General features: G+C 39.1%; 4 protein-coding genes, 1 long non-coding RNA gene, 1 other non-coding gene and 3 pseudogenes across 34 annotated transcripts; 4 read left to right on the plus strand and 5 right to left on the minus strand.

Annotated features, from left to right (window-relative positions):
• Positions 1-6,954: 6,954 nt before the first annotated feature.
• On the minus strand, positions 6,955-160,659 carry ALKBH8 (alkB homolog 8, tRNA methyltransferase). 19 transcript variants are annotated; one of them, XM_081545863.1, is made up of 14 exons: positions 160,632-160,659; positions 153,047-153,182; positions 146,904-147,141; positions 130,052-130,183; positions 128,488-128,583; positions 127,011-127,115; positions 119,904-119,974; positions 103,031-103,137; positions 84,193-84,344; positions 78,827-79,083; positions 65,814-65,963; positions 61,601-61,710; positions 26,833-26,973; positions 6,955-7,212 (listed from the first exon to the last, which is right to left on the minus strand). In XM_081545863.1, the coding sequence occupies exons 1-14, from the start codon at positions 160,643-160,645 to the stop codon at positions 7,191-7,193; spliced, it is 1,731 nt and encodes a 576-aa protein (XP_081401989.1). In that variant the 5' UTR covers positions 160,646-160,659; the 3' UTR covers positions 6,955-7,190. The 19 variants fall into 19 exon arrangements, 15 of the variants coding, with proteins under 15 accessions (XP_081401989.1, XP_081401992.1, XP_081401991.1 ...); XM_081545866.1 differs by having other exon boundaries at positions 159,893-160,659; XM_081545865.1 differs by lacking the exon at positions 6,955-7,212 and adding an exon at positions 24,612-25,093.
• ELMOD1 (ELMO domain containing 1) lies at positions 149,253-285,326 on the plus strand. Of its 11 annotated transcripts, XM_081545869.1 has the most exons (15): positions 149,253-150,359; positions 151,807-151,983; positions 152,070-152,156; positions 226,541-226,742; positions 227,126-227,247; positions 231,436-231,537; positions 241,373-241,518; positions 241,656-241,684; positions 242,886-242,983; positions 247,152-247,281; positions 260,755-260,888; positions 263,844-263,912; positions 267,321-267,371; positions 268,485-268,618; positions 283,959-285,326. In XM_081545869.1, exons 6-15 carry the CDS (start codon positions 231,521-231,523, stop codon positions 284,129-284,131), a joined length of 981 nt encoding a protein of 326 aa, XP_081401995.1. In that variant the 5' UTR covers positions 149,253-150,359; positions 151,807-151,983; positions 152,070-152,156; positions 226,541-226,742; positions 227,126-227,247; positions 231,436-231,520; the 3' UTR covers positions 284,132-285,326. The 11 variants fall into 11 exon arrangements, with proteins under 11 accessions (XP_081401995.1, XP_081402000.1, XP_081402005.1 ...); XM_081545871.1 differs by lacking the exons at positions 149,253-150,359; positions 151,807-151,983; positions 152,070-152,156; positions 226,541-226,742 and adding exons at positions 206,587-207,048; positions 264,404-264,427; XM_081545870.1 differs by lacking the exons at positions 149,253-150,359; positions 151,807-151,983; positions 152,070-152,156 and adding an exon at positions 206,731-207,048.
• Positions 182,802-182,927, plus strand: LOC145528087 (U6atac minor spliceosomal RNA). Its single transcript, XR_014070158.1, has one exon. It is a non-coding gene; the product is annotated as a U6atac minor spliceosomal RNA (small nuclear RNA).
• LOC145525231 (succinate--CoA ligase [GDP-forming] subunit beta, mitochondrial pseudogene) lies at positions 196,405-201,433 on the minus strand (annotated as a pseudogene).
• On the minus strand, positions 216,922-217,442 carry LOC145525232 (rRNA N(6)-adenosine-methyltransferase METTL5 pseudogene; annotated as a pseudogene).
• A 17,388-nt stretch (positions 285,327-302,714) lies between the features above and the next one.
• LOC145526203 (uncharacterized) lies at positions 302,715-328,561 on the plus strand. The gene is made up of 3 exons (XR_014068737.1): positions 302,715-302,935; positions 309,044-309,144; positions 326,995-328,561. It is a non-coding gene; the product is annotated as an uncharacterized LOC145526203 (long non-coding RNA).
• Positions 328,562-349,243: 20,682 nt separating this feature from the next.
• Positions 349,244-353,807, minus strand: SLN (sarcolipin). Its single transcript, XM_081538107.1, has 2 exons — positions 353,715-353,807; positions 349,244-349,831 (listed from the first exon to the last, which is right to left on the minus strand). The coding sequence occupies exon 2, from the start codon at positions 349,756-349,758 to the stop codon at positions 349,663-349,665; it is 96 nt and encodes a 31-aa protein (XP_081394233.1). The 5' UTR covers positions 349,759-349,831; positions 353,715-353,807; the 3' UTR covers positions 349,244-349,662.
• Positions 353,808-431,972: 78,165 nt separating this feature from the next.
• Positions 431,973-495,204, minus strand: SLC35F2 (solute carrier family 35 member F2). The gene is made up of 8 exons (XM_081545342.1): positions 495,089-495,204; positions 446,863-447,038; positions 443,612-443,739; positions 438,519-438,678; positions 437,533-437,689; positions 436,919-436,971; positions 435,711-435,865; positions 431,973-432,960 (listed from the first exon to the last, which is right to left on the minus strand). Exons 1-8 carry the CDS (start codon positions 495,184-495,186, stop codon positions 432,775-432,777), a joined length of 1,113 nt encoding a protein of 370 aa, XP_081401468.1. The 5' UTR covers positions 495,187-495,204; the 3' UTR covers positions 431,973-432,774.
• Positions 468,641-469,483, plus strand: LOC145526367 (uncharacterized protein C14orf119-like; annotated as a pseudogene).
• Positions 495,205-535,410: the final 40,206 nt, after the last annotated feature.

The following is a 535,410-nucleotide window of genomic DNA, read 5'->3' on the forward strand; positions in this document are numbered from 1 at the left end:
AATGTGCATTTGTGTGCACTGAATGTAGATATGACATGATTAAAAGGAATGACGTTTTGGAAGGACTTGGGATATAGAGAAGGAAAGTTTGTGTCTGTATTTCTATTGTGCTGTGACACACAGACCACAGCTTCAGCCATGTGCCTCCTTGCCAGTTCCATCCTTACTAAGAAATGATCCTGTTCAATGTTTCAACTCGTCAGCTTGGCAGTATCTGACTGCCTTAGAAGGCTTTTAGTAGTAGTAGTAGTTTAGTCATTAAGTCGTGTCTGACTCTTGTGACCCCATAGACTGTAGTCTGCCAGGCTCCTCTGTCCATAGGGATTCTCCAGGCAAGAATACTGGAGTGGGTTGCTGTTTCCTTCTCCAGGGGATCTTCCCCACCCAGGAATCAAACCCAGGTCTCCTGCATTGCAAGCAGATTCTGTACCAACTGAGCTATGAAAGAAGACCTGAGGAAATTTTATGGACAAAAACGCTTTACCTTTAAGATTTGGATTCAGTAGGTTTCAGGTGAAGGCCTAGGAATCTCTATGTAGAAAATCACTCTCGGTTATGTTAATATACAGCCAGATTTAAATCAGTGAAGAATATTCAAATAATCCCAATTACTAGGAATAAATACAAGCTGACTGAGATAGAAATATATTATTTTATTCGTAGTTATTTTGAAAAGCAAATGCTCCAGGCTTCATAGTATTATTTCTTTCACAAGTTTAAAGTTTTCAGCTTTGGTTTCGAATTTATAGTCCACTTTTTGAGGATAAGTCTTCAAATTTATTATAGACTTAAGTCAATACTGATAAGCATGAGGGATGAATATTGCTCACTATTAGGCATTCTAGACACAGTAAGATTTTCTTAGAAACTGCCAGAGCTGTGCAGAAAACATCACAATATTTGCTGACCCTTACCACCAAGATATGAACTATGAATGTTTAGACAGAGAAGTAAATGTCAAAGTAACCGCCTTACTTCTGAATGCTTTGATTTTTATGTTCTAAAACATCACCAACTCGATGCTGAGTCTCACTCTGTACTTTTCACATTGAATTGTACATTCATCTAAAAATCATTTCCTAGCAATATTTTATAACAACAACCTTTAAGCAATAATCTAAGCCGTGATGATGATGATAAATGAAACTTGCAGTCCTATGCAAGTTTAGGGAAATAGAGACATGTCTTACATAAGCAATAATATAAGTGGTGTGGACTTTTAAATGATATTCACCATTCTACTACAGCAAAATGAGCAGCATTATCTGAGCAGGCAACATGCTTAATCTCTCTCATAAAGCCTTCATTTGCACACATGCTATGAAGTAATTGATATATTGTGATCAGATTGTTTCTGATGTATAATTATTGATATCTATCACAATATGATTTCTATTCCTCTGAAAGCATTGTGAACATTTTGTTGCCAGGATTTTCACATCTTTGTAATATATAGTAAATAGAAGCATTTAAGTATAGATAAATGAGAAAAAGTATAGAATGGGTTGGATGAACTGATTAAGAGTGTAGGCTTGGCAAAAATATAGATACACCTTGGGATAAGGTAATTAATTCAACTGTTTGTTTTATAAGGTCTGATGAGATGAAAGATTAAAGAGTCGTTTTCACTGTTTTCTGTGATACTGAGTGCTTAGTAGGTACAATAATATTTTGGCTTTTAGAATGTGATTGGTTGAAATTCATCTGTAGTATAATTTTAAAATGTCTGAAAATTATTGTGTAATTATGTTTAAAATATCCTGTACTTTTCATTTGACAATTACACTAAAGCTCACAGGCTTCAAAATGATTAATTCATATTTCTATTTTCTTAAAATATAATTTTAATCAGATATAGCATGGTTAATAATAATCAGTCCTTTAGTAGTTAAATTGCTCCTCCCTCATTTAGAATCATGTATCAGGATTACAATTAAAAGTAACAGGTAAATTTATGATACACTGAGGTACTTCTAATCATCTTATTATTATTTAGCAAAATCACATAAGGTCAGAATCCATTCCTAAGCCTCTAAATTGTTGTTTAGTCGCTAAGTCATGTCCGACTCTGTGACCCCATGGACTGTAGCCTGCCAGGCTCCTCTGTCCATGAGATTACAGCTTCTGTTATTGTCTAGATGGATAAACTGCCTTATAATCTTGAATCTGAACACAGTTGGAATTGTGAGTGAACTTGCTAGTATTTTACCTTTCAACTACCAACATCAAAGCTTAAATTAACATCCTCCTACACACAATTTATAAAATTCCCCTATAAAAATTAAACAGCATGTGTTGAGTTACTGAGAAAGTTGTTTATTTTTCCCCACTGAGAAAGCATTTGATGATCATCTTTTTGTATATCCTTGGAAGCTTACACCTTAATAAGCAAGCTTTTGATAATAAATAATAAAAATAATTGAGTCCACTAAAAATTACAGTGAATTTATTTCCTCAGTTAATTCATGTAGTTGCTGATCAGACCACTGTTAATGTTAGACTTAAGTACTATTGCTTATTATTTGAAAGCAGAAGAGACAAGAAAAACTAAATGATGAGCTTAAGTAGCAGCTTAGTTTCTAATTCTTTTGATATATATTTTTTTAAATAAAGGAATTGGTTTATATTTAATCTTCCTCTATGGCCTTTTGGCTAGTTGGAGATAAAGAAGGGATTCTACTAAATGAATTTTTACTGTGGGCTATTAAGTGTAATTAATAAGTAGAACAGTAATGTATTAATTGGGATAAAATCAGAATTCTGCAAAATTGTTTCCTCACACCTCCTTACTTTTTAAAGACAGTTCTTCCCATTTTGCTGCTGCCTGGCATCAGACTCAGGACCCAGGGACAGATGGAGGGGTGGGATGAGCAGAAGCTTTAGATGAGACTGGTTAGAGATTGAACTTTTTTCTATGTGAAGGTATACATACTCCTAAAGGGAGGCAGTTTTCATAATAGACACATGTGGTTTAGTGAAAGCCAAATGATTTGCTCATTTTTATTTTAAAAAGAAAATTGGAAAAAATCCTTCATGAGCTATTTTCAGTTTTCTTAGGAGGTAGTGACAACCTCTTAGCAGGGGCACACATCCCTGAAACTGAAATTAGAAACTCACAAAGCTATATATAGAGACTCTGAAGGTGGTAGATAGAGCTAGTTTTGGTTACAATGATTAAGATCAATGGAAGTGTCAGAATGTCTGGACTTACAGAGCAAAGAAGAACAAATAGCAGATCAGATCAGATCATATCAGATGTATACCACAGAAAGCCTGTAAAAATAAGCACAAAAGACTATCTGTGTTCAAGTAATACTAAAACAAAACATTTTTTTACTTTTTATAACAAGCCTGGCTGAGCTAACATTTAGAGAGAAGAATACAATTTGATTTTGTACTTCATTTTTTTGTTGTTGTTCTGACATTATAGAAGTTATATCATTCCCTAGTTGGAAAATCTAATCACAAAGATTAGGAAATATTTATCCTGTGTAGTAACATCTGTAAAATGGCTTTGGGGATCTATACTATATTCTATATTCTTCTTTACATTGCTTTCAAATTGGGCTTTAGGGGCAAGCAAAACAGTTGTTCAACTTTAGAGGAGATAAAAGATTTTATGACACCAGGCCTTTCCATCTTAATTTGGGATGCTCCAGAGACTTGGAGCTGGGGAGACAATTACCTCACAGCATTTGATGATGTTCTGAAGAAGAGATGAAGATGTACTCCCAGTCTTTTAAAATTAAATGGGTTAGTTAGTCTCTAAACATCATTTAAAGATGTTTCACTTTACATGCAGCTAGTTAATTCAGGCAGAGTTTGTTTAGAACTGAAATTTTAAAAGGAAAAAACAAACCTGAGCAATTTTTAATCAGAACTATTAGACTGTTTTTTAAATTTATTTTTAAGTGGAGAAGAATTGCTTTACAATATTGTGTTGGTTTCTGCTGAACAACAACACAAATCAGCCGTAAGTTTACATATATTTTCTCTTTCTTGAACCTCCCTCCCTCCCACCAAGCCCCCATCCCACCCCTCTAGGTTGTCACAGAGCACCAGGTTGAGCTCCCTGTGTTAGAAAAATAATTTAGGACAAAAAGTTGCTGTCTTGAAAGCCAAGTTACTTATAGCAAAATTTCAGAACGCTAAAGATTTTTGAAAGTTTTCTAAAGGTATCAAGCGCTTCAGCACTGAGAAAGAGAAAGAAAACCAAGAATTATAAATTACATTTCAATTTTTTTCTCTATGTTTTCCATTTGTTGAAAGAAAGAAAGATGTAGAAGATGTCATAAATGAGACAAAGTTATTAATTTTGGCAATTAGCTATGGTTTGTAAATTTGGCAACATTCTTTTACTTAAAATAATAAGCTGTTTTTAATAATATGAGGGTTAAGGGTAACAGTCAAGTATACTGTAGTCCCATTCATCTATATATGGATCTAGAGCAAAGTATCTCAACTCAGAATAAAATCTAAATGAAAACTAATTTATGTTCAAAATTTTTCAACAATAAATATGTTATTCTATATGTTTTCTGACTAACAAGAAGGTATGCATTTCTATACTTAATGAAATCTCAATTCCTAGAAAAATTCTATTTTTATTGACTCCCAAGAAGCTTTCCTTTATGGTCAATATCACTATCGATGAAGGCTGGCAAGAGAGTATGGGATGATATATAATACCTGAGACTAGGATGATCTGCACCAATTATTTCTGTAAAATAATTTAAAATCTGACCCCCCCACCCAACTTTTTAAGCTTTTTTTTAGTTCAAATCTCCATAGTTAAAGAAAACTCCATGTTGGAGTGGCCAGATGAACCACTGTTTATCAACATGAACCCCCCCTCCAAAGTTTATTGATATAAATTACCAGGTTAAAATCAGAGCCTAACCTTGGCTTGAAGTCTCAGATAAATTGTTTTTGTATTATTTGACTAGAAAGTATTATCAAGAACAAGAAATTTATTCTTATGTTAGATCTCATTCTAGCAAAGCAAGTATACATAAACTGGATGACTATAATTATCTACAATAATTCAAAGAATTTTTAAAAAATTATTTTTGCTCTTGTTGTACAAAGATAATTACTAGTGAATGGTAGCCAAAATTATTATTCTTATGCTCTTAGTTTGTTTCAAGTATGTTACCAGACAATTATAAACTCCATCCCTTTCAGTTATGCAGTTCAGTGACCTGAAATAGTTGGTACTCATTGCTTTTTCTTTTAATCCTTAAAATACTTTTTTTCCTGTCTAAAGAAAAATTCTCCTACTAAAATGCAAATGAATATCCGACTATAGGAAGTATCACATTTTACTTCAGCTGGACGGCAATCAAAAAAAAAAAAAAGAGAGACACCTACCCAGAAGATTACAAGAGCCAAACATCACTTTGCCTACGTTAAATTGTCTAAATAGCTCAACCCTCTTAACTTAGAAGAAAGTTGAGAACAGATGGTAAGACTCACTGATTGTAGTTTATTTTTAGCACACTATTAATACATAACCAAATATCATGAAATTCAGCATGTCAAAATTTTGATCAACAAACAGGAAATATACTAATCAGAATAGAAAGATTTAAAGGAACAAAAATATTGTTTTATATGTGCCCATCAGTGCAGAATTTGGGAATATTTGGTACTATGTCTTTAATCAATACTTGCATTATGATCTAATTTAATATTAGCATAGTCTTTATGCTAATAAGAAACCATGCAAGAGTCCAAATATCAAGTGTGGCTCTAACTGGAATAAACAATAGAGTTTGATGTTACTTCTGAATAAGATTATTGATGGATGTAAAATGAATGGGCTATATCTATAGGTATTATGTGCAGTAAAATATTTAGGTTCTTAAGTTTGTCAGCATCCTCAGCTTCTCTTTTCCATCTCTCCCTCCTTCCTTTCCTCCCTTTAACCCCTCCCTCTCCCTCTCACCCCTTCCTTCTTTCTTTTTTTTCTTTTTCTTATAAAGTATGTGAAAAATAGTGTTTTATTATTATGGTTGAGATTGCTTTTTCACTTTCACATGATTGGACACTTTGTGAACTCATGAGGTAAGGAAAAGAAGGTGACTATTCAGATATAGATCACTTGGGTATAGAAATGATTGAGACAATTGAGACTTTGGCTTCTATAGACATTTCATCAGTTAAGAGAAACACGAGTTTTTGTTTTCTTTTTAAAATGCTCTTCTTTTACTGAATTTAAACATGATTTCAAGAAATATCAGGGTCACTCTTTTTGGACAATCTCCTCCTACAAACATCTTAATTTGAAAAAATCCTCTTGTTTTCGAATGGGAAATCTTCCCTTGGGTACCACACTGCTAAAGATAAAAATAGAAAAGAAGCTTCTTCTATCTATAGGGAAATTTTTTTCAAAAACTACTTCCCAGGTACTACTCGATTTTATTGGCTCTTTGTCTGTCTAGAGAAGACTGATATGCTGTGTTGCTTCCTGTATACCCTTCTGTAACTCAGTTTGACATAATATGGTGTTTGGGTTCTTTTTTGAGGGTTTGAAAATGTTTGCTATCAATTTCATGTCTGCTGTATTGAAAAAGTAATATAATATGTATTCCAAATTTATTAGCTCTATGCCTTTAAATTTTGGCATATATTCAGATAGTTGTTTATAACCATAGTTTTGAGTTATTCACTAGAATTAACAAATTACCATAATCTTAAGTACAAAAACACAGGTTGGATCATTTTATGGTAGCTATATTGAGGGATCAATCATTTACAAATCCCAATCCAAAACCATTTTTTTCCAGGAGAAATTCAATAATTTCTAGCAGATAATATGATTCATGAAAAGAAATGAAACATCTCATTTAAAGGAATAATGAGAAAGACAGAAGACTATGTTCTTCTATTTTAGATATCCCTAATACCACAATAATTTGAACAAATCTTAAACAAGATTTAAATCTTTAAATCTTTAATCTTTAAAACTGAAAATTTTATTAATTGTTTGTTGTGTATTAATATTACATTCAAGCTCTTTAATAAGTTTTCTATGTGACATACATTTGTTTGTGTTCATTAACAGCAAATTATGTAGAAATAATATAGCTATGTTTTCTCTCTGGAAAGATTTGCTTCAATAAGTCAAATACCTTTGAATTTTGGTACTTATTTCTCATTTGAACTTCATTGAACACCTCAGGGATCTTCTACTGTAACAAATCAGGTAGTCTGTCAAAGGAAAGGATATGAAAAATTCAGAAAATTTAAAACTTCAAAGGGAAGAATTTCTATGTCAATCAATTTTTATTTATTCCACATTGATATTTATTTTGAAATTGTGAAAAAATAGGCAGCTTCCATACAAATTGACATCTATGAAAATGCGAATTTCTTTCTTCCTATGTTTTTCAGTGTTAAGAAAACCTTTGTCTTGAAATGATAGACCTTAATACCTTTTTTTTTGAAGAAATATGACCTTCAGTATCTTTGTCATTTTTATTTGTTGAGGGAAATGTTTTCAGTAATGAATGTAAAAATAGAAGAAATATGGTTGAGGAGAACAGATGAAATACAAGATGACATTTGAACAGCTGTGAGCTACAGTCCCATTTTCTCCCTCTATTTTGTTGCCTCTTACTAAGTTTATATTGAAGTCCCAGACTGGCAAAAATGACAACTACTAGTCATTGTCTCCTTTTATTATTTAGAGATAAGCAAAAATTATTCCAACTATGTGGAAATTGATTCACATAATAATGGCAGCTTATTACTACCAGGAAAGTCAGGTTAAGTTTAAATAGAAAAACAGTTCATGGGCAAAACAACTTTCTGGTTTTCTTAGAGTTGAATGAGAAGCTTTTTTTCTTTAAAAAAAAAAAAAATTCCTGAAAAGTTTTCCTTGGACAAACTGTAAATTTATAACTGCCTTTAATCACATTATAATTTTGGTATCAAGTGACAAAGCTGTCTCATTATGCTTTTACAATTTATCAATTAAGTGCATTTCAGAAGAGATCAGGCATGTTCAGGGTGGTATGGCCATAGACAATTAAGTGTATTTCAGAAATAATACATATCATTCTTCATTTCAAAATCAATCTACCTGAATTCTGACACTTCAACTGTGAATAGCCATTTTACCAAGCCAAAGGTTTTCATTTCCCTTCCAGTATTTAGATAAAAACAAAAACAAACAAAAATCTGCCTGCTCATTTTAATGTGTAAGTAGCCAATGCATTTCTATCAAACATTCAAATGCTATATAAATATAAACAGGTTTCCCCAACCCACTTAATAAAATCACATGAGTATACTGTGCTAGGCCTTCATTCAGCTCCTCTGCATTGGGGTACGTTTTGCTTAACCAGATAACAGAATTATTTTAATGTTTTGTCCAATTTATTTGCTATAATTTCATGTGTCTAAATTTTTGGTTTGATCTGTAATGTAAATAGTATTTTCCATTTGCTATTTTATTATCAAATTATAATTTGTAAATCATTACTTTTAAAAATCTAGTTATCACAAACTTGAATTACAATGTCATAAAATAATACTAAGATACATACTAATATATTCATAGGGCATGGTTAAATTACATATGTTTTGAAATGTCAAGCTATTTTTGATTTTTAAAGGTGATTGCATCCCTTAAACATGTAGCATTAATTTTAAAAGTTTGTTTGGTGTTTCATATTATATTTTAAGGTATTTTTCTTACTCAATAGTACAAGTTTAGAGAAGCTTTCTGATTGAAAAGATAAAATATGTCTCATTTCACTAGAAGTTTAAGAATACTAGTGTGTGTAAAAGTATGTAAGCACTTATAGGATTATAAACATCTTTGCTTTTGATGTAACACCACTTTTTATTCATTTGATTGTGCTTATTTATAGTTATTCTAAATTGTGCATGATGTAAATAGTATGTTTCATTATGTAAAATGTCTTTGTATTTACAGACTGAAAAATAAGATAAATTTGTATATGAAAAATCAGTGATTAAAAACTTGGGATTCTTATAAAACAAAGTAGAAATAACAGTTGTGTGTTATATTTACATAATCCATTACAAAACTCTCTGTTTAAACCAAACATTTATTTACCTTATAAGTCAAAACTGTTGCTTATAAAATATTTAAATCAATAAACAATACCAAAACAGACAAGTCTATAGATCCTTCTTAGTGTATTTTTTCATACCATGACTGACAGTGACTTAGAATATGAATGAATAGTAAATGAAAGAATGCTGCTGCTAAGTCGCTTCAGTCGTGTCCAACTCTCTGCGGCCCCATAGATGGCAGCCCACCAGGCTCCCCCATCCCTGGGATTCTCCAGGCAAGAACAATGGAGTGGGTTGCCATTTCCTTCTCCGGTGCATGAAAGGGAATAGTGAAAGTGAAGTTGCTCAGACGTGTCTGACTCTTAGCGACCCCATGGACTGCAGCCTACCAGGCTCCTCCATCCATGAGATTTCCCAGGCAAGAGTACTGGAGTGGGGAATGAAAGAATGGAGAACCAATAAATGAATGAATGGAGTGTTCACAATGTGTTATCATTATGACTAAAGATGATGCTACTGACACAACATCAGGCAAGGCCAATTTTTAATTATTTTTATAATATGAAAACTCTCCTTAATTATTAAATACCTTCCAGTTCTTCAATGTCCACAGTACTGGAGAGAAGGCTTGGGAGGGAAGGCTTGAGCAGGAAGGCAGTTCTCTTAATTTGATCTTTGCCACAGGACTCTGTAAACTGAGGAGTTTTATGGGTCCCCAATGCTTGTTTCAGTCTTGTCTTTTTCTTACTCTTTTCCAATCTATCTCCTTTTTCCTTTTTTCTATTTTTCTTTTCTCTTTTCTTTGTTTTTGTTTTTGTTTTTGAGTGCAGAATTCATTAGCCTCCCCAAATTTTTTGTACAAACCACACAGTTCTGTCCTAAACTTAACTCCTTCTCTTGGTACTTTATGAAATGCAAGAAGAAGCCAATACACAGTATTCTGGCTCTCCATGTTACCAAATTCTTGTGTGGCTGCTTGCCACTCAAAATCCAATAATTCAAGGAGCAAGTGTCAGTAGAAAGGAAAGATGCTTTAATCAGAAAAGTCTGCACCCTGGGGAGAGGGTGAACTCATCTCCAGAAATCAACTCCAAGGATTCTGCTCAACCATGACAGTCTTTAAAGGAAAAAATGATGGAAGGGAAGAAGCTCAGTGAATCACTGAGGCAGGATTTGGGGTTCTTTAGTATATAGAAAAGCAGAGACATCACTTTGCTGACAAAGGTTCCTATAGTCAAACCTATGGTTTTTCCAGTAATCATGTACGGATGTGAGAGTTGGTCCATAAAGAAGGCTGAATGCCAAAGAATTGGCACTTTTGAATTGTGGTGCTGCAGAAGACTCTTGAGAGTCCCTAGGACTGCAAAGAGATAGAACTAGTTAATCCTAAAGGAAATTAACCCTGAATATTCATTGGAAGGACAGATGCTGAAGCTGAAGCTCCAATACTTTGGCCACTTAATGTGAAGAGCTGACTCACTGGAAAAAACCCTGATGCTGGGAAATATTGAAGGCAAAATGAGAAGGGGGTAGTGGGGGATGAGATGGTTATATAGCGTCAGTGACACAATGGACACTAATCTGAGCAAAGCCCTCTTGCTAGTTTTTAGAGAGGTGTTTTATGTCTGTTAGAAAGCTATTAATCAGATAAGAGAGGCACCTCAAGGCTGAGGAAGTTTAACCAGGCCCCTCCCCCACAATATGCATTTTTGAGATAAGATGGCACAAGGTGTGTCCTCCCAGGCCATAAAACAATTGACATGAATACTGGTTTGTTGAGCCATTAAGAGCCCAAAGTTTGAGAAAAGGAAAAAAAAACTGTTAATCTTAGGCAGAACTGGTTTCCTCAACAGAGAAGGAAAAAAAAGTCTTCCACTTGCAGTTTACTTCCTCCTACTTCTTGGGGACCTCTGGCCTTCCTACCTGTTACCCTCTCATTCCACCCTTTTCTTTTAGAATTATGTTGCCTAGGGAAAGGAGCAGCTTTCTCATTCTGTAACTGCCTCTGAGCTGATAAGGGGTGTCATTCCTAAATTGGTGAGGCAACATATTCTCCTAACCCTCATACTGAGGATCTCTGATCCAGAAGTCTTAAGTAGTAGTTGGAAGAAGCTGTGGCACTTGTTGGAGTTTGGACAACAATTTGTAACTTAAAAGCCTTCATGCAGCTAAAAACAAATCCAGCTACACAGTTACAGATGCAGGGAGCAAACAGCAAAAACAGAAAAATCAGAATTATTGCAATTGATAGTTTTCCACCATGTGGAACTAGTTAACGTCTCCCAAAGTGAAGCAACTGAGGCTTCAGGATTATTCATAGCCTGAATCATTGTGTTAATGTGTTTAGTAAAGTGAGTAACATTAGTGCTGCTATCTGGTATATATGTACAACACTGGGTATGACTAATGGCACAAGTTTCTCCTTGAGTGGCTGTTAGAATATCTAAGGCCAATCTGTTTTGTAAAACCACCTTTCTAATTTGTATTTGTTCAGCATTAAGGGCTAAAATAGCTTTTTGAGAATCTTGTAAGGCTTGTTGAGTAGTTAGTCAGGGCATCAACTTGTAGCATAATGTCTGTAGTTCCCAGGAAGGGAACAAATATTGCAGCCAAATAACCATACCAGTGAAATACAGACCTTATCCAACGAGTTCTAAGCTGTGGCAAATTAGCAGGCTTCGCTGGAGGCTCTGAAAATGTGAAGCCATGAGTAAAAGCTAGACCTAGGGTGCATCTCCCTATCCAGCCAGGGGAAGCCACACCCTTAGGGAAGAGCCCCACATATCCAGTAGGTCCCTTTTGGAGCAAACCAATGTGACAGGGATCCAGTCCCAGTCAGTGCCTGGCCAGGCAAAAAGAGGACCGGAGCTGGGGTTAGAAAACACAGAAATGATTACATTGCATATTTCTTGAGGCAAAAACCCCAATTGTTTCTGGTCATTATAATTAAGTTGTCAGCTAGCTTCTGAGGATGGCTCTATTTGTTCCCAGCATGTGGGGTAGACATTAGGCGTCCCTTTTCAGGAGTTAGCCATATGACCTCATCCCATATTTGATAAACATCAGGTAAAAAAACCATCAGCTCTAGATCCATCTGTCTTCTTATGTGTGGCAAAATAGTTATTAAAACAAGACAAAGTATAATCAAAGTTAAAAGTCACATTATGTCCATAATTAAGGCACAAACTGCAACACCAGTCCATTTTAGGATTGTTAGATGTCATTAGATTAAGAAGCATCACATAGAATTGTTGGTGAAGGTAGTTGCAGACATGGAGAAAGCCCTAGTCCTGAAGTGGAAATGGCCACAATAGGAAGCCTTCAACTGATGAGGAAGAGTGTGCTCCACAGACCCAGCAATTAGACTGATTATGGAATGCAGTGGAGGAATGAGCCCAGGACAGGAAGGCCTTAGGCTCAAACTCAAATGGCAGACTCAGGAATTTTGGAGTCAACAGAAGCAGGCCCTTATAGACTATCAGGTCCATTAATAAACTCAAGAGCTTACAGTACTAGTAAAGCAATAGCAAAAAATACTCTTAGTGTGGCCAGCCATATGCCACTACGTCTAATTCTCTACTCAGGTATCCTCTAGGTTGTTGGTAATTCCCTCGGGGTTGTGCCATAACTCCCCAGACCATAATTTTCTTTTGTGACAAACAAACTCTTGACCCTGTGGGCAAGCTCAAAGCAGGAGCTTACAGAACAGTTTGAAGAACCTTAAAAGCCTTTTGAGTATCTGGAGACCAAACCAGTTTGTCGGTTTGGGCTTGTTGAGTTCCAGTTATAAGTTTATATAAAAGCTGGGCAAATTCCCCATAACCTGGAATCCAAATGCAGCAGTAGCTTGTGATGTCCCAAAATCCACTCAATTGTCTTAAAGTCGTAGGTAGGGGATGTTTTAGTTTAGGCTTAATTTTCTTCAGGCCTATGGCCCTCACCCCTTCGGATATAATTCAGTTCAGTTCATTTCAGTCACTCAGTAGTGTCTGACTCTCTGTGATCCCATGGACTGCAGCACGCCAGGCCTCCCTGTCCATCACCAGCTCCCGGAGCTTACTCAAACTCATGTCCATCGAGTCAGTGATACCATTCAACCATCTCATCCTTTGTTGTCCTTCTCCTCCTGTCTTCAATCTTTCCCAGCATCCGAGGCCTTTCCAATGAGTCAGTTCTTTGCATCAGGTGGCCAAAGTACTGGAGTTTCAGTTTCAGCATCAGTCCTTCCAATCAATTTTCAGGACTGATTTCCTTTAGGATTGACTGGTTGGATCTTCTTGCAGTCCAAGGGACATTCAAGAGTCCTCTCCAACATCACAGTTCAAAAGAATCAATTTTTCAGTGCTCAGCTTTTTAAGCCCAGATAGGACAGAAATGGTATGGACCTAACAGAAGCAGAAGATATTAAGAAGAGGTGGCAAGAATACACAGAAAAGAACTGCACAAAAAAGATCTTCATGACCCAGATAACCACGATGGTGTGATCCCTCACCTAGAGCCAGACATTCTGGATTGTGAAGTCAAGTGGGCCTTAGAAAGCATCACTACGAACAAAGCTAGTGGAGGTGATGGAATTCCAGTTGAGCTATTTCAAATTCTGAAAGATGATGCTGTGAAAGTGCTGAACTTGATATGCCAGCAAATTTGGAAAACTCAGCAGTGGCCTCAGGACTGGAAAAGGCCAGTTTTCGTTCCAATCCCAAAGAAAGGCAATGCCAAAGAATACTCAAACTACCGCACAATTGCACTCATCTCACATGCTAGTAAAGTAATGCTCAAAATTCTCCAAGCCAGGCTTCAGAAGTACATGAACCGTGAACTTCCAGATGTTCAAGCTGGTTTTAGAAAAGGCGGAGGAATCAGAGATCAAATTGCCAATATCCGCTGGATCATCGAAAAAGCAAGAGAGTTCCAGAAAAACATCTATTTCTGCTTTATTGACTATGCCAAAGCCTTTGACTGTGTGGATCACAATAAACTGTGGAAAATTCTGAAAGAGATGGGAATACCAGACCATCTGACCTGTCTCTTGAGAAACCTGTATTCAGGTCAGGAAGCAACAGTTCGAACTGGACATGGAACAACAGACTGGTTCCAAATAGGAAAAGGAGTCCGTCAAGGCTGTATATTGTCACCCTGCTTATTTAACTTATATGCAGAGTACATCATGAGAAACGCTGGGCTGGAAGAAACACAAGCTGGAATCAAGATTGCTGGGAGAAATATCAATAACCTCAGATATGCAGATGACACCACCCTTATGGCAGAAAGTGAAGAAGAACTAAAGAGCCTCTTGATGAAAGTGAAAGAGGAGGGTGAAAAAGTTGGCTTAAAGCTCAACATTCAGAAAACTAAGATCATGGCATCTGATCCCATCACTCCATGGGAAATAGATGGGGAGACAGTGGAAACAGTGTCAGACTTTATTTTTGGGGGCTCCAAAAGCACTGCTGATGGTGATTGCAGCCATGAAATTAAAAGATGCTTGCTCCTTGGAAGGAAGGTAATGGCCAACCTAGATAGCATATTTAAAAGCAGAGACATTACTTTGCCAACAAAAGTCTGTCTAGTCAAGGCTATGGTTTTTCCAGTAGTCATGTATGGATGTGAGAGTTGGATGATGAAGAAAGAGCGCCACAGAATTGATGCTTTTGAACTGTGGTGTTGGAGAAGACTCTTGAGAGTCCCTTGGACTGCAAGGAGATCCAATCAACCCATCCTAAAGGAGATCAGTCCTGGGTGTTCATTGGAAGGACTGATGTTGAAGCTGAAACTCCAATACTTTGGCCACCTGATGCGAAGAGTTGACTCATTGGAAAAGACCCTAATGCTGGGTAGGATTGGAGGCAAGAGGAGAAGGGGATGACAGAGGATGAGATGGTTGTATGGCATTGCCGACTCAATGGACATGGGTTTGGGTAAACTCCGGGAGTTGGTGATGGACAGGGAGGCCTTGTGTGCTGCAATTCATGGGGTTGCAAAGAGTCGGGCACCACTGAGTGACTGAACTGAACTGATTGAACAGATTGTTGACAAAGCTGAGCCTTTTCCCTTGATGCCTTATAATTGCAGTCAGCCAAAAAGTTTAGGAAGTCTTCTGAGGCTTCTGAGCAAGCTTCTTCTGTCTCAGCACAGAGCAGGATATCATCTATGTATTGTAACACCACTGTCTCAGGGCTACTGAAGTTTTGTAGATCTCATGACAAACTCTGTCCAAATAAGTGAGTGCTCTCACAAATGCGTAGACAAAACTATCCAGGTTAACTGAGAAGCTGTCTGGGTAGGGTCTTCAAAGGCAGAAAAAAATTGGCTTTCCTTCATCAATGGTATAGCATAGAAGGCATCTTTTAAGTCAATTATTGAAAAATATTTGGCTTATTCAGGAATTTCAGACTGTAGAGTATAAGGATTAGGCATGAGGGGGTGTAAAGGAACCACAGCCTCATTTATTATTTGTAAATCTTTAACTGGTCTCCATTTATCATTTGATTTTCACTCCAAAAATAGGAGTGTTGCGTGTGCTGTTGAGTTCAGTTCAGTTCAGTCACCCAGTCATGTCCAACTCTTTGTGATCCCATGGACCACAGCACGCCAGGCCTCCCTGTCCATCACCAACTCCCAGAGTTTACCCAAACTCATGTCCATTGAGTTGGTGATGCCATCCAACCGTCTCATCCTCTGTCGTCCCCTTCTCCTTCTGCCTTCAATCTTTCCCAGCAACAGGGTCTTTTCAAATGAGTCAGCTCTTCGCATAAGGTGGCCAAAGTATTGGAGTTTCAGCTTCAGCATCAGTCCTTCCAATGAAAATTCAGGACTGATTTCCTTTAGGATGGACTGGTTGGATCTCCTTGCAGTCCAAGGGACTCTCAAGAGCCTTCTCCAACACCACAGTTCAAAAGCATCAATTCTTCAGCATTTAGCTTTCTTTATAGTCCAACTCTCACATCCATACAGGACTACTGGAACAACCGTAGCCTTGACTAGACAGACCTTTGTTGGCAAAGTAATGTCTCTGCTTTTTAATATGCTCTCTAGGTTGGTCATAACTTTCCTTCCAAGGAGTAAGTGTCTTTTAATTTCATGGCTGCAGTCACCACCTGCAGTGATTTTGGAGCCAAAAAAAAATAAAGAGCCATGGTTTCCACTGTATCCCCCATCTATTTGCCATGAAGTGATGGGACTGGATGCCATGATCTTAGTTTTCTGAATGTAGAGCTTCAAGCCAACTTTTTCACTCTCCTCTTCCACTTTCATCAAGAGGCTCATTAGTTCTTCTTCACTTTCTGCCATAAGGGTGGTGTCATCTGTATATCTGAGGTTATTGATATTTCTCCCAGCAATCTTGATTCTAGCTTGTGTTTCATCCAGCCCAGCGTTTCTCATGATGTACTCTGCATATAAGTTAAATAAGCAGGGTGACAATATACAGCCTTGATGGACTCCTTTTCCTATTTGGAATCAGTCTGTTGTTCCATGTCCAATTCTAACTGTTGCTTCCTGACCTGCATACAGATTTCTCAAGAGACAGATCAGGTGGTTAGTATTCCCATCTCTTTCGGAATTTTCCACAGTTTGTGGTGATCCACACAGTCAAAGGCTTTGGCATAGTCAATAAGGCAGAAATAGATGTTTTTCTGGAACTCTCTTGCTTTTTTGATGATCCAGCAGATGTTGGCAATTTGGTCTCTGGTTCCTCTGCTTTTCAAAGACCAGCTTGAACATCTGGAAGTTCACGGTTCACGTATTGCTGGAGCCTGGCTTGGAGAATTTTGAGCATTACTTTACTAGCATGTGAGATGAGTGCAATTGTGCAGTAGTTTGAGCATTCTTTGGCATTGCCTTTCTTTGGGATTGGAACGAAAACTGACCTTTTCCAGTCCTGTGGCCACTGCTGAGTTTTGCAAATTTGCTGCCATATTGAGTGAAAAAGTTGGCATTCATGGGGTCACAAACAGTCGGACACGACTGAGGGACTGAACTGAACTGAACTGAGTGCAGCACTTTCACAGCATCATCTTTCAGGATTTGAAATAACTCAACTGGAATTCCATCACCTCCACTAGCTTTGTTCTTAGTGATGCTTCCTGAGGCCCACTTGACTTCGCATTTCAGGTTGTCTGGCTCTAGGTGAGTGATCACATCATCGTGATTATCTGGGTCGTGAAGATCTTTTTTATATAGCTCTTCTGTGTATTCTTGCCACCTCTTCTTAATATCTTCTGCTTCTGTTAGGTCCATACCATTTCTGTCCTTTATTGACTCCATCTTTGCATGAAATTTTCCCTTGGTATCTCTAATTTCTTGACGAAATCTCTATTCTTTCCCATTGGATTTTTTTCCTCTATTTCTTTGCACCGATCACTGAGGAAGGCTTTCTTATCTCTCCTTGCCTTTCTTTGGAACTCTGCATTCAAATGGGAATATCTTTCCTTTTCTCCTTTGCTTTTCACTTCTCTTCTTTTCACAGCTATTTGTAAGGCCTCCTCACGGAGAATTAATAGCCCCTGTTCCTTTGAAGTATCAATGATAGATTTTAATCCTTCCTTAACCTGGGTTTTAGAAGATACTGCTTTTGATGTGAAAATATATGTGGTTCTTTGAGATTGACAACAACAGGAATAGCATTTGTGCTCAACCCACAGTTTTTCCACCAACCCACACTCTAGGATTTGCATTTTGTTCAGTTCATGGGAGAGAAAGAGGAACCTCCATATTCATGAAAACAGAGGCATGGACTTGCTCAGTATATCCCTCCCTAAAAGGGGTGAGAGAGACTCTGTCATGATCAAAAACTCGTCTGAAAACAACACAGAGTCCAGTTGCAGCTTAGAGGACAACTGAAATGCTAACATTTGGCTCATCCCATTACAGTAGTGGACTGGGGAGAAAGTGGACCAGGGGCTTCCGTAATCACAGAATAAGTAGTCCCTGTGTCCAAAAGGAAATCGACTGAATGTCCTCCCACGGTTATTAATACCTGGAGTTCCTCAGGTATAATTAGGAGCAGAAGCTTGTGTGGGGACCCCCAGGGGCCTTCAGTCCTGATTGTCCTGAGAGTCCAGTCCCTGGGGCCTACACCTCTGGGGGCAGTCTCTCCCTCAGTGCGGTCCTTTGCAGACTGGACATGGACCCGGAGGTGGCTTAGAAGCCTGCGGGTAATTCCATTTGAGGTGCCTCTCCTTTCGATAGTAATAGCAAATCCATCCCTTTCCACCTGGGTCCCTCTGGGCACTTTTCTCAGGCTGTCTCAGAACAGTTCTGATCACCATTATTAGGGCTTCAGTCTGTCCCTTGGTCTTCCTCTGCCTTTCCTTCCTCTCCTCATATTCCCTGCCATAATAAACTGTCTGAGCTAGTCGCAACAGATTATCTGAAGACTGATTTGGTCCATACGCCTGTTTTAGTAGCTTACAGTGGATATCTGGAGCTGACTGAGTGAGAAATCTTATCCTTTAAGGTCATTTTTCCTTCTTCAATTTGGGGATCAAGCTCAGTGAATCTGTGAAGGGCTTCTCAAAGTCTATCTAGGAATTTACCAGGTTCTTCCTTCTCTTCCTGTTCTATGTTTGCCAATTTGGCATAGTTTAAAGTCTTAGCACATGCTTGCCTGTGTCCTTCAAGAGTACATCTGACAAAATGACTCATCCCACCTTCCTTTAGCTGTGTTGTGGTCTCAATCTGGGCCGTTGCACTTCCAATCTGACCAGATCCTGGGACTCCCAACCTGTGTCCTCAAACACCTCACGGTCTCCAGCAGTGCTCCTATCCACATAGATCGGAGGCACAGCCATGGTAAAGACTCACACTCAGGTTGCTAGCCCCTGAGGCAGGCAGCCAGGAGAGCAACTTCTAGCCTGAGAGATGTTCTTGGAGCCAGAGCTCTGCCTAGCTACCGAATATGCTCTTGTCTGTAATGTGTGATGAAACAACAACAGCATGGGTCGCAAGTCCCTTGAAAGTCTGTGATCTGACAGGTTTGGTTAGTAGTTCTAATTCCTCAGGCAGTAAGGAAGTGGTCAAAGAGACCAGGAAAAGGTGACTGAGAAAGGAAAGTTCGGTCCACACACTTTGCCCATTTCTGGCCACTCCTCTTGCAGAGACGATGGGTGCCTCTTGGCATTGGCAGGTCGGTATAAACCCCCGACAAGGCTCCCCTTGGGGCTGCTTTCAGTCATCATGAGGCACCACAAAACCGCAAAGCAGGGCTCAGTGCTCACTTCCTGGCCAATTCCAAGTCTCATTCATGCTGCTTTTACACAGACGGGCACACTGTAGAGTTAGTAAAGTCCAACAGGAAACGTGTTTACTAGGAGAGCAAAGAACTAGAACATCAAGCGTCCTGACCTTGTCTTGAGGATCCCAGACGAGCCCCCAAGATGAAAGGTTGCTGCTGCAAGCTGTGTGTTATGCCAGGATTCGTGACCTCCGGAGGAGAGGATTTCCATCCAGGGTCACAGACGACGCTTGACTACTTGGAGCCTTTTGTGTAGCAAGGTTTTATTAAAGTATAATAGAGGTAGGGAAAGCTTCTGACATACACATCAGAAGGGAACAGAAAGAGTGCCCCCTTGCTAGTTTTTAGCAGGGTGTTTTATGTCTGTTAGAAAATTATTAATCAGATAAGAGAGACACCTCAAGGCTGAGGGAGTTTCACCAGGCCCCCCTCCCACAATATGCATTTTTGACATAGAATGGCACAAAGTGTGTCGTCCCAGCCATAAAACAATTGACAGGAATACTGGTGTGTTGAGCCATTATCAGCCCAAGTTTGATCAGCATACATGTGTATTGCATATATCAGTATGAAGAGGTTCTAGGTCATAGTAAATCTGCTTCTCGCTGTTATTCAGGGACCCAGTTTGATGGTCGCTTTGCCCAGTAGGATTTTATAGGCTAGCCATTGTAACTGCATACATGACTTTCATTTACATTCATGCCTATGAATTCAATTACACAGTTACACCTAACAGCAAGATAGGATGGAAAATGCACTCCAATTTGTATCTACAAATTTTGATGAACAATTATCTATTTCTGCCACAATAATTTTTTTAGATTGACATTACTTACTACCTTATTTTGGAGGAAACTTAACCATCTCATGGCAACCCACTCCAGTATTCTTGCCTAGAGAATCCTGTGGACAGAGGAGCCTAGTGGGCTGCCGTCCATAGGGTCACGCAGAGTCCGACACGACTGAAGCAACTTGGCAGCAGCAGCAGCAGCAACCATCTCAAGCTTAAGACTGTGTTTCTCTATTTAAAACAGCTAAAATATTTTAGAAATCATGCTTTTGATATTAACTATGGGGTTGTATTATTTCTCTAATTCTCATGGAGATACTCTAAACAAATTAATGATTAATATCTTCAAGCAAATCCCCCAATGACATCAACTGACCAGATCACAGATTCCCACTAGGTTCCCAGATTTCTGTTGAGTGAACTCTGATAATCAAGAAAGGATTCACTGCAAAATATCATCATCTCCATGATCAAATAAAGAGATGAAAATGACATAAATACCTCAGGAGGAATGCGTATGTGCCAGTCATGTATAAAGGGACTAATGATCTAGTTGAAAGGAAAACCTGGTATATACAAAGTGCCTAAAAGGGGGTTCCTACATTATTTTAAATAGAATTACAAAGACTGGAAGAACAAGGGAGGTAAGAAAGCCCTAATCATCTCGGTACTGTTCAAGTCATACACATTTTTGTATTTTTAGTTTTGGACTTCAAGCTAAGCCCAGGATATTTTCCATTATGAAAATACAATCCCCATAAGATTTCAGTTTTCAAAATAGAGAAGTTGTATAGAAGCACTTTACTAAATTTAGATCTAAATTTATGCCTTTTATTTGAAGTTTACTACAGAAACATAACAGCTTTATTGTAGTAGTATTATTATTACAGAAACGCCTGGCTTCCCAGGTGGTCCTGAAGAGGGAATCTGAGTTCTTGTTTGTGAAGCTGAAGAATGAACCTCATGAACACGCAAATACTCACAGTAGAAAGTGAATAGGATTTATTTTAGAGAAAAGAAAAGTACAAAGCCTCTCAGCATAGACACTGAGAGGGGGTAAAGTGTTCCCCCAAAAGGTGGGACTTACAGCAGTCTGGGAGAATCCCTATAGACAGATGAGCCGGGTGGGCTACAGTCCATGGGGTAACAAAGAGTCGGACATGACTGAGCAACTACGCACAGCACAGCACGTATACTTACTAGTATTGATCTGTACATTTTTGGTTGGCTCCCATCCTTAAAATATGTTATTTCTAACCAATCAGTTTAAAGGTCACAGTGTTTAACTTAATATCTTTATGGCTTCTCTTGATCCTCCGATTAAGTTGCCACCCTTTTTCATGTCCCTTGGCCATTTTACAATGTACCAGACGTATGGGCTAAAGATTAATGCTCACCAGTTGCTTTTCCATCAGGCATATAGAACAGAAGTTAATTATTGCCCTTTCTGGGATCTGAGTGCTGATAATTTATCAGACCAAGGACACATTCCAGGAATTTGGGACAAAGGATATAGTTTTAGGTTAATGGAAAATGTTTATTGAAAACAATATAGAAGTCTAAGAGTCCTACACTGACTGCCTACCAATTTTTACCTCAGCACTTGTGGTAAAGAACCCACCTGCCAATGCAGGAGGCATAAGACATGGGTTGGAAGATACCCTGGAAGAGGGCATGGCAACCAACTCCAGTATTCTTGCCTGGAGAATCTGACGGTCAGAGGAGCCTGGTGGGCTACAGTCCATGGGATCACAAGAGTTGGACACTACTGAAGTGACAGCGCATGCGTGCGCGCGCACACACACACACACACACAGAAACATATGTGCGAAGAAGTAAGCACAAGTTATTTTTAGTATGTGATACTTGGAATTATGCCTGTTGCAGAGAGGAAACCAATTCTGACTCCATGTTGGAAACTGTTTTTTTGACTTGCTTTTCATTGCTTTTGTTATTATAATCATACTTAATAGATTGCCTCTTCCCCTCTGTCTGACTGTAAACTAAAGTGCCTTTTTCAGCTCATAGGGAGATAATCTGACCTGGCCCATCTGTGAATAGAAGAGATTAGCACACCCCTTCCAAGGCTGGTCATTCCCTGGGAGATATTTTGTAAGACTGAAGACCCTTTCACTTTACTTCCCCACTGTCTCTCTCTCTCTCTCTCTATTGTGCCTTTTGACTTTAGTTCCTCATTGCTTCTTTCTCTCTAACTCTACAAAAGAACCTGGCATCCAGACCCTGACTGGATGGTGATTTTGAGGTGCCAACCTGCTGTCTTCTCAATCAGCTAGCTCCCCAAATAAAGTCCCTGCCTTGTCTTAAACCCTCGTCTCTCAGATGTATTTACCTATTGTGTGGCGAGCAGAATGAGTTTGGACTTGGTAACATACAGACCTGGGACCAATCCCAGCTGTGTGATTAGTGGAAACACTATGAAAACATTCCTATTCAGTTTGACAAGTTTGCTTCTCTCAGCCTAGATTTTCACTGAAGGAAAGAAAACTTTTTTCCCATCCTTCTTGCTAAATCCCAACATGAGAAGAACAGTATGTCTCTTTGTTATGACAAGACAAAGCTCTTTTAGAAGTTATAAATTTCCTTATCTTACGATGTAATTCATCTGATGTTTTCACCTTAAAGGAGGTAACGGCTTACATTTCAAATGTTCTTTTGAAATGCGAATCTGGCTTCTTGTTCATGCAGCTGAAGAATGAACTTCATGAACACACAAATATTCACAGTAGCAAGCAAATAGGATTTATAAAGAAAAGTACAAAGCTCTCATCATAGACATTAAGAGGGGGCGAAGTGCCCCTAAAAGTCGGAACTTACAGCAGTTTACATCCTTACTAGTATTGATCTGTACATTTTTGCTTGGCTCCTGTCCTTAACATATGTCATTTCTAACCAATCAGTTTAAACTGCTTAACTTGCCATTTTTATGGCAAGTTTCTAAGTCTCCTCAGGCATTGAATCAACACACCATGACCCTGTCTTATTCAGATAGAAAATCATTAGGTAATCCGTGTAGGAGTTAAGGCCTGGGTTTCTCTTCCTAAAAATTCAATTCCAATATCCACCTATTTTTTCATACAAGTGTCTCACTCCAGTGCTCCAGTAAACTATAGTGGTACTTCCTGTTCCTGTTCCTTGACATCCAGAGGGTGCCATAAAACACTCGAACCCATGACAGGACAATCAGTAGCTGGCATCCAACTCACCAAGGTGAAAAACACCAGGTGGTCCATTAACTTTAAAAATATACATCTGGTTCTTAAACAATGGCCTGAGATCATGAGAAAAGGTCAGGTACTGGAGACTCAAAGTCTTAGGGAAATCCAAGGACTGGAAAATCAAAGAAAGCCACAAAATTTAAAAGCTGGACATGCTGATTTTTAAGCTCTTTGGTCAGGGACTCCTGAGCCAACCCACAGTGAACAGGTCAGTATTGTTGTGATTCCTGTGGTTTCAGGACACTTTTCCGCCTTCTCAGCGTCTATGCTGGGAGCACTGTACTTCTATTCTCTGAAGTCAAACTCTGCCTGTGTGAGTGTCTCTGAGTTTGTGGAGTTCATTCTTCAGCTTCGTGGATGGAACTCAGATTCCCATTATGACCCCTTTCACAAATGACCAGATATGAGCCAAAAGTTGATAGTCTACCTGTTGTTTTTCTTACAGATAAGAGGGCCAGGAGTTAATGGTTGTCCAGTCCTGGATCTGGGCATTTTGTGATCTACCAGACCAGGGATACATTCCTCTGAAAGTCAGGAGACTAGAAAAAGAGTATAGCTTTAGGTTAATGGAGCGAGATGTTTATTGAGATAAAGACTGAGGTCTCAAGAGTCCTACACTGACTGCCTAGCAATTTTTACCTCACTTTGATGATATATTTATGATTAATAAGCCTTTGAGTCTCAAAGTAGCATTCTTGAGGGGCAATTTAAAATCACATGTTCGGTTTTTAAATTACAAATGAATGTGAAGGAATCTGATGGTTTTAAGTGAATTATGTGCAAATATCTTTTGATAACATTAGAAATTCAGGTGATCACCATCTCAGGATTCCTCATGAAATTTACTATAGTTGATGTGAAAAGAGTGAACTTCGCAAGACTAGACTAATTACATCTCCTTTCAAAGGCTTAGTTTACAATACTGGCTGTCCGTATAATCTCTAATAAGATTTATTTATATGATATACAACTAAATAAGTGCTAATTAGTAGTAAATAACTGGCAGTATATTCGTCAGAATATAGGTGCAGCTCAGTCATCATCTCACTATAGTCTTGGTTCTAATATATTAATGCATTTCTGCTGGATAAATGCCAAATGTCTAATACCCCAATTAGAGTAAATAGGCCACAGATTATTCCATATAAACTTAAGAAGTCATTGTATAAATGAACCCATCTATTTGCAAGAGTTGATTTATATGAAGGAATTTATTTATACACTAAAGATGGGTAAAGAGATACTACATATACTAAAGATATACTGTACATGCCTTCTGGCAATTAAAAAAATACACACAACCTGAAAGTAGAGAGTTATTTTATTTGGTGGGAATGTTTAGGACTCTGAGCCCAGGAGACAGCACCTCGGTAGCTCTGAGAAAACTGCTCCAAGGAGGCCAGAGGGGAAGTCAGGCCATATACAGGTATTCAACAAAGGGAACAGACAATCTGAATATCAAAGGTCAGGTATCATATTAAGGAATTAACATTCTATGTATGGAAAGATGCAAGCCTCTGGGCTCACCGAATTCATTCCTTTTGTAAGGACCTCAGCTATCTGGGGCCAATCCCGTTTCTTTGGACACCTTAAAGAGTGGCCGATGGCTGCTGTTTGCATTCCCCCAGCTTGTCATCAGTCACCATGGGCGGCAGCAGCACCTGCTGGATCAGTTTTGGGAATCCTCATTCACATTTGAAGACCAGAAATCACTGATGGCTCTTACATTTTTTGTTTATTGACATGGCAAGAGATACTTTCATTTCACAGTTCTAAGAGAAAAGACTGATGAAAATTAGAAAAGGAGAAAATTATATGGTGTGTACTCCCCAGCCTGGCTCCAGAGTGTAAGTATGAGCTCTTATAGGAAGAAATGCAAAAAGCCATAGCTGAAAGAGCTGTTCTACTAAAGACCCATGTGATAACTTGTCCTCCAAATCTTAGTTGATGAATTTTACACCCAATTGCAGGAAGGGGTGCTCTCCTCCATTTTACCTATAAAGCCCTGTTAAAACTCTAGAAAGAAGACTTGCATTTTTAAAATGTTGCTCAGTTTATAGAGGTGAGGTCACATAAGATAAAATCAGTGACATAATTCAATATAACATATAACATGTGTTTGCTATTACCAAATCCTAAAGTAACTGGTTTAGATATTTCTCCAACCTCACCAAAAGCATCTTAGTTCTTGCCCTTATTGATATTGCCCACGTAATTATCTCTTACATAGACAGATGCTTCATAAGCATGGTCCTGGTATAACTCTTGCCTGTAAAAACTGTTCATAAAACATTTTAGAAAAGGAAAAATTTTTCATGTATCTAAGTCCATTGTTTGAAAAACTTTTTTATTTGGAGATTAACAGATAATTTAGTTTAGCTGTATTCAGGGGTAAGTTGGCAAGAGTTTTTTCCTTCTTATATATTTTGTTTTGAAGAATAGATTTTTTATTTATTTTAAGGGAGAATAATTAATTTACAATATTGTGATGGTTTTTGCTATATATCAGCACAAATCAACCATAGGTATACATGTATCTCCCTCATCCTGAAGCCCTCTCCCACCTCCCTCCCCACCCTATCCTTTTGGGTTGTCCCAGAGAACCAGTTTGGGTGCCCTGCTTCATGCACTGAACTTGCATTGGTCATCTATTTTACGTAAGTTAATGTATATGTTTAATGCTATTCTATCAAATCATCCCACCTTTTCCTTCTCCCACTGAGTCCAAAAGTCTGTTCTTTATGTCTATGTCTTCTTTGCTGCCCTGCATGTAGAATCATTGGTACCATGAAGGATAGTTGTCCCTTGCCCCAAGGACATTATTTATTCCTTAGAGTGACTTCTTGAATTGGTTCCTTTATGAAAATATCCCCATCTACTCCCCAGCACCCTTTTCTGCCACTGTGGAGTACGATTAAAACAGAAATAACAGAGCAGAGCCACCATTCATTGATAACCAATAATTAAAAAGCAAGCCCTGTCTCTTTAGATGGGCACACTGGCAAATAGAAAATTCAACTTCAGTGGTCTTTAAAGGTAAAGAAATGAGACTTCCCTGGTGGTCCAGTGGTTGAGAATATATCTGCCAATGGGTTTGGGTAAACTCTGGGAGTTGGTGATGGACAGGGAGGACTGGTGTGCTGCGGTTCATGGGGTCGCAAAGAGTCAGACACGACTGAGTGACTGACCTGACCTGAACTGAATGCAGAGGACGTGGGTTCGATCTTTGGTCTGGGAAGACTCCACATGCTACAAGGCAACTAAGCCCATGAACCACAACTACTGAAGCCTGTATCTCTAGGACTGTGCTCTGCAACAAGAGAAAGCCCACACAGCACAGCTAGAGAGTAGCTCCACCTGCCACAACTAGAGAAAGCAGGTGTGTAGCAATGAAGACCCAGCACAATCAAAAATAAAATTAATTAATTAATGCTAAAAAGTGGTAAAGAAACCACATTGATTCATAAAACTAAAAATTCAGGCATCAGCTGTGGTAAGCACAGACTGTATTTATCTGACTTTACCCTTCTTTGTGCGTTGACTTGGTCCTTTGACTGGCTTCCCTTGTGGAAACAAAATGGCTTTGGTAGTACTTTTGTTCAGTCATTGAAGTTAAAGAAGACTCTCTGTCTTCCTCTAGATCATTTTCCATGTAGATGTATTGACTGAAAGAAAAAAATGCACAGCATAAAAGTTGAGAATTGAGTTTTATTCAGGGATCCTACTAAGGAAGGCTAGGAGACACACTCTCAGATAGCTCTTGGGTACCGTACTGAAGAGGTAAAGGAGGAACTGGGAAATGTACAATATTTTTTGCTGGAAAAACATTTAAAACATAAAAAGACTACTGTTAATCACAAAATCAAGTTAATGATTTTAAGGCTTTTCTATGTTTGGGAAGATGCAAGAATCTAGGGTTATTGGAATTTTTCCTTAGATTTGTATATTAACTATCAAGGGACCAATATATCCAAAGCAGAGAATGCATCTTGTTTTTTTACATCCTGAATTCCTTTCAGGGCACACTGTCAGTGGATTATTGCACAGGCTAATGGTTTGACTTTTGTAGAACTGGAATGCTAGGGAATTTTTTTTCCTTTACAGACATAAGGCCTAAAAAAACTAAGATAATTGCTTTGACATGGGGGATTCTGTGCTCTTATTGTGCTTTTAAACCAACCATAGTTTAAAGAGGCAGCAAATTTTACTGTTAATTTATGGCAATAAGAGACATCCATGTAGTTTTTGATTCCTAGTATCCAGTGGGAAATGTTTAGAGTGGATTCAGGAAGGTAGCCATAATGATGCAAAGTATTTCAGACTTATTAATCTCCTTGTGGATCACCTCGCACAGCAGTCCCCAACCTCTTTGGCACCAGGGACTGATTTCACGGAAGACAATTTTTCCACAGATGGGTGGGGTGGGATCCCTTCCATGTGCAGTTCACAGGAGGGTTTGCTGTTCTATGAGAATCTAATGCTGCCTCTGATCTGACAGAAGGTGGAGTTCAGGCAGTAATGCCAGTGGCTGCAAATACACATGAAGCTTTGCTTGCTCTCCAGTGGCTCACCTTCTGCTGTGCAAGTTCTAGGGGACCCCTGACCTAGAATATGCTATCTATTTTACACACATATTGTACCGCAGTGTAGCCAGTACAATGTATTAGAGGTATCTGCATTTGCAAAGTAGGAATCAACCACAGTGGTAAAATATTGCATAGAGGTTAACATTTCAGGATGAAGGGATAGTTTTTCATGTCCTCTATATCATATCGTATACATAGCTTTCTGCTCCGTGTATGCTTAAAATCAGTTTTGTGAGCAGACAAAATGTAATGAAAGGTTTCATACCACTTCCAAATCATACCTCTTTTAAAATATTAACTGCTTTGAGGGCAAGGCCTTTAGGGTAGAAACTACCATCTAAAGAGATAATATAATCTTAAACAGATATTTGAAGATTCTCTCTCTTCCTTCCACTCCTCATCTTTCACAAGGAATGATGCACGCTCCTTCTGGAAGTAGGTTTATATTCAATGGGAATTCTGAACTTGTGGGAACAGCTGTCCCCCTCTAGGGCCAGAAGGCTTTTTCCTTTTCAGTGTTACAAGTGAAGCACTTCATTATCAATATGCTTCATTATGATAATTAACTCTGAGCTTATTAATGCTAATGTGAAAGAGTAAGAAGTGTTTTAAATACCTGATACTGACTGGGTAACACTTTTAAATATAGAATAATCTTTTCAGCCAGTTAAGGGAGAAAGAAATCTTCAAAGAACCTTTGTTGTTCTCACTGGTTGTGTGCAATTGATTGAGTTTCATAGGTAGGAAAGATTTAAGTGGTCACCTAATCCACCCCCTCTACCATAAGACAGGATGACTCAAGCCCACTGCACATAATCTCAGTGACCCCATACGGAAGTGTCCAGCAGAAACATACAAATCACCTTTGATCTTGCTATCTAATTCTTGCACATGTTTATACTCAGGGGGGATTTCTAAAGGATGAGCTTATTAATTTTTTACATCTGAGAAAATTCTGTTTTTCCAGTGGTCATGTATGGATGTGAGAGTTGGATGGTGAAGAAAGGTGAGTGCCACAGAATTGATGCTTTTGAACTGTGGTGTTGGAGAAGACTCTTGAGAGTCCCTTGGACTGCAAGGAGATCCAATCAACCCATCCTAAAGGAGATCAGTCCTGGGTGTTCATTGGAAGGACTGATGTTGAAGCTGAAACTCCAATACTTTGGCCACCTGATGCGAAGAGTTGACTCATTGGAAAAGACCCTAATGCTGGGTAGGATTGGAGGCAAGAGGAGAAGGGGACGACAGAGGATGAGCTGGTTGGATGGCATTGCCGACTCGATGGACATGGGTTTGGGTAAACTCCGGGAGTTGGTGATGGACAGGGAGGCCTTGCGTGCTGCAATTCATGGGGTTGCAAAGAGTCGGGCACCACTGAGCGACTGAACTGAACTGATTTAACAGATTGTTGACAAAGCTGAGCCTTTTCCCTTGATGCCTTATAATTGCAGTCAGCCAAAAAGTTTAGGAAGTCTTCTGAGGCTTCTGAGCAAGCTTCTTCTGTCTCAGCACAGAGCAGGATATCATCTATGTATTGTAACACCACTGTCTCAGGGCTACTGAAGTTTTGTAGATAACTATCACTCATATCACTCATAGTCTAAACGATGTGGACTTATGTGGAAGCATTTTTTGTGTGAATTGCTTGTGCCTAGCAGCATAGGCCCAGGCAGTTCTGGGGGTGCTGTGCTGAGATGCCTTGGCAAAGCGGCTGGAGCTGGAGGAGGCACAGTCTAGATGCAGCTCCTGAGGAGCACTGTGCCGGCGTCACCTTCGTGGAGTGACCGGGGCTGGATTGGGTCCAGGCTGGGGGTGGTCCTTGGGGAATGCTGTACCTGAGACCAACTTGGCAGGTTTTCTTGGGCTGGATCAGACCTTAATCAGGGGCAGACTAGGAGTGGGGGAACTCTCAAACAAACATGCTTACTGGTGCTTCCAATTCTGGAGTGGACTCCATCCGTTCACTACTCATTTGACCAAATTTGTATGTCTAGCAAAAAATTTCCTTCCCCTATATTCTAGATACCCTTAAAATTAATTTTGTTTTTATTGGGTCCCAAGAGTGTGAATCTGTACTCTGGCCCTTCAGCAATATTCCTTTCAGCAATATTCCTTTCCTTTCTACTGTAGGTTGCTGCATTGGAATGGGATTCCCATGGATACTCCGTCTCTGTCTTTCCCACTCATTTCTATATCATCCTTATATGTTTAGTGGCTATTAAATCAGCCCTCAAATCTTCTTCAAGAGGAATTTCTCTATATGTATGTATAGATTTGGTGTGTCCCTGAAATATGAGCTCAACCTCTTCCTATGCTGCTTTCTTGAATCCTTCCATCAAAATAAAAACTTTTTAATAAGGCAACAAAAACATGGGCCAAATTTGTGTCTGGTAGAACTTTATGAAAGAAAAAATTCTAAAAGATGTATTTCAGGTGAGAGGAAATTAAGCCCAGGAAACATATTTGAGACTCTACAATAAGTGAAAAAAAAAAAAGTAGAAAGCAAAAAATGTGGATAAAAAAATTGACCAATTAAAGCAATCATAACAATACTAGAGGATTATAAAACATGGCAAAACCAGAATATTCAACAACAATAGCATATAAGTTGGGCTATGTTAATCAGAGATAATATAGACATTTACACATCCTTATGTGATTTAAGATTATATCCTTGTGTTATTGCTAGAGGCTTTTATTTAGGTATTGATTAACCTGAGGTTTTGTAAGTAATGCAAGTATTTTTAAGTGAACATCATAACATTAAAATAATGCAAAGGACCAGGTATAAAATTATATGCATATTTTCTACTCTACAGAGGGTTGGCATTCGTAATCCCCAATTTTAGTGGTATATCATGCAGACAGATGTGCCAACAAAATTGGCAAAACAGGGATGTAAAACAGGAAAATCAACAACTATAGCAAAAGATTTTTTTAGATATTTCATTTAGTAATTGATGGATCAAACAGATAAAATATCCATAAGTGTATGGAATATTTTAATAACACACTTAACCCTGTGTAACACTTTACCAAATTGTTACAGAGTACACTTTCTTTTCAAGTTCATAAAATAGGTTTGAAATTGTACCACGTGGTGCTATAAACATATCTTAACAAATTTCAAAGGATTATCATCTTCTAGCTTTAAACATTGGTTAAGTTCCATTATGACTTGTTCTTTGACCCATATATCATTGACTTTCATGATTTCAAAACTCTTAAATCTTTTTCTAGTGATACTTATAACATTCATGTGCAAAGTAAGTAAGACCTCTATTTCATATCACATAAGCATATATCCCAAGTAGTTTAAAGATTTAAATGTACAAGATAAGACTATAAAACATCTAGAGAAGAACAGAATGACAATCTTCATGCTATTTGGCCAGGGAAGAAATTTTTAATGAGACACGAAAAGTATAACTCATAGAGAAAAATACTGGTATTCAACTACGTGAAATTCTGTTCATTTTAAAAGCCATAGAGAAAATGGAAAAGCAAGCTCAAACAAAAGAACATATTTTATTATATAACCAATGAAGCATTTATTTCCAGAATATATTAAAGAACTCCTACAAATAAGTGATAAAATAGTTTACTATTTAATAGGCAATGAACAAAAAGAAGAGAATTTCACAGAAGAGTGTATAATTGACTTAACATATGGAGAATGTCGAACCTCATGAGTAATCAGAGATATGCAACTCAAAACCACCATGTATCATCATTGCCACCCTTCAGATGAACAAAGTTTAAAAATCAAACAATATCAAGTGATGGCTAGAATGTGTGAAGGAATGAAAATGTTTTCCTACTTCTGATAAGAATGTAAAATAGTAAAATTATTTTGAAAATCAATTTGGCATCAGTTAGTAAAGCTGAATATATGCAACATACTTATAATTTATGACCTATTAATTCCACTATTGCATATATACCTGAGGCAATTTTTTTTCCATATGTTCCATATGACCTATTAATTCCACTATTGCATATATATACCTGAGGCAATTTTTTTTCTATATGTACCAGAAGTTAGGTTTCAAGATTATTTACTGAGGCCTTGTTCTAAAGCAAAAAAATTAAAACTATCCAAATGTTCATCAGCAGTGGAAAGATTGGCATTTATCATATATTCCTAACATGATCTAAAACAAAGTATGTAAAATTATTGAAATAAATATGGTACAATATTGATAAATCTCTAAAACATAATGTTGACCTAAGAAATAAGTTAAAAAAATTATATGGTGTTATTTTAGTTACATAAAGTTCAAAAGCAAATAAATCTAAAAGTGTAATGTTTATGGACAGACAAATATGAAGTTAGGTGCTAAAGCTACAAAGGAGAAGTAGGAAATAATTCAAAAGAGGAAATACAAATAGCTAATAAACATTTAAAGGGGGAATTAAAACACTACTAATCATGGAAATGCATAATAACAATGATATTCCATTTCAAATCGAGATGCTGGCAAAACTTTAAAGTTATTTTAAAAAACAAGATTTGACAGAAATATAAAGGTAAATTAAAGCTTTATAATTCACATCTCCTAAATCCAGACATTTCAAACGTAGGTTTGCATGCAGGAGAAATTCATATAAAAAGGCCCCAGAATATGTGCAGAAATAAAGTGTCATATAGTTATACAATATCATCCTAATTAGCTAAAACTGGAATTACATATATCAATATGGTTAAGGGTTAAGTCTAAAATTCACAGGATTTCCCTGGTGGTCCAGTGGTTAAGAATCCACCTTGCAATGTAAGGGATGCAGTTTCAATCCCTGGTGAGAAGCTAAGATCCCCCACGTCATGGTGCACCTAAGCCCATGCACCGCAATTACCAAGCCTGTGTGCTCCAGAGCCCATGCCCCACGACTAGAGAGCCCTTGTGCTGTAACTACTGAGCATGCACACAGCAACAAAACTTCCTGTGTGCTGCAACAAGACACAGTGCAGCCAAAATAAATAAATCATAAAATATTTTAAAAAGAAATTGAGGTAGTAAGTTGAGAAGTAAAGCAAATAGAATTAAAAAAAAATTCAGGATAGTGGCTATCTGGTGAGGGAAGGGTCAGGCATAGGTAACCAGAAGGTGTCACTTAACCTATATGGTTTAATATTTTATCTCTTAAAAGAGAATGATCTTAAAGTGAATAGAGCAAAAATGGTAAGATTTTATAAAGCTGAATGTTGGAATAACACATGGTATTCCTTGTATTATTCTCTGCATAATTTTATTGGTTAAAATACATAGTAATAATAATGTATTAAGGGTAAAAATAAAAATTGAAAGAGTAGGATGCAATTCCTAGGCATAAGGAGCAGCAAATACTATTCTGGTATCTTGTTTTCCTTACTTCTCTGATTTGTGAAATCTGACTCATCCTCAAAATTTACCCTAAGTACCCCCCGCCGCTGTGACATATTTCGCAGACCCATATAAAGCAATACTAAGCACCTTAACCGTATCTAAGTAGTATCTATCACACCGAGTTATGATTGTATAGTTTGTTTGCAAAATACACAGTAGTGTCAAGAGGAGACTGCGTTCTTATTTTTATTTTTCTATTGTCTAACACCCAGTGTTTGCTACAAAGCAGATACCCAACAAACAATTGCTGCCAAAGTTGAAATAAATGAGGCTTTATTTCTGGATAATATAATGAAAAAAATAATAGAACTTAAAGACTGAGTTCACCTTAAGATCCTAGACCCACTTTCAAGTATGTTAGAAAAATTAATTTCTCTGGATTTATTTTTCAATTAGGAAATTTAATTAGAGGTCATTTGATAAATTATACACACATTTCGTTTATTGGATCACATAGCTGTACATAGAACAAAGTACATTCTGTGATCTTTAAAATGTCTTCAACTATTCTAAAGTGTTTTCACCAAAAACGTTTAAACATAGTGCCACTTAGTAATATATGTAGGGCCCAATATGAGTAACATCGTAGTAAAGGAGATGGCTTACTGTTAAAGCTGAAGAATGTTAAAGGTCAAAGTTCCAGGAAGAAGTATAATAGACACAGTGGTGTGGTACTACCTGGTTTTTTATGACTGATAAGAGCTGTTACCTGTGCTCTACTGGTTGTTAAATATTTTAGCTACCACTGTTGTTTTCACATCACATGATTTAATCAAACATTTTAGTTAACAGTAAATTCCTATACACACCACTCAAAAATAGCCAGATTATAAACAGGTCAAATACAACATGCGTGCGTGCTCGGTTGCTTGTCGTGTCAGACACTGGGCGGCCCTATGGACTGTAGCCTGCCTGGCCCTTCTGTCCATGGGATTCTCCAAAGCAAGAACGCTGGAGTGGGTTCCATACCCTCCTGACAACCTGACATTCCTCCCGGGAATCTTCCTGACCCAGGGACTGAACCGACAATGTCTGCTGCATCTTCTGCATCACAGGCGGATTCTTTACTGCTGAGCCACCCAGGAAGCCCTCAATGCAACATGTTCAGTCCTAAAACTTTATGGAAATAAATGCAGATTCTATTTTTTTAATTTTTTCATGATTCCAATTATTTTTTCATTTCTTGAAGTGCTTCAGGGCTGTTTAACAAAGTTCAAATAGCACAATATAGTGATAGAACAGAAATGTATGCTGACAGAATCTCAGTTAATCATAAGATTGTTGGATACATTTACATTTTTATTATCTAAAGCTTATCCTTTATGTATATGTAAACAAATGGAAATATTAATAAAATTTAACATACTAGTTTTGCTTGAACTCATAATTTTTTAATTAAAATTTTCACAGCTTCTTGGTAAATACAGGTATTGATATGTGAAGGAAAGACAAAAGATCAGCTCCTTAATTATAGCAATTTGAGAAAGTGAAGTGTAAGCTTTCCTCTGAAATCTAGAAAAACAATGAGATGTTAGTTTGAAACAAGAATCTGATATTCTAAAACCAGATTAAACTGTAGAGCTTCAAAGAGAACCAGAAGGATCAAGTGTTTCTAGAGACATACTAAAAGAAGAGGCTGGAAATGTCAAAAGTTTTATATACAGAAGACTAGGAACATGTCTGCTAAGAGATGTTTGGAAAATACTTTGTGACAAAAGGATCTCTGAGTTTTTTTTTCTGTTCAAAGTAAATGTTCTGCATACTGGTATAAATGACTCCCTTATGAATTCACATTTTAACACCCTGTCACCAGAACAGTGTGTACAAAGAGAAATATGTTTCTAGAAAGTCTGGGTGCAGTCTGTAATCATCATTTAAGCACAGAATTGTCTAGACTTTACTGACGTCAGTAAAATGCTGATATCAAAAGCAACAACTGGAATATATTGAATAACTTCTCTTGGCCAGAAAGGATGATTTCCTTTCACCACTTCCCTAATCCAGTGCTGGAATTGTTTGCATTTGAGTGGTGCTGTTTTATCTTCCATAGCATCGCTGGAACCTATATAGGAGAGGTTAGCATTCACAATCTGTAGGAAGGAACGGCTAAGGAATTTGTTTTGAAGCAACATGTGTATGCAAGCACATTGTTTTTATGCATTCCTTTCTTATAGGTAAACACCTACATCTTTATCTTTTAACATTATTATTATCTTCATTATTACTATCAATATCATTATTTGAGGGAAGCATGGTGCTGGTAAGTACAAAACATCTACTAACATTACTATGATCAGAAAATTGAATCTAAGAGCTTAGCATGCTCAGAAAAGATGTGAACAAAAATAAAATTTTGGACGTTCAGTAATTTAAATACAGGATTCCCAGCTTCTCAGTGAAGATGAGGAATAACATGACATTTCATTTTGAAATTTTTATCCATAAGTGTTTCATAAATATATGAGGTAGTAAGAGGTAGCATCTATGGGAAATAGACGGGGAAACAGTGGAAACAGTGTCAGACTTAATTTTCTTGGGCTCCAAAATCACTGCTGATGGTGATTGCAGCCATGAAATTAAAAGATGTTTACTCCTTGGAAGGAAGGTTATGGCCAACCTAGATAGCACATTTAAAAGCAGAGACATTACTTTGCCAACGAAAGTCCGTCTAGTCAAGGCTATGGTTTTTCCAGTGGTCACGTATGGATGTGAGAGTTGGATGGCGAAGAAAGCTGAGCGCCGCAGAATTGATGCTTTTGAACTGTGGTGTTGGAGAAGACTCTTGAGAGTCCCTTGGACTGCAAGGAGATCCAATCAATCCATCCTAAAGGAGATCAATCCTGGGTGTTCATTGGAAGGACTGATGTTGAAGCTGAAACTCCAGTACTTTGGCCACCTCATGCGAAGAGTTGACTCATTGGAAAAGACCCTAATGCTGGGTACGATTGGGGCAGGAGGAGAAGGGGACGACAGAGGATGAGATGGTTGGATGGCATCACTGACTCACTCGATGGACACGGGTTTGGGTAGACTCCGGGAGTTGGTGATGGACAGAGAGGCCTGGCGTGCTGCAATTCATGGGGTTGCAAAGAGTCGGACACGACTGAGCGACTGAACTGAAGAGGTAGCATGAGATAGGGTATTTATTTACTTATAGTGGCCAAAATTTTTAAAAATATCGTTGACTTACAACATTGTGCCAATCTCTGCTGTACAGCAAAGTGACTAAGTTTTTACACATATATACATTCTTATTATAAATATTTTTTTCCACTTTGGTTTATCTCAGAAGATTGGATAGTATTGCCTTTTTAATAATTTTAAGCCTTCCAATTCAAGAGCAAGGAATATCTTTCCATTTATTTGAATCCTCTTTAATTTTATTATTAATGTTTCACAGTTCTCAGTGTATATAAGTCTTTCACTTCCTTGGACAGGTTTATTCATAGGTATTATTTATTTTTGGTGCAATTTTAAAAGTTTTTTTGCATCCTATTTCTGATATCTAATTGGTAGTATAAATAAATTCAACTGATTTCTGAATGTTAATCTTATATCTACTACACTGATGAATTTATTTATTAAATCTTGTAGTTTTGTGTGGAGTTCTTAAGGTTTTCTATATGTAGTATTGTGTCATCAGCATACAGTGACAATGTTACCTCTTTCCTTCCAATCTGAATACATTTTATTCCTTTTTCTCCTCTAATTGCTGTGACTAGGACTTCTAATACTACATTGAATAGAATAGGTAAGAGTGGCATCCTTGTCTTGTTTCAGCGTTTAGAGAGAATGTTTTCAGTTGAATTTAGTATTATATTGGCTGTGGGTTTGTCATCGACAGCCTTTATTATGTTGAGGTATGTTCCCTGTATACTCAGTTTGTTAAGAATTTATCATGAATGGATGTTGAGTTTTGTCAAATGCTTTTTCTGAATCTATTGAAATGATCATGTGGGTTTTGTCTTTTGTTTATGTGGTGTATCACATTGATTGATTAGCATATGTTGAAACATCCTTATAACCTTGGGATGAATCTCACTTCATCATGGTGTATAATCTTTTTATGTGCTGTTGGATTCATTTTTCTAATATGTTGTTGAGAATTTTTGCATCTATATTAACAAAGATATTGGCCTCCTTTTTTTTTTTTTTTCTGGTGGTGGTCTTTGTCTGATTTTGGTGTCAGGGTAATGGTGGCTATATAGAATGTCTTTGAAAGTGTTCTCTCCTCTTAACACTTTTTGAAGAATTTGATAAGGGTTGGCATAAGTTCTTTCTATGTTTGGTAGAATTTGCCTGTGAAGCCAGCTGGTACTAAACACTTGTTTTTAGAGAGTGTTTTGTTTTTACAGATTCTATTTCACTTCTAGTGATCAATATGTTCAAATTGTCTAATTCTTCTTGATTCAGTTTTGGTGGGACGTATGTCTCTGGAACCTTTCCATCTTTTCTAGGTTCTCAAACTTGTTGTTGCGTAATGATAGTATTACCTTATCAGTTTTTGCATTTCTGTAGTATCTGCTTTTTTTTTTTTTTTTTTTGTAGTATCTGCTTTATGTCTCCTTTTTTATTTCTTATTTTGTTTATTTGGGTTCTCTCACTTTTATTCTTGGTTATCCTGGGCAGAAGTTTGTCAGTTTTGTTTGCCCTTTCAAAACACCAGCTCTTGGCTTTTTTTTTTTTTTTTATGCTATACACCTTAAATTTATTCAGTGCTGTAAGTCAATTATATCTCAATAACACTGGAAGAACAAAATCACAAATGTATTTAAAAATAAAAACTGTCAAACATTAATTCTTTGTGCTTATTATCAATTGAAAATATTACTCAAAAATAAAGTTAGTGATTGTTTTCCTACTGTATTTTAATCTCTATTTTATTTATTTCCTCTCTGATGTTTATTGCTTCCTTCCTTGTGCTGAATTTAGACTTTTTTTTTTTCTAATTTTTCTAAGTGGTAGGTTATTCTCGCCTGGAGAATCCCAAGGAGCCTGGAAGGCTATGGTCCATAGGGTTGCAAAGAGTCAGATATGACTGAAGCAAACTTAGCACAGCACAGATTATGTTGTTTATTTGAGACTTTACTTGTTTTTTGAGGAAGATTTGTATTGCCATGAACTTCCCTCTAAGAACTGCTTTTGCTGCATCCCATAGATTATGTATGGCTGTGCTTTCATTGTCATTTGTTTCAAGGGATATTTTTTTTACTGGCATCAATTTAAACATATTTTATTTGTATTGAGATATAACATTTAGTAAGCCCACAAATCTTAATATTTAAAGCTTTATCAATGTTTATATATGTTCATACTTGTAAAACAAGAAAATCAAGATATAGAACATTGCCAGCACCCCAGAGGGCTCCTTGTTCCCCTTCCCAGGCAATACTCACCCTAAGATAAATACTTCTCTGAGCACTATCACTGCATGTTAATTTAACCTATTCTTGACCTTCATATAAATGGAATCAAATGGTAGGAACTCTGTCTGTGGCAACCTGTCTATCTCTCATCTAGTCCTTCAGATAGAAGATCACCTCTTCAGTTTTTAGTAGAAATACCCTTAATATTTAAGTCAATTTTTTAAATATTCAAACCGAGAGACTGATGCCCAGAAAAACATAGGAGTTTCTTTCCTGAGGTTCCCCATCTTCTCTCTGGATGACTGAGAGAGAACATTTACCTCCTTGCAGTAGATTCTCACTTTTCCCCCAACTCCACAAGACAACCATACCAGAATGCAGCAAAGTAAATTCAACCTTAGCATACTTGCAGGATTGTTTCGTTACAAGGATTTTAGAAAGCGTTGATTTCTGCCTATTCGGTTTAGGGATGAGAAAACACTCATTCAACACTACTCATAAATGGAGTAGGTCACAGCATATAGAATTATCCATAAGGCTTTTGTTCTGAACATCACGGCAAGGTGGGACGCCTAAGAAGAAAGGATTCTCATGATAACAGGATAGCAACTTAGATAAGTTTATTTTGGATACATAATTCTATGCAGCTTAATTTTACCCCAAGACAGGTGAAGTAGGATTGTACTTAGAATCCCAGTAGGTATCCAGTAAAAATCAATTATTTTGACATAACACCTCTACAAAATGTTATATGTTGATGCTCTCACTCAGAAGAGCTACAGCTGAGAAGGTCCTTTCAGTTCTAACTACCATTTAACTTCCTACAACTGAGGTGGCAAGAATTAAAGCTCAGAAACTGAAGGCTTTCACTCTAATAATATAATTTTTTTAAAGTGAAGGTAGAGATTAAAAAAAAACTTCTCTAGGTGTATGGTCTTCCTTGGTGTTTTTTTAGAAAGTGGCTTTCATTCCTTCAAAGTAGCAGGAATGTATGTTTATTCATGAAGTATGTGCCTCTATCCCTGACCTGTCCACTGAGTAGATGTTGAAAAGACTTACCTTGAAGCAAATTAAGATAAAGTAAAAAGTTCCCCTGTGATACAAATTTTTTAAAATTACTCTAATAGTACACTATAAATGAAATCACCTGGATCTTTGCTGCCCATTTTCTGCTGTTCCTCCCTCTCTTACCTGGTTTTACCTTTCTTCTACCAAGGGACTTAACACTTCTGTTTTGATTTTGTGTTTTATTCTTCATGGTTACTTTTTATAAATTCCAAGTTCTTTCAATTTCCTATTTTTGCTAATATTTAAAATATGTAAAATTGAAGTATTTGAATCTTTTAAAAAATATAATTATTTTAATTGGAGGCTAACTGCTTTACAATATTGTGATGGGTTTTGCCATACATTGACATGGATCAGCCATAGGTGTACATGTGTCCCCCCATCCTGGACCCCCTCACACCTCCCTCCTGACCCTATACCTCTGGGTTTTCAGCTTTGAACGCCCTGCTTCATGTATGGAGCTTGCACTGGTCATTTTACATATGGTAATATAAATCTTTCAATGCTACGCTCTCAAATCATCCCACCTTCACCACCCACATAATGCAAATGTCTGTTCTTTACACTGTGTCTCTTTTTCTGCCTTGCATATAAGATCATCATTACCGTCTTTCTAAATTCCATTTATATGCGTTAGTATACAATATTGGTGTTTTTCTGACTTACTTCACTTTGAATAATACACTCCAGTTTCATCCACCTCATTAGAACTGACTCAAGTGCATTGCTTTTTATAGCTGAGTAATATTCCGTTGTGGATATGTACTTCCTTATCCATTCATCTGCCGATGGACATCTAGGTTGCTTCCATGTCTGTTGTAAAGAGTGCTGCAATGAACATTGGGGTACATGTGTCTCTTTCATTTCTGGTTTCCTCAGTGTATATGCCCAGCAGTGGGATCGCTGGGTCATATGGCAGTTCTATTCCCAATTTTTTAAGGAACTTTAAAGGAACAGACACTGTTCTCCACAGTGGCTGTACCAGTTTGCATTCCCACTAACAGTGTAAGAGGGTTCCTTTTTCCCAACACCTTCTCCAGCATTTATTGTTTGTAGACTTTTTGATGGCAGTCATTCTGACTGGTGTAAGATGATTCCTCGTTGTGGTTTTGATTTGCATTTCTCTAATAACAAGCGATGTTGAGCATCTTTTCATGTGTTTATTAGCCATCTGTATGTCTTCTTTGGAGAAATGTCTTTTTAGTTCTTTACTCACTTTGATTGGGTTGTTTATTTTTCTGGCATTGAGCTGCAGGAGCTACTTGTATGTTTTGGAGATTAATTCTTTGTCAGTTGTTTTATTTGCTATTATTTTCTCCCATACTGAAGGTTGCCTTTTTACCTTGCTGATAGTTTCCTTCATTGTGCAAAAGCTTCTAAGTTTAATTAGGCCTCACTTGTTTATTTTGATTTTTATTTCCATTACTCTGGAAAGTAGGTCATAGAGGATCTTGCTGTGATTGATGTCAGAGAGTGTTCTGCTTGTGTTTTCCTCTCAGAGTTTCATAGTTTCTGGTCTTACACTTAGATCTTTAATCCACTCTGAGTTTATTTTTGTGTATGGTGTTAGAAAATGTTCTAGTTTCTTTTACACGTGGTTGACCAGTTTTCCCAGCACCACTTGTTAAAGAGAATATCTTTTCTCCATTGCATATTTTTGCTTCCTTTGTCAAAAAGAAGGTGTCCATAGCTGCATGGATTTATCTCTGGACTTTCTATTTTGTTTCATTAATCTGTATTTCTGTCTTTGTGCCAGTACTATAGTGTTGATGGCTGTAGCTTTGTAGTATATTCTGAATTCAGGAAAGTTGATTCCTCCAGTTCCATTCTTCTTTTTCAAGATTGCTTTGGCTATTCGAGGTTTTTGTGTTTCCATACAAATCGTGAAATTATTTGTTCTAGTTCTTTGAAAAAATACCGTTGGTAGTTTGATAAGGATTGCTTTGAATCTATAGATTGCTTTGGGTAGTATACTCATTTTCACTATATTGATTGTTCCAATCCACAAACATGGTACATTTCTCCATCTGTTTCTGTCATCTTTGATTTCTCCCATCAGTGTTTTATAGTTTTCAATATATAGGCCTTTTGTTCCTTTAGGCAAATTTATTACTAAGTATTTTATTCTTTTCATTCCAATGGAGAATGGGATTATTTCCTTGATTTCTCATTCTGTTTTTTCATTGCTAGTACATAGGAATTCAAGTGATTTATGTGTATTAATTTTATGTCCTGAAACTTTACTATATTCATTGATTAGCTCTAGCAATTTTCTGATGGTATCTTTGAGGTTTCTATAAAGAGGATCATGTCATCTTTAAACAGTGAGAGTCTTACTTTTTTCCAGTATGGATTCCTTTTATTTCTCTTTCTTCTCTGATTGCTGTGGCTAGGACTTCTAAAACTATGTTGAATAGTAGCGGTGAGAATGGGCATCCTTGCCTTGTTCCTGATTTTGGAGGAAATGCTTTCAATTTTTTGCCATTGAGGATAATGCTTGCTCTGGGTTTGTTGTATATGGCTTTAATTATGTTGAGGTGTGTTCCTTCTATGTCTGCTTTCTTGCAAGGTTTTATTATAAATGGGTGTTGAATTTTGTCAAAGACTTTCTTTGCATCTATTGAGATAATATGGTTATCTTTCAATTTGTTAATATGGTGTATCACACTGATTGATTTGTGAATATTGAAGAATTCTTGCATCCCAAGAATAAAGTCCACTTGGTCATGATGTATGATCTTTTTAATATGTTGCTGGATTATGTTTACTAGAATTTTGTTAAGGATTTTTGCATCTATGTTTGTCAGTGATACTGGCCTGTAGTTTTCTTTTTCTGTGGCATCTTTCTCTGGTTTTGGTATCAGGGTGATGGTGGCCTCCTAGAATGAGTTTGGGAGTTTGCCTTCCTTTGCAATATTCTGGAAGAGTTTGAGTAGGATAGGTGTTAGCTCTTCTCTAAATTTTTAGTAGAAATCACCTGTGAAGCCAAAACTTCCTTCATGGAAAAGTTCAGTTTGTCCTGAGTGTTCATTTTTCAGACACTGCTGAAAAATATGCTGGGTGTGAACCTGCCAATTGTGGTCTGCTGGCAAAAGCAGTGTTCTCACCCTGTGAAAGCTAGACTGTTTCACTTTCAAACCCACCTAAGAAAACTCTTTGGGTACTGATTCTCTCTTCACTACAATCAGTTCTTGGTGCAAGTAACTTTTCTGAAACAAATACAGTGCTTGGATCTCCTTACTAGCAGCTCATGTACTAGAACACCTAGGTTTATAATGTGTTGTATGGGTATGCCTGTAACAACTCTGAGAAACACCAGTTCACACAACTTCTTTTTTGGAAGGTTTAGTTTTCCCAAGTGTGCGTTTTTAGTGCTGGACACTGCAGGCAAATATGCTGGGTATGAACAAGCCGATTGGTGTCTGTTGGCAAAAACAGTGATCTCACCCTCTGAAAGTAGAATGTTTCACTCTCAAACCCACTTAGGAAAACACTTTGGGTGCTGATTCTTCTTCACAACAATCAATTCTTGGTGCAAGCAAGTGAGTTTTCTGAAGGAAACACAGTTCTTGTATCTCCTTACTAGCTCATGTAATAGAACACCTAAGTTTATAATGTGTTGTATGGACATGCCTCTAATGACCCAGAGAATCATCAGTTCATACAACCACCTTTATGGGAAGGTTCAGTTATCCCAAGTGTGCATTTTCAGTGCCCGGATGCTGCAGGGAAATATGCTGGCTGTGAATCTGCCAATTTCAGTCCACTGGCACAAACAGTATTCTCACCCTACAAATGCCAAAATGTTTCACTCTCAAAATCACCCAAGAAAACACTATGTGTGCTGATCTGTTTTTCACTAAAGTTAGTTCTTTTCAAAGCAAGTGACTTTTCTGAAAGAAAATATATGTTTTGGTCTCCTTGCTAGGAGCTCATCTAATACAACACCTAGGTTCATAATGCATTGTATGGATGTGCCACTTATCACCCAGAAAACAACTAATTCATACAACTTCCTTCATGGAAAGGTTTAGTTTGTCTCAACTGTGCATTTTCAGTTCTGGGACATTCTTGGAGAATATGCTGGGTGTGAACCTGCCAGTTAGGGTCTATTGGCACAAACAGTGCTCTCATGCTGGGAAAGCTAGAATGTTTCACCCTCAGACCCACCAAGAAAAACACTGTGGGTGCTGATCCTCTCTTCACAACAGTCAATTCTTGGTGCAATCAAGTGACATTTCTGAGATAAACACTGTGCTTGAATCTCCTTGAATCACTGTGCTTGAAGCTCATCTAATCCAACACCTAGGTTTATAATGTGCTGTATGGATATGCCGCTAATGACACAGAGAACTGGAGGAGGAAATGGCACCCACTCCAGTCCTCTTGCCTGGAAAATCTCATGGACAGAGGAGCCTGGTAGGCTACGGTCCGTGGAGTTGCAAAGAGTTGGACACGACTGAGCAACTTCACTTTCACACAGAGAACAAAGAGCTCACACAACTTCCTTCATGGAAAGGTTCAGTTTGTCCCAAGTGTGTATGTTCAGTGCTGGGTACTGCAGAGAAATATGCCTGATGTGAATTGGGGTTGGCTGGCAAAAACAGTGTTCTCATCCTTTAGGTTTCCCTGGTGGGTCAGACGATGAAGAGTCTGCCTGCAATGCAGGAGACCTGGGTTCGATCCCTGGGCTGGGAAGATACCCTGGAGAAGGAAATGGCAACCCACTCCAGTATCTATGCCTGGAAAATTCCATGGGCCACGGAGCCTGGCAGGCTACAGTCCAGGGGGGTCGCAAAAAGTTGGACACAATTGAGTGACTTAACTCTCTTTCTTTCTTTCATCCTTTAAAGCTAGAGTGTTTCACCCTCAAACTCATCTAGGAAAATTCTTTGGGTGTTGTTTCCCTCTTCACTGCAGTTAATTCTTGGCTCAACCAGATGACTTTTCAGACAGAAACACTGTGCTTGGATCTCCTTACTTGTAGCTCATCTAAAGAACACCTAGGTCCATAATGTATTGTATGAGTATGCCTCTCAAGACACAGAAAACAACCAGTTCACACAATTTCCTGCTTGGAAAGGTTCAGTTTATCTCGAGTGTGCATTTTCAGTGCTCAGACACTGCAGGGAAACATGCTGCATATGAACCTGCCAATTGGGGTCTTCTGGCAAGAACAGTGTTCTCACCTTCGAAAGCTAGACTGCTTGACTCTCAAACCCACATAGGAATACACTTTGTGTGCTGATTCTCTCTTCACTACAGTCAATCCTTGGCACAATCAGGTGACTTTTCTGAAGAAAACACTGCTTAGATCTCCTTTCTAGGATCTAATCTAATAAAACACCTAGGTTCATAATGCATTATGGGTATGTCACTCACCACGCAGAGAACCACCAGTTCACACTATCTCCTTGATGGACAGTTTCAGTTTGTCCTGCGTGTGCATTTTCAGTGCTGAGATATTTCAGGGTAATATGTTGGGTGTGAATCTGCCAATTGGGGTCTTTGCAAAAACACTGTTTTCACCCTGTGAAAGCTAGAATGTTTCACTCTCAAACCCACCTGGGAAAACACTTCGGGGTGCTGATCCCCTCTTCGCTACACTCAGTTCTATCTGGAAGCAAGTGACTTTTCTGATGGAAACACTGTGTCTGGGTCTCCTTACTAGGAGCTCATCTAACAGAACACCTAGGTCCAAAATGCGTTGTATGGGTATGCCACTCACAACCCAGAGAACAACCAGTTCACACAACTTCCTTCATGGAAAGTTTCCGTTTGTCCCAAATGTGTATTTTCAGTGTTAGGACACTGCAAGGAAATATGCTGAATGTGAACCTGGTAATTTGGGTCTGCTGGCAAACGTCAGAATATTTCACTGTCATACCAATCTAGGAAAACACTTGGGGTGCTGATTCCCTCTTCACTATAGTCAATTCTTGGCACAAACAAGTGAGTTTTCTGAAAGAAACGCTGTGCTGGGTTCTCCTTATTAGGAGCTCTTTTAATAGAACACTTAGGTTTGAAATGCATAGTATGGGTATCCACTCAACAGAAGCAGAACGACCTGTGAACACCACTTATTTCAGGAAACAATTCAGTGTGTATACACCATTTGTATTTCGACCTTGCACAGAAACTCCAGGGAAACATCTTGTATGTGAACCCAGGTATAGTGTTCCACAGTTAACTATTGTCCCTTGTGAAGCTTGATAGTTGACCCTTAAGCTACTTGAAAAACACTATGCTTGCTTGTCTTCTCTTCACTGAAATGAATTCTTTGCTCCAAGTATGTTTTCTGAAATGAACAGTGTGCTTGCCACTTCTTGCTAGGATCTCATTTCACAGAATCCCCAGACCAAAGCAGCCTAGGATGGGTATCCCATCACCACCCACAGAACAACTTGAACGCACAAGTTACTTCATGGACGTGTTCATTGTGTCCCATCTGTGTCTTTTCAGTGCTAGGAAACTGCAGGGAAACATTCCTCTGTGAACCAGGAAATTGGGGTCTAAAGGCAAAAGCAATATGTTCACCCTTGAAAGCTAATACGTTGCCCTCTCAAAACCGCAAGAAAAACACTTTGGTTACTTGCATTCTCTTCATTGCAGTTAACTCTTTGGTCAAATAAGTGAGCTTTCTGAAGGAAACACTGTTAGGATCTCCTTTCTTGGTGCTTATTTAAAGGTAATACAGAGTATGTTTTCTTGTTGTTTTTTGAGCTGTGAAATGACACAATAGTGACACATTCAACCCTTCAATGGATAAACTTGTTCATGCTACGTCTTTCTCTCAGAAAACTGACTTTTTTAAACAAAAGACATTCATGCAATGACTAGGAAACAAGCAACCAGAGTGTTTTTCAGGCAGCTTCAACACTGCGATTACCCAGCTGTCACAAGTAGAAAATACTGCAATTGACCACAGTCCCAATTTCCAAGTTGACACACAGCATGTTTCCTTGTTCTTCCCCTGTTGTATGAGGAAACAGTATACTCTGAACCTATCCATGAAGAAACATGTGTGCCCAGGGTGATCTGTGTGTGGTGATTGGAATACTCAATTTACTACTCTGATTAAGACTAGAAGTTCTGTTAGTTGTGCTCTTAGAAAGGAGTTGCAAGCAGTCTGGTCTTTTATTTGTTTTTCCAGAACATTCATTTGACTGAGACATTTCTGCAATGAATAGCAGACAAGCCACCAATGTAGCTTGAAGCCAAAACTACGTAGCTTTCACAGATGGAAAATACTGCTTTTGACTGAAGATCTCAAGCTTTAAGGTAACACACACCATGTTTTCCTTATGCATTTGACTTATAATAGACACAACTGAGACTCAATGAACCCTTCCATGAAGAAACTGGTGTGCATGAAATTCTCTGTGTTTGGTGAGAGGAATATCCAAATAACTGCACTAATTAGGCAGAGTTCTTTGAGGTGTCTCCCAGTGAAGAGCTGCAAACATCTTGTGTTTTTTTCCAGAAGCTCATCTGTTACACCAGAGACATTGTTGCAGCGAATAGATGAGGAACCAGAGTTTTTCAGGCAGCTCTGAAGCTGCCACTACCTAACTTTCACAGGTGGAAAATACTGCTTTTTGCCTAGAAATTGCAATTTCCAACATGACACACAGCAAGTCCCTGTAGTCCAAATTGTGATAAGAAACATTTAGGACACAGTGGACCCTTCAATGAGGAAACTTGTGCACAGGGTTTTCTATGTGTGGTGAGTGGAATATTTGAGTTACTACTAGGAGTTAAGCCTAGGAGTTCTGTGAGGCGTGCTTTAGCAAGGAGTTGCAAACAATTTGTTCCTCTCAGAAAACTCATTTGTTTAACTGAGTCATTGCTGCAAGGAACAACAGACAACTAGCATGTTTTTCAGGCAGCTTTGAATCCACAACTAGCTGGCTGTAGCAGGCAAAAAAGAGAAAATGTGACAGCGAGTCCCAAATTTCAAGTTTACAGAGTATGTTACCCTGTATCTCTGAGTTGTGAAAGACACAACTGGGACACGCTAAATGTTTCCATGAAGAAACTTATGTGCCTGGAGTGTTCTGTGTGTGGTGAGTGTAATACTTGAGTCACTACACTGATTATGCCCAGGAGTACTGTGAAGGGTGCCACACAGGTAAGGAGTTTGCCAAGTAACCTTCTTTCTCTCAGAAAAGTTGCACGTGTAACCAGAAACATCGCTGCAGTGAATATCAGACAAGCAACCAGAGTGTTTTTCAGGGAGGTTTGAGCCACAGTCACCTAGATTTCATAATGAAAAATATTGCTCTGGCCTTCAAGCTGCAATTTACAAACTGACACATAGAGTGTTTCTCTGTCATTGTTGAGTTGTGACAAGAGACATTTAGGACCTGCTGGAACCTTCCATGAAGAAACTTTTCTGTGTGAGGCTTTCCATGTGTGGTGATTGGAAAACCCAAGTTACTACACTGGTTAGGCTCAGAAGTTCTATGAGCTATTCCGTTTGCGAGCAATCGCAAGCAACCCATTTCTCTCAGAAAATTCAACTCGTTTGATCACGATATTGCTGCAACAAACAGAAGACAAGTAACCAGACTGTTTCTCACAGGAAGCTTTGAGGCCACAACCACAAAGTTTTCACAGGTGGAAAATCCTGTTTCCCCTGCATGCTGCAATATTCAAGATAATACATAGCATGTTTACTCTGTATTTCTGAGTAGTGAAAACACCATTGGGGGACATTAAATCCTTCAATAGAATAACTTGTGTGCATGAGGTTTTCTGTGTTTGGAGTGGCACACCCTGTGTTACTACCCTGGTTAGGCCTGGGAGTCCTGAGAAATATACTCCTAGCAACAAGTGGCAAGCATCTTGTTCCTTTCAGAAAGCTCACGTGTTTAATGAGTGACATTGCTTCAGTGAATGTAAGACAAGCAACAAGTCTTCTTCAGGCATCTTTGAGCCACGGTCACCTTTCACGGTGAGCTTTCACAGTGAGCCACGGTCAGCTTTCATGGTCAACAGTACTGCTTTTGCTTCCAGCTTCCAATTTCCAAGTTGACATATAGTGAGTTTTCCTGTAGTTTACATGTTGTAATAGGACACATTTGGGACACACTGGAGCCTTCCATCAAGAAACTTGTGTGCAGAAGCATGTTCTGTGTAGGATGAGTGGAATAATCAAGTTCCTGCTCTGGTTAGGCCTGGAATTTTCTTGAGGTGGATTTTCTTGAGGTGTACTACTAACCTCTAGTTGCACACACCCTCTCTCAGAAAACTCACTCATTTCACCAGACATACTGCTGCAATGAATAGAAGACAAGCAAACGGAGTAATTTCCAGGAGCTTCTTGCCACATATAACTAGCTTTCAAAGGGGGAAAATACTTGTTCCACAAGCAGTCTTCAATTTTCATTTGACACAGCACGTTTACCCATAGTTTCCTATCAGTGAAAAGACATACCTGGGACACATTAAACCATTACATGAAGAAAGTCATTTGTGTAGATATTCTGTGCGTAGTTACGGGCATAGTTGAGGTTCTACTATTTGTAATGCTAATAGTTCTATGATGTATGTTCCTACCAAGAATTGCAAGCACCTTGTTTCTTTAAGAAAACACATGTTTAACCGGAGACATTGTTGCAATGAATAGAAGACAAGGAACAGAGTGTTTTTCAGGCAACTTTGAGGGTGCAACTACTAGCTTTCACAGATGAAAAATACTGCTTTTGTGTGTAGCCACCAATTTCCAAGATTACAAACAACATATTTGGTTTCAACATTGTGAAAAGATGCAATTGAGGCACACTTATCCTTCCACGATGAAACATGCGCAGATTGTATTCTGTGTGTGGTGAGTGGCATCCCAGAATCACTACTCTAGTTAGCCCTAGAATTTGTTAGGTGTGCTTCTAGTGAATTGCAGGCACCCTGTATATTTCAGAAAGTTCACTTGTTTAACCGGAGACATTGTTGAAATCAATAGAAGACAAGAAGCCAGAGTGTTTTTCTGGGAGCTTTGAAGCCATGGCTGGCTACCTAGCTTTCACAGGTGGAAAACACAGCTTTTTCCAGCAGACCCCAATTTCCAAACATATAGAAGGTTTCCCTGTCCTGCAGTTTCCAAGCTGTGAAAAGACACACCTCTGCCACATTAAACCTTCAATGAAGAAACATGTGTGTGAAAATGAATAAAAACATTTTCAGTTTTTGGTGAGTTAAATACCCAAGTTACTACTCTAGTAAGAACTAGGAGTTCTATGAGGTGTGATGGGAACAAGGAGTTGCCAAGACCCTGTTTCCTTAAGAAAATTCACGTTTAACCAGCGACATCGCTACACTGGATACAAGACAAGCAACCAGAGTGTTTTTCAGGCAGGTTTGAGGACACAATTACCTAGCTTTCGCAGGTGGAAAAAACTGCTTTTTAATGCATACCCCGATTTCCTAGTTGACATACAGCATGTTGTTGTTGTTCAGTTGCTAAGTCATGCCTAACTCTTTGCAACCTCATGGGCTGCAGCATGCCAGGCTTCCCTGACCTTCACTGTCTCCCAGAGTTTGCTCAAACTCATTTCCATTGAGTCCTTCTAACTCATGGCCATCCAGCCATCTCATCCTCTGCTGCCCACTTCTCTTGCCCTCAATCTTTCCCAGTATCAGAGTCTTTTCCAGTGAGTCAGCTCTTCGCCTCAGGTGGCCAAAGTACTGGAGCTTCAGCTCCAGCATCATCCTTCCAGTGGATATTCGGGGTTGATTTCCTTTAGGATGGACTGGTTTGAGCTACTTGCTGTCCAAGGGACTCTACAGCATGCTTCCCTTTAGTTTCTGCATTGTGTAAAAACATTTGGGACAAACAGGATCCTTCCATGAAAAAACACTTGAGCGAGATATTCTGTGTGGTAAGTAGTATACCCCAGTTAATACTCTGGTTAGGCTTAGAAGTTATGTGAGTTGTGCTCTTAGCAAAAAGTTGCTAGTGCCCTATTTGAGAAAAATCACATATTTAACCAGAGGCATTGCTGCAATGAATAGATGACAAGCTACCAGAGTGTTTTGGGGGGAGCTTTAAAGTTGCAGCTACCTAGTTTTCACAAGTAGAAAATACTGTTTTGTGTCCAGGTCCAAATTTCCAAGTTGACACGGAACATGTTACACTATACTTTCTGAGTAGTAAAAAGACACAGTTGTGATACACTGAACCCTTCATTGAAATATCTTCTTGAGCAGGGTATTATGAGTGTGGTGAGTGGATAGCCCAAATTACTACTCTGGCTAAATGTAGGAGTACAAGCGGTACCCCTTGCAAGGAACTGCAAGATTCCTTGCTTCTTTCAGGAAACTCGTTTGTTTAACCACAGACATTGCTGAATAGGAATCAGGCTACCAGAGTGTCTTTCAATCAGCTATGAATCCGCGACTACCTAGCTTTCACAGGTGGAAAAATATGCTTTTTCCAGAAGTCCTAATTTTAAATTTGTCCCACAGCATGTTCTCTGCAGTTTCTCATCTGTAAAAAGACACTTCTGGGACACATTAAACTGTTCCATGAAATAACTTTTGTCCAGGAGCCGTTCTCTATGTGGTGAGTAGCATACCGAATTACTATTCTGGTTAGGTGTAGGAGTTATGTGAGGTTTGCTGCTAGCTAGGAGTGGCAAGCACACTGTTTCTTTTAGCCAACTCACTTGTATAACCAGACACATTGCAGCAATAAATAGAAGACAAGCAACCAGAGTGTTTTTCATGCAGCTGTGAAGTCACAACTCCCTAGCTTTCACAATTGGAAAATACTGATTTGCAGTCAGACCCCAATTTCAGGTTGACAACCCGTGTTTCCTTATGGTTTCTCAGCTGTAAAAGACACTTGGAACACAATGAATCGGTCCATGAAGAATCTTGTGTGCATGGTTTGTTCTGTTTGTGGTGAGTGATATACCCAAGTTACTACTCTGGTTATGCCTTGGAGTTCAGTGAAGTGTGCTCATTGCAAGAAGTTACAAGCATCCAGTTTCATTGAAAACTTACCTGTTTAACAAGAACATTGCTGCAATGAATAGAAGACAGCAATCAGAGTGTTTTCCGGGCAGCTTTGAGGTCACAACAATCTAGCTTTCACGGTGGGTATATACTACTTTTGCTAACAGGCACCAGTTTTCAGGCTGACCCACAAAATGTTTCCAAGCAGCCGGCAGAGACCCTGACACACTGGACCTTCCCACGATTAAACTTTGGTGTGAAGTGTGTTCTGCACGTACTGAACATTATACTTGAGTTACTACCATGGTTAGGCCTAGGTGTTTTGTGAGATGAACTTCTAGCAATCAGTTGCAAGCACCTTGTTTCATTCCTGAAACTCACTGGCAAGTCAGAAACATTGCTGTAGTGAGCAGAATACCAGCAGCCATAGTGTTTTTCAGCCAACTTTGAGGGCACAACTCCACAGCTGTCACAAAGGGAAAATACTGCTTTTGCCAGTAGGCACCAGTTTTCAAGTTGACCCATGGAAAGTTTCTCTCCAGTTTCGGAGCACCCAGAAGAGACACCTAGGGCATACTGATCCCTTCCATGAAGAAACAGGTTACACACTATTCTACATGTGCTGCGTGGTATACTAGAGTTACTGCTCCGGTTAGACCTAAATGTTCTGTGAGATGAGTTCTTAGCTAAAGGTTGTAAGCATCATGTTTTGTTTTGTTTTGTTTTTTTCTTTTTTTTAATAAATTTATTTATTTTAGTTGGGGGCTAATTACTTTACAATATTGTAATAGTTTTTGCAATACATTGACATGAATCAGCCATGGGTTTACATGAGTTCCCCTTCCTGGACCCCCCACCCACTTCCCTCCCCATCCCATCCCTCTGGGTCATCCCATTGCCCTGGCCCTGAGCCCTTGTCTCATGCATCGAACATGGAATGGTGTTCTGTTTCACATATGATAATATACATGTTTCAATGCTATTCTCGATCTCATGTTTTGTTTCTAAAACTCATTTGCATAACTAGAAACATTGCTGCAGTGAGTAGAAGCCCAGCAACCAGAGTGTTTTTCAGGCAGCTTTGGACCCACAACAACCTAGCTTTCACAAGGGGAAAATACTGATTGGCTAGCAGGTACCAACTTTCAACTTGACACAGAACTGTTTCTCTGCAGTTTCTGAGCAGCCAAAAAAAACAACAACAAAAAAACCCACCTGGAACACCCTGGAACCATCCATGAAGAAATTTTTGTGTGCTCAGGGTGACCTGTGTGTGATGAATTACTACCACAGTTAGGCCTGAATATTCATTGGAAGGATGGATGCTGAAGCTGAAGCTCCAATACTATGGGCACCTGATGCAAACAGCCAACTCATTGGAAAAGACCCTAATGCTGGGAAGGATTGAGGGCAGGAGGAGAAGAGGGTGACAGGGGATAAGATTGTTGGATGGCATCATCGACCCAATGGATATGAGTAAAAGCCACTTCCACAACATAACCTTGTGAAAGCAAACTCCCAGAGACAGTGAAGGACAGGGAACCTGGCATGCTGCAGTCATGGGGTCCCAGAGAGTCGGACACGACTGAATGAACAAGAGGCCTAGGTGCTCTGTTAGATGAGTTCCTAGCAATGAGTTGCAAGTACCCTGTTTCTTTCCTGAAAACTCACTAGTCCAACCAGAAACACTGCTTCAGTGAGCAGAAGACAAGGAGCCAAAGTGTTATTTAGGAAGCTTTGAGGCCATAACCCTCTTACTTTCATAAGGGAAGAATACTGCTTTTTCCAGTAGGCATCAGTTTTCAAGTTGAGCCATGGAATGTTTCCCCTTCGGTTACTGAGAAGCCAGAAGAGAAAACGGGGTCACACAGGACGTTTCATGAAGAAATGTATGTTGTAGCTTTTCTGAGTGCGGTGAATGGCATACCCATTACTACCCTTGGTTAGGCCTAGGTGTTCTGTGAGATGAACTCCCAGAAAGGAGTTACATGCACCCTGTTTCTTTCCTGAAAATTCATCGTGAAACAAGAAACACTGCTGCAGTGAGTAGAAGACAAGCAACCAGAACATTTTCCAGGCAGCTTTGAGACATCAGCAACATAGCTTTCACAAGGGTACGTTGTGAAAATGGCTTTTAGCAGTTAGGTCCTAGTTTTCAAGTTGACCTACAGAATGTCTCCCTGCAGTTGCTAGGCACCCAGAAGAGACACCTGGGCCACACTAATGCCTTCCAGGAGTAAACGTGGGTTAGCAGGGTGTTCTGCATGTGGGTGAGTGCATATTAGAGTGACTACCTTGGTTAGCAGAGAAGGAAATGGCAACTCACTCCAGTATTCTTGCCTAGAGAATCCTGTGGACAGAGGAGCCTGGTGGGCTGCCGTCTATGGGGTTGGCCTAATTGTTCTGTGAGATGAGTTTCTAGTAAAAGTTGCCAGAACCCTGTTCCTTTCCTGAAAATTTACTGGTCAACAGAAACATTGCTGCACTGTGTATGTTGCTGAAACTCCGTCTCTGTTCACTGGGTTGAGTAGGAATGTAGAGACTGAATTTGCATGAAGTAGAAAAGAGTAGCTTTATTGCTTTGCCAGGCAAAGGCACCACAGTGAGTTAACGCCCTCAGGACTGTGTGACCAACCCTGGAGAGGGTAGTGAGGAGTTTTATAGTGTTCAAGGTGCAGGGCATGATCAGCTCATGGACAATTCTTGGATTGGTTGGTATCAAGATGACATTTCAAGCATCATCAATTTTCTGGCTTCAGCCAGTCTAGGGTCTATGTGCTTGTGGTCAGCAGTTTTCATCTGGAGTGGATTCTGCTTCCCATAAATATCTTGATGGGAAAAACTGGACCATCATTTGAGACTAGTGGTCATGTTTATTTTTGTTTTTCAGACAGTTCTGTGAAATGAGCTCCTAGCAAGAAATTGCATACACCTTCTTTCTTTCTAGAAAACTTTGTGTTTCCAGAGGCATTCCTGCAGTGAATAGAAGATAGGCAACAATAGTCTTTGTCAGGCACCTACCAGGTCCCAGGTATCCGGCTTTCTTCAAACACTACTTTCACCATCAGGCCTTAATTTCAAAGCTGACAAATAGCATAGTTATCAGAGTCTAGGACACCTGGGACACACAGAGCTCTTCCAAGGATAAACTTGTGTAAGCAGGGAGTTCTGTATATGGTGCACTGCATATTGCCTGCTGCTACTGCTAAGTTGCTTCAGTCGTGTCCGACTCTGTGCGACCCCATAGATGGCAGCCCACCACGCTCCCTCGTCCCTGGGATTCTCCAGGCAAGAATACTGGAGTGGGGTGCCACTTCCTTCTCCAATGCATGAAAGTGAAAAGTGAAAGTGAAGTTGCTCAGTTGTGTCCGACTCCTAGCGAGGATTTTCCAGGCAAGAGTACTGGAGTGGGTTGCCATTGCCTTCTCTGTAGTTAGGCCTAGGTGCCTTTAGATCTTCCAAATGCCTGGCAACATTCAGGAAAAACTGCACCGATTTTAAATTGCATATAATGTTTAGCTTCTGTTTGAGGCATCAGGTATGTTTCCAGAATGAATTGTAAGCACAATGTCTTTTTTCTTTTTTGATTTATTCACTTATTTATTTTAATTGGAGACTAATTACTTTACAATATTGTGGTGGTCTTTGCCATACATCGACATGAATCAGCCATGGGTGTATGTGTCCCCCCATCCCGAACCCCTCCCACCTCCCTCCCATCCCTCTGGGTTGTCCCAGAGACTGGCTTGGAGTGCCCTGCTTCATGCATCAAACTTGCACTGGTCATCTATTTTACATATGGTAACATACATGTTTCACTGCTTTCTCTCAAATCATCCCACCATTGCTTTCTCCCACAGAGTCCAAAAGTCTGCTCTTCACATCTGTGTCTATTTTGCTGTCTTGCATAACACTGCATCTCAGGTTTATTCACTGAAGCAGATTAGCCTTGCACATAAGACTGACTACAACTATGCTCCTGAGGCTGTCTGCAAGGTGTGGAAACCTAGCTATTCAAGGAAGAGAGCACTGTGTTGTTCTTCACTCTGCATACACAGACTTGATCCCAATAGCTAACACAGATTCATGCTACTCAGGACCACTCCCCCACCGCCCCCATTAGAGACTTTCAGAACAGTTTTCTTCCAGGGGAAATGGTGCAGACGCAAGAGTCCTACAAGTCCTGAAAGGCACACTATAGTTACTGCATTAGATTACGTCTCGGAAACTGCTGCACGTCTAACTTTGATGATGGAAAACCTGGACCATACTTTGAGACCAGTGGTCATGTTTAGTTCACCCTTTAGAGTGCTGTGAAATGAGCTCCTAGCTAGGCGTTGGACATTCCCTGTTTCTTTGGAGAAAACTCACTTGCCTTTTTAGAGGTATTCTTGCAGTGAATAGAAGACAGGCTACAACAGTGTGTTTTAGGCAGCTTTGAGGCTGTAACTATCTGGCTTTCAAAAGGGGAGAATATGACTTTTGCCATTAGGCCTTAACTTCAAAGTTGACACAAAGCATATTTACCTACAATTTCTGACCAGCGAGAAGACACTTCTAGGACACAATGAGATCCTTCAATTAATAAACTTATGCAGGCAGGGTGAATGATACCCTCTACTGACCTGGTGATGCCTAGGCAACTTTGGATCTTCCAAACACCTAGCAATATTCAGGGGGAAACTGCACTGTTTTTAGGCTGGATCTAAAGTGTAGTTTCTGTTCCAGGTACAGAGATGTCAGGTGTGAGTTCCCAGAATGAACTTTAAGCACATTTTTCTGGTTTTTTTTTTTTTTCATGAAGCTCAGGTTTACTCACTGAGGCAGACTGGCATTGCACGTCAGACCAGCTAGAACTGTGTTTCTTGGGCTCTGTGAAAGCTGTGGAAATCTAACTATCCAATGAAGAAAGCAGAACCTCCCAGGGTTCCATAGCTAGCTACCTCCTGGATTTGGAGGAGCTACTGGAATATCAAGAGACCTGCCAAACTACTTTTCCAATGTGTCCTGCACAGCTGAGTGAAGGTCTTTATGCCATGGGAAAATAAGGGTGAGAGTTTTCAAAGGGATGAAAAGAGTTGGTTTCCATTCAATAAATTTTGTTGTTTCTCACAAGCTGGATTAAAGGAAGAACTTTTATGCGTGGTGTCCTTTCCATAGATGGAAGTTAACACAGGTGGCTGAAGCAGGTAGGGTTTCATGTCAAAGACACGTAACACCGTTTCTCTAGGCTACACTGAGTCATTCCTCAAAACAGGAGCTGCACTGAGAATACAAACAAAGTGCTCTTCACCCCACATACATCGTTAGAATCTCCCTTAGTCTCCAGAACTTTTTTATAAAAAAGCAAATAACACAAATTTGTGTGTGTGTGTGTGACTGAGTTCTTCCTCAAGCAAAGTCGTATTTTGTGTGTTGCGTATGCGTTTGTTCCATAACTGTGTAAATCTAACATTTGTGTCTCTTATGTCATGTGGCACTTAGAGCTATGTGGTCACAATGGGACTGGAAGGAAAAGATTTTAAGATGGCAGTTTTCACTTGAACCTCCTATAAGCAACATCAGTCCGTTGTTTCTTACCATAAGAAGGAGTACTGTGCACTGTGTTCTTTCACTTAGTGTAAGATATACTTGAAGTGTGGATGCATGAATTATCCTGGTTAAGTCATCCATTGTACTGCTTTTTCCATGGGTACTGTATGAAGTTGCACAAAGCTCTGCACTCTCAAAACAAGTGGGAGTGAAGGCCTTTCACACTGCAGGAAAAGATTTGTTTCCCATAGAGAACGAGGATGCATTTCTTACATGTTTGATGAACCAAGATTTATACAGCTTGCTCTGCAGGGTATGGAACTTGTACTCAGGATTTGGAGTAACTGGTAAAATATTTTTGATATCTGCCAAACTGCTTTCCCCACATTTCCTTGAAGGCTGTGGTGGAGCTCTCTGTTCAATGGACAAATAAGAGAGAGAGGGGCAGGGGGTAGGGGCTGTGGGGGAGCCTTTCAGAGTCTCCAAAGGGGCTTGCTTCCATTAGAGTCACTGTGTTTCTCACAAGCTAGGTAAAAAGAACTTTTATGGACAGGGGATGGAACTCAATCAAGTGGCTAAAGCCAGCAGTTTTATTTCCTAGGCTTGTAATCCTCATGTTTCTTTCCATTTTGAGTCATCCTCTAAGCGATAATCCGCACAAGAATATATGAGCAAGGCTTCTTCAATGCATGGACAGTGAAGTGTTCCCCATAGTAACCAGAAAAACTTGTTACCAAGCATAAAGTTTCTTTAGCAGTTTTTCTGCTTCTACGAAGGGAAGTTATACCTCCCTTGTGCATTATGTATGTGTGTGGTGATGGCTTCCATAAAGTTGTGTATCTAGCATTGATCACTGCTAAGTGACGCTGAGCTCCTCCCAGTGTGCTGAATGTGATTGAAAGGAAAAGTCTTTCATGGAATATAAACAAACATGATTTTCATACAAGGAGAAGATAGCCAATTTTTTCCTAATGTAAGGAAGAATGCCCTGTGTTCCTTCATTGAATGTAAGATATATTTCAAGTATGGTGTATATAATATACATTTTCCTTCCAAGGAGCAAGTGTCCTTTAATTGCATGGCTGTAGTCACCATCTGCAGTAATTTTGGTGCCCATGAAAATAAAGTCTGTTACCATTTCCATTTTTTCCCCTTCTATTTGCCACAGTGATGAGACCAGATGTCATGATCTTACTTTTCTGAATGCTGAGTTTCAAGCCAGCTTTTTCACTCTTTTTCACTCTCATCAAGAGGCTCTTTAGTTCCTCTTTGTTTTTTGCCGTTACAGTGGTTATCATCAGCATACCTGAGGCTGTTGGTATTTTTCCAAGAAATTTCAGTTTGTGATCATCCAGCTCAGCATTTTGCATGAGGTACTCTGCACATAAGTTAAATAAGCAGGGTGACAATATATAGCCTTGTCGTATAGCAACAGTTCTAACTGTTGCTTCTTGACCCGCATAAGGTTTCTCAGGAGACAGGTAAGGTGGTCTGGTATTCCCATCTCTTTAAGAATTTTCAGTTTGCTGTGATCCACATAGTCAAAGGCTTTAGTATAGTCAATGAAGCAGAAGTAGATGATTTTCTGGAACTCCCTTGCTTTCTGCATGATCCAATCAATGTTGATAATTTGATCTCTGATTTCTCTGCCTTTTCTAAACTCAGCTTGTACATCTGGAAGTTCTCAGTTCAAATACTGCTGAAGCCTAGCTTGAAGGATATTGGGCATAACCTTGCTAGCACATGAAATGAGCACAATTGTATGGTAGTTGAAATATTCTTTGGCATTGCCCTTCTTTGGAACTGGAATAAAAGTTGATCTTTTCCAGCCCTGTGGCCACTAATGAGTTCTCCAAATTTGCTGAAATACTGAGTGCAGAATCATTTCTTAAGATTTTAAATAGCTCAGCTGTTAGCATATGTTGAACTTCAAATAAAAGTGAAAGTGTTAAAAAAAAGTGAAAGTGTTAGTCAGTCATGTCCGCCTCTTTTGCAACCTCATGGACTGTAGCCCACCAGGCTCTTTTGTCCATGGAATTTCCCAGGCAAGAATAGTGGAGTGCATTGCCATTTCCTTCTTCAGGGGATCTCCTGCAGAGATCAATCCCAGGTCTCCTGCATCACAGGCAGATTCTTGACTGTCTGAGCCACCAGGGAAGCTTCGAAGTGTGATGTAAAGTGCTATAATGTATGTCAGAAATAAAAGTATTTTTAGCCCTATAATTCTTTCTTCTCATACCATGAACCTTACAAATTCATCTAAAGGGAAAATTTATAATCTTGTACTGAAATTCCATGACAAAAGTAATCAGTATCTCATCTAAGATTTATTGATCACTACTGTTTCTGAAGGGCTTCCCTGCTGGCTCAGTGGTAAAGAATCCATGTGGCAGAGAGGAAGACACTGAAACCCACCAAAAAAAGACACCCCACATCCACGGACAAAGGAGAAGCCACAGTGAAATGGTAGGAGGGAAACACTTAGGATAAAATCAAATCCTATACCTGCTGGGTAGGTGACTCACAAACCGGAGAACAACAATACCAAGGAAGTTCTCGCACTGTTGTGAAGGTTTTAGGCCCCATCGACAGAGGAATGGGGAAAGAAGATGTAGTATATATATATATATATATACATATACACACAATGGAATATTATTCAGCCATTAAAAAGAATGAAATAAGGCCATTCGCAGCATCATGGATGGACCTAGACACTGTCATACTGAGTGAAGTAAGTCAGACAGAGAAGGAGAAATATCATATGAAAACCCTTATATGTGGTGTCTAAAAAGAAATAATACAAATGAAATTATAAAACAGAAAGAGACTCACAGAGTTAGACAACAAACTCATGGTTACCAGGGGGAAGGGATAGTTAGGACTTTGGCAAGGTCATGTATACACTGCTACACTTAAAATGGAAACCAACAAAAACCTATTGTATAGCACACGGAACTCTGCTCAATGTTATGTGCTAGCCTGGATGGGCCTCAGAGGGGCTTGGGGGAGAACAGATATAGGCATATGTATGGCTGAGCCCCTTCACTGTTCACCTGAAACTATTACAACAATGTTAATCGACTATGAAGTCACTCAGTCGTGTCCAACTCTTTGCGACTCCATGGACGCACCCACCAGGTGTGTCCACCAGGCTCCTCTGTCCATGGTATTTTCTAGGCAAGAATACTGGAGTGGGTTGCCATCCCCTTCTCCAGGGGAATTCCTGATCCAGGGATCAAACCCCAGTGTCCTGCATTGTTTACTGTCTGTCTTTCCTTCTAGAATGTAAGCTCAACAAGGGCATCAACTTTGTATTTTTCTTGCTCACTGTTCCCCCCCGAGAACTTAAAACAGTGACTGGTACATTGTACAGTTTCAGTAAGTTTTTATTGGATGAAAACTCCTACATTAATGTATGTGTACTATCCAACTGACTAAAATTTTACTGAGTACCTGTGATATGTCAAGCCTGTGCTAGTAAGATGTAGTGACAGAGTGGTTATCATCTGTGATTTTACAGAGCTAACAATCACAGATAAAATTTCAGACAATTTTCTACTGAACAGGAATATTTTATTATTGATAAAATGTTATGTGATTACTTCATTAAGATTCTACATAATTTAGTTCATTTAGCAATACTTTATAACAAAAGTTTATCTTCAAAATGCTGTACTCTTACCCTAAGATCCCAAATATTTCACAAACTACTTCAATTACTTTTAAAAACCATCCCTGTTCCTCCATCACGGATTAAGTGATGTCAGCAATAGTAGGAGACTGAATATATCCTAAATAGTCTCTACTTTCAAATTTCTCTCAGGCACTCTCCTCTGATACTTTTCCACACATTTTCTCTTTAACTAAAAAATATAGGTAATTTGATCTCATTTTTCAAAAAAAATTTGAGCATTTCTTCCCTGTGTATAATATGTTCATAGAGATAATCAGACCTTTTGAAGAATTACACACCAGTTCCCCTGATCATAGTAACTTTGCAGTATGCTTATATTACTCAAAGTCTGGCAGGCAGCTTCCAATTCTCCCTCACAAAACACATGGTAGTAACGATGAAACACAGGACCTGGGTCACGGGATCCTAATGGACCAAATGGCTCAACATGCTTGTCCTTACCAGGATTTTCCTTAAAGTGCCAGGGAACCAGTAAGTCTTGAGAATGAAAAGAAGTCCTGTTAGTGTGAATAGGCAACTTGGAATTAGTAACATTCCTTGAACTACATCCTCCATCTTGAAAGTCATTTATGGAGGGGACAGAATGTGCTGAATCTTGCTTGCCTACATTAGGCAACTGCTTCACAAGCAACTCTTTCACTGATGTATCATTGCTGACTCCCTCTTTCATTCCTTGGCTAATCTTGTTTTCTCTAAGATACTTGGACTTCTTATTGTTATATTCTTGCTCCATAGCCCAAACATAGATGAGCGCCTTCCCACCAGGCCTTAGGAGTCGAACAAGTTCTTGGAGAGCTGCCACTCTACGCTCCTAGTGGGGAAAAAAAAACATATTGTCATTTATCAGCCAGAAAGAGATACAGAGAGGAAATGGGAAATATAACTGGCTACAGGACTGTTTTCAATTAAGATGCACAGCACAGAAAATCAAACATAAGACAAATCTTATATAAAACCAAAAAAAAAAGGAAAAAAGAAGAATTGTGTTCTGCAATCAAGGGGGGGGGGAAGGATAAATAGAAAAAAAATTTTTTCTTTCCAATAATAATAGAGAAGCACAGAAGGTGTTCTGTTTTGTTTTGAATTCAGTTAAGGTCACAAAGTGCCAGTAACTCTAGCACAGAGGAATCTATGTTACTGCTTAGATCAGGAGAAAACGAGTAACAGTCAGGAGTAATAAGACTTTTTTTCCTATACCATAAAATATTAAATCTACTTATTTTAAAATTAGAAGCATAGTGACTAATTAAAAACATCAGCATACCACTACCAGCTAAATACTTGAGTTTTGAAAGAAAAGAACATGAAAAGAAGAAAAATAGAATGGGAAGAACATGAAACTCAGGTCTTGGGAATGAGAGAAAGAGCTGAGGAAGCAAGACGGGAAACAAATAGAGAAGAAGCTCAGGGGCTGAGAAGAGAGAAGGGATCCTCAAGAGGCCTACAGCTGATCTCTTATTAAAGTCTCTTATAGCTAAAGTTCTGCAACTCTGTGGATTTGAGGAAGACATTTAAAGATGAGTAAGACTCAGGGAGGAAAAAGGCAGAAATACGCGGCAATAAAGCACAGTCACACCAGACCTGTGTTTAAGTAAGCACAGCTCCCATCTGGCTCATCTCCATCCCACAGGCTTTCTTTAAAAACTGGGGTGCACTTTATGACATGGAAAGAAAGGAAAAGCTGAAATGTAGTCCAAATCAGTAAAACCTACGAACATTTCCTGCCACTTGGTATTATCCCAGAGGTCCCTAAGACTATCCTCAGTTCTTTTCATTCTTTTACTTTATTCTTCTCTCCAGCAGTTATTTCCACCATTTTATCTTCTGATCTGTTCTTCTGCTTCAGATATTCTGCTATTCATTCCTTTTAGAGTATTTTTAATTTCATTAATTGTGTTGTTTGCCTCTGTATGTTTATTCTTTAATCCTTCTACGTCTTTGTTAATTGATTCTTGCATTTTCTCCATTCTGTTTTCAAGGTTTCTGATCATCTTTATTATCATTACTCTGAATTCTTTTTCAGGTAGTTTGCCAATTTCTTCTTCATTTATTTGGACTTCTGTGTTTCTAGTTTATTCCTTCATTTGTGTGTTATTTCTCTGCCTTTTCATTATTTTTTTAAAACTTACTGTGTTTGAGGTCTCCTTTTCTCTAGCTTCAAGGTTGAATTCTTTCTTCCTTTTTGGTTTCTGCCTTCCTAAGGCTGGTCCAGTGGTCTGTGTAAGCTTCCTACAGGGTGAGATTCATGCTGAGGTTTTGTTTTGTTTTTTTTTCCCTCTGATGAGGCAGGGCTGAGTGAGGTGGTAATCCTGTCTGCTGAAGATTGGGTTTGTATTTTTGTCAGTTTGTTGTTTGGAGGAGGCGTCCTGCACAGGGTGCTACTGGTGGTTGGGTGATGCCGGGTCTCCTATTCAAGTGGTTTCCTTTGTGTGAGTTCTCACTATCTGATACTCTCTAGGATTAGGAGTTCTCTGATAGTCTAGGGTCTTGGAGTCAGTGCTCCCACTCCAAAGGCTCCAGGCTTGATCTCTTGCCAGAAATGGGGATTCCACAGGTGGTTTGTTACGGCATTAAATGAGATTAAAATAGATACTCAAACACAAGAAACCAGAGATGAACCACAGACAAGTGCAGTTACAAAATCAGGCAAATAATAATTAAAATAATGGAATATACACATATATGCCCATAAGCAAACTCAAAACAGTCCAACAAAAATGAAGTACAATAGACTGACCCTGCAAACAAAGGAAACCAAAAGTGATATCTACCAGTTAAGAACAAAATTAACTAAAGCACAAACTGGAAAACAAAACTAAAGCAAGGAATAAAGCAATGAAAACAAAACAACAAGTATGGTGGGAAAAAGAAAGAAAAGAATAGAAATTCAAAGTTAAATAGAGGTAGACAAAGAAGATTTATATATATTAAAGATTAACTGCAAGGGGAAAAGGACAGTAGGGAAAGTAAACAAAGGAATAAACGTAGAAAAAATAATAGCTTTAAAAAATTTAAAAGTTAAAATTATAAAAAAAGAGAAAAAAGAAATAAAAAAAGAGGAAAACTCCACAGAACTGCAAAAGGCTAATGTAGAGGGAGAGGTTTATAACAGCAATACAATGTGTGATTTAAAAAAACTCAAAAGCTTAATTAGATCTCACAGTGCTAATAAAACTGACATCTCCAACACAGGGGAAAAAAAGGAAAAGAGGAAAAAAATCCAAAAGAAACTACAGAACAAGTCAAAACAGAATAATAATAAATGTTTTCCTTGAGTCATTGCTGTTGGAGTCCTTTCCCTCGCTGGGAGTCACAGTCCACCTCACCTCCCCAGGATGCCCTCCAACACTGTGCTGGTCTCTGGACCTGCTGTGGGGGCAGCTCAGACTCTAATCTGGCCCTACTCCTGTGTGTTCTTGCCTCCAATGTCCACAGCTATCAGAACAAGTGCATTTTCTTTTGTGGGAGCTCTCAATGACCTTTTATATATTCCATAGACACAGTGTCTGCCTAGTTGATCATGTGGATTTAATCTGCAGCTGGTACAGCTGGTGGGAAGGTTTTGGGTCTTCTTCCTTAGCCACACTGCCCCTGAGTTTCAATTGTGGTTTTATTTCCACCTTTGCATGTGGGTCGTCCACTGGGGTCTGCTCCTGACGCTGCCCTGGAGGACTTCGGTTTGTCCCAGTGAGGGCCAGGTGAGGAGGTGGTGCAGCTGCTTGGGTCACAGGGGTTCTGGCAGCACCAGGTTCTCAGGGGAGTTGGCGGCTATGGCAGGAGGAAATATAGTGCTCTAGAAGGGTAGGCCAACCAGTATTGGCCAATACGCTCCAGTATTCTTGCCTGGAGAACCCCCTCCCTGACAGAGAAGCCTGGCAGGCCACAGTCCACAGGGTCACAAAGAGTCGGACACAACTGAAGAGAAACCATGTGCATAGACACAAGACTTTTTTTGTCTGTGGCAACTCTGCCCCAGTGAGGGTTAAGTGTGAAGGTGGCGTGGCTGCTTGGGTCAAGGGGACCCTGATGGCACCAAGTGTGCAGGGACACAGACTGCCTCAGCCGCAGGAGTTATGGCCCTATCAGAGACTATTTTCAAGCCTCTAGTAGTTGGCAATCAGAAGGCCTCTTTAGCTAGTCTTTCTCCATAGCTCCACCCTTTCAGGCACTTAGGGGGCACCCTGGGTGGGGTCCTACTCTGTTGTTCTGCGCATCAGGTGCTTGATGGGCCAGCCTCGCTATTGTTCAGCTACCAATGCTGGGGTATGAGAGGCTACAGTGATTGATCCACCATGCATGACTCAGCAGCATCGTCTTGCTTCCATGGCTGCCTGGCTTTCCTCCATAGGCATGTCCCCCCACAATCTCCTCCCTCACGTCCCCTTGGTCCGTCTCTGCAGTCAACAGCAGTCCTTGCCCTAGGATTGCTCCAGATCCCCTACACTCCAGCTCCCAGCTGCTGCGGCTTCTAGGGGACTTGCATCCCTGTCTGGGGTACATATGACTTCAGCAAGGACTGTCTGATTCTCATTCCATTTAGGCTGTCACAGATGAGCTGCTTCACTCTCAGCCTTAAATGTTTCTCCTCTGACCTAGCAATTGTCCTGATGTGGGGATTGGACCCCTGCTTCAGTTCCCCCACCTGCTGAGGGCAGGTCCAGTCCTACTAACACTCCTGTTTCTCCCCCTAGTTCCTTCCTCCTACAGAGTTTTGTGTGGTTCTACGTGTTCTTTCTGGTGGACAGGTCTGTCCGCTCTCAGCTGGTGCTCTGCGAGCACTTCTGTGTCTGAAGGTGCACTCATGATGTGTCCATGGAGAGAGATGTACTCCACGTCCAATTACTCCTCCACCGTCTTGTTTCTCCTTCCTGCCACTTAGTTATAAGTTTTTGGAGCAAGAAAGACAATACTTACTGCTGTGGCAAAATGGTGAATAACAGCAATGGAAATGCAAGCATCACAAGATCCACTGCGGATTGGTACTGCCAAAGCATCACAGACAAAGGCCTGATATTGCCTCTCTCTACAAATGTCCACAAGGTTCTGGCTATGATCACAGCCAATCTGTAAGAGATAAAGAATTTCAAAACATCTTGTCTAAAACCCATAAAGTTATTAGACAGATTTCATATTCATTGTGAAAGGGTCTAAGACTATGATATTGTCAGTTCTTATAGCCAGTACAAAATCGCTTATATAATTTACAGGGCAGCATTTATTATCTTAACAGATATCATTCAGAATTCAAGTTAGTGAATGGAAACAAATGACTAGAATAAAAATAACATTGGTGCAAACGAGAAGTTCTAATTGGCGTCTAATTGATCACCATTCAGAATCTTGAATTTTTTTGTAACATTTTATTTTTTACCTTATTTTATTTGCCACACCACATGGCATGTGGGATTTTAGTTCCCTGACCAGGGATCAAACCTGCGCCCCCTGCAGTGGAAGCATGGAGTCTTAACCACTGATGCCAGAGAAGTCCAAAGTCACACATTTTAAAATGGAAATTATGACATAAATATAGACTTTTAGTTTTTTGGGGAGCACTACAAATAACAAGCTCAAAGTATCTCTTACTAGTATATAAACTATTTAGTAATTGCCCAGATGTCATGAGGATGGCTTATTTTTTTCCTGCTTCTTTATACTTTTTAAGATGTATTACTTGCATCATCATAAAATAAAATCACCCTCAGTTCAGTTCAGTCGCTCAGTCATGTCTGACTCTTTGCGACCCCATGAACCGCAGCACACCAGGCCTCCCTGTCCATCACCAACTCCCGGAGTCCACCCAAACCCATGTTCATCAAGTCGGTGATGCCATCCAACCATCTCATCCTCTGTCCTTCCCTTCTCCTCCTGCCTGCAATCTTTCCTAGCATCAGGGTCTTTTCAAATGAGTCAGTTCTTCGCATCAGGTGGCCAAAGTATTGGAGTTTCAGCTTCAACATCAGTCCTTCCAATGAACACCCAGGACTGATCTCCTTTAGGATGGACTGGTTGGATCTCCTTGAGTCCAAGGGACTCTCAAGAGTCTTCTCCAACACCACAGTTCAAAACCATCAATTCTGCGGCACTCAGCTTTCTTTATAGTTCAACTCTCACATCCATACATGACCACCAGAAAAACCATAGCCTTGACTAGACAGACCTTTGTTGGCAAAGTAATGTCTCTGCTTTTTAATATGCTGTCTAGGTTGGTCATAACTTTCCTTCCAAGGAGTAAGTATCTTTTAATTTCATGGCTGCAATCACCATCTGCAGTGATTTTGGAGCCCAGAAATTAAAGTCAGCCACTGTTTCCACTGTTTCCCCATCTATTTGCCATGAAGTGATGGGACCGGATGCCATGATCTTAGTTTTCTGAATGTTGAGCTTTAAGCCAACTTTTTCACTCTCCTCTTTCACTTTCATCAAGAGGCTCTTTTAGTTCTTCTTCACTTTCTGTCATAAGGGTGGTGTCATCTGCATATCTGAGGTTGTTGATATTTCTCCTGGCAATCTTGATTCCAGCTTGTGCTTCCTCCAGCCCAGCATTTCTCATGATGTACTCTGCATAGAAGTTAAATAAGCAGGGTGACAATATACAGCCTTGACGTACTCCTTTTCCTATTTGGAATCAGTCTGTTGTTCCATGTCCGTTTCTAACTGTTGCTTTCGGACCTGCATACAAGTTTCTCAAGAGGCAGGTCAGGTGGTCTGGTATTCCCATCTCTTTCAGAATTTTCCACAGTTTATGGTGATCCACACAGTCAAAGGTTTTGGCATAGTCAATAAGGCAGGAATAGATGTTTTCCTGGGACTCTCTTGCTTTTTCAATGATCCAGCAGATGTTGGCAATTTGATCTCTGGTTTTCTAAAACCAGCTTTAACATCTGGAAGTTCACGGTTCACGTATTGCTGAAGCCTGGCTTGGAGAATTTTGAGCATTACTTTGCTAGCGTGTGAGATGAGTGTTATTGTGTGGTAGTTTGGAGCATTCGTTGGCATTGCCTTTCTTTGGGATTGGAATGAAAACTGACCTTTTCCAGTCTGGTGGCCACTGCTGAGTTTTCCATATTTGCTGACATATTGAGTGAAGCACTTTCACAGCATCATCTTTTAGAATTTGAAATACCTCAACTGGAATTCCATCACCACCAGTAGCTTTGTTCATAGTGATGCTTCCTAAGGCCCACTTGACTTCACATTCCAGGATGTCTGGCTCTAGGTGAGTGATCACACCATCATGACTATCTGGGTCGTGAAGATCTTTTTTGTACAGTTTTTCCATGTATTCTTGCCACCTCTTCCTAATGTCATATGCTTCTGTTAGGTCCCTACCATTTCTGTCCTTTATTGAGCCCATCTTTGCATGAAACATTCCCTTGGTATCTCTAATTTTCTTGAAGAGATCTCTAATCTTTCCCATTCTATTGTTTTCCTCTATTTCTTTTCATTGATCGCTGAGGAAGGCTTTCTTATCTCTCCTTGCATTCTTTGGAACTCTGCACCAAAAAAAGATGTCCTTTTCATTATAGGGGACTAGAATGCAAAAGTAGGAAGTCAAGAAGTACCTGGAGTAACAGGCAAATTTGGCCTTGGAGTACAGAATGAAGCAGGGCAAAGGCTAATAGAGTTTTGCCAAGAGAACGCACTGGTCATAGCAAACACCCTCTTCCAACAACACAAGAGAAGACTCTACACATGGGCATCAGCAGATGGTTGACACCGAAATCAGATTGATTATATTCTTTGCAGCGAAAGATGGAGAATCTCTATATAGTCAGCAAAGACAAGACTGGGAGCTGACTGTGGCTCAGATCATGAACTCCTTATTGCCAAATCAGACTGAAATTGAAGAAAGTGGGGAAAACCACTAGACCATTCAAGTATGACCTAAATCAAACCCCTTATGGCTATACAGTGGAAGTGAGTAATAGATTTAAGGGACTAGATCTGATAGACAGAGTGCCTGATGAACTATGGACAGAGGTTCGTGACATTGTACAGGAGACAGGAATCAAGACCATCCCCAAGAAAAAGAAATGCAAAAAACAAAATGGTTGTCTGAGGAAGCCTTACAAATACCTGTGAAAAGAAGATAAGCGAAAAGCAAAGGAGAAAAGGAAAATCACCCTAAATAAAGTTAAATAACTTATTTCATTTTTTAAAGCTATTGATTCTTGTTCTGCTAAACATGTATATCTCAAGAAAGCTGAGCATCGAAGAATTGATGCTTTTGAACTGTGGTGTTGGAGGAGATTCTTGAGAGTCCCTTGGACATCAAGGAGACCAAACTAGTCAATCCTAAAAGAAATCAATCCTGAATATTCATTGGAAGGAGTAATACTGACGCTAAGTCCAATAGTTTGGCCACCTGATGTGAAGCACTGACTCTTCTGAAAAGACCTTGATGCTGGGAAAGATTGAATGCAGGAGGAGAAGGGGACAACAGAGGATGAGTTGGTTGCATGGCATCACGGATGGAAATGAGTTTGAGCAAGCTCTGGGAATTGGTGATGGACAGGGAAGCCTGGCATGCTGCAGTCCATGGGGTTGCAAAGAGTAGGACACAACTGAGTGACTGAACTAAACTGAATTGACAAGAATAGAGTGCTACATTTAAAATTGTTAAATGCAACTGAATTAAAATTTTCAGCATAACCAAACCATTCTACGGCAATGACAACACCGAAGGCAGCTAACAGCATCCTTTAATCTCCCCAAGCAGGTGAGGCCTAACATGTCTTATGCATATGTCTGGTTCTGTGGCAAGTGTTTGTGGGTTAGGACTGCCTGTCTTTTCTTTAGTTTTGCTATTGTTTTGTACACAGCTTTGCTGTTCTAAAGATACCATATACAGAGGGAGTGACAGAGACAGAGACATGAAAGAGAAAAGCGCACACATGCCCCTGCAATGTGCACATAAAAACTAAGGAAGGAATTGGAGGTTAAAGTTAAATCACTAATGATTATCTCCAGATATTTCTTCTTAACCCAGTCTCTACAATAGAGAGGAGATATATTTAAGAAGATCTCATCTTACAGAAGTAGCCACATCAAGTTTATATTTACTCATTGGAATTTCTGATGTGGTACATTTTGATTAATGCTGAAGGATCAGTATTCCCTCGGTTCATCTGAGAATAAAGATATGAATCTTCTCATCAAAACAATTCTTTCTGAGCAAAGTCACACTGCCAAGTCAGTCATATTTAATATGAATTTGCTCAATTTCTAACTAATATTCAACAGCTTCAGTATTCCAGCCCACAGCTGCATTAATACCTGAAGTATAATAAAAGATACCAAGCTAGAAGTATAGTAAGGTCATTTTGATTACATTTTAAGAAGGAAAAGTACTAAGAGTCCTTTAGTAGCAACAGTGGCACAATTCCCAATTAACTGTTCTTGTTACCTGTGTAAGATATGTAATTCGCCTTGTTGTTGTTCACTGGCCAAGTCATATCTGACTGTGACCCCATGGACTGTAGCACACCAGGCTTTTATGTCCCTCATCTTGATATGTAGTTAGCAAGATAGTTTTTCTAACTTATTTGTTAAGCTACTGGAAACCTAGAAGTTTTCAGTCTCTGGAGGGATGAGGTAGACAGAAAAGGTAAAAGTTTCAATTTTGCTTTGTTGTTGTTGTTCAGCCACTCAGTTGTGTCTGATTCTCTGTGACCCCATGGACTGCAGCAAACCAGGCCTCCCTGTCCCACACCATCTCCCCGAGTTTGCTCAAATTCATGTCCATTGAGTCAGTGATGCCATCCAACCATCTCATCCTCTGTCGTCTGCTTCTTCTCCTGCCCTCAATCGTTTCCAGCATCAGAGTCTTTTCCAATGAGTCAGTGCTTTGCATCAGGTGGCGAAAATATTGAAGCTTCAGCATCGGTCCTTCCAGTGGAACAGAACCCCAATGCTGGGAAAGATTAAGGGCAAGAGGAAACACCCAGGGTATTTTTAGAAGACTGGGAGACCTTCAACTATGCTTCCATGAAAAACAATTGGTATCTCTCTCCAGTGCCCAAGCCTTTAGGGGGAAAAAAAAATAGGGGGTAGGGAAAAAGTCTTTTGAACTCAAGCAAACAAACAAACAAAAAAACAAACTTAGACTTCTGGTTCAGTCTTTATGTATAAGTTAACTGGTAAAGGAATTATTTGAACTGACTTGAAAGCAAGCACTTACAAATTAAATCTAAATATATAGAAAAATGACCAAGATAAATTTTAGGACCTATGATCTGGGAGATAGTCAGCACTGAATTGATATCTGCTATTGAAGGTGGCTTAAGCTTGTTGGTTTGATTAATATAGACATGTCTAAAGTTTATCAATGTTATGTATAATATTCCTCTTGTACCTAGGTTTACTAGTGGTCAAATAAGACCTTATTCTGTTACAAATCTGTTGACAAAACAAGTAACTCAGTGTGGAAAAAACTAAGGAAACTAAGATATGTGTTTTCAGTAAAAGAAAGTGTGAGAAATAAAAGAATACTGAAAGGTGTTATGCATGATCAGTATTTCCTAAGACTGAACTGAATTTAGATGGGTAAATGAACCTTGTTGAGACTAGGCTTAGACTTGGATTTGGCTTTTTCTTTCTGTTCAGAGAAAAGTTTTCTTGGAATGACATTTTTGATAACAGATTATATGAGTTTTTTTACCTTTAAATGATTTGTATTTGCTTTTGAGATCTCTGGTAACTTTTGTTAAGGAATAAGTATGGTCTTACAGTGACTGATCTTATCTAATCAAGTATTTTAAAACTTTTTGACAAGTTTCCCAAATACCAAATTTTAATTAAAGTTCTTTTGATTTCTAGCTAGCTTTGGGGTGCTTAAGAGGACCCCTGAAACATTCCAAAGAGAGATATTTAATTAGGTTCATTTGGTATGTTGAATTGCATGGGAAGTATTGTTGAGTGAGTAATAAATCGCCTCAGATTATATACTATGGTAAATGTTACTAATACAGCTATCCTAGAAATTATATGGAGTGCCTAAAATTCTGATATGTCTTGGTAATATGTTATCAGTCATAATTCTAGTTATAATAGTAAAGTGTTGTCACAGCCATAACCAAGTTTCTTTGTCAACTGCATTGTAATCAGATTTTAAATGTGCCTTCAAAGCCTTTTGCCATTATAGACAGTTATGGTTTTATTTTGATGTTTTTGCAAAAATGCTTCCTCCTCAAGAAGATTTATAGATAGGACTTTTGGATAAATATAAGTTTCTGACTCTCAGACCATAATGCTGAACCAGGTAAGAAATTAAAGGATTCTAATGGGAAACCTGGCGGCTTCCCAAAGGTTAACAAAAGGACTGAATGAACGGGTATGAATATGCTTATAACTTTATGGTTTTTATCTGAAAAACTACTGGTTTGCATCTGTGTTTTCCAGGTATAAGGAAAGCCTTCCCCTCAAACTAATTACGCCTTACAGTAATTTGGTAAATTGTACTTCTGCAACTTGAGGCAACATAGTTCATGTTGAGATATTTACATTCCACAAAGATGGGCAAGTAGAAGGATATATGCTCATCTTCTCCTGCGAGAACATCAAAATTGCAACTAGCTGCTGAACAATCATTGACAAGAGAATGTTGGAACCCACTAAAAAAAGATACCGTATGTCCAAGGGCAAAGGAGAAGCTGCAACAAGATGGCAGGAGGGGCACAATAGCATTTAAAATCAAACCTCATACCCGCCAGAGAAGCTTGGAGAGCACAAACAAAACCTTGTGTGCACAGGAACCAAGGAAAGGAGCAGTGACCCCTACAAGAGACTGAGCCAGACCTGCCTGTGAGTGTTTGAGGGTCTCCTGTGGAGGCCTGGGTTAGCAGTTGCCTGCCACAGGGACAGGGGCTCTGACAGCAGCAGTCTTGGGAGGTGTGGTGTGTGGCATCAGTCCTTCTGGAGGAGGTTGCCATTAGCTCCACCACAGAGCCACAGGGTGGGCAATCCCAGATTGGAGAACAATTATAACAAAGAAGTTCTGGCACTACTGTGAAAGTTCTAGGCCCCACAACAGACTTCCCAACCTGGAGATCCAACAAAGGGACTGAAAATCCCCAGTGAATCTGACTTTGAAGGTCAGTGGGATTTGATTACAAAACTTCCACAGGACTGGGGAAACAGAGACTCTTGGAGGGTACAAACAAAATAGTGTGTAAACTGAGACCCAGGAGAAAGGAGCAGTGACCACATAAGAGACTGAGCCAGGCTTGCCTGTCAGTGTTTGGGAGTCCCCAGCAGAGGCATGGGTCAACAGCGGCCTGCTGCCAAGTCAGGGCATTGACAGCTGCAATCCTAAGCACATGGCATGCTGGCATAAATCATTTTGGAGGAGGTCACCATTATCCCTACTGTAGTTTGGCCTGAGGCCAAACTATAGGGAGGGAACACAGCCCCACCCATCAGTAGAAAACTGGATTAAAGATTTACTGAGCATGGCCTTGCCCACCAGAGCAAGATCTAATTTTCCTCACAGCCAGTCCCTCGGATCAGGAAGCTTGCACAAACCTCTTACCCTCATCCATCATCAAGCAGACAGAATGAAAACCACAATCACAGAAAACTAACCAAAATGATCACATGGATCACAACTTTATGTAACTTAAAGAAACTATGAGCCAAGCCTTGAAGGGCCACCCAAGAAAGATGGGTCATGGTGGAAAGTTCTGACAAAACATGGTCTACTGGAGAAGGATGGCAAACCACTTTGGCATTCCTGCCTTGAGAACCCCATGAAAAGTGTGCAAAGACGAAAAGATATGACACTGAAAGATGAACCACCCAGGTCAGTAGATGTCCAATATGCTACTGGAGAAGAGTGGACAAATAGTTCCAGAAGGAATGAGGAGGCTGAGTCAAACAGAAATAAGGCCCTGACGTACTCCTTTCCCAATATTGAACCAGTTCATTGTTCCATGTCCAGTTCTACCTGTTGTTTCTTGACCTGCACACCAATTTATCAGAAGGCAGGTAAGGTGGTCAAAAAAAGCTTTTGCACAGCTAAGGAAACTATAAGCAAGGTGAAAAGATAGCCATCAGAATGGGAGAAAATAATAGCAAATGAAACAACTGACAAAGGATTAATTTCCAAAACATGCAAGCAGTTCATATAACTCAATGCCAGAAAAACAAACAACCCAATCAAAAAGTGGGAAAAAGACCTAAACAGACATTACTCCAAAGAAAACCTACAGATGGCTAACAAACACATGAAAAGATGTTCAACATTGCTCATTATTAGAGAAATGCAAATCAAAACTACAATGAGATATCACCTCACACTGGTCAGAATGGCCATCATCAAAAAGTCTACAAACAATAAATGCTGGAGAGGGTGTGGAGAAAAGGGAATGCTTTTGCACTATTGGTGGGAATAAAAATTGATACAGCCACTATAGAAGATGGTATGGAGATTCCTTAAAGAACTAGGAATAAAACCAGCAATCCCACTCCTAGGCATATACCCTGAGGAAACCAAAATTGAAAAAGACACATGTATTCCATTGTTCATTGCAGCACTATTTACAATAGCTAGAACATGGAAACAACCTAGATGTCCATCAACAGATGAATGGATAAAGATGTTGTGGTATACATACACAATGGAATATTACTCAGCCATAAAAAGGAACACATTTGAGTCAGTTCTGATGAGGTGGATGAACCTAGAACCTATTATACAGAGTGAAGTGAGTCAGAAAGAGAAAGATAAATATCGTATTCTAACACATATATGGAGAAGCCAATGGCAGCCCACTCCAGTACTCTTGCCTGGAAAATCCCATGGACAGCAGAGCCTGGTAGGCTGCAGTCCATGGGGTCGCGACGAGTCAGACACGACTGAGCGACTTCACTTTTGCTTTTCCTTTCATGCATTGCAGAAGGAAGTGGCAACCCACTCCAGTGTTCTTGCCTGGAGAATCCCAGGGACGAGGGAGCCTGGTGGGCTGCTGTCTATGGGGTTGCACAGAGTAGGACACGACTGAAGCGACTTAGCAGCAGCAGCAGCAGCAACAACACATATATATGGAATCTAGAAAATGGTACTGAAGAATTTATTTATAGGACAGAAGTGGAGAAACATACATAGAGAACAGACTTATGGACATGGGGAAGGGGAGGAGAGGGTGAGACGGATGGAAAGAGTAACATAGAAACTTACATTACCATACATAAAATAGAGAGCCAATGGGAATTTGCTGTATGGCTCAGGAAACTCAAACAGGGGCTCTGTATCAACCTAGAGGGGTGGGTTGGGGTGGGAGATGGGAGGGAGGTTCAAAAAGGAGGGGATATATGTATACCTATGGCTGATTCATGTTGAGGTTTGACAGAAAACAATAAAATTCTGTAAAGCAATTATCCCTTCAATGGAAAACAAATTTTAAAAAAGAGAGCATATTAAGAACTACTGAGACAACATGAAATTATAGGAAAATTAGATTGTCAACATATAGTTTAAAGGGCAAGAAATAAGCAAAGGCATAAAGTACAATAAAAAGATCATATTAAACTCTTGATCTAAATTCTGTCTTGAGTAATAATTAGCTAAACAGATTAGGAAAGCTACTTAATCTCTCAGAGCCTCTGTTTTCTCATTATAAAAATACCTGCCTTTCAGGGTTAGCATGAGAATCAAATGAAATGATTCATATTAAATATTTTAATAACCATAAAAGCGCTATGTTAGTTATGTTATTTAGTTATTTAGTTATGTTAGTTAGTTATTATTGCTATAATAAACAAAGGATGCACAAGATTCTTGCCCTGAATTCTAGATATGAAGAGATGTCCATGTATCGTACTCTGAGTTAAGGTACCACACTGAGTTAAAGACCATGCGTTTTGAGGTTGTCACATTTCCTTCAAGATTATAGATCACATCATATATATAGTCCGGTGTTCTTCAATTTCATGTAAGAAATTGAAGGTGAATTCACAGATTTGCTTCTCACTATTCAAATCATTAATAAGTTTCAATTATGTATAAGTAAGTGGACATCAGACAGCTCTGCTGTGTCTGAACTAACAGCCTGATGCTGTCACCATAGCTAGTCTCTCAGGTATCTCTCTTATTAGAATGCCACACAGTATGAACTCTCCAGTTGGATATGAGGTTAAAACTTGTCCTGACACCTTGTAATCTTGAGCATGTCATAACCTGATCACATGTCAGTTTTCCCACTTTCCCATTATAGCACTTAGCACACAGCAGGTACTTGACATTGTTAGTTCCTTTCTGTTCCTTCCTTTACTGGGCAGTCAACAGTTAAAAAGCAAAGCAAAACAAAAACAGAAGTGTATAAAAGAAACCTATATAATCGTATCTTCAATTCTTACCATTATAAATAGACACCTGACATTATTATTATTTTATTAAATTTGTAATCCCAACTATTTATAACAACCAAGAAAGTTCATACCAAATATTATTTATCTAAGAAATACATCTGGACTAAAACTACTTTAAGACCAATGCAGAAAACATCACTTGGTAAATAAGCTAGGCCAAGCTCTGGGTATGCACATCTCATCTATTATTGGTACAATTATAAAAGCAATATGTTTCTTGAAGGTATAAAATCTTTTTTATAAATTTTAACTCTGAAAATAAAGCCAACAGCTAATGCTGATGCTAGGAACGAAGAAGCCTGAAAAAGAAGTGTATCTTAGCCAGAATATAGAAATTTTGAGCTAAACAGCAGAAGAAAAATTGCATGCATACCTCAGATTGGAAAAGAACAGGTTTACCATATATACTTCTAAAAGAAATGAACAGTTGTTCATAAAACTATTTCTAAGAGAACCCAAGCTAGGATTTTAAAAATATACTTTGTTAGAAATTATGTAAAACAGTGATACTAATAATTTTTTAGATTCTGAGACTATCCTACATTTGAATACTTAGAATAATGTCTCAGGTAACATCCTCTCATGAATGTCAAAAAATGCACGTTTTCATGCTCAAAATGCTGTTCAAAATACACTCACATATCATTGCTCCATCCAGGCTGGAGCCTCAGCAGCTTAAAAAAGTAGGTTTCCCTTTTATCATACATAATTCCATTTCTTGTATAATGAAAACCACAACTCCAACCCAGACAAGTAGTTTTCATTCATTCATGAACAACATCTACCGAGCCTTCTCTGAGGTCAGAAAATGGCAGCACAAGAGCAGAGAGCAAAGAATCCATGCAGCCTGCCACAGATGAGATGAATGTAGACAACGGAGAGTGAGGGCACTTATGATTTTATAATTCTTCTGAATATATTCCTTCTTGAATCAGCTTTAGATTCTTCGTTCAGATTATCAAGAAATCATTTGTCTCGACTGTGAAAGGAAAATGTTATCATATGACTGAATCAGTGTGGCTGACTTCAATTTAGTTTCACTGTCACAAATGATACCTGGCTAGATAAAGCCATAGGTTATCATCAAGAAAGTGTAAAAGCAGAACTCACTGAAAAACACTTTTGGACAGTACCTTAAGATTAAAACATCAGAAGATATACTGTTTTAAACTATGGTTAGAGCTGTGACAAATCTAAAACCTATTTCCTCTTCAATATGAACAAAGTTAATCCATGAGACCTTCTTCTTTATAAACTAAAATTTAATTGTAAACATGATGACAATATATGAATACTTATGTCTTATTTTGATGAAAAGCAATTCTTTTGTCTGCCTCTTAATGAAAAAAGTCTACCTTTCCTCAGCTGCAGTATTTCCTTTCTTTCTTTACGTAGGTGTACAATACCTAGGATGAGGTACAGATCACAAGCGATCTGACATACTACAACAGCCCATGAATGAACTGCTCTCACTCTCCTTACATAATCCCCTTACTCTAGTCCTTCCTCCCCTAACTTTGAGAAAGGGAAGCTCCAGTCCTCAGAGAGTAGTGTTGACAGGAGTATTTACAAACAATACACTAATGCAGGGAGAACTTCCTAACATAGCAGGGGAAAAAAGTGATCCCTAAGAAAAGGAAATTGTAACAACTGAAAACTTTGGCATCAGAGAGAAGTGGGTTCAATCCTAGGTCGAGCACTATAACCTTGGTCAAATTTTCAATCTACTTGAGGCTTAATTTTCTCAACAGAAAGACAGTAAATACCAACCTTATTTTCTACTATGAGTAAAAGAATACTTGATTTGGAGTCATAAGGCATGGGCTCACGTTCTAGTTACCTCCTCTAAAAAAGGGAAAGGCTACCCACTCCAGTATTCAGGCCTGGAGAATTCCATGACCTATACAGTCGATGGGGTCGCAAAGAGTCAGACAAGACTGAGTGACTTTCACTTCTGCTTAGTCGCTCAGTCGTGTGTGACTCTTTGTGACCCATAGACTGTAGCCTGCCAGGCTTCTGCGTGGGGATTCTCCAGGCAAGAATATTGGAGTGGGTTGCCATGCCCTCCTCCAGGGGATCTTCCCAACCCAGGGATTGAACCCAGGTCTCCCGCACTGCAGGCAAATTCTTCACTGTCTGAGCCATCAGGGAAGCCCAATAATAGAATACCAAGGAAGTAATACAAAAACTCTGTGAGCCTCAATTTCTTTATTTATTAAAGATGGATCAAAGTATCTGCTTTATACTTCTTATGCAAAGAAAAAGTTTCCTATAAATAAAAATCTTTTTTATAATCTGTAAAGAGTTATATAAGATAGTTTTACTGATAAGGTAATCTTAGAAAGCATAATCTAAAGGGAGCAAAAAGCCAAAAACTACAAATAATGGCATGCCTATAAATTTCTAGGGGAATAAAAAAGAATAAGAGTGTTCATTAATTTTCAACCTATTGGTTATAAATTTTCTGCAATGACCTAAAAACACAGCATTATATCATGAGGAAGGTGATGATAACCTTTACAAATAAAGCAAAAATAAAGCCAGAAAAGATAATTACTTGCCATATATAACTCCTTATTGATGCCAAGATACTTCCCATTTCCACATCCAATATCAGCAACTAATGAACCACTTGGCAAAGCTCTCAAAAACTCTACTATATGTGGCCAAGGGGTGTGTCTTGTGCTGCTGAAGTGCCTAGCAATTTCTTCATAAACCCGATGGACATAATCTTGCTCCAGTTGTAAGGCTTCTTTATCACTCTCTGGAAATGATGCAGGAGTCTCCTTCATCTGGCTATCACAGACCAAAGGGTAACCTAATGAAAAAAATAAAGCAATATAAACCATTTATTTATTTATTTATTTTTAGGCCACGCCATGTGGCATGTGGGATCTTAGTCCCCCGAACAGATATCGAGTCCATGCCTCCTGCATTGGAAGTGCAGAGCTGTAACCACTGGATTGCTAGGGAAGTCCCTAAAGCATTATTTTTATCCAAATGATCATAAAGTTATGACTGTTTTCACAAAAGAAGAAGCAAATCAGTCCACATTTGATGACTAGGGATAAGTAGGCTCTTATTTATCATTTTAAAAGAGTAGTTTTCACCAGTTATATATGTGAAGGGTCTAATATAAAAAGGGATAAATCCATCTGCAATAAAACATGACTGTAATTTTGCATGCCTTATATTGAAGATGCTTATTTCATCATAGGATTAAGGGTCCTCCTATTCAAGAAAGGATCTTGATGGGCCTGACCTAACCTGAAGAAACTTAGCAATTAACAGGATTTAGGGTTTTTGTCTTGGTAGGAGCTCTGGGGACCCTAGTACTTGCAGAAGAAGAACCAGACCTAGAAACAATGTGTGATTTGGTAATAATCACAAGATTTAATGAATACTGTTTGAAGTGGTTTATATATATTGTCCAACAGTAACACTGTGAGAAAGGAACCAGCACGTTCATTTTAAAGATGAGGAAACTGACCCAGAATATTAAATAATGATACTAAAGTGACAAAGATGGTAAGTCACAGAGTCGAGATTTGAACCCAGGCAGCAGAGACTCCAAAACCCACATTCTCAGTGACTACACTGTACTGCCTCCTTCAATAAAAAGAGCAAATCCTAAGGAGAACACCAAGTGAAGGAGGTGACTGAGGAAATTCAGGATACAGTATGTCAAATTTAATTTTGAAGTTGTTCCCTGTTCTTTATAATAACATCTAATATTCATTTCAAATTCTTCCTATTCTCTGCTGTGCTATAAATTCCCTTTGTCGTCAGCCATCCTGTGACACATAACATCTTCTTATGGGTGGTATACTAGGGAATAAAGGAAAAAGTAGTGTTCCCAGAGAAACTAGACAAGATTTAAGTAATATTTATAAATCATATGGCAGCAAAGAAATGGGCTGTAGCACTGATGACTTCGGGAATTTTCCCTAAATACAACTAGAAGATGCCAAATCTTGAATGAGGGTGGAACTATCTAGTCCCTACTAATGTGTAAAGTGAGGTTCTAAACACTTGGTGTGGACATTTAAGAAAAGGGTCGCCCTAGAAACTTTGTGGGCTCTAACATACATGTGGCAACAGATGGGTTAGTATGTCAGTTACAACAGAATTACAATTACACTACAATATACATTACAATTACTTTCAGCTAGTCTTGGTAAAAATTGTATTCTCTTGGAAACTATGAACATCTAAATTACATAAAGGGAGGATCACTTAAATCCACAAATTTTGACTGAAAGTATCTAAAAGTTGGCCTTGAACTTTTAAAAAAATCTGTAAACTGAATAATCAGAGCTTCTTACAGCATCCCTTACACTAAATTAACATATTCAGTGCTCTCATTTAGTTTATGCTTTCCAATTTCTTGGTCTCATTTTTTGTTGTTCTTTCTCAGGACTTTATCAAGTGTAGCAGAAAAGCTTTTGTATACACACACATACACACATATATATAAATAGTAAGTATAATAGTAAGTATAATATTTTAGAAACTTAACAAATTTTTGCTTAGCTAAAAAATTTATGACATTTTGGTCCCACTTGTTTGACTAAGTATGAATAGAATGCTGGATTTCTAATTTATATTCACTCAAAACTTTATATAGGTCCAATTATTATGGCATCTAGTATTACTGTTGGAAGTCTTAAAAGCTTATTATTTTATTAATGTTTGAAAAAAAATTGAATGAGGCTTGAAACTTCTAATCGAATTCTGAAAATAAAGAAATATTATGTTGCAAAAAAAAAAAAGAGGAAATTAACATATGATACAGTATTAGTAACTAAAGTTCAGGTTTTGTTCAAATTTCACTTATGCTAGTATCCATTATTTGTTTTCATACCTTATCTAAGATTCCACATTGTATTTAGTTGCACTGAGCAGCTTCAGCTGCATGCAATAAATTTTCCTTTCATTTTTTATCCTGTTACAAATATTTTCCAATTTTCCTTGTTATGGCTTCTTAGATACACCCATCATTTAAAAGTAGACATTTAATTACCAAATACATGGAGATTTTTAAGTATCCTAAATATTAATTTATCCTATTGATATTAATTGCTCACTTGAATGCTTTCTTCTCTGCAATCACCCTTTGTGTTTTTTCAGTCTTTTAACCTTCCTGAGGCTTTCAATGGCTAGCCAAAGATCTCTCTTGGTAAATGTCACATTGCACTTGAAAATATGTGTGCTATTTTCAAATACCTTTTTATATTGATTTCTAACATAATTCCACAGATAAGATAACAGACTCTATATGATTTCAATACCTTTCAGTTCAGTTCAGTTGCTCAGTCGTGTCTGACTCTTTGTGACCCCATGGACTGCAACACGTCACACTTCCCTGTCAATCACCAACTCCAAGAGCTTGCTCAAACTCATGTTCATCGAGTCGGTGATGCCATACAACCATCTCATCCTCTGTAACCCTCTTCTCCTCCTGCCTTCAATCTTTCCCATTATCAGGGTCTCTTCTAATGAGGCAGTTCTTCGCATCAGCTGGCCAAAGTACTAGAGCTCCAGCTTCAGTATCAGTCCTTCCAAAGATATTCAGGACTGATTTCCTTTAGGATTGACTGGTCTAATCTCCTCGCAGTCCAAGGGACTCTCAAGGGTCTTCTCCAACACCACAGTTCAAAAGGATCAATTTTTCGGCACTCATCTTGCTTTATGGTCCAACTCTCACATCCACACATGACTACTGGAAAAACCATAGCTTTGACTAGATGGGCATTTGTCAGCACAGTAATGTCTCTGCTTTTTAATATGCTATCTAGGTTGGTCACAGCTTTTCTTCCAAGGAGTAAGTATCTTTTAACTTAATGGCTGCAGTTACCATCTGCAGTGATTTTGGAGCCCAGGAAAATAAAGTCTGTCACTGTTTCCATTGTTTCCCCATCTATTTGCCATGAAATGATGGTATCAGATGCCACGATCTTTGTTTTTTGAATGTTGAGTTTTAAGCCAGCTTTTTCACTCTCTTCTTTCACCTTCATGAAGAGGCTCTTTAGTTCTTCTTCACTTTCTGCCATAAGGGTGGTGTCATCTGCATATCCAAGGTTATTGATATTTCTCCCAGAAATCTTGATTCCAGCTTGTGCTTCATCCAGCCCAGCATTTCACATGATGTACTCTGCACAGAAGTTAAATAAGCAGGGTGACAATATACAGTCTTGACATACTCCTTTTCCTATTTGGAACCAGTCTGTTGTTCTATGTACTGTTCTAACTGTTGCTTCCTGACCCACATACAGGTTTCACAGGAGGCAGGTAGGATGGTCTGGTCTTCCCATCTCTTTAAAAATTTTCCACAGATTGTTGTGATCCACACAGTCAAAGGCTTTGCCGTAGTCAATAAAGCAGAAGTAGATGTTTTTCTGGAACTCTCTTGCTTTTTCTATGATCCAAAGAATGTTGGCAATTTCATCTCTGGTTCCTCTGCCTTTTTTAAATCCAGCTTGAACATCTGGAAGTTCTCAGTTCACATACTGTTGAAGTCTCACTTGGAGAATTCTGAGCATTACTTTGCTAGCATGTGATCATGAAAATTTTGCACCTTGTTTTACATCCCTGGATATTCTGATGTCTCCTGGTTCATAGTCTATGGGAACTTAAATAGAATTTGTACCCTGCTGCTGTGTGAAAACTGTATAAATCTTAATTTTGTTGAGCTGGTTCATAGTGTTTTTCAGGTCCACTATATCCTTCTATTTTTCTGTACATTCATTCTATTATTTTTTGAGAGTTTGATAATGAAAAGTCCAAATAAAAATCTTAATTTATCTACTTAAAAATAACTGTAATATATTGTAAAACTATATATAACTTTGTTCTGTATTTTCCAAGTCTCCTGTAGATGTTATCATACTTTAATAATTTAAAAAATAAAAATTACTTAGTTAATGCCCCTAACAACAACAAAAATATTGGCATAAGAAAATGAACTTGTCTCTCTTACTAGACTTCAAGTTCCTGGGGTACAAGAGCCTTGCTTTATTTTTTTATAGCTTGTAAATCTATGGCTGTGTTAAGACATTCATCAAATACTAAATAAACATTTTTAAGCAATTAAAAAATCGTGATATTTTAACTCTTCATTGCCACTTTTAGCAGAAGAAACAAAAATCTGTTAAAAACTATCTTAAGCTTCACAAACATGACAATATCAAATATGAAGCTTTCAAGTTTCCTAACAGAATAATATCATCCACATATAAAAAGGATTTCTAATTTAAAACATAATTTTAAGATGACTAAGTCCAAAAGCTCCTGTTGAGATACCTCCCATAATTGAAACCACCAAGATGTAAAAAGAATCTTAACATCACTGTCATTACTTATAAAACAAAAAGGGTTTTTAATTTATTGAGTCCAAGAAAAACAGGTAATGACGCACTTGCAGAGATAATACAAAACAGCATCCTCCTGACAAGTTTTTGAACACTCCTTTCCAAATAAGACAAACCACTCTTTATCCCCCTAAAGTTATCTACTTATTATAGAACAATTTGTCATCCTCAATTTCCCTGTTGGGTTAATGAGAGGTAATTTAGAAATGTGATAAGCTGTTTCACAAAAAAATCTATTTTTGTACAGTGATACTTTAATGCCCCCAACTGTAGTCCTCTTAACCATGAGTATGATAAATAAAACATTTAGAATCCAACAATGCTCAAATACTATGTTTAAGGAAAATAAAGATGAGTAAGATACAGTTCCTGCCCTCAGGAAATATAAACTCTAATTAGGGTGGTTAAGAAAAGTATATGTAAGTACAATACAAGGCAGAATATGGTAAATGCCATTACAGGAGTTAAGACAAAGCTCTTCTCAGTTCTGATGGGCTTTAAAAGATTTTCAAACTAGATTTACTCCATTTACAGTAGAAACAAAATTATATACTTACTACAATTACAAGGTGTTTGCCTCACTTTCCTAAATGTAAATGATGTCCGTATCCCCCTCTTGTTTAAAGTTAAGTCTTCAACATCACTGGTGATAATTCCACTTTTGTGACCCTTGGATGCTTGAACAGTATCAAATTTTCTGGGTGTGATTCTAAAAAAAACAGTTAAATTAATTTATTTAACATTGCATTCATAAAAAATATTTCAGGTCCTTTAAAAACATTAAGAGAATACAGTAAATCTACAAGAATTTGTTGCAAATGTCTATTGGATCCCCTGAATTACTGTATTGTAGAAAAAAACAAAGAAATAGAAGTCTCTGTCTCTTAGGAAATCATCTCCAGGGTAATCATTAAAAGAATTTATGGTTAAAATATTCAAGGGGGAAAATAGAATAATAACAAATGTTTAATTAATACCAATGCCAAGAGGAAAAAAAATAAGAAACAGATGGCAAAAGGGAAATAGCAAATTTCAATCCAATTATCAGTAATTATGTTAAATGTAAAAGGACTTCAAATCCAATTAAAGAACAATTTCAGATTGGATTTTTAAAAAAAATCCAAGTACATGCTGATTACAAGAGATACACCTTATAATAAGGAAAGAGAATGGTTGAAAAACAGAAAAAAAAATACAACATACAAACAACAAATATTTTGCATATACTTAGCAATGCCAGAGGAAAAGTGGTATAGTTATACTAATCACATAAAGTAGGCTTTAAGGTAATTGGTATTAATAGAGATAAAAAGAAACATTTCCTAACGATAAAAGGGTCAATCCAACAAAAAAAACATAAAAACTCTACATATTTGTATGCACCTAATAGGACATCCTCAGAATATATAATCCAAAAAAGTGAAAAAAAATCTAAATGGAGAAATCAGTTCAGTTCAGTCGCTCAGTCGTGTCCAACTCTGCAACCCCATGAATTGCAACACAACAGGCCTCCCTGTCCATCACCAACTCCCGCAGTCTACCCAAACCCATGTCCATCAAGTCAGTGATGCCATCCAACCATCTCATCCTCTGTCGTCCCCTTCTCCTCCTGGCCCTAATCCTACTCAGCATCAGGGTCTTTTCCAATGAGTCAACTCTTTGCATGAGGTGGCCAAAGTATTGGAGTTTCAGCTTCAACATCAGTCCTTCCAATGAACACCCAGGACTGATCTCCTTTAGGATGGATTGACTGGATCTCCTTGCAGTCCAAGGGACTCTCAAGAGTCTTCCCCAACACCACAGTTCAAAAGCATCAATTCTGCAGCGCTCAGCTTTCTTCACCGTCCAACTCTCACATCCATACATGACCACTGGAAAAACCACAGCCTTTACTAGACGGACTTTTGTTGGCAAAGTAATGTCTCTGCTTTTAAATATGCTATCTAGGTTGGCCATAACCTTCCTTCCAAGGAGTAAGCGTCTTTTAATTTCATGGCTGCAATCACCATCAGCAGTAATTTTGGAGCCCCCCAAAATAAAGTCTGACACTGTTTCCACCGTTTCTCCATCTATTTCCCATGAAGTAATGGGACCAGATGCCATGATCTTAGTTTTCTGAACGTATTCTTGCCTTGAGAACCCCATGAACAGTATGAAAAGGCAAAAAGATAGGACACTGAAAGATGAACTCCCCAGGTCAGTAGGTGCCCAATATGCTACTGGAGATCAGTGGAGAAATAACTCCAGAAAAATGGAGAATTAGATAAACACATAAATATCATTGGAATTTCTAATATATCTTTCTCAGTAAGTGAAATCTAGCTGTGAAACAAAGACATCAACATCAGAAAACAACAGATAATGGAACAAAAAAGCATATGATTAACACAGATACAATAAGTAAAACAAAGATGCAAAATAAAAAGAAAAGTACAAGCCATTGTAAATTTTAAGAAAGTTTAAAGGGAGTCTTACAAGTAAGATTAAGGTTTTGAACAGAAAAAGGAAATCAATTGTTATGATTCTTGCTAAAAGTCAAAAAAAGATGGCCTTTTCAAAGTTAAATTTATAGACTGAAATGCATAGATCTTAAGTGTATAGTTCATGCGTTTTGGCAAATGTATACAACCATGTAGCCACCACCCCAATTAAGATACAGAATATTTCCAACTACCCATGAAACTGCCTCATGCCCTTTTCCAGTCAATCTTCCTCCCTCCTAAAAGCAACCACTAATCTGATTTCCATCAGCATAGTTTTGCCTGTTCTTGAATTTCATATATAGTTGGCACTATTTTCTCTCTGGCTTTGCCCATTCCACATAATTTGGAGATTCAGCCATGTTTTTGTGTGTTTCAGTAGCTCAGTTTTTCTTTAATCACTGAGCAAAATGTCACTATATGAACATGTTGCAATTTATCCAAAATCTCCTGTTTACTAATATTTAGTATTCCAAGTCTGGGACTATTCCAAGCCTGGGACTATTACAAATAAAGCTTATATACATTTTTTTCAGATACATACTTTTATTACTCCTGGGAAAATACTTAAGAGTGAGATTGTTGGGTCAGAGGGTAAGAAACTACCAGCTTTCCAAAATGGTTGCACAGAATTTTACACTCATACAAGCAGCATATGAGAGTTTCAGGCTCCTTGACATTCTCACCAAAACAATACAAGTTTTAAATTTGAATAATTTCAGCAAGTGGCAAGTGATATGAAATTGTAGTTACAATTCGTATTTCTCTGATGACTAATGATACTGTATTTCTTTTCATGTGCTTTTTAGCCATTCATAGATCCTTCTGGTAAAGGATCTGTTGAACAGATCTTATGCCCAATCCTTTGTTAGATATATATATTGTGGATATTCTTCCCCAAGTATAGATTGATTTTTCATTTTCTTAATGCTGTCTTTTGATAAACAGAAGTTTTAAATTTGGATGCAGTTATTTTTTCTTCTTTTTCTTCTGGGGTTCTGAAACCTTTCTTAAGGAAAAAAAAAACTTTGCCTACCTCAGATTTGCAAAAGTATCCTCTTGTATTTTCTTCTAGACAGCTCATAATTTGTGTTTACATTTAAATCTATGATCTATCCCATATTAATTTTTGTGAATGGCATGATGTATATCAAGGTTAATGCTATTTCCACACAGATCTCTGATTTTCCCAGCACCATCTGTTGAAAATTTTCCTTTCCATAATAAATTGTATTGGCATCTTTGTCAAAAATCAACTGACACTACATCTATGAATATATTCTGTCTCAGTGATTTATCTGTACAACAATACTATACTCTTTTGCTTAGGTAGCTTTATACACAGTAAATCTTAAATATCAAGTAGAATAAATCCTCCAGCATTGTTCTTATGTTCAAGATTGTTTTGGTTATTCTCTATCGCTCACATTTCCTGATAAATCTTAGGATCTGCTTACCAATTTCTACAAAAAAAAGTCCTTTTAAGATTCTGATTAGAATTACACTAAATCATTAGACCAATTTGGGAATAACTGCTATCTTAACAATATTAAGTTTCCTATCCATGATTATAATATCTCTTATCTTTTCATTTATTTTGGTCTTCTTTCTCTTAGCAATGTTTCATGATTTTTAGCATACGTGTGTTGTGTATCTCTTGTTCAATCTACTCCTAAGACTTAAATCATCTGAAGCCAAGTTTTCTGCTTGATTTACTTTAGCAAGGCTATCTGCCTACAAAAGTGGATTTCATGCTCACAGGGAATGTGTCAAGCCTGAAAGATTTCAGCAAATGTTTAAAAAGCATAATTTTATACTTAAGTTGTTGATACATCAAGAATCAAATATGTTGACTACACACCTAGAAAAGAGAAAAATCAACCATATAATTAAAGTGGGCTTGATCCTAGAATGAAATAATAAATGTATTTCAATTTTCAATTTTCATTTGGTCATTGTTATACTGTTTCACTCAGTTTGATGCTAGAATTGGATTCCCAAAATGTAACAAAATAAAAAATAAGTGGGACTACATCAAACAAAAAAGCTTCTGCACAACAAAAGGAAATCATTAACAGAATGAAAAAGAAACCTATGGTATTCCTATGGAATAGGAATTCTTATGGAATGGGAGAAAATATTTGCAGATTAAATATCTGATAAGGGTTAATATCCAAAATATATTAAGAACTGGTGGGGGCCAAGATGGTAGAGTAGGAAGACCCTGGGCTCATCTTCTCCCACGGGCACACCAAAACTGCAACTATCAATGAGAACAGCCTGAAGACTAGCAGAAAGGATCTTCTACAACTAAAGACATAAAGAAGGAACCACAATGATATGGATAGAGGGCAGAGATGTGGTAGAGTCAGGATCCATACCCTAGAGATCTGAGCCCCACATCAGGCTCCCCACTTGAAGGAACAACACGGGGAAGATGAGGTCCCAGAACCCTTGCCTTTGGAGGCCAGCAGGGCTTAATTTCTGGAAAGCCAGAGTGCTAAGGGAGATAAGAGACTCCACTCTTAGAGGGAGGCTCACATGCTTCTGGACCCAGGACAGAAGCAGCAACCTGAAAGGAGCCTGGTCAGACCCACTGACTGATCCTGAAGAGCCGACCAGACAGGCAGAGGCAATTAGTACTTACCTTGGGGACACTGGTGCTGGCATGTACCATTTTGGAATCTTCTGTCTTGCTTATTAGAACTGGGACCTGCCCCTACCCTCCAGCCAGTAAGAACCAGTCCTAGTAGATAGCTGAGTGAGAACACAGCCCCATCCTCCAGCAGGACAACTGTCATAGGACCTCTGAGCCCTGATCCTGCCTCACCCACCAAAGGGCCCAGGACCTGGCCCTACTCACCAGCTGGTGGCACTAGCCCCAGGAGCCCAAGGACCCTGGCCTGCCCACCAGAGGGCCAACACCAGCTCTAGGGCCCTCAGACCCCACAGCCAAAGAACCCAGAACTCAGCTCCACCTACCAATGGGCAGGTACCTGTCCAGGACCCTGAGGGCCCTGCCCTACTCACCAATGAGCAGATACCAACTTCAGAATACCTTGGGCCCTTCAGCCAGCTGTGTCAGGAACCAGTCCTGCCTACCAGCAGGCCAATACTAGCACCAGACACCCCCCCACCCCCCAGGGCTCCATAGCCAGCTACCTCCTGATCCTGTCTCACCCACCAGCAGGCTGGCACCAGCACCAGACTACTCTCACCATGCAGCCAGCCATGCCAGGACCAAGCCCCACCCACCAACAGAGCACAGCTACCCACAGGGTACGGCCTCATAGGCAACCAGGCTGGGGGCAAGCTATGCCTACCAGACTGCCCACAGAAGGAGCCAAGCAGTCCACACAGAGGGCACGCCTAGCGCATGGCTCTGGTGTCCAGAAGAGAGTGTGCTTCTGGGCCCCACAGGATACTTCTTACATAAGACCACTTCTCCAAGACTGGGAAATATAACCCAACAAATACATAGACACAAAAACAGCAATTTAAGCAAAATGAGGCGACAGAGGAACAGATTCCAAATGAACGAACAAGATAAAAACCCAAAAGAAGAACTAAATGAAGTGGAGACAAGCAATCAACCCAATAGAGAGTTTGAGGTAGTGATCGTAAAGATCAAAGAACTTAGGAGAAGACTGAATGAACAGAATAGAAAGTTAGAAATTTTAAACAAAGAATTAGAAAAATATAAAGAACCAAGCAGAGCTGAAGAATACAACTACTGAAATAAAAATTACAGTAAAAAGAGTCAACAGTAGATTAGATGATACAGAGAAATGGATCACTGAGCTGGAGACAGAATAGTGGAAATCACTCAAGCTGAACAGCAAAAAGAATGTAAAAAATGAGGAAAATTTAACAGACCTCTGAGACACATCAAGTGCAGTAATATTCACACTATATGGGTCCCAGAAGGAGAAGAGAGAGAAAAAGAGGCAGAGAACATATTGGAAGACATAAGAGCTGAAAACTTCCCTAACCTGGTAGAAGGAAACACACACACAGGTGCAGAAAGCAGAGTTCCAAACAGAAGCAACCTAAAGAGGACCACACCAAGATACACTGCAATTAAAATGGCAAAACTTATGATAAAGAGAGAGTATTAAAAGCAACATGGGGAAAGCAACAAGACATACAAGGTATCCCCATAAAGCTATAAGTGGACTTTTCAGGAGAAATTCTGCTGGTCAGAAGGGAGTTGCATGATATATTCAAAATGAAGAAAGAAAAATCTACAATGAAGAATAATCTACCCAGCAAAGCTTTCATTAGGATTTGAAGGCGAGATCAAGAGTTTTACAGATATGCTTGTCTGTAACTAAGAGTTTAACACCACCAAATCAGCTTTGCAAGAAAGGCTAAAAGTACTTTTCTAAGCAGAAAAGACTACAAGAAATATGAAAACTGTGAGAGGAAAAGTCTCATTGGTAAAGGCAAATATACAGTAAAGGTCAATCACTTATAAAACTAGCAGGAAGGGTAAAAGATACCTAGTTTAGAAAAAAGCAAACATGATAAAAATATGATCAAGATGAAATTTATTATCCATAAAATTCTAGTTTAAAGAGAAAATAGAAAATCACTGACCACAGTTCAAATTATATGCCTCTGCAAAAAAAAAAAAAATTAAGAACTCATACAGTTCAATAACAAAAACCAAACAATCATTAAAAACCAGGCAGAAGATCTGAATAGATATTTTTTTTTCAAAGATGATATACAGAATGACTAACTCATACATGAAAAGGAGCTCACTGATTACTAATAATCAGTGAAATGCAAATCAAAGCCACAATGAGATTATCAGTTCATGCTTATTAGAACAGCTATTACAAAAATGACAAAAAATAACAAGTGTTGGCAAGTATATGTGGAAAAGACCATCCTTATACACTGTCAGTGATTATGTAAACAGGTGTATCTCTATGGAAAACAGAAAGGAGGTTTCTCAAAAAATGTTAAATGGAACTACCATAGGATCCAGCAATTCCACTTCTGGGTATCTACCTGAAGGAAACAAAAACACTAATTTCAAAAGATATCTGTACCCCCATGTTCACTGCAGCATTATTTACAATAGCCAAGACATGGAAAAAACTGGGAATTACACTAGGTGAAATTAGTTGACAAACACTATATGATCTCACTTATATGCAATACATAGAACAAAAGTAAACTTACAGATACAGAAAACAGGTGGTTATGGGGCAGGTGGGGTGGGGTGAAGTGGACTGGGGGAAGGTGTGTTTGTGGGGGCGGGGGGGGAAGGTGAATGTGGTCAAAATACATAAACTTCCAGTAATATAGTAAAAAAGTTCTGGTGCTGTAATGGTATCTATAGTTAATAATACTATATTGAATACTTGAAAATAGCTAAGACAGTGTATCACAAAAGTTTTCAGTATTAAAAAAAATTGTTTAACAGTGTGGTTATGGATATTAACTAGACTTACTGTGTTGCCTATTTTGCAATATATACAAGGAATCAGTATGCTGTACATCCGAAACTAATACAATATGTAGATGAAAATATGGAGCGAGTAACATGGAAACTTACAATACCATATGTAAAATAGATAGCCAATGGGAATTTGCTGTATGACTTGGAACTCAAACAGGGGCTCTGTGACAATCAAGAAGGGTAGGAGGGGGAGGGAGATGGGAGGGAGGTTCGGGATGGAGGGGACCGGGTGTACCTATGGCTGATTCTTGTTGATGTTTGACAGAAAACAACAAAATTCTGTAAAGCAATTATTCTTCAATTAAAAATAAAGTAGCAAAAAATAAATCAGAACTTCTGGGCTGACAGCTTTTGAAATTGTTTACTTTTGAAACTAATTAATTCAGAGTATTAGAAAAGAAGTATTTTACAATTTGTAACCAAACAGGACCCTACATGGCCTTCTCCAACAGATCCCTCCCCAAAACCCTCTGCTTTTGGTGGTTTAGTCGCTAAGTCGTGTCCAACTCTTGCGACCCCATGGACTATAGCCTGCCAGGCTCCTCTGTCCATGGGATTCTCCAGGCAAGAATACTGGAGTGGGTTGCCATTTCCTTCTCCAGGGGATCTTTCTGACCCAGGAATCGAACCTAGGTCTCCTGCATTGCAGGCAGATTCTTTACCAATTGAGCTATGAGGGAAGCCCATCCTCCGCTTCCCTCATAGCTCAATTGGTAAAGAATCCTCTGCTTTTAGCTGCTCTCTATACCTAGACACGGAGAAGGCAATGGCACCCCACTCCAGTACTCTTGCCTGGAAAATCCCATGGACGGAGGAGCCTGGTGGGCTGCAGTCCATGGGGTTGCTAGGACTCGGAGACGACTGAGCGACTTCACTTTCACTTTTCACTTTCATGCATTGGAGAAGGAAATGGCAACCCACTCCAGTGTTCTTGCCTGGAGAATCCCAGGGACGGGGGAGCCTGGTGGGCTGCCGTCTATGGGGTCGCATAGAGTCGGACACGACTGAAGCGACTTAGCAGCAGCAGCAGCATACCTAGACAATCATTTCTGATTCAAATTTCCTTAATTGTTTTAAAGATGCTAAAACCCCTTCCAAATGAAAGAAATTAACTACTTGATGACCATAAGCACCCATGACCTACTGGTGACTAAGGCTGAAAATTAATCCCTGTGACACCACCCTTTATTTCACCATCAACCAGTCAGAGAAGTGTACACAAATCCATCACAAAACCTGGGACACCCTTCCCTCACTCTGCCTTTAAAAATGCTTTGCTGAAACCTATTGAGGAGTTCGGCTTTTTGAAAACTAGCTGTCCCAGACTCCATGTACAGTACCCAACAATAAATGCTACAATTTCCTTCACCACAACCTGATGTCAGTAGACTGGTTTTTACCTAGTGTGGGCAAACGAACCCAAGTATGCTTTGGTAACAAAGTGCTGATGCTGTTTCAAAAAGGATTTCACTTCTGTCTCCAAAAATTAATTTTTGATTATCAACCTTATATGCTACAGCCTTGTATGCTATATTCAGTTATTAATTCTAGTACTTATGTTGCAGATATACTAGGATTTTCAAATCCACAAAGGGTTTTATTTTTTTTTTCTTTCAAATACATATGATACTTTTTTCTTAATATATATACATTTTATTGAAGTATAGTTGACTTACAATGTTTCAAGTGCACAGCAAGGTGATTCAGTTATACATATACACATATATTATTTTCAGATTCTTTTCCATTATAGGTTATTACAAGATATTGACTATAGTTCCCTGTGCTATACAATAAACCTGTGTTGCCTGTTGCCTATTTTTTTTAAAAAATTAGAAACCTAGCATTCTATTCATACTAAGTTAAACAAGTGAAATCAAACTGTCATAAATTTTTTAGCTAGGCAAAAATTCATAAGTTTTCTAAAATATATCTATTATATTATATATACTAAATATATATGTATATAAAGGTTTTTCTACTATGCTTGATAAAGGCTTGAGAAAGAACATCAAAAAGAAAAGAAGAGATGGAGAAGTTGGAAATAAACTAAATGAAATGGGAGTATTGAATATGAAATAGAAAAAGTGAAACTAGATAAAAGATCATCATATAGCCTAGTTATTTTTAAACATGGCTACTTAGTAGAAACACATCTGGAGCTTTGGGAAAAAAATGCAATACCTGGGCATGTGTATTTATGAACAAATTCTAAGATAATTCTGATATGCATCTGGATTTTAAAAAGTGATTATAGATTTTTCTATTAAATGGTAGCTTTGGTGATATAGAATTCTACTATTTTCTGTTGACCAATCATGATACAATGGTATTAAGTGAATAATAGTGCATAATCACAATAGTAAAGACGTTTCTCAGTTTTCACAATCAATGGCCAGACAAAAAATAAAAGTTCATTACAATCGTAAGCCATAATGGAAATATGATTAATCTAACAATATAAAATAATTACATATAATTTGGGGGGTTAAGAAGAGTGATGTGGTAAGTGGAAGTACATACATGTATATGTTCTCATCTGCCTAGCCAGTCTATGTCTTTTGGCGGTACATTTAATCCATTTATATTTAAGGTAATTACCCATATGTATGATCCTATTACCATTTTCTTAACTGTTTTGGGTTTATTTTGCATAGGTCTTTTCCTTTTCTGGTATTTTCTGCTTAAAGAAGTTCCTTTAGCATTTGCTGTAAAACTGGTCTAGTTACGCTGAATTCTCTTAACTTTTGCTTGTCTAGAAAGCTTTTGATTTTTCCATCATATCTGAAGGAGCATCTTGCTGGGTAGACTATTCTTGGTTATAGGTTCTTCTCTTTCACCACTTTATTTTAGGCATTCCCTTCTGGCTTGTAGAGTTTCTATTGAGAAATCAGCAGATAACCTTATGGAAGTTCCCTTGTATGTTATTTGTCATTTTTTTCCCTTGCTGCTTTAATATTTTCTTTGTCTTTAACTTTTGTCAGTTTGATCACTGTGTGTCTTGGTGTGTTCCTCTTTGGGTTTATCCTGCCTGGGACTGTCTGTGCTTCCTGGACTTGGCTGACTGTTTCCTTTCTCATACTGGGGAAGTTTTCAGCTATTATCTCTTCAAATATTATCTCTGGTCCTTTCTCACTCTTCTCCTTCTGGGACCCTCCCTATAATGCAAACGTTCACACATTTAACATTGTCCCAGAAGTCTCTCTTAGACTGTCTTCATTTTTTTTTTTTCCCCTATACTGTTCTGTGGCAGTGATTTACAACATTTTGTTCTCCAGGTCGCTCATGCATTCTTCTGCCTCAGTTATTCTGCTATTGATTCCTTCTAGTGTATTGTTCATCTCTGTCTGCTTGTTCTTTAGTGCTTCTAGGTCTTTGGTAAACATTTCTTACATCTTCTCTATTTTGCTAACAATATCCTGGATCATCTTCACTATCATTATTCTGATTTCTTTTTCTGGAAGGTTTCCTATCTCCACTTCATTTAGTTTTTTGAAGTGTTTTATCTCGTCCCTTCATGTGGGACATAACTTTCTGCTTTTTCATCCTGATTAACTTTCTGTGATGCTTTTGAGACTGTGGTTCTTCTTGCTTCTTCTATCTGCCCTCTAGTAGATGATGCTAAGTGTGGCTTGTATATTCTTCCTGATGGAGGGGTTGGGTGGGGAAAACTGGGTCTTGCTCTGGTGGGCAGGGCCTTGCCCAGCAAAGCTAGAATCCAATTATCTGCTGATGGGTGGGGTTGTGCTCCCTCCCGGTTGGTTGTTTGGCCTAAGGTCACCCAGCTCTGGGGTCTATGAAGTCTATGGTAGGGTTAATGTTGACCTCCAAGAGGACTTACACCAAGGGGCATCTTCCAGGACTGCTGCTGCCAGTGCCCCCCGTCCTTGTGGTGAGCCCTTGCTGACCCATGCCTCCATAAGAGACCACCTAACATTAGCAGGTAGGTCTGGCTCAGTCTCCTGTGAGGTCACTCCTCCTTTCCCCAGGGTCTTGGTGCAAGCAAAATTTTGTGCCCTCAAAGAGTAGAGTCTCTGTTTCCCCCAGTCCTGTGGAAGTCCTATAATCAAAGTCTGCTGGCTTTCAAGGTCAGATTCCCTGGGGATTCCCATTCTTTGTTGGATCCCCAGGCTGGAAAGCCTGTCATGGGGCCCAGAACCTTCACAACAGTAGGAGAACTTCTTCAGTATTATTGTTTTCCAGTTTGTGGGTTGCCCACTCAGCGGGTATAGGTTTGGATTTTACAGCAATTGTGCTACTACTATCTCGCTGTGGCTTCTTCTTTGTCTTTGCATGTGGGATATCTTTTTTTGGTGGGTTCCAACATCCTCCTGTCGATGGCTGTTCAAGAGTTCAAAACAGTTGTGATTTTGGTGCTCTTACAGGAGGAGATCAGTACACACCCTTCCATTCCACCATCTTAAACCGGAAGCCCTCAATTACATAAGATCTTTATTGCTTTCTCCTGTATTATTATACTAAGATGTCCAATATAATATTAAATAGAAGTGATGAGAGCAAAAATCCCTGCACTTTCAATATTTTAGGAAAAAGCATTCAATGTTTTATTATTAACTGTGATACTGCCCGTGGATTTTTCACAGATGCTCTTTAATCACACTGAAGAACTTTTCTTCTTATCCGGTTTGCCAAGTTTTTATCATGAGTGGATGTTAAATCTGTCAAAATATATTTTCTGCATCAATCAAGATGATTATTTTTTCTCTTTTGTTCTTTGACTTCCAACTGTTAAACCAATCTTGCAACTCTGGGATAAATTCCACGTAGTCTTGACGTATTTTCATTTTTATATATTGCAGGTTTGAATTTTCTAATAATTTGTCACAGACTTTTAAGATCTCTGAGAGATATTGGTCTGCAATTTCCTTTTTTGTAATGTTCTTGACAAATTTTGGTGTCAGGGTAGCACCAGCTTCATAAAACAAGTTGTAAGAACAGCTCATTTAAAAGAGTTCATGCTAAAGGCAATTTTTTAGAAGTAAAAACAAGCAAACGGTGCCTGAAATTATATGACTGTTAATCTGATAGCTGAAAATGATTAAAACTAAAGTGCTGAACAAAGAACAAAATTAAGTTACTTTATAACAATGAATACCTTGAAATTCTTATTAGCAATTCTCTCTTGGGTACTAAATAGTTCTCTATTATGGCTCTCTGAAGTCAACTACTTCAGTTGCCTAGAGTTAAATCTTAGTCAAAAGTCAAGCAGTACTTAGTGCTTTTGGAACCAATCTCAGATTTTTGGGAATAGGCAATCTATATGTTAAAAATAATTAATTATTTAAATATCTCTGAACATCTTTTTTTCCTGTACTCAAATTATAATCTAGTTGGGAAAACATTAAATAAAAAGATAAAAACATTATTATAAATTTAAATAATAGTTCAATACGATAGAAAAGATAGCACAAGCCAGTTGCAGACAACACAGTCTTTAGGAGTTAAGGGAGAAATTATTTCAGGCTATTGTCATCAGAAAAAGCTTTATACATTATAAAGGAAACAAAAGTTGAGCTATATGTTAAAAAGAAGTGAATGCAAAGGAAAAGGAAATTTATTCCATTAAGAGTTGACAAAAGTGTGAAGGCTACAAGGTACCTGCATAAATTCAGATGAAAGGGAGCAAACGAATTTAGCTGTAACAGTATGGTTAAGAGCACAGATCCTGAAGGCAGACTCCTCAGCTTCTGATCTTGTCTCTGCCCCTCACTGGTTTTGTAACTTTGTACAACTTATGGAACCTCTTTATGTTCCAATTTCCTTTAAAAATGTGGACAAAACCATGAAAAAAACTTTCCACTGTGATTATATCAGTTACATGAGTTAATGCATGTAAAGCTTTCAGACAATATCTGGCAAAAAGGGCTCCAAAAATCATTGAAAAGGAGAGCTCACATAGATTCATGAACTAACTGAACCCAAGGCTAGTCTAGTAACACAAATGAGTGAAGCAGGTAGACTTCAGAAATATACTTCCATTAAACACACAAGAACTGTCTTCATTTCAAAAAAATAAAGCTTTCTCTTCCATTTTTCTTAAAACACACATTCCTATTCCTTCTAGCTTTTTCCCCCATTTCTAAAACAGATGTAAGTTTAAGAAATAAGTAATTTTCATTTAACTCTGTTATAAGATAAAAACATTAGTATGAGCACAGTGATAAATGACAACTGGTACTCAGTCGTAGTTCAGGCAATCATAGAAAGCGGTAGGAACCCTAGAGAACCTGAAAATATAGTTTCACCTAAAGAAGGCCACTGATAGTCTCAGCTACTGCTGTCAAAAAATACTATGGTCAATGTTTTCAGATGTTCTCAATTTTCAAAAGAAGCTGAAAACTCAGATCCCCGTGTAAAAGCTGCTGATATTCACACACAACCAATTTTTAAAAATTCTACAATGTTGACTACCGATGCTCAAGCCAAACAGTCTGATTGCTATATTTGACTCATGTTCTGCCAGTCTGCCATCTCTGCTTTACTGCATGGTGACTAGAACAGTAAACTTTAACTATATCCATTTGAGTGTTTGGGGACTTCCCTGGTGGCATAATGGATGAGATTCCACCTGCCAGTGCAGGAAACACAGGTTCAATACCTGGCACAGGAGGATTCCACGTGCCTCAGATAACTAGGCCCTTGTGCCACAACTACTGAAGCCCACGTTTCAAATGCTGAATCCTGCACACCTGGAGCCAGTGCTCTGCAACAAGAGAAACGACCGCAATGAATAGTCGAAATGCTGCAACAAAGAGGAGCCCCCACTCACCACAACTGGAGAAAGTCTGCACAAAAAGCAACAAGGACTCAGGGCAGCCAAAAAAAAAAAGTGTCTGAACTGGCTGTGTGAATCAATCTTTTTCAGTGGTGCTTTCTAGTGCTTTTTTTATCACAGATCAAAATATTTTTAATCAAAGTTTATTTCTACGGTTTATATATATTTTTAGTACACTAAGTGTGCCTCTTTGACTAATTCTCCCTCCCACTCAGATTCCAAGGATCCTTCCAATAGTTGATTCACCATTTGTTTGGTCAGTCTCTCTCTGTTCCCATCACTGTCTCTTCCCTTCACTTTTCTCCATTCTTCTCTCTCTTTTCTTAACACACACATACATACACACACACGGCAGGATAAACCCAAGGAGGAAAACACCGAGACACACAGTAATCAAACTGAAAAAATTTAAAGACAGATAAAATATTAAAAGCAACAAGGGAAAAATGACAAATAACATACAACAGAACTCCCATCAGGCTATCAGCTGATTTCTCAACAGAAACTCTACAAGCCAGAATGTAATGGCATGAAATATTTAAAGTGATGAAAGGGAAGAACCTACAACCAAGAATACTCTACCCAGCAAAACTCTCCTTCAGATTTGATGGAGAAATCAAAACTGTCCAGACAAGTAACAGTTAAGAGAATGCAGCACCACCAAACTAGCTTTACAACAAACACTAAAGGAATTTCTCTAGGAAGAAAATACAAGAGGAGGAAAAGACCTGCAGAAAGTAAACCCAAAACAATTAAGAAAACGGTAATAGGATCATCAGTTCAGTTCAGTTCAGTCACTCAGTTGTGTCTGACTCTTTGCAACCCCATGGACTGCAGCATGCCAGGCCTCCTTGGATCAGGATCATACATATTGATAAATGCCTTAAGTGTAAATGGATTAAATGCACCAACCAAAAGACATAGACTGGCTGGGTGGATGAAAATATGTACATGTATGCACTTCTATGAATCACACCACTCTGCTTGACCCTCCCATATTGTATGCAGCTTGAACATCTGGAAGTTCTTGGTTCGCATACTATTGAAGCCTAGCTTGAAGGATTTTGAGCATGACCTTGCTAGCACATGAAGTGAGTGCAACTGTGCAGTAGTTTGAACATTCTTGGCCTAGTTCTTCCTTGGGATTGGAATGAAAACTGACCTTTCCCAGTCCTATAGTTACTGTGGAGTTTTCCAAATTTGTTCGCATATGGAGTACAGCACTTTAATAGTATCATCTTTTAGGATTTGAAATAGCTCAGCTGGAATTGCATCACCTAGCTTTGTTTGTAGTGATGCTTCCTAAGGCCCGCTTGACTTCACATTCCAGGATGTCTGGCTCTAGGTGAGTGATCACACCAACCTAGTTATCTGGGTCATTAAGATCTTTTTTGTATGCTTCTGTGTATTCTTACCACCTTTTCTTAATATCTTCTGCTCCTGTCTGGTCCATACTACTTCTGTCCTTTATTGTGCCCATCTTTGCATGAAATGTTTTCTTGGTACCACTAATTTTCTTGAAGAGATCTCTAGTCTTTCCCATTATATTGTTTTCTTCTATTTCTTCACATTGATTGCTGAGGAAGGCTCTCTTACCTCTCCTTGCTATTCTTTGGAACTCTGCATTCAGATGGGTATCTATTTCCTTTTCTCCTAGGCCTTCAGTATTTTCAAAATTACAGGAATACTTTAAACTACTGGATCACATCACCATTTTCAATTGCTGAAAGTGAAATTTTAAATGGCTGTGAAAAAAAAAATCAGGCAAATTTAATCCTTAGTGCACAAAATCAGGCTATCTGTTTTTATGGCTCATTTAGGACAGGTTACAAACTCATTTAAATGCTCACTTCTCTAAATTTTTAAAAAATGAGTCAAAAAAAAAAAATCTCCAACCAGGGAAGCATTAATAAGTTCAGAATTCAGTAGTATTTTAAGTGACAATATATGTAAATTTTAGCAGTATGATGCTTCCACCTCAAAAGTCTGAGGATTTATTCCTGCCAAAAGTTAATAACTCATTTCGTTTACATTAGATTCAATTAAAAAAAACAACTCAAGGGACATTATCTAAAACAACTGGCATTCTTAAAAGTGTAAATGTCAAAAAGACAAAGAAAAGTTGAAAAATTGCTTCAAATTAAAGAAGGCTAAAGAAAACTGACAACTAAATGTAATGCAGGATCACGGACCAAATCCTAGATCAGACAGAAAACTTACCACAAGGTACTGACAGACTCTCCTCAACCAGACTTTAGTCAGTTTCCTCTGAGCCCAGACCGCCAAACCACCTTACCTGCCACCTGAGAAATCTGTATGTAGGTCAAGAAGCAACAGTTAGAACCAGACATGGAACAACAGACTGGTTCCAAATCGTGAAAGGAGTACATCAACGCTGTATATTGTCACCCTGCTTATTTAACTTATATGCAGAGTACATCATGCAAAATGCTGGGCTGGATGAATGAAGCACAAGCTGGAATCAAGTTTTCCAGGAAAATATCAATAATCTCTGATATGCAGATGACACCACCCTTATGGCAGAAAGCAAAGAACTAAAGAGACCCTCGATGAAGTTGAAAGATGAGAATGAAAAACCTGGCTTAAAACTCAACATTCAAAAAAACTAAGATCATGGCATCTGATCCCACCACCTCATGGGAAATAGACAGGGAAACAATGGAAACAGTGACGGACTTTATTTTCTTGGGCTCCAAAATCACTGCAGATACTGACTGCAGCCATGAAATTAAAAGACACTTGCTCCTTGGAAGAAAAGCTATGACAAATCTAGACAGCATATTAAAAAGCAGAGGCATTACTTCACCAACAAGGTCCATATATTCAAAGCTATAGTTTTTCCAGTAGTCATTTATGGGTGTGAGAGTTGGACCATAAAGAAGGCTGCCTGCCAAAGAATTGATGCTTTTGAACTGTGGTGTTAGAGAAGACTCTTGAGAGTCCCTTGGACAGCAAGGAGATCAAACCAGTCAATCTTAAAGGAAATCAGTCCTGAATATTCATTGGAAGGACTGATGCTGAAGCTGAAACTCCAATACTTTGGCCACCTGATGCAAAGAACTGACTCATTGGAAAAGACCCTGATGCTGGGAAAGATTGCAGGCAGGAGAAGGGGACGACAGAGGATGAGATGGTTGGATCACATCACCAATTCGATGGACATGAGCTTGAGCAAGTTCCAGGAGTTGGTGATGGACGGGGAAGCCTGGCATGCTGCAGTCCATGGGGTCGCAAAGAGTCGGACATGACTAAGCGAATGAACTAAACTGACTCTGAGCCCAAATAGGCACTGTCCTTAGGCATGTCTAGTGACCTATTTTAGCAAGAATCCTGTTAAGTCAGTTTAGCCACAATCCACCATCCTCCATATCTGATCATCCTTGGTAACTGACCAAATTCCTTACACCTATCTTTCCCCAGGTGATGTCTGATCACTGTGGCTTGCCTGCAGGAAGAATCCTATGGTTGGTTTAGCCAGAATTCTCCCTTCCTACTGATGTTTCTTGTTAGTAGTTTTCTATTCATGCACACTGCCCCACCCTCAACCCCAGGTTCCCTGCCCATAAATCTCCACTTTTCCTTATTACATTTGAAATTGAGTCCACTCCTATACTCTCTTCCTCTATTACAATAGTTCCTGAGTAAAATCTGTGTTTGTTGCTTTAACTACTGTCAAGGTCTGGTTTTCTTTGACAGTAGTATAAAGTACAACTAGTAAATTTTCAACATGGATTGTATGAGCATGATAAGAGCATTTTATCAATGTTGAATTTCCTGAATTTGAGGCATACACTGCAGTTTTGTAGAACAAGGGGCTGGCAAATGTTTTCTGTAACAAAACCAGAAAGTATGTATTTCAGGCATAGAAGGCCATCTATAGTCTCTACCACATATTCTTTTTTGTTTTTGTTCTTTACAACACTTTAAAAATGTAAAACCACTTTTAGATCAAGAGCTGTGTAAAAACAAGGGCTGAAGTTGGCTCATGAGCCATAGTTTGCCAACCCCTAATACAGACAAAGTTCTTGCTCTTTAAAAATATGCAATGAACCATGTAAAGATAAAGGGTCACCATGGCTGCAACTTCCTCTCAAAGACTGAGCAAAAATTATAATGACAATAACACATTAGAGAAAAAATGACGCCAAACTTAGTGCAGACCTGATCATCATAGTGTACTGCAGCCTAGAACTCTTGGGCTCAAGCAATCCTCTTGCCTCAGCTTCCCAAAGCTGGGACTATAGGTGTGTGACACTACACCAAGCAGAGGATTAAAGCCAGATCTGTATTTTTTCCAAACTCTTTCTTCATGTTTCTGTGCAGCATCAGTGGACATGGAGACAAGATTTTGGCAGCAATGAAATCAGACAGCAAAATATTCACAATTGGTAAACCTATGTAAAAGGTGAAGGGAATTCACCATACTATACTTAAAATTTTTCTTTAAATTTGAAATTTTTTCAAAATAAAGAGTTTTTTTAAAAAGCCATAGATGTCCTTGGGGAAGCCAGGACATGTGCAAGCCTCAATGTGCAAGCCTGAGGTGTGGTTCTGGCAGCTCAGAAAAGAATGAGACTCCCACAAAGCAAAAGGTATCCTGTCATCTAGGTCATTTCAGTACATACCCATGGGTCCAAAGGTATCTAGACTCTCCTGTCATCACCAGCAAACTCCGACGAGGCAGCATAACCTGCACCGTCATACCATCTGGGTGCTTAAAATCCATGACAATCTTGAAATAAAGGCAAAAGCATAAAGATCAATCAATCCAGAAAGTTATACACTCCAAAGATAAGAGCAATTCACTGATTCTATCTTTCTAAGCTAATAGAGACTAAAACATGGTAATGCTTATAGGAGAGCATAGCACAGTGGTTCTCAAACCTCACTGCACATAAGAATCAACTGAATGACTAAAAGTAGGTCTACAGTAAGGCTCAGGAATCTGCATCTCTAACAATTACCTAAGGAAATTACGATGCAGGTGGTCAGAGAAGCATTCAAACTATGAAAAACATTAGTAGTCAAATTCAAGGACTTAGAACCTGAAACATTCATTTCTTGGCTTTTTCACTTACTGGCCACATGATTCAGGACAACTCATTTAACCCCTCTGTGTCCAGTTTCCTCAACTCTTATAGGATTGTCATAGTATCTGGCATATTGTAAATACAAAAACAGTAGATATTATTATTCATATGCAGGCATGCAAAGTCACTTGAGTTATGTCTAACTTTTTACAACTCTCTGGACTGTAGTCTGCCAGGTTCCTCTGTCCATGGGATTCTCCAGGCAAGAATACTGCAGTGGGTTGCCATGCCCTCCTCTAGGGGATCTTTCTGACTTAGGAACTGAAGCTGCATCTCTCACTGGCAGGTGGGTTCTTTATCACTAGAGCCATGGGTGAAGCCCATTTTAGAATATTAACAATTAACAATCTAAGGAGAAGTAACTATTAGATGCAGATTTTCATATAATCCATTTTTCCTTTAAAGTGACACAACACTTTAGACTTTAGAGACTGATTTATGAGATAATCAAAAAACACAGGAAGATATTCAGTGATTCTTCCTAAATTATGATCAAATATTATAAACAGCAATGTATAAAGCCCCAACACCCAAGAAAATGTTTTTGTGTCCAGATTGGAGACTTCAGTCTAAACACAGCAGCAGCTGACAAATGACATTTTTAAAAAAATATTTTCTTATTTATTCATTTATTTATTTGGCTGCACTGGGTCTTAGTTGCAGCACATGGGATCTAGTTTCCTGACCAGGGATTGAACCTGGGCCTCTTGAATTTGGAGCACCATCTTAGCCATGGGACCACAAAGGAAATCTCCAAATGTGAATTTTAAAAAGGCACATCAAAGGGCTAAAAAAAATTAAAGCAAACAAATCAATCCATGTGAAAAATAAATACGCCAACTAAGTATCAGTGGGATGAACATTAATTTAGCATAGTACCTTCATCAAAGGTAAATTTAGGACAGTACCTGGCACAAAAGCAAGCATTCAGTAACCATTACCTATTGTTAATAATAATAATATTGGGTAAAACAGATGATTAACATGAAACTCCTTCATAAATTATATAGAATTATATTGATCCTTATTGCAAAATTCAGACTTAAATTGAAGAAAACAGGGAAAACCACCAGGCCATTCAGGTATGATCTAAGTCAAATCCCTTATGACCATACAGTAGAAATGACAAATATATTCAAGGGATTAGATCTGATAAACAGAGTGCCTAAAAAAAACTATAGATGGAAGTTCGTAACACTGTACAGCAGGTGGTGATCAAAACCATCCCCAAGAGAAAGAAATGCAAAAAGGAAAAATGGTTGCCTGAGGAGGTCTTACAAATAGCTGAGAAAAGCAGAGAAATGAAAGGCAAAAGAGAAAAGGAAAAATACACCCATCTAAATGCAGAGTCCCAAAAAAGTGCACACAGAGATTAGAAAGCCTTTTTAAGTGATCAATGCAAAGAAACAGAGGAAAACAATAGAATGGGAAAGACTAGAGATCTTTTCAAGAAAATTAGAGATACAAAGGGAACATTTTATGCAGAGATGGGCACAATAAAGGACAGAAATGGTATGGATCTAACAGAAGCAGAAGATATTAAGAAGAGGTAGCAAGAAAACACAGAAGAACTATACAAAAAAGTCTTAATGGCCCTGATAACCATGATGGTGTGATCAATCATCTAGAGCCAGACATCCTGGAGTGTGAAGTCAAGTGGGCCTTAGGAAGCATCACTACAAAGCTAGTGGAGATGATGCAATTCCAGCTGAGCTATTTCAAATCCTAAAAGATGATACTGTTAAAGTGCTGCACTCCATATGCCAACAAATTTGGAAAACTCAGCAGTGGCCACAGGACTGGAAAAGGTTGGTTTTCACTGCAATCCCAAAGAAGGGCAAGCCCTTCTTTGTTCAAACTACTGAACAGTTGCAATCACTTCACATGCTAGCAAGATCATGCTCAAAATCCTTCAAGCTAGGCTTCAACAGTATGTGAACCAAGAACTTCCAGACGTACAAGCTGGATTTAGAAAAGGCAGAGGAACCAGAGATCAAATTGCCAACATCTGTTGGGTCATAGAAAAAGGAAGGGAATTTCAGAAAAACATCTACTTCTGCTTCATTGACTATGCTAAGGCCTTTGACTATGTGGATCACAACAACTTGTGGAAAATTCTTAAAGAGATGGGAAGACCAGACCATCCTACCTGCCTCCTGTGAAACCTGTATGAAGGTCAAGAATTAACAGTTAGAACCAACTGGAGATGGAAAAACGAACTGGTTCCAAACTGGGAAAGGAGTACATCAAGGCTGTATATTGTCACCCTGTGTATTTAACTTATATGCAGAGTACATCATGCAAAATGCTGGGCTAGATGAAGCACAAACTGGAATCAAGATTTCCGGGAAGAATATCAATAACCTCAGATATGCAGATGACACCACCCTAATGGTAGAAAGTGAAGAAAAATTAAAGAGCCTCTTGATGAAGTATGAAAGAGGAGAGTGAAAAAGCTGGCTTAAAACTCAACATTCAAAAACTAAGACCAAAAACAAAAACAGAAAACGAAGATCATGGCATCTGGCCCCATCACTTCATTGTAAGCAGATAGGGAAACAATGAAAACAGTGACAGACTTTATTTTTGGGGATCCAAAATCACTGCAGACAGTGATCACTACCGTGAAATTAAAAGACACTTGCTCCTTGAAAGAAAAGTTATGACCAACCTAGACAGCATATTAAAAAGCACAGTCATCACTTTGCCAACAAAGGTCTACATATGAGGTTACTGATATTTCTCCTGGCAATCTTTTTTTTTTTTTTTTTTTAATAAATTTATTTATTTTAGTTGGGGGCTAATTACTTTACAATATTGTAATAGTTTTTGCCATACATTGACATGAATCAGCCATGAGTTCCTGGCAATCTTGATCCCAGCTTGTGCTTCATCCAGCCAGGTATTTCCTGTGATGTACTCAGCATAGAAGTTAAATAAGCAAGGTGACAATATACAGCATTGACGTGCTCCTTTCCCAATTTGGAACTAGTCTGTTATTCCATTTCCAGTTCTAACTGCTGCTTCTTGACCTGCATACAGATTTCTCAGGAGGCAGGTAAGGTAGTCTGGTATTCCCATTTCTTGAAGAATTTTCCAGAGTTTATTGTGGTCCACACGGTCAAAAGCTTTGGCATAGTCAATAAAGCAGAAGTAGATGTTTTTCTGGAACTCTCTTGCTTTTTCAATGATCCAACAGAAGTTGGCAACTTGACCTCTGGTTCCTCTGCCTTTTCTAAATCCAGCTTGTACATCTGGAAGTTCACGGTTCACATACTGTTGAAGCCTGGCTTGGAGAATTTTAAGCATTAGTTTGGTAGCATGTGAGTGAAGTGCAATTGTGCAGTAGTTGGAGCATTCTTTGGCATTGCCTTTCTTAGGGATTGGAATGAAAACTGATCTTTTCCAGTCCTGTGACCACTGCTGAGTTTTCCAATTTTGCTGACATACTGAGTGCAGCACTTTCATAGCATCATCTTTTAGGATTTGAAATAGCTCAACTGGAATTCCATCACCTCCACTAGCTTTGTTTGTAGTGATGCTTCCTAAGGCCCGCTTGACTTCGCATTCCAGGATGTCTGGTTCTAGGGAGTGATCACATCATCCTGGTTATCTGCGTCATGAAGATCTTTTTTGTATAGTTTTCTGTGCATTCTTGCCAGCTCTTCTTAATATCTTCTGCTTCTGTTAGGTCCATACCGTTTCTGTCCTTTATTGTGTGCATCTTTGCATGAAATGTTCCCTTGGTATCTCTAATTTTCTTGAAGAGATCTCTAGTCTTTCCCATTCTATTGTTTTCCTCTATTTCTTTGCACTGATCACTGAGGAAGGCTTTCTTGTTCTCTCCTTGTTATTCTTTGGAACTCTGCATTCAAATGGGTATATCTTTCTTTTTCTCCTTTGACTTATGCTTCTCTTTTCTCAGCTATTTGTAAGGCCTCCTCAGACAACAATTTTGCCTTTTTCCATTTCTTTTTCTTGGGGATGGGCTTGATCCCTGCCTCCTGTACAATGTCATGAACCTCCGTCCATAGTTCTTCAAGCACTCTATCAGGTCTAATCCCTTGAATCTATTTGTCACTTCCACTGTATAATCATAAGGGATTTGATTTAAGTTGTACCTGAATGATGTAGTGGTTTTCCATATTTTCTTCAATTTAAATCTAAATTTTGCAATAAGAGTTCATGATCTGAGTCACAGTCAGCTCCCAGTCTTGTTTTTGCTGACTGTATAGAGCTTTTCCATCTTTGGCTGCAAAGAATATAATCAATCTGATTTCGGTATTGACCATCTGGTGTTGTCCGTGTGTAGTGTCATCTCTTGTGTTGTTGGAAGAGGGTGTTTGCTATGACCAGTGCGTTCTCTTGTCAAAACTCTGTTAGCCTATGCCCTGCTTCATTCTGTACTCCAAGGCCAAACTTGCCTGTTACTCCAGGTTACTCTTGATTTCCTACTTTTGCATTCCAGTCCCCTATAATGAAAAGGACATCTTTTTTGGCTGTTAGTTCTAGAAGGTCTTGTAGGTCTTCACAGAACTATTCAACTTCAGGTTCTTCAGCATTATTGGTTGGGGCATGGACTTGGATTACTGTGATATTGAATGGTTTGCCTTGGAAACAAACAGAGATCATTCTGTCGTTTTTGAGATTGCACCCAAGTACTGCATTTCAGACTCTTTTGTTGACTATGAAGCTACTCCATTTCTTCTAAGGGATTCTTGCCCACAGTAGTAGATATAATGGTCATCTAAGTTAAATTTGCCCATTCCAAACCATTTTAGTTCACTGATTCCTAAAGTTGATGTACACTCTTGCCATCTACTGTCTGACCACCTGTAATTTACCTTGATTCATGGACCTAACACTTCAGGTTTCTATGCAATATTGTTTTTTACATCATCAGACTTTATTTCCATCGCCAGTCACATCCACAACTGGGTGTTGTTTTCTTTGGCTCCATCTCTTCGTTCTTTCTGGAGTTATTTCTCCACTGATCTCCAGTAGCATATCGGGCACCCACTGACCCAGGTAGTTCATCTCTCAGTGTCCTGTCTTTTTGCCTTTTCATACTTTTCATGGGGTTCTCAAGGCAAGAATACTGAAGTGGTTTGCCATTGCCTTCTCCAGTGGACCGTGTTTCGTCAAAACTCTCTACCATGAACTGTCCGTCTTAGGTGGCCCCACAGGCACGGCTCCTAGTTTCATTGAGTTAGACAAGGCTGTGGTCCATGTGATCAGTTTGATTAGTTTTCTGTGATTCTGGTTTTCATTCTGTCAGCCATCTGATAGATAAGGATAAGAGGCTTATGAAAGCTTCCTGATCAGAAGACTGACTGAGGGGGAAACTGGGTCTTGTTCTGACGGGTGGGGCCATGCTCAGTAAATCTTTAAGCCAGTTTTCTGTTGATGGGCAGGGCTGTGTTCCCTCCTTGTCATGGTCTCAGGTCAAACAACAGGGAGGGAATATTATAAAATCTATAATATTTTCCTGAAAACATTGCTTGTTAAAAAAAAAAAAAAAAAGATTTTTTCAAATATTTACTAAGGATTCACAATCAACAATCCTTGCCAGCAACTGCTGAATCATTCTGCCCTGTGACAGCTTTGCTCCATTGGAACTTTTTCCAATTATTCTTTTTGGTTTTACATATTTTATTTTCTGAGTCAATAAAGATCAAGTTTGCAGCAAGCTAATGATGAGACAGGAAGAAAGGGAACAGGACACAATCACTGTAACAGTGACAAAGCCATTGAGGATACAACAAAACTGGTTAGAACCAACGTGGCCCAAGATGGCTGAAGATTTGAATTCCAAAAGCACTTCAGCCTTATTATACTTTTATTGCAATGCATTAGAATGCTAAATGACACATTCTCAGACACCATGACAGGTCCCAGGTTGACCATAAAAGGCCAAAAAGTGGGCTGTGGCCCAGTTCCTGGAAACTTCTGCCCCTTCTCTCAAATAGTTAGAATATTCCTCCTACTTCTTAGTATATGTAATTACCCAGCCCATAAAAACTAAACACCCCACATCCTGAAATCTGGTTCTTGCCTTCTGAGACTGACCACATTCTGTCTATGGAATGTATAGCTCTCTAAAAGATCTTTTACTTTACTATGGCTCACTCTAGAATTCTTTTCCACACGAAGCCAAGAATCCTCACTTGGCAGCCATCCCAGGAACTTACCCAAGACCTGGGACATGACACACACCCCCTTCTCCTGCAACAATGGGGCAAGATTAAGGATAATATTCAGTTCAAAGCAAGCAAAAGATCCTAGACATTCTACTCTTATAAAACCCTTAATACAAACAAATACAACCGAAAGGAAACTGCAGACATAGTTATCACTCAAGTATTTACTAAAGTAAAGATAAGATGTGAGAAATGAAATATTTCCTGCCGAATCAGTAAGCATGGATGTCACAGTCTTCAGCAATTGCAGTGACTCATTGGAAAAGACCCTGATGCTGGGAAAGATTGAAGACAAAAGGAGAAGGGGGTGACAAAGGATGAGGTGGTTAGAAAGCATCTCCGACTCAATGAATCTGAGCAAACTCTGGGAAATAGTGGAGGACAGAGAAACCTGGTGTGCTGCAGTCCACAGGGTCACAAAAAGTCAGACATCTCTTAGCACCTACACAATAACAATATGGGCTGGTGAGCTCTGGGGGCACTCAGGAAGGAGAAAAAACCTGTGATCTAGCAGCCATCGGACTACAACCACTCCCTACAATGAGCCCCAAGGAAGTTCAGGATGTGAAAAAACTCAGGATACTGACCCCAGGATAGCAAGATGCATATTACAGGAATGATTTCAGTGAGCCCAGACTCTTGCATCTTGCCATACACAGAAAAGCACTAAATTCCTTAACTTGGGATATCTGGTTTTCTTTTTATTAACAATCTTTTGATGTTCAGACTACTGCCTTTTGCTACCAAACTTCGTTCCTCCTTTCACCTCCTCAGACCAGTTCTCTCGGGGTTACTTGAGATGCTGTCTCCCAGACTTGAAGTCCTAAAAATTCCCACAGAATAAAACATAACTCTCAACTCATAGGTTGTGAATATTTTTTAAGTTGACAGATGCATAACAGAAAAGTACATGAAACTGATCTCCTCCATGCTGGCTAAACAGGAAAATGAAAACATATAACACTACCGGAAGCACTTCTGAGAAAGCAGACAAATTTAATCCTGATCCTTATCGGTTAAAAATAGGCTGAGACCTTTCACCTTTGAAACTCTTACGGATATATCAACAAGAGACAATAAGACACGACGAATGATGTGTGATTCATAGAGAATGAAGAAAGCTGAGAGGATAGAAGTGACTATATTTAGCTGGAGAAAATATTTCATGCCTGAGAATTTAGCAGACTACAAAGAAGCCTGCCAAATATAAATCTTTTGTGGTTGCACTAACTTTTCCATGGGATTCAAACTGCAACTGGGCAGGACCCTATTGGGCTTTCCTGTGACAGACCTCTCCCCGTAGCCTCTGTTTTAGCTCCTCTCAATAGTACCTAGGTAATAGTATCTGACACATATTTCCTGAGTTTTTTAGATGCTAAAACCACCACCAAAGAAAGAAATTAACTACTTAATGACTATGAGCATGTAGCTCCCAAACTTCTGGTGCCTAAAGACTGATCACCATCAATCAATCAGAGAACTGTGCAAGAGCTGATCACATACCCTGGGACACTCCCCTCCCTCACCTTGCCTTTTAAAAAGCTTTTCTGAGACTCTTTGAAGACTTCATGGTTTTAGAGCATAAGCCACCCATCCTTCTTGTATTGATGCCTTTACAAAAAATGCTGCACTCTTCCTCACCACAATACAGTGTCAGCAGATTGGCTTTACTCTTTGCAGGCAAGCAGATACAAATTTGGTTCAGTAACAACTTGTAAGTAAGCTTGCTTGAAGTAAGTTGCTTTTTATTTTAAACAGCACACAAAGGATTCCATACACCTCATCATGGCCATGTCTGCCACGTTTGTGAGGTAGAAATTGTTAGGCAGTCACTGTAGGGCCAGGACCTCAGTTCATTTTTTTAACTTCAACTCCTTCTCCCATATAAACATTTTGCTCCACTGACTTAAAGCTATACTTGTTTCAGATTCCAGGCATTCCGAGGAAAGTCTCCCTGGCATGGAGGGTCATAAAATATCCAGACTCAAGACAGAACAATCAGTAACTGTTGACCAACTTATCAGATAGGAAAACACTAGATGGACCATTAACTCTTAGCCCATACTTCTGACTTCACTTTCACTTTTCACTTTCATGCATTGGAGGAGGAAATGGCAACCCACTCCAGTGTTCTTGCCTGGAGAATCCCAGGGACGGGGGAGCCTGGTGGGCTGCCGTCTGTGGGGTCACACAGAGTTGGACACGACTGAAGCGACTTAGCAGTAGCAGCAGCAGCATACCTCTGGTCCTTATCTGGTCCTTAAATGACGGCCTGGGGTCATGAGAAAGAGTCAGGACAGGGGGATTTTAAAAAATGTCATAAAGATGACAAACTGGATATAGGGACTTTCAAACTAATTGGTCAGAAATTATATACATCAGGGATGTGAGCCAACCAAAAATAAACAGATCAATACTGGTAAAGATATAAACTGCTATAATTGCCACCCTTTCGCGGCACTTCATCCCCTCTCAGTGTCTATGCTGGGAGCATTATACTTCTCTCGCCTTTAAAATAAAACTCTGCCTGTGTGACTATTTGCATGTTTGTAAAGTTCATTCTTTGGCTCCATGAACAAGAACTCAGATTACTGTTTTATCCTGACAAGTAGAAAAGGAGAGACAAACACAACTGCAAGGATACAAGACTGAAACAAATTACTTACAAAAAAATACCGCAAAAACAAAAATGTCTGTTAACACGTTCCCTGGTTTTATAAATACAGAATCCCACCATATCATGAGATATGAGTCCACTGTTGGGGTGAAGAGGAACTCGGTACATTTTTAGTAAAACAAATACAGCTTTTTGTCCCTCTACAAAAGACGATACTCCCAAAAGTATACTTTCCTAAGCTGAAAAGTACCTAGAAGAGAAGCCTTCTGGTATACCATATTTTTCCAAAGCAGAGGAATGTAAATCTTCTACCTATACTACATGGGCTTCCCTGGCTGCTCAGATGGTAAAGCATCTGCCTGCAATTCAGGAGAGCCAGTTCTATTTCTGGGTTGGAAAGATCCCTCAGAGAAGGGAATGGCAACCCATTCCGGTATTCTTGCCTGGAGAATTCCATGAACAAAGGAGCCTGGTAGGCAATAGTTCATGAGGTCACAAAGAGCTGGACATGAATGAATGATTCACACACACACACACACACACACACACACACACACACACACCTACCTATACTACACATGCCTGGTTAGTTTCCAACCTTTAAGGAAAGTTAAAATCAAAGGCCACAAGAAACCAGTTTCCGTTCCTTGCCTCCTACCTGGGAGCTGCAGACCAGAAGGGAGTGACAGGATATAATTAAAATGATGAAAGGGGAAAACCTAAAAGCAAGATTACTCTATCCAGGAGGATCTCATTTAGATTCAACAGAAAAATCAAGAAAAGCAAAAGAGAAGAGAATTTGGCACCACCAAATTAGCTTTACAACAAATGCTAAAGGAACTTCTCTAGGCAGAAAACACAAGAGAAGAAAAAGATCCACCAAAACAAATAAGAAAATGGTAAGAGGAACATATATATCGATAATTAATTTGAATGTAAATGGATTAAATGCTCCAACCAAAAGACACAGACTAACTAAATGGATATAGAAACAAAACCCTATATATGCTGTCTACAAGCGACCCACTTCAGACCTAGGGGCACATATGGACTGAAAGAAGGGGATGGAAACAGATACTCCATGCAAACCGAAATTAAAAGAAAGCTGGAGTAGCAATAGTCATATCAGATAAAATAGACTTTAAAATAAAGAATGTTACAAGAAACAAAGAATCATATTACATAATGATCAAGGGATCAATCCAAGAAGATATAACATTTATAAATGTTTCTGCACCCAACATAGAAGCACCTCAATATATAAGGCAGATGGTAACAACCACAAAAAGGGAAATCAACAGTGAAATAATAATAGTGGGGGATTTTGTTGTTGTTATTCAGTCGCTAAGTCACTAAGCACTCTTTGTGACCCCATGGACTGCAACACACCAGGCTTCCTTGTCCTTCACTATCTCCAGAGTTTGCCCAAATTCATGCCCACTGAGCCAGTGATGCCATCCAACCATCTTATCCTCTGTTGCCCTCCTACTGCTCTCAATCTTTCCCAGCATCACGGTCTTTTCCAATGAGTTGGCTCTTCATACAAGGTGGCCAAAGTATTGGCGCTTCAGCTTCAGCATCAGTCCTTCCAATGAATTCAGGGTTGATTTCATTCAAGATTGACTTATTTGATCTCCATGCTGTCCAAGGAACTCTCAAGAGTCTTATCCAGCACCACAGATTCAAAAGCATCAATCCTTTAGCACTCAGCATTCTTTACGGCACAACTCTCACATCCATACATGACTACTGGAAAAATCATAGCTTTGACTATATGGACCTTTGTCAGCAAAGTGATATCTCTGCTTTTTAATATGCTATCTAGGTTTGTCAAAGCTTTTCTTCCAAGGAGCAAGCATCTTTTAATCTCATGGCTGCAGTCACTGTCCACAGTGATTCTGGAGCCTAAGAAAATAAAATCTACCACTATTTCCATTTTTTCCCCATCTGTTTACCATGAAATGATGGAACCGATGCCATGATCTTTGTTTTTTGAATGTTGAGTTTTAAGCCAGCTTTTTCACTCTCCTCTTTCACATTCATCAAGAGGCTCTTTAGTTCCTCTTCACTTTCTGTCATTGTGGGGGGTATCATCTGCATATCTGAGGTTGTTGATATTTCTCCCAGCAATCTTGATTCCAGCTTGTGAGTCATCCAGCTTGGCATTTTTCATAATGTACTCTGCATATAAGTTAAATAAGCAGAGTGACAATATACAGCCTTGACATGCTCCTTTCCCAACTTTGAATTTTTGTTAAAATAGGGGGCTTTAACAGCCTACTTACACCAATGGACAGATCATCCAGATAGCAAATAACTAAGGAAACACAACCTTTAAATGACACAATAGACCAGATAGATTTCACTAACATTTTTACAACATTCCACACAAAAGTGGCAGAATACACTTTCTTCTCAAGTGCACACAGAACATTCTCCAGGATAGGTTACATCTTGGGTCACAAATCAAGCCTCGGTACATTTAAGAAAACTGAAATCGTATCATGCATGTTTTCTGACCACACCGCCATGAGATTAGAAATCAATTACAAGAAAAAAAAAAACTATTAAAAACACAAACACGTGGAGGCTACCCTACTAAATAACCAAGAGATCATGAGAAATCAAAGAGAAAATTTTTAAAATACATAGAAACAAAAACACAGTGACCCAGTGCTATGGGACACAGCAAAAGCAGTTCTAAGAGGCAAGTTTATAGCAATTCAATCTCACTTCAAGAAACAAGAAAAATCTCAAATATACAATCTAACCTTACACCTAGAGCAATTATAGAAAGAAAAATTTAAAAACCCCAAATCATAAAGATCATAATAGAAATAAATGAAATAGAAAAAAATAGTGAAGGACTTCCCTGGTGGGGTAGGGGAGTGACGAATTGGGAGACTGAGACTGAGACGGCATGTATAAAACAGACAGCTAGGGCAAACCTGCTATATACAGCACAGGGAGGTCAGTTTGGAACTCTGTGGTGACCTAGATGAGTGGGACTGGGGTGGCGGTGGGGTGGGAGGAAGGCCCACAAGGAGGGGCTTGTATGTATACATATAGCTCATTTACCAAGTTGTACAGCAGAAATTAACACAACATTGTAAAGCAATTATACTGCAATAAAACAACAACAACAAAAAACACCAGAAGTCATGAATTCACTTATTAAATTCCTTGAAAAACGGAATCTCAAGATTACCAAGTCTCGTGAAACTCAAAGGAAGGAGGCAATGGCCATGATAACACACCCTGGAATCAATACAGAGGACACAGGACTTCCCATTTGAAAGTGATTAAAGGAAGGAAATAAGCTCTGCTCCCTTGCTGCAGTCAGAAGCCATTTTCTAAAGTACAAGCCCTAATAGTCTTAACACGAGGGGCAAAAATAAACTCATACATGATGATGTGGTATCTTATGGCATATAAGAGTGATCTGCAAGTAGTAGACAAAACAGCTAAACTGGGGCCCAAAGGAACTTATTTCTCATTGCTTCTGAGTGAGGGTGTAAGAAGCAGAGTATCATTTGATATTTCTGGTGTGAAAACTTTGCTAGTTGATCAGATACTATGAATACATTTAAGCAACATACCTGGGAACTTGTCTACAATATTGCATTCATGAAGCAAGCAATAAGATCCAATCAAAAGTTAAATAGAAAACACCACAAATTTACTCCAGAGCACACATTAGCAAATTCCACATTTCAAACACAACTCTGCCTTACATAAGGAATAAACACAAACTTGAAAAGATACGTGCTCCTCCATGTGCATTATTTACAACAGCCAAGACATGAAAGCAACCTAAGAGTCCATTAATCATAAACAAAATGTGAGACATACACACACACACAAAATTATTCAGCCATAAAAAAGGAGGAAAACTTGCCATTTACAACAACATGGATGGACCTAGAGTATATTATGTTAAGTGAAATAAGTCAGATGAGAAAGACAAATACTATATGATCTCACTTATATGTGGAATCTAAAAAAAAAAAAGTAACAAAACAGAAACAGACTCAGATAAAGAGGACTTGTGGTCCCAACAGGGGAGGAGGACAGGGGGATGAGTGAAATAGGTTAGGAGATAAAGAGGTACAAACTTCCAAACTTACAAAACAAATTAGCAAAAGGGATGTAATGTACAGCACAGAGAACACAGTCAATAATACTGTAATAACTTTGTGCAGCAACAGATGGTAACTAGTCTTATTGTGGTAATCATCTTACAGAATATAAAAATATCAAATTATTATCTTGTATAACTGAAACTAATACTGTAAGGCAATTATACTTTTTTTTTTTTTTTCCACTCGGGGAAAGTGTAACTCCAGAGACACCAAATGGAGATAATGATTACAGTAGATTTTCAGTGCAACTAGAGGCAAGTTTTCCCTTCTTTAAAACTTATAACTAAAGACCATATAATCACCTTTTAGGGTGTTGGAGGAATATTTAGGCCCCATTTTTTATATTTCCCTAGGAATGGAGAGAATTTCTATAGGATTGAAAGTAATAGGAAGATCTATTTTTCTCCATTTCTTTACTTCCAGATCTCCACAGAAAAGGCACACGTCTGCTGATTGGTTAGCCTAGAGCCAAACCTGCTTCAATGAGCCCTTTCTTCTCTCTTTCAAATCTAGCTAGTTTGCAGAATCTTAAATTTATACTTCTTCATGTCCTCTGTTATAGGGACAGCCTCTGCCTTTATGGGAAAAGTCGTCAGCTGTACCAGCGTAAAGGACAGTATGTCTAATTCAGAGTTGAAGTATTAATAAATTCAGCTGGCAACAGATCCAAAGCCATGATCTTCCATGTCTTCTCAACAGCTGACATTCTGATGTTCATTTATCTTTTATCTCATTTCTACATTGGTTACACAGTTAGGAGGAAAAGACAAAGATGTTCTTTACTGATCCCCTAAAGCTACAAGCCAGGATAAGAGGTAAAATGAAAATACACAAGACAGAGAAGAGCTCTTTTCCCTTCCTGTCCTCATTATTTGTTAAAGCACTTAATAAGAATCCACACGTGGAGAGGATAAGATGGTTTTGCCTCATCAAACAAATACACTAGCTCTGTAGACACAATATCAACATGATCACACAAACTCAGCAAAAGTTAAAAAGGAAAAGCAAAATTTAGCAATGGGAGCTAAGCAAATGGAATAACAGACTGGTTTCAAATAGGGAAAGGAGTATGTCAAGGCTGTATATTGTCAGCCTGCTTATTTAACATATATTCAGAGTACATCATGAGAAACTCTGGGCTGGATGAAGCACAAACTGGAATCAAGATTTCTGAGAGAAATATCAATAACCTCCCATATGCAGATGACACCACCCTTATGGCAGAAAGTGAAGAACTAAAGAAGAGAATGAAAAGCTGGCTTAAAGCTCAACATTCAGAAAACTAAGATCATGGCATGTGGTCCCACTAATTCATGGCAAATAGATGGGGAAACAGTGGAAACAGTGACAGACTTTATTTTCTTGGGCTCCAAAATCACTGCAGATGGTGACTGCAGCCATGAAATTACAAGACACTTGCTCTTTATAAGAAAAGTTATGACCAAACTAGACAGCATATTAAAAAGCAGAGACATTACTTTCCCAACAAAGCTCTGCCTAGTCAAAGCTATGGTTTCTCCAGTTGTCATGTATGGTTGTGAGAGCTGGACCATAAACAAGGCTGAGCTCTGAACACCTGATGCTTTTGAACTGTGATGTTGGAGAAGACTCTTGAGAGTCCCTTGGACTGCAAGGAGATTCAACTAGTCCATCCTAAAGGAAATGAGTACTGAATATTCACTGGAAGGACTGAGGCTGAAGCTTAGACTCCAATATTTTGGCCACCTGACGTGAAAAACTGACTCATTTGAAAAGACCCTGATGCTGGGAAAGATTGAGGGCAGGAGGAGAAAGGGACGACAGAGGATGAGATGGTTGGATGGCCTCACTGACTCAATGGACACGAGCTTGAGTAAACTCCGGGAGTTGGTGATAGACAGGGAAGCCTGGCCTTCTGCAGTCCATGGGGTCGCAAAGAGTCAGACACAACTGAGCGACTGATCTGAACCGAACTAAGCAAATGCAAAATATACTAGAAAACGGTATTTACATCCAGGAACATGATAAGATTTTGAAACAACCTCATATTTTAAAAACTCTTCTAGATTTGAAATTATGATTTCTATCTAAAACTCTATCTTCAGTTTGCATGAAATAAAGTGAAAATCGCTCAGTCATGTCTGACTCTTTACGACACCATGGACTGTATAGTCCCTGGAATTCTGCAGGCCAGAATATTGGAGTGGGTAGCCTTTCCCTTCTCAAGGGGATTTTCCCAACCCGGGGATCGAACCCAGGTCTCCGGCATTGCAGGCGGATTCTTTACCAGCTGAGCCACCATGGAAACCCAAGAATACAGGAGTGAGTAGCCAGCCTACCCCTTCTCCAGGGGATCTTCCTGACTCAGGAATTGAACCGGGGTCTCCTGCAATTCAGGTGGATTCTTTACCAACTGAGCTATGAGGGAAGGCCTCATAGCTTCAGTTTGCATGGATTGCTTTAAATCATGCTTTTGATAGGTTCTATAGCAGTTTAAGGGCTTCCCTTGTGGCTCAACTGGTAAAGAATCCACCTGCAATGCGGGAGTCCCGGGTTCAATTCCTGGGTTGGGAAAATCCTCTGGAGAAGGGAAAAGCCACCTACTCCAGTATTCCGGCCTGGAGAATTCCATGGACTGTATAGTCCATGGGGTCACAAAAAGTAGAACATGACTGAGCAACTTTCACATAGCAAATCAAATAAAGTACAGCTATACTATAAAAATATATCAGTGAATAAACATTGAACTTCTTTATTTGTAAAGAAAACCACATTACCCATTACTATTCAAAGTTTTTGAAGAGACTGAATCATAAAATATATGTGAACAAGTTTATCAAAATTCCAGACACATTTTAGTTTTATCTATAGACTGCAGCTACTATCTTTAGCCACTAGATGGCAATGCTGCTACAGTAAATTACTGTAAAATGGACATTTCGGTTTTACTTAACTTACAAAAGTACCATGTATTTTACAGGGCTTTCCTGCCATCTAGTGAGCTGATACATAAAACTCTGGACACCTAAAAGAAGAGACTGTGTCACATTCTGCTGCTAAGTCTGCTAAGTCGCTTCAGTCGTGTCCGACTCTGTGCGATCCCATGGATGGCAGCTCACCAGGCTCTGCCGTCCCTAGGATTCTCCAGGCAAGAATACTAGAGTGGGTTGCCATTTCCTTCTCCAGTGCATGAAAGGGAAAAGTGAAAGTGAAGTTGCTCAGTCGTGTCCGACTCATAGCGACCCCATGGACTGTAGCCTACCAGGCTCCTCCATCCATGGGATTTTCTAGGCAAGAGTACTGGAGTGGGGTGCCACTGCCTTCTCCAAGAAATTAAATGCTAACGGTGTCTTTACATTTCATTTTTAAATCTTAATTCACCTGAAATGAGAAATGTGAGAAATCCTATGAAAAGGGCATTGCATAAGGTAAGACACTTGCTGATAGCTAGTAAGTGTTTGAAAATTTACCTCTGATCCCAGGCTGAGAGAAATGATCTCATCCTCAAAAGCGGAATGTGTGTCAATATGAGCAGGAATTCCTGAGATGGAAGATAGGGTAACAGGTCACTTCAGTTTTCCATTTAGTACATTTAAGACATCTCTAAATATAGCCTCAAGGATTATAGTGAAAACATCATTTGATAAACAGGAATCTACTGCAATTTTAGGTAAAAGGAAACAATTACGAAGAATGTAAATAAAATTAAATTTGTTGTTGCTGCTGTTGTTGAGTCTCTGAGCCGTGCCCAAGTCTGTGTGACCCCATGGACTACTGCATGCCAGGCTTCCGTGTCCTTCAATATCCCCAGAGTTTGCTCAAATTCACATCCACTGAGTCAGTGATGCGACTTAACCATCTCATTCTCTGCTGCTCCCTTCTTCTTTGCCTCCAACATGTTCCCAGCATCAGGATATTTACCAAAGAGTTAGCTATTAAAATACTTGGGAATATATCTACCTAAAGAAACAAAAGATCTATATATAGAAAACTATAAAACACTGATGAAAGAAATCAAAGAGGACACAAATAAATGGAGAAATATACCGTGTTCATGGATCAGAAGAATCAATATAGTGAAAATGCGTATACTACCCAAAGCAATCTATAGATTCAATGCAATCCCTATCAAGCAACCAATGGTATTCTTCAGAGAACTAGAACAAATAATTTCACAATTTGTATGGAAATACAAAAAACCTCCAATAGCCAAAGCAATCTTGAGAAAGAAGAATGGAACTGGAGGAATCAACCTGCCTGACTTCAGGCTCTACTACAAAGCCACAGTCATCAAGACAGTATGGTACTGGCACAAAGACAGAAATATAGACCAATGGAACAAAATAGAAAGCTCAGGGATAAACTGATGCACCTATGGACACCTTATCTTTGACAAAGGAGGCAAGAATATACAATGGAGAAAAGACAATCTCTTTAACAAGTGGTGCTGGGAAAACTGGTCAACCACTTGTAAAAGAATGAAACTAGAACATTTTCTAACACCATACACAAAAATAAACACAAAATGGATTAAAGATCTAAACGTAAGACCAGAAACCATAAAACTCCTAGAGGAAAACATAGGCAAAACACTCTCCGACATAAACCACAGCAGGATCCTCTATGACCCACCTCCCAGAATATTGGAAATAAAAGCAAAAATAAACAAATGGGACCTAATTAAAATTAAAAGCTTTTGCACAACAAAGGAAACTAGAAGCAAGGTGAAAAGACAGCCTTCAGAATGGGAGAAAATAATAGCAAACAAAGCAACAGACAAACAATTAATCTCAAAAATATACAAGCAACTCCTGCAGCTCAATTCCAGAAAAATAAACGACCCAGTCAAAAAGTGGGGCAAAGAACTAAACAGACACTTCTCCCAAGAAGACATACAGATGGATAACAAACACATGAAAAGATGCTCAACATCAGCAATTATCAGAGAAATGCCACAATGAGGTATCATTTCACACCAGTCAGAATGGCTGCTATCCAAAAGACTACAAGCAATAAATGCTGGAGAGGGTGTGGAGAAAAGGGAACCCTCTTACACTGTTGGTGGGAATGCAAACTAGTACAGCCACTATGGAGAACAGTGTGGAAATTCCTCAAGAAACTGGAAATAGAACTGCCATACGACCCAGCAATCCCACTGCTGGGCATACACACTGAGGAAACCAGAATTGAAAGAGACACGTGTACCCCAATGTTCATCACAGCACTGTTTATAATAGCCAGGACATGGAAGCAGCCTAGATGCCCATCAGCAGATGAATGGATAAGGAAGCTGTGGTACATATACACAATGGAATATTACTCAGCCATTAAAAAGAATACATTTGAATCAGTTCTAATGAGGTGGATGAAACTGGAGCCTATTATACAGAGTGAAGTAAGCCAGAAAAAAAAAACACCAATACAGTATACTAACACATATATATGGTATTTAGTTAATCAGTAAAGATAACTCTGTATGCGAGACATCAAAAGAGACACAGATAAACAGAACAGTATTATGGACTCTATGGGAGAGGGCGAGGGCAGGATGATATGGGAGAATGGCGCTGAAGCATGTAAATTATCATATGTGAAACGATTCGCCAATCTAGGTTCAACGCATGATACAGGGTGCTCGGGGCTGGTGCACCGGGATGACCCGGAGGGATGGGATGGGGAGAGAGGTGGGAGGGGAGTTCTGGAAGGGGAACACATGTACACCCATGGTGGATTCATGTCAATGTATGGCAAAACAAATACAATATTGTAAAGTTAAAAAATAGATAAATAAACTAAAAAAAAAAGAGTCAGCTATTCCCATCTGGTGGCCAAAGTATTGGAGCTTCACTCTCAGCATCAGTCCTTCCAAAGAATATTCAGTATGGATTTCGTTTAGGATTACTGCTTTGATCTCCATGGAGTCCAAGGGACTCTCAAGAGCCTTCTGCTGCACAGCAATTTGAAAGCATCAAATCTTTGGTGCTCAGCCTACTTTATGATCAAATTCTCACATCCATACATGACTACTGGAAAACCAATGCTTTGACCATACAGACGTTTGTTGGCAAAGTGATGTCTCTGCTTTTTAGTACACTGTTTAGGTTTGTCATAGCTTTCCTTCCAAGGAGCAAGTATCTTTTAATTTCACGGCTGCAGTCACCGTCCATGGCGATTTTGGAGCCCAAGAAAATAGTCTTGTCACTGTTTCCACTTTTCCCCTTTTATTTTCCATGAAGTGATGAGAACAGATGCCATGATCTCAGCTTTTTGAATGTTGAGTTTTAAGACAACTTTTTCAGTCTCCTATTTCACCCTCATCAAGAAGCTCTTTAGTTCCTCTTCAATTTCTGCCATTATCATGGTATCATCTACATATCTGAGGTTGTTGATATTTCTCCCGGTAATCTTGCTTCCAGCTTGTGCTTCATCCAGCCTGGCATTTTGCATAATGTACTCTGCATATAAGTTAAATAAGCAGGGGGACAATACACAGCCTTGATATATTCATTTCCCAATTTTGAACCACTCCATTGTTCCATGTCTGGTTCTAACTCTTGCTTCTTGACTTGCGTATCAGTTTCTCAGGAGATCGGTAAGGTGGTCAGAGATAAATTAAATTATCTCTTTAATAATTTTTCAGTTTCTTGTGATTCACAAAGGCAAAGGCTTTAGTGTAGTCAATGCAGAAGTAGATGATATTCTGCAACTCCCTTGCTCTATGATCCAACGGATGTCGGCAATTTGATCTCTGGTTCCTCTGCTTTTTCTAAACCCAGCTTATACATCTGGAATTTCTTGGTTTACACACTGCTGAAGCCTAGCCTGAAGGATTTTGAGCACAATCTTGCTAGTATGTGAAATGTGTGCAACTGTACAGAAGTTGGCTTTAGCACTGTCCTTCTTTGGGACTGGAATGAAAACTGATCTCTTCCAATACTATGGCCAGTACTGAGTTTTCCAAATGTGCTGACATACTATGTGCAAAACTTTAACAGCATTATCTTTTAGGATCTGAAACAGCTTAGCTGGTTTTCCATCACTTTTATTAGATTTGTTCATAGTAATGCTTCCTAAGGCCACTTGACTTCACATTCCAGGATGTCTGGCTCTAGGTGAGTGACTAGACCATCATGGTTATCACGGTCATTAAGACTTTTCTTTTCTGTGTATTCTTGCCACCTCTTCTTAATCTCTTTTGCTTCTGTTAGGTCCTCACAGTTTTTGTCCTTTATAGTGCCCATCCTTGCGTGAAATGTTCCCGTGATATCCCCAATTTTCCTGAAGAGATCTCTAGTCTTTCCTATTGATTATTTTTCTCTATTTCTTTGCATTGTCCACTTAAGAAGGCTTTCTTATCTCTCCTTGATATTCTCTGGAACTCTGCATTCAGATGGCTGTATCTTTCCCTTTCTCCCTTGCCTTTCACTTCTCTTGTCTCAGCTATTTGCAAAGCCTCCTCAGACAGTCACTTTGCCCTCTTGCACTTCTTTACTTTGGGATGGCTTGGTCACCACCTCCTGTACAATGTTATGAACCTCCATCCATAGTTATTCAGGCACTCTATCAGATCTAACCCCTTGAATTTATTCATCACTTCCACTGTATAATCATAAGGGATTTGATTTAGGTTATACCTGAATGGCCTAGTGGTTTTCCCTACTTTCATTAACTTAAACCTGAATCTGAGCCACAGTCAGCTCCCGGGCTTGTTTCTGCTGACTGTATAGAGCTTCTCCATCTTCAGCTGCAAACAATATAATCAATCTGATTTCAGTATTGAGCATCTAGTGATGTCCACATGTAGAGACATCTTTTGTGTTGCTGGAAGAGAGTGTTTGCTATGACCAGTGCATCTCTTGGCAAAACTCTGTTAGCTGTTGCCCTGATTCATTTTGTACTTCTAGGCCAAGCCTGCCTGTTACTCCAGGTATCATGTGACTTCCTACTTTTGCATTCCAATCCTCTATAATGAAAAGGACACCTTTCTTTTTGGTGTTAATTCTAGAAGGTCTTGTAGGTCTTTACAGAACCAGTCAACTTCAGATTCTTCGGTAATAGTGGTTGGGGCATAGACTTGGATTGCTGTGATACTGAATGTTTTGCCTTGGAAACAAACCAAGATCAGTTTTTGAGTTTGCACCCAAGTACTGCATTTCAGACCCTTTTGTTGATGATGATGGCTACTCCACTTCTTCTAAGGGATTCTTGTCCACAGTAGTAGATATAATGGTCATCTGAATTAAATTCACCCACTCTCACCCATTTAAGTTCACTAATTCCTAAGATGTCAATGTTCCCTCTTGCCATTTCCTGCATGACCACATCCAGTTTATCTTGATTCATGGACCTAACATTCCAGGTTCCTATGCAATATTGTTCTTTACAGCATTGGACTTTACTTTCACCACCAGACACATCTACAACTGTCATTTCTGCTTTGGCCCAGCCTCTTCATTCTTTCTGGAGCTATTAGCAATTACCTCCACTCTTCCCCAGTAGTATAATGGACACTTTTTGACCTGGGGGGCTCATCTTCCAGATCACAGCCTTCATGGATCACAGCCTTGTTGTGGCGAAGGTGACTGTGTAACTTAATGAAGCTATGAGCCATGCTGTGCAGGGTCACTCAAGATGGACAGGTCATAGTGCAGAGTTCTGACAAAATGTGGTCCACTGGAGGAGGGAATGGCAAACCACTCCAGCATTTTTGGCATGAGAATCCCATGAACAGTATGAAAATTAAACTAGGTCTAAACTAAAAATATAACTTTATATTAAAGCACCATTGTGACTTGATTGTAAAATCAAGACTTGAGAGTCACTGCTTAACCAGGGCATTTCCCAAATCTTATCCCAAGATAGCTAACAAAGTCATTCTGACCTATGAATACTGGATTCCCAAATACTTGTAGAACAAAAACAACAGCTAGGCATGAAGACTAATCTTATGAATATGTAAGATATGGCTTCTTTCATCAGTCTCTCAATCGACACTGTTGTGGTTTTTCAGTCACTAAGTCGTGTCCATCTCTTTATGACCCCATGGACTGCAGCATGACAGGTTTCCCTGTCCATCACCGTCTCCCAGAGCTTGCTCAAACTCACGTCCACTGAGTAGGTGATGCTACCCAACCGTCTCATCCTCTGTTGCCCCCTTCTCTTCCTGCCTTCAACCTTTCCAAGCATCAAGGTCTTTTTCATCAAATCAGTTCCTCCCATCAGGTGGCCAAAGTAATGGAGCTTCAGCTTCAGCACCAGTCCTCCCAATGAATATTCAGGGTTGATTTCCTTTAGGATTGACTGGTTTGATATCCCTGCTGTCCAAGGGACTCTCAAGAGTCTTCTCCAGCACCAAAGTTCGAAGGCATCAATTCTTTGGCACTCAGCCTTCTTTATGGTCCAGCTCTCATATCCATACATGACTACTGGAAAAACCATAGCTTTGACTATATGGACCTTTGCTGGCAAAGTGATATCTCTGCTTTTCAATATGCAGTCTAGTTTTGTCATAGCTTTTCTTCCAAGGAGGAAGTGTCTTTTAATTTCATGGCTGCAGTCACCGTCCATATTGATTTTGGAATCCAAGAAAATAAATGTCTGCCACTGTTTCCATTTTTTCCCCATTTATTTACTGTGAAGTGATGGAACCGAATGCCATGATCCTCTTTTTACAAATATTGAGCTTAAGCCAGCTTTTTCACTCTCTTGTTTCACCTCCATCAAGAGGCTCTTTAGTTCCTCTTCGCTTTCTGCCATTAGGGTGGTATCATCTACATACCTGAGGTTATTGATACTTCTCCTGTCAATCTTGATTCCAACTTGTGATTCATCCAGTCCAGCATTTCGCATGATGTACTCTGTATATAAGTTAAATAAGCAGGGTGACAATATACACCCTCAACCTACATTGACTGAGTATATCTCTTACTTGAAAGAAACTTTGCTACATCGTGAGAAAGCTAGTAAGACACAATCCCTGTCCTTAAGGAGTTTATAGACCAATGGAAAGACTAAGCTATCACAAAACATGATAAATGCAGAGAGGGAAAAAAACGCCATAACTTGTCACTAATAAAGCCCTCAATATCATTCAATTAGTACAAATATCAGATGAAGATGCTAACAAGTGCAAAAAAGTCAATAACCTAAAAATTTTCCATTAAAATGACATCTTAGAATTATCTTCCACATTCTCTATAGAAGAATAAGAAGATCAAGATGATCTAACTAATTAGCCTTCTTCTTGGTACTTGTAAATTATTTGATTTCTTCCATTTTACATGCTTTCTTTGTTTTTAAAGCAATCTTCTCCCTCTCCAAAAAAACAATGTTGAGGGGGGAACAAAAGAAGATCACAAATAACAACATGTCAGTCTGTTTACACTCAGAGATGCAAATTCCTCAAGAAACTGAGTGTAAAATTTCAAAGGGATTAAAATCAACACAGGTAACGGACATAAGCAAATTTACTCTAAGAGTAAATTTAAGAAAAATATAATATCTTTGATCTTAGGGAGCTATGTAACCCACTAAGTTATGAAATTTATGACTGGAATTGTAAAAGAAGAAATACTCACCATGCCCAGGTTCATACTGGTTTATAGTCAGTTGATCAGGTTTATGTTTAATGAATCCTTCCTTCAACCATTTCTCTAAAATGCTCTCACAAATGTCAGGAAGACCTGAAATCAGTAATGATAAAAGTGAAACATATTAAAATATTTACTTTTCATGTTTAACCCAAGAATGAAAAAAATAGTCACTGTGATAAAAATCACACAGCTTTTAGTTTAGTAGTCAGATCCAAACATAACAGTAAACTCACAAGCAAAGGAAAATAAAAATAAAATCTTAATAATTTTTTAAAGTTATTTTATTAACTTTATCAAATAAAATATACTAAAGAATTTTGCAGACAACAATTTTGGTATTTTTTAAAGCAGCAATAAAATTATAAAATTTACTATATTATATGGAAACTAGCCTGATCAATTTCTTATCTTAAATTATTAATTTATTTTAAATTTAATTATTTTAAATTATTACTTTTTAAAAAACATGTTTCTCAAAGTAGAACTAAGTTACTTTTATTGGGGTCATAAATGTTATTTCATGAGGCAAAGGAAATCCTTAAATAAAATGAAAGTCATACAAATACACATAAATTGAATTCCAACAAAGACATCTACCAAAGGATTAATATCTAGATTATATAGTAAAACCTCGTTAATACATTAGACTACTCATTAGAAAAAACTAGCAAAGAAGATGAAAAAGAATTCACAGAAAAGGAAATAAAAATGGCCAACCCCACTAGTAAAGTTAAAAGTGGTATTTCACATGCAGCCAAGGGTAGGGGTAAGGAAGTAAGCACTTTGTGAGAGAATGTTAGTACAGCTCTCTCAGGTTGCAATCTGTCAGTGTCTACTGACGTTTCAAGTGAGCGTAACTTTGACAGAATTCTAACCTAGCAGTTTCATTTCCCTGGTGCAGCTCCCGCTTAATGCACAAAGAGGTATGTACAAAGATATTTAGCGCAGCACAACTTGTAAAAGCCAAAAACTAGAAATAACCTAAATGTCTAGCAAAAGGGAACTAACTGAATAAGCTATTACTGAATATTCAATAAAATGAAAACCTATATAAGATCTCTAACATACACTATGATAATGTGACAATATATGAATATACAATTCATGACATACAATGTACTACTACATGTTAACAACTATATACTTAAACAGGTTATTTGGATGTAAACTTCTTTATAAAGATTGAAATAATATACACTAAACTGTTAACTGTATTACTTCTGAAGAGGTGTACAGGAGTAAGGATAGTGCTCAAGAGAAATTAAATTTAGCTTTATTTGCATGTATAACATTTTTAACACAAAACTACACTATTTAATCTAAATGGCTTAAATTTAATCAACTGTTTTATATGTTAACATACAAATGACAAATGAAAAATAATCTAAACCATGATATCCTAATATTATATATTAATATTTTTTCCTGAACCAGCCCTTATTGTTTGCTAACAATTACTTACCCCCAGGTAACGGCTTATCTTTATCTACATTGTTGTTCTCATAGTGGAATTCATAGCCAAAATGCTTTACTCTTCTGTGTTTTAAGGATTTTTGAACTGTATGAAGAGAAGTAAACTATTTAGGAGAAAAAGAATTTCATGCCTTCATATATTTCAAAGTTAACTTTATCAATAAGGATTAATTTAGTAATGGTAATTTTTGTTTAACTGCTAAATTATTGTCTTCAGTAAAATTGAACATCCTACTTCATATCTGCTATTCTTTTAAGTCTAAAATTGAAACAAACTTTTAAGGGTTTCACCCAATCAATTTGAAAGAGGTAACCATATACACTGCTGCTCACAAGATTGTTAATGGTCTGGAAGCAGAGTAACTAATTTGTAAATTTCTCCAGGAAGTTCTTACTACATTATAATCATATGGTACTGAACTGCTAATTCCTCATAGTACAATTTGTCTTAGGGTAGAGAGAACCAAATAAGACAATATACAGTTGTTCCTGTGTATCCTTGGGGAATTGGTTCCCTCAAATGCCAAAATCCAAGTAGGATTAAGTCTCTTACATAAAATAGTGCAGTATTTGCATATAACCTAAACATATCTTTCATATCCTACAGAATGCTTTAAATCATCTTTAGATTACTTACAATACCTAGTACAATGTATATGACATGTAAAACAGTTGCAAATACAATACATATATGTGTGTGTGTATATATATATATAAAATGAACTGTCAACATATTTTACCTTTTGGAACTTTCTAGAATTTTACTTCTTTTTCAAATTTTTTCAATCCAGAGTTGACTGAATTCATGCATATAGAACCCATGAATACAGACAACCAAACGTATGTGAAACAGCTTATTAATGTTAGTTCAGTCGCTCAGTTGTGTCCAACTCTTTGCAACCCCATGGACTGCAGCACGTTAGGTTTCCCTGTCCATCACCAACTCCCGGAGCTTGTTCAAACTCATGTCCATAGAGTCGGTGATGCCATCCAACCATCTCATCCTCTGTCGTCCCCTTCTCCTCCTGCCCCCAATCCTTCCCAGCATCACGGTCTTTGCCAACGAGTCAGCTCTTTGCATCAGGTGGTCAAAGTATTGGAGTTTCAGCTTCAGCATCAGTCCTTCCAATGAATATTCAGGGCTGATATCCTTTAGGATTGACTGGTTTGATCTCCTTGCAGTCCAAGGGACTCTCAAGAGTCTTCTCCAACACCACAGTTCAAAAGCACCAATTCTTCGGCACTCAGCTTTCTTTATAGTCCAACACTCACACCCATACATGACTACTGGAAAAACCATAGCTTTGACAAGACAGACCTTTGTCAGCTCTACAAATGTTGGCTAATAAACATTCATCAATTTGGAGTTTTAAATTGATACCTACATATAAAAGCTACTTATTATTAATGCTCTTAAGAATTGTTAGTGTGACTTACTTAACAGTGGATCCAGAGCACTTTCAGTAATTTTGAGGAAACAGAATTTAATAAACCAAAGGAGAAGAAGGCATTTTGCAGAAGCTTTTAAATATCAGATTTAAAGTTTTACTTACAATTTTGATTGTCTGTATCTTCTGTCCAGTTAATACTCTCCAAAAGCATTTTCTCATCCTCAGAAGAAATAATTTCTTCTATTACTTTGAGGCCTGGAGGCAAGGCTTGAAGCCCCAACTCTTTCCACTGTGCTATGGGAAACAAAATTAAAACAGTCAACATACAAAACTTAAAGTTCTCATAGACAAATAACTCTGTTCAATTAGCCTTTTATCAGTTCACAAAACCCCTGTGAAATGGAGTATTTCCTGCCATATCAGTAAACAAGGATGGCACAGTTATCAGTGATTTTGGGCCTTCAAATATAATAAATTGCTGAGCCCGGAGGGCGCCCAATGCCTGCAATCCACCAGCTATCAGCTGCTAGCAATCCCTACAGTGAACAAGGAACTAAGTATGTAACAAAATTAAGAAACAGGATGCTGGTCCCAGATAGGTGAGGTTTGTAGAAAGAAAGGATTTCAGTAAGTAAGCCCCAGATGCTTGCATCATCCCATACTTAGAAAAGCGCTAAATTCCTTGAGATACCTGGTTTTCCTTAACTGACAAGGAAACCTTTGTTTCATAAACAAAGGTTTTTCATAAACATAAAACCTTAACCTTTTATGCTCAGACTACCTGCCCCCCTTTGTTGCAAACTTTTCTATAACCTGACTGCTTCCCCCACCTCCTCAAAGCAGTGCTTTGAGGGCTACTTGAGATGCTGCCTCCTGGGCATGAAGTCCTAAGAATTCTCACCAAATAAAACATCTCTCTACTTTCAGGTTGTGACTAGTTTTTTTTTAGCTGACACTTGGCTGACGGACCAGGGGACCAGAGCAGATTCCTCTTCTTCACCTGGACTCTACAGAGATCCAGAGCCTTGGTTCCTTTGCCCATCAGCCTGCTTGGCCAGTCCAGATCAATCTGGGTGAGTCTCTCCTGGTTCTAGGATTTCCCACTATTGGCTGATGATCCTAAGTTTTATTCAGTGGGGGAAAAAGTTATCCTTGAAACTTGGTTTGAAGATGTACCTGGCTGCTCAGTTTAGACACAGGGAAGGATACCCTCAGTCAGAGGACTACGAAGATTCTGCTCGAGCAGGGAACCCTCAGTGTTAAGGCACTGGGAAGGCTCAGTTTGGATACTAAGTAGATAGCCTCAGTTGAGACACTTTGCTCTGTTAAACACTGAATAAGGTAGGACTGAGTTATTAGGGGTAAGACTGGCTTGTTGTTTTTCCTTGATTTGGTTTACCTTAACAGAGTGCATCAAAATAAAATCAAAATCTTATGAGAGCTTCTGAGCTCCGAAAAAGGGACTCTTCCTCCCAGCCAGCAAGGGCTTTCTCGGGTGACAGAAATGTGCAGGAGTGGTAGAGGCAGACCTCACACCACAAGGCTGCACCTACAGGGAAACCCACTCACATAATTAACAATCTGCTCAACCGGGGACGTGCAGAAGAACTGACCATTCCACAATCTAAGCACTTGTGGAAGTCTTATACTTCACTGGGATACCCAAAGCACATAAGAGGGGGCTGCAAAAACTTGGAGGCAAAACCAGAAGGGTAAGCCTTCAAGCAGCACACTGGCCCCCCACGTGATCCTCATTAGCTATTTTATCTTGACAAACTGACTTCAAAATGGGAAACAACAGTTTCAAAATAAAAGAAAAAGGAAGGAAAGATTTCCAGTACCCTAGCTGGGCAAATGTATGTTACAAAACTTGTAAGTGTTTTACTTGATCAGAAATTGGAGAAAATCTCACCCTGGAAATTGAGGGGGCTCTTTCATGGCAAACACGTTAAAAGTTAAAAGCTGGCTTGGTAAAACTTAAACAAAGGGCTTTAGTTTCTTTATACAAGATGGTCACATCTCTTTTGCTTAATTAAATTGTGAAACAGGCATGTTCCATTGGGGAATAATTCCTCTGCGTGGTATTATAAGACAAGGCATATAGATTGCCACTAAGAACATACTAACAGAATGTACTAACCAGCAGTTACCTGAGCCATACGAATAAGCAAAAACTGGGAACTAACATGAAAGGGGTAATAAAAATAAAACTAGTGATTTTGCTTTGGTTTAACTCATAAACTCAGGATAGTCTTTCCTGAATGTTTTATACAAACCTTTTAAGGCATGATAAATTAAACTCTAAAATTATAGAACATAGAACTTTGTTAAATACATTTCAATTCAGTTGAAATCTTGTCACTGATTTCAGTAACTTTAGGTGACAGAACTGTTCTTGATGGAGCTAAAAGCAACTGTCTTTCTCTTCCAAATCTCTAAAACCAGAATGTCAATACAGGCCGTAAGGACCTGAGACTGAGCCCAATTAACTCAAGCGTGCAAAACCTAAAACAAAGGGGGAAAAATGGCAGTTTTAAAATTCAAACCACTGGAAATGCTCCCTTAGCCAAACTTACAGATAACAAGCCTTAGTCATCTGAGCAAGCAATCTTAATGTATTCTGTTTGTAAACTAGTAAGTTGATATTGTTATATGTGGTTCATATCTAAGCTTTTAGTAAAGCCATGAGATCTCTAGTTTGCCTGTTTATGTCTGTGTACACATTATATACATGAGATATACTTCTAGAAAGTACTATCAAAATTGAGTTTATAAAGAGTTCTATTTAATTTTAATAAAAAGCACTTACATTTAAAACGGCAAAGATGACTTTCAGGTTCATGTGAATTGGGAACTATTCACTATTAAGTTGATATATGATATTGATGTTTAAGATTGTTGATCTAATTAAGACATGTTAAGATTATTGTACCTAAGCTAGGTTTAATAAATAAGACTTTACTAGATCTCTTGCAAGAAAAATAACTTGACATGATGTAACTTTAAAGTTAAAGTAAATGAAATAAGAACTTTGGTATAACAACTTTAAAGTAATTATATTTTAGAAATATCTACTTAAAATGATCTTTCCAGATATTTGGTAACTTAAAGTTCTAGAGCTGTGTTAATTTAAGTGATGAAAATTTATTAAATACCTAAAAAGATACTGAGACATCAATTACTAAATAGAAAAACTAAAGGTAGTTGGAAATGTTAATGAAAATGTTTGGTATCACCTGAGATGTTCTAAGAAAAAAAAATGTTTTTAAAAATTATCACTGGTGTTTATGCTTACCAATTTATAGAATGCTTCCCTGATAGCTCAGTTGGTAAAAAATCCACCTGCAATGCAGGAGACTCTGTTTCAGTTCCTGGATTGGGAAGATCTGCTGGAGAAGGGATAGACTACCCACTGCAGTGTTCTTGGGCTTCCCTTGTGGCTTAGCTGGTAAAGAATCTGCCTGCAATGCGGGAGACCTGGGTTCAATCCCTGGGTTGGGAAGATCCCCTGGAGAAGGGAAAGGCTACCTACTCCAGTATTCTGGCCTGATGAATTCCATGGACTGTATAGTACATGGGGTCACAAAGAGTCAGACATGACTAAGCCACTTTCACTTTCAATTTAAAGACAGTTCATAATTGCTTCTTAGCTTTACTAAAAATTAAGGCTTTAAGAGTTGAGGATTCTAATTTAAACATGTAGTTAAAGTGAATAAGAATAACGTGGTAACATTTCAATATACAATAAGAAGTAGAATGTATGATTTCAGTAAAGAAGGTATGAGAAATGGAATTACATTTTATTGAAAAAAAAAAGTATGAGCTGGTTAATTTAATTTGGATGGAAAATGAGACACAGGATGGATACAGAAAGTGATGAGAGACTGTGGAAATGAACCTTGAGGAAAAAGTTCTATACACAGTCAGGATTAACCAAATTTAGATTGAAGTTATCAAGTAAATGGACTTTAAGTGAGCTAGTACAGGACTGGAATTTAATTTCTGTTAAAAGTGCTCCTTTTATAATAAATTGTGTGAGTTTCTGTGCCCTTAGATGATCTATATTTATTTTCTTTTAATCGTTTTTGTGACTTTGGTTAAATGAATAGGTATCGCTTCAGTGACCTATGATCCTGTTGTGCTTTAAAACCTTTATGATATTTCTAACAAACTTCCCAAATATAAAAATCTAACTAAAGCTCTTTTCGTCTCCAGCTAACTCTGGAATGGTTGCTTTGAAAAAGCATCTTTGAGACATCGCAGAGATGAATATTAAACTAAGTCTATTTGGTATTTTTATCTTCCTGACCCAGGGAGTGAACCCAGGTCTCCCACAATTTATGCAGATTCTTTACTATCTGAGCCACCAGGGAAGCCCCAACTCAAAAACATTGTCAAGTGATTGAAGGTGAACTTTAGGTTATAATGTAGGGATAAATATCATTAATACAGATATTCCAAAATTTATATGAAATCCCTAACATCTGGTATGTCCTGATATAATGTTATCAGTCATAATTGTAGTGATTATACTAACATGTTATATGTTGCAGAAATATCCAAGTTTCCTAATTACATTGTACTCAACTCTGTAACCATGCTATTTTAAGTTTTGTCCTTTACAGACTATCATAATTTTACACTGCTTTTACACAATAAAGATTTTCAAGAAGACATAGAACTTTTAAACAAATGTGTTTCTGATAGGCTTAATGCCACTAAACTGCATAACAAATTACAAACTGTAATGGAAAACCTGTTTACTTCATACAGATCAAAAGCAATCAATTACATGCGATAAAATGAACTGATAAATGTGATTTATAACTTTGACTTTAGAACATACTAACTTGAATCTGTTTTGCAGTAAACTTTTTTTTTTCACCCTGTGACCTGCAACAAGTTGATAAGGAATGCCTTTGCAAACAAAGATAAAATATTTACATTTTTCTCTGCCTTATCTTGCCAAGATTTGGCTTCGCCAGCTGGCCTTCCTATGGACTTGATGGTTATTGCAACTCTTTTACAACTAGTTATACTAATAATTTGTTCTTTAACTTGTTCTCTGTTTCCAAATTGTTTATACCTTTATCTCTCTGCTACACTATGACTTTGTCAATGTTACTAGCTACATTAATAAGATTTTTGTCTCTTACAGTATGTAACCAGGTATCCAACAAATGTAATGATGACTACATAACTTCAAGCAGTTGGTCAAAAATGTAGTTCTATATGCCATCAAAAATTTGTGATAGTGTGATTCTAGGTGTGGGAAGAAGCAGCAAGGGAAGTATCTCATGGATCCTAATAGGTTAGAAGACAGAGGATCCAGAGAATCTTTTATTATCTGTCAATGGGTCTAATCTAAAAATTACCAGAAGTGACATATCAACAGGAAAGAACTTTGGCCCAATCTGGAATGATCTGCCAAGTACAATGGGACAAAAAATGGTCATGAAATGTCTCTCAAATATTGGTCATATTTCCAACTATGGGCAGGGACTATGAAATGGAGTATTTCCTGCCATATCAGTAATCAAGGATGCAACAACCATCAGTGATTTCAGGCCTCCAAATGTAAATTGCTGAGCCCAGAGGGCACCCAAAAGAGAGGACAATGGCTTCAATCCAGCAGCTGTCAGCTGTCACCAATCCCTATGGTGAATGAAGAACTAAGGATGTAATAAAATCAAGAAACAGGGGATGGTCCCAAGATAGCAGAGGAACAGGATGGGGAGACCACTTTCTCCCCCACAAATTCATCAAAAGATCATTTGAATATGGAGAAACTTCCACAAAAAAACTTCTGAACACTGGCAAAGGACACCAGACACCCATAAATGCAGCCCAATGTCTTTGAAAGGAGGTAGGACAAAAGATAAAAGGTGAAAACAAAGACAAAGGATTTAGAGATGGAGACCTGTCCCAGGGAGGGAGTCGTGAAGGAGGAAAAGCTTCCACACAATAGGAAACACTCTCACAGGCGTGTCAGTGGGAAGCTGTGGAGTCTCAGCAGGCAGCATGACTGCAAAAAAAATAAATAAATAAAACCCCACAGAATACATGCCTAACCACAACTACCAGTGGAGAAGTGGCTCAGATACTCACATCCGCCAGCAGCAAGTAGGGGCTGGGCAGGGAGGCACAGGCTGGACTATTGGTCCTTAGGATAGATACCAGGCTTGGATGACCTGCGAACAATCTGAGTAGGCTAATATGACATAGCAATCCAAACTATGGGATCGCCAGAGAGATGGGGAAAAAAAAAAGGACATTTCCTGCAAAAGGCTCTAACGCCACATGGTAACACCTGGTGCGCCCACAGAACAAAAGACTGTGTCCTAGCAAATACCAAAGGAGAGGAAGCTAGCTGCTATTTAGGGCCCTGCCGCCCCAGAGGCAGAGAAGCAGGTGTGTGACAGCCAGAGGCACAAGGCAAGGCACTACTGCAATCTTGGCCCAAGAGACTGTATCTTCCACCAAGCTGTAAACGGGCTACCAGCTAACCATGTCTTCCTGGGATCCTGGACAGCTCACATCTGCCAGGAGTGTCATAGCCTGAGACACACGGGACACCTGGGACACGGCCCTCGTGGCACAACCAGGAAAGCGAGCAGCAGGGACCAGGGAAGTGGACAAGATGCATGGTCCACCTGGGACAGCGGGCTCACCAAGCACTGGTCGCCTGAGTGGTCTGGACCTGGGATGAGCACTAAACACACACCCCATCTGGGCCTGTGCCCTTGCGGAGCACCCAAGAACCTGAGCGGCTAGGCTTGGGAAGTGCACGAAACACAGGGTCCACTTGGGATGGGACCCTCACGGAGCACCCTGGAGCCCGAGCAGTGTGGACCCAGGAAGTACACAACACTTTGGGCTATGGCAAACCCAGGGAGGTCCATCTAATGCGAGCATTGCCGAGACATGCCAGCAGTATTTGTTTGCAATGTTCCTCCCTCTCCACAGCACAACTGAACAAGTGAGCCTGAATAACTGGCCACCTTCGTCCCCTCATGTTAGGGCAGAGATTAAGACCTAGGGACGGCGGAGCCTGGTGAGCTGCCGTCTATGGGGTCGCACAGAGTCGGACACGACTGAAGCGACTTAGCATAGCATAGCATAGCATAAGACATTGAAGAGACTCACAAACAGAGGAAGCCAGAATAAACAAAGAAGGGGTAACCACCCTGGAAGTGACAGGTGCAACAAATTAAAACCCTGAAGTTAATGCTGAGACTGTGCATTTGAGGGGCAGCTATAGACCTTGAGAACAAGTACAAGCCAGAACAAGGGACAATCTGACACAGAACTGACCCCACATTGCCCACAACAGCTCCAAAGAAATTTCTACATATATTTTTACTATTATCACTTTTCAATTTTTGAAAACTTTAATTCTTTATTACTCCTTTAACTTTCATTTTTATAGCCTACTGTCACCTTTCTAAAAAAAAAAAAGAAGAAGAAAACCTATTTTTTTAAAAACAAATTCCGTACATACATTTTTAATTTTTGTGATCAATTTTGTATTTTCTATATTGGATCTTTCAGAGTTTAACCTCTAGTCTCAGTTTTTAATCTTTGCTTTTTTGATATTTATTATTAATTTTCTATCTTTAAGAATCTAATCTTCAATATCGATTTTCACTTAGGGATTTGATTACTGGCTTGATAGCTCTCTCCTCTTTTGATTATCACTTTTCTCCTCCTGGTCACCTCTATTTCCATCCTCCCTCTTCTCTATATAATTCTGTGAATCGCTCTGGGTGTTCCTGGCTGTGGAGAGCACTTAGGGATTTGATTACTGGCTTGACAGCTCTCTCCCCTTTCGACTCTTCCCTTTTCTCCTCCTGGTCACCTCTATCACCCTCCTCCCTCTTCTCGTCTCTATATAACTATGAATTTCTCTGGGTGTTCCTGGCTGTGGAGAGGACTTAGGGACTTTATTACTGGCTTGACTGCTCTCTCCACTTTTGTCTCTTCCCTTTTCTCCTCCTGGTCACCTCTATCTCCCTCCTCCCTCTTTTCTCTCTACAACTCTGTGAAACTCTGTGTGTTTCTGGCTGTGCAGGGTTGTTTCACCATTAACCTGGGGGTTTTATCTTCTATGCTGTATAGATGGAGAAGTCATGAGGCTACAGTAAGATTGGTAATGAAACCCAGAGGCAGGAGGCTCAACTCCAGAACTTTAGAACATCAGAGAATTCCTGACTCAGGGAACATTAATAGACAAGAGGCCACCCAAAAGACTCCATACCTACACTGAAACCAAGCTCCACCAAAAGCCACCAAGTTTCAGTTCAAGACACCACACTAATTCTCCAGCAAAACAGGAACACAACAGTGAATATTAAAAGATGGGCAGCCCAAAGCCATACCAAACCCACAGACAACCCAAAACTACTACTGGACATCTCATTGCACTCTGGAGAGAAGAGATCCAGCTCCAACCACCATAACACAGACACAGGTTTCCCCATCCAAGAAATCTTGACAAGCTACTGGTCCAACCCCCACCCCCCCACACACACACAGTGAGCAGACTCCACAATTAAGAGGAACCACAACCTTAGAGCCTGCAGGAAGGGCACCCCAAACACAGCAAGCTAAGCAAAATGAAAACACAGAGAAATCTCCAGCAGGTGAAGAAACATGATAAAAACCCACCAAACCAAACACAAAAGAGGTAAATAGGGAGTCTATCTGAAAAAGAATTCAGAATAATTATAGTAAAAATGATCCAAAATTTTGTAAACAAAATGGAGTTACAGATTAACAGACTAGAGACAAGGATAGAGAAGATGCAAAAAATGTTTAACAAGGACCTAGAAGAAACAAGGAAGAGTCAATCAATAATGAACAATGCAATAACTGCGATTAAAAACACTCTGGAGGAAACCAACAGTAGAATAACGGAGACAGAAGAGAGGAAAAGTGAGGTGGAAGATAGAATGGTGGAAATAAATGAAGAAGAGAGGGAAAAAGAAAAAGCAATAAAAAGAAATGAGGACAACCTCAGAGACCACTGGGACAATGTTAAATGCCCCAACAGTTGAATCATACACGTCCCAGAAGAAGAAGACAAAAAGAAAGGGCATGAGAAAATACTTGAGGAGATAATAGCTGAAAACACCCCTAAAACGAGGAAGGAAATAGCCAACCAAGTCCAAGAAACCCAGAGAATCCCAACCAGGATGAACCTGAGAGGGTAACAGGCAGGAAGGCCAGGCATCTCCAAACGGAAGAAATGGGCTGCAGGTGTCAGACATTTTTATCTCTCTCTTAAGCGGCAGGAAGAAACAAACTGGTGATATATTTTTTCCCCTTCTCTATACAAATTTAAAAGGCTTCTCTTAAAATACTGTGTTGCCATAATGACACATGGTTCCACCTGAAGTTAACTATTCTCAAACCTTGAGTTAACCAATGCATTCTTCTTATGGAAATATTTGTCTTAAGCTATGTTAATGCACTATGCATTTACCCCAGACTCTGTCTTCAAGTCGGTTCCACCTAATGGCTCAGAACCTACTTGACAAACCAGTATGTTATACTCAGACATTGTTCCCCTAATCTATGTCAACGAAACTATTTGTGTGGTAATCTGCCTTTCTACCAGATTCAAGTCAATCGTTTTATGGCCCGGGATGACTCGTCTGGTGCCAAGATTATCCCAAAATACATCTTATGGATGAGGGGCCTGGTGCCATTCTGAGTTTTGAGACATTCCTTTCTTTCATTAACAAACTGCTAGTGACTGTATAACATCCAGCTGAAGACTAGCAGGGGTGCACTCTTTCTGCCCCCTTCTGGTGCCTATGTCAGAAGCTTTCTCTATCTCCTTTATACTTTAATAAAACTTTATTACACCAAAGCTCTGAGTGATCAAGCCTCATCTCTGGCTCCAGATTGAATTGTTCTCCTCCAGATGCCAAGAATCCCAGCGTCTTTTCATGGTTCAGCAACAACCTTTCAAACCCAAAGCAAAACACCCCAAGACACATATTAATCAAACTAACAAAAATTATACACAAAGAGAAAATATTAAAAGCAGCAAGGGAAAAGCAATAAATTATACACAAGGGGATCCCCATAAGGATAACAGCTGATCTTTCAAAATAAACTCTTCCGGTTAGAAGGGAATGGCAGGGCATACTTAAAGTGATGAAAGAGAAAAACCAATAACCAAGATTACTCTACCCAGCAAGAATCTCATTCAGATATGAAGGAGAATTCAAAAGCTTTACAGACAAGCAAAAGCTGAGAGAATTCACCAAACCAGCTCTTCAAAAAATGCTCAAGAATCTTCTCTAGACAGAAAACACAGAAAAGGTTTATAAAAACGAACCCAAAACAACAAAGTAAATGGTAACGGGATCATACTTATCAATAATTTACCTTATACATAACTGGGTTAAATGCTCCAACCAAGAGACAAAGACTAGCCAAATGGATACAAAAACAAAACCTCTATATATGCTATCTACAAGAGACCCACATCAAACCTAGGGACACATACAGATTGAGAGTGAGAGGCTGGAAGATGATATTTCATGCAAATGGATACCAAAAGAAGGCAGGAGTAGCAGTACTCATATTAGATAAAATAGACTTTGAAATAAAAACCATGATAAGAAACAAAGAAGGACACTACATAACGATCAAGGGACCAATTGAAGAAAAAGATATAACAATTATAAATATATATGCACCGAACATAGGAGCACCTCAATAATGTAAGGCAAATGCTAACAAGTATGAAAGGGGAAATGAACAGTAACACAATGATAGTGGGGGAATTTAATGCCCCACTTAAACCTATGGATAGATTAGCCAAACAGAAAATTAGCAAGGAAACACAGCTTCAAACTATACAATGGACCGGTTAGACCTATTGATATCTACAGGGCATTTCACCCCAAAGCAATGGATTTTGCCTTTTTCTCAAGTGCACACAGAACATTCTCCAGGATAGATCATATCCTAGGCCTAAAATCTAGCCTTGGTAAATTTTAAAAAATTGAAATCATTTCAAGCATCTTTTCTGATCACAATGCAGTAACATTAGATAATAACTACAGGAAAACAAACTATAAAAAACACAACATAAGGAAGCTAAACAACATGCTTCTGAATAACCAACAGATCATGGAAGAAGTCAAAAAGGAAATCAAAATATGCATAGAAACAAACGATAATGAAAACACAACAATCCAAAACCTACGGGATTCAATAAAAGCAGTGCTAAGATGGAGGTTCATAGCAATACAAGCTTACCTCAAGAAACAAGAGAAACATCAAATAAACAACCTAACTTTACACCTAAGCAACAAGAAAAAGAACAAAAGAAAACCCCAAAGTTAGTAGAAGGAAAGAAATCATAAAAATCAGAGCAGAAACAAATGAAAAAGAAATGAAGGGGACTATAGCAAAGATAAACAAAACTAAAAGCTCATACTTCGACGAGATAAAATAGACAAACTGTTAGCCAGACTCATCAATGAAAAAAGGAAGAAGAATCAAATCAAAAAATTAGAAATAAAAATGGAGCTATCACAACAGACAACACAGAAATACAAGCGATCATAAGAGACTACTATGAGCAACGATATGTAAATAAAATGGACAACTTGGAAGAAATGGACAAATTCTTAGAAAAGTATACTGTTTCAAAACTGAACCAGGAAGAAATAGAAAATCTGAATAGACCAATTACAAGCACGGAAATAGAAACTGTAATCAACAATCTTCCAACAAACAAAAGCCCAGGACCAGATGGCTTCACAGGTGAATTCTACCAAAAATGTAAAGAGCTAGCATCTATCCTACTCAAACTGTTCCAGAATATTGCAAAGGAAGGTAAACTCCCAAACTCATTCTATGAGGCCACCATCACACTAATATCAAAACCAGACAAAGATGCCACCAAAAAAAAAAAGAAAGAAAGCAAACTATAGGCCAATATCACTGATGAACACAGATGCAAAATCCTCAACAAAACTCTACCAAACAGAATCCATCAACATATTAAAAAGATCATACATCATGACCAAGTGGGCTTTGTTCCAGGGATGCAGGGATTCTTCGATATTCACAAATCAATCAATGTGATACATTATATTAACAAAATGAAATATAAAAACCATATGATTATTACAATAGACGCAGAGAAAGCCTTTGTCAAAATTTAATACCCATTTATGATTTAAAAAAAAAAAACTCTCCAGAAAGCAGGAATAGAAGGAACATACCTCAACATAATGAAAGCCACATACGACAAACCCACAGCAAACATTATCCTCAATGGTGAAAAACCGAAAGGATTTTCTCTAAAATCAGGAACAAGAAAAGCGTGCCAACTCTCACCACTACTTTACAACATAGTTTTGGAAGGGCTAGCCACAGCAATCAAAGAAGAAATAAAAGGAATCCAAATTGGAAAAGAAGTAAAACTCTCACTGTTTAAAGATGACATGATCCTCTATATAGAAAACTCTAAAGATACCACCAGAAAATTACTAGAGCTAATCAGTGAATATAGTAAAGTTGCAGGATATAAAATTAATACACAGAAATCACTTGAATTCCTATACACTAACAATGAAGAAACAGAAAGAGAAATTCAGGAAACAATCCCATTCACCATTTCAATGAAAAGAATAAAATACTTAGGAATAAGTTTACCTAAAGAAACAAAAGACCTATATATAGAAATCTATAAAACAATGATGAAAGAAATCAGAGAAATCAGACACAAATAGATGGAGAAATATATCATGTTCATGGATTGTAAGAATCAATGTAGTGAAAATGAGTACACTATCCAAAGCAATCTATAGATTCAATGCAATTCCTATAAAGCTACCAATGGTAATTTCAACAGAACTAGAACAAATAATTTCACAATTTGTATGGAAACACAAAAAACCTCGAATAGCAAAAGCAATCTTGAGAAAGAAGAATGGAACTGGAGGAATCAACCTGCCTGAATTCAGACTATATTACAAAGCTACAGTCATCAACACAGTATGGTATTGGCACAAAGACAGAAATATAGATCAATGGAACAAAATAGAAAGCCCAGAGATACATCCATGCACCTCTGGACACCTTATATTCTTGACAAGGAGGCAAAAACATACAACTGAAAAAGACAGTCTCTCTATCAAGTGGTGCTGGGAAAACTGGTCAACCATGTGTAAAAGAATGAACTGGAACACTTTCTAACACCATACACAAAAATAACTTCAAAATGGATTAAATATCTAAATGTAGCACCAGAAACTATAAAACTTTTAGAGGAAAATATAGACAGAACACTTAAACCACAGGAAGAAGCTCTATGACCCACCTCCCAGAGTAATGGAAATAAAAACAGAAATAAAAAAATGGAACCTAATTAAACTTAAAAGCTTTTGCAAATGAAGGAAACTATAAGCAAGGTGAAAAGGCAGTCTTCAGAATATGAGAAAATAGTAGCAAATGAAACAACTGACAAAGAATTAATCTCCAAAATATACAAGCAGCCCATGCAACTCAATACCAGAAAAACAAATAACCCAATCAAAGAATGGCCAAAGAACTAAACAGACATTTCTCCAAAGAAGACATATAGATGGCTAATAAACACATGAAAAGATGCTCAGCGTCGCTCATTATTAGAGAAATGCAAATCAAAATCATGATGAGGTATCATCTCATGCCAGTCAGAATGGCCACCATCAAAATGTCTACAAACAGTAAATGTTGGAGAGGGTGTGGAGTAAAGGGAACCCTCTTTACTCTGTCGGTGGGAATGCACACTGGTACAGCCACTATGGAGAACCATATGGAGATTCCTTATAAAACGAAATAGAACTGTCATACGGCCCAGCAATCCCACTGCTGGGCATACACACCGAGGAAACCAGAATTCAAAGAGACACATGTACCCCAATGTTCATTGCAGCACTGTTTACAATAACAGACAACCGAGGTGTCTGTTGGTGGATGCATAGTTAAGGAAGTTGTGGTACATATACACAATGGAATATTACTCAACTATAAAAGGGAACACATTTGAGTCAGTTCTAATGAGGTGGATAAACTGGAATCTATTATACAGAGTGAAGTGAAAAAGAGAAACACCAATACAGTATAATAACACATATATATGGAATTTACAAAGATGGTAATGACGATCCCATATGCAAGGCCGCAAAAGAGACACAGATGTAAAGAACAGATTTTTGGACTCTGTGGGAGAAGGAGAAAGTGGGATAATTTGAGAGAGTAGCATTGAAACATGTATGTTACCACATGTAAAATAGATGACCAGTGCAAGTTCAATGCATGGAGCAGGGTACCCAAAGCCAGTGCTCTGGGCCAACCCAGAGGGACGGGGTGGGGAGGGAGAGGGGTGGGGGGTTCAGGATGGGGGGACACATGTGCACCTCTGGCTGACTCGTGTCAATGTGTGGCAAAAACCATCACAATACTGTAAAGTAATTATCCTTCAATTAAAATAAAATAGTTAATTTTTTTTTTAAAGTCAAGAAACAGGATTCTGGCCCCATATAGGTGAGGTACACATGGAAGAAATTATTTCAGTATACCCAGATGCTTGCATCTTTCTAAACTTAGAAAAATGTTAAATCCCTTAACTTGAAATATATGATTTTCCCTAATTAACAGTAATCTTTGACATTCAGACTACCTGTCCCACTGTATTGCAAACTTCTACCTAACTTGACTGCTTCCCCCACTGCCTCAAAGCAGTTTCTCAGGACTACTTGAGATGCTGTTTCCTGGGCTTGAAGTCCTAAACATTCCCACCAAATAAAACATAACTCTCAATTTCTAGGTTGTGACTGGTTTTTTTTTAGTCAACACTCTAAGCCTCATTGTTAGAAATAATAATGTTGAAAGGCATACAACATATCAGTATGTGTGCTGCCAAAGGGAGCCCAGCACACAACATATTAAAAATACAAAAATTAAGGCTAAGATAAAAATCATGGTACATTTTATCCACTGCAATTACCAATAGCAAATATAACAGTATTTACTTACTTATGTATTTTGTTTGAACACAATCAGGCCACTTTTTAAATCTAAGAAAGAAGGTTTCTCGCATCTACAGTATGCCCCTCCATAAACAAACCAGATTCTAAATACTTAATATAAAATTTAAATACTCATTTTTGCATCTATGGTCAAGTAATAGAAAAATGTGAAATAACAGTATGGTGGTTTCTCAAAAATCTAGAGTTGCTATATGACCCAGCAATTCCACTCCTGGGCATACATCTGGAGAAAACTATAATTCAAAAAGATACACACACACCAATGTTCCCAGTAGCATTATTTAGAACAGCCAAGACATGGAAGAAACATAAATGCCCATCGACAGATGAATGGATAAAGAAGATGTGTATCTACACACACACACACATATATATATAAAACAGAATACTACTCAGCTATAAAAAATGAAAGAATGCCATCTGTAACAACATGGATTGACACAGAGATTATCATACTAAGGTAAGGGAGAAAGAGAGAGACAAAGACCATATGATATCACTTATATGTGGAATCTAAAATATGACACATATGATCTTATTCACAAAACAGAAACAGGCTTACAGATATAGGGAGCAGATTTTTGGTTGCTTGCCAAGGACAGGGAAGTAGGAGAGGCATGGTTTGTGAGTATGGGGTTAGCAGATGCAAGCTACTGCATATAAATTGGATAAACAACAAGGTCCTACTATGTAGCACAGGAAACTATATTCAATATCCCATAGTAAACCATAGTGTAAAATATATCACATATATATATAACTGAATCACCTTGCTATATACCTTACTAACACAACATTGTAAGTCAACTATACTTCAATTAAAAAAAAGAAAACCTCTGTATCTAATACAGGATTTCAAATAAAAACCATTCCAAAATTCATTTCATGCAATTTCTTACATCATTTAACATCCTGGAGGAAAACCCAATGATGATATTCTTTGAATGAGATTTATTCTTAAACCATATAATTTTTAAAAACTGACCACAAAAACAAAATATGAAAACAATCTGCTTTTCAAAATCTGAAAGCTTAAGTCAGATTTAAAATTAAGTACATATAGACACTGAGAATTATAACTTATAAAACATATCTTTAAAGGAGTTATTTAAAGTTTCCTTTGAGTCTTATTTTAAAAAACATAATTTTGACATATATTCACTTACTTACCCACAGCATATCTAGACAAAACTGTTTAACTGCAGAAACAGGTAGCAAATGAATATAATAGAAGGAGATTAGATGTTTAAACATCAAAGTTTATCTCAATATATCTCATTTCCATGGGTCAGTGGTGAAAAGATGGAATAACCCCTACAGCAATTTTGTAAATCAGTCTGTCAAACTTTTATTTAAATTAGTTAACTGAATTTATTTAAATAAAATCAAATTTTAAAATCCACAGAATCATGCTGGACAACACAGATATAAAATATGAACATATTTCTACCAATACAGAAAGTTCAACTGACTATCACCGCTATAAAGCTTCAGGCATCTTTGGTGGCTAAAGCTGTTCCTCCATAATCATGAACCTTGGCACACAATCATTTGGATCACAATTAATTCCTAAGTGATTAATTGAAAGCTTCTAGGTAGACACTATAAAATAAATCTGAACCCTTAACAATAAATACTGAAAAACACAATTAGACAGCAGGGTTCCAAAATAAATAACATATATAATAAAGATATTGTTAGCTTGGTGGGACCAGCTCCTTAGATATAATAAGCTGTATCTAAATCATCTCCCTTCAACTACTAGTCCCATGCCTATACAATACTAGGCACTTAAAGAATATTAAAAAAAAAAAAAAGAGGGGGGTTGCTTAACCCCAAAATGGGATGTCCTATCTTGTTTCACAACACCTGAAACTTCTGACTTAGATATGAAAGAAAACTCACACAAAAGCAAAAACCATTTTTAAAAAGATACCTGTATGATATACCTTTTTCCACAAAATTCAAGTACAGGATGATCTTTTGTCCTAAATCATCCACTATTTCTTTGCCATTGAGAGTGTCATAGGCTTTCTTGGATTCTTCTACAGTTTTGTATCTTACACATGAGTAGGGTTTATTAGGTGGCATTAAGAGAGCATCCACCAATCCACATTTCTCTAAAACCGGGAGCAGTTGGTTCCTACTCACTTGATTACCCAAACCACCATTGGCAACAATCAGGCTCTAAAAAGACAAAAAAAGAAAGTAACATGAGTAGTTGATATCAACCTGTTACTTTTAACTACCATTTTAAAATAAAATATCGTAAATGATACTTATTTTTAAATAGCCTTTTAGTGACCATAAACACAATTAAAAGATAACTTTCACTGTTCATAAATTTAACATAATGAAACAGAAAGAAGAGGTAGAGAGAAGAACAAACAAGTATTGATATAAATCTTGCTTTTTGGCTAGACACTGTGCTACATATTTTTATACTCAATCTTCATTAAAACAATCTTCACAACAATCCTGTGTGTGCTCAGTCACGTACGACTCTTTGTGGCCCCACAGACTGTAGCCCACCAAGCTCTTCTGTTCATGGAGTTTCCCAGGCAATAATACTGGAGCAGTTTGCCATTTCCTACTCCAGGGGATCTTCCCAACCCAGGGATTGAAACTGCATCCCTGAAACTCCTTCATTGGCAGGTGGATTCATCACTAGCACAACCTGAGAAGCCCTCACAATAATCCTACAAAGTGGGTAATATTAGCCCTACTTCATACGGAAAGAAACTAAAAATCAGAAAATGAGGTTAAGGTAGTAATTAGTTGGAGTTGAGTTTCAAATTTACTTCTGTCAGTTTCCAGAATCTATACTTTTTGATATAACCATTATACAATTTTACTAAAAACTAAAGGTAAAGGTACTGGCTCAAAGAAAAAAAAAAACAATTACAAGTTCTATTGAATATGAAATAAGAAAAGTTTCCTATATCTGGATCATTCAGTCATTTTGCAATTAAATTTTTTTTCTTTGAAAATATCATGCTTACTTCCTTGTCATTTGCAATCCTGTTCAACTTTACTCAAGGAATTTGGTGGGGAAGAGGTCCCCTATTTTTATTCTGATACTTGAAGCCTTATAGTCTCTGTACTTAAAAACATTCTTCACCATGTTAAGATCTTTAAATTCTGAAGCATAACAAAAGTAAACAACTAATGGCCTACCCACATCAGTTTCATCATTTACACCAGATATTGGCAAAGCTTTTCTGAAAAATGCCAGAAAGTAAATATTCTAGGTTTCACAGATCATATAAGCCTCTGTCATACAGTCCCATTAATTATTTTTTGTTGTTGTTCAGTCGTCCATTTGTGTCTAACTCTTTGAGACCCCAGGGACTGCAGCATGCCAGGTCTCCCTGTCCCTCATCATCTCCTGAAGTTTGCCCAAGTTCATGTCCATTGCATCAGTCATGCCATCCAGCCATCTCATTCTCTGACACCCTCTTCTGCCCTCAATCTTTTCCCAGCATCAGGGACTTTTCCAATGAGTCGGCTGTTTGCATCAGTTGACCAAAATACTGGAGCTTCAGTTTCAGCATCAGTTCTTCCAAAGTGTATTCAGGGTTGATTTCCCTTAAGATTGACTGGTTTGATCTCCTTGCAGTCCAAAGGACTTTCAGGAGTCTTCTCCAGCACCACAGTTGGAAGGCATCAATTCTTTGATGTTCTGCCTTCTTTACAGTCCAACTCTCACAACCGTGCATGACCACTGGGAAGACCATAGCCTTGACTATACAGACCTTTTGTCGGCAGAGTAATGTGTCTGCTTTTCAACACACTGTCTAGGTTTGTCATAGTTTTCCTGCCAAGAAGCAATCATCTTCTGATTTCATGGCTGCAGTCACCATCTGCAGTGATTTTAGAGCCCAAGAGAAGGAAATCTGTCACCACTTCCACCTTTTCCCCTTCTATTTGCCATGTAGTGATAGAGCAGGATGCCATGATCTTAGTTTATTAATATTTAGTTTTAAGCTAGCTATTTCACTCTCCTCCTTCACCCTCATCAAGAGGTTGATCAAGAGGTTCTTTAGTTCCTCTTCACTTTCTGCCGTTAGTGTGGTATCATCTGCATAACTGAGGTTGTTGATGTTTCTCCCACCTATCTTGATTCCAGCTTATAATTCATCCAGCCTGGCATTTCTCATAATGTGCTCAGTATACAGGTTAAATAAACGAGGTGAAAGCAGACAGCCCTGTCATACTCCTTTCTTAATTCTGAACCAATCAGTTGTTCCGTACAGGGTTCTAACTGTTGCTTCATGACCCGCATAAAGGTTTCTCAGGAGACAGGTTAGATGGGTCTGGTATTTCCATCTCTTTGAGAGCTTTCTACAATTTGTTATGATCCACACAGTCAAAGGCTTTAGTGTAGTTGATGAAACAGAGATAGATGTTTTTCTGGAATTCTCTTGCTTTCTCTATGATCAGGCGAGTGTTGGCAATTTGATCTCTGGTTACTCTGCCCTTTCTAAACCCAGCTTGGATGTCTGGAAGTTCTTGGTTCGAGCGTGCAAGATTTTAAGCATGACCTTACTAGCATGGGAGATGAGTGCAACTGTCTGATGGTTTGAACATTCTTTAGTACTACCCTTCCTGGGGACTGGAATGAGGACTGACCTTTTCCAGTCCTGTGGCCACTGCTGGGTCTTCCAGATTTGCTGATATATTGAGTGCAGCACTCTCACAGCATCATCCTTTGAGGTTTTGAACAGCTACTAGAATTCCATCATATCCACTACCTTTCTTAACAGCAGTGCTTCCTAAGTAAGGCCCACTTGACTTCACACTCCAGAATATCTGGCTCTGGGCTCTGGGCAGCTGACAACACTATCATACTTATCCAGTTCATCAAGATCTTTTTTGTACAGTTCTTCCGTGTATTCTTTCCATCTCTTCTTGATCTTTTCAGCATCTACTAAGTCTCTATATAGTTATAATTTTTTAACAACCCTTAAAATGTAAAAACTCATTCTTAGCTAACAAGTCAGATTTGACCTGAAGACAGTAGTCCGCCAACACTTGATTTATATGAAGCTGGAGTTTAGAACATAATGTATCAGTTTTATATGTATAAAATGAGATGATTCATATCTAGAACCTTGTTTTAAAAGAATGTAAAAGAAATTATTATAAAATTGGATAATAAGTAAAGCTCTGCTCTGTTATGGGGCAGCCAATAGTTTATATGTATGGTGGCTCAGTGGTAAAGAATCCACCTGCAGTGCAGGAGTAACACGTTTGATCCCTGGGTGGGGAAGGTGCCCTGGAGAAGGAAACGGCAACCCACTCCAGTATTCTTGCCTGGGAAATCCCATGGACAGAGGAGCCTGGCAGACTAGCATCCATGGGGTCTCAAAAGAGCTGAACAGGACCTGGTGACAAAAGAACATGTAAGTATACACACACACACACAATAAACATACTAATACAATACTATAAAATATGGTATAAAATTTAGTCTCAGATGGTTTACCTTGGACCTCATTCAGTGAGATTATAAATTAAAGTACCAGAATAGCTTTGGTCATATGTAGCCATAATACAAAAATATTTCTAGTATTCCCAAATCTAAGGAACTACAACAGTTTTGTAACTGACAAGGATCCATAGCCCCACCTAGGAATTGGGGAAGAGAGTGAGCGGTGACCTGAGGAGGAGGAGCAGTACTCAAAAATGCCGTCCAAGTGATTTGCGGGCAGTGCTAAAGGCAAGCCGCACAAAAACAAGTGCAATGGGGGAGGGGAGGGAAGAACTTACTTACTATTACATGTGAGCTATACAATTAACACTTACTTTAATAAACAGTTGTTCAGTCAAGTAATTTTTCCAGTAATATGAAGAAAAGAATTCAGAACTTTTTAAAGTTATCTTCAGTCCTGATAAGTTGAGGACCATGACTCTAGAAAAACCTAACAATCACTATAACGTTGTACAAAGATACCTACATGCATGCGTGCTAAGTCGCTTTAGTCATGTCTGACCCTGTGCGACCCTAAGGACTGCAGCCTGCCAGGCTCCTCTGTCCACAGGTTCTCTAGGGAAGAACACTGGAGTAGATTGCCATGCCCTCCTCCAAGGGATCTTCCTGACCCAGGGATCAAACCTACGTCTCTTAAGACTCCTGCACTGGCAGGTGGGTTCTTTAACACTATCACCACCGGGAAGTCCACAAAGATATCTATACTTATGACACAGAGTAAAAAGAGCACTTTTTCTCCTCTAGATAGATAACATATAATTGGAAGTCCTTCTACAAATGTTTTCTCTTCCTTTAAAAATACTGAGGGGAAAAAAATAATCAACTCCAAATAAAATGACACTTTGGGAGCCATGAAGATGAAGTTAAAACTTCTAGAGATCTAAAAGAAAAGTTCATCTCAACCAGAAACAAGTTTCAGAAGCAGCAAAGAAACCCATTTCTTTTCTTACTGCTTTTATACACAACCCCTGTAAGGGGTGGAAAAAAGCCAATTATGCTTGAGAATTGATGAAAATAGAGTATGTCATTAATCTTCTGAATGCCTCACAGCCTCAGTGGCTCTTGGCAGTAAATGTGTGCATGTATATTAATTCTAATCTATTATCTACTCCATCCTTTTTTGCAGGATTTGGTTTAAATTATCTGAAGTTATTAATTTGTGTGCATGTGTGTGTGTGTGTGTGTGTGTGTGCTTTTATCGAAGGTCTGCTTCAGGAAAGGAAAAGTCCTCCACTAGGCTGGTTTTTAGATGATGCCTTACAACTGTTTCTTCAGTGCTTAGTGCTTGATAAGGATCTTGCATCTGCAAAGTACATTTCTAATCAGCCCCGTCTGGGCCCTCCTGCTCTCCACTGCAGAACCAGGCCACAGGAACGCATCTCGCATAATTACATTATACTATAGTTCATCGGCTGAGGAGCCCATGAGCCACCCAGCATCATCAGCACAGGCAGCAGGAGTACCTGGAGTCCCATGACCATGAGGGAACAGTACGGGAACCTGGGCGTGAGGCACACTGTGCATGGACACCACGGGTGAGTGAGCCTGAAGCTATTAATATTTAAGAAAACCTAAGTAGGGCTCATATTAAATCTCCACTCATTCCTAAACTGTGATGCAGCACAGAAGACAGAACAAGCGTGATACAAGAGTACTAGCCTGAGAATCAAGAGATCTAAGTTTTGACCTCAGCTTCACCTTCTAAACTGTATGTCTTTGGCCCTCAGTAGTAAGTTTCCTTACTATTCTTATCCTATATCTTTACAACCAGAAAGAATATCATAAGAATACTTTATACTCATATGGTATTTTAATGACTGGGAAGTACTATCATGTACACGTTCTCTTTAGAATCTAACAACCCAATGGAATAAAAAGGCAAGTAACAGTATGTCCTTACAAATGAAGAAAGCTGATGTCAAAGGGTACTGCTCATGTACAAATAAGTGGAGAAGCTAAGAGTTAAGCTAACTTCTCTTCATTCATAGCCCAGGAAGAGTTGTGTGTGTGTGTGTGTGTGTGTGTACATACATACATATATATCATTTAATCATTGCCCATAAGATAATAAAAAGGTTTTATAAATAAAATCTCATAAATAAAAATGTTTCACAGCATATAATCAAAATATTTTATAATAGAGATGAAGTTAGGAATAGAAGAAAGAAGACTGCATTAGGGTACAAAAGATCTAGCTTTAGATTTCGATTCAGCACCTTATATCAATGGACATATCACACCCTCTCAGAACCTGAGTTTTCTCACCTATCTCATAATGACTTCTAGGGAATTAAATATAATAATGAATATAAGTATGCTTTGTAAATTGTAAATAGATGTATAGTGCTATTGTTATTAATGCAGAATTGCAGCTTCCTCTATTTCAAACAACACAATCAATGGAAATTCAAACTATACTAGGCTATAACCCAAAATAGAAAGATAGAAGGTCCTATCATATATATATATATACACATTTAACACAGACTGGAACATATGATGGAACTTCTTCTCTAAGCAATTATTAACAATGCTACTTAGAACACAATAACATGGCAATACATATAAATTCAAATTATAATAATAGCTCTAGGTTACCTGAGTAGCATAAGATACTGTCTCAATGCCTTCATGTCTCAGCAAAGTATGCCTGGCTTTAATCTGTTTCCTTAAGAGTTTCTTCTCAGTTTTACTGAGTTTGTAATTACTTTGGTGGTTGCTGTTCATGACAATACTGGGGGAAAAAAGGAAGGACAAAATGTCAACCCTAGGAGTCAGAAAGGGATAGTTATAATACTGTTCATGTATTTTACACTTTATAAATGTTTCTATGTGACAATTTTTAAATGCCTACTATACTTTTCACCAACCAAGAGAAGTGAGAACAAACAGATGCATGGACAACAAAGGAATATTTAAGAAGGTAACAAAGAAGCAAGAACATCTAACAGCATCCCTAGTAGGTTCTACGAAACAAGTCAGTGCTTTAGTGCTATTAAGTGGGCTGTTTTCCCATATGCAATCTCTTTACTTATGAAGTCATAAGTAAAATGCGCCAGACAAATCTCACATGTTCTTGCTATTGTTGTTCAGTCACTAAGTCGTATCCTACTCTTTGCGGCTTCATGGACTGCAGCACACCAGGCTTCCCTGTCCTTCACTTTCTCCTGGAGTTTGCTCAAACTCATGTCCACTGAGTCAGTGATGCCATCCAACCATCTCATCCTCTGCTGCCCCTTTCTCTTCCTGCCCTCAATCTTTCTCAACATCAGGGTCTTTTCCAATGAGTCAGCTCATTCCATCAGGTGGCCAAAGTACTAGAGCTTCGGCTTCAGCATCAGTCCTTCCAATGAACACCCAGGACTGATCTCCTTTAGGATGGACTGGTTGGATCTCCTTGCAGTCCAGGGAACTCTTAAGAGTCTTCTCCAACACCACAATTCAAAAGCATCAATTCTTCGGCACTCAGCTTTCTCCACAGTCCAACTCTTGCATCCATACATGACTACTGGAAAAACCATAGCTCTGACGATATGGACCTTTGTCAGCAAAGCGATGTCTCTGCTTTTGAATGTGCCGTCCAGGTTTGTTACAGCTTTCCTTCCAAGGAGTGAGTGTCTTCTAATTTCACAGCTACAGTCACCATCTGCAGTGATTTTGGAGCCCAAGAAAATAAAAGCTGTCACTGTTTCCACTTTTTTCCCATCTATTTGCCACGAAGTGAAGGGACTAGATGCCATGATCTTAGTTTTTTGAATGTTGAGTTTTAAGCCAGTTTTTTCACTCTCCTCTTTCACCCTCATCAATGTTAGGAAAGGAAAAAAAAGAAACAAAACGAAAAATTCCCAGTAGAATATACAGTATGATTCCATTATATAAAGTTCAAAAGTAACCCGTATGTTGTTTAAAAATACATATACACCATAAAAGCAAGGAAATGATACATACAAAGTACAGGAGAGAAGTTATTTCAGGGGAGTAGACAGAACTGCAATATGAAAGGGACACATAGAAGTATTAAAAGTATTTAAGCTAGGTAGTGGTTTAGGTGTTTATTATTTTTTTAAACTGTGTATGTTAAATATGATATCTATAATTTTCAAAATAACAGGTATATGAACACCATAGCATTATGCTTTCATTTTTTTAAAGATATGTCAATCAGTAAGTAGTTCCGGAGTGCTCTCCCAAAAAGGTCTTCACACTATCCAAATCAGCACCCTGCATCATGCTTTATTACAGAAACCTATTTTAGTTTGTTCACAGAATTTAACAAAATTTGTGATGATTAATTTGTTGGTTTAATTCCTCCATCAGGATGTAAACTCCAGGAGAGCAGGAATGCCAACACACAGCAGGTGCTCAACTCAAGTTTGTTGAAGGGATAAACAAGTGATGAGTGAACACACACAGGCCCACTTAAGGACTCAGCACTCGACAGCATCCAAATACAACACACGGGTTATGCTTTCAACACAGGTTTACAAAAAACAGACAAACATTAAACAATGAGAGAATATGACATATCTTTAGGTAATTAAGTGTTAATGTTCTTTAAGGGTGATATAAATTAGAGACAAAAAGATAAGATTGATGTTAACTGGAAAAGTTTGGGAGAACTTCAAAACAGAAGGGGACTTGGGATGAGTATCAAAGGACAAGAAGAATACACAGTCACACAGAAGGGAAGGGATCCAACGAGGCAATGAAGAACAGAAGCTAAAAACAGAAACGGATGTGTCTGGCAAAGACACTGAGAAGCAGACATAATTTTTTAGAAGAGAGAATGCTGGCTGACCCACCAATTCCACTCTTCACCCACTTGCAAGTCTTCAAAGTTAGCAAACAAAATAAACTTATGAACTTAAATAAAATCATTTCAAAGCAGCTCTTAAACAGTCAAAACTCTAATTATTAGTCTTTATATACAGAATAAAAATGTTGAGACTATTGAAAAAACAGCAGTAATCCAGCTTAAATAATACATGGAGCACATGAGACAGGAGGTAAGGCCAGTAAATTAGGCTAGCTGGACAGCACAATAGGGAAATGAGAGGCAGCAGGACTTGCAATAATCCAGCTTAACAAGTAGAAATGCTGGTCTCATCTAGGATAAAGGTTGTAAAATGAAGTGAAATGAAGTCGCTCAGTCGTGTCCGACTCTTCGCAACCCCATGGACTGTAGCCTATCAGGCTCCTCCGTCCATGGGATTTTCCAGGCAAGAGTACTGGCGTGGGTTCCTTCTCCCAGGCTCTTCCCCACCCAGGGATCAAACCCGGGTCTCCCACATTGTAGGCAGACACTTTTACCATCTGAGCCACCAGGGAAGCCGGGTGAAGGCTGTAGAAAGAAGGAAAAGGGAAATAGGGGAAGAGCGCATAAGATAAGTTCAAAACAATCAATAGGCCGTGATGACTACTCAGACATAAGGGAGAGAAGAATCAGACTGATGGCTCCGACAGTAAAGAATCTTCCTGCAATGCAGAAGACCTGGGTTCAGTCCCTGGGTCAGGAAGATCCCCTGGAGAAGGGAACGTCTACCCACTTCAGTATTCTTGTCTGGAGAATTCCACGGACAGAGGAGCCTGGTGGGCTATGGTCCATGGGGTCACAAAGAATGAGAAAGGACTGAGTGACTATTACTTTCACTTTCACTTTGACTTTACTAATAGGACAGAGTGAGTGTCAGAGAGGCTATAGTCATGTCATTCCAAATTCTGACTGCAAAGTCAGAAGAGGGTCAGGAAGAACAGATGAGTAAGGGAAGGTGATCAGTCAGATTTAGGATATCATATGTTTGAATTACTGGTGAGATACACAGTTCCAATGTCTGGCTGGCAGGTGAAAATATAAAGTAGCAAAAGGAGAAGAAATGAGGTTAGAAAGAAAGTTTTTGGAGTCATCATTAGACAAGAAGGAGACAGCTGAACATACATTTTTAACACTGCACTAATTATTTGCTCTCCTGTTTGTCCCCTTCCACTGGACTATGAGCTCTTTAATGACAAGAATTAAATCATATTTTTATTTCCCCAGAGCCTCCTCAGACAGTATAACACAGTGTTTAGAGGTCAAAGTTCTAGTTCAAACCTCAGCTTTATCCTCTACTAGCTGTGTGAGTTAACTAAGTTTTTTCTGTGCTTAGGTTTCTTCACCCATAAAATAGGAATAATAGTGCCTATTTGTGGCTGCTGCTAAGTCACTTCAGTCGTGTCCGACTCTGTGCGACCCCATAGACGGCAGCCCACCAGGCTCCCCCGTCCCTGGGATTCTCCAGGCAAGAATACTGGAGTGGGTTGCCATTTCCTTCTCCAGTGCATGAAAGGGAAAAGTGAAAGTGAAGTCGCTCAGTCGTGTCCGACTCCCAGCGACCCCATGGACTGCAGCCTACCAGGCTCCTCCGTCCATGGGATTTTCCAGGCAAGAGTAATGGAGTGGGGTGCCATTGCCTTCTCCGTATTTGTGGCACATAACTCCATCTAAACTCTGCACTAAAAAATGTGGCTAAACTCTACCATGGTTTACAGTGGCATAAAGCCATATCTTAGGATGATCCCAGCTTCTCATTAAAACGGTTGCCTGAACCTAGAGGTATATCAACAGATGAATGGATAAAGAAGCTGCAGTACGTATATACAATGGACTACTACTTAGCCATAAAAAGGAACACATATGAGTCAGTTCTAATGAGGTGGATGAACCTAGAGCCTATTATACAAAGTAACTCAGAAAGAAAGAAAAAACAAATATTGTATTAATGCATATATATGGAATCTAGAAGGATGGCACTAAAAAACTGGTTCACAGAGCAGCAATGGAGACGCAGACATAGAGAACAGATTTATGGACAAGGGTCGGGGAGAAGAGAAAGAGGGTGAGATAAATGGAAAGAGTAGCATGGATGCATATACAGTAACATATGTAAACAGATAATAACAGGAATTTGCTGTATGACTCAGGGAACTCAAACTGAGGCTCTGTAACAACTTCGAGGGGTGGGAATGGGTGGGAGACAGGAGGGAGATTCAAGAAGGAGGCGACATATGTACACCTAAGGTTAATTCATGTTGACACATGACAGAAATCAAACCAATATTGTAAGCCAATCATCAATCAATTAAAAATAAATAAGTATTTTTAAAAAATGGTTGACTGAGAAAACTTAAAATGCTGCCAGGAAATTTTACTATTTGTTCTAGCAACTCATAACAATAGGCCTCTGACCTTCCTTTTTTTTAAGGCACTTATTAAAAACAGCTTACAGTTGTGAACATGTATCAGTATCTTTTACAATTCAGAAGCGTTTCTCTCAAGGACCTGAGTGTTATTCTTTTGAAATGTTTTTTGGGTTTGTTGTCGGTTTTTTTTTTTTTTTTGGCTGTACCATGTGGCTTGTGAGATCTTATTTCCCTGACCAGGGGTTAACCCACACCCTCAGCAGTGAAAGCATGGAGTCCTAACCACTGAACTGGCAGGGAATTTCCCCTTTGAAATGTAATCATCAGGAAGCACAGGGCCTCTGTGACAGTCTTTGTGACAGGATGGAATCCTAACTTTGATAACTGCCAGCCAGCAAACAGGTGGCCTAAGTGCATTTACACTGACCAACTCTACTGAGCCGGTGCATCAGGAAGATCCCCTGGAGAAGGAAATGGCAACCCATTCCACTATTCTTGCCTAAAGAATCCCATGGACAGAGGAGCCTGGCAGGCTGCAGTCCATGGGGTTGCGAAGAATCAGACAGGCCTGAGCGACTAACACTTTCACTTTCACTCTACTGAGCACCCCCACACACCCTAAGCACTTCCACACAAATTGGAACAGAGATTACTTAGCTCTTTCCCCTACTGTCAATAATTACCTAAATAAAATGTTTTTACTACTTTAACCAATGTCTGGCTGTGCTACTCTTTGACACTATTTCATAACTTTGTTAAAAGGATTACATATGTCTATTACTAAATTACTGTTAATTTCCAGAAGAACCAGATGAGACTGGTTTAAAGACCAAGAAAAGCTGAGGGGGCCTCAAAGGAATTATCTTATTGCCATTCCATTCCAAGATCATCATTTTTGCAGTCAGCAATGAAGAATGGGGATGAATCTACCAAGAGCTTTTTTCTAAATATGTTACATGAGCAAAGACTGCAAAGGGGAAGAATTGAGAAAGAAAAGAAGCTGAATACATTGTTTTACGTCTGACACTAATAGTCCGGCACCAGTAGATGGAGCCTCATAATCACATTTCTGGTATCCCCTTTCCCTTCTCCTTCCCTCAGTCAGGCAATAGTACTACATGTGAAGACGGGTCTGAGTCACTTGTACAAGGAAAAGGCTGATACCAGCTGCTGAGATCTGGAGGGGCCCCTTTCTAACAAGGCCAATTCCCTGGCCAAGGAATTTCCACTATTGCACAAAGGCGTGCACATGCCTTGCCATGTTATGGACTGTTATGGGATGTTAGAAGAGCGAGGTCACTATTTTATTAGAATATTAGCCATGCTGTGTCTGGCCCAAGCACACTCCCCATAGGATAATAAGAATTTGAGATCACATCTGCTCTCTAAGTTTAACTCCAGTACATTCTATTGGACATTGCCCTACGTGGAAATAATAATATATGTGTCTATGCTCTCCTTGAATAAGAGAGCCTGTGATGAACCAAGTAGTACAAATGTTCCTGTGCTTGTACATAAATTAAATTAATAGCAAAGATTGGAAACAATTTAAATTCCTATCAAATGAGGCCTGGCTATAAAGTATAGTACAGATATACAAAGTATACATACAAATTTCTAGGACATACAAGATTATCAGTAATATGGGTTGACTCAAGGAAGGGAAAATAGGTAGACCAGGTACAGCAATGAGAAGGAGTGAAAGCTCCTCTTTTGCAGCTTTTCAACTTAGGAGCTATTCAAATTGCATTATCTATTTAAAAAGAAAAAATATATAATGATTAGAAAAAATTGACCCCATCACTTGTCATATCACTTTAATTCTTTGAAGAACAACTATTCTATATTTTCTAATGCCCTCATTAATGTGTTTATTCTGTTTTCCTCCTTTAACTTACTAAAATGGAAGAAAAGCTATAACAAAGCTGACTCCTTGGAAAAGACCCTGATGCTGGGAAAGAATGAGGGCAAGAGAAGGGGACAACAGAGGATGAGATGGTTGGATGGCATCATGGACTAAATGGGTATGAGTCTGAGCAAACTCCCGGAGACAGTGAAGGACATGGTAGCCAGGTGTGCTGCAGTCCACGGTGTCGCAAAATCAGACATCACTGAGCGACTGAACAACAACAAAATGAAAGTAGAGATTTTTGTCTGTATTATTCACCCTGTAACACCCAGCACCTAGAGCAGGACGTAGCACATAGTAGCCAATCAATAAACTCTTACTGAGTAAGCCTACATTTACTGAATTTGCCATCTTACCTTCTAAACCTCTTCTCCAGAATTGAGTTCGGTGGCCCTCTTCAATGTTTTCATTAATACATGATGGGCAACTATATCCCTGCATTTTCACAACATATTATAACTACTTGGTTGTGTGCTGCGTTCAGCCAGAAGGCTGTCGCCTACTTGAAGGCACAGAATTTGAGTGCCTGGCATTCGGAAAGTACACAGTAAATATCTGCTAAATGAAATTAGCCAAAACTATTGGCTCACACTACGAAGAGCACAAGAGGCCCGCGGATTACTCAAAAAAAGAGCATAGGAAGATACAGCTTTGCAAGCTACTGGACCATCAGCAACACTCTCTTCACTGCACTGGCACGAATCAGAAAAACTTCTGAAGCTAACACCACAGACCAACACTCCCCAGATAACGACCGCTTGTCTCCAACCCTCCAAAAAAACAGGCTGACACAGGCGCCACGTGAGCGCATGCACCTCAAACTCTAACAGAACCACTCAACGCCCAGGCACCCTACTGCCCACCGACAATCCCTCCTCTCCCTGCTGAGGTCCGGAGCTCCTGGGGCAGAAAGAGGGCACCGGAAGAGGCAACGAGGGAAAGCGGAGATATGCAGCCTCCGTTCCCATCAATAAGAAGGGCCACAAATCTCCACCTTGGCTCAGGCGCCGTTCTCAGCAAACGAGAGCTCTCTCCTTCGCCAGGCTCTCCCACTCTAACACAGAAAACCGCGGCGGGTACTCTCACACAACTCACCCGGGCGCCGCCATGTTGGAGAAAAACCGCACTACATTTCCCATGAGCCTGCTGGGGCGATGAACGGCGCTCCCACAATCCCTTTCGCCTGCCAGCGACTAGCTGAAATCTGCCTCTGCTAAGAGACTTTGGTTACTGAGGTGCCTCCTCTCCGTTCCAGTAAAAGTCACGTTGTCTTTTGAAGGGGTATAGTAAGCGTTATGAGTGCAGCTTATTTGGGGTAGCTTCCCAAATGGACATGGTCAAACAGGTTTGTGTCGCTCTGGCCCTCAGTAGTACCCACCTCGCCCTTGGACTGCGTGCATCTTTCTTCCTGAGTCTTGTTAGGGGTATGGGTGGGGACTCTGGAGTCTGAAAGGTGACTCGCAAGGACAAGAGAGAGGGAGGTGAATATGTATGAACGTGCCCCGGGAATGATGGATACCACAGAAAGATGTGTGGAAGAATGTTGAGGGAGGTAGGACTGGAAAGATGGGTTGTCCTATGTTATGGAAGACTTGAACACCATTCTCTTGTGTAGGCCTAAGGGGATCCCTGAAAGGGACTAATATGACCAGAGCTTCTGGTGGAAGGTAGGAAGAGAGACTAAAAGAAGACTAGGCAACAGGCTATTGCAGTGCTGAAGTGAAAAGGGAAAAGATTTGGTAGCAGATCAGAAATAAAAGACACCAGGAGAGGATGATGATTAGCTATTGTTCCTGCTGTAATGTTATTTGAGTGATGTGAATGTATTATAATCATTCTGCTTGCATTGATTATGAGCTGTGTGAGTGCAGGGAAGGAAACTTGAGAGTGGGAAAGAAATTACTTCCTTATGGTGCTGCTGCTGCTGCTGCTGCTGCTAAGTCGCTTCAGTCGTGTCTGACTCTCTGCGACCCCATAGACGGCAGCCCACCAGGCTCCTCTGTTTCTGGGATTCTCCAGGCAAGAACACTGGAGTGGGTTATGGTGCTGATGCAGTGCCCCCATTTGCACTATACCACAATGGACTGTCAATAAAACTTAAGGTTGGCTGCCCAGGAAAAGTGGCATTGATAAGAGTGATGTTGAGTGGATGAATGATTTGTATGGAGAAAAAATTAAAAGGAAGAAAGAACAAGATGCAAGGGCAGATAGGCGGCCACTGCCATAGTCCAGTAAAAAAGAGGGTGAGGCTAAAACTGAATAGCAAAAGGGAAGAGGTAAAAGCTAAAGATATCAAATCAAGCGGACATTGCACATTGCAAACTACTGTAGAGGGCATAAGAGAAAACATGTTCAATCTCCACATTGCATTCTTGCTTCTGCCCTACTGGATGTTTAAACAAACAAACATTAACAACAGCAAAAGGCAAATACCAATAGGACTTTCTGTGATGACTCAAAGGCTTGAGTTGCCCGGTATGTCAGACACTAGTGACATGTGACTTTTGAGCATTTCAGATGTAACTAGTACAACTGAGGAACTGAAGTTTGATTTTTTTAACTAATTTAAATGTAAATAGCTAGCTAGTGGCTACCAAATTGAACAATACAAAATACCACTTTATGTCCTGCTAACCAAGTTCAGTTTATTTCATCTCTATATCCACTCTGCTTGATGGTACTGGAGCTTTTAAAACTTTTGAATTTCTTATCCTCTGTTAAACAACTCCTAGTTTTCTTTACACTCTCTGATCACTTGTTTTCAGAGTTTTTCACTAGCTTCTCTCTCTTTCCATGATTAAATGCAGGCAGTTAGAGAAATGCAAATCAAAACCACAATGCATTGAAACATGTATATTATCATATGTGAAACAGAACACCATTCCATGTTCGATGCATGAGACAAATGCTCAGGATGGGGCAATGGGATGACCCAGAGGGATGGGATGGGGAGGGAGGTGGGAGAGGGGTCCAGGAAGGGGAACACATGTAAACCCATGGCTGATTCATGTCAATGTATGGCAAAAACTACTACAATATTGTAAAGTAATTAGCCCCCAACTAAAATAAATAAATTTATTAAAAAAAAAAAAACCCACAATGAGGTAACACCTCGCACAGTCAGAATGGACCTCATTAAAAAATCTACAAACAATAAATGCTGGAGAGGATGTGGAGAAAAGGGAATCCTCTTGCACTGCTGGTGGAAATGTAAACTGATACAACCACTATGGAGAACAGTATGGAGATTCCTTAAAAAACTAGGAATAGAACTACCATATGACCCAACAGTTACACTACTGGGCATATACCCTGAGGAAACCATAACTGAAAGAGACGCATGTACCCCACTGTTCATTCAGCATTTTTTTTACAATAACTAAGACATGGAAGCAACCTAGATGTCCGTCAACAGATGAATGGATACAGAAGTTGTGGTACATATATACAATGGAATATTACTCAGCTGTAAAAGGAATGTATTTGAGTCAGTCTTTGTGAGGTGGATGAACCTAGAGCCTGTTGTACAGAATGAACTAAGTCAGAGAAAGATATATATTGTATATTAATGCATGTATATGGAATCTAGAACGATAGTATGGATGAACGTATTTGCAGGGCAGCAATGGAGACGCAGACATAGAGAACAGACTTGTGGACACAGTGGGGAAGGAGATGGTGGGGCAAATTGAGAATAGCATGGAAATGTATACATTACCATATGTAAAACAGATAGCCAGTGGGAATTTGCTGTGTAACACAGAGAGCTCAACTCAGTGAGCTGTGGCAACCTAGCGGGGTGGGAGAGGGTGGGAGATGGGAGGGAGGTTTATGAGGGAGGTGACATATGTATACCTGTGGCTGATTCATGTTAATGTATGGCAGAAACCCGCACAATATTGTAAAGCAATTATCCTTCCATAAAAATATTTTTTAATTTTTTATTCAATACTTTTTATACAAGCCCTTATCTTTTGCTCAGAATATTGCATGGATCATTTTTCCCAAAGAAGATTACTCCCTGAAGTGATTTCCAGCTACATTAAGACCCTGATTTATTCATTATGTAACTTCAATGTCTTCCATAGTCTTCTAATAACAGAAATTCAATAAATGTTGAACTGAAAAGAAACCTAATTTGAAGATAGAATTCATTTTTACCTGTGCCAAAAGCTTTACACAGTGATTTAGAATAATTTTTCAAAGGTATTAAATGCTGACCTAATAACTTACCTTAGTAAAACCCATTCTCAACTTCATGATAGGTGAGTCCTCTGTGCGACTAGTGCAGAGGTTGGCATGATCTTTCCATAAAGGCCGATATAATAAACTCTCAGCTTTGTGGCCACATATGGTCTCTGGTCAGATATTCCTGTTGTTGTTGTTGTTGCAGGGTTGGGGGGAAGGGGGGAGCCACAAGTACAAACCCTTTAAGAATATGAAAACCTTTTGGACGTCCCTGTTAGTCCAGTGGTTAAGACTTTACTCTCCAGATGCAGGGGCACAGGTTCCACCCCTGGTTGGGGAGGATCCCGCATGCCATGTGCCACAGCCAAAAGCAAGAATATGAAAACCTTTCTTAGCTGCCTGGCTTGTGCCAGCAGGATTTGGCTCATGGGCTATAGTTTGCTGACCCCTAGATCCTCCTGCCTGGACTCTGTAATCCTGAATACAGTCTCAAGGTGAAGCTAAGATTGGCACCACAATCTGAAGACCCTTATTACAAATTATAGTATAAATGAATTTAATCAGATTAGTCAATTACTACATTTTAAAATATAGTAAAGTAGAGCTCTGTCCCCCAGTAGAGTTCCAAAAATTAGGGATAGGAGCAACATGTCATTTAGAATTGCTTTTAGTTGCCAGTGACAGAAAACTGAACTGATTGCTTGTTAACAAATACTTATTTTTCCTCAAATGACAAGCTATCCAGACAAAAGCAATCACTGGCACTGGTTCTGCTATTCTAAAATATCATCAAGATGATCTAGGTGCTTTCTAGTCTCCTGTTCCACCATCCTTAGTATGTTGAGTTTATCTTCATTCTTGATGTCCCCTGGTTACAAGGTAGCTGCTGCCACTCCAGACACCTTGCCCACCCTCCCCCACACACTAGCATCTCTAGCTGGATAAAATAAGCAGAGTCTCCACCTTTTCATCTAGGAAATGGAATCCCCCTCATTTCTTTGACTACCTATGGCTTACATATCATGTTATGCATGATAATGGACACCCAGAGATCTCTACACTCTAATCCTGGGAACTTGTGAATATGCAGATATAATTAAGTTTGAAAAACTTAAAAGAGATTATCCGGGGGCCCAATATAACATGATTCCTTAAGAGCAAAACATTTACCACAGCTGGAGCAAGAGAGATAAAGCAGAAGAAGTCAAAAAAGTTTCAAGTGTGAAGGTTTCAACACACTTCTGCTCTCTGAGATGTAATGGTCCATATGCAAAGATTGAAAAGAGGCTCCTATGAGCTAACAAGGAAATGGAGACCTCAGTCCTACAACCACAAGGAACTGGTTTCTACCAACCACCTGAATAAGTGTGGAAGCAGATCCTTTCCAGAGCATTTTCGTATGAGCTCAGCCAGTCAACACCTTGATTCTGTCCTTAAAAACCTCAGAGCAGAGACCAAGCAAGCTAACCCAAACTTCTGGCCTATGTAACAGTGAAATAACAAATTTGTGATAATTTGTTACATCAGCAATAGGAAACTCTTATTAAACATGCTTACTCCAGACCAATCATTAGCTAAAGGGAGTGGAATTACCATGACTACTTTAAGCTGCTGCTGCTGCTGCTGCTAAGTCCCTTCAGTTGTGTCCAACTCTGTGCGATGCCATAGACAGCAGCCCACCAGGCTCCGCCGTCCCTGGGATTCTCCAGGCAAGAACACTGGAGTGGGATGCCATTTGATTAATTCTGAGGGGCTGGTATGAGGCCCATACTCCCTGAGATTAAGAGGCCTTGATGCTATATCTGGAGAAAAATAAAATTAGGAGTCTATTACCAAGAAAAAAATAAGAGAACATCTGTTGGTTAGACAGTTAACAGCATGCTCCATATGGGGATTGAAAATTTCATTTGGCTGGATTATCATAATATGGTCTATCTCAAAACCTAAGAGAAAGGGATGCTAGAAAGAGGAGTACTCTCATCAACTAATAAATATTCAAAGGTAGAATTCTAATAGTTATTATATTTCATTCAAGATTCCTCACTCAGAAAACACTGAAAATGTTTCCAAAGTCTTGAAAATTGTTAATATTTATTACAGTTCCAAAATATAATATGATTTCACTATAGCCTCAAATTCAATTCCAAGGACTTCCCTGGTGGTCCAGCGAGGAATCTGCCTGCCAACCCCAGGGACATGGGTTTCATCCCACATGCCACAGGACAACTAACAAGAAAAGCCTCCACAATGAGAAACCTCCACACAGCAACTAAAGGGGAGCCCTCGCTTACTGCAACTAGAGAAAATCCACGCACAACAACAAAGACCCAGCCAAGTCAAAAAAAGAAGTTTAAAAAAATTCAATTCCTATACGTCACTTACGAGTTTCCTAATTTCCCCTCCTCCCTCTACCTCCCACCACATACCATCTGTTTTTTGCTACTTCCTGTATTTTTCCCCTCTGTCCCTAGTGACAAGTGTGTTAGTTTTGCTTTTTTCTTTTTCCTATTTTTGATTTTTAAAAAACACAGTTTTATTTCTCAGTCTTTCCTCTCCACTTATTTCTTCAATCCTGGATAACTGACAAATTTATATGAAATTCCTTTCCAAACTTCATCTTCTCTGCTGCATCCTTGGATTGCTGGCTTCTCGAAACTCCATCAAGATTGTATTATTTAAAACTACTTGATGTTCAGTGTGACATTTTGAGGACTGAATGCATTATTCATTGCTATAGTGATAAAAATTCAATGAAAAGTTTGCAGTTTTTTAAGTCATATGATGAAAGTATTGCCATGCAGTAACAGAGGCAAAAGTAATCAAAAAGAAAAGGGGCCAGCCTTTAATATGTAATACAAAACATAAAATTCTGCTTGGAGGATTGTTTTTTGGTCCATTGCAAAATATGTTAACTATAAAGTATTGGCCAACTCCCACCACCACCCCTTCCCCACAAAATGGTTTATTCTTAAGGCTGAAGAATTGCTTACTTCAGAATATTTTTCTGCAACATATTTTTCAAGTAGAAAAGAGTAAAAACATAACAGATAGGGTTTCCCTGGTGGTTTAGTGGCAAAGAATCTGCCTGCCAATGCAGGAGGCACAGGTTCAAGAAGATCCCACATGCTGTGTAGCAACTAAGTCCATGGGTCACAACTATTGAGTCTGCGCTCTAGAGCCCAGGAGTCACAACAATTTAGCCCACATGCTGCAACTACTGAAGCCCTCATGCCCTAGAATCCATGCTCTGCAACAAGAGAAGTCACCACACTGAGAAGACCAAGCCCTGTGACTAGAGAGCGGCTCCCACTCACCACAGCTAGAGAAAAGCCAGTGCAGCAACAAAGACCCAGCACAGCCAAAAATAAATAAAGTTGTGAAAAAAGAGAGAGAGAGAAAGAGATAATTCAGGGTGCAGGAAAATCTTTAGGGTGGCCAAAGGAGTAGGATTTATGATTTTTTTTCTAAGTTATGATAAAACAATTTCTGTAATGTTTGTCTTTATAAGAAAAAATTTCTCTTAAAAATATATAAACAATTCATTTTAAAATGTCTACCTGTTTTAATGGCTTCATACTATCATTAATCTCTCAAAGACCCCAAAATACAAAGATACTTGGCCAGAGAGGGCAATTTCATCATTAACTATCCTGGGTATAAATCCATGTTTCATATAATCTTTATAATCAGTTCTACTTTGGGGAGACTTGCTAGAGCTGATTAGGTGACCTTAGCTTTTACTTACATTATGACTGAGACCTCTTATTAGGAGCATCCATTTTGCCATTTTCTGTTGGTTATTTGTGCTTAGATTATGATCTTCATCTTCACTGTAAAGAATTTACAGTTTCCTAACTCACTTGTCCATTTTGCAGAAATAGTTTTGGGGTTATATAAGCATTTACCATGGAATCATAAGTTATTTTATCTGCTTCCACTTCATTCTCCTCATATGTCAGCTACTGACATTCACACCAAATCTACAGATTTGTAGTGAGGATTAAACCATGCAATATTTTAAAGCATTTATTAATACAGCAATGTCTAGCATTGAGGAGGAGTCCAAACATGTTATATAATAATGCTAATAATAATAATCAGTATCTCACACATAATTGCATGCTCATCTGGTATTTATTTTAAAAAAAAACCTCAGAGAATTGAAAAACTTGTCTATACTCTGGAAAATATACACTGCCTTGCCCACCTCACTTCTGGTGCTCCCAATAAACCATGTGAACCAACCTCATTGCTTCCTCTCCTATAAGACAAAATTCAGCACTGTGTTATATTTTCTCTACTATAAATACATAATATCCCAAAAGGCTTTTCCTGCCTGCCAGGCACAAGAATCATGTCTTGCTTAAAGCAAAGCAGGGAGGGGCCAGAGGCAGCCTCCCTGCCTTCGAACTCCCACTCTAATGTCTTCTTTTAGAGCACTTCTTAAAATCTGTGACATGTGACAATCAGATATGCAGATAAGATTAAACCTCCAGTAAGAGTCGGATACGACTGAGCGACTTCACTTTCACTTTTCCCTTTCATGCACTGGAGAAGGAAATGGCAACCCACTCCAGTATTCTTGCCTGGAGAATCCCAGGGACGGCAGAGCCTGGTGCACTGCTGTCTATGGGGTCGCACAGAGTTGGACATGACTGAAGCGACTTAGATTAGATTATACTAAATGTAAGTAGAGATTAACTTGATTTAGACAAAACTATAGGTAGAATTCCAACATATTTTTCCAGATAACCTAAGCTGTGCACACTGCACATCAGAGGTCTGCACTTGAGCTTATGTCGCAAAGGATGGTCCTCAGACTAGTTGCATCAGAATCACTGGAGTGCTTGTAAAAACAGCAAGGTCCATATCCCATTAGATATAATGACTCAGCTAAAATCAATATATGTTTTAATAGTTTCTCCAAACCCCAGTGAATTATAGTGTGTGTTTCAAAATCTCTGGGGCCAGCACCCAACAATCTGCTTGCTTAACAAGCAGTCTTGCTTCTAACCATTGAAGAAAATTATCAACACAGAATTCTTTAAAAATCTGTCCCAGAGTAACAAACTGTCAAGTTTCTAAGGTATTTCAATTTTTTATTTCAGATGAAATGTAATTTTATAAGGTACAAGGGACCAAGAAGCCAGATGATACAGTGCTCAGATTATCAAGTTATTATTTTTTTTTTTTTGAATTCAAAAGAGTATTTTTAATGAAAACAAAACTCCAACGATCTACGAGACCAAAGTAAACAACCTGGCTCAATGAGTAGTACACGTTGTTTCCTAAGCAAAAAGGGAAGACATCTTTATGGAGGTCTTATGGTTCAGAGGCTCCACTTGACAGCTGATGTTGGAAGAAGAGAAAGGCCTCGCATGAGCAGTGGTAAAAGCCAAGCTAGTGTGTCAATGAGTGGGTGACATCAGGCCTCATGGGTTATATCCAGGCGTGCTCAAAGTTTCAACACTGCTGATCGAAACTATAGGAAAGATAAATCCATTTTAAAATCAGTCTGACACCACTGGCAAACAAACAAAATTATACTTGAACGGAATTCAACTTTGGCTGAATTTTCCTAAAAAGCTGGCCACAGGGCTGCCCTTGACATGCATGTTTCAGTTTGGCACTGGGCCTCCCAAACAACAAAGCAGGTGAAATTCCTCAAATATACACATCTAATAAATCATTCTGTCAGTTAGACAGTAACATTTACATATCACCCTTCCAGTTCCTAATTGGCTAATCAGTTGCAAGACCAAATACACAGTACTGAGGCAATAAGAAACACAGGCATGTAAACAACATCACAATGGCTCATTGTCCTGTCAAGTTCACCCTACTTAAACATGCCATTTCTATTTAGATGAAGAAAGCCTCCATAATGACACCATTTTTACAAAGGTCCTAATCAAGCAAAACTAACCAACACAATATATTGTTTAGGAGTACATACTATCTTTTAAAAAGAGGGAATTATAAACACAAAATTAGGGATAGCAGCTACCCCTAGGCAGGAGGCAGAAATATGGGATGGGATTATCAAGTTATTAAAGAACCCATATGTGGGGAAATTAACAAGATGGCACCAGTCAGGTTCTCTCACCCCACACTCTCACGTCCTCTCACCCCATGTTCTGTAAACAAGGACTTTGCATGGTTATGTAACAGCTGAGGTCACTTACAGCACAGCGCTGGCAGGTCATGAGGTGCTTGCTTGACCACAGGCTACTTTTGTTTGGAAAGCATACATAAGCTTCAACTGAAAAGCCCTGAGGGCTGCTGCATTGAGGCTACATTGGAAGAGCATCATGGTTATGTTATGTGAGGTTATGTTACAGCTACATTATGGTTTTGTTATGGTTTTCTATGGCTGCTGCTACAGCTGCTGCATCAGCCAGGAGAGAGGCTGTGCTATGGCTGACATGCCAGCCAAGAGAGAATAAATGTGCTGCTGTTCCTACGGCTCCTCAAGTCTTCTTCCAGCCTCTTAGCTCAAGCTTTGCCTACCCTGGGTTCAACGAACAGTGTGAACAGTAAGACAGCTGGCGTCATGAACAGGATCAACACACCATAAAGTTATCTTAAAATAATTCTAATTATTGACATTTCCACATCCCATTTGATAGATAAAGCAACTTAAAAGACAAACTTTATAAGCAATTTAAGTAGGAAATAGTTTTTAAGAGTGATTTACATTCATGTCTGCACTCTTATATGAATAAAAGGGCACAGTTTTATAAATTAAAACATATCTATCTACAGCTACCTTTTAGTGAGGTATTAAATATGATACTTAACATACTTTATTATTTAATCCTAGCAAAAACAACCCTGGGAATAAGTTTTATGTCCTCAATTTGACAAATATGGAATCTAAGGTTCAGCGAAGTTAAGCAACTTTCCCTAGATCACATAATTAGCAGTAGAAGCAGGATTCCAGCCTGAAGCTCTGCCTCTTTTCAGATTGTAATCATTAGGCTCAGGACCACCATTACAGAGAAAAGGTCTTTGATATTTTAAAGTCTATCCAAGAGTTATGATTCAAATATAGACATGATAAATAAAAAAAATGATTTATTTAAATGGTTGTATTTCTTAAGCAAACACATGCAGAAATAATTTACACAGTATAACTTTAAACCTTCAATAAATATAGTGTACCCAGAATCTTATTTGGTCATCTGAGTTAAATTCACCCATTCCAGTCCATCTTAGTTCGCTGATTACCAGAATGTCGATGTTCACTCTTGCCATCTCCTGTTTGACCACTTCCAATTTGCCCTGATTCATGGACCTAAATTTCCAGGCTCCTATGCAATATTGCTCTTTACAGCATCGAACCTTCCTTCTATCACCAGTCCCATCCACAACTGGGTGTTGTTTTTGCTTTGGCTCCATCGCTTCATTCTTTCTGAAGTTATTTCTCCACTGATCTCAAGTAGCATATTGGGCACCAACTGATCTGGGGAGTTCATCTTTCAGTGTCCTATCTTTTTGCCTTTTCATACTGTTCATGGGGTTCTCAAGGCAAGAATACTGAAGTGGTTTGCCATTCCCTTCTCCAGTCGACCACATTCTGTCAGACCTCTCCACCATGACCCGTCCATCTTGGGTGGTCCCACACGGCATGGCTTAGTTTCACTGAGTTAGACAAGGCTGTGGTCCATGTGATCAGATTGGCTAGTTGTCTGTGATTGTGGTTTCAGTCTGCCTGCACTCTGATGCCCTCTCTCAGTGCCTACCATCTTACTTGGGTTTCTCTTACCTTGGATGTGGGATATCTCTTCACGGCTGCTCCAGCAAGGCGCAGCCACCCCTGACCGTGGACGTGGGGTAGCTCCTCTCAGCTGCCGCCTTTGACCTTGGATGAGGGGTAGCTCCTATGGGCGGCACTTCTGTGCCACTGAAGTTGAACAGTTCTATGAAGACCTACAATTAAAAGATGCTTACTCCTTGGAGGGAAAGTTATGACCAACCTAGACAGCATATTAAAAAGCAGAGACATTACTTTGCCAACAAAGGTCCATCTAGTCAAGGCTATGGTTTTTCCAGTGGTCATGTATGGATGTGAGACCTGGACTATAAAGAAAGCTGAGCACCAAAAAATTGATGCTTTTGAACTGTGGTGTTGGAGAAGATTCTTGAAAGACCCTTGGACTGCAAGGATATCCAACCAGTCCATCCTAAAGGAGATCAGTCCTGGGTGTTCATTGGAAGGACTGATGCTGAAGCTGAAACTCCAATACTTTGGCTACCTGATGCGAAGATCTGACTCATTTGAAAAGATCATGATGCTGGGAAAGATTGAGGGCAGGAGGAGAAGGGGATGACAGAGGATGAGATGGTTAGATGCCATCAGCAACTCGATGGAAATGGATTTGGGTGGACTCTGGGAGTTGGTGATGGACAGAGAGGCCTGGCATGCTGCAGTTCATGGGGTCACAAAGAGTTGGACATAACTGAGAGACTGAACTGAACTGAACTGAAAAGACTTTCTAGAACTAACACCCAAAAAAGATGTCCTTTTCATTATAGGGGACTGGAATGCAAAGGTAGGAAGTCAAGAAACACCCAGAGTAACAGGCAAATTTGGCCTTGGAGTACAAAATAAAGCAGGGCAAAGGCTAATAGAGTTCTGCAGGGAACTCACTGTTCATAGCAAACACCCTCTTCCAACAACACAAGAGAAGACTTTACACATGGACATCACCAGATGGTTGACACCGAAATCAGATTGATTATATTCTTTGCAGCCAACGATGGAGAAGCTCTATATAGTCAGCAAAAACATGACTGGGAGCTGACTGTGGCTCAAATCAGGAACTTCTTATGGCCAAATTCAGACTGAAATTGAAGAAAGTGAAGAAAACCAATAGACCATTCAGGAATGACCTAAATCAAATCCATTATGACTATACAGTGGAAGTGAGAAATAGATTAAAGGGACTAGATTTGATAGACAGAGTGCCTGATGAACTATGGATAGAGGTTTGTGACATTGTACAGGAGACAAGAATCAAGACCATTCCCAAGAAAAAGAAATGCAAAAAACCAAAATGGCTGTCTGAGGAGGCCTTACAAATATCTGTGAAAAGAAGGGAAGCAAAAAGCAAAGGAGAAAAGGAAAGATATTCCCATTTGAATGCAGAGTTCCAAAGAACAGCAAGGAGAGATAAGAAAGCCCTCTTCAGTGATCAATGAAAAGAAATAGAGGGAAACAATACAATGGAAAAGACTAGAGATCTCTTCAAGAAAATTAGAGATCCCAAGGGAACATTTCATGCAAAGATGGGCTCGATAAAGGACAGAAATGGTATGGACTTAACAGAAGCAGAAGATATTAAGAAGAGGTGGCAAGAATACACAGAAGAACTGTACAAAAAAGATCTTCATGACCCAGATAATCACGATGGTGTGATCCCTCACCTAGAGCCAGACATCCTGGAATGTGAAGTCAAGTGGGCCTTAGAAAGCATCACTACGAACAAAGCTAGTGGAGGTGATGGAATTCCAGTTGAGCTATTTCAAATCCTGAAAGATGATGCTGTGAAAGTGCTGCATTCAATATGCCAGCAAATTTGGAAAACTCAGCAGTGGCCACAGGATTGGAAAAGGCCAGTTTTCATCCCAATCCCAAAGAAAGGCAATGCCAAAGAATGCTCAAACTATCACATAATTGCACTCATCTCACACGCTAGTAAAGTAATTCTTAAAATTCTCCAAGCCAGGTTTCAGCAATACGTGAACTGTGAACTTCCAGATGTTCAAGCTGGTTTTAGAAAAGGCAAAGGAACCAGAGATCAAATTGCCAACATCCACTGGATCATCGAAAAAGCAAGAGAGTTCCAGAAAAACATCTATTTCTGCTTTATTGACTATGCCAAATCCTTTGACTGTGTGGATCACAATAAACTGTGGGAAATTCTGAAAGAGATGGGAACCCCAGACCACCTGACCTGCCTCTTGAGAAACCTGTATGCAGGTCAGGAAGCAACAGTTAGAACTGGACATGGAAAAACAGACTGGTTCCAAATAGGAAAAGAGTGTGTCAAGGCTATATATTGTCACCCTGTTTATTTAACTTCTATGCTGAGTACATCATGAGAAACACTGGGCTAGAGGAAGCACAAGCTGGAATCAAGATTGCCAGGAGAAATATCAATAACCTCAGATATGCAGATGACACCACCCTTATGGCAGAAAGTGAAGAGGAACTAAAGAGCCTCTTGATGAAAGTGAAAGAGGAGAGTGAAAAAGTTGGCTTAAAGCTCAACATTCAGAAAACTAAGATCATGGCATTCTGTCCCATCACTTCATGGCAAATAGATGGGGAAACAATGGAACCAGTGTCAGACTTTATTTTCTTGGGCTCCAATATCACTGCAGATGGTGACTGCAGCCATGAAATTAAGACATTTACTCCTTTGAAGGAAACTTATGACCAACCTAGACAGCATATTAAAAAGCAGAAACATTACTTTGCCAACAAAAGTCCATCTAGTCAAGGCTATGGTTTTTCCACTAGTCATGTATGGATTTGAGAGTTGGACTGTAAAGAAAGCTGAGTGCCAAAGAATTGATGCTTTTGAAATGTGGTGTTGCAGAAGACTCTTGAGAGTCCCTTGGACTGCAAGGAGATCCAACCAGTCCATCCTAAAGGAGATCAGTCCTGGGTGTTCATTGGAAGGTCTGATGTTGAAGCTGAAACTCCAATACTTTGGCCACCTGATGCGAAGAGCTGACTCATTTGAAAAGACCCTGATGCTGGGAAAGATTGAGGGCAGGAGGAGAAGGGGATGACAGAGGATCAGATGGTTGGATCGCATCATCGACTCAATGGATATGAGTTTGGGTGGGCTCCGGGAGTTGGTGTTGGACAGGGAGGGCCTGGGGTACTGCAGTTCATGGGGTCACAAAGAGTCGCACACAACTGAGTGACTGAACTGAACTGAACTGAGAACCTTGTATGCAGATGAAGAAGCAACAGTTAGAAGTGAACATGGAACAACGGACTGGTTCAAAATTGGGAAAGGAGTACGTCAAGGCTGTATATTGTCATCCTGCTTACTTAACTTATATGCAGAGTACATCATGGGAAATGCCAGGCTGGATGAAATCACAAATTGTAATCAAGATTACTGGGAGTAATATCAGCAACCTCAGACATGCAGATGATAGCACTCTAATGGCAGAAAGGGAAGAGGAACTAGAGAGCCTTTTGATGAGGGTGAAAGAGGAGAGTGAAAAAGCTTATTTGAAACTCAGCATTCAAAAAACTAAGATCATGGCATCCAGTCCCATCACTTCATGGCAAATAGAAGGGGAAAAATTGGAAGCAGGGACAGATTTTATTTTCCCGGGCTCCAAATCTTTGCAGACGGTGACTGCTGCCATGAAATCAAAAGACAGTTGTTCCATGACAAATCTAAACAGTGTATTAAAAAGCAGAGACAACACTTTGCCAACAAATATTCATATATTCAAAGCTATGGTTTTTTTAGTAGTCATGCACAGATGTGAGAGTTGGATCACAAAGAAGGCCTAACACCAAAGAATTGATGTTTTCAAATTGTGGTCTGCAGAAGACTCTCAAGACTCGCTTGAACTGCAGGGAGATCAAACCAGTCCATCCTAAAGTAAATCAACCCTGAATATTTATTGGAAGGACTGATGCTGAAGCTGAAGCTCCAATACTTTGTCCGCCTAATGGGAAGAGCCAGCTCATTGGAAAAGACCCCGATGCTGGGAAAAATCAAAGGCAAAAGGAGAAGGGGGTGGCAGAGGATGAGCTGGTTGGTTAGCATCACTGACTCAATGGACGTGAATTTGAGCAAAGTCCAGGAAATAGTGGAGGATAGGTGAGACTGGCATGCTGCAATTCAAAGGGTTGCAAAGAGTTGGGCACAATTTAGAGACTGAACAATAACAAACAGAGGATATCATAGTTCTAGATGGAAGTGCCTGCAGTGAGGTCCTACATAGAACTGGAGGTTGATGCTGCAGCCAATAGTCAATCACTGAAGATGCAGCCAAGGTTGACAAAAATCCAGTCCTATTCAAAGAGGATATGAAAAATGTAACCCCCATTTCTCCAAACAAGGCAGTTTCTATAAACAAGCATGGGCTGGGAAGCCACAGTTTCAAGTTATGTACAGGTGTTGAAAGAGGAAACATAAAGCAACACTGACAGGAGAGAACTTAAGGCCTTTAATGTGGAGCTGAGCCATCTCCACCCTTGGTGTATACTGGGCATGTGACTGCAAAATTCTGACTGCTACAATTGACATAGGGCTGCTGTAAACACCTGGGGCTTGGGCACTTGTCTGCTGTGATACACCTCAATTTCTCTTGGAGAAAGACTTCCAGCCTAGGATTTAAAAACTGTTCTACTTCTCCTCTCTCACACTGTTACCATTTTCCTCCCTACAATTTTGTCAGGGCCCATCCATAAATGCCATCATGGGCATCACACAGCAAGCTGCTTACCTCTTGAGGCAAATGATCTTCAGCCTGATTTTCATGTGACTGGTAAAAGAGTTCATGACTAGATTCTAGGCCCCCAGAAGCTAGGAAACAGTAAGTCAACATCAAATAGCTAGACAGGATTTCTGTAACTCCGTCCTCACATGTCAAACCATCCATGAAGTAGGCTTCACTGTGATGAGATGTCCCATATGCTAGGTCTTCAAGAGTTGGTTTCCTCAGTGAGAAAGGAATGTAAGACCCCACAGCAGAATTATCTTTCAGAAACCGCTGGTTTAAATGCCCTAGAGCATATTGTTGGGCTTCCCAGGTAGCTCAGCTGGTAAAGAATCCACCTGCAATCCAGGAGACCCTGGTTCTATCCCTGGGTTGGGAAGACCCCCTGGAGAAGGGATAAGCTACTCACTCCAGCATTTTTGGACTTTCCTGGTGGCTCAGACAGTAAAGAATCTGCTTGCAATGTAGGAAACCTGGGTTCAATCCCTGGGTTGGGAGGAGGGCATGGCAACCCACTCCAGTATTCTTGTCAGGAGAATCCCCAAGGACAGAGGAGCCTGGTGGGCTACAGTCCATGGGGTTGCAAAGAGTCAGACTCGGCTGAGTAACTAAGCACAGAGCATATTGTTACCAAGGTAAAGTCAAGGCCTGGAAGGCACAGGTGAGGCTCAGAGTCCATTCATGCTATTCTTTGCAAGATAGGTTGTCAAAGGCAACTCTCCAACTCCCTAGTGGATGTAAAGCCCTAAAAGATACATATGAAAGCAGGACAGACTTGTACGTGACATGCAAGCAACATAAGGTAGCAATGTCATCACAAAACAGTAACAAAAGGAAGAGAGATCCAACAGCAGGCAAACCATAGAATTCCCAGCAGGCATCTTTACCAGGAAGTCCCTTTCTGACCCAGGGATCTGACCCTGTCTCTAGCATCTCCTGCATTGGCAGTCAGGTTCTTTACCCCTAGTGCCACCTGGGAAACCATACCAGGAAGTCCACCAGGAAGTAAAAGCCTTTAAGAGTTTACAAGCAAAGTGCTCTCCTTTGGAGAACTCCTAAAGCAGAAAGGTCTCCCATCTCATAGAAAGGAAGTTTGTTCCCAGGACATGGGTTCAGAAGTAGCGGACAGGAAGCACTTTCAAAGGACTCCCAGACTAAACCTGAAACTGAGCAGCAGGTAGGAGCCTTACAGAGGCTTTCAAATCCCTGCTGGGGGAAGCAGCTGGGGCAAGTTTGGGTCTACAGGTGTGCTCAAAAGGCTTCCACTGGGAGAACAAGCCAAGCCTTCAGGGAACAGAGATGGAGGGGGGCATCTGATTTATATCTCCTAGTGGTCAGGTTGGCCCCATCTCCTGGTTTCTTTCAACTATTCAAATTTTACATTGTTAATTCAATTTTTCTTAATCAACCTATAAACTCTTTGAAGCCCACAGCTTAAACTTTTGTATTTTACCCGCTAGCATCCAGGATTAAGTACTGCACATAAGTAGTACTAATATATATTTGCTGACCCATTCTACTGCTGATTTAAAGGCAGCATGGTACAACAGAGATGCACCCTGCATAGGAGCACAAGTATTTAATTCTGGCAAATCTTGTCACTTTTCTGCACTTCAGTTCTTTCTGCCCCTTCATGAATATGCATGTACTATAAGCTTAAAACTTCCCCAGTTTTGTTGTTCAGAGAGATCCTGCTTTGGGAAGATCCCTGGTGTTCTCCCTACTTGCTGCAAGTAATAATAAATATTTCCTTCTCCTAATCTCTGGCTTAGTTGTGTCTTTTGACTTGACACCCAACAATAGGTGAACCCAGTTTTGGGTAACACTGTTAATTTTAAAATTATGTCCCTTTGAGACTTACGGTTTCTTAAACATGCCTCAGGTAGTCATCATGCACAATGGGAGTAGGAAGAGGAAAGAGACACTGGTCCATGACCACTTTATTGAGAGCAGATTCACTTTTGCTGGTTTTGCATTTTGGAGTTCAGAGTCCAAGTTTCATTTGTAAGAACGTTGTCGAACCCAAGTTCAACAAACCGTGAGGCCAAACAAACCAAAACATCAGAATCTGGAGCAGAGAAAGGTTTATTTCAAGGGCCAATAAATCAAGGAGATTGGAGAGGTGGGTGGGTGCTCATGATCTAATGACCCAAACTCTCCATGATTGAGTTCTTACAGGCAAAATTTCAGGTGAAGTCTGACCTTACTCTGAGTGATGGGTAGTAACGTAACAGGGTGGTGTTCCCCAAATCCCAATCACAGCCTCTGGTCCCAACCAGTCTGGGGTCCCTGTGCTTATGCTCAGCCTGAAGTTATCATCCTCCCCCTGGGGCTTAGTTCCTATAGGAGAACTCAGCAGCGTGTCAGGTTGTTATGTATGTCCCTTGAGGAGGAACCAGGACCCTACCTTATGGCTGCACTGTTTTTCTTGACTGCCTTTCCTTTGTTTCTGTAATCCCTTAAACCCCCTACTCCCCTAACTGTTTGAATCTGCCTTTGGAGCTCAAGGAAGCTCTAAGAGGCTGAAACATTCCTACAAACAAGAAACAGGAGACATGGAAAGCCTTTTTAAAAAAAAAATCTGGGTGGGCTCTACTGGGTCCTGCTTGGTTTCAAGAGTTCTGTGACTAAATTTTTTTTGAGTCACCTGATTCAATTATTTCAAAGGTCCTTTTTGCTTTAACATGATTTTGTAATTTCATAGACATTACGTGGGAAGAGTCTTATTAATTGAAGTCGAGAACTGTGCTTCCCTTTACCCTCACTTTCCATTTTTGCAGACGTGAAATAAAGACAGCTGTGTTGTTTGCATCTAACCACATACCTCTTTCACACCCTTCAGTTCAGTCATTTCAAATGTGTGACAACATCCTTTTCCTCCAGCCTAATTAGTGTTCTAATTTTCAGGAGAGTTATCTGAGACACCTCTATCTCTGCTAAACTTAGATACATCTCTGATTCTTTTGGTTTTTCCCTTCCATGTTGTTTTTACTTCTTACATCTTACTACTAATTCTTTGCTGGCATAATGCTTGTTTATTTCACCCCCTGCCTATTTATACCGGAGGGCTCTCAAAACCACTAAGAGATTTATGTGAGTGATATCTGTAGACTAAGCCTCAGCAGTGGAGAAGGAAAAATGATACAGGAAGTAGAAATGGAAAATACAATAGGAAATAAGGAGAGCAAGAGGAGTGATAGAAGAAGGAGGTATGTATGGTCTCCTGGTAACCAAGCAGGAGCCTATGTGGGCTTTCTGGGACAGACCCTTCCCTTTCAGGTCCTCTGCCTGCCTCTTGTTGTAGAAAAGCTGTAGTCTCCCAGTCTTCTCCTGACTTACAAAAGCCCGTCTCAACAATTAATGGTTGAAAGTGCTACTGAAGAGTGAGTTCTTGTCTCATCACAGAAAGGATTCAGAGACAAAACATGGAGGTCAAGAAAACAAAGCAAAATTAAGCACTTTATTACACTCAAAAGGGAAGAGTGGGCAGACTCAAATGAGTAGCTACCATGAGCTTCTTTGGCAAGCTAGTAATATGGGGGTGTAAAAATGAATGGGCAGAATATTCATTGGGGAGGGATGGTTTGGGGGTCATATTTCTTGATTTTCATCCCAGCTCAATCTTCCCAAAGAGAGGAAGGATTTTTGTCCTTGTTTACCCTTGGATAGCAAGAAGATCAAACCAATCAGTCCCAAAGGAAATCAACCCTGAATATTCATTGGAAGGAGCGATGCTGGAGTTGAAGCTCCAATAATTTGGCCACCTGATGCGAAGAGCTGACTCATTGGAAAAGACCCTTAAGCTGACAAAGATTGAAGGCAGTAGGAGAAGGGGGTGGCAGAGGATGAGATAGTTAGATAGCATCTAACTAGATAGTCTAGTTAGATAGACTCATTGGACATCAATTTGAGCAAACTCTCTGAGATAGTGAAGGACAGGGAAGCCTGGCAAGTTGCAGTCCATGAGGTCACAGAGAGTCGGACATGACTTAATGACTGAAGAACAACAACAAAAACCTTGATCAGAAGTGTTACAGCTTCAGCGCATGATGGGTACTACTTATCTGCAAAGCTAATTCTATTTTAATGAGAGAATAAGCAAAAGGTTACAGTAAGATGCTGAAAATTCCCGCATTTTCCCACCTATCTTTGTCTACCTCCAGGACACCTGTCTCCTCAAGGTATATGGCTTCCTGTCAGTCCTAGGTTTCTGCTTTTCTTTGTTTGCCCAAAGACTCTTGCTGTTTACAAGATGTATGGTTTCCTGCCATTTAGCCTGGCCCCCTTTCTCTGCTCATATTTAGTGACTATGGTTTGTTGTTTTAGTTGCTAATTCATGTCTGACTCTTTTGTGACCCCATGGACTGTACTTATCAGGCTGCTCTGTCATGGGATTTCCCAGGCAAGAACGCTAGAGTGGGTTGCCATTTCCTTCTCCAGGGGATCTTCTTGATGCAGGGATCAAATGTGCATCTCCTGCATTGGCGGGCAAATTCTTTACCACTGAGCCACCTGGGAAGCCCATATTTAACTATATACCTGTTCTAATAAAAGGATGTGAATATGTAGCAGCTGGGCAAGGAGAACTGGTAACTACATGGCAGTCACAGAATCTTTAGTTCCTTTCTGAAATACATAGATAACAGTACCTGATGCACATTTCCTAAATTGTTTTACAGATACAAAACCCCCATGAAATGGAAGTTAACTATTTGATGACCAGGAGCATATAACAGCCTGCAGACCTACACAAGCCCCAAAACTGATAACATTAGCCCTCGTGACATGGCCTTGTTACCCCACCATCAACCAGTAAGAATTGTACATAGTCTGATTACATACCTTGTGAACCCCCCACCCCCATCAACTTGACTTTAAATATATATTCCTTAAAAGTTCATATATTTTGAGCATTAGCTGCCCTGGACTCCCTGTCTACCACTTCACAATAAATGCTGTGCTTTCTTTCACCACAATTTGGTCTCAGACTGGCTTTACCGTGCATGGGTGAGAGAACACTACATCTTGGTAAACAGTGATGTTTATTCTTTTCTTCTGCTTCTCTTAAACATACTCCAAACTGCCATTAAATAAATATGGCACTGCTTTGGCTAACAATTTTTAAAAACTTGCACTTTTTATTTCATTTCATCAAGTAGAAGTCAACTAGTATGATTTTGAAAGACAGTATCACATAGTAGGTCACATGTGGACTCCATAGAAAAATGACCTAGAATCTTGGCAGCTCTGACCTTGATCTCTCTCTACTTTATGTTCTTTAATATGGGATAATAATAGACCTCACCTTCACGATTGTGATGATGATGAAATAAGATAATACAAGTAAAATGTTCTGAATAAGTCCTGGCACAAATTAAGAACCTTATTCTAAAAAAATGTTTTGCTTTACAGCTTTGCCCCCACATTTTCCTAACACATCATGTTCCTTTTTAAATGCATTGGCCCAGTCTCTTGTGGCCTTACCATGCCTACCACAGCCTAATAAATGCTAATGGTAAACAATAGCAATCACTGCTTCTCTCTGTGGAACGGCTATTACTCTTGCTGTTTTGCTAGAAAAATACTAGTTTCACTCAGGCAAAGAAAGGTGGTAACCACATCATAATATATCCACAATAGGCCTGTTTAGGAGGTTTAGCCTTGGGCAACAAACCAATTTTATAATTTTATTGCAAGAATATAAAAAACAAGTGAGCTACAGTTCATGCTTTTACATAACTTGGCTTATCTCCTATGTGTTTGGCTCTTAATCAGCTGTGCACTTTAGAATCACTTGGGAGTTTTTAAAAACAATATATACCTGGGCCCTGTCCCTAAAGGATTCTGATTCACTAGGCCTAGGTGATGTTCTGGCATGTTTATTTGGAATTGTTTACCTAAGTAATTCTGATGTAAAACTAGTGTTCCAAGTATTCCTGGCCCATTGCCTTCCATTCAACAAAAGCAATTTCAACTACTGGAATGAAAAAAAAGCAACCACAATTTTTATGGCCTCTCCATATAAGTAGGTATACTAGCGATTCCTTAACAAATTATCCAATCACAGAAGTAAACGTCTATAGTTTAAGTTTATAATCATGAAATTATGAATTATGTTCCATTTGGATTGAGCTGCCAGCAACTCTTCAGGTGAGGTTTTCTGCCTTTTTAATGAGTAAAAAAGGGAGCCTTTGTGGATAAGATGGTGGCTCCATCAAACCACCTGTAGGCTGCAGTGCTGGGAAGCCTCAGACCAAACATTCAATCAGGCTAGAACACAGCCCCACTCATCAGCAGACAGACTGCTGAAAGTCTCCATGAATAAACAACTGCTTGATAAAAAACACAGACCCAGACACAGCCCTACTCACTAGATGGACAAGACCCAGATCCACCCAGCAGAGAGTGGGTATAAGTCTCCCACATAAGGAAGCTTGCACAAGTCTCTAGACAGCCTCATTGACCAGGGGGCAGGGAGCAGAAGCTAGAAGAACTACAACCCTGAAGCTTGTGGGATGGAATATGCAAACAGAGAAAGCTAGACAAAAGAAGAATACGTCCTAGATGAAGGCACAAGATAGAAATCCCAGAATAATGTTGTATGAAAGGAGAGAAAGTTAGCACTCCCCTTGACGAGGATGGAAGAGGCTCTCAGGCCTGACAAAACACATATGGTTAAGGCATTGCCTCCTACTTTGTGGCAGCTAAGCACGGTTTATTACAAATATACAATGGAGAAAAGACAGTCTCTTTAACAAGTGGTGCCGGGAAAACTGGTCAGCCACGTATAAAAGAAAGAAACTAACACTGTACACACTGTACACAAAATAAACTCAAAATGGATTAAGATCTAAATGTAACACCAGAAACTATTAAACTGTTAGAGGAAAACATAGGCAGAACACTCTCTGACATAAATCACAGCAAGATCCTCTATGACCCACCTCCCAGAGTAGTGGAAATAAAAACAAAAATTAAAAAATGGGACCCTAATTAACATTAATTAAATCAATTAGCTAAAGGAAATCAATCCAGAATATTCATTGAAAGGATTGACGCTGAAGCTGAAACTCCAATACTTTGGCCACTGATACAAAGAACTGACTCATTGGAAAAGACACTGATGTTGGGAAGGATTGAAGGCAGGAGGAGAAGGGGACACCAGGGTATGAGATGGTTGGATGGCATCACTGATTCGATGGACATGAGTTTGAGCAAGCTTCAGGAATTGGTAATGGACAGGGAAGCCTGGTTGCTACAGTCCATGGGGTTGCAAAGAGTCAGACACGACTGAGCGATTGAACTGAACTGAACTGAATTAAATTTAAAAGATCTTGCACAATGAAGGTAACTATAAGCAAGGTGAAAAGGCAGTCTTCAGAATGGGAGACTATAATAGCAAATGAAACAACTGACAAAGAGTTAATCTCCAAAACATGCAAGCAGTTCATGCAGCTCAACACCAGAAAAATGAACACCCAAGCAAAAAGTGGGCTAAAAAACTAAACAGACATGTCTCCAAAGAAGACATACAGATGGCTACTAAACACATGAAAAGATGCTCAGCATCGCTCATTATTAGAGAAATGCAAATCAAAACCACAATGAGGCATCATCTCATGCCACTCAGGATGGCTGCCATCAAAAAGTCTACGTACAATAAAGGCTGGAGAAGGTGTGGAAAACAGGGAACCCACTCACACTGCTGGTGGGAATGCACACTGGTGCACCACTGTGGAGACAGTGTGGAGAGTCCTCAAAAAACTGGAAATGAACTTCCATACAACCCAGAAATCCCACTGCTGGGCATACACACCAAGGAAACCAGAATTGAAGGAGACACATGAACCCCAATGTTCACTGCAGCACTCTTGACAACAGCCAGGACATGGAAGCAACCTAGGTGTCCATCCACAGATGGGTAAGGAAGTTGTGGTGCATGTACACAATGGAATATTACTCAGCTATAAAAGGGAACACATTTGAGTCAATTCTAATGAGGTTGATGAAACTGGAGAATATTATACAGAGTGAAGTAAGTCAGAAAGAGAAACACCAATACACTATATTAACACATATATATGGAATTTAGAAAGACGATAATGATGATCCTATATGCAAGGCAGCAAAAGAGACACAGTTGCAAAAAACAGACTTTTGGACTCTGTGGGAGAAAGCAAGCATGGGACAATTTGAAAGAATAGCATTGAAACATGTATATTACCGTATATAAAATAGATGACCAGTACAAGTTCTATGCATGAAGCAGGGCACTCAAAGCTGGTGCTCTGGGACAATGCAGAGGGATGGGGTAGGGAAGGAGATGGTAGGGGGGTTCAGGATGGCGGAACACATGTGCACCCATGGCAGATTCATGACAGTGTATGGCAAAAACCATCACAATATGTAAAGTAATTATCCTCCAATTAAAATAATTTAATTAAAAATAAATAAACAACATTTTTTTTAAAAAAAGGAAGAACATGTTGAAGTGCTGAAAGAATAAACAAATATTTCCAGGAAACAAAAATAAAACATGGACAAATGGGTCTGTATCATACTTAAAAACTTCTATTCATCAAAATACACAGCACACAGAACAAAAAGGCAACCTGTGGAGTAGGAGAAAATATTTACAATCATTTACCTGATGAGGGATATCTAGAATATATAAAGAACTACAACTCAACAAAAAGAACTAACTCAATTTAAAATTCAGCAAAGGCTATAAAGCAATTATCCTTCAATAAAAAATAAATTAATTTTAAAAAATCAGCAAAGGACTTGAAAAAACATTTTTCCAAATATGATATACAAATGGTGAACAAGCATATGAAAATATACTCAAAATCACTAACTGCCAGAGAGATACAAACTCAAAGCACAATAAGATATTACCTCCACACCATTAAGACAGCTGCTATTAAATAAAACAAAAAAAAAATAAATATGGTGGGCATGTAGAGAAGTTGGAACCCTTGCTCCAACCCTCATGATGAGATTGTAAAATGGTAAAACTGCTATGGAAAACAGTATAAGAGTACCTCAAAAAACAGAAAATAAATCTACCATATAACTCAGCAATCCCACTTCTGGGTAGATATCCAAAAGAATTGAAAGCAGGGCCTCAAAGAAATATTTGCATATCTAAACTTAAAGTAGCATTACTTATAATAGCCAAGAAGTGGAATCAACTCAAATGTCCATCAAAAGATAAATGGATAAAGGGTGGTATATACATAGAATGCAGCCTGAAAAAGGAAAGAAATTCTGTCACACAATGTAACATAGATACATTTGAGGACATTATGCTAAGTGAAATAATCCAGTTACAAGAGGACAAATACACGTATGGCTGAGTGCTTTTGCTGTTCACCTGAAACTAACACAGCACTGTTAACTAGCTATGCCCCAATATAAAATAAAAAGTTTAAAGTTTGGGGGAAAAAAGAGGACACATGTTATATGATTCTACTTACATGACATACCTCAAGAAGTCAAAATCATAGAAACAGAAAGTATAATGGGTTTAGGCTTCGAAGAGGGCAGAAAGGAAGAACTGTTTTTAATGGGTATTGAGTTTCAAATGTACAATATGAAAAAGTTATGGAGATCTATTTTACAATCATGTAAATATATGCAACACTACTGAACTGTACACTTCAAATGGATCAGATAGTAAATTTTGTATGTGTTTTTAATCACACACACACAGAAAAAGAATAAACAAATGTTAATCTAGGAGACAATGGTGGAAATCACTGCTGTGAAACAGGATAAAGAATGAAAAGAAATTAAGACAATGTAAGAGAGATGGGGGATAACAATTAAATGTACCAGCATTTACATTATAGAGATACCAGAAAGAGAAGAGAAAGAAAAAGGACCTCAGAAAATATTTGAAGAGCTGAAATTTTTCCTAACATGGGAAAGGAAACAGTTTTCCAAATTCCAAGCAGGATAAACCCATGGAGGAACATGCTGAGACACATAGTAATCAAATTGACAAAAATTAAAGGCAAAGAAAAATATTGAAATCAACCAGGGAAAGCAACAAATAATGAACAAAAGAATGTCCATAAGGCTGTCAGCTCATTTCTCAGTAGAAACTCTGCAAACCAGAAGGTAGTTTTACAATATATTTAAAATGACAAAAAGGAAGAACCTACAACCAAGAATACTCTACCCAGCAAGGCTTTCATTCAGATTTGACAGAGAAATCAAAAGCTTTACAGACAAGCAAAATCCAAGAGAATACAGCACCAACAGAACCACTATGCAACAAATGCTAAAGGAACTTCTCTAGGCAGAAAAGAAAAGGACATAACTAGAAACAAGAAAGTTACAAATGGAAAAACTCGCTGGTAAAGGCAAACATAGAGTAAAGGTATCCACACACAAATTATGATATAAAAACCAGAAGTTGTGAAGAGAACAAATGCAGGATATTGGAAATGCATTTGATATTAAAAGACCAACAACTTAAAGCAATCTTTTTTGTATATAGACTGCTATATCAAAACCTCATGGTAAGTACAAACTGAAATTCAACAATAGATATACACAAAAAAGAAAAAGGAATCCACACACAATACTGAAGCTGGTCATCAAATATCAAGAGGAGTTCAGTTCAGTTCAGTTCAGTCGCTCAGTCATGTTTGATTCTTTGCGACCCCATGAACTGCAGCACGCCAGGCCTCCCTGTCCATCACCAACTCCCGGAGTCCACCCAAACCCATGTCCATCAAGTCGGTGATGCCATCCAGCCATCTCATCATCGGTCATCCCCTTCTCCTCCCTCCCTCAATCTTTCCCAGCATCAGGGTCTTTTTCAGTGAGTCAGCTCTTCACATCGGGTGGCCAAAGTATTGGAGTTTCAGCTTCAACATCAGTCCTTCCAATGAACACCCAGGATTGATCTCCTTTAGGATGGACTGGTTGGATCTCCTTGCAGTCCAGGGGACTCTCAAGAGTCCTCTCCAACACCACAGTTCAAAAGTATCAATTCTTTGGCGCTCAGCTTTCTTTATAGTCCAACTCTCACATCCATACATGACCACTGGAAAAACCATAGCCTTGACTAGACAGACCTTTGTTGGCAAAGTGATGTCTCTGCTTTTTAATATGCTATCTAGGTTGGTCATAACTTTCCTTCCGAGGAGTAAGCGTCTTTTAATTTCATGGCTGCAATCACCATCTGCAGTGATTTTGGAGCCCAGAAAAATAAAGTCAGCCACTGTTTCCCCATCTACCTGCCATGAAGTGATGGGACCGGATGCCATGATCTTAGTTTTCTGAACGTTGAGCTTTAAGCCAACTTTTTCACTCTCCTCTTTCACTTTCATCAAGAGGCTCTTTAGTTCCTCTTCACTTTCTGCCATAAGGGTGGTGTCATCTGCATATCTGAGGTTATTGATATTTCTCCCAGCAATCTTGATTCCAGCTTGTGCTTCATCCAGCCCAGCGTTTCTCATGATGTACTCAGCATACAAGTTAAATAAGCAGGGTGACAATATACTGCCTTGACGTACTCCTTTTTCTATTTGGAACCAGTCTGTTGTTCCATGTCCAGTTCTAACTGTTGCTTCCTGACCTGCATACAGGTTTCTCAAGAGGCAGGTCGGGTGGTCTGGTATTCCCATCTCTTTCAGAATTTTCCACAGTTTATTGTGATCCACACAGAGAGAACACAATAAAAAGGGGAAAAAAACCTACAAAAAGAAATCCTAAACAATTAACAAAATGGCAATAAGAATATGCATATCAATAATCACCTTAAATGCAAATGGATTATATGATCTGACAAATAGATGCAGATTGACTGAATATATATATATATAACAATGTTCATAAAAATACTGTCTACAAGAGAATCAATTCATATCTAGTTACACATACAAACTGAAAGTGAAGGGATTGAAAGAGATATTCCATCAAAATGGAAATCAAAAGAAAACTGGAACAGTAATACTCATATTAGATAAAATAGACTTGAAAATAAAGACTGTTACAAGAGATGAAGTAGTACATTACATCACAATGATGAGATCAATCCAAGAAGAACCATAGCAATTTTAAATACATGTGCACCCATCTAGAAGAATTTCAACTTACCACCATAAAAGGAGAAATCAACTCTACACAATAATAGTGGTGGAATTTAACAGCCTACTTTCATCAACAGACAGATCATCCAGACAGAAAATCAATAAGGAAAGACAGATCTTAAATGACACAGTAGACCAGAAGGATTTAATTCACATTTATAGAGCACTCCATCCAAAAACAGTGGACTACACATTCTTCTCAAGTGTACACAGAGTTGATCACATGTTGGCCACAAGTCTCAGAATATTTAAGAAAATTTAAATCAGTCAAACATCTTTTCTTACCCAAATGTTATGAGATTAGAAATCAACTACAAGAAAAAAAAAAAAAACCTATAAAAAAACAAAAACATGTGGAAGCTAAACAATCTGATACTAAACAACCAATGGATCACTGAAGAAATTAAAGAGGTAATCAAAAAATACACAGAGGTAAATGAAAATGAAAACAAGATGATCCAAAACCTATGGGATATAGGGCAGAAAGGGAGGGTAGGATGAACTGAGAGATTTGGACTGACATACATACACTACAATGTATAGAGCAAATAACAAATGAGAACCTACTACATAGCACAGGGAACTCGACTCAATGCACTGTGATGACCGAAATTGGAATGAAATCTAAGAAAGTGTATGTATGTATGTATGTGTATAACTGATTCAGTTTGCTGCACAGAAGAAACTACCACAACATTGTAAGCTGCTGCTGCTGCTAAGTCACTTCAGTCGTGTCCGACTCTGTGTGACCCCATAGACGGCAGCCCACCAGGCTCCGCCATCCCTGGGATTCTCCAGGCAAGAACACTGGAGTGGGTTGCCATTTCCTTCTCCAATGCATGAAAGTGAAAAGTGAAAGGGAAGTCGCTCAGTCATGTCCAACTCTTCGCGACCCCATGGACTGCAGCCTACCAGGCTCCTCTGTCCATGGGATTTTCCAGGCAAGAGGACTGGAATGGGTTGCCATTGCCTTCTCCAACATTGTAAGCAACCATAACCTAATTACAAAAAAAAAACCAATGGGATGCAGCAAAAGTAGTTCTAAGAAGGAAGTTCATAATAATGTAATATTACCTTGGAAGCTAGAAAAACCTCAAACAACCTAACTTTACACCTAAAACAGCTGGAGGAAAACAAACAAACAAAGCACAAAGTTTGTAGGAGGAAAGAAATCATAAAGATCAGAGCAGATATCAATGAAATGGAGATGGAAAAAACAATTGAAAAGATCAATGAATCTAAAAGCTGGTTCTTTGAAGAGATAAACACAATTGATAAATCTTTAGCCAAACTCATCAAGAAAAAGAGCAAGAAGGCTCAAGTCAATAAAATTAGAAATGAAAAAGGAGAAGTTATAATAGTCACCACAGAAATACAAAGAATAATAAGAGACTATTACAGGCAACTATATGTCAATAAAATGGACAACCTAGAAGAAATGGACAAATTTTTTAAAAGGTACAATCTACCAAGATTGAACCAGGAAGACAGTAAATATGAACTACCAATCATAAGTACTGAAATTGCAATTGTGATTTTAAAACTTCCAACAAACAACAGTTCAGGACTTTCACAGGTAAATTCTATCAAATATTTAAAGAAAAGTTAACAGCTATCTTTCTGAAACTATTCCCAAAAAATCTCAGAGGGAGGAAGTCTTACCAACCCATTCTTTAAGGCCACCATCACCCTGATACCAAAACCAGACAAAAATACAACAACAACAAAAAGAAAATTACAGACCAATATCACTGATGAACACAGACACAAAAATCCCCAATAAAATATTAGCAATCTGACTTCAGCCATACATTAAAATTATCACACACCATGATCCACTGGGATTTATCCCAGGGATGCAAGAATTTTTCAGTAACTACAAATCAATTTGTTTGATTCATTTCATCAAAAACTTGAAGAATAAAAACCATACAATTATCTCAATAGAGGCAAAAAAGCTTTTGAAAAAAAATCAACACCCATTTATGATAAAGACTCTTCAGAAAGTGGGTACAGAGGGAACATACCTCAAATAATAAAGGCCTTATATGAAAGACCTATAGCTAATAACATACTCAATGTGGGAAAGCTGAAAGCAATTCCTCTAAAATCAGGAATAAGACAAGGATGTCAACTCTCACCACTTTTATTCAACATAGTTTTTGAATTCTAAGCCACAGCAATCAGAGAAGGAAATAAATAAATAAAAAGAATCCAAATTGGAAAACAAATTAAACTGTAAACTGAGGATGACATGATACTATAAATAGAAAATTCTAGAGATGCTACCAGAAAACTATTAGACTTCATCAACAAATTCAGGAAATTTTCAGGGTACAAAATTAATACACAGAAACCTGTTTTATTTCTATGCACTAAAAACAAAAGATCAGAAAGAGCAATTGAGGAAACAATTCTGTGCGTGCATGCTAAGTCACTTCAGTCATGTCTGACTCTTTGCGACCCCATGGATTGTAGCCTGCCAAGTTCCTCTGTCCATGGAAATCTCCAGGCAAGAATACTGGAGTGGGTTGCTGTCCCTCCTCCAGGGGATCCTCCCAACCCAGGTATGGAACCCCATATCTTACGTCTCCTGCATCTATGGGTGGGTTCTTTACTACTAGCACCACCTGTGAAGCCTGAAACAATCCCACTTACTACCATATCAAAAAGAATAAAATACCTAGGAATAAACATACCTGAGGACACAAAAAGCCCTGTACTCCAAAATGAAAAGAATATAAATCTTTCATATTTTTGATGAAAGAAATAAAAAATATCACAAACAGGTGGAAAGATATACCGTATTCTTGGATTGGTAGAGTCAATATTGTGAAAATGAATATACTACCCAAAGCAATGTACAGATTCAAGGCAATCCCTATCAAATGACCAATGGCATTTTTCATAGAACTAGAACAAAAATCTTAAAATTTGTACGGAGACACAAAAGACCCCGAATAGCCAAAGCAATCTTGAGGAAGAAAAATGGAGCTGGAGGAATCACACTCCCTGACTTCAAATTATACTACAAAGCTACTAGTCATCAAAACAGTATGGTATTGGTAGAAAAACAGAAATAAAGATCAATGGAACAGGATGGAAAGCCCAGAAATAAACCCATGCACCTATGGTCAATTAATCTGTGACAAAGGAAGCAAGAATATATGATGGAGAAAAGACAGTCTCTTCAACAAGTGGTGCTGGGAAAGCTGGACAGCTACATGCAAAAGAATGAAAGTAGAATATTCTCTAATCCCATACACAAAACTAAACTCAAAATGGATTAAAGCCCTAAATGTAAGGCCGGATACTATAAAACTCTTAAAGAAAAACATAAGCAGAACACTCTTTGTTTTCAATTGCAGCAACAGATTTTTCAATCCATCTCCTAGAGTAGTGGAAATAAAAACAAAAATAAGCAAATGAGACCTAATAAACTCTAAAGCTTTTATGCAGCAAAGGAAACCATAAACAAAATGAAAAGACAATCCACAGAATGGAAGAAAATATGTGCAAACAGCTCAACCAGCAAGAGATTAATCTCCAAACAGCTCATGCAGCTCAATATCAAAAAAAAAACAGTCCAATGAAGAAATGGGCAGAAGACCTAAACAGACATTTCAAAGACACTGAAATGGCCAAGAAGCACATGAAAAAATGCTTAACATTTCTAATTATTAGAGTATTGCAAATCAAAACTAAAAGAGTTATTACCTCACATTAGTAAGAATAGCCATCATCGAAACGTCTACAAACATAAATGTCGGAAGGGGTGTGGAGAGAAGGAAACCTTGCTACATTTTTGGTGGAAATGTAAACTGGTAGAGCCACAGTGGTGAACAGTATGGAGGTTTCTTAAGAAATAGATCTGTAAAATGATCCTGCTATCCCACTCCTGGACATATATCCAGAAAAAAACATGATTTGAAAGAATCCATGCACTGCAATATTCATTGCAGAACTGCTTACAATAGCCAAGACAGGGAATCAACCTAAATGTCCATTGACAGATAAGTGGATAAAGATGTAGTGCATATATTCAATGGAATATTACTCAGCCATTAAAAAGAATGAAGTGATGCCATTTGCAATAACATGGATGGACCTGGGGATTATTGAAAGTAAAAAGCAAAAGTGTTAGTTATTCAGTCATGTCCAACTCTTTGCGACCCCAGGACTGTAGCCCACTAGGCTCCTCTGTTCATGGAATCCTAAAAGCAAGAATACTGGACTGGATAGCCATTCCCTTCTCAAGGGGATCTTCCTGACCTAGGGATTGAATCCAGGTCTCCTGCATTGCAAGCAGATTCTTTACCATTTGAGCCACCAGGGAAGCTGGGGATTATTATACTAAGTGAAGTAATGACAAATATCATATGTTATTACTGTATGTGGAATAGAAAAAAAATCATACAAATGGACTTACTTACAAAACAAAACAGATTCACAGATTTAGAGATCAAAATTTGGTTCCCAGGGAGAAGGGGAGCATGGAGGGACAGATTGGGAATCTGGGATTGAGTTGTACACACTGCTAAATCTATAATGGATAACCAACAAGGACCTATTGTATAGCACAGGGAACACTGCTCAATGCTCTGTATAATCCAAATGGAGAAGAATCTGAAAAATAATAGATACATGTATATGAATAACTGAATCACTTCACTGTACACCTGAAATTAAACAACATTGTTAATTGACTCTACTCAGACGTAAAATTTTAAAAACTGTATCGTCATTCCCTTTCTTGTCCACCACTGGTTACTCTACAAGATTGAGGAGTATTAAAGAAAATCAGGGATTTAGCAAACAAGCCTTCCTCAAGAAACAAGAAAAACATCCAATAAATAAACTAACCCTATACCTAAAGCATCCAGAAGAAGAACAACAACAAAAACCCCAAACTTAGAAGGAAAGAAATCATAAAAATCACAGCTAAAATAAATGTAAAGGAAATGAAGGAGACAATAGCAGAGATCACTAAAACTAAAAGCTGGTCCTTTGAGAAGATAAACAAAATTGAAAAACCATTAGCCAGACTCACCAAGAAAAAAAAGGAAAAGGCTCAAAGTGATAAAATTAGAAAGGAAAAGGGAGAAGTTACAATAGGCAGCACAGAAATACAACGGATCATAAGAGACAGTTAAGAGTAAGTATATGCCAATAAATGGACAATCTGGAAGAAGTGGATAAATTACTAAATTTTTCAATATATACAAATCAATCAAGGTGATAACCATATTAACAAATTGAAAGATAAAAATCATATGATCATCTCAATAGATGCAGAGAAAGCTATCAACAAAATTCAGCACTCGTTTATTATAAAACTCTCCAGAAAGTGGGCACATAGAAGGAGCAAAGCTAGTGGAGGTGATGGAATTCTAGCTGGACGAAGCACAAGCTGGAATCCAGATTGCCGGGAGAAATACCAATAACCTCAGATATGCAGAGGACACCACCCTTATGGGAGAAAGTGAAGAAGAACTAAAGAGCCTCTTGATGAAAGTGAAAGAGGAGAGTGAAAAAGTTGGCTTAAAGCTCAACATTCAGAAAACTAAGATCATGGCATCTGGTCCCATTACTTCATGGCAAATAGATGGAGAAGTGGAAACAGTGACAAACTTTATTTTGGGGGCTCCAAAATCACTGCAGATGGTGATTGCAGCCATGAAATTAAAAGACGCTTGCTCCTTGGAAGGAAAGTTATGACCAACCTAGACAACATATTAAAAAGCAGAGACATTACTTTGTCAACAAAAATCTGTCTAGTCAAGGCTATGGTTTTTCCAGTAGTCATGTATGGATGTGAGAGTTGGACTATAAGGAAAGCTGAGCGCAGAAGAATTGATGCTTTTGAATTGTGGTGTTGGAGAAGACTCTTGAGAGTCCCTTGGACTGCAAGGAGATCCAACCAGTCCATCCTAAAGGAGATCAGTCCTGAATATTCATTGGAAGGACTGATGTTGAAGCTGAAACTCCAATACTTTGGCCACCTGATGTGAAGAACTGACTCATTTGAAAAGACCCTGATGCTGGGAACTTCCCTGGGAACTTCCTGATGCTGGGGACTTCCCTGGTGGCTCAGATGGTAAAGCGTCTGCCTACAAGGCGGGAGACCTAGGTTCAATCCCTGGGTTGGGAAGATCTCCTGGAGAAGAAAATGGCAACCTACTCCAGTATTCTTGCCTGGAAAATTCCATGGACGGTGGAACCTGGTAGGCTACAGTCCATGGGGTCACAAAGAGTCGGATACGACTGAGCAACTTCACTTTCACTTTCAGTTGATGCTGGGAAGGATTGAGGGCGGGAGGAGGAGGGGACGACAGAGGATGAGATGGTTGGATGGCATCACCGACTCAACGGACATGAGTTTGAGTAAACTCTGGGAGTTGGTGATGGACCGGGAGGCCTGGCGTGCTGAAGTCCATGGGGTCACACAGAGTCGGACATGACTGAGTGACTGAACTGACTGACTTTAGTAGGTACTCAAGAACAGTTTGTTGAAGTTAAAGAATTATGAATTTATAAATAATGGTTTTGGATTTCAGAAATGCATCATAGAAGAAACACTCTTTCTACAATAAGAATAGAAAGAACAGAAACTCTAAACCCAGCTGTTATGTGGAATTTCAAGAACGAAAAGTCAGATTTTCAAAGGCTGCTCTAGATTTTCACCAAAATATTTAACTACACCATACCATGAAATATAAAGTTATAGAATTTTATATGACACACCACTGAACTAAGCAGAGACATGCAATTCAGTAGAATATTTTTACTGTATGTTGGAAATTTGTAGGCATACTAAAGAACAGTGACACTGCTTCCAATGGGGTCCTATCAAAATCTCTCCATATGTGTAGTTTACCACTTATTCTTCAGCATTAAATTCACCTTCTCCATGAGGTTTTCTGCTTCTAGGGACTTTTGAGGGCAGGCTTCACATTATTTATCTTCTATCTTCATTGCCCACCAATAAATGCTGAATGAAAATAGAATGTCATTGTAATCTTCAAATTTTTCAGTTTCTGTATTAAATTAAAAAAAGAAATGTCTCCATGTATATGGTAACATATTTTATGAACCAAATACTGAGACTCATCATTTAAAATACAATCTGACAATGAAAATATTTGAGATCTGGAGAGTCTTAGAAAATTCTGGACAGATGAATACCTTAGCCATGTTAACAAAAACCTAAATCAAATTCTTCTCCATTGCATAAATATCATGAAAGAAAAAACCCTGCTTTCTGTATTATATCTTCCCCTCTTTCAACAACAGGCTGATAGATTCTAAAGAAAAAAAATAATTTAAAGCACTAATATCTATAACAAACTTAATCTTCAGTGCTGTGTTACTTGAAAATGAATTAAATATATAGATTTTCAAAGAATCAAAATTATTCAACTTTGAAATATAAAAATTCTGTTTCACAGATGCAAATAAGCCTTCAGGTTTCATGTTGATTGTAAGATAATAGAATATAGAAGATGAAGCAAATGTACAATACATATGTGGGGTAAACAGTACAAAAATATTTTTGGAAGAACAATTAATTCACAATATGTGTTAGAATAAGAAATTTGTTATTATGTTGTGTAATAGCTATTTGTTATAACTTCTGTTACAGCTATATTTCAGTTGTATCTTTTCAAACCATCAGTTTTAAGTGTAATTATGCTTGAGATTTTTTTCTTTCACCTTTTTTTAAACTCTGGACTATATGTCCTGCAGAATTCTCTTAAATAAACTAGGTCCTGGGTTGAATTTTTCACTCTATCCACATTGACCATATAGATTGCTCCCAAAAATCAACAAAAGGCCATTCGCTGGCAGATTTACCATGATAAAGAATATAACACAAGATAGGCCATTATTTAATGAAAATTGAATGTGAGATCAGAATTATTTAAGCTACTTAGATACCTAGTCCTGAAAAAAGTACAGATATAAAATTCTTGTTTATAATTTCTGACCCTCACTCATTTCCCCCCACTACTTCCAATGGTCACTATTTTTTTTCCTAGTGATGGAAACTGTCTCTTTTTCTAAGAATAGAGACTTCCGTCCATAATAGATTAGAAACAGAGGAACCACTTCTTTGTCATGCTGGCCACAGATTTCCTGACTGCATCTTCCAAGTTAATGCCAGAAGTAACAGGGAGTTGGATGCTGTTGAATATGCTCTGAGACTCTTGGACCTTGATTCCTTCAAGCCTGATCACCAGAGATATGAGTTCTAGGTTTCAGCAGTCTTTGATGGTATCATCAGTAGTATTAGCAAATTTCACTATTCACCTTAGGATCAGCAATAAGCAATTAAAATATTTAATACACTTGAGCTTCCTTAACACTGAGATCCAAGAATTTGGCTGGGCTTTGACCATGAAGAGAACTGATGTCATATGGAGCAATGTCTAGCCCAGCACCATTGACAAAGCACATGGTATTCCCATTTAGTTTTATGTATTTTAGGTCACATCTGATAACTTATTAGTAGATGTATTTTTTATTTGTTGTCCATGGCAAACACATCTTTTTGTAGATATAGTGAATTGCCCTCAAAGTTTATCTTGGGATCAAAACAGACAACTTGTCCTTCTGGAGTTTCACCAAAGGTTTCACCTCAACCTAAGTAAGATAAATTTCTAGCAAAAAATTACATAACAAATCTGATTCAGAGTCTGATTTTCCTGGACCATAGAAGCCTAAATTTTCTCCTTTCTGCTAAACTTGACTGTTTTTCAAAACTGTTTTAAAAATGTAAATTTGTCCCTTAAAAATATATTCTGGTAAGGAAGTTGCCACTGATTAAATGTCAATGTCCCTGCCTGAGGCTGCCCATCTGTAAAAGCCTTTGTAAGATGAGCCCATTAAAATTTCCAAGTAGGAGCATCATACACAGTGTCAGTATATTTGAACTATTATCTTGTTGTCTAACACTCATTTCTTATTCTTAGATTTCTGCAGGATCAACCATCTTTCAGAGATCAATTAAATTTTCTTGTACCTGAGAACCAAGACTCATAGATGTTTTGAGCCTACTTTGTCATACTGGAATGACATCTTAAACAAATGCCAAGCACAAAGGAGTCTGACTGGGTGATTGAGAATGAGAGGAGAAAGAGGCTTAGTAGAGATTTAATTCTGTATTGGAAACAAACCTGAATAAAAATCCCAATTGTGTGTGTGTTTGTGTGTGTGAATGTTCACATATGTTTGTGGTTACTTTTTGCAGTATTTTTTTCCTTGTAGCTGATTTCTAGTCTCACAGCATTGTGGTTGGAAAAGATGCTTGATATTGTTTCAGTTTTCTTAAATTTTATTGAGACTTGCTTTTGACCTAGCACGTGATCTATGTTGGAGAATATCCCATGTGTACTTGAAAAGAATTTGTATTCTGCTGCTTTTTGATAAAATGTTCCACACATATCTATCATGTCCATTTTGTCTAATGTGTCTTTTAATGTCAGTGTTTTCATATTGATTTGTTTTTCTGGATGATCCATCCATTGATGTAAGTAGGATATTAAAGTCTCATACTATTATTTTGTTACTGTCAATTTCTCCTTTATGTCTGTAAGTATTTGCTTTATGTGTTTAGGTGTTCTTATGTTGGGTGCTATGTATTTACAATTGTTATATTTTTGTGTTGGATTGATCTCTCAAACATTATGTATTATCTTTCTTTGTTTCTTGTTATAGTCCTTGTTTTCAAGTCTATTTTATCTGGCATAACTATTACTAGTTCAGATTTTTAAAAAATTTCCATTTGCCTGGAGTGTCTTTTTTCATCCCTTCCCTTTTAGTCTATGTATGTCTTTAGATCTGAAGTGAGTCCCTTGTAGGCAGTAAATACATGAGTCTTGTTTTTGTATCCATTCATCCACTCTATGTCTTTTGATTAGAGCATTTTGTCCATGTACACTTAAAATAATTTTTGATAGGTATGTCAGTTCAGTTCAGTACAGTCCAGTCTCTCAGTCATGTCTGACTCTTTGCGACCCCATGAATCGCAGCACGCCAGGCCTCCCTGTCCATCACCAACTCCCGGAGTCTACACAAATCCATGTCCATCGAGTCAGTGATGCCATCCAACCATCTCATCCTCTGTCTTCCCCTTCTCCTCCCACCCTCAATCCTTCCCAGCATCAGCATCTTTTCCAATGAGTCAACTCTTCACATGAGGTGGCCAAAGTACTGGAGTTTCAGCTTCAACATCAGTCCTTCCAATGAACACCCAGGACTGATCTCCTTTAGGATGGATTGATTGGATCTCCTTGCAGTCCAAGGGACTCTCAAGAGTCTTCTCCAGCACCACAGTTCAAAAGCATCAATTCTGCGGCACTCAGCTTTCTTCACTGTCCAACTCTCACATCCATACATGACCACTGGAAAAACCATAGCCTTGACTAGACGGCCCTTTGTTGGCAAAGTAATGTCTCTGCTTTCAAATATGCTATCAAGGTTGGCCATAACCTTCCTTCCAAGGAGTAAGCGTCCTTTAATTTCATGGCTGCAATCACCATCTTCAGTGATTTTGGAGCCCCAAAATATAAAGTCTGACACTGTTTCCACTGTTTCCCCATCTATTTCCCATGAAGTGATGGGACCGGATGCCATGATCTTAGTTTTCTGAACGTTGAGCTTTAAGCCAACTTTTTCACTCTCCTCTTTCACTTTCATCAAGAGGCTCTTTAGTTCTTCTTCACTTTCTGCCATAAGGGTGGTGTCATCTGCATATCTGAGGTTATTGATATTTCTCCCAGCAATCTTGATTCCAGCTTGTGTTTCTTCCAGCCCAGCGTTTCTCATGATGTACTCTGCATAGAAGTTAAATAAGCAGGGTGACAATATACAGCCTTGACATACTCCTTTTCCTGTTTGGAACCAGTCTGTTGTTCCATGTCCAGTTCTAACTGTTGCTTCCTGACCTGCATACAGGTTTCTCAAGAGAAAGGTCAGATGGTCTGGTATTCCCATCTCTTTCAGAATTTTCCACAGTTTATTGTGATCCACACAGTCAAAGGCTTTGGCATAGTCAATAAAGCAGAAATAGATGTTTTTCTGGAACTCTCTTGCTTTTTCGATGATTCAGGGGATATTGGCAATTTGATCTCTGGTTCCTTTGCCTTTTCTAAAACCAGCTTGAACATCTGGAAGTTCACAGTTCACGTATTGCTGAAGCCTGGCTTGGAGAATTTTGAGCATTACTTTACTAGCGTGTGAGATGAGTACAATTGTGTAGTAGTTTGAGCCTTCTTTGGCATTGCCTTTCTTTGGGATTGGAATGAAAACTGACCTTTTCCAGTCCTGTGGCCACTGCTGAGTTTTCCAAATTTACTGGCATATTGAGTGCAGCACTTTCACAGCATCACCTTTGAGGATTTGAAATAGCTCAACTGGAATTCCATCACCTCCACTAGCTTTGTTCGTAGTGATGCTTTCTAAAGCCCACTTGACTTCACATTCCAGGATGTCTGGCTCTAGGTGAGTGATCACACCATCGTGATTATCTGGGTCGTGAAGATCTTTTTTGTACAGTTCTTCTGGGTATTCTTGCCACCTCTTCTTAATATCTTCTGCTTCTGTTAAGTCCATACCATTTCTGTCCTTTATCGAGCCCATCTTTGCATGAAATGTTCCCTTGGTATCTCTAATTTTCTTGGAGAGATCTCTAGTCTTTCCCAATCTGTTGTTTTCCTCTATTTATTTGCACTGATCGCTGAGGAAGGCTTTCTTATCTCTCCTTGCTATTCTTTGGAACTCTGCATTCAGATGGGAATATCTTTCCCTTTTTCCTTTGCTTTGATAGGTATGTACTCACTGCCATTTTGTTAATTATTTTGGAGTTGTTTCTGTAGTCCTTTTTTGTTTCTTTTTCTTTTGTTCTCTTACCTTGTGACTTGATAACTATCTTGAGTGTTATGTTTGGATTCCTTTCTCTTTTGGTATCTGTATCTATTATACATTTTTGGTTTGTGGTTACCATTAGGTTTATTTATACCAATTTAAATATATACATGATTATTACTAGGTGCTGATCTCTTAATTTCAAATGCATTTTTAAAATCCTGCATTTTTACTTCCTGCAGCGTATCTACTATTTTTGACATCACATTGTACATCTTTTTGCTTTGTGTGTTCCTTCACTCAGTTCAGTTCAGTCGCTCAGTCGTGTCTGACTCTTTGCGACCCCATGAATCACAGCACACCAAGCCTTAGATGATTTTACCACTTTTGTCTGTTAGCCTTCCTTCTATCTTTGTACATGGTTGATTTACTACCTTCGCTATATTTACCTTTACCAATGAGTTTTTCCTTTCATAATTTTCATGCGTTTGGTTGTGGCCTTTTCTTTTTCATCTAGAGAAATTCCTGTAACATTTCTTGTAAAAGTGGTTTCATGGTGATGAATTCTTTTAGCTTTGCTTCTCTGTAGAATTTTTTTATCTCTCCTTAAAATCTGAATGAAAACTGTGCCAGGAATTCTTGGCTGCATGTTTTTCCCTTTCATCACTTTAAATATATCATGCCACTCCCTTCTGACCTGCAAAGTTTCTGCTGAAAAGTCAGCTGATAGCCTTATGGGAGTTCCCTTGTATATAACTTGTTGCTTTTCCCTTTTTGCTTTCAATATTCTCTATTTTTAAGTATTGCCATTTTAATGAGTATGTGTCCTCTTTGTGTTGATCTTATTTGGAACTCTCTGTGCTTCCTGAACTTGAATGTCTGTTTCATTTTCCAGGCTAGGGAAGTTTTTAGCTCTTACATTTTCAAATATGTCCTCTGTCCCCTTTCTATTCTCTTTCTAGGACTGCTCTAATGCAAATATTATTATGCTTAGTATTGTCTCAGAGGTCTCTTCGACTATTTTCATCTTATCCTTTTTTCTGTTCAGCTTCAGTAATTTTCACTACTCTGTCATCCAGCTCACTGATAAATTCCTCTGTATCATTTAACTTACTGGTGATTCTTTCTAGCATGTTTTTCATTTTAGTTATTGTGTGCTTCATCTGTTTGGTTCATTTTTATATTTTCCAACTCATTGAAAACTTTTAACTTCTCACTCTGTTCATCCATTCGTCTCTCAAGTCCTTTTATCATCTTTACAATCAATACCTTGAGTTCATAGTTCAAGGTATTTTATCCATCTTTGTATCTCCAATACCTAAGAGAGTGTATTATATATACTAAGTAAAGTGTTAGTTGCTCAGTCGGGTCTGATTCTTTGCAACCCCGTGGATTATAAACTCTGTTCATGGAATTCTTCAAGCAAGAATACTGGAGTGGAGGCACTTAATAAATGACTATTAAGTGAATTACATTTTGGACCAGTCTTTAGGCCAACTGGAAAGCCTTCTCCAGATCATGTTTTGAGAGCTACTGGCATAGCAACATATCTATGAATCTTCCTTTATTTTGTTTAAAGCATTCTCTAGCAGAATGAATAACTCATGTGATCTCAGTCATAGTTTCATCAACACAGATATTAATAGCCATTCTAGGTCCAACTCTCACTTCCATTTAGGACACAGAACTCCATAGTCCTATAAAATTCATTCTATTAGAAAAGGGTGGTCTTAAATTAATTTTTAAATTTTACACAACAGTTAAGCAACGGCATAATGGTTTTTAAGCCCATAGATTTCATTTCTACTTTCATTATGAAATGGATACATTCAACACATATATCTTCTACTACAAATTCTTCAAGTAACAACACTTAAGACCAAAGCTACATTAAAATTAAATAAGTGGGCCATGAATCCCACTCCACCCACAAAATGATCCAAGCAGGAAATTTCTACTCACCCATTGCTCAATCTAACCTTGCTAAAGAAAGAGACCTTTGGGTGGAGAAGTGCTTATGCAAACAAATTCCTAAGGATGATTCTCAGTAAGAGAGTCACCTGTCTGGAAAAGACTAAGCCCTGCGTCACTCATAATGGACCAATGTGGAGTCCACATAGATGACAGAGCGTAGCATCTCTTCCCTTCTTCCTCCTCAGGAAGGTCTTCCCTTCCTCCTCAGTCCCCTGCTGAGACAGACTTTAGAGGCACAACTTCTTCCTCCATGGCTCCCCTACTCATTGCATCTAAATACTACATCAGGTGATTTCAGTTTCTTCAACTCTCTGTGAATCTCATGGTAATCTAGTAAATATGCTTTTTATGTGGAAATATGGCAGGTGGATTCATGGCTAACATTTATGGACCACTATGGGACAACAATTATGCTAAGCACTTTACAAATCATTTATGAATTTAATTCTGCCAGCAACAACACAGGGTACATATTCTTTAGTTTACTATTATCATCCTCACTTTAGAGATAAAACTGAAAGAGGTTAAGGCCAGGTTGCTTAACTTCCAGGCTAGTACCTGAACATTATGTAACATTGCTGTAGCAAATGTCACCAAACACAATTAATTCAAACAATTAACTGTGAAACAGGGTGGGACCTGGGACCTTTGCTGCAGTGCATTTGCTTAATGCTTGCACCTGGACAAACATCTCCTTGAGCAACAAAATACAAAGAAACTATAAGAGACTAAAAATAACTGTATGCATGCATAGTTGGGGCAAATTGGGCACAAACAGATACAAAAAGATCAAAAGACCCAACTGCCACTTCTGAAGAGCTGGGAGCAAAAGCCGGGTGTCAGGAGCACAAGCAAGGTACTGTGCATGGCCTCCACACTCAACACCACTGAAAGAATAGACAAAACACTTAAGCTACCCCTCCTCCCTGACCCATGGACACACTGCTATCCTTACTCCATATAAGAAACCAGCTCACCCCCACTTTGGGGAGCGGGCAAGGGAAGCTATTACTTGTTTTCACTCCTTCCTGCAGTCACAGGAGCCTCAATAAAGCCACCCTTGAATTTCTTGTCTGGCACTTAGTCAATTTCTATTGACTGGGGAAGGCCAAGAATCCTGGTTGGTATCAACTGCTTTCAAACTACCTCGGCATAAGTCCCTGGCAGTTTGGCAGTCCATGAGGACTTCCTGAATTAATCCAAACAGATATTAGCCCCAACAAATCTATAACCTGAAATTCTATAAACCTCTGTACGTGTCATCCTACTAGGTTGTCTATTAGCCATATTTTCCCAAAGTTTATTGACTGATGAGAAATGCTTTGTTTTCCTGTTACAAAGCTATGTATCATAGTAGTTTTCCTTGAAACAGTACCTAGTAGTCAGTTAAAAGATAAAGGATATTTTATGATGGGGATATTTTATTGGTATAGACTAGCTCAAGAATGAAGAGAATACCTACTCTACTGAGATTGATTAGGAAAAGGAAAGAAAGGTTGGGCTTCCCTGGTGGCTCAGATGGGAAAGAGTCTGTCTGTAATGCAAGAAAACCCAGGTTCAATCCCTGCATCAGGAAGATCCCCTGGAGAAGGAAATGGCTGCTCACTCCAGTATTCTTGCCTGGAGAATTCCATGAAACAGAGGAGCCTGGCGGGCTACAGTCCATGGGGTCACAAACAGTTGGACATGACTAAGTGACTAACTTACAATAACAAGCTAATTTCTAGGGTGATGATGCAGTGGGGAGAGCTGGATGTCCATTTTTAAAAACATGGTGGGTTGAGAATGTGGAAAAGAGAAAAATTTTAAGGATAGCTGCTGTGAATTGGAGGAGGTGATAGTAATACTGATTGATAGATCATAGAGTGTGGCTTTTGCTAAAACACACAAATTTGTAGTGAATTGTGGCTAGGATTTTCTTCCACAATGCTCTGTGGACCCTTAAGGGTAAAAATCTGTGAATTTGTGACTGGAGGGAAATTAATAGAGTAGGAAAGGGAAAAACTGTCCCCAATCCTAGGCTTATTAAGAAGACTAATAAGAAAAGATGTATATAGTCTAAGAAATTGAGAAGAGTTGAGAACCTGTATATATTCATTCATTATTTCACAATCTTTTAGGGAGGCTCTATCACATATTAGTTATCTCTTAAATTCTTTAATACAAAGATGAATGAGATCCTGCCCCGAGTTAAACATTAATATGTGGCAAGGCTGTCTCTAAACGCTATGGAATACATGTATACAAATATACTTTGGAAAAGCTGGTTCTAAGTGGTGCCAAGTCTGTCTCACATTCAGACCATAAGAGAAACACAGAGAAAAGCTTAAGATATTGAGACAGTAGGTAGAATCAAACAGTCAACTAATACACAACAGAGAATAACTAGGAACACAAACAGAAGTCAAAGGTGGTCAGAAGGTGAAGATTTGGGAGGTGAATGATCCTGGAAGAGATGTTTGAGATGTAGGAGATATGAGAGTCCAGGCTGAATCTGGCCAGTGGAGAGATGCCATTCTTTGAGGTTAGAAAAAAGATATAATTTGGTGTGGGGATTAAACTCTCTGGGCTTCCCCTTTTTGATGATAAACCAATGTATCATTTTGATGATTAAACCAATTGATGACAAACCAATTCATTATTTGATTCACAGGTCCCTATCTAGAGGAGCTAGCTGAAGGAGTTAAATGAAAAGAATAAAAATCATTGGCAGGGATCCAAGTCTATGTAGTTTGGTTGACCAAGGGCTATCATTATTATTTTTACTGATATTTTTGAGAGAAGGAATCAAGGCCTATAGATTAATTTGATGAACACAAAGACAAGAATGGTTGGTTTCTGTCCTTGGAGATTATTTACTTTGTAGGTGTTTATTGCCTATCTTCTTCAACTTAGATTTTAAGCCCTACTAGGGCAAGGACCATGTCTGTCTTGTTCATAATTGTTTTCCCAGAACAGTGCCTGCACAGTAAATTGTTTCACATTGCTTAAATAATAGCAGTAGACTGTGATAAGTACTGTGATAAGTGTTGTAACATCAGTATGCACTGGTGCTCTAGAAGCAGAGCATTAGTCCTACCTTGGAGTTAGGGGAAGTGTTCTGAAAGAAGGTGGCGTTTGAATCTGAAGAATCGGTAGGACTTTGTAAAGTGGAATGGAAACAGAAGAGTCTTCCAGAAAGATTGGACCACCATAAATAAAGGCAAAGCATTATGAAACACATGGAATGTTGGGGAGCTATTGAAAAGTTTATTTTTTGAGCACTGATATTTTAAAATGTATGCAGTATCAGTGGAAAGTAAATTTCTTCCCATGCAAGTATACTTTATGGAATAGTAGTAAAAGAAGACTATTAAATTACTTTAAAAATCGACTTTGGAGTGAAATTCTTTTGTCATGTGGATAAACTGCCAACATTGACTCTCTCCGAAAAAGCTTTTCCTTCCAAAGAGGGCTCATATATGGCTGCCCAAGAGGTTTTATTTAAAAAGTATGAAGAAACTGAAGAGTATAAAGGGAAGGTAATAGTGGATAATGCTTCTAACAACAATAGAAAACTTAGAAGGATAAGGGGTAATGGTCATTCATTGTGAGGAAGGAACACAATTTGTTCACCATTTAAGGACTATCACTAACCTAAGCTTTCATAAAAACTGTATGGTGGAGGTGGAACCTACAGGAATTTTATTCAGTGAACATTTACTATGTAACAGGTGCTTTGCATTCATTGTGTCACTTAATCCTCACACCAGGCCAGAGAGACAGAGATTACCACTCACCACTTTATAGATGAGGTAACAGAGAGGAAGAATAGCTGGGTAAACTACTGGGGTGGTAAATGAAATCAAGGCCTACCTCCAAGGTCAGAGTCTTTCCCCTACTCCATGCTGCTTCTAACTTAAGAAACTGTTTAATTAGAGAGAAAAATGTTCTTCCTTAATACGAAACACAATACAAAAGAAAGGCACAAGGTCTACGTGTGTGTGAGTGGTGTGTGTGTGTGTGTGTTAAGTGAGTTCAGAGCCAAGTCCTCTTGCACTGTGAAGCAAAGTTCCCCAAACAGCTCCAGGTCTTGTTCATAATTCATCCATTATAATTAACCCCAGGGTTAAGGTATTGCTTCTGAAACCTGATGAAAATGCAAATTTGTAACCTGAGAGGATTGACGCGACCTCAGTTACAAACCAAAGAGATGGCTCTTTAACTTGACCGGACAGGTCTAGTAATCGGGAAAGGCAGGTACTGCCGAGGCATCCCTGCAGGTGAGGTCCCCAGGCTCAGGAAAGCAGGTGAGGGATGAATGTCTGGATTGGAGCTATCTCACTTGGTAAGATCGCAAGGTTGGAGCTAAGCTAAAAACAAAGTTGGCCCTCTGAACAATTCTCTGACAAGGGAGTGAGGAATACACCTTGCCTTCTTATTTCAGGACTCTTTAGGAACCCCACAGACAACCTCTCCGGAGGTTCACCACCTTTCAGCTTATACTCCTTGCTTTCTGCTCAAGCAGCCAGGTCTGCAGATTTAACCCTTCCCCTCCGACGCCCGCGCTCCCTCCCCCGCGACTGGGCATGCTCAGTGGCCTCCCGGGCTGTGCTTCCAGGGAAACCTCCGCACGCCTTACGCGGGGCCGCTCTCGGTTGCCTGCTCGCCGCCCGCCGCCTGGGCCCATCCCAGCTTGCTCAGCTCCTAGCGACCCAGATTCCGGCCCTGTCCCCGCCCCGCCCGCGTCCGCAGCTAGTGCGGCAGCCGCGGCCGCCCTGGTCCAGGCTTCGCGCTGGGACCGACCTCGTCCAGCGCCAGGCGGAGCGCGCAGCCGGAGCGCTTGGGAGAGCAGAGATGGAAACTCGACTGCCGCACGCCGGGACCTGCTGAGCTTCTGCGGCCGCCGAGTTCATGTGAGTAGCGGCATCATGGGGCGACCCACCAGGAGCAGAGAGGAGAGGAACGAATGCCCTTGAAGAGGAGCGAGGTGGCGGCGAGGACGCGAGGCATCGCGCGAGCTGTGCAGCGTGTGGGGCGCAGCAGGAACGCTGCGGGTGTGGGCAGAGGGTGTTGGAATGAAAAGTGCATACTACCTCGGTGCAGGGGCTTCATGGTCATTGAGGACCGTCATCTGTCCCCCCATCTTGCCACCCCAAATTAACACCCGGGGGATGCAGGTCGGCAGGAGAGGCTGTTTACATCTTGGCTGGGGCGCGAATTACCTAGTGACCCAACGCCGAGAGCTTTTGAGGAGGCGTGATCGGCAGAGATCAAAATAGGAGCGGAGACAAGGGCGGCCGGGCCGGGCGAGTGGCCCGTCGGGGTCTCGGGGCCCCTTGCCCCACGACCTGAGGCCCCAGGGGCAGTGCAGGACTTCGGGTTGGCGGGCCGCAGAGCTGGAGGGTCTCAGCGCCGGGAACCCGGGGACCTGTCTGAGGGGCTGACGCGCGGTGCCTCCTACTACCAGGAAACCCCTCACTTATGAGAACATCTCTTTCCTAAGCAGGTAGAATTGAACAGGCGACTGGGGAGCGACGGCTGACAGAGCTATTAAAAGCAAAACAGTGAAGTGTGGTGGTGAGGTGTGCGATTCTGAGTGCCTTTCGCCCCCCCGCCCCCCAAGTGTGGGTGCTCCTATTCACCGCGTTTCCTCCCGACCTCTAAGTGGCGAGTCTGGTAACACACCTTATAAATATTTCAGGAACGACCTCGTAGGCTCGGTTGCTTCAGATCAAGTTTAATGAATATGTTTGTCAGCCTTTATGCTCTGCACAGGCAGGTAGAAGCCCCGTGCCTCAGTTTGCCAGATCTCATCCCTTTCCTATACCAACTAGGAAAAAAGGTGCTGCTAACCCCCCCGGTGAGCTTTAGATTGGTACCGTAAATTTGAGTCTGTCGTTCGGAGAGACCAGTCTTGGGCAGATATCCAAGCGTTGTTCTGCATCTCTGCAGTGTGCGTGTTGAGCCTGGAGCTTGACAAACCGGAGCTTCCAATATGGTGGAAAGCAGGTAATATGCTTATGTTGGAATAAACGTCTTAATTCATTATCATCTTAAGACACCAAGTAGTTGCACAGAATTAGTCATTCTCTCCGTAGAAGTTGAATCTGAGATCTAGTTGAAATTTTGAGGAAGGCAGAATTTGTATCCCTCTACAACTGGGAGGCATTTCTCTCTCCTAAATTCTTCCATAGGAATAAGAAATGAACGTCACTTCCATAATCACTGTCAAGAATACTGAAAGAACACAGTAATGTAGGGAACTTTCAGGATTGGAACAAGCTGTAGGGCATCTTTCCTCACACTTTGCGTTATAACTTCCACTGTAACACACACCATTGGTGCTCTACAGTGGTACTCCTTTGCTGAAGAAACCTGCTTTTTTCTCCCTTAGTGAGACTCTTGCTGCTGCTGCTACGTCACTTCAGTCGTGTCCGACTCTGTGCGACCCCATAGACGGCAGCCTACCAGGCTCCCCCGTCCCTGGGATTCTCCAGGCAAGAACACTGGAGTGGGTTGCCATTTCCTTCTCCAATGCATGAGACTCTTAGTATGTCTCTAAACAACTTGTAAGGAATTCCTCTGTTGACCAAGATTTCAAGCCTCTAAGATTTACATTATGCTGAAAGAGACAAGTCTCTTCTCTTGTAAGACCATGCACATTGAAGCTGAACAATTCGGTGTACAGATATTTTTCATTTAGAGAAGACTTTTCCAGCAAAGACCCACTGCAGTTACATCACAGGCTCCACCTCCGCCTCCCAGGCTGCTTCTCCCCAGCCTGTTAGTGAGGACAGTATGTCTCACTGTGCTTGATGAAGAAAAGGAATCCCCACATGAAAGACATATATTTCTCATATTGTATTTTCAAAATTAAATTTTCAAAAAATTTTAGTTATTAATACATAAATGCAAGGACTTAATCCCGGAATAGTATGGATAATAACTCTGAATATCAGCTTTCCAAGAAGTCTGGGGCAACAGTACAGCATTCTCTGTGCTGAAATTATTGATAGATGGTATTAGAAGGGGATTCTATGAAATTAACAAAATAAGTAAAAATTTTATATAAGAAACAGCATTTCCTTAAGTATGTTACTGATCTGCTAAGAAAGTAACCCAATATCATTAACAGACATAAAATATGGCCAGTTGAGAAGTTTGCAGAGCTCAGACACAAACCTTCAGGTCCTCTAAAGAAGCATTCTTTGAGTCCTGTGAGAATTTTTAAAGAGTCACTGGTAAAGCTGTCAGATTTAGCAAATAAAAATATAAGCTGCTCATGAGTTAAATTTGAATTTCAGATAAACAATGAATAATTGTTTTTAGTATAAGTATATCCCATGCACAATTTGGGGGTATACTTATACTAAAAATTGTTTCATTTGTTGTTCATCTGAAATTCAGTTTTGACTGAGCAGCCTGTATTTTATCTGGCAACTCTATAGTCACTGGAAATGTTTCAGTCCTCTTTTTGGGGTCACCGTGTTTTGAAAAATGAAAGTGGAGCAGAAATCATATGCTTTTCTACAGACAATCTGGGACAAGTCCAGTTCTGGTTCAAGCTATTGAAAATAACTCATGCTTAAAAGTGAGATGCATACACATTCTGATTCACCTTGTTGTACAGCAGAAACTAACACAGCATTGTAAAGCAATTATATTTCAATTTAAATTTTTTTAAAAATACTTTAAAAAAGTGAATCGTTCAACACATCTCCGCTTGCTTTATTTAGTGAGAGGTGCCAAAAGATACAAAGATGAGTAAGGGAAGTGGGGGTAGAGGAAGAGCTCTACATCATAAGATTTGAGACTTGCAGGGTCCACTCGAGGAGCCTGGGAAAGCCACTGAATTCTACTTAGCGGCTCTAGTCAAAAATGATGAGCAGTTATGACAGGACTGACCTTGAATGAGAGAGATCTTACCCTGGGAGGCGAGGAATAAAGAAATTCATGCCTTTATACCTAATGGAGTGGAGCTAGAGGTTGACGGCCTCAGTCAGAGGACAAAGAAGCCTGCTGAGAATGGGGAAAATGAAAAGGGAACGCTAAAGGACATTACCTAGTTGGTGATGGGAATGGAAAAGGGAGCTGAAGAGGGACAAGTCCAAGGATTGGTAAACGGTACTTGGGTGAATGCATCTCTCTGCATTTAAAAAAAATAGTTGATTTGCCTTTTGACTTAATACTTAAAGGGCTTCTTCACAGTTCTGCTGCCTTCCTGGTTTCCTCGGGCAAAAAAAAAATCATCATCAAACAAATCTGGTGTATAGTATTTTAAAGTTTTGTTATTTTTATGTAAAAGATGATATTTAAATTTGATATTTGTGATGCTGATCAATACTTGGTTGCTTCGGCGCAAATTCTTGAAATAAGATAAGCCCTTGATGTTTTGGCTTTAGCAAGTCTGTTGCTTCAAATAGGAAGAAATACTAAATTGCAATCATTTTCTGATTTAGTCCAGCTATCTTTAAGGAAGCAGATTCTGATAATGGAAAAAAATGTAGATTTTACAGAAATAGAACTATGTGAAAATGACCATATGCTTGCAGTACTAGAGAATACCTACTCAGAATATTTCAAACGTAATTAATTCCAAAAACACACCACTTACATTTGTGTCTCTGAAGATGCAGTGGGTACTTTCACTATTGATCATTATAGGAATTTTCCAAGGAAGTTGAAGATCAAACCACTGTGGTCCAAGAGAGAACAGAAAATCTTCTTTTTCTGAAGGTTCCTGTTTGCCAGTCTCAAGCAAATGATGATAGAGTGCCATTCTAGATTGCACGTCTGTCAACAGATATAGTTATCTCTAGGGACCATCTTCAGAAAAGCTTCATATGATTGAGTATCCATGCAGTGCTGTGCTGTGCTTAGTAGCTCAGTCATGTCCAACTATTTGGGACCCCATGGACTGCAGCCTGCCAGGCTCCTCTGTCTGTGAGGATTCTCCAGGCAAGAATACTGCAGTGGGTTGCCAGGTTATCCTCCAGGGGATCTTTCCAAGCCCGGGATCGAACCCCAGTCTCCTGTATTGCAAGCAGATTCTTTACCATCTGAGCCACCAGGGAGGCCCAAGAATGCTAGAGTGGATAGCCTACCCCTTCTTCAGGGAATCTTCCTGATCCAGGAATCAAACCGGGGTCTCCTGCATTGCAGGCGGATTCTTTACTAGCTGAGCTACCAGGGAAGCCCTGAGTATCCATATGTATGGTTAAATTTCTACTTTATATTACAGTAAATAAGCATATAAAATATAAACTTTAAATTACAGTAAGTTTTTAGAATCACAGAATTACTCTATGCTAAAATGTGTAGTGGAGCAGTTAATTCAGGTTTTTCTTAACAAATGATTATTCCTTAAAAATAGAACAGAAAACACTCTGTTTCAAGTATTTATGTTGTTCCTCTTTGTAGTGTCTGCCAAACATATCCTGCCTTATAATTCTGATAGTATGTGAGAAAAAGAGTGATCAAAGACATATTGAAGTTGCCAAAATCTCAGAGCAATTAGACTACAGTTTCTATTTTCAGCAGTGTTTCACTTATTAAAGTGATATGACTTATTAAAGAAAGCCTTACTTCCGTGATCTCTAAAGACAGCTTATGCGAACTGTCACCCAGAAAGAGCTTTAACTGAAATTGTGTGCTCAGTTCACATTCTAAGTCTTCAGTAAATAGCCTGAATTTAGAGAATCTTAAGACAATATGTTTTTGCACCCCAGGAACTTTTAGCCCTCCAGTTCATTTATGCTGACCATGAGCAAGTCTTATTTAACATCAGTTTCTGTGCTGAAAAATGAAAGATATACACATTTCAAAAGAGAATATTGTGTCAACTCCAATCATCTTTGTCTATAAAATAAATATTAATTGGGTTATAAGGGATAAATAACTTCAATCTCAATGTAATTAGACAATTTCTATATTGTCTGTATACAATCTATATTGTTTTTGATGCCATCAGAATAATTCAGAATTTGCTATGTTTGATCTTTAGCTTTTTTTTGATATAAATCAAGATGATTGTAGTAAATGTTTAAGGGGAACTCATTAAGCCCCCTTAAAATCAGTTTCAAACAAGCTTATGACTACAGATTCAAAAGTCTTTACATAACTTTTAAATGTAGTTTCCATTTTAACTATTGGGATTGGGACTTTGTTAATTAGAATGTGTGGTATAAGGTCTTATTTCAGCTGATATAACTCTCAGTCCCTTTTCCTTTGTATAAGTAAAGCTGCCATATGTTTAGAAGCTTTCATTCATGATGAAACTAATAACTTATTTATACCATGGCTGCTTTTTGGTTTAGCAAATGTCATCAGTGATAACATAAACTCTGTTCCCTATTTTTTTTTTTACATTACAGTTTGGCATTATAAATATTTTAAGTGTGAATCAGTCTCTGGAATGAATTAACTATACAAGTATATGTCTTCCTTTTGCTTCAGAAGAAGAATCAAAATGCTGTACCCTTCAGTATTTGAAAGCCAGATTTTCTGAAGATTCTGTATTCTAGTAGAACAGTTACATTTTAATTTCAGATTTTCTTTGGTCTTAGAATCCATTTGGATTAGCAAAAATCTTAAAAGTTGTTTTTAATTGAAAAGTTTTATCATATATTCTTTAAAATGGTAAACATTTATCAAAGCTATTTTAATTAATATATATTATGCACATCATTAATCATAACAGTTGTAAATATATATTCACCCAACATAGGACCACCTAAATACATAACTTAAAACTTTGAAAGCTTAAATTAAAATATATGGCATAGAAATGTGATTTTCATATTCTGTCTCATGTATGATCTGTATGTAGCCCAATATGTGAACTAGTACATGAAAATCAAGACGTAAAACAGAAGGATTGGATTATAGTTTTTGATGTTTTGTATCAAGTATTTCTTCTATTATTCTTTTAAATTGTAGATAACCTAGAATATTTAAAATAGAGCCAGACTCGTCAAATTTTTACATGTGCACCAAACTTCTGGAATACATCTGTCAACTAGACTCTTGAGTAATCTTTGTAGATGAAATGAAAAAATGAGATCTGGGATGAGATCTAATAGCTGGATTCATCAGCTGTAACCAAAGAATGTTTCTAAGTGTGAAAGCCACATAGAAGCTTGTTTCTGTTGGTCTGCTTCAGATCTTTTCCCTTGACCTTGACATTTCTACAATTTTATCAATGATTCAGATATACTTGGACTTCCCAGGTGGCTCAATGGTGAAGAACTCCCCTGCCAATGCAGGAGATGCTGAAAAGACGTAGGCTTGATCCCTGGGTCAGGAAGATCCTCTGGAGGAGGAAATGGCAACCCACTCCAGTATTCTTGCTGGGAAAATCCCATGGACAGAGAAGCCTCGCAGGCTACAGTCTATGGGGTTGCAAAGAGTTGGATGCAACTGAGTGACTGAGCACATACACACACAGATAGACTATACACATATCAGGTTTGTTGATAATGCACAGCTCTAAGAATTAGTGAATTTGAATGACAAACAGGGTTACACTTAATATCCCTTAGCCCAGAGCAAGAGCTGAAACTAAAATTATGTGCAGAAAGAGTTGGTTTCATTTAGTTTCTAAAATTAGTTGCCTAAGGCCAGGGAGTGGAAGTCCTTCTTTAACAACAGTTTGAGTTGTAAATTTATTTACAACTTATTTAACTTATACGCAGAGTACATTGTGAGAAACGCTGGGCTGGAGGAAACACAGGCTGGAATCAAGATTGCTGGGAGAAATATCAATAACCTCAGATATGCAGATGACACCACCCTTATGGCAGAAAGTGAAGAACTAAAGAGCCTCTTGATGAAAGTGAAAGAGGAGAGTGAAAAAGTTGGCTTAAAACTCAACATTCAGAAAACTAAGATCATGGCATCCAGTCCCATCACTTCATGGCAAACAGATGGGGAAACAGTGGAAACAGTGGTTGACTTCATTTTTCTGGGCTCCAAAATCACTGCAGATGGTGATTGCAGCCATGAAATTAAAAGACGTTTACTCCTTGTAAGGAAAGTTATGACCAACCTAGATAGCATGTTAAAAAGCAGAGACATTACTTTGCCAACAAAGGTCTGTCTAGTCAAGGCTATGGTTTTTCCGGTGGTCATGTATGGATGTGAGAGTTGGACTATAAAGAAAGCTGAGCGCTGAAGAATTGATGCTTTTGCACTGTGGTGTTGGAGAAGACTCTTGAGAGTCCCTTGGACTGCAAGGGGATCCAACCAATCCACCCTAAAGGAAATCAGTCCTGAATATTCATTGGAAGGACTGATGTTGAAGCTGAAACTCCAATACTTTGGCCACCTGATGCGAAGAGCTGACTCATTTGAAAAGACCCTAATGCTAGGAAAGATTGAGGGCAGGAGGAGAAGGGGACGACAGAGGATGAAATGGTTGGATGGCATCACCGACTCAATGGACATGGGTTTGGGTGGACTCTGGGAGTTGGTGATGGACAGGGAGGCCTGGCATGCTGCGGTTCATGGGGTCCAGAGTTGGACACGACTGAGTGACTGAACTGAACTGAGTGGTAAAAGTTAGTTCACTTGAGTATTAACCAACACTACAGAAGAAATTAATGCTTTCTTTGATTGGGTTCATAGAGTCCATATGAAAAAGATCAAAAACAGAGACTATTAACGCACTGTACTGAAAGTGATGCATTTTGGGCCATCTGTCAGGAAATGTAGTAAGGGAATGCCTGACTCTTGTGAGCCTGGGTAGAATGTTGGCTCATATGATCTTAAAAGCACCTCTTAAATCTGATTATGCATTTTACATTGAGTTCTTAGGCACTTATATATGTATCTGCCAACATCTAATTAACTTAGTAACATTTATGTAGTGCATAACTATTGTACATCCTTTCCTTGATTAATAGTAAATATCTCTTCTCATTCTTTTCTACCTAAAGATTATTCCTTAGATAATTAACCAATCATCACTTAAGTGCTTCTACTTTGTGACCACCAGTGGGTTCACCTAGTTAAGATCAGACTTGAAATTCTTAGATAAAATAATCTGTTCTTTGAATAGCCACAAAGTAGCCACAAAGGATCATGTCCAGGTTCTAAAATAAAATGGCACAAACTAGACAAAGATGAAAGGCAGGCATGTATTCACTCAGTGTATTCTGTGTGTACTCTGTCTGCAGTGTGCTTTGGCTTTCAAAGGTATTTGTTTATAGAGTGGACACCCATCTTTACTCTTGAACACTGCTGTCTGAACTCCTTTCCTATGTTGAGGGGGCGGTCTCACATTATGAGACAGAGGCCACTTCTCACTATAGCAGCTAAAAGTGCCAGATGCTTTCTCTCCCAGGCATCCTTGTGTGGGATAAGACATGGACTCATCAGAGACATGGACCCAGACTCTGCCCCAGCGGCACGTATTTTTTTGGCAACACTCTTGATCAGTCCTGAGGAGGGGTCAGTGGAGCCAGCTATTGAGTCTGGACCTGATAATGGAAGTAAAGGTATCTTTATTAGACTGGCTCTATGTTATCATTTTAAGCATTATTTTTGTCTACGTAACCTCTAAACCCAGTTCTCCAGCCCTCATGGAGATTCTGTAGGTTACCTTCAAATTCCTTTTCTGCTTAACTAGGCAGAGCTAGTTTCCACTCCTTCTGATAATAAAAAACCCTGACTGGTACGAGGCAAACAAGTCCATGCTTACGTTGGCGTCTTAGTCAGTCACTGGGACCTGCTGAGTACAAAGTACTCTGAAAGGCTCAAAAGGAAATATTTATTCATTTTCTAGTATTTCTGTAACAAGGCATCTGGCTTGGCATTTGGTAGGAGAGGCAAGCAAAACTGGTATTTTCAAATTAGTGCTATGAGGACAAGTAGGAGAAGGTAGGGATGCCACTGTCAAACTTTGATAAGGGCAGATATTCTTTGGATCTCCTGATTCTTGAGATTGATTTAGTGTAGGGATGAAAGGTTGGGGTAAGAAAGAATGCTTGGGGGGAAAAATACATGTTTCATCAATTCTAAGAGTCAAATTGTTTTCTTCATCTTAACATTTACGAAATTAGAAAACATTAGAAAACAAGTGTATCATGTTTTAATTGCCACCTTTTTCTCCTCAACCCATCTAACATATTTCACCAAATCTAAGATGTCATTGAATATATACTATTACATTTTTACTATTAAGAAAAAAGGCTCTGTAAGTAATTACTAAAAAATGATGATACATAACAGCATACTGGGGGCTCTAGAGTAGATTTAAAGAGAACGTAAGATAATTAGATCAGTCATGGAAATGTTGTGAGTTAAACACCAAATTCCATTTCATTGTTCTAGTAGTTTCCTAAAGCTGTTAAAGAATAGTAGATTTATGTTGTGAACAAATTCAGGTACTAATCATTTTAGCCTTGTTTGACTATTAAGTATGCCTATATGCTTACAGTGATTCCCAGTTTCGTGGATGGCACATTTATTTTTCATAAATTTTCTATTTTTACAAAAGTCAATAGAATAACATAATGGATCCTGGTATTCAACAATTATCAATTCATGATCAATGCTGTTAAATTTTTAGCCCCTACTCTCTATCCACCCAATTTTATTTTGAAGCAAATCTCTGACATCATACCATATCATTTGTAAATATTTCAGTGTGTATCTCTAAAACACATACTCAAAATATTGTTTCTACTTTCCTAGAAATAAAATCTATAGTTTGTAGCACCTTTTTAAATAAACAAATTGTGTATTTATTTTAATTAGGTTTTAAGGTACCTTTTTGGGGGAGGTTTTTAAAAAGAAAACCATATGAAGAATACTTCAGTGTCCACTGATTTCTTTTTAAGACATTTATATGATCCTAGTAGGTCATATCGTAATCCTGCAGTAATATCTATCTTGATTTTCCACTCTGTAACTTTCTTTTGAATATGTTCTCTAGTTGAAGATTTGTTTAAAGAATATACCACTATTCTTGCCATTTCCAAAGCAACCTTCAGAAATGTCATATCTATTCTGTTATTATTTTTGGCCCCAAGAGGACAATTCCTAGTTATTATATCAAATGACTTGAACTATGTCAACATTTGTCAGCTCAAACTCTTCCACTTTCCCATTAAATATTTTCAATACGTTTTAATTTGTGTCAAATTCAACAAACAGCCTACAGTGTGTGGCCTGGTGGCATACTATTCTAAAGTAACTTGGTCTTTTTGAATCCGTCTACTTGATGCAAGCAACTGACTAGTTCCTTGAACCTTGGTTTCTTCTTTTTTGTTTTTTTAAAGTGTGGGTTCACAGGATTTAAGGGCATTGGACTTCAGGAGGCTGGAAACGCTACCCTATGTATGTCACCTTTTATTTTTTTAAGTTTATGTCTTTAATCACAGTAATACATATCATTTAAAACATCATATAATTATACAGTATTACAATGTAAAGTAGACCTGTTGCCCAGTCCTTCTCCATTCCACATGTGTTTCTCAGGTATACTCACTTTAATTCTCTTAGCTTATTCTTCTGGTATATTCCACCTTACTTTCAAATAATATGCCAATATTGCTATTTTTCAATATTTAAAAGTATCAGATCTACTGATTTTCCACTATGGAAATGAAGATTTAACTTTCATACCTAACATCTTTCCCTTATATACATTCTTTTCTCTTTCCTCAGTTCTCCCATTATCTCTGTTTTTACCTAAGAGAGTTTCACATGTATCTTGGTTTGGATGGTTTTCTGAAGGGTAAATCTGAGGACTAGTAATCTGTCTGCCACTGTTCTGAGAGCTGAGTCAGAGAAGAAGACTGGATAAATCTCACCTTTATCATGTACACTTTCATTTAACTTCCTAATATTCAGTATACAGCTCAGCCTCATTTCTTGTTTCTAGAAGTTCAGAACCTACTTAGCTCATCCCCTTCAAGAGTTAATCTCACCTCTTCTGATGGAATGGAGAGGGGTTATGCCTATTCTCTTTAGGTGGGGAGGAGATCAGGCCCTAACTTATCCTTATGAAAACTTTCAAGCAAGTTGTGTTGATACATTCTGCATTCCCACTTTTAGAGGAGCTTGGCACTCCTAACTCCTGAACATGACTGAGATTCTGTACTCTGAATTGTACTGCCTTTGGGTCAGTTCCCTCACTGTAGGTTTAGTCAGGTAGGTGAAGTAAATTACCATTTGCTCATCTTTCAGGTTCCAGATTCTTTTGACATCTCATGTGCACTCCTGTTGCCCTTAGCCTTATAGATTTATGCTTTTTGATTTCTTTACGTTAGTTGGATTCAGTTCAGTCGCTCGTCATGTCCGACTCCCTGCGACCCATGGACTGCAGCACACCAGGCTTCCCTGTCCAACACCAACTTGGGAAGCTTGCTCAAACTCGTGTCCGTCGAGTCGGTGACGCCATCCAACCCTCTCATCCTCTGTCGTCCCCTTCTCCTCCTGCCCTCAATCTTTCCCAGCATCAGGTTCTTTTCAAATGAGTCAGCTCTTCGCATCAGGTGTCCAAAGTATTGGAGTTTCAGCTTCACCATCAGTCCTTCCAATGAATATTCAGGACTGATTTCCTTTAGGACTGACTGGTTTGACCTCCTTGCAGTCCAAGGGACTCTCAAGAGTCTTCTCCAACACCACAGTTCAAAAGCATCAATTCTTCTGCTCTCAGCTTTCTTTATAGTCCAACTCTCACACCCATACATGACCACTGAAAAAACCATAGCTTTGACTAGATGGACCTTTGTTGGCAAAGTAATATCTCTGCTTTTTAATATATGCTGTCTAGGTTAGTCATAGTTGGATTATGTGTTGGATTATATGTGTTTTATTCATGTTTAGATGGAAGTCTATAAACATATTTAGATGGCAAGAATACGCAGAAGAACTATACAGAAAAAATCTTCATGACCCAGATAACCACAATGGTGTGATCACTCACCTGGAGCCAGACATCCTGGAATGTGAAGTCAAGTGGGCCTTAGGAAGCATCACTACAAACAAAACTAGTAGAGGTGATGGAATTCTAGCTGAGCTATTTCAAATCCTAAAAGATGATTCTGTGAAAGTGCTGCACTCAATATGTCAGCAAATTTGGAAAGCTCAGCAGTGACCACAGGACTGGAAAATGTCAGTTTTCATTCCAATTCCAAAGAAAGGCAATGCCAAACAATGTTCAAACTACTGTGCAATTGCGCTCATCTCACACACTAGCAAAGTAATGCTCAAAATTCTCCAAGCCAGGTGTCAACAGTACATGAACTGTGAACTTCCAGATGTTCAAGCTGGATTTAGAAAAGGCAGAGGAACCAGAGATCAAATTGCCAACATCTGTTGGATCATCGAAAGAGCAAGAGAGTTTCAGAAGAACATCTACTTCTGCTTTATTGACTATGCCAAAGCCTTTGACTGTGTGGATCACAACAAACTGGAAAATTCTTCAAGAGATGGGATTACCAGATGACCTTACCTGCCTCCTGAGAAATCTATGCAGATCAGGAAGCAACAGTTAGAATCGGACATGGAACAACAGACTGGTTCCAGATTGGCAAAGGAATACATCAAGGCTATATATTGTCACTCTGCTTATTTAACCTCTATGCAAAGTACATCATGCGAAATGCCAGGCTGGATGACACACAAGCTGGAATCAAGATTGCTGGGAGAAATATCAATAACCTCCCATATGCAGATGTCACCACCCTTATGGCAGAAAGTGAAGAAGAACTAAAGAGCCTCGTGATGAAAGTGAAAGAGGAGAGTGAAAAAGCTGGCTTAAAACTGAACATTCAAAAATTGAAGATCATGGCATCTGGTCCCATCACTTTATGGCAAATAGATGAGGAAATAATGGAAACAGTGACAGGCTTTATTTTGGGGGGCTCCAAAATCACTGCAGATGGTGACTGCAACCATGAAATTCAAAGACACTTGCTCCTTGAAAGGAAAGCTATGACCAACCTAGATAGCATATAAAAAGCAGATATATTACTTTAGTTAAAGCTGTGGTTTTTCCGGTAGTCCTCTATGGATGTGAGAGCTGGACCATAAAAAAACTGAGTGCCAAAGAATTAATGCTTTTGAACTGTGGTGTTGGAGAAGATTCTTGAGAGTCCTGAATAATCATTGGAAGGACTGATGCTGAAGCTGAAACTCCAATACTTTGGCTACCAAATCCGAAGAACTGACTCATTGGAAAAGACCCTGATGCTGGGAAAGATCGAAGGCAGGAGAGAAGGAGATGACAGAGGGTGAGAAGATTGGATGGCATCACTGACTCAATGGACATGAGTTTGAGCAAGCTCCAGGAGTTGGTGATGGATAGGGAAGCCTGGCGTGCTACATCGATGGGATTGCAAAGAGTAGGATACTACTGAGCGACTGAACTGAACTGAACTGAACTGTAGGAAGTCCATGACACAAGTTTTAAGGTCACACTTAAAAGAATTAACAACGTGAAATAGTGTTAAATGCATCAGAAATAATTATAGTGACTTAATTACTGCTTAGTAGGTGTCTCACGTTGCCTGTGTAAACTTCCACAAGTACAGTATTTGTTTTGCTTCTCTTTTCTCCTTACCCATATTAAATCTTAGTACCCGTAACTGAGTCATACCACTTTCTTTGCAAAATATCCTACTTAACATACTACTGTAAACAATATGTATCCGCAGTTGTGAAAGAAAAGAATTTCACATACTTAATGTTTGGAATTTTGTCACACATTGTGAAGAGTTCATAGATCGTGGCATGTTGGTAAGGAGCCTTTGTCTTAGAGTCCAGTTTAGTCTGACATGATTGAAATGAATTTTCCTTGGAAACAGCTCAGAGCTTCTATGTTGACTTCAGAAAGGGCAGTAGAATCCTTATGTGAGATCTGCTAGATTTCCCTTTGCTTTTGGGCAAAGACTGTTTTGCTTATTTTGAGTCTCTAGTGAACATAAGTGCACAATGATGTTTATTGACTAGAATTAAGAACTGAGATCTGTTCCTACCAATTGGCTGTCTGTCCTTGGATAAATCATTTATTGAATTTGTTTGAGGCCCCACGAGGTCACTTAGGAAAGGTACAGTAGAAGAAAAGGGACATTGGGGAACACCTATACTTAAAGGGCAGGCAGAGGAAGAGTGTGAGATAGACAGAAAACCAGGAGAACGTGGAAACATGGAAGCCAAAAGCAGACCTTTCAAGAAGTAGCATCACATGTTCAGTTCAGTTCAGTTCAGTCGCTCAGTCGTGTCCGACTCTCTGCGACCCCATGAATCGCAGCACACCAGGCCTCCCTGTCCATCACCAACTCTCGGAGCATCACATGAAATCATATCAAATGAGATAAGAAAATAGATCTTGGATTAGACCATGCTCTGCCTTCAACCAAACATTTACATACTCACTCATTCAGTCTATGTGTAGATAAATGTTTATCATTCCTGAGATGTTTATGGTCAGAGTGATCTTTGTAGTATAAGGAAGTAGTCTTGAACCCTGTGTATAGGTGAGTATGTGAATGGAATGACTGTGATAGGGGAAGGGAACCATAGCTCAGAGAGACTATGCAGTATAGAGTGGGGAGGCTGTTTTTGAGGCTAAGAAGGACATGAGTTAGTCATATGTAATCACCCTATGACATATTATAGACTTAATTAACCTGGTTTACCTGGAGAAGGAAATGGCAACCCACTCCAGTATTCTGACAAAGAGTCAGACATGACTTAGCAACTAAACAACAACAACCTGGTTTAACCTGAATAAAAATGTTTGACTCAGAGAATATGTTTTATGTTTCATCATAAGCTTCATCAAATTAAAGCCATCAGGCTGGTGTGTAAAATACTTGAGAAGTCTATCACGGCTACTATTTTGTTAGAGTGCTGTGCAAACAAAAAGTAAATTCAAATTTTCCCTGAGCTTAGACCATGCCCAGCCACTTGAGAAATGCTGTTTTGGCTACAAAGGAGTAGATTAACTCAGCACCACCTATGGAAAAACAATTCAAAGGACATTTCTCACCAGTAGTGTATCAGAGTACCATACATTGCATACCAATTATGATTTGTTCCTGTCTTTTATATAGATTTTCTTTTTTTTTTCACCTTTTTGCTTAATATATATTTGATCTATTCACATAATTATATAAAGTTACCTCTTTAATTTTAGATATATAGATTTTCTAGTTACCGGTAATTGGTATATTAATACAGAGAAGGCAATGGCACCCCACTCCAGTACTCTTGCCTGGAAAATCCCATGGACGGAGGAGCCCGGTGGGCTGCAGTCCATGGGGTCGCGAATAGTTGGACACAACTGAGCGACTTCCCTTTCACTTTTCACTTTCATGCATTGGAGAAGGAAATGGCAACCCACTCCAGTGTTCTTGCCTGGAGAATCCCAGGGATGGCAGAGCCTGGTGGGCTGCCGTCTATGGGGTTGCACAGAGTTGGACACAACTGAAGCGACTTAGCAGCAGCAGCAGCAGCAGCAGTATATTAGTAGGTGTACCTCCTTCTGATGTTGAAGCTGAAACTCCAATACTTTGGGCACCTGATGCGAAGGGTTGACTCATTGGAAAAGACCCTAATGCTGGAGAGGATTGGGGGCGGGAGGAGAAGGGGACGACAGAGGATGAGATAGTTGGATGGCATCACCGACTCGATGGACATGGGTTTGGGTAGACTCCGGGAGTTGGTGATGGACAGAGAGGCCTGGCGTGCTGCAATTCATGGGGTCGCAAAGAGTCGGACACGACTGTGACTGAACTGAACTGAACTCCTTTAAAACAAAGCTAGATTTAAAAAATAAAGTAATTCTTTTTGCTTTCTATAGAAAACATTTAGAGAAGTTATTTAATGAGCACCCAGTGAGCAGGGATCTAAATACCATTTGCAAAATGCTTTCTTCTACCACCCAAAGCCATTTTTGGTGTTTCCTCTTTAGGGGCAGATAATTAGAACTAATTGCTATTTTTGTTTCCTGTTTGGAGAACAAATAATTAGGACTAATTACTATCTTCCTTCCCGTCACTTGCCCTACACAACCAGCAAGTCAGTTTGATTCTACCTTTGAATTATTTTTCACTTTTGTTTGCTTCTCTCTATCACCACCTTTCGTGTGCCAGTTCAGGTCACAGCCTGCCAGAATTTATCCAAACAGTCTCCTAAGTGATTCTTGACAAAATGAGCTTTTACTGTAGAGGAGGATATAATGAGGATGACAAAACATTAATAATACTAGAAATGAGTAGCAATTCATTGATTGCATATTATGTTTAACTATGATATGCTTTTGGTTCATTCAGTTCTTAGAGCAATCCTTCTAAAGGTAGTGTGATTTCTCTCCCCATCTAACTGAACCCCAGAGTGATTAAACAATTTGTCTAAAGCCATTTGGCTATTGGTGAAACTCAGACATGAATTCTGTCTCCAAAACTTGTGCTCTTAACCACCATGCATATTCTCTGCCATATTTGACAAATTTCCCTCAAATAGTAAGGATCCTTTGTAGTATTAAACTAAGTTGCCTTATCCAGAAAGGGCTTCCTCTGTGGCTCAGTGGTAAAGAATCCACCTGCAGTTCAGCAGCCCCGGGAGACTCAGGTTCGATCCTTGGAGGAGAACATGGCAATCCACTCCAGTATTCTTGCCCGGGAAGGTCAATGGACAAAGGAACCTGGTGGACTACAGTCCACTGGGTCACAAAGAGTAGGATACAACTGAAGCAACACAATTTAGCACGCATGCACATGTTACCCAGAACAGTACTGACATACAAATATTCAAGAAGTTTTTGTTTTGTTTTAATGGAAAGACTCAGGAACCACCATGTACAGGTCATGAAGCTGAAGTATTATGATACTTCATTTATCCCGCATCATTATGAATGAGGTTTTTTTAGGTAAACCAGTTTTATAGATAACTGAAATTAAACCATTAAGTATAATTTTAAAAAATTTTTATAAAAATCTTTCTGAAATGTACTCCATTACTTTATTGCCTTAGTACTATGTATGACAATCCTAATTTAATTTAATTTAAAAAGTATTGTTAGGAACAACAAATGTTGGATATGCTATTTATTCATTTCCTCTAGGCTGTAGTTTTAATTACCATTTATATGCTGAGGAAACCCAAATCTTTGTATACAACTAAGATTTCTCTCCTGACCTTCAGAAATGTATATCTACAATCCCTCTTGAGCCTGAAAATTCAAAGTGAACTAAGATCCCCAGATACACCCAGACCCCCAAATCTGCATTTCCAAAATTCCATGTCTTAGTGGAAAACTCCACTGTCTACCTAGTTGCTAGCCATAAACATGGGCATAATGTTTGACTCCTCCTTTTCCTTCACTAACCACCCTCGATCAGTCAATGAACAAAAGTCCTATTGATTTTACCTTCTAAATATCTCTCAGATCCATCACACTTTGTCTCTGTCTTTTGCCTTATCCTGCCATTATTATGTTTGCCTAGATGATTGTAGGAGAAGGCAATGGCAACCCACTCCAGTACTCTTGCCTGGAAAATCCCATGGACAGAGGAGCCTGGTAGGCTTCAGTCCAAGGGGTTGCGAAGAGTCGGACTCGACTGAGCGACTTCACTTTCACTTTTCACTTTCAGGCACTGGAGAAGGAAACGGCAACCCACTCCAGTGTTCTTGCCTAGAGAATCTCACGGATGGTGGAGCCTGGTGGGCTGCCGTCTGTGGGGTCGCACAGAGTCGGACACAACTGAAGTGACTTAGCAGCAGCAACAGATGATTGTAACAACCTTAAAAATGATGCACCTACTTATAATTTCACCACAATCTAATTTATTCTAAATACTACAGTGAGGTTACATTTTTAAGACTACAACTCTGATCATGTCACATCCCAGTCTATAACTTTCAATAGTTCTTCACTGCTCATGGAATAAGTTTCAAAGGTCTTTAATATCACATAAAGCCTTCAATGACCTGATCCTTTCTTGACCATCCATATTTTGCCATCTCAGTTTTTACCTGTTCTTCTCATTGAGCACTACACTAGGTCATATTGAATGTTTTCCCCCTCCATACATTGTGTATAATATAGTCTTGCTTCTAGGCCTTTGCATGTGCTATTTGGGGGAACCCCCGAACCCTGCATCTAAGGTAAGTATCTCTTACATTCACTGTCACAGCACCCATTTCCACTTGTAATATTGTGGTTAAGTACCTATTTGTTTTTGTATTGATATGCCATCTTCTCTTCTCTCTTCCTTAAGACTGTTGGGTCTGGAAGATGGGATTTATAACCTCTTGCTCACCCTGGATCCTTAGTGCCTAGCTCTGTGTTCAGAGCATAGTAGGCACTAACATATTGTAATAATTTTTTAAAATAGCTTTAGATTCACAGAAGCATTACAAAGATACTAGAGTTTCCTTATACTAGTGCCAGTTCCTCTGTTGTTAATTGTGTGTGTGTGTGCGCATGTGTGTGTGTGTGTGCTCAGTGTGTGCAACTCTTGGTGACCCAATGGACTGTAGCCTGCCACGCTCCTTTGCCCAGAGAATTTTCCAGGCAAGAATACTGGGGCAGGCTGCCATTTCCTTCTCCAGAGGAGCTTCCTGACCCAGGGATCTAACCCCATCTCTTGCATCTCCCTCATCGGCAGGCAGATTCTTTACCAGCTGAGCCATTACTCAGCCACAAAAAGGAACAAAACTGGGCCATTTGTAGTGAGGTGAATGGACCTAGAGTCTGTCATACAGAGTAAAGTAAGTCAGAAAAAGAAAAACAAATATCATATAATATCATATATTAACATATATTTGTGGAATCTAGAAAAAATGGTACAGATGAACCTATCTGCAAGGGAGGAATAGGGATGCAGATGTAGAGAACGGACATGTGGACACGGGGAGGGTGGAGAAAATTGGGAGGAGTGGCGCTGACATCCATACACTGCCCCGTGTAAATGGGTAGCTGGGCGCTGACATCCATACACTGCCCCGTGTAAATGGGTAGCTGGGCGCTGACATCCATACACTGCCCCGTGTAAATGGGTAGCTGGGCGCTGACATCCATACACTGCCCCGTGTAAATGGGTAGCTGGGCGCTGACAGCCATACGCAGCCGCGTGTAAATAGGTAGCTGGGGAAGTGCTGTGTAGCACAGGGAGCTCAGCTCATGGCTCTGTGATAGCCTAGAGGGGTGGGATGAGGGGGTAGGAGTCCAAGGGGGAGGGGGTATATATATACACATAGCTGATTCACTTTGTTGTATAAAACAAACTAAAACAACATTGTGAAACAATTATACTCTAATTTTTAAAAATCTTACATTAATATGCTACATTTGTGACAACTAATGGACAGATATTGATCCCTATTAACTAAAATCTATGCTTATTCAGATTTCCCTAGTTTTAACTTAATGTCCTTTTTCTGTCCTAGGATCTGATACTCGATACCACATTATATTTGATAATCACGTCTCCATAGGCATCTCTTGACTGGGACAGCTCCTCAGACTTTCCTTGTTTTTGATCTTGAGAGTTTTGAGGAATACTGATTATTTTCTGGTATATCCCTCATTAAGTATTTGTCTGATGTTCTTATCATGATTAATCTGGTTTAAAGGAGGAAAACCACATAGGTAAATTGCTGTTATTTTTCTTTTTTTAAAGGATTTAATTTTTGCCCCTCCAAATCTGAAATACACTGATGCTCAAAGAAAGTGCAAAGTTTTATCAGTTTTGTCAAAGATAAACTCACTGGTTAACAACTTTCATATATCCACAACCTCATCTTCAGTGCTATGACATGCTTTCTGACAATCACCCTGCCTCAATTTTATATCTTGTAGTTTCCTAGTCACCCAGCATCCCAAACACTGAGTCCCACATTGAGATACATCAAGGCCTTCCTAAGCCCAACCGTATTCCAAACACATATTTTAAGGAACTAGCCAAAGCTTTGTACATAGCTCACAGATCTCAGCTGTTCACCTCCTACAACTTCTGCATCTTACCTCCACAGGGTATTGACCACAAGTCACAAGTCCGTGGAGAAAGCCCTACGTCATGTACACTTTTATCTGAACCTGGACATCTAGAAGCTGGACCAAAACTCTTAGGATTCCTTGGAGGTGGCCAGGCAAGGTCAGTAAGTCAGTGTGGACTTGGCAGACCAGCACCTGAGAGAAGGGATGACCATCTCCCTTGTGGGTTCAGAAAATTTGTGGTTTTGGGCTGCATTTCTTAAAGTACCATTTCATTACCTTATATCAGGGGTATATACTATCAACATGAATTATTGCTGTAATATTAATCTTTATCATCAGCCCAAGTTAATATTTGTCAGCTTTCTCAATTGTAAAGTTACTTACTTTTCCGCTTTCCATATTGTACTCAGGAAGTCACTACAGGCATACCTCAGAGATTTTGTGGGCCTGTTTCTAAACCAATGCAGTTTAAGTGAATCGTAAGAATTTTTTGGTTTGCCACTGCATATACACATTATGTTTAAACTATACTGTAGTCTATTAAGTGTTCAATGGCATTATGTCTAAACAATGTACATGCCTTAATTATTAATATAACGTATTTATTGCTAAAAATGCTGGCCATCATCTGAGCCTTCTGTAAGTCATAATCTTTTTTCTGGTGGACTTTCTTGCCTTGATGTTGATGGCTGCCAACTGATCAGGGTGGTGGTTGCTAAAGATTGGAGTGACTGTATCAATTTCTTAAGACAACACCAAAGTTTGGTGAATCAATTGACTCTCTCATGAACAATTTCTCTGTAGTGTTTGATGGGATTTTACCCACAGAAGAACTTCTTTCAAAATTGAAGTCAGTCTCTCAAACCCTGCTTCTGCTTTATCAACTAAGTTTATGTAAGAATCTAAATCCATTGTTGTCATTTCAATAATCTTCACAGCATCTTCACTAGGAGTTGATTCCTTCCCAAGAAACCATTTTCTTTGCAACTTCCCATCTGCTCAAGTTTTAAGAGATTGCAGCCTCAGACTCCGCTTCTAATTCTAGTTCCCTTACTGTTCCCACCATATTTGCAGTTACTTCCTCCACTGAAGTCTTCAGCCCCTCAAAGTCCCCTGAAAGTTGGAATCAAATTCTTCTAAAATCCCGTTCATCATAAATGTTCTTAGTAACATCTGGAATGGTGAATCCTTTCCAAAAAGTTTTCAATTGACTTTGCCCAGATCCATTAGAGGAATCACCATCTATGGCAGCTATAGTGTTACTAACATATTTCTTAGATAGCAAGACTTAAAAGTTGGAATGACTCCTAGACCCATGGCCTACAGAATGGATGTTGTGTTAGCAAGCATGAAAACAATATAGATCTCATTGTATATCTCCATCAGTGCTCGTGGGTGACCAGGTGTATTGACAATGAGTAGTAATATATTTAAAGGAATCCTTTTTTCTAGCAAAAGGTCCCAACAGTAGGCTTAAAAGAGTCAGTAAACCATGTTGTAAGATGTGCTATCATCCAGGCTTTGTTGTCCCATTTATAGAGTACAGGAAGAGTAGATCTAGCCTAAATCTTAAGGGCCCTAGGATTTTCTGAATGATAAGTGAGCGTTAACTTTAACTTAAGGTCACCAGCTGCACTGGCCCTTAACAAGAGAGTCAGCCTGTCTTTTGAAACTTTGAAGTCAGGCAATAACTTCTCCTCTTCATCTCTGAAAGTCCTAGATGGCATCTTCCAATAGAAGACTGTTCTGTCTACATTGAAAAACTGCTTCATGAAGCCACATTCATGAATTATCTTAAGCTTCATACTTTTAAAAGACACAAAAGTACAAAGAATAGTATACAGTCCCGCCACTCAGAATGAACACATTTACCATTTATTTTGCTTTTTAATAAATAAAATATTTTAAAAATTGCAGGCCATTATCTCACTCCCCAATCCTAAAACTCTCCCTCTTCTCAGAAGCAACCACAATCTTAAGTTGACACATAAAATTTTTTTCATGCATAAAATATTTACAGAAATTGCTATGTATTAAAATACTGGCAAAACTCCCAACAAACAAAAGTCTAGCCACCAGATGGCCTCAAAAGTGAGTTCTACCAGACATTTAGAGAAGACTTAATACCTATCCTTCTTAAACTACTCCAAAATATTGCAGAGGAAGAAATGCTTCTGAATTCATTTGATACCAAATGAATACCAAAAACCAGACAAAGATATCACACAAAAAGAAAATTAAGGCCAGTATCACTGATGAACATAGTTGCAAAAAACTCAAGAAAATATTAGCAAATCAAATCCAACAATACACTAAAAGGATCATTTACCATACTTGAGTGGGATTTATCTCAAGGATGCAAGTAGCCATAAATCAGTCAATGTGATATACCATATTAACAAATTGAAGAATTAAAATCATGCTATTGAGAGGGGCAAGAGACAAGATAGTGGAGTAGAAGAACTTGAGTTTATCTCCTCTCATGAAAAAACCAAAATCACAGCTAACTGCTGAACAACCATCAACAAAAAAGATTCAAGCCTACCCAAAAAGACATTCTACACCAAAAGACAAAGAAGAAGCCACAATAAGATGGTAGGAAGAGCACTTTTATGATATAATCAGATCCCGTACCTGCCAGGTGAATGACCCACAAACTGAGTAGTATTCCATTGTGTATATACACCACATCCTTTTTACCCACTCATCTGTTGATGGACACTTTGGTTGCTTCCATATATTGGCAACTGTAAATAATGCTGCTATGATATTGAGTGCATATATTTCTATAAATTAGTGCTCTCATATCTTTTGGAAACATACTCCGGAGTGGAATTGCTGGGTCATATGGTAGTAATATTTTTAGTTTTTAAAGAACGCTCCATATTGTTTTCCACAGGGGCAACACCAATTTACATTCCCATCAACAGTAGACAAGATTTACCTTTTCTCCAGACTCATGCCAACATTTACTGTTTATAAACTTTTTGATGATGGCCATTCTGACCAGTTTGAGGTGATACCTCATTGTATTTTTGATTTGTGTTTCATGAATAACTAGAAATGTTGAACATCTTTTCATGTGTTTTTGGCCATCTGTATGCCTTCTCTGGAGAAATGTTTATTTAGATCATTTGATTGGGCTATTTGTGGTTTTTGTGTTTTTTTAATATATATATTGAGCTGCATGAGCTGTTTGTATATTTTGGAGATTAATCCCTTGTTGTCACTTCATTTGCAAATATTTTCTCCCATTTGGTGGGCTGTCTTCAATTCATTTATGGTTACCTTTGTTGTCCAAAAGTTTTTGAATTTAATTAGGTCCCATTTGCTTAGTTTTTATTTTCATTATTCTACATGGTGGATAAAAAAGATCTTGCTGCACTTTATGTCCAGGAATGCGTTGCCTATGTTTTCCTCTAACAGTTTTATAGAATCTGGCCTTACATTTAGGATTTTACTTCAACTTAAAAAGAGAAGAGACTGGCTTTTGTTTAGGCTGAGTTTCCACATTCCTAGGCTGTTCTAGTTGGTAATTGTGTCTCAATGGAAGCCATTTGTCCACACATTTAGTTTCTTGCCTTGTCTTTGTTGCAGCTAGTGCTGTTTTTCTCTCTCTCATGAGGTAACTTCATCCTGCTGTTGCTCTCAGCCCCTCTCTCTTCTCTAGTCTGTTTCTTCATATCTCACCCCAGTTTACTGCTTTGAAGGCAGCTTCTGGTGTCTTTCCTTGTTGGAAGAAGACCATTACCTTGATATTGTGGATTTTGTGAAAGTGTATTGTAAACTGACATGCGTGAAACAAATGTATAATTTCACCATTTTATTTAGAGTGCCCTCCAGAGATGGGGTTAGGGACACATTATTCATTTGGAGTACTTGCTTTTTATCAGCTTTTTGGTTTTTTTTAGCTTAAAAGACATCATCAGTTGCTTCTAGTTATTTTTTGAGTTATACTTCTGAAATATTGAGGTTGCCAGATTTAAGACCATCTGATATCTGGAAATCAGAATAGTTAATTTAATGGTTCTTCATTTTTATCTTTCATATAAATACTGTTCTTCAAGATATAGGAACAGTATCCAAAATAGATGAAAAGTTTACTATTGAAGAGATTGCTGATGAAACTAACACTCCAGCAAGTGATTTGAAAGACATGGTATAATTATAAAGTGAAAGGCTTTAGCTTTAATCTCCACCCATTGAATTACATTGCTGTGTGGTCAATTCGGTTGATAAAGTTTTGAGTACATAGCACCTTATCTGCTTACTAAGATTAGCAGAAATTTGGGGTTTGATTTTTCTAGCCCCATTAGCAGTAAATATATCTAATTTCTTCCCACAGTTTGCATTTACTTTGACAAAGGCAAATTTGGAAACAATTACTTGAGAACAGTTTGTATAACATCTGGATAATCAAAATAGTCACAATGAAGCACTTCCTGAGGTGAGTATTTATGGTTTCCTGGATGAGCCCTATGAAATGGAGAGACTTCCTTAACAATTAGTATAGTGTTTCTGTCCACCATTTATGATCCTGTAAGCAGGTCTCTTTGGATTGCATGAAATAACATTGTATTTTGGTTAAGAATAATTTGGTCATGGAGTTCCTTCTGCTAACTTTATATGCATACTGATGCTAAGACAGAGGACTTGCAAGTAGGAGGTTACAAGAGATTATAAAAGAATGTAGGCACAAAAGCCTGGGGCAGGTATACTTTGATGCTTTGTGTTTCTAAAGCCTAAAGGTTTAGGTCTGAGGAATTAGTAGTCAAGGAATCAATATAATTTGTATAGAATCATTTTCTTTAAAAAAAAGTAATTTTAAATATAGATTTTGGTTGGCCAGACAATCCATACAAGCATTTTCGAATCTTCATTTTTGGAGAAAAATATATATTCTAAGCTTAGCTTTTCCTGCCTCAGTGATGCCTCTGAAATCTGCATTAATTTTTGGTTCCCTGAATATTATGCTGTATAGGGTGCCATATATGTTTGTGTATTTTAGAATGATCTTGTTTTGTTTTAAAAGCCATTTAGTTGGACATATGGTCAAATTATTTTTAAGAGTATTGACTGTCATTAACAATTCTATAAATAAAATGCTCAGAGAAATTTTACATTAAATTAAAATATGACAAAATAAAGTTAATTTGGTCCTGAATGTTACAAAATAAAACACACCTTCTACAATATTGAGTTGCTTTCCTACAAAATGGTGACCTACCTATATTTCATATTCTCATCCCTTGTTCTGGCTATTTTGTCTAAGAAAATAATTAGTTGGCTTATTTCTTTTAGGAAATGATTTAATTCTTTCAGTAGATGCAGTTTAAGATTTTCTTTTTCCCACTGGTTTTCGTTGCATTGTTATTTCTGGAGCACCTAAATCATTTGTGTGGAATTCACTATGTTTTGGTGTGGCTATTGGTGTTTATTCAATCTTAGAATTGTGAAAACCTCTCAGAAGGTTAGAATTAAATTATTTACATACATTAGCATTTATTTTGTTGTACAGAATATTCCACAACCTGTTTATTTTAGATGTGTAAAAAGATAGTATTTGAAAAATCATTGGAACATTTACCATCAAAGTATTTAACTCATACATTTTTGGTTGCCATGGCAATTAACCTATCTGTTTACACATTCATGAAAAATTAGTAACTATAAATCTCCCTTGAATGTAAATGTGGTATTTTTTAGCTGTAGAATCATATCAACAGAGAGCTTAAGTATTGGTTGAAGATTAGAAGTTAGGAGTTCCTTTTATAAAGGGGAGGTGGTAGTGGTGAAGCATGTACCAAGCCTTGTACTACTGAATTTCTTCAATGTTTTATTTGTTTTAGAAAAACTTGAGTTGCCCCAAAAGCAGCCATTTAAAGAGAAATAGCATTTGTTTCTATTAGTTTTAGTTAATTTGAATAGGTATAGAGATTATATTTTTAATATTAATTTGTATTTGGTGATTTAAAACCGATGCAGTGAAAAATCTACCACTCTAATTTGACACAGAGCAGCACCAAGGGTGATGGAACTGGCACATCCCTACCAGTTATGTGTTCTGAGACAAATGTTTCTCTTTTAACTTGGCACATTTGTTTCATAAACATTACTTAATATTGAAACTGAAGCTAGGATAATAAATTACACATCAAGAAAGAAATGAGGATTTTCTCATTAACCTTGGGTTTGGAAATAATAAAAGGAAACTCAATCATCATTTCTTCTTAGTTGATTATTGCTTTTGACTTTAATTTGTGTCTTTAATTCTTCTTATTAAGTTATAACTTGTGTGTATTCATTATACGTTAATGTTTGTGGAATTTGAAGGAATAGGAGGGCAAGGAGCAAGAATCCTGCATCACAGGCTCTATCAGGTAATTTAGATTGCCTTCTGTTCCCTGGGGTCCATTCCTACAGAGGCTGGACAATTTGGCAATCTTTTCATTGGAACCAAAGAGTAGGTTATATAACTATAACTTGAACAAAATCATGTGTTAATTCCTGAGCTCAGCAAGTATATTATGCAGAATAAGGAGTTGACTTTCACTGAGGAGAATCGGCATCATTTAAAAGCCCACAGAGTGACTAATCTGTCTACTTCTGAGTCACTCTAGAATGGGCAATTTCTGAGGTCATGTACAGCCTCAGAAGAAATGAAGTTAGTCTTAAACAAACAAAGTGTGGGGAAAAAATGAATTTTAATCCACATTTAAGGTACATGGAACCCACACTCTTCTCTCTGACTACCTGCTACCATCATGTATGTTAATGGTGTAACTACTCAAAGCTTAAGGGAATAGAAAAAGCATTACATGAGATATTAGAAATAAATGCTATAGGATTAATACACCCAGCTGAAGGGTGTGTTTTAAATTGACATTAGATATGGGATATTGGATAAGTACCCCATAGTCACCCAATGTTATTTTAACCATGATCTACATTAAAAAAACACAAGGAATAAAACTGAGAAGAAAGTGTGTCTGTGTGTCATCAGAAAGAGGAGACACTTTTTGAGTCCGAAATAGAACTGAAGCTTAGAGTTTAGTTTATTTATATATTTCATTAATTTCAATTCAACTGATGTTTATAATAGAGAGGACCTAACACATGTTAAGATCTTTTCCTTTACTAGAATTTAGTTATTGAGATTATATACTTTTAAGATCACTGGAACATGATTAATTTTGACTTTTTCTAATAAAGGGAATGTTAGAAGTCACCCCATATAAATAATTGCTTCCAACTATTTCAGCCTCAAGATCTCAGTTTCTTGGCATGGACCTTACTGCATACTTTCCTTGCTTAGGCAGAAGAGAGGAAAATGAAAACATCTGCCAACCTCAAACCTCTCTGGGGGAAACTGAGATATAGAGCAGACTGGTACCCAAATCCTGGCTGTGAAACAGTAGAGGGAGAAACAATATTTCACTACTATGATTGGGAGATACAGGCTTCCAGTTCACAAAAATATCTGTAAATGGGGTTTTAGAAGTCATTCACACTTGATTAGTATCTTCATCCACTGATTGAATTAGTAAGTGTTTAGTACTAGTAATTCCAGTACTATGCTACATTTTAACTTTTATTTTCTCTTCATAACAATTGTAACAAAACAGGGATTAGTACTTCATTTTATAGCACAGGGCAAAAAGTTTAGTAAAGTTAAAAAAAAACTCATGCAAAGCACACAGATATTGAATGGATGCCTATCTGACTTCAAAGTTTTTTTCTCGTAATTTTTGTATCGGGTTACTCCCTTACTGTATACCTGTTGTGAGGCATTCTGGGTGATACAAAAGTGAATATGAGGTGACCTCTTCTCTAAAGTAACATACCACTTGGTAACGAGATAAAGCCACATATACAAAATTAAGATGTAAGAAGGAATGTGATTGGTGACATGCTGCAGCTATTTTGTGACAGGAATATTCAGGGAAGGCTTCACTGAGTTGATGTTGAAGGAAAGAGATAGAGGATGTAATAGATGGAGAAGGTGCTATGAGCAAAGCCTAAGGAAGTATGACCAGCTGTCACAAGCATCATGTGGTCAAGGTCTATTGGCTGTAAATCCTGTTTAGGGTGAGTACAAGATAAGGTGCAAAGATAAATTTGGGGGCAGTTCTTAGACACCTTTGAAAGCATGGCATAAAACAGCCCAGAAGCATGGTAACACTTTCACCAAGAAATAATATGGACTTTAAAGAAAAAGATGAACCTGAAAATGAAAGTTAGTTGCTCAGTCATGTCCGACTCTTTTGTGACAACGTGAACTGTAGCCCACCAGGCTTCTCTGTCCATGGAATTCTCCAGGCAAGAATGCTAGAGTTAGTTGCTATTTCCTTCTCCAGAGGATCTTCCCAACCCTGGGATTGAACCTGGGTCTCCTGCATTGCAGGTGGATTCTTTACTGTTTGAGCCACTAGGGAAGCCTTTAAAGAAAAAGATGTCAGACAGACACACACACACACAAAATCTTTTTCCATTGTAACACATGTCTAACTTTATCTTAGAGCCAGATATCTAGTCCATTCCTTCCATTATGAGTAGCTTGTGTACAGTCACACAGCTCGTAGTTGCATTGAGATTAGATCTGAAGTCAGATTTCAGACACTTTCCTATTTAACTGGGTAGCATTTCCATTCAGCACCAACTAATTTCCACTGCTTTTGAAGGGCTGAAGGTTCAGGGTCATGTAGTTCTTTCAGAATTTGACTAGCCTCACTTGAGACTTTAACTGAGCTTATTTTTTGGATGTTGAAGCAAAGTCCTGAAAAAATGGTAGATTTATGGTGCATCTGAATACCTCTCATTGTAGACTGGTACTTTTAGCCATAGTTTTCTTTTTTTTAGGACATATACATACACACCACATATGTATATACATATGTATATTTATATATATATCTGTATGTATGTATATATATTATATATAGACCCATACATAGGTACACATGTTTACACATATATATTTCAAATTATTTTGTTTCCTGCATTAAAACAAAGTATCCATACCCTTGTTGAAATATGTTAACCTGAACAGTTTTCTAGGCGGTTTCTATAGGTGATCTCACCAGAGCTTGCCATGACATATTTTTTGAACCTGCAATATGGTTCTCCTGCCCTGCCTGTTTCCTTTGCCAGGTTAGGGAAGTTTTCAACTCTTATGTCTTCAGATATATTCTCTGTCCCTTTCTCTCTTTTCTCTTTCTGGGACCCGTATAATGTGAATGTTAGTATACTTGATGTGGTCGCAGAGATCTCTTAAACTGGCCTCATTTGTTTTTCTTCTCTGTTCAGCCTCAGTGATTTCCACTACTGTGTTTCCAGCTCACTGATCTGCTCCTATGTCTCATCTAAGCTACTGTTGATTCTTTCTAGAGTATTTCCTATTTCAATTATTGTATTCTTCACCTCTGTTTAGTTCTTCTTAATATTTTCTAAATCTTTACTAAAAAATTCTAATTTCTTACTCTGTTCATCCAGTCTTCTACCAAGTTCTTTGAACATCTTTAAAGTCGTTAACTTTACCTCTTTATCAGGTAGATTGTCTATCTCTACTTCACCTAGTTCTTCTTCTGGGGTTTAATCTTGTTCCTTTGGAAGATATTTCTCTGTCACCTCATTTTGCCTGATTTGCTGTTTTTATTTCTATGTATTTAGTAGGTTTGTTTTGTTTCCTGACCTTGGAGAAGTGGTCTTTCATAGGAGATGTCTTACGTATCCCAGCAGTACACTCACCTCTTCCACCAGAGCTCTATGCTCGTGGGGTGCCCCCTATGTGGACTACATGTGTCCTTTCTACTGTAGTGGGCTGAATACTGTAAATACTGTAGATGGCCTGGTAGGCATGGCTGTTCTCACCCCTCACCCCCACTCCTGCCTTGGTCAGTTGGTTGCAAAGCCTGATTTGTGCAGAAGCTGCTGGCAGCTGGTGGCAAGGATGGTTCACAAGGCAGCTCGGTATAGCACTTTGGGGATTCCAGAGGCCAGTGTTGGCCCTCGTGTGGGTTGACCTGGGGTCCAGGACAAGTGTTTGTGGGGCTGGGGGTCTTTGATCAAATGTTGGCCTGCTGATGGGCAGAGCCTGTTCATTACATGGCTCACTGCATGGCCTGGAGTGTCCCTAAATAGTTTCAGTTCATTGGTGCGTGGGGCTAGATCCCACCATGACTGGCTGAGGGGTTCAAAATGTCTTAGAACTGGTATCATATCAGCCTGGGGTAGGCAGAGCCAGGTTCTGGGTTCTCCGGCTGCACAGCCCTGGGGGTCCTGGAGCTGATGTAGGGTGGTGTCTGTGTGTTACTGGGTGAGGCCAACTCCTAGCACAACTGGCTGCAGGATCTGGGGTGTCCCAAAGCTTGCATAAGCCCACTAGAGATCTAGGGGCCGGATCCTATGGTGCCTGGCTGAGAGGTCTTAGAACCGGAGTTGGCCTGCTGTTGGGTAGGCTGGGTTGTGACATGTTAGGCTGGTCCTGGAAGTGGTGTCTGTCTCCTGGTGAGTGAGCCCTGGTCCTGGGGTCTCAGGCTGTAGGACCCGGGGTCCTGGAGCTGGTGTCAGCCTGCTGGTGGGTAGGGCTGAGGCCCTGGGGTCCTAGGGCTAGTGCAGGTGCCCTGGTGTGTGGGGCCAGGTCCTGGGCCCTCTGGTGCACAGGACATCTTAAGGCAGTGGTCCTGTTGGTAGATGGGACTGTGTTCCTACCCAGCTGGTTGCTTGGGTACTGGCATCCCAGTACCGGTGCTGACAGGCCAGTGGGTAGAGCTAATAAGTTCCAGGGATATTCCAAAATGGCACTTGCTGGCACAAATGTCCGTGTGGTAGGACACACTCCCCACGATGGCAGCTGCCAGTGTCTGTGTCCCCAGGGTGGGCTTCAGTTGCCTCCTGCCTCTCCAAGATCAGTAAGTAGGTCTGACCCAGGCTCCTTTCAAATGACTGCTTCTGCCTTGGTTGCCAGAGTGTGTGAGATTTTGTGTTGTTGAGTCACTCAGTCATGTCTGACTCTTTGGGATTGCATGGACTGTAGCCTACCAGGCTCCTCTGTCCATGGGAATTTCCAGGCAAGAGTATGGGACCGATTGCTATTTTCTTCTCGGGGATCTTCCTGACCTAGAAATCGAACCTACATCTTTTGCATTAGCAGGCGGATTCTTTACCACTGAGCCACTAGGGAAGCCCCGTGAGATTTTGTGTGTGCCCTTTAACAGTGAGGTCTTTTTTCCTACAGCTCTCTGGGTCTCCTGACTGGCCTTCAGACCTTAACCTTTTGGTGACTCATCTTCCTGGTGCAGGATCCCCAGACGGGGGAGTCTAATGTTGGGCTTGAACTCTTGGCTCCTTGTGGAGGCCCTCTGCAGTTGTGACTCTTCTCTGATTTGTGGGTCACCTACCCAGGGGTCTGACTGTGCCTCATCTCCGCCCCTCCTACCTATCTTGTGGTGGTTCCTTCTTTATATCTTTAGTTGTAGAAGATCTTTTCTGAAGATCTTTCCTACAAGAATATTGGATACCTACTCCAATATTCTTGCCTGGGGAATTAATGGACAGAGGAGTCTGGCAGACTACAGCCCTAAGAAATGAGGCATCATCTTTAACCCCTCATTGGGAGTTTCCACCAGATTTTGTTGTCTTTGACAGTGTGAATAGCCTCAGGGGAACTGAAAAAAAGAAATGCATAGAACATGATATCTTTCCTCTCCTTTTGTGTAAGACTGTCTGATGCAAAATAATTCCCCAGGCATTTTCTTCTTACATGCAAGGAGGCCAGTGGGAGAAATTATAGATGGGCTATAAGTCTCTCTACATCTGACTGCTTCCTGCCACCTGGAAGGACACCTCTAGGTCTCAAGCCACACCTTTTTATAAATCTGATGAAGAATTTGCATAGGGGAAACTTTCTGCAGTTCAACTTAATTGGCTTGTACCTAGGTAGGGTGAATACAAATATAACTCCTTAAACAGTAACTAGAACCTTTTCTCTAGGAAGATTTAGTACTACAAGAACCTGATTATTACCCAGTCCTAATGTATAGACTTAAAAGAGGCTTCATCTGAGTAGCTGGCCCACATGCTAGACCAACTTTACGGGAAGTTTCACATGGGTACCATAAGGGCAGATGTCATGGAAAGCTTTATTTTTGACTTAGTAATAGGATTAATGTCAACCAGTTATTAATATCATTACCATTTGGCTGATAACCAGTTAATAAGGATATTGCTCAATCTTTTCTTCTGCCATAGCTATCCAATAGTTGGAAAAATGGAAAATATTTTCAAGAGAGTGAGTTGAAGTTTTGTATAATTTCTCACTCATCTAATTAAAATGTTCCATTAATTATTTTCACGGTTACGTTTTTTTAAAAGCTGGTAATCCAAATCTTAATAGATCTTAGAACATATTTGCCTAAAACAGTTGAATTGCAGACTTCACAACACAGTAAATCCATTTTTTTGTCTTTCAGTAGAATCTGACTTCGTATAGAAATTTCATATGTCCTTGTTTGTAATGATTTTTGGTGATCACTGTTATAACTTTCTTTTTTCTTAAAATAATGTATACATATTAAAAAAGAAAATATACTTAACCAGAAAATCAAGTAAAAATTCCTCGTAATTCCATTACCCAGACAAACCTCTGTTAATCTTTTTGTTGTATATCCTGCCAATCTCTTTCTCCTTGTTTGTATATCATCATTAAATTTTTTTGTTTTATCTATTATAAGAGAAGATATATTATTCCATACATGTTCTATGGATATTTTATGTCATTAGGTACTCTAGAATCCAATTTTATTGTCTACAAAGGATTCTCTCTTATTTTAGTGTAGCAGTTTGGTTACTTATATGTTTCCTCTGTTCCCTTTGCATTTATACGATATAAACTTCATGTTTTGTACAAGTTAGTTTGTTGGAATTGTTTTTAACTTAGGCTGTTCAAGGTATTGGAGCCAGAGCAATTGAACAAAGGAACACAGTTAAGGTGTTTGTTCAAATCAGGGATTCATCACATCACTGAGGCTAACATTAACTATACTGATTTATCTGAATGACCCTGGATCACCTTATGTTAGAATTGGGGGAAATTATTGAACATATGAGAAAAATATCTTTTAGAAATGACACCAATAAGAAGTATTATAAATAATTTTGCCTTCTAGGAAAATAACTCTACCTTCTAGGGAAACTCTAGTATTTAGAGAAGATGAGTTGAATACAAGTTCCTGGATAATAAATCTTCACCTCTATAGCCTGAGTCATTTGAGACTCTGAACAGTATCATGAAGTAGTAGACATATTAAAAACTAAATATGTGGGCTTACATATTAAATATGTAAATATGTAGGCTCACGTATTAAATATGTAGGCTCATATTAAAAACTAAAAGTTGGCATAAAACACAAATTCACATGTGCCAGGGACATTGTGAATAAGTACATGATTAGTGACAATATACTTTATAGTTTGACCAATAAAGTAGGTTCCAATACTTTATTGGAGTGAGATAGGGTGTGCGATGAAGAAAACTTTGTTTAGCAGGAGCCTCGAACAAACTTGTCAAGAGGTGGAGTTTTGGGGAAGGTTTAAATCAGAGAATGTCGGAGAACCAAAGGTCAACATGCTTGTTCAGTGAGCTGACGAGGAGGCATTCTGGCACATCCAAGAAGTATTGGGATTGGTCAGCAGAGAAGACAGGTGGCCACACAATCAAGTCCTCAAAGAGGACAGTAGTACCAAAACAAAAGCAGAGGGAAGGAGGAAAATGGGAGCGAGGGAAAAAATAAACAGCAGCCAAAAAGGCAGTAAGGAAAAGCTGGAAATTTACTAGGGTGAGCTGAGAGGCTGTTCGTGGAGGCAGAAGATGAGAGTTGCTATAGCATGTTCTTTCCCATGTCTGTAGGAGAGACAACTTCTAAAACACAAGGATTCTGTATTCAAGGTAATGATTTGTTTTAAAAATATTTTTAGGCAAAGGTAGGAAAAGAAAGGATTCCCATGCTTCACTCTCTGTTGGTGTATCAAATTTACTAGAATAGGCATTGTGGAGCTTGCTGTCCTAGTAGGTATGTCCTTACAGACCTAGGGCTTCGCTTCTGATGATGGATTTTGTAGCTACCTCAAATAAAGTAACATGGGATTGAAATAATGAAATACGCTTGTGAACCCAAGAAGTCTAATGGTTGATTTTCTTCTGGGCTTGTTGCTTGCTGGTGGTGGCTGCTTTCTATTCTCTTCCAGAGTTCTGTTGGAAGAGTGCTGTCTTTTATTTTTGACAGAATGCTGATCCAGGTGTGCCTGTATTTTTATTGTAAATTTTTGTGGCGTTGCCTGAAATTTGTAATGAGAAAATTGACTGGAAGATGTGAACTGCAACGAATCTGTTATAATACCAAGCCTGGAGCTTCTAGAACCATGAAAATTGGTAAGCATGAAACAAAGGAGTAAGCAAAATGTAGGCTTTCTGTAATTGAGAATACAGTGTTATATTTCAGTACAGTAACTGTAAACCACTTGTAAAAGATAATATTTGAATAGCTTTTAAAATTATTTCTTTTCCAGAAACATCACTGAGAGATTCAAAAAGTAAGGTAAGTAAAATTGTTTCTGTATTTTTCAAAACTTCTCACTTGGAGGCTTATCTCCAATCATCCAAAAGTAAAAATTTTAAGAAACATAATATACCTTTGGCTATGGGCTTCCCTGGTGGCTCAGATGGTAAAGAGTCTGCCTGCAATGCAGGAGACCCAGGTTCAATCCCTGGGTCAGGAATATTCCCTGGAGAAAGAAATGGCAACCCCCTCCAGTATTCTTGCCTGGGAAATTCCATGGACAGAGGAGCCTGGCGGGCTACAGTCCATGTGGTCACAAAGAATTGGATACAACTGAGCGACTAAGCACATGAATACTAAGGCAAACTGAGAAAAAAGAATTTTTTGCCATCACAAACCACTGCTTTTTATCTGAAAGCAGGCACTCATGAATTTCCAGACAGATTTATGCTGCACATATGACTTCATTGTTGAATTCATCCCTTTTTATATCTCTTTCCAAATCATAAATATTCCATGGAAATAAGAGAAGTGTTATCTCTCTGCTAGTTCCTCAATATCCAAATCATTTAACTTTATACTCAAGATTTTCCAAGCCACTATGCTAGCATTTATAGCACATAGTTGAAGTGAAGTGAAGTCACTCAGTCGTGTCCAACTCTGCGACCCCATGGACTGTAGCCTACCAGGCTCCTCCATCCATGGGATTTTCCAGGCAAGAGTACTGGAGTGGGTTGCCATTTCCTTCTCCAGGGGATCTTCCCTACCCAGGGATTGAACCCTGGTTTCCCGCGTTGTAGGTGGATGCTTTACTGTCTGAGCCACCAGGGAAGTCCATAGCACATAGTTAAGCATCCACATAAGAAAGAAAACTTTGTTTCTTAAGATTCTTGAATATTTAACTTTGACATCCTTAAGACTATGTCTCCCATGTACTTCACACAGTCATAGACGTATGCTCATTAACAATGGAAACCATGTGTGTTCAGTGAGAAAAAGAAAATATAATATTTCTATGTGAGTAACTTGAAACAGATGAAAGTGGTAAAAAAAAACAAGCTTATGTATTTTTGTTTGTTTATTACCTTAATCAGAAAAATATCAAATTTGCTAGAATTCAAAGACTACATCAATTTTTGTTTTTAAGCTTTAAACAAATATTTGAAGCCCCAATTTAAATAGACCCCACTTAAGATACTAGTGTTCATGACAAGGGAACTGATTTAAATTTGTTTTCTAGTTATTACAGACTTCAGTGAGTGTTCACCCTGATGCTATTGAAAAAACTATAGAAGACATCATGGAACTGAAAAAAATTAACCCTGACATAAATCCACAGTAAGAATGTGTTCATTATGTTATAAATATAAAACAGAAGTCACATGCCACATACTTAGTATTTCTAAATATTCTGTTTCTAAATACTTTCTCACACACACTTTCTCTCTCTCTCCTTTCTCTGCCCCAGATAATTATCTGCATGTTTTGACTTTCAGGTGAAAAATAAAGAAAAAAGATACCTTTTTCATATTTGTAAATAGCAACAACTTTGTAATTCTGTTGTGATCTATGTTTATGCTTTTGAGATGCAATGAATGTAAGAAATCTGATGGACACCCCTGATATCAGAAGATGAAATAAAGGGAGCCCATTCATCAACAGTCACTCCATATGATGCCTATGTTTTACATTAACAGTAAATGTACAAACTGTAAATGTGCCTGAGCTGACTCTGCTCTATGAAGAATATTTCTTCAGTTTATGACAGGCTGTTAATCTTGGAGACAGTTACTACCTGCTTGTGAAGAAGACAGACATGTGTGGGAGGAGAGATGACTTTTATATGAAGACTTTAGAAGTTTGTAATTAGTTGTCTTATCTTGGAAGTACTAAAATGCATTTGGCGATGTACATGACATTTAAAATTAGCTTTATATTTTCCATTGGGTATAGGAATTTTTCTGTAAAATTTTAGTCTAAGGACATTGGGTAGAATAAATTCTATATGCAAATACATTCAGTTACAGTTTAGGTAGGTAACAGTCAAACTCTTTTAGATATGGATACTTAAGAACTTTAGATGTTACATTCAGAGTGCACTTAGCATAGGTCTATATATTGGAAGGATTCTAGGTACTAGCTAATTGATCATCACAAAACTCCCATTTCCACATGGTATCCATAGCATTCTTCTGCAGATGCTTCAGCTAATTAGCTGCTTTCCCTTATTCAGCCGTTAAATGTGATTTAATTATATAGTAAATGTTTTTTTGAAACCTACTGACTTATTTCTCTGAAATGGTGGTAAGAACGCAATTCAGTTAAAATTTAAGATTACAATTAGGCATGAGAGATATATTAGACCTATAATCATATTTAGAGATTGGGTTAGATTTAATAACAAATCTTTTCTGTCTCTTTTATGAAAGGTATATATTTCATTCAGAAGTGTTTCCTTATCATCTATTCTTTTGATTTCCTTTAGGAAGAAAAAACTTTTATAGGTAGTATTTAATTGTGGTTTTGGACCGTGAATTTTGAGTCATAACTGGCCTCAAACATATCTTCATTAGTCAAAATAGGAACCATTACAATCAACACATTTTTGCCAACAAGAAATGTTTGTTTATTCCTGTAGCATAAAAATCCATGTTTTGGGATTTGACAAACCCTCGGAAAGCATTTTCTGCCTCCTGCTGGTTGTAGAAGCATTTTCCTTGCAAAAAGTTGTTGAGTTGCTTGAAAAAGTGGTAGTTGAATTTTGAGAGGTCAGGTGAACGTAGTGGATAAGCAAAACTTCATAGCCCAATTTGTTCAACTTTTGAAGTCTTGGTTGTGCAACATGTGGTCGGGCATTGTCATGGAGAATTGGGCCCTTTCTGTTGGCCAGTTCTGGTTGCAGGCATTGCAGTTTTCATTGCAAATCTTCAATTTGCTGAGGATACTTCTCAGATGTAATGGTTTCGCTGGGATTCAGAAAGCTGTAGTGGATCAGATCAGCAGCAGACTACCAAACAGTGATCATGACCTTTTTTTTTGTGCAAGTTTGGCTGTGAGAAGTGCTTTGTAGCTTCTTCTTGGTCCAGCCACTGAGCTGGTTGTTGCCGGTTGTCATATACAATCCATTTTCATCACACGTCACAATCGAATTGAGAAAAGCTTTGTTGTTACATAGAATAAAGCACTTCAAAAAGACAATTTTTGATTTTCGGTCAGTTCATGAGGTACCCACTTATCGAGCTTATTCACCTTTCCAATTTGCTTCAAATGCTGAATGACCATAAAATGGTTGACATTGAGTTCTTCGCCACCTTCTTGCGTTAAAAGGGTCAGCTTCAACGACTGCTCTCAGTTGGTCACTGTCAGCTTCCAACGGCTGACCATTGCGCTCCTCACTCAATGGCTGACCATTGCGCTCCTCACTTCCAAGGCTCTCATCTTCTTTGCAAAATTTCCTGAACCACCACTCCCCTGTACGTTCATTAGCAGTTCCTGGGCCAAATGCATTGTGGATATTGTGAGTTGTCTCCGTTGCTTTACAATCCATTTAAACTCGGATAAGAAAATTGTTCACATTTGCTTTTTGCCTAAACATCATTTCCATAGTCTCAGATAAATATAAAATAAACAGCATCTAATAAGTCATTAGCAAAAAACATAAAGCGAGAAATGTGCATTAAAATGACATATAACATGACCACATTTATTTGACTGTATTCCAATATCAAATGGCAAATTTTAACAATGCAGAAACCACAGTTACATTTACACTGACCCAATAGATTGTGTTTTTACAGCCAAATATGAATTTTAGTGTTTTTTTCCCCCAGTTTGACACTGACAAGTTGGGATCTTTAAAAAATTAAATAATTTTCTGGAAAAAAAATCAAGAAATAGAGCTGGGGGAAATACCATGTAATCTATCGAGCCATCACTACTATTAACCTTACTTTGTTTTATACATTTTTTCAGGTGCCACTTATGGTGGTAGTAAGAATTACTACTGTAAAATTGAATTGGCTCCTTTGTTTTCTTTTTTCTTTTTCCCACTCTCCTCTTTCCTCAAAATTAACTGTCTTCTCTGTCCTTTGTTGATTTTCTGGGTGATGAGTACCACTGTGCCTTTTTCCTAAATTTAAATATCGGATTCAGTTGGTTTTTTTTAATTGAACATTCAGTTTTATATAAGTTTAGTGTTCTGGTTTATCTGACACTGCCCTTTGTGTTTGGAATAAACATACAGTCCTAAAATAAGATTTTCTATTGCCCTCAACTTTGAGTTAAACTCTATACATCTCTTCCCTCTCAAAAAGATGGTTATGACACTGTCATTGTGATTATGATGACCCCCCATTCCAACAAAAAATGTCTAAATTTAGTGAGTGAATTAGAAGTCAGAGTATATTGAACAGTAATTCTTGGCTTGAATCATATGAAATTGCTGTTGTTGAATCACTATGAAGAAACTAGCAGCCATCAAATGAGTATAGGAGGCTAATTTATGTAACAGTAATTTATAGGAAAACAAGATCTTGGTGATTATTTAGTAGTCACCTGTTTAATGAACTCGTATGTTATTTGACTGCTTAAGGTAAGACTCTATTTTACATTTTGTGTTGTAGAAGAGAAAAACAGCATTCAGATGACCATCTCTATGTCATGCTTGCCAGATTGATTTTTGTTCCAGTGATATGTTTTAAGGGGACTGATAATCAAACAAACTGTACATTCAGAGACGACTGAGCAAGATAGTAAAACATCTGAAAACCATGTCCCATGAGAAGGAACTGAAGAAAGTGGGGATTTGAGATAAGACCCTAGAGATGAGACTAGAAGAAAGAATTCCTGTCTTAAAATTAATAGACATGGCAGGGAAATGTGGAAATAAATTTTCTCTGAGAACAGCATTTGAACCACTTTGTAATAAAGCACATTTGGTTTCAGCATAAGGAAAAGCGTTCAGAGAAGTAGAGTGGTTGGAATGGAATGGGACATGTAGAGTAGTGAGTTCTTCCTCTTGGCATTGCCTTATCTGTCGGGTGCTTACAAGCAGAAGTGTTTTAACTGTTGTTGTTATCATTTGTTTTGAAATTTCTCTTACTCCTAAGCCCCTGGGACGATTTCTCTCTCACACACTATTAGCTGCCCATACACACCCTTCTGAAGAGTTTCTGATATATCTACCCAAGAGAGTAAAACAATCCCTAAGAAACTATGACCACCTGTATTTTCTACATCTTTCAAGTCACCTGCATAAAGAGCTCTCATGTTATTTAGCCATATTATTGCAATTTGACTTAAGAAAAGGCTGGAATGAGAGGTAAATTTTAACTGTCCATGTGGAATTTCAGTTAAAAATTGTGCTTCTATTAGACCCTATTTGAGCAATTTCCTAAATATTATATAAATATGGAAAGCCCTATTGTGCATACATCAAGTGAACAAATGCCAAAGAATATGTTTTGTTTTTCCTCATGTGTGTTTCTTCTATTTTTTAACACCTTAGATTGGGAATCTCTCTTCAGGCTTGCCTTCTGCAAATTGTTGGCTACAGAAACCTTATTGCAGATGTGGAAAAACTGCGCAGAGAATCCTACGATTCTGATAATCCCCAACATGAAGAAATGCTTTTGAAGGTTAGTCCTTGAACACGTTTCAGTTCTTCACTTAGGTCAGCTAATGTTTGCCAGGCCCCTGCTATGTGCTAGACACTGGTCTGGATGTGGGGGAAACAAAGGTGAATATGACACGAACACTGAACTAATAGGTAAAGCCTACCTTTTCTTGCTAGTTCAGATGTTGAAGATAAATTTTTCAATAGAAAATTCATGTGAGAAGTTAAATATAAAGCCAGTTTTCATGTGTAATCTGAAAAGGCATCAGAGGTGATTTCTGTGGCCTCTAACATTCAGCTCAAGTTTAGAGCTTCCCTGATGGCTCAGCTGGTAAAGAATCTGCCTGCAATGCACGAGACCTGGGTTCGATCCTGAGCTGGGAAGATCCCCTGGAGAAGGGAAAGGCTACCCACTCCAGTATTCTGGCCTGGAGAATTCCATGGACAGAGGAGCCTGGTGGGCTACAGTCCATGGGGTCACAAAGAGTCAGAAACAGCTGAGCAACTATAATACTTTCACTTAGATTGTTTAACTGTGTTGAAAGCCAATAGAAATAGCATTTGTCAAAGAGTGACCTAGGGTTTCCATTTATGACTTTTCATTCAGTTCAGTTCAGCCGCTCAGTCATGTCCGACTCTTTGCGACCCCGTGAGTTGCAGCACACCAGGCCTCCTTGTCCATCACCAACTCCCAGAGTCTACCCAAACCCACGTCCATCAAGTCGGTGATGCCATCCAGCCGTCTAATCCTCTGTCGTCCCCTTCTCCTCCTGCCCTCAATCTTTCCCAGCATTAGGGTCTTTTCCAATGAGTCAGCTCTTCGCATGAGGTGGCCAAAGTATTGGAGTTTCAGCTTCAACATCAGTCCTTCCAATGAACACCCAGGACTGATCTCCTTTAGGATCGACTGGTTGGATCTCCTTGCAGTCCAAGGGACTCTCAAGAGTCTTCTCCAACACCACAGTTCAAAAGCATCAATTCTTCAGCGCTCAGCTTTCTTTATAGTCCAACTCTCACATCCATACATGACCACTGGAAAAACCATAGCCTTGACTAGACGGACCTTTGTTGGCAAAGTAATGTCTCTGCTCTTTAATATGCTATCTAGGTTGGTTATAACCTTCCTTCCAAGGAGTAAGCGTCTTTTAGTTTCATGGCTGTAATCACCATCTGCAGTGATTTTGGAGACCCAAAAAATAAAGTCTGACACTGTTTCCACTGTTTCCCCATCTATTTCCCATGAAGTGATGGGACCAGATGCCATGATCTTAGTTTTCTGATTGTTGAGCTTTAAGCCAAATTTTTCACTCTCCTCTTTCACTTTTAGTAGACATCAAAGAAGATGAAGTTGGTTTCTGCTTCCACAATAGCTCCCTGGGGAAATTACCCAAAATCTTAATGCTGATTATTTATTCATGTAACTTAGAGAGTATTAAAGAGTAGGTAAAAGTTTATATATGGTGTATGAAAGCTGTTTGAAGAATAATATGCAGTCTTAAACACTCCTTCTTGGCTGACAAAGCAAAACTTTAAAAATCTTATCTGATCTGATACTGTATTATGATGCATCAATAAAACTTTAAAAAATGAAGACAAATCTTTAGAACTGCTCATCTGAAATGTTTTATAAATTCATTTCTGAAAATAGATGCTTTTTAAGTTGGAGTGCTTCTTTGTCCTTTCCTAGAGTTCAAAATGGCAGTAATGAAATTGGAAGAAAACATTTGTTTTGCTGCTTTAACTTATTTTATTGAAAAATGGAAATAGAAATTGTAATTTGAAAAATGTATCCTTTTGTGATTTTGTGTGTAGTATGTATTTTTGTGTATGTAAATGCTTAAACAGATGACTCATTTATCCCTACTAATTAGTGCTAGATCTGATGTCAATCATTAAAATTAACAATAGTTTCATTCTTAACAATAGTTTCTTCTTTTTCTCCTCTGCTTACTTTTAGCTACCTAGTGGCTGAGCTTCATCTCTTTAGTTGTTTTTTCCTGTGTTCTGCTAGGGATAGTCAACTTTAATTAAATGAACTCAAAGATAGGAAATAAGAGGTGATGAAAGAGAAAACAGGTGTTGTAGTTAACACACTGGCCATATGCTCCTGAACAGTTCATTAAAATGACTAAAATGCCCTCTGAATCAATGACATTTGGGTACCTGATATACATCATCTTAGTTGATCTGTTGTATGTGTCCTGGCACATAGGTTTTCAGCAAATATGAGTGGATGAATGAATTATTGAAGTCATTAGAAACGGATCAAGAATTTTTATGATACGACTTTTATATGCGGTCACAATTTGAGTATGTCGGTGTTATTTTTATAGTCACAGCTATAAGAGATAGGCAGGGGAACGATTGTTGTTGTTATTTAGTAGCTAAGTTGTGTCTGACTCTTTTGTGACCATATGTACTGTAGCCTGCCAGGCTCCTCTATCCATAGGGTTTCCCAGGCAAGAATACTGGAGTGGGGTGCCATTTCCTTCTCCAGGGGATCTTCCCAATCCAGGGATCAAAGCCATGTCTCCTGCATTGGCAGCTGGATTCTTTATGATTGTTATCTTAAGTTTTTCATCATTAACTTTATTTAAAAAACCTTTTTTATAGAGGTACTGTGGATGTACAATATTATGTTTCAGGTGAACACAATGAAAGTGAAAGTGAAAGTGGCTCAGTTGTGTCCAACTCTTTGAGACCCCATGGACTATACAGTCCATAGAATTCTCCAGGCCAGAATACTGGAGTAGGTAGCCTTTCCCTTCTCCAGGGGATCTTCCCAACCCAGGGATTGAACCCAGGTCTCCCGCATTGCAGGCGGATTCTTTACCAACTGAACTATCAGGAAAGCCCTAAATAATGATTCATAATTTTCAAAGGTTATACTCCATTTACTTATAAAATATTGGATATATTTCCTGTGCTATACAAAATATCCTTATAGCTTATTTTATACATAGTAGTTTGTACCTCTTAATCCCCTACCCTCATCTTGCCCCTCCATGCTTCCCTCTCCCAACCGGTAACCAGTAGTTTGTTCTCTATATCCGTGATACTTGTTTAACGTTTTATTTACTAGTTTATTTTTTTAGGTTCCATATGTAAGTGATATCGTGTGGTATTTTTCTTTCTCTGTTTAATTTATTTCACTTAGCATAATATCCTCCAAGTCCATAGGGCTGAATTCCATTGTATGAATAATATATATACCATGTCTCTATCCATATACCTGTTGCAGGGCACTTAGTTTGCTTCCATGTGCTGGCAACTGTAAATAATGCTGCTATGAACATTGCAGTACATGTATCTTTTCAAATTAGTGTTTTCAGTTTTTTTGAACATACATCCAGGAGTGGAATTGCTGAGTCATATAGTAGTTCTATTTTTAGTTTTCTGAGAAACTGCCATGCTGTTCTCAGTGAATGCACCAATTTATATTACCACCACCAATATACAAAGGTTATCTTTTCTCCACATCCTCACCAGCATTTTTCACTTGTGATTTTTTTTGATGATAGCCGTTTTGACAGGAATGAGGTGATATCTCATTGTGGTTTTGATTTGCATTTCCCTGATGATTAATGATGTTGAGAATCTTTTAATGTATCTGTTGGTGAAATATATGCCCTCTTAGAAAAAAATGTCTATTCAAATCTTCTGCCTCTTTTTTAATCATATTTTTTTAAATTTTTATTGCAGTACAGTTGTTTTACAATGTTGTGTTAGTTTCTGGGGGCTTCCTAGGTGGCTCGCGTGGTAAAGAATCCCCCTGCCAATACAGGATACACAAGAGAGGATAGCTTCTGGTGTACAGCAAAGTGATTCAGTTTCATTTATACACATATACATATGTATATTCTTTCTCATATTCCTTTCCATTATGGTTTATTACAGAATACTGAACATAGTTCCCTGTGCTATACAGTAGGAATTGTTGTTTATCCATTCTATATTTAATAGTTTGCATGTGCTAGTCCTAAATTCCCAATCAATCCCTCCTTACCTACCCTCTTGACAACCACAGATCTGTTTTCTATGTTCTGAGTCTGTTTCTGTTTCATAAATAAGTTCATTTGCCTCATACTTTAGATTTCACATATAAGTGATACCATATGGTATTTGTCTTTCTCACTTACTTTCCTGAGTATGATCATCCCTTTGTTGTTGTTCAGTCACTTAATCATGTCTGACTCTGTGACCCCATGGACTGCAGCACGCCAGGCTTCCCTGTCCTTCACCATCTCCCAGAACTTGCTCAAACTCATGTCCATTGAGTCGGTGATACCATCCAACCATTTCTTCTGTCTTCCTCTTCTCCTCCTGCCTTCAATCTTTCCCAGAATCAGGGTCTTTTCAGATGAGTCAGTTCTTCCCATCAGGTGGCCAAATTATTGGAGCTTCAGCTTCAGCATCAGTCCTTCCAGTGAATATTCAGGACTGATATCCTTTAGGATGGACTGGTTTGATGTCCTTGCAGTCCAAAGGACTTTCAAGAGTCTTCAACACCACAGTTCCTGCAAATGGCATTATTTCATTCTTTTTTATGGCTGAGTTGTGTTCTGTTTTTATCCATTCATCTGTCAATGGACAGTTATGTTGCTTCTATATCTGGGCTGTTGTAAATATTGCTGCTATGAACACTGGGGTACAGGTATCTTTTCAAATTATACTTTTATACAGATATATGCCCAGGAATGGGATTGCTGGATCAGATGACAAGTCTATTTTCAGTCTGTTGAGGAGACACCGCACTGTTTTCCACAGTAGCTATACCAGTTTACATTCCCACCAACAGTGTAGGAGGATTCCCTTTCCCCCACACCTCTCCAGCATTTGATGTTTGTAGACGTTTTAATGATGGCCATTCTGACCAGAGTGAAGTGATATCTCATTGTGGACTTGATTGGCATTTCTCTAATAATTAATGATGTTGAGCATTTTTTTTCATATGCCTGTTGGCCATCTGTATGTTTTCCTTGGAGAAATGTCTGTTTAGATCTTCTGCCCATTTTTTGGTTGGGTTGTTTGTTGTTTTGTTATTGAGTTGCATGAGGCTAGAGAAGGTTCCTAGAGAGCAGGGAAAGAACCCAGGTGATTCTTAGACTGATGCCTGCCAGTAATTGATGAAGCTGGATTCTTGGTTCTCTGATTGGAAGGGCCGTATTTCAGAAGCAGCTGTGGGTTTAAAATGCCATAGGGTCACCTAATCTGCTGGTGGGTGGGGCTCTGTCTCCATCCAGTTAGTTGGTTGGCCTGAGATATCCAAGTGCTGGTGCCTACAGTGTACTGGGCCAGAGCAGGGCTGGGTCCCGGGTCTACAATGGTGCTTGCCAGTACCATTGTCCGTGTAGTAGAATGAACTCCTCAGAATGGCAGCCATAAGAGTCTGTGTTCTCGGGGTGAGCTGCAGTTGCCTTCTGCCTCCCTGGAAGACTCTGCAAGATCAGCAGGTAGGTCTGACCCAGGTGCCTCTCAAATTAATGCTTCTTCCCTGAGTCCCACTGCATGTGAGATTTTGTGGTGCCCTTTAAGGGTGAAGTCACTATTTCCCCCAGCCCTTTGGTAATTCAGAAAGAAAGACCCCTCTGACCTTCAAAGTCAGATATTCTGGGGGCTCATCTTCCCAGCACAAGACCCCCAGGCTGGGGAGTCTGATGTGAGACTTAGACCTCTCACTCCTTGGAGAGAACCTCCTCATTTCTAATTATGCTCCCATTTGTGGATCACCCACCTGGAGTGTGGGACGTGACTATATTGCAACTCCACCCCTCCTACCCATCTTGTTATTCCTTCTGTTAATCTTTAGTTGTAGAAGATTTTTTTCTGGTAGATTTTGGTCTTTTTCATTGATGATTATTCTGTAAATAGTTGTGATTTTGATGTGCCTGTAATAGGAAGTGAGCTCAGAATCATTCTACTTTGCCATCTTGCCCAATCTCGGTTTTCATTACTTCAGAGATAAGCAAACTAAAGTATGTTAGTCCAGTCTCCGATTCACACAGCTAGTGAATTACAAAGCTATGGCTGTCTCCCTCTATAATAGGCACCTTGAGGAAAGACATATTTTCTACCCTCAAATGGCTTGTAATCTAATTTGGGAGGTACTCTACATCTACAAAAGTCACTAAATCTTATCCATAGAGTGTCTCTAAAATACCTCTCAAATGATTTCTGTTCCCACTGCCTTATTTTAGCCATCATTTCCAACTTGAGCTATTAGAATAGCCTTTTAATTCTGCCGCTAACCATTAACCTTCTCCCTTCCATCCTCTAAAGTACCAGTGGAGGGATTATTTTCATTGTATTCTCAATTACAAACTTCAGGCTTTGGGTGTCTGGTAGTAGAAAACCAGAATGCATCTTCACATGCATTTTGGACCCTTTCCAGTTTATTTCTTTAAGCTATTTCTCCTTTATCCTATTATGTACAGCACATTTCCCCCCATACTCTGTCATTCACCATGACCCAGATTAAGCCATGCCATCCAACTTGTGGTACCCTGTTACCCATTACTCTCAGAGTAGAATCTGGCTCATTTTTTTTAAATGTTGTTCATTGAGTTTTGAAATCTTCTCTAGCAAATTTAGGCATGGGATCTTTATTCTCTTCTTCAGTTAATTGAAATTCCATATCTGATAATAATAAAATCAATAATAAGATGTTCCTTGAGTGTTTAATATGTGTCAATTGTTAAAGTAAGGGTTTTATAGCATTATTCCATTTAATTGTCACAATAACCAATATTGGTATTATCCCCATTTTTCAGATGAAGAAAATTGATATTATTCTCATTTTTCACATAGTTAGAAAGGGCTTTTAATTCCTGTACTATACTATCTCTCAAGGGAGAAACTATGTCTTGTTCACATTTGTATTTCCAGTGGCTGGCCCATGGTTTATGTTTAACTTATTGAGCTTAGGCTTCTTTATCTTTAAGATGGATAATAATATCATTATTATCTACTTCACAAAATTGTTTAGAGCTAAAGTAAGCAAACTAAAACTTGTAGGTCAAAATCTGGCCTGCTACCCATTTTTCTAAGTAAGGTTTTATAGGAACACATCCATGCTCGTTCATTTATGTGTTGTCTATGGCTGGTTTTGTACTCCATTGAAAAAATCAAGTAGTTGTGGCAGTGAACTTATGGCCAACAAAGCTTTAAGATATTTGCTGTCTAACCCTTTACAGACAAAGTTTGCTGACCCTTGGTTTAGAGGCTTGAGTGATATATTGCCAAATTGTTTAATTGCTCTCATTTATATAAACATAGGAGACCATTATCAGTGTTTCTCCTTATAAACTATGAAAAAGAAATCTGGGGCTTCCCTGGTGGCTCAGCAAAGAATCTGTCTGCCAGTGCAGGAGACACGGGTTCCATCCCTGGCCCAGAAAGATGCCACATGTCACAGATCAGCTAAGCCCGGGCACCACAGCTACTGAGCCCATCCATGTGCTGCAGCTATTGAAGCCCATGTTTCTAGAGCCTCCACTCTGCAACAAGAGAAGTGACTGCAGTGAGAAACCCATGTACTGCAACTAGAGAATGGCCCCTGCTCACCACAACTAGAGAAAAAGCCCAGCAATGAAGTCCCAGAACAGCCAAATAAATAAAATTATTTTAAAAACCCAAAATTATAAAATTATTTTAAAAAGAAAAGAAAAAAAAACCTTGATTTTTATGATTGTTTAAACATAGGCTGAAATAAAACTGATTAACATCACTTTACGTTGATGTAGCACTGTCCATATGCATTATTCAAATGGACATTCTTATTAAGTGTTTTCTAACCAAATTAATAGTAAAGGCAAAAATTTAGGTGGATTCATGTACTTAATAGGAAAAATATAACCCCAAATTAAAAGGTCTGATCGTAGAGCTGCTTCTTCTTCAAAGGATAGATACACAAATGCCCTTGCTCTTTCTGTTCTACAGCAGACCAGAGACAGGGCAGAAGTGTTCAAATATGCTTGCGATAAAGCCTGAATGCAAAGAGGAGAGAATTAAACAGAACACAGGAGGATGGACTGACTCAGCATGCAGCTTTCACATCTCTAGCTTGTGATCTGCACAAGAATGACCCTTCTAGCCCTTGTCTCCTGCAGTTGGCAGGTGGCTTTGTAATAATTCTACTCCCAATAGTACAGCCTTAGATGGCTAGACTCATCAAAGCCCCCCACCAGAGGCCCACCACCTTAGTTAAGATTTCAGTCAGCTTCCAGGTGCAAGAAATGACCTTTCCTTTCAGAGCTACCCTGCTGCCTCCTGTTATTTTTCTGGGAAGAGCCTCTCTATCAGAAGAGAATCCAGTAGGCAGTAACTCAAGCATTCTTACAGGAAGTGTACGCTTGGTAGCACTTCATGTAAGTGATTTAGCATAATTGACTTTCATCTTCCATGAAAGTGGCATGTTAATAAATTAAGAACACTTTTTAGCCATTAATCTAGTCTGTTGTGACATATGAAATTATTAAAATGGAATTTATTTTTTAAATTTATTTTAAAACATTTTATCATTCAAAGCTTTTACTTTCCCAAACCGAGTATTCTCTGAATGAAGGAAGTTTATCATTTAACTGTAGAAATGAAATGCTTGCTGTTGGCATTTTACTCCACTCACTTGATCAAACCAGGTATTTTTAAACTGTGTGGGGCCTTGAGATTACTTCCAGATGTTGTTCAAGTGAATATGATCAGCTTTACAGTCTGTTTTTGTTTGCTTGGTTTTCATTGTGGCAGTAACCAAATCAGTTCCCAGAGGATTTTTTTTAAGATCTTTTCTCTCAGTTTTTTGTACTCTTCCAGTGAATTACAACATTTTGTCTTTTGATAAATAAAGAGCACTGGCAAATTCTTATATGGGCAATATAAAAAGAGATTTCTGGGGGCTTCCCTGGTGGCTCAATAGTAGAGAATCCACCTGCCAATGCAGGAGACACTGGTTCGATCCCTGATTTGGGAAAATCCCACATGCGTCAGAACAGCTAAGCCTTTTCACCACAACTGTTGAGCCTGTGCTCTAGGGCCCAGGAGTGTCAACTACCAAGCCCATGTGCTGAAACTACTGAAGCAATAGAGCCCATGCTTCATAAAAAGAGAAGCCACTGCAATAAGAAGCCTATGCGTTGCAACTAGAGAATAGCCCCTGCTTGCCACAACTAGAGAAAAGCCTGTTGAGCAATGAAGAGCTGGCACAGCCAAAACTAAATAAAATTTTTTTTTAAAGAGATTTCTTATATCAGTTTGATATTTTACTCTCAAGCATGATAGATACACTTTCTTTTCTCTGAAATTTTTTTCTCACCCTTTAGATTGAATTTACCTGTTGTGCTAAAACATAAAATATTATATCATTTGAATAATAAGCAATTTTGCATTCATGCCTAAAAGAACTTTGATGAATTAACAACTCTTTTTGTTAGCATTTCCTGTCATTGGACTTTGCTTTATACTATGTCAGATGTGACATATACAGTTCCCTTTAAGCTTTAAAATCCATATAACATAGAATTAGCAATTTAAAAGGTGAATTATGTCTTAAATAATGACAGGAAATTTTATATTTCTATTTATACTTGTCTATAATGAAGATACAGAGAAGGAAATGGCAACCAACTCCAGTACTCTTGCCTGGAAAATCCTATGGACAGAGGAGCCTGGTAGGCTGCAGTCCATGGGTTCGCTAAGGGTCGGACACGACTGAGCGACTTCACTTTCACTTTTCACTTTCATGCATTGGAGAAGGAAATGGCAACCCACTCCAGTGTTCTTACCTGGAGAATCCCAGGGACAGGGGAGCCTGGTGGGCTGCCGTCTGTGGAGTCGCACAGAGTTGGACACGACTGAAGTGACTTAGCAGCAGCATAATGAAGATATAACATGAAATGTTATTAACAGCCTAAAAAGTAAATTTGTTTACATACCCATCTTCATTTTGAACATTACATGTTTATACAGTTGTGGACCTCAGTCTTTCTCACTCTCTCAAGTAATAATACATATTGAGTTTATTTTTCTATGGGAATTTTAAAAAGTACAACCAGTTTCTTAAGCAGTGAAGAGCATAATGTCTAGAATTTATGTGTCCAGTAAAATGCAATTAATCATAAATTATTTGAGATAACTCTTAACAATGATAATATCTTTTTCAGGTTTATTCATGAACGTTATTGATCTTTCTTTTTTATTTTTTGTTGTTGCTCATTCGCTCAGTCATGTCTGACTTTTTATGACCCCATGGACTAGAGCACGCCAAACTTCCCTGTCCTTCACTACCTCCCAGAGTTTGCTCAAATGCATGTTCATTTAGTTGATGATGCCATCCAATCATCTCATTCTCTGTCGCCCTCTTCTCCTCCTGCCCTCAATCTTTCCCAGCATCAAGGTCTTTTTCAATGAATTGGCTCTTTGCATCAGGTGGACAAACTATTGGAGCTTCAGCTTCAGCATCAGTCCTTCCAGTGAATATTCAGGGTTGATTTCCTTTAGGACTGACTGATTTGATCTCCTTGGTGTCCAAGGGACTCTCAAGAATCTTCTCTAGCACTACAGTCCAAAAGCATCAATTCTTCGGTGCTCAGCCTTCTTTCTGGTCCAACTCTCACATCTGCACATGACTACTGGAAAAACTTTAGCTTTGGCTATATGGACCTTTGTTGACAAAGTGATGTCTCTGTTTTTTAATATGCTGTCTAGGTTTGTCATAGGTTTCTTCCAAGGAGCAAGCGTCTTTTAATTTCATGGCTGCAGTCACAGTCCACAGTGATTTTGCAGCCCAAGAAAATAAAGTCTGTCACTGTTTTCACTTTTTTCCCCATCTATTTGCCATAAAGTGATGGGAACAGATGCTCTGATCTTAGTTTTTTGAATGTTCAGTTAAGCCAGCTTTTTCAGTCTCTTCGTTCACCTTCATCAAGGGACTCTTTAGTTCTTCTCCACTTTCTGCCATAAGGGTTGTATCATCTGCATATCTGAGGTTATTGATATTTCTCCCAGCAATCTTGATTCTAGCTTGAGCTTCATCTAGCCCAGCATTTCACATGATAGTCTCTGCATGCAAGTTAAATAAACAGGGTGACAATATATTTTTATTTTTATTTGTAATTGCTTTACAATGTTGTGCAACAACATGAAATAGCTCTAAGTGTACACATATCCTCTCCCTCTTGAGCTTCCCCACCACCATCACACCCCTCTAGGTCATCACAGAGCACCATGCTGAGCTCCCTGTGTAATATAGCAACTTTTCACTAGCAATCTGTGTTACATGTGGGAGTATATATATTTCAATGCTCCTCTCTCAATTCATCCAACCCTCTCCTTCCCTAGCTGTGTCCACAAGTCCATTCTCTACTTGTGTGTCTCTGTTCTTGCTCTGTAAACAGGTTCATCAGTACCATTTTTCTAGATTCCATATACATGTATTAATATATGATACTTGTTTTCCACATTCTGACCTACTTTACTTTGTATAACAGACTCTAGGTTCATCTACTGCACTACAACTGACTCAACTTCATTCTTTTTGTGGCTGAGAAATACTCCATTGTATAGATTGTAGCACAATTTCTTTATCCATTTTTTGTCCATGGACATCTAAGTTGCTTCCATGTCCTACTTATTGTAAATAGTGCTGCAGTGAACAGTGGGGTACATGTGTCTTTTTGAATTATGGTTTTCTCAGGGTGTATGCCTAGTAGTGGGATTGCTGGGTCATATGGTAGTTTTATTCCTAGTTTTTTGGGTAATGTCCATACTGTTCTCCATAGTGACTGTATCTATTTACATTCCCACCAACAAAGCAAGAGGGTTCCCTTTTTTCTACATTCTCTGTCGCGTTTATTGTTTGTAGACTTTGTGATGATGACCATTCTAACGGGTGTGAGGTGATACCTCATGGTGGTTTTGATTTGTATTTCTCTAATAATGAGCAATGTTGAGCATTTTTTCATGTGTTGTTGACCATTTTGTATGTCTTCTTTGGAGGAATGTCTGTTTAGGTCTTCTGCCCAGTTTTTGATTGAGTTGTTTTTCTGATATTGCGTTGCATAAACTGCTTGTATAGTTCGGAGACTGATCTTTTTATCAGTTGTTTCATTTGCAATTATTTTCTCCCGTTCTCAGGATTGCCTTTTCATTTGTTTATAGTTTTCTTTGCTTTGCTAAAGCTTTTAAGTTTAATTAGGTCCTGCTTGTTTATTTTTGTTTTTATTTCCATTACTCTAGGAAGTGGGTCAAAAGGATCGTGCTGTGAGTTGTGTCAAAGAGTATCCTGCCTATGTTTTCCTCTTAAGAGTTTTGTAGTTTCTGGCCTTATATTTAAGTCTTTAATCCATTTTGAGTTTATTTTTGTGTATGGTGTGAGAAGGTGTTCTAGTTTCATTCTTTTACATATAGCTGTCCCATTTTCTGAGCACCACTTACTGAAGAGGCTGTCTTTTCTCCATTGTATATTCTTGCATCCTTTGTCAAAACTAAGGTGCCCATTGGTACGTGGGTTTATCTCTGGGCTTTCTATCTTGTTTCCTTCATCTATATGCCTGTTTTTGTGCCAGTACTGTATGCCTTGATGGCTGGCTTTGTAGTATAGTCTGAATTCAGGAACGTTGATTTCTCTAGCTCTATTTTTCTTTCTCAGAGTTGCTTTGGCTGTTAGGATCTTTTGTGTTTCCATACAGATAGTGAAATTTTTTGTTCTAGTTCTGTGAAAAAATGCCATTAGTAATTTGATAGGGATTGCATTGAATCTGTAGATTGCTTCGGTTAGTGTAGTCATTTTCACATATTGATTCTTCTAATCCAAGAACATCTTTCTTTATTCAACTATATGATGCTTATTTATTCTCATGCTTGTTATAGATGAGAAATGAAACTCAAGTCAGTTTGCTTTCTTTTTATTAACAGTGCTACTAATAGCTTTGCTATAAAGTTAGCTAATCATTTCTGGACTTGAATAATGCATGGCCTCAAAATTATTCCTTTTCTTCTCTTCCCTTTATTCTCTTAAATGTTTTTGAAAATTCCAAAAAACTTTTGTAGATTGTGTGTATGGATACACACATATACACATAAACATATCACTGACTAGGAACTAAAACAGAAAGATTAAAAACACTAAAATATACACAAGTATACATTCCATTGCCTTCAGAGTAATGACATCATCATACGTCATTCAGCCCCTGGAAAATTCCACTGCATTTTTATGAGAAGATGAGAGTGAAAAGACAAATAGCCTCTTAGTTCTATTACAAATAATTTTTGCTTCCCAGGCTTCCTGGAAACGTCTTAGGCCCCCTCAAAGAATCTTTCAATCATAATTTGAGAGCTGTTATCATAGCTAATTGAAACATAATCAGATCTTCAGTTGTAATACACTTGCGTATATTCAGATTTCCAAAGTTCTTAATAACGTAGTTTACTAAATTTTATCCAGTAAGAAATAATATTATATGTGTGTATATTAACAAGCTAATTTTTTCCTTGTCTGCAGTTATGGAAATTCTTGAAGCCCAATACTCCACTGGAATCCCGGATTTCTAAGCAATGGTGTGAAATTGGTTTCCAAGGTGATGATCCTAAAACAGATTTCCGAGGAATGGGACTTTTGGGACTGTACAATTTGCAGTAAGTAAAATGAAGAATGGTTGAGTTTTAAAGTGATGTCTGGCCTCCTCATATTGAAATGTCAAAGTTGAGTTATTAGTCCTAGAAGTCACTTCCCAGAAGACTCCAAGTAAACACTCAAGTCCTCTGACTTCAACTCAGGTTCATAAAATTTAAAAAAACTACTACCATCTTCCTTTTATCTGGCAAACTTCATGCATTCTTTTAAACAAGTCTCAAATTTATTTTAATTATTTTATTATGAAAAATTTCAGTTGTATACAAAAACAGAGGAAGATTATAAAGAATCCCCTATATACTGATCATCCAGATTTAGTAATTATTGACATTTTGAAATACTTGCAACACTTTTTTTTTGGTAGAATTATGTTAATGAAAATCTTATACTGTTTGTAGTTTCAGTCTCATATGTCAATATGTAGCTTTAGAAGACATGAATATTACCTTACAGTAACCCCAATGACATTATTACACCTAACAAAATGAACAGTGATTCCTTGGTATTATCTATATCCTGACCATATTCAAATTTCCCAATTCTCTCAAAAATGTCTTTTATAGCTGGTGTCATAATCCAGTTCCATGTAAGATCTGTACGTTGCACTTAATGATTATCTCTCTGGTCTTTTTTAATTCAACAAGTTTCTCCCCCTCTGTCCTCTCTTTTTGCACTCCCAGTTATGTCATTAACTCATGCAAGAATCTAGGTCAGCTTTCCTGTACTATAAAATGTCCCACAGTCTGTATTTGTCTGTTTGCATTTGTACCCATCCCAGTATTTCTTGAAAATCAGAGATATTTGAAAACACTTGAACAGGTTCATGTTGAGAGGGTAGCATCTCCAGTCTCAGTTTTATGCTGAGATGAGTCAGAGGAATCACAGCCTGATGGCTCCATTGCCATCTAGCCATTTAACCATTTCCTCCAGTGATCTTCACTGAACCAATTAGTTGTACATAGAGTGCTTCTCTAATTTTGTTATTCTTCCCACAGTTTTTGGCTGGAGTTCTGTAAAGACAGTTTCTTTTATTAAATATGGTTATTTGGTTTCTCTAAAATACAGGCAGGATAGCTGCTCAAGTAAATAAGTTACCAATTTTCAGAGGGAGAAGTTGGTGCCCTAGTTCCTTTGTTAGTGATTGAACTTTTTTTTTTTTTTGGCTTTATCTCTATATTTTTAAATTATCATTTTAACTCCTGGTTTTTGTATGTTTATGTGATTTAATAATTGTGCTCATTATTTTTTTCATGCTTAAATTGGGTCATTTGTAGCCATTCATTTTCAAGAAAAAAAAAGTCCTTGTAGGTTGGTTCTTAGGAAGGGTAGTGATATGTTTTTAAAAGAAAAAAAATGACATTTTTAATAGCACCCATTTTCCCCCTAGATCTTGGCTTTTATTTTAAATTTAGGAAGTTTACTAGTCACCCATGCCTTTTTTAAGATGGTAAATATTTTATACAATTTTAAAGATTATTTTCCACTTATAGTTATTTTTGGTTCTATTCCCCATATTTTAAAATACATCCTTATAGCTTGTCTTACACCCAACAGTTTGTATCTCCTACTCCTTTATCCCGATTTTGTCCCTCCTCCCTCTCTCCACTGGTAATCTCAATAGTCACCCATTCTTACATTATTATGTGATGAATAGAAAAGAAAAGGTGGGGTTGCAAATAAGTATGTAAAGGATGAGCTTTTGATAAGTAGAGCTGGGACAGTTGACTTTCCATTTGAAAAGTAAATATCTACCTCGCCTCCGTTTACAAGTTGAATGTCAAAAACAACTATTTACAACTTTTAGGAGAAAATCTTTGAAATATGTGAGTAAAGAAGGATCTCTTAAAGACAAAAACCAAAAAAGCACAAGCTGTAAAAGAGAAATCAATGGATCTCAGACATTAAAAGTGAAACCTCTGTAAGATAAGCCACCATAGATTGACATTCCAAGAAAGAAAACCAAGACTGACATTCATATACATGATAAAGGATCCATCTCCAGTATATTAGGCTCTGAGGGTTTATTTATCTTATTTATTTGAATGCATTTTTAAATATACTGGACCGAGAAATATTAACAGACAGGCTATAAAAGAAGAATCCTAGATGACCAACAAAAGTATGAAGAGACTCAATTTCATTAATAATCATGGATATGTTTATGAAATTTGCTGACTAGCTTTGAACTTTTTGAAAGAACATTTAAGGGCTTGATTTATCCTTTAGATATATGCAGGAAATTATATACACATCAAGTTAAATAATATATGCTATACTTAGTTGTATTTTATAATTTCTTTATGAAGTAACTGTTATTATATATTTTTGAGGGTATGTAAGCTTTTTGTATTTGTTAGGAAGTTCATTGCCCCTTTTCCCCCAAAACAGAATTTTAGCATCTCTATGCTCTGTAGATATTTTCATCCAAAATTTACCCCAAGAATATTCTCCAAGAAAATGCACTGAACGTTTATTACCTCGTCTAGTCTCATCTTTTCTCTGTTTGACTGTCAGAGTCTTTCACTATGTTGCTTTCATCCAGGCTTTTTCTGCCTTCTGAGGGGACTCATTCTGCCTTCCCTTTAAGAATCTATAACCCTCTTCTGTAAAGCAATTATCCTTCAATTAAAAAATAAATTAAAAACAAACAAACAAAAGAATCTATAACCCTCATTAAGAATATCTTTGGCTTTCTGGGGAATGGTAAAGTTCATAATTAAATTTTCAAACCTACTGGAATCATTCCTAAAACTTTGTGGGTTTTACAACTACCCTATTAGATTCTCAATGTATTTGGAAAATTCTATTATGAAAAGCTCCTCATTCTCTGGAGGAGCTGAAACAAGTGATAACACTTATGTTGATATCCATCTCTGAATCCAAAATGGCCTCGATTGGATTGGAATGAATGTATTCAAAAGGTCTGGAGTTATGATTGTCTTTCCCTCCAACTGCAGGTATTTTGCAGAAAGAGATGCTACAGCAGCTCAGCAGGTCCTCTCTGATTCTCTTCACCCCAAATGCAGGTAATCATTAAAAATAAAAGGTGGATTAGGTTTTGTAGTTTATGTAGAAGTAACTTCATCTCCTATATCGCTCTATTGATGAGATTCTCAAGAGAGTCAACCCACCAGAAGTGAGGCTTAAAGCTCTTTTAAACAAGCACTTTTGGCAAATGCTGAATAGGAAGGTTAAAATGTCAGACTTGTTACAGGTTTTAGGATGTGAAGTGGCACTGTTCAAGTGAAATATGTATTTACCTGAAGGGATTAGTAGTCTCTCTGGTGTCTAGGAAGATTGAGGGGATGGGCATAGAAGACGGAGAAAGTAGAGGATGCAAGAGTTGAGAAACAAGGGGCCACAGGGGGGAATGGAGGGAAGAATGGAAGTCTTGAAGTCGGAGACCGAGTGAGAAAGTCTAAAATTGCTGCAGCTCTTTTCTTAATAAAATTCTAGATTGTAAATTGTTTGTGTTTTCATTTAACTTTCTAAATTTTTTTTAACTGATTGCATTAAGGGATATCACTAAAGAGGAAATAAGGTATTTTTCTTTGCTTTTGCTTTTTCTCGCTTTTATTTTATTTTAGGCTAAGTATGGGTAAGAATTTTTCAAGAAATACAAATTCATGAAAAATTTTCTGAAAGCAAACATTTCCCAACTTTTTATATGATATAGTTCATTACATTTGGCCTACATTTTGATAAAGGAAAAATCAGATTAGACTGACCTGATAGAAAATGTCAGAGTCTTTCTATAGCTGTGTCTATTGGAAAAACATTTTGAAACGTCACCTAAAGGCTGAACACATTACTACATATCTCTGATCCCATCTACTCCAAGAGATGGACATTTCATTTGGGAATTTTGTTGCACAAAGCATATTAACTCTTTTATTAATGTATTTCTAATTATAATATTATGAAGAGTATATACATGCTTTAGTCACTCTATTATAAGGAGTTCTTCTATTATGTATTCATATTTTTATTTCACTTTTTTCTTCTCAGCATGAACAGAGTCCTTGTTAGTGTTCATGATTACTAAATATGTCCCAAATTTTATCATACCACTCTCAGAATCTATGAGTGGTATAGATTGACTTTGGGGCTCCCTCTTATCTTACTATTATACTGAGTGTAGCTTCAATGGCTAAGATTCATTAAATTATACTATACTTCTCAAATTTATAATTATAATCTTTTATAAGGTTAAATTTTCATTTTCTTTACCTTTTATTTACTTTGAGAAAAACACTAAGATCCCTTAACTCTTCATATATTGCATGGCTAAAATCAAGCTATTTTAATTATTTAACTTCATCGAATTACATGTTTCTGTTAATGTAGAGATTCTGAACTCTCTATAATTAAAGTTGGCTGAGGAGTCTGTGTGTTGTTATTCTGTGGAGAAGCTTTAGGTAGAAGACATGAATCCTTCATGGTCCTTGGGAAGTGACAATAAGCTTAAAATATTTGTTAATAAACTATTGGAGAGGGATTAATTTTGTCTATGAACCATGCTGAAAAAAAAGCTTTATGATTTTATATCCTGTGTTGGCCATCAGAGAGGAAGTATTGAGAATTTGTGTGTTTACTCTTATTTAAGAAGAGACTAGAATGTGTGTGTGTGTTTGGAGAGGGGCATGCATATACTTTGTCCCTCAAGCTACAAATAAAATTGACCAGATGAAGTTCAACTGTTAACCACTTCAAATTGATGGTAAATGTCATTGAATACAAATCAGAATGTCTTGAAATCACCACTGTCCTTCACCAGTGTCTGAAAGAAATTTATTAACGCATTGTGATATCATCCTAGATTCTTTCAGACCCTGAATAGTTCAGGTGTTGAACAGGGAGAAGCCAGTAAATACTAAGGAAGGTTTTCCCCTGTCTACCCTTCAGCAAGCATTATACACTGTTGCTCTTGTGAAGATCTATCCTGAGATAACTTGAGGGATAAAAGTAGATTCAAGTTTAAGAGGAGAGTTTTGACAGTTTTTGTGCTTCTTTGTGGTGTATATGTTTCCTGAAGAAAGAAATTCCTTCTGTTTGGGCTGGGACACCCTATAGAGTATCATTACTTATAAGTATTGAAATGAGTGGAGGTCATTTGGTCTTTTCTTATATTTCCAACACAGATAGATTTAATTTAACAAAATACAGAGACGCTATGTATTTATAAAGCTTTGTTGAGAAGAGCTGCTTATAAATTTGTTTATACAAAATTTCTTAAATTTCACACCTAACCCTTTTTAGTCTGGGTATAAGTTGTTTAAGGTAAAAGTCTCCTGATGCCTCTTTGGCTGATAATTGGCAGTTACACTAAAAGGAAGTGGCTCATTTTCACGTGAATTAAAGACAGTTACTTTGAATTAGAGCCCGTCGTTTATAGAGTAGAAAGTACTTAGAGTGAAACGCCAATTTTGCATCACGTTTTTGTGGGCTTGTGCTGTGTGTCACATGTGTGTCTTTTAATGTAGTGTTTGCATTGTTTTATGAAGAACTCTTTCTCTTACTTAAATGGAAGCTAAATGTTCGTAATAACTCTGGTTTTAAAATTGTATTTAGTTCCAAGACCAATGACAATTTTTAGTGTAGAACACCGAATGAAGGTCACATTAGCCACAAAGAAGAGTGTAAGGTGGTTCCTGCCCACAAGATGTTGGCAGTATGGAAGTGCGTGAGAAGGGGTGTAAGAACGTTACACAAAGTAATAGAATGCAAGTCAGTATTTTCAGAATGCCTTTATCATAGGACCCTTTCCTCAGATAGTCTTATTCAGAAGCTCTAATTATAAAAATGTGTTAGAATGTGTCTGCTATGGTTTAGTTATCTTGGCTTAGCCGGAGGAAATGCTATAGCACTTGTTAGGACAGAATTGTTAAAGCTTATGTGTCTCTCCTTCCCTTCTCCCCTCCCTCCCTCCTCTTCTTCTTTCCTCCTTTTTTTTCACTATCAGGAAATGTTTATTTGGCATCTGCTGTGTATAAGACATCACAAAAGGTTAAATAATATAATTTCCATGAGAGAAAACCAGATGAAATACAGTGTGGGGAATCATGAGAGAGTGAGGTAGCATCTTGCTAGAGGAGAGAGAGATACCAGGCAAGGTTTCATGGCGGAGGTATTGTTTGATAATTAATGGATAATATAAAAGAGTATGTTTGACTTTTACGTCTGTCTCTCACCACTGTACTATAGTGAATAAGAGATAAGTACCATGGCTTTAAATAATTCCATTTCTGAGCTCTGTATAAATTGCATTGTAGCTTCTTAGTTAATAACATTTAAATTGGTTAGTGTTTGATAACTGAGTTATAGACATCCCCACATCTAGTCAACAGTTTTAAAAAAAAAACATTAAAAGAGAACAGGTGCTAATTAGAGATCAAATCTTACCTATTTATTTATTTGTTCACTCATTTATTCAGCAAATTCAGCAAAGCAGAGTGGGAGAAGAAAAGGATGGATAAAGCAATTGGGTGAGTGTGGGACCCCGTATATAAGGGGTTGTCAGTCTGAGCCAGAGCCAGAACGAAAGTGTCCTAAGAGCACTGCAAAAACTGACAAGGGTGAAAATCCGCTTGTCCTGATGGAAATAAATAATCCAGTTTTGAAAAGGACCTGTTTATGTTTTTTGGATTTACTTATATGGTTATATGATACTACTTTGCCTGTGTTCTAGTCATAAGGTTTGGAAAGTTATAACTATATGGAAATGATTTTCAAAAATCATAAATTTAGAATTGTGTTTGCTCGTTTGCTTTTAAGGATTCCTATCAAGTGTCAGGCTATTAGTTAAAATTTTACTTTAGAACATTTTTTATAATGCCTCATGTCATCCAAAAATATTTCTGAACAGAGAACTTCTTTTTTGTGTGCTGGATTTATAGTACCAGTGAAGACTTAAGAACTCCATTTGACTTAATTTTGGATAGACATGTGGAAAATGAACTAGAAAATATACCCTGAGTATTAAGATACTAATTTTTCCTCATTTTAAAAGTAGTATTTGATTTATTATAGAAAATTTCAAAAATATAGAGAAGTAAACAAAAACACTCTAATCATATTACTCTAATATACCCATATTAATATTTTGTAGCATTTGATTCTTAGAATATTTTTGTTCACATTTGAATGTATACAATAAAACTTGGCTTGTTCCTTATATATTGTTTTATATCCTGCTTAAATCATCTTTAGGAATGTAGTTTTACTAGCTGTAGTACACTATATGAGATTACCATAATTTATTTCACCAATCATCTTCTTTAGGATATGTGAATAATTTACATATCTTTGCCATGTAAATGACTATCCTTGCATTTAAAGCTTTTTCATTTTCTGGTTTTGTCTCATATATTTGGGATGGAATTAATAAGTCAAAGCATGCAAACTCTCAATTCTCTTGGAAAACATTATTAAAATTTTCTGTTAATTAATGAGATTCAGAGTTTTGATAAGGCTGTGACGAAGGGAAATCTGCCATTCTCATAATTAAATAGTAATGTAAAACTCAAATTATCATTTTTTTTGAGATGCTTACTTCCCATATGTGACACACAGTTGGTATTGTGGCTTGTACTTTACAGGTACTCATTTGCAATTGTGGGCATCAATATAACTGATCTGGCATATAATCTACTGGTGAGCGGAGCGCTAAAAACCCATTTCTACAACATCGCTCCAGAAGCTCCAACATTATCTCACTTCCAGCAAACATTCTGTAAGTGTCTTGTTGCTTAATTATTGACATAGACTCCTATAGAGAACACTCTGGACAAGGGCTGAAGCTGAGAGATCTTTGTGATTTGGTTGCTTTGGAGCCTTTGAACTCCTCCTTTGGTTTTTATTTTGTTTTCTCATTCAAAACCACATATTTTCAGGCATCATGAATCTTTTCTCGTTCCCACCTCTTGCCTAATATTCAATGTATCAACTTCCCATCTGACTTAAAGACATCATGAATGTCTTTCTCCCTCTGATCCAGCATGACACTTAACCGTACAGGCTTTGAAGACAGCCTGAGTTGACTCCAGAGCTACATCTACTACCCTCCTTGAAAGCTCAGCTGTCTCATCTATAAAATGGATGCAAAATGAGTGGAAGGGAAAATGATTTTTTTGTTAGCTAGTCCCATTGTTAGTGCTCCGTGAACATTAGAAAGAGCAAGTGGTAGATAAGTGGGTGATACAGATGTTGGTGGAGTTGTTGGTATTAATTTTACTGCTACCACTACTATTGCTACAGAGGGTAGTGTTTGCAGTTCCTTCTAACTGTAGGTGCTAATAGAGGGAATTATTGTTGACCCTGAACCTGAGGTTGCACTTGTGCTGAGGTTTCAGAAGATAAAGATCAAGACTCTTTAGTACAGTCCTGGGATGCTATTGTCTAGTTTTAAAGGCAAAATCTTAAAATATAGCTATATGTCACTATTATCTTTGCAGGCCAGACATTAACTGGTTTGGAGGAACATAGAAAGATAATCTGCCAAATCATCAAGTAGCCCTAAGCAATTTATAGAAGAAATGCCTTTTAAGTTACTTTGTAGTTTTTGTTGTTCAGTCGCCAAGTCATGTCCGACTCTTTGTGACCCTGTGGACTGGAGCACACCAGGCTCCTGTCCATTTAAACATTGCTTGTTGCACTGAGGGCCTGTACTTAAGCTTTTTTAGCAAGAAAATGTCAAAGTTCTTCTCCTTTTGTTTCTTTTAGCTTTTTTTTTTTTTTCTACTGTTAAGTTGGTAACCAGATCTTCACTGTTTCTAATTATGGTTAAGACCCAATCATTCCACCCCAAATCTACCACAGGAAAGTGGTGTTCCCTGGTTCATTTTTAAAATGTGGTAAAGTCAAAAGTTAACAGATATTTATTTTATTTAAATTCCTAAATTAATAGTGCTTATATTATCTAGGATTCTGTCATCTTTTATATCTGCCTAATCAGGACATCCAGTTAAAGATGACATAATTAGTGTATGTATTACACTCCCTTCTGAAATTCCACTCAATAGAAAGTTCTTAGGAAAATCCTAAGACAGAGGATGAGATGGTTGGATGGCATCACCGACTCAATGGACATGAGTTTGGGTAGGCTCCAGGAGTTGTTGATGGACACAGAGGTCTGGCGTGCTGAACCCCATGAACTCATGGGGTCGCAAAGAGTCGGAAATGACTGAGCGACTGAACTGAACTGAACTGAAAGAAAGCATAAACCCACAAGGATAAAAATCAGAAACAAGACATGAAAATCTCATTTTGAAAGCTGGAAAACAGATTAAGTGGTGAATGAGTTAGTGGTCTTAAGAAAGCAGGTCCCTAACAGGTGGCATGGAAAGTAAGAAGCAAGCTGATTTATTCCGCAAGACTCTCCAAAAGGTTCAAGAATTGGCAGCATTAAATATATCAGAAATGAGGGTTAACATAAGACCAAAACTAGCAAATTTGCTTGAAAATGTATTAAGAATCTCTTAGAGGCCTAAATCCCATTTTCCGAGAGACAGCTTCTGTCCTGCCCCCTCCTCAGCAAAGGCTGGTTACTTTCCAGAGAGAAAATAAAGGGTCTCTGGTCTGATGAGAATCAGGTACAGCTAATGGGAAACCATACTGACAGTGATGATGAAGACTGAGACCCAGACTCCTTCTCCTACCTGGTTCCTATCACTTTGGCAGCCAGTCAAGAGATTGACAAGACCTTCTCTGAAATCTGAGCATCCCAAGAGAAAATAGCTAAAAACGCTGACCTCTGGGTCTGCCCAGTGAAACAGCCCAGCCGTATCACTCTACAGTCATGCTCACTATCAGCAAACCCTACCTAGTGCTTAAAGCTTCCAATTAACTTTTATTCCAATTGGCTTTTTATTTAGTAAAATACATTGCAGAGAGCCAAGTATTATCAGGTGTTTGAGTGAGATGCTTAAAAACATGTCCTCAAATTCTTTGACACTCCTTCTGTTAAGAAGTAGGGTTTTTGTGTTCCTGCCATCCCAGCCCAACTAGGCTGACCAGTTGGTTGACCAACAGAATAAGCAGAATTCATACTATGTGACTTTTAGGGCTACATTAGGAAAGGCTTTCATTTGTGGGTAAAGAAGATGTGGTACATATATACAATGGAATACAGTACTACTCAGCCATAAAAAAGAATGAAATAATGCCATTTGCAGTAACATGAATGCAACTGGAGATTATCATGCTAAGTGAAGTAAGTCAGAAAGAGAAAGACAAATACCATATGATGTCACTTATATGTAGAATCTAATATATGACACAAATGAACCTATCTATGAAACAGAAACAGACCCATGGACATAGAGAACAGATTTGTGGTTGCCAAGGAACAGGAGATTGGGGAAGGGATGGAATGAGGTTGGAGTTAGCAGACGCGAGCTGCTGTTATAGAATGATAAACAACAAGGTCCAACTATATATCATGGGGAACTATATTCAATATCCTATGGTACACCATAATGGAAAAGAATATTGTAAGAATGTGCATATATGTATAACTGAGTCACTTCACTATACAGAAGAAACTAACACAACATTGTAACACAACTATATATCAATAAAATAATTTTCTTAAAGAAAAAAATCCCTAGAAATCAGGGATTGAGCTGCCTTTGGAAGCATGAACCACCATGTAAGGGATCTGATTCCTTTGTGTTGTGAAGAAATCCAGGACATACGGACGAGCCATATGTAGCAATCGAGATTGACAGCCCCAGAGGAGGTCCCAAAGGATAGTCAGCATCTGCTACTAGAAATGTGAGTGAATATGCCTCCAAATGATTCCTGCCACCAGCTGTCAAGTCACTACCTTCAGATCTTCCGATTTGAGACTCCAGGCATTGTGGATCCATCCCTCTTATCAGTCGGTCAGTTCAGTTACTCAGTCATGTCCAACTCTTTGCGACCCTGTGGACTCTTTGCAAGCCCATGGACTTCCCGGTCCATCACCAACTCCCGGAGCACATTAAACTCATGTCCATTGAATCGATGATGCCATCCATCCATCTCATCCTCTATCATCCCTTTCTCCTCCTGCCTTCAATCTTTCCAAGCATCAGAGTCTTTTCCAATGAGTCAGTTCTTCGCATCAGGTGGCCAAAGTACTGGAGCTTCAGCTTCAGCATTAGTCCTTCCAGTGAATATTCAGGACTGATTTCCCTTAGGATTCACTGGTTTGATCTCTTTGCCATGCAAGGGACTCTCAAGAGTCCTCTCCAACACCACAGTTCAAAACATCAATTCTTTGGCTCTCAGCTTGCTTTATGGTCCAACTCTCACATCTGTACATGACTACTGGAAAAACCAGAGCTTTGACTAGACAGAACTTTGTCAGTAAAGTAATGTCTCTGCTTTTTAATATGCTGTCTAGGTTGGTCATGCCTTTTCTTCCAAGGAGCAAATGTCTTTTAATTTCATGGCTGCAGTCACCATCTACAGTGATTTTGGAGCCCCAAAAAATAAAGTCTGACACTGTTTCCACTGTTTCCCCATCTATTTGCCATAAAGTGATGGGACTGGATGTCATGATCTTCGTTTTTTGAATGCTGAGTTTTAAGCCAGCTTTTTCACTCTCTTTCACTTTCATCAAGAGGCCCTTTAGTTCCTCTTCACTTTCTGCCATAAAAGTGGTGTCATCTGCATATCTGAGGTTATTGATATTTTTCCCGGCAGTCTTAATACTAGCTTGTGCTTCATCCAGTCCAGCATTTCACATGATGAACTCTGCATATAAGTTAAATAAACAAGGTGACAATATACAGCCTGATGTACTCATTTCCCAATTTGGAACAGGTCTGTTGTTCCATGTCCAGTTCTAACTGTTGCTTCTTGACCTGCATACGTATTTCTCAGGAGGCAGATAAAGTGGTCTGGTAGTCCCATCTCTTGAAGAATTTTCACAATTTGTTGTGATCCACACAGTCAAAGGCTTTAGCAGAGTCAATGAAGCAGAAATCGCATTTTGAATCCCTCTTATGCCGTTTCCTAATTCTTAATAACCCATTGAATAAGTGAGTATATTAAAATGGTTGTTTTAAGCCACTGAATTTTGGAATAATTTCTCAAGCAGCCCTCAGTTCATTTCAGCTCAGTTGCTCAGTCATGTGTGACTCTTTAAAACCACCTGGACTGCAGCATGCCAGGCTTCCCTGACCATTACCCAGCTCCCAGAGCTTGCTCAAACTCATGTCCATCGAGTCAGTGATGCCATCCAACCAGCTTATCCTCTGTCATCCCCTTCTCCTCCTGCCTTCAATCTTTCCCAGCATCAGGGTCTTTTCCAATAAGTCAGTTCTTCACATCAGTTGCCCAAAGTATTGGAGTTTTAGCTTCAGCATCAGTCCTTCCATTGAATATTCAGGACTGATTTCCTTTAGGATGGAGTGTTTGGATCTCCTTGCAGTCCAAGGGACTCTCCAGAGTCTTCCTCAATACCACAGTTCAAAAACATCAGTTCTTCAGCTCTCAGCTTTCTTTATAGTCCAACTCTCACATCCGTACATGACTACTGGAAAAACTATAGCCTTGACTAGACGGACCTTTGTTGCCAAAGTAATGTCTCTGCTTTTTAATATGCTATCTAGGTTGGTCATAGCTTTCTTCCAAGGAGCAATCATCTTTTAATTTTATGGCTGTAGTCACCATCTGCAGTGATTTTGGAGCCCTCCAAAATAAAGTCTGTCATTATTTCCACTGTTTCCCCATCTATTTGCCATGAAGTGATGGGACCAGATGCCATGATCTCAGTTTTCTGAATGTTGAGCTTTAAGCCAACTTTTTCACTCTCCTCTTTCACTTTCATCAAGAGGCTCTTTAGTTCTTCTTCACTTTCTGCCATAAGGGTGGTGTCATCTGCATATCTGACGTTATTGATATTTCTCCTGGCAATCTGGATTCCAGCTTGTACTTCTTCCAGCCCAGCATTTCTCATGATGTACTCTGCATATAAGTTAAATAAGCAGGGTGACAATGTATAGCCTTAACGTACTCCTTTTCCTATTTGGAACCAGTCTGTTTTTCCATATCCGGTTCTAACTGTTGCTTCTTGACCTGCATACAGATTTCTCAGGAGGCAGGTCAGGTGGTCTGGTATTCCCATCTCTTAAAGAATTTTCCACAGTTTGTTGTGACCCACACAGTCAGTGGCTTTGGTGTAGTCAATAAAGCAGAAGCAGATGTTTTTCTGGAACTCTCTTGCTTTTTCAATGATGCAACGGATGTTGGCAGTTTGATCTCTGGTTCCTCTGCCTTTTCTAAATCCAGCTTGAACATCTGGAAGTTCATGGTTCACATACTGTTGAAGCCTAGCTTGGAGAATTTTGAGCATTACTTTACTAGTGTGTGAGATGAGTGCAATTGTGCAGTTATTTGGGCATTCTTTGGCTTTGCCTTTCTTTGAGATTGGAATTAAAACTGACCTTTTCCAGTCCTATGGCCCCTGCTGAATTTTCAAATTTGCTGGCATATTGAGTGCTGCTGTAGATAGCAATAACAGCAAGGAAAGCCTCATGCTTGAAAGAGCGTCTAAAGCAGGAAGAAATAAAGCCACTCTAAAGAAACAGAAACAATGCAGAGAGAAGAAAACCTTAGAAATATGTGTCACTAATATCCCGGGAGATAAGAGAAGAATTGCTACTGTGAAACAGGAACAAAGTGCCCTAGAATGACCATTCAGAGAATAAAGGGCACCCTTAGAAATTAAAAATCAGATTACATAAGTGAAACCTTGAGGGAGAATTAGAAGATAAAGCTGGAAACTCTCCCAGAAAGTAGAACAAGAAATATAGATGGAAAATAGAAAAGAAAGGTGGAAAGGCCCATTCTTAGATGTCTGTAATAGAAGGGCCAAAAAAAGAACAGTGAAACTAAAGGGAGGGAATCAAATAATAAGTCACAACTGAAGGATGACTTTTCATATTTCAGCTAGTAAGAGCTAGCGTAATAGATTAAAATGGATTCACACTCAGGTCCATATCATTGTGAAATTTTATGACTTAGGGAAGAAATGATTCTAAAAATTTCCAAGTCTGTCACATAACCAATTGAGAATTAAGATGGTATTGGACTTCTCAACAGCAACATTTTAGTCTATAAGATAGTAGAATAATGTCTTCAAACATTTGAGAATGTTATTTAAAATCTAAGGGAATATAGTTTCCAATTTAGAATTCTATAACCAGTGTAACTTATTAATTAAGTGTGGGAATAAAATAAACACATTTTTTAAGTGCAAGGTCTTAAACATTTTACTTTTTTGTATCTTTATAAGGAAGCTCTTGAAGGATGTATTTCCACAAAATAAGAGAGTAATCCTTACAGGAATAAGTGGGATCCAGAAAGCAGGAGATCTGTAAGGGAAGAGAAGAGAATCTTCAAAATGAAGGAAGTAAAAAAAATCAAGCAATGGAAAATATGTTATTTAGAGCTATGGAAGTCAGTAATCAAAGAATCAGACGAATGAATTGAAATGTTGTTTATTTAAGGAAGCAGGAATTAGGATAGGAAGGGTTTCTGGGGTTTTGTTTGTGTTTTGTAACAAAACTAATTAAACTGTTTGACTCTATGTATAGTTTGATGCTCATCATCATTAATTGGGCTTCCCTTGTGGCTCAGCTGGTAAAGAATCCGCCTGCAATGCAGGAGACCTGGGGTTGATTCCCTGGGTTGGGAAGATCCCCTGGAGAAGGGAAAGGCTTCCCACTCGAGTATTCTAGCCTGGAGAATCCCATGGACTGTATAGCCCATGGGGTCGCAAAGAGTTGACTGAGCGACTTTCGCTTTCACTTTTCACTTTCACTTTCATCATTAGTTATTGGGGCTTCCTTGGTGTCACAGTGGTAAAGAATCTGCCTGCAAATGCAGGAGTTGGAAGTTCAATCCCTGAATTGGGAAGATCCTCTGGAGGAGGAAATGGCAACCCACTCCAGTATTCTTGCCTGGGAAATCCCATGGACAGAGGAGCCTGGCGGGCTATAGTCCACATGGTTGAAAAAGAGTTGGACATGACTTAGCGACTAAACAACAGCATCACTAATTATTAGAGAAATATAAATCAATACAATAAGATTTCACCTCACTCTGGTCAGAATGGCCATCATAAAAAAAAAGTCTACAAATAATAAATGCTGGAGAGGGCATGGAGAAAAGGGAACCCTCCTACACTGTTGGTGAGAATGTAAATTGATACAGCTACAATGGAGAAAGTGTAGAGTTTCCTTAAAAAAAACTAAAAATAGAACTGCAATCCCATTCTTGGGCATATATCCAGAGAAGACTATAATTCAAAAGGATACACGCATGCCAGTGTTCATTGCAGCATTATTTACAGTAGCCAAGTAATGGAGGCAACCTGAATGTCCATCAACACATGAATGGATAAAGAAGATGTGATATCGACAGATAGATAGATAGATACCCACACACATATATATATACATATACACACAATGCAATATTACTCAGACATAAAAAAAAGAATGAAGTAATGCCAATTATAGCAGCATGGATGGACCTAGAGATTATCCTACTAAATGAAATAAACCAGGCAAAGACAAACATCATATGATATTGCTTATATGTGAATCTGAAAAAATACAAATGAACTTATTTACAAAAAAAAAAAAGATAGACTGACCCACAGAAATGGAAAACAAACTATGGCTACCAAAGGGGAAAGGTGGGAAGATTAAATTAGGAGATTGAGATTTACATATGCACACTGTACATAAAATAGATAACTAAGAAGGACCTACTGTATAGCACAAAAGTATACTGAATATGTTGTAATAACCAAAAAGGGAAAGAATATGAAAAAAAATAGGTATACATATGTATAATGGAATTATTTTGCTGTATACCTGAAACTAACACAACATTGTAAATCAGCTGTACATCAATAAGTTCGTTGACTATGCTAAAGGCTTTGTGGATCACAACAAACTGGAAAATTCGTCAGAGATTGGAATACCAGGCCATCTTGCCTGCCTCCTGAAAAACCTGTATGTAGGTCAAGAAGCAACAGTTAAAACTGGACATGGAACAATGGACTGGTTACAAGTTGGGAAAGGAGTAGGTCAAGGCTGTATATTGATATTGTCAACCTGCTTATTTAACTTCTGTGCAGAGTACATCATGCAAAATGCTAGGCTGGAAGACTCACAAGCTGAGATCAAGACTGCCAGGAGAATTATCGACAACCTCAGATATGCAGATGATACCACTCTAATGGCAGAAAGTGAAGAGGACCTAAAAAGAGCCTCTTGATGAGGGTGAAAGAGGAGAGTGAAAAAACTGGCTTAAGACTCAACATTCAAAAAACTAAGACCGTGGCATCCGGTCCCATCATTTCATGTAAATAGATGGGGAAAAATTGGAAACATGGCAGATTTTATCTTCTTGAGCTGTAAAATCACTGCAGATGGTGACTGTAGCCATGAAATTAAAAGATGCTTGCTCCTTGGAAGAAAAGCAATGACAAACTTAGACAGTGTATTAAAAAGCAGAGACATCACTTTGCCGACAAAGATCCATAGAGTCAAAGCTAAGATTTTTCCAGTAGTCATATACAGATGTGAGAACTGGACCATAAAGAAGACTGAATGCAAAAAAAAACTGATGCTTTTGAATTGTGGTGCTGGAGAAAAAGACTCTTGAGAGTCCATTGGACACCAAGGAGATCAAACCAGTCAATCCTGAAGGAAATCAATTCTGAATATTCACTGGAAGGACGGATGCTAAAGCTGAAGCTCCAGTACTTTGGCCACCTGATGTGAAGAACTAATTCACTGGAAAAGACCCTGATGCTGGGAAAGACTGAGGGTAGGAGGAGAAGGGCAACAGAGGATGAGATGGTTGGATAGTATCAGAACTCAGTGGACATGAGTTTATGCAGACTCTAGGAGATAGTGAAAGACAGGGAAGCCTGGCATGCTACAGCCCATGGGGTCGCAGAGAGTCAGACACAACTTAGCAACTGAACAGCAAAAACATGTATGACTCTAATAAAAAAGCAAATTTTAAAACACTTACATTTTAATGACTTATTAATGGAAAGTGGAAGTCCCTGACATTTTGTGATTATAGCTCTTACTTTGACAACTAGGTGATTGTATTTACTCCTATAATAGAGGGACTAGGCCTCTTTAGAAGAAGCTAACTGTGCCCTGGATTTTTTATTCTTCTATCAAATGTAATCAGTTTTTCACATCTCCTCTTTAATATTCTTGCAGTTACCTGTGTCCTTATGTATGTTTCTGTTGTGTACTGATCAAATGCAGTGAAGCAAAACCAGGACACAGTCAGACAACAACAAATTTGCTGCAGTCCTGGGTTTGTATTCCAAACAGGTATTTCATCTAGGTGAAAGAATATAAGAGCTCTGTCATTGTGACTTTACAGTATTATTCAGGGAGCACTGACTGTACTGCCAAGTCAATATGCTATGAAAATTACATTCAATCTTAAGCTCCACTGAACATGCAGCTGCATTGAAATGAAATAAGATTAGGTACAGTGAGCAGAAGGAAGTACAATGGCCAGAAGAGAAAAAAGAATTAGCTTTTCTTTGACCTTCAAAAGAAGAAACTATACACAGGAATAATAACCAAAAGAAGAGAGTCCACTGGAAAAGGCAGTTTATTTCATGTCCTGGCTTCCAGCTATAACTGTGTGATTGTGCTCCATTCAGGTATCTGTTTAAACCTGCTGTCCTCATCTATAAAATGTAGACTTATCTGCATTTCCTATTCTATAAAACTGTTGTAAGAATTAAATAAGAGACTGTAAGCAATAGTCTGGCTTCTCTTTCCTTCCTCTGCTCTCCATGTTATTATGCTAGCTTCCTTAGCTAACAGATCATGATGTGAAATTTTCTGCCTTGATCCGTCTCCAAAAAACTGTTGGGGAGCATGGAACTCTACCATTTCCTTGAATCTGTTACATGTTTGTTAATTAGCAGATGAGCCAACCAATCAGTAAGCCAAATGGACTTGTGAACACTCTGTAATGTTATATAAATGAGTGAAGTTTTATGATTATGATACGTACCCTGGAAGCCAAGCCACCATTTTCACATTTTGATTAGAATAATGTTACAGTATCTAATTATTTTTCTGATGAGATAGAGAAAGAAAGTCCCAGGGAATCAGTTTGCAAGATTTACGGCTTGACTTTTGTAGCCTTGAGAAGAAGGAGAATGATGTTAGATTATTAACAACCCCTCCACCTTCAACTCTTATTCTAGATATTTACCTTTCAAAATGTTTTCCTATAGTTGCATGTAAGGTAGAAAAATGGTGAAACCAAATCGATCTGTATTCTTCTAAAACCATGTGCTGTCCTAGATAACATTTAGAGTAAGTGAAATTCACATTGTGGAAAAGTGAATTCCTCATTAAAGAATTTTCACAGGGCCCGTTTATTGTCAATAGTGGTAAATAAAGCAAAGCTAGTGGAGGTGATGGTATTCCAGTTGAGCTGTTTCAAATCCTAAAAGATGATGCTGTGAAAGTGCTGCACTTATATGCCAGCAAATTTGGAAAACTCAGCAGTGATCACAGGACTGAAAAAGGTCAGTTTTCATTCCAATCCCAAAGAAAGGCAATGCAAAAGAATGTTCAAACTACCGCACAATTGCACTCATCTCACAGGCTGGCAAAGAAATACTCAAAATTCTCCAAGCTAGGCTTCAACAGTATGTGAACCATGAACTTCCAGATGTTCAAGCTGGATTTAGAAAAGGCAGAGGAACCAGAGATCAAACTGCCAACATCCGTTGTATCATCAAAAAAGCAAGAGAGTTCCAGAAAAACATCTACTTCTGCTTTATTGACTACCCCAAAACCTTTGACTGTGTGGATCACAACAAACTGAAAAATTCTTCAAGGCATGGGTCTACCAGACCACCTGACCTGCGTCCTGAGAAATCTTTATGCAGGTCAAAAAGCAACAGTTAGAACTGGACATGGAACAACAGACTGGTTCCAAATAGGAAAAGGAGTACGTCAAGGCTGTATATTGTCACCCTGCTTATTTAACTTATATGCAGAGTACATCAGGCAAAATGCTGGGCTGAATGAAGCACAAGCTGGAATCAAGATTGCCAGGAAAAATATCAATAACCTCAGATAGACAGATGACACCACCCTTATGGCAGAAAGTGAAGAACTAAAGAGCCTCTTGATGAAAGTGAAAGAGGAGAGTGAAAAAGTTCGCTTAAAACTCAACATTCAGAAAACTAAGGCCATGGCATCTGGTCCCATCACTTCATGGCAAATAGATGGGGAAACAATGGAAGCAGTGACAGACTGTATTTTTTGGGCTCCAAAATCACTGCAGATAGTGACTGCAGCCATGAAATTAAAAGACACTTGCTCCTTGGAAGAAAAGTTAAGGCAAACCTGGACAGCATATAAAAAAGCAGAGACACTACTTTGCCAACAAAGGCCCGTCTAGTCAGAACTATAGTTTTTCCAGTAATTATGTATGGATGTGAGAGTTGGACTGTGAAGAAAGCTGAGCACTGAAGAATTGATGCTTATGAACTGTGGTGTTGGAGAAGACTCTTGAGAGTCCCTTGGACTGCAAGGAGATCGAACCAGTCACTCCTAAAGGAAATCAGTCCTGAATATTCAATGGAAGGATTGATGCAAAGCTGAAACTCCAATACTTTGGCCACCTGATGTGAAGAACTGACTCATTGGAAAAGACCCTGATGCTGGGAAAGACTGAAGGCGGGAGGAGAAGGGGACGACAGAGGATGAGCTGGTTGGATGGCATCACCGACTCGATGAATGTGAGTTTGAGCAGGCTCCGGAAGTTGATGGACAGGGAGGCCTAGCGTGCTGCAGTCCATGGGGTTGCAAAGAGTCGGACACAATTGAGCAACTCAACTGAACTGAACTGAGTGGTAAATAGCTTCTTAATCATGAGATACCAATAAGATGCTTTTAATTCATCAGTATTGGAAACCTGACTCTTTATACAAAATAAGTCAGGTATGTTTATTTAAGCTTAGAGGCAAAGTCAGGAAAATTGTATGTTTTACATAACAAGAGAAGAAAAATTATAAATAATTATAGATTTTATTTAGAATCATAAAAGTTATAACATTTAGAAAGAAACCAAAGGAACTTAAAAACAAGGTATCTTCTAAAACATTGGATCTTAAACTTTAGTGACATGAGATTCAACTTACTGAACTGTGATGTCTGATTGAATCTGAGAGTGTCTTCATTTTTAAAAGATACCTCATGTCATTCTTGGGATATTTTAGGATGGATGGATGATTGAACTCCTTTACTTGAATTAGACACTGAGATGAGATGAAACAGTTTCTGTTGGTGTGCGCTGAGACAACCAGCATGGTAAACAGACTCCAAGTCATGGCATATGAGAAATGGTAAAATGAAATGGGGATACTTAACCTCATGGCTTCCCTGGTGGCTCAGATGGTAAAGAAACTGCCTGCAATGCGGGAGACCCCGGTTCAATCCCTTGATCAGGCAGATACCCTGGAGAAGAGCATGGCAAGCCATTCCATTATTCTTGCCTGGAGAACTTGCCTGGGCAGAGGAGCTTGTTGGGCTACAGTCCATAGGGTCGCAAAGAGTTGGACGTGACTGATCGACTAACACTTCACTTCACTTCAACCTCATGGCATAAAGGGCACTTCAAATACTTGAATTGGAGAAGTATTGAATTCGTTCCAAGAAATATGGGGCAAGAAATTTTGGCCCATTGTGAGAGGGGACCTCTAAGGAATCAGATTCTTCATTCATGGACCAGGCTAATATTGTTGTCACCAGAAAAGTTCAAGGCTGGGTGCTGTCACAGGGAATCCAAGCACCAGATAGGGCAGAGATAGATGGATGGCTCCTGGGATTGCTGAGCTCTGCTTGGAGGCTTTTATGATATAGTCACATTCCCACTGCAGTGGCATTGGGCCCCGGTTGGTGTAGCCCAGAGGCAGTTGGGTGAGGGTTGGGATGTGTCTCCATCTGAGATGTTAAAAGCAGTCAATATATTCTCCTACAGTTAAAGAGAGAGACCATATAAGATGTATAAGCATACTTAGCAATGTAATGAATGAGTAATCAGGTAAGTTTGTGGAAGTACACCCACATCTGGCAGTGTGTTTTGAGGGTAAGAGGGCAGATTATTTCTAACTTTGCATTATAGTGAGATATGAATAAAGATTTTTAAAAAGCTGCTTGTGGAACTTTGGGCTTCCTAGGTGGCACTAATGGTAAAGAACCTGCCTGCCAAAGCAGGAGACATAAGAGACACGGGTGCAGTCTCTGGATCAGGAAGATCCCCTGGAAGAGGGCATGGCAACCCACTCCAGTATTCTTGTCTGGAGAATCCCATGGATGGAGGAGCCTGGTGGATTACCTATATTAAAGGTTATCTCACAAGTAGCTAGCTACCGGAAAAACAAAACCTATAGAATTTTTTTTGTTGTTGTTATTAGAATTGAGTATGTTTATTCCAAAATTCTCTTCCGCTGCCCTCCATCATCTCTGCTGCTTATCCAGCCCCATAAAGGTGAAGGGCTAGGGTTTAAAACAGATTTCTGGCTCCAGAATCCTTTCTCCAAACTATCTTCTGCCTTCTAATGTTAAGACAAAGTAAAGCTTGTATTGTTTGGTTTCCTTTTGTCCAACTATTTAAGATACCTTTTTTCTTGTTGTATACGGAGACGCTTGAGTTTGCTTTTGCTTTACTACATACAAATATCTGTTACTGTCCTTTGAAAAAGCTATTCACATTTCATTGTTCCGAGTCAGGAGGACAGGCCAACTCAGGGAGAAATAGGCCCCCCTGGTTCCAGACCCTGTCTACCCTTCTCACCAACCTAGACAGCATATTAAAAAGCAGAGACATTACTTTGCCAACAAAAGTCCGTTTAGTCAAAGCTATGGTTTTTCCAGTAGTCATGCATGGATGTAAGAGTTGAACTATAAAGAAAGCTGAGCACCAAAGAATGATGCTATTGAACTGTGGTGTTGGACAAGACTCTTGCGAGTTCCTTGGACTGCAAGGAGATCAAACCAGTCAGTCCTAAGGGAAATCAGTCCTGAATATTCTTTGGAAAGACTGATGCTGAAGCTGATGTGAAGAACTGACTCATTTGAAAAGACCCTGATGCTGAGAAAGATTGAAAGCAGGAGGAGAAGGGGACAACAGAGGATGAGATGGTTGGATGGTATCACTGACTCGATGGACATGAGTTTGAGTAAGCTCCGTGAGTTGGTGATGGACAGGGAAGCCTGATGTGCTGCAGGCCATGGGTTCGCAAAGAGTTGGACACAACTGAGTGACTGAACTGAACTGAACTGATTCACATTTCAGTTCTAAATGTGGTAGAAGGAGGACACAGTGGGGAAGCAGAATACAATAAGTAGGTTCGCATATCAAATACTTAGCACTTATTCCAAAATGTCCCTGATCTAGACAACATTTTTCAGACAAAAGATTTGAATATGAAATTATGGTTCAAAGCAAAAATGTCTTATTAACTATTTCATGTAGTTTAATGACCAGTCTGTATTGTTCAGAGTTGATTTATAGTTTTGATTGTCTCATAATAGTCAGAATTGTCTCATAATAGTCAGAATGCAATTACTTGACTTGTCAGGGTAATTTAAAACTTTATTCAAATCAAATTTCAAGAGAAAAAAGGCTGAGTGGAGTACTTTTGAAAAATCAGACCATTATGATAATTTAACTAGGGAAGGAAGAATGAAGTAGTTACTGTCTACCTTTCAGAATATGTTCCAGATGTTATTCATATTCTAGAAATGGCAGAATTGATTTTTCTTCCTGCTCTAGAAGAGTGAGAATAATTCTGGGACCAAGAGCAAAAATCTTGTAGATTGGTAGCTTCTACTCACACTAGTTTTAAAGAATAAATTTTAATAGTAGTATTTATTGCATTTTGATCTCATCTTTGTGCTCCATAGTTGCTGATACTTGGTTTGACATCTCTTTTAGCATCCAGGGTGATTTTGAATAAGATTAAGGATTTTTTTTCTTGTCACTTATCTTATCTCTAACAGGTTATTTGATGCACGAGTTTCATAAGTTTTGGATTGAAGAGGACCCTATGGACATAATGGAATTTAATCGTGTGCGAGAGAAATTCCGCAAGAGGATCATAAAACAGCTGCAGAATCCAGACATGGCATTGTGCCCACACTTTGCTGCCTCAGAAGGTTTAATCAACATGTAGTCACCCACACTTGTTTTAATGGATATCCCGGAACACGGCCTCATTATTGTGTTAGATCTCTGCTTAGGTCCCAGCTCATGCACTGAATGCTCTCAGTGATTGTATGCATGCCTTTTGTTACAGTGTTTTCATATTTTGGTCATAATTGCCAGATCCCCAGATACCACAATTTCTGGAGTATCTGTCATATTGTGGCATCATGCAGTGTTACATCTTGCCTTGACACCCAGTATGGAGAGAGTTTTCTATTTTTTTAAATTGTTTTCCTCTCACTCATAATTTAGCATTGAAGAATTGTATTTCTCTAGCTGTATTTTATATGTAAAAGATTTAGCTGAATCTTGTTCTGTGAAAGCCTTTTAATTTATTGATATGTTTTGTGACTACAGCTGCTAGCTCTTCAGACCAGGTTCATGCTTGGACCTCATTCCAATAAAGTATAAGACTTTAAAATGATACAAACAGACACATGATAAGATAAATCATTATTACAAACACCACTGCACTTCATGAAAATGTAACTAGGCTTACCAGAAGCAAATTTAGGTAGGTGTTGTTTTTGTCTGAAGTACTACAGAATTATATTGTAATTTACCCCCAGTTGTAATTGTGGCATAGTCATCTGGACATCATATTATTTTATTCTCATAATTTTACTGGCTTGGATGCCTAAATATTTTATGATGCTTGAGCCTCAGAAAAGACGTACGCATACTGCAAATGCTGCAGAAGCTTTTTCACTGCCTGCCTCTTGCTGAACTCAGAGTTAAACCCAGGCCCTGTTCTGCTCCAAGCATCTTTGCTTGGGGCACTGAGTGCTGGCTGGTTTGTTGTCTATGTCAAAAAGTAATATTAAAAAAAATTTTGCAAGAAAATGTTTTGCAAGAGAAGAACCTGACTTAATGAAACTAATGGCCCTGCCTTTTATCAGTGGAAGAAGTAAATTGCTCGGCAGGGGAACAAAATCAAATCATTTTGAAACTGCTTAAGTCATTTTAAAAACCATGATTTAGTTCAGAATTATGATTATAGTCTGTTGAATAGTATTTACCATGGCATTTCATCCCCATGGTATTTTATACCTTCTGACTATCAATTTTAGTATTATTAGACGTTTGTGTAATCATTTGCTTATTTAAGTGAATTTTGAGTACAGCCTAACTCAGTTATGAATAAATTACATGTCATTCTACTATAACGTATAGTGGATTTCATTTTAATATTTTTGTGTTTGTAAACCTTCTGAATATGCAAATATGCGGGTGGGTAGAATGTCAAAGACTGACAATCTGGAGCTAAATATAAATCATGCCATTGTTCAGAGTAACCAGGTATGAATTACAGTGTGTTATGTCTGAGAGATTGCTTTTATTTAACTAACTTTGAGGCCTGATGTTGCGTTATGAATGAATAAGATCCCGCTTTTTCTTTGCCAACTTCCTCTAAAGCCTGGTTTCTCCCCTGTTAGCTGACAGAGAAGATGTTAAGGCGACTGTTGTAGCCTCGTCCATTCTAGCTCCTCTAGGATTTTGCTGTCCTTTCCCTTTCAGCTGCATGCCAGGTGGCAGGGTTTTGCATTGCATCTTATATACCCTTTGTGCCCTTTCTTAGAGGGGGGAAGGGAAGGAGTTGATTTAATGCATGATATATACCATGAGTAGTGACAGGAATGTATATTCCTCTTCAGAGTAAGTGAGAATTTGTAAACCTGGTAAATGACCTGTTTTGGGAGCCCTGAGTTTCCACCACAGCTGTCACTGTTATATATAAAGGTGTTGTTCTATTTTCACGCCTTTGTAAGCCACATTGTCTCTTCCTATCCAGTATGGTCATGTGTCACTCACATGGCTTGATAATATATGGTATTTAACCAGCTCATGTCTCTTCTGTAAGGCAGAGATCAGTTCAGTTCAGTGGCTCATTCGTGTCTGACTCTTTGCAAACACACGGATTGTAGCATGCCAGGCTTCCCTGTCCATCACCAACTCCCAGAGCTTCCTGAAACTTATGTCCATCAAGTCGGTGATGCCATCCAACCATCTCATCCTCTGTCATGCCCTTCTCATCCTGCCTTCAATCTTTCCCCGCATCAGGGTCTTTTCCAAAGAGTCAGTTCTTGCATCAGGTGGCCGAAGTATTGGAATTTCAGCTTTAGCATCAGTCCTTCCAATGAATATTCAGGACTGATTTCCTTTAGGATTGACTAGTTTGATCTCCTTCCCGTCCAAGGGACTCTCAAGAGTCTTCTCCAACACTACAGTTCAGAAGCATCAATTCTTCCATGCTCAGCTTTCTTTATAGTCCAACTCTCACATCCATACATGACTTCTGGTAAAACCATAGCTTTGACTAGACAGACCTTTGTCGGTAAAGTAATATCTCTGCTTTTTAATACACTGTCTATGTTGGTCATAACTTGTCTTCCAAGGAGCAAACGTCTTTTATTTTCATGGGTGAAGTCACCATCTTCAGTGATTTTGGACCCCCCGCAAAAGTAAAGTCTGTCACTGTTTCCATTGTTTCCCCACCTATTTGCCATGAAGTGATGGAACCAGATGCCATGATCTTAGTTTTCTGAATGTTGAGTTTTAAGCCAGCTTTTTCACTCTCCTTTTCTGTTCCTCTTTGCTTTCTGCCATAGGGGTGGTATCATCTGCATATCTAAGATTATTGATACTTCTTCCAGCAATCTTGATTCCAGCTTGTGCTTCATCCAGCCCAGCATATCTCATGATGTACTCTGCATATAAGTTAAATAAGCAGGGTGACAATATACAGCCTTGATGTACTCCTTTCCCTATTTGGAAACAGTCTGTTGTTCCATGTCCAGTTCTAACTGTTGCTTCTTGACCTGCATACAGATTTCTCAGAAGGAAGATAAGGTGGTCTGATATTTCCATATCTTGAAGAATTTTCCACAGTTTGTTGTGATCCACACAGTCAAAGGCTTTGGCATAATCAATAAAGCAGAAGTAGGTGTTTTTCTTGAACTCTCTTGCTTTTTTTGATGATCCGACGGATGCTGGCAATTTGATCTCTGGCTCCTCTGCCTTTTCTAAATCCAACTTGAACATCTGGAAGTTCACGGTTCACATGCTGTTGAAGCCTGGCTTGGAGAATTTTGAGCATTTCTTTGCTAGCGTGTGAGATGAGTGCAATTGTGCAGTAGTTTGAACATTCTTTTGCATTGCCTTTCTTTGGGATTGGAATGAAAACTGACCTTTTCCAGTCCTGTGGCCACTGCTGAGTTTTCCAAATTTGCTGGCATATTGAGTACAGCACTTTCAGAGCATCATCTTTTAGGATTTGAAATAGCTCAACTGGAATTCTATCACCTCCAGTAGCTTTGTTCATAGTGATGCTTCCTAAGGCCCACTTGACTTTGCATTCTAGGATGTCTGGCTTTAGGTGAGTGATCACACTATGATGATTATATGGATCATAAAGATCTTTTTTGTACAGTTCTTCTGTGTATTCTTGCCACCTCTGCTTAATATCTTCTGTTTCTGTTAGGTCCATACCATTTCTGTCCTTTATTGTGCCCATCTTTGCATGAAATGTTCTCTTTGTGCCTCTAGTTTTCTTGAAGAGATCTCTAGCCTTTCCTTCTATTGTTTTCCTCTATTTCTTTGCATTGATCACTTAGGAAGGCTTTCTTATCTCTCCTTGCTATTCTTTGGAACTCTGCATTCAGATGTTTATATCTTTCCTTTTCTCCTTTGCCTTTAGCTTCTCTTCTTTTCTCAGCTATTTGTAAGGCCTCCGCAAACAACAGTTTTGTCTTTTTGCATTTCTTTTTCTTGGGGATGGCCTTGTCACTGCCTCCTATACAATGTCACGAACCTCCATTCATAGTTCTTCAGGCACTCTGTCTATCAAATCAAGCAGAGATAGTTGATGGTAACAAAGCTAGGAGCTTTCCCTCCCAGCTCCTTGAATGATTTCTCTCTGTTGTTTCTTAACATGACTATACAATTTTAGGATGAACAGACTCTGCCAACTCCTTTTAGTTCTGAGTATTATTAGATTTCTTGTTCGCACCTCTTTGTGAAAGATGTATTCTACCCTGTCATATGAAGTGAGGTGTGAAAAAAAAGGGGAGAAGGTTTCAAAGGCATATTTTAAAGTGTGATGTCGCTGTGTGTTTTTCCCTTGAACATTTTTAGCTTGTTTATAGTTACTCCATTGAACAAGGGTCAACCACTTAAAATGTAAATTATGTAGCATGCCTCTACCAGGTTTTTCAAAACACTACTTGCTATGATAAAAACAGTTTGCCCAAGATAGAAAACTTTTTGAAGCATCATTTCTGAAAATTGTGACTTCGATCTGATTTTCCTTCTCACAGTTCTTGTTATTGTAGTGAAAAAAAATATTTTTTGCTTGGTCATCCACCATCTTTACTATTTGAATTGAAGCTTAAATATATACTAGACCTGAAAGATACATCTTCCAAACCAGGGTACTTCTGAGAGAAAAAGAGGATGTTGTTAATTTCTTTAGGACAATAGGATGAACTGGGACGATTTGAGAAAACAGATATTAGGTGACTAAGAGAGACAAAGAGACAGACATAGGTAGGAATCATCCACCCAGCACTCAATTAGACAAATGCAAACTAATTTCACTTTCTAACCTCTGGCAGGAAAAATACATCATCGGGACATAGACATTTTGATATCTAATATACTACCCCCAAATCTTAAGACACATCAGAGATAAGGGCTTGGTCTGAACTGAAAGGTCAGTTAAACAGGCTGGGCTTATAGAAAGTCAGCAATGGGGAGACAAAATCCAGCAACCAAACTTCATGGTGACAAACTATCTTGATCCATAAACATAGACGGCCAGATCCATACTGAACAGGAATGAGGAAGGGACCAGGGTTGGTGGAATGTAGAGCTAGGGCATGGGAGGTGGAGGGAAGAAGAAAGAGGCAGAAAGGAACATGCCAGCCAAGCCCAGAGCCCCGTCTAGGAAACTGAGCCACAGTGGCACATGCTTCATCAAAGCAACGCCTCTGACTCTTCAGGGAACTTGACAGAAGTGACTGCTCTAACCCAGAAACAAAATGGCAAAAAAGCAGAGCAAAGTAGAATATCAAGCCCTAGAAGATGAGAGAGATTCTGGCATGGATTCCATTTCAAGAGCTAACATTTACTGAGTGTTGCTGCCGAGTGCCAGGACTGCTAGTCTTGCCCTTACGTTATTTCACCTCCTCAACAACAGGCAAAGCGAGATTGTTTGCATGCTTGTTTTTCTTGACAAACAAGCTTAGAGAATTTAAAAATATTTCCAGAAGTCTCAAGAGAAAGAAAATCACGAGGAAGTATTACCTCACACCTGTTGGAATGGTTATTATCAAACAGAAAAGAAATAGCAAGTGTTGGTGAGGATATGCAGAAAAGGGAATCCTTTGTCTGCTATTGATGGGAATGTAAATTGCCATAACCACTGTGGGAAACAGCACAGAGGTTCCTAAAAATAGAATTACCCTAGGATCCAGAAATTCCACTTTTGTATATTTATCCAAAGGAAATGAAAACACTAATTCAAAAAGATACATGCACCCCCAGGTTCATTGCAGCATTATTGATAATAGCCACATCATGAGATTAACCTAAATGTCCTTTGATGGATGGATGGGTAAAGAAAACATGATAAATTTATATACACAATGAAATATTATTCAGCCATGAGGAAGAGGGAAATCCTTTCATTCATAACAACATAGATGGATCTTAAGTCAGACAAAGAAAGAAAAATGCCATATGATCTCACTTATATGTGAAATCTTATTTTTTAAATAAAAGCAACTTTTAGGTACAAAGAACAGATTGGTGGTTGCCAGAGGCATGAAGTATGGGCTGGGCCAAATGTGTGAAGGTAGTCAAAAGGTAATAAAGGAACAAAGAAATAAGTAGCATCACATAGTGAACGTGGTCAAAAGACAATAGATAGATCATAGATACATAGATGATAGATACAGCATAGCAAGATCTTGAACCCAGAGCCTGAAGCGCTGACTTAATCATTATGCTATCTACCTAGTTGGAATTACTTTCTATTGTCAAGGGTAGATTATAAACACGTAGATTATATACTCCTCCCAAATTATAATACACTATACATAAATAACATCTCTTGCTCAGATGCCTGTAGGATGAATTCATACTTACCATACTATCCCTCAGAACTTGCCATATTTTTGGTCAGAATTTCTTCCTTGATACAGAAAGAACAATTCCAACAGGATTGTGAGCTCTATCTCCAAATCCTTGCCTCCTCCAAGAGCAATAGAAACCTGCATACCTCCTTCTGGCCCCTCAGTGGAAAACCTCAGCAAAGTGCCCTTGCAGTGCCTGACTGCAATATATTCAGGCTAGTAGCTAGAGGGCATATCTGTGGAAAAAGAAATTTATAGAACTTCAAAGATGTGAACTCTTTGTAAATATAACATGCCTTTTACTTCAAAAATTCTTGTGTCCCATGACCTGACATAGCCTCCAGAATGCTACTACTCATAGGCACCTTAACATGTGTGATGTCATCTGTTAAAAACCCTGGGGTACTTCACAGAAACCAGGGGGTAGGGTTGCAAAAAGGGTTGACTTAGTACCTTTCCATTATTTTATCTATTATATACCTAGCATTGTGGTCTGTCTTGCAAAAGAGACTATAAAGTCGATGGCAACTAGGAAAGTGTGGCAAAGAGACGAGAAAGGTGAGATTAAATTTGTAAAACAATAGTTAAACCCCCTCTGTCATGCAGGGTGAATCAAGACAGGGTTGGGGGTGGGGGGAGCCCCTTCATGGTGGATCAGTGCCGACCATGCAAGAGCTTGAGTGAATTCTGCAGCGTCCCAAGACATGGGTTTGGAATAGACTCTCCTAGGGAAATTTCAAAGCAAGTATTAGTAAGAGAAAAAAAGGTGTGAGTGCTTCCCATTGTCCCCAGGCTACCAGGGCCTGTGTGCTGTGCCAGACACGCTGTCAGTCTGGGTTCAGGCAACGAGCTCCTGCAGTCCTCTTCCTCTCCTCTTTGGGGGCAAACCTAAAGCACACCTTGGCAGAGGGAGTGGTCTGAGAGGTGCACTTTGTAGCCAGGCAGTCTGGATCTGGCTGCCAGCTGCTCTATCCCTGCAGACACTGGGGTCTATGGGATGTTCCCATAAGGAAGGAAATCTCTAGTCCTCAGGGAAGCTGAGCTTGCACATAGGTCCTTCTGCTGGGAGAAAGAAGAGCAGCTGGTTTGTTCCAGAAGCCCAGAGAGAGCTGGTGAGTTATTTTTTGCCAAATCTCATATCACACCCATACACTTTTGTCTAGATGTATTAGCTCTTCTGTGCAAATCGTGTAGCAATTACTGAGGAATAAGAACATCAACAGCCTGAAGCGGTATGATACCAAGAGTTTTGTAATCCACTTTTGGTCAAGTTTTTACTATTTCTGCAGGGTACACTAGGAGAAATCTGCAGGCAGAAGACCCATATTCCCGTTTATGTGCTGCTAGCCTCCTCAGGCTAATGACTTACCCTCTCAAACTTGGCTTACCATCTGTAACAGAAAAATAATAATGGCAGGTCCCTTTCAGAAGATTACTGTAAGAGTAAAAATCAAACTATCATTAATTAAAGTGCTTGGGAAACTCCAAAGTACCAATTAAACACATCAGTAGTAATTATGGTACTAATTATGTCTAATTATGGTTGGCTTTTATCCGTTTGGTTTTTGGCTGTGAGCTTACTCTAACAAAAAATTAAGCTATAAAATTTGTCCTTGTAGCCAGTGTCCCCATTAATTTTATTCAGCAAGTATTTATTGCAAACTTATTTTTGTATCAGGGATTTGCCAAGTCTGGGGATCAAATGGAAAAGAATATGGTGCTATTGACCTCATGGAACTTGTAGTCTAAATCTACTGCCTTGCTTCTCACTCTAAAAGATATTGATCTGGTCACTCTCCACTGAAACCTTACATGGTTTCGTCTCAACTGTTAATAGTTTAGAAGTAAATTGAACACTTCCTTTGCTTTCCCTCAACTTACTTTGTCAATATAACTTGGCATGTACCCACCTCTAACAAAGGACTACATGTTTTGTTGTCATTACCCAGAGGCACAAACAGGAGTTAGTATAGAGAAAGTGGAAAGTTGTTATGGACTGGATATTTGTGTCCTCCCAAATTCCTGTGTTGAAATCCTAACCCTCACGGTGATGGTATGAGGAAGTGGGATCTTTTATCACCTTTGGTGGTAAAACTCATAAATAAGATTGGAGCCCTTATAATAAAAGACAGAAGAGAGCTTCCCTTCTCTCTCTCTCTCTCCATACCCTCTCCCTTTCTCTGCCCTTTGAGGATACAGTGAAAAGATGGCCATCTACAAGCCTAGAAGACAGTCCCCACCAGACACCAAAGTTGCACCTTGATCTTGACTTTTCAACTTCCAGAGTTATGAAAAACAAAAGTTTCCTGTTTAAGCCACTCATTCCATAGTATTGTTATAGCAGCTCCCCACAATTAAGACATCAATGCGAATACAGGTCGCAGACGAATTGCCAGCTCTCCCACCCCAAATGCTTCTTGAGAAGTTTCTCACAGTAGCCAAAGCTGCTGCCGCCCCAATGCACACACCCACTGATTGCCATTCAAAGCGTTTCCTTCTTTCAGGGCATCAGTCAGGGTGGCCAGCTTCCTACATGCTGGAGAAAACGAAGTCTTCACTTACTAGCCCAACTTTTCACCTCACTGAAGAGAAACCACCTAATTACAACTTGGCAGGTAGCTCAGTGGTAAAGAATCTGCCTGCAAATGCAGGAGATGCAAATTTGATCCATGGGCTGGGAAGATCCCCTGGAGAAGGAAATGGCAACCCACTCCAGTATTTTTGCCTGGGAAATCCCATGGACAGAGGAGCCTGGCGGGCTCAGAGTTGGGCAAAACTTAGCAACTGAGCATGCACAACCATCAGAGAAGTTACTTGAAGTCTGAGCCTAGAATGAACCCAGGAGCTTGAAAATACCAAGAGAATGATAATCAAAATAATGCAACTCTGCTGCCCAAGTGTTCTGACACTATTTAAGAGCATACCAAAACAGAATAGAGCCATTCCTAAATAAACCAAAGACTCACACAGATTAACAACAATCTGAATCTTTTTTCATGATTTGGAATAAAGATAGTAAATTTAAATTAATTTAGAATACTAGCCAGTTCAAAGAAAGCCATTAAAATATTCTTATGAAATAACTAGACTTAGAGTTACATTTACACGTAACTAATTTCCTGGCTTTAGGGCCTAACTTGTACTTGTGTTCCTACCTCTATTAAAATATGAAATGAATTAACATGCATGAATGTGCTATACAAACGTGAAGATCCATCTAAAATGCTATTAACTTGCTGTGGATTTTTAATGGATTAATATGTTTAATTTAGTTATTTGTTTTATTTTTGTTTTGTTTTTAATCATTTAAGTTATGAAGTTTAATAGAGATATAAGAAATGTAGCAAAAATGAAATATAAATTATTTACACCATTCAGGTCAAGGAAGAAAATAAAGCAGCATCTCAGAAGCACTCCCTGCATGCCCACTCCTTTGAAGTCATAACTCTTCATTTGGATGGTAGTATCTGTTTTAGTTTACCATATAGTTTTACTACCTGAATGTGTGTGTTTTATATGTGTATATTGCCATCCCTGTATACTTTGTTGGGTTTTTCCTTCTTTTAAACTTCATCTAAATGCAGTTATACTGTATATAACCTGTTGGGTCCAACTTTCTCCCTCAAAATTTGAAATTCATCTATATTATTCTATATACTAGAGTTTTTTTTATTTTCATTGCTGAATGTATTCTGTGGTGTGAACATATCATAGTTTATTCTCTCCATCTGACAATGCTTGCCTTTTATTGGACTCTTAGTTCCACAAATATTTAATGTGATTATTGATATGGTTGGATTTAGTTCTATAATTCCACGATTTGTTATTTATCTCATCTGTTTTTAAACTTTATTTTCAGTAGACTTTACTTTTTGAGCACTTTTAGGTTCACAGGAAAATTGAGTGGAATATTCAGAGTTTTCTCATGGGTTCCCTGTTCTCACGCATGCTGTCATTAACAACATCTCCCACCAGAGTAGTACAGTGGTTCTAACTGCTGACTCTACACTGGCACATCGTAATCACCCCAAATCCATAATTTACATTAGGGATCACTTTTGATGTTGTACATTATATGGATTTGAACAAATATACAACGGCATGTTCTTTGATCTTTTTTTCCTGTCTAGCCTTCTTTTAGCTTAATTGATTACTTATAAAATTTCCAATTAACTTTAGCTTTTTAACAAAGTTTTCCTTACTTTTAAAAAATTTATTTATTTTAATTGGAGGATAATTACTTTATAATATTGTGGTGGTTTTTGCCACACATCGACATGAATCAGCCCTGGGTACACATGTGTCCCCGCTATCCTGAACCCCTTCCCACCTTCCTCCACACACCAACCCTCTGGGTTGTCTCAGAACACTGGCTTTGGGTGCCCTGCTTCATGCTTCGAACTTGCCCTCATCATCTGTTTTACATATGGTAATATACATGTTTCAGTGCTATTCTCTCACATCATCCCACTGTTGCCTTCTCCCATACAGTGCAGAAGTCTGTTCTTTACATATGTCTCTCTTTTGCTGTCTTGCATATAGGGTCATCATTACCATCTTTCTAAATTCCATATAAATGCGTTAATATACTGTATTGGTGTGTCTCTTTCTGACTTACTTCATCTATAAAATAGGTTCTGGTTTCACCCACCTCATTAGAACTAACTTCAATGCATTCCTTTTTATAACTGAGTAATATTCCATTGTGTATATGTACCACAACTTCCTTATCCATGCATCTGTCAATGGACACCTAGGTTGCTTCCATGTCCTGGCTACTGTAAAGAGTGCTGCAATGAACATTGGGGTCCATGTGTCTCTTTCAATTCTGGTTTCCTCAGTGTGTATGCCCAGCAGTGGGATTGCTGGGTTTTATGGTGGTTCTATTTCCAGTTTTTTGAGAAATCTTCACACTGTTCTCCATAGTGGCTGTACCAGTTTGAATTCCCACCAACAGTGTAAGAGGGTTCCCTTTTTTCCACACCCTCTCCAGCATTTACTGTCTTTAGATTTTTTGATGGCAGCCATTCTGATCAGCATGAGATGGTACCTCACTGTGGTTTTGATTTGCATTTCTCTGATAATGAGTGATGTTGAGCATCTTTTCATGTGTTTATTAGCCATCTGTATCTCTTCTTTGGAGAAATGTCTCTTTAGTTCTTTGGCCCACTTTTTGATTGGGTTGTTTGTTTTTCTGGTATTGAGCTGTATGAGCTACTTGTATATTTTGGAGATTAATTCTTTGTCAGTTGTTTCATTTGCTATCATTCTCCCCCACTCTGAAAGCTGCCTTTTCACCTTAATTGTAGTTTCCTTCATTATGCAAAAGCTTTTAAATTTAATTAGGTTCCATTTGTTTATTTTTGTTCTTATTTCCATTACTCTGGGAGGTGAGTCATAGAGGATCTTGCTGTGATTATAGTTTCTGGTCTTACATTTAGATTTATAACCCATTTTCAGTTTATTTTTGGGTATGGTGTTAGAAAGTGTTCTAGTTTCAGTCTTTTACACGTGGTTGACCAGTTTCCCCAGCACCACTTGTTAAAGAGACTGTCTTTTCTCCATTGTATGTTTTTGCCTACTGTGTCAAAGATAAAGTGCCCATAGGTGCATGGATTTATCTCTGGGCTTTCTATTTTGTTCCATTGAGCCATATCTCTGTCTTTGTGCCAGTACCATACTGTGTTGATGACTGTAGCTCTGTAGTATAGATTGAAGTCAGGCAGGTTGATTCCTCCAGTTCCATTCTTCTTTCTCAAGATTGCTTTGGCTATTCAAGGTTTTTTATGTTTCCATACAAATTGTGAAATTATTTGTTCTAGTTCTCTGAAGAATACCATTGGTAAATTGAAAGGGATTGTGTTGAATCTATAGGTTGCTTTGGGTGGTATATTCATTTTCACTGTATTGATTCTTCCAATCCACAAACAAGATATATTTCTCCATCTATTTGTGTCACCCTTGATATCTTTCAGCAGTGTTTTATAGTTTTCTACACATAGGTCTTTTGTTTCTTTAGGTAAATTTATTCCTAAGTATTTTATTCTTTTCATCACAATGGTGAATGGGATTGTTTCCTTAATTTCTCTTTCTGTGTTTTCACTGTTAGTGCATAGGAATGCAAAGGATTTCTGTGTAATAATTTTATATCCTGAAACTTTAGTATATTCATTGATTAGCTCTAGGAAGTTACTGGTGGTATCTTTATGGTTTTCAATGTAGAGGATCATGTCATCTGAAAGCAGTGAGAGTTTAACTTCTTCTTTTCCAATCTGGATTCCTTTTATTTCTTTTTCTTCTCTGATTGCTGTGGCTAGGACTTCCAAAACTATATTGAATAGAAGAGGTGAGAGTGGGCACACTTGTCTTGTTCCTGATTTTAGAGGAAATGCTTTTAATTTTTCACCATTATTTTTCATTATTGATTGACTCATCTTTACTTCTTCTAGGTCCTCTAAACATTTCTTGCATCATCTCAATCCTTGTCTCTAGTCTGTTTTTTTGTAATTACAGTTTTTTTTCTAGATTTGGGATCATCTTTACTGTTATTATTCTGAATTATTTTTCAGGTAGAATCCCTATCTCCTCCTCTTTGGTTTGGTTTGGTGGATTTTTATCATGTTCCTTCACCTGCTGGACATTTCTCTGTCTTTTCATTTTGTTTAGCTTGCTGTGTTTGGGGTACCCTTTCTGCAGGCTGGAAGTTCATGGCTCCTTTTAATTGTGGAGTCTACTCCCTGTGAGTGAGGTTGGACCAGTGATTTCTCAAGGTTTTCTGGTTGGGGGAGCTTGCATCTGTATTCTGGTAAGTGGAGCTGGATCTCTTATCTCTGGAGTGCAATGCAAGTGTCCAGTAGTGAGTTTTGAGGTGTCTATGGGTTTGGCATAGCTTTGGGCAGCCTGTCTTTTAATCTTCTGGGCTGTGTTCCTGTTTTGCTGGAGAATCAGCATGGTGTATCTTGCCCTGGAATTTGTTGGCTCTTGGGTGGAGCTTGGTTTCAGCATAGGTGTGGAGACTTTGGGGTGAGCTCTTGTCAATTAATGTTTCCTGGCGTCAGGAGTTCTCTGATGGTCTAAAGTTCTAGAGTTAAGCCTCCTGCCTCTGGCTTTCAGGCCTTCTCTTACTGTAGCTCCAAGACTTCTCTGTCCATACAGCAGAGGTGATAAAGCCCCTAGGTTAATGGTGAAACAATTCTCCACAGCCAGGAACACCCAGAGAAATTTTCAGAGTTATATAGAGAAGAGAAGATGGAGGAAGGAGACAGAGGTGACCTGGAGGAGAAAAGGGAGAGAGCAGTCAAGCCAGTAATCAAATCCCTAAGTGAAAATGCATACTGAAGATTAGATTCCTAAAGGTACAAAATTGATGACAAATATCAAAAGGCAAAGATTAAAAACCTAGAATAGAGGCTAGACTCTCAAAAATACAATATAAAAAATACAAAACAAAATCTATCACAAAAATTTTTTAAAATATATATGGAATTTGTTTTTTTAAAAAATAGAAGTTTTTTTTTAATGGTAATAATAGGCTATATAAATCAAAGTTAAAGGAATAATAAGCAAAATTTTTAAAAAATTAAAAGGTGATAATAGTAAAAATTTATCTGGGAATTTCTCTAGAGCTGTTGTGAGCAGTATGGGGCCAATTCAGTGTCAAATAGTCCCTCGTTCCAGCTTGTACTTGTTCTCAAGTTGCCCCTCAAATGCACAGTCTCAGCATTAACTGCAGGGTTTTAATCTGTCACACCCGTCGCTTCCAGAGCGTTTCCCCCTTCTTTGTTTATCTCTGCTGCCTCTGTTTGCAAATCTCTTTAGTGTCTAACTTGCCCTGACACAGGGAGCAAAGGAGGCCACTTCTTCGGGCTCACTTGTTCAGTTGTGCTGTGGGGAGGGAAGGTCACTGCAAACAAATGCCGCTGGCACGTGTGGGGAGCGCTCACAATGGATGACAACACTGGGTTTGCCAGAGCCCAGGGTGGCATCACTTCCCGGGCCCACGCTGCTCAGGCTTCAGGGTGCTCTGCAAGGGCGCTGTCCCAGGTGGGCGCTGCATGTCGTGCACTTCCCAGCCGCTCAGGTTCTCAGGTCCTCCACCAGGGCACAGACCCAGATGGACTGTGTGTTTTGTGCCCTTCCCAGGTCCAAGCAGCCAAAGTGACCAGGTGCTTGGCGAGTGCACGCTCCCAGGTGGGCCATGCGTCTTATGCACCTCCCTAGTCCCGGCCTCTCCGTGTCCCGGGTGTGCCTTTAGGGCACAGTCCCGGGTATGCCACGTGTGTCCTTTGGGGAGCTGATCTCGGGCTGTGACACTCCTGACAGATGTCAACCGTCCAGGATCCCAGGAAGATGTGGTTATCCATGGGGAGCCTGCTCATGGTTTGGTGGAAGATGCAGTCTCTGGGGCCAAGCTTGCAGCAGCCCCTTGCCTTGCGGTTCTGGCTGTTGCACAATTGCCTCTCTGCCTCTGCGGAGGAAGGGCCCTCTATGGCAGCTGTCTTGCTCTTCTCTGAAATTTGCTCAATCCTTTGTTCTGTGAGCATGTCAGGGGTCACCGTGTGGAGTTAGAACCTCTTGTGGGAAAGGGTGTTGTTTTTTCGGTCTCTCTGGCGATCCCTTGGTTTGGGTCGCTATCTCACATCAGCTCCCTCAGATTGTCCTCAGGGAATTCAGGCCCGTCCTCACTCTAAGGACCAGTGATGCAGCTTCTGCCCCCCTGCCCAGCCCCTACTCGCTGCCGGTGGATGCAAGCCTCGGTGTCACTTCTCTTGTAGTAGTTGTGGTTCGCTGTGTATTCTGTGGGGTTTTTTTTCCTGGTTATGTTGCCCTCTGAGATTCCAAACTTCCCCACAGACATGCCTGTGAGAGGGTTTCCTACTGTGTGGAAACTTCTCCTCCTTCACGGCTGCCTCCCCAGGATGGGTCTCCATCTCTATATCTTTTCTTTGTTTTCATCTTTTATATTTTGTCCTATTTCCTTTCAAAGAGACTGGGCTGCCATTCTGTGTGCCTGGTGTCCTCTGCCAGCATTCAGAAGTTGTTTTGTGAAAATTGCTCAACATTCAAATGATCTTTTGATGAATCTGTGGGGGAGAAAGTGGTCTCTCCATCGTATTCCTCTGCCATCTTGAACCACCTCTAATTATGTTATTTTTTTATTTTCCCCCTCAGCTTCTGAAGGCATTTTTTAAATTAAACTTCTTAATATAACTGTATTTCATACAGTGCTATCAAAAGGACTAATATGGAGAGATCCCATATACCCTTCACCCATTTACCCCCAATGATAACATCTTGCATAGCTGTGCTGTAATGCCACAGACAGGAAATTAACATTGATATAATACAGCCAACTTCAATTTCACCAGTTATGTTAAAATAACTTTTCATATCTCTAGGATAAATGCCTAAGTGTGCAATTGCTAAATCATATGGTAATTCATGTTTAGTTTTCCAAGAATCAGTCAAATTGTTTTCCAGAGGGGCTATACCATTTTACATAAAAGATAAGAATTTCTTGGTAGAACAAATAATGCTAATCATTCCCCAGGATTTTATTGACTCATCTCTCATAGTAATTGAAATCCTTAATAATGAGCTGGAGCGCATGGCTACCCAAGACTAAAGACTTACATTTCCTGCCTTCTCTTCCAGCTAGGTGTGATCATTTGACAAATTTTATTAAGTAGAATGTAAGTGGGAGTGTTGTGAGAAGCTTCTAAAAATGTTCCATTAAAGAAATGCCCTCTGCCCCTTTACTTGTTTCTAGTTCCCTCTGCTACTGTAAACTGGATATGATATTTACCATCTCAGACCATAGATACAAAAGCTACATTGTAAGGATGTTAGTGATGAGCTAAATGTAGCCCAGGTCCCTGAGGGCCTCAGCTGATCTACCAGCCCTAGACTGTCTTCTCCAGATTTTATGTGAAAGTGAAACACATTATCTTTCAGTTTCAGTTGGTTTAGTCTGTTCTTTATTTAAGTCTTTGTTGTTTATAGCTGGACAGAATTCTGACAGAATACACCAAATGCCAAAGCATGGAGACATACGTGATCCATCCAGGGAACACCATTAGCTCAGCACACCTTTGGACAGAGTATTCATTGACACCTAACTAAAAATGAGGCACAAACCAAGGACGAAGGCAGAGGCCTGATCATGAAGGGTGTGGTATACTGGCCTGCTAATATTCAGGAACACAGAACTTTGATTAAAAATTTTCCCTAACAAGTCAAAAAATACCCACACGCCCAGATGTGCTCTCTCACAAACGACCGAAAGGGAGCCTTGAGCTTGACACTATGCTGCAGCTTTCTCTGAATCTACTGCCTTCTTTAGGTCTGCCAGGCTGCTCAGCCCTCCTGGTTTCATTGCTGATTTGGCACAGACACTGCAGCTGTGGGTCACACAGACATTATATGAGATAATCTAGAGTTGTCCATCCCCACCACCTGGCCCCTCTAGCAGAAAGTTTGTAGCTACAGTCTCACTAAAGATGTTTAAGAAGATCACCAGTTTGTTTTCTTTTCTTTTTAAATTTTACCAGTAATAATTTGAGTCACTGAAGCAAAAATTCCAGACAGTACATCTTCTGTCAACACTTCACAACTCTTTGAATAATAGGACCATGAATATATATGTCTTATTATCACTGATGCAAAGAATGATAGTTTCAACTCAAATAACCTTATTTATTTCCATCTCACTGATCAACCCTGACTATTCTGTTTTTGTTTCCTACCACTCAGCAGTTCCATGTACCCGATGCAGATTTGTTTATGGTCCTGTTATATAAGTAGAATATCCCTGAAAGATGTTCTTTTTTCTTTCTTTCGCAATCAGAGGGCTCGGGAACTGTGCGTTCATTCATCCATTCATCAGCAAATATTCACTGGGGGCCTGTTACATGTCAGGCATCATGCTAATCTCCAGGGTACAAAGAGGAATAAGGCGAGCTCATTGCCTGCAAGTCTAGTTGGAAGATAGACACATAATCCATTGCACTGCAGGGAGGTGAGTGAAACAGTGGGACTGTATTAGATTCTATGGGAGACAACACCACGGGGACAGTATGGACAAAGGCACCAAGGTGAGCAGCGCACAATCTGGGCAGAGTGTTATGAGCAGTTCAGCCTTGTCAGAGATCTGAGAACACAGAAAAAGCATGGCCTTTAAAGTTTTCTGAAAGAGTTGGCACTTGAGGGTGAATTTAAGAGGTCAAAAGTAAGACAGCAAGATTGTTGGGAGATTGGTAGTGCAGTTCAGGTAACAAATTATTGGGGATCAAACTGGAATTGTAGGGGTGGATATGTAGAAGAGGAAAAAGATTCAAAAACTGTTTGAAAGATTAAATCAGAAGGAGTAAGTAACTGAGGAGGAGAGCATGCATTTGGAAAGATTGTGATAGAAGTATCAAGGTATGATAGAGGGAAAAGAATAGAAAAATTTGTAATTATTTTATGAAAATTTCATCTATTTTAAATAGATGAAATATGAATCTTCCCATTCAGATTCTTGCCTCTTTTCAAATATTCAAATCTGATCCATCAGTAAACTTTTGTGATTTCCTTCATATAGGTCTCACTTCTTACTGGCTTTGTACCTATGTTTTATTTCCTTGTTGCTATTGTAAATGGGCTCCAGCTAAAAAAAAGTCCCAGATAGTAATAAACTACTCTGAGAAGTAAGGAAAATGGCAGGAAAGAGTTGGACACAGGGCTGCAGCCTAAACAGGCTGCTACAGCAGGCGCTGGAGCAGCCTGAGGTCTTGGAAGAACAGGGCCAGAAAGTGCTAAAATGTAGAAGTAAGTTGCAAAAACAGGTAGTTAGCAAATCAACCTACAGGTTTCCATTCACACATTTATTGAAATATTATTAGGTATCTTAGTGGCCTGGGCCCTGGGGCAAAATAAGCTGAGGACAGAAGATTCATATTCATGAAATGAACAGAGCACAATGATACTTGTTGAGAGAGCTAATTCTTAGGTAGATTGGTAAGGAGTCTGGGGGCCCTCGAGGAGGAGAAAGGGACAAGCTTTTTTTTTTCCCTCCATTCCTTCCATCTTAGTCAATAATACACTTTTTTTCTTAAGCTCTGAGTTGTTATGGCAACAATCTATTTCACCTAAAACTAATTTTCTTTAAGCCCAGAGCTAATGATTACACAACAAAACAACTCATCTTGCTCAAGGGTATGTTTTCCCTTAAAACTCTGTGCTAATGCTTATATAACAACAATGTATCTTGCTTGAGGACAAGTTTCTCCTTAAGAACCTTCTGACCAATCCTGTTATCCTAAAATGTATGTTGTGGGAGTGGGTCTGGTAAGATATTTACAACCTTGAGACATTCTTTTGATCTATTATTAGTAACCAGTTGAAAAAGTATATAAGGCGTTGATAAGACTAGTGAGTGAGGCACTCTCTACCCACTTCTGATGTCTATGTCAGAAGCTTTTTCTACCCCTTTTTTCACTATAATAAAACTTTTGCCACATGAAACTCTGAGTGCCTGAAGCCGCATCTCTGGTCGCGAAGCTAAATTCTCTCCTTCTGAGATCACGGTCCAACACCATTCACCATAAGCTATCATCTTGGGGGCTCATCTGGGATCTTCAAGACAAAGTAGGGACAAGGTAAGCAGAAAGCTCTGGTCTCTGCTTTCTCAGTGTACAAGTTTTCTGCTTTTTTTTTTTTTTTACTGACTCTACAGTGTGCCTGTGTGTGTGATTGATTGAAAGTCTGAGACGTACAAAACAAGTACAAAGGAAGTGTTGAGCCCGGCTTTGCGGTTCTGTGGCGCCTCATAATGACTGAAGGCAGCCCTGAAAGGGGAGCCTGTCAGGAGTTTATACTGACCCTGCCAATGCCAAGAAGCACCCAACATCCCTGCGAAGGAGAGGGACAAGAAATGGGCAAAGCGTGTGAACTGACTTTCCTTTCTCGGTCACCTTTCTCTGGTCTCTTTGACCATTTCATAACTGCCTGGGGAATCAGAACTACTAACCTAATCTGTTGGATCATAGACTTTTGCTCCATGCTATTACTGTGTACTTTTATTTAGACCCCAAGCTTGGACTGATAGTCATGATGCACCCAGCCTTGCTAGGAGCCAAAAGTTACATCTTGGTTGTTTTCTCAGGCACTGCTGATGGGAGCTAGGTGGAGCTCTAGCTCCAGGAGTGTCTCTCTCTTGGCTGCTTCCATACCAGGCCAGAGCCCTAAAAGTGAGTCCTGTCCATGGCTGTGCCTCCGAGCTACATGAATGGAAGCGTTGCTAATGAAATGAGGTTTCTAAGAACATAGGGTGGGAACCTCAGAATCTGGCCAGATTGGGAGTATAGAGGGATTCTTTCCTTGGGAATGCTAGCTCTTAGCGGACCAGATAAAGTTCTCCAGTGGCTTCTGTCTTAACTCCCTAGATATTGCTTCTGTGGAATCTATGAAAATGAACTGGAAGGATTGGCCCTCATAGCTTGAGGACAAAAATCACTTTTTCCTTGCTGGCCGACCCTCCACCACCTCTTTTGCTATCACATATAGTGGTGTGGTGACACTAAGAAGAGACAGCGTGGGTTTTTATGTTCATCCCGTTATGACTCACTGCTTCTACTGAGGTCAGGAATATGCTCAAGAACGTGCATAGGCACACGGAACACAGATGCTTTCCCCAGCGCTCCTAGCTTGGGAAACATTCCAGAAGACTACTCTGCTCCACCCCAGGCGGCACCAGAGGAAAAGGGGAAATCAAGCCAAGGTCTTAATGGTAAGGAAATATAAATCAATTTGGGATGCCCATCAGGTCTACCCCTGGTGCATCCCCACCCCATCTCCGTGGTAGAACAAGGAGGGCTGACAGGAATGAGTAAGTTGCCTCCATTGATAAGGGACAGACTAAGTTCAAACAGGGAAGCAAAGCTTTGGTGGAAAGTCTGACTCCACCCCCATCTAGAGCAAGGAGGGATGACTCCAGCAGAAAGAAGCCACAGCACTGGATGCCACTTTTTTCCTTCTTACAGATGGGAACTAACAATTCCGGAACCACCCTTTTGAAATGTATTTTAAACTGGGATAAATTCAATCCCCGAGCTTAACATTACTTGGAGAGATGTAGTGTATATCTTAGGACACAGGCTGACTCCTGACTCAAAAACTCGAGTTTTGGGAAAAGGCTACTACCTTTGGAGATGAATGGCTTGAACATGAGTCAATAGGAAAGAGGGAACAAGAGATAGCAGCCCTCCCTATGGGGGAATCAGTCCCCACAATAGAGTCACACTGGGACTATAACATGGCTAAAGGAAGATGGGATCAGAGTCACTTTGTCAGATGTATTCCTGAAGGACTCAAGCGGGCATGTGCTAAGACTAAATTCTGTCAAATTGGCAATAATAGCATAGGGAGAGAAGGAAGCTTCTGGTAAATTCCTAGAGAGACTATGGGAAACCCTTCGCAGATTCACTGAGATTGATCCTGAAAGTGCGGAGGGAGGAGTGATATTAAAAGATAGATTTCTCACTCAGTTGGCTGTAGATATCCACTACAAGCTATTAAAACAGGTGTTTAGACCAAACCAGTCCTTAGATAAACTGTTGCAGCTAGCTCAGATGGTCTTCTATGGCAGAGAGTCTGAGGAGGAGAAGAGGCAGAAAAAGACCAGGGAAAGACTGAAACCCTAGCGATGGCTGTCAGATCTGCTCTGAAACAGTCTGAGGAAAAATGCCCAGAGGGACCCAGGTGAAAAGGGATGGACTTACTATTACACTGGAAAGGGGGGACCAGAGCAGGGATGCTGTCAGGCATTCAAGCCGCCTCCAGCTCCATGTCCGGTCTGCACAGGACCACACTGGAGAAGAGACTGCCCTCAGAAGCATAAGCCCCAGGGGTAGGACTCTCAAGACAATCAGGAGCGAAGGTGCCTGGGAGTCCCCCACACAATCTCCCATCCTAATTACATCTGAGGAAACCCGGTATTAAAAACTGTGGGGGGCCAACAAGTCGATTTCCTTTTGGACATGGAGGCAACTTTCTCTGTGCTCACTGAAGCCTCTGACTCACTTTGCTCCTGATCCACTACCATAGTGGGGCTCTCTGGTTGAGCCAAGTGCAATTATTTCAGTAATCCTTTAAGCTGCAACTGGGAGTTTGTCCTGTTTTCTCAAGAGTTTCTAATTATGCCAGACTCTCCCTCACCCCTTCTGGGGAGGAATATACTGAGCAAAGCCCAGGCCTCTGTTTTCATGTATAGGAAACTCACTCTTTCTCTCCCATTAGTTGAACAAAATGTAAATCGTAGAGTGTGGGCTGATGGAAAATTTGTGGATCAAGCACAAATGCTTTTCCTGTCATTATCAAGCTCAAAGACCCTCACCTATTTCTGCATCAAAAGCAGTATCTATTAAAGCAAGGTTAAGGAGGGGTTAAAATCTATCATTGAAAATTTAAAGAAACTGTGGCTATTAATTCCCTGTAACAGTCCATGAAACACTCCTATTTGGGTGTAAAAAAAGTCAAATATTAAATACAGATTAGAGCAAGATTTACAAATAATAAATGAGGCTGTAGTTCGTTTACACCCCATGGTGCCTAGTCATTATAGTTTATTGTCTGAAATTCCAAAAAAAGCCAAATATTTTTGAGTCATTGATTTAAAGGATGCTTTCTAGAATTAAACCTATACTAAAACTAAAACTGGACATGGAACAACAGACTGGTTCCAAATAGGAAAAGGAGTACGTCAAGACTGTATATTGTCACCCTGCTTATTTAACTTATATGCAGAGTACATCATGAGAAACGCTGGGCTTGAAGAAACACAAGCTGGAATCAAGATTGCCGGGAGAAATATCAATAACCTCAGATATGCGGACGACACCACCCTTATGGCAGAAAGTGAATAATTAAAGATCTTCTTGATGAAAGTGAAAGAGGAGAGTGAAAAAGCTGGCTTAAAACTCAACATTCAGAAAACTAAGATCATGGCATCTCGTCCCATCACTTCACTGGAAACAATGGAAACAGTGACAGACTTTATTTTTGGGGGGTCCAAAATCACTGCAGATGATGACTGCAGCCATGAAATTAAAAAATGTTTGCTCCTTGGAAGAAAAGTTATGATAAACCTAGAAAGCATATTAAAAGGCAGACAAAGATCTGCTTTTTCTCCAACAAAGGTCCATCTAGTCAAAGCTATGGTTTTTCCAGTAATATATAGATGTGAGAGTTGGACTATAAAGAAAGCTGAGCACTGAAGAATTAATGCTTTTGAGCTATGGTTTTGGAGAAGACTGTTGAGAGTCCCTTGGACTGCAAGGGGACCAAAGCAGTCAATCCTAAAGGAAATCAGTCCTGAATATTCATTGGGAGGACTGATGCTGAAGCTGAAACTCCAATACTTTGGCCACCTGATGGGAAGAACTGACTCATTGGAAAAGACCCTGATGCTGGGAAAGATTGAAGGCAGGAGGAGAAGGGGATGACAGAGGATGAGCTGGTTGGATGGTATCACCGACTAGATGGACTTGAGTTTGAGCAAGCTCCGAGAGTTGTTGATGGACAGGGAAGCCTGGTGTGCTGCAGTCTGTGGGGTCGCAAAGAGTCGGACCTGACTGAGCCACTGAACTGATACTAAACCATCCTCTACCTACCATGACTTTAAGACAATTGAGAGGATTCTTGGGCATTACAGGCTATTGCTGCATTGGATTCCTGGTTATGGGGAATTGCCCAGCCTTAATATAAACTTATAACTGAAACTCAACAGGCCAAGACTGATAAGTTTATCTGGTCATTGGAGACTCAAAAGGCTTATAAGCCTCTTCAAACTGCTCTCCTGCAGGCTTCTGCTTTAAGTTTGCCCACAGGGTCAGAGTTTAATCTGTTTGTTACTGAAAGAAAAGGTATGGCCCTGAGAGTGATGTCACAACCCAGAGGGCCTCAACAACTTGTAGCTTATCTAAATGAAGAATTCAGTTCAGTTCAGTTCAGTTCAGTTGCTCAGTCGTGTGCAACTCTTTGCGACCCCATGGACCACAGCACACCAGGACTCCCTGTCCATCCCCAACTCCTGGAGTTTACTTAAACTCATGTCCATTGAGTCGGTGATGCCATCCAACCATCTCATCCTCTGTCATCCTCTTCTCCTCCGGCCTTCAATCTTTCCTAGCAACAAGGTCTTTTCCAGTGAGTCAGTTCTTCACATCAGGTGGCCAAAGTATTGGAGCTTCAGCTTCAATATCAGTCTTTCCAATAAATATTCAGGACTGATTTCCTTTAGGATTGACTGCTTTGATTTCCTTGCAGTCCAAGGGACTCTCAACAGTCTTCTCCAACACCACAGTTCAAAAACATCAATTCTTTGGCATTCAGCTTTCTTTATGGTCCACTTCTCACATCCGTACATGACTACTGGAAAAACCATAGCCTTGACTAGATGGACCTTTGTTGGCAAAGTAATGTCTCTTGTTTTTAATATGCTGTGTATGTTGGTCATAACTTTTCTTCCAAGGAGTAAGCGTCTTTTAATTTCATGGTTGCAATCAACATCTACAGTGATTTTGGACCCCCCCAAAATAAAGTCTGTTACTGCTTCCACTGTTTCCCCATCTATTTCCCATGAAGTGATGGGACCAGATGCCATGATCTTAGTTTTATGAATGTTGTATTTTAAGTCAAGTTTTTCACTCTCCTCTTTCATTTTCATCAAGAGGCTCTTTAATTCTTCTTCACTTTCTGCCATAAGGGTGGTTGTTATCTGCGTATGAGGTTATTGACATTTATCCCAGCAATCTTGATTCCAGCTTGTGCTTCAGCCAGCCAGGCATTTTGCATGATGTGCTCTGCATAGAAGTTAAATAAGCAGGGTGACAGTATACAACATTGATGTTCTCCTTTCCCGATTTGGGACCAGTCCATTGTTCCATGTCTGGTTCTAACTATTGCTTCTTGACCTGAATACAGATTTCTCAGAAGGCAGGTAAGGTGGTTTGGTATTCCCATCTCTTGAAGAATTTTATGCAGTTTGTTGTGATCCACATGGTCAAAGGCTTTGGTGTAGTCAATGAAGCAGAAGTAGATGTTTTTCTGGAACTCTCTTGCTTTTTTTTGATACAATGGATGTTGACAATTTGATCTCTGGTTCCTCTGCCTTTTCTAAATCTAGCTTGAACAGCTGGAAGTTCTCAGTTCACGTACTGTTGAATCCTGCCTTGGAGAACTTTGAGCATTACTTTGCTAGCATGTGAGATGAGTCCTATTGTGTGGTAGTTTGAACATTCTTTTGCATTGCCCTCTTTTGGGATTGGAGTGAATCTTCCATTTTATATTAGACAACTGTGGGTTAGGGAATTTAATTTACTTGTCCTAGAACAAATTGCTAATAAGTGGCTGAGTCAAGATTAAACCTTAAGTCCAGTTGTTGTCAAAGCCCATATTTTCCCACTATGTTCTCTTCTGAGGAAGAAACTGTGGAAAGAATTTCTTTGGCATATCTCAAGGGAAAGGATATTGTGTCACTAGGAAGATTGTCTAGCCAAGATCCTATGATGATTCATATTTAGATCATGTTCCTTGAGAGTAGGGAAAGAGATCTGTAAGCAGCTGGTTTTAGCATCTGAGAGTTGTAAAGAAAGTTCTCAGGGAAACCATCCAATGATATTGTTGGAAATCTCAGAGGTCACAGGGCTATTTATTCCTCTGCACAGCTAAAATTTCAACCCTTGCTAAAATTTTTGTTCTATTTCCAGCCATAATGAAGGTTAAAGTGTTTATTATTAAGCAACCATAAGAAAGAGTGAGAGATTCAACAAACTTCTGATTCAAGCACCTCTGAGCCCACTCTTCTCAGGTAATTGTTCAATTATAAAGCTGAATATTAAATAGAGAGTCCTGAGCATCCAGTTAGGATGATGTGCCAACATACTTTCCAGTCTATGGCAAGAGAAATATCCTGACAATCGCACAGTTTTAATTGTATAAATGTGGAATATTCAGAAGAACATTTGCCAATGTAATTGAATTGCAAATAAAAGCAATACTTATAAAAATATATGCCCTTTACAAAAAAGTAAAAGTCAGATACTACAGCATGACTTCTCTCAGAAGAGGTAAGCGTTCGTGTTCCTCTCCATATATGAGTGATAATGTGGCTTTTACAACTAGGTGTGAAGCATTAGGCTTGCTTTATCTTTTCATTGTAGATGGAAGGAATATCTTATTATTGGGGGGATTGGTTTGCATATTTACTGCAACCTGAGCTAAAAGTTCATATTAATTATCATGGTATCAGAATAAGCATATTTGGGACCCAGAAAATACCAGGAAAAGACAGAAAAGGGGAGATAGAACCAACTACGGAGATATACAAGGAAAATATATTCTGTTATACACAACTTTCTCAGGAAGAGAATGCTTTATGATTCAGGAGTTAACCATCAGTAATGTTAAATATCAAAGATATGATTTTTCATGAGACATTCAAAATGGACTGGTCCAAAACCATCATTAAATTCAGTGACATATAGTATCATGTATAATGTGTTTCAGGTCGGTGATCTCTCAAATTAGAAATGGTTCATTTCCAAAATCAAGGTTTGATTGTTTCATCACATGTATCAAAAATCAAATCTTACAAGTTTAGCTTTCCACTTTTTTGGTTAGTCAGCTACAGTCATTCTGACAGAATGGGGATGGAATCCATAACTGACTGGGCCTGAAAGAGGAGGGAGATCAACATGGTAGAGTGAGATGGTATAGAGATCACTTCCCTCTAAAAACACATCAAAAATACATCTACACATGAAACAATACTCACAGAAAACTAACAGGAAACTGGCAGAAGGACTTCTACAAGGTTGTAAGAAAGTTATACACGTAAGCAGGTAGAGTGGGAAGCAAAGCCCTAGGTTGGGACATGTGCCCCTGGGAGGGGACTCAGAAGAAAACGGAAATCACATGGTATACACTCACTCTGGGGAGTGAGTCAGTCAAGCCACAGACTGAGCATCCCAGCCCTGGGATCCCAGGCCAGGAGGCAAGCCCCCTGAGCTAATCAGGGAACCACTGGGACAGATAGGCTGAAGAAGCCTAGACTCCACTAGGAGTGGGCAGGTGCTGGATTTCCCACAGATAAGGCAGAGAGAGGTTTGTCTTAGCAGTTACCGCTTCCACCACACTCCCAGTCTGTGTGAAGTGAACATCCCAGTCCCACTCACTCCATGCCACAGCTTGGCACTGGATCTATGATGGTCAGGACCAGGGGAAACACTGGATCTAGGGACACAGAAGCAATGTGGGTGTGATCCAGGTAGGGTGGCAGTGGCCACTATTGGCACTTAAATGCACCACAGAAGCAGCCTACACTTCTGACAGAAGTGCAGCCAGTTGAACTCCCACAACCTCCACACCATACTTCTCAGTTTTAGCCAAGTGAATGCTTCAGCACCGCCCACTCCATGACACAATCTAGCATTAGATCTCAGGTGGATGGAACAAAGGAAAAGATATCACCACAGGCTGCATTTGAGCAGAGCCAAAGACACTCAAACAGGCGGCACCTCTGTAAGTGCACAAACCCCTTACCTAAGCACCCTTCCTTTGGGGCTAAGTCCTAGTGAGGGGAGAAGGAAAAACATACACTTAAAGGGAACAGAGCCAGCTCAAGCTCAACCTTCAGGTCTTTCAGTTAAGCAACTTGGGAACAACTTGGGAGCCAGTGATGATGTCCACTGATCAGAGATGGTGTCCCACGTCACACCCTGAGAAGTCTCCAGCTCCTCCAAAACCAGCCACACTCCATACCAAGGTGATAGCAGTCAGCAGACATGAAAGACATGTGAAAGACATGACTGGCATCCACATCAAATCCAACCCTCCCCCTCAAAGGCACTGCAGGCACACAGTCTACACAGGGACACTCCTACATAAGAACACTCCTTCAAAAGCACAATAGGTGACTGTTTCATCTAAATTCATAGAGACAAAGTTAAATAAAATGAAAAAGCAGAGGAACTGCTTTCAATCGAAAGAGCAAGAGAAAGAAATAAACAATGAAAGAGAGTCTATTAGAAAATGAATTCAAAGTGTGGGTAATAAAAATACTAACTGAATTAGGAAAGATAATTAATCTAAGCACGGAATCATTTTTAAAAACACCTAGAAAATATCAAGAGGATCCAGACAAAAATAGATAATTTAATATTTGAGATCAAAAGCACTTTAGAAGCAATGAACAACAGACTAAATGACACAAAGAATGCATAAGTGATCTGGAAGACAGAATAATAGAAATCATTCAATCACAACAGCAGACAGAAAGACAGATTTAAAAAAATGAAAGCAACATACAGACTGTGGGATAACTTAAACCTTCCATATTCCCATTATAGAGATTTCAGAAAAAGAAAAGAAAGAGAAAAAGATCCAAAATTTATTTTAAAAAATTATGGTTGAAAACTTCCTAAACCGAAAGAAGAAAACAGATAATCAGGTACAAGAAGCACAGAAGGTCCCAAACAAGATGAACCTAAATGGACCCAAACCAAGATGTATCACAATTAAAATGGCAAAAGTTAGAGAATTCTAAAGGTATCAAGAGAAAGGCAGTCATATACAAGGGAATCTCAATAAAAGTATTATCTGATTGCTCTGTATAAACTTTACAGACCAAGAGAAAGTGGCATGATATATTCAAAGTGCTAAAAGGTAAAAACCTGCAACTAGGAAACTCTGCTTAGTCACTTCAGTCATGTCTGACTCCCTGTGACCCCATGGACTGTAGCCCCCAGGCTCCTCTGTCCATGGGATTCTCCAGGCAAGAATACTGGAGTGGGTTGCCATGCCCTCCAGGAGGATACTCTACCTAGCAAGATTATAATTTAGAATAGAGAGAAAAAGACCTTCTCAGACAAGCAAAAAAACTTAAAGTATTCATCAATATTAAACCTATCCTAAAAGAAACATTGAAGCTTTTTCTCTGAATGTGAAAGAAGAATCTATAGGAAAGGAAAAATCCCAATAGGAAAGAAAAATATATAATGAGGATAGTGAAGATCACTCAAATAAGAAAAATGTAAAAGCAACTGTAACTACAATAAACAGTAAAGGAATAAGCAAAATGATGTAAAATATGACATCAAAAACAAAATGAGGGTGAAGGGACTAAAAATAAAGATCTTTTAGAATGTATTTGAACTTAAAAGACTATCAGTGTAAATCAAGTACTGTAATTAGTTTGTCATATATGAACCCCATGGTAACCAAAAATAAAAAATCTACAATAGAGGAACAAGATGGAGAAGTAGGTAGACGTGGAGTAAATCTCTCTCCACGGATACACCAGGAATACACCTTCAGACACAGAAGTACATGCAGAACACCAGTTGAGAGCGGACAGGAGTACCTGACCAGCAGAAAAGAATACGCTGAACCATGCAAAACTCAGTAGGATGAAGGAACTAAGGGGAAAAACAAGAGTGTTAGTAAGACTGGACCTGCCCTCTGTGGGTGGGGGAACTGAAGCAGGCATCCATGGCAATTGTCTGAGTCAGAGGAGAAACATTTAAGGCTGAGAGTGAAACAGCTGATCTGTGGCAGCCTAAATGGAATGAGAATCAGACAGCCCTTGCTGCAGCCATACATACCCCAGGCAGGGACGCTGGTCCCCTGGAAGGTGCAGCAGCTGGGAGCTGGACTTTAGGGATTGTGGAGCAATCCCGGGGTGAGGGCTGCTGTTGACTGTGGAGAGACGGATCAAGGGGATGTGAGGGAGGAGATCATGGTGGGAAATGCTGGTGGAGGAAAGCCAGGCAGCCATGGAAACAAGGTGATACTGCTGAGTCATGCGTAGGGGGTGGAGCCATCACCATAACCTCTCTCTCCCCACATGCCAGCAATGGGTAGCTGAACAAGAGAGAGGCTGCCCCATCAAATGCCTGACCCACTGAACTACAGAATAGGATCCAACCTAGGGTGCCCCTTTAAATGCCTGATGCACTGATCTACAGAGTAGGACCCCAGCCAGGGGGGCCTCTCTATGTGCCTGGTGTGCCAAATAACAGAGAAGGAGCCCAGGCAAGGGAGCCCTCAAAGTGCCTGAAGGGCTGGAGCTATGGAGAAAGACTGGCCAAAGAGGCCTTCTGATCGTCAGCTACAAGAGGCTCAAAAAAAGACCCTGATAGGGCCATAACTCCTGCAGCAGAGGCAGTCCGTGTCCCTGCACCCTAGGAGCCGCCAGGGTCCCCATAAGCCAAGCAGCAGCTCCACCTTCACGCTCAACTCTCACTGGGGCAGAGCTACCACAGACAAAAAAAGTCTTGCATCTATGCATGCAGAGTTGCTTCAGTCGTGTCCAACTCTTTGCAACCCTGTAGATTGTGGCCTGCCCTGCCAGGCTTCTCTGTCAGGGATGAAGGGTCTCCAGGCAAGAATACTGGTTGCCATACCCTTCTAGAGCACTATATTTCCTCCTGCCATACCTGCCAACTCCCCTGAGTACCTGGTGCTGCCAGAACCCCTGCGACCCAAGCAGCTGCACCACCTCCACACCTGGCCCTCACAGGGGCAAACCCAAGTCCTCCAGGGCAGACTCAGGAGCTAACCCCAGTGGATGACCCACATGCAGAGGTGGAAATAAAACCACAATTGAAACCCAGGGCTAAGGATGAAGACCCAAAACCTTCCTACCAGCTGTACAAGCTTCAGATTAAATCCACACAATCAACTAGGCAGGCTCTCTCTCTATGGAATATATAAAAGGACATTGAGAGCTCCCACAAAAGAAAACGCACTAGTTCTGATAGCTGTGGACATTGGAGGCAAGAACACACAGGAGTGGGACCAGACTAGAATCTGAGCTGCCCCCACAGCAGGTCCAGAGGTCAGCACAGTGTTGGAGGGCAACCTAGGGAGGTAAGGTGGACTGTGACTCCCAGCGAGGGAAAGGACTCTGACAGTAATGACTCAAGAAAAACATTTATTATTCTTATGTTTTGACCTGTTATGCAGATTATTTTGGAATTTTTTTCTTTTTCCTCTCCCCACCCCGTTGTACTTGTCAATTTTATTGGCACTATGTAATCCAATTAAGCTTTTCAGCATTTTTTTTCCTCAGTCAAATTTTTTATTGTTGTTATAAACCTCTGCCTCTACTTTGGGCTTTTGCAGTTCTATAGAGTTTTTCTTTTCTCTCTCTCTCTTTTTAATTTTAATTTTTTAAACCTATTATTATTTTTTCTACATTTATTCCTTTGTTTGCCTTTCTTATTGTTATTTTCCCTTTGCAGTTAATCTTTAATGTATATAAATCTTATTTATCTACCTCTATTCAACTTTGTATATCTCTTTTTCTTTCTTTTCTTTCTCTCCTTTCCTTGCAACATATTTCTTAGTTTTATTTTTATTGCTTTATTCCCCAATTGGCACCTTACTTTGGTTTTGTTTTCAAGTTTGTGCTTTAGTTAGTTTTGTTCTTAAATGGTAAATATAATTTTTGATTCTCTTTGTTTGCTGGGTCATCTATTGTGCTTTATTTTTGTTGGACTGTTTTGACTTTACTTATGAGTGTATATGTATATGTGCATATTCCATTATTTTAATTATTGTTTGCCTGATTTTGTAACTGCTATTTGTCTTGGGTTCATCTTTGGTTTCTCGTTTGTGGATGTTTGTTTTAATCTCACTTAATGCCGTAACAAAACACTTGTGGAATCTTTGTTCCTGACCAGAAATCAAGCCCAGAACTTTTGGAGTGGGAGCATTGACTCCAAGACCCTAGACTACCAGAGAACTAACCATAGGGAGTATCAAATAGTGAGAATTCCCACAAGTGAAACTACTTGAATACAAGACCCAGCATCACCCAACCACCAGTAGCACCCTGTGCAGGATGCCTCATCTAAACAACAGCGACAACAAAAATACAAACTCAGTGATCAGCAGACAGGATTACCACCTCACTCAGCCTTGTCCACCAGAGGAAAAACAAGCAAACAAACCAACAAATACTCAGCACAAATCTCACCATATACAAAGCTTACACAAACCACTAGATCAACCTTAGAAGGGCAGAATCAAAAGAAAGAAAGAATTCAACCTTCTTCAAGGAAAGAATTCCACTTTCCCTGAAGCCTGGGAAAAGGAGACCCCAAACACAATTAGTTAAAAAAAAAATACTGAAAAGGCAGAGAAATACTACACAAATAAAGAAATAAACTAGAAACACAGAAGTCCAAATAAATGAAGAGGAAATAGGCAAACTACCTGAAAAAGAATTTAGAATAATGATACTAAAGATGTCAAAAACTTTGAAAACAAAATGGAGAAAATGCAAGAATCAATTAACAAAGACTAGAAGAATTAAAGAATACACATACAGAGAAAAACAACACAATTTCTGAAATTAAAAATACTCTAGAAGGAATCAATAGCAGAATATCTGAAGTGGAAGAACTAATCAATGACCTGGAACATAAAATGCTGGAAATAACTTCTGAAGAGCAGAATTAAAAAAAGAGAGAATGAAAAGAACTGAGGATAGTCTCAGAGATGTCTGGGACAATATCAAATGCACCAAAATTTGAATTATAGGAGTCCCAGAAGAAGAGAAAAAGAAAGGGCATGAGAAAATTTTTGAAGAGATTATAGTTGAAACTTTCCCCAACATGGAAAAGGAAATAGTCAAACAAGTCCAAGAGGCACAAAGAGTCCCATACAGGATAAACCCAAGGAGAAACATGCCAAGACATGAACTAATGAAACTAATAAAGACTAAACACAAAGAAAGAATATTAAAAGCAGCAAGGGAGAAACAACAAGTAACATACAAGGGAAACCCCAAATGCTTAACAACTGATATTTCAGCAGAAACTCTGCAGACCAGAAGAGAAGGGCAGGATATATTTAAAATAATGAAAGGGAAATATCTACAACCAAGATTACTGTACCCAGCAAGGATCTTGTTCAGAATTGGCAGAGAAATAAGAAGCTTTTCAGAGAAGCAAAAGTTAAGAGAATTAATTAGCATCAAACCAGTTTTAAAATAAATGTTAAAGGGACTGATATAGTCAAGAAATAGAAGAGAAGAAAAAAGATCTACAAAATCAACCCCAAACAATTAAGAAAATGGCAATAGGAACATATATATCAATAATTACTTTAAATGTAAATGGACTAAATGCTCCAACCAAAAGACACAGACTGGCTGAATGGATACAAAAACAAGACCCATATATATGCTGTCCACAAGAAACCCACCTCAGACCTAAAAACACATGTAGACTGAAAGTGAGAGGATGGAAAAATATATTTCATGCAAATGGCAAGCAAAAGAAAGCTGGAGTAGCAATTATCATATCAGACAAAACATATCTTAAAATGAATATTACAAGAGATAAGGAAGGACACTATATAATGATCAAGGGATCAATCCAAAAGGAAGACATACCAATTGTAAATATCTATGCATGCAACATAGGAGGACCTCAACACATAAGACAACACTAACAGACATAAAAGGAGAAACTGACAGTAACACAATAATAGTAGGAGACTTTAACTCTCCATTCACACAAATGGACAGATCATCAAAACAGAAAATTAATAAGGAAACATAAGTCTTCAATGATACATTTAGATGAGATGGATCTCATTGATATCATCAGGACATTCCATCCAAATGCAGAAGAATACACCTTTTTCTCAAGTGCACATGAAACATTCTCCAGGATAGACGACATCTTGGGTCACAAATCAAACCTCAGTAAATTTAAGAAAACTGAAATCATATCAAGCACCTTCTCCAACCACAATGCTATGAGACTAGATGTCAATTACAAGGAAAAAACTGTAAGTAATGCAAACACATGGAGATTAAACAACATGTTTCTAAATAACCAACAGGTTACTGAAGAAATCAAAAGAGAAATCAAAAACTTTCTAGAAACAAATGACAATGAAAACACAACTCAAAACCTATGGGATGCAGCAAAAGCAGTTCTAAGAGAGAAGTTTAGGGCAATACAAGCCTACCTGAAGAAACAAGAAAAACATTGAATAGACAACCTAACTTTACACCTAAAACAACTGGAAAAAGAAGAACAAAAAAACCCCCAAAATTCATAGAAGGAAAGAAATCATAAAGATCCGAGCAGAAATAATGAAAAAGAAATGAAAGAAACAATAGTAAAGATTAATAAAACTAAAAGCTGATTCTTTGAGAAGATAAACAAAATTGACAAACTTTTAGCCACTCATCACGAAAAAAAAAACAGAATAATCAAATCAACAAAATTAGAAATTAAAAAGGAGAGATTACAACAGACAATGCAGAAATACGAAAGATTATAAGAGAGTATTATGAATGACTATATGGCAATAAAATAGATAATGGAAGAAATGGACAGATTCTTAGAAAAGTTCAATCTTCCAAGACTGAACCAAGAAGAAATAGAAATTATGAACAACCCAATCACTAGAACTGAAATTGAAGCTGTGATCAAAAATCTCCCCAAAAACCAAAAGCCCAGGACCAGATGGCTTCATAGGAGAATTCTATCAAACATTTAGAGAAGAGCTAATGCCTATCCTTCTAAAACTCTTTCAAAAAGCTGCAGAAGAAGGAACACTTCCAAACTCATTCTATGAAGCCACCATCACCCTGATACCAAAACTGGACAAAGACAACACAAAAAAAGAAAACGACAGGCCAATATCATTGATGAACATAGATGCAAAAATCCTCAACAAAATTTTAGCAAACAGAATTCAGTAACACATCAAAAAGCTGATACACCATGATCAAGTCAGGTTTATTCCAGAGATGCAAGGATTCTTCAATATATGCAAGTCAATCAATGTGATACACCATATTAACAAATTGAAAGATAAAAACCATATGATCATCTCAATAGATTCAGAAAAACCCTTTGACAAAATTCAGCACCCATTTATTATTAAAACTCTTCAAAAAATGGGCATAAAAGGAACCTACATCAACATAGTAAGGGCCAAATATGATAAGCCTACAGCAAACATCATTCTCAAGGTGAAAAACTGAAAGCATTCCCCCTAAGATCAGGAACAAGACAAGGATGTCCACTCTCACCACTATTATTCAACATAGTTCTGCAAGTCCTAGCTACAGCAATCAGAGAAAAAAAAAAATAAAAGGAATTCAGATTGGAAAAGAAGAAGTAAAGCTCTCAGTGTTTGCAGATAACATGATATTGTACATAGAAAACCCTAAAGATAGTATCAGAAAATTACTAGAGCTAATCAGTGAATTTAACAAAGTGGCAGGATGCAAAATCAAGACAGAGAAATCACTTGCATTTCTATATACTAAAAATGAAAAATCAGAAAGAGAAATTAAGGAATCAATCCACTTCACCATTACAATAAAAATAATTAAATAAACTTACCTAAGGAGACAAAAGAACTGTATACAGAAAATTATAAGACACTAATGAAAAAAGTCAAAGATGACATAAACAGATGGAGAGATATTCCATGTTCCTGGGGAGGAAGAATCAACATTGTGATAATGACTATACTACCAAATGCAATCTACAGATTCAATGCTATCCCTATCAAATTACCAATGGCATTTTTCACAGAATCAGAACAAAAAATTTCGCAATTCACATGGAAACACAAAAGACCCTGGCTAGCCAAAGCATTTTTGAGAAAGAAGAATGGAGCTGGAAGAATCAACCTTCTTGACTTCAGATTATACTACAAAGCTGCAGTCATCAAGACAGTATGGTACAGGCACAAAAACAGAAATATACAACAATGGAACAAGATAGAAACCTCCAAAATAAATCCATGCACCTATGGGTGCCTTATTTTTGACAAAGGAGACAAGAATATACAATGGGGCAAGGACTGCCTCTTCAATAACTGGTTCTGGGAAAACTGTACAGCTACATGTAAAAGAATGAAATTAGAACACTTCCTAATGCCATACACAAAGGTAAACTCAAAATGGATTAAAGAGCTACATATAAGACCAGACACTATAAACCTCTTAGAGGAAAACATAGGCAGAACACCTGATGACATAAATCAAAGCAAGATCCTCTGTGACCCACCTCCTCGAGTAACGGAAATAAAACCAACTAAACAAGTGGGACCTGATTAAACTTAAAAGCTTTTTCACAGCAAAGGAAACTATAAGCAAGGTAAAAAGAAAACCCTCAGAATGGGAGAAAATAATAGCAAAGGAAACGACTGACAAAGGATTAATTTCCAAAATATACAAGCAGCTCATACAGCTCAATACCAGAAAAACAAACAACCCAATAAAAAAGTGGGAAAAAGGCCTAAACAGACATTTCTACAAAGAAGCTATACATACAGCTAACAAACACATGAAAAGATGTTCAATGTCACTCATTATTAGAAAAATGGAAATCAAAACTACAATGAGATATCACATCACTCCGGTCAGAACGGCCATCATTAAAAAGTCTACAAAAAGTAAATGCTGGAGAGGGTGTGGAAAAAAGGGAATGCTCTTGTCTTGTTGGTGGGAATGTAAATTGATACAGCCACTATGGAAGGTGATATGGAGATTCCTTATAAAACTAGAAATAAAAACACCATATGACCCAGAAATGCCAATCGTAAGCATATACCCTGAGGAAACCAAAATTGAAAAAGACACATGTATGCCATTGTTCATTGCAGCACTATTTACAATAGCTAGAACATGGAAGCAACCTAGATGCCCATTGACAGAGGAATGGATAAAGAAGTTGTTGTATATATACACAATGGAATATTACTCAGCCATAAAAAGGAACACATTTGAGTCAGTTCTGATGAGGTGGATGAACATAGAACCTATTATAGAGTGAAGTGAGTCAGAAAGAGAAAGGTAAATATTGTATTTTAACACATATATATGGAATCTAGAAAAATGGTACTGAAGAATTTATTTACAGGGCAGCAGTGGAGAAACAGACATAAAGAATAGACTTATGGACATGGGGAGAGGGGAGGAGAGGATGAGATATATGAAAAGAGTAACATGGAAACTTACATTACCATATGTAAAATAGATAGCCAATGAGAATTTGCTGTATGGCTCAGGAAACTCAAACAGGGGCTCTGTATCAACCCAGAGGGGTGGGATGGGGCAGGAGATGGAATCGAGTTTCAAAAGGGAAGGGATATATGTTTACCTATGGCTGATTCTTGTTGAGGTTTGACAGAAAACAGAAAAATTCTGTAAAGCAATTATCCTTCAATAAAAAATAATTTAAAAAAATCTACAATAGAAACACAAAAAATAAATAAAAAGAAACCCAAGCATACCACAAAATAAAATCATCAGGGTACAATGAGCAAAACAAAAGAAGAAGAAATGAACACAGAAGAACAACAAACAAAAAAAAAACAACTGGTAAATAAGGATTAAAATGGCAGTAACTGCTTACTTATAAATAATAACTTTACATATCAATGACCTAAATACTCCAATCAAAAGAGTTGGGTAACTGGATAAAAAAAACTAGATCCATCTATATGCTGCTTACAAGAGCCTCACTTTAGGGTGAAAGACATATAAGGACTGACAGTGAGGAGATGGAAAAAGATATTTAACAAAAAACAGACACAAGAAAGTGAGGGTTGAGCAATATTCAGATTATAAAACATAGAGTTTAAACAAGGCCATAATGAAAGACAAAGAAGGGCATTACATAATGATAAAGGAATGGTTCAGGAAGAGGATATTGTACTCATTAATATATACACACTCAATACAGGAGCACCTAAATATATAAAGCAAGTTACACCCCACTAACAGACATGAAGGGAGAAATTGACAACAATAATACAGTAATAGTAGGAGACTTGACACTTCACTGACATCATAGACATGTCAACTAGACAGAAAATCAATAAGAAAATCGAGTTTTAAATAACACAATAAACCACTTGGAGTTAACTGATGCCTGAAAGACATTATATTCTAAAATAGGTGAATACACATTCATTTCCAGACCATGTAGAATGTTCTCCAGAATAGATCATATACTAGGTCACAAACCTCAACAAATTTTAGAGGATAGAAATTATATCAAGCATTTCCCCACTGATATGTAACTAGAAATCAACTACAGAAAGAAAAATGGAGAAAGAACAATAAAAATGCTATGAAAAATCAATGAGTCAATAATGAAATCAAAGATAAAATTCAGAAAAGACCCCAAGACAAGTGAAAACTTTGCATCAACAAAATGAAAAACTCTACAGAATGGGAGAAAATATTTGCAAATGGTGAAAGCAACAAAGGGTTAGTATCCAAAATATACAGGCAGTTCATACAACTCAATATATATTAAAAAAAAAAAAACAATCAAAGAATAGGCAGAAGAACTGAATGGACATTTCTCCAGTGAGGTCATAGAGATAGCCAACAGGCACATGAGAAGATGTTTAACAGCACTAATCATAAGAGAAATGCACATCAAAACCACAATGAGATATCACCTCACACCTGTCAAATTGTTGTTGATCAGTCACTCAGTCTGGCTTCCTTCTCCTTCACTGTCTCCCAGAGTTTGCTCAAACTAATGTCCATTGAATCGATGATGTCATCCAGCCATCTCATCCTCTGTCACCCCCATTTCCTCCTGCCTTCAATCTTTCCCAGCATCAGGGTCTTTTCCAATGAGTCAGCTTTTCACATCATTTAGCCAAAGTATTGGAGTTTCAGCTTCAGCATCAGTCCGTCCAATGAATATTCAGGACTGATTTCCTTTAGGATGGAATGGTTTGATCTCCTTGCAGTCCAAGGAACTCTCAAGAGTCCTCCAACACCACAATTCAAAAGCATCAATTCTCTTGCACTCAGCCTTCTTTATGGTCCAATTCTCACATCCACACATGACTACTAGAAAAACTATAGCTTTGACAGTATGGACCTTTGTTGGCAAAGTGATGTGTCTGCTTTTTAATATGCTGTCTAGGTTTGCCATAACTTTTCTTCCAAGGAGCAAGCGTCTTTTAGTTTTATGGCTATGGTCACTGTCTGCAGTGATTTTGCAACCCAAGAAAATAAAGTCTGTCACTGTTTCCCATTTTTCCCCACTTATTTGCCAGGAAGTGATGGGACTGGATGCCATGATCTTAGTTTTCTGCATGTTGAGGTTTCAGCCAGGCTTTTCACTCTCCTCTTTCACTTTCATCAAGAGATCTTTTAGTTCCTCTTTGCTTTCTGCCACTAGGGTGGTATCATCTGCATATTGGAGGTTATTTATATTTCTCCTGGCAATCTTGACTCTAACTTGTGATTCATCCAGCCTGGCATTTCACATGATGTACCCTGTATAAGTTAAATAATCAGGGTGACAATATATAGCCTTTATGTACTCCTTTCCCAAAATTGAACCAGTCCATTGTTCCATGTCCAGTTCTAACTGTTGCTTCTTGACCTGCATATAGGTTTTTCAGGAAGCAGATAGGGTTGTTTGGTATTCCCACCTCTTTAAGAATTTTCCAGTTTGTTGTGATCCACATAGTCAAAGGCTTTAGTGTAGTCAATGAATCAGAAGTAGATATTTTTCTGAAATTCTCTGGCTTTTTCTATGATCCGATGGATGTTGTCATCAAAATGACTGCAAATAAGAAGTGTTGGGGAGGATGTGGAGAAAAAGGAACACATGTACATTACTCTGTTGGTGGGAATTGGTGCAGACACTATGGAAAACAGTACAGAGGTTTCTTTAAAAACTAGAAATAGAACTACCATATGATCCAACAATTTTACTCCTGGGTATATCCAGACAAAAATTAAACCTTAATTTCAAAAGATGCATACACTCCATTGTTCATAGCAGCATTATTTACAATAGCCAGACACGGAAGTGAACCAAGTGAACCTTAGATTAAGAAAATGTGGAATATCGTGGAATATTATGAAATCATAAAAATGAAATACTGCCATTTGCAGCAATGTGGATAGACCTAGAAAATATTATTCTTAGTGAAATAAGTCAAAGAGAAATATCACTTATATATGAAATCTAAAAATAATACAAATGAATATATACTCAAAACAAAAACAAACACAGATATAGAAAACAAACTCGTTACCAAAGAGGAGAGAGAGGGAGAAGGAACAAATTAGAGGTGTGGGATTAACAAATACAATCTACTATGTATAAAATAGATAAGCATTAAGGATAGCACATTATCCTGTAACAACCTATAATGGAATATAATCTGCAAAAGTACTGAATGACTATGCTGTACACTGGACACTAGCACAATCTTTAAATCAATTATATTTCAATTTATAAAAGGGGGTTTATAATATCACCGATTCCAAGTGTTTCTCTTCCACACAGAGAGAAATCTCAAAGTGGATTTTAAGACCCTATAAATGCCTTGTCATTCTGGATGAAGATGGAAAGTTCAAGGAGTATACAGCAAAGAACAGGAGCAGTTTTCAAGTTAATTGTTGCATAATCACCATGAAACCTCTGAACATCTGAAAAGTTTGTATTGTGAAGACAGACTGTCTTGGAATTTGGCAGAATATATGTTAGTGTGTGGGTGGTGGGTTTCACTATACATGTTATCACTGTAGACACATTAAGTATTGAAAATAAAGTTTTTACATTGTAGTTCTTTTGAGGCTGTGTCAGAGGAATATGAAGTGGTTACGTGGTTGGAAGAGAAGCAATTCACGCTTGGATCTGGGTCAGATAGCGTTGGTTGGAGCCTGTGAACTCTGTCTCCAGACTGATATCACATTGCGCAAACCCTGTACGAAATGGCTGCTGCTGAGACTGCATTTTCACTTTACCTCTCAGGGAGAAAGTAACAAAGTTTTGAATTTTTAAAATCTGAATCCTAAAGACTTCTATATGCTGATTTTCTACTCTGTCATGCAGTCTGACTACAAAAAAAAAAAAGATTAGTATCAAATGGGAACATGATTTGGAAAAATCTTTTAATGTTTAATGCTTCTGAAGCTATTAAACTTGAATGACAACTCCATAATTTTTCTGAAAATGTATCAAAATAGAAATAGTGCATACAAGCTAATACACTGTAACCTCATGTTTTCTTTTAATTAAATGAATCTGTAGTCTGGTCTGAATCTGCAGATATAAAGAAGAGAACTTGTTTGGGAGAGAATCTATAAATCCAACATGGGAACTGAATTCTGTGATCCTTCTGAGAAAGTAAAAATGTGTGAACTTCTCAGTCCAACCAGTGCCAAGTCCTTCATAAGAGGTGCAAATCCTGTGGATTGGCATTTGAGTATGTTGTAAATTAGCATTTCTCAAACTTAAGTGAGTGTAAAAATCATCCAAGGAGTTGATTTAAAATAGAGCAAGCCAGACTCCACCCTTGGAGATTCCAGTTCAGTAGGTGGGTTGGTGCAGAAATTCACAATTGTATAAGTGTTTCAGATATTATACACAGTACTTATCAGGAGTAAAATAATCTGAAATTCTCTTTCCTCTGCTTTCAAAGAAGAATCCCTCAACTTTCACAAAGTGTTGTATGTTCTTTCTTAAAAGATATAGTATTGAAATAACAGCAGCATTGTTTTTGTTGTTTTCAGGTGCCCAGTCGTGTCCAATTCTTTGTGACCCCAGGGACTGCAGCAAGCCAGGCCTCCCTGTTCCTCACCATCTCCCAAAATTTGCTCAAGTTCATGTCCATTGCATTGGGGATTCCATCCAGCCATCTCATCCTCTGACGCCCTCTTCTCCTTCTACCCTCAATCTTTCCCAGCATCAGGGACTTTTCCATGAGTCAGCTGTCCACATCAGATGACCAAAATACTGGCGCTTCAGCTTCAGCATCAGTCCTTCCAACGAGGGTTAATTTCCCTTAAGATTGACTGGTTTGATCTCCTTGCTGTCCAAGAGACTTTCAGGAGTCTTCAGCACCACAGTTTGAAGGCGTCAATTCTTTGGCATTCTGCCTTCCTTACAGTCTGTCAGTCATTGTAAAGAAGATATAGTTTTCAATGTTATTGAAATAACAGCCGCATTACCCACCACTAATCTTTAACGTTATTTTTAGGGACTACTATGTCCGAAGCATTGAAAATCCTTTACTTATGTCATAATAATATTAAGTAACACTTAGTATTTACTAATTGTCAGGCACCGTTATCTGATTAAACACAAGGTATCTAAATAATGGAGTTCTCAGGCTACCCGGTGGTAAAGAATCTGCTTACCAATGCAGGAGACATGGGTTCAATCCCTGGTCTGGGAAGATCCCTGGAGAAGAAAATGGCAACCCACTCCAGAATTCTTGCCTGGGAAGTCCCATGGACAGGGGAGCCTGGCAGGATACAAGCCATGGGGTTGCAAAGAGTTAGACATGACTTAGGTACTGGAACAAAAACATCTAAATAATACCTTATGTAATCTTATTCCTACAAAATGATACTATAGTCTACTTTTACAGCTAAGAAAATTGTGACTCACAAAAGATTGGTAACTTGTCTGAGCTTCCCTAGTGGCTCAGATGATAAAGAATCCACCTGCAATGCAGGAGACCTAGGTTCTATCCCTGGGTTGGGAAGATCCCCTGGAGGAGGACATGGCAACCCACTTCAGTATTCTTCTCTGGAGAATCCTCATGGACAGAGGAGCCTGGCAGGCTACAGTCCGTGGGGTCGCAAAGAGTCAGACACTACTGAGTGACTAAGCACACACACACATTAGTAAGCAAAATATAATATGTGAATTCAAAGACAGTGCTCTTTCCAGTGCCTTATTTTAAAATGATCTAATGATTGGAAGACAAAAACATTTCATCTCCCAATGTGACAAATTCCTACAAGTGTATATAATTGGCTGATTTTTAAAATTGCAATGTAGTTAATTTACAACTTTGTTTTAGTTTCTGGTAACTGGTTAACCCTGTTGAGAGAGTCAATTCCTAGGCAGGTTGATAAGAAGTCCGGGTTCCCCGAGGAGGAAAAAGGGGTCTGGGGTTCTTGAGGGGGAGATAGAGGTCTGGAATTGTCAAGGAGGAGTAAAGGCAATGGCTTTTCTCTCTCTCTCTCTCCATTCCTTAGTCTTAGTCACATAAAACTTTTTTTTTCTTTAAGCCGAGAACTGGTGATTACACAACCAACAACTTTTAAACAACAGTTTAAACTCTGTACTAGGGATTATATAACCTCAGTGTATACTGCTTGAGGACAGTTTCTCCTTTCTGAAAACCTTCTGACTAAGCCTGATATCTTAGAATGTAAATTATGGGAGTGGGTCTGATAGGATCTTTCTATTGTTAAGTTCTAATCCTGTTATCCTAAAATGCAAATTGTGGGAATGGGTCTGGTAAAATTTTTGCAACCCTGAGACATTCTTTTGATCTATTGCAATAACTAATTTAAAAAGTATATAACTCCCTTGCTAACACTAGCAAGGAGGGTACTCTCCATCCCCCTTCTAATGTTTATGTCAGAAGCTTTCTCTGTCCCTTTTCTTACTTTAATAAAACTCTGCTACACAAAAGCTGTTGAGTGATAAAGCCTGGTCCCTTGTCCTGAAGATAAATCTTCGGAGATCATAAATCCAACATCATTCACCATAAGCTATAACTGTTGATGAAAGAAATTTTCGCATATTCAGGTATGAGGGAAAATTCTGGCTTAAATTTGATTTGCCTTGAATATTATGCTAACTATAATTGTCTCCTGTCTCTTATGTAGTATCAAACATGGATGGTGACTGCAGCCATGAAATTAAAAGACGCTTACTCCTTGGAAGGAAAGTTATGACCAACCTAGATAGCATATTTAAAAGCACAGACGTTACTTTGCCAACGAAGGTCTGTCTCATCAAGGCTATGGTTTTTCCAGTAGTCATGTATGGATGTGAGAGTTGGACTGGGAAGAAAGCTGAGTGCCGAAGAATTGATGCTTTTGAACTGTGGTGTTGGAGAAGACTCTTGAGAGTCCCTTGGACAGCAAGGAGATCCAACCAGTCCATCCTAAAGGAGATCAGTCCTGGGTGTTCACTGGAAGGATTGATATTGAGGCTGAAACTCCAATATTATGGCCACCTGTTGTGAAGAACTGACTCATTGGAAAAGACCCTGATGCTGGGAAAGATTGAGGGCAGGAGGAGAAGGGTACAACAGAGGATGAGATGGTTGGATGGCATCACCAACTCAATGGACATGAGTTTGGGTAAACTCTGGGAGTTGGTGATGGACAGGGAGACCTGGCATGCTGCAGTCCGTGGGGTTGCAAAGAGTCGGACACGACTGAGCGACTGAAATGAACTGAGCTTATAACTGTCTCCTGTCTCTTATGTAGTATCAAACATAGATTATACCTTCTGGATCAAGATGACAGAGTGGAAAGACATGCGCTCATATCCTCCTGCAAGAACACCAAAATCACAACTAGTGATTGAACAACCATCGACAGGCGCATGCTGGAAACCACCATAAAAAGATACCTCACTTCCAAAGACAAAGAAGAAGCCTCGATGGGACAATAGGAGGGACACAATCACAATAAAATCAAGTTCCATGCCTGGTGGGTGGGTGATCCACAAACTGAAGGACAATTATACCAAAGAAGTTCTTCCACTGTTGTTAAGGTTCTGAGCCCCAAGTCAGACTTCCCATCCTGGGGATCTGGCAAAGATACTGGGAATCCCCAGGGAATCTGGCCTTGAAGGCCAGCAGGATTTCATCATAGAACTTCCACAGGACTGGGGAAACAGAGACTCCTCTCTGGGAGGGCACCAGCAAGATCTTGCATGCACCAAGACCAGAGGAAGGGAGCGGTGACTCCACAGGAGACTGAATCAAACCTACCTGCTAATGTTGGTCTCCTGTGGAGGCATGGGTCAGCAGTGGCTTCCTGCAGGATAGGACATTGGCAGCAGCAGTCCTGGAAAATGTTCCTTGGTGTAAGTCCTCTTGAAGGTCACCTCTAACCCTACCATTTAGCCTGTAGACCTAGGACTGCGTCACCTCAGGCCATACAACTAACAGGGAGGGAGAACAACACCATTCATAAGCATATAATTGTATTAAAGTTTTCTGAGCAAGGTCCTACCCACCAGAGAAAGTGTTTCCTACCCAGTTCCTCCCATCAGGAAGCTTACACAAGCCTCTTAGCATCACTCACCAGCAGGCAGACAGAAGAAGCAAGAACCACAATCCCAGAGCAGCTAGAACAAAGATCACATTACAGAAACTTATTTAGGGTGGAAAAGCAGAGAGTTATGTTCCAGATGAAGGGACAAGAAACCCCAGAAAAACAACTAAGTGGAGATAGGTAACCTTCTAGAAATAGAATTCAAAATAATGATAGTGAAGATTATCCAGGATCTCGAAGGAGAATGGAGAAGATGCATGAAATGTTCACCAAAGATCTAGAAGAAATAAGGAACAAACAAACAGAGATGAACAGTACACTAGAAGGAATCAATAGCAGAATAATTGAGGCATAAGAATGTCTAAGTGACCTGGAGGACAGAATGGTGGAAGTCACTGCCATAGAATAGAACATAGAAAAAAAGAATAAAAAAAAAAATGAAGACAACCTAAGAGATCTCTGGGACAACATTAAACACACCAGCATTCACATTATAAGGGAAGAAAAGAAGAAGAGAGAGAGAAATGACCCAAGTAAATATTTGAAGAAATGATGGCTGAAATTTTCCCAACATGGGAAAAGAAATATTTAACCAAGTTCAGAAAGTGCTGAGAGTCTCAGGTTGGATAAACCCAAGGAGGTTTATCAAAACACATAGTAATCGAAATGGTGAAAATGTAAAGACAAAGATAAAATACTAAAAGCAACAAGGGAAAAACAACACATAATATACAAGGGAACTCCCGTAAGGTTATCAGCTGATTTCTCAATAGAAACTGTACAAGTCAGAAGGGAATGGCACACTATACTTAAAGTGATGAAAGGGAAGAACCCAAAACCAAGAATACTCTACTCAGCAAGACTCTCATTTAAATTTGATGCAGAAATCAAAAGTTTTCCAGACCATCAAAAATTAAGAGATTCAGCACCACCAAACCAGCTTTACAACAAATGCTGAAGGAATTTTTCTAAGCAGGAAACACAGGAGAAGGAAAAGACCTACACAAAATAAACCCAAAACAATTCAGAAATGATAATATGGTCATACATATTGATAATTACCTTAACTGTAAATGGATTAAATGCACCACCCACTCGGCAGATGGGAACACGTGCGTGTATACACTTCCACTTATCACTCTACTTAACCTCCAAGTTGCATGTAATTATTTATATTGTTAGGTTAGTCATGTTTCCATTATGGCTTGCAAGTGTAATTATCTTTTATTTTTTGTCTGGCTATTGATTGTGAAAATTGATAAACTTCTTTCACTGGTATGATTATGTAACTATTATTTGCTTAATACCATTCTATCACGATTGGTCAACAGAAAATAATAGAATTCTATATCACTAAAACTATCATTTAGTAGAAAAACCTGTAATCATGTTTTAAAATTCAGATGCATAACAGGATTATCTGGGAGATTTTCAAGAATACAAATGCTCAGGTATTATTGCTTTTTTCTCCAAAGCTCCAGGTATGTTTCTAACGAGCAGTCATTAAAAAAAAAAAAAAAGAACTAGACCTTATGATGATCTCTTACTTTTATCTTGTTTCATTTTTTCTCTTTTATATGCAGTGCTCCTATTTCATTTAGTTTGTGTTTTACAATTTCTCCATCTTTTCTTTTTTTGTTTTGTTTTCATTGTTCTTTTTCAAGCTTTTATCAAGTGTAGTAGAAAAGCTTTGTGTGTGTGTATATACACACACACACAAATGCTAAAACCTTATGACACCTTGATTGCACTTGTTTGATTTTGTATGCATAGAATGCTTGATTTCTAATTTATATTGATTCAAAACTTTGATATTGTTTCATGTTTTTTGGCATCTAGTATTACTGCTAAAAGTCTAGAAAGTTTATTATCTTATTGTTTAAAAAAAATTTCAATGTGGCTTGAAACTTCTAATCCAATTCTGAAAATATAAAGAAATACTGTGTCTAAAAAAAAAACAAACAGGAAATTAACTTGTGATACAGTATTATTAACTAAAGTACCGATTTTGTTCAAATTTCACAAAATTTTATGCTAGTGTTCATTATTTGTTTTCATACCTTATGCAAGAACTCCACATTGTATTCAATTGCATTGAGCATCTTCAGCTACATGCAACAAACTCTGGTAAATTCTCTTTTCATTTTTATTCTATTATAAATATTTTCTCTTTCCTTATTATGATTTCTTAGATACACTCATCATTTAAAAGTGAACATTTAATTTCCAAATACATGGGATTTTTAGAGTATATTTGATATTAATTTCTCATTTTGATATTAATTTATCATTCAAACAATTTCTTCTTTGCAATCATTCTCTGTGTTTTTTCAGTCTTCCAACTTTACTGAATCTTTCAATGGTTAAGTCAAAGATCTTGCTTGGTAAATGTCACATTGCACTTGAAAATATGTGGGTTATTTTCAAATATCTTCTGATGTTGATTTCTAATGGAATTCCACAATGATAAGAGAACAGACTATATATCATTTGAATATCTTTAGACCATCAAATTTTTGCTCTTGGTCTTATGTCCCTGGATATGCTCCAGTGTCTCCTAGTTTATAATCTATGGGAACTTGCAAAGAATTTGTTTCCTACTTCTGTGTAAATTGTATAAATCTTAATTATGTTGAATTGGATCATAGAGATTTTCAGGTCAACTATAGCTTTCTACCTCTCTGTTTATTCATTCTATTAATCTTTGAGAGTTTGATATTGAAACTCCAACTAAAAATCTTAATTTATCTACTCAAAAAATAATTGTAATAGTGAAACTATATGTAACCTTGTTCTGCATTTTCCAAGACTCTTGTAAATGTGTTATCATATTTTCATAATTTAAAAAATAAAAATAAAGAAACAGATTGTTCATCTGCTTTCAACATTTAAGTACAGAAGGCATTTAAAAATCAAAGTGGAGTAATTGTGGTCCAGGCATCCAAAATGGAGCCAGGTGGCTGTGGTTTTAAACATGTCCCTGCATCACTGAGAACTTGAATTTTCTGAACTGTATCAAACACAAGAGCACCACCAGCCATACTCAAAACCATATCTGTTAGCAGCTGCAAGCTGAAGCCTTGTGGTTTCAAGGTCTCTCCTTGCAACTATGCAAAAATTTCAATTCCCAACCAGTCTTTGCTTAACAGGCACCTTTTTTTCTTGCCAGCTCCAATCCTAATTCTTGACAATTAACTAATGTAATTTTGCTTATATAAAATTGCCCCATTCTGTAGTCTACACAGCAAAATTCAAGTGTTTCTTGAATCTGCGTCTCCCAGGCTTTTGTTCTTATGCATATGTGTGTGCTAAGTCCCTTCAGTCCTATCCAACTCTGCGGCCCTATGATCTGTAGCCTGCCAGGCTCCTCTGTCCATGGGATTCTCCAGGCAAGAATACTGCAGTGGGTTGCCATGCCCTCCTCCAGGGGCTCTTCTTGACCCAGGGATCAAACTCTCATCTCCTGTGGCTCCTGCATTGCAGGTGGATTCTTTACCTCTGAGCCACTGGGGGAAGCCCTTTATCCTTAATTTGGTTCAAATAAAACACTTTCATATTCCTATTAGAGTTTATTATTTTTGTAAACATTGCTTTGTGTAATTGCCTGGAAAGGTATCAGGAAAAACCCACCTGAGATCAGCTGGAGTCAACTTTGGACTGGTACTTGGTACCAAGCATGGGCATCTTGACCCCTCCCCACTCCACTTCCAGCTTCACAGCAGTCTTTAGGTGTCTCAATGAGTTCTTCCTGGTATCTGGATCTACTTATCTTTTTTCTTTGAGTTTTATTGAGATATATTGACATGTAGCACTATATAAGTTTAAAGTATACAGCATAATGATTTGACCTATATCATGAAGCTCCAGGAGAAAGTGAAGAACAGGGAAACCTGGGTTGCTGCAGTTCACGGGGTCTCAAAGAGTCAGACACAACTGAGTAACTGAACAACAATATGAAGTGATTATCAAAACAAGTTTAGTAGAAAACCATCATCTCATACAAGTACAAAATTAAGTAGAAAAACTTTTTTCTTGTAATCACAACTCAGGATTTAGTCTCTTAACAATTTTCATGTATAACATATAGCAGTGTTAATTATATTTATCATGTTGGGTACTACATCTCTAGCACTTAGTCTTACAATTCTGAGTTTATACCTTTTGACTGCTTTCATTCAACTCTCCCTCCTTCTACTTGCTACTTCTGAAAACCATAAATCTGATCTTTTTTCCTATGAGTTTTTTATTTGTTTGCTTTTAAATATAATTGACCTACAATACTATGTTAGTTCCTGTTTCACAACATAGTGGCTCAATATTTCTATGCATTTCAAAATGGATAGAAGCCTAGTTACAGGATGGCAGAAGAAGATGGTGGGGGAGTAAGACAGAGAGATCACCAGCCTCCCCACCAATACATCAAAAACTCATCAAGATACAGAATAACTCCTACAAAGCCACCTTTAGGCAACAGCAGAAAACCCCAGGCCTCCACAGGGGCAGAATAAGCTCCCTGGAATAAGGTAGGAGAAAGGATAGAGACATAAAAAGGGAAAAGATAGAGAACTTCTGGATGGGAGCTTGTACCCCGAGGGAGGGAGTCATGAAGCAGGAAGAGATCCCATGCACTGAGAAGCTCCCTCACAGGGAGGCCCAAGGGGGACCTGTGGAATCTCAGAAAGTCAGGCAAAGCAGGGACTTAGAAGGCAGAAAACAGAGAGAGCTGCACTTCTCAGCCCGTAAGAAGCTCATGGACTGTGGCAACAACAAAACGGCAGGCCTGGGCAACTGAGAGAGGCCCACAGGAGCCCTGTGGGCACAAAGGGTGGGCCTGGGGAGCCAAAGGAAGGATGCACGAGCCTCGTGACATAGAGAGCAGGCTGGTGAGCCGACATAAAGGACGGGCCTGGGGAGCCGACACAAGTACACATAAGCCCCACAACATAGAGGGTGAGCTCAGGGGGATGAGAGAAGCCCACACAAGTCTCCATGATGCAGAGGACAGGGTCGGGGAGCTGAGAAAAGATCCACAGAAGCCCCCTACCTAGCAAGCTTTGGCCTGCAGTGCAGGGCAGGACCAGGGAACAGAAGCGCTGACAAAGATTCCAGGGACAAGTAGGGGGCTGGCGGCAGTGAAGATAGACTGAGAGGACCACTTCAATGCAGCTGTGGAAATAGACGTGTCTAACACTGCCAAAGCCAGAAGGACTGCCCAGAGACATACTGAACCCATAGATACCCGAAAACCTTCTATTGGACACTGCACAGCCCTTCAGAGAGACAAGATCCAGCTCCATCAGCCAGAACACAGGCACAAGCTCCTCCAACCAGGGAAACATCACAGGACACTAATCCAACCCCATCCACGGGGGCAGATTCCACAACCAAGAAGAACTAGGACCTTGAAACCCTGTTTTTTTTCAATTATAAATCACACTCTTTATTCTCCCCTACATATTTCTGCCTTCATATCAGCTTTCTGTGGTGCTGTGGAGTTTTCCTCTTTGTTTTTCCTGTTAAAAAGAAAATTCTTTTGAAGATTATTTTTCTTCACCCTTTTTCTGTGATTTTTCTGATTTTGTTTTTTATATATTTAACTGCTTTTCTTATAGCTCTTTACCAGCTATAGTTATTCCTCAATATATAAAAATCTTTTCACATACATCTATTTATCTTTGCTTTTCCATTATTTTTGTCTCTTTTTTTACCCTCTCTTCCACCTCTTCCGTTTCTCTTTTCTCTCCCTTCTCCTTTTTTCTTTTTCTTCTCCCTTTTTTCCTTCACCCTTTCCTTGTTAACCATGTAAGTTAAATTGATGTGCTCTCTTTGCTATATTCTCCAGCTGGCACTCTGCTCAGACTCAGTTTTCCAGATTGAGCATTAGTTAGCTCTGCTTATAATTGGTCAATATCACTTTTGGTTTCCCTTGTTCACCAAGTCAATCTACTGTACTCTTTTCTTTGGAAGACTTTGGTTATAACTGTGTGTGTAGAAGTATGGATATATGTCCCATTATTTCTGTAATTACCTGCTTTATCTACTTGATCTACTACCACTAGAACACAGGCACAAGTCACCCCTAACAAGAAGTCAACACAAACCACTCAACCAATCTTTCCCTCCAAGGGCAAAAGTCGAAAGGAAGAAGAAATACAACCCTAAAGGACGGGAAAAGCAGACCTCAAGTGGAACAAGTTAGAAAAAAAAGAAAAGGCAGAGAAATACAGCACAAATGAAAGAATAAGGTAGAAAAGCACAATACCAAATAAACAGAGAGGAAATAAGCAATCTACCTGAAAGAGAATTCAGAATAATGATAGTAAAGATGCTCTGAAGACTTGAAAATAGCATGAAGAAAAGGCAAGAAACATTTAACACAGTTAATGCAATCACCAAGGACATAGAAGAGATAAGGAATAAGCAAACAGAGATGAATAACACAATTACTGAAATTAAAAATACTCTAGAAGGAAACAATAGCAGAATAACTGAGTCAGAAGAACAGATAAGTGAGCTGGAAGATAGAATGGTGGAAACAACTGCTGAAGACAAGAATAAAGGTAAAAGAATAAAAAGAATTGAGGATAGCCTCAGAGACCTTTGGGACAATATTAAATGCACCAACATTCGAGTTGTAGCAATCCCAGAGGAAGACGAAAAAAAGAAATATACTGAGAAAATTTTTTAAGAAATTATAGTTGAAAACTTCCCCAACATGGGAAAGGAAATAGTCAATCAAATTCAATAAGTGCAGAGAGTCCCTTACAGGATAAACTCAAAGAGAAACACATTGAGACACATATTAATCAAGCTCACAGATGTTAAACATGAAGAAAGAATATTAAAAGCAGCAAGGGGAAATGAGCAGGCAACATACAAGGGAAAACCCATATGATTAACAGCAGACTTTCAGCAGAAACTCTGAAAGTCAGAAGGAAATGGCAGGATATATTTAAAGTACAGAAAGAAAAAAAATCTACAACCAAGATTACCATACCCGGCAAAGATCTCATTCAAAATTGAAGGAGAAATAAAAAACTTTACAGACAAGTAAAAGTGAAGTGAATTTAGCACCAAAAGCCAGGCTTACAACAAATACTAAAGGGAATTGACATAGCCAGAAAACACAAGAGAAAGGAAAGGCCTACAAAAACAAACCCAAAGCAATTAAGAAAATGCCAATAGGAACATATATATGAATAATTACTTTAAATGTAAATGGATTATATGTACAAATCAAAATATAGAGACTGACTGAATGGATACAAAAACAAGACCCATATATGCTGCCTACAAGAGACCCACTTCAAACCTAGAGACACATACAGACTGAAAGTAAAAAGATGGAAAAAGATATTCCATGTGAAGGGAAACCAAAAGAAAGCTGGAGTGGCAATCCTTATTTCAGACAAAATGAACTTTAAAATAAGGAATAATATAAGAGACAAAGAAGGACACTACATAATGATCAAGGGATTGATCCAAGAGGACATAACCATTTTAAATATTTATGCACCCAATGTAGAGCACCTCAATAAATAAGGCAAACACTAACAGGCATAAGAAGGGAAATCGACAGCAACACAATAATAGTAGGGGAGTTTAACACTCCACTTATACCAGTGGACAGATCATCAAAAGAGAGAATCAACAAGGAAACACAAACTTTAAAGGAAACGTTAGACCAAATGGACCTAATTTATATCTTAAGGACTTTCCATCCAAATGCAGAAGAATACACTTTCCTCAAGTGCACATGGAACATTCTGCAGGATAGACTACATCTTGGGCCACAAATCAAGCCTCAGTAAATTTAAGAAAATTGAAACTGTATCAAGTATCTTCTCTGGCCATAATGCTTTGAGACTAGATATCAACTACAGGGGAAAAAAAACCTACAAAAAACACAGACTCATACTAAGTAATGAAAAGGTTACTGAAGAAATAAGAAGGGAAATCAAAAGATTCCTAGAAACAAAAGACAATGAAAGCATGGCAACCCAAAACCTATGGGATTCAGCAAAAACAGTTCTAGGAGGGAAGTTTATAGCAATAAATTCCTACCTCAAGAAACAAGAAAAGCATCAAATAGACAATCTAACTCTATACGTAAAGTAGCTGGAAAAAGAAGAACAAAGAAATCCAAAGTCAGCAGAAGGAAAGAAACCATAAAAATCAGAGCAGAAATAAATGAAAAAGAAATGAAGGAAACAATAGCAAAGATTAATAAAACTAAAAGCTGGCTTCTTTGAAGATAAGCAAAATTGACAAATTACTAGCCAGACTCATCAAGAGAAAAAGAGAAAAATCAAGTAAACAAAACTAGAAATGAAAAAAGAGATTCCAACAGACAACACAGAAATACAAAGGATCAAAGAACATTATGAGAAACTATATGTTAATAAAATGGAAAACCTAGAAGAAATGGAAAGAGTCTTAGAAAAGTTTACCTCCCAAGACTGAACAAGGAAGAAAGAGAAATTATGAATAACCCAATTACAAACACTGAAATTGGAACTGTGATCAAAAATGTCCCAAAAAAACAAAAGCCCAAGAACAGATGGCTTCACAGGAAAATTTTATCAAACATTAGAGAAAAGCTAATGTTTATTTTTCTGAAACTCTTCCAAAAAATTACAGAGGAAGTAACACTTTCAAACTCATTCTACGAGGCCACCATCACCCTGATACCAATACCAGGCAAAGACAACACAAAAAGAGAAAATTAGAGGCTGATATCACTGATGAACATAGATGCAAAAATCCTTAACAAAATTCTAGCAAACAGAATTCAACAACACATTAAAAAGCTCACACATCATGATCAAATCGGGTTTATTCCAGAGATGCAAGGGTTCCTCAATATATGAAAATCAATGTGATACACCAGATTAACAAATTGAAAGATAAAAATTGTATGATAATCTCAATAGATTCAGAAAAAGCCTTTGAAAAAATTCAGCACCCATTCATGATAAAAACTCTTCAAAAAATGGGCATAGAAGGAACCTACCTCAACATAGTAAAGGCCACATATGATAAGCCTACAGCAAACATTATTCTCAATGGTGAAAAACTAAAAGCATTCCCTCTAAGACCAGGAACAAGACAAGGATGTCCACTCTCACCACTATTATTCAACATAGTTCTGGAAGTCATAGCTAAGGCAATTAGAGAAGAAAAAGAAATAAAAGGAATCCAGATTGGAAAAGAAGTAAAACTCTCACTGTTTGTAGACGACATAATACTATACACAGAACCCCACCCCCCCAAAAAAAACTATCAGAAAATTACTTAGAGCTCATCAGTGAGTTTATCAAAGTCGTAGGCTACAAGGTCAATACACAGAAATCACTTGCATTCCCATATACTACCAACAAAAAATCAGAAAGAGAAATTAAGGAATCAATCTCATTCACCATTGCAACAAAAAGAGTAAAATATCTAGGAAAAAAATGTACCTAAGGAGTAAAAAGAACTGTATACGGAAAACTATAAAACACCACTGAAAGAAATCAAAGACAGCATAAACAGATGGAGAGATATTCCATGTTCCTGGGTAGGAAGAATCAACATAGTGAAAATGACTATACTACCAAATGTAATTTACAGATTCAATATGATCCCTATCAAATTACCAATGGCATTTTTCACAGAACTAGAAAGAAAAATTTCATAATTCATGTGGAAATACAAAAGACCCCAAATAGCCAAATCAGTCTTGAGAAAGAGTGGAGCTGAAGGAATCAACCTTCTTGACTTCAGACTGTACTACAATGAACATTGGAATGCATGTATCCTTTCAAACCATGTATTTCCCTGGATATATATACGCCCAGGAGTGGGATTGCTGGATCATATGATAACTCTATTTTTAGTTTTTTAAGGAATCTCTATGCTGTTCTTCACAGTGGTTGTACAATGTACATTCCCACCAGCAGTGGGGAAGGGTTCCCTTTTTTCCACACCCTCTCCAGTATTTATTGTTTGTAGATCTTTTGGGTGATGACCATTCTGACTGGTTTTGATTTGCATCTTTTCATGTGCCTCTTGACCATCTGTATGTCTTCTTTGGAGAAATGTATATCTATGTCTTTTGTCAACTTTTTGATTGGCTTGTTTGTTTTTTTGATATTGAGCTGCATGAGCAGTTTGTAAATTTTAGAGACCAATCTTAAATCAGTTGAGTGGGTGCTCAGTTGCTCCATCATGTCCATCTCTTTGTGACTCTATGGACTGTAGCCTGCCAGACTCCTCTATCCACGAGATTTCCCAGGCAAGAATACTGGAGTGGGTTGCCATTTCCTTTTCCAGGGAATCTTTCTGACCTAGGAGTCAAATCCATGTTTGCTACATTTCCTTCATTGGCAGGCAGATTCTTGACCACTGAGCCAACTCTGAAGCCTCACATTCTTCCTAGCATATACCAAAATTCTAGATTCCCAGGAAGGAAGCAGGTTTAGCAGAAATCACACTGTACAAACACCTTAGTTGTAGCAAGCAATTCTTATCAATGAGAGTGGAGGGAACACTCTTATAATCTAAGTTCCCAGATGTCAGCCAAGGACCAACCTTATAAGAAGGCCTTTCAAAGGATAGCAGTCAGGTCTGCTATGTTACTCTTTTTTTGCACACTTAGTGACAATCCCACAGTAATAATCAATCAACATACTTCATACTTTCAAATTCAAGACTCTTCTAATTTAGAAATGAACATTTTATTAAACAACATTTGCAAATATTTTCTCCCATTCTGTGCATTATCTTTTTGCTTCATTTTGTTTATGGTTTCCTTTGCCGTACAAAAGCTTTTCAGTTTAATTAGATCTTATTTGTTTATTTTTGTTTTCATTTCCATAACTCTGGGAGAAGAATTGAAAAAGACATTGCTGTGATTTATAACATAGAGTGTTCTGCCTATGTTTTCCTCTAAGTGTCTTACAGTATCTGGTCTTACATTTAGGTCTTTAATTCATTTTAAGCTTATTTTTCTGTATGGTGTAATTCCTCCTTGCTCATTTTTTTCTCTTTTTTGAGGCATAAGTCTGGCTAAAGGTTTATCATTTTGTTTATCTTTTCAAAGAACCAACATTGTTTCACTGATTTTTTTTCTGTTCATTTTTTAGTCTCTATTTTATTTATTTCTGCTCTGATCATTATGATTTTTCCTGCCTTCTACTAAACTTGAGCTTTATTTGTTCTTCTTTTTCTAGTTACTTTAGGTAAGGTTGTTTAGTTGAGATTATTAGGTAAGGTTAGGTTGTTTACTTGAGATTTTTCTTAATCCTGAGGTAGACTTGTATCACTATTAAATTGCCTTTTAGACCTGTTTTGCTGCATCCCAGAGATTTTGGATCACTGTCTTTTCATTTTCATTTATCTCTAGGTATTTTTAATTTCTTCTTTGATTTTTTCAGTATTCCATTGGTTGTTTAGTTGCATAGCTCACCCTTCACATGTCTGTGCTTTTTGCAGTGTTTTTCTAGTAATTGAATTGCATTTTCTCGTAATTCATAGCATTGTGATCAGAAAAGAGACTTAATAGGAATTCAATTTTCTTAAATTTACTGAGACTTGCTTTCTGGTCAATCATTGATATATCCTGGAGTATGTTCCATGTGCACTTGAGAAGAATGTGTATTCTGCTGCTTTTGGACGCAATGTTCTATTAAGTTCATTTGATCTAATGAGCCGTATAGGCCAATCTGTCCTCATTTCTATCTGGATAATCTGTCTAGTGATGTAATTAGGATGTTAAAATTCCCCACTATTATTATGCTACCATCAATTTCTCCCTTTATGTCTGTTAATATTTGGTTTGTGTATTTAGATGCTCTTTTGTTGGATGCGCATTATTTATGATTGTTATATCCTAATTCTTGGATTGATTCCTTTATCATTATGCAATGTTCTTCTTTGTCTCTTTCTACAGTCTTTGTATTAAAGTCTATTTTGTCTGATATAAGTATTGCTGCTGCAGTTTTCTTTTTATTTCTGTTTGCATGGAATCTCTTTTTCCATCCTCTTATTTTCAGTTTGTGTGTGTCTTCAGATCTGAAGTGAATCTCTTGTAGGCAGCCACTCTGTGTCTTCAACCACTCTGTGCCTTTTTATTGGAACATTTAGTTCATTTACATTTAAAGTAGTCACTGATAAGTATGTCTTACTGTCATTGTGTTGATTGTTTGGGGATCCTTTTGTAGTTCTTTTTTGTTCCCTTCTTTTTCTTTTGTTTCCTTCCCTTGTGATTTGATGGCCATCTTTAGTGTTGCATTTGTATTTCTTTCTCTTCTTTGTGTCTTTATTTATTATAGAGTTTTTGTGTGTGGTTGTCATGAGGTTCATATATACCAATTTATAAATATAATATATATAATAGTATAACTATTTTAATTGGCTGATCTCTTAATTTCACACTCATTTTAACAATCCTGCAGTTTACTCCCTCTCCCATGTTACTGTTTTCCATATCATATTTTACATCTTTTTGTTTTGTGTGTCTCATAACTATTTATTGCAGATGTAGATGATTTTATTACTCTTGTCTTTTAATCTTCCTACTAGCTTTATTCATGGTGATTTACTACCTTTTCCCTTGTTGCTTTTAATATTCTTCTTTATTTTTAATTTTTACCATTTTAATTATAATGTATCTTGACGTTGTCCTCTGTGGGTTGATTCTCTTTTTGATCTATGCTTCCTGGACCTGGATGGACCTTCTTATCTGAAGTTTGACAGTCCTATGAATTTTATTTGGACTCTTAAAACTGGAGTCTTAAGGAGATACCAGTACTTTTCCTGAGCAGGGGATTCGAGGGAATTTCTTAGTTTGGGACTGAGGGGGAATTTTCTTGGCAGGAAAGGCCTAGAAGGAACATTTGATTGAACTGTGTTTGCTGACCTTTTTAATGTGTTTAAAATTGAAGAGATTTATTTATATGGTCTCAATCAGTTGTTTGACATTAACTGAATGAGAGACTGAATCCATTCAGTTCTGAGGAGAGGGCTCTGTCTGCCCACCGGGAATCCAGTGAATCTAGACAAGTAGCAGTTCCCCTGGGCACGCTATCATGACACTTGGTTCACAGCTCACCTGGCAACACACACATACAAATTGTGTGCTCCAAGCCCCCATGGTGGTTTTAGACTGTCAGTGGAAGAATCTAAAGACACAAAAGAGCTGAACTAACTCAAGAGTGACACCTTGAGGAGCTAAGCTCACAAACAACACATTTTGGACCCAGTATGCTGTCCTTAGAAATTGTTCAGAGTTTGTAGTAAAATAAATAGAAATCATGTTTCTAAAGTTGACAAGCTCCTGGACATGCAGCTACCCCAAGGACTCTAGTTGACCTCATATATAATTGAAATGGAGCCAATACTTTTAAAAATAATTTATTTAATTAATTAATTTATTTTTGGCTGCCCTGGGTCTTCATTGCTATGTGCATGCGTTCTCTGGTTGTGGTGTGCAGACTTCTCAGTGTGCTGGCTTCTCTCGTTGAGGAGCACAAGCTCTAGGGCGCACAGGCCTCACTGGTTGTAGCATGTGGGCTCAGTAGTTGCAGTTCGTGGGCTCTAGAATACAGGTTCAGTAGTTGTGATGCACAGGTTTAGTTGTCCCATGGCATGTGGAATCTTCCTGGACTAGGGATTGAACCTGTGTCCTCTGCATTAGCAATAAGGCTCTTATCCACTGGACCATCAAGGGAGTCCAGAAATGGAATGAATACATGAAAATACATATCTTGCTAAGCAATGATCATGATGGGGCCCTTTTGGCATTCCAAAACTGGTTTTTGCATACACTGAGATATCAGCTTCGTAAACATTTTTTCAAATGAGTGAATGAGTACTTCCAGGAAAAAGCTTGAATTTACAACTTTTATCATGTCCTTTAAATGTAAACACAGCCCACATAGCCTGAGACTAGCCTTGGCTCAATCAGTAGAATCTAAAACAAAAACAAAACAAGGGTAAAGAAGCCTTTTTTAAACCCAAGTGAATAAACTTATTCCAACTATAATTTATATGCTGGTGAGTTTTATATTGTAATCCCTGATTCATAACTGAGTTTTAAAATAAAATGTATGAGATCTCTGTGTCTATCTGGATGTATGTATATCTATGTATATATGTTGTAAATATATTTCTATCTCTAGATAGCGTTTTCAAAAATAACTTGTAAATTGCCTCTATTTAATTGACTTGAACAAATAAGCACTCACATAATTTTCAAAAATACAATAGAGGGAATTCCCTGGCAATCGAGTGGTTAGTACTCCATGTTTTCACTGCCAGGGGTCTAGGTTCAATCCATTGCTGGGGAACTAAGATCCTATAAGCCACATGGTATGCCCCAAATTAAGCCAAATAACTCATGTTCATGGGATCTGGGAAGTAGTCAACGTTTGGTTAATGCTGAATTGGTTAATACCAAGTTAGTATTTGGTATTAAAGTTAGTTTACGTTGTTGATTTAATTAATACATAAATGTCTTTAGAATCAACAACAGCATAATGCTTTTATTGTACATAGGTTTAATGAAAGTCAATAAGCTCATGTTATCTTTTTTACAAAATGGTCAAAAAGAAACATAACTTGGTATGATATTTTCATAAGTAATAAAATAGAGATAAATGGTTTAAACATTTTTAGGTGAACTCTTTGAGAATAATTGTTTTATGGTATGTCTATTTAAAAATATTTCCTGCATATTTTTGGTAAGTTGAAGCTTTAAATTTTGCTAAATTAAGTTAAATAAGTTAAATTAAGTTAAATAAGTAATTGAATGCCTAAAACATTTTTAATTAAGATACCATGCTGAAACATTTATTGCTAAAGAATTCTATGCTTACTTACTTTGACTTCTTATAGCAGAGAGACTAAATATGTCTTAGACAGTTTATTTTATGCTTTTATGAAAATTATTATAAAATAGCATGTAGTTTTAGAAATTAATATTTTAAAAGGACTGTATATATATAGTAGGTTATGTGTTGGTAAGAGAAAGTATGAAGAATGGAAATTTTTTGTTAAAGAGAAAGAAAGGATTTTGTCCTTAAACTGGTTATTTCTAAACTGCTGCTACTGCTGCTGCTGCTAAGTCGCTTCAGTCGTGTCCGACTCTGTACGACCCCAAAGACAGCAGCCTACCAGGCTCCCCTGTCCCTAGGATTCTCCAGGCAAGAACACTGGAGTGGGTTGCCATTTCCTTCTCTGTTTCTAAACTGACCACAAGGTAATTTCCTTGAGAGGTTTTTTTAAAGTTCAAGTTGAGATTCCTTGTGAAAATTCCAGTAAAGTCAAATTTAAATGAATCTATATGATCATTTATGCAAATGATGCACACATATGCAAATAATTAAGACAATTTTATTGAAACCAGATTTATTTTGCCAACAAATTAGTCTTAATTTGGATATAGTTGGCAGAAATGAGGGTAATTTTAAAGAGAAAACTGTGTTTCAGTACTGTACCTTTGTGGATATTAAGTTCTTATACTGTTAATTGTCTCTGAGGTTTGGTATTTGATGCCTAAGACTCACTTCCTAGATGGCTCCTTGTTGCTATGCTACGTCGTTGTAATATTTAATTGAATATTTAAAGGACATTTAAGACCATTTTGAAATTCAACACAGTAATATATCTTTGGATGAAGGTCAGGTGCTCCATGAACAGCAACCAGGAGACTGTGCCTACCGGAAAAGACATTATTTAAAGGATTTTCTCCAATCCAGATGGGAGAACTCTTAACTAGTTCATTTGCAGTGAAACTGAAAGGAATTAACTCTTGACTTTGTATTCCCCACTTTAGAAGGCCCCTGAACTGGACTGGACTATTGAGAGGATTTCTGACCTCAAACTCACCATGAAAACAATGTTCAAATAGAGAAAATATACCTTCAAAAGTTCAAGAAGAAGACAACAGCAGTGAGGGACAACTGACTCTAAAATCTAGACCACGTCTTTAAGACCTATCCTACTAAATCAGTAGTACTGTTTACTGGGTGTTTGTCTCCCTATCAAAATGCCAAGCTACTGTTTTACTTCTAGCTATAATTTTGCCTCAGTGTTCAGAATGGAAAGAAAAATTTTTTGTGAAGTCATTGCAGAGTATAGCTACTCATGACATGTACTACTGATTACTTTAAATCTACTGCTAAAAGCAAACATAAAATGTATGCGGGATAATTTGATATAATTAATAAAATATATAGCCTATAAGGGGCTTCCCTGGTGGCTCAGAAAAGAATCTGCCTGCAATGCAGGAGGCCTGGGTTCAATCCCTGTGTTGGGAAAATCCCCTGGAGGAGGGCGTGGCAACCCACTCCAGTATCCTTGCCTGGAGAATCCTCATGGACAGAGGAGCCTGGAGAGAAAAGAGTTGGAGACGACTGAGCGACTAAGCACAGCACATAGCCTATAAAATGTTTCCCCATCAGCATATATCTCTGTGCTTGTTCACTATCTCTGATTAGTTTTCCCCTGGATGGACCTCCCAGGTGGTATTAGTGGCTACTCGCATTGGCAAGAACCAGTCCGCCAATGCAAGAGACATAAGAGACCTGGATTCGATCCATAGGTTGGGAAGATCCCCTAGAGAAGAAAATGGTAACTCACTCCAATATTCTTGCCTGGAGAATCCCATGGATAGAGGAACCTGGAGGCTACAGTCCATAGGGTTACAAATAGTTGGATGTGACTGAAGTGACTTAGCAGGTATGCAAAGTGCATAACTAAGCAAATACAAATACACACACCCACAGTCACACCCACACCAGACACTCACAAAGAAGGCCTGCCACCACTGAGGGACATAATGGACCCAGAGCAGACAACAACTCTGGCATCAAAGAGCAAATATTTTAATCAACAATAATTTCTATTAGCTTAATTAGCCATCAGTATTCTTATTCCTTCTTGTCCACTGCTGTTCTGATAAACAAAGAAAAGATGATTCCAAGACTTTGTTTTAAACTCTTGGTAAATATCATTTTATAAGTTGTACACCCCATATGGTTGAGTGGTAGAGCAATTAAAGTATTTGCCTAGAGGTTTTTGATATATGCCATCTTTGGCACTTTAAGTCCAGAGTAAGAGACTGTGCCTTCTGCCCTAGAATCTATCTGACAGCACAGAGGAGCAGCTATGGTGATCAGAAAGAGCTCTCTCTGATCTAAGTTGGAAAGAACTGAATCTGCCTTTCATCTCTGTGTTTCATTATCTCTGTGTTTTGGAGCTGGTCATTTGTCCTTTCTGAGCCTCAACCTTCTCCTTTTAAAATAAAAGTTATCAATAAAAATAAACACTTCACAGGATAAAAGGAAATTAAATAAGTTCCTAACACAGTAGATGTGAAATAAGATTTATTTAAATATGCTGTTTATAAGTGAAGTTAATTAACCCTACCTGTATGCAGTTTGAAAAATGAAATTTCCCCAGTATTTACCTTGTTTGTAGATAAATTTTAAAAATTACCCAATATACTGGGTTTGATGAGCCAATCATAAACACTTCAAACTATGCAGAATGATGATAGATTTAGATCAAAAGAAGTAAGCACCATGAATATTTCATAGAGCAGTAAACTGCCTTTAATTACATGGCAGTCCTAGGGAGAGGAGCTGGTGACCAGATGTGGTGTTTGTGCTGCTAGAAATTGATAAAAGCATGTGTGTTACCTCAATGTAAAAAATTGTTAGATAAAAATGAGATGTTCCAAAAGATGCCCAGTTTAGTAGTTTAGGGGAGACTGGAAGAAAAGTGTAAGCCAACAGCACACCTCCTTTTTAAAATTTGTATGGTTTGTTGGCATTGTAATATGAGAAGCTCAACTTTAAGATATTCTTGGATCTTGGCATCTCAGAATTTATTGTAGGAAGAGACCATCCCCCAACAGAGAGCTGTGCAAACAGTATGATGGTTATTGGGGAGGACTGATCTGATGGTTATGGGTAAATGTTGTGAGGTGTTCCAAGACTCAAAAGTCTAACATCTGCGTAGGCACAGACATCATTTAGAAAAATGTCAGTGGCAGGAGGCTTGACAATGAGGGATCCCAGAGGCAGTTCAATTCAGAAATCAACTCAAGTCAGAATCTTGGGATCTGTCCTTATGTGGTATAACTTCTGCCAATGGCTGGAGAGGTATTCTATACCTCAGCTAGCAGGTACTCTCAATTTCCTGAATTTGTCATGCTCTCTGGAGAAGGAAATGGCAACCCACTCCAGTATTATTGCCTGGAAAATCCCACGGACAGGGGAGACCAGTAGGCTACAGTCCATGCAGTTGCAAAGAGTTGGACACAACTGAGCGACTTCACTTCACTTCTGACCTTTAGATCTTTATTAATGCTGTCCCCTCTGCCTAGAATCTCCTTCAATAATATCCTATCCTTCCCTTGTCAAAGAACTTATGCCATGATAACTATCTGTTTATGTCTCCTTTGGTAAATCATATTCTACATGAGAACGAGGCTTGTTTGTCTCATTCTCCATCTTAGCCCCAGGGACTAGTACGGTAAGCTACCTGTAGTTTCACATAATTGTAATGAATGAATGAATTAAAGAGAGAGAAGCTATGTAGGCTCAAGTCTATGAGCTATAATTTTATTTAGCAAACATAATTCAGCATTTTGGTTCCTGAGGAGAGCTAGCATCTTATTTGGGGTAACTGGACAGCTTTTGAGTGACTAGGGCCAATATTGATATAGTACTGTGATGATTCAGGAAAACTCAGGCCATAGGGAAGATTATACATAAAAAGAGACTAATAAATGAGACTGGAATTTAATAATGACTAAGACTCTTGAACATGGAAGAAATTAGGCAAATTACTAGTCCCAGCTAAAGGATGTCCTACCTCTTCAAGAGTGACCCATAACGGGTTCTATCAGTAGATCCAATCCCACGAAAAAAGAGAAAAAGCAGGTGAGGACTGACAAGCAAGAAATATTGCATAAAGAATTACAACTATTATCTTTAACTAGGCTGATATTTTGTAATGCTAAAGAATGTGAGGGTAAAAATTTATTCTCTAATGGTTTAGAGATCTATAGTTAAGCATGGTTTGTATGCAGTCCTCAGCAGAAATTAATATGGCATTTTTGTCATCCTAGCTTCACTACTTATATCTGGTTAGTGAGGCCTACGATCCTCAGTTCTCACATCTGCTAAATGGAAATAACGCATAGGGAATGCCCAATTCAGGGCTTCATATACAACAGACTCAATAAATAGTACCTGTTGTAAATGTTGGCACCAACACTCAGAGGAATGGAATTTGTCATTTTTCTGTCCATTCCCTTCTCCACTACCGCACACACACCTTCTCAAACACATATACAAACATTGGTAGATTTTCTGAGATTTTCTTTGAGTAAGAAAAAGACTAGTAACTCTCTACCAAGGGGCCTGGAGCCATGTGTCCGTGAGTAAACATGCTGTGCACTAAGTCACTAACAATTGCATATCCATACGTGTAGTCTGACTCTGAAATTAGGAACGACGTTGAGGACCATACACTGTCGTTTCCAGATTTTGTGGGAACCCATCAAAATAATAACACTTTTTTCCTTTATCTCTCTCAGGGCTCTTAGCCTTGGCTGCGCATTAGAATCACCTTGGAATCCTTTTAAAAATAAATAATTCTCAGATTCAATCCCAGAATAGTGAAGTTAGAAACTCCTGGAAATAGGGCTCAAGCCTGGGTCATTTTCTGAAGGTTCCAGGTGATTCTAATGTACTAATACCACAATTCTAATCTGCTAAGTCTGTGGAGACCATAGACTACAGCACTGGCATCATTAGTAGCTTGTTTAAAATGCAGAGATTCAGGCCCCAATAAAGACTAAACCAGAATTCAGACTGAATTGGAATCTGCATTTTAAAAAGTCCTCCCAGTGATTCATAATCACATCAAAGTTTGAGAAGTACTGGTGTAGGTATCAGTGTTTCTCACCTCTGGCTACACAATATATTCATCTAAAGGACTTTTGGAAAATGCAGATTCTTGGTTCTACCCCCTGAGATTTTTATTTAATTAGTCTGAGGAGGACCCAGAAGAAATATGTTGAAAAATCACCCCTAAGTAAGTAAACTGTGCATCCAGGGATGAAAATCACAATGCTAGGTAGGCAAAGGCAGCGATAGGCTACATTCAGTAAAGAATGGCTTTATGAGGGATACTATGAAAAATGAGGCTTAACAATACTCCCTTTCTCCGTGGTTACCTTGAGATTGGCACAGAGAACAAATATGATCTGTCTAGTGTAGGGTATTCTAGCAACAGACTTAAGAAATGTCTATTTCATGTATTCATAAACATGAATGTTGTATTTTCTATTCTGTGTTATAACTGTAGTTTATTAGCGACTAGCTCTATTTTCATAATGACTATAACCAAATTGGAATATGCAACTCTAGGGACATGACTCATGTTTCAGTTTTACTCATTGGGAAATAATGTAAATATATATATTAAAGCAAATGGAGATATTTCAGAATAAAATATACCTTTGTCAATTTTAATGATAAAACAAGGCTTCAAAGAAATTTTGTGCTTTTAGTGAACAGTTCAGGCTGTAATCCAGACCTCCTAGTGAAATGGATTTATTTTCCCTCTGCTCTTGGACTAATTCAGAAGGAAAGTTTGAGGAACATTGAACCAATGGAATTGTTTGAAATATGACACTCTTAATTGACTTGGTTTCAAATCCTCAGCAGTTGGAAGATCTTGGCTTATCTCAAATGCTAGAAATATTGTAACATTTGTCACTTCAGTCTCAGTCAAGGATCAAACGCAGTATCACAAATAGAAGCTAAAATAAATTCTAAAAGTCTTATTTTTGGTTGACTTAATTTTATTCACATGATAGTTACAGGGGCTGACAAAGACTTCCTTTAACATTTCTTTCTTCTGACAGGTTGATTTAGAGTTTGGCTGCTGAGTGTGGATTGAAGGGATGTGTGGTGAGACAGACCAGGGGCTTGTTAACATTCTATGTCATCATGAATCCAGTTTACTTTTAACCTTGTGGCTTGTCTAACACACTTGCAGTAAGAACTGGGGAATAAATCTAATGCTTACTGGCAAACACTTTGAAGCCATTGAGAGCAGCTCTGGAGGCACCCCAGATATTGTGCGAACTGGTCAGAAGTGCCGTGGGGTGCCAGAAAAGGCATCCCATGACAGCAGTGGGATGTCAGGGCTTACAGAAGACAGCCCTGGAGCATTGCAGTCAATTCCAGGAGCTGTGGCATCTCAGTACTGATAGGACCTCACAAGGAGCCATATAAGGATAACTGTAATCAGGACAACGGTGAAGTTGAGACACAGCTCCCGGGTGGATCGTTCCATTCTCAGTGGCTTGGTGAGAACTGAAGGCAAACTTCTGAGGTCACACCAAAGACCTCCTGCTTGTCCTTACCTCCTATCAGAAAGTAACAAAGAAAACATAAGAAATTAGTGAGCATTCTTTCCTCAAAGGAAATAGAAGCATTATGAAAGGGAAACGTGTTATAGGCTGAATTGTATCCCCCCCCTAAATTCACATGTTGAAATCCTACCCCCAGTATCTTGGGATGCAACTACACACATATATATATATATATATATATACATATATATATATATATATATATACATATATATATATATATATATATATAATTAAGGAATGTGGTTATGCTTGGAGATAGAGTCTTTCAAGAGATAATCAAGATGGGTTAAATGAAAATGAAGTAATTAAGATGGATCCTAAACCAATATGACTGTTATCCTTATAAAGAAGAGATTAGGACACAAACATATGCAAAAGGAAGACCATATGAAGACACAGGGAGAAGATGGTCATATCCAAGCCGAGGACAGGCCTCAGAAGAAATCAACCCTGCTAATACTTAGATTTCAAATATCTAACCTCCAGACTACGTTTGGACTAGAATTATTACTCTTCTCTGTGTCTCCAGCATCCAATTTCCCCTGCAAATTTTGGACTTGCCAGCCTCCACAACCATATAAGCCAATTATATTACACACACATACCCACACCCTCCCTATTGGCTCTGTTTCTCTGAGAAACCTTGATTTACACAAAGAGCCTTTTTTGTTTTTTCTTTTGGCCTAATGTCAAAAAGACCAATACAGTTCTGATTATTTTCCTGTGATGATTATATTGATGCTTATGGGGCTTCCCTCATAGCTCAGTTGGTAAAGAATCCCCCTGCAATGCAGGAGACCTTGGTTCAATTCCTGGATTGGGAAGATCCACTGGAGAAGGGATAGGCTACCCACTCCAGTATTCTTGGGCTTCCCTGGTGGATCAGCTGGTAAACAATCTGCCTGCAATGTGGGAGACCTAGTTTCGATCCCTGGGTTGGGAAGATCCCCTGGAGAAGGGAAAGGCTACCCACTCCAGTATTCTGGCCTGGAGAATTCCGTGGACTGTATAGTCCATGGGGTCACAAAAAGTCAGACACGACTGAATGACTTTCACTTGATAAAATATAAAATATTGCATTTTTCTTTCTCCAACTTCTGTGTGTATATGTGTGCATGCTTGCTTGCTTTGCTACCAGCAAGTAAGGTCACCAAAACAGAAAAAAAAAAAAAGTTATGGCTTAGAATTTTTCTTGCTTTAAATTACATACAGAGGTAGGATACCATAATTTTTCAAGTTTCAAGCTGATCTATCTTTGTCTAACCCTGTGAAAGCATTAAGTAGTTTCAACAGCTGCTTGGCCTCTTGAAATCCCTTCATTGGGCATAGAGCCTACTGGGGTCAACCAAAAGTCCCTCACATAACAGCACTCAGTCCAAACAGCAAGTGTTAACCCCATGGGTACTTCTATTTCAACAAGGGCTTGTGCCAGCTATTTTTAGTCAAGTCCAGGATGTGCTTATACTGTAAACACTTCAAAAAGTGGGGCTGGTATCTTTATAGTCTGTATAGATAATACTTGTGGAAAATCATGGTTTGAGAAACATAAAATTATTACTTCCAGTGATGTGGCATAATTGACACTGCATATATGCAAACCAAATGAAAGTAAAGATTAAAAATAAAATTTTAAATATTTAGAGCAAAAGTCTACTATGGAGTAGAAAAAGTTTAAGGGGAAAAAGTGTTTTATTTTCTAAAAGTGAAAGTTCAGGGGGAAGAAGTCTCCCCTGAATTATGAATTATAATTACTATATTTCTTTTATTATTAGTGTACCAAATTATTAATTGTATAAACCAGTCGAATGATCCTTTTTAATATTTTATGTTATTGTTGGTATAACACATAAGTTCAGATAAGATTATATTAACAGATACGTTGTTGAATCTCGGTTTAAAATATGACCAATGGTAACTGATTTATGTTTCACTTTCCTTTTAATTCTTACTTATATTTTTGCCCTCTTCACCATTTCCAATGAAAATCTTTACAAAGATTTGCTTGAAGGAGAAAGTAAACAGAAGAAAATGAAGTATTAAGGAAGTAGAGAGAATGTGTAAGCATGTACACCAGAGCAGAGAACAGGAAGTTGATGAATTCGGGCAAGGAGCCTAAGAACAAAAGAATCTAAAGACTCTAAAGCAGATTCTTCCTTATGAATTATTAATAAAATTAAATCCTGGTCCAGACATCAATTTATTTGAGTAAGTCCCGAAGAAGTACAAAGATACATAAAAAATATGAGGCCTTATTTACAATGTTCAAAAAAACCCAACTCAAGGAGGGCAAAATAACTGCCCCATCCAATCTTATGAGACTGTGACCCGACAGGAACATATTCAGAAAATGTTGCTGAAAGTTGTCCAGAGCTTTGTTCATGTGACCTGCACAACAACTCTGACTTTTACAACTCAGGCAAATTTTGTGATTTTTCTCTCTCCCAAGATTATTGCTAAGAAACTGACTTCTAGAGAGAGGTTAAGTTGTTTGTGTGATGACACATAGCAAGTTAGAGGCAGAACTAGAACTGGCAGACTGGAAATAGTTGTTGGATTGTGGTTAATCTGTACGAGTGATAACATGAATGATAAGCGCAAATAACTGCCCTGGCTAGTATAAATGTTTGACCTTTGGGAAAACAATTTGACATTTTTTAATTAAGGTTGATAATGTTCATTCTCTTTTATCTGGCTATTTCACTCCTACTCTAGAAACTCAAGCACATATATACCAGGATATATATATAAGAATGTTCATAGCAACATTTTCATAATATCCCCAAGCTGGAAACAATTCAAATGTTCATCAGCAATAGAATGAATGTGAACTGTGGTATGTTCATACATTCAAATGCTTTAGAACAAATAAAATATATGAACTACAGCACCACAAAGTAAGATGGGTGGATTTCACAAAAATAACTGAGGCAAAAGAGGAATTTACAAAAAGAAACACAGAATGTGATTCTATTTCTTCAAAACCAAAAACAGGAAATTTAATTATATTGTTTAGGAATGCAGACAGAGATGGTAAAATTATAAAGAAAATCATGGAGAAGACTAGCTCAACAAGTAAGATGATGATTACCGATGATGAGGCAAAAGGGAAAAGTGATCAAGAATGGAATTCTGAAGTGTGCCAATGACAATTTCTTGACCTGAGTGATATTTATACAGGTGTTGCCTTACAATGATTATTCAAAGGGTATGTTTTATGGACTCTTCACGTTTTTTTCAATGGTCTCTGAATTGACAGCTACTGATCACACTTCTTTATTACCTACGGTTTACCTCTTACTATATCTTGCACTTTGACGGTAAGCTTAAACGCTGTTGTTTTATGTATTTTTAAAGTAATAAAACACAGCATTAAGGTGGGAATTTCTAATGAATCCAATTCAATCAACATATAAGCTAACTATAAGGAGTGGGCTCTAATTTCACACACATGTATACAAGAGTTAGGTAAAATCCCAGATCAGCAATCTTCCATTTTTCTGCTGCTAACCCACAAAGACAATTTTGGCTTCATTTTAAATCTTTTCTGACATCAAGATCACAGTATATGATTCAAAGTGAAAAAACAAAAGAACTCTGAATAAACTGTTTAATATTGACTTTCTTTGAATGGAGACTTTGAAAAGATGGAAGACATATTTTCCTGTGTATTTTTTAATACGAAGGGAGAAAATGCATGCCATAAGGTGAATAAAAGGAATACAAGGATCAATAATATTCACTTTCTAGTCTAAGAAGCATTGTACAATAGGCATTGTCTATTTCATTAACAAATGTAAGTATTCCTGTGCTTTTCTTATTTGCAACTTGTACACACATACACACTGTATGCTAAGCTTAAAAATCCTGCTGTTACCTGAATAGGGTCAAGGACACCCTGGGCTGCAGTAGGCTTCTCCTCTCTCTCTCCAACTTGGGCTCCAACTCCTGCTTGTCTCCCAGGCTGTCTGGACTTCTGGGCTCTGGGCAGGGCCTAAAGTAGTCCAAGGGAGGTGGCAATCACTGTGATGTCACTGGTGAAACATCTCGAAGGAACAACCTCCAAAGGTTGGAGGCTATTTGTGTTTAGGGGGACATGGAAATGTGTTGACTAAGGCTATTCCTTTGGCTGCGAATTTGTATTATTAATAAAAGCTCAAGGACTTAAAATCCTTTTCTTTCCAGTAGACTTTTGGTACAATTGATGTAGATTTTAAATTCATCTTTTACATCTTCATGAGTATCTCTAACATGTGTTCAAAACATTGTAAACCAAGAGTGATAGACTAATTTTAACAAATTTGTACTGCATTTGGTTGCCTCTTTCCCTTAGCATATGAGGGTGTAAAAGTGTCACTTCATTTAACCACCCATATTTTCAGCTTTTTTGATGTATGAAGAATTCTCTGCGGTGCACACACACTCCTCAAACCACACCCATGCACCAGAATCCAATAGGCATCTTTTAGCTCCTTCAAAATTGACTTTAGTCCAAGTGGTGAAAGCTATCTCCCCAGTCACCTGTTCCACATAACTTTCCAGCTAAGCTGTATGTTACAAGTTTACACATTAATATACAGTTTCATCTGAAACAGCTGTGGAAACCATGGTTTACATATCTCTGTCAGTGTACTAATACAGCAGTAAACCCATATGGCAAAACTCAGTCATTTGGATAGATTGGGGGTAGCAGGAGAACTGGTAAAAACTAGTGAAAAGCATGAGTTATAGAATATATCTGAAAGAAATAAAACTGTATAGCATTCAAATATAAACATTTACTAAAATTTGACTACTAAAATGAGTTTGTAATAAACATTTTAGGTGTCTAGAGGTAAATGGAGCCTCTGAAGTATTTAACAGGGCTTTCCTGGTGGCTCAGTGGTAAAGATTCTGCCCAGCAATGCAACAGACATGGGTTCCATCCCTGGGTCAGGAAGATCCCCTGGAGAAGAAAATGGCAACCCACTCAAGTATTCTTGCCTGGGAAATCCCATGGGCAGAGGAGACTGGCAGGCTACAGTCCACGAAGTCACAAAGAGTCAGACATGACTGAGCAACTAAGCACAAACTATTTAACTGAACTTGAAAATACATCAATTAAACATGACCCCAAGAATTGTGTTTGTTCATCAAATTCTTTCTTTATAGATAACATAACAAAATTCCCCTCTGAATTCCCAGGTAGGGTCAATCAAAATAATACATTCCCAGAAGACAAACAGAATTCCCTACGCGTGCGTGCGTGCTCAGTCACTTCAGTCATGTCCGACTCTTTGGGACCCTATGGACTATGGCTCACCAGGCTCCTCTGTCCATGGGATTCTCCAGGCAAGAATACTGGAGTGGGTTGCCATTTCCTTCTCCAAACTTTTCCCCATTATTCCTCATGCACTAGAAATATTACTAAAACAAAAACTTTCCACTCCAGTTCTTCATTTTTTATATAAACTCAACATTGGGGAATCTTAATACAACATTCTGTTATCACATGCCTTGTAAAGAGACAAGTCTTACTGATGTGATAGGTAGGATATAGTAATTATAGTTCAGTCAAACCCTGGCAAACTCCTTGAATGTAGTCAGATTTCTGTCTTTTGCTTCCAAGCCTTTCCAGATTGTTTCAAATATTAGCAATGTTTCCCTACTCACTAAGTCACACCCATTCCTTTATTAACCACTCAAAATTATTTTTTGTCCAATTAAAAAGTTATATATTTATTGTAAAATATTGAAAATGTGAAAGTATAAAGAAAATTTAATATCACCACCCAAAAGGAAAAAAAGTTTATATTATTTTTTATTCATGTTTGAGGTTACATAGACACAATCTCAAATTTGCAAGATATTTTCAGTAAAGGAATCTGATTCTTGAAAAGCCTTTATCTTTTCTAATTCTTGCAGAACTAAATTACTTGTACTGTATCATGTGTTGGTATTGGATTTATGGGAAAAGTATTTATTTTGTATATGTTGGAATAGGAATTAGCTCTCCAATATTTAAAATGCTAAGTACGATGATGGGGAAGGGTTAATATATCACAACACAGCTCACTAATACTGTCAATTTAATTCAGTTGGTCAATTTCAATGACCAATGAAATGTAACTTGAAAGATAAAATCCTACTGCTTATTCATGAGTCTGTTTAGTTGTTTGTTTCGTTGTCCCATTTAAGTTTGTCTAACATTATCCAGGGATTGTTGTTCCTGGTGCACTGACAAATTCCCAGATAGAGACTTCAGAAGCTGCTTGATATTAATGGTTTATCCTGTGATATCATGAGAGAGTGAGATAATACTGAGCATTTAGCTTCTTGTTAGTTGACCTAACTCTCTCCTGAAGAATTTGCAAGCCACCCAAAGTCACATGACAGCCATTCAACCCCGAGTTTAACCCCAAGGATCTGGAAGTTCAAAAAAAAAAAATCAGCATATTGTCTCTCAATTAAAACACTGGAACAATAAGATTTCAAACCTCTCTACCAAAGGAAATTTATGTCTTTAAATTAGCTTTACTTAATTCTCTTAGTATTCTCTGTGAGCAATTCCCATGACTTAACATTCCATATTAACTTTCTTTCAAGGTGCTGTTCTTCCCATCAGCAGGAGGACATACTAAATTAGTAATCTTTGACATTATTTCTATCCCTATTAATCTAGAATTTATCCAAAGGACTTCTGCTAAGAGAACAACATTCACATTGACATTGGTATTGAAGAGCTAATTGGCATTTATTTCTTCCCACCCCATATGGTATATACATTCTTAACTCTAAAATACTATACCCTTTGAAAATCAATGTTGAGTTCTTATGCTTATTATAAGCTAAACTAACTTATTTAATTTATTCTCAATTTCCATCCACCTTTTTACTTTGGGAAGCAAAAAGTGAAGACATCACGTCAGTCCATGAATCAACAAGTCTCTGACACAGTGGGAGAATTCAGTAAGGCCTTGATAAAAGGCAATTGGCTCAACCCATCACAGTAATGAATACGATGATTATGTGTCTCTCTCACCTCCACATCTTCACATTCAACCAATCATGGACCTGCACAGAAAGAAAAAAACAGCTTTCTGCTATTATCTGTCATTATCCCACATAAGCAGAAGCCCAGAGAAAGACAAAACCATATTTCTTGAAGCTCTCTTCATGTCCTTGAAAAATCAATGATTATTATCTGCATTTTAAACCACTTGTGGCACATGAGTGATTTTTATCTCACTTACTGAATTTTAATTTCAAAAGCAAGGATAGTTGCCTGTATTTCTATTGTTTCTCTAACCATGCGTTGAACTGGTGAAGAATCATGATAGATGCTCTAGGATACATAGCAAAGGGCTCAGTTTGAGCCTCCATCACATCACATCTCCTGCTGAGATCTTGACATGTCTGAGCATGCCAGGCAAACCTGAGTGGGGGAAATTGAGGTCAACATCAAATCTATTTATAAAAGGACCTAGAAGCCACCTGGGAGAGAAAATTCCTTTGAAGGGGAGTCATCAAGAAGATACATATGGTTCAGCAACAGGGAGAATATTTAAGTTATTCTGTTGCACATAACAGATGCCCTGTGTTCATCTAGGTCCTGTAAGAAGCAATATGCCCAAATGGGACTAAATGTGCAAAAAGAAAAATGTATTGGGGGAAATGCCTGTGAGAGAGAAAAAAAGGAAGGGAGGTTGGACTCTAAGACTAGCTCTAAGGAAAGTTTGATGAAGCTATTAGGAAACTTCAAATCAAAGATATCTATCAGAAGTGTCCCATGAATCTCAGGGTGACCCATTTGTATTACTCCCACGCTTAGTTCTTGACTGAGAGCAGCCAGGGAAGCATGGCCTCTGTGCAAACCTGATTGTGATTTCAGGGCACAGTAGCTGGAGTCCACCTCAATTACAGCCAATGTGAGAGGTACCTTCCATGGCCACCAGACTCACACACGACCCATCCGACTCCACTACAGCTTGTTTGGGCCCTAGGGGAAGAGAGAGAGCTATGGATAAAAGCTCTATAACTCTTTGACAATTAAGCTTGGCAGTGTGGAACACTGAAAGGGACAGAGAGATTCTCCCTCTACCTGTGCCTTCTCGTGGACCTCGTGTATCCATGGAACCAGCAATGTAATGTCCTTCCACTGAAGTGTCACGGAGCCTGGCAGAAGCAGAAATACAGATCAAGACTTCCCTGCAGTTTATATTAAGCTGTGCAGGCCTTAGTTGCAGACGGCAGCAGAGAAGAACTTGAGCTAAAGGGCAAGAAAATGGCAGGCAATATGTGGTAGCTGACAGTACGTGTGCATGAGCACATGTCAACCACCTCCTAAAGCTGCTAGAAATAATCAGGAGGAAAATTACAGGGGCATGCAGTCTTGCATAACAAATGGGAGCAAAAGCCAGAAAAATACGTATTAGTTCTGTTTTTAATAACCCATTTTAAGTCCTGGATTGGTGAGGTGACACCTGTTAACATCATTTGACTTGGAACCAATTAAATTACTCTTCTCTGGAACAAGTGTATTTCTGGTCTATAATAAGATTCTGCAAGCAAACAGCTTTCTCTCAGCCCATTAAACATAGCTACCGAAAGGGAGAAAAAGAAGGAGCAGCCAAAAAAATGTTTTTACTACTAGGCTGTATACCAACTGCCCTCAAAACACTCCCAGATTTCAGATTGGTTTTGTTATTTTTCTGATGGGAAATCAAAATTCAGCAGACTTTTGATGTGCTGTTACTGAATAGTTCAGAGCGATTTTAGCCAGACACGCCCACTTGAAATATTCTGTTCTTAGTGAATTTGATCAAGAATATTTTTTCTAAATCTCTCTTGAGAATCTGTCAGTCAGAATAACACAATTGCAGTTTCAGTAAGAATGAGATAGATCAAGTGATCAGACAAAATTGCTGGTTTTTCTCTGTAAACAAGTTTATTTGGTTTTAGCTTTTGGCTATTAAAGTGGAGAGAATAGAGTCATGAAAAATCATGAAAATTTCTCTCTGCTCACTCTGAAGATGATAAGAAAACAAAAGTGCCTAGTTGCAGTAATGTGAAAGATTAGCTGGATGCAAGATCAGGCTAGGCTTCCTTTTGGATGAGGGATATGCTATCTCTGAGGGCAATTGGGCACTTGTTCTACAGCCTGGGGAGTAACCTAACCTTTTACACTTTTACAGTAAGTGAATGTGGAGTTGCCAGGACCTAGTATTTTGGGAATTTGGGCAGCTTATCTGGGAGAGGTAGTTCAGGCCCTTCTCTCTTTACTGTTTATTTTGTTGCTTCTTGCCCCCATTTGCCAGTGTAGAATAGAAAAGGAGGTCTGCACACTTCAGGCCAATTATATCTGTGTCTACATAAGGGTACACATTTTGTGCTAACAAGCCAAACTTTCTTCTTCTATTATCTCTCTTTTTTGCAAGATGTTACAGCACTCACCAGCCATTTACGTGTCAACCACTCCTACCAAGGAACAGCACAAGCACAATACATCCCTGCCACATTCTCTACAAACAATCACATCTGCTGAGAACCACCACTTCCTGCCTTGAGTATCAACCTTGCCTACAAGATACACTTCCTCTGCAACTGCCTCTGCTAAGTACCATAGTTATTGACCATTGAAGGTTAAAAAAAAAAAGTTACACTTAATTCCAAAGCAAAATGAGGCATTGGGAAGAGGAACTGTGTCTCTTTCTATGTGTTACACCCTGTTGAGGAATACCAAAGGAATACTTCCTCACTCTCACTTCAGTGTTTTCCCAGACACCCCAAAAGGCATCTTTTTATCTAAGACTCAATTCTTCCCTTCACTACTAAGATTTGATACTACACCCACCAAATGTTCCTTCTATTAGGATGAATTCTCAGGAGGAGCCTAAGTTCACAAAACAAATCAGAGTCTATCAGGCCTGCCCATCAGTAAATAACACAAGCTTAGGCACAAGACTGGGAACTGACTGTGGCTCAGATCATAAACTCCTTATTGCAAAATTCATATGTAAATTGAAGAAAATAGGGAAAACCACTAGACCATTCAGGTATGACCTAATTCATATCCCTAACGATTATACAGTGGAAGTGACACATAAATTCAAAGGATTAGATCTGATAGACAGAGTGCCTGAACAACTAAGGATGTCAGTTTGTGATATTGCACAGAAGGCAGTGATCAAGATCATACCCAAGAAGAATATATGCAAAAAGGCAAAATCCTTGCCTGAGGAGGCCTTACAAACACCCGAGAAAAGGAGAGAAGTGAAAGGCAAAGGAGAAAAGGAAAGATATGCCCATCTGAATAGAGTTCCAAAGAATGGCAAGAAGAGATTAGAAAGCATTCCTCAGTTATCAATGCAAAGAAGTTGAGAAAAACAATAGAATGGGAAAGACTAGAGATCTCTTCAAGAAAATTAGAGATACCTAGGGAACATTAATTGCAAAAATGGGCACAATAAAGGACAGAAACGGTATGGACCTAATAGAAGCAGAACATATTCAGAAGAGGTGGCAAGGATACATGGAAGAACTATACAAAAAGACATTAATGACTCAGATGACCATGATGGTGTGATCAGTCACCTAGAGCCAGACATCCTGGAATGCAAAGTCAAGTGGACCTTATGAAGCATCACTACAAACAAAGCTAGTGGAGGTGATGGAATTCCAGTTCAGCTATTTCAAATCCTAAAAGATGATGCTCTGAAAGTGCTACATTCAATATGCCAGCAAAATTGGAAAACTCAGCAGTGGCCACAGGAATGGAAAAGGTCAGTTTTCATTCCAATCCCAAAGAAAGGCAATACTAAAGAATGTTCAAACTACCACACAATTGCACTCATCTCACACACTAGCAAAGTAATGCTCAAAATTCTCCAAGTGAGGCTTCACCAGTAAGTAAATTGAGAACTTCCAAATGTTCAAGCTAGATTTAGAAAAGGCAGAGGAACCAGAGATCAAATTGCCAACATCTGCTGGATCATCAAAAAAGCAAGAGAGTTCCATAAAAACAACTACTTCTGCTTTATTGACTACAGCAAAGCCTTTGACTGTGTAGATCACAACAAACTGGGGAAAATTCTTCAAGAGATGGGAATACCAGACCACCTTACCTGCCTCCTGAGAAACCTGTATGCAGGTCAAGGAGCAACAGTTAGGACTGGACATGGAACAGTGGACTAGTTCCAAATTGGGAAAGGAGTATGCAAAGGCTATATATTATCACCCTGCTTATTTAACTTCTATGCAGAGTACATCATGCAAAATGCCGGGCTGGATGAAGCACAAGCTGGAATCAAGATTGCCGGGAGAAATACCAATAACCTCAGATACACAGATGATACCACCCTTATGGCAGAAAGTGAATAAGAACTAAAGAGACTCTTGATGAAAGTGAAAGGGGAGAGTGAAAAAACTGACTTAAAACTCAGCATTCAAAAAACGAAGATCATGGCATTCAGTCCCATCACTTCATGGCAAATAGATGGGGAAACAATGGAAACAGTGACAGACTATTTCTTGGTCTCCAAAATCACTGCAGATGATGACTGCAGCCATGCAATTAAAAGTTGGTTGCTCCTTGGAAGAAAAGCTATGACTAACCTAGACAACATATTAAAAAGCAGAGACACTACTTTGCCAACAAAGGTCTGTCTAGTCAAGCTATGGTTTTTCCAGTAGTCATGTATGGATGTGAGAGTTGGACTATAAATAAAGCTGAGTGCCGAAGGATTGGTGCTTTTGAACTGTGGTGTTGGAGAAGATGCTTGAGAGTCCTTTGGACAGCAAGGAGATCAAAGCAGTCAATCCTAAAGGAAATCAGTCCTGAATATTCATTGGAAGGACTGATGCTGAAGCTAAAACTCTAATACTTTGGCCACCTGATGAGAAGAACTGACTCACTGGAAAAGACCCTGATGCTGGGAAAGACTGAAGGCTGGAGGAGAAGGGGACGAAAGATGAGATGGTTGGATGGCATCACCGACTCAGTGGACATGAGCTTGAGCAAGCTCTGGGAGTTGGTTATGGACAGGGAAGTCTGGCATGCTACAGTCCATGGGATCTCAAAGAGTCAGGCATGACTGTGTGACTGAACTGAACTGAGGCACAAGTTAAAGTCCTACCACATCAATGCCCTTACACACATGATGCAGTATGTTGTGGTTTCTACCAGTTATCTTCTCACTGAAGTCAGATAAAAATTGACTTTTCTGCACTACTGAGAGAAATCATATTGTTTCTTACTTCAGTGGTTTCCTGATTAGGTTCAAAATCTTCAAGTGCAGAGGCAAGGCCTTAGAGTGATCTAGCTTCTAAACTCCCTGACCTCCTCTGCAGCAATCCCAAACCTGCAGTTCCTCAGATGTTCTCTTCATGTATACATATGCCATTCCCTTTGATTATACCACTATTTACCCCTTTCCTCAACACCTCCCACCTTTGTTTGATGATTAATAACAGTACTTGATTCAAGTGTCACATTCCCTGATCCTCAAGACTGGGAGAGATGAATCTCTGATCTGTGTAGCCCTAGTTCAGTTCAGTCGCTCAGTCACATCCAACTCTTTGTGACCCCATGGACTGCAGCACGCCAGGGTTTCCTGTCCATAACCAACTCCCAGAGCGTGCTCAAACTCATGTACATTGAGTCAATGATGCCATCCAACCATCTCATTCCCTGTTGTCCCCTTCTCCTCCTGCCTTCAATCTTTCCCAGCAGCAGGGTCTTTTCCAGTGAGTCAGTTCTTCTCATCAAGTGGCCAAAGTATTGAAGCTTCACCTTCTGTATCAGTCCTTCCAATGAATATTCAGGACTGATTTCCTTTAGGATTGACTGGTTTGATCTCCTTGCTGTCCAAGGGACTCTCAAGCATCTTCTCCAACACCACAGTTCAAAAAATATCAATTTTTCAGCACTCAGCTTTCTTTATGGTCCAACTCTCACATCCATACATGACTACTGGAAAAACCATAGCTTTGACTAGACAGACCTTTGTTGGCAAAGTAGTGTCTCTGCTTTTTAATGTGTTGTCTAGGTTGGTCATAGCTTTTCTTCCAAGTGTCATGTAATGATTTCATGGCTGCAGTCATCATCTGCAGTGATTTTGGAGCCCAAGAAAATAGTCTGTCACTGTTTCCATTGTTTCCCCATCTATTTGCCATGGAGTGATGGGACTGGATGCCATGATTTTCATTTTTTGAACGCTGAGTTTTAAGTCAGCTTTTTCACTCTCTTCTTTCACTTTCATCAAAAAGCTCCCTAGTTCTTCTTCACTTTCTGCCATAAGGGTGGTGTCATCTGTGTATCTGAGGTTATTGGTATTTCTCCTGGCAATCTTGATTCCAGCTTGTGCTTCATCCAGCCCAGCGTTTCACATGATGTATTCTGCATATAAGTTAAATAAGCAGGGTGACAATATACAGCCTTGACATACTCCTTTCCCAGTGTGGAACCAGTCCATTGTTCCATGTCCAGTCCTAACTGTTGCTCCTTGACCTGCATACAGGTTTCTCAGGAGGCAGGTAAGGTGGTCTGGTATTCCCATCTCTTGAAGAATTTTCCCCAGTTTGTTGTGATCTACACAGTCAAAGTCTTTGCTGTAGTCAATAAAGCAGAAGTAGATGTTTTTCTGGAACTCTGTTGCTTTTTTGATGATCCAGCAGATGTTGGCAATTTGATCTCTGGTTCCTCTGCCTTTTCTAAATCTAGCTTGAGCATCTGGAAGTTCTCAATTTACTTACTGGTGAAGCCTTACTTGGAGAATTTTGAGCATTACTTTGCATAGCCCTAAGCGCTATTGATTTCACTGTTTTGTCAGTACTAACCTTCCTGTCCATCTCTTCTCTTTAAGAACAAGAATTGTGTCTCTCACCCATGGAGACCCAGTGGATAGACAAGCTATGCATGAATGCAGTGGGCATTCTATTAGAATTTGTTAAATAAATATATGTATGAATATAAAGTAATTAATTAACAACTGCTCAGCTCTGGAAAGTCATAGGCAAATAAATGTTTTAAAAATAAAATGCTGTAATTTTTACCAATTTACCTGAGAAAAGATAGTGATATTTATAAGACCTGTAGTAACTTGAACTACTTAGGATTTCTTGATCTAAGAATAGTACATTCTAGGCTTCCTACCACTGACCAGGTCTGACGGCTGTTTATTAGGTTGGAACATAACATGCTTTAAAGGGATGATTTTCTCTCTGCTGTTGAAGTTGAGCAACAATGTATTGATAATTTGTTGTAGCCTTTTTAGAGAAAATTTAAAAATTTACGAATGTAAAGATAATTTAATTTAACATTAAATTATTACCACACAAAGTTAACAAATCTTAATTTTTTTTGTTAGCAAATTAGACCATATGGACCCCCACTTGGCCCCTGGTCCATCAGAGGCCCCCTGCCTTGGCAGGGAAAATTCTTTTTCTGTTTGAGTTCACAAAGCCAAAAATCAAAACAGATCAAAGCAGCACAAGTTTTATTCATTTGTCAGAGAATGGTGAAGTGAGAACTTGGTTTACAAATCAACTTCGCACCCAGGGGATGACTAAGACAAAATGTTAGGGCAAGATAAATAAAAAATATTCTGGGGATAGGTGAGATTCTACATGGAACTGGAATGCCACCTCTTTTCTGCCCTTGCAGTGGTGTTTTGGAATCTGGGTTGGAAGTCAGTTGATTATCATGGTGGGGACAGGCAGAGATCTTAGTCTAAGTGGTTGGGAGTCTCGTCATCAACCTTCTGGTTCCATAAGGTCTGAGGTCTAAGTGCTTGTGGCCAGTGTACAGTTAATTTCTTTCGCCTGGTGGGGGTTTCAGTCTGCAAAACAGCTTAAACAGGGCTTAGGATATTATCTATAGACCTAATAGACATGGGGAACTAAACTTTATCTAATGATAAAGTTTGTTTAATGGTAAACCATAATAATTTTTTCCTTCTTAATTGTTTTCCTTTATTTTTGCATTTTTTCATTTTTCTGATTAAATATATTCTTGGTAACTTGGGGAAAGGCCTAGGAAGCTAAAATTTTTCTACAAACAAAAGGCAGGCAGAGGACCAAAGAGAGTCTGACCCAGGAGGGCTCAATAGAGTCCTGCTTGGTTACACTCTGTCGTGTTGCTTCTTGTCTTCTTTTAAAAAGAGAATTAAAATATTATAGATAAAGCTGAAGTCCCATTGAACTACCTTTTTCAGTTTTCTAGATCCTTCCCACCTCCCCAGATAAAACAGCTGCCATACACCAAAAGTGTAAACCTAGTCGTGTAATTAACCTTTTAGGATTTAGCATCCCAGTTATGTTAGCCTGAATAAGTAGGTTTCCCTCTTTCTTCTCTGAAACAGTTTAGGAAAAAAGACAATATCTTTCTTTTTTGTTAAGTTTACAACAACCAGTCCATTAAACTCTATGGGCCTGGTGATCTTTTTGGAGTGTCAGAGGAAATATCTTACTACTAATTTCATGATTGTTCGTGGTTAAAAATCCTATTTCTTAGAAAATAGATTTTCTATTTCTTCTTAAGTTAATTCTGGAAATTTATTATATTAATAGAAAATTGTCCATAATCGTTTTGTAATTTTATTAGTATCACTTATCATTGTGTTCTAGATTTTTTTTCAGTTCTCTCTGATCTATTGTTTTCCTTCCTTTTACAACTTTTTAACAAAAGTAGAAGAAATAATCCATCTGAACCACCAGGGAAGCCCCAACAAACCCTAAGTTTTAGCAATTATGTTTTTGCCAGTCTTGTCACATTTATCATTACCCCTCTCACTTTTCCTTTATTTTCTTTCCTTTTTATTTCCTTCTTTCCTTATGTCTTCCAGATATTTTAGTGAAAATCCTGGAAATTGTGACCATTTCATAAACATATTTAACTGATAACACTGTCTTTTTTTTTCCCCATTCACCACATCTTTATCCTACCTAACAAAATGAATAACGATTCCTGAATTTTTTTCTTGTACCTTGTTGAATTATTGTCATCACTTCCAGGTCTTTTTGTTCCTAAGATTATTTAGTTTTGCTATTTTTTCCCCTTCTTAATGGACCTTGCTATTTTATTAATTTGTTTAGTCTTTGATTAAATTCTCCTTTAACATTTACTTCTTTCTATTTCTCTTTTGACTTATTCCTTGTCTTGTTTCTAGCTTCTTTATTTAAACACCTAAGATTCTTTTCTTTCCCTTGTTCTCAAATATATGAATGTGAGTCAATAAATTTCCTAAATTCTAATTTAACTGCTCTCTGTATATTTCAGTATGATAGCACTCTTGATACTACCAGTCAATTGTAAAATTTTATCTTTTTAATTAGAATTTCCTCTTTACCCTCAAATTATTTAGAAGTGAGTTATTTTTGTATCAAATATATGGATATTTTGGTTCTTTTCTATTGTTTCTGTTTAATTTTATTTAATTATTGATATGAATTCTAATAACTTTGCATGACTGTCTTTGAGTCTAAAAAGAGAAAAGTTCATGTAACTGTTTTCTGTGTGCTTAAAAAGAATATATATTGTCTGATTATTAAAAATAATATTTAATACATATCTGTTAAGTCAAACTTGCTATTTTTATTTCTCAAATCCCCAATATCCTAAATAATTTTCAGTTACTTAATCTGTTTCTGAGCAAGATCCGTTAAAATATACCATAATAACTGTAGGTTTACATTTCCTACATTATAACACTTTTAAGATTTATATATTTTTGAACCTTTCTTGTTACATTATTACAATTCTAGGGAGTTTTATACCTCAGTTCAGTTCAATCGCTCAGTTGTGTCCGACTCTTTACAACCCCATGAACTGCAGCACTCCAGGCTTCCCTGTCCATCACCAACTCCCAGAGCTTGCTCAAACTCATATCCATCAAGTCGGTGATAGCATTCAACTATCTCATCCTCTGTCATCCCCTTCTCCTACCTTCAATATTTCCTGGCATCAAGGTCTTTTCCAATGAGTCTGATCTTCACATCAGGTGGCCAAAGTATTGGAGCTTCACCTTCTACATCAGTCCTTCCAATGAATATTCAGGACTGATTTCCTTTAGGATTGACTGGTTTGATTTCCTTGCTGTCCAAGGGATTCTCAAGATTCTTCTCCAAACTACAGTTCAAAAGCATCAATTCTTCAACACTCAGCTTTCTTTATGGTCTAACTCTCACATCCGTACATGACTACTGGGAAAGCCTTAGCTTTGACTATGTGGAATTTTGTTGGTAAAGTAATGTCTCCGATTTTTAATAAGCTGTCTAGGTAGATCATAACTTTCTTTCCATGGAGCAAGTGACTTTTAATTTCATGGCTGCATATACAGTGATATTAGAGCCCAAGAAAATGAAGTCTGTCACTGTTTTCATTATTTCCCCCATCTATTTGCCATGAAGTGATGGGACTGGATGCCATGATCTTTGTTTTTTGAATGTTGAGTTTTAAGCCTGCTTTTTCACTCTCCTCTTTCATTTTCATTAAGAAGCTCTTTAGTTCCTCTTCACTTTCTGCCACAAGGGTGGTGTATGTGAGATTATTGATATTTCTCCCGGCAGTCTTGATTCCAGCTTGTGCTTCATCAGCCAAGCATTTTGCATGATGTATTCTGCATATAAGTTAAATAAGCAGGGTGACAATATACAGGCTTGACGTTCTCCTTTCCCAATTTGGAATCAGTCCATCATTCTATGTCAGGTTCTAATTGTTGCTTCTTGACCCGCATACAGATTTCTCAGGAGGCAGGTAAGGTGGTGTATTATTCCCATCTCTGGAAGAATTTTCCAGTTTGTTGTGATCCACACAGTCAAAGGTTTTGCTGTAGCCAATTAAACAGAAGAGATGTTTTTCTGGAATTCTCTTGCTTTTACTATGATCCAATGGATGCTGGCAATTTGATCTCTGGTTCCTCTGTCTTTTCCAAATCCAGCTTGAGCATCTGGAATTTCTCAGTTCATGTACTGTTGAAGCCTCTCTTGGAGAATTTTGAGCATTATTTTGCTAGTGTGTGAGATGAGTACAATTGTGTGGTAGTTTGAACATTCTTTGGCATTGCCTTTCTGTGGGATTGGAATGAAAACTGACTTTTTCCAGTCCTGTGGCCATTGCTGAGTTTTCCAAATTTGCTGGCATATTGAGTGCAGCACTTTCACAGCATCATCTTTTAGGAATTGAAATAACTCAACTGGAATTCTACCGCCTCCACTAGCTTTGTTCGTAGTGATGCTTCCTAAGGCCTGTTTGAATTCACATTCCAGGATGTCTGGCTCTAGGTGACTGATCACACCATTGTGGTTATCTGAGTCATTAAGATCTTTTTTGTATAGTTCTTCTGAGTATTCTTGCCACCTCTTCTGAATATCTTCTGCTTCTGTTAGGTCCATACCTTTTCTGTCCTTTATTGTGCCCATCTTTGCATGAAATATTCTCTTTGTACCTCTAATTTTCTTGAAGAGATCTCTAGTTTTTCCCATTCTATTCTTTTCCTTTATTTCTTCACAGTGACCACTTAGGAAGGCTTTCTTATCTCTCCTTGCTATTCTTTGGAACTCTGCATTCAGATGGTATATCTTTCCTTTTCTACTTTGCCTTTCACTTCTCTTCTTTCCTCAGCCATTTGTAAGGCCTCCTCAGACAAGGATTTTGCCTTTTTGTATTTCTTCTCCTTGAGGATGGTTTTGTCACTGCCTCTTGCACAATGTTACAAACTTCTGTCCATCATTCTTCGGGCGCTCTAATTATCAGATCTAACCCCTTGAATTTATTTCTCGCTTCCACTGTATAATCATAAGGGATTTGATTTAGGTCATACCTGAATGGTCTAGTGGTTTTCCCTACTTTCTTCAATTTAAGACTGGATTTTGCAATAAGGAGTTCATGATCTGAGCCACAGTCAGCACCTGGTCTTGTTTTTGCTGACTGTATCAAGTTTCTCCATCTTTGGCTGCAAAGAATATAATCAATCTGATTTCAGTATTGACCATCAGTGGTACTGACCATCACCACTTGGTGATGTCCATGTGTAGGGTCGTGTCTTCTGTTGTTGGAAAAGGGTGTTTGCTATGAACAGTGCATTCTCTTGGCAAAACTCTGTTAGCCTTTGTCCTGCTTCATTTTGTACTCCAAGACCAAACTTGCCTGTTCCTCCAGGTATCTCTTGACTTCCTCCTTTTGCATTCCAGTCCCCTATGATGAAAAGGACTTCTTTTTTGGTGTTAGTTCTAGAAGATCTTGTAGGTCACCATAGAACCGTTCAACTTCAGCTTCTCCAGCATTTGTGGTTGGGGCATAGACTTGGATTACTATGATACTGAAAGGTTTGCCTTGGAAATGAACATTAATCATTGTGTTGGTTTGGAGATTGCACCCAGGTACTGCAATTTGGACTCTTTTGTTGACTATGAGGGCTACTCCATTTCTTCTAAGGGATTCTTGCCCACAGTAGTAGATATAATGGTCATCTGAATTAAATTAGCCCATTCTGGCCCATTTTAGTTCACTGATTCCTAAAAAAATCTATGTTTACTCTTGCCATCTCCTGTTGACCACTTCCAATTTACCTTGATTCATGGACCTAACACTGCATGTTCCTATGCAATATTGTTCTTTACAGCATCAGACTTTACTTCTGTCACCAATTACATCCACAACTGGGCGCTGTTTTTGCTTTGACTTAGCCTCTTCATTCTATCTGGAGCTATTTCTCCACTCTTCTCCAGTAGCATATTGGGCACCTACTGATCTGGGGAGTTTGCCTTTCAGTGTTGTATCTTTTTTTTGGTTAACACTTTTCATAGTGTTCATGGGGTTCTCAAGGCATGAACACTGAAGTGGTTTGCAATTCCCTTCTCCAGTGGGCCATGTTTTGTCAGAACTCTCCACCATGACCTCTCCATCTTGGGTGACCCTACATGGCATGGTTCATAGTTTCATCGAGTTAGACAAGGCTGTGATGCAAGTGATCAGTTTGATTAGTTTTCTGTGATTGTGGTTTCCATTCTGTCTGTCCTCTGATGGAGAAGGATAAAAGATTTATGGAAGGTTCCTGATGGGAGGGACTGGTTGTAGGGGAACCTGGGTCTTGCTCTGATGGGCAGGGCCATGCTCACTAAATCTTTAATCCAATTTTCTGTTGATGGGTGAGACTGTGTTCCCTTCCTGTAGTTTGGCCTAGGTCAAACTATGGTAGGAATAATGGCGGTAATGATAACCTCCTTCAAAAGGGTTTATGCCAGGACTGTTGTATTCAGTGCCCCCAACCACACGGCAGGCCACTGTTGATCCACGCCTCTGCCGGAGACTCCTGGACACTGATAGGCAAGTCTGGCTCAGTCTCTTGTGGGGTCACTGCTCCTTTCTCCTGGGTCCTGGTGCACACAAGGTTTTGTTTGTGCCCTCCAAGAGTCTGTTTTCCCAGTTCTGTGGACATTCTGTAATCAAATCCCACTGGTCTTCAAATTCCCAGGGGTTTCTCAGTCCCTTTGCCAGATCCCCAGGTTGGGAAATCTGTTGTGGGCCCTAGAACTTTCACAACAGTTCTGGGACTTCTTTGGTATCATTATTCTCCAGTTTGTGGGTTGTCTGCTCAGAGGCTCTATGGTGGGGCTCACACACCACACTCCCCAGGTCTGCTGCTGCCAGAGCCCCTGTCCCCTCGACAGGCCACTGCTGACCTGTGCCTCCTACGAGACACTAAAACACTCTAAGGCAGGTCTGGCTCAGTCTCCTGTTGGGTCCCTGGTTCTTGGTGCACAAAAGGTTTTCTTTGAGCCCTCTGAGCATCTTTGGCAGGTAGGGGGCTTGATTCTAAATGCAATTTCGCCTCGCCTACTGTCTTGTGGGGGCTTTTCCTTTGCCCTTGGACATTGGTATCTTTTTTGTGTGTGTGGGATCCATCATTCTCCTGTCAATGGTTGTTCAGCAATTAGCTGTAAATTTGGAGTTCTCACAGGAGAAGATGAGCACACGTTCTCCTACTGCCCATCTTGTGTTAGCTAATCTAAGATTACTTTTCTTCTTGTCCCTCAGTGCTTTCAATTTTATACCCTATATTATCTGTTTTAAATAATGCTGTAATAGCTTCTGTGTTTTGATGAGTATTCACCTGGTAACTTTTAGATTTCTTTATTTCCAACACTTCTATACAATTTTGTTTTATATGTGTTTCTCTAAATTGTATATAGGTAAATTTTAAAAATTTAGTCTAAGTGTATATCTTTGAATAAATAGGTTCAACTTATATTTCTGAGATTATTCTGAAATAGTTATAACATTTTATATTTTCCACATTTTCCCCTTTTTCCCTTTCCTATTTGTTTTCATAAAGTTGTTCTGTTTTTGTTTTTATTTTTCCCTCTATTGACTTGGAAATTCTATCTTCCATTTTTGTTCTTTGAAAGATAAACCCAATAATCTAAATATATATTTAGGCATACATTATCTATTAAAACCTAAATTTACTCAACATCTCTATCTTCCCTCTAAATAAGAAAAGAACATTATAGGTTCTCTCATTCCCTCTGATATCCTCTAGCATCCAGGAATTATTGTTTCTTTAGTTCTCTGTTTTAATGTCAAAAGTATTGTTCTTATTGTCATTACTATTATTTATATAACCAACACTTACTTACATTCATTAAGATATTTTCCAGATTTATAGGTACATCCAGTATTCTTACATTACACTTCTTCCTTCCCTTTTCTTCTTGCTGAAATTCATCTTTCAATAATTCTTCCAATGAAAGTCAGTTACAATATTGAATTTTTTTCATTAACAATTCTTTTCTGGAATAGTAAACTTTTTTGGTCCTCATATAACCAAAATGTGCTTTCTTTAGACTTCCCAGTTAAATGATCATTTTGCTGAGTATCAAATTTTATATTTACATTTATTTTTCCTCAGTACTTTAAAACAATAACTGCATTGTTGTCTGGCTTCTATTGCTATGACTGAGGAGTAGGCTACTGATCTGGTTGATATATCCTGCAGGTAATCTGAAGTCTTCCATATTTCTTTTACATTTTTCACATTTCATTGTCTTTGCATTATGGGAGATTTCTTCTGTTCTTTCTTCCAATTCATAAAGTCCCTCTTTCATTCTTTAAAAGCTATTATTTAACCCATCCATTGTATTTTTAAGTTTTGTGACTATACTTTATTTCCAAGATTACCAATAAATTCATTTTCATGTCTACTCTTCTGTTTTCATAAATTTCTAATCTTGTTTTATGGATGATGACTTTACTTTTCAGGGATTGTTGTTTTGGGTGGGGATGGAGGTGGGTTAGGGGTCGGTTGGTTGATTTTTTGGACAGTTTTAAGCTTTAAGTCCCTTCCAGGTCATTTTGTTAGCTCTCTTTCTTTGGTTATGAATTTTCTTACTTATGGATTCTATTGACTACTTTTTGTGATACCAAGTGTCCTTGTGTTCTTTTTGCTTGAGTGACTATCTTCAGTGCAGAGTTCCTTCTAAGTTTGGCTGGCATGTAAGGCAGAGTCATCCTTGCTTCACCAGTTTTCTGGCCTCAAACCAAGCCACATATTGCAGTCTTGTCTTGGGATTCTCACTTATTCAGGTGGTCAAGTTACAGCCACTATATGTTATTCAAGCTCAAATTCCAGTCTCACACAGAAACCTGTTTCAACTACCAGATTTTGACAGAAGTAAGTTTCAGATGGGTAAGTAAATGTATTTCCTTTGTCTTTCAACACAGAACACAGATGATATTTGAGAGCAAAGCAAATAATACTTGTTCCCCATAATGAAGAAGAAAACTTCATCCTCATCATGACAGAGGCATATTTAGCTCTTGCTCTTATAAAGACATTGAAATCTTCATCCTCTTTCCAATCCCAGCTTCCTGAAAACTATGCACCTTCAGGCTCTAAGTACCTTTGTAGTTTCCCTCTCTAGCCATAGTGATTGTCTCAGTTGTCTTTAAATGTGTTTATATATATGTATATATATATATGTGTGTGTATATGTATATATATATGACAATATTTTATCCCTCATTCTTAAGCGTTAAGAACAGAAGCTGGAGATTTCTGCATGTACTCATTCTGTCATACTGACCCGAAATTTTGATTCCATTTTTTAGATAAATTATTACTAAACAACAAAAACTAAAAGCCTATGAACTTAGCAATCAAGACACTTAATGTAGGGGGTAAGTGAATCATTTTTTTCAATTCTCTCTTAAGGTTTTACATCATTATATGGATGACTGTGCTAATAACTGTCATCATAGTGACATCCAATATTTTCAAAGTATGTGGCTTCTTTAAAGCACTTGACATGCACAGTTCCTGGAAGAATAAATATAGTTTGTATTATTATCTCCATTTTTCAAATGAGGAAAACTAAATGAATCACACAACTAGTTAAATGATTAACCCCAGGATGGAGTCTTACCTTTTATATATGAAAGCAATATTTAAGGTCATTCAGAGATACATGTCCCATGTCAAGTACTCATTTCACTAGATAAGTGAGTCCCAAACTTTTAGACAAAATGTTTTAATACCTTTAAACGAATTCATTTAAGTTGTTGTGAAAATTAAGTCCATTTTTTCAGAGTAGAGGGATTACACTCAAACTAACTATGCATGTAAAGGACAAGATTTCTTTCCTCTCCTCCCCTTGCCCAGTAACCACATCTCAGTTACACTGGCAGCATCAGCTAAGAAATGCAGAGGGAGGGAGGGAGGGACAAAAAAAAAAAAGAAATTCAAGCCCCTATATATCTCAGTAACAAATGGTCACTTAGGGCTTCCTCACTGAGTCACAGACCTAGAGTTGAGCAGATTTTTTTATTGCAGATTCACCTTCAATGCAAAAACTATGTTATCCTGAACTGATTTTTATGTCTTAGTGTACTTTAGGAAGTAATAAAGTAATTCTGTATTTTCTAACCAGAGCTGACTCAGTATGCTTCCGAACAACTGAATGTAAAACACTGGTAGCCAGCTGTTGAATTCCACGTGCTCCTATTCACTTCCAGTATTTCCTACAAAAGTAGAGGAAAATGTTGATTACTGTTTCAAATTCTCTCTGGAGCTCTAATGTTCCAAGGGCTAGTGGTTCCAGCAGTGTTGGTGGTGGCAATGTTCTTAGAACACTCCCCCTCAAATAGGAGACAGTCAGTGCTTGCGTCATCTGGGGTGGGTTTTCTGCAGGAAGAGAGGCACGAATGATCAGAGTTAGACAATTGAAAATTAACTATACTGCTAGCCCCTGGAGAAGGAAATGGCAACCCACTCCAGCATTTTTGCCTGGAGAATCCTGTGGACAGAGGAGCCTGGCAGGCTCACAGTCCATGAGGTCGAAAGAGTCAGACATGACTTAGCACCCAAAGACAGAAAATAAATGAATTCATATTATATTAAATGTGATAGCATCAACAAATATTTTAAAAATTGTAGTAATTGTTATGCATTCAGTCCATAGTCTATGGTTCGTGTGAATAAGAATTCACAAACCTTATTGGTAACCTCATAGCACCCAGGCTTTGATCCAATCTACATCATTCATGGAACATCCTCATTCCCTTAAATTTTCATCATCAATATTAAATACATCATGAAACTCTATCTGAACTTCTCAAAGAATTAGAAGAGTCCTGATATGATAGTGATGAAATGCAAGATGGATCATTCAATGGGAATATAGTTATATAAATATATTCTACTAACCGTCTTATAATTCCTAGAAGATAATGAAGACAAAATCAAATTAAGATTTAAAGAAAATAAACATTAGATAAGAAGGGAGATAAGACAAAAGATATTCTATCTACTGTCACCCTTTTAAGGCTGATAAGTTTTCAATTCTACTAATTATTAAAAGATGTTAGAGAATTTTTTTCTTTTCAATGAAGCCTGTCCCTGAACTCATCACAGAAAGGAAGATCTTGCTAATACAGGCCAGTATTTCCTTTTGTGAATATATAACATGATTATATGGTCTAGGTATCATATTTTTTAAACTACTTATAGAATAAATCTTCACAGTTAGTTTGGTTGCAACAAACTATAATTACTAGCTAGAATTATTTCCACACAAACTTTTTAAGCAAATGAATAGCTCTCTTCTCTATTTAAGAATACAACTGAGATGAAATGTTTCTATTACTCATTTCAACTAGCATTATTTTATTTAAATAATATTAACTTTTCTGATTATAAAAGCAATATATGCATATTGTGGGCTTCCCTGTTGAGTCAGCAGTGAAGAATCTGCCTGCAATCTGGGAGACCCGGGTTTGATCCATGGATTGGGAAGGTTCCCCTGGACAAGGGAATGGCTACCCACTCTAGTATTGCCTGGAAAATTTCATGGATAGAGGAGCCTGGCAGGCTACAGTCCATGGGGTCACAAAGAGTCAGACACAATTGAGTGACACAAATGCACACACATACATGCATATTGTAGGAAAAGAGAGAAATGTTAGGAGGAAAAAATTAAGTACAAAATAGCAACATTAGCCACTATCAATATTTTGTTTTTCATATCTGAGAACATAATATCATATACTTAGAACACACGGGGGCTTCCCTGCTGGCTCAGTGGTAAAGAATCCGCCTGCCAATGCAAGAAACCCAGGTTTGATTCCTGGGTCTGGAAGATCCTCTGGAGAAGGAAATGGCAACCCACTCCAGTATTCTTGCCTGGGAAATTCCATAGACAGAGGAGCCTGGGGGGCTACACTCCATGGGGTCTCAAAGAGTCTGACACAGCTTAGCAACTAAACAAAAACAACAACAGAACAAATGAACAGAGGCATGCTACAGGAAAAGACCCGAATTAGCAATAATCATCTATAGAATCTCTGTGGAGGGGGTTGATGGGTGGTGGTGAGGGGGTGGGTTATTTCTTGCTTTAATCACTTATCATCTAGGTTTTATGTTTTTAGTTTTATTAAGAAAAAAGATCAGTTCAGTAACTTTTATGTTTTTCGTGTTTCATGTTAATAGAAAAATTAAATTCAATAATAAAACCATATTGTGAGAACTAAATGGGAAAAAAGTCAGCTCTCCTTAAGCTTAATTTTATTTATAATATTCTTATGTTCTTATATTTTCTGTCCTAAATTTATATAGAATTAAAGAAGTTGTGAGTTGAGAGATTATTTTGTCCAATCTTCTTTTTATAAATGAGGAAATAAAGGCAAAGAGAAGCTAAATAACTTGACAGGAAGGTCATATTTCTAATCCCTTTGATCTACATGTTGCAGGTTAATTTTAATTTACTTTGAATAATTTGAGAGCGTGTGCATTTTACTGACCCGCTTTGACATTAGTCTAGATATGGTATAGACACCATTCTCAATCATTAAGAGCTTTCCCCAACAGACTAATCCAAAATAATTCCTCCTTACTATTCTCTTTCATAGCATTCTATTCTTTCCCTTTATAGCATTTATTACAAATTTTAATTTTATATTTACCTGTGCTTATTATTGTTTTTCTCCCCCACCAGACTAGTTTTACCTGTGTTCTATTCTCCACAATATGCCTAGTGCCTAACAGAGAATCTGATATGTAATAACATAGAATCAGAAGGTCATGAAGTCATTTACTGTGGCTTCTCTTTGCTAACTGTCTTTTCGTGGCATCCAAGTTACCTCAACTTAAACAGTGCTTGCTATGTCCTAGAATATAGACAATGTAAGAAGCATATCATATATGTATATGTACTTTAATCTCATAAATTAGTTATATTATTATCCCTGTCATACAGATGAAAAAGACTGGGGCTGAGAGAGGTTAGGTAAATGGTCAAAACGGTCAGAAACCAAGTAAGTGACAGACATAGGGTTCATTCGCAGGTTTGAGTTCAGGGTGTAAGTTCTCAACCCTTACGCTCTCTACTTGCTAATTTCCTGGCTTCGGTTGAAGTTCAAGACACAGTAATAGAAATAGCATATCGTTACCTCAATTTATAAGTTTCTGGGCTTCTGGGTTAAGACAGAAAAATACAACATACGCATATAATTTTGCTGTCTCTCAAAATCCTTCTAAAATGACAGTAGAGAGACTTTTTTAAGCATAAATCCATAAGGATGATGAGAATCAAAGAGAAGAAAGCAGCAAGTAAGTTTTGGAAGCTGTGATGCAAAAGGATTGCTGTAACCAATTTAGCAAAACTAAGAAAGCTGAATCCTAAACTAGTAGTAGAGAAAGCCAAGAGTTCATCTGATTTATACTGTACGGATTGGTGACAGTGGGGATAGCTAAGATAAAGATAACTAATTCAGAGCCTTTCAAAAAATTGCTAGGTCCCAAAGATTCCTCCCTTCCCTTAACTTTGATACAGCTAACAGCTGTTCTTCCCCGACCTGAGCAGAGACTACAGTTTTATTCCTTGAAGAGACTCTCTGGACTGGGAAACCACTGGTGCAATTAAAGACTGAAGAAGCCTGCTGAAAGGGTGAATTTAAATAAACATACATTTGAATGGTGAACGCATATCCCACTCCAGGCGTCTTCCCCTACTCAGGTTCCCTTAAGAGTGGAATTTAAGCCTTCACATGTAGCTCTGGGCAAAGGATTGGAAGAACCTTCTCTGAGGAATCTGAGCAGCCCAAGGGGAAAAGATACTGACATTGGAATTCTCCCAGTGAAAAGTCCCTAACAGCTCATCTTACACAGAAGTGCACGATCAACAAGCTTCACCCATGTACTCAGAGAGTCTTAGCAGTTTTTAGTCCTACATACTTAAAGATTATCAGAAAATGTGGACGTTAAAGTTCAATACAAACAGAAGAAATGCAATCTTAAGTAAACAGAAATTGTACAGGGAGAAGAAAACATTCAAAGAAGAAGTAATTTGACTGGTTTCCAACTTTTCATCAGCAATATTGGAAGATAGAAGGCTTCCAATGACTTCAAAATTCTGAAGAAAAACTGTATCCAACTCAGAGTTCTATCCTCAGGCAAGTGCAAAAGTAAAATAAACATGTTTCCAGGGGATTCTCTGGTATCCAGTGGTTAAGACTCTGCTCTTTCACTGCTGAGAGCCCTGTATAAAATTTTCTGCAAATGGAAATTCCAGTTTTGTCATGAAACAACCCCTTTAACGGTTTATCTTTTACTCTGTGTAACTCTGTATTTCTTTTCACTAATTGCCTCCATAAAAGCTCTGCATAATGGTGTGTGTTGATTTATGAGACTTCTTCTAGCCTTTATTTCATGTGCATTTTTTTCTTACCTTGTTATTCTCCTTGGCAGATGCTTGTATTAATATTTGACCCATGCAAGGGATGTTCAGCCAAAGATAGTCCTCAGTCAGATTGTGGCCTGAGACAGATGGTGAGGCCCAGTCTATGCCTTGGAGAACTCAGATTACATTTTGAGGGCGTTCTCATATAACAGCTGTGTGCCTTTGATCAAAACACTGAGAAACACAAGCCCTCACGTCCTCCTCAGCACAAAAACAGCCAAGACCTTGTTCTCTTGGATCAAGGAAATGCAATTTCCCCATAAATTTTCATATGTGGTAAATACCTACATTTGCAGGGAAGCTACAGAGATGCAGGATGGCATGGGTCAGACAGAAAGAAGAACCTCTGTAAGGGAGGGAAGGGACTTCAGGAGGGTGTTTCCCAACGTGCCTGCTATACCATCCATACCTATAATAGTGCTTGGCACACGCTTGGGGATTATTAAATACTAGTTGAATAAATATGCTGATGTTCTGTCTGGCTTGTCCTTTGCTTTCCCCAGATTGACACATTTCTGCTCATCCTTAAGATCCAGTTTACCGATCTCTTATACAACTTTCTTAGACCCACTCAAACTCTTTCCTCTACATACATTTGCATATTGAATAGATTTCTGATGCTTGTTCTTATAATACAGCATTGCAATTATTTGATCCTGTCTATCCTCCCTGGGCTTCCCGTATGGCACTAGTAGTAAAGAACCTACCTACCAATGGAGAGGACATAAGAGATATGGAAATATCCCCTGGAGGAGGGCATGGCAACCCACTCCAGTATTTTTGCCTGGAGAATCCCATGGACATAGGAGCCTGACAGGTTACAATCCATAGGGTCACAAAGAGTTGGACAGGACTGAAGCAACTTAACATGTACTTGTGCTATCCTCCCTACGAGAATTTTAATTTCTTGAGAGCTTCCAGCTTTGAGTTATTTATCTCTATATCCATGCTACCTAGCATGGTGTCTGAATATTTATTTATTCTTTATTCAACAGAATTGAAGTGCCCACTATGTTCCAGGCACCAGTATGGCCTTTTGGGATAAAGTGAACAAGACATGAAATTTACATGCCCCCCCAGGCTTACATTCTATTAACAGTTGAAGACAACTCAAATCACAGTGATAAGTGCAATGATGATGGTCATGAGTGAGTTATTGGAGAACATGGGAAGGGCATCATGCTCAAAATTTGAGAGATCTGGAAAAGCCTACAAAAGAAGGCTTCCTAGAAGAGCAAAGAATATCTGAAGAATAGACTGAAGTTAGCTGGGAAGGGTGGAAATGAGTGCTTCAAGAAATATAGCAAGTTTGGGGGATGGAAGAAGGACAAAAGAACAGAAAAATAAGAAAGAAAAGAAGAAAGAAAGGAAGAAAGAGATGAAACAGAAGAAGGGAGGAATGGAAGAAGTGATTAGGGGAGAAAGGAAGGGATGCTGTATTATCTTATTTGCCTTGTACTATTTTTTCTTCCAACAGCGGCCACCTGGTGAGGATCCAAGGGTGATCCCTACCCTTCTCGTTTGGGGGATCTGACTTATCCCCAGTCACAGAATCACAAGCAATTTTAGAGTAAAAAGGGCTTTCAATACCTGGTTCTATCCCTCTTATTCTACAATTAGGAAAACTGAGAACTTTGTTGTTGTTCAGTCGCTCAGTCGTCTCCGACTCTTTGCGACCCCATGATCTGCAGAACGCCAGGCTTCTCTGTTCTTCACTTTCTCCCAGAGTTTGCTTAAACTCTCGTCTGTTGAGTTGATGATGCCATCCAACCATCTCATCCTCTATCGTCCCCTTCTCCTCCTACCCTCAATCTTTCCCAGCATCAGGGTCTTTTCAAATGAGTCAGCTCTTCACATCAGGTAGCCAAAGTATTGGAGCTTCAGCTTCAGCATCAGTCCTTCCAGTGAATATTCAGAGTTGATTTCCTTTAGGATTGACTGGTTTGATATCCTCGTTGTCCAAGGGACTTTGAAGAGTCTTCTCCAACACCACAGTTCAAAGGCATCAATTCTTTGGCTCTCAGCCTTCTTTATGGTCCAACTCTCACATCCATACACAACTACTGGAAAAACCATAGCTTTGACTAGGCAGACCTTTGTTGGCAAAGTGATGTCTCTGCTTTTTAACATGTTTTCTAGGTTGGTCATAGCTTTTCTTCCAAGGAGCAAGCGTCTTTTATTCATTTCATGGCTGCAGTCACCCTCCGCAGTGATTTTGGAGCCCAAGAAAATAAAGTCTGTCACTGTTTCCATTGTTTCCCCATCTATTTGCCATGAAGTGATGGGACCAGATGCCATGATCTTAGTTTTTTGAATGCTTAGTTTTTTAAACCACCTTTTTCACTCTCCTCTTTAACCTTCATAAGATGCTCTTTAGTTCTTCTTCATTTTCTGCCATTAAGGTGGTGTCATCTGCATATCTGAGGTTATTGATATTTAAATTAATAATAGCAACATTCTGCTTTTATCTCTTATCTCACAACGCATTTTCACCCCTATCCAGTTTGAGCCCAATAGCACTGTAAAGCAACATCATTTTTTTTTTTTTTTACATATGAGGAAACTGAGGCTCAAGTGGAATTAGTGGTAGAGTTGGAAGCCAAGTCTGGTGTCATATCCATTGCTCATTCCATCACATCTCAATTCCTCTTCCAAAGTCACATTGTTAGGAACAGAGCCAGCAGTAGTCTTGACTCCTTATCCAAAACTCCTTCCAGAAGGCAAGAGGGTCCTGACACCTGATATGGACTGGTCACTGCTAATTATCACAGTATGTTCCAATTACAAGAACACTTGTGCTGAATGACTCATTCTCCAATAGCCACAGGGACACTGGAATAATGAGGGTTTACTTCTATACTCACAGAGGTATGTATGAGAAGGTTCACTCAAAATTTTTAAAAAGCAAATTTCTGAATATTATGTACTATGCTTACATTTTGATAAGTTAAAATAATTGCATAATATTTGATACGTATGTATAAGCAAAGTGTGAAAGTATGGATGGAATGAATACCAAATTCATAATAATGTTTCCACTAGGAAAGAACAGGAATAAGATAAGAGAAGGTAACATAGCATCTTCAATTTCATTGTGCTTTTTCTTCTCAAAAATTTTTAGTCTGAATCCAAAACTTAAAGATATTTGATAATTCTTTGTTCATTTCTGCAACAGATTTATTTTTCAAAGCATTTTAATAAGCCTGAAATTTCACATGTAAGCTTCAAATACTTCTTCCACTCCAGAAAACATTTCCAGTTTTCTCATCTGTTAAAGGAAGAAAAGATACATTAGATTATTTTTAAGAGCCCTTTCAGCCTTGACACTCAAGCCTCCTTCAAAATCTCAAAGGCTTTATTTTTTTTTAAATAAATTTATTTATTTTAGTTGGGGGCTAATTACTTTACAATATTGTAGTAGTTTTTGCCATACATTGACATGAATCAGCCATGGGTTTACATGTGTTCCCCATCCTGAACCCCCATCCCACCTCCCTCCCCATCCCATCCCTCTGGGTCATCTCATTGCCCCAGCCCTAAGCATTTGTCTCATGCATCGAACATGGAATGGTGTTCTGTTTCACATATAATAATATACATGTTTCAATGCTATTGTCCCAGAACGTCCCACCCTCACCTTCTCCCTCAGAGTCCATAAGACTGTTCTATGCATCTGTGTCTCTTATTCTGTCTCGCATATAGGGTTATCATTACCATCTTTCAAATTCCATATATATGCACTAGTATACTGTATTGGTGTTTTTCTTTCTGGCTTACTTCACTCTGTATAATGGGCTCCAGTTTCATCCATCTCAATAGAACCGATTCAAATGTATTTTTTTTAATGGCTGAGTAATATTCCATTGTGTATATGTACCACAGCTTCCTTATCCATTCGTCTGCTGATGGACATCTAGGTTGCTTCCATGTCCTGGCTATTGTAAACAGTGCTGCAATGAACATTGGGGTACACGCGTCTCTTTCAATTCTGGTTTCCTCGGTGTGTATGCCCAGCAGTGGGATTGCTGGGTCATATGGCAGTTCTAGTCCCAGTTTTTTAAGGAATCTCCACACTGTTCTCCATAGTGACTGTACTAGTTTGCATTCCCACCAACAGTGTATGAGGGTTCCCTTTTCTCCACACCCTCTCCAGCATTTATTGCTTGTAGACTTTTGGATAGCAGCCATTCTGACTGGTGTGAAATGATACCTCATTGTGGTTTTGATTTGCATTTCTCTAATAATGATTGATGTTGAGCATCTTTTCATGTGTTTGTTAGCCATCTGTATGTCTTCTTTGGAGAAATGTCTGTTTAGTTCTTTGGCCCATTTTTTGATTGGGTCGTTTATTTTTCTGGAATTCAGCTGCAGGAGTTGCTTGTATATTTTTGAGATTAATTGTTTGTCAGTTGCTTCGTTTGCTATTATTTTCTCCCATTCTGAAGGCTGTCTTTTCACCTTGCTTATAGTTTCCTTTGTTGTACAAAAGCTTTTAATTTTAATTAGGTCCCATTTGTTTATTTTTGCTTTTATTTCCAATATTCTGGGAGGTGGGTCATGGAGGATCCTGCTGTGATTTATGTCGGAGAGTGTTTTGCCTATGTTTTCCTCTAGGAGTTTTATAGTTTCTGGTCTTACGTTTAGATCTTTAATCCATTTTGTGTTTATTTTTGTGTATGGTGTTAGGAAGTGTTCTAGTTTCATTCTTTTACAAGTGGTTGACCAGTTTTCCCAGCACCACTTGTTAAAGAAAAATTTCAAAGGCTTTAAAGAGATTATAGATAAGTAAACTTTTGTTTAAGTAAATACTGGAAAGACACTAAGGGCACACTGTCAGCTATTTCAAGGGAAGTAAAAAAGTCCTGAAGCTTTTTTTAATTATGAATGCTTTTTTTCTTTTCATAATAGCTTTATCCCGAAGGCATTCCCCAGAGGCATTAGTGTCTTATCTATTTATATTCTGGGAACCCTGACTAAATTAAGCTTCCACACAAGGTCTATGTGGTGATGGGGTCTGGCCATTCTGCTTCTCTCTATATATCTCAAGCCTTGTCATGAAACTTTATTATCACTAATTCTTGTATCAAAAACTAGGCTTAGTGGTTTGGTGACCAGAAGTTGACCACAAAAGGAGAACTTGTGATCTGACACAGGTTTAATGATGGGACAGAATATTTGCAATCAGGATGGTCCCAGCAAACCTTCAGTCTTGTGGGAGACTGGATGAATCCGTCAGATTCCAGTTAGGTTGAATGGGAAGACTGGCAGAACCAAGGGTTTTATACATAATCAAGCTGCTCTTCAAATGCACACAAGAACTTCCAAAGTAACACTAGGGAGAAGTTTCAACCAAAAAAGAACTAAGAAAACATCAGCAAAAGACTGATAATGAGTATTTAATATATTTCATTGTAGAACTAAGAATTAAACAAGGGTTAATAAACATGTAGAAAAATAGTATGTGGACAAAATAGAAACAATGCAACCAAAATAATTGGAGGAGAAGAGGCAAAGGGGAAAATAAAAATATTAAATGTGAAGAAAAAAATAAATCATTTTAAATTGAAAATATATTATTAGTTTTAAAAAGAGGAACAGATAGTACTAGAAAGGATTTTAAAAAGAAGATAACTATTTCATGCAAACCCATGTTCACTGCAGCATCATTTGCAATAGTCAAAACATGGAAACAACTCGCGTCCATCAATGGATGAATGGATACAGAAGAAGAGAAGATACGGTGCATACTGATGTATACAGTGGAATACTACTCAGTCATAAAGGAAGGAAATGTGGCTATTTGCAATAACACGGATGGACCATAATGGCACTATATTAAATGAAAGACAGAGAAAGACAAATATTATCTCACTTACTTGTGGAATCTGAATAAAACAAACAAACTCATAACACAAAAGAACAGACTGGTGGTTACCAGAGGTAGGGGATGAAATGTGGGCAAAATTGGGTGAAGCAGGTCAAAATTTATAAACTTCCAGTTATAAAAATAAATAAGTCTTGGGGCTATAATGTACATCATGGTGACTCTAGTTAATAATGTGTGTGGGTGTGTGGGTGTGCTCAGTCATGTCTGACTCTTTGCAACCCAGGGACTGTAGCCCACCAGGGTCCTCTGTCCATGGAATTTTCCAGGCAAGAAAACTGGAGTGGGTTGTCATTTCCTTCTTCAGGGGATCTTTCTGACCCAGGGATCAAACCTGAGTCTCCTGCATCTCCTGCTTTGGCAGGCATATTCTTTACACTAGTGCCACCAATTAAGTTGTTAATAATACTATTCTGGATATTTTAAAGTTTCTAAAAGAGGAAATATTAAAAGTTTCCATTGCAAGAAAAAAATTGTAACTGTGGTGATGAATGTCACCTAGACTTATTATGGTGATCATTTCACAGTATTTACAAATATTGAATCATTATGATGTACGCCTGAAACTAATAAGGTATATGTAAATTATATCTCAATTTTAAAAATAAACAAAGATAACTATTACAACTATTAATACGAACTTTCCTAAATACCAAAAGAAATGTTTTCAAATAGTAAAGAAACACAGCAAATATAATACATACAATAAAGGAGTGATTTCCAGGAAATAACATTTAGTGGAAAAAGAAAAATACTAAAGAGTATGCATAGCATGCTAATTTTTGTGTTAGAAAAGGGGAGATATACAAGCATTCTTTTGCAAAAAAAAAAGAAAAACAAACAAAAACCCACAGGAAAGATAACAAAAAAACAATGAAATTGATTACAGATCTTCCTTGATTTACAGTAGGGTTACATGTCAATAAACCCATAATAAATTGCAGTTAATACACATAACTTACAAAACAACAAAGCTTAGTCTTGACATTAACCTAATGTTAATGGGCAAAATCATCTAAAATGAAGCCTATTTTACAATAAAGTGTTGAATATTGTGTAATTTTTTGAATTCTGCTGTTTTGCCGTGAGATCACAGGGCTGACTGCAAACTGCAGCTCACTGTCATTACCCAGAATCACGAGTTCAAGCTGCATATCGCTGACTGGAAAAAGATCAAAATTCAAAATTTGAAGTACAGTTTCTACTGAATGCATACCAATTTCACACCATCAAAAATCTTAAATGGATACGTTGTAAATTGGGGACATACAAAGTGTGGAGAGAAGAGAGGAGGAATGGATAGGAAGGAGAGTGATACTTCTCTCAGTATAGTTTTGACTTTTGGAAGTATGTTACTCTCCTACATTTTCAAATAATGAAATTAAATCAAGAAAGAACTAAAACCAGATGTAAACAGAAACAAATGAACTCAATTGCATTTAAAATAAATGTCAAACAGATCTCAAAATCTCTTTTTAGTAAGTTTGTTTTTCATAGAGGTATGGATGCAACAGTTCTGGATCTTATATTTATTGTCGAGTTGAGTAAGCAAGTAAATGTTCTTATGTTTGAGAAAGCCAGAGTTCTCACTGTGTAAGAAAAGAGGTACAATTACAGCATAGGGGAAGAAAGAAGATCCTTGTGTGGCTGAATTGTTATAAGCATGAACTAATGGTTTCTAAAACATGCCTATAACACTGAGCATCCCTGATGCCCAGACCTTGGTTTATAATAACAGTGGTATCACCAAGTAAGAGGGACAGGTGAGGTTGAAAAGTAGCTTGTTGCAGTCCGCACTGGGCTGCCCTAAATGTGCCTCAGTGGCATAGTGATTACTTTGAATTAAATTTACTTTAAACGGTCAACACAAGAGGGACACTCTGACCCTCCTCTCTTGTTTTCCTAAAAGCAGGAAATGAATCTTTCATGGAAAAGGTGCACTCCCAGCATCTGGAAGTAAAAGGACATCTTAATCACTAAAGATAGGGAATTAGGACCAAGAAATCTATGTAAACAAACTTGTCAATTCTCTTATTTACTACTCCCAGCTCAAACTCTGGTTTGATTCTTCACTGATGGAACCCCCAAAACCTAAGTTTCTTTGTCCTGTCAATTCCCCACAAATGTATTATTGCTTTGTCTAAAAAGTGTAAAAGCTGCCTGCTTTGGCCACTCCTGTGTCCCATTTCCGTGGTATCTTATGCACATGAATTAAAACCTGTTTCTTTTTCTCCTATTAATCTGCCTTTTGTCAATTTTATTATTAGTCCAGCCACAAGAACTCAAAAAGGGTAGAGGGGGAAATTTCTCCCTTCCCAATAGATTTATGATATGAAAAAAAAAATTAGCAGGGATCTATACTTCACATTATTAATGTAAATTCTAAATGTGTGAAATATGTGAAAAGTAAATTCAAAAAGCAAATAAGAAAAATTTTAAGAAAATATTTTATAAATTTAGTGAAGGGTTTCTTAAACAAGAACTAAAAAGCAAAACCTCTAAGGAGAAAAGTTGATGAAATTTGGCTATATCAAAATTAAGGATTTCTGTTCAACAAAGCAACAAAGAAAATGTTTGCAACATATAAAACCAACAAGGAATTAATTTCTAAATTGCACCAGGAACACCTGAAAACATATAGGAAAAGGCAAAGATATCCATTTCAAGGTAAATAATATAAATAAATAATCTTAATAAATAATATGATTCACAAAATGGAAAAAAACAAATGACTAGCAAATACGTGCCCCTCAAAACAAGGACTTTTTCTTCCTTCAATGCATGAAACTTTCTTGTTCTGGCCATTGAGTCTCTGCACTAAATCATTGCCTCATTCTTTTAATGCTTTTCTCCTAAAACTTCCCATGACTGACTCCTTCTTGCTATTCAAATCTTAGTTTAAATGTTAACTCTTCAGAAAAGCCTTTCCATTTCACTCCACTTACCATAGCCATCCCACTACCTGCCCCATTATTCTTTATTACACCATACTGTTTTACTTTCATCTTAAAATTATTCAGTGACATAGTCTTTTTTATCTGTATGTTAAATCTCTCTATAACTGGATAGAAAGACCCTTGGAGTAGGAAATTTGTCTGTCTTTTCAACCTTGTACCAATGTTTGGCACACAGTTGGTGTTCAATAAATATTTGTGGAGTTAATAAATATATTGATAAATGAAATAGGTGATGCAATCTCTGCTGCTGGCATAATGACATTTCTAGACAATGTGTTCAATCATAATTAAATGATTAATTAATGGAAACTTACTAAGTAGTATCAAGCATCAGATGGAGAACTGGACAGGATGATCATTTAATAAGCTTGTTCTAAAAATAATATATTGAGTCAAAAGAGCACAGTTCCCTTGGATACCTCTGTTTTGACCACAGTGCCTAGAGTTCATTTTTAGTCAAATGAATTAAGCCAGTTGAAGTTCAGTCTTCTTTAGGACTATGCACATTCTAAACACTATCACCCAGAGGGCCCCTGATGTGAATTTCATCAACAGGAGGCAGTATCTGTGTGGAATATTCCACCAGGCAGAAATAATCTAATCATGAATTTCTGACACTCAACATCACAGACAGTTGCTTTCCACTTTAAATCCTGGGAAGAGAGAGTCACCACATGATAGTCACCACTACATTTAGCTAACTGGATCCAATGTGAAAAAATCCAGTTGGTTTCTTATGATCACGTCTCAGGAAGAAGCTAGATCTCATGGTACCACATCTGCCATTTAAATTAAGGCAGAGAGACCCCTGATTTAGCAAATTGTTGAATTTATTTCAACAGAGTAACTATATTCTTGGAAAATTTGTCATACAACTTCTCAACATGCCGTGTGATTTCTAATGATCCATTTATGTAATCTTCACTTGCCCAGTATAACATGAGCTTCATCCTTGTGGATTTGCAGAGATGTCTATTTATGATGTTTGGTTTGGTTTGACCTTAGATGAGGAGTTAAGTTAGATATAATCCTAACTCTTAACACATTATCGTCATCAGTCCAGGCAGAAATACCTCTCTTGGTCTATTTTATCTCTTTACTCTTTGCCTTCATGTCTGACCACCAATGTCACTAATGATAATGTATTTTATATAATGTTCTGAACGAGGCACATATCTTCATGAAATATGTTACATGTTTATGTACTTGTAACATGGTTTCAATCAGTTTCTTCTACCACTTCAACACCACTTTAAACATATACCTGCTGCTGCTGCTGCTGCTAAGTCGCTTCAGTCGTGTCCGACTCTGTGCGACCCCAGAGACAGCAGCCCACCAGACTCCCCTGTCCCTGGGATTCTCCAGGTAAGAACACTGGAGTGGGTTGCCATTTCCTTCTCCAATTCGTGAAAGTAAAAAGTGAAAGTGAAGTCACTTAGTCGTGTCAAGGATATACCTATCTCTGCATAAATATCTAGTTCAAATCTTCTATTTTAGTCTGTACCAACTGATTTTAATTACCCATTTTCTTCTGCAAGCGTTATTGCTATTGTCAACAGAGTCTCATATTCTAATTATTTTCAAATTTGTTATTACTGGCCTGGAGGATCAATGTTGATTTTTTTTCAGTGTTGATTTTTTTGTAAGTTGACCTTATATCCAATAATTTTTTCAAATATTTATATTAGTTCTAATATATTTCCATGTTGAATATGTCAACCAAAAAATTAATCAGTAGTCAATCTAGGAAGAAAATAGAAAATTTTATTTGAACCAACCTGATTATAACCCAAGAGGCAGTTTTTCAGAAAACTCTGAGGACTGCTGTGCCCATTAGAGATCAAAGCGCAGTTATAATATATTTAAGACAAAGGGTTATACATCAAATTATATGTTGACAGTTTATACAATCCAGATTTGCACATACAAAGAGAAAAGTGGGTGGTTGTGACCCCCTGTAAGATTAAGAAGGAATGTTATCTCCTAAGGAGGTTTGGTTAATGAAGACGCACAATACACACTAAAAGGAGGAAAAGAGGCCCAAAAAGGCAGAGAAAAATTTTATGTTTAAATTTGTCTTATCTTGCCATAAAGTATGAATTTTATTTCATCAAATAGATTGATTTTATCTCTTTTTTTTCCTGTCCTAATGTCTCTTGTGACTTTTTCTTGTTTTAGTACTTTTACTGTTAAAAAGTAGTAATGAACAAAGTTACTCATTACAGTAAAAGCCTGGAAAAAATTCAAATATCTATCAATAAGTAACAATTTGGGTAAACTATAGTACATGCACACAATTTTATACAACACTATACAACTATAAAAGGAAATGAGGAATACTTCATTTTATGAAATAATCTCTGGAATATTTGCTGAAAGGGAAAACAAGGTTCAGAATAGAGAGTATATACCACTCTATTTCTTTTGTCTAAGGAATAGCGAGGAGATACAAATGAGAGAATTTGCTCCTATAAATTATTTTTTAAATATTAAAGAAAAAGATTTTAAAAGATTAAAGAAGACAATTTAGGTGAAACAAACTTTGACACATCATGAAGCAGGGAGTCTCCATTCCTAAAGTCCAGAAACTAAGAAATAGAGCAGGAGAGAGGAAGCTTTTGTAGAATAAAGAATAAGGAAGAAGAAAAATTAAAAAAATGTACAACCAAGATTACTCTACCCAGGAAAGATCTTACTCAGATTTGATGGAGAAATCAAAAGCTTTACAGACTAGTAAAAACTAAGAGAATTCAACACCACCAAACCAGCTTTACAACAATTGCTAAAGGAACTTCAAACAAAACAACAAACATGTCGTCGCTCAGTCGTGTCCGACTCCTTGTGATCCCATGGGCTCTAGCCGACCAGGCTCCTCCATCCATGGGATTTTCCAGGCAAGAGTACTGGGGTGGGTTGCCATTTCCTTCTCCAGGGGATCTTCCCGACCCAGGGATCGAACTGTGGTCTCCCACATTGCAGGCAGACATTTTACCCTCTAAGCCATCAGGGAAGCCCCTAGGTGGGAGATACAACAGAAGGGAAAGACCTGCAAAAACAAACATAAAACAATTAAGAAAATGGTAATAGGAACATTCTTATTGATAATTAGCTTAAGTATAAATGGATTAAATGCAGCAACCAAAAGACACAGACTGGCTGAATGGATTTTAAAAAAAGTATATATGCTATCTACAAGAGACCCATTTCAGACATACTCACTGAAAGTGAGAGGATGAAAAAAGATATTTCATGCAAATGGAAATCAAAAGAAAGCTGGAGTAGAAATACTCAGACAAAATAGATTTTAAAGACTGAAGAGGGGGGATTTTCAAGATGGTGGAGGAATAAGGTGGGGAGATCACCTTCCCCCCTACAAATACATCAAAAATTCAACTGCCTGTGGAACAACTCCTGCAGAACATCTTTTGAATGCTGACAAAAGACCCCAGACTTCTCAAAAGGCAAGCCAATCTCCTCAGAATAATATAGGACAAAAAATAAAGATAAAAAAAGAGACATAGGATTTCAGGACGGAGATCTGTGCCCTGGGGAGGGAGTCATGAAGGAGGAAAAGTTTCTGCATGCTTGGAAACCTCCTCACGGGTGGGGTGAGAGGGGAACTTTGGAACTTCAGAAGGAAATGCAGCAACAGTTATGTGGTAGGCAAAATGGAGAAAATTCACCAGAGATTGTTGCTGAATAGCGCTTCTCAGCCAAGGTGCCTTAAGGTGAGTTGGGGCTGGGTGCTGAGGCTCTGAATTCGGAGGTTGGACCCCAGGGAGAAGACCAGGATTCACTGCTGCGAAGATACTCTGAGGAGGCTAGTATGACACAGCTGAGAGGGTCCAGGGAAAAGCCTGGAGGCAAGAGATCATTGCCAGCTAGAAGGCTCTAACTCTGCACTCTGGCAGAATGCAGGGCCCCACCTTTGTGGTGGCTCAGCTGGTAAAGAATCCACCTGCAATGCAGGAGACCTGCGTTCGATCCCTGAGTTGGGAAGATCCCCCGGAGAAGGGAACGGCTACCCACTCCTGTATTCTGGCCTGGAGAATTCCATGGACTGTGTAGTCCACAGGTTTGCAAAGAGTGGGATATGACTGAGCGACTTTCACTTTCATTAGGTGGGACAAGCCGCCTTCAGTCTGCAACTCCAGAGGTAAAAAGCTGGCATGAATGCAAAAGGCAGAAGAAAGCATAACTGCAGTTTGTGAAACCAGAGTGGGGAACACAAGCCACTTGACTGCGAGGCCACTAGGATCTCAACCCCAGGGATCGCAGCTTCCACAAAGCTGTGATCGCGCATGGGATGCTGCCCACACCTTCCTGGGGTCCTGAGCAGCCTGGAGCCTCTGACAAACACACAACCCAGTGCCAACTCCCCTAGGGAAGCACACGGCCCACCTCAGACTATGGCAACTTCCCACAGATCTCTGCTGCAGTGGGCACTCCTCACACACACCAACTGTGTCTGCCTTACCTCGCCCTCGCCCCACCCTGACTGAGCAAATGAGCCTTAATAAGCTGCTACTTTTGCCCCCTCATATCTGGGCAGGGAACTGCTAGCAGCGCATGACCTACAAACAGAAGCAGGGCCAAAACCAAAGTGAAGCACCAGGGGCTGTATGAGCAAAGGACAGAAGGGGAAATTGCTCCTGAGCCTCGGTTGTAGCAGATTAAATCCCTGCAGTTAGCCTGAGACTGTGGACTTTAGAAACAATTGTGAACTTTGAGAGCAAGTACAAACAGAGTAAGGTCTGAGTCTGAGCTGACTCCACACTGCCCACAAGAGGTCCAGAGACATTCCCTAAAATATTGGAGGACTTTCTGAGTAGGCAGATTGACTGAAGCACATGTGTGGAGAGGTCAGCAGAGGAATCAGAAAGACATTCTTCGTATTACCACTTTTTTCCCTTTTTCATCTTTTTCATATTGTTCTAATGTTGTTTCTTCTTTATTATTCCTTTAATTTCTATTATTATAACCTGCTTTTTCCTTTTTAAACATCTTATTTTTAAATAAATTCATTTTATTTTAGTTTCCTATTTTCACAGTACTCTCTAGTCATATTGCATTTTTCACATGTTTTTGATTTTTTTTTTGCTAGTCTAGTTTTTAGTATTAATTTTCACTCATGGGTTTATCTATTGTCTTGATTGCTCTCTCCTTTTTTGACTTCTGGTGTTTTTTTTTTTCTCTTTTTCTTCTCTTTTCCCTCTTTTTTTCTCTTTGTAAGTGTATGAGTTTCTTTGGGTGTTCTGAGCTGTTGAGTGTTGCTGTCATCATTATTCTTGCGGCTTTGTCTTCTGTGCTGTGTGGCCTCTGAAGTCTTGGTGCTATAGTAAGGGGTCACACATAAACCACTGAGATAGGAGAACTGGGTCCAGGACTGTGGACCACCAGAGAACTCCTGTCCCTATGGAACATAAATTGAGGACAGCTCTCCCAAAGGCCTCCATCTCAACACTAGGACCAAGTCTACCAACAGCTACTGAGCTCCAGTGTCAGATGCCTCGCACCAAACTTTCAGCAAGAACAAAATATGAACACAACCCTGCCAATTAGAAGACAAGCTGCCCAAAGCCATAACAAGCCCAAAGACACCAAAAATACACTACTTGAACATGAAACTGCCCTTCAGAGGAACAAGATCCAGCTCTACCCACCAGAACACAGGAACAAGTTCCCCCAACCATGAAACTTTCACAAGACACTGGTCCAAGTCCACCCACAGGGGACAGCCTCCACAATTAAGAGGAACTATGGTTTTCCAGCCTGCACAAAGGAGAGCCCAAACACAGTAAATCAAACAAAACAGAAAAAAAGAGAAATGTTCAACAGATGAAGGAACATGGTAAAAATCCGTAAGACCAAACAAAGAAAAAGGAAACAGAAAGTCTACCTGAAAATAAATTCAGAGTAATGATAGTTCAGTTCAGTTCAGTCACTCAGTCATGTCCAACTTTTTGTGATCCCATGAACTGCAGCACACCAGGCGTCCCTATCCATTACCAACTGCCACAGTCTACCCAAATCCATGTCCATTGAGCCGGTGATGCCATCCAACCATCTCATCTTCTGTCGTCCCCTTCTCCTCCTGCCCCCAATCCTTCCCAGCATCAGGGTCTTTTCAAATGAGTCAGTTTTTCGCATCAAGTGGCCAAAGTATTGGAGTTTCAGCTTCAACATCAGTCCTTCCAGTGAACACTCAGGACTGATCTCCTTTAGGATGGACTGGTTGGATCTCCTTGCAGTCCAAGGGACTCTCAAGAGTCTTCTCCAACACCACAGTTTGAAAGCATCAATTCTTCCGTACTCAACTTTCTTTATAGTCCAACTCTCACATCCATACATGACTACTGGAAAAGCCATAGCCTTGACTAGACAGACCTTTGTTGACAAAGTAATGTCTCTGCTTTTTAATATGCTGTCTAAGTTGGTCATAACTTTCCTTCCAAGGAGTAAGTGTCTTTTAATTTCATGGTGAAAATCACCATCTGCAGTGATTTTGGAGCCCCCCAAAATAAAGTCAGCCACTGTTGCCACTGTTTCCCCATCTATTTGCCATGAAGTGATGGGACTGGATGCCATGATTTTAGTTTTCTGAATGTTGAGCTTTAAGCCAACTTTTTCACTCTCCTCTTTCACCTTCATCAAGAGGTTCTTTAGTTCCTCTTCACTTTCTGCCATAAGGGTGGTGTCATCCGCATATCTGAGGTTATTGATATTTCTCCTGGCAATCTTGATTCCAGCTTATGCTTCCTCCAGCCCAGCGTTTCTCATGATGTACTCTGCATATAAGTTAAATAAGCAGGGTGACAGTATACAGCCTTGACATACTCCTTTCCCGATTTGGAACCAGTCTGTTGTTCCATGTCCAGTTCTAACTGTTGCTTCCTGACCTGCATACAGGTTTCTCAAGAGGCAGGTCAGATGGTCTGGTATTCCCATCTCCTCCAGAATTTTCCACAGTTTATTGTGATCCTTTCATAGCTATTTGTAAGGCCTCCTCAGACAGCCATTTTGCTTTTTTGCATTTCTTATTCTTGGGGATGGTCTTGATTCCTGTCTCCTGTACAATGTCACAAACCTCCATCCATAGTTCATCAGGCACTCTGTCGATCAGATCTAGTCCTTTAAATCTATTTCTCACTTCCACTGTATAGTCATAAGGGATTTGATTTAGGTCGTACCTGAATAGTCTAGTGATTTTTCCCACTTTCTTCAGTGTAAGTCTGAATTTGGCAATAAGGAGGTCACGATCTGAGCCACAGTCAGCTCCCAGTCTTGTTTTTGCTGAATGATAGTAAACATGATCAAAAATCTCAGAAGTAAAATAGAGACACAGATAAATAGAATACAGGCATGGAGCGAGAAGATACAAGAAATGCTTAACAAGGACCTAGAAGAAATAAAGAAAAATCAGTAATGAACAATAGAATAACTGAAATTTAACAATACACTTGAGGGAAATAATAGCAGAATAACTGAGACAGAAGAACAGATAAGTGAGCTGGAAGATAGAATGGTGGAAATAACTGAAGCAGAGTAAAATAAAGAAAAAAGAATGAAAGAAATGACAACAGTCTCAGAGACTTCTAAGACAACACTAAGTGAACCAACATTCAAATTATCAGGGTCAGAGAAGAAGAAGAGAAAAAAGAAAGCATATGAGAAAATATTTGAGGAGATTACAGTCAAAAACTTTCATAACATGGGAAAGGCAATAGCCACCCAAGACCAGGAAGCCCAGAGAACCCCTTACAGGATAAACTCAAGAAGAAACACAGCAAGACACTTATTAATCAAACTAATGAAAATTAAACACAGAGAGCAAATATTAAAAGCAGCAAGGAAAATGCAATAAATGATATACAAGGTAATCCTCATAAGGCTAATAGCTGATCTTTCAGCAGAAATTCTTCAGGCCAGAAAGGAGTGACAGAATATACTTAAAGTGATGAAAGGAAAAAAACCTATACCCAAGAACATTCTATCTGGCAAAGATCTCATCCAGATTCAAGAGTGAAATCAAAAGCTTTACAGATAAGCAAAAATTAACAAAACTCTGCATCAGTAAACGAGTGTTGGAACAAATACTAAAGAAACTTCTCTACACAGGAAAGTCAAAGGAAAGAAAAGGCCTAAAAAAAAAAGCCCACAAAACAATAAAGTAAATAACAATAGGATCATGTGTGTGTGTTCATCTCTCAGTTGTGTCTGACTCTTTGCAACCCCATTATCTGTAGCCCACCAGGTTCCTCTGTCCATAGAATGCTCCAGGAAAGAATATTGGAGTGGGTAGCTATACCCTTCTCCAGGGGATCCTCGTGCCTAGGGATCAAACCCCAGTCTCCTGCACTGCCAGCAGATTCTTTACCATCTGAGCCATCAGTGAATACATATCAATAATTTCTTTAAATGTAAATGGATTAAATGCTCCAACTAAAAGACACAAATTGTCTGAATGGATACAAAACAGGACCCCTATATATACTGGCTATAAGAGACCAACCTCAGACCTAGATACACATACAAACTGAAAGTGAGGGGCTGGAAAAAAATATAGCATGTAAATGGAAATCAAAAAAGTGGGAGTAGCAATATTCATATAGGGAAAAATAGACTTTAAAATAAAGACTGTAACAAGAGACAAGGAAGGACACTACATTATGATCAAGGGGTCAATTCAAGAAGAAAATATAACAATTATGAATATATATATATATATACATACACACACACCACACACACACACACACCCAACGTAGGAGCACCTCATTACATAAGGCAAATGCTAAAGACTATTAAATGGTATATTGACAGTAACAAAAATGGGGGACTTTAAGACCCTACTCACACCAATAGACAGATTATCCAAACAGAAAATTAATAAAGAAACAGCTTTAAATGGTACATTGCACCTGTTGAACATAATTGATAACTACAGAGCATTTCATCCAAACACAGTAGATTTCACTTTTTTTCTCAAGAGCACATGGAACATTCTCCAAGACATCACATCTTGGGTCACAAACCAAGCCATGGTAAATTTTTAAAAATTGAAATCATTTCAAGCATCTTTTCTGATCACAACTTTATTCAACTAAATATCAACTACAAGAAAAAAAATCTATAAAAACACAAACACATGAGGCTAAACCATACACTTCTGAATAACCAAAGGCCACTGAAGAAATCAAAGAGGAAATAAAAAATACCTAGAAGTAAATGACACTGAAAACACAACTCAAAACATATGGGATGCAGTAAAGGCAATGCTAAGAGGGAAATTTATAGCAATATAAGCCCAGCTTAAGAAACAAGAGAAACATCAAATAAACTAACTAACCCTAAACCTTAAGCAACTAACAAAAGAAGAATCAAAAGCCCCCGAAGTTAGTAGAAGGAAAGAAATCATAAAGATCAGAGTAGAAATAAATGAAAAAGAAATGGAAACAATAGCAAAGATCAATAAAACTAAAAGCTGATTATTTGAGAAGCTAAACAAAATTGGAAAATCTTTAGCCAAACTCATTAAGAAAAAAAGAAAACTCCAATCAATGAAATCAGAAATGAAAAAGAAGTTACAACAGACAAAGCAGAAATACAAAGGATAATAAGAGACCACTATGAGCAATCATATGCCAATAAAATGGACAATGTCCAAGAAATGGACAAAACCTTGGAAAAGTATAACCTTCCAAACTGAACCAAGAAAAAAGTAGCAAACATGAGCAGTCCAATCACAAGCATGGAAATTGAAGCTGCAATAAAAAAATTTCCAACAACAACAACAAACCAAGGACCAGATAGCTTCATAGGCAATTTCTACCAAAAGTTTAGAGAAGAGTTAACATCTATCCTGCTCAATCTCTTCCAGAAAATTGCAGAGGAAGGAAAACTCCCAAAGTTAATCAACGAGGCCATCGTCATGCTAATACCAAAGCCAGACAATGATATCACCAAAAAAAAAAAAAAGCAAGAGAAAATAACAAGCCAATATCACTGATGAACATAGATGCAAAAATCCTCAACAAAATTCTAGCAAACAGCTTCCACCAACACGTTAAAAGGATCATACGTTGTGATCAAGTGGGCTTTATCACAGGGAGGCAAAAATTCTTCAACATACACAAATGAATCAATGTGATATGCCATATTAACAAACTTAAATATAAAGACCATATAATCATCTCAATAGATGCAGAGAAAGATTGACAGTATTTAACGCCCATTTATGATAAACACTGTCCAGAAAGTAGGCATAGACGGATCATAACTCAAAATAATAAAGATCATACACAACAAACCCTCACCAAGCATTCTCAATGGTGAAAAACGGAAACATCAGCAGCAAGACGAGGGTGCCCACTCTCACCATTATTATTCAATACAGTTTTAGAAGTCCTAGCCATAGCAATCATAGAAAAAAATGATTGGAATGAAAGGACTCCAGATTGGAAAAGAAGTACAACTCTCACTGTTTGGAGATGACATGATACTATGCATAGAAAACCCTAAAATGCCACCAGAAAATTACTTAAACTAATCAATGAATATAGTAAAGTCGCAAGATACAAAATTAATACACAGAAATCCTGTGCATTCCCATATACTAACAATGAAAAATCAGAAAGACAAGTTAGGGACATAGAACAACAGACTGGTTCCAGATCAGGAAAGGAGTATGTCAAGGCTGTATATTGTAACCCTGTTTATTTAACTTATATGTAGAGTACATCATGAGAAACACTGGGCTGGATGAAGCACAAGCTGGAATCAAGATTTCTGGGAGAAATATCAATAACCTCAGATAAACAGATGACACCACATGTATGGCAGAAACCGAAGAAGAACTAAAGAGCATCTTGATGAAAGTGAAAGAGGAGAGTTAAAAAAGTTGAATTAAAACTCAACATTCAGAAAACTAAGATCATGGCATCTGGTCCCATCACTTCATGGCAAATAGATGGGGAAACAATGGAAACAGTGACAGACTATTTTGCGGGGCTCCAAAATCACTGCAGATAGTAATTGCAGCCGTGAAATTAAAAGACACTTGCTCCTCTTTCTTACACTATCTCTCAGAGTTTGCTCAAACTCACACCCATTGTGTCAGTCATGTAATCTAACGTTCTCATCCTCTGTTACCTCCTTCTTCTTTTCCTTCAGTCTTTCATAGCATCAGAATCTTTTCCAATGAGTCAGCTCTTCATACCAAACTGCCAAAGTATTGGAACTTCAGATTCAGCAACAGTCTTCCCAATGAATATTTAGGGTTGATTTCCTTTAGGATTGACTGGCTTGATTTCCTTGCAGTCCAGTGGAGTAAAGAGTCTTCTCCAGCACCACAATTCAAAAGCATCAATTCTTCAGCACTCAGCCTTCTTTATGGTCCAATTCTCACGTCCATACATGACTACTGGAAAGACCATAGCTTTGACTGTATGGACATTTGTTGGCAAAGTGGTGTCTCTGCTTTTTAATATGCTGTCTAGGTTTGTCATAGTTTTCCTTGAAAGAAGCAAGCATCTTTAAATTTAACAGCTGCCATCACCATCTGCAATGATTCTGGAGTACAAGAAAGTAAAATGTCACTGATTCCAATTTCTCCCCCACCCAAAATTAGGAGTACCTCAAAATATAAGTTGAATGCTAACAGCCATACAAAGGGAAATCAACAAAAATAATAACAATGGGGGACTTTAACACCCCAGTTACATCAACGAACAGATCGTGCAGACCAAAAATTATTTAAAAACACAAGCTTTGAATGACAGATTAGACCAGATTAGACAGATAGACTCAATTGATATTTATAGGACATTCCATCCAAAAATAACAGAGTACACTTTTTTATCAAGTGCACATGGAATATTTTCCAGGATGGGTCACATCTTGGGTCATCAATCAAGCCTTGGTAAATTTAAGAAAATTGAAATCATATCAAGCATTGTTTCAGACCACAATGCTATGATATTAGAAATCAAGTACAAGAAGAAAGAAAAAAAAAACTTTAAAAACACAAATATGTGGAGGCGAAACAATATGCTACTAAATAGCCAAGAGATCATTGAAGAAATCAAAGAGAAAATAAAAAAATACCTAGAAAGAAATGACCATGAAAGCATGACTACCCAAAACCTATGGGAAGCCCAGCAAAAGCAGTTAGAAAAGGGAAGTTTATAGCAATAAAATTCTATCTCAAGAAACAAGAAAAAGCTTAAATAAACAATCCATCCTTACAGCCAGAGAAATAAGAACAGAAGAAAAAAAACCCAAAGTTAGCAGAAGGAAAAAAATCATAAAGGTCAAATCATAAAGAAATGAAATAAAAAAGAATAAGAAAGATCAACAAAATTAAAAGCTGGTTCTTTGAGAAATAAATGCAATTGATAAAACTTTAGCCAGACTTATCAAGAAAAAAAAAAGGAGAGAACTCAATCAATAAAATTAGACATGAAAAAGGAGAAGTTGTAACTGACACCACAGAAATACAATGCATCATAACTACTACAAAAAATCATATGCCAATAGGATGAACAACCTGGAAGAAATGGACAGATTCTTAGAAAAATTTAACCTTTCAAGACAGAACCAGGAAGAAAGAGAAAATATGAACAGACCAGCCACAAGAAATGAAATTGAAAACTTCCAACAAACAGAAGACCAGGGCCAGATGGTTTACAAGTTTTCACAAGAGATCTCTATCAAACATTTAGAGAAGAGCTAACACTCATCCTTCTCAAACTCTTTCATAAATTTGCAGAGACAGGAATACTCCCATGCTCATTCTGTAAGACCATCATCACCCTGATAACAAAATCAACCAAAGATATCACACAAAAAAGAAAGTTACAGACAAATATCACTGATGAACATAGTCACAAAAATCCTCAACAAAATGCTAACAAATAGAATCCAAAAAACACATTAAGAGGATCATACACCATGATCGGTGGGATTTATCCCAGGGATGCAAGGATTCTTTAAAATACACAAATCAATTTGATACAACATATTAAAAAATAAAAAAACATATGATCATCTTAATAGATGCAGAGAAAGCTTTCAACATAATTCAACACTCATTTATGATAAAAAAAGAAAAACTGTCCAAAAGTAGGTATAGAAGGAACCTAACTCAACATAATAAATGAAGTGAAAGTCACTCAATCATGTCCAGCTCTGCAACCTCATGGACTATGTAGTCCATGGAATTCTCCAGGCCAGAATACTGGAGTGGTTAGCTATCTCTTCTCCAGGGGATCTTCCCAATCCAGGGATTGAGCCCAGGCCTCCTACATTGCAAGCAGATTCCTTACCACCTGAGCCATCAGGAAAGCCTAAGAATACTGGAGCAGGTAGACTATCCCTTCTCCAGGGGATCATCCCAACCCAGGAATTGAACCGGTGTCTCCTGCATTCCAGGCAGATTCTTTACCAGCTGAGCTATTAGGGAAGACCCAACATAATAAAGGCCATATACAAAAAACCCACAGCAAACATTATTCTCAATGGTGAAAAACTGAAAGCATTTCCTGTAAGATCAGGAACAAGATAAGGGTGCCCACTCTCACCACTATCATTCAACTTAGTTTTGGAAGTCCTAGCCACAGCAATCAGAGGAGAAAAAGAAATAAAAGGAATCCAGGTTGGAAAAGAAGAAGTAAAACTTACACTGTTTGGAGATGACATGATACTGTCACGTGTATGTATGTGTGTTAGTTGCTCAGTCGTGTCTGACTCTTTACGACCCCAAGGACTATAGCCCACCAGGCTCCTCTGTCTATGGGATTCTCCAGGCAAGAATACTGGAGTGGGTTGCCAGTCTCTTCTCTAGGGGATCTTTCAAACCCAGGTTCAAACCCAGGTCTCCTGCATTGTAGGCAGACTCTTTACCATCTGAGCCACCGGGGAAGCCCCTTGATACTATACATAGAAAACTCTAAAGATGCCACCAGAAAATTACTAGAGCTAATCAATGAATTTAGTAAACTTGCAGGATACAAAATGAATTTTATTTCTGTTTTCTTTTGGCAGGGATACAAAATTAATACACAGAAATCCCTTGCATTTTTATATGTTCACAACGAAAAATCAGAAAAGAGAAATTAAGGAAATAATCCCATTTGCCATTGCAGCAAAAAAATAAAATGCCGAGGAAAAGACCTACCTGAGGATGCAAAAGTCCTGTATAGAGAAAACTATAAGACACTGATGAAAAAAATCAAGCACAACACAAACAGATGGAGAGATATAACATATTCTTGGATTGAAAGAATTGATACTGTGAAAATGACTATACTTCCCAAAGCAAACTACAGATTCAGTGCAATCCTTACCAAATTTCCAGTGGCATTTTTCACAGAACTAGAAAAAAAAAGTTTCACAATTCCTATACCTGGGTTCCATCTCTGCACTGGGAAGATTCCCTGGAGGAGTGCAGGGCAACCCACTCCAGTATTCTTGCATGGAGAACCCCCAAGGACAGAGGAGCCTGGCGGGCTACCATCCATGGTGTCACAAAAAGTCAGACATGACTGAGCTACTAAGCACAGCACAGCATGGAAACAAAAAGTCCCCAAATAGCCAAAGCAATCTTGAGAAAGAAAAATGGACTTGGAGGAATCAGTTTTGCTGACTTCAGACTATACTACAAAGTTAGAGTCATCAAAACAGTATGGTACTGACACAAAAACAGAAATATAGACAAATGGAACAGGATAGAAAGCTCAGACATAAACCCGGGTAACTCTGGTCACCTAATTTATGAGAAAGGATGCAGGATTAAAGACAGCCTCTTCAATAAGTGATGCTGGGTAAACTGGGCATGTAAAGCTACATGTAAAAGAATGAAATTAGAAGACTCCTTAACACCATACACAAAAATTAACTCAAAATGTATTAAAGATCTGAATCTAAGGCCAGATACTATAAAACTCTTACAGGTAAACAAAATCAGAACACTCTTTGACATAAATTGCAGCAAGACCTTTTTTGACCCACTTTCTACAGTAATGAAAATAAAAATAAATAAATGGGACCTAATTAAATTTAAAAGCTTTTGCACAGCAAAGTAAACTATAAACCAGATGAAAAGACAATCTTCAGAATAGGAGAAAAAATTGTAAACAAAGCAACTGACAAAGGATTAATGCCCAACATATAAAAATAGTTCAAACAGCTCAGTATCAAAAAACAGACAACCCAATCAAAACATGGGCAGAAGACCTAGACATCTCTCCAGAGTCATACAGATGGTCAATAAGCACATGAAAAGATGTTCAACATCACTAATTATTAGAGAAATACAAATCAAAACTACAATGAAGTATTATCTCATTATCTCATACATCAGAATGGCCATTTAAAAATCTACAAAGAATAAATGCTGGAGAGGTTGTGGAGAAAAGGGAAACTTTTTGCACTGTTTGTGGGAATGTTAATGGATACAACCACTATGGAAAACAGTATTATTGTTTATGCATTAAGTTGTGTCTGACTATTGTGTGACTCTATAGATTGTAGCCCACAAGTCTCCTCTGTCCATGGGATTTCCCAGGCAAGAATATGTCAGTGGGTTACCATTTCCCTCCCCAGGGGATCGTCCCAACACAGGGATCAAATCTGCATCTCCTGCTTTGCAGGAGGATCCTTTCACCATTGAGCTACCTGGGAAACCCATGGAGAACAGGGAGAACTAACACCCAGAATTTCCACTGGTAGGCACATACCCAGAGAAAATACTAATTCAAAAAGTCACATGGGGAACTTTCCTGGTGGTCCAGTGGTTAAGAGTCTGCCTTGCAATGCAGGGGATGGGGTTCATTCCCTGGTTGGGGAACTAAGATCCCACATGCCACAGAGCAACTAAAGAGCACATGAGCACATATGGAGCTGGTACGTCCTAGAGTGTGTACACCGTAACTAGAAAATCTGTGCAAAACCGAAGATCCTTCATGGCACAGTGAAGATCTGGCATGATGCAGCTAAGACCTGATGTAGCCAAATAAATAGATAAATTAATAAATACTAAAAAAAAAAAAAAAACAACACACATACACACTAATGCTCATTGAGGCACTATATATAATAGCTGGGACAGGCAAGCAACCTAGGTATCCATTCACAAAGGAATGTATAAAGAATATGTGGTACATATATACAATGGAATATTACTGAGCCATAAAAAGCAACAAATTGGGTCTTTTGTAGAGACAGGGATGGACATAGAGACTGTGAATCAGCTTAAAGTAAGTCAGAAAGAGAAAAACAAATAGCTAAAGCAATCTTGAGAAAGAAAAATGGAACTGGGGGAATCAACCTGCCTGACTTCAGGCTATACTGCAAAGCTACAGTCATCAAGACAGTATGGTACCGGCACAAAGACAGAAATATAGATCAATGGAACAAAATAGAAAGCCCAGGGATAAACCGATGCACCTACGGACACCTTATCTTTGACAAAGGAGGCAAGGATATACAATGGAGAAAAGACAATCTCTTTAACGAGTGGTGCTGGGAAAACTGGTCAACCACTTGTAAAAGAATGAAACTAGACCACTTTTTAACACCATATGCAAAAAATAAACTCAAAATGGATTAAAGATCTAAATGTAAAACCAGAAACTATAAAACTCCTAGAGGAAACCATAGGCAAAACACTCTCTGATGTAAATCATAGCAGGATCCTCTATGACCCACCTCCCAGAGTAATGGAAATAAAAGCAAAAATAAACAAATGGGACCTAATTAAAATTAAAAGCTTTTGCACAACAAAAGAAACTATAAACAAGGTGAAAAGACAGCCTTCAGAATGGGAGAAAATAATAACAAATGAAGCAACTGACAATGAATTAACCTCAAAAATATACAAGCAACTCCTGTAGCTCAATTCCAGAAAACTAAGTGACCCAATGAAAAAACGGGCTAAAGAACTAAACAGACATTTCTCCAAAGAAGACATACAAATGGCTAACAAACACATGAAAAGATGCTCAACATCACTCATTATTAGAGAAATGCAAATCAAAACCACAATGAGGTACCATCTCACGCTGGTCAGAATGTCTGCTATCAAAAATCTACAAACAATAAATGCTGGAGAGGGTGCAGAGAAAAAGGAACCCTCTTACACTGTTGGTGGGAATACAAACTAGTACAGCCACTATGGAGAACAGTGTGGAGATTCCTTAAAAAGCTGGAAATAGAACTGCCATACACTCCAGCAATCCCACTGCTGGGCATACACACTGAGGAAACCAGAATTGAAAGAGACACATGTACCCTAATGTTCATTGCAGCACTGTTTACAATAGCCAGGACACAGAAGCAACCCAGGTGTCCATTGGCAGATGAATGGATAAGGAAGTTGTGGTACATATACACAATGGAATATTACTCAGCTATTAAAAAGAACGCATTTGAATCAGTTCTAATGAGGTGGATGAAACTGGAGCCTATTATACAGAGTGAAGTAAGTTAGAAAGAAAAACACCAATACAGTATAATAACATACATATATATGGAATTTAGAAAGATGGTAATGATGACCCTTTATGAGAGAGAGCAAAAGAGACATAGATGTAAAGAACAGACTTTTGGACTCTGTGGGAGGTGAGGGTGGGATGATTTGAGAGAGTAGCATTGAAATATGTATATTATCATATGTGAAATAGATCTCCAGTCCAGGTTCGATGCATGAGACAGGGTGCTCAGGGCCGGTGCACTGGGATGACCCAGAGGGATGGAATTGTGGGGAGAGGTGGGAGGGGGGTTCAGGATGGGGAACATATGTACACCCATGGCTGATTCATGTGAATGTATGGCAAAAACCACCAAAATATTGTAAAGAAATTAGCCTCCAATTTAAATAAATTAAAAAATAAAAAGTAAAAAAAAAAAAAAGAGAAAAACAAATATCATATATTAACACATATGTGTGGAATCTAGAAAAATGGTATAGGTGATCTCCTTTGCAAAGCAGAAATAGAGACACAGACATAGAGAACAAATGTGCTGTCACCAAAATGGGAAAGTAGGGATAGGATGATTTGGGAGATTGGTATTGACATATATACACTGTTGATACTGTGTACAAAACTGGTAACTAATGAGAACCTACTGTATATCTTGGGGAACTCTACGCAGTGTTCTGTGGTGATCTAAATGGGCAGGAAATGCAAAAAAGGGGGATTATATGTATCAGTTCATTTCAGTCCCTCAGTTGTGTCCGACTCTTTGCGACCCCATGAACCTCAGCACACCAGGCCTCCCTGTCCATCACCATCTCCCGGAACTTACCCAAATCCATGTCCATCGAGTCGGTGATGCCATCCAGCCATCTCATCCTCTGTCGTCCCCTTCTCCTCCTGCCCCCAATCCCCCCCAGCATCAGGGTCTTCTCCAATGAGTCAACTCTTCGCATGAGGTGGCCAAAGTATTGGAGTTTCAGCTTCAACATCAGTCCTTCCAATGAACACCCAGGACTGATCTCCTTTAGGATGGACTGGTTGGATATCCTTGCAGTCCAAGGGACTCTCAAGAATCTTCTCCAACACCACAGTTCAAAAGCATCAATTCTTCAACACTCAGCTTTCTTCACCGTCCAACTCTCACATCCATACATGACCACTGGAAAAAACATAGCCTTGACTAGACGGACCTTTGTTGGCAAAGTAATGTCTCTGCTTTTAAATATGCTATCTAGGTTGGTCATAACCTTCCTTCCAAAGAGTAAGCATCTTTTAATTTCATGGCTGCAATCACCATCAGCATACATACCAAAAAAGAGAGGATATACATATACATACAGCAGAAACATGGATTGTATGGACCACAGCCCGCCAGGCTCCTCTGTGCATGGAATTCTCTGGGCAAGAATACTGGAATGGGTTACCATTTCCTTCTCCAGCATGGCTGATTCACTTTGCTGTACAGTAGAAACCAACAGAACATTGTAAAACAACTATACTCCAATAAAAATCAATTTTGGGAAAATGAAGAGCAAAGAAATAAGTACAGAGCTCAGAGTTGGCTTGGCATTTCAGGATTTGCTAGACTGAGAGACTAATACTTTCAGTTGACTAGATATACTGAGCTTCTCAACAAGTGGAGCATTTACAAGGATGTGAAAGTTACCTAAGTTTCAGTGTGTTGATATGCACCTTCCACCTTGAGTAGGAGTGACTCTACTTTGGGCCCAGAAATTTATTTAAACCAAACCCTCCTGGATTTGGTACAAATTACAGTAGACCCAGAGCCTTAACTCTATGCTTCTGGAGAATTTCTTAAGCTGACATCCCAGATCAGTAATTATTGTCTATATTCCTTCTGCCTGATGCCATGTCTTAAAGAGATCTGGGAATACCAGATCCCCTTACCTGCCTCCTGAGAAATCTGCAAGCAGGTCAAGAAGCAACAGTTAGAACCAGACATGAAACAACGGACTGGTCCCAAATTGGGAAAGAAGTACGTCAAGTCTGTATACTGTCACCCTGCTTATTAACTTATATGCAGAGTACATCATGTGAAATACCAGGCTGGATGAAGCACAAGCTGGAATAAAGATTGTCCAGAGAAATATAAATAATCTCAGATATGCACATGACATCAGCTTTATAGCAGAAAGCAAAGAGGAACTAAAGAGCCTCTTGATGAAAGTGAAAGAGGAGAATGGAAAAAGCTGGCTTAAAACTCAACATTCAAAAAACAAAGATCATAGCATCTGGTCCCATCACTTCATGGCAAATAGATGGAGAAACGGTGACAAACTTTATTTTTCTGGGCTCCAAAATCACTGCAGATGGTGACTGCAGCCATGAAATTAAAAGACATTTGCTCCTTGGAAGAAAAGCTATGACCAACCTAGACAGCATATTAAAAAGCAGAAACATTACTTTGCCGACAAAGGTCCATATAGCCAAAGCTATTGTTTTTCCAGTAGTCATGTATGGATGTGAGAGTTGGACCATAAAGAAAGCTGAGTGTTGAAGAATTGATGCTTTTGAACTGTGGTGTTGGAGAAGACTTCTGAGAGTCCCTTGGACTGCAAAATCAAACCAGTCAATCCTAAGGAAAATCAGTCCTGAATATTCATTGGAAGGACTGATGCTGAAGCTGAAGTTCCAATACTCTGGCCACCTGATGTGAAGAACTGACTCACTGGAAAAGACCGTGATGCTGGGAAAGATTGAAAGCAGGAGAAGGGGATGACAGAGGATGAGATGGTTGGATGGCATCACCGACTTGATGGATCTGAGTTTGAGCAAGCTCCAGGAATTGGTGATGGACAGGGAAGCCTGGCATGCTACAGTCCATGGAGTTGCAAAGAGTCGGTCACGACTGAGTGACTGAACTGAACTGAACTCCATGTCTATTGAATCCAATTTTCAACTATTATATTTTCATACTCAATATTAAAAGGTAAATTTCAACTGAGTAAATTTGAAGATCTAATTAAGTGATTCATGAAATTAGCCAGCATCCCATCTAGCAACTAGGAGGGCACTAATATCTAGAAGTGGTTGTACAAATGAAACGTTCTCATAGGAAGAAGGGTGGGGCAGGGGAGCTATTAACAAAAGGAAAAAAAAAGGATTACTTTTAGGCCAGAATGTTTTCTTTTTGTGAGGAAGGAAATTGGCAATGGTTTTACCCTGCAGATGCCTCTTCTTCCTCTGAGGGATGGAAAGGACCCATGTAGTGGATTACTTCATTGATGCTGACCAAAAAAGCCCAAACTGGTTGGCTAAGATTATATTTCTGGTGCAGGTTGAAACTGCAAGTAGGCCAGGTATTAAATCTTGATTTAGTATCATGGGTTTTAGCACAAGATGTGCCATTTAGGGCTTGTGGTTTTTCTCTTTAGCACTGGGATATCTACTTGGGTCTTCTTGGCTGTGTTTTGTCCCTGTTCCATATTGCCAATGTTGTCTCTTATTTTTTGAGACTATTTATTAAGCTGATTTTAAAGCCTTATTCCAGGTGGGGGCAGTGTCAAGATGGAACAGGAATAGGACAGGGAGACTACTTTCTCCCCACAAATTCATCAAAAGATCATTTGAATGTGAAGCAACTTCCACAAAACAACTTCTGAATGCTGGCGGAGGACACCAGACACCAGACACCCAGAAAGGCAGCCCAATCTCTTCAAAAGGAGGTAGGACAAAATATAAAAGATGAAAACAGAGACAAAGGAATTAGGGACAGAGACCCATCCTGGGGAGGGAATAGTGATAGAGGAAATGTTTCCACACAATAGGAAACCCCCTCACAGGAGTGTCTGTGGGGAGCCTTGGAATCTTAGAGGGCAACATAACCAGAAAAAAAAAAAAAAAAAAAGAATATGCACCTAACTGCAACTACCAGTGGAGAAGCAGCTCAGATGCCTACATCTGCCAGCAGCAAGTGGGGGCTGGGCAGGGAGGTGTGGACTGCATCATCCATCCTTAGGGTAAGGAACAGGCTTGGATGCCCTGAAGAAAATCTGAGGGGGCTAATCTGACATAGCACCCCAAACTGTGGGATTGCAGAGAGACAGAAAAAAAGGACATTTCCCTCTAAAGTCTCTAACACTGCACAGTGACCCCTGGTGCACACAGAGACCAAAGGAGAGCAAGCTGGCTGCCATTTAAGGCCCTCTATCCCTCTATCCCTGGAAGCAGAGAGGCAGGTGTGCCACAACCAGAGCTGGAAGTCAAGGGGCCGCTGCAATCTCAGCCCCAGAGACCGCATTTCCCACCAAACTGTGAGTAGGCTGCCAGTTGTTAGCCACATCTTCCTGGCATCCTAGTGGTTCACATGAGACAAGAGTGTCACAGCCTGAGATCAGCTCCCCAGAGGAGACATATGGCACACCTGGGAATGTGCTCTCACGGTGCACCCGAGAAACCAAGAGGCTGGGACTGGGGAGGTGAATAAGATGCACGGCTCACCTGGGACAGTCCACTCACCAAGCACCCAGTTGCCTCAGTGGCTTGGACATGTGAAGGGCTCAAAACACACAGCCCATCTGGGTCTGTGCTCATGGAACACCCTGGAGCATGAGCAGTGTGGACTCCAGAAGCACACACCACCTTGAGCTGTGGCAAGCCCAGTGTGGTCTAACTAATATAAGCACTTCCCACACATGCCAGTGGTATTTCTTTGCAGTGTCCCTCCCTTTCCACAAATAGCTGAATACATGACCGTGAATAAGTGGCCCCTTTCCCCTCCTCGTGTCAGGATGGAAATTAGACACTGAAGAGACTTCCAAACAGAGCAAGCCAAAATAAACAAAGAAGGAGGAACTGCCATGGAAGTGAGAGGTGCAACACTTTAAAACCCTGCAGTAAATGCTGAGACTGTGCATTGACTTGCAACTTAGACCTTGAGCACAAGTACAAGCCAGAACAAGGGACAATCTGACACTGAACTGACCCCACATTGCCTACAAGAGCTCCAGAGAAAATCCTAGATGTATATTTACTGTTATCACTTTTTAGTTTTAAAAATTTTAGTTCTTTATTACTCCTTTAACTTTCACTTTTATAGCCTACTGTTATCTATGGGAAAAAAATCCTATATTTTAAAACAAATTCCATATATACTTTTTACTTTTTGTGATCAATTTTGTTTTATACTTTTTATATTGTATTTTTGAATGTCTAACCTATATTCTAGGTTTTCAATCTTTGCTTTTTAATATTTGTTAGCAATTTTGTACCTTCAGTATCCATCTAATCTTCAGTATCCATTTTCACTTAGGGATCTGATTATTGACTTGATTGACCTTTCCCATTTTGACTCTCCTTTTTTTCCTCCTGGTCACCTCTATCTTCCTCCTCCCTCTTTTCTTCTCGATATAACTCTGAATCTCTCTGGGTGTTCCTGGCTGTGGAGAGTTGTTTCACCATTAACCTAGGGATTTTATCTTCTGTGATGTATGGATGGAGAAATCTTGAGGCTACTGTAAGAGGGGGACTGAAACCCAGAGGCAGGAGGCTCAACTCCAGAACTTTAGAACATCAGAGACTCCTGACTCCAGGGAACATTAATAGACAAGAGCCCACCCAAAAGTCTCCATACCTATACTGAAACCAGGCTCCACCCAAGGGACAGCAAGTTCCAGTGCAAGATCCACCATGCTAATTCTCCAGCAAAATAAGAAGACAACACTGAATATTGAAAGATTGGCTGCCCAAGGCCATACCAAACCCAGAGACACCCCCAAAACAAACTACTGGACACTTCATTGCACTCCAGAGAGAAGAGATACAGCTCCACCCACCAGAACACAGACACAAGTTCCCCCAATCAAGAAACCTTGACAAACCACTGGTCCAGCCCCACTCACAGGGAGAAGAATCCACAAATAAAAGGAATCACAACCTTCCAGCTTGAAGAAAGGGCACCCCAAACACAGCAAGCTGAACAAAATGAAAAGACAGAGAAATATCCAGCAGGTGAAGGAACACGATAAAAATCCACCAAACCAAACAAAACAGGAGGAGATAGGGAGTCTACCTGAAAAAGAATTCTACAAGCAATAAATGCTAGAGAGGGTGGGGAGAAAAGGGAACCCTCTTACACTGTTGGTGGGAATGCAAACTAGTACAGCCACTATGGAGAACAGTGTGGAGATTCCTTAAACTGGGAATAGAACTGCCATACGACCCAGCAATCCCACTGCTGGGCATACACACCGAGGAAACCAGAATTGAAAGAGACATGTGTACCCCAATGTTCATCGCAGCACTGTTTACAATAGCCAGGACATGGAAGCAACCTAGATGTCCATCAGCAGACGAATGGATAAGGAAGCTGTGGTACATATACACAATGGAATATTACTTAGCCATTAAAAAGAATACATTTGAATCAGTCTTATTGAGATGGATGAAACTGGAGCCCATTATACAGAGTGAAGTAAGCCAGAAAGAAAAACACCAATACAATATACTAATGCATATATATGGAATTTGAAAGACGGTAATGATAACCCTATATGTGAGACAGAATGAGAGACACAGATGCATAGAACAGTCTTATGGACTCTGAGGGAGAAGGTGAGGGTGGGACGTTCTGAGAGAATAGCATTGAAACATGTGTATTATCATATATGAAACAGAACACCATTCCAGGTTCAATGCATGAGACAAATGCTCAGGGCCGGGGCAATGGGATGACCCAGAAGGATGGGATGGGGAGGGAGGTGGGAGGGGGGTTCAGGATGGGGAACACATGTAAACCCAGGGCTGATTCATGTCAATGTATGGCAAAAACCACTACAATATTGTAAAGTAATTAGCCCCCAACTAAAATAAATAAATTTATTAAAAGTAAAAAAAAAAGAAAAAAAAGAATTCAAAATAATGATAGTAAAGGTGATCCAAAACCTAGAAAACAAGATGTAGTTACAAATAACCAGACTAGAGACAAGGATTGAGAAGAGTAAGAAATGTTTGACAAAGACCTAGAATAAATAAAGAAGAGTCAGTCAATACTGAACAATGCAATAACTAAGATTAAAAACACTCTGGAGAAAACCAATAGTAGAATAACTGAGACAGAAAAGAGGATAAGTGAGGTGGGAGACGGGATGGCAGAAATAAATGAAGCAAAGAGAAAAAATAAAAAGGAATAAAAAGAAATGAGGACAACCTCAGAGACCTCTGGGACAATAGTAAATGCCCAGCATTTGAATCATAGTTGTCCCAGAAGAAGAAGACAAAAAGAAAGAGCAAGAGAAAGTACTTGAGGAGATAATAGTCAAAAACTTCCCTAAAATGGGGAAGGAAATACCCACCCAAGTCCAAGAAACCCAGGGAGTTCCAAACAGGATAAACCCAACGCAAAACACCCCAAGACACATATTAATTAAACTAACAAAAATTAAACACAAGGAGAAAATATTAAAAGCAGAGAGGGAAAAACAACAAATAACACACAAGGGGATCCCCATAAGGATAACAGCACATTTTTCAATAGAAACTCTTCAGGCCAGAAAGAAATGGCAGAATATACTTAAGTGATGAAAGAGAAAAACCTATAACCAAGATTACTCTACCCAGCAAGGATCTAATTCAGATATGAAGGAGAAATCAAAAGCTTTACAAACAAGCAAAAGCTTAGAGAATTCAGCACCACCAAACTAGCTGTTCAACAAATGTTAAAGGATCTTCTCTAGACAGGAAAAACAGAAAAGGTTTATAAAAACAAATCCAAACAACAAAGTAAAAGACAATGGGATTGTACTTATCAATAACTACCTTAAATGTAAATGGGTTAAATGCTCCAACCAAAAGACAAAGACTGGCCAAATGGATACAAAACAAAAAACTATTACAATATTGTAAAGTAATTAGCCCCCAACTAAAATAAATAAATTTATATAAAAAAAAAAAACCCTATATACGCAGTCTACAAGAGACCTACCTCAAACCTAGGGACACATATAGACTGAAAGTGAGGGGCTGGAAAAAGATATTTCATGCAAATGAAGACCAAAAGAAAGCAGGAGTAGCAATACTCATATGAGATAAAATAGACTGAAATAAACACCATGATAAGAGACAAAGAAGGACACTACATAATGATCAAGGGATCAACCCAAGAAGATATAACATTATAAATATATATGCACCCAACATAGGAGCACCTCAATACATAAGGCATGCTAACAAGTATGGAAGGGGAAATAAACAGTAACACAATAATAGAGGGGGACATTAATACCCTACTCATGCCTATGGATAGATCAACCAAAGAGAAAATTAGCAAGGAAACGCAAGCTTTAAATAATACAATGGGCTAGTTATACCTAATTGATTTCTAGAGGGCATTTCACCTCAAAACAATGGATTTCACCTTTTCCTCAAGGGCACCATTTCAAGCATCTTTTCTGATCACAGTGTGGTAAGATTAGATATCAACGACAGGAAAAAAGCTATAAAAAACACAAACATATAGAGACTAAACAACATGCTTCTGAATAGCCAACAGATCACGAAAGAAATCAAAAAGGAAATCAAAATATGCATTGAAACAAATGATAATGAAAACATGACAACCCAAAACCTATGGGATTCAGTAAAAGCAATGCTAAGAGGGGAGTTCATAGCACAAGCCTACCTCAAGAAACAAGAGAAACATCAAATAGACAGCCTAATTTTACACCTAAAGCAATTAGAAAAAGAACAAAACAACCCCCACAGTTAGTAGAAGAAAATAAATCATAAAAATCAGAGCAGAAATAAATGAAAAAGAAATGAAGGAAACTATAGAAAGATCAACAAAGCTAAAAGTTGGTTCTTTGAGAAGATAGACAAAATAGACAGACCGTTAGCCAGACTCATCAGTTTAAAAAAGCAAGAAGAATCAAATCAATAATTAGAAATGAAAGTGGAGAAATCACAACAGGCAACACAGAAATACAAAAGATCATAAGAGAATACTGTGAGCAATTACGTGCCTATAGAAAAGACAACTTGGGAGAAATGGACAAATTCTTAGAAAAATATAACCTTCCAAAAATGAACCAGGGAGAAATAGAAAATCTGAACAGATCAATCACAAGCACAGAAATCAAAGCCAGAATCAAAAATCTTCCAACAAGCAAAATCCCAGGACCAGATGGCTTCACAAGTGAATTCTATCAAAATATTAGAGAAGAGCTAACACCTATCCTACTCAAACTCTTCCAGAAAATTGCAGAGGAATGAAAACTCCCAACCTCATTCTATGAGGCCACCATCACCCTGATAACAAAACCAAACAAAGATGCCACACAAAAAGAAAACTACAGGCCAATATCACTGATGAACATAGATGCAAAAACCCTCAACAAAATTCTAGAAAACAGAATCCAACAACATATTAAAAAGATCGTACATCATGACCAAGTGGGCTTTATTCCAGGGATGCAAGGATTCTTCAATATTTGCAAATCAATCAATTTTACCAACCATATTAACAAATTGAAAGACAAAAACCACAAGACTACCTCAATAGATGCAAAGAAAGCCTTTGACAAAATTCAACACCCATTTATGATAAAAATTCTCCAGAAAGCAGGCATAGAAGGAACATACTTCAACATAATAAAAGCCATATATGACAAACGCATAGCAAACATTATCCTCAATGGCAAAAAATTGAAAACATTTCCTCTAAAATCAGGAAAAAGGCAAGGATGTCCACTCTCACAACTACTATTCAACATAATTTTGGAAGTCCTAGCCACAACAGAGAAGAGAAAGAAATAAAATGAATCCAGATTGGAAAAGAAGTGAAACTCTCACTGTTTGCAGATGACATGATTCTCTACATAGAAAACCCTAAAGATACCACCAGAAAATTACTAGAGCAAATCAATGAATATGGTAAAGTTGCAAGATGTAAAATTAGTACACAGAAATCCCTTACATTCCTATACACTAACAATGAAAAAACAGAAAGAGAAATTAAGGAAAAATCCCATTCACCATTGCAATGAAAAGAATAAAATACTTAGGAATAAATTTACCTAAAGAAACAAAAGACCTGTATATAGAAAACTATAAAACACTGATGAAAGAAATCAAAGATGATGCAAATAGATGGGGAAATATACCATGTTCATGAATTGGTATATACTAATGAGTATACTACCCAAAGCAATCTATAGATTCAATGCAATATCTATTAAGCTACCCATGATATTTTTCACAAAACTAGAACAAATAATTTCACAATTTGTATGGAAACAAAAAAAACTTCGAATAGCCAAAGCAGTCTTGAGAAAGAAGAATGGAACTGCAGGAATCAACCTTCCTGACTTCAGACTATACTACAAAGCTACAGTCATCAAGATACTGGCACATCAGGGTTCTGGCACAAAGACAGAAGCATAGATCAGTGGAACAAAATAGAAAGCCCAGAAATAAATCCACACCCTATGGACACCTTATCTTTGACAAAGGAGGCAAAAATATACAATGGAGAAAAGACAATCTCTTTAATAAGTAGTTCTGGGAAAACTCGTCAACCACATCTGAGATAGTTAAATTAAAACACTTTCTAACACCATACACAAAAATAAACTCAAAATGGATTAAAGATCTAAGTGTAAGACCATAAACTATAAAACTGTTAGAGGAAAACATAGGCAGAACATTCTCTAACAGAAATCTCAGCAAGATCTTCTATGACCCACCTCCCAGAGTAATGGAAATAAAAACAAAAATAAACAAATGGAACAAAATTAAACTTAAAAGCTTTTGCACAATGAAGGAAACTATAAGCAAGGTGAAAAGGCAGCCTTCAGAATGGGAGAAAATAATAGCAAACAAAACAACTGATATAGAATAAATCTCCAAAATACACAGGCAGTTCATACAGCTCAATACCAGAAAAAAAAACAACCCAATCAAAAAGGGGGCCAAAGAACTAAACAGACATTTCTCCAAAGAAGACATACAGATGGCTAATAAAAACATGAAAAGATGTTCAATGTTACTTGGTATTAGAGAAATGCAAATCAAAACTACAATGAAGTATCATCTCATGCTGGTCAGAATCGCCACCATCAAAAGTCAACAGACAATAAATGCTGGAGAGGATGTGGAAAAAAGGGAACCCTCTTACACTGTTGGTGGGAATTCAAACTGATACAGCCACTATGGAGAACAGTGTGGAGATTCCTTAAAAAACTGGAAATAGAACTGCCATACAACCCAGCAATCCCACTGCTGGACATACACACTGAGGAAACCAGAATTGAAAGAGACACGTGTACCCCAATGTTCATCACAGCACTGTTTACAATAGCTAAGACATGAAAGCAACCCAGGTGTCCACTGGCAGATGAATGGATAAGGAAGTTGTGGTACATATACACAATGGAATATTACTCAGCTATAAAAGGGAATGCATTTGAATTAGTTCTAATGAGGTGGATGAAACTGGAGCCTATTATACAGAGTGAAGTAAGTCAGAAAGAGAAACACAAATACAATATATTAATGCATGTATTTGGAATTTAGAAAGACGGTAATGACGACACTATATGCAAGACAGCAAAAGAGACACAGATGTAAAGACCAGCCTTTTGGACTCTGTGGGAGAAGGTGAGGGTGGGATGATTTGAGAGAATAGCATTGAAACATGTATATTACCATACGTAAAATAGATGACCAGTGCAAGTTCAATGGATGAAGCAGGGCACCCAAAGCTGGTGTTCTGCAACAACCCAGAGGTAAGGAGGGAGGTGGGTGGGGGGGTCAGGATGAGGGACACACGTGCACCCATGGCTGATTCATATCAATGTATGGCAAAAGTCATCACAATATTGTAAAGTAATTATCCTGCAATTTAAAAAAATTAATTAATTTTTTTTTTAAAAAGCTTACTCCATTTTCCTGGCAGTCCAGTGGTTAGGACTCTGCACTTTTCACTTCTGTGGCCTGGGTTCCATCCCTTATCAGGGAAGTAAGATCCCACAAACTACATGATACTACCAATATTAAATAAATAAAGCCTTAGTCCATGTTTTACATCCGTTCTGTTTCCTCTAGCAAAGGTCATTTTTTGGTCAGTGAATTTTAAGTTTCTTGCTTCATTGCGAAAAAATTTGGAGATGAAGCGATAAGTAAGAAGTGGATTTATTTCAAGAGAAACACACTCCATAGACAACATCTGGGCCATCTCAGAAGGCAAAAGAGAGGTTTGAGATATGCCATAGTTAAATTTTATGGGCTGGGTGATTTCATAAGCTAATGAGTGGGAAGATAATTCCAATTATTTTGGGGAAAGGACAAGGATTTCCAGGAACTGGGCCACCGCCCACTTTTTGACCTTTCATGGTTGACCTCAGAACTCTCATGCTAATGTATTACAATAAGCACATAAAGAGGCTCAAGGTCTATTGGAGTTGAGTTTTCTGCCATTTTGGAAATGGTTAGTTCTAACCAGGTTTTTTCATGCCCTATGCCTCTGACATTCTTTTAAAGGTTGTTCAAGCTCTCTTCCCTCCTGTTTCAATTTCGGTGGTGTTCTTTCAAATGGACTGGACTCCCATTACCTCGATATTTTTGCTTCTGAGTTCACTTTCCCTTGGTGATATGCCCAAAGTGAGGAGCTGTGGCCCAGACTCTTGCTAGTACTATTCCTGGGGCGTTGGGGGAGGAGCTAATTCACTCTTTGTACCTTCACCAGCTGACCCTGACATAATCTCTAGGTTGTTAGAGATGCTACATAAACTCCTCAAAAATCTCCCCTGGAAGATCTTTTTTCTCTCTGTGTTGTAATTGCTCAATCCTAAAGGTGTGATATTGTGATATATAATAAGAAATACATATTCAGTCTTCATCCTTCTTTGCACAAGCTCTTAAAATTCTTGGAATTTCCTGAATGAGAAGACTGATAAAAGAGAAAGGAATATCTTCTGTTATTCATAACAAACCCCTTTTTAGCCATACCTGAGTTTATCTTAGTGAGATGACTCTTGGAGGTTGGGGACTGGTTGTCTGAGGACCAACCAGTGATCAGAAGGTTAGAATATTCAGCCGCATTCTTTGACCTATGGGGGAAGGGGGAGGATATGGAAATTGACTTCACTCACCAATGGCAAATGATTTAGTCACTCATTCCTACATAATGAAGCCTCCCCACATACTGTAACCAAAGTTCAGAGAGCTTTTGGGTTGGAGAACATGTGGAAGTCCTGAGAAGGCCACCTTGAGTAGGCAATGAAATCTCCATGCCTCTTCCTATAAAACCTTGCTTTATGCACCTCTTACATCTGACTGTTCCTGAGTTGTATCCCTGTATAATAAATCAGTAATCTAGAATGTAAACTGTTTTCCTGAGTTTTGTGAGCCATTCAAACAAATTATTGAACCTGAGTAGGCTGTTGCTATTAAGGGAACCCCTATTTTATAGCTGGTCAGTCAAATGCACAAGTGACAATCTGGGGTTTGTGATTGACATCTGAAGGAGCACGAGGGAAGTCTTGTGGGGAGTGAGCCCTTTAGCTTATAGAATCTGATGCTAGTTCTAGGGTAGATAGGATCATAAGTAAAGCATGAGTATGATATTAATACAGTAGTATAGAAAAACTGTGTAGTCTGTTTGTTCTTTTAGGAGATGGGAGAGAGTAGGGAACACAGAGACTCAATATTCTGTCTGCATCATTATTACCTGCTCCTCACCACAGCCAGTCACCTTGCTGACCCTTGAAGTCCTGAACCAGAGCTGCTACATTTCTGTTTTACATTACAAAAGAGCCTTCAATGACCCACTGTGGGCAATGGATCAGGATTTCTGTCCCTTGTCCTACTAGAGCACGCTCTTCTATCCCATGCTGAGCTTTCCTTCCCATTGTTGTCGTTGTTCCATCTCTAAGTCGTGTCTGACTCTTTGCGACCCCAGGGACTGCAGTGCACCAGGCTTCCCTGTCCTTCACTATCTCCCAGAGTTTGCTCAAACTCCTGTCCATTCAGTCAGTGATGTCATCCAACAACCTCATCCACGGTCACCCCCTTCTCCTCTTGCCCCCAATATTTCCCAGCATCAGGGTCTTTTCCAATGAGTCAGCTCTTCACATCAAGTGGCCAAAGTACTGGAGCTTCAGCTTCAGCACCACTCCTTCCAGTGAATATTCAGGGTTGATTTCCTTTAGAATTGACTGGTTTGATCTCCTTGGTGTCTAAGGGACTCTCAACAGTCTTCTCCAGCACCTGGTATGGGAAGAAGTCTTGCTTCCCTTACCAGATTGTAATCACCTTATATTTCCCCAAGGATTTTCTATGGGCTTCCCATGGATTTTGCTCCAGTACTTCGAATTCTAGTGCTTTTCTCTCATTTCTGTGATATGACTATGATTCAGTTATAAAAAGAGCCAACTGTCCTGCTAATCCACTATGTCTAAAGCCAAAAGTAGCTTCTGTTCCTTATCATCACTAAAGTCTCATTTGACCTTTTATTTTTGAAACTTTATATACAATAATTCTGTTTCTTCCATCTACTAGCCATTTGATAACGAGCAAGTTAACTTTCTATAATCTCTGATTTTTTGTCCCATCTCATGCAAGATAACATGCAAAATTTTCTGTGAAATGTCTTGTACAAAGTAAATAGAGAGTAATTTAAAAGCAGCATAGTGTTAGCCCTTGCTGCTTAATGAACTAGCCCAAATCTTAGGGGCTGAAGACAATCTGTTTTTTAAAAATCAACTGAATAAATTTTAAAGATCTCGTTGGCCTTATTCAATGATTCATGATCAGGTAGCGTCCACTCTAGCAGATAGAAAAGAACTGAGGAACTGTGCAAAATGAAAGACTTCTCTATTCAGAAGGAAGCAGGAACAAGGTAGGTATAGTAGGCAAAAATCATATTGGTTATGGTGATGTCACTGCAGGGTTTTATCAGGCAGATTACCCAACTAGTGCTGATCAGGCAACTTCTGATTAAGACTCCGTTTCTGGAAGAGTTGAAACTATAAGTGAAGTCTCTGTTGCTGACACAGAGCTTAATATAAGTGACTCCACTTGGGGCCTCTTTGCTTGTTTTTAACAAAGCATAATCTATTTAGCTCATGATTTTGTCAGTTGGTAATCTGGGCTGGACTCAGCTGAGTTCTTGGAATTGGCTACTGTCAGCTAGAATAAAGGTGTATTGGGAATTAAAGTGCTGGGAATTAAAAAAGCACTGCCAGATCCAACAGCTCTGCAGAACAGCGCAAGTCTATCCTAGAAAACAGAGGGCACATTTTTCTGGGCCAGCAAGTGCGAGAAAGAGAGAAAGGACAGAACACTGGGCCGCATGCTTCTCATCAACCAGCAGGCTACCTCCAGCTTATTCACTTGGCAGCAAGAAAGTTTCTACAGTGAGAGCAGAAGTATGTGTGGTATGGGCACAGTGTTTCTTCTGTTGTATGTGACTGACAAAAGCAAGTTATGAAATCAGTCCAAACTCAAGGGCTAGAAAAGCAGGCTCCACTCCTTGATGGGAAGAACAAAGAAGTCACATCCAAGGTCTTGGACACAGAGAGTAAAGCAATCAGCACCCGTTTTTGCAATCCCCCACCATTGGTTCACACAATCTCTGGAGATTAATTGCCTGAGTTTGAAAGCTGGTTCTGTCACTTAATGGTTGTGTGGCCTTGGACATTACTTGACCTTTCAGTGCCTCGGTTTCCTCATCTATTAAATGAGGGTAATTATAGCACATCATTTTGCTGGCAAAGGTCCATATAATCAAAGCTATGGTTTTTCCAGTATTCATGTACAGAAGTGAGAGTTGGACCATAAAGAAGACTGAACACCAAAGAACTGTTGCTTTTGAATTGTGGGGCTGGAAAAGACTCTTGAGAGACCCTTAGACTGGAAGATCAAACCAGTCAATCCTAAAGGAAATCAACTCTGAATATTCACTGGATATTGAACAATCCTGAATATTTACTGATGCTGAAGCTGAAGCTCCAATACTTTGGCCACCTGATGTGAAAAGCCGACTCATTGGAAAAGACTTTTGTGCTGGGAAAGATTGAGGGTAGGAGGAGAAGGGGCAACAGACGATGAGGTTGTTGGATGACATCACTTACTCAGTGGACATGAGTTTGAGCAAACTCTGGGAAATGGTGAAGGATAGGGAAGCCTGGTGTGCTGCAGTCCATGGGTTGCAAAGAGTCAGACACAATTCAGTGACTGAACAACAATAGCATATATCTCATAAGGATATTGTGAATTAAATCAGTTGATGCTTTTAAAGTGCTTAAAGCAGAGCCTGCCACAGGCCTATATGTACTTTTCTTTTGTTTTGAAGTTTGTCTTCCCCTTGTCTCTCTCTACCGCCTTGCCTATGCTCATCATGTTTCCTCTTGGACAAGAGATCAATCTCTATCATCCTTCTTCCCCTCATTAAAATTCCACCCATCCCTCAGAAGTTCTGCTAAAAAACAGCACCCTCCCTTTTTCCTTTTAAGTGTCTTTACTTCTTGCCCCTTTGCATTCCAACATCACTCTTTAATAGCAGTTGTCACTTTCTGCCTTCTAGGGATTATATGTTTATTCCTCCCCAAACAGTAATGAACTCCTCTATGTTCCAGGCCCAGAATAAAGGGTGATGAACAAGATTTGCAAAGTCCCTGGGCTTATTGGACTACAGAAGAGGCGAGAATTGTATATATGTTTATCTATTCTAGACTATACTTCCTGAAGGTGGGGATGAAGTCACCTTTGTTTCTTCATCTTTCACATACAGTAGTTACTCAAAAGCTGTTAATTGAATCAAAATATATTGAATTGAATTAAATTGAGTCTAATGTTACCAAATTGACATTGTTTAGGTCACTAGTTAGCTCTCTTTTTGGTTGCTTATGCCCAGGAAAGAGCTAGATTGCTTTTAATCCTTCAATAATGTCTTTTCCCAAAACATCTCCACAAGCTTTCCCTATTCAGTCACTGAAATTAAGACAGACATTCTCTTCAAAAGGGTTAGCTTCCAGAGAAAGGGTCACTTGTATCTTTCCATAGAGTCTGTGTGAACAAAGCCACTTATCTTCCCCTGTGCTACTTCCCATAAGATGAAACTTGCATCCACAAATCAGTATTATAATAGACCATGAAGTTAGGCAGAACTCTTAGTCCGAAAATACCCCTGTGCCCTGAATCATGGAGTATTTTTATGGTACTAAGCTTGTACGAGTGGCTTGAGAAGTGGCTTGAGAAGTCACCGTGGTGGAAGATAAAAACAAAGTAAATCACAAAATATTGTATAAAAAAATCCATAATATTCTGATTTTTCCTGTGAGAGCTACTTTTTTAAATGAATTTATTTATTTTAATTAGATTACTTTACAATATTGTAGTGGTTTTTGCCAAACATCGACATGAATCTTAAAAATAGAAATTATCAAATCCTTTGAGAATATTTTTTCTCATTTTTCATGGGTTGGGCTGGGAGGGCCTTATGCACACATATGGTTATGAATTTAATACCCCAAAATGGAGCCAGGCATTGTTATTACTCGTATTTAACAAAACAAAGCAAAAGAAACCCAAAGAAGGCTGGGATTCTGAAGGTGTGGGTTGATCTCTTATCTCCTCATGGACAAAGCTGCTATGGAGAATAAAAATTCCCAGGAGAGTCTGATCAAGGCCTCCGGTAGCTGGAATCTCAAACTAAAGCATCACCCAGAGTACCCTGGGCTAGAGAGTGTTAGTTCTTGCCTAACTGCCATGGAGCAAGAATTAAGCTTGTTTTGAGGGTTGGGAATGAGGCAAGACTGTCAATCCATCTGTTGCATCTGGTATAGGGGTGGAGAGAGAGTGAGAAAGAAATGGCAAGTAGATTGTTCCTTCTACAGAAGGCAGATTTTCAGTTTCACCAAAGGATAGTAAAAGAAATCTAATGCAGTCTTATAAATCTTTAAGAATCTTAGAAGCTTGATGTCTGCAGAGCAACTCGGGGGAATACGGAGCCTCCAGAGGAATACAGTCTTAATCAGATAAATACCCTTTCACCAGTTATTCTTAATGGGGATGTCAGTAACAGGATTCAATTGAACAAAGTCCCATAGGTCTCGTGTTTCTGTGTACCTCCAGTATTTATTTTCCAAAATTTTCATTTCAGCATCGCCATCTAGTGTTCAGTTCTCTGATTTACCAGGTCTCAGGTTATCCATTCAAGCACTGTTCACCTCTTGTTCAGTCTCTCAGTTGTGTCCAACTCTTCCTGACCCCATGGGCTGCAGGCTGCCAGGCTTCCCTGTCCTTCACTATCTCCCAGAGTTTGCTCAAGCTCAAGCTCCATTGAGTCGACGATGCCATCCAACCATCTCATCTTCTGTTGTCCCCTTCTCCTGCCCTGTCTTTCCCGGCATCAGTGTCTTTTCCATGAGTTGGCTCTTCACATCAGGTGGCTAAAGAAGTGAAGCTTTAGCTTCAGCAGCAGTCCTTCCAATGAATACTCAGGGTAGATTTCCTTTAGGATTGACTGCTTTGATCTCCTTGCTGTCCAAGGGTCTCTCAAGAGTCTTCTCCAATGCCACAGTTTGAAAACATCAATTCTTCGGTGCTCAGCCTTCTTTATAGTCCAATTCTCATATCCATACATGACTACTGGAGAAATCACAACTTTGACTATATGGACCTTTGTCGGCAAAGTGATATCTCTCCTTTTTAATAACCTGTCTAGGTTTATCATAGCTTTTCCTCCAAGGAACAAGCATCTTTTAATTTCATGGCTGCGGACACCATCTGCAGTGATTTTGGAGCCCAAGAAAATAAAGTCTGTCACTGTTTCTCCATTGTTTCCCCATCTATTTACCCTGAAGGGATGAGACCAGAAGCCATGATCTTAGTTTTGTGAATGTTGAGTTTTAGGCCAGCTTTTTCACTCTTTCACCTTTATCAAGAGGCCCTTTAGTTCCGCTTTGCTTTCTACCATAAGGGTGGTGTCATCTGCATATCTGAGGTTATTGATATTTCTCCCAGCAATCTTGATTCCAGCTTGAGCTTCATCTAGCCTAGCATTTTGCATGATGTACTATACATATAAGTTAAATAAGCAAGGTGACAATATACAGCCTTGATGTACTCCTTTCCTAATTTGGAACTAGTTCATTGTTCCATGTCCGGTTCTAACTGTTGCTTCTTGACCTGCATACAGGTTTCTCAGGAGGCAAGTAAGGTGTCTGGCATTCCCATCTCTTGAAGAATTTGTTGTGATCCACACAGTCAAAGGCTTTAGTGTAGTCAATGAAGCAGAAGCAGATGTTTTTCTGGAATTTCCTGCTTTTCCTATGATCCAACAGATGTTGGCAATTTGATCTCTGGTTCCTTTGCTTTTTCTAAATACAGATTGAACATCTGGAAGTTCTTGGTTCACATACTGTTGAATCCTAGCTTGAAGGATTTTGAGCTTGACCTTGCTATCATGTGAAATGGGTTCCAGTACGTGGTTGTTTGGACATTCTTTGGCATTGCCCTTCTTTGGAATTGGAATGAAAACTAACCTTTTACAGTTCTGTGGCCACTGCTGAGTTTTCCAAATTTGCTGGCATATTGAGTGCAGCACTTTCACAGCATCATCTTTTAGGATTTGCAATAGCTCAGCTAGAATTCCATCATCTCCACTAGCTTTGTTTGTAATAATGCTTCCTTAGGCCCACTTGACTTCACACTCCAGGATGTCTGGCTCCCATCACGATTATCCAGGTTGTTAAGACTTTTTTTGTACTTCTGTGTGTTCTTGTCACCTCTTCTTAATCTCTTCTGCTTCACCTCTTAGGAAGATCAATATTCTCTACCTTAGAAAGATATCTATGGTATTTTGTTGAATGAAAAAAAAAAGAAAATTTAAACTGTACTATATAACTATGTACTATGTAGTTCCATGGGCTTCCCAGGTGGCTCAGTGGTAAAGAATCCACCTGCAATGCAGGAGATACAGGAAACTTGGGTTCAATCCCTGGAAGATCCCCTGGAGGAGGGCATAGCCACTCTCTCCAGTATTCTTGCCTGGAGAATCCCATAGACTGAGGAGCCTGGTGGGCTACAGTCCAATGGGTTGCAAAGAGTCAGACACAACTGAACAACTATACATGCATTCATGGATGCATGCATGTGTGCAAACTTTAATCATATATCCATATACATAAAAATTTAGAAAAATATTCTTCAAATTATTGATGATATCTCTAGTTGGTAGGATGTAGGGCAATTTTTTGTGATTCCCTTATTCTTATCTTTACTTTATCAGTTTTCATAACAGTAATGAATCATTTGTGTTAATAAAAGGAAAACTTATTTTAAAAGACCAAATGAGGGGACTTCCATGGCAGTCCAGTGATTAAGAATCCACCTTCCAATGCAAGGACTCAAGGCTTGATCCCTGGTCAGCAAACTAAGATCCCACATGCTACAGGGCTACTGAGCCCACACTCTCCAGAGCCCACGTGCTGCACCAAAGAGCCCACACTCCACAAAGATCCCGCATGCTGCAACTAAGTCCTGATTCAGCCAAGTAAATAAAAGAAATAGTCTCCTTTAAAAAAAGAAAAAAGACCAAATAAGCCCACAGGATGGAAATCCACCCAAAAAAGATTATTTTCTAGAGTTAAATAAATTCAGCAGAAATTTATTGAACATTAGCTACATACAGGGCATGCTTTTGATCTTAAAGTACACCTCTAAAATCAGATAATGTCTTCTACCTTTTAGTAAGTATTTACTATGTGTTAGGCACCATGCTGAGTCCTTAGCATTCTAAATCTTAATCTTGAAGATGAAACTACTGAGGCAAGAATGCTGAGGCTCAGAGAAATTAAGTAACTTACCCAAAGTCACAAAGAATATATGAGATTCAAATCCAAGTGTTTCTCCAAAACCTGAATACTGAACCACTGCACAATCCCCTTCCAAATTTCTAAGGAATTCCCCCACGTTATCCAAAAGGGAGGTTTTTTTTTTTGTTTGTTTTTTTAATGCTTACTAAGTGTCAGGCATCAGGTTTGGTTTTGTTTTGTTTTAAATGCTTACTAAATGTCAGGCACCATTGTGTAATCTTCATGGGAATCTATGAAGTATATATTTCTTAGAGTACAACCACATTGTAAGTAAACAAAAGCCCATCTTTATATAACTCTACCTTAGGTCTCAGAGATAATGAAACACGACAAAGTCCTGAGCACTTGCTATATGCCAGGACTTGTTCTAAGAGCTTAAGCTGTGTTGACCAGTTTAACAATCCCCTGAGATAATAGGCATGATTATCCTTCTCATTTCGCAATTGAAGAAAAGGCTCAAAGATGTGAAATAACTTGCCCAAGATTTAAGCCAGTAAATAAAAGAGCTAGGATATGAACACAGGTCTGACTAACTCCAAAGCCCAGACATTTCCCTCAGTCTGATGTCTCTCTCCACTCAGGGTAGTGATCAACACTTATTTCAAATAAATAATTTAAAGACGAGCTGCCATCATCCCTATTTTACAGAAGAGGATCAGAGCTCAGAGACCTGAACAGAATAATTGTCAATGGTTACTCAGCTGGTTGATAAGAATAGAATCCAGGATGTCTGACACTCAGCCCCCTTGTACGCCTATTCCACTTGACCCCTGGAAGAAAGTGTATGCTAATATACTAACTGGTTTTCTATTGCTGTGTAACAAACTACCTCAAACTTACTGACTTAAAACAACACAAGTTTACTGTTATATGGTTCTGGAAATGGTCCTCACTGAACTAAAATTAAGATATGGGCAGGGCTGTGTTCCTTTGTGGAGTCTCTAGTTTTCTTGGTCTTTTCCACTTTCTAGAGGCTACCCACCTTCCTTGTTTCATGGCATCCCTGCTATCTTAAAAGTCAGCCATGGCTAGTCAAGCCTTTTTCATAGTGCACCGATCTGATTCTGCTTTCATTGCCACATCTCCTTCTCTGACTCTCCTGCCTCCTTTCACTTATAAGGACCCTGTGATTACCTGGACCCACCCAATTACCCAAAATATTCTCTCCATCTCAAGATCCTTAACTCAATCACATACACAAAGTTTCCTTTACTATGTAAGGTCACATATTCTCCGGCTCCAAGGATCAGGACTTAGACATCTTTGGGAGGCCATATATCCATATACTGATCCTTAGGATTTTTACTTATTTAAAATTATAATTAAAAAAAATTTATGCCTATATTATATTATAGGCATATATTATATGATATTATATATATTATATTATATAATATAATCAGCATCAATTATGTTATATTATATTTATGCCTATGTTTTCATTAAATCAATAATGAGTCCTTGAAGGAGGTTGCTCTTTGAAGTGTCAAGTTCTCCTCTCACAAACAGCAGACCGATATTTCCTTATTGCTTGGCAGGACACCTCTAACCTTGTAGGAGAACTCTAAGATTGGAAGGTCCTATCCCATAATCACACTTCTGGACTGTATGTTGTTTACCACCATACCAGAGCTCACAGGGAGCTGTCCACGTGTTATGCAAAACACAGTTAAATGAGGTATGTCCGTACACTTAATCCGACAACTGGACTAAGAAAATGAACTTTTACAGGAATGCCTCTAGATATGTGTCAGGGGTAAGGGTATACTTCCTTACACTGCTGCAATCAATCTTATCAACAACTGCAATTTCTGAAAAAATATTAATAAGATGGGGGTAGGATGGGGAGACGAGGGGGCAGGGGAATACCTAGGAGTTGGTGACGGTGATGATGGTGGTGACAGTGGTGTGTGTGTCTGCGCCTTCACGTAAAGGTGCATGCACTGGACTGTGAATTGTGTGTGAAAATGAAAGTGTTAGTTGTTCAGTCAGGTCCGACTCTTGGCAACCCTATGGACTGTAGCCTGCCAGGATCCTCTGTCCATGGAATTCTCCAGGCAAGAATACTGGAGTGGTTTGCCATGCCCTTCTCCAGGGTATTTTCCTGACCCAGGGATCAAACCCCGGTCTACTGCACTGCAGGCAGATGCACTGAATTAGCAGGCTTTCATCAAGAAGGCAATGGCAGCCCACTCCAGTACTCTTGCCCGGAAAAATCCCATGGACAGAGGAGCCTGGTAGTCTGCAGTCCATGGAGTCGTGAAGAGTCAGACACGACTGAGCGACTTCACTTTCACTTTTCACTTTCATGCATTGGAGAAGGAAATGGCAACCCAGTCCAGTGTTCTTGCCTGGAGAATCCCGGGGGCGGGGGAGCATGGTGGGCTGCCGTCTATGGGGTTGCACAGAGTCGGACACGACTGAAGCGACTTAGCAGCAGCAGCAGCAGCAGCATCAAGACCAAGGTGGGGATAAAGTCCACAAGGCCAAAGTCAGAATATGAATCTGCAAGAATGTGAAACACTCAGGCAAAAATGGAAAAGCACCATCAACAACAGAAAGAAAGCAACTTCTGAGGTCATGGAAAGTGGGACTCCAGGATCCTATTACTAGCACTGCAAATCCTCTACATCTCACTTGGTGTGTAGAGTCCGGCCTCCTCACTGGGCAAGCTGTGGACAATAGCTGATTGAATGATGATTATAGGGGTAACATCTGCATGCTTGTTATGGTAGTTGGAATGAATAATTATTCAAATGGCCTATGTTTTTTATTGGTATCATTTCTCTTCCCAATTTTCTTTTCTAAAGTGTCTGCACTTTAAAATTGCTAAAAAAGGGCAACATTTAAACCAAGAATAAAGTGCATGAAGAAACTTTGGGACAAAAGATTCTACAGGTAAAATTTTTCTATCCTAAAGAGGCTTTATTCCTCTGATATACCACATATATATTGCCAGATTTTTCAAAACACTCTTTATAAAAATACTATTGAAGAACTGCATGTTTAGCATTACCCAATTTCCTCATAAATCTCTTGCCTTTTAATAAGCTAAGTGGCTATCTGCTGAATTTCTCTGATTTATCGGTCTCTTTTGAGGGCTGAAGATGTGTCCAGATACTAAGTGACTAAATATGGATGAAAATGGTACATCACCATAATAATGACAGAAAAAAGAATCGTGACTAAGCATACAGAAGACCTCACAGAAATGCATGTTGACAGCTTCTTAAAAGGGCAGCTCCAGAGCCACATAGAAAACTGTACCATCAAGCTAGATTTTAGAGGAAAATCTTCCTGGTCCTCCCATTTGAGGTGCATTCACATTCACTGGCTCAGCAGTTCCACAGGGACCACACACAGCCCCCTCAGAATTCACTGTTGCAAGTAGTAGGAATTTCAGTGAAACTGAAAGGAATCTTAGATTCTTTCACTTTAGCCACCAAACTATGTGACTCATAAAGGATATTTCAACTTTTCTGAGATGTGCATTCTTCAACTGTTAATCAATGGCAATCCTTGCTGAGGACAGTCATCAAGATCCTCTCTTTTAAAACACTTTAACAGAACATGATGATGGCGCTACAAAAGATTGTTTAATGTCACAGGTCTTTTTTCTAATTGTTAAAGCGCCACCTGTTGGAAATACTGATACTACATTCTAACACTTATATCAGAAAGGTAAGAAATGTTAAGTGCTCATCCACAAAAGGGGCTTCCCATGTGGCTCAGTGGGTAAAGAATCTGCCTGCAGGAGAGCAGGAGACCCGGGTTTGAAACCTGGGTTGGGAAGATCCCCTGGAGGTCATGGCAACCCACTCCAGTATTCTTGCCTGGAGAATCCCACAGACAGAGGAGCCTGGCGGGCTACAGTCCATTGGGTTGCAAAGAGTTAGACATGACTGAAGTGACTGAGCCAGCACATCCAAAAAAGAGAACTTAGATTCAAAAGGCAAATAATGGAAATGGTATCAGCAAAGCACTCTCTTCTGACAGTGTTACCACAGTCCAATCGCACAATTTATTACCTCTATACAACATTAGGGAAAGATCTAGAAACTCTATTATAGTATCCAGCAGGATTTTTTTTAATGACATGAATATCTACAAAAAAATATAGGAAAATCAATATTGCTTTAATAGACTGAGAAAGAATTTATAGAAAGTTCTCAACTTAAGAATGTGTTGTGTTTTAAAAGCTTGTGTGTAAGCCAGATATTTGAAAACACATCTTCCATGAAAGTGGCATTTTGTAGGCTAGTTAAACTGACAGTCTTCACAACTTACTTAAACCAGGATGCACAGTCTTGTGTGTGTGTGAAGTCGCTTCAATCGTGTCCGACTCTTTGCGACCCCATGGACTGTAGACCGCCAGACTCCTCTGTCCATGGAATTCTCCAGAATACTGGAGTGGGTTGCCATGCCCTCCTCCAGGGGATCTTCCCAACCTAGGGATCGAACCTGTGTCTCCTGAGGCTCCTGTACTGCAGGCGATTCTTTACTGCTGAGCCACCGGAGAAGCCCCTGCTTATATGCACAGCCTTACAGTATTATTATTTAGTTTCTGAATGTCATTCATAGCATTGCTTCTTTGGAACCGTGAAATCTGAATTTTAATTTGAGATGCCTAGACTGGAACTCCTCTGCCCCTTTCCGAAGGAAGCAAGCAAGGAGGAACACCAGGATTAAGGGCAATAGGTAAAAAAAAGAGCAGTGTAGGATAATTTACTCCCTACAGACATCAAGAGCCTCTTGATAAGGGTGAAAGAGGAGAGTGAAAAAGCTGGCTTAAAACTCAATACTCAAAAAACTAAGATCATGTCATCCAGACCCATCACTTCATGGCGAATAGATGGGGAAAAAGTGAAAACAGTGGCAGATTTTATTTTCTTGGGCTCCAAAATCACTATGGATGGTGACTGCAGTCATGAAATTAAAAGACGCTTGCTCCTTGGAAGAAAAGCTATGACAAATGTAGACAGCGCATTAAAATACAGAGATACCACTTTGCTGACAAAGGTCCATATAGTCAAAGCTGTGGTTTTCCAGTAATTGTGTACGGATGTGAGAGTTGGACCATAAAGAAGGCTAAGTGCCAAAGAACTGATGCTTTCGAATTATGATGCTGGAAAAGATTCCTGTCCCTTGGACTGCAAGGAGATCAAACCAGTCAATCCTAAAGGAAATCAACTCTGAATACTCATTAGAAAGACTGATGCTGAAGCTGAAGCTCCAATACTTTGGCCACCTGATGTGAAGAACTGACTCTTTAGAAAAGATGGGAAAGATTGAGGGCAGGAGAAGAAGATGTCAACCTCGAATGAGATGGTTGGGTGGTATCACCGACTCAGTGGACATGAGTTTGAGCAAACTTCAGGAGATATGGAAGGACTGGGAAGCCTGGTGTGCTGCAGTCCACGGGGTCACACAAAGAGTTGGACGCAACTTAGCAACTGAACAACAGACATGTATCTGCATAAAAGGCCTTACTTTAGATCAGACTCTCCTTAAATGTTCTGAACTGGGACCAAAGACAAAGTTCATTAATCTCACTTCACTCAAGAAGTGATCAAAGGACTAGAAAGAGGATAAAAAGCTGTTGACATGGAAGAGCTCAACCTGTGAAAAGGGACAAGTAAATGACAAGCACTTGTATTCAATAAGTGTTATAAGGAAGATGTGAATAAGCAAGGCCCCTTGGAATGTGAAGCAGGGGGAGACACAGCCTAGACAGCCTAAAAAAGGCTTTATAGTAGCTCAGATTCATTTGAGCTCAGACTCAGAAGACATGTGGGATACTGTCGCCTGAGATTCTCTGCCTGTCTGTCTGCTTACGTGCTCAGTCGTGTCCAGCTGTTTGCGACCCTATGGTCTGTAGCCTGCCACGCTCCTCCATCCATGGGGTTTTCCAGGTAAGAATACTGGAGTGGGTTGCCATTTCCTACTCCAGGGGATCTTCCCAACCCAGGGATGGAACCCAAGTCTCCTTAATCTCCTGTGTAGCATGTGGATTCTTTACCGCTTGAGCCATTGGGGCTATTTCACGACTATTCCTATAGATACAGGTTTATTGTTAATCAAGGTATTTTAAGAAATAATCAGTGTATTAATCAAACTGGAAGTCTTCTCCAAAGAGTCAAACATTTTAACATAACCTTTTTCCACTCACTGCTGCTGCTGCTTCTGGTGCTAAGTCGCTTCAGTCGTGTCCAACTCTGTGCGACCCCATAGACGGCAGCCCACAAGGCTCCGCTGTCCCTGGGATTCTCCAGGCAAGAACACTGGAGTGGGTTGCCATTTCCTTCTCCAATGCATGAAAGTGAAAAGTGAAAGTGAAGTCGCTCAGTCGTGTCCAACTTAGTGACCCCATGGACTGCAGCCTACCAGGCTCCTCCGTCCATGGGATTTTCCAGGCAAGAGTACTGGAGTGGGGTGCCATTGCGTTCTCCATTTCCACTCACTGACAGTTGCTAATGGTAAAGAGTGAAAACCAAACATCAGTTTTAACTGGCTACAGGAAATGAAAGATTATTTCACTTAAAAATGTTTTCTTAAAAAATTCATCAAGGTAGTTCAAAAGTTTTAAATGTTTATCTCAGCAAATAATTTGGGAGCTTGCTCTGATTTCCCCTGCATTCTGACATAGCCCCAAATAGATAAGGTTGCCCCACCTTGAGACATGATTCTAACAAGTTGTATATGAGGAAATCTTGAATATATTGTCATTTAAAATCCACAAGGGGAATTAGGTAATCAAAGAAACCACACAATAAATATATTTCCATGAAATCAAAATCTTTTAATAAAACAAATTTACCCTCAGTTTCATTATTATATTTTTCACCCCCAAAAGTTCACATACAGAGTTTTTACAAAGTGGTATACTGGCAGTTGATATCATAATGATGCTGCATATTAACACTCTGTATTGAAGAGGTATCATAACAATCTCATGGCACATTATTTGCTAAGAAGTAGCATAGTAACAATTGGGAGAAGGTTCCTAGGTTTACTGTACTCCACTTGACGGCTTCTATGGTAGGCACAGTTGCATCTCAGGATTTCTCAAGCGCTGCCCCACCCATTTTCCCTTTCCTAAACGGCCACAAGGCTTGTGGACAATAATTGGCTCAGCAAGACAAAACTCAGAGGCCTCCCAATGAGAACACCTACTCCCAAGCCACCCTGGGCTGCCCCTCCTCCTCCTACCCAGCCCAGCCTGGGCAGCCTGAGTCTGGCTCCCACCCAAGGATCTGCCTGATCCTGCTTTCCCACCTGTGCTTCTAACACCCCAGGGTGCTCCCCATACCCTGTCTCCCTGACACTAACAGGTATCGGGCCCGAAACATACAGAAACACAATCCTAGCCTCGGCTTCTGCTCTACTTTGGCATTTCCACTTTTGATACGTGATTTTCATATTCCTTTTAAAATCCAACTGGATCAAACACAATGCTACAGAGTGTTCACTCTGATAACTTTTCAAGCGTCCCAAAGCAGTGGGCTCTGCTTTATCCAGGTGACAGCTACCAGCTTCCCAGGAAGCCTCAGGTGGACGTGTACGCCTTCTTCTCCAGCTACAAGACTGCAGAGTGGGTCTCCTGCAGGTTCTCCTCGAGCTTCAGCCCCAGGTTGTCGATTCCAATGCTGGAGGCTGGCGGTACACTGCTTTCAGCCGGCTCTGCCGTGCGCGTCGGGGTGGAGCAGTACAGGACGAACCCTACCATGATGACGGTGAAGGATAGGATGTAGAGTCCTGAAAACTAGGAGGAGAGGAGAGGCTATGGATTGTGCCCTCTCACATACACGTCTTTGCTGCTGCCTTCTGTCCGCTGAGCTTGGAGAGTTACCTTCTCATAACCTTTTTATCTGAAAGTTGTCCAAGGAGATACTAAGGATCAAAATGGCCCCAAGTATGTGTACTGGTGAATGTGTGATCTCTGCCAACACCACCCAGCACATCAGTCAACTGGGTAAAAAATCTTAGATCTCTAGGAAATGGACTCTTGCCTTTCTCTGCAATAATCCAGCTACACCCCACCTCACAACTAGTCCCACTTACTTAGTGGAGAGACTAAAAGGAAAGACCCCGATTTAGACCCTAGACACAACATATAACAACGGCATGAAACAATAAGAAAACAGAATGGGTTAGAGAAGGAAAAGAGAAATAAAATGAAGGAGAAGAAAAAGTGAGACACATTCCCAAGGGTAGAAGGAGAAGCAAAATAGGTTTTGAAATGAGTATTACACAGATTGCTGGTCACCTCCAGCTGTGGGCTTCTACAGGTCACCATTGGTTTCAACATGTTAATGTTTCATAGATGCTCAATTACTTCTTGACCTTAAACTTTTAGAACCCTGGAATAGCCAGAGCCCTCCCCAAAGCTGGAAGGCCTCCAATGGATTCAGTGATGATGCAAAGCCAGTGATAATTTCAAGCAGAGAAGGAGCCAAACTAATTTCCTCCATAGGTTTCATTCTTGGATCCAGTCTCAGCACAGCACCCAGCACATAGCTAGTAATGAATAAATGTTTTCTCTTGGGAATTGGGGGAAGTGATTCAGAGAAGATTAAGGGGGAATTAAAAGCTATTAAGAGTACCCTAAACTTTTGAAGTCGGTATCATAAAAGTCAATTGTGCTCTCCCATAGAATGTTCGTTTTTAACTGTGAGGCAATCTAAGTAACTTATTCAAAACATGTTCTGCTTGATTTGAAGGTTTTAAATATTTATAAGAAAAAAGGTCTTGTTCCTCTTAAGAAGTATTAGTTGCCCAGTCGTGTCTGACTCTTTGCAACCCCATGGACTGTAGCCCACCAGGCTCCTCTGTCCATGGAATTCTCTAGGCAAGAATACTGGAGTGGGTAGCCATTCCCTTCTCTAGAGGATCTTCCTGATCCAGGGATCGAACCCAGGTCTCCCGCATTGCAGGCAGATTCTTTACCATCTGAGCCACTAGGTGATTAAATGGAGGCACCTTTATTAGAAGAGAGAGACTCTGAGGGAGTGAGATAATAAGTCTCCTGAATTAAAGGCTCTTACTTTTGTTTAATTCTACCCTTTGTGTCTGGATCTATACAGGAAGTTTCTGTGGTTACTCTGTTTGGTGAGTATTTACTAAAGATCAATCCAGGGGGGTGGAGTCTGACACCAATGAAGGTAGAAATTGTTAACAACTTTTTCAACTGTTTCAAAATATCAGAGCCCAAGTTATCTTAGATGCTACACTTTTTAAAATTGGTGATATATTGAGCTATGATTCTTTACTTAAAATTTTCTTTTAAAATCCTAGGTATCTTCTTTATGTTCTGCATGATTTCCAATCTCTGTAATTTACTCTGAAGATCACAGCAGACCTCCTCTTTCCTTTACAGGTCTTGAAATAGCCTTTGACCAAAAAGAATAAAATCTGATACAAGTTAAAAGTGAGCTGCTAGACATGCAGGGACAAAGAAACACAAAGCAAAAGAACTGCAAAGGAATTTATCATTTGCATGTTCCATTTTGAAAACAACACAGTGTAAATCATATGGTCAAAAAAATGACACACAAAAAGGCTTTTTCTCATTAAAGTTAATAGCAATTAAAGAGCAAATATCTTCATTTAGGGAGCTTATAACAGGTAGCGACAAGTGTATTTTCACTTTGAAGCTTTTATTTCTTTAAGCTTACTTCCTCCTTGGACATTATTTTACTTATGAGGGAAAAGTAAATGTTAAACTACTAATGCTATCTCAATAGGTTTAGTTTTAAAAAAAAGCACAGGTGAGCTGGGCCACAAGTTATGCTTCAGAGCTTTCAAGCTTTCTCTGGTAGCCATCACCTGGCCTTGAACTGCAGAATAAAATTACCATGGTCCTCTAGTGGTGGCCATGTGAAATGCAGTTAACAGCTGCATGGAACGGCTAACACACTTGAATGGCTTGCTTTGTACCCCTTAATGATTGTTATCACAGGAAAAAACCTAAGCCTATCAAGATCACTATTCTCATTCACTCTGACATCTGTCACTTTTTAATGATGCCACCGAAGAGCTATAAATACTTCTCCAGGCTTAGTTCGTGAATACCATAACCAGCAGGTTTTTTGCAAAGATAACAGCTAGTTCCTATGACATAATCTTGAAAAGCAAAAATGGTTTATGCTTCTTAAGCAGAAATTTCTGGGAACACACTGAACTAGGCACTTGGAGTTCATGGTCAATTCCTGGGAATAGTGTCAGCTATTTCCACCCAGATCTAAAACTTAATAAGGATAAAGAAATACAGTTGCTATACCCAGCTAAAAGTAACATTATCAAGCAACAGCTGACATTCTATTTGTTCAAATGATTGTAATAGCAGACAGGTCAACAAGCTTTATACTATGGAAAGATAGATTTCTAAGGCAGTAAGAAATTTTTGCTAAGGAGGTGAGAAGGTTTTATTTGGGGATCTAAAATTTTAAAGAAACCCACTACTTATTTTACACCAAAGAAGTGTTCTTATTTGAACAAGATCTATTTGCTCACCTTATAGCCAAACAGAAAGAGTCCAAAGAAAAGACTGTAGAGGTCAGCTGTCAGGATGCCCAGGTTGACAGAAGTAGCACTGGTGACTTTTATCACCAGTGGCATGAAGCTGTACAGGCAAAACATACAGAGGGCAAAGGCTACAAACAGCAGGGCTGTGGGGGAAAAAATGGGATATCTGATGTTAAAGGAAGAAATCAAAAGATAAAGGATAAAGCTTGCCTGACGTAAAATTCCCTGATCCTTTAACATACTGTCCGCAAAGTCCCTCATTAACAGTAAGCATTACAAATGAGACGCACAAAGTTCTCATTTGATGTAGATGAAGAACTTAAAAAACCCAACAGAGTTAGATGATCAAGGCCAGAGAACGTTGCTTATGGTGTAAGTTAACAGCTCTTTTCACTCCATGCTATCCACACCTGCCCAGAGAGACGCCAATGATAAAAGGCATCATGGTTGGACATGATTTGTGTGGTTGAATTCAGAATAAAGTATTTTTAGGGCATCAAAGACAGTTGTTAGGGTCTTATCTTTTGTTCATCCCATAAGAGAGCTAGTCATGTGGGTGCTGACTACTTAGTATCTCTGCTTCACAACCACGCCTACAACTTCACTCAACACACACACAGGACACACACAGGAAATCTAAGTTATTTACTTGAATGAAATCATCCAAGCATGGTAAATGAATTTCAATTCAATGACGCTCGTGCACTACTTTTTTCCATCCATAAGGTTCAAATCTTTCCTGACTGTCCCACTACTACTTTCTTCAGTTGTTTATCTGTGAAGATGCTTAAGACTATCAGGTGAGCGAAGCAATGCAAGGCGGTAGTGACTACACACCATCAGATTATTTAAGTTAATACTTCACTAATTATATCAAGCAGGCAATCTTTATAAGAAGTCTGAGGACACGAAATACAGATCTAGTTGAAATCTACTGTGACCAAAGGTCAGTCTTATTCAGAATTCCTAGTAAAGAAAGGTTATTCTTGAAGGTAAAGATTAAGGATTAACTTTTACAGTGGTTCATTTACAAGTTGTCAGCGAAAACTGGACATAAACCGCTATAGTTTTCTGTATACTAAATTACTCTAATTTTGTATAAAAATGCCTAAATAGTACTATTAAAATATTTATTTCTTGGTGTGTGTCAGTGGAAAGACTAAAAATAATTATTATATATATATATATATACATACCAATTTTCCAGTCCCAGTGAATGCTGGCAATATCCTTATATTCCACAATCAATCTGTGATTAAAACAAGAGGTCACAGAGAGATCTTTATTTAAATTTTCACTGTTTTATAAACAAGTAAGTTGCTTTAAGCTTTAAGTACTTCATTTTAAGTGCTTCAGCTTTTAAGGTGATAAATTATGTTGACTTTTGGTTTTGTTAGAATATTAAAAAAAAAAAACTATCTTTAATTAAAACAACAAAGAATAAAACTCAAAGGAGTCCATAAACACATGTTTGACACCCTTAGAAGCACTGTTTAGTGGTAGTCAGCTACAGGAGGGAGACATGACATGAATAAGAAGTTAATATTTTCCAGGAATAACTGAAAAAGAAGGTCTTCACTGGTAATATAATGTCTAACGATACTATAAGCAGGAATCTTAAGCATCAAACTTGTAAAAAAAAATGAGGCATAATTATTGACATTTCAACAAACTTCTAATAGATGTTTAGCAAGTTGCTGATTTCAAATATGAATTTAGGCCAAATAAACAATGAATGTTAGTAGCTGGAAACTAATCCTCTATGACATATTTGCTGATTTTGTTTTTAAGGATACGTTTAGAATCTTACAGCTGTATGCCACTGATAATTGTTCCAAACAAGCCCACCATCCCTAAAAACTCCTGTCTGCTCAGCTTCTTCACGATGTATTCTTCACACACGTTAGAAACGGCATAGAGGGAAGCTCCAAGAAGAACCAAGATGTCACCAATCAGTACGTTATTACCTGTAGGGAGATAAGCCATAAGAAGGAGTACATTGTCACTAGGGAAAACTCTCCAGCTTGCTTCCATAAGTTCATCTGGCTCATAATTATCTACATAAGATTTTACAGAAGAAGAAACCTGATTTTTAAATTACTCTTCTCCCTTTCTGGCATCATTCTGCTTTCATTTTTATTTTGGATCTTCAGGAGACTAACAGATTGGAAGATGGTGGTGTATACCATAATGTAAGGCCCCAGAAAATGATTCTATGACATGGAAAATTAATGGAATTTATTCATGGCAATTCACTGAAAACTACAGGGAAGGAAGCTAGGAAAGCAAGGTAATTTTCTCAATCAAAGGAGACACTGAAGTTGCTTGCAGATTGGGGAAATTCATAGACCTTATTTAGATTTTATACTATGAACTATCTCAACCTTGACGTAAAGAATATCAAAATGTTCTCATCTACAGAGTAACTGAAATAGAGGTCATTCAGTGAACACAAAATCTCCCTTTTGATAGAAACAAAATCTACAGTAGGGTTTCCAGAAAGTAATCTAAATGTATGGACCAAAAGAAGATCATTGCAAATATATAAAGAAACTTCTCTATCAGGACACAAAACAAAGTAGTGTGACAAAAACCAAGGACTCTGGGAAGGTAGGAACATAGACTGCTTTGTTGAAGTGGTCACAGTACCAGAAGCAAGCAAATCTAAAAACAAAAATTTTAAGATAGGTAATCAGGACATGTTCTCTCCCTTTTACTTATTTTTGCAAAATAAAAGTGAAGACATAAGCAAAATGTCTTCTGTGACTAAACCAGAAGCAAGTAACACAGTCTCACCTGTATTGTCTTCCCTCCCTGCTAATATGTCTGCACCAACCATAGTTCCTACACCCAACAGACAGACAGCCACAGCAATGAAGTGGATCACTCTGTATCTTGCATAAAGAATAAACCACGAAAGAGCCATCAACACAGGAATCCCAAAGCAATCCAAAAGCTGCATGAAAGGAGAAATAAATACCTTAAAGTATCTCTCATTAGTGAAAAGATGACTAAGTAATAACAGAAATCGGTGTTCATTGAGCATTTATTATTGCCAGCCCTGTACTAAATGCTTTATCTGGATAAACTCATTTAATCCTCACAAGAACTCTATGAAATTGGAACTTCAACCTCCATTTTACCCATAAGGAAACCAAAGGCACAGAGAGGTTAAATGACTTGCCCAAAATTACATAGCTAAAAGTTTGGGAGTCAGTTGATGAACCCAGGATTTCTGCCCAACAGCCTTATGCAATTTCCTTCTACACTCTCACTTGTGTTTATCCCTAAGTCCAGTAGACAGGTACCCATTCAGTCAATAAATATTTAAGTACGTGATATGTTGGAGACACTAATGGAGGAGGTGGAATGTAGAGAACAAGAGAGGCACAAAGTGGAGTATGTAGAACACTAGACAGAGAAAAATAGCATAACCAACGTTTAATTGCTATTGGGCTTAAGAACTACAAAAAGAACAGGTTATGAGAAAGCAAACAGACACCATCTCCCTGACAAAGTGTCCAACCCACCATATAAGACAGATACTTGCTCACAGCAAATACTCTCGCTCATCTTCATCATATAGTCCTCCACACCTGTTGATCCTGGGTCCAGAAAATACTTGCTACACCCCTGATATTGCCAGTCTGAAAGGCAGGGGGATTAAGAGTGGCAAAATTATAGTAAATCCAAAATCTTTGCAAGATAAAGGAAAAAGATTTCATTCATTCGATTCTCAAAGGCACACATTTGTAGAGTGCATTCAAGGATAAAATACATTCCTTTTACTAATAATGTTCCTGATGTTGCTATTTGATTGCTCATCCTGCTCTTTTAACCTTGTCCCTGACGTGCTCTGTATCTATTTAGTCTTGGACAAGGCAGGCCCCTAAACCTCAGCAGCTTGTTTGATCCTGTCCACAGTTGTTTACTGATTGCCTTTCATTGCAATGTCAAGTATAGGAATGGGCACTTTGCCTTCTGTTATTTATTCCAGCTATAGAACTCTAATCTCTTAAGTGCTTTATTGAGCCTGCCTGAATAACAAACCATTAAACGATGCAAATGATAATAGCTTGTCCTGGAAGACACCAAAAGAATCTAGCCATAGTGAAGTCATAAAATCGGAACTATATTCCTTAAACAAAAAAAGTAGACAAAAATCGCTCTAAAAAGTATCACAGAAGACTCCCTATCCTCCAATTGTGTCTTAAAATCAAACTTAAACCTGTTCTATTTTTAACCATTTTTGGTGGGCAATGACTGGCCATATAAGAGAAGCGCCTACATCTTGGTAAGAGCTCCCAAGGCCTCAGGCTCCAGCCCTGCCATTGACCAGCTATGTGATCTCCTGAGTCAAAATGTGAAATCAAGAAGTCAGACCAAATGATCTCAAGGTACCTGGCCACTCTAAAAGTTCCATGACTTCTAATCTGGTATCTATCACAGTCAGTCATTTATCTAAACGGAATCTTTTCAAAATGTATTCCTGGTGACAGATGCCTTCTGCTTGATGCTTTTAGTTCTAAGAGTCTCCTGTTTAATTTAATCTTTAAAAATTATTGGCTAGATTTCTAATTTAAAAAAATAGATATGCAACAAGCAACAAAGGTTTACTGTGTGGCACAGTGAACTATAGTCAATATCTTGTAATAACCTATAATGGAAAATAATTTCAAAAATAACGTGTGTATAACTGAATCATACACACAAAAAAATTCTACTTTTTGAAATTAAGTAATGTTTATCTTTTTGCCACATTTTCTAAATGTTCTATGGACATCTAATAACAACGTATGAGATACAAAATTTTAAATATATTTGTGTAGGATCTGATTAATACAAATTAATTAAATATAAATCTATTATATTTAAATTATTAATGACATCATTCAAGATGCTCCTATTCTTATTTTTTCTGCACTTGATAAAATATTCTCAGAGAAATGTTAATATGTCTATGATTACATATTTTTTTCTTTTCCTTTATATTTCTTGTGATTTTTCCTTTATGTATCTTTGTTTCTTTGTTGATAAGGTATCTGATGGCTTATGATGTCTATCTTCTTTGTGAATTGCTCCTTTTATCATTAAAAATATTCATCTTTGCTTTAAAAAATTATTATATAGACACAGGAAGCAAGAAACAAGTAAGAACCTGGAATGAATGAGAAGGATGGATGTAAACATGAATCAGACTTTGTTAGTGATACAATGGAGTCTACTCTATAGAGAAGAAAATGGAATTGAACTAGGCCTTTGAGAAGGGGCTTTGAAAAGTATGCATTCTAGAAAGAAAAGAGCAACATAAGAGAGAGAAGCTGGCTGTGGGTAGGGAACATGTAGATGTGGCAGGCGAAGTGAGAAGGGACATGAGCAGAAACTAGGCCGGCAACGTCAATGGTCGCATCATGAACTACTACATTAGTATTTACAATTACAGAATCCTTGAAGGAATCCTTAAGAAAGAGGTGCAAAGACCACCCAGTTTAAGCTTCCACCCTCTCGGGGGAACTCCCTGGTGGTCCAGTGGTTAGGACTCTGTGCTCCCACTGCAGGGGGCAACGGTTCCGTACCTGCTCAGTAAACTAAGATTCTGCATGTTGTGTGTCCATAAAGACACACACAAGCAAACTTCCACCCTTTCCGATTAACCAGACTAGAGGTTTACTCAAGAAGATAATCTGATTGAAGAATTCCAATGACAGGTACCCTTCACTGCTGGAAGGAGGTTCAGTTGTTAGATGCACTTTTTATAATATGGCTTCCTAGGATCATAAGTACTTAATTTTTGACAACCAAACGCTTAGGTTTTTCTAAGAGGCTAGGATGAAGAAATTGTTTGAGATTAGTTTAAGGCATGAACTTTAGTCACAAAACCTCAGTGTAAGTATTTTGCTTAGCTCTGTTTAGATCTGTACCAATTCAAAACTTCTAATCATCATCTGTCACAGATCAAAATTTCTGGAAATTATAATCAAGCAATTAAATTGCGTGTGATATCATGAAGGCAGATGTGACTAGAAAAATGCCATTTTCTGTATTTGTTGTTGTTTAGTCACTAGGTTGTGTCTGACTCTGCGACTCCATGGAACGCAGCGTGCCAGGCTTTCCTGTTCTTCACTATTTCCCGGAGTTTGCTCAAACTCATGTTCATTGAGTTGGTGACGCCATCCAAGCATCTCATCCTCTATGACCCCCTTCTCCTCCTGCACTGAATCTTTCCCAGCATCGGGGTTCTTTCCAATGAGTTGGCTCTTTTATATAGAGTACATTTTCTATGTACTTACACTCTTATTATTCATTGCTAAAAGTACACTTAATACTATTTGTGATGAACTGCATCTTCTAGGTAATTAATTTCTGGTTTTAATTTCTATGAAATTCTGAGTTTTGCATGTGCCTCTTATGATGTCTGTCTTATAAAAGATTTCCTATCTTTCCCACCAGGCTCCTCTGTCCATGGGATTTTCCAGGCGAGAATATTGGAGTGGGTTGTCATTTCCTTCTACAGGGGATCTTCCCGACCCAGGGATGAAACCCGCGTCTTCTGCTTGACAGGGAGATTCTTTTTACCACTGAGCCAACTGGGAAGCCCAGAGGACAATGCTTAGCACAGTATTAAATGGCATTCTGGTAATAATAGCATTTAATGCATATTCACATCAGAAAAATACTGAGTTTTCATTAATCATTAATCTCTCTCTTTAAATCTTCCATTTTTCCATGTTCCTTAAATTTGGAGACAAGACCATTTCTGTTTTATAGGAAAAAGTGAAGCAACAGGAATTTTCTGGTGGTCCAGTGGTAGAGACTCTGTGCTTTCACTGCTGATGGCACAGGTCCAATCTCTCCTTGGTTGGGGAACTAAGATTAAGATTCTGCACGTTATACAGCAGAGCCAAAAAAAAAAAATTAAAGATGCATCAAAAGTCATAAATTCAGGGACCTCCCTGGTGGTCCAGGGGCTAAGACTCTGCGATTCCAACGCAGGGAGCTCAGCTTTGATCCCTGGTAAAGAAAGTAGATACCACATGCTGCAACCAATTTTTTTTTTCAAAGTCATAAATTCAGTAAACTGTGAAATCTACACCTGACATGGGAATCTATTTTACTTTCATCTCCATTTATAATACATTTTATTGCTAGCAATGAGGAGTCAGTGTTATGATACATCCCACAGTTTGCTAACATTAAGACAACTCTTTTCTTTTTTTAGGCTGTGTCACATAGCTTGCTGGATCTTGGTTCCCCAACCAAGGATCAAACTCAGCCACAGCAGTGAAAGCCCAGAATTCTAACCACTAAGGCCACCAGGGAACTCCCTAATGTTAAGACAACTTAATCAGCCGTCCTCAACTCCACCAAGTTGAAAAGTACTGCTATGTAGGAACACTTTTCTTTCAATCTAATGAGAATAAACCTAGAAAAGGAATAGATATAAGTGTTACTTTTGGCTACCACCTCTACCCAAAATGTCTAATATGTTCGTTCCTTCTAATTGCTCCTTTGTCTTAGATATCTACTTTACTTTTAAGACTCCAACTTTTCTGGGACACAACAGTATATTCACTTTATATGCCATTTAAGCAACACACAAAACAGAACTCTTGCCAACATCACAGCATCCATTGCCAACTAAATATTTATGTTTACTTGGTAGCAACTGTTCTATTCATCTGCAGCATTAGCAGTTTGGGAACAGATTAACTTGTACATGTTTTCACTAATTCCAGGATGCCTTTCTCATTAGCACACATGCTCCACTGGAAAACAGATAGCATCCACTGTTTTTAGTTTTTTTCTGAGTGAACATTAGGTGAGCACATATGAGTTCAGATTCCTCTCTTAAAGCTATAAAATCCACTGGCCAGAGGACTGCTTCTTACCTGGACGCTGGTTAGAGTTGTGTACTGGTATGCTCTGACAATCAGGTAATTAGCTTCTACATCTGCTAGTCCAAGGAGGATGTATTTCCACCATTTCTTTTTCACGATGTATAAAAGATTATCACTACCTGGTTGAAAGAAATCTAGATTAGGACATGTCACTCGAAAATTATTCCATGCATCTTAATCTAGAGATAAAGAGTCAAAACTAGTGTTTGTGCTGGGCTGTTTGTGCTTTTTCCTAGCTATGTCTGACTCTTTGCGACCCTATAGACTGCAGTTCACCAGGCTTCTCTGTCCATGGGGAGTCCCCAGACAAGAATACTGGAATGGATTGCCATACCCTCCACCAGGAAATCTTCCCAACTCAGGGACCAAACCCAGGTCTCCTACATTACATGCACATACTTTACCACTATGTACATTGAACATGGTCCCTCCTAATGTCCATTACTCATAACTCAAACTCCTGTAACAGCTCAGTGGAGTCAGTCAGAATTTTTTCTAGTATGAGGCCCAAGCTAAGGTGTCATCATAGACCAAGTGTTCAATGAAAACACCAAAGATAAAGGAAGTAAGAGTGGTTAAATTCATTGAATTCCTTTTTCTTTCCTACTGCAACAGAAATATAACATCCAGATCATCCTAGGAAATGAAATGTTTTCTTATAAATTTATCAAACAGACCAAAACTCTGTTTGTGGTCATTTTTTTGGAAAAGATCTGCTTTCAACAAAAAATTAAGCCAGTAGTAAGTTTGGAAAAACGACTTAGTGGCATCATTGAAGAAACACCTTTTATCCCCTAAAATCAACTTATTCAAGTTAACTGTGAATCATTTCTTTGGAGAATCTAGCATCACAAGGAGATATAGAGTTGGCAGATATACAAGAAGGCTTTATGGGTAAGATAACCTACAAAGAAATAAAGGTAGTGAGAATCATAGTCAAATTCTGTTGTTGTTCAGTCACTCATTTGTGTCTGACTCTTCACAACCCCATGGACAGCAGCACGCCAGGCTTCCCTGTTCTTCACTATCTCTCAGAGTTTGCTCAAGTCGATGATGCCATCCAACCATCTCATCCTCTGTTCCCCGCTTCTCCTCCTACCCTCAATCTTTCCTAGCATCAGGGTCTTTTCCACTGAGTCGGCTCTTTACATCATGTGGCCAAAGTATTGGAGTTTCAGCTTCAGCATCAGTCCTTCCAATGAATATTCAGGACTGATTCCTTTAGGACTGACTGGTTGGATTGCCTTGCTGTCCAAGGGACTCTGAAGAGTCTTTTTCCAACACCACAGTTGAAAAGCATCAATTCTTCAGTGCTCAGCTTTCTTTATGGTCCAACTCTCACATCCATACACGACTACTGGATAAACCATAGCTTTGACTATACGAACCTTTGTCAGCAAAGTAATGACTCTGTTTTTTAATATGCTGTCTATGTTGGTCATAGCTTTTCTTCCAAGGAGCAAGTGTCTGTTAATTTCATGGCTGCAGTCACCATCCACAATAATTATCATTAAATCCAAACTAGCAGGAATATCCTTAAAACACAGACTTCCTAACATGAGATAGCTGAGAAGGCATCTATTAATAATAACCATCCCTTGAGGGACTTCACTGATTTATTTACGAATCATTTTTTTAGTGGTAAAGAATCTACCAGCAATGCAGGAGATGGGGGTTCAATCTCTGGGTCAGGAAGAACCCCTGGAGAAGGAAATGGCAAACCACTCCAGTATTCATGCCTGAGAAATCCCATGGACAGAGGAGCCTGGTAGGCTACATCCATGGGGTCGCAAAGTCAGACACGACTTAGCAACTAAACACAATAATAACCATCCCTTAGATGGATTTCACTGATACATTTACAAATCATACTGACTTCCTAAAGGCCAGTTCTTACAGAGAGGAGCAAATTCTGGGGTTACTAACCATGTACCAGTTCTATTTCCAGCTCCTACAATTCAGTTCAGTTCAGTCGCTCAGTCGTGTCCAACACTTTGCAACCCCATGAATCGCAGCACGCCAGGCCTCCCTGTCCATCACTAACTCTTGGAGTCTATTCAAACTCATGTCCATCGAGTCAGTGATGCCATCCAGCCATCTCATCCTCTGTCATCCCCTTCTTCTCCTGCCCCCAATCCTTCCCAGCATCAGGGTCTTTTCCAATGAGTCAACTCTTCGCATGAGGTGGCCAAAGTATTGGAGTTTCAGCTTCATCACCAGTCCTTCCAATGAACACCCAGGACTGATCTCCTTTAGGATGGACTGGTTGGATCTCCTGGAAGTCCAAGGGACTCTCAAGAGTCTTCTCCAACACCACAGTTCAAAAGCATCAATTCTTTGGCACTCAGCTTTCTTCACCGTCCAACTCTCACATCGATACATGACCACTGGAAAAACCATAGCCTTGGCGAGACGGACCTTTGTTGACAAAGTAATGTCTCTGCTTGTTAATATGCTATCTAGGTTGGTCATAACTTTCCTTCCAAGGAGTAAGCGTCTTTTAATTTCATGGCTGCAATCACCTATGGAGCTTGCCAAATTTGATGCTTTCCCCTTAGGATATTTTCCCCTCCTCATAATTGGCTTCCACTTTCTTTCAAAAGTAAGTTATTTATCCTGACATATAGGAATACCATTGATGTATTAATGTTCATATTAAAAGAGGAACTTAATCAGAGGTGAGCAACCACCACACTCGTAATTTTATCATATGCTTTAAATGTGATGAAAATGGTAGTATTGCACCCTCCCAGTCTAGGTTACCAATTGTCTTTACACTCTTGAAATCAACCTTGTGATAAGATGTTAATTCCTTGTTTTGTTTCACATTTACATGCAGTGGTGCTCTATTTAGCATTCTCCACTTAGCTGGAAATATATATTTTGGAAAGTGAGGTTCTTGACTTTTTAAGTATTTTTAATACTGTCTCTTAAATTTATCAACCACGGGGGCGGGGGGAAAGGTGTAACTTATAATGGCACTTATACTTTCCTTTTTTTTGACAAACCCTATGTTACAGTTTGATGCTACTCATTTTAATCAACAATTTCAGAGAGCTATACATAAATCTCTAGTCACTAACTTCATAGAATTCAGAGGTGGCGTACCTTTCTAGCGACTTTTATAAAAACAGCAGTAGTTTCCTGTTCTTGGTTTTGGTTTGGGCTCGTGTTTTATTTTTTGAATGTATAGGCCAAAAATTTTTATGAAGATAATTTGTTAAAAAGGTAATTTGACATACCTGGTTGAAATGCCAGCATCACTGTATAAATTAGAAGCAGCAAGCAATAGTTGATAAAGCTCTGAAGCATGGGGGTATTCACTTTATATCTTTCTGCCAAATACTGGCTGGTGATGGCTGTCCCACATATACACAAGGATAACATCTGACCTAAGGCAATTGTTTTCAAAATATTCCTGGAAAATAAAGGAGAAAATAAGAGTAACTAGTAAATAATTTATGTACTGCACATGCACACGCACACACTTTAGGGCTAAACAAAAAGGAAAATGCTAATAATTCCAGGTGGCTCTTTATCTCATTTTATCACTTACTTCATATGCACAAAAATTAAAGCGCTGGATTTTGAGCGACTACAATTTTATTCTCTTTTATATTTCTAACTTCTCCCACAAAAATACATATTCTCTCAGTTCACTGATGATCTATTTAGAGATCATCTTGGTTACTTAGTAGCAATGGCCACAGGACTGGAAAAGGTTTTCATTCCAATCTCTAAGAAAGGCAATGCCAAAGAATGCTCAAACTACTGCACAATTGCACTCATCTCACATGCTAGTAAAGTAATACTCAAAATTCTTCAAGCCAGGCTTCAGCAATACGTGAACTGTGAACTTCCAGATGTTCAAGCTGGTTTTAGAAAAGGCAGAGGAACCAGAAATCAAATTGCCAACATCCGCTGGATCATCGAAAAAGCAAGAGAGTTCCAGAAAAACATCTATTTCTGTTTTATTGACTATGCCAAAGCCTTTGACTGTGTGGATCACAATAAACTGTGGAAAATTCTGAAGGAGATGGGACTACCAGACCATCTGACCTGTCTCTTGAGAAACCTGTATGCAGATCAGGAAGCAACAGCTGGAACTGGACATGGAACAACAGAATGGTTCCAAACAGGAAAAGGAGTACGTCAAGGCTGTATATTGTCACCCTGCTTATTTAACTTATATGCAGAGTACATCATGAGAAACGCTGGGCTGGAAGAAACACAGGCTGGAATCAAGATTGCTGGGAGAAATATTGATAACCTCAGATATGCAGATGACACCACCCTTATGGCAGAAAGTGAAGAACTAAAGAGCCTCTTGATGAAAGTGAAAGAGGAGAGTGAAAAAGTTGGCTTAAAACTCAACACTCAGAAAACTAAGATCATGGCATCCGGTCCCATCATTTCATGGCAAATAGATGGAGAAACAGTGGAAACAGTGTCAGACTTTATATTATTGGGCTCCAAAATCACTGCAGATGGTGACTGCAGCCATGAAATTAAAAGACGCTTGCTCCTTGGAAGGAAAGTTATGACCAACCTAGACAGCATATTAAAAAGCAGAGACATTACTTTGCCAACAAAGGTCCATCTAGTCAAGGCTATGGTTTTTCCAGTAGTCATGTATGGATGTGAGAGTTGGACTATAAAGAAGGCTGAGCACCGAAGAATTGATGCTTTTGAACTGTGGCGTTGGAGAAGACTCTTGAGAGTTCCTTGGACTGCAAGGAGATCCAACCAGTCCATCCTAAAGGAGATCAGTCCTGAATATTCATTGAAAGGACTGATGCTGAAGCTGAAGCTCCAATACTTTGGCCACATGATGCAAAGAGCTGACTCACTGGAAAAGACCCTGATGCTAGGAAAGATTGAGGGCAGGAGGAGAAGGGGACGCCATAGGATGAGATGGTTGGGCGGCATCATCGACTCAATGGACATGATTTTGTGTAAACTCCAGGAGCTGGTGATGGACAAGGAGGCCTGGCGTGCTGTGGTTCATGGTGTCGCAAAGAGTCGGACATGACTGAGAGACTGAACTGAACTGATTACTTAGCTATGTCTTGTATTATTTGAATTGTGTGTGTGTGTGATTTTTTTAAAACTCAACTTAAACTCTAGTTTTAAAGTTTTTCTGTTCATTAAATGTTTAACATTTTCTTATGCTTTCATTCTCCCAGAGACTTGCTTTCTTCAACTAGAAGCAGAGACTTTCAGTGTTACCTACATGTTAGAATCACAGAGCTTTTAAAAATGTTAGTACCCCAGGTTGCACCCCAGACCAATTATATCATCTCCTGAAGGGGTGGGTCCAGGCATCAGTGATGTTCAGAGCTCCCCACGTAATCCCAAAAGCAGCCAAGACTGTGAATCAGCACTTCAGAGATGGGTACTTTGGATCCAGAGTAGAATAAGATATAGAGCCTACCCTTTTGCATTTTAAAAGAGAAGTACTTTAGCAACCAGCTACAAAATTAGAGAAAGCAAACCACACAAACCACTTTTTTTTGTTACAGAAAGCAATCTTGTAACAGTGGTACAAGTGAAAAAGGACTGAGCGAGCACACAGGTTAATTCTGAATGAGGGTGTTAGCAGGCAGAGGGAAAACTAAGAAAAGTTTTATGAAACAGATGATTTTTCAGTTAGATTTGGATGTATATAAGAGGTTTCTAGAGGAAGAAGTAGGGAGAAGGTAATCCAAGAAGAAGTAACGGTAGGACCAAATGTAGAGGTGCAAACATGCAGTGGTGGGTTCTGGAAGCAAGCGGACTATGCCTAGGGCACCAGTGCAAAGAGCAGTGGGCAAGAAGCCTGGCAAAGTAAGTGGAGGCCAGGCTGTAAACGGTAACTCTGGTGACCAAAAGAAGGAGGACCAAAGGTTAGAAAATTAGTATAATGATCCATGGCTGAGCTAAAGCTACAGCAAAGTGAATGTTAAGTAGAGAATGATATGAACGACTCAAAGAGCCTAGTGATCCATTATATCTCAGGTGAGTGAAGTGAAAGTTGCTCAGTAGTGTCCAACTCTTTGCGACCCCTTGTACTATGCAGTCCATGGGATTCTCCAGGCCAGAATACTGGAGTGGGTAGCGTTTCCCTTCTCCAGGGAACCTTCCCTACCCAGGGATTGAAGCCAGGTCTCCCGCATTGCAGGTGGATTCTTTACCAGCTGAGCCACAAGGGAAGCCCAAGAATACTTGAGTGGGTAGACTATCCCTTCTCCAGCAGATCTTCCTGACCCAGGAATCGAATCAGGGTCTCCTGCATTGCAGGCGGATTCTTTACTAACTGAGCTATCAGGGAGGAGGTATTAAAAATGATCTCTGGGTTTCTAGACTAGATGACTGGATGGATATGAGGTTGCTGACCAAGTCAGGGAATATAGGATGAGATGCAGGTTTAGGAAAGGGAGAGTATGAATTCAGTTTGAGAGTGCTAGAAGTTGAGGTGGCTGGAATGTCTAAGAAAAAAAACACTAAGAGATTTGTGACAGGCAGACTCTAAGGTGGCCACCAGTGAATCTCTGTTTCCAGATAGCTCTGCTCTGCGTAATCTCTCCCATTTGAACATGGGGTGGATCTTTAATTTGACTCTAACCATTAGAATTCAAATAAAATAATGGGATACCAGACTGTACAACACAGAGAATACAGCCAATATTTTATAGTTACTACAAATGGACTATAACCTTTAAAAATTGTGAGTCATTATATGGTACACCTGTAATTTATATACTATTGTACATCAACTATACTTCACTTAAAAAAAAAAACCCAGGCTACCACTTACATGGATACATCAGATGAGGGTATAACTTCCATCTTTCTAGCCAACTCTACTGATTCTCTTCCTTATGGTTCTAATCAAACAAGCTGCTATATAAAGAGGCCCACATGGCAAGGAACAAATGGTGGCCTCTGGTCAACAACCAGTAAGGAGCTGAGACTCTGAGTCCACCAGTCTCCAAGGAAATAAATCTCGCCAACATCAATATGAGCTTGGAAGCATTTTCTCCCCAGTCATGACTTCAGATGAGACTCCATCCCCAGCCAACACCATGACTGCAGCCTTATGAGAGATCTGAAGCAGAAAGCAGAGCTAAGCCATGCCCAGATGCCTGGTCCATCCAAACTATGAGATAACAAGTGTATTGTTTTAAGCCACTAAATTTGAGGCAATTTGTTTTACAGTAGCAACAGATAAAAAATACAAAGTTAAAGACTATATCTATATCTGTTTTGCTCTCCACTACATATCCAGTGCTAGCACTTTGTTGTCACTCAATAAATATTTGTCAAGTGAATGTAAATAGATAAAGAAATTACCAGATATGCCCAAACATATGGTTACCTCAAATATATGACACTTTCCCACTTGCCCTATGAAGTGTAATAGTCAAAGAAAAACAACAAATCATGATAGTGCCATGATACAGGAACTAAGAGTACAAAAACACTTTAAGAAAGATGATATCAACAATACAACAGTGCCAAAAACTGCAGAGAGAGAAAAGGTGTCCTCATGGCTAAACAGACACAGTTGAAATGGCAAGCTGGAAGCTCCTAGATAGCTTGGAAAGAAAGCTTTTTGTTAGTGGTAATAACTAACGTCAGATTTCAGTGGGCTGAGTGAGTAGAATATCAGTAAATTAATGCATCAAAAATTTTTGCCCAGTGAATGCACTGGTCATAACAAACACTCTTCCAACAACACAAGCAATGACTCTACACATGGGCATCACCAGATGGTTGATAGTGAAATCAGATGAATTATATTCATTGCAGCCAAAGACGGAGAAGCTCTATCAAGTTAGCAAAACCAAGACTGGGAACTGACTGTGGCTCAGATCATGAACACCATACTGATTTCAATAAAATTCAGAGTTGAATTGAAGAAAGTAGGGAAAATCACTAGGCCATTCAGGCATGACCTAAATCAAATCTCTTACGATTATACAGTGACAAATAGATTTAAGGGATTACATCTGATAGAGTCTCTGAAAAACTATGGACAGAGGTTAGTAACAATGTACAGGAGGCGGTGATCAAAACCATCCCCAAGAAAAAGAAATGCAAAAAGTCAAAATGGTTGTCTGAGGAGGCCTTACAAATAGCTAAAAAAGAAGAGAAACGAAAGGCAAAGGAGAAAAGGAGAGATACCCTTCAGAATGCAGAGTTGCAAAGAATAGCAAGGAGAGATAAGAAAGCCTTCCTCAGTGATCAGTGCAAAGAAATAGAGGAAAACAACAGAATGGGAAAGACTAGAGATCTCTTCAAGAAAATTAGAGATACCAAGGGAACATTGCATGCAAAGATGGGCATAATAAAGGACAGAAATGGTATCAACCTAACAGAAGCAGAAGATATTAAAAAGAAGTGGCAAGAATACACAGAAGAACTGAACAAAAAAGGTCTTAATGACCCGGATAACCACGATGGTGTGGTCACTCACCTACAGCCAGGCATCCTCAAGTGTGAAATCAAGTGGTCCTTAGGAACTATTACTACAAACAAAGTTAGTGGAGGGGATGGGATTCCAGCTGAACTATTTCAAATCCTAAAAGATGATGCCGTGAAAGTGCTGCACTCAATATGCCAACAAATTTGGAAAACTCAGCAGTGGCCACAGGACTGGAAAAGGTCAGTTTTCATTCCAATCCCAAAGAAAGGCAATGCCAAAGAATGCTCAAACTACCATACAATTGCACTCATCTCACATGCTAGTAAAGTAATCCTCAAAATTCACCAAGCCAGGCTTCAGCAATACGTGAACTGTGAACTTCCAGATGTTCAAGCTGGTTTTAGAAAAGGCAGAGGAACCAGAGATTAAATTGCCAACATCTGTTGGATCACAGAAAAAGCAAGGGAATTTCAGATAAACATCTACTTCTGCTTCATTGACTATGCTAAAGCCTTTGACTGTGTGGATCACAACAAATTGTGGGAAATTCTGAAAGAGATGGGAATACCAGACCATATTACCAGCTGCCTGAGAAACCTGTATGCAGGTCAAGAAGCAACAATTAAAACCAGACATGGAACAATGAACTGGTTCAATATTGGGAAAGGAGTACATCAAGGATGTGTATTGTCACCTTGTTTATTTAACTGATATACAGAGTACATCATGTGATATGCCAGCATGGGTGAATCACAAACTGGAATTAAGATTGCCGGGAGAAATATCAATAACCTCAGATATGCAGATGACACCACCCTTATGACAGAAAGCAAAGAAGAACTAAAGAGCCTCTTGATGAAAGTGAAAGAGGAGAGTGAAAAAGCTGGCTTAAAACTCAACATTCAAAAAACAAAGATCATGGCATCTGGTCCCATCACTTCATGACAAATTGATGGAGAAAACAATGGAAACAGTGACAGACTTTATTTTCTTGGGCTCCAAAAATCACTGCAGACAGTGACTGCATCCATGAAATTAAAAGATGCTTGCTCCTTGAAAGAAAAGCTATGACCAACCTAGACAGCGCATTAAAAAGCAGAGACATTACTTTGCCAACAAAGGTTTGTATAGTCAAAGCTATGGGTTTTCCAGTAGCCAGTAACAGATGTAAGAGTCAGACCATAAAGAAGTCTGAGTGCAGAAGAACTGATGCTTTCAAACTGTTGTGCTGGAGAAGACTCTTGAGAGTCCCTTGGACAACAAGGAAGTCAAACCAGTCAATCCTAAAAAAATTAACCCTGAATATTCATTAGAAAGACTGCTGCTGAAACTCTGGCCACCTGATGCAAAGAGCTGACTCATTGGAAAAGGCCTTCATGCTGGGAAAGATTGAGGGTAGGAGTTGAAGGCCCAACAGAGGATGAGATGGTTGAATGGCATCATCAACTCAATGGACATGAGTTTGAGCAGACTCTGGGAGATAGTGAAGGACAGGGAAGCCTGGCGTGCTGCAGTTCATGGGGTTGTAAAGAGTCGGACATGACTGATCGATGGAAAAACAACAATGCACCAAATATAAATAGCTCTATTTTTTTAAAATGATGAAAAGGAGAATAGGAATGGGGAAAGAGTTTGAAGAATAAGCAGTAGTGTTCAGGACAAATTTTCTGCTAGCTTGTTTTTTTAATTATTCTCTTGTCTTTAGACCAAGGATACTTAAACAAGTTTGGGAGATGGGCAGAAGGCAATATGGTAAAAACTTAAAAGAAACTTAAAAACAATTAAAAGAGATGATGAAGACATATAGTTCCTGGAAGTTTCAGGGACCAGGACTGAGAATACTGGAACTTTTATTTAAATGTCCTCTACATAAATACTTTCTTCCAGAGTTGCTCTTATCAAAATAGAAAATACCAATACTACAGAAGACACCAAATATCTGTTCTAAGAGTTTATAGTGTTGGGTTTTTTTGTGAGGGGGGGGTTGGAATATTTGCTTCAGTAATTTGCAATTAACCTCAAACAGTCTCAACACAGGCAAAAAGAAAAAGGGGAAGCTTGCTGGGTGAGACAACCGTAATATAGAGCATCTGCCATGTGCCAGGCCATGAGAATACAAAAACCGGGTAGGCACTTTCTGTGCCTCAGAGGCTCAGAGACCACTGGGATAAGCAAGCACATAAACTAGTAACTGGGCCACAGACAGACAAGCACAAAAATAGGCTAGTTACAAAAACTTGATGAATTCACTAGACAGGCACAGTAAGGAAAGCTATCTCAAACAGAAGGAATAGCAAGTACCAAGGCACAGGGCTCTAAAACAATATGGCACATTCAAGGATTTCAAGTGAGTTAGTACAGCTGTAGCTCAGAGTCCAGGAGAGAAAAATAGCAGCAGCAGATGATGGAAAAGTCAATAAAAGTGAGATCAAGAAAAGATCTAAAGTAAGTTCTAAAGCTTGTATCTTACTGCTGGTGGCAAGCTCATAGAAATCTTCTAAATAGAAGGGAAAAAAGTGATTAGCAAGGCAGAAATTGGGCATGCTTGGGTCCCTATATGTCATAACACATAGCACCAAAACCTTACTCTTAATTCCTGCCATGGAAGCCAATTAAAGAGGAAATTTGTCAGAGACAGGTCTGTCTAATATAATACACAGTTTTCTGAATTAGACATGTGGGTAGATAACAATGTGGTTAACCAAGATCCGAAAGGCAAAAGGCAAAGGCACATTTAGAAAACAGAATAACTCCACTTTGGACATGCTGGATTTTGTTGAAATTATGAGATAGTCAAGAAGAAATGTCCAGTAAACAGTTTGGAGTTGGGAAAAAAAGGTTGGATTGGAGAAACAAATTTGGGAATCATGATCATGAAAGTGGTAATTGAAGTTGGGTTATAAATGAGATCACTAAAACATATACCTAAAAATTGAAAAGAAAAGAGGGTAAAAAAGAAACACCCAGGGAAACAGCAACGTTTAGTAGGCAGAGGAGGAAGAGGAATTAGAGATGGGGATGAAAAGGCATGGCCAGAAAGATGCAGGGAGAGAACAAGCAAAAAATACTGGAAGCAAGAGTAAGTGGCATTTCAAGCAAAAAGTGCCCTACAGTTTGAACTGCAGCAAATTTCTCCCAACTGTTCTTTATTCTTTACTCTCCACAAACCCAATCTCTACACTATAGAGGAGTCAACATGGAGTCAACATTCTGCATGTTAATCAGAACATTTAGAATTTTTTTTTCAACATTTATTTATTCATTTGGCTGCATTGGGTCTTAGGTGCAGCATCCTGGATCTTTTAGTCTTGGCATGCAAACTCTCAGCTGTGGCGCGTGGGATCTAATTCCCTGACCAGGGATCGAACCTGGCCCCCTGCATTGGGAGTGTGCGAACAGGGCAGTCCCATCACAGTTTAAGTTTTAAGTTTTGAAATTTCTTATAGAATATTAAAATATAACAAAGTACAAAGCATTCATCAACATGTACTTTTGTATCTACCAGGCAGCTTAAGATGTAAAATACTGGTGACATCAACATTCCCCCTTGTGTTCTCCCCAATATCTTAGCTCTCCTGAGGTAAGCACTTTCTAGAACTTGGAATTTAACATTTCATGCATTTCCATATATTTTCATATTTATGTAAGTATCCCTATACAATATAAACAATTGTTTCACCGGTTTTAAATTTTTATATAAACAGCATCGCACTATATGTATACTTTTTGCAACTTGCTGTTTTGATCAACATAGTATCATTGATAATGATACATTAGTTCTAGTTTATTCCTTTCCACTGAGTTGGACAGGACTGAGCGACTTCACTTTCACTTTTCACTTTCATGCATTGGAGAAGGAAATGGCAACCCATTCCAGTGTTCTTGCCTGGAGAATCCCAGGGATGGGGGAGCCTTGTGCGCTGCCGTCTATGGGGTCGCACAGAGTCGGACACGACTGAAGCGACTTAGCAGCAGCAGCAGCTGTTTAGTACTCCATTATGTGATTACATCACACTTCATGTACCCATTCTTTTATTGATTATTAGGTTGTATTCCAATTTTTTTTTGCTTTTATAAACAATGCCTCTACATATATTTATATGTATGTTTCCCAACATGCATATCTAAGAGTTTTTCTAGGTTTTAGAAAATCTGTGCAAATGAGTTACTAATATGTAATGTATAATCTCCTCAGCGCTCAGGATGGTCTGATGGGTACCACCTAGACATCTTCTGAAAGCAGTGAACTCAGAGTACCCTACAAATATAATAACTTTCTATTTGTGTCATGAGGTTTAAAGGAATCATTTGCTTTATAGATATATTTAATAGAATAATTGGTTTTAGAGCATGTCTTCAGCTTTACTTGTTTTGCTAAAATTCTCTTCAAAGGGTTATTTTACTCCATGTAGCCTACTCTGTTACTTTCAAACAGAAGAAAGTGAGGCAAATTTCATCCTTCAAGAGGCAGAAATGGTATCAAGAACTGTTCAGATCCAAAGACACTTTACTAGGCTACTGTAAGAATTTTTCACCCAGGTGAACAAAAGGTTCAGGACTTCCTCCCACAGAGTAGTATTCTTTCTAGGGATGCTCTTCTCATCACAGGCTGATGAGGCAAACTGGATCTGCGGGTTGCTACCTCTTTCTCTTGTGCTCAGTTCTTTCCGAAGGACACAAGTTTGCATTGACTCTGGCAATTACGCTGTCCGATCCTAAGCAAAAGAAATTCATCACTTGGTCCCGTATAATGAACTGAGAACCTACAAGTGCATAGGCCAAAGCCAAAGCATGAAAAAGTGCATTCAGTTGGTGTCATTGTTCCCAGGCACATACTTGCCTCTGGAATATGTGAGGAAGGGTACCTGGCAATGAAATGGTTCCAATTTTCTTGTATTTCATTGTTTAATGAACTCCTCCTTTCTTTAAACTTCTCTTTCTCTCTTCCATGGAACAAAGTCTCAGAATTGCTGGACTTTGTTGTTAATCTCCATTTTTTTTTAAATGAGGAAACTGGCCAGAAGAGTTGAGTGTATGCCTAAGAAGACATAGGAGCCAATTGCATGCAAGTTCTCTGACCATTAAACATCTGCTGCGCCCACTGTAGAACACGGTCTTAGTATAGGAAGTGAGGTCATCTCTCACAGCTGCTGTCTTCTTACTCCTGTACCTCTTTGTCCTCACTCACTTATCCCCACACCCCTTTCCCCACCCTCCTTCACTTCTCCATGATTTTATAACAGACCTTATATTAGAAGCCACTCTCTTCAAAGGATCCATGCACTTCACTTTGCGGTCAGGAAAGAAAGGGTCTAGCCCAATTTCTCTGCTACACTGCTTCCCTACGTGTCAGGAGGACACTGGATGTCCAAAGTACAGGGCACCAAAAAGTTAATAAAGGAGCTGATAACTTTATTAAGTTCAGAACATTTTTTGCCCACCATAACGGGCTCAAAAGCAACTATAAATTTGAAACATGTGAGAATAAGAAATATGGAACTAAGCCCTGTTCCCGAATTGACAAAATTCCTCTAATAAGCCCACACTTACATTCTTGTTGTTCAGTCACCCAGTCGTGTCGACTCTTTGCAACCCCATGGACTGCAGCACACCAGGCTTCCTGTCCTTCACAATCACTCAGAGCTTGCTCAAACTCAAGTCCATTGAGTCAGTGATGCCATCCAACCATCTCATCCACTGTGGCCCCCTTCTCCTCCTGCCTTGTATCTCTCCCAGCATAGGGCACTTTTCCAATGAGTTGGCTCTTCACATCAGGTGACCGAAGTATTGAAGCTTCAGCTTCAGCATCAGTCCTTCCAATGAATTATTCAGGGTTGATTTCCTTTAGGATTGATTGGTTTGATCTCCTTGCAGTCCAAGGGACTCTCAAGAGTCTTCTCCAACACCAAAGTTCAAAAGCATCAGTTCTTTGGTGCTCAGCTTTCTTCATGCTCCAAATCTCACATCCATACATGACTACTGAAAAAACCGTAGCTTTGACTAGATGGACCTGTGTTAGCAAAGTAATGTCTCTGCTTTTTAATATGCTGTCTAGGTTGGTCACAGCTTTTCTTCCAAGGAGGAAGTGTCTTAATTTCATGGTTGCCGTCACCATCCGCAGTGATTCTGGAGCCCAAGAAAATAAAGTCTGTCAGTGTTTCCATTGTTTCCCCATCCATTTGCCATGAAGTGATGGGACCAGATGCCATGATCTTAGCTTTTTGAATGCTGAGTTGTAAGCCAGCTTTTTTACTCTCTTTCATTTTCATCAAGAAGCTCTTTAGTTCTTCCTCACTTTCTGCCATTAAGATAGTGTCATCTGCATATCTGAGGTTATTGCTATTCTCCTAGCAATCTTGATTCCAGCTTGTGCTTCATCAAGGCTGGCATTTCACATGATGTACCCTGCATAGAAGTTAAATAAACAAGGCAACAATACACAGCCTTGACGTACTCATTTCCCAATTTGGAACCAGTCCATTGTTCCATGTCGGTTCTAACTGTTGCTTCTTGACCTGCATACAGGTTTCTCAGGAGGCTGGTAATATGGTCTAGTATTCCCATCTCTCGAAGAATTTTCCACAGTTTGTTGTGATCCACAAAGTCAAAGGCTTTAGTGCAGTCAATGAAGCACATGTTTTTCTGGAATTCCCTTGCTTGCTTTTTCTATGATCCAACGGACGTTGGCAATTTAATCTCTGGTTCCTTTGCCTTTTCTAAATCCAGCATGAACATCTGGAAGTTTTCAGTTCATGTACTGTTGAAATCTAGTTTGGAGGATTTTGAGCATGACCTTGCTAGCATGTGAGCTGAGTGCAATTGTGCGGTAGTGTGAATGTTCTTTGGCATTGCCTTTCTTTGGGATTGGAATGAAAACTGACCTTTTCCAATATGCCAAGTTTGTTGGCATATTGAGTGCAGCACCTTTACAGCATCATCTTTTAGGATTTGAAATAGCTCAACTGGAATTTCATCACCTCCACTAGCTTTGATCATAGTGATGCTTCCTAAGGCCCATTTGATTTCACACTCCAGGATGTCTGGTTCTAGGTGAGTGATCACACCATCATGGTTATCCAGGTCATTAAAATCTTTTTTGTATAGTTCTTCTGTGTATTCTTGCCACCTCTTCTCAATATCTTCTGCTTCTGTTAGACTTATACTGTTTCTTTATTGTCCTTTATTGTGTCTATTTTTGCATGAAATGTTCCCTTGGCATCTCTAATTTTCTTGAGGAGACCTCTAGTCTTTCCCATTCTATTGTTTTCTTCTATTTCTTAGAATTGTTCCCTTAGGAAGGCTTTCTTATCTCTCCTTGCTATTCTTTGGAACTCTGCATTCAGATGGGTATATCTTTCCTTTTCTCCTTTGCGTTTCTCTTCTCTTCTGTTTCAGTTATTTGTAAAGCCTCCTCAGACAACCATTTTGCTTTTTGCATTTCTTTTTCTTGGGGATGGTCTTGATCACTGCCTCCTGTACAATGTTACAAACCTCTGTCCATAGTTGTTCAGGCACTCTGTCTATAAGATCTAATCCCTTTAACCTATTTGCCACTACCACTGTATAATCGTAAGGGATTTAATTTAGGTCATACCTGAGTGGCCTAGTGATTTTCCCTACTTTCTTCAATTTAAGTCTGATGTTTACAATAAGGAGGACATTCAAGTGATAGTCACTTGGTTGTGTCTGATTCTTATTCAACCCCATGGACTGTAGGCAGGCTCCTCTGCCCAAGGGATTTCTCTGGCAAGAATACTGTAGTGGGTTGCCATTCCCTTCTCAAGGGGATCTTCCGGACCCAGGAATCATATTCGGGTCTCCTGCATTGCAGGCAGATTCTTTACCGTCTAAGCCAACCAGGTGAGATCCATTTACATTCTAAAATAGCACACTTAAGAAAGTTATCCTCCCACTATAAAGTATACCTATCTCCTAAAAAAAAAGAGATAGAGAGAGTCATAAATTTAATATGGAGATTAAAGTTACAGCAATCCACTTCTCTTGGCTCCAAATCATAATGACCTCATCTATAATGGAAGAGGAAGAGAGCAAGAACAAAAGTGAGAAAGAGAGACAGAAAGAGGAGCTGAAGGGGTTGGAGGCTGCACAAGGGAGAAGGAAGAAGAAACAACTCAGACACGTACAGAGATACCAAAGGCCACAAAACAACCTTTGTTACTTATGGCTTCGTATAAAAGCATTTGAATTTCACAAATTCCTAGTTCATATGAATTCTGAGTTAAACACAGGGACTCTCTCTATACTGTAATAAAGCCTGTCCTCTTTAAGGGAAGTTGCCAGAAGCAACGTGCATCTAACCATGGGACATATCCGCAGCGTGCATCTAACCATGGGACATATCCGCAACGTGCATCTAACCATGGGACATATCCTGTCACTGTTTTTCAAACGGAACCTCCACTGAAGTAAACCTCAATGACAGGATATGATCCAGCTCCAAGACGTGTTTCCCAAGGCAGCTTCATGCTGTGAGAGCTGGGCCACACAGCATGAAGCAGAACAAATAAGTCATGGATCATCAGGGGTAGGGGTGGGGAAACAGGTAGAAATGAAACTAACCACGTTACTCATTCTGACCGCATTACTCATTGGATATATTGTATGAATTTAAGAATTTAAGGAATAAAGGAAGAAAAGATTACAAGCCTTTTATTTCTTCCCTTCTTTCTTCTAGAAAACCTAAAGTATGTATTTTAATATCCTGTCCATTCTAAAACTCATATTTATGCATATGCTTTCCAATGAAACTATAATTTCTCTTATTCATTTATTCAGTCGGTAAACTCTTTGGTCAAGAACTTACTGAAGTTTCTTGGGTGTCTAATATGTGCTACTATTTGCTTGTGTGTATGTTAGTTGCTCAGTGGTGTCCGACTCTTTGCAACCCCATGGACTACAGGCCACCAGGCTCCTATGTCCATGGAATTCTCCAGGTGAGAATACTCAAGTGGGTAGCCATTCCCTTCTCTGGAGGATCTTCCAGACCCAGGGATCAAACCCATGTTTCCTGCATTACAGGTAGATTCTTTACCTTCTGAGCCACCAGGGAAGTCCCCCAATGTGTTATACACGAAGAATTTAGAACTTTAGAGGCCCACGTATTTCATGGTCCCAGGCCTTCTTCTCTAAAGAGCAGATTAGCAGGCTCTTGCTGTATGCCTTCGAAAAAAACACCACATGCCTCTATCCTAGCACCCACCATGCAGCTTGTGGTTCTTCTTCTAAGACTCTAAGCTCCCAGAGGACAGGAACATTATAGAAACACAATGTTATGTCTCAGATCCATGCTGCTAGTTTGCACATTATCAGCTAAAGGCAGGACTTAGAATTAAAGCTTAAAGACTTCTATGGAGCCATCTTCTTGGGGAGATTTTTAAATCTATCATAACTGCCATCTGTAAATACCTGGATAGAATAATAACTTGAGCACTTCTATAAAAAGTCCTATTACAAATCTGAAAAGAATAAATCTTCACATTTAGCACATAGATTATCTAGTGTACATTAGTATTTTAAATGAGACTGGAAGGAAGCTAAAAAAATGATAGATTTTCTTTACATTGTAACAGCCTAGATGACCTGTTATATTCTTTCCATATCTACATTTCTATGATTCAGAAATTTAGCCATCTAATTATAATAAGCATAAGTAGCTAGCAGTTTTGAGGAACCAACATTCTGATGTAATAAAGGCATATTCAAAATGGCCGAGCAAGCCAAATTTCAAAGAATAGAAAGGTTAGTGTGGAAGGAAGACAAACAAGGAAAGGTAATTTTCTTTTCCCCCCACTGGATTATGTATCACTCACAGGAACTGCTCAGTAAATGTTTACTAAATTAATGAAAAAATGCGCAAATAACTGTTGAGATGCCATAATGTTAAAAAGCAAGGTAGACAAAGACTGTAGATAAGAAACCCTTTGAAGTGAACTCAAGGAATGTTACAGTAAAAGGAATATGAGCTCAGTTAGATAAAACTGGGGTCTGGATTTAAATCTGAAACATGAAAGAATAGAAAAACAGGTGAAAGCAAGTGAGAAACAGTGGGTTTTGTTATGTTTGGTTTTATTTGGTTTTGTTTGGTTTTCTTTAAGGCTGGTAGAGATTTTACCCCAGAGAGAGCTTTCAGGAAAGGAGTACTCCTCTGAACATAGTGGAAAAAACTTTAGACTTTCTCTCAGTATTATGAAGTTGAATAAGTTAGTCTCTCAAAACTTTCTTTTTTCTTTTTAATGGGTGTAATACCACCTATATGGGTTTAAGGATTAATTGATGTAACCTATATAATAGTATCTACAACCTTAGACACTTAATGAATCTTCTTTCCTTCTTTATTCTGGCTCACCCAGACTTCTGGAAACCTCTTGACCAGAGCTGTATAGCAGAACTTTTTGTGATGATAGAAATGTTCTGTATAATCAACACCCAGCCTTCAACCACATGTAGCAGTTAAACACTTGCAATATTGCTACTGTGAATGTAAATTTTAATGTTATGTAATTGTGATTTAAATTAAAATAGCCATGCATGGCTACAGGCTACCACACTGAACAGTGTAGCCACAGACCACCATTGTGCAATAGAAGCTACTAATAATGTAAATGTTTAAAAGTGGCTATTGAGCACTTGAAATGTGGTTATGAGGAACTGAATTTTTTACTTTATTTCATTGAAATTCATTTTAATTTAAATATCCCCATGCAGCTGGTGGTTATAAATACTAAAAAGCACAACTCTAGACCAGAGTTTCTGAAATCTGGTCAGACATTAAGTCATGTCTGACTCTTTGCAACCCCGTGGACTGTAGCCTGCCAAGCTCCTCTATCCGTGAGGATTCTCCAGGCAAGAATACTGGAGCGGGTGGCCATTCCCTTCTCCAGGGGATGTTCCCGACATGGGGATCAAACCCTGGTCTCCCGCATTGCAGGCAGACTCTTTACTGTCTGAGCCACCAGGGAAGCCTGGTATGAATCACCTGAGCATCTTGTTAAATTACATGCTCTGATTTGGTAGATTTGGAGAGAAGTCTGAGATTCTGCATTTCAAACACTCTCAGAGGATGCCTATGATGCTTGTCTCTGGACCACACTTTGAACTGTAAGCCTCTACAGTTGTTGTTCAGTTGCTCATTCATGTCTGACTCTTTGCGACCCCACAGACTGCAGCACTCCAGGCTTCCTTGTCCATCACCAACTCCTAGAGCTTGTTCAAACTCATGTCCATTGAGTTGGTGAAGCCATCCAACCATCTCATCCTTTGCCATCCCCTTCTCCTCCTGCTTTCTACCTTTTCCAGCATCAAGATCTTTTCCAATGAGTCAGCTCTTCATATCAGGTGGCCAAAGTATTGGAGCTTCAGCTTCAGCATCAGCCCCTCCAATGAATATTCAGGATTGATTTCCTTTAAAATTGACTGGTTGGATTTCCTTGCAGTCCAAGGGATTCTCAGGAGTCTTCTCCGACACCACAGTTCGAAAGCATCAATTCTTCAATTCTCAGCCTTCTTCATGGTCCAACTCTCACAGCCATACATGACTACTGGGAAAACCATAGCCTTGACTATACGGACCTTTGTTGGCAAAGTAATATCTCTGCTTTTTAATACACTGTCTAGGTTTGTCAGAGCTTTTCTTCTAAGGAGCAAGAGTCTTTTAATTTCATGGCTACAGTCACCATCTGCAGGGATTTTGAAGCCCAAGAAAATAAAGTCTTTCACTGTTTCCATTGTTTCCCCATCTATTTGCCATGAAGTGATGAGATCGGATGCCAAGACCTTAGTTTTTCGAATGCAGAGTTGTAAGCCAGCTTTTTCATTCTCCTTTTTCACCTTCATCAAGAAGCTCTTTAGTTCCTCTTTGCTTTCTGTCATAAGGGTGGTGTCTATTTTTCCCGGCAATCTTGATTCCAGCTTGTGATTCATCCAGCCTGGCATTTTGCATGATGTACTCTGCATAGGAAAGGTTGTTGCTGAACCACGAAAGATGCCAGGATTCTTGGCCTCCAGAGGAGAAGAATTCATTCTGGGGCCAGAGACGAGGCTTGATCACTCAGAGCTTTTGCGTAATAAAGTTGCATTAAAGTATAAAAGAGATCGAGAAAGTTTCTGACATAGACATCAGAAGGGGACAGAAAGGGTGCCCCCTGGCTAGTGTTAGCAACGGAGTTATATACTCTTTAATTACTTATTACAATGAATCAAAAGAATGTCTGGAAGTTGTAAAGACCTTACTAGACCCACTCCCATTATTTACATTTTAAGATTACAGGATTAGCCAGAAGGTTTTTTCCAGAAACTGTCCTCAAGCAGGATACATTATTATTATATAATCCTATGGAATGTAGAGGAAAAAAAGTTTGTCCTTTCCTGCTGCTGCTGCTAAGTCGCTTCAGTCGTGTCCGAATCTGTGCGACTCCATGTCCTTTCCTACTCCTTGAGAATTCCAGACCCCTACCTCCTCCTCAAGAACCCCAGACCCCTCTCTCCTTGGGGGCCCCTGGACTTGCCTAGGAATTGACTTTCTCACATGTAAGTTAAATAAGCAGGGTGACAATACACAGTCTTGACGTACTCTTTTCCCAATTTGAACCAGTCCATTGTTCCAGTCCAAGGCTCTACACAGTCCTTCCAATTCTGAGATCTCTCAACTCTGAATCCATGGAACTAGTGGCAGTGATACATGGGCTATTTAGAAGCTGTTTTTAACACTTCAAAAAGCTTAACAGCACTTCGGACACTTTCTGGCAAGAATGCAAAAATGATACATTATTTATGGTGTGGAGAGGTGCAATTTCTAGCAATTTTATTTCTAGGAAAATTCTCCAAAGATAATCTGGGAAAAATACAAAAGGTGTATATACAGACTATTCACTGCAGCACTATTTGTAAAGTCTAAAGAGAAAATCCTATATGTCTAACAGTAGTGTTGCAGGAAAGAAAGTGGGCCTGAGAGGATGGTCACATCCTAGGTCTCAGGTGAGTGTCTGGGATGGCTGCCAAGCGTGGGTTCTTGGCTTCGCACAGGAAAGAATTCAAGAGCGAACCACAGTAAAGTGAAAGAAGGTTTATTCAGGGAAAAACACCCCACAGACAGCGTATGGGCCACCTCAGAAGATGAGGAGCTCCAGGGTACAGAGTTGTCGGTTTTTATAAGGGTGGGTAATCTCATAGGCTAATGAGTGGGAAGATTATTCCAACTATTTTAAGGAAGGGATGGGGATTTCCAGGAATTGGGCCACTGCCCACTTTTCAGTCTTTTATGGTCCAGTCTCAGAACTGTCATGTCATTTAGCTGATCTGTTACAATGAGTGTATACTAAGTCTTAAGGTCTAGTGGAGGTCAATGATCTGCCATCTTAGACCTAGTTGGTTCTAATCAGTTTATTTCCTGTCCTCAATGGCTGCCATTCTTTTAAAGGTTATGTTCCACTGCCTTCCTGTCTCAGGGAACTGGCTTAATAAATACAAAAGAGTACTCAGTTCAGTTCAGTCGCTCAGTCGTGTTCGACTCTCTGCGACCCCATGAATTGCAGCACACCAGGCCTCTCTGTCCATCACCAACTCCCGGAGTCTACACAAACCCATGTTCATCGAGTCGGTGATGCCATCCAACCATCTCATCCTCTGTCGTCCCCTTCTCCTCCCGCCCCCAATCCTACCCAGCATTAGGGTCTTTTCCAATGAGTCAACCCTTCGCATGAGGTGGCCAAAGTATTGGAGTTTCAGCTTCAACATCAGACCTTCCAATGAACACCCAGGATTGATCTCTTTTAGGATGGATTGATTGGATCTCCTTGCAGTCCAAGAAACTCTCAAGAGTCTTCTCCAACACCACAGTTCAAAAGCATCAATTCTTCGGCGCTCAGCTTTCTTCACCGTCCAACTCTCACATCCATACATGACCACTGGAAAAACCATAGTCTTGACTAGACGGACTTTTGTTGGCAAAGTAATGTCTCTGCTTTTAAACATGCTATCTAGGTTGGCCATAACCTTCCTTCCAAGTAGTAAGCGTCTTTTAATTTCATGGCTGCAGTCACCATCAGCAGTGACTCTGGAGCCCAAAAAAGTAAAGTCTGACACTGTTTCCACTGTTTCCCCATCTATCTGCCATGAAGTGATGGGACCAGATGCCATGATCTTAGTTTTCTGAACGTTGAGCTTTAAGCCAACTTTTTCACTCTCCTCTTTCACTTTCATCAAGAGGCTCTTTAGTTCTTCTTCACTTTCTGCCATAAGGGTGGTGTCATCCGCATATCTGAGGTTATTGATATTTCTCCCGGCAATCTTGATTCCAGCTTGTGTTTCTTCCAGCCCAGCGTTTCTCATGATGTACTCTGCATATAAGTTAAATAAGCAGGGTGACAATATACAGCCTTGACGTACTCCTTTTCCTATTTGGAACCAGTCTGTTGTTCCATGTCGAGTTCTGACTGTTGCTTCCTGACCTGCATACAGGTTTCTCAAGAGACAGGTCAGATGGTCTGGTATTCCCATCTCTTTACTACTACGTAGCTATAAAAAGTAAAGCAAATATCTCTATACTCTCTAAAAATGACTGCCAAGATATACTAAAAAATAAGCATGGAGGAAAATGGGTATGGAATGCAAACATTTACCTATATTTGTTAATATTTTTAAGTGAAAACAGGTAACTGCTTTTAAAGTTACTTATAGGTCAGAAGAGAGAAAAAGTAAGAGATATATTATGTCTGAATATGCCTTGGTTTATAGATTTGTCTTAGGAACCATTTTACATAACTATAAAACAAAATTTAAATTTTAAAATAAGCTACATAGAAAATTAAAAACAAAATGGTAAATGAGCTTAAAAGGATGTCTTAAGTTGGTAGCAAAACCAAACAGGAATTATTTCAAATGACTTTGAACCATACTAATTTGTGACAATCTAGGATAGTGGGGTGGGGTGGGAGGTGGGAGGGAGTTTCAAGAGGGAGGGGACAAATGTATACCTATGGCCAATTCATGCTGATGTACGGCAGAAACCAACACAGCATTGTAAAGCAATCATCCTTCAATTAGAAATAAATAAAATTTTAAAAAATACATTAATTTGATAGCACATTCTTAATAGAATACACCACAGGAACAATAAGAACTGTAAAATGCCTTAAACACCTTGAGAGGTGGTGTAGATATTATTTTGAAACTGTATGCATATTGTGGAATAAAACAAGTAAGAAAGTATATTAATGTATTGCTTTCTGGTACAGGAAAGACTGGAACCCCAGTCACACCAAATGGCAAGATACTCTAGTGAAGTCATGACAAAAAGACCTTCCAGGCATCAATAAGAACAACGACACTGGATTGAAATACCTCCAGTACGTTTGAATCCGTGAAGTAGGGCTTCCCTGATGGTGCAGTGGTAAAGAATCTGCCTGCCAATGCAGGGACATGGGTTAGATCCCTGGTCTGGGAAAATTCCACATGCCGCAGGGCAACTAAGCCCATGCACCACAACTACTGAGCCCGTGAGCTGCAACTACTGAAGCCCGCACACCTAGGGCCTGTGCTCTGCAACAAGAGACTGCACTGCAATGAGAAGCCTGTGCACCGCAACCAAGAGTCGGGCCCACTCTCTGCAAATAGAGAAAGACTGAGTGTGCAGCAACAAAGGCACAGCACAGCCAAAAACTAATAAATAAATAAAATTATTGTTATTCAGGAAAAAAAAGGAAAATCATTCCTGGTTCTCTTTCTCTGAGAAACCCCCCAACCAATCTGCCTACAATTGGCCATCTGTGGTGGATGCTAGGGAACCAATCTGGGCTTCCCAGGTGGCTCACTGCCTAAAGAATCCACCTGCAATGCAAGAAACTCAGGTTCAATCCCTGGGTTGGGAAGAACTCCTGGAGAAGGGCATTGCAACCCACCCCAGCATTCTTGCCTGCAGAATCCCATGGCCAGGGAAGCCTGGAGGGCTACAGTCCACAGGATCGCAAAGAGCTGGACACAACTGAAGTGACTCAGCACACATGCACATAAGGAACCAATCCATTATTTTGAAAACTGGTAAATAGAGGGAAAGAAGCAAGCATTTATGCTGCCCTTCCTATACAAATTAGACCTCAGGGTACCGAGCTGATGACAGGAAGTTCATCTTTGTAGAAATACGTACATAATAAATAAACATGGAATGACAGAAAGAGAATATCATTTTACAACTCCTAATAAAATAATGAATCTAGGCAATAAAACTTCATAGCTCCTAACATAACAGAAAAAAAAAAAAGACATGCAAACATTATGAATCTCCTGAAGACAGTACACAATATTTACAAAACTGTCTTACCAAAATCATAGGACCACGGAGTTTTTAATAGAGATCCATGGATGAGGCCCATGAAAATATTATGGGAAACATATGAACTTGGATCAGTAAAAAATACATCCTGATCTTCAGTAACATTAAACTGCAGTTTAAATTCCCTTCAATTGCAAACATAGATGACAAATTATAGAGGTATTACTATTAGCAGTGCCTATGACTTTACTGCCAAAGATTTTACAGATATTTTCATATCATATAACAACTGTTGGCTGGAATTTCAAAATATCATTACTACTCCAAAATGACGGTCTTTAACAAAGTTAAAGACCCATTGTGAGATCTTTAATCTAACGTAGTTTTTTAAAAGAGAAGCACATATATTAACATCATATTGTGTTTTTAATAATTTAATATCTAAATAGATAGAATGGATTTCCTCTATAATCCTATGTATTTTATTTTTTGCATTTAAAAACATTATTCTGAGAAGGAAATACTGTAAACCCACCAGAAAGATACAGTCAGCAAAACCCAAAGCATGGAAAACTCTACAGGACATATGAACTGTTTCTTTAAAAATAAACTGCAAGAGACCTGACGTGCCTGGGCTGCCTGACTGGCCCTCCTCAGGGTTTTCAAGAAACGGAAGCGGTAATAGTTGGAGTCCATGCACACTTGTGATAGTCTCCAGGTACCCTGTGAGAGGAAAGGGGAGGGTGCCCCTGGAATCACCTTCCTCTTCGATGCCGCTCCCCGTCCCTCCTCCCTTATCCTCTGTCTCAGGCAGTTCTAACTCTTCCCCACCCTCACGTCTTATATCACTTCCCAGGAGATGAAGTGTATCCATCACAGGTTTGCCAGCTGGTCGGGTTCTCAGTGTGAACCTTTCCTACAGGACCTGGTAGCTAAGACAGTACTGGGAAAATGACGGCCACTGCTTGAAAGTCAGGAGCAGCTCAGTGCGTCTGGAGCAAACCAACTACCTTGTATCTTTGAGTGCCAGCTGCATCTTCGGGATAAATGGTTCTGAAGTCGGGCTGAGCAACAGCACAATGAATTTGTCAGGCAGCTGGAGGTCAGTAAGCCAGGCTTTGCGGGAAAATTTTACCAAGCTGTGGCTGCTACAGCTGCTGAAGAATGCTAGGCGTTAAAAATTAAAGAAGATAACCAGAGCATATGGAATCAAGGCCACAACTTTACCATGAGAACTTCAAACATGTCACTTAAAGATCTAGATATGGTGTCCCGATCTGCTGACTGAACTTGCTGACCAGTACAGGCCTGGTGATTTCAACAGCCTACCGGCTGGACTCCTAGTGTAAATGTGTTCCATTTAAGCAAATCCAGATCAGCAGTCTGCCTCCTAACTTACTTCTTTCCAAGAGAAGTCAAACCCTCAAGAATTCAAAGATTTCTTTTGCAACTATAATCAAAAGGAATCTACTCATTATAACTCAAGCCTATTGTCAGCCCACAGGGGTATCAAACAGAACCCTTGAACTCCAGAAATGGAAGAATGGTGAAAAAAGGTCATGGATTTATAATTTAGCTGGGTTCAGATTGCTGGTTTCACCACCACTACCAAATTCTAGCATAATTATCTGACAACCCAACTACTAGTTTTTCTAGTTATGATTTAGTAAAAGTATGAAAAAAAATGAGACTGGTTACTCCTTTCTCCACACTGACGCTTGTCTGAGTCTAAGTAACAATGACTTTTCTTCTAAAGTATATGTGACATCCTTGGCGCTGGCCGCAGACAGTCTTACTCTATAAGTTTGCTCTACAACAATAAACAACATGAAAACAAGGGACACTTACAAGTTGAAGGGCTTATTTTTTATATCAAAATAAAGAATGAATTTTCAGAACCAAAAAAATAAATAAACTGCAAGAATAAAAGAGCCAAAAAAAGAAAAAGACAGTAGAAAAGAGCCAAGAGAAAGAGGAAACATATAGAAGAGGAGATGTAGCTATAACAACCTGTTGAAATGCATGGTACTTATGTGCATCTTTATATAAACAAAATATTTTAAAAATTAAGTTATAATTGGGGAAACTTGAACACAGACTAGCTACATGATAGTAAGAATTATTGCTAATTTTTAGGTGGAATAATAGTACTATGACTATGTTTCTTAAGTCCTTATCTTACATCTTGAGATTAATACTGAAATATTTATGCATGAAATTATATGATGCTTGAGATTTACTTTAGGATAATCCAGGAGGGGTGAAGTGGAGAAGTATGAAAGAAATGAGCTGATAATTAGTGGTTGATCTGTATATCACAGCAGGTAATAGTCTCTACTTTTATTTAAATATTCCCATAATTTTTTTAAGCCTAACAGAAACCTCACATTCACCCATAATGATACTATTCAGACAAACCCAAATATCACATTTACTTACTTTCAGTTATAATTCTACCAACCAAATGTGGGAACACTCATTTTCTCTTACTAATCAGAAGCTTTAGTGTCTGATTAGTTAAAAGAGAGAGAGAAAAAAATAAATTCATTATTATTTAACAAATACAATTTAGACAAGTTTCAAAATTTAAAATTCTGGGTAGAGAAGTAATGAAAACAGGTTTATAATGGAGGAAAACCTAGATTGCTGATCTAATAAAATGTCTCATATAGTATTCTATTTAGTATGTATTTGGCTCCACAGATAGGTTGTAGTGTGAAGTCAACTGGGCCTTAGGAAGCATCACTACAAACAAAGCTAGTGGAGGTGATGGAAATCCAGCTGAGGTATTTCAAATCCTAAAAGATGCTGCTGCTAAAGTGCTGCACTCAATATGCCAGCAAATCTGGAAAACTCAGCAGTGGCCACAGGACTGGAAAAGGTCAGTTTTCATTCCAATCCCAAAGAAAGGCAGCACCAAAGAATGTTCAAACTACCACACGTTTGCACTCATCTCACATGCTAGCCAAGTAATACTCAAAATTCCCCAAGTTAGACTTCAACAGTACCTGAACTGAGAACATCCAGATGTTCAAGCTGGATTTAGAAAAGGCAGAGGAACCCAGAGATCAAATTGCCAACATCCACTGGATCATAGAAAAAGCAAGAGAATTCCAGAAAAACATCTACTTCTGCTTTATTGACTACAGCAAAGCCTTTGACTGTGTGGATCACAACAAACTGTAGAAAATTCTTCAAGAGATGGGTATAACACACCAGTTTACCTGCCTCCTGAGAAATATGAATGCAGATCAAGAAGCAACAGTTAGCACTGGACATGTAACAAAGGACTGGTTCCAAATTGGGAAAGGAGTACATCAAGGCTGTATATTGTCACCCTGTTTATTTTACTTATATGCAGACTACATCACGTGAAATGCTGGGCTGGATGAAGCACAAGCTGTATCAAGATTGCCGGGAGAAATATCAATAACCTCAGATATGCAGATGACACCACCCTTATGGCAGAAAGTGAAGAAGAACTAAAGAGCCTCTTCATGAAAGTAAAAGAGGAGAGTGAAAAAGCTGGCTTAAAACTCTACATTCAAAAAACTAAGACCATGGCATCTGGTCCCATCACTTCATGGCAAATAGATGGGGAAACAATGGAAACAGTGAAAGACTTTATTTTCTTGGGCTCCAAAATCACTGCAGATGGTGACTGAAGCTGTGAAGTTAAAAGTCGCTTGCTCCTTAGAAGAAAAGCTATGACCAACCTAGACAGCATATTAAAAAGCAGAGACATTACTTTGCCGACAAAGGTCTGTCTAGTCAAAGCCATGGCTTTACCAGTAGTCATGTATGGATGTGAGAGTTGGACTATAAGGAAAGCTGAGGGCCAAAGAATTGATGCTTTTGAACTGTGTGGTGTTGGAGAAGACTCTTGAGAGTCCCTTGGACAGGAAGGAGATCCAACCAGCCCATCCTAAAGGAAATCAGTCCTGAATATTCACTGGAAGGACTGATGCTGAAGCTGAAACTCCAATACTTTGGCCACCTGATGCAAAGAACTGACTCATTGGAAAAGACCCTGATGCTGGGCAAGATAAAAGGCAGGAAAAGCGGACGACAGAGGACGAGATGGTTGGATGGCACCACCAACAAAATAGACATGAGTCTGAGCAAGCTCCAGGAGTTGGTGATGGACAGGGAAGCCTGGTGTGCTGCAGTCCACGGGGTCACAAAGAGTCGGACACCACTGAGACACTGAACTGAACTGAACTGTAGGTTGTAGGCTCTTGCCAAATTATTACAATTTCTCTAGTCCTATACAGGAGCAAGGGCCCATTGACAATCAATCCTAACTGCTTGGAAGTCAGATACCAAGAGTAGAAGAAAAGATATCATGAAGTAAGGGGAGACTTTTGTGTTTGTCCTAGATTCACCAAACAACATCAGATCTTGTAATTCCTAAGTAGATTTTTCAGTTGGGATGATTTCACTGTAACCAGCTGTCAAATTTAACAGTGACAATTCTTGTTATAAATTGTTGTGCTTAGTCACTCGGTCCTGTCCAACTCTTTGAGACCTTATGGACTGTAGCCCACCAAGCTCCTCCATCCTTGAGACTCTTCAGGCAAGAATACTGGTGAGTGTGTAGTTCCCTTCTCCAGGGGATCTTCCCCACCTAGGGGTCAAACCTGGGTCTCCTGCATTGCAAGTGGATTCTTTACCATCTCAGCCACTAGGGAAGCCCCCATTATAAATTAATACATTTATTTTCAAGTATAAATGTAAGTTTCAACAGCAAGAGCCCCACTTTATCTAGAGCCCAATCACCCCCAAATGAACTGACCATGATGTTCCAGATATACAGAAGTGGAAAATTCCCCCAAGGAACAGGAATTCAGAAATTCAGCTATCAGCTTTCTTATGTACAATGCCAGAAGGATGTTCATAAAATTTTGCCATAACCACAGTCTATTGTTTAATGAAGTAATGAAGCAAATGTGTCCAAAAGTTGCCCCGTAAATTATAGCACCTATTATATTTTCTTCTATTTATTGTTATTAAACAGAAAAATAGAATAAGGCACTTCGAAATTAGGAAAACATTTTTCTCTACTTAACATCACCATATGTCCTAGTGAACTTCTTACACTAGAAGGGGAGCGGGGAAGCTAACCAATTCTGCGGTACTCTGTGACAATACAACAATGCTTAGAGAAGAGCAAACGGGATGGGTGTAGATCCAGCAAGGACCAGAGTTACATCCAGTCTCTTTAGTTGCAACTCAAGATGGATTCAACCAAAATTAACTTCAACCTCTGAGCCTTAACAACTCTCTTCTAGTTCCTGAAACTCTCATTCCATTCTGACTCCAAACATGAAAGGGCCTAAGGATACTAGTGAAAGGGGTAAGAAATCAACGACTAGATTGGTAGATGGATCAAACTACCCGACTGAACCTTAAAATTAACAGAGCATTTGGGTGGGATCATGGGGCTTTGGTTGTTTTCTTCTTTGTCATATTTGTACATAGCAAGTTTCCTAACAATGAGAAATCTAGTTTTTAAAATCTATGTTCTTTCTTTAAAAGCCTGTAGAGTCTGAAGGGACCAGAAGAGACTAATGTTAGAAGACTTCTTTGACTCATTTTGAATCCTTGCGCTAAAGTGGACTCATCCATCACCATCAAGCATTATTTTATTACATTCACGCTAAAGAACCCCATCAAAATACCTTACTTTATGTTTTTTATAGTGCCTTGCAAGATACAAAAACTTCTCTCTGCCTTCTTTGATTTTTGATCCATTTGACAGTTCTGTGGAGTTACAGATGAAGAAACTGAGGCTGAGAGAGATGAAATGGGTCACCTAACTGATGTTGGTTCAAAAGTAACAGAATTAGGTACAAAATACAAGGCCCCAGCACTAAACAGACTGCTTCTGCTAGCCCACTATGTTTCCTCCTATGTGATTCTGTGAAAATAACTTAGAGTAGAGGATTCATCTCTTCTTTTTTTTCTCTAACCAAATATCTGATGAAAATGGATAAGGTGGCAAAAATACAAATTGGATAATACTAATGCCATCTCTTTCTATAAATGCCTGACTTCTCATCTAGTCATTTATGACTTCAATATTATATTTTCCCATGTATTTTATATTAGATAAAATATTCCATAATAACTGTAGACTCAGTTTGCATAGAATTAAATCAGTTATTTTAGAATTATAATTACTTTACATATTTCTCAGAATTTTATTTGCAAATATATCCCAACACATGCCAAGCAATTTAATAAATACTGTGCACAATACTGAAGTATGCAAATTTTGGCAATACCTGGCAACTCTAATCATTGCAATATCATCCCACAGCCAATATGAGAAGGATACCAATATTAAGTCCTGTAGAAAATTAGAGTAAAGCAGAAACAGAAAGATACACACACACACACACACATCCTCACACAAACAGAGAAGCGTGGATGGAGAAAATAGCCACTTGAGGTATTTTTCAGTAACTGCACCTATAATAGAAAGCTGCAGCTTGTTCGAGGGAGCTGATCTATCTCAGTTCAGTTCAGTTGCTCAGTCATGTCCGACTCTTTGCGACCCAATGGACTGCAGCAGGCCAGGTTTCCCTGTCTTTCACCATCTCCCGGAGTTTGCTCAAACTCACGTCCATCGAGTTGGTGATGCCATCCAACCATCTCATCCTCTGTCATCCCCTTCTCCTCCTGCCTTCAATCTTTCCCAGCATCAGGGTCTTTTCCAATGAGTCAGTTCTTTGCATCAGGTGGCCAAAGATTGGAGCTTCAGCTTCAACATCAGTCCTTCCAATGAATATTCAGGACTGATTCCCTTTAGGATGGACTGGTTTGACCTCCTTGCAGTCCAAGGGACTCTCAAGAGTCTTCTCTAACACCACAGTTGAAAAGCATCAATTCTTCAGCGATGATCTAATCAAGTTTATACCTGGGTCTTTTTTTCAGGAGTGGGCTAGCCTTTGCAGTAGTAGGCTAGCCTTTGCAGTAGTATACTACTCCTACCTAGAGACTGCTTAGTGAAAACAGTCCAACCTGGCAGGCAATTGCTACAACCCACAGTGACCTTTATTACCATCTTCTTATTAGTACCCTTTTCAATTCGGCAAATATTTTTTTAGTTCCTGATACCATATCAGACTCTGGGAATATAGAAAAATAATAAAGAACCTGCCTATATGAAACTCACAATACAACAGTGAAGAAAAACAGTAAAGAAACAATTGAGTGAGTGAGTGATAGTCACTCAGTCGTGTCCGACTCTTTGTGACCCTATGGACTGTAGCCTGCCAGGCTCCTCTGTCCATGGAATTCTCCAGGCAAGAATACTGGAGTGGATTGCTATTTCCTAATCCTTCTTTCTCCTGCTCTAGGGCTTTTAGCTGTGTCTTTTGGCTTAACACCCATTAAGAAGTGATCCCAGTTTTCAGGTAACAGAACAGGAGTTCCTATTCCCTTTCCTATTCCTATTCCCTGACTTCATCAAGCTGCTCAGGTTAAGAGAAAGGGAATAGGAACTCCTGTTCTGTTACCTGAAAACTGGGATCACTTCTTAGTGGGTGTTAAGACAAAAGACACTGCCAAAAGCCCAAGAGGAGGAGAAGGAAGGATTATCACTTGCAGTGAGTAAGAACAACAGGTATCTTTCCCAAAACAGTGTCTCTCCAACAGCAAAGCTGGAGAAGCTTCAAGCTAAGGGTACATATATATTCATGAAGGGACTTGAGCAGAGAAGAATTCAACATAGAATTGGGACAAGGTTGACAAAGTCCAAGCTTTAGTTGACTGAAATCTCCAGGGTCAGAAAAGGTCAACATCATCATTCCTTAGATTCCAGTAGATCTGGTGGTTGAGCATGTGGTCGGAGGAGGTATCAGTTCCACAAAACAGACCAAGAACTCACATACTGGCTATCTTTACCACTGAAACATAACTGGGAGTCTTTATAACTGATTTATTCCTTAGCTATTGTTACTTTTCTTACCTAAGTACACATTTGTTCTTTTGTCCTTAAGATCATTAAATACTGAGACCTGATCAAGGATTGTGGTCAGGCTTAGATCACAAAATAGCTTAGGCCTTGCTCTAATGTCAAGAAAATCATGCCTGGTTCTCTTTCTCCAGGGACTCTCTGCCTTATCTGCTTATAGGTCCCAGCAGACAATGGTATTATGAACTCTCCAGCATGCCTAGAGCCTAGAGATGCAGCTCATCCAAAGAAATTAGCAGCTACCAAATCTCTTTCAAACCTGTGGAACATCCTAAAAAGAGAACCAATTATTGGTTGATTATTTCAAACATGGACCATGTGCAAAAGGTGAGGGTTAGATGAGTTGAGAAAAGGTTTTCTTGATATTTTATGAGTTATTGCTAACATTTGTACCAGCATCCAGATGGTCTCTGTGCTCTAAAGTTATTTCTTTTTAAACTGGAACCAATTTTAGACTCTATCACCAAATGTACTAGACAGAATAATGTCTCCCAAAACATCTCCATGCCCCCTAATACCCTGGAACCTACGAAGAGTTCACCTTACCTGGTACAATATTATGATACAAGAAATACATATTTTAGTCTTGGTTCCTGGCCAAATCCTAAAGCCCTTATAATTTCCTAAATGATAAGACTGAAAGGGGACTTCCCTGGTGGTCCAGTAGCAAAGACTCTGCATTCCCAACATATGAGACCTGGGTTCCATCCCAGGTCAGTGAACTAGATCCCACATGCCCTCAACTAAAGCAAGAGTTCACATGCTGAGATAACTATCGAAGATCCAGCATGCTGCAACTAAGACCTGAGGCAGCCTACTTAATTAACTAATTTTTTTAAAAAGAGAGTTGTTGTTCGGTCGCTCAGTTGTTTCCGACTCTTTGTGACCCTATGGACTGCAGCACCTCAGATTTCCCTGACCTTCACCATCTCCTGGAGCCTGCTCAAACTCATGTCCATTGAGTTGGTGATGCCATCCAACCATCTCATCCTCTGCCGTCCCCTTCTTCTGCCTTTGATCTTTTCCAGCATCAGGGTCTTTTCTAATGAGTCAGCTTCTTGCATCAGGTGGCCAAACTATTGGAGCTTCTGCTTCATTATCAGTGGCTAAGGCCATAAAGAATCTGTAGCAAATGCAGGAGACCTGGATTCGATCCCTGGGTTGGGAAGATCCCCTGAAGAAGAGAATAGCTATCTACTCGAGTATTCTTGCTTGGAAAATTCAATGGACTGAGGAGCCTGATGGGCTACAGTCCATGAGGTCGCCAATGAAAACTTTCATTAACCTCTGGCTGATCAGCAGAAATACAAGGTGACAACCTGGGACTCATGACTGGTGTCTGAAATGGAAGTTTGGGAGGTGGGGGCATGTTAGGGAAATTAAAATGGAGGAAGCTTTGTTCAGGTTTCAGAAGCAGGAGAGCAGGCCTCTGATGGGCTTCCCACCTGCCTGGACACTGCCGGAATTCTGTGCCTGCCTGCAAGCAAAGCAAGTCAGGAGGCACTTTGGATAAGACCCATTCCAAGAATGGGTCTTAGAATTCTTGAGTCCCTAGAGATCTGGCCAACTCCCTGGGGTCTAATGAAATAGTCACAAACAAACAAACAGCATTGTAAAAAAATTAAAATAATGGGACTTCCCTGGTGCTATACTGGTTAAGAATCTGCCTGCCTGCCAATGCAGGAGACATCGCCTTGATACCTGCTCTGGAAAGATCTCACATGCCATTGGGCAACTAAGCCTGTGTGCCACAAGTACTGAAGCCTGTGCCTTCTAGAGCCTAAGCAAAGCCAGAAAGTCTGTGCAAAGCAACAAAGACCCAGCACAGACAAAAATAAATAAATTTTTTATTTTTAAAAAAGGAAAGATTAATGTAAAACCAGAGCTGCATTTTTGCGTGCAAACTGTAGCCCCTGAAACTGCAATTGAAGTCTCACACATGGAGCAGATGAATCACCCGGGGTCCTTCCGCCAGTTGGGACCCCAGACTGCTGTTAATGAGGGACTTCCCAGCATGCCGTTTAAGTCTAGATGTTGGTCAGCACAATTTGGTGATATATATGCTGTTAATCTTCTCTATTGTTTCTATTTATCTTCCTTTTAACGATTGCATATTGAAATTAAGTTAAATAACCCTTTATTAAATATTGACATTTAAGAGGCAAGGGAAAAAGGGAAAGATATCCCCAGCTGAATGCAGAGTTCCAGAGAATATGAAGGAGAGATAAGAAGGCCTTCTTAAATGAACAGTGCAAAGAAATAGAGGAAAACAATACAATGGGAAATACTAGAGATCTCTTCAAGAAAATTGGGGATATCAAGGGAATATTTCATGTAAGGATGGGCACAATAAAGGACAGAAATGGTATGGACCTAACAGAAGCAGAAAGGATTAAGAAGAGGTGACAAGAATACACAGAACAACTAAACAAAAAAAGTCTTAATGACCCAGATAATCACAGTGGTGTGGTCACTCACTTAGAGCCAGACATTCTGGAGTGTGAAGTTAAGTGAGCCTCAGGAAACATTATTACAAAACTATCGGAGAAGGCAATGGCACCCCACTCCAGTGCTCCTGCCTGGAAAATCCCATGGATGGAGGAGCCTGGTGGGCTGCAGTCCATGGGGTCGCTAAGAGTCGGACACGACTGAGTGACTTCACTTTCACTTTTCACTTTCGTGCATTGGAGACGGAAATGGCAACCCACTCCAGTGTTCTTGCCTGGAGAATCCCAGGGACGGGGGAGCCTGGTGGGCTGCCGTCTATGGGGTCGCACAGAGTCAGACACGACTGAAGTGACTTAGCAGCAGCAGCAGCAGCAGTGGAGGTGATAGAATTCCAGCTGAGGTATTTAAAATCCTAAAAGATGATGCTGTTAAAGTGCTGTACTCAATATGCCAGCAAATTTGGAAAACTCAGCAGTGACCCTTCTTTGGGATTGGAATGAAAACTGACCTTCTCCTGGAAAAAGTCAGTTTTCATTCCAATCCCAAAGAAGGGTAATGCCAAAGAATGTTCAAACTACCAGACTATTGCGCTCATTATACATGCTAGTAAGGTTATGTTCAAAATCCTTCAAGCTAGACTTCAGCAGTACATTAACCAGGAACTTGCAATTGTATAAGCTGGATTTAGAAAAGGCAGAGGAATCAGAGACCAAATCACCAGCATTCATTGGAACACAGAGAAAGCAAGGGAATGCCAGAAAAAACATCTATTTCTGCTTCACTGACTATCCTAAAGCCTTTAACTGTGTGGATCACAATAAACTGTGGAAAATTCTTAAAGAGATGGGAATACCAGACCACTTTACCTGTCCCCTGAGAAACTTGTATGCAGGTCAAGAAGCAACAGTTAGAACTGAACGTAGAACAATGAACTGGTTCAAAATTGAGAAAGGAATACAACAAGCCTGCATATTGTCAACTTGCTTATTGAAGTTATATGCAGAGTCTATCATGGGAAATGCCAGGCTGGATGAATCACAAGTTGGAATCCAGAATGCTGGGAGAAATATCAACAACCTCAGATATGCAGAGGACACCACCTTTGTGGCAGAAAATGAAAAGGAACTAATGAGCCTCTTGATGAGGGTGATAGAGAATAAAAAAGCTAGCATAAAAGTCAACGTTCAAAAAAACTAAGATCATGGCATCTGGTCCCATCATTTCATGGCAAAAAGAAGGAGAAAAAGTAGGAGCAGTGGCAGATTTTATTTTCTTGGGCTCCAAAAATCACTGTAGACAGTGACTGCAGGCATGAAATTACAAGACACTTGCTCCTTGAAAGGAAAGCTATGACAAATCTAGCCAGTGCGTTAAAAAGTAGAGACATCACTTTGTCAACAAAGGTACGTCCAGTCAAAGCTATGGATTTTCCAGTATTCGTGTATAGATTTGAGAGTTGGACCATAATGAAGGCTGAGAGCCAAAGAATTGATGCTTTCGAACTGTGGTGCTGAAGAAGACTCTTGAGAGTCCCTTGGACAGCAAGGAGAGCCAACCAGTCAATCCTAAAGGAAATCAGTCCTGAATATTCATTGGAAGGACTGATGCTGAAGCTGAAGCTCCAATACTTTGGCCATCTGATGCAAAGAACTGACTCATTGGAAAAGTCCCTGATGCTGGGAAAAATTGAAGGCAAAAGGAGAAGGAGGTGGCAGAGGATAAAATGGCTAGATAGAATCACCAACTCAATGGACACTGGATTGCAGACAAAGTTGATCAGCAGGCATCCTGATTAAAACACTTTCATCATTTGCTGGGAAGAATTTGAGCAAACTCCGGGATACAGTGAAAGACAGGGGAGCCTGGAGTGTTGCAGTAAATGGGGTGTCAAAGAATCATACACAACTTATGAACAACATATTGAAATTAAGTTAAATAATAATCCTGTATTAAATGCTAAAAGTGTTCACTTGTGTGTAACTATGAGTGGTTTCTTCTGTTAATGAATCCTTCGAACCTAAAATAAAAATAAAACTTTCCACAAAACAGGGCAAGCTTGAGGGCTGCTGCTGTTTAGACGCTATGTCATGTCCAACACTTTTGCAACCAACCCCATGGACTGTAGCCTGCCAGGCTCCTCTGTCCACGGGATTTCCCAAGCAAGAATACTGGAGTGGGCTGCCATTTCCTTCTCCAGGGATCGTCCAAACTAGGGATCGAACCCATGTTCTTGCTTGGCAGGAGCATTCTTTACCACTGATCCACCTGAAAAGTGCCTGTGGAGTCTGCACTAACTCCAAATAGTATCGTAACTAAATTGTAGTACACCCAATTTGTGTCTGAAGAGCTGGTTAACCTGTTGATGTGAGAAAACCACAACCACAACCCCCACATTTGTTGTCAGAAATATTGAGTTAGGAAAATACAGTTTTTTTCTTTGGGCAAAAGGGACTTTGCAGATGTAATTATGGTTAAGTACCTTGAGATGAGTCCTTAAAAGGAAGACCCTTTTCCATCTGTGATTGAGGGAGGTATGACTACATAAAAGAGTCCAAGAGAAGCAAAGTTGCTGATTTTAAAGATGGGGGAAGGGGCCAAAACCAAGGAATGCAAGCATCCTCCAGAAAGTGAAAAGGCAAGGCTATCCACTCTCCCTAGAGCCTCCAGAGAAGAACACAACCCAGCTGATGTCTTGCTTTTTATAGCCCAGTGAGAGCTGTGTCAGATTTCTGCCCTAAGAAACTGTAAGATAATAAATCTGTTGTTTTCAGTCACTAAATTTGTAGTAATCTGTTATAACAGCAATAGAAAACTAGGGCATCAAGTCAACTTAGTTGCATATGACACTTAAAACAATATTTGAATCATAATGTTATTTAACTCTTTACATCCAATCTAATGAATGGCCTTAGTAACAAGATAATCACATCAAGTAAAAAGCCTATTAAGTAACTGCAAACAAAGTTGATCATGAGCCATCCTGGATTAAAACACTTTCATCATTTGCTGGGAAGAAACTGAAACCATGCCAACAAACCAGAAACTACAGAACTAGTTTTATGTAAATGAACAAAAGTTGTTTCTCACAGTTGGAAATCCAGAGATTTCCTCTTACATATCATGTCCTGTAAGACTCTAAGATAGTTAGGAATACAGGGGAAACATATTAATACTCACCGTCTATACAATAAAAGGGAGACAAATGCCAATCACTGTACTGAGCTTTTACATATATTAACTTAATGGATTTTCATACAAACATAAAATGTAGATATTCTTTTGCCAAAGTTCAAAGTCCTTTAACCAAGTTATTTCAAATAAATAGTAACTCTAGGAAAGTGAAAGTCGCTCAGTCATGTCCAACTCTTTGCAACCCATGGACTATAGCCCACCAGGCTCCCCTGTCCATGGAATTCTCCAAGCAAGAATACCAGAGTGGGTTGCCATTTCCTTCTCTGGGGGAACTTCCCGACCCAGGGATAGAACTCAGGTCTCCTGCATTACAAGCAGATTCTTCACCATATGAGCCACCAGGGAAGCCTTGCAGTAACACTAGATTAAAATTCAAATAAGATTCTAAAGGCTGTGTTCTTTCCATTCTGCTATGCTAAGAAAATGAAATAATTGTGGGAAGAAAGATAGTAAGAAGGGTGCACAGTTCTAGAATAATTATCCCTCAATTCCTACAGCATTTGCATTGTAACTCCTTCCCATTTTCTACATTTTGTCTGTAGTGTTTTATATTCCTGTTTCATTTGTTTTGCTAGATTATAAATGCAGAAAGTGTGTCATGGGGATTTTTGTGTCTTCCCCTTACATTCATATAATATCCAGTACTGTTACTATTATTGCTGTTGTTACTATTGTTACCATTACTGTTATTACTGTTACTATTATTACTGTTTACAGTAACAATAATATCTGACACTTGATGAGTGCACATTTTTTACCAGGCACTGTTCTAACAATTTCATAATTCTAATTCGTGTAATCCTCCCAACAATCCTATAAGGTAGGTAATTTTTTTTTTTTGCTATTTATAGATAAAAGAAACTGATGCACAAGATATTAAGCAACTTGCCCAGAATTATACAGCTAGTAAACAGTAGAAACTGGGGAGCAGTGCAAGCAATGTGGCTTATAATAATTGTTATACTGGAAGTACAGTAGCCCTCTCCCCTTTATCTATGGAGGATACATTCCAAGAATCCCAGTGGAAGACTGGAAATGTATATAGTACTGAGCCCCACACATGCTCTGTTTTTTCCTATACATACATACTCATGATAAAGTTAATTTATACATGAAGGAAGAGATTAACAACAGTAACTAAGAACAGAGCAATTATAACAATATATTGTAATAAAAGTTATGTGAATGTGAGCTCTCTCAGAATATTTTACAGTACAGATTTAATGTGGTTTCCATTCTTAATCTTAACTAAGCATTTATCACACACTGTGGCTGTAACTTTTATTTTATTTTGCTCTATTTGGGTGCGTCGGGTCTTAGTTGCAGCATGTGGGAGCTTCATTGCAGCACAGGGACTCTAGCCGTGGGCTCAGCAGTTGCTACACATGGGCTCTCCAACTGTGGTGAACAGGTTCTGGCTCGGTAATTGTGGCACGTGGGCTTAGTTGCTCTGCAGCATGTGGGATCTTAGCTCCCCAATCAGGGATCAAACACACGTTCCCTGCATTGCTAGGCAGATTCTTAATCTTACTGGACCACCAGGGAAATCTCTGCGGCTGTAACTTTTGCAGTTTGAGATGCAACAGCAAAACTAGCACACATTTCTTTTTCCTTCTTCACAGTTTCACAGAAGATTCGTTCTTACCATACATCTCAGCAACTTCAGCAGACAAGTTTTTTTCCTCATTAAACAGAGAACTTTCACCATTTTAATTAAAGAAAACACCATATGGCTTCCCTGTGGTGGATCCAAACTGCCAGCATCACTACTCTTGCATTTGTGGGCCATTTTTTAGTAATATAATGGTGACAGGAACACAAAAATAGTTGATCTGATAATCAAGATGCCACAAGTGACTAATGGGCAGGATAGCAGAACAAAGGGATGAATCAAATCCCAGGTGGATGCAGCAGACAGCACAGGATTTCACCACACTACTCGGAGCAGCATGCAATCTAGAACTCATGAATTGTCTATTTCTGGAATTTTCCATTTAATGTTTTCAGGCCTCAGTTGACCATGTGTAACTGAAACCAAGGACAGCATTTATTAGGGATTCAAAATACCTTTCTTATTATCCTAACAAGATTGAGGAGACAATAAAAATAACTGTGTGCCAGGTGTCATACTAAGTGCTTATATATGTTGTTTCATTTAAATCTCATAAAAGCTTTTGTGAGAAAGGGATTACAAGTACAACTGAATAGGTAAGAAACTGAGTTTCAGCCATTCAGAGTTTGTATTTTCCCATTCTACATACTACTTCTCTGATAATAACAAAAATAAAGTATACAATACTGAGGATTAGGATACCATGCAAGGAGGGCAACTGATACAAATTACCTCGAATCTTTAACAATGAGCATCAACACATCCATTTGATTATATGTTCTACAATTAATTATTTTAATAAGGAGAGTTCTAATGAAAATAAGAAAGACATAAAATCTATTTATGGTATCCTCCCTCTGCCCTCCAATTTTGATTGGCTGAAAAGAGAAAGTCTGAAACACATATTCAGCTCACCTGGTCTCTTTGGACACAGGTCAGAGAAACTTGAGTCCTACAGCCTACAAGGAGGTGAAGGTGAAAGTGTTAGTCGCTCAGTTATGTGCGACTCTTTGCGACCCATGGACTGTAGCCCGCCAGGCTCCTCTGCAATGGGATTCTCCAGGCAAGAATACTGAAGTGGGTTGCCATTCCCTTCTGCAGGGGATCTTCCCCACCCAGGGATCGAAGCCGGGTCTCCTGCATTGCAGGTGGATTCCTTACCGGCTGAGCCACTAGGGAAGCGAACAAGAGGGCGCTGGAGAAGCACTCAGCTGTGGGCAACATGTAGAGGATGTGGCCTCTACCTCTTGGATTCTCCCTCTGCTCAGACTCCTATGTGAGAATTAAAAGGAGCAACCAATGTGAAACATCCTCCAAGGTCAGGAACGGGAGCTCCAGGAGGGCTGACAAGTGGGGGACAGGGATGGGGGCAGGGTAAATTCAGGAGGATGGGATTAGTACTGGGTAATTAGTGCACTGCAGTTTCAAGAGTCTAGATGGCTAGAGTTTAAAATCCTATGACAGATGTACAACCATATCTCTACCCAGCCCATTCTGGCAAAGGCATGGAAGAAAACAGACTAACCCTGTTCTCGATGGGCAACCAAGAAGCCACCACCCATAAAATTTTAAATTCCTAATACTGCCTACCCATTGAGGCCAAGGCTGAATAGGAAGTTTTGAAGAACTGTTTTTTTTAACCATTGGAAAATCTACATGTACATCCCTTGTGGATTATCAAAACAAAAATATGGATTTCAAAACTTGAGGGTTTTGTTGTTTGGTCTGCTTTGTGTGTTTTAAATGGTAAGATGTAATCCTCGAATGAAGAAAATCAACTGGTCTGCAGTTAGGAGAATGAAATCAACAGCGACAGCAAAGCACAAATAAAGAGACAGGCAGAGAACCCCCCTGTGGTTTGGGTTCTGGCTCCATCTGCTTCTCTGCTCTCTGCGGTTTGGCACTTAAACCCTCCTTGAATTCTGCGAAGTCATAAGTCTTCCTTTTTTACCTACAACAGTGGTCAGCTGGATTTCTCTGCTAACAATCAAATTAATACACTATTCAAACACCAACCAGGCACCAAAAGAGAACAGGAGTCTAAGCCTGAAAGTTCCTGAGGACTGGGCCTGGGAGGGGAAGGGAGGTGTAAAGGAGTGAGTCATGACAGTCTTTCAACATTCCACAGGCCTTAAACCAGAAAAACTCACTCCCCTCCTTAGTTTGCTTCATTTGCTCCTAATTTATGCCTGCCAGCTCTCAACCGCTCTCAACCTTTTCAGCTGGAACTGCCAGTATCAGGCAAGGAGAAGTAAATGAGCATTAGTGGGGAACCTGATACAAGCCCCAATTTTTTAAGCTCTCAGGTGGCATCTTTAAAATCTACGTAAACTGCATTGTGTATGTGTGTGTGAAAGTCACTCACTTGTGTCTTTGTGACCCCATGAACCATACAGGCCATAGAATTCTCCAGGCCAGAATACTGGAGTGGGTAGCCTCTCCCTTCCCCAGGGGATCTTCTTAACCCAGGGATTCAACCCAAATCTCCCACATTGCAGGCGATTCTTTACCAGCTGAGCCATAAAAGAAGCCCATAGAGACGCCATTTGATATAAAAGCAATAGCAAAAGATGGGTATTTCACAGGTAATATGAGTACTTCTCAAAAGTGGAAACAAATAAAGCCAATAAACATACACAGAGACCCAGCTTTATTATTGATCAGGGATACACAAATTAAGATACTCTTTTACATTCACTTGATTGTAAAAATCAAGATACTCTTTTACATTCACTTGATTGTAAAAATCTTCAAGTATGATAACATCAAATGTTACGATATTTGTTTCACAGGATTTCTCATATTCAGCTGGTAAGTTCATACAAACACTTTGGGAAAAGTTTGGCATTTATTTTATAAAGTTGAACAATCACATACCCTCTAATCCAGCAACTCCTCTCACAGATGTATGTGTATGTATAAAAGAAGCTCTTACAAGCAACCAATAGGAGACAGAAGAAGAATGTTTCTAAAAGTCCTGTTCACTATTCCAAACACACAGAAAAAAGCCCAAATACCCCTCAACGGAATGAGTACATAAAATGTGGTAGACTCACAGAAAAGAATATTATATGAAGCTAAAGGCAGTGTTTTGCAGCATTAGGCGACAATACGAATGAATCTTAGCAATGCGATATAGCGGGTGTAAATAAATCCCAACAGATTATTTATAACATACCCTTTTTTAAAAGTTTTTTTTTAAAAAAGATAATAAAATATAAGTTTTAGAAATGTATACAGGTACAAAACTATACCAAAATGAGAGTAAGGAAATGGTGTAAGAAGGATTTAAGATGGTGATTATCTTTGCTTGGGAAAGAAGGGATAGTGTGAAATGAAATATTTCCTGCCATATCAGTTAGCAAGAAATGTCATCTGCTACTTGCAATTCCAGCCCTCCAAATGTGAATTTCTGAGCCATGCCGACAAGTGGCACCACTCTCTACCCAAGAAACTTAAGGATGTTACAGTCATCAGCGATTACAGTCCTCCAGTGTGACCTGGTGAACCGTAAGGGAATTCCAGAGAGAAAAGAATACTTTTGTAAAATAGCAGGATGCTGGCCCCACACAGCTGAGATGCTTATGAAAGAAATGACTTCAATAATCCCAGACTCTTGCATCTTCCCATACATAGAAAGGTGCTAAATTCTTTGATACCTGGTTTTCCTTACTTAACAATAATCTTTGATGGTCAGACTGCCTGACGCCTTTGTTCCACATTTGTATATTGCCTGACTCCCTCCCCCGCCTCCTCAGAGCAGTTTTTCAGGGCCTCTGAGATGCTGTCTCCCGGGCTAGGAGTCCTAAACATTCCCACCAAGTGAAATATTCTCTACTTTCAGGATATGACTAACTTTTTAGTCAACAGTTTGAAAGAGGTGGATGAAAATTACCATCAAAATTCCAGTTTTAGGGCTGGTAGTAGGTATACAGGAACATATTGCACTCCAAAAAAATTAATTTAGTCATTCATGGGCCAACTATGAAAGCATGTCATGTGCCAGGGATTATGATTAATATACTTCCATGCAACTGAAATCTAAAAAATAAATGATGCTCCAGGAAGAGAATTATATTTATCCTGTGATTTTATATTCTCCCTGGCACCCCAAGGGGATACAAACAGCCCAGAGCAAAAACTCTAGGGGGTAAAATTGTCCCGGGCTTGATTTTCCTGTTTGTTGCCCAGCTCAGAGGAGGTGGGGTCACCACAGTGGTAGCAGCCCAGGCTCTGGGACCAGACTGACTTGGAGGAAATGCTTTCCTTACTGCTTTCCGGAAATGCTTTCCGGCTGCTTTCCTTACTGCTGTGTGACTAATCCTGTTAGGGAATAAGATTTAACCTCTCAGTGCCTCAGCTTCCAAATGTGTCTAGTGGACTGGCAATGCCAGTATGACACTGACGAGGATTACTGTAAGGATTACATGAGTTAATCCATGTGATGTCCTGAAATAGTGAGGTTGCTCTGGGTATACTAAGTAAAGTTTACTCAACAAAGATTGGCTTTTAACATTGTTTTATCTCTGACTTGACACCACAGTGAAAGGCTTAAGAAATATTCTCCTAATGGATATGTTAGGGCAAGCACACTTACTGAAACCGCCTACCCTGGCCAGGCACCATAGTAACCATTTGCATGAGTTATTTTACAACAGAAAGTCCTAGTAAGGAACATGGAATAAGCCACCACCAACCAGAAGAGTTCAGGAAAGGTCAAAAGGAGTCACCACGTGTCAAACTACCTTCCAGAATCCTTCTCACGGGCATCCATCTTGGTTGACCAATGCATGCACCACCAAGAAGGGCTCTGAGTCAGAATGGTTGGCCAAAGACAACCTAGAAATTAATCCCATCACCATAAAACCTGAGACTGCGAGTCACATGGCAGAGCAGTTCTCCTGGGTTCCCTTACCTACTGCTCTCCGCCCGGGCACCCTTACCCAATAAAATCTTTTGCTTTGTCGGCAAGTATGCCTCCTTGGACAATTCATTTCCGAGTGTTAGACAACAGTTCTCTTGGGTCCTAGAAGGGGTCCCCCTTCCTGCAACAGATATATGTATACATATGGCTGAGTAGCTTTGCTGTATACCTGAAACTATCACAACATTGTTAATCAGCTATACTCCATTATAAAATAAAAACTCAAAAAGAAAAAATATTCTGTAGTACTTTTTTGCACAGTACTACTCTGGGAAGCTCTAAATCATATAGCATAATAAAACTAGCCTCGAGCTCTCTGTAGGATTTGCTGGACTGAAGAAACTGAGTCAATACGTTCCTTAAATACTCTGATTTCCAAGAAATGACTAGAAAGAACTCTGAGATTCAAAGGTGGTTTTTAATGGAATCTTTCTCTGCATCATTGGCATAAATAACCAAGTTTTCATGACATATTACTTATCTGATGACTTTAATTAACACAGACCCCTGTAACCATCTAAAAAGAAGTCCCACAATCTATAGACATAAAGTTTTTGTAATTTATTAAGATAAAAACCATTTAAATCTTTAGACAGAGCCTATTTATACTTTGACTATGAGCAATTCTAAGAAATGGATTATCTAGTTTCTACAGAATTAATAGGTTAGAAGTCATAATCTAGAAAAATGTAGACTTTTAGATATGCTCCATAATACAGAAAAAAATCATGTGTGACAACTGTGAGAAAGAAGTCCAAAAAAAATAAGACAAAATATTAACTCAAATGGCCTCTGACCATATTATGACTACTCAGCAGAATAATTTTAATTATCATAATGGCCAACCTAGATAGCATATTTAAAAGCAGAGACATTACTTTGCCAACAGAAGTCCGTCTAGTCAAGGCTATGGTTTTTCCAGTGGTCATGTATGGATGTGAGAGTTGGACGGTGAAGAAAGCTGAGCGCTGCAGAATTGATGCTTTTGAACTGTGGTGTTGGAGAAGACTCTTGAGAGTCCCTTGGACAGCAAGGAGATCCAATCAATCCATCCTAAAGGAGATCAATCCTCAGTGTTCATTGGAAGGACTGATGTTGAAGCTGAAACTCCAATACTTTGGCCACCTCATGCGAAGAGTTGACTCATTGGAAAAGACCCTAACGCTGGGTAGGATTGGGGGCAGGAGGAGAAGGGGACGACAGAGGATGAAATGGTTGGATGGCATCACTGACTCGATGGACATGGGTTTGGGTAGACTCCAGGAGTTGGTGATGGACAGAGAGGCCTGGTGTGCTGCAATTCATGGGGTCGCAAAGAGTCGGACACGACTGAGCGACTGAACTGAATCATTAAGGAAAGGTACTATGTTGAATGCACTTTGTTTATTAAAAGGCAAGTAGTCTCGTTTCTATTTTAAATATACCATGAAGACTTCTAAATGACGGATCTTTCCCTTGGTAAAATCTCCAGAATTAGTTACAAATGGACTCACTAAGTAATTCAGTGGGTTGGCCTAACCTAGACAGTTGTTGGATACAAACCAATTAAATGGTGAAGAACTGTTGCCCAAAATTATGACAACAGAAGTGAGTAATCCATTACATAAACAATGCCATTTTGATTGGGTTTAAAAGTAAGTCTTAATATTTTTTAACAAGTGAGTCAAAAGTTACCTGTAAAATTCACCTGCATGAAGTGCTTCATTTTCTCTGATGTTCCTCAGTAAATAATAATATAAGGAAGCTTTATAACTTTTTAATAAACTTACCAAAACTAATGTACACAAGCAGTTACCTTGAGAGGCAATTTGTTTCTTCCATAGCTGTAGCTCATGAAAACTATGTTTTTGTTACAGAATGGTAACGTAATGAGTTAGGAAACAGGTACAGAAGAGCATAAAGGAAGGGCACCCAACAGAGACAGCAAGGAGCCAAGGAAGAAGACTGCCTAACTTAGCGCTGTCTACAAGAGTCTCTAAGCAGCCGTGAGGTCAGATAGGAAAGCATTCAAGGAGAGAGGTACAAGTAGAAAGACGCGGACTATGACGTGGAGAAGGAAATGGCAACCCACTCCAGTGTTCTTGCCTGGAGAATCCCAGGGACGGTGGAGTCTGGTGGGCTGCTGTCTATGGGGTCGCACAGAGTCGGACACGACTGACGCGACTTAGCAGCAGCAGCAGCATGACGTGTAGCAGCAAGGGACTCAGAGGCATGCGGGTGTTGCTGGGCCCGCACGTGAAAGACAGACGTCCTGGGAAATGAGCCTGGAGAGGGAAGTGGGCCAATGATAGAGAGCCTCACAGTTCATGTCAAGAACTTTGAGTTCTCAAAAAAAGGAAAAATATTGCATGATTCCACTTATAAAAGGGATCTAGCATAGTCAAATTTGTAGAGACCGAATGTAGAATGGTGGTTGCCAGGAGCTGTGGGGAGAAAGGGATGTGGAGTTAGGGTATAACAGGTTCAGGGTTTCCATTTGGAATAATTAACAGGTTCTGGAAATGGCGAGTGGTGATGGACGCACAACATTGTGAATATGTCACTGAATTAGACACTTAAAATGGTTAAAACGGTGCACTTTACATTAAATATATTTTATTATAATAAAAACCTCTAAAAATATAATAATTGTGTTCAGGTAAGAAGAACACAAAGGAGGGAGGAAGGGAGAGGGGGAGGAAAGAAAAGGAGGGAACAGCGGCCAGAAGCAGTGCCAACAGCCACAGCTCGAGCTCCATTCGGTAACCAGTGTCTCTCAGCTTTGGTTTAACTGCAGAACCCTGTCTTCAAACATCTTGCACAAAAGCCCAACTGTAAAACAGGCAAAGCCACAGAGTGGGGGCCAAAGGTCAGCCCAGGAGCCCACCAGCTTCTGTTTCCCATCTTGCCCCCATAATGGACCCATAGGAAACTTCAGGGCCCCCAAGAGCTTCCCCAAATTGCAAACCACTGTGCAGGTAATGGGAGGAAGCCAAAAGGTTTCAACATGGTGCAGTGAGATTTCTGAAATAGTACTGCAAAATAGTTTAGTTTTGAATCAAATGATTCTACAGTCCATGGGGCTGCGAAGAGTCGGACACCACTTGGCGACTGAACAGCAACGTGAATTTAATGAAACTATCTCAGCTTTGCCTCTCCCTGAGGCAGGAGACAGTTGGGCCACAATTAGGCATTTACAACTGGCCACCCATTTACATTTCTTAGAGTAAGAAAAAGATGGGCTTCATGCCAGACACTTACAACCGGTCTCCTGTTTGCTAAGTGGGACACATGTCTGACTCTTTGCAACCCTATGGACTGTAGCCCACCATGCTCCTCTGTCCATGAAATTCTCCAGGCAAGAATACTGGAGTGGGTAGCCCTTCCCTTCTCCAGGGGATCTTCCTGACCCAGGGATCAAACCTGAGTCTCTTGCATCTCCTACAATGGCAGAAGGATTCTTTACCACTGCACTACTCAGGTTCAATTCCTGGGCAGGGAATTAAGATCTGAGGCCCCTGCTCACAGCTGCCTCTGTGAGATCATCAACAGCAATCTGCCCTCAGGCAAATTACTTACCTGCTATCAAAGCGAGTGAAGTCGCTCAGTCGTGTTCAACTCTTGGCGACCCCATGGACTGTAGCCTACCAGGCTCCTCCATCCACGGGATTTTCCAGCAAGAGTACTGGAGTGGGTTGCCATTTCCTTCTCCAGGGGATCTCCCCGATCCAGGGATTGAACCTGGGTCTCCCGCATTGTAGGCAGACGCTTTACCGTCTGAGCCACCAGGGAAGTCCAACCTGCTATCAAAGGGGCTAAAAAAAACTTTTTATAAGGGCTGATGAAATGTTAGTTTCAAGCCTATCCCTTCTCCAGCAGATCTTCCCAACCCAGGAATCAAACCAGGGTCTCCTGCATTGCAGACAGATTCTTAACCAACTGAGCTATTAGGGAAGCCTAAAGGATACCTTATTGGGGGTAAAATTCTCATTTGATGGCAGGTTATTGGTACCCTTCAGTGTTATTTGGCATTACTCTGGTTCCTCTATAATGAGATGATTTAGGGTAGGTGAAGGCATGAATGCAAGCTGTGACAAAAGTGCAAGTAATGATAAAGGTCTAAACTTAAGTAGTGACAATAGGGATTGGAGGGGGAGGTAGACTTCAGATACATTCTGGAAGCGCTGTGAAGAAGAGAAATAAGCACTGGCAGCCATCTCATATTCCTCCAAATAGACCTGAAGAAAGGAGCAGTGATAAGCAGGAATGACCCTTGGGTTATTCCTAGAACTGTTCTGGGGGAGTGAGGGGGGAGGAATAGGAATATATCCTTGGGCGGAGAATGGCCAGAGGCCACGTGGAAGGCTTTTAAAGTCCACCCTTACCTCTTCCCTACACTGCATTACTGCCCATCCCTGTAACAACTTCCTGCAGTGCTGAGAAGTTAAAAAAGGTTCAGGCTTTCTAGCCTGGAGCCATTCCTCCACCCAGCTCCCTCCAAGCTCCTAAGGTAATGAGCTACTTCACCTCTTGAAGTCTAATAGAAGAGATGAGTTTTAACACCGAAAGTTTAAAATACTAAATATAAGGAGTACTGGATATTGGGTAAAATGCATTTTTCTGATTGCTGGGTTAGACAAAGAGAAACTGCAAATCAGAATTTATGTTTGGACAGTTGCCAGAGGTAGGACTGAAAATCTTAATGAACAAAAGAGCTCTGCCAAAAAAAAAAAAAAAGCTCCAGCCCAAGACCCTCAGAATAAAGATCAATAAAGGGAAGATAGTAGGGAGTATGATAGAATGGAAAGGAAGTCTCAAGAACTCTAGTCATCCCTTATTCATTCATTCATTTATGGGATTGTGGTGGGGGCGGGGAGATCTGAATTCCTGCTGTTAAGGACTTTGTCCATCAGGAATGTAAGATGCATACAAATAGCTATCACACAGGGAAGAAAATAAAAGTCAATAAGGGAGGCAACAAAAGAAAGTGTGTTTGGAGAGAGAAGAAATCTCATGTCTAGGAAGCTATGAGATATTCCTGGTATTAATAAAACAGAACAGATTTTGAAAATATTAGAGCATTAGGTATTAGAAAAAAAATATTGCTCATCTTTCTTATGTCTTGCTCAACTAATCTGCTGTATCGTCTGTCTTGTCTCGGGGTTGCTGTTATCTTCTAAAGCAACACCACACCTTCCTATTACCCAAGAATTGGGGGCTGATGATGAATGAAACTAATCTATGAATAGTATCATGAAGCAAGCTGTCTGCCACTCCTGTGTAGCCACTTAATCTCCACAATGTCACAACAAAATAGGTATTGTTATTATCCCCATTCTACAAGTGAGAAAACTGGGGCACAGAGAAGCTAAATGATTCACCCACAATAAGTCAGCTGGTAAGTGGCACAAACAGGATTTGAGTCTGTACTCTTAGACATTACTCTAAGACATGTACTCTTAGACACTGCCTCCCAGCTGAGAACTTCTGGCTAAATTATCAGGCATACTGTATATTGCTGGATAATACAAGGTGATTTTTGGCCATCTTTCCCCTTTAAACATATACAGCTATTTAAAACTATTCTTATTTACATGACAAACATATATACACCATTATTGATCTAGTTTTGAAAATGGTATGACTTTTCAAGACATAGTTTTCACAACCTTTTGTGAAAAATTCGATTTGTTAATCTGAAAAAGAAAAAGAAGAAAAACCAAATGCCTGTGTCGTAATGAGCCAGTGGCCAGGAGCACTTAAGGTCAGTTTAGACTGGGGTGGACAGGCGTCATTCCTTACAGGTCATTGCATGGCCTTGAGAAGTTGCGTTAGCTTTCTTTGCTTCTCCATCGGCAAAGTAGGGATAACAACAATGCCATCTCATACAGTGGTAAGAATTAAATAATATTATCCATAAAAATTCCTAAGCACAGTACTTGACTGTGAATGCTCCATGAATGCTGGCTTTCATTATTTAGATCCTGAGTTATCTCTATTTCCAGGATACAAGTCGTCCACTGACCACACAAATGCTTTCCCCGACCCAGAGTCTCTCCCAATCCCTTAAACACACTTCTGTTTTCCACAGAGCATGGTGACAACAAAGCAGCTTCTCTGGACCCTGGACCCGAAGGTGGCTGCGTCGCCTTTCATCTCAGCCCGAGGAAGGAGCTGGCTCTCGACTACCTCCAGGCAGCACCACAAAACTCAACCCCGATTTTTCACTTGGGTGAACTCAACTGTTAGTGGCCTGGGCTCCGCAGCAGAGGAATGTGGGCACTGGTGCCAGGGAGAGGAGCTCAACCACCTACCAAGCCAGAGGGTGGGGACTCCTCCTTCACAGCATCCCTGGGGGCTCCGTCCCCTGCAGGCTGAGAGGCCACCGGGGACAGACCTAAAGATGCCCAAAGAGTTAATTTCCCATCAAATCCTCTGAAACACATCCCCACGATTTCTAAGAGGGAGCCCGGGGAGAGACGCCAAGCGTTCACAAAGCCAGTAAAGAGCAAACCCCCTGCGGCACGTGTTGAGCCGCCTGAACCAGCTCCCCCAGCGCACGCGGCCGCCGAGTCCGAGCCGGGGTGCTCCCTGCGGCGCCCGCAGCTCAGCCGGCCGCGGAGCACTGCCCTCCACTCACCAGGTGAAGAGTTTGCCCTTGATCCAGAGCAGCAGGCTGGCAGAGCCCGAAGCGTGCGGCTGCCGGCCGCCAGGTCCCGCCGGCGAGGCGGCCTCCATGGGAGCCCCGCGGTCTCCGGCGCCCGGAACCCCTAGAATTGCCGGGTCCCGGAAGACGGGAGGCGGCGCTTGTGCGGCCGGTGGGGGCTCGGCTCGGCCCGTGGGTCCGCGCTCTCGCTCTCACCAGCTTCCCTCTCGCACCTCTGCTGGGCGGACTCGTTCTGCGGCAAATCATTAACTGTCAAGGCCCTAGGGCCAGACGATCCATCTGCAGATGACAGTCTGGCACCTCCGACAGCAAGGAGCAGCAGGAGAAAGGGCGCTTTTTTTTTTTTTCCCGCCTTGGCAGTGGATCTTCACTGCTGGGCGACACCCAGTATGCATTCCAAGTTCTTACGGTCCTTTATTTAAAATCAGCAAATGAGGTGAATCGAGGTTATGGCAGTGTACTAACCTAAGAAGCAGTCATTTAGCTACTGCCGCCAAAAGCTTGACTCTCTATGTACCAATGACAAACAGAAATAGGGAGACAGAACCATAGAGACGGAAAGAGTGGCTTTATTTCTTTGCCAGGCAAACGGGGAATCCAGAAGGCTAGCGTTTCTAGAAAAATGCCCCGTCCCTGGTGAACAGGTAAAGATCATATAGTCTGGCAGGGGGATGTGATAAAGCTCAAGGCAGTAAGACTCTTGCTTTCTTTTGCAAAGTTTTAAAAGGTTGGGGTTACTGACAAGATTAAGGTGTATGTAGAGTCCAATTTGGACTTGGAGTACAAAATGAAGAAGGGCAAAGGTTAACAGAGTTTTGCCAAGACAACTGATCATAGCAAACACCCTCTTCCAACAACACAACAGACAACTCTACACATGCTCATCATCAGATGGTCAATACGGAAATCAGATTGATTATATCTTTGCAGCTGAACATAAAGAAGCTCCATACAGTCAGCAAAAACAAGACAGGGAGCTGACTGTGGCTCAGATCATGAACACCTTATTGCAAAATACAGACTTAAAATGAAGAAGGTAGGGAAAACCACTAGGCTATTCAGGTATGACCAAAATCAAATTCCTTACGATTATACAGTGGAAGGTACAAATAGATTCAAAGGATTAGATCTTACAGACAGTCAGTTCAATTGTTCAGTCCTGTCTGACTCTGCGACCCCATGGGCTGCAGCATGCCAGGTATTCCTGTCCATCACCAACACTTGGAGCTTGCTCACACGCAGGTCCATTGAGTCGCCAATGCCATCCAACCATCTCATCCTCTGTCGGCCCCTTCTCCACCCACCTTCAATCTTTCTCAGCATCAGGGTCTTTTCCAATGAGTCAGTTCTTCATTCAGGTGGCCAAAGTATTGGAGTTTCAGCTTCAACATCAGTTCTTCCAAATCATCAGTCCTGATTTCCTTTAGGATTGACTAGTTGGATCTCCTTGCAGTCCAAGGGACTCTCAGAGTCTTCTCCAACACTACAGTTCAAAAGCATCAATTCTTCAGTGTTGTCGTCTTTATGATTCAACTCTCACATCCATACATGACTACTGGAAAAACCATAGCTTTGACCAGACAGGTCTTCATTGGCAAAGTAACATCTCTGCTTTTTAATATGCTGTCCAGGTTGGTCATAGCTTTTTTTCCAAGGAGCAAGTGTCTTTTAATTTCATGGCTGCAGTCACCATCTGCAGTGATTTTGGAGCCCTCCAAAATAAAGTCTGTCACTGTTTCCATTGTTTCCCCATCTATTTGCCATGAAATGATGGAACCAGATGCCATGGCCTTAGTTTTCTGAATGTTGAGTTTTAAGACAACTTTTTCACTCTCCTCTTTCACTTTCATCAAGAGGCTCTTTAGTTCTTCAAATTCTGCCCTAAGGGTGGTGTCATTTGCATATCTGAGGTTATTGATATTTCTCCTGGCAATCTTGATTCCAGCTTCTGCTTCATCCAGCCAGGCATTTCGCATGATGTACTCTGCATAGAAGTTAAATAAGCAGGGTGACAATATACAGGCTTGATGTACTCCTTTCCTGATTTGAAACCAGTCTGTTGTTCCATGTCCAGTTCTAACTGGTTTTTTTTTGTTTGTTTGTTTGTTTATTTTTTTAACTTTACAATATTGTATTTGTTTTCCCATACATTGACATGAATCCGCCATGGCAGTTCTAACTGTTGCTTCTTGACCTGCATACAGATTTCTCAGGAGGCAGGTCAGGTGGTCTGGTATTCCCATCTTTTTAAGAATTTTCCAGTTTGTAGTGATCCACACAGTCAAAAGTTTAGCATAGTCAATACAGCAGAAGTAGATGTTTTTATGGAGCTCTCTTGCTTTTTCTATGATCCAACAGATGTTGGCCATTTGATCTCTGGTTCCTCTGCCTTTTCTAAATCTAGCTTGAACATCTGGAAGTTCTTGGTTCACATACTGTTGAAGCCTGACTTGGAGAATTTTGAGCATTACTTTGCCAGCATGTGAGATGAGTGCAATTTTGTGGTAGTTTGAACATTCTTTGGCATTGTCTTTCTTTGGAACTGGAATGAAAATGGAAATTTTCAAGTCCGATGACCACTGCTGAGTTTTCCAAATTTGCTGGCATATTGAGTGCAACACTTCCACAGCATCATCTCTTAGGATTTGAAATAGCTCAACTGGAATTCCATCACCTCCACTAGCTTTACTCGTAGTGCTGCTTCCTGAGGCCCACTTGATTTCACATTCCAGAACATCTGGCTCTAGGTGAGTGATCACACCATTGTGATTATCTGGGTCATGAAGACCTTTTTTGTATAGTTCTTCTATGTATTCTTGTCACTTCTTCTTTATATCTTCTGCTTCTGTTAGGTCCATACCATTTCTGTCCTTGATTTTGCCCATCTTTGCATGAAATGTTCCCTTGGTATCTCTAATTTTTTGAAGAGTTTGCTAGTCTTTCCCATTCTATTGTTTTCCTCTATTTCTTTGCACTGATCACTGAGGAAGGCTTTCTTATCTCTCTGCATTCAAATGGGTATATTATTCCTTTTCTCCTTTGCCTTTTGCTTCTCTTCTTCTCTCAGCTATTTATAAGGCCTCCCCAGACAACCATTTTGCCTTTTTGCATTTCATTTTCTTGGGGATGGTCTTGATCACTGCCTCTTATACAATGTCACAAACCTCAGTCCATAGTTCTTCAGGCACGCTGTCTATCAGATCTAATCCCTTGAATCTATTTGTCACTTCCACTGTATAATCGTAAGGGATTTGATTTAGGTCATACCTGAATGGTCTAGTTCTTTTCCCTACTGCCTTCAATTTCAGTCTGAATTTTGCAATAAGGAATTCATGATCTGAGCCACAGTCAGCTTCCGGTCTTACTTTTGCTGACTGTATATAGCTTCTCCATCTTTGACTGCAAAGGATATAATCAATCTGATTTCAGTGTTGACCACTCTGACTGAAGAACTATGGACAGAGGTTTGTAACACTGTACAGTGGGTGGTGATCAAAACCATCCCCAAGAAAAAGAAAGGCAACATGATTGTCTGAGGAGGCCTTACAAACAGCTGAGAAAAAAAGAGAAGCTAAAGGCAAAAGAGAAAAGGAAGTACACATCTGTATGCAGAGTTTCAAAGAATAGCAAGGGGAGATAAGAAAGCCTTCCTAAGTGATCAATGAAAAGAAATAGAGGAAAACAATAGAATGTGAAAGATTAAAGATCTCTTCAAGAACATTAGAGATAATAAGGGAAATTTCCTGCAAAGATCGGTACAATAAAGTCCAGAAACGGTGTGGACCAACAGAAGCAGAAGATATTAAGAAGAGATGACAAGACTACACAGAAGAACTATACAAAGGAGATGTTAATGACCCAGATAACCATGATGGTGTGATCACTCACCTAGAGCCAGACATCCGAAGTGTGAAGTCAAGTGAGCCTTAGGATGCATCACTAGGAACAAAGCTAGAGAAGGTGATGGAATTCCAGCTGAGCTATTTCAAATCCTAAGAGATGATGCTGTGAAAGTGCTGCACTCAATATGCCAGCAAATTTGGAAAACTCAGCAGTGGCCACTGGACTAGAAAATGTCAGTTTTCATTTCAATTCCAAAGAAAGGCAATGCCAAAGAATGTTCAAACTGTCATACAATGGCACTCATTTTACACACCACCAAAGTAATGTTCAAAATTCTCCAAGCAAGCCCTCAACAGTATGTGAACTGAGAACTTGCAGAGGTTCAAGCTGGATTTAGAAAAGGCAGAGGAACCAAAGATCAAATTGCCAACATCTGTTGGATCATAGAAAAAGCAAGAGAGTTCCAGAAACACATTTACTTCTGCTTCATTGACTACTCTAAACCCTTTGACTGTGTGAATCACAACAAATTGTGGAAAATTCTTCAAGTGATGGGAATACCAGACCACTGTACCTGCTTCCTGAGAAAACCTATTTGCAGGTCAAGAAGCAACAATTAGAACCAGACGTAGAACAATGGACTGGTTCTAAATTGGGAAAGGAGTACATCAAGGCTGTAAATTGCCACCCTGCTTAATTAACTTATATGCAGGGTACATCATGTGAAATGCCAGGCTGGATGAAGCACAGGGTGGAATCAAGATTTTTGGAAGAAATATCAATAACCTCAGATATGCAGATGACACCACCCTTATGGCAGAAAGCGAAGAGGAACTAAAGAGCTCCTTGATGACGGTGAAGGAGGAGAGTGAAAAATCTGGCTTAAAATTCTACTTTCAAAAAACTAAGATCATGGCATCCGGCCCCATCACTTCATGGCAAAAAGATGGGGAACCAATGTATACAGTGAAAGACTTTATTTTCTTGGGCTCCAAAATCACTGCAGATGATGACTGCAGCCATGAAATTAAAAGACACTTGCTCCTTGGAAGAAAAGCTATGGCAAACCTGGACAGCATATTAAAAAGCAGAGATGTTACTTTGCCAATGAAGACCTGTCTAGTCAAAGCTATGGTTTTTCCAGTAGTCCTGTATGGTTGTGAGAGTTGAATCATAAAGAAGACAGCACTGAAGAATGGATGCTTTTGAACTGTGGTGTTGGAGAAGACTCTTGAGGGTCCCTTGGACTGTAAGAAGATCAAACCAGCCAATCCTAAAGGAAATCAATCCTGAATATTCATTGGAAGGCCTAATGCTGAAGCTGAAGCTCCCATACTTTGCCACCTGATACGAAGAGCTGACTCATTATGAAAGACTCTGATCTTCAGAAAGATTGAAGCCAGGAGGAGAAGGGGATGACAGGGAACAAGATGGTTGGATGGTATCACTGACTCAATGGGTATGAGCTTCAGCAAGCTCTGGGAGATGGTGAAGGACAGGGAAGCTGGCGTGCTGCAGTCCAAGAATCGGGCTGATCAACTGAACAACACCTACTGACAAGATTAAGTTGTGTGCAGAGGCTCAGGTGGTCCCTCTCCTAATATAAGATGAGCCTCTCTGGTCCCTTTAATCTTGTCTTGGGCAGTTTCAAGGCTGCTACTTCCTTGATAAGCAACTGTTGGAATCTGCTGTTAGACACTCAGGGAAGGTCATGGGAGCTGCAGTCTTGCGTACAAGAAATGAGGGAACAAAAGGCTTCCATGCCCAGGAGCCCCACAGGGCCCTGCCCAGCATCACTACGGCCTCTAGTGCTTGACCTCTGCTAACTTGAAAGGACCAGCTAACCCTTCCCCTGACCTAGTCTTCCTCCCTTTGACTAACTTATAAAGGATATTTACCATCTAAAAGAACTGAAGATGCTTTAGTTCTGTGTTTCTTTTCTCCTCAAAACACAGGTAAAATCTTGTGTCCTATCCTTAAAGGGATCCTGGAAGCATGTTGTTGACTAAAAAAAACAGTCACAACCTAAAAGCTGAGAATTGTTTTATTAGGTGGGAATTTTTAGGACTTCAAGCCTGGGAGACAGCATCTCAAGAACCCTGAGAGAACTGCCCTGCAAGGCACAGGAAGGAACCAGATTATACAGAAGTTTTACAGCACAGGGGAGGTAGTCTGAACATCAAAAGATTATTGTTATTTAAAGAAAACCAGATTATCCCAAGTTAAGGGATTTAGGGCTTCTTTATGCTTAGTAGTAGTGTTAGTCATTCAGTTGTTTCCGACTCTTTGCGACCCCCGTGGACTGTGGCCCTCCAGGCTCCTCTGTCCATGGGATTCTCTAGGCAAGAATACTGGAGTGGATTGCCATTCCCTTCTCCAGGGGATCTTTCTGACCCAGGGATCAAACCTGGGTCTTCTTCATTGTAGGCAGATTCTTTACCATCTGAGCTACAGGGAAGACCCTCTCTATGTATGGGAAGATACACGAGTCTGGGCTCATTGAAATAATTGCTTTCATATGTATCTCAGCTATCTGGGGACAGTAACCTATGTTTTTTCACATCCTGAGCTTCCTTGGTGTCAGTGTAGGGAGTGGCTGTAGTCTGATGGGTGGTCTCCTTCCTCTGCTTTTAGGGCCCACCAGCTCATATTAGAGGGATGCTGGTTGTAAGGTGTTTATTTACTGATATGGCAGGAAATACATGTGTCTCCTTCCTTACAGGTGTGTTCATTTTGCCTTTCAACATTTGGAATTGTCTCTGAGGTTCAGAGAAGAGTGCCAACCCCTGGCACTCAGCTAGGGTGGCCTGGGCCTGGGTCATGCCTTCCCATGATTCTGCAGGCCCTTGGGACTAGGAACTGGGGTCATAAAATTCCTGATTCATTGACACGAGGATGTTGGTGGGTCTTGTAGACTCCTGCTTCTGGAAAGGAGATAAGACAGACAAGAGAAAAAGAGTTGGGACCACTTTTTCCCTGATCACGTCCTTCCTGGGGCAAGGTTCAGATGGCCCAAGTGGGGAGCAGGCCATGAGAAGATTCTAAGAAAGAAAATAGATTTCAAAAAATGAAATGTAGCTTGAGGAACTCCAAGTTTAGCAGCTACAGAAACCCCAAATTTGAATGAAAATGATTTTTTTTAACTGTTTAAGAAGAGAGGTGATATGATAATGGAAGTGTTGCCAAAAGCTCGCCTCTCTATATCTGCATATGCGTGCTCAGTTGTATCCGACTTTTTGCAACCCCTTGGACTGTAGTCCACCAGGCTCCTCTGTCCCTGGGAATTCCAAGGCAGGAATACTGGAGTGGGTTGCCATTTTCTTTTCCAGGAGATCTTCTGCATTAGCAGGCAGATTCTTTACCACTGAGCCACCTGGGAAGCCCCTCTCTGTACACTGGTCCAAAATCAAATCCCAGAGACAGAGTTTGGGGTGTAGTAGAAAGTTCAGTTCAGTTCAGTTCAATCGTTCAATCATGTCCAACTCTTTACGACTCCATGGACTGCAGCACACCAGGCTTCCCTGTCCATCACCAACTCCCAGAGTCTGTTTAAATTCATGTCCATTGAGTCAGTGATGACATCTAACCATCTCATTCTCTGCCGTCCCCTTCTCCTCCTGCCTTCAATCTTTCCTAGCATCAGGATCCTTTCCAATAAGTCAGTTCTTTGCATCAGGTGACCAGAGTATTGGAGCTTCAGCTTCAGCATCAGTCCTTCCAATGAATATTCAGGACTGATTTCCTTTAGGATTGGCTGGTTTGATCTCCTTGCAGTCCAAGGGACTCTCAAGAGTCTTCTCCAACACCAAAGTTCAAAAGCATCCATTCTTCAGTGCTCAGCCATCTTTATGATCCAACTCTCACATCCATACATGACTATTGGAAAAACCATAGCTTTGACTAGATTGACCTTTGTCGGCAAAGTAACGTCTCTGCTTTTTAATATGCTGTCCAGGTTTGCCTTAACTTTTCTTCCAAGGAGCAAGTGTCTTTTAATTTCATGGCTGCAGTCACTATCTGCAGGGATTCTGGAGCTCAAGAAAACAAAGTCTCTCACTGTTTCCATTGTTTCCCCATCTACTTGCCATGAATTAATGGGACAAGATGGCATGACCTTAGTTTTTTGAATGTTGAGTTTTAAGTCAGCTTTTTCACTCTCCTCTTTCACTTTCATCAAGAGTCTCTTTGTAGTAGAAAAGGAAAACTTTATTGATTTGCCAGGCAAAGGGAGACACATCAGGCTCCTGTCTCAAAAAACTGTGTGTCTCAACCCCAAGAAATTTGGTGAGGGTTTTTATAACAGGGAGTCAAAGGTGAGGGTCTCTGACAAGATTGGTGTGTGAGGGATCTCAGGTTGTCGGCTCCTATTGCCTCAGGTGCTTTCTTGGCTGCTTCTCCCGTAATTAGCAATGGTTCCATTCCACCCTTTGGAACTCAGGAAAGCTCATAATGGCTGCAGTCTTTCTTACAAGAAATAGAGGACAGAAAGTTCTCCAGGCCTGGAAGCCCCATGTGACCTTTCTGTGTTTCACAAGCACAGATTGGAGTAATAACTTTGAAGATCGAGGAATCTCCAAGCCAAGGAGTAAAGGCAGCCACTAGAAGTTTAGAGCCATGAGAAGGAAGTAACAGTCAATTTAAGTCTTAACTACAGCCCAGTAAAACTGATTTCAGACTTCTGACCTCCACAACTAAAAGAGAATAGATTTGTGTTGTTTTAAGCCACTAAATTGGTGGTAATTTGTTACAACAGCTGTAAGAAACAAATGCAGATATAGCACATACACTAACTTGTATGGGATCATGATGTACTGTCAAGTGAAAAGCAAGTTGCAGAATATTGATAATATGATTCCATTTTAGTAAAAATCACCAACTAAGTAATTTAGTACTTTTATATATACATGTATATAAACATTCTAAAAACTCAAACATTCATTCAACTCCACATTCAAAAACTAAGATCATGGCATCTGGTCCCATCACTTCATGGCAAATAGAAGGGGAACCAATGGAAACAGTGAAAGACTTTATTTTCTTGGGCTCCAAAATCACTGCAGATGGTGACTGTAGCCGTGAAATTAAAAGACGCTTCCTCCTTGGAAGAAAAGTTATGACCAACCTAGACAGCATATTAAAAAGCAGAGACATAACTTTGCCGACAAAGATCTGTACAGTCAAAGCTATGATTTCTCCAGTAGTCATGTATGGTTGTGAGAGTTGGAACATAAAGAAGGCTAAATGCCAAAGAATTGATGCTTTTGAACTGTGGTGTTGGAGAAGACTCTTGAGAGTCCCTCGGACAGCAAGGAGATCAAACCAGTCCATCCTAAAAGAGATCAGTCCTGAATATTCTTTGGAAGGACTGATGCTGAAGCTGAAGCTCCAGTACTTTGGACACCTGATGCAAAGATCCAGCTCACTGGAAAAGACTCTGATGCTGGGAAAGATTGAAGGCAGGAGGAGAAGGGGACGACAGAGGATGAGATGGTTGGATGGCATCACTAACAAAATGTACATAAATTTGAGAAAGCTCTGGGTGATAATGAAGGGCAGGAAAGCCCGGCATGCTGCAGTCCATGGGGTCATAAAGAGTCAGACACAACTGAGGGACTGAACAGCAACAACTATGTGTGTGTATATATATATATTCATATCTTTATGCTCACCTGTGTTTATATGAGCAAGAAGAAGGGTGTGAAAGAATACACGTCAGGCTATTGATAATGATTTAAGTTGTGAGGGTGGTGGGAGGGTGAGAAGGGGAATAAGGGAGAATTGTTTTATACATCTTCATTTTTTTTTTTTTTTTTACAATGGGCACATGCTACCATGGAAATTTGAAAAATATTCAATTAAGACATTTTCAATAAGTCATGTTTGGCTCAACATATTACCTCCACAGGAAAATGGGGACCAGGAAATATAGTCAACCACTGATGTAGATTCCAAATTTATGGACAAAGTTATATGTATTTTCTAAACATAAAATCTTCCTCAGAAAGTAGCACTAGTGAAACGGAGCAGGACCGTATGGTCCTTGCCCCCCGATGATGTCCTCTGCCTGCCTTTTGCCTGTGGAAAACTTTAATCAAAGAATAAGTTTAATCAGAGAAGTGAGAAATGCTGAGACAAAGGAAAACAGTCTAAGGAGACTAAATGATAACAATGTAATCATTAAGCATGGTCAAGGACCTTTAGTTCTTTCTCAAGGTCTCTAGATAATATTCTGAACCATATCCTGTGAGCTGTCTTATAGATACTAAAACCCCAGGTGGAAAAGTTAACTACATGATGACCAGACTGTACCCAGGACATGAGCTGCCACAATTCTGAGAACTGACTGCAAAGAAGTGCAAACAAGTACCCTCCAGAACTGAAGATTAACTACCTAAACCCACCAAGATGATGCTAGTCAGACCACCGAAGACCAATTTGAAGTTGACTGTGAGAGATGACTGTGCTGTTTCTGCTTTAGACATCCCCCCCGCCACCCCACTCTGTCTATAAATGCTGTCACCCCCTGCTTGTCAGGGGGGAAGTCGGCCTTTGAATAGATGTCTGCCACCCTCCTCGCACAGTTGCCAGCCACTGAAATAAAGCAAACTTTCCTTTACACCAAACTGGCCTTTCGAGCAGTGAGCAGCCGGACCCTTCACACACCCCTGTTGGTAACACTAGTAGTATCACTCTAGCTTTGCTCCAAAATCAGTGCAGCCTCTTACTGAGGATTATTCATCAGTCTACATTATTTTGGCATCAGGATTAAAATACATTGAGTGGATCTGTAGACACTAGTCCACAGGTTTTTGTCAAAGGAAATTTGCTGAAATATTTTGTTTAGGGAGACGTCTCTGGTGCTCCTGTGTCTTAAGACTCCTCGCTCCCTGTGCACGGGGCCCAGATTCCATTCCTGTCAGGGAACAAGATCCCACATGCCACAACTAAGAGCTGCCACAACCAAATTAATAAATAAAAATTGTAAAATAAATATTTTAAAAATGTGTTCAGGTGTTAGAGATTTTGCACATAATAAACTTACTTCTGGGGCTTTCCTAGTGGCTCAGGTAGTAAAGACTCTAGCTGCAATGCAGAAGACCTGGGTTTGATCCCTGGATCAGGGAGATCCCCTGGAGAAAGCAATGGCTACCCACTCCAGTATTTTTGCTGGAGAATTCTGTGGATAGAGGAGCCTGGCGGGGTGGCAAAGAGTCAGAGAGGACTGAGTGAGTAACTTTCACTTTCACTTTTCAATCTTACTTCTTAGAAGCACCAAAAAAGAGCTACCACTTATTGAGCACCTACTGTGTGCCAGATACTTAATGTAATCTTCAATCCTCTTTCAGTTATCTGTTGTTATGTACCAAATCACCCCAAATCTTACTGGCTTCAAACAACAATCATTTTATTATCTCTTGTGGTTTCTGTGGATCAGAAATTTAAGAAGGTCTGGGCCAGGCAGTTCTGGCTCAAAATCTTTCTTGCAGTTGCAATCAGAAGGTAGCTGAAGCTGGAAAGCAAGGGGTGAGGGTGTGGGAGTGTTATGGCAGCAGCATCCAGGGGCTGACAAGCATCTCTCTCCATTTAGTTCCATGTGGTCTCTTGCTGCTATGCTTAGCTGCTCAGTCATGTCTGACTCTTTGCGACCCCTGGACTGTAGCCCACCAAGCTCCTCTGTCTATGGGGTTTCTCCAGGCAAGAATACTGTAGTGGGTTACCATGCTGTCCTCCAGGGGATCTTCCTGACCCAGGGATGGAACCCAGGTCTTTCTTATTGCAGGTGGATTCTTTACCATCTGTTAATTTGGGGTTCCTCACAACCTGATGACTTTAGAGTAATTGGTCTGCTTACACAGCAGCTGGGTTGCCCTCCAAGCAAGTGTCTAAAGATAAAAAAGCCGAAGTATTGTTTATGTGATCCAACCAAAGACTACCATGAATATCCATGTAATTAAACAAGTTGAATTTATTACTCCTTGAAGTGAGAGAGAACAAACCCATGGGAGAAGTGTCAGATATCTTGGTAAGAGGATGTTAGAAAGGACCTGTTTGGATTTGGGCTTCCCAGGTGGCACTAGTGGGAAAGAACCCACCTGTCAATGTGGGAGAGGTAATACTCTGGGGTTGTGAAGATCACCTGGAGGAGAGCATGGCAATCCACTCCAGTATTCTTGCCTAGAGAATCCCATGGACAGAGCAGCCTGGCAGGGTACAGTCCATAGAGTTGCAAAGAGTTGGACACGACTGAGGAACTTAGCATGCATGCATGTAGGAGTGGTTTGAGGGAGGGTCTGAGGAAGCAGGGATTGATTTGCCCTAGGTTTAATGCTGTGAGATTGGATGCAATTCTGATTGGTATCTCAATAAATCAGACTAGGGTAAGGATAAAACTACAATTGACAGTGAAATAGCAGTCACTCAGAACCAAAGGGGGAGAGTTGGTATTTTGGGGGTGTCACAGTGAGAGACCTTTTTTGTTTGTTTAGATAAAATTATGAAGTAACCTTGTTTTGTCTCATTTTATCACGGGCTCAAAGTAGTCTTGTCTTAGAGTGGTACTCTGAGATTGTTTATGTTCAGTAAGAGAAAAATATGACATAGCAATAAGTGCCAGCCCAGCTTCCAAATGTTAAAAACTGCTTATTTTCTTTCTCAGCATCTTCTTTCAAGACCTAAACTTGGAAGTCACATAGCATCACCCTCACCATAATTACAAACCCCTCCAGATACGAGGGGAGTGAATATAGGCCAAGTTACAACCTGAATGGTTTGTGTTGCTCCAAAATTCATATGTTGACATTTAATTTTCAGTGTTGTCATATTTGAAAGTGAGGCCTTTGAGAGGTAGGTAACTAGGTAGTAGAGTGAAAGCCAGAGAGCTAGCTTGCTTTTTTTCTCCTATGTGAGGACTCAGTGAAAAGTTAGCAGTTGCAGTTAGCAGTCTGCAATCAAGAAGAGGGCTCTCACCAGAACCCAACCATGCTGGCACCCAGATCTTGGACTTGCAGCTTCCAGAACTGTAAGAAATAAATGTCTGCTGTTTAAGGCATTCAATATATGGTGATTTTTTGAAGGCAGCTCAAATAAGAAAATCCCCAGCTTTTTTTTTTTAAGCTTCTGGCCACATCACATGGCATGTGGGATCTTATTCTTCACCCAGGGATTAAACCTGTGCCCACTGTATTGGAACTGCAGAGTCTAAACCACTAGACCATCAGGGAAGTCTTAAGAAAACCCCCACCTCTTGATAGGAGATATGTCAAAGTCACATGAAAATGAGTGCATGGAATGGGAGCTATTGTTCCAGATATATTTGGAAAATATAGTCTGCCACAAATGCTTTACAAATTCCAAAAGCATTTCCAAATGCTTTCCTTATTTACACTGATTAGCTTATTAGCACTGTTTTTTGAGGTGAGTAACTCAAAGCTCAGAAAAATTAAGTAACCTGCCCAAGATCTTCAGAATAAAAATTGACTGCCTCACCAGGCTGCCTCTGTGATTTAACTCACAAGTATGCTGAGCCTCTTTCCCACTACCTTTTCTGCCCTGTTTATAAAAATAAGTGTAAATAAACATACTTTTAAGTCTCAGCAAATACAACATATTGTTTAATAAAAACCATTATGAATAATTGTGTCATATTGTGATTGTCAGCAATAAAAAACATAAGATTGTAGTTCTAGGTGTTTATGATTTTATGTTATGTTCCTTTGTGAGGCATTTTTGAATAGTAAAAATACCATAATAGTAATGAGTTGCAACTTTTTTATTGACAAGTATCAAGAAGAAAAATTCTAAAGCAGATATAAACATTTAAGACTCACATAAACTGGAACCAGTATTTAAGATAAACTAGTCATTTCTAACCATTCTAGTTGAATGGTTCTATGATGACCTACAAGACCTTTTAGAACTATACCAAAAAAAGATGTCCTTTTCATCATAGGGGACAGGAATGCAAAAACGGGAAGTCAAGAAATAGTTGGAGTAACAAGCCTTGGAGTACAAAACGAAGCAGGACAAAGGCTAACAGAGTTTTGCCAAGAGAACAAACTGGTCACAACAAACCCTCTCTTCCAACAACAAAAGAGAAGACTCTATACATGGATGTCACCAGATGGTCAATAGCAAAATCAGATTCATTATATCCTTTGCAGTCAAAGATGGAGAAGCTATATACAGTCAGCAAAAGTAAGACCAAGAGCAGACTGTGGCTCAGATCATGAACTCCTTATTGCAAAATTCAGACTGAAATTGAAGGCAGTAGGGAAAAGAACTAGACCATTCAGGTATGACCTAAATCAAATCCCTTACGATTATACAGTGGAAGTGACAAATAGATTCAAGGGATTAGATCTGATAGAAAGCATGCCTGAAGAACTATGGACTGAGGTTTGTGACATTGTATAAGAGGCAGTGATCAAGACCATCCCCAAGAAAATGAAATGCAAAAAGGCAAAATGGTTGTCTGGGGAGGCCTTATAAATAGCTGAGAGAAGAAGAGAAGCAAAAGGCAAAGGAGAAAAGGAATAATATACCCATTTGAATGCAGAGAGATAAGAAAGCCTTCCTCAGTGATCAGTGCAAAGAAATAGAGGAAAACAATAGAATGGGAAAGATTAGCAAACTCTTCAAGAAATTAGAGATACCAAGGGAACATTTCATGCAAAGATGGGCACAATAAAGGACAGAAATGGTATGGACCTAACAGAAGCAGAAGATATAAAGAAGTGACAGGAATACATAGAAGAACTATACAAAAAAGGTCTTCATGACCCAGATAATCACAATGGTGTGATCACTCACCTAGAGCCAGATGTCCTGGAATGTGAAATCAAGTGGGCCTCAGGAAGCATCACTACGAGTAAAGCTAGTAGAGGCGATGGAATTCCAGTTGAGCTATTTCAAATCCTAAGAGATGATGCTGTGGAAGTGTTGCACTCAATATGCCAGCAAATTTGGAAAACTCAGCAGTAGTCACAGGACTTGAAAATTTCAGTTTTCATTCCAGTTCCAAAGAAAGACAATGCCAAAGAATGTTCAAACTACCACAAAATTACACTCATCTCACATGCTGGCAAAGTAATGCTCAAAATTCTCCAAGTCAGGCTTCAACAGTATGTGAACCAAGAACTTCCAGATGTTCAAGCTGGATTTAGAAAAGGCAGAGGAACCAGAGATCAAATGGCCAACATCTGTTGGATCATAGAAAAAGCAAGAGAGCTCCATAAAAACATCTACTTCTGCTGTATTGACTATGCTAAACTTTTGACCGTGTGGATCACAACAAACTGTGGAAAATTTTTGAGAGATGGGAATACCAGACAACTTTACCTGCCTCCTGAGAAATCTGTATGCAGGTCAAGAAGCAACAGAACCGAACATGGAACAATGGGCTGGTTCCAAGTCAGGAAAGGAGTACATCAAGGTTGTATATTGTCACCCTGCTTATTTAACTTCTATGCAGATTACATCATGCAAAATGCCTGGCTGGATTAAGCACGAGGTGGCATCAAGATTGTCACGAGAAATATCAATAACCTCAGATATGCAAATGACACCACCCTTATGGCAGAAAGTGAAGAACTAAAGAGCCTCTTGATGAAAATGAAAAAGGAGAGTGAAAAAGTTGTCATAAAACTCAACATTCAGAAACTATGATCATGGCATCTGGTCCCATCGCTTCATGGCAAATAGATGGGGAAACAGTGGAAACAGTGGCAGACTGTATTTTGGGGGGCTTCAAAATCACTACAGACAGTGACTGCAGCCATGAAATTAAAAGACGCTTGCTCCTTGGAAGAAAAGTTATGACCAACCTAGACAACATATTCAAAAGCAGAGATATTACTTTACCAACAAAAGTCCATCTAGTGAAGGCTATGGTTTTTCCAGTAGTCATATATGGATGTGAGAGTTGGACGATGAAGAAAGCTGAGTGCCAAAGAATTGATGCTTTTGAACTGTGGTGTTGGAGAAGACTCTTGGGAGTTCCTTGGACTGCAAGGAGATCCAACAAGTCCATCCTAAAGAGAGGGAAATGCTAATGATGGTGGCATTGTGAAGAGGAGGAAAGGTGTGGGTGATGTGGTCAGGGATGGGTATAGCAACAGTATTTCCTGTTGACTCTCCCTGAAAGCCTTGGAGGATGGGGCTGAAAAGATGACCACATAAAAACAGAAGATGAAAGAACTACTGGCTAGACACCATCATTTTTTTAAAAATTAATTTATTTATTTTTATTTGGAGGCTAATTACTTTACAATATTGTAGTGGTTTTTGCCATACATTGACATGAATCAGCATAGACACCATCATTTGAAGGGACCTGAAGAAGTTGGTTTAGAAAAAGAGAAAACTTTCTTCTCCATTTTGAGATCTGTAGGATATTAGGAAAACACTGTTCAATATATTTTACTCTAGAGAGGATTATAATAGTGACTTTTTAATAATATACCAGTTCTCTGCTTTTAATAAAACTAAATGAGCAATCTTTTTTTTTTTTTAGTAATTCCATGAATGTATTATTGAAGAATGTAGGCTACATTCAGGTTGCCTATTCCTAAAATGAAATGCTGCTTGATAGAAAATTTAGCAAAAGCTAAATCATTTCCCCCAAGCATTTAGCTCTGATGAGGTGAATAGGTCCTGAACACTCTTTGGTAGACTTCCAGTCAGAAATAACTGGCATCTGAAAAGGCGTAGACTTGGAAGAGAGCCCATTCTTTCTCCTTCTTCTCCCTCAATAATATTGATTTCTGAGCATTGTAAAGCAAAATTTTCTAAATGTTTCAGGTTTGGGATTAAAGCAAAATATATTTCTATTTTCACAGTTCAGAAACTCCAACAAAATTGTTTCCTTTAATGATCTTGAAATTTTTTGTGATCATTTATACCCTGACCTTTGGGTCATTCAGCTTTCAATGATGGGGAAAGTGGGGTAAGGAAAAACCAGAGTGATTGATCATCAAGTTAGTCACTCTCAGTAAAATTGTCAATATGAAGGTAAAAATTGCATATCACTGATTTAATTTGCATCTCTTTGATTACAAGTGAGGTAGGGCATTGTTTTTTCAGTGCTTAACAGCCAATTATATCTCTTCATTTTTAAGGTACCCGTTCATTAGTAGAACTGGTCTTTTGATAGAACAGATAACAATGTCCCGTAGAGTAGACAAACTACGTTCTGGTCCCTCTCCTTTTTTAATTTGTATTTTAATGATACACTGCACTTAGATGAGTAGATTACAGGCCCCAGCCATAAAACAAAACAAAATTAAAAAGTTAACCTTTATCTTAAATGTGAATCACTTTTAGCTATTTCTGCTGTAACTGTTCTATTTTCTCTTTTCAGACAAGAAATGTTTCTAAAATGTCAGCTGTTCTAAACATATATTCTTACCCTTAAAAGACAGATAATCAGTGTTTAACTTGCTTATCAATTGTAAATTTATACAAGTTAACTCATTGAATTGCCTCCATGTATATTCACTTTGAATGGTTGAGAGAGACATTTAGTTTCACCCGATTAAAAATTTTTTCAGGTTAATTTCCTAAAGTCATTCTTTATTACTGAACTTGGTGGCCTTGAAGACTCTTTCATCGATGTGCTAGAGTGAACTCAAAACTGCTTCCTGAGGAGAATCTAGGCTCCAAGAGTATTCCCCTGGTTTACCTCCATGCCTCCTAAGGCTTTTCTGCCTTCAAAGGAGGTTATCAATCTTATTTCTGCCGGAGTCCTGCTCCCACTGGTCCAGGGTTCCCTCAGGATGGACGGCGTCAGCGATGCGAATGAGAAGACACAGTGAGTCTTAGCGTTTTCAAGTGTCTCGCTACTTTATTGTTTTTAAGACAGCTTTTGTATTTTTAGTGGTACATAGAAACAAATGTAAAGTATAGAGTCATACCAGTTCAGCTTAATGGGCATACCAATTCAGCTTAATGGGCCAGCAGTTTTGACCCTCATCGAAACCATTTGCATGTCTTTAGTTACAAAAAGCCTCATTTTGTTTACATCATCTTCTGGCCTGGGGGCCTGCTAACATCTTGTGACTCTCCATTGATAAGGGTTGATCAGTCAGAACACTTTTGTATCAGGCACAGCAGGAAAGAATTCATCAACAGAAAGTTTCAAGGTAGAACCTGTTTTCGGTAATTTATTCTACGCCTTGAGCTTAACAGAAAAGAATGTGGTTCCATAAAGTCATAGAACAGCAAGCTGAAGGTCAGCTCTAAGTAAGCATCATCAGTTAAATCAGTAATTGTCTTATTATTTGTATTAAAACTAAACTTTTATTTATATAAATTTCTAACTATTATGCTTTCATTATATAGGCTAAATACGTTAAGAGTAAAAACATAGCGAGTAAATATAGACTAAGTAACAGTTTCATAAAGCAATATTTCTTATATTTCTTAACAAGCCTTTTTTCCTACAAAGGGTTCTGTGTCCATTGGGGCTTTTTGTGCGGAGGCTCTCAATGCTGTTTTATTGTTAAGGAGCAGTCATGCACATTAGCTCCAAAGGCTCAGGCACACTTGTTAAACAGACTAAAATGCTAGCAAAGGGAGTTTAGATTAAAATACTCTATATCCTAGATAATCTAATAGGGTGCCACCATTCGGGGGCCGTATAAGAGATCAGGAAAGGCCTTTTACCTAAGTCACAGAAAATAAGAAGAGGTTTATTATAGCAAGCATCAAAAAGATAGATATCATCTTTAACGTGAGCGCTAAGGCAGCCTTCCAAGAATCCCTGAGGCCTGAGTTGCTCTGCTCGTCAGGTCTTCTCCTCATGACTCTGGCATGGGTGGGATCTTGTGAGCTGGCTCCCGGCATATTTCCAGCCCAGTTGACTATTAATATTTATGATTCTAACTTCACACATTCTAAAGGTATTGAGAACAACACTAAATTCACAATACTTGTTCAAACTGAGACAAATAATATAAACGGAAGATTGACTGAATGGTCTATTGCTCTAGTTGATACTAAGGTCTATCCTTAGGAAAGACCAAACCAGAAGAGAGCTAGAGCCCAGCCTCTTATCATCTGTTCTTGCTGAATTAAGCTCAGACATGATGTCATTATCCTACTCTAAGAGATATTTATATAAAACAGTTAAACTCACTGGCCTTTCAGTTCATTGACCTTCTCATCTCCAATGACACTTCTCATCTACACCATCAACTGAGGTACCCATTTTCCAAAGTTACATCCTAGATGTCATCACAGAAGAAACTGTACTGCTTCCAAATTCATAAATCAAATATCTCAATCCCTTTGCTGTACACCCAGCTCCTTTACTCAAGTAGCACACTGCCACACTCTTCATCTCATTAAGAGCACCTATCAAAAATAAAAAAAAGAGCACCTATCCATTGACACCACCACCACCACCACCACCACAATTTTCAATCTATCAAGGTTTTCTAACCTTCACTTTCTTCCTTATCCATCTTAGGTACCATGGCCTAAATTTATAGTGTTAGTCACTCAGTCACATCCAACTCTTTGCAACCCCGTGCACTGTAGCCCACAAGGCTTCTATGTCTTTGGGATTTCCCAGGCAGGAATACTGGAGTGAGTTGCCATTTCCTTCTCCAGGGGATCTTCCCAACCCAAGGACTGAACCCAGGCCTCCCACATTGCAGGTAGATTCTTTACTTCCTGAGCCATAAGGGAAGCCCACTAATACTGGAGTGGGTTACCATGCGTTTCCCCAGGGGAATCTTCCCAACCTAGGGATTAAACGCAGGTAGGCCTCTGCATTGCAGGCAGTTTCTTTACTGTCTGAGCCACCAGGGAAGCCCAAGAATACTGAGGCAGGTAGCCCATCCCTTCTCCAGGGGACTTTCCCAACCCATTAATCAAACTGGGGTCTCCTACATTGCAGGTGGATTTTTTTAACAGCTGAGCCATCAGGGTAGCCCCTAGATTTATAATCACTCATGTCATTTAAAAACCCAACGGTACATCTTGCTTTAGCTATAGCTTGATGTTGGGGATCAGATTGACAAAAGAGCTGTTTCTTGTCTGGGTTTAAGAGGCTTTGTTTGCTCAAGATTGGTTCTACTCTCAGGCAGGATCTCTCCTCTTCATGGCAAGAAGGCTGCACTCAATAGCTTCAGAAATCCAAATCTAACTGAAACAGAGATTCTCTTTATTAACAGCTTTCAGTAAAGTCCTGGGACTCACTGAAAGTCATTTGGAGGATGCACATTCCACTCCTCCCTCTTATGGCTTGCTACAGCTTAGATGTGATGGCTGGTACTTAAGCAGCCATTCTGAAGGTGAAAGCCAAGTGTAGAGCACAACAGTACAGGAGTACAGACAGAGTCTGGGTCCTTACCTGTGTCAAACTGCTCTAATAGTTCTGGAGAAGCCAACTACATATTTCTTTTACACAAAGATAAATAAATTTCTACCATATTTAAGCCATTGTTATTTTATTGTTTTTCATTTTTATATCACTCACAACCTAATTTAATCCTCTTCCATGCAAAATACATGGTGCTGAAATAAACCGTTGCATTTCAGGAGCCACATGCTGCTGCTGCTAAGTCACTTCAGTCGTGTCCGACTCTGTGCGACCCCATAGACGGCAGCCCACCAGGCTCCGCTGTCCCTGGGATTCTCCAGGCAAGAATACTGGAGTGGGTTGCCATTTCCTTCTCCAGTGCATGAAAGGGAAAAGTGAAAGTGAAGTCTCTCAGTCATGTCCGACTCTTAGCAACCCCATGGACTATAGCCTACGAGGCTCCTCCATCCATGGGATTTTCCAGGCAAGAGTACTGGAGTGGGGTGCCATTGCCTTCTCCGAGTAACTGTATGACATCTCACCAAAGGGAAGGTAAATTTAATTTTGATGTGAACCAGCATATAAGTAAAATGCTTATATACTATTAGTGAACTTGCAGACATATATTCTCCCTGTGGTGTTGGAGAAGACTCTTGAGAGTCCCTTGGATTGCAAGGAAATCCAACCAGTCCATCCTAAAGGAGATCAATGCTGAGTGTTCATTGGAAGGACTGATGTTGAAGCTGAAACTCCAATACTTTGGCCACCTGATGCGAAGAGCTGACTCATTTGAAAAGACCCTGGTGCTGGGAAAGATTGAAGGCAGGAGGAGAAGGGGACGACAGAGGATTAGATGGTTGGATGGCATCTCCAACTCAATGGACATGAGTTTGGGTGGACTCCGGGAGTTGGTGATGGACAGGGAGGCCTGGGGTGCTGCGGTTCATGGGGTTGCAAAGAATCGGACATGAGTGAGCAATTGAACTGAACTGATTCTCTCTATATGTATTTAGCAATCTTGTCACTATGGTTTCCCTCAGGGCATTCCTCAGAATGTGTCACCTGCATGGAGAGCTGCTGTTGTTTAGCCACTAAGTCATGTCCAACTCTTTGAGACCCCATGGACTATAGACCACCAGGCTCCTCTGTCCATGGGATTTTTCAGGCAAGAATACTGGAGTGGGTTGCCATTTCCTTCTCCAGAGGACCTTCCTGACCCAGAAATCAAACCCACATTTCCTGCACTGCAGGCAGATTCTTTACCACTGAGCCACCAGGGAAGACCAGGTGGAGGGTAAAGACAAGTAACTAACTTTTAGTTAAACTACTCAGATGCAAACTTACCCAAACCAACAGTCCAACTCAGCCAATTACCTTTCAAGATTACTTCTGCTCTAACCAGATACAAAAGTCCTTACCCCCCTTTAAAAGTAGGATAGCTGGATAAGTCATATGAAAAATTCATTAAGTTGAGCAAGGCAAATGATTTATATTTTCCCTGTCACTCTAAAACATCTACACTGAGGCTAAGAAAAGTAGTTTGCATGGTCTGTATCTACTCAGTCCATATACCCATGAATTTTCCATATGACTAACAGGTAATTCACAACACCATAATTATTTTTAAATACATGAAGAAAATCAACTTAATGAAAAATTAAGTAACGGTTTGTTGTTCAGGAGCCACATATAGTATAACAAATGCAAAAACAAATATAAAGAAATAGGAAAAAAATAGGAAGTGAAGGAAAATCCAAAGGTGACCAAGGTATGTATTTTCTATCATAATCCAGTTCAGTTCAGTCACTCAATCGTGTCTGACTCCCTGAGACCCCATGCAGTGCAGTACACCAGGCTTCCCAGTCCATCACCAACTCCCGAAGCTTGCTCAAACTCATGTCCATCAAGTCAGTGATGCCATCCAAACATGTCATCCTCTGTCATCCCCGTCTCCTCCTGCCTACTATCTTTCCGAATATCAGGGTCTTTTCCAGTGAGTCAGCTGTTTGCATCATGTGGCCAAAGTATTGGAGTTTCAGCTTCAGCATCAATCCTTCCAATGAACATTCAGGACTGATTTCCTTTAGCAGGGACTGATTTGATCTCTTTGCAGTCCAACGGACTCTCAAGAGTCTTCTCCAACACCACAGTTCAAAAGCATCAACTCTTCGGTGCTCAGCTTTCTTTATAGTCCAACTCTCACATCCATACTTGACTACTGGAAAAACCATAGCTTTAACTAGATGGACCTTTATCAGCAAAGTAACATCTCTGCTTTTTAATATGCTGTCTAGGTTTGTCATAACTTTTCTTCCAAGGAGCAAGCGACTTTTAACTTCATGGCTACAGTCACCATCTGCAGTGATTTGGGAGCCCAGAAAAATAAAGGCTGTCACTGTGTCCATTTTTGCCCATCTGTTTGCCATGAAGTGATGGGACTGGAGGCCATGATCTTAGCTTTCTGAATGTTGAGTTTTAAGCCAGCATTTTCACTCTCCTCTTTCACTTTCATCGAGAGGCTCTTTAGTTCCTCTTTGCTTTCTGTCATAAGGGTGGTGTCATCTGCATATCTGAGGTTATTGATATTTCTCCTGGCAATCTTGATTCCAGCTTGTGCTTCACCCAGCCTGGCATTTCACATGATGTACTCTGCATATAAGTTAAATAAGCAGGGTGACAATATACAGTATTGACGTACTCCTTTCCCGATTTGGAACCAGTCTATTGTTCCATGTCCAGTTCTAACTGCTGCTTCTTGACCTGCATACAGGTTTCTCAAGAGGCAGGTCAGGTGGTCTGGTATTCCCATCTCTTTCAGAATTTTCCACAGTTTATTGTGATACACAAATTCAAAGATTTTGGCGTAGTCAATAAAGCATATGTTTTTCTGGAGCTCTCTTGCTTTGTCTATGATCCAGTGGATGCTGGCAATTTGATCTCTAGTTCCTCTGCCTTTTCTAAATCCTACTTGAACATATGGAAGTTCAGCATTCACACACTGTTGAAGCCTGGCTTGGAGAATTTTGAGCATTACTTTGCTAGCTTCTGAGATGAGTACAAATGTGTGGTACTTTGAACATTCTTTGGCATTGCCTTTCTTTGGGATTGGAATGAAAACTGACCTTTTCCAGTCCTGTGGCCACTGCTGAGTTTTCCAATTTTGCTGACATATTGAGTGCAGCACTTTCACAGCATCATCTTTTAGGATTTGAAATAGCTCAACTGGAATTCCATTGCCTCCACTAGCTTTATTCATAGTGATGCTTCCTAAGACCCTGTTGACATCGCATTCCAGGATGTCTGGCTCTAGGTGAGTGACCACACCATCGTGATTATCTGGATCATGAAGATCTTTTTTATACAGTTCTTCTGTGTATTCTTGCCACCTCTTCTTAATATCTTCTGCTTCAGTTAGGCCCAAACCGTTTCTGTTCTTTATTGTACCCATCTTTGCTTGAAATGTTCCCTTGGAATCTCTAATCTTCTTGAAGAGATCTCTAGTCTTTCCCATTCTATTGTTTTCCTCTGTTTCTTTGCATTGATCACTGAGGAAGGCTTTCTTATCTTGACTTGCTAGTTTTTGGAACTCTGCATTCAAATGGTATATCTTTCCTTTTCTCCTTTGCCTTTAGTTTCTCTTCTTTTCTCAGCTATTTGTAAGGCCTCCTCAGACAACCATTTTGCCTTTTTGCATTTGTTTTTCTTGGGGATGGTTTTGATCACAGCCTCCTGTGCAATGTCACGAACCTCCGTCCGTAGTTCTTCAGGCACTCTATCGGATCTAATCCTTTGAATTTATTTGTCACTTCCATCGTATAATCGAAAGGGATTTGATTTAGGTCACACCTGAATGGTCTAGTGGTTTTCCCTACCTTCTTCAATTTAAGTCTGAATTTTGCAGCAAGGGGTTCATGATCTGAGCCACAGTTAGCTCCCAGTTTTGTTTTTGCTGACTGTGTAGAGCTTCTCCATCTTTTGCTGCAAAGAATATAATCAATCTGATTTTGGTATTGACCATCTGGTGATGTCGATGTGTAGAGTCTTCTTGTGTTGTTGGCAGAGGGTTTGCTATGACCAGTGCATTCTCTTGGCAAAACTCTGTTAGCCTTTTTCCTGCTTCATTTTGTACTCCTTGGCCAAATTTTCCTGTTATTCCAGGTATCTCTTGACTTCCTATTTTTCATTCTAGTCCCCTATAATGAAAAGGACATCATTTTTGCATGTTAGTTCCAGAAGGTCTTTTAGGTCTTCACAGAGCCATTGAACTGCAGCAATTTTCAAATTCAACTTTTGTATCATAAGAATAAATTTAAAATTTATTCCTTAAGCTGTATGTGTGTACATATAGAGGGGATATGAAATTGTTTGGGCTAGTCATAATATGAGAAGATTATAGTACATGTTAGAAAGATTCTTTAAGTGACATGACGGACATTTTGGAGGTGGACAAGATCAGAGGAACTGAGCTTGTAGCAACTCTAGTGAGAGATAAGGATCCAAATAAGAGCAACAACATTGGGGATGGCAAAGAGGAGACAGATTTGAAAAATGTTTAAAATATGCAAGAAAGAATTGACCAAGTCTGGGCAACCTGAATAACTTCTAAAGCTCTAGAGGCAAATTTTGTTGTTGTTGTTTTAGTCACTACGTCCTGTCTGAGTCTTTTGTGACCCTATGGATCGTAGCTGGTCAGGCTCCTCTGTCCATGGGATTGCCTATCAAGAATACTGGAGTGGGTTTCCATTTCCTTCTCCAGGGGATCTTCCCAACCCAGGGATCGAATCTGTGGTTTCCTGCATTGGCAAGTGGATTCTTTACCACTGAGCCACCTGGGAAGCCCCACTAGAGGCAAATAGACTCTATTATAAGACCACAACCAGCTAATATAATAAGTTCTAAATGAGCATTTCAGAGAGATGGCATGAAAAAAAGTAGTTCTTCATGTTGTAAAATTTTCATTCCTCACATATTTACCACTCACAAAAGTCCTTAAATTCACATGCATGTTGTGTCTGAATGAATGTGCCTAGTTTATTGGAATGCACACTTATTTAAATCACTATTATTTGTTAGTTATTATTTGGATCAGTTCTTCCTCTTTTAGTAGACAAGATGTCTTCAATTTATTGCCTCAGGCATGCAAGTAACTTTATCTTTCTGCAACTCAACTTAGTCTTTATCTTAAGCCTCCATTCCAACTAATAACCTAATGTCGTTATTTAAGGGTTTTTTTCTCCCCAGTCATTGCAGATTTAAATTCTTGTCAATTCACAATTTTTTTCTCCTTCCCTATTTTAGTTCAGGTCATTTAAACTCCTGGATGCATGTATGAGCTATTTGTATTGTAGATGGGGAGTGGAATTGTTCATTGGTCCAACTGAGAACTAACATAGTGAAGGTCTTCATTCACATTGCAGTCTTATCTCTTAAGTACGCAGCAGCGCACAGAGGAAATTCTAACATTCAGATGCCCCCTCACTGCAAATATAACAAAATTAAAATAATGTCTACACAAGCTAGAAAATTCTTATTGTATTTTTCAAGTGTAAGTTGACCTCTGCTTCACTTTGGAGAGATTGTCTTATTCAGAAAAGAACTGTAAAGACAAAAATAATTTTTTTTTAAGTATTGAGATTTGCACGAACATCCATTCCAAGATGACTTCTAATTTCATGCAATTATTTCTATCCACACTGTTCATACTCTGGGAAAACTTCACTTGATTCAGTCTCTAGATAGTTAAAGGAGAGTTTAAATGAGACTAGTTAACTAGTTCAAATCAGAACTTTGGTTCCAGTTTAATCAGTCCCTGACTGTGATCAGGATATTAAGGATACCGAAGATCTTACTCACTTTATACATACTCCTCTGTCAGGGAACGTTTAACAGGAGGCTTCCTGTGTGCTATTTTTGATCTGTCATGGATCCTCTGTTCCGTATCAGTTCCTGGCTACAGGAGCGAGCGGAGCGGCACGCCACTCCCAGGACTGAGGAATGCATGCATTTCCTCCATTTGCTTTTCCATACGGTGAAAGTGATTATTTACGACCCTCTTCCGTTTGACATGGATTGTCTTCTAGCTTTATGACCCTTATTACTCCTTGTTTCCTTGGTAATTGGTAAGACTGGTCTTTTGATCTTTATCTTTGCAGAAAAAGCTACCTTGTAAAACAGTATATATACTGACACAATGTTGAATAAAGCACCCTTGTTCCATCAGAGCCTGGGTCCCTGTGTCTTTCTTTCTCTCTCTTTCTATCTCTATCCCTCTTTTTCTCTGGCTAATTATCTGGAGCGTGGAAACCTGCCAAGCTCACTTTCTTGCCCGGGCTTTCAAGACCTCCTCAAGAGGACACCCTGTGCCTTCGTGAGCGGTGCAAGCCCTATTTAAGGGTTTTATTGGTTCTCTGTGTAAACCAAGGAATTTTAGCCTCTTTCTCTCTTTTACTTTCTTATCGTCGACTCCAGACCACCAGGTTCCAGTCCATTAAAGGACCCCAACACTCCTCAATGGTATATTTCATGACTTTATGGGGAAACCACTAGGAAAATAACCAGTTTTCATGTCAAAATTAATCATTTATCAACTTAATCCTTGGTAAGAAAAGGTTATGAAACAGTTCATAAAACAAAATTGGAAGTGATAATACACTGTCTCTACTCTCCATATCTAGAATTTTCGTCCTTTAATTCCCACCTGAAGTCTTCAGTCTCCATGCCCAAAATCAAATATCATTATCTGTTTAAAGGTCTCTATCAGTTATCCTGATTTTGTCTTTTAGACAAAATTTATGGAAACCTTAAATTTATTAAAAAATATTTATTGACTATCTACCATATTCCAGGTATTATGCCAGGCACTGGGATACTGCTGTGAATAAACAACAACAAAAAATCCATACTCATGGAGCTTGCATTTTCTTGTGCGTGCTAAGTCACTTCAGTTGTGTCCGACTGTTTGCATCCCTATGGACAGTGGCCCACCATGGGCTTCTCCAGGCAAGAATACTGGGTGGGTTACCACGCCCTCCCCCAAGAGATCTTCCCGACCCAGGGATTGAAACTGCGTCTCTTATGTCTCCTGCATTGGCAAGCAGGTTCTTAACCACTAGCGCCACTTGGGAAGCATTTTCATGTGGGATGTGGACTAAATAAAAAAATGCCATATTTTATTTCATGGTGATAAGTAGTATGGAGAAAAATAAAGCAGAGGCAGTACTTTTACATACTGTAGGGAGTGAAAGCCTCATGGAAACATTTTAGTGAAAACTGAATAAAGTAAAGGAGCAAGCCATGCAAGACAAAGGGAAAGAGCTCTTCCAGAGGAAATGGCAAGTTGAAAGGTTCTGAGGTGGCAGCCTGCTTTGTGTATTGGAGAAATACTGAGTACGTTTGTTGCCAGTATGCTTGTTGTGGAGGTATTAAAAGGACAGTAGAAGGTGAGAGCTAAGAGGTAAAGAAAGACTGAGGACTTTGACGTTTGCTGTGAGACTTGAAGCCATTTAGACATTCTTGAGCAAAGAAGTCACATGATCTGACTTATATTTTAACATGATCATTCTAGCTTCTAGGCTGAAAATAGCAATGGCAATGCCTGGTAAGACACTATTACAGTAACCCAGACTACAGATGATGGTAGCTTGGATCATGGTGGTAGAGGTAAAGGTGGTAAGAAGTGGTTAGAATCTGGATGTATTTTGAAAATATATATATATAGCCTATCAAATTTCTTCAATTCAGCCGCTCAGTTGAGTCTGGCTCTTTGCGACATCATGGACTGCAGCATGCCAGGCTTTCATGTACATCACCAACTCCTGGAGCTTGCTCAAATGCATGTCCATTGAGTCATGCCATCCAACCATTTCATCCTCGGTGGCCCTCTTCTCCTCCTGCTTCCAATCGTTCCCAGCATCAGGGTCTTTTCCAGTGAGTCAGTTCTTCACATCAGGTGACCAAAGTATTGGACTTTCAGCTTCAGCATCAGTCCTTCCAATGAAAATTCAGGATTGATTTCCTTTAGGATTGACTGGTTTGATCTCCTTGCAGTCCAAGGGATTCTCAAGAGTCTTCTCCAACACCACATTTCAAAACTATCAATGCTTCAGCTTTCCTTATGGTCCAACTCTGACATCCATGCATGACTCCTGGAAAAAACAGCTTTGACTATGTGGGCCTTTGTATGCAAAGTAACGTCTCTGCTTTTTAATATACTGTCTAGGTTGGTCATAGTTTTTCTTCCAATGAGCAAGCATCTTTTAATTTCATGGCTGCAATCACCATCTGCAGTGATTTTGGAGCCCAGAAAAATAAAGGCTGTCACTGTGTCCATTTTTGCCTATCTATTTGCCATGAAGTGATGGGACTGGAGGCCATGATCTTAGCTTTCTGAATGTTGAGTTTTAAGCCAGCATTTTCACTCTCCTCTTTCACTTTCATCAAGAGGCTCTTTAGTTCCTCTTTGATTTCTGTCATAAGCGTGGTGTCATCTGCATATCTGAGTGTTATTGATATTTCTCCTGGCAATCTTGATTCCAGCTTGTGCTTCACCCAGCCTGGCATTTCACATGATGTACTCTGCATATAAGTTAAATAAGCAGGGTGACAATATACAGCCTTGTCATACTCTTTTCCAAATTTGGAACCAGTCTGCTGTTCCATGTCTAGTTCTAACTGTTGCTTCTTGACCTGCATGCAATTTCTAAGGAAACAGGTAAGGTGATCTGGTATTCCCATCTCTTGAAGAATTTTCCACAATTTGTTGTCATCCATAAGTCAAAGGTTTTAGTGTAGTCAATGAAGCAGAAGTAGATGTGTTTCTGGAATTCTCTTGCTTTTTCTATGATCCAGTGGATGTTGGCAATTTGATCTCTGGTTCCTCTGGCTTTTTAAAATCCAGCTTGAACATCTGAAAGTTCATGGTTCACATACTGTTGAAGCCTGGCTTGGATAATTTTGACCATTATTTTGTTAGCGTGTGAGATGAGTGCAAATGTGCGATAGTTTGAACATTCTTTGGTATTGTCTTTCTTTGGGATTGAAGTGAAAACTGACTTTTTCCAGTCCTGTGTCCACTGCTGAGTTTTCCAAATTTGCTGGCTTATTGAGTGCAGCACCTTTACAACATCGTTTTTTAGGACTGAAATTGCTAGCTGGAATTCTATCACCTCCACTAGTTTTGTTCGTAGTGATGCTTCCTAAGGTCTACTTGACTTTTCACTCCAGGATGTCTGGCTCTAGGTGAATGATCACACTATCATGGTTATCTGGGTCATGAAGATCTTTTTTGTACAGTTCTTCTGTGTATTCTTGCCACCTCTTGTTAATACCTTCTTCCTTTAGGTCCATATATTTTCTGTCCTTTATCGTGCCCATCCTTGCATGAAATGTTCCCTTGGTATGTCTAATTTTCTTAAAGAGATCTCTAGTCTTTCCCAGTCTATTGTTTTCATCTATTTCTTTGCACTGATCACTGAGGAAGGCTTTCTTATCTCTCCTTGCTGTTTTTTGGAACTCTGCATTTGGATGGGTATATCTTTCCTTTTCTCCTTTGCCTTTAGTTTCTCTTCTTTCCCCAGCTATTTGTAAGGCCTCCTTGGACAACTATTTTGCCTTTTTGCATTTGTTTTTCTTGGGGATGGTTTTGATCACCGCCTCCTGTACAATGTCAGAATAAACTTTACTCTACCTTCAAATGTTATTCAATTTTTTCAGCTTTACCCAGAAATTTGAAAGCTGACTGGTCATGCTAATTTCCATGTAAGGACACTGTAGGCCATATGATGAGGAAGGTCACAGGTCCTTTTACCCATATTCAGAATCTCTACACAAAGGGATAAATTGTCATATTTTTACTGACTCAAACACCACCATTCCTGATTAGCATATTTGTGCTTGTTATTTTATCTCAGCAGTCAACTTATTTAAAACATTACATTCTCATTTTTTAAATTATACTGAGAACCTATCTAATAATTGGGGGAAAATGTCAGAATATCTAATATAGCCTCACAGTATATACATTTTCCAAGAAAAGTGTTTGGAGGAATGAACTCACAGACAACCATTTTGCCTTTTTGCATTTCTTTTTCTTGGGGATGGTCTTGATCATCGCCTTCTGTACAATGTCATGAACCTCTGTCCATAGTTCTTCAGCACTCTGTCTATCAGATCTAATCTCTTGAATCTGTCACTTCCACTGTAAATAATAAGGGATTTGATTTTGTTCATACTTGAATGGTCTAATACTTTTCTTACTTTCTTCGACTTAAGTCTGAATTTTGCAAGAAGGAGTTCATGATCTCAGCCACAGTCAGCTCCTGGTCTTGTTTTTGCTGATTGTATAGAGAATATAATCTATATTATCTTCAGCTGCAAAGAATATAATGAACCTGATTTCGGTATTGACCATCTGGTGACGTCTATGTGTAGAATCTTCTCTTGTGTTGTTGGAAGAGGGTGTTTGCTGTGACCAGTGCATTCTCATGGCAAAACTCTGTTAGCCTTTGCCCTGCTTCATTTTGTACTCCAAGGACAAACTTGCCTGTTATTCCAGGTATCTCTTGACTTCCTACTTTTGCATTCTAGTTCCATATGATGAAAGGGACATCTTTTTTTGATGTTGACTTCATACTTTTGCATTCCAGTTCCCTATGATGAAAAGAACATCTTATTTTGATGTTAGTTCTAGAAGGTCTTGTTGGTCTTGAAGGTCCTGATGACCTTTTAGAAGGTCATAGAACCATTCAACTTCAGCTTCTTCAGCATTACTGGTTGGCACATAGATTTAGATTACTGTGATACTGAATGGTTTGCCTTGGAAACGAACAGACATCATTCTGTCATTTTTCACTCAAGTACTGCATTTCAGACTCTTTTGTTGACTATGAGGGCTACTCCATTTCTTCTAAGGGATTCTTGCCCATAGTAGTAGATATAACGGTCATCTGAATTAAATTCACCCATTCTGGTTCATTTTAGTTCGCTGATTCCTAAAAAATTGATGTTCAGTCTTGCCATCTCCTGTTTGACCACTTCCAATTTACTTTGATTCATGAACCTAACATTCCAGGTTCCCTCGCAATATTGTTCTTTATGGCATCAGACTTTACTTCCATCACCAGTCATATCCACAACTGGGTGTAATTTTCACTTTGGCTCAGCCTCTTCATTCTTTTTGAAGCTATTTCTCCACTCTTCTCCAGTAGCATATTGGCAACCTACTGACATGGGGAGTTGATCTCTCAGTGTCATATCTTTTTGCTTTTTCACACTGTTCATGGGGTTCTCAAGGCAAGAATACTGAAGTGGTTTGCCATTCCCATTCTCCCTCCAGTGGACCATGTTTTGTCAGAACTCTCCACCATGACCCATCCACCTTGGGTGGCCCTATATGGCATGGCTCATAGCTTCATTGAATTAGACAAGGCTGTGATCCACGTGGTCAGTTTGGTTAGTTTTCTGTGATTGTGGTTTTCATTCTGTCTGCCCTCTGATGGATGAGGATAAGAGGCTTGTGGAAGCTTCCTGATGAGAGGGACTGGCTGTGGGGGAATCTGGGTCTTGCTCTGATGGTCAGGGCCATGTTCAGTAAATCTGTAATCCAATTTTCTGTTGATCGGTAACTCTCTGTAGTTCCCTCCCAGAGGCCAAACTGTGGTAGGTGTAATGGCAGTGATGGCTACCTCCTTCAAGGACTTATGCCAGCACACCACCCACGGCTCCCAGGACTGTTGTATTCAGTGCCCCTGACCCCGCAGCAGGCTGCTGTTGACCCACGCCTCCACTGGAGACTCCTGGACACTCACAGGCAAGTCTGGCTCAGTCTCTTGTGGGGTCCCTGCTCCTTTCTCCAGGGTCCTGGAGGGCACAAAGTTTTGTTTGTGCCCTCCAAGAGTCTGTTTCCCCAGTTCTGTGGAAGCTCTATAATCTAATCCCACTGGTCTTCAAAGTCAAATTCCCTGGGGGTTCTCAGTCCCTTTGCTGGATCCCCAGGTTGGGGAAACTTTTGTGGGCCCTAGAATTTTTCAACAGTGCAAGAACTTCTTTGATGTAATTGTTCTCCAGTTTGTGGGTCATCTGCTCAATGGCCCTATGGTGGGGCTAATGGCAACCTCCTCCAAGAGGATTTATGCCACACACAGCACCTCCCAGGTCTACTGCAGCCAGAGCCACTGTCCTATCAAATTTGTTAGTGGAACACTTACGGGAGAAATAAAAAGTGTGGCATCAGGCTGAGATTTCTGAACTGAGCAACTAAAAATATGGTGCTTCCATTTACTTAAGTGGTGAAGACTGAAAGAAGAGCAAAATTTTTGTTGTCTTCTCACTTGTAAATCATGGCACACATGTATAGATTTAATGTAGCAAACATGGATACTGGATGGAGAATTTCTGAGCATTTTAAGAGAATCTCAAAGTCAGAAGATGCATTAAAAATCATCTAGCTTTTAAAATTTTTTACTTTGACCCCAAAGAAATAAATTTTACATCTTGACCCAGCACAGACAAGTATGAAAATACACATACAAACACACACACACAACACACTCACACATGCACACGTCACTGAAAGAAAAGTTTCATGCAACAAACATCCTTATTACGTACGATGTACTCTGGAATTTTGTTTTGAATTCTGGTAGTTTCCCACCAGGCTGATTTTACAACCCCTAGCTTGAAAAACACTGATGGAACTCAACCCTTTTAGTGTCAGACGAGGAAACAAAGATCCAGAGAAAGTAAATGATTTATAAAAAGTCCCCCAAACTTAGTGGCAATGCTGTGATCAGAACACAAGTCTCTTAAATCCTGGTTAATAAACAACAAACAGAGGATTCTCCTTTCCAGCATTTTCCATATTTTCTCAGCAGAATGTCTTGAGTAGCAGCTTAAGTCGTTCTCTTAAATTAAATTTTCCCTACTATCTGCCTTATTTTCTAAACTTAAATGTCTACAAATACAAACAAAACAAAGTGTTTTATTAAAGTATTAAATTATTTGTACTCAGCTTACATAATTCAAATGTACTTTAAAGTTATTCATGAATTATTCAAAGACAAATTTTAACAATCATAAAATTAATCAATTCTAATTCATCATGAACCTCATCGTGTTGTGTGCACACTGCATATGTATAGAAGTTCAGGTTCATGATAATTATGGCTGACAATTTGTTTTCACTCAATGAGCATTTATAGAGTACTACTATGTGATAGTTCTGTGTGTGCTGGGGAAATAGCAAAGAATTAAGAAGTCCCTCTGGCCTTAAGGAACTTACAATCTAGCAAGAAATAGTCAAACCATAGCCATGATTCAATGAGATATTTTATAGAGGACATAAGAGATATTGTATAAGAATGGAGTACTCTTTGCTTACCCACTTTAGTAACACAGATGAGAGACAAACTGATTCTCCTTGAAGGACATAGATGGTTTAGAAAGACTACAAAGGGGACTTGGAAGATAAATAGAAATTTACTAATCATATTTTCATCTGGTAAAAAAGATATAAGGAAAGGGAGAACAGCAGGGGTGGGGGGGGAAGCTAGTATAATATAAATAGCATGTCATGTAGAGGAATTACTGACTAGATTACAGATGTCACATTATTATTGGTGATACATGATGCTATTAGGTATTTAGATTTCATCCTAGGATGAATAAGTCATTGGAGGTGTTTAATAAAATGGAGCCATCAGGGAAGCCCCAATAAAATAATTTTGGAAGCAATGTAGACACAAAATGGGGGCCTGCTGTGGATTAAGTTGTTTTGAAGTCCTAACTTCCAGTACTTTAGATGTATATCTTATTTGTAAACAGTCTTTACAGATGATCAAATTAAGATGAGGCCATTCAGTCCAGATGGTGCTAGTGGTGAAAAACTTGCCTGCCAATGCAGGTTTGATCCATAGGTTGGGAAGATCCCCTAGAGGAGGGCACAGAAGCCCACTCCAGTATTCTTGCCTGGAGAATCCCATGGACAGAGGAGCTTGGTGGGCTATGGTCCATAGGATCAGAAAGAGTCAGATACAACTGAAGTGACAGCACACATTCAGTCATAATGCAATATGACTAGTGTCCTTATAAAATAGGAGAAATTTGGAAACAGACACAGACATGTACAGAGGGAAGATTATGGGAAGAGACAAGGGGAAAATGCCATGTGAAGGTGGAGAATTGGAATGATACCTCCATAGTCCAAGAAGCTCCAAACAAAGATCACCAGTAAACCACCAGGAGTTAAGAAAGAAATATGGAATATAGTCTTGCTCACAGCCCTCAGAAGGAATCAAGCTGGGACTTCCCTGGTGTCCAGTGATTGAGAAACCACCTTTCAATGCAGGTGACGTAGGTTCCATCCCTGATCAGGGAACTAAGATCCCACATGCTGTGGGGCAACTACTAAGACCACTTCCTGCAATGAAAGATCCCACATACGTCAATTAAGATGCAACACAGTCAAATAAATAAATTTTTTTTTTAAGGAAGCAACCAATTCTACTAATACCCTGATTTTTTATTTCTAGCACTAGAACTATAAGCCAATAAATTTCTGTTATTTTGTTGTTGTTGTTCAGTTGCTCAGTCGTGTCCAACTCTTTGCGACCCCCTAGACTGCAGCACACCACTTTTCCCCGCCCTTCATTATCTTGCAGAACTTGCTTAAACTCATTACCATTGAGTTGATGATGCCATCCAACCATCTCATCTTCTGTTGTCCCTTTCTCCTGTTTTTTATCTTTCTCAGAATCGGGGTCTTTTTCAATTAGTCAGCTCTTTGCATCTGGAGCTTCAGCTTCAGCATCAGTCCTTCCAACGAATATTCAGGATTGATTTCCTTTAGGATTGACTGGATTGATTTCCTTGCAGTCCAAGGGACTCTCAAGAGTCTTCTTCAACATCACAGTTCAAAAGCATCAGTTCTTTGGCGCTTAGCCTTCTTTATGGTCCAATTCTCACACCCATACATGACTACTGGGAAAACCATAGCTTTGACTATACAGACCTTTGTCAGGAAAGTAATGTCTCTGCTTTTTAATACGCTGTGTAGGTTTGTCACAGCTTTTCTTCCAAGGAGCAAGCGTCTTTTAATTTCATGGCTGTAGTCACCGTCCGCGGTGATTTTGGAGCCCAAGAAAATAAAGTTTGTCACTGTTTCCATCATTTCCCCATCTATTTGCCATGTAGTGATGGGACCTGGTGCCATGATCTTCGTTTTTCGAAAGTTGAGTTTTAAGCCAGTTTTTTCACTCTCCTCTTTCACCTTCATCAAGAAGCTCTTTAGTTCCTCTTACTTTCTGCCATAAGGGTGGTATCATCTGCATATCTGAGGTTATTGATATTTCTCCTGGCAATCTTGATTCCAGCTTGTGATTTATCCAGTCTAGCATTTTAAGCCACTCCTTTTGTGTTATTCTTTTACTTCAGGCCTAGGAAACTAATAGAGATGCCCTTGAGCAGTGTAGCCTAAAGTGATAAGAGAATGAAATGAACAGACAGTGATAGTGGGAAGTTCAGAAATGTCATAAATCTATAAGATACTGTTAAAGTAAAAGCAACCACTTAATGATTGGTAGAATACAGCAAAGAAGAGTGAAGATTCCAAGACAGATGAAGTTTTTATTCTATCTTAATCAACTGAATGTAATGTCTAAATTTCCTTAGTGTCCTCATTAAATCTCTCCTGAGGTCGAGGACCTTATAAAAAGTCCCATGCTTTTCCTCTGGCTGGTGGTATCTAACCAAGCCATATTCTGACATCTCATACAAACCTTTCTTTGGGATGGATTCCCCAGTTTTCATTCTGTTAGCTTATAGCTATATCTGCTCCTTCTACCCATTTCTTCTAAGGCCTGTCTAAATTCCTTTAGGTTTTACTTTTGTTCTGGATACTATCTATCAGATTATTAGCTAATAATTAGCTCTACATTCTGCCACCTTTAGACCAATTTCACCTCTCCCCTTTATGCAACACAAACTCCTGGCCTCCCGATTCAGTACCAAAAGCTTTCATGTGTCTAAGGAGCTAGGATAGATACTAACACCATTAACCAAATAGTAATACACAGCAAAAGAAAACAGCAAGAAAGCCACTGAATTCATCTGTGTCAGCAACTATGGAAAACTCGGCAGTGGCTACAGGACTGGTAAAGGTCAGTTTTCATCCAAATCCCAAAGAAGTACAATGCCAAAGAATGTTCAAATGAAACTACCGCACAATTGTGCTCATTTCACATGTTAGCAAAGTAATGCTCAATTCTCCAAGCTAGGTTTCAACAGTACATGAACCAAGAACTTCCAGATGTTCAAGCTGGATTTAGAGAAGGCGGAGAAACCAGAGATCAAACTGCCAACATCCATTGGATCATTGAAAAAGCAAGAGAATTCCAGAAACACATCTACTTCTGCTTCATTGACTACACTAAAGCCTTTGACTGTGTGGATCACAACAAACTGTGGAAAATTTTCGAGAGATGGGAATACCAGACAACTTTACCTGCCTCCTGAGAAATCTGTATGCAGGTCAAGAAGCAACAGTTAGAGCTGGACATGGAACAACAGACTGGTTCAAAATTGGGAATGGAGTACGTCAAGACTGTATATTGTCTCCCTGCTTATTTAAATCATATGCAGAGTACATCATGAGAAATGCCAGGCTGGGTAAAGCACAAGCTGGAATCAAGAAAGCCAGGAGAAATATCAATAACCTCAGATATGCAGATGACACCACCCTTATGGCAGAAAGCAAAGAATAACTAAAGAGCCTCTTGATGAAAGTGTAAGAGGAGAGTGAAAAAGCTGGCTTAAAACTCAACATTCAAATAACTAAGATCATGGCATCTGGTCCCATCACTTCATGGCAAACAGAAGGGCAAAAAATGGAAACAGTGACAGACTTTATTTTCTTGGGCTCCAAAATCACTGCAGATGGTGACTGAAGTCATGAAATTAAAAGACGTTTGCTCCTTGGAAGAAAAGCTATGACCAATCTGGACAGTGTATTAAAAAGCAGAGACATTACTTTGCCGGCAAAGGTCCATCTAGTCAAAGCTATGGTTTTTCCCATAGTCATGTATGCATGTGAGAGTTGGACCATAAAGAAAACCAAGCACCGAAGAATTGATGCTTTTGAACTGTGATGTTGGAGAAGATTCTTGAGAGTCTCTTGGACTGCAAGGAGATCAATCCAGTCAATCCTGGTTTGACTGCAAAGGAAATCAATCCTGAATATTCCTTAGAAGGACCAATGCTAAAGCTGAAGCTCCAATACTTTGGCCACCTGATGTGAAGAGCTGACTCATTGGAAAAGACCCTGATGCTGGAAAAAATTGAAGGCAAGAGGAGAAGGGGATGACAGGGGATGAGATGGTTGGATGGCATCACTGAGTCAATGGACATGAGTTTGAGCAAACTCCAGGAGATGGTGATGGACAGGGAAGCAGTGCATGCTACCGTCCATGGGGTTGCAAAGAGTCAGACATGACTGAGCAACTGAACAGCAACAACAGTACTCTGTAATGGCCTATATGGGAAAAGAATATAAAAAAAATAGTGGAGATATATATATGTATATATATATATATATGTATGTATAACTGATTCACTTTGCTGTACTCCTGATACTAATACAACATTGTAAATCAACTATACTCTAATAAATTTTTTTTTAAAAAAAATTTAAGCCACTGAGTTCACTATTGGACATTATAGAGAATATATTTTCGACATAAAGGGAAGGCAATGCCCCATCCTTTCTCCGGGACTGCTAATATCCCACATACCCCATACAAAGTGATTGACCTGCTGTATGTTCCTCTTCCCCTGACCATATCTCTTTGGTATGAACACGTATTCTGAAGTGGGTCAATCAGATTGTCTGTACAGAAAAATGGAAATTGGTTTCCATATGTGTCTAAATATCTAACTTGGAAACTGAAGCAACTACAGTCTTCCATATGGACTAAGTAGCAGGGAAAGCTGATTTGCAGGGAGATAAGGATTAAGCAGATGTCAGACAGAAAGAAAGATAAGAGAGACAGGGACACATGCTGCCTGTGTTTTTTAGCTCTTTCCCTTTCCTGGTTCCAACCCCTTCCTGATAACAGCTGCACACCGGCCTGTGGACTCTGTGACAATACCTTTGTACTCTTACGATAAGCACACTCATCTTTTTATATCACCCTAACTAAAACTTGTTTCAAAGAATCCTAAACAATGTAGACTCGAGTGTGAAATGTCTATGTAACAGCTCAGAGGAGAGGTAGTTTGAAATATGAATCTGAATACAGAGCAAGGGTTGGGGGAGAGCACATGATTTTGGTAAGGGAGTAAGTAAAGTCATTAGAGTAGATTAAGTCATGAGAAACAGCTCAAAGTGAAGGAAAACAGGGGGGAAGGGTAAAGAAAGGAAAGACAGACATCTTGAGAACTTTAATATGTAAGATATGGATCAAAGGAACAAGAAACTAGGAGAGAATGCTTCTGTAGAAACCAAGAAATAGAAGTATTTGGGCTATACTTACAGAAAATCCAATCACCACTGGGTTAAACAGGTACTGATTAATTTATCTCAAACAAGAAGATGCCCAGAACTGGTACCACAGATCAGCAAGTCCATCAGGGTCTAATGTTGTTCCTCTCTCTCTTACCACCATCTTAAGCATCTAGCCTTCACCTCTATGGTCACACATGGCTGTTACATCTTCCAAGTAGGAAGAAAAAAGAAAGGCAACAAAGTGATGGCCAGTAAGGGTACTAGCCCCTTATCAGGAAAACAAAAGCTTTATGTCTCATTGATCAGAGCTCTGTCATTTGGCCATCCCTAACTGAAGAAGGACTAGAAGAAAGAAGACTGTGGTTTTAAGAGTTGAGTCAGCCAATTAGCTTTCAGCCAAAGAGTTTAATCAACAAAAACCACAGAGGAGTCAAGAATAACTCAAGACAAATGATGGGGTTGTTACCAAAAGAGTGTGGTGGGGTGGGGAGGCATCGGGTCTGGCTGCTCAATGCTCAAAAGCCAAGAAATAGGCCAGCTTGGTGGAAAGGAAAGTTTGCTTTATTTCAGACGCCGGCAACCAGACTGGGGGAGGGTGGCGGACACATCTGTCCAAAGGCCAGCTATCCTCCCCACTCCCGACAAGTAGGGGGTAAGAGCATTAGTAGAGAGATGGGGGTAGGGGGCGGTGTCTAAGGCAGAAACAGCACAGTCATCCCTAACAGTTATCTTCAGATTGGTCATCAGTGGTCTGACTAGCATCATCTTGCTTGTTTTAGATACACTTAGTCTTCAGTTCCAGGGTTCATTTCTTCACATTTCTTTGTGGCCAGTTCTTGGAATTGTGGCAGCTCATGTCCTGGGTATAGTCTGGTCATCATGTAGCTAACTTCTCCACCTGGTGTTTTAGTATCTATAAGACAGCTCACAGGATACAGCTCAGAATATTATCTATAGCACTTAAGAAAGAGCTAAAGGTCCTTGACTATGCTTAATGACTGCATAACTGAACTGAACTGAGTGATTATTATTTAGTTTCCTTTGTTTTCCTTTGTTTCAGCATTTCTCACTTCTCTGATTAAACTTATTCTTTGACTAAAGTTTTCCACAGACAAAAGGCAGGCAGAGGACATGATGGGGTGGGTGCAAGGATCATAGAGTCCTGCTCCATTTCAGGGTGAGGAGGAGTAGATTTGGTAGTTGGAAAGTCCCTGGCAATCTTATCAAAAGCAATGTTAGGTACATATTCGGCATGGAGAGGGCTGAAGACTAACTGGTGGGTGAGAAATGGAATAGGTATTTTTTAACATTTGAAAAGGAGAATAATGTACAAAGCAAAAATCTAAAGAAAAGACACAATAGAAAGATGTTTTGCTTGGTTTCAGGATTGTGATTATTTGAGTATGTCCTTTGGAGGTACAAACAATTGGAAAGGGGGAGATTTGAAGGATAAATGGTATGAAATAAAGACTACTTTCAGAAAAAAAGTTTTGAAAAGTGGATTAAACATATCCTTGAAAACAAAACTTATTCCTCCTAAACAAGAAAAGAAGTAAAGCTGAAAAACAAATATATAAGTTTCGATGTGGGCAAGAAAAAAGTGGAATTGTAAAAATTCTATTTTAACAAAAATACACTTTAAAACTGCTTAACTTT

The sequence above is a fragment of the Giraffa tippelskirchi genome, chromosome 11 (genome assembly GCF_054371585.1).
Source record: "Giraffa tippelskirchi isolate mGirTip1 chromosome 11, T2T-mGirTip1v1.2.pri, whole genome shotgun sequence".
Taxonomy (NCBI): Eukaryota; Metazoa; Chordata; class Mammalia; order Artiodactyla; family Giraffidae; genus Giraffa; species Giraffa tippelskirchi.

Coding starts and splice junctions, on each gene's coding strand:
- ELMOD1 (XM_081545871.1), top strand. Junction 267,372..268,484: donor AGGATGGATAAAGCAATTGG/GTGAGTGTGGGA, acceptor TGTACTTTACAG/GTACTCATTTGCAATTGTGG. Junction 268,619..283,958: donor TCACTTCCAGCAAACATTCT/GTAAGTGTCTTG, acceptor TATCTCTAACAG/GTTATTTGATGCACGAGTTT.
- ALKBH8 (XM_081545851.1), bottom strand. Junction 127,116..128,487: donor AGATAAGCCGTTACCTGGGG/GTAAGTAATTGT, acceptor TACTGATTTCAG/GTCTTCCTGACATTTGTGAG. Junction 65,964..78,826: donor TCAATAAGGAGTTATATATG/GCAAGTAATTAT, acceptor TATCTCTTACAG/ATTGGCTGTGATCATAGCCA.
- SLN (XM_081538107.1), bottom strand. CDS start 349,758: ATGGAACGATCCACCCGGGAGCTGTGTCTCAACTTCACCGTTGTCCTG.
- SLC35F2 (XM_081545342.1), bottom strand. CDS start 495,186: ATGGAGGCCGCCTCGCCGGCGGGACCTGGCGGCCGGCAGCCGCACGCT. Junction 436,972..437,532: donor ATTATCAGTGGCATACAGCT/GTAAGATTCTAA, acceptor TTTTAATCACAG/ATTGATTGTGGAATATAAGG. Junction 435,866..436,918: donor TCACTGGGACTGGAAAATTG/GTATGTATATAT, acceptor TTTCCCCCACAG/CCCTGCTGTTTGTAGCCTTT.